Here is a 576,716-nt window from a genome sequence, read left to right on the forward strand (position 1 = left end):
TGTGTGGTGCTTGGAACAAGCCTGTGTTGGGTAAGCGTCTCTGAACTCTATCCTTTAGAGCTAACAGGGATCTTAGCAATCGTCAGATCCAAGTTTCTCATGTTACAGATGAAGAAAAAAGTTGAGAAGAGTTCCCAGACTTGCTTGTGTGGCTCATAAGTAGCAGAGCTATGAGGGAACCCAAGACTCAAAGCCCTTGCTCTGTCTACACAAACACCTGGGGGTTCCTGGATAGAGGAGGCTGCTCAGTGCTGAGTCTGTTTCCCAGTCCTGTGAGGATCCCCCTCTCCCCCTGTTCAATCCATTCTTTCAAAGCTCTGCTTATTAAAATGTCCTCCCCACATTTCATCACAACTTTTTGTTTTGGAAAACAAATCGATATATATTGATTTCAAACGTATTTTGTTTTCTGCATCTGACATTTGAAGCTGGCGCACGTGGCGGCTCTCAGTAGCAGAGGATCATGCAAACACTGCTTTGCCCTCAGTTCACATTCCCAGGGAATGAGTGTGGGAATTGGTTTGAAAGCAAGACACCTCAGCCTGGGTCCTCCTAGCTGGTAGGCAGAGCTGGAGATAGAGCCAGCCACTTCTTCACATCCTGAGTCTGCACCTCTCTGCAACAATGTGTTCCCCGGCTCTCTCCTGGGCTTTACCATGGCCTCTGTAAGAACTCTGCACACCCCCACCCCCGAATTCCCAGCGCACATGCACTCCTAGCTCCTGGGATCTACAGATGCAACCGTGGGACCCATGGGGTGGTATCTCTCACCATAACCAGAATAGAAAAGTGGCTGACAATGGCCTTGGGTGAGAACAGGGAGGACACCCTGAGGTGCAACATCTCCTTGGCATCAGAGCACAGAGTCTGTCCCTGGACTGTGCTAAAAGGCAATGCACTGCTGAGGCCGTTATCTTCTATTACCTGCTGATCCTGTCACCTTACCCAGATGCCCTTGCAACATTGAAACCTTGTGAAAACACAATACCCCACAGCTCTGGCCCCCATGGAGCCACCAACACCCCCATGCAGTGTCTGTGGGGATGTTTATCTCTTCCCCTAGGCTCACTTTCTCAGAGGTAGAGAGCACATGAAACTATTATTTCCAGCCTAATCTTTGCTGTTTCTTTCCTTCCACTTACTTTGAGTGCCCTTCCCTTCCTGGTTTCTGAAAGGTAGAACGTTAGTTGTTGATTTGATATCTTTCCTCTTACTAAATACAGGGGTGACACTATACAATTTCTTCCAAGTATTGCTCTCAGTTCCTCTTACGGGTTTGTCCTAGGATCTACTTTTGTTCTTATTTGTCTCAAAGTACTCTCTGATTTACCTTATAATTTCATTTTTGGCTTCATGATTATCCAGAGGTATGTGATTTAATGACTACAGACTTGTAAATGTCCTAATTTTTTTGGTTACTGATTTCTAATTTCACTTCAATGTGGGGCGTGGATTTCATCTTTTTTAAATTTGTGGTTGGTTTTCTGGCCAGCCCAGGGTTTTTTCCCCCTCATGCACGCTTAAGAAGAATGGGTATTCTATTGTTGGGTGAAGTGAGATGGATTAGTGATGGCTGACACACATGGGACACACCATGTGATCGCACGCCGGGTGCACAGGGCAGTTCATCTGGATTGGCTTTGATTATGAACCCTGGTACTCTCTTACAGACTGAGTCACTGAGAGAACTAAAGCAGATGATAGGAATGAGCCTAGATGTGTGGTGGGGTCTTAAGCAGAGGATACAATTAGAAAGCTGGTTTGCTTCCCCAGAATGAATGAATTCCCTAAGAGCTCACAAACCTCTTTTGTTCATTATCATATTCATGTTCTGACAGTATGCTAGCCCATCTCTCTCTCCATTTATCTACTTTTAAAATTATTTCTTGTGACAAAGTCTCCTTATATATCTCAAGCTTGATCGATTCTCCTGCTTCAGCCTCTCTTGTACTAAGATTACGTACATGTACCACCACACTAGTCTTGTAAGTTTTCATTGAATTAATGCATGATGGCTATAAAAACAGGGCAAAGGGTTACATCTAGTGATTGGATCTGATGACCCAACAAGTATGTACAAATTTGTCAGTGTCTGGTGGTTTCTTAAAGGCTCTGGAAAAATCACTTTGTATGGGATTTCCTACTTTTTATTTTAATATGAAGAATTTAACCCAGAGAGAAGTAGACCAGTCAGAAAGGCACATCATGTGTAACTGGACCACTGTCAGTCTCCACAGCCCACTGGCTTTACTCCTCTATTCTCACCTTCTCTATTTTTCCACAGACACCCTTATTCTGACTTTCCACACTGTGTTTTGGGATCCATATTTCCATGGACTGTCAAATCTTGGAGAAAAATGGCAAATTGGCTGAGCACTGGTGGCTCACGCCTGTAATCTAGTTACTCAGGAGGCTGAGATCTGAGCATCACGGTTCAAAGCTAGCCGAGGCAGGAAAGTCCGAGAGACTCTTATCTCCAGTTGACCACCAGAAAACTGGAAGTGGTGCAGTGGCTCAAAGTGGTAATGCACTAGCCTTAAGCTGAAGAGCTCAGAGACAGGGCTCAGGCCCAAAGTTCAAGCCCCATGACTGACTTTCCCCACCCCCAAAATGGCGAATTGTAGTATATGCTTTTATTTGGTGTTTTTTGAGGTCACCAAAAAATTATCCAATATGGCTGTGCTAAAATAATTTCTCACCAACAGTCATTGCCTGGCTTTTACATTGTAACTGTTCTCATCAATGTATATATAATATTATCTCTTCTGTCTTTAATTTGCCTTTTCATAGCCATTTGAACATCCTTTTCATTCAATCTTCTTTTTTTCTTTTTCAGTCATGGGGCTTGAACTCTGGGCCTGGGCATTGTCCCTGAGATCTTCAGCTCAAGGCTAGCACTCTACCACTTGAGCCACAGCGCCACTTCTGATTTTCTAGTGGTTAATTGGAAATAAGAGTCTCACGAACTTTGCTGTCCAGGCTGGCTTTGAACCGTGATCCTCAGATCTCAGCCTCCTGAGTAGCCAGGATTACAGGCGTGAGCCACTGGCACCCAGCCCTTTTTCTTAATTTTTAAAGAGTTCTTTATATTTGGAATTTAAATTTCTAATGAATTTATGTTTTGGTATTTGTTATTACATTTACTTGGTAACTAGAACTCAAAATTTCCATGGGAAAATGGTTACTGTTTTCTTTTTAAATCAGAAAGGTCTCTTTCTCTGTATCATCTAGTCTTAAGCAGAACTGTATGTTTGGGATGGCCACCAAGTATTTTCTTTCTTTTTTTTCTGGTTCTCTGTTTATGGCAGTGCTGGAGTTTGAACTAAGAGCCTTGAGCTTATAACGTAAGCACTTTACCACTGAGCCATAGCTCCAGCCCTTACCCAGTACTTTATGTTGCATATTTTAGAAATATGTTGAACATTCTGAAGTAACTAGTCTCTTTCTAGCAAAGTCCTGGTCAGGACTCCTGCCCCTCTTTGCCTTTCTACCCATCACTATACTCGAGAAGCAAAACATGGCAGATTTTGCCTTATCCAGGAGTGGGATTGAGCTAGGAAGTGAAAGGCCCAGTCCAAGAGCTTTTGTGGCCTCTCATCTGGCCTTCTGCTTCCCATAATTCCCTGTTCCAGAGTCCAGCCTCCTTCTCGTCCACTCAGGGATGACCCCTGGCCACTGGCTGTTGGCACAGCCCGTGAACAGGCCAATTCTTTTCTGTTCCAAAGCATGATTCTATCCACAGTGCTGGAATTGGTTCTGGAGGGTAAAACATAATTCAGTATAATAAGTTCTACCACTCTTAGAATAACAACAAATATCTTGTGGTTCACGGATCTTGTGGTAAGCGTTTCTGCAGATCTGAATTCTGAACTTCATTATAGTTGGTAAGACGGACACTGATATAAAATCCTGAGAGTGTCATGATACTGGGTAGTGAAAAAGAACTGAAGGCAGGAGCATTCATTGGGCAGCTTGCAGGAGAAGCTCACCTGGGGCTGGGCACGTGGCACACGCCTGCCTCTAATGAGCTGTCTAATGTGTGCATCTAAACGTTCTCCGCCTGGTGTCTATTAATTCCTAGCTCAGTCGCAAATGGAATCTGAGCTGCTGTGTAGCTGCTAATCATCTAAACAAATCAAGAGAAGTGATTGCAGCCGTGGCATGATTGTCCTCTGGCCGTCACAGCTGTTCCTGAGGATTGTTTGATTTGCACGTGGTCTCCCGACGCATGCAGGGTCACGTGACCTGTGACACCAGGATCCTGTTCCATGATGACACAGGCCCAGGGCTTCAGTTCCTCTGCCTGGAAAGCTGGAGTCCAGGGTCTCTTAAAGGTGACAATCCCTCCTGGTTGCTAGCGCTTTGGTTTTCCCTGATGATTTTCCCTCTTCTTTTTTTTTTTTTCTTTTGAGAGCCATTATACCTAAACTCTCCCTCCTGTTCTCTCAGTGTCTTTGAAAAGGTTTGTGACAAATACATGAAGGCTTCTTTTAGTCCTTTTGTAAGAGCTCAATGATTTTGTTGGCTTAAAAGCGTGATTTGGGCCGGGTACAGTGCCATATGCCTGTGATCCCACCTGCGCCAGAAGCAGGGGTGGTCTGAGGCTGGCCCCTGGAAAAAGAGAGACAATGTCTGGAAAAAATAACTAAAGTGGGCTGGGAAGGTGGCTCAGTGGTAGAGTGCTTGCCTTGCATGCATGAGGCCCTGAGTTCGATTCCTCAGCACCACGTAAGCAGAAAAAGCTGGAATTGGTGCTTTGGCTCAAGTGGTAGAGCGCTCGCCTTGAGCTGAAGAGCTGAGGGACAGCGCCCGGGCCCAGAGTTCAGGCTCCACCACCGACGACAAAAAAAAAAAAAAAAAGCCAAAGCCAAAAGGGCTTTTTATTGGTGGGGACTCTGCTGGGATCCTCATAATCTCTGCCTCCTGAGTAGCTAGGATTCGGGGCACTAGCCGTTGTGTCTTCTGAGAAATAAATTTGAAAACTGCACTGAGATACCTTTGTATTCACATGTCTGATTTTCTAAGATGAAAAAGTTAGATGAAACTGGGTGACAGAGGGAGACATGGCGTTCTACCACTCTTTGGTAGGGCTGTGAACTGGAAATGGGTTTAAAAAATAGCAACCTGGCAAAATCTGTCAATATGATAAATTTAGATACTTGTTGTGCAGTCATTTTTTTGTGTGTATGTGCCAGTGCTGGGGCTTGAACTCAGGACCCTGTGCTTTTACTTGGCTTTTTGCACTGAAGGATGCTACTCGACCACTTGAGCCACACCTCCACTTCCAGCTTTTGGCTAGTTGGAGATGAGAGTCATGGACTTCTCTGCCAAGGCTGGCTTAAAACTGCAATCTGCATAAATCTCAGCCTTCTCAGTAGCTGGGACTATAGTTGTGAGACATTGGCCCCCAACATCTCTATTATTTCTCTCTGTCTCTGTCTCTCTCTGCCAGTCTAATCCTAGGGCTTGAACTAAGGTCCTGGGTGCTGTTTCAGCTTTTTTTTTTTTTTCCTCAAAACTAGCCCTTTTCTATTTGATCCACAGCTCTACTTACAGCTTTTTGGTGGTTAATTGGAGATAAGAGTTTCATGAACTTTTCTGTCCAGGCTGGCTTTGAACCTGAATAGCTAGGATTATAGGCATGAGCTCCTAGTGCCCAGCCTGCTAGTTATTTTGAAATAGGGTTTCCTACCTGTCCCGGCTCATGCTTGGATGTGATCTGCCCATGTGAGGCTTCCTGACTGACATATCTAGAACAACAAGTGCGGGTGGCCATGTCCAACTCTCTGTTGAGAAACTGTTCTCAAGAAGTTGAAAATTGTCCTTGAACTGCAGTCTCAGTTCCAAGGCTGATTATAGGTGTGATCTACCAGGGTCTGGCTATATTATGTTTTAATATTGGTTAATCCTTTTCATGATCTTTTTGACTTCTGTAGATTGTTTATTTCTTCTTGTGAAGTTCAAAATCAATATATCTAATTCCATACCCTGCTCCACTAGTCCAATAGGTGATTTTATTTATCATGTTAAGTTTATAGGTACATTTATATTTCACGATGTTAAATCTTCTTATAACTGTATGGGATGCTCTCTTCTTGTTCAAGTTTTTTGTGTCCTTCAGTAATATTTGAGGTTTTCTCAGTCAGTATTCCATTTTCTTTTTAGGTTTATCACTAGTTTTTTCCTAATACAGATGGAATTCCTATTCCCACATCTTTTAAATGCATGTCATTTGTGTATGCCAAGGTTTTGGGTTCAGTATATTTGTTTCCAGACTTCTCATGGAATTCTCTTTATTTTGGCTAGGATCTCCAGATATGAAATGATATAATTTGCATATAATAATGACAGTATTTCCAATTACATAGCTGTCAATTTCCCTTTGAATACCTGTGTATGTTAAAACCTCAGGAACAATATTAATTGGCAATGATGGTGAATGTTTCCTTACATTCAACTTCAATAGGATGACCTCTTCTCTTCTCTCATTAAGTTTGATGCTAACTTTTTGACAGAAATAATGTGTTATATTAATATAACAGAAGTACTTATGTTTTTTTGTTTTTAAAAGAGTATTTACTATAAAGTTTATTTGTTGAATTTTATCAAAAAATGTACATTTATGTAGAAGACCATGTGGCCTTTCTCCTTAACTCTAATATAGGGGAATCGATATTCTGATTGTTAATGGTGCTTTTATTCTGCTTATAAATCCTACATGGCCAATATATAAAATAATTTGTTGACTTATTTTTGCTAACTTTAAAACTATGTTGTAATTTTCAGTACTGAGGATTGAACTCAGGTCTTATACATGTTAGGCAAGCGCTTTATCATTTGAGCCATACTCTAAAGTTTTTACTTTCAGGTTTTTCACATAATGTCTTGTTAACTTTGGGCAGGCTGGCCTCAAACTACAATCATTCTACCTCTATCTCCCAAGTAGTTGGGATTACAGATGTGTAGCACTATACCCTTCCAGTGTGTGTGTGTGTGTGTGTGTGTGTGTGTGTGTGTGTGTGTGTGTGTGTGTGTGTGTGTGTGTGTGTGTGTGTGTGTGTGTGTGTGTGTGTGTGTGTGTGTGTGTGTGTGTGTGTGTGTGTGTGTGTGTGTGTGTGTGTGTGTGTGTGTGTGTGTGTGTGTGTGTGCTGGTCCTGACACTTGAATTTATGGCCTAGGTGTTGTCCCTGATATTTTTTTTTTTTTGGCTTATGGCTAGTACTCTACCACTTTAGATACGCTCTGCTTATGACTTTTTGGTGGTTAACTTGGAGATAAGAGTTTCAAGGATTTTCCTGTCCAGGCTGGGTATTGATTGTGATCCTCAGATCTCAGCCTCCTAAGTAGCTGGGATTTCAGGCATGAGCCACTGGCCCCAGGCCCCATGACTTTTTGAAGTATATTAAAAATATTTTAAGTAGTTGTACAAGGGGTTTTAGTTAACTAAGTCAGATTATGAGTACAAGGCATCCTGATCAAAGTTCCCCCCATCTTCCTCACTCCCATCCATACACTCAAGTTATGTGATTCCACAATCACAATGTACACTGACAATAAGGAATGTAATTTCCTCCCCTTTCTCTCTTCCTCAATCTTCCCCACCTGCTTCCCTACTCACTTTAACCCCTCCTCTGTTAAAGGATCTTGACAAGTGTGGTAGCTTTGTTGAGTTTTGGTGTTAATGACATGCATAAATTATAAATACAACAGGAAGGACTTGCCCATCTCTGAGCCAGTTTGTTACCTGGGCAACGCTGGTCTGGGTCAGGGGACCTGACATATTGGGTGGGGTCACAGTACATCTGCACCCATGAACTGAGAGTCCAATGGGAATGGTCCTTCCAAAGCAAAAATAAGGCTCATTTACTCAAGAAGGAGGGAAGGTGATGCAAACAACAGCATAGGCAGAGTTGATGACCAGGCTTGGCTATTTCAAACATCTGGATTGGAGGCAGGCAGCTTCTCCCAGCAGCAACCCAGAAGACTTTCCAGCTCTGGGCCCAAAGCCTCTAGACTTCTTTTTATGCACAAGGAGTAATCCCTAATTTGTTTTAGCCACTACTGAAAAACCCTTCCATATGAAAATAGAGGCATGGTATAGTTTGCATGTCAAAGCCAATGAAGGGGTTGCTATTACTCTGGAAAATCCAAAGACTAGAGCCTCACAGCACTAAGTTCAAGGTGGCCAAGGGGACTGGAGGGCAGGCAGGCCTTGAACTGATGGAACTTCTGTCTCTTCTGGCCCCTGCCTGAAGTAGATTCCCTCTCAAAAAGACTTTGTGTTCCAGGTTGGTACGTTTCTCATAACAAAATGTGGGAACTAAAAAACAGTTATGGAATGTAAAATAATTCTCAAGCTCTTGGGAGTCTCGAAGATAGGATTTCCATTTGGTGGTGGTTCAAGTGCTTTATGAAATATTTATATAGGGAAGATAGGCTTCCTTGAAGTCTTTATATTCAAGATTTCTCATTTAAACCTGCCGAGATCAAATCAATATAAGAGTGATAATGTAAAAGGAATTAAAACTATTTTAAACAGCTGCGAGAACAGTGGTTTAATTCAAATCAGAACAAGTCTAGGGGGAAGAAAGTAAATGTGAACCTATCTGAAATAGCATTTAGGAATGGCTCAGTGATAACTCTGGATAAAATAACCCAATGTATGCTAAAACACTGAAATGACTAATTATAATGATACTCCTAAATATGGGAATAAGATAGCCATGATGGTGTGTGTGGCTATAATGTATACAAAAGACACTTTAAATGACCATACACTTAGTGTTTATATTTCTAGGGTTTATATTTCTCTCTTTTTTTTGTTAGCATTTATATTTCTTTTGCTTTGATTGGCTGTTAGATCAGGAATTGTGGAAATGGAGGAGAAGCACTAAGAAGAAATGGAAAGAATGGAAACTAGTGGCTTTGGCATCTCATTCTGCTCCAGCTACTACCCAGCTCAGGGTGCTGATGAATGTAACCCAAAGTCTCATCTTTCTCCTTGGAAAAGGCCTTCGGGGTCCTGTCCATTCTTATGTCCTAGAATGCTGCCACCTGGGATGAGCATTCACTGCACACAGAAAGCAGGCGAGCAAACTACAAACCCTGGAGTGCCTTCCTGGCTCACAAACCAAGATCCAGCAGGTATGGTCAGTATGCCATATATTCACACATGCGCCACACATACCCAGGAGATCCAAACAGCGTGCACACCACACACACACACACACACACACACAGAGTCAGACCTTGGTATGGATGGGAAATTGGTCAGCCACTCTTTCCCCAGATATAAAAATCTACATTAAAGTCCCTTAAATGACATCTGGTTTGTATATAACCACACACATTCTGACATATTTTTTAGTCATCCCTAGATCACTCATGATATCACAGATGTAAATAGTATAGGGTATTGCTTAAGAAATAATGAAAAGGAGCAGGGTGCTGGTGGCTCACGCCTGTAATCCTAGTTACTCAGGAAGCTGAGATCTGAGGATCATGATTCAAAGCCAGCCTGGGCAGGAAAGTCCCTGAGACTCTTATCTCCAATAAACCACTCAGAAAACTGGAAGTGGCACTGTGGCTCAAGTGGTAGCGTGCTTGCCTTGAGCTGAAGAGCTGAGGGACAGCGCTCAGGCCCAGAGTTCAAGTCCCATGACCAACAACAACAACAAAAAGAAATAATGAAAAGGAAAAAAATTAATACAGATAAACTTTCCCAAATAAATGTTCCCCAAATTTTCTTTGGTCCATGCTTGGTTGGATCCAAGGGTATTGAACTGGTGCAGAGCTGCAGCCGGCACGTAATGTACACATCATGATCCAGACGCCATGTAATATACACATCATGATCCAGAGTGCCTGAGTGCCTCTATCCGTGTGTCTCTGCGGCTTCTATGGAGCCCAGCACTGCAGGCTGTGCAGTGTCCCTAAGTGTCAGGCTGTATCTCTTGCCTACTGATCAATGTCTGATATCAGTGCCTATCCATATCAGAATTCCTGTAGGCTGGAGATTCATCTAGTAGACACAGAGCAGAAACTCAAAGACGGGATTGGCAGCCAGACCACTAACAAACCTTTGACTTCACCTCACTTCAGTCTTTTTTTTTTTTCCCTAGTACCAGAGTTTGAAGTCAGGGTCTCATGCTCTCCTTTATCTTTGTCTCCCAGCAGTGGACTCTATCAATTGAGCCATATCTAAATTCTGGTTGATTGGAGTTAGAATCTCTTGGACTAACTTTGAACCTTAATCCTCACACCTCAGCCTCTTGAGTAGCTGAAATTACAGGCATGAGCCACTGGAACCTGGCCAACTTTTTTTTTTTTTTTTTGTCAGTCATGAGGCTTGAACTCTGGGCCTGTCCCTGGGCTTTTCAGCTCGTGGCAAGTGCTCTACCACTTGAGCCACATCACTTCCGGTTTTCTGGTAGTTAATTAGAGATAAGAGTCTCACAGACTTTCCTGCCAGGCTGGCTTTGAACCGTGATCCTCAGATCTCAGCCTCTGAGTAGCTAGGATGACAAGTGTGAGCCACCGGCACCCAGTTCCCCAACTTTTTAAAGAGAGACATTATCTGCAAAATTCAGGAATGAGCATCCAGAAGGCAAATCCACTGTTAACCCCCCTCCGCCACTTCAAAGTGTTAGGAAATTCACCAACACCAGGGTGAGGTGAAAACATAATCAACTCAAATGTGACTTTCATTAGCTCATGAACTCTGGTGTGTGTGAACTCAGGGCCTGGGCACTGCCCAGGAACAGCGCACGCGCGCGCACACACACACGCGCACACACCAAGCCCGTGGCGTTTGCTCCATTGGTGCGTGTCTTGGTGGGAGAGCGAGCGCCAGCAGCAGGCCCGGGGTGCGCGCGGGGCCCAGGAAGCGCGGGAACCCTCTGAACGGCGAGCTGCCGCCAGCAGAGGGCGCCAGAGCGGCGCCGCGCCAGACTTTCGGAGGAGGAGGTTTCGGCCCGCGCGGGTGGAGCCGGGGCGGAGCCGGCCGCGCCCCCGAGACGGCGGCGGGCTTCCAGCCGGGGCCGGGTCCCAGCTCCAGCGGCCGCCTCCGGGAGGGCAGGCGCCGGACCCTCACCCTGGCCCCTCCACCCTGGGCACTGCAGTCTAAGGACTCGCCCCCAGGGCCAAGGCCAAAGAGTCAGATCTTCTGTCCCGAGGTTCAGTCCTCCCCACCCCCCCGCCCGCCTTTTTCTTTCTTGCCCGTCCCGGGGCCTGAACTCTCGGCCTGGGCGCTGTCCCTGGGCTCCTCAGCTCAAGGCCAGCGCTCCACCGCTTGAGCCACAGCGCCACTTCCGGCTTTCTCTGCTTACGGGGTGCTGAGGAATCGAACCCAGGGCCTCACGCATGCGGCGCAAGCGCTCTACCATTGAGCCACCTTCCCAGCCCCGTGGGAGGTCGCGGCGGGCCGAGGTGGGGTGGGCGCGGGGCCCGGAGGTCGGGGCGGTCCGAGCCGATCCCGGAGCGGGCGGCCGGCGGCGGCGTCTTTCCAGCCCAGAGCGGGACGCCTGGGCCCGGGAGTCAGGTGAACCCTGGGTTCCAGTCCCACCCGCGCGGGCCTCAGTTTCCCCTTTGGTTCAACTGCGGGGCCCCTTTCAGTCAGACCCCGTTTCTGAGTGAGCTCCGAGGGCTCGGGGCCGCGCGCGGGGCGGGGTGGGCGCGACCCCCAGGGAGTGAGGTCAGGCCGATCCCGGATGCGATCCCACAGATCCTGCGCCCGGAGGCTGCAGGGAGGCTGCGAGCAGCCTGAAGTCCTCCCTCGGGTCGGCATGGACCTCCACATCCTCTTCTAACCCCCCTCCCCCAACCCCATTGGAGCGGCGCTGAGCTCCCCGCCCAGGCCCCGGACCCGCCTTTGGGACACACTTGAGACTCAGATCGCAGGGTCCTGCGGGCCCGGCCTCCATCCCGAGCTGGCTAACGGCTCCCGGTCCTCGATCCTCCCGCCGGGCGCCCCGCCTCCTCCGGGCCCCGCCCCGCCGCCAGGCCCCACCTCCTCCAGGCCCCGCCCCACCCCCGCCAGGCCCCGCCTCCACCAGGCCCCGCCCCCGGTCCCGCCCGCGGTTGCCCGGGGAACCACGGTTCCTGCAGCTGCAGGAGGCGTCCGGTCCTGCCGAGCAGCCCCAGCCGCCGCCACCGCTGCCACCGCCGCCACCGGCCGCCGCCGCGCCCCAGCTCCGGCTCCCGCGCCGCCCGGCCCGCCATGCCTCCCCGCCGCGCCCCGGCTCCGGGCGCGCAGCTGTTGCCCGCGCTGGCCCTGCTGTCGCTGCTGCTGGGCGCCGGGCCCCACGGCGGCTGCCTGGCCAGCCCGGTGCCCGCCGCGCCCCTGCCGGCACCCGGAGCGTGCGCCTCGCAGCCCTGTCGGAACGGGGGCGTGTGCACCCCGCGTTCGGAGCCCGGCCACGAGCGCGCGGGCCCCGCCGCGGAGCCGGGCTACAGCTGCACCTGCCCCGCCGGCGTCTCGGGCAACGACTGCCAGGTGAGTGGCCGCGGCGGGCGGGCGGCGAGGTCCCCGCGGGTCCCCGCCGACCGCCACTGCTGCTCCCCTCTAAGGGGCTTGGCGCCCCCCCACTCCGCCCCGGACTTGGCTTTGGATGGAGCCGGCTGAGCCGCTGCCGGCCGGCGGGGCGGCTCCGCTGCCCGCTCTCGCTCCGGGGGCGGGGGGTCGTGCGGCTCCGGCTCCGAGCTCCGGGCGCGACGGCGGACCCCGAGTGGCGCGGGCCGAGCCCCGCCGCCTGGTTGCCCGCCGGTCCCCATGGTCCCCCCCCCGGGTCCCCGAAGAGGCGTCCGAGACCCGGGCGCGGCACGGGGGCGCGCCGTGGGGGCGCGGGCGCTCTCCTTCCCTTCCTCCCCGCCCGAGGCTTTGACAAAGCAGCCGGAGGCCGAGCGGAGGGCTCCGCGCCGGCGGGGGGCGGGGGCGGGGGGGCGGGCCCCGGGCCCCCGGGCGGAGTCGGAGCGGGCGTCCGGGCGGCCGCGGTCGCCCTTCGCGCGGGGCGCTGCTCCCGGGCGCACGGCGGCGGGGCGCGCGCGGGGCGCTGCGCAGCTCAGCCGGCCGAGGGATGGGAGGCGGCCGGCAGCTGCCCCGGACTCGAGATTTCCATGAGGACCTTGGTAGACAAGCACGAGAAAATAGAGGGCAAGGGACGCGGAGCGCCCCGGAGAAGCCCGTGGAGCCCCTGGGGACCCGGGCCGCGGGCCCGCCCCGGGGTGGGGACGCGTCGGGGACTGGTGTGGGAAGAATAAGTCAAGCCCCGCGAACGTGGGGGGCACACGCTGTCTCTTTTACGTTTAGGGTGGATTTGAAACAGTCAGGAGTTACTTTTGGTACCCCCCCCCCCCCCCGGCTCCTTTCTCCAAAGGAGGAGAGCATCTTTTTTAAAATTTTAATATGATAGGCGGTTATTTTATTTAAAAGTGAGATGGGAACGCTTGACCTTGACAGACGGACTTTTGGTTATTTGCCTAGAATCTTCTTCAGTAGGCAATTCCAAGCCCGAATCCCATTTTCCCTTCTTCTTTGTTAACTGGTTTCGATACCCAGTTACCGCCCCCCCCCCCCCCCCCAGGAGATGGCGATGGCGCTGAGTTGTGTGAACGTCAGGAATGGGTTTGGAGTCATTCCAGTTCAGCCCATCCTAACCACGGGAATAGGTTTGCTTTTGCAAACATGAGAACTGTACATTAAAAAAAAAAATAATCACAATGGGCCGGCGCTGATTTCCTCCGCTGGTCGAAGAATGCTATGACTTTATGTTTTGTTTGTGTTTTGCTTTAAGAAGCGAGCTGTTTCGGTTAAACTGCTGTTCCACTAACATGTCTGGATTTCTTCCTAGAAAGAAATAGCTTATTTAAATGGAACCAGGCTGGGTAGGAGTGGACAGAAGACAGGAGATTGTGCAAACCAGGTTAAGGAAAATGAGAAGGATCACTTTGAATTGGGAATTTAACACAACTCAATTTTTTTTTTTTTGGTGGGGAGGGGGATGATTCTAAAAAATAGGTATAAGAAATCTTTGGGGGAAAAAAAGGGAAGAGCGCTTCAGTGCACCGGGAAGATGACTAACAGCAGCATAAGTATTTTGATGTGTTCTAAATAGTGATTTGAGCCATCGGCAGTTTATTCAGAAGAGTCATGAACAAATCCATCCATATTGCAGAACGAGCGGTTCAGAATGGGTTCGGAGGGAGGCAGCTGGGGGCACTGCCCGGAGAGAACGAACCAACTGTCATTGTAACAGGGAAGCTTAGTGAATTTGGAATCGGATCAGACTTGGTTACCCAGAAGAACTTACTGGGGTGATTCAGAGCCTCGTAGCCCATAAAAAAATTGATTCCTAATGATTTTAATTTAATTTTTCATGAGTTAGCAGTAAGACTCAAGACTCATTATCTAGGGGAACAGAAAACAAAACAGGAAACAGTATCACAAAAGGCAATCTGAGCAGAGAAGTTAGAGAGAAAGAGAAAACAAACCAAAGCCACATGCTCAATTACAGATTAGGGGAAGGAGATTAGCCACGTCAGAATAGAACCGAATGCTCCCTGGACAGATTGGAAATGGAATTTTACCTCAATGGAAAGAGACTTTTAAACAGCATCACAAGTTCCCCGACCACACAGCAGTAATGCTAATAATGGTAGCATTAGAACATAGCTCTGAGGTTTTCTTTTGTCTGGAGAAACTTAAGAAAATTATAAACCACTAGTTGGAATTCAAATGGATGGAGGCTGTCTTTGGCTTTTTCTTTAAATAAAAAATTACCTTTAGTTGCACAGAGGTTGCAATTCAACATGGACAGTTCATCTTGATTATCTTGATCAATGTCACCCCTCCCATCCTTCTTCCCCTTCACTCCAACTCCACTCCCCCCTCAACGCCTACCTCCATCTTTACATATATACATGGAATATTATGATTGTATCTGGCCAGCTTTCCTCTCATTTATCTGCCCACCTACTTTTGACAGCCCCCTCCAACACATGTTCCAGCTTCCTGGTATTCATTTGGTTAAACCCTAAATTACTTGTTCAAAGGAATGAGGAAATATCCCAGTGGAATCCTCCCCTGAACACACCAGACTTTAGTAACCATGTGTGTGCAAATGTCTTTGGCTTTGCTGGGGCATGCTTTTGTGTCACCTGAGTAGCAGAATTGTGTGTCCTGTTTGGTTGAAGTCCGCCTGCTCCAGTTCAGTCAGCTGTGTCAGGTGACCAGAGCTGCCCAGGTCTTGGTTTCCTCATCCTCAAACTACCTTTGCTGCTTGATCGCAGACAGCTTTCTTGCCCTCTCCTTGCCCTACTTCTCTTCCCTAGAAGGAGGCAAGCGAATAAGAAAGCCAGGTGTGCCTGCTTTGTGGCTGCTAGTCTGCTCACCACTGGTGGACCTTCAGCCCCACTTGGTAATGGCACAGCCCCCAAGCCAGTCTCCTTCCTTTCCCTGCTCTAAGCCTTTGGCATTCTGGGTCTTCACTGAAGACACTTGGCGCCAAGGACAAGCAAATGGACACCAAGTAAAAGAGATGCAAATACTGCTGATAGGTTTGAAAAACCTCAAGGCTGCTCTGGCTCTTCTGGTTGTTGGGGGGGGGGGCGGGGGTGAGGGTGGAGAATGGGCCAATATCAGAGGTGACAGCTAGCGGGCCTACCATTCTCTTCTGCAGAGGGAGGCCTCCAGGAAACGGCTTCCTTCTGTGGAACGGACATTTAAGGCAGGGATTATTTTAATGTGCACTAGTTTTGTTTATAAGACATGTTTTAATGCTAATTCTTGGCTAGTCAAGAAGACAGTTGTTTCTTTTCATTGCTTATTCCCTAAGGATCTTACCCTTCAAAATGATAGTAAAAACGTGTCAATGTCTGTTCCTGGATGAAAAAAGGCACTCATGGAAGTGCTTTTAGTGCTAGTTATTGCTAATCATTAAGCTGACTCCATAATCCTCTCTCCTGACTAAATATGCTAACTTGAAACAATGGTACTGCTTCAGAGGATTCCAGGTTTGTCTGTCCTTCCTTCCTTCCTTCCTTCCTTCCTTCCTTCCTTCCTTCCTTCCTTCCTTCCTTCCTTCCTTCCTTCCCTCCTCCCTTCCTTCCTTCCTTCCTTCCCTCCTCCCTTCCTTCCTTCCTTCCTTCCTTCCTTCCTTCCTTCCTTCCTTCCTTCCTTCCTTCCTTCCTTCCTTCCCTCCTCCCTTCCTTCCTTCCTTCCTTGCTTCCTTCCTTCCTTCCTTCCTTCCTTCCTTCCTTCCCTCCTCCCTCCCTCCCTTCCTTCCCCTCCCTCCCTCCCTTCCTCCCTCCCTCCCTCCCTCCCTTCCTTCCTTCCTTCCTTCCTTCCTTCCTTCCTTCCTTCCTTCCTTCCCTCCTCCCTTCCTTCCTTCCTTCCTTCCTTTCCTCCTCCCTCCCTCCCTCCCTTCCTACCCCTCCCTTCCTTCCTCTCCCTTCCTTCCCCTCCCTCCCTCCCTCCCTTCCTTCCCCTCCCTCCCTTCCCCTCCCTTCCTTCCCCTCTCTCCCTTCCTTCCTTCCTTCCTTCCCTCCTCCCTTCCTTCCTTCCTTCCTTCCCTCCTCCCTTCCTTCCTTCCTTCCTTCCTTCCTTTCCTCCTCCCTCCCTCCCTCCCTTCCTACCCCTCCCTTCCTTCCCCTCCCTCCTTCCCTCCCTCCCTCCCTCCTTTCCTTCCTTCCTTCCTTCCTTCCTTCCTTCCTTCCTTCCTTCCTTCCTTCCTTCTTTCCTTCCTTCCTTTTCTCTTTTCTTTCTTTCTATCTTGTACTACTGCTTGGACTTTTTCAGTTAAGGCTAGAATTCTACCACTTGAGCCACAGCTCCACTTGCAGCTTTTTTTTTTTTTTTTGCTAATTAATTGAGATAAGAGTCTCTTGGATTTTTCTGTTCAGGCTGACTTGGAATCTCAATTCTCAGATCTCAGCCTTCTGAGTTGCTAGGATTACAGGCGTGAGATTTGCAAACAATGTACAACAGTAAAGAAAGAATTCTAGTTCTCTGTCTAGTGTCTTCTCTACTGGACTTTGTATGCACACATCTCATAGTGCACGCAAAAAAGTCAGGTATCAACTGTAATGTCAAAAGACCTTCCTTCTCTCTTGCTTTTCTTTTTTCTTATCTTTAAGTATTTGAACAAAGAAGTTTCAATTCAATATGCCAGTTGTGAGTAGATTACATTTTGATCAATATTGTCCCTTTCCTTATTCTATAAGTTTTCGTGACCTTCAGAGAGTCATTGACCCTCCCTAAACCCTCAAAAGGATAGTAATGCCCGTCTTATTTTTGTTAGCAAAATGATGAAACTCAGAAATGAGAATGTAAGTTAGATCTTCCAATATGTTATAAGAACTATGTGTGAATGAATAATTCTTCTTGAAGACATGGTCTAGCTATGTAGCCCCGACTAGCCTGGAGCTTGCTGACCTCCTGCCTTAGCGTTCTTCATAGTGAATTATAGGCATGTGTCACCATACCTGCTATGAGAATGAATTTTAAACTATTTTGAAAAATATTTTAAAATGTGATATAAAAATTCAAGATATACAAAAGGATTTTTTTTTCTGTGTAAAATATGATTATACCAATTTATTCAGTATTTGTGGCTGTTTTCCTTCAGTGAGCTCACTGTCTTTTCTCTCTACTGTGATGAATTATGCTGTGACATAAGTGTAACAAATGGCTGAAATGAACTGTATTAAACTTTTGTTTTTACAGATGTATAGTTCTTCCATCCTGAAATAAATGATTTCGCAGAAAAGTTCTCAGTGACTTGACATTTCCTTTGAAAGAAAAAAAAAGTGTCAAAAGTATTGTAACAAGTTGAAGAAAAGAAGGTGACAGTCGACTCTCCTGATGCTATTAAAGATATTTGAGAAATTTTGTGTCTTGTTTTCTTGGTTTAGGAACATTACCCTCCTCCCCTTGGGTGATGACAAAAATGTATTCTCATCTTCAGCCTCTTTGTTTCAGTGTCTTGGGTCACATCTTCCATCCAACGTGCTTCTGTTTGTGCCCTCATTTCTCAAGCTCCCAGAGAGGGAGACAACCTAGCCTGAAGTTGAAGGGCATTTGAGTCACAAAGCAAACACTTGCTGTATTTTTAGATACAACTGAGGAGACAGCCGTGGTCATTGCTGCTCAATCCAGAGGCAGAACTGCTGAGTCCTGCCTCTCCCCGCCCCCTGGACAGCCCCGCAGCATGGCAGCTCACACACAGAAAGCCTTCATTTCTCTCTCTTGGATTCATCTACATGGGTACAAGACCCTGGCTACATACTAGATTCACCGGAAGATTTAACCTGAGTGCTGCAGTTCTAGTCTGAATTGGTTCATGCACGGGGCTGGGTCCTGGGAGCTTTTAAAGGCTCTATTGAATCACTAGAGTCCTGCCATCTCTCCTCATAGCCTTGTAGCCCCCCCCTCCACTCTTGTTCATCAGATGGGATGCATGCCCAATTCCTGAGACCAGAAAGTGCCGGACACTGTTCCCTAGTGGTACAGGTTTTGCACCTCCTAGTGGACTCTTGAGTGGGAGAAATGCAAGACTCTGGCTGCCCTTCAACCGGCAGCTCCTTCTTCTGAGACAAGGTGTGAAACTGGGGTCCTGATGGCATCCTCAAAGTGCTTGTACCTTCCCAAAGTGTCTGCCTCTTGGCCGGGACTGAGCATGCCTAGAAAGTCTATATTGTTGTGTAATCTCTGGTTATTTTAATGTGAACTCGTTATCCTGCTCCCACTTAACCACTGGGATGAGCACGTTTGAGAGGGGCTCGTTCAGCCATCTGTATAGCAATTTCAAGTTGGTGAACCTGTCAAGATCCCTTCCTCCCTCCTTCCTTCCTTCCCTCCTTCCTTCCTTCCCTCCCTCCCCCTCCTCCTCCTCCTCCTCCTCCTCCTCCTCCTCCTCCTCCTCTTCTTCTTCTTCTTTTTCTTCTTGTTCTTGTTCTTCTTGTTCTTGTTCTTCTTCTTGTTCTTGTTCTTCTTCTTCTTCTTGTTCTTGTTCTTCTTGTTCTTGTTCTTCTTCTTCTTCTTCTTCTTCTTCTTCTTCTTCTTCTTCTTCTTCTTCTTCTTCTTCTTCTTCTTCTTCTTCTTCTTCTTCTTCTTCTTCTTCTTTTCCTTCTTCTTCTTCCTTCTTTTTCCTTCTTCTTCCTTCTTCTTCCTTCTTCCTTCTTCCTCCTCCTCCTCCTCCTCCTCCTTCTTTTGTATGTCATGGGGCCTGAACTCTGTCCCTCAGCTCTTCAGCTCAAGGCTAGCACCCTAGCCCTTGAGCCATAGTGCCACTTCTGGCCTTTTCTGCTTATGTGGTGCTGAGGAATTCAGGGCCTCATGCATGCAAGGCAAGCACTCTTCCACCGAGCCACCTTCACAGCCCCAGCTTTTTCTTCCTTAAAGAGAACGTAAAGGCATGGGATTACTGGAAGGTCAACGTAGTTATCTACCTGGGCCGGTGCATCCTGCAAGAGAAGAATTCAGATGAGACCTTCAAAATGAAGGTCTTCAGCAAATTTATTAGGAAAGGAATATGGCAGAGAAAGGAGATTCTTATGTGGTATGATGCCACAGAAAGATGCCACCTTCAGGGCTAGATGTGAGCATTAGGTTTAAGTAGAGAGAGAATTGGGGGCAGTTTATGAGTCCCAGGTATAGGTGTGGCCTGGCTGGTCGTTATCTCAGTCTGGGTCTCCTGGGTTCTGGGGGAGCTGTCGTCATTTGAGGGGAGCAATCTGGTCATCATGTGTTGGTTTCTCTAGCTCAGGGTGCAGACTGATCATCTAGGTCATTGTCACATTTGGGAGTGACCTGTCCTGCAAGGCTCTGCTGTTCCGAAGGGTCCTTTCCTGTGCCACAAAGGTACCGGTCAGGTCTGTCTTTCCTGCAAAGCGACTGTGGAGAGAATGGTCTAGAACAATGATGGACACACTTGGAAGCAGAGCTGGCAGGTTCTGTGGCAGCAAACACAATTCCAGCACCTGCTGCAGACATACTTGCTGCTCGTCTCTAGGGTGAGCAGAGCAGCATTAGCCTTTGGGGCTTGAGCATTTATTGAGATTGCCCATGAGGAACTTCTGTCCCCAGGTCCGGTCTACCGGGCCAAGGTCACCTTGAGCTGGGACGTCTTAATCACAGTATTTTGTCTTGGAGACTGTGTGATTTCATCCTCCATTTTAGGTTCCTTTGCCTTTTCCCATGGCTCATGGCTGGCTGCTACTTATCAATGGGGCTTTTGAAAAAGAGAGCATTTGAGACATGAAATCAGTGCCCTTAAAAGAAAGATGATTGGAGAAAGCGGAAGCTCCTGAAGCCAAGTACATGGGGCTGGCCTTTTGAATTTGAATGCTGGGACTCAAATCTGGTTGTTGTAGCTCATTCGAAGCAGGATTTGGGTTTCAGTGAAAGTAATCCCTAGAGAGGCAAGGTCTGCAGCCCTTCTATTCAGGATCTATCAGAAATCCAGGCGCCACAGCTGTTTGCCTGATGAGGACGTTGGCTGAGATACAAAGGCTCCTAAGAACCTATAGTGTTCTGGTCAGATTTCTATAAGGTGTCATTGGAAGATAAACTCCACACTTAATTTTCAATTATGGAGTGTATTTAAACAGGCATAAAAAATGCTCAACACATCAAATGCAATCATATAGGAAGGGAAGATTGAACACAGACAGGATATAAAGAAACCCAAGATCCACTTCCAATTGATCTCCACTGTTGTTCCTGAGACAAAGGATTCCCAGACTTTTCTTTTTATTAGGTACAGTTTGCATAGAGTAAAATCACCCATTTTAACATTTATTTGTGCAAATTTGACATGCCGTTGTAGAACTGCTACTAAAAATTATCCTGTTGTTCTTTGGAGTGAATCCTGGCCCCTGCCCCGACAGGTTCTGGTTTGATTTCAGTCACTGTGTGTTAGAGTATTTTAGACTTTGCCAGAAAACCACACAGACATGTAGGTACAGAGAACAAAGAAATTATTGACGAGAAAGGGGCCAGTGAGACCCCTTCTCACAGGGGAGAAGTGAGAAGAAGCGTCGGCTATTGTCTGAGGTGACCTATATAACCTAGGAGGTTTAGGAGGGGCTGGAAGGAGCTAGGAGGTGGAGACCCCGGTGTGGACGTGCGGACCAGGGACTTCATCATAGTGAACTAGGATTGATGGCTACTGTCCAACTAGTAGATAAGGGTCCTGCAGCTGCCCAGACCTGAAGGTCACTCTAAGGGGCTCTTGCTGCCTTCTATGGTGGTAGCTGCCCCAGAGAAGTGCCATCCCAAGGTAGAGGGGGGTTGGAGGCTGATTATTTACCGCCTTTACTACATGCGCCCAGTGTTGCCTAGGAAGGGAACATGCTAAGCTGTGGGAAGGGAGCTCATTGGGCTAACACTGTGGTTTTGTCTTTATTTTTTTGGTCAGTTTTGGGGCTTGAACTCTGGGCCTGGGCGCTGTCCTGAGCTCTTCAGTGCAAGGCCAGTGCTCTACCATGTGAGCCACAGGACCACTTCTGCTTTTCTCATGGTTTATTGGAGATAAGAGTCTCAGGGAAGCCAGGTGTCGGTGGCTCATGCCTGTAATCCTAGCTACTCAGGAGGCTGAGATCTGAGGATCTTGTTTCAAAGCCAGCCTGGGCAGGAAAATCCAAGAGACTCTGATCTCCAATAAACCACTAAAAAACTGGAAGTGGCCCTGTGGTTCAAGTGGTAGAGTACTAGCCTTGAGCTGAAGAGCGCAAGGACAGCACTCAGGTCCAGAGTTCAACCCCCACAACTGATTAAAAAAAAAAAAAAGAGTCTCATGGACTTTTCCTGCCCACAGGGAAAAGTGTGGTTGGCTTTGAACTGTGATCTTCAGAGCTCAGCTTCCTGAGTAGCTAGGATTACAGGTGTAAGTCACTGGTGCCCGGCTTGTTTTTATCTTTTCTTGAATGTCATAAATATGCCCACCCCCATGCTTTTCTGTCTTGTGCTGTTAGATCCATCCCTGTGGTTCTGGGGAAACCAGTAGTTGGTTTCTCTTATCCATTTTATGGCTCAATTGAAACTGGTGCATTCACTCACCGACGGATAACATCTGGTTTGTTTTTGTGAATAAAGCTGCTGTAATCGTAGAGTATGGGTCTTTAATACTGGACATATGCTTTCATTCCTCTTGAGCAAATGCTTGGGATTAACTGGAAATCCTAGGTCATGTGGCTAATTCATGTTAAAAACTTCTAAGAAGCTGCTAAGAAGTTGCTTGGTTGTTTTCTGAAAGAGTGATATTATTGCATTTCCATCAGCAAAAACAAAAAACAAAAACAAAGCTTCAGCTTTGTGAACTCTCGTGTATTAGTTACTGTACTAAGTGTGGTACCTTGTGGTGGTTTTGCTTTGCATTTCTGTAATTACTATTGGTGAGCACCTATCTATTCATGAGCTATTTGTCCATCCCAGCTGCTTTGATGAATTGTCTGTTCAAATGAGTGCAAGAGTTCCCTCCCTCCATGTTGTGCAAATACATATTCCATAGATGGTTTATAGTATTTCCTAGCTTTTAGTGTTCTTAATGGAGCCTTACAAAGGGTAGTGTTTTCCTTTTTCTTTCTTGTCGGTTGTGGGGCTTGAACTCTGGGCTTAGGTGCTGTCCCTGAACTCTTCCTCTCAAGGCTAGTGCACTACCTCTTTGAGCCACTGCACCACTGCTGGTTTTCTGGTGGTTAATTAGAGATAAGAGTCTCAAAGACTTTCCTGCTTGAGCTGGCTTTGAGCCATGATCCTCAGGTCTCAGCCTCCTGAATAATTTAGGATTATAGGCTTGAGCCACCAGCACCCTGCATGTATTTTCCTTTTTCTTTTGCTAGGGCTGAGACTTGAACTCAGGGCCTCAAGCTCTTGCTTAGCTTGCTTAGACCTCTAGCCCATCTTTTTGCTGGTTAATTGGAAATAGTCTTTTGGGCTTTTCCTCCTGGGGTGGATCCTCTGGATCACAGCCTCCTGAATAACGAGGATTAAAAATATGAGGCACCATGGGCCTCTACAAGGTAGATTTTTAATATTGATAAAATGTAATTTACCAAGTTTTCCTTTTATGTTTTGTGCTTATTTTTGTGACTTATCTAAGAAATCTCTGCCTAATCTGGGGATAAAAAAATGTCCCTCCTATTTCCTCTGTTTTAGGTTTTTTATTTTTTTATTTTTGTCAGTCATGGGCCTGAACTCTTGGCCTGGCCGCTGTCCCTCAGCTCTTCAGTGCAAGGCTAGCGCTCGACCACTTGAGCTACAGCACCACTTCCGGCTTTTTCTGCTTATGTGGTGCTGAGGAATTGAACCCAGGGCTTCATGCATGCAAGGCAAGCACTCTACCACTGAGCCACCTTCCCAGCCGCATGTTTTAGGATTTTTAAAAACCAGCAATTACTAATTTCTTTTTTTGTATTACCTTTAGGCAGTTGTACAAACAAATTGCCGTCTGACAAAGCACCCATCCCTCCCAACCCTCCCCCTTGCTTCATTCTGCTTAATTTCTAGGATACACATCGAATTATTGCCTGCATTTCCACCTGCTTCTCCTCTCCATTCATCTACCTCTTTCCCCTCTGCCCCACCCCTTTTGAGTACCCGCTTTAAGCTTTGCATATAGAATCTATTTTCAGACAGTAATTGTTTTGTGTGCATGTAGTTTTGCAGTAGCTTTTCAGTGTTGGCATATGACACCCAGTTGTTCCAGGAACATATGTTGACTTTCTTCATTATTTTGTCACCTTTGTCCAAAATTGTGCAGAATTATTAGACATGCAGGTCTGACTCTAGACTATTATATTCCACTGAATTTAAATATCCGTGGTTTTTTTTCCTCCAATTCCAGTCTTTTTTTTTTTTTTTTGTCGGTCATGGGGCTTGAACTCTGGGCTTGGGCACTGTCCCTCAGCTCTTCAGCTCAAGGCGAGCGCTCTACCACTTGAGTTACAGTGCCACTTCCGGTTTCTAGTGATTTATTGGAGATAGGAGTCTCACGGTTTTTCCTGCCCAGGCTGGCTTTGAACCGCGATTCTCAGATCTCAGCCTCCTGAGTAGCTAGGATTACAGGCGTGAGCCTCCGGCACCCGGCCCAATTCCAGTCTTGAAACTACTGGAAGTCTACAGTTAGGTTGTTGTAAATCCTCTAAATCTGTCAAATTGGAGTCAGTAAAGACATTTTCGCACCTATGTTCATTACTGCACTATTCGCCATAGCCAAGTTATGCAAACAGCCCAGATGCCCTTCAGTGGGTGAGTGGATCAAGAAAATGTGCCATATATATTATATACACACATATACAAATATACATGTGTGCCACATATATTATATACATGTGTATGTTTTATATACATATATGTATCATATATATGTGTATAATATATGGCATGCATGTACATACACATGTACACATGTACATATACACATTATATACACGTGTATGTTTTTTTTTTTTTTTTGGGTCCGGTCGTGGAGCCTGAACTCTGGGCCTGGGCGCTGTCCCTCAGCTCTTCAGCTCAAGGCTAGCGCTCTACCACTTGAGCCACAGCGCCACTTCCAGCTTTTTTCTTTTTGCTTATGTGGTGCTGAGGAATCAAACCCAGGGCCTCGAGCATGCAAGGCAAGCACTCTACCACTGAGCCACCTTCCCAGCCCCACGTGTATGTTTTATATACATATATGTATCATATATATGTATAATATATGGCATGCATGTATACACACATGTACACATGTACACATACATGTGTACATGGTGTATATAATATGTATAATGTACTTTCATACATCTGTCAGGAAAAAGAATATGGACATAAATTATGTTACTAAAAATTATGAACTAAGAAAGACTCAGAGAGACTCAGGGGGGCATGTTTTCCCTCATATGTGGAAGTAAGGTCTAAAATATAAACATGTGAAAATATATGCACGTATACACAAACAGTAAAATACAGCATACACTGATGGATGGGAGTGGAGCAAATCCTTTGAACAATTAACTGACAGTGAATATCCTGGAGATGAAACTATGTTCAGTTTGAGGTAGGTAGGGCTTAAGGAGAAGAGAACTGAGGATTGGAGAGAGGAGTTGTGGGCAAAAAGAGTTACGATACTCAATGTACATATGTGAGAAGGGAACCAGGTAACTTGAGGGGACGGTGGGCTGGGATGGATGGAGGGGGATGATGGAAGTGGTGGCATTGATCCGGATGCAGTTTATTAATTAATTATTTTGTTGGACGTGGGGCTTGAATTCTAGGCCTCGGCGCTGTCCCGGAGCTCTTCAGCTCAAGGCTAGTGCTCTACCACTGGAGCCACAGTGCTATTTCCAGTTTTCTGAGTGGACTTTCCTGTCCGGGCTGTCTTGGAATCACAATCCTCAGATCTCAGCCTCCTGAGTAGTTAGGATTACAGGCATGAGCCACCAGCGCCTGGCTCATTCATTGTGTTTATAAACAGATCTGTTGAGCTGAAAAAAAAAATAGAATTCAAGAGAAAAATAAAGATGTATTGTACTCAGAAATAGACATATTGAATTTGAAACCCCTTTAAACAACTACTTCAAAGGAGGATTTTATAGGAAAAGGATTTTATAGGAAAAAACCCATCTATTCACAGAAGAACCACTGAAATGGAGAAAGGAGATGAGGCATTAGTATCTGGGGAATTTCTGGGCAGGGACTAAGCCAAGTGTCAAGAGTCTGGCACTATGAAGTTGCAGGATACAGAGTGCTCAGTTAGTGCTCAGATAACTAGCGAACACACACACACACACACACACACACACACACACACACACACACATACACGTTTATATTTTAAATAATGCACATAATTTGTGTGATGCTCAAATTTAACTAGGAAGCTTGTATTTTAATTTGCTAAAGCTGACAACTTTACCCCAAAGGCCTGACTAATCCCTACTCCAGTTCCTGGCTGTTTTCTGAAGGGCAAATCAATGGTGCCTTAAATTCTGGCCAAATAATGACACAAGGCACATTTTATTAGTTTGCATTTTAAAATAGGAACTAAACTTACGGTTTTATATCTTCATGGACCATTTTAGAGTAACTTTTAAACCACCAAAGCATTAAAAACCCACGAAGACTTGGTGAAAAAGCTCTTGTGGCAGACATACTGTACATTCTCCATCTCTTCTTCTAACCTCATACCCTGAACCAGTCAGGCTTCCATTTGAAGTGTAGCTTCACATTTTCTTGTCTTCATATAAACATATATCAATGCTATATAAATACTTCTTTGTTTATGCAAATATTTTATTTTTTTAATTTTTATTTATTTTTTATTGTGAAAATACTGTACAGAGAGGTGACAATTACATGGGCAAGATAATGAGTACATTTCTTATCAAGCATTGTAGCCTCCTCCTTTGTTTCCCCTTCCCATCCCTTCCCATCCTCCCCCACCCCCCCACCCAATGCTCCCCCCCCCATCCCCCCATCCAATCCCCCCCCAAAGTTGTAAAGTTCATTTTTGACATAAGGACTTGTACTTCTCATTGTTGCAATGGGTCCACCTGTATCCCTATTTAAATGACTTGTTTTTCCCCTTCCCCTCCACAAATTATACTGACATCAAATACAGTGAAAGCGCAGGTTATACTGTGGGGGAGGGTCATACAAATATGCAAATATTTTATATAAAAGCAAAGCCATCTATGCATTATGTTCTGGAACTTTTTTCAATTTTGATCATTTTTCTATGTCTTTAATCAGAAAGTAAACTTCTGTTATGATGATTATGATGATAATTTCGTCCTGGTACTGGGGCTTGAATTCAATGCTTCGTCTTCTTGCTTAGTTTTTTTCCCACTCAAGTGGTTCTCTACCACTTCAGCCAAATCTCTATTTCTAGCTTTTTTTTGTTTTGTTTTTTTTTTTGTTGTTGTTGGCTAATTGGAGAGAAGAGTGTCATAAAACTTTTCTGCTGGGGCTGGGAAGGTGGCTCAGTGGTAGAGCACTTGCTTTGCATGCATGAGGCCCTGGGTTCGATTCCTCAGCACCACATAAGCAAAAAGAAAAAAGCCAGAAGTGGCGCTGTGGCTCAAGTGGTAGAGCACTAGCCTTGAGCTGAAGAGCTGAGGGACAGCGCTCAGGTCCAGAGTTCAGGCCCCACGACCGGACCCAAAAAAAACAAACCAAAAAAAAACTTTTCTGCTCACGTTGGCTTCAAACTACATCCTCAAATCTCAGCCTCTCCTGAGTAGCTAGAATTACAGGTGCAAGCCACCAGTGTCTGGCCAAACTTACTTTTTTGATGGGAGAGTAGCACTTTCTTTTGTATTCCCCATTAGTGCTGGGGATAAAACTCAGGGCCCCATGCATGCTAAGCACATGCTCTTTCACTGAGCTGCATGCCCAGTCTCTAACTGTATGAATACTTAACTATTCAGTCTTTATTGAAGCAGCTTTGTTCATGTTGGCTTGACCACACACATGAAGCACATAAGGAATACGTACATGTATTCTAATTTGGATGAGTTTCCATCCAGAAAGTTTGGACAATTTTGCATATTTATTAGCAGCATATAATCCTGTTTACTCACATTTTCGTTAAAACTAGTATTCCAAATTTTATTACATGTATGATAACTGATAGGTAAACATAGTATCTTATTATTCTTTTTACATTTTTATGTTTAAATTATTTTTAAGTATCTATGCATGTATCTATGTATTTATATCTTAAACTGTCTGTTTTACAGTGCTCACTCTTACACATTCTTGGCAAGTTCTCTACCATTAAGCTACATTTCTAGTCTTCTATTTGCATTTTTCTTTTTCTCTTTCTTTCTCTCTCTCTCTCTCTCTCTTTCCCCCTCCTCTTCTCTCCCCTCCCTTCCCTTCCCTTCATTTTTTTTCTTTTGTGCTAGTCCTGGGCCTTGAACTCAGGGCCTGGGCACTGTCCCTAAGCTTCTTTTTGCTAAAGGCTAGCACTCTACTGTTTGAGCCACAGCACCACTTCTGGCTTTTTCTGTATATGTGGTACTGAGGAATGGAACCCAGGGCTTCATGCATGCTAGGCAAGCAATCTACCACTAAGCCACATTCCCAGCACCTCTATTTGCATTTTTCAAACTGTGAATTACCTTTTCTTATTTTTGCCTAATACTTTTCAAGTTGAGCTTTTTTTCTTTTTGCTCTAATTGATTTGCAATAACTTTTTGTTGTTGTTGTTGGTGGTGGTGGTCATGGGGTTTGAACTGTGGGCCTGGGCACTGTCCCTCAGCTCTTCAGTTCAAGGCTAGTGCTCTACCACTTGAGCCACAGCGCCACTTTTGATTTTCTGGTGGCTAAATAGAGATAAGAGTCTCACAAATGTTCCTGCTTGGGCTGGCTTTGAACTGAGATAATCAGATCTCAGCCTACTGAGTGGTAGGATTATAGGCGTGAGCCTCTGGTGCCTAGCTAGTTCTTTGTTAATGAAGGAATGTAGTCCATAATTTACACACAGTTTTTCCTTTGATTTTTGCTTATTTTCAACACTGTTTATCCTTTAAGAACTTGTAATTTGGGGTTTTTATTTAGCTGAAAAGCATTAATTAAAGTCCTTATGTTTGATACCATATGCTGAGTATGGTCTGATTTCAGCCAATTGTTTCCTTTTGAAGAATTCTATGTTGGCCAGGTTTGTACTAAGTGTGGATCCTAAAAGTACACTACTATGTGTAGCTCCAACTTATTATGCCTGTCATATGAAGGGCTGACATAAAATCACATTTAGATATTTTAATTTGTCTTGACATCTCATTAGGACTGGAACACTACAACCATTTTATTGGAATTCCTTATTTCTCTCTCTCACTCTAAAGTATTAGTGTGAACATTTTTTCTTTAATAATTGGCATGAGTTCCTTGGTATTTTGCTAAAATGACCAAGTTAATTTTAGTGGCATTATTGGATAATAGAGCATTTCTTAAAAGTCTTTGGTGGTGTAATGGTCTGATTTAAAAAAAGTCCCTCATCCAAGCTTGGGCAGAAAAATTGGCCTAATATTCAGCAAAATGCAAATTTCCCTCAAGGCTTAATCCCCACATTGTAATTTTAGCCTTTTCTCCCTTGAGAATCACCTTGTTTCTTCGGACCAGGGATTTTTGTGGTTCTCTATCTTCATTTCTTTTCTTGAAAATTGGCCGTTGGATTTTTTTTTTTTGGACTGTGCAAAAGGGAATTCATTTATTTCTGTAGAAAATCCTCATTATGAAAGAAATAATAGAGACAGAAAAATGAGAACTAATATTAGCATTTCTATGAGGCCCAAAATAAACTCTCAGCTGGAGAGAAGTAAATTTAATAATATTATTATTTTTTTCTTGTACAAAGGGAGGGTAAGATGGGGCAGGGTGGGGGTTTTGGAGCTGTTTGTTTCCTAGAGGAGAAATTGTCTTATGTTCTGTTCTACTTGGTCATCAGATACAGACACATTTTTAGAAACCACAGGTTGATAACATGCACGGTTTAACTTGCTCCCTTCCTTTCAGAAGACTAGTGTATCCTATAGATATTTTACATGCTTAGGAAAGGATTTATCATTTTTTTCAGTATCTTTTTTTGGGGGGAGGGTGTCCTAGGTCTTGAATTCAGTGCCTAGGTACTGTCCTTAAGCTTTTGTGCTCAAGGCTAGAGCTCTATCACTTGAGCCAAAGCTCTACTTGCTGTTTTTTTTTTTTTTTTTTTAATGATTATTGGAGATTATAGTCTTATGAACTTTCCTGCCTGAGTTGTCAACGAACTATGATCCTCAGATCTCAGCTTCCTGAATGGTTAGGAGTATTATAGGCCTGAGCTACCGGTGCCCAGCAGGAAAGATGTTTGTCTGTTTGTTTGTCTGTTTGTTGATGGGAATTTAATCTTTTCTTCCATCAGATCTTCCTATATGGAAGTATGCTTTTTTTTTTTTTTCTTTTTGGTGACCTTATTGGGGCTTGAACTTAGGTCTTCATGCTCTATTTTGGTTTCTTTGATCAATGTTAGTACCCTACTTATTGAGCCACATCTCTACTTCTGGATTTTTGCAGGTTAGAGATAAGACTCAACTATGATCCTCAGATCTCAGCCTCCTGAGTAGCTAGGGTTATAGTCTGCTTGTGTTTTTTCTCCTATATATCTGAAAGTCTCCATCACGTAGGAATTCCTAGTAAATGCTGTCCAGGAGATGGAGACCAGCAGGGGAAGGACATGGGTGGGGTGGTTTGGTCAATCCCTCTATCTCACTTTTTCCTTCTCCTTTCCTGTGTGTCCCTAGAGACTCCCTCCTAGCTCTAGCAGGTCTCTTTCTAGAAGGAGGAGTCTGGGTTCTTGAAAGGGCTTACCAGTCCTCCTTTGAGGGTCTCCAAATGAAGGGCTGCTTCAGAAATGAGGACTGGTATGGACATTTCTAATACTCCACTCTCAGGGCTCTGAGCCAGCGCATTAGAATCAAACCGAGTATGGTTTAGGGCACCAGTGGTTGTCGTCTGTATTATAGTCAACATGCAGTAAAGAGTCCTAAAGAGTCCTAAGCTTTCTCTAATCCTGTATGGCCTATTTTCTGTACCACAAACCAGTCTAGACATACATGTGGCCTTTGTGTTATCTTAATTTTTTTATTGAGGTGAAAACGACCTAATATGAAAGTAACTAAAGGGAATAATTCAGGGGCATTTGATCACAATCTAGATCTAAAATATACTTTTCATCTGGCAAGGATTCACTGTACCCATTAAACAATTAATCCCCATGCTTTCCACTTTTCTCCCAGTCTGTGACAACTGCAGATGTGTGTTCTGTCCCTAGGGCTTTACTGATTTTTCATATTTCATATAAATGGAATAATATAATATGTGATTTTTGGGGTTTAGCTTTGTTCACAGGGCACATAGATACATGCATCTTTGAATATATATTATTTGAGATTCACCCAGGTGTAGCACATATCAATACTTCATTTCTTCTTTTTTTAAAAAAAATTATGCTCAGTGGCGCTGTAGCTCAAGTGGTAGAGCGCTCGCCTTGAGCTGAAGAACAGAGGGACAGCACTCAGGCCCAGAGTTCAAGCCCCACGACTGACCAAAAAAAAAAATTATGCTCATTGGCTGACACTGTACCACTTGAGCCACACCTCCAAGCCCTTCATTTCTTTTCTATGGCTAAATAATATTCAATTGTACATGTACACCTCATTCATCAACTCATCTGTTGATGGACATTTGTTTCTACCTTTTAGCTATTGTGAATAGTGCTGCTAAGAACATTTCTACAAGTATTTGAGTCCCTGTTTTCAATTCTTTTGGGTATATACACAGGAGTGGAATAGCTGGCTCGTGTAGTCATCTATATTCCCCTTTATTTTTTATTTGTCTGAGTCTGGGATGTGCACTTGGTATCTGATGCTTTTGCTCATTGGCTGAGACACATCTACAACCCCTCTAATTTAGCTTTTTGAGGAACTTCCAGGTGGTTTTCTATCTGCATTACCTTCTTATACAACCTGCACCCCAGAATCCTTTGTGGATGGTTTTTGCAGTCTATGGACATGCCAGCCAGGTGTCCTCTTGCTATTTTTCTTATCTGGATACATAATGTCCCAGATCCTCATCCTGGATCTGTCTTCAGTTCCAGTGCACTGACCTGTCCAGTCAGTCACTGGCCTGACGCCGTGTCCTGTTCATGGGAGGCACCTACCTGTCCTGGCTCCCTCCTGGCGCACCCTTGGCTTTGTACAGCTCTGTAGTCCGATCTTCCCCAGGGTGGATCTGCCTCATTCTAGTTCCTATGGCCTGCCCAGCTCCTCTGGGAAAAATCAAGAACTTGCTAGAACAATGGGATTGGACTTAGATGTCATGATTCAATTGCCTCATTTTATTGAAGAGGGAAAATTGGAATACTAATATGCAAGGCAATCGGCACAGGGCTGGAGAAAGGTCTTCGATAGGCTGTTAGGTAGCCTTCAGAGACCCTGTACAGTTTTCCCTTCCCAGGCCTGACCTCCCACCAAGCACACACAGTGTATCATGGGGAGAAGCAGAGCCTCCCCAGTGATGACTGCGGGCTGTAATGCCACCCCGACGGCCTTGTTTGTTAAGGAACTAGCTCTCACGTGGGTTGATGGAGAGCACTTAGGTTTAATGAGCTCGGTGTAAATGAGTGGGCTGGGGGTGGCACTCCTGTACTTGCTGATGAGCCAAAGCAAGGGGAAAGGGCTGGAGATCCTTTGTTGCTTAGCAACCACGGCTGGGTTCCTTGGTCCCTTCACTCTGACCCTTGTGGATATCTTCAGGGCTTGGGCTTGGGCAGTGGGGGCGGGGGGGGGGGGAGGAGGTTGATAATGAAGTTTGGAAAGGAGGGTGAGGGCGGTGTTTTGTAGGCTCAGTTCGAATCCTCATACACAAGAGTTTTCTTCCTTCCTTCAAACAAACAGCCAATGAGCTGGCAGCTCTGCCACCCACCCAGTCTGAGGACCAAAGAAGCTCACAGCACAATCATAGTCTCAGGTGAAGAGTCAGAATGAAAGAATGAACCTCAGCCTCCCCCCCCCCCCCCCCCCCACCGCTGGCGCTCTGCCAGGCCTGCCCACTCACAGTGTCACATGGAAATGTCCGGCTTTCTGGAATATCAGGAGAGAGGAAGAGATGAGCTCCTTGCACTGTCTGGAGAGTTCATTCGTTCCACTGGGGACTTGAATCTGAGTGCAGTGAACTGGAGGGTGTGGTAATGTGCCTTGGTTATTTCATGAATTTTTGTAGAAGATAATGAAGACCAACGAGATAAATGTGGGAATCAGGATTTAAACTTGCCAACTCCTGACCAGGGCTTTTCCCCCAAGTGTTTAAGCTCAGACATTTCCAATCCTGAAGACAGGCCTGTGGGTGGGGATTTCTATCGTGTTCTTATGGACATTGAGACTCAAGTGACATGCTTACTTCTATAGATGAATAGCTGGGGGTAGATCCCTTTCCTTAGATTATGTGTTTTAATCATTACATTTCTTTCATTTGATTGGTGAGGAAACTGAAGTAGACAAGATTCTTGGTGACATGGCTGGAGTCATATAGTAGGTGGGTTGAGATTGCATCTTCCGTCTACAAATGCAAGGACTTCCTCACATAGTATCACAGCTCTCTGCCCTCCTGATCTCTGTAACACAAGAAAAAAAATCCATACAGGATATTGGGCACAAGCTGGGTACTCGTGGCTCATGCTTGTAATCCTACCTACTCAAGTAGCTGAGATGTATCACAGTTCAAAGCCAGCCCAGGCAGGAAAGTCCATGAGACTCTTACCACTAAACAGTCAGCAAAATGTCACAGGTGAAGTTGTTGCTCAAGTGGTAGTGTGCCAGATGTGAGCAAATAAAAAAAACAAGAGTTTCATACCCTGAGCTAAAGCCCTAGTACACACACATACACACACATGTATGAAATACAGACAAAAAGAAAACATGTTAGTCAAGCTCTCAAATACAGTTCAAGGCTATGAAGAATGAACTTAAATAGTAGAATCCTATGGTATTCATGGAATCGTTTTATTTTGTCTTTAAATAGCTGTGCAACAAAGTAGTATATGAAACAATGGATTTTGATCAGTGTCACCCATTTCATCATTCTTCCCATCTGAATCTTTTTTGAAACTAATATATCTTAGCTGGACATGCCCTTATTTTAGGCTAGACTCAGAAAAGCATTTTCATTTAGATTGGAAGTAATTCTGCATAGCCTAATGCTTCCCCCCACCAATATTCTCAGAAATAGCTGTGTGGAAAGTGTGATTTTATTTTTTAACTTACAGGAAAAACATAAGAATAAACTGAATTAAAATGATAATTAACTTGCATAATCACTGAGACAGAAAGTTCAATAATTTGGTTAACTACAGCTAAATGCCAATAGATATACTGATTTTAAGATGATGTTGCTATCTCTATCTGCATGAGTATGGATAGAGCAGAAATACAATAATGTGCTTGTTTTTTTTTAAATCCCACTTCTGGATATCTGGACAACAGTGAAAGCAAAGGACTCAAACAGATATTGGTACAGTCAGGTTCATGGAAGTGTTATTTGTGAGTGCGTGTCAATGGATAACTGGGTACACAAATGAGGGGTGTGCGTGCAACAGAATATCATTGAGCCTTGAAAAGGAAGGAACATCTCAGCCAGGCTACAACCTGGGTGAGCCCTGAAAACATTACTCTGGGTGGAGAAAGCTGGCCACAAAAGGAAAAATATTGTATGGGAGACAGAAAACAGAAGCAGGAGGGCCGTAGAGGCCAGGAAAGGAACTGGAGGTTTGGAGTTTAATGAGTTCAGAGTTTCAGCTAGAGTAGACTCAGGTTTGGAGGTGGGTGATGGTGATGGTTGCGCCCCACTGTTGAATGTAGTTAACATCACAGAACTTGAGCGTTAAAAATAACTACAGTGGTAAAATTTCCAGTTATATAAATGTTTCTACAATTAAAATTTGATTTCAAAAGTATAACGGCTAAACACAGAGAAGAAAAATCTGAGGATAAAATATGGGATAATGATATATACATAATGAAAATTAGTACCTACTCAGTACCTATTCTGAGGACCAGCTAAAGGGGGAGCCTATGTAATATCAAATTGGTACGTTTTTTTTTAATTGGTACATTTTTAAATGACATTTGTCCATGTCATAAACATTTCCCAATTTAGTGACATGAATTACTTGTGACATCCTCTTCCGATTTTAAAGCATCTGTAGGATCTATGGTGATGGCTCATTTTGATTTTATTGATCCTTCTTTTGTTATATTTTATCAATTTCTGTTCTTATATTATTTTCATGTTTTTCAACTTTCATGAGATTAACTAATTAATTGGATGTATCTACAATTTCTTTTTTTTTTTTTTTGTCGGTCATGGGGCTTGAACTCTGGGCTTGGGTGCTGTCCCTCAGCTCTTCAGCTCAAGGCGAGCACTCTACCACTTGAGCCACAGCGCCACTTCCAGTTTTCTGGTGGTTTATTGGAGATAGGAGTCTCACGGTCTCTCCTGCCCGGGCTGGCTTTGAACCGCGATCCTCAGATCTCAGCCTCCTGAGTAGCTAGGATTACAGGCGTGAGCCACCAGCGCCCGGCTTACAATTTCTTGATGTGAATGACTAACTGGCATTCCTTTTCCTCTAGTCTTAGCTAGAGCTGCCACATATGCTTTGTAATGTAATATTTTCACCACCACTTATGAGCATTTTTTGAATTCATTAATTAGATTTGGTTAGGGTTTGTTCATTTCTAAGATTTTCCTACTATAATAGATTGTTAGTGTAATTGCTCAATGACCTGAGAACATATGTGATTTTGGTATTTTGGTTGTACATTTGTATAGTTATTTTGTTCTATAAAATCTTGCTTTGGGGCTGGGAAGGTGGCTCAGTGGTAGTAGCACTTGCCTTGCATACCTGAGGCCCTGGGTTCGATTCCTTAGCACCACATAAGCAAAAAGAAAAAAAGCCAGAAGTGGTGCTGTGGCTCCAGTGGTAGAGCGCTAGCCTTGAGCTGAAGAGCTGAGGGACAGCATCCAGGCCCAGAGTTCAGGCCCCATGACCGGACCCCCCCCCCAAAAAATATCTTGCTTTGTACTTGTTTGTGCATAGAAGGTTATAATCACAATCTTTTCCTAGTTAATTGGTTGACTCATACTAAAGCATTTCTCTTTAGCTCTAGGTTTAAAAAAATTTACTTTAATATTAACTTAGTCTAATGTGGACATAGACATGCAATTTTTCTAATATGACATTTTCCAATTGTTTTACTTTCTATTTTTCTGTACTCGTAGGATACAGAGGCTAAAACCCAGTATCTCACACAGGCTAGCAACCAGGGCTCTAGCACTAAGAAGCATCTCAGCCTTCTGCATTTATATCTTACAAAGGTACTTCTCTTATAAAGAATATGAAGTTGGGTTTGGTATTTTATAGAGTTTGGCGATGTTTGTCTTTTAATGATTTCTTTATATTTACTTACTGATAGGGTTGGGTTTAATTCTGTTCTGTTGCGGCTCTGGCTCGCCCTCAGTTGTGAAGTCTTCCTCTGTGGGGGTTTGTCAGGCTCGCCCTCTGGAAGCTCAGAACTCTCATGTTCACCCTCCCAGTCAGTAGAATTCTCATCAACTTTTGTCCATTTTTCAGCTACATTTGCAAAACTCAGATATGCCTGGAAGAAAAAAAAAATCTTCCCTGTTGGATATGGTTCAGGGTAATTGAAGCAACTTTTGTTCTACTTTTAAAATTGTTATGATCAGCATAATTTGTTTGAATCTCCAGAGTCAACTTTATAGGCAACAAAAGACTAAACAATGCTAAACTTTGCCAATACACAATATGGCATATGTCTTTCTTTTTTTTTTTTTGGTACTAGGGTTTGAACTAAGATCCTAACAGTTCTAGACCAGTATGATACCACTGAACCATGCCTCCAGTCCTGTTTTTCACTGCTTGGGATGACAGGCACGTTCCATTCTGTCCAGCGACGGGTTGAGGTGGGGTCTTGAGAGCTTTTCTGTCTGGTTGTCGTTGAACTGCATTTCTCCTATTCTCAATCACCCAAGTAGTTAGGATTACAGGCTTGAATCACTGTTCCCAGCAAAGAGACTGTAGAGTTTTCTTTGTGGGTGGGTACAGGGTGTAGGGGGGGGGGGTTGTGTTGGATAGTATTGAGGATTAAACTCAGGACTTTGAGCTTGCTAGGCAACTACTCTTCTACTCAAACCATTCCTCCAGCCCATTTATTTTTTTTGGCATGTCTGTGCTATTATTGGGGCTTGAACTTAGCTTGAACCACAGCTCTACTTCCAGCTTCTAGTTAGTTGGAGATAAGAGTATCATAGACCTTTTTGCCTGAGCTGGCTTTGAACTGCAATTCTCAGATCTTAACCTCTTGAATAGCTTGTGTTACAAACATGAGCCACCAGCACCTGGCTCAGCTACTTCATTATTTTTGGCTTTTGTTGGTCATGGGGCTTGAACTCTGGGCCTGGACGGTGTTCCTTAGCTTTTCAGCTCAAGGCTAGAGCTCTGCCACTTGAGCCACAGTGCCACTTCTGGTTTTCTGGTGGTTTATTGGATAAGAGTCTCACAGACTTTTCTGCCCAGGCTGACTTTGAACTGTGATCCTCAGATCTCAGCCTCCTGAGTAGTTAGGATTACAGGCATGAGCCACCGGTGCCCAGCACCTTCACTTTTAATAATAGGAATTGGTAAGAATAAACCTGGCCATCTCATGGAATATAACATTGCAATGTGATAGGCAAAATTATAGTAAAAGTAAAACAGGCATTCCAAGATTTACATGCACACACACACACACACACACACATACACACACACACACACACACACACACACACACACACACACACACAAAATGGACAGACACAGGAAGAATATATCCTATTATTTTGCTCTGTTTTCCCATAACACTTGTCATTATTCTTTTAATGAGTACATTGTTTATAATCTGTCTTTCCTGCTGTGAGAGAATGGAGATCTTTGGTTTTGTTTTTTTTTTTTTCTTGAACTCTGGGCCTGGGCGCTCTCCCTCAGCTTTTCAGCTCAAGGCGAGTGCTCTACCACTTGAGCTACAGTGCCACTTCTGGTTTTCTAGTGGTTTATTGGAGATAGGAGTCTCACGGTCTTTCCTGCCCGGGCTGGCTTTGAACCGAGATTCTCAGATCTCAGCCTCCTGAGTAGCTAGGATTACAGGCGTGAGCCACCAGCGCCCGGCGAGATCTTTGGTTTTTAAGTTCTTCAGGTACAACCTGAGCTCCTTGGAGAATACCTGAGCTTAGCAATTAACATCATATTACTATTGTTCATTGAATGAATGTATTGTTTGTTGAAGGAGTGAACAAGTAGACCAGGGTGATAGACTAGAAGGGAGATTGGGTGTATGCGGGGACCTTGCTGAGTTTAAGAATAAACATTTTGCCAAATTCCAGTCCCATCAGGCCAGACACTGAGCACACCAAATGGATAAGGCTTGACCTCTGCCTGTTGTTACTACTAACTAGAAGGACAGACAGGCTGAGGAGTGTCAAGTGATTTGCCCAGAGCTATCCCATTATAGAAGAGCCGAGATTCTCCCCTTCTTTGTGGCTCTGTAAGGCATATTTTGATTTAAGCAAAAGGGACAAAAAATGGTATTTCTTCTTCCATGAGGGGTTCTGAACCTGGTGATGTGCTAGAATGTCTAGGTTAGCTGTAAAAATGAAAATGCCTGGGCCTTATTTGGGCATTTAAGTCACAATCATTGGAGATAGGCGACCCTCAAATGATTCTCATAGGAAGCTATGGCTACAGATCACTGGCTCAGTTATTTGTGTAAGTCATATGACACATTGTTGTGTCCTTGAAATGGTAAGATATCATTTCACCTCTGGAATTCTCACCTTCTGCTTTCTTGCTTGAGAGTGTGGTTTGGCTTTTTCTATTACTATTGGTGTGGCCCAAGAAAAACTGAAAAATCTAGAATAGCTCCAGTGAGCAATGATCAGTTCAAATGGGAAATTGTCTCATCATCTCACCTGCATATTTATTCAGTCTGAGGGAGAGAGTTCTCCTTCAAAGGGTTGATTTTTTTTTTTTTGGTTGGGGCCTGAGCTCTGGGCCTGGGAGCTGTCCCTGCGCTCTTCAGCTCAAGGTGAGCGCTCTACCGCTTGAGCCACAACGCCACTAGTTCTCCTTCATTCACTGAACTTGAGGATGTGAATCCTGCTGCTGTGACCTAGCACATGTTTCTCAGTGCTCTGAGCCTCATTTCCCTTATCTTCACTTTTGGCCCAATACAGCCCCTCTCTCCTGGCTGATGTGAAGGCAGTGATAATGCAGATAAGGTAGGTGATGGTAATGTGTTGTTGTGGGTCAGATTTCTGTCTCTGTGACAGACAAGAAAAATCAATGTAAGAAAGACTCTGTGGATTTTACTATGCTTTCATCTCATGCTCTATTGGCTGTATTATTTTTTGTTTTTGGTTCTGTTTTTTTTTTTGCCTGACTTGGGGCATGAACTGAAGGCCTGGTTGCTGTACCTGAGCCTCTTTGTTCTCTACCATTTGAACCACAGAACCACTTCTGGCTTTCTCTGAGTAGTTTATTGGAGATAAGAGTCTCATAGACTTTCCTGCTTGGGCTGATTTCGAACTATGATCCTCAGATCTCAGCTTCCTGAGCAGCTAGGATTATAGGCATGGGCCACCAGCACCCAGATGGTTGTATTGTTTTTGTCTATAGTGGTGGGTAGCAAAGATGCTGCTTTCATGGTGGCCAGGAAACAAAGACAGAGAGGGAGGGAGGAGGCAGAGATAGAGATGGGGGCGGGGGAGAGTAAGAGGGAGTGGGGGAGGGTCTAGGATCCCAATATTCCCTCCAAAGGCTACAGTGACCGAACTTCCTTCCACTAGGCTCCATCCCCCAAAGATTCCCTTACCTCCCAGCAGCTCTCTGGGCTGAGGACCATGCCTTTTTCATATGGATCTTTGGAGGACATGTACGATCTAAATCATAGCACATATCAGAGCTCTTGGAAGTTGTATGACATCTCATTTTTCTTCATCAGGACCTTTCCATAGCTAAGAGGAAGAAATTTCCAAAAAACAACAAAAACAAAAAACCCTTCCTACCTAGAATCCTTGGTGTTCAGGAGGCTGAGATCAAGAGAATCACTTTTAGAAGCCAATCGAGACATGAGAAGTCCATGAGATTCCATTTCAATAATAATAATAATAATAAAATCTAGGATGTAGGCATGGTTTAAATGATAAGGTACAAGCTGAACAAGCAAAGGAAATTCTTTCTCAAACTTAAGTACTGGCAAAAAGAATCTGTACATTTTGCTCAGGAGATCAATGTAGGTCAGGCTTCTGTAACAAAGTACCATTCATGGAGTGGCTTATTATAAACAATAGAAATTTATCCTTCACAGGTGTGAGTGAGAGCCCATCCCATATAGTGGTTACATACTGCTGGCTTTGTGTTGTATTTTCAAATGGCAGAAAGACAGACAAATGAAATCTTTGGGATTCAATTTATAATGGCAGTGATCTCATTCATGATGGCCATACCCTCATGACCTCATTACCTCTCAAAGGTACCACCTCCATCACATTGGGAGTTAGCTTTGATCCTGGGGATGGGACATAATCGTTAACAGATATACCTTCAAGTATTTGTCAGATCACACAGAGTCATGGAATAGAATCATGAAGAGGAGTTGTGTTAGCTGGGCATTGGTGGCTCATACTTGTAATCCTAGCTACTCAGGAAGCTGAGATCTGAGGATCACGGTTCAAAGCCAGCCTGGGCAGGAAAGTCCGTGAGACTCTTCTCTCCAATTAACCATCAGAAAACCAGAAGTGGCACTGTGGCTCAAGTGGTAGAGCACTCGCCTTGAGCTGAAGAGCTGAGGGACAGCGCCCAGGCTCAGAGCTCAAGCCCCACAACCACCACCACCACCACCAATAACAAAAAGAGGAGTTGTATTATTGTCATTGCTGCTCTCTTTGTGCTAAGCTGAAATGAGAATCATTATAGTAGAAGATGGGCTAAATCTGTGATTTGTGCTTTTCTATTCCCATTGATGAGAGTCATTCTGTTTTCTAACTAATGAATTAGGATATGTAACCAAGGTCAGTTTTATGGTACAAATGAAGCATTTTGTTATGCCAATCATGACTTCCAAAGATTTCCCTCAAGACCTGAGACTGAATCCATTGCTTTAATGTGTTCCAGTGTTTTAGTTTCTGTTGTTAGAGAGGAAGCAAGAAAGCTATTTCTTAATGTTGTCTGGATCTGGCCAGTTGGGTTTTGCTTGGTAATTTCCATTGTGTGTGTGTATGTTTTTCTGTAGAACTTGACAAATGCCCTTATCAACAAGATATACGCTTGCCTTACATATGTTTCTGTGGGGAGATTATTGGAATTAGTTGGCTGCATGGTTGACCACTTGATAATCTGCAGGTGCAGGAGAGATTTTTGCACTTGGGCTTAATAATTTAGAAGATTTACTCATAAACATACAGAGACTACAGTGATCCAGTAAAGAGAAATAATTGTAGTCTTCAGATGCAATTATGCAAATTATACTTGTGAAACGTTGTTGCAATTAGATATTCTTTTTTTTTCCTGTTTGTGGTGCCTGAACTCTGGGCCTGGGTGCTGTCCTTCAGCTCTTTAGCTCAAGGCTAGCGCTCTACCACTTGAGCCACAGTGCCACTTCTGGGTTTTTCTGCTTATGTGGTGCTGAGGAATCGAACCCAGGGCCTCATGCATGCAAGGCAAGCACTCTACCACTGAGCCACCTTCCCAGCTCACAATAAGGCATTCTTAAAAGTTTGGAAATGAACCTTTAAGCAGTACCAGCCTTACGTGTTTGAGTAGTATGCTAGAAAAAGTGACAGCTGGGGCAGCAAGGATCACAATGTGAAAGGACCACCTTGAGCAAATGACCTAACCTTTTGGGCCTTAGTCTTGTGTTTGGTGGAAGTCTGGCCTTCAGTTCTCTGCACTTGGCTTTGAAGACTACCATCACAGTAAGGATAGGAGATCTGAAATTTCTTCATGGAACAAGAGAGTTGTTACTGGTGTCTGCCCTTCTCTGCTTTGCAGTGGCCGTTAATTAAAGCAAATTTGAGTGTTTGTTTACGCTATTAGACTTAGGAAGTGCCCAGAGATTTTCACACTGTAGATGGTGGCAATTCTTCTTCATCTAATCTGAGTTCAATGGGTCCAAGATATTTTCTTCTGACTTGGTGTCCTGCCAAATTGTATCTCCAGTGCTTCCTGGTAGGCCGGTGTGGATGTTCTCGGCTTGCTGCTGCTTTTCTTTCAAGAGTATACTTCTAGGCTAAAATAAATGGCATGCAGAAACACATTTTTCAATGGCTTTAAACTTTGCATAAATTTAAGTGGGTTTTTAACAGGAAATATATCTAAACTTTTGCATCTTTAGGAAGTCATACCTCTGCCAAAGCCACCAGTGGTTTTGGTTAGAAACAAGGTCAACTTCAGCTAACCTCCACATGGGCAAAGACATCTTCAACCAAACGCAACAAACAGAGGGGAGGGCCAAGCAAGGTGAAGAGCAGGACATGCATATCTCAGGCTACAATGATGTATGGATTCTTTATTTTTTCCTGCAGGTACTGGGGCCTGAACTCAAGGCCTAGTGCTTTCACTAGACTTTGACTGGGATTTGTTTTCCCCTCAGAAGTTTCCAGTTCCAGCTTTCCACTGGTTAACTGGAGAAAAGATTGTCTTGTGACATTTTTGTCTGCCTGGGCTGGCTTCGAACCTTGATTTTGAGATTTCAGCCTCCGAGTTGCTGGGATTATAGATAGGCATGAGACATCACTATCTGGCTAAATTTAGGTCCTTGAGTTTATTTTAGTTTTAGTAAAGAAAATCAAAGATGATAAGAAAGGGTCTTTATAAGCCTTTTTCACAAAACAATGATAAATTTGTGGCGCGATGATGAAATGAAGGGAGCAGGGTTTAAGGAAGCAGGGTTGAGAGTCTAGGGGTGTCAGTGGTGGGAAGTCAAGTAGGAAACGTGGAGTAGATGGCAGAGACTGGTTCTGTTGGCAGTGATACTAAGCAAGGGCTTGAGGTACTATGGAAATAAAGGAGGCTCAAATCCATATCTGGCATGGCAGGGAGTAAGAGGGCTTTAGTGGCTTGAGGTACAGGAATTAGGGGGCTGGCTGGCTGTCTCGGTGAGAAAGTTGGCACTGCGACAGTCCAGGATGAACTTGGTGATTTGTGGTCTGTCTTGTACCTAGTGGCAAGCACCAGGTGCTTGCTTCTAATCTAGGTCTGCCAAGCCCTGTTCTTCTGCAGGTTCTGCCCCATTCTTAGGAGGTGTGTGTGTGTGTGTGTGTGTGTGTGTGTGTGTGTGTGTGTGTGTGTGTGTGTGTGCACCTGCATACACACTGGTAGTGGGGCTTCAATTCAGGGCCCAAGTGTGGTCCCTGAACTTTTTTTCCCCTCAAGGATGGTGCTGTACCATTTGAGCCATAGCTCTACTTCTGGCTTTTTGGCTGTTATTTGTAGATAAGATTTTCAGGGACTTTCCTGCCCAGGTTGACTTTGAACCATGATCTTCACATCTCAGCTTCCTAAGTAGCTAGGATGCAGTTCATTTTAGATGTGTGCTCAGGTGAAGCCTCTGGGGGTCAGTCTCCCAGGTTAAATTCTCATACATGCTATTAAAGATCATAGTGTGAGAAGAATGGCATTTCACGAAGCATTCATCCATCCCTCCATGATGGCTTTGATAGCTAATGTTTATTGGGCAGACATTATCCTTTGTAATTGCATTCTTTCATTTAGTTTTCCCAACAATATAGGGAGTTCTGAGTAATGACACTTGACCTTTGAAATGACCTTGTTAAACACCATTGTCATCATACGTTTGTTTAAATTGCTAAATTTGTGTCATTCAGTGAGTGACTCTCAACTTCAAATTCAGGGTATGATATAAATGAAAATGATTCATGATCTAGCGTGAAGTACTCATTTGCATACTTGAATTTAAAGCAGAATAGTTTTGAGTAGTTCTAAAACTCCGAAATAACTGTTGAATTGTAAAGAGCATTATTTTGCCACCGACCCTTCATCCCTCACTCTCTTCAAAGCTGTAGGTTGCTAAGCAACCAGAGATCAGAGTCCCCGTGTCATTATTATACAACTACAGTCCTGGTGGATAGGAGAAAAAAATCAACAAAGATAAAAACATGCCCCAGAATGATTATACTAATTCAGTGATTATCTAGATTGCATTTTCAAGAATTGAATTTATTTCAAACCATATGCTGGTTCTTTATTATCTTACTAGGTCATGAGAACAGCTTTCATCTAAATTATCTGTAGCTATGGATTCTCATTATAATTCTTCAAAAAAAAGGGAAATGATTTTAAATTAGTTTCAGTTGGAAGATAGCCCATATTGCTTGATGATTTGTGTGAACTATGGGCTGGCTGTAAGTAGGTCATGGTCATGAGGATTAGATGTTCTAGAATGGTTTCATCATAGCTCCTAGCCAAGGAAAAGTGGGCTAGGGGTCCCAGAACTCTTGGAAGGACAGATAGTCCTGCGTGTGCCTTCTTGGTCACTCTCTCAGCCTTAGTGTGCTGGTCTGTAGAATGGAGTTGCGGTGGCATCTTATCCATGGGATCAGCTTCTGAAATAGATATAATCAGAAAGGTGGGCTGTGATCTGTGAGGGAAGCCTGGTATATTGTGGCCAACTGTTTGATTTGATTTCATCCTAAGGCCACTAAGAGACACTGCCAATCCCCCCTCCCCAGCAATTATTTTATGTCCTTGCTCATGGATCTGTCATCTAGGCATGAAAGGGGCACCATTGGCACTGGGTGGGATGGTTTTATTTCCAGGATGTTGTGACTGGCATGAAAAACACACTGGTCCTGGCCATTAGGCTGAAAGTTCAGCCAGGACTATTGGCTTTCCTCTGCATGATTCTTCAGTACAGCCAGATTAGGCTTCTTGCAGCATGGCGGTCTTAGGGTGGGTGGAGTTTTTGCAAGGCCTCAGAAGCCTGTAGGGCTTCCTAAAGCTCAGGAATTCCTAAAGCCCTGAATTCTGCAGGTCAAGGCAGCTCAGAGCGCCAGTCCGTATTCCACAGGAGGTGTGGTTCATTCATTGACTCCTCTAATGGTTGTGTATATGACTAGTATCCAACCATCTAGCCATCCAGCTGCCTGCTACATACATGGTGACAGAACTCATACCTACACAGTTCAAAATACCTCTGATCAAGAACCTCTGATGGGGTCTATAGAGTGGACAGTGCACTGCCAGCACGGAATACTTAGGAGGAGCTGTCTTAAGGCTCTCTTCAATTTTTTTTTCTAGTCCTGAGGCTTTACTACCCAGACTGACTTGGAACCATGATCTTCACATCTGGGCCAGGGCACAGTCCCTGAGCTCCTTTTGCTCAAAGCTAGCACTCTACCTTGAGTAACAGTGCCACTTCTGGCTTTTTCTGTGGTTTACTTGGGGATAAGAGTCTAACAGACTTTCCTGCCCAGGCTGACTTTGAACTGCGATCCTCAGATCCCAGCCTCCTAAGTAGCTAAGATTATAGGCCTGAGCCACCATTGCCAGGCTTCTGTCATATATTTTATTGTTGATTTTATTTATTTAACTTAATTTAATGTATTTAATTATTTTATTAAATAATTAAAGGTCTTTGGCTCTTGCTTGGATTTTCTGCTCAAAGGTGGTACTCTACCACTTGAGCCACACCTCTACTTCCAACTTTTCGCTAGTTAATTGGAGAGAAGAGTCTCATGGACTTTTCTGCATGGACTTCCAAACCTTAATCCTCAGATGTCAGCCTTCTGAGTATTTAGGATTACAGGCAAATGCTTGGGGGCACAGATCTATCGGAATGCAAAAGGACCAAGCCATCTCTTGGGGGGTTGTCGATGACTTCTTGTCATCGGAACACAGGTCTTTTCCAAAGGTCGGAGGCCTGGTACAAAAGCCCGCCTCGGCTGCTGAACCCACAAAGCAGATCGAGTTTCCCAGTCTGCTTAGAAATCCAAGGGAGGTGAAGAGTAAACAAAGGAGGAGGCTGCAATGCTTGGTAAGAAATGTATGCATTGTCCTGCCCATGTAATTGTAACCCCTCTGTACAGTATGTTCTCAAATAAAATAAAATAAAATTAAAAAAAAAAAAAGAAATCCTTGCCTGTCTGCAGTTTTACACATTCCGCTGTGGCTGCTGGGTAGCATCCGCCCTTGCCCTTGTTCTTGCTCTGACTTCGGCGTCCTACTTCATGCATTTGAGACCAAGTGGCCAGTGTAATTTTTAAAAGGTGCCTTGCTTGCTGGTTATACAAGCAAGAAATATGAGCAGGCGCGATTAATGGAGTCTTTATGAGTATTTTTAAATCCTCAGTGGAATAGTTAACTAGAGTTTGACGAGCAAATTCACTAAGCAAATGGAAGTTGCCCTTAGCCATAGTTATTAGTAAATGCTGTTTAAGTCGAAGTTCTTAGGGGGTGAATTAATGCGAATCAACTTTTAATTTAAAATAATATATAGTTATATATTATGCATTATATGTACTAATATAATATTATAATTATATAATTATCATAATTATAGGATATATAATAGCTATATACCTGTATCTGGTTTCCTGAGAGTTTTTAGTCTACAGTTTCTAAGCTTTATACTGGGCTTTGGGGGAGCATATGGGATGCATTTGTGAACTAGTTGTCAAATGTTCTCTTCTGTTCAAGTGTCACTGTGATTCTGTGCGGGGTAGCTTCCAGCAGTGGCCTTCAGGCTCGGCATTCTGGAAGGTGTGCATAGCATTTGGAGACAGATCGTATCTATTTCTTTTTTCTTTTTTAAATTTAATTATGCTGGTCTTGGGTCTTGAACTCAGGGCCTGGGCACTGTCCTTGAACTTTTGTGCTCAAGGCTAGCACTCTACCTCTTGAGCCATAGCTCTTCTGGCTTTTTTGGTAGTTCATTGGAGATAAGAGTCTCAGGGACTTTCCTGCCCAGGCTGGCTTGGAACTGTGATCCTCAGATGTTAGCCTCCTGAATAGCTAGGATTACAGGTGTGAGTCACCAGCATTTGGCTATTTCTAATTTCTTGACATGTTACTTACTGAATAACAAATACTTAGTTAATTGTTTATAACCATATTGTGTGATGTTTTAGCTAAGGTATAATATTCCATGGTCTATTTAATGCATTCTGTTGAATTTGAATGGCAGTTTTGGGGAAGGATTCACAAGGTTGAAAGAAGGGATCTCCAATAGACAGCTCACTAAACCATTTTCGTTCTCCTCCAGTTCCCCATTGGATGGTATTGCATGGTTCCCCCAAGATTTAGGAATCTGCGGTATAAAGGATGCAAAACTTACTTGAAGAATGGGCCAAAAAGTAGTGATGGATTCTAGTGTTATGAGTGACTAGGAAGGAATTTACTGTTTAAAGAAACAATATATTGTGCTTTCAATACAACATCCATCTTTGATTTTAGGTAATTTTCTCTAGGCAAATACAAACTTTGTCCTCTTGAACATAACTGACTTAAGGGAGTAACACTAGGACTGATAAAGTGTGCTCTTGGCCTATCATTTTACCCCTTGTAACATCTAGATAGCAATGGGAGTAAAAGGTTCTTCTCAGGTTATTCATTCCTAAGTCCTTCTGGCCTGTTATGCTATTTGGGGGCCAGGATGAGCTCTTTGCGATCTATGGACAAGTGCTGGAACCTGGGGATGATGTATTATTTCTCAAACATTCTGTGTTCTTGGTCACTTTCTTCTCGTGTCAGTGATATTCTGGTGTCAGTTTGCACCAATCTATGTGCCATTGGACTGCTAGCTTTTCAGGAATTGTGTAAATTACTGGATGAAATTCTGGTAACTTGAAAATGACCATGGAAGTTGGCAAACATTACAAAATCAAAACTAATAAAATGGTAGGGTTTATAGTAGATATTCATTGACTGAATATATATGTACACACATACACACACACACACACACACACACACACACACACACACACACACACCTTCTGGGACTGGTTTCTGTTCTCTGAACTGGACATTTGTTGGAAAGCAAGTTTATGTGACAATTACTTTCATGAGAAATGATAGATGGGAAGGATGAGGGCTGTGGTTTGAACAACTCTTCCAATACTCTTACTGAAATTTAACCCACATTATGAAGGGTGGAGACTTTGGGTATGGCATTTAGAAGCAGAAACTTTAGGCAGTAATTAAACTTAAATAACACCTGAATCCCATGGGCAGTGCCTTTATAAGAGGAGGGGTAGCAGGGCGCCTGTGGCTCACGCCTGTCGTCCCAGCTACTCAGGAGACTAAGGTCTGAGGATCATGACGGTTCAAAGCCAACCCAGGCAGGAAAGTACGTGAGACTCTTATCTCCAATAAACAGCTCAGAAAACTGGAAGTGGCGCTGTGGCTCAAGTGGTAGAGGGTTCACCTTGAGCTGAAGAGCTGAGGGACAGCGCCCAGGCCCAGAGCTCAAGCCCCATAACCAGGGGGTGGGGGTGGGGGAAAGGAAGAGAAAATCCTGAGCTGGGCTGCTCTGCTTGCTGCGTGATGCCTGAACACTTGTGGGAGGCTGGAGATGGTTCCCACCAGCCACAGGACCTCACCAGACGTGGCTCCTGAACTTCCAAGACTCTGGAACTATAAGCTGAAAAAAGAAACCTTTCATATGTTACAAAGTCAGTGATATTTAGTTACTGTAATAGAAAATAGAGTAAGACAATAAATGGCACAAAAGCCAACAGTTTTGTCACACAGTAAAAAAAAAAAAGTAGGTCTTTTGATTCTTTCGTTTGGCGTCACTAACACATGGGATTGCTGAAAAGACTCTTGCCACTAGGCATTCTAGGGTTGAGACCAAGTTGCTAACCAGTGAGGTTTTTCTCTTGTGTGACACCTGCTCCTCCAGGAAGGAGGGAGTTGGTGACTACATGAGCATCTGGGGCGGATGATTCTTCTCTGGTCATTACCAGTTTCCAAATGCATCAAGATCTATGGTCCATTGGCACAAGAGTTGGCCCATGGTAGCCCCAAAGGATGCACCAAACCTTGTTCCTAGGTAAGACTTCACATGTCTCCCAGAATCTCTCTGTGACTCAGTGGCATTTTGATATGTGTAGGTCTCTTTCAATCCCAGTCTCTGTCCTTAACTGGGACTGTCTCTTGAGACTAATGAGAGGTACACCATCATTACTCTTCGTGAATATTTATTTAGTGTCCTTTTATTGTAATTTGTAAAGGTTGTCCTCTTACTTCGGTGTTTAGGAATAAGCCCACTCAGAATTACTACTTCCTGATTATGTGGGTGGGAGTCAATGCCCCTCTGTATTCTTTGCAGTTGGGGGAGATCTCACCCTTTCAGCACCTTCTTAAGTAAGTCCAGTAGCTTTAACTCAGCATAACTGTTTTGCTGTTCCTCTGGAGTGAATGTAGTCATCCTTGTTTTTATGTGATTGTTTGGGCTGCCTCCATCTGATGAGATTGGCCTCAGGTTTGATGGGACCAGTGTTGGGATGGGCGTGTAACACAGTCCTTTGCCATGCAATTAAGTCTGGTTTAGAGCAAATGACAGGTAGGCAGGCAGGCAAGCAAATGCAGAACAGTCTGAAGTTAAATGTGAGGACAGAAAAGCTGTGAAATTAGCAGACACCGACTTATCAGACACAGCATCAGGGATGTAGAGCATGATGAGTGTTTTCCATGGATCTTGACATTTTTGCTGAGATGAGAAACGAGATGATAAGTTACTATTGATAAGGTGCTTGTTATAACGTGTTTTTGTCAGACAGTGCTCGATGTTATGGCAAATGACTGTAATTCTGTTTTCAATTCTAAAAAGTGGAGTAGGATAGGCTAATAGAAAGATATGTTTCAAAGTTTACACAGGGAAGTTGGAGTTAATGTAATTTTTTGAATTGTGTTTTGCTAGCAGACATGTATTTAAAATATTCAGACTGGGTGCTGGTGGATCACACTCAGGTGACTGAGGCTTAAGGATTGAGATTTGAAGCCAGCCTGGGCACAAATGTCTGAGAGATTCTCCTCTCCAGTTAACCAGAAAAAAAAAAAAAAAGAAGCTAGAAGTGGAGGTGCGGCTCAGGTAGTAGAGTAAAAACAGCCAAGTAAGAGAGAAAGCCCCAGTTATGGGCCTGCTCACTCACTTGGCTTTTTCGTTCAAAGCTGGTAAGAATTTGATTGATATTGCTTGCTTTCACATGATAAAAAGTGAATCTTTTTTGTTTCACTTGTGCTGAAAATAAGAATTTATAGCATAATCCACAAAATGTGGTGAATGTAACAGCTAATGTAAATTTAAAAAAATCACTGTGGTCACACAACTACCCTGGATGTGTATGTGTGTGTGTGGGGGGGGGGCGGTGAGAGATGATGTTTATGCAGAGAGTGTTCTTCTCTTCCTAATTGGTATCTGCTAGAGCTATGTGAGTAGGATTTTCCACCTGGATCAACACCTGCCCTCGTTCAGTTCTGAGGTTTTGGTGTTGTATATAAAATGAGTCAACAGAGGGACTAGCACCTTAAAAAGGAACCCATTCTCTAAATCTATAGTGATGGTCAGACTTGAAGTGCATTCTCAGATCATACGCGTAGCATGTATAGCTTGTGATCGCATGGGAAGATAAGAGTGATATGGGTTATGAGGGATGAGATGCCTGATACCAGCTCGCAGCAGCAGACAGGTCGCTGGCCTGTGAGCCAGAAGGAGATGCCTCCTATGTAGACACCAGAAGGAGGGCAGTGACTTCCACAGACATTGTCCCAGAGGGCAGAAGATAAGTGAAAGCAGAGGCTGAGATTTGAAAGTGATGAGTAGATGGACTAGATAATCTGAAGAGAAGATGATTGTGATCTTCGGTCTTCAAAGAGCAAGCCAAGGAGGAAGAAAGCACCCCAGTTCCATGAGACATGGAGAAACGGGCTGAGGGAAATAGAGCATGTGGTGGGTACCCCTGCATTCTTAAGTGGTCCATCATTGAGGGCTCATGGGAAATCAAGGGGAAGTGAGAAGGAGCCCCGTCCACCTGCGGGGACGGGTACCTGGGCGGAAAGCTGATGCATCTACAGGAACATGCCCCCCAGTGCTCCCTCAAGGTGAAGGAATGTGTAGAGATTCCTTTCCACTTCCCACAGCTCTGTGATCCTCCTGGACCTCTTTGATTGTGCACACAGGTGGCTTGAAATCTCTTGAGACCAACTCAGGAGTTTCCCATGGAGGAGGGGGGGAAGGGGAGGATGTCTGTAGATCCTGTGCAAAAATATCTCTCCAACCGTGTTACTTCAAGAGGACTCAGTTGACGTGGCTAAAAGTAGGGATGGGGTGTGGAGACTTAAAGCAGTTAACACCCCAAACCATGTTGGAGCAGAACCAATGCTCCAAATCCCTGCTCGTTGAGCCATATGACACTATCATTCAGCAAATGCCAGCTGAGTTCTCAGCGGCGTTTGATCTTTTGCAACCACCTTTTGAAGCGGGTAGGCATGTCACTGGTGATCCCACCGTGGGGGCCTGTTAGCCATCAGGTTGAGGCCTGTCCTTCTGAGCTCAGGTCTGGGTGCTCTGCCCCACCATTTGTCTCTCAGCCAGATCTATTCATCCCCAAAGTCAAGGGCAGAGGGCTTGAGAGCACTTCTGCCAATGGCATGGATGAGGCTAGGAAACGGGGATTCTACATCAGGGGCAAGACTTCCCAAAGCAAAGCGATGTCCTGGAATACCAGTGGGCAGTCTTGGGAACTCACTATGTCAGCCCCTTCTGGAAGATGGACCCCGCCATTTGCAATGACGTCATGCTATTTGCAGACCGAGCCTTAAGTCCTGGGATCTGCCAGGCTCCAGGAAGCTGAGTCTGGTTCCCACTGCCCTCACAGGTCCATTGATGCCTTTAAGCAATGAAGGTCAAGTGCAGACAATGCAGGGGCTAGGGAAGGGCCTTTTTGGGCCTTTTCTCTTTGGAACATGAGCTGAGATCTTGGAGGCAGATCTTGAGAGCCACTCCCTGGTAAGGAAACAAGATGGCTTCTGAACGACGAGCCTTTGGGAACCCACTAAGCATTGAGAAGTCGGGAAGGCCTTTGTCTCCCAGCCACCCCCACCCAGCTCCCTGTTCTTTGTGCTTTGCATGACCTTCCAGTCCAGCTATCTGCTGGACAGTAACGATCAGATGGGAACATGACAGCTTAGCCAAGATTCCTACATGTGGATTCTTTGAACTGGCCACAGTGTGTGCAGGTCCAGGGTGGGAGCTGATGGTGTCAGGCAGTTTGTGGGTGTTGAGGTTGGCAGGGCAGAAGCCTCTGAACAGGAGATCCAGGATGGAGCTCATGCTGACGGTATCCATAGCAACCTGGAAATGTCCCCCGTGTCCTGTGAAAGCCAGCACGGCTCCTGCATGTCCTCAAGGTGGAGAGGTGTCTTTGTTGGCACTGGTTGTATGTTCTGGCATACCTGTTCCCCTTCCGTGTGCTTTCTGAGCACACTGAAGCGCGCATGTGTGTATTTCAGAAGGACAGCTGTAACAAGCAGATAAATAAGAGAACGACAGACAAGGAGAAGTGCTGTGCAGAGGATCAAATGAAGTGCCTGGCTGCTTTCACTGGAGAGAAGGGGACATGTAACTTGAAAAGTGAATTTTAAGGAGACAGAGGGGAAGAGATTTAGATTCCCAGCAGGAGAGCTAGCTTAGGCAGCCAGGGTGAGAGCCAGCTCAGCAAGTTCAAGAGTCAGGTGCTGGAGCCCCATGTCCCCATTACAAGAGGATCAGCACTGGGGCCTCTTGGGAGCCGTGGATCTTCTGGTACCTTTATTTACATATTTGCTAGCTATTGCATTTTTCATTTTGGAGCCAGGCGGTTGTAAAACTCAGGATCCTCCTACCTCAGCCTCCTGATGGCTGGGATTACAGGCATCCACCCTGATGCCAGGATTTTTATTGATTAGCTCAAGTTTTAGTGTCATGATTTTTCAGTCAGAATGGCATGTACCAGATATAGGAAGTGTGAAAGTTGTTTTGTCTTCTCCTCTTAATATGTTCAGCACTTATTTCCTTGCCTTTCTGGATGATAAAAGTATTATGTGTTTATCATTTAAAAAGTCGAGAATAGAGAAAAAGTAGAAGCTATGGGAGGTGGCTCATACTTGTTTTCCTAATTAGGCAGGAGGCAGAGATCTGGAGGATTGTGGTTTCATACCACCATGGGCAAAATGTTGAGAGCCCCATCTCAGCCTGTGGCTGGGAGTGGTGGCATGCAGCTGTCATCCTAGCTGCACAGAAAGTATAAATAGGAGGATTTAAATCCAGCTGGTACTGGCATAAACTCAAAACCCTAAAAAAAAAAACACTACCACTTTGAGCCACAGCGCCACCTCCTGTTTTCTGGTGGTTAATTGGAGATAATAGTCTCGGACTTTTCTGCCCATGCTGGCTTTGAACTGAAACCATCAGATCTCAGCCTCCTGAGTAGGTAGGATTACAGGCGTGAGCCACTGGCCCTGGCTTTATTCAGGTTTTTCTTTTTTCTTTTTTTTTTGTCCATGGCTGGACCTCTATTCTTTGGGCCATGTCTTTCATTCCAGTATATTTTTCCTGGTTGATTGTAGGTAAGAGTTTTGTAGTTTTTCTGCTGAGGTGACTCTGACTGAGATGACTGTAGGAGCCATGTGCCTGCCTAACTCCTGCATCATCACCATCATCAGCACTTTTGCTGGTACCAGAGCTTGAACTCTGGGCCTTATACTCCTTGTCTTCTTGTTTGCTCATCGCTGGTGCTCTACCACTTGAGCCATGCCTCTACTCTGGCATTTTGATGGTATTTTGAGGTAGAGTCTCAAGGATTTTGTGCTACACTGATTTCTTTTTTTTTCTTTCTTTTTCTTTTTGCCAGTCCTGGGGTTTGAACTCAGGACCTGGGCACTGTCCCTGAGTTTCTTTTGCGCAAAGCTAGTACTCTACCACTTGAGCCACAGTGCCACTTCTGGCCTTTTCTGTTTATGTGGAACTGAGGAATCAAACTCAGAGCTTCATGCTTGCTAGGCAAGCACTCTACCACTGAGCCACACTCCCAGCCTGCTACACTGATTCCTAACCATTCTCTTCTAGGTCTCAAGCTCTTGAGTAGCTTGGATCACAGAGATGAGCCACTGGTATCTAGCCTCCCCTCCTACATTTTGGGTGTGAGTGCTACTTTCTTAGTGCATTGTATACTTGCCACAGAATGGCTCTGCTCATTATTATTTGCTTAGATATCAGTGGCTGATGCTGTAACGTCATTTTCCTGTTACGTGTTTCCAGTTCCTTGGAGAGCCTCATGGAGGTCTGTCTATTCCTGTCGTCAGGCTAGTCTGTTGTTCTGTATGACTTGTTTGCTCAGGTGTGCATCCCAGTTCCCTCCCTGAGTCCTTGTCACCACCCGAGGTGAGGATGAGTGGATTTAGCTGTGGTCACGCTCATGGTGTGGGCACAAGCAGCCTCCAGAGTGGACTATGGGTTCCCAGGATCCAGAGAAAGCAAGGGACCCCATCCACCCTGGCCTTGTAGAAGACATACTGCGGGGCTTCCCCTGAGAGGACCGAAGAGGAGACAGCTGAGTGTGTGGCCATGCCTAGTGCCAGTCACACCCTGCGTCATACCTAGGATGCACCTCTCAACCAACTCGGGGCTTTTCTGCCTGGGAAGAATTGTGATTTCCTGGTACAATAACTTAGGCACTGCAATGGTTTCTCACCAATGTAGGGACTTCTCTCCCCCGTCTCAGCTGGGTCCTTCCGTCCTTCCCCAGGGTCCAGCTCAGCAGCTTTGCTCTGCAGGGAGGGGTGAGTCTCCTCTCCCCAGTGCCAGCAAGGCTGGAGGTGCTTGCGCAGATGATAACTTTTCTGGAATGGACGCTTTGTGTTCTTCTGTTCCCTTAGTGCAGATTCTCCACTTGTGTGTTATTTGTGGAGAACACTTTATGAACCTGTTCTGATTTCTTCTTTTTCCATCTCAGCTACTTTTAAAATATATTTTTGCTTTGATTAGCAAGGAGTGTTCCTTTTGGACCAAGATATTAGCAGCTGCTACTTTGTTGCTGGCAGGAGAGTGAGGGAGGCTGCTCTCTGACAGTCTCCCCTCCCTTGGGTGGATACGAAAGGTGAAGGTGAGAGAGGGTGCCACCTCGGGCCTCAACGAGGCCTCCAGAGCGGCTTCCGTGAGGCGGTGCAGACGGCTACCCGGCAGCGCCTCATCTCTGTAGCGGGTTCTTCTGGCCCTGAGAACTTAGTGTGCACAGCGGAGGATATAGTCAGAGGGGTGTGACCCGAGCTCCCAATGCTGCCACTGCTGCTGAGTGTGATGCTGCAAGAGGCACTTCCTGGAATGAGACTTCAGAGACAATGCCACAACACATCTCTTTTATAGCTGTGGCCTGGCCTGGTCATCAACAGCACATTTTCAGTGGGTCCATCGATCCATAGCTGGATCTGGTCACATTCCCACGTGTAGGCTGGGAAGGATTTTGCTCCTAGCTGTCATCCACAGCTATCTTTCCTTCCCTTTCCTTCCCTTCCCTACCCACCCCTTCCTCTTCCCCTCCTCTCCCCTATTTCTCCCCTTTTCTCTATTACAGTTTGCCTCTTATTATAAATAATCTCGTCTTGCCCACAAACATGACCATGTATGGAAGTTTGTCAGCTTTTATTTTCATAGACAACATCTTCATCAGAAAGCACTGGGTGTCGTCACAAGCATGGGGGCACACACGGCTCTCAAGTGGCTGTGATTTATTGGGGTTAGAGCTATGGCCTCAGTGTGCCCCCAATTCTGGAAGAAGAAAGAAAAAGCCCAAGGAAACATAAAGAGCACCAGCAGCAGCGGTCCCCAGGCTCATGGGCAGTTTATGTAACTGTCACAAAGGATGTCTGCTCCCAATAACTTTTTGATTAACACGCCAGGCTTGGCATTCTCCGGGGCACTGGCTTGTCAGAAATTCTCTGCAGCCTCACACCGTGCTGCCTTGCTCCACTTTTCTATGTGTCACTCTGCAGGGCGGGCCCATCAGGCTGCTATTTTGGGCTGATGCATCTCTGTATCTCAAGAGTGCCCTGCAGTCCTTTGAAACCATTAGCTGTCCTGTGGGCATTTTGTTACTACTGAGTCCCGGGGGGGGGGGGGCAGGGGGCAGATCCAGCCGCGTGAAGTTCAGACAGGAGCCATTCTCCAGGCCACCCAAAACAGAGGGGCAGGGTTGGATGATCCTGCCCAGGTCTCTCCCATGTTCTCCTTGGAGCACATGATACAGTGGTATTTCAAGAGATGGACTTTCTTGTGGGCTTTCTCCACTGGAATGACAAGGGACCCTCTGTCATGGTGACTCCGGTTTTCCTGACTAAACATCACCTTTGTTTAGTTCATCTTTGAGATCCGGAATTTGGTGGGCTCCCCTTAGCCACCGAAGCAGCCTTCATTGTGAACCATCTGATGTGCTATTCTAGTCAGAAGTAAGTCCAGTCCGAGCTACTCAGGACACTGAGATCCCAGGATTATGGTTTGAAGCCAGCCTTGGCAAAAAAAAAAAAAAAGTGGGATTCTTTTCTCCAATTAGCCACCCAAAATCCAGAAATGTGGCTCAAGTTGTAAAACACCATCTTCAGCCAAAAAACTAAAGGACAGCACCTAGGCCCTGAGTTCAAGCCCCAGTCCTAGTGTGTGTGTGTGTGTGTGTGTGTGTGCGCGCGTGCGTGCGTGTGTGTGTGTGTGTGTGTGTGTGTGTGAGCGCGCGCGCGCACATCCTCCTCCCTTCCCACCCTCCCCCCCCCACAGAGTAAGTCCAGTTAGGACAACTGATAGTACTGGGATCTATTTCTGTACCAAGTCACAGGACTGCTGTACATCATGGATGCTGTATTTTTCCAGCTCCCAAAAAAGAATTGCATTAATTGAATAAGGCTAATGCTAGGCCTTCAGCTTCTTTCTTTCTTTCTTTCCTTTTTTTTTTAGGATCATGGTAAGAAATAGCTATATGGGCTTGCACTTTCTGTCATATTATCTATCATGGTGTTAAATGTTCTTAATATAATGATACCCATGGAAATTTCCTGAGTTCAAAGCTGAGGATATTGAATTGCTGCTGATGAATTCATGTGATAAAACTCAGATTAAAAACTACCTTAGCAAGTCATTTTTCATCTTTTGCCTTGCTGCTGTGAAACTCAGGTAAATTTTGTGCTTAATTGTAGAAACGTGTCTAAGGTTAGCTTTTGTGATTCACCCCTACCCTTCACCTTTATTGTTTGTGACTTTGGTTATTGATAAACCATAGATATTTTAAAAATGATAATCCATATCACATTGCTTTGGAAAGGGAGGTTGGGAGAGACACCAATGAGTGAACGTAGATTCTCTGGTTATAGTGTGAGGTGGGTCACTGTCTGGGAGGGAGGGAGGAAAGGTAAAGGAAGAGAAATTTTAAGCGGGGAAGAGAAGAGGGTATACATAATGCAAGACTATTATGAATGCTGAGGGGAAGTGGCACTTGAGCAGAAGGTAGTGAGGTGGACAGACAATTGGGGAACTAATGGGAAATAAGTAGATAATCTCCACTAACAGCAGATAGGGTAAAGTTTTGAGTCTTAATTTGAAATCAAGCCATTCATTATGTGAGTCCTGAGCTTTTTTTTTTCTGTACTTGGGGTTGAACTCATGGCCTCACACTCGCTAGACAGGTGGTCTGCTATGCCTCCAACCTCTTTCTACTTTGGTCATTTTCAAGGCAGAGTCTTGTGTTATATCCAGACACTCTAGACTGTGATTCTCCTATTTGTACCTCCAGTGTCCTTGCTGGGAATGACATGTATTCACCGTTGTGTCCAGTCATTGTGTTTCCCCACATAGTTGGGTTGACAGGCATATGCCACCTTGTTCAGTCATTAGTTGAGGTGGGTCTTTTGACCTTCTTTTATCCCCAGGCTGGCCTTGAATCACGATACTCTGACCTCTGCCTCCCAAGCAGTTATGATTACAGTAGGCTTAAATGACCGTGCTGGGTAAAATTTGGGTTTTTGAATAGAGGTGGGATGCCGTGAAAGCATGATATAGAGTATTTATTTGACATTAACAATGATTGGATTTGAGTTAAGATTACAATAGAAAGATCAGCAAATAGGTTGAAGAAGGAAATATGTGTACAGGCGTGATAAAGGCCTAGATTTGTGGCCTAGATTTACAGAAATTAAGAAGGAAAGTAATCCTGAACTATAAGGAGACGAAATAAAGACCTGGAATTATCTTGACTCTCTATCAATCCTGTGTCAAAAATGATCCCAGTCCAAAAAGTGTTAGGAATTGATTAATTAATTGAATGATTGGTCATGGGGCTTGAACTCCAGGCCGGGGCGCTGTCCCTGAGCTTTTTCACTCAAGGCTGGCTAGTCCTCTACAACTTTGAGTGACAGCACCACTTCTTGTTTTCTGGTGTTTAATTGGAGATAAGAATCTCATGGCCTTTTCTGCCCAAGCTGGCTTTGAACCAAGATCCTCAGATCTTAACCTCCTTCCTGAGTACCGTGAGCCACTGGCGTCTAGGTAGGAATTTATATTAGTTGTTATTTTAGGTTGACTTCAAATCTAATTGAATAGGCATTGCTTCAATAGCCTATTTATATCTTAACACTGAATAAGTTGAAAACAGTAAATGTTCACATTAGCACTGTTTGTTATTGTTTAAATATGGTACTAGTTATTTGAGGGCAACAATTACTCATATAGTTAAATACTTCAAAAACCAACTGTTGAGTGTGTATATACTCAGTATAGTGTATTTTAGAGAATTGCTTAAAAGTATCGGCAGTGTTATTGGCCAGACTGGAAGCTCTCCTTTTGGTGGCTTGCCTGTTCCCAGCACTTTTGAGGGGGGTTGGCCAGCTCACCCTTCATCTGGCTTGGACGTTGGTGAACCTGGTGACCAGCTCTTGGAACCAAGATTAGCTTTCTTGAAATCCTTTGGCACTCTGGCTTTTCCCTGTTGAAGTTTTCTTTAATTACTGTCTTAAGGCTGGCAAGATTTGGTTTCTTGTATTTATTTTTTGCTTTGATGACTTTGCTTTGGATCTGGACTTTGGTCCTGTGGCCAGAGCTCTTATTTGCTTTGTAGATCTTTAAAATCAGAGTTTCCCCTTAGCAGGAGGAAATTAGTCTTAATGAGGTTCATACTATGCAGTAGTGTGTTCCCCATTCAGTTTGGAGACTAGCTACAGTAATAGCTATAGTAGTAACTAGTCTACATACAGAAGGGACTGACCAGTTTGCCTGAGTGATTTGACCAAAGGAGGCAGTTCTACTCATGAAAAAGAATTCTATAGTTTCCTTGCTGCAATAGTTACATAAGATTTTGTTTATTTATTTGTTTGTTTATTTTTGCATGGGGCCAATTTTTTCCTTTTAATTTCTTTGTCTTTCAGGGATTGCATATTTTTAGAACTAAAAGTGTAGTTAAAGTCAAGCAAGACAGTATATTATTATACTGAAGGTCATAGTAAGAAACCAGGTGGCCTGACTTGGCTGGTGTCTTGTGACCTCTTGGTTCTGTGGCCTCTGAATGTACCTATTCCACACATAGAGGAAACCATAATAATCACTGAACCTGCCTTGCTTTGCTTTGTGGCCATTTATTAATTATTGCTATTATTAGTATCTTTAAGTAGTTGTACATAGGGGTTTCAATCCAGTTTGAGTACAGTGTGTCTTGATCAATGTCACCTATTCCTCTCTTCTCCACCATCTGTCTCAACTCTACTGCCCCCTTCAAGTTGTCTGGCTCCATTTTCACATGAGCACATTGGATATTATGCCTCTTTTCACCTACTCTTCCTTTCCACTCATCTGCTCCCCTCCCCTTGTCCCATCTCTTCTGAAAACACACAGTCCAGCTTCCTGGGTCTTGTTTTGAAAGGATAATAGCATGGATGAGTTACATGATGGATTGAGGTTCAAGTCCTAGCTGCTTCATTTACCAGTCACATTACGAAGTGTCTCTGTGTCTCAGTTTATTCCTCAGATGAATGGAGTTTCCCAGGTTGCTTCTAGAGTCGGACCCTGCCTGGAGCTGCCAGCTTCAGTTCTTACCCTTGCATTCGAGATGCCTTGGGTGGTGTTGCATTCTATCTCTAGCATATGTGAAATGTCTCTAAGTAAAAACTATATTCGTTTTCTCCAATTTTTCTTTGAACATTGAATTTGGGTACCTTGGGAACTTAAGGCAAAGACTAGGAGGCAATTCCTAGTCAGTATGGAAGAGCTTGGTATGCAACAAGTCTTCATAGTAGAAACAGACAAACATGCAGGATTTTATGAATTCCCTCAAAACCAGTACAAGCCAGTAACTGAAATGTGATCACGAATAATGGAACAATGAGTCTCCTGTATCGTACCAGTTAACTTCAAGTCCTTTTCTCAATGTCAGATGCACCTGGAATATAGAGATCCAAAATGGAGATCTCTTCATTTCTAGCTCCAGAATGTTTGTGGAATCACTCTTGATAATTTATTCTTTGAGACGGCTGCACAAGTGAAGTTATCCTTCAAATGGACCCTCAGTTGCCAACCACCACCCTGCTTGTGCTACAGAGTGGATCCACTTTGGAGGTCAGCTGGCGGTGAATGCAAACTGACTCATGGTTTGCTATGAAATGTGGCACACCTATCCTATTTCTAAGTCTCAGAAACCAATCAAAAACTATCTGCCAGTGCACTAACACCCTCTAAAAACTTAAGTCTTCTCTGTAGTGGGTGAGTCATGACACACTTTCAGTTGATTGGCTGGATGTCTTAGTGAAGGTGCTGCATAAAAACGCTAAGATGCAAACACACATATAACTTACACATTGCACAGTAGAAGGGAGGTTTCTTATTGGTGTTGCTTTAAAAATTGTTTTACATAAAAATGAGATCTGAAAACTAAAATCCCACTTTGAAAAAGGGGCATTTGGTTTTGTATTCATTTAGATTGCCTGTGCAGGCTACAGGCAGACCAGTTTATAATTTCTCTGTGAATACAACATGAAACGGTTTGGAATAAAAGCTGTCTTTGGTTTGTACATGTGCTCAGGAAATGAGTGCCATGATAGATCCTGGGATTGAATCAAGTTGTGGAGACAAAATTGGCTTTGGAGTAATTTGAATATGTTTGCTTTCAGCATCGTAAAATGGTGGTTTGATTGGGAGGAAGCTTGCATTTTCTATTACATTCCATTTTCTACCACATTTCCTTTTTTGGTTTTGCAGAGATGAGCGAGGAATTAAGATGTATTTTCCCCATATGCATTATTCCTGGATCAAAGTTAAACACCCTGCTAGAGAAAAGAACATTAATGATCGCTTTTAATCCAGTTCAGTTGGCTGAGCCTACTCAGGGGCAAAGTCCTGGGAAAACTTGGTGTGGAAAACTAGGGGCAGAGTCTTTGAATAGGAAGGGACCTTAGCAATCATCAACTTCCAAGGTTGGGGATAAATAGAATATACTTATCCTAGCTTGGGGTGGTCAGCCCAGAGATAGCCCAGTTTCTTATTTTAATTAAATTCAGCATTAGCACATTGGTTTTCTTTAATGTTTTTTCTCTCAGTCTTTGCGATTTCATGGGTTAATTCACTTTCACATCTCACTCAGTCGATTGTGGAGGCGTCATTACTTGAAGATCGGTCTGCTTTGGCTCTGTTGACCTAATGGATGCAGACAGCTTGAGGGGACCAGAGAGGTCTGCCTTTATCCCTGGTTTTTCAGGCATCTGGGCTTGTTCAAGGTAATGAGGGAGGCCTAGAAGGCAGGAGAGATGAACTAGATGGCTGTCCATCCTTGGAGCTCATGAGTGGTTGAGAGAGAGCATGGCCTTTGAACCAAGGGATCCTGGCTCTGTGCCTGAGCTGACATTTGTTGGGTAACGTTGTGACAAGTTATTTTGCCCTCACCCCTCCATTTTTGTGCTTTAAACTTGTAGTTTAAACTCAGGGCCTCTTACTTGGCCTTTTAACTCAAAGCTGGTTCTCTACCACTGGAGCCACACCTCTACTTCCAACTTTTTTTTTTTTTTTGTCAGTTATGGGGCTTGAACTCTGGGCCTGGGCGCTGTCCCTCAGCTCTTCAGCCCAAGGCTAGCGCTCTACCACTTGAGCCACAGCACCACTTCCGGTTTCTGGTGGTTTATTGGAGATGAGTCTTGTGGACTTTCCTTCCCGAGCTGGCTTTGAACTATGATTCTCAGATCTCAGCCTCCTGAGTAGCTAAGATTACAGGCATGAGCCACAGTGCCCGGCTCCCCTTCCAACTTTTTGCTGGTTAATTGTAGATAAGAATCTCATGGATGTTTCTGCCTAGTCTGGCTTTGAACCATGATCCTCAGATCTCAGCCTCCCGAGTAGCTAGGTTTACAGATGTGAACCACCAGTACCCAGCTTCTTTTGCCTTTTTATATGCTTTAGTTTTATTATCTGCAAAATGGGAGTAGCAGTATTAACTTATTGCATATAAAATCTTGAGAGCTATGCGTGGCAGATAACGTGTTCACTGGGTTGTTTCTACTTTTCTTGGGTCTGTCTTTGCCTGTTAAAACACATGCCCTCTTGAATAATGCTGCTCAGAGATGCAAAAATCAGTGAGCTAAGGATAGCCCGTGTCTCTGCTGGCTGAAGTGGCCTTGGATGTCTTTGCGGTGCTGAGTCCCAGAGTTCTGTCCTTGTTCCTGTGATGTCATTGTGTGCTGCTCTAACCAGTGGGATTATTGATTTTCTTTGTCAGCTTAGCCCTTTGCAAGGTAGTACCCTCCTACCAAACGGACACAAATCTGACCACATTTAGAGCTAGGAATTATTATCAGCATATCAATATGATGCTAAATAAAGAAGTAATTGACTCAAAATCAATCAAACAAATTATCTGATGTCATGGGCTAAAGAAACATTGTCCTAGCTGTGTGCTGGAATCTGTGTGTGTGTGTGGGGGGGGGGGCGGCTAGCTATTGGGCATCAAGAGATGCAGCCATGCAGTTTTATTTCTGTCTTGATTATGAGTCATAGATTTGAATGCCAATACATCGTGCCAGAGAACAGCCAGCATTTCTCCCACTCCTCACACAGAGGTCACTGTGAAATGACCGCATCTGAATGTTCCATGTAAACATTTCATTAAAAAGCAGGCCCCACTCCTGCCTCTTAACTGATTTCAGTTAAGCTCAGGAGTCAAGCTCAGGAGTTCTGCTTTCATTTGGCCTTTCCAATCAAGGTTAGTGCTTTACCACTTGAGCCATGTTTCTACTTAGGGCTTTTTGGTGGTTAATTGGGGATAGGAGTTGCACGGATTTGCTCTGGCTGACTTCAAACTCGGACCCTTAATTGATTCTCAGCCTCTTGGTGCCCCGCTTAGTTGTTCTGATTTTAAGGTTTACTTCAGTTGGTCAAATTTATATGCACTAAATCAAATGTTTGTCTTTTTATCATTTGGCTCTTTGTCTTAGTCATCTTTCATAGTGTTTTCTCTTTAATCTTTGATATTTTATGTATGATGAAGGCCTAAAATTGTAAATCATCTGTCTTCAGCAGTCAGTAGAGAGGCTAATTCCTAATAGCTAAAATTGGGTCTCATTTCCTGCTTTTGGTGGTTTGATGATCTTAGAAATGTAAGGTTCAGTATCTATGACTCCATCTATTCAGCTACAGTGAGCTAGGCCTGTTTTCCAGGCTGGTATGTGGGAGTTTGGAGGTGGCAATTAATCTTGAGTCTGATGATCACAGACACATAAGTATTAAGTATGAATATCTAACTTTCTAGCTAACTGTGTCTATATATCTATCTACTTATGGCCTGCCATTCAAAGCCATGATATCTTTGGCATGAATGAAGAGCTTAGTTTCATTCTTTCGGCAATCATTTGTTGGATGAAGCACTGTTCTGCCTATTTATGATTCATCAGTAAATGCAAGATAAAACCTTTCTCTGTGTAGGGCATAGTGGCACACACCTGTCATCCCAGCTACAGTTGTTAGACACTGTGGTTCAGAGAAGCACGAGGAGGAACATCATAGGCCAGGATGGACTGAGCATAAAGCAAGACCCGCCCTCTTAAAATAACCAATGGAACGAGGGCTGGAGGAGTGGTGTAAGGGGTGGAGCAGTGTCTTGCAGGCCGAGGCCCTGAGGTCAATTCCAAGTACTGCCAATACAACACAAATTAAAACGCAAAATCTTTTTTTTTCCAAATAATTTTATGTTACTATGAATGTGTTATAATGGGGGAGCCTACCATTTTATAAGTTAGGCAATGAATACATTTTCGTTTTTGACACAAATTCCCCTTTTCTGCTGGAACTTACGTTTGGGTAAAGGGTGGGGATAGGAGATACTTTGTGATGAAGAGCCTTGAGCCCGAGCAAATCAAGAATCCCAAACATCCGCCTCTTAGCTTGTCCCTGTTTTCCTTTAGCTGGAAGTATTTTCACTTGATGTCACAGTCTTACCTGTGACAGGTTCCGATCTTTAACTCCACAGAAACATTTTAAAGACCCATCTCCCTCTTTGGGATGGAGTCCTGAAACTTTCTGAATAAGAGTTTTCCATGTAGCATTTCCTAGGCCAAGTTAATAGACATTCTACCCTACCCCCAACTTATTAAGGCATAGAACAACTTTCACACTTCCAGCTTTGTGCTAAGGATGCCAGGGTGTGGCTTCAGCCATGTGCATGCCTGCACGTGTGTCCCATGTGACAGTCAGGGGACTTCCTGGGGTTATCTTACTAACTGACCCCTCCTCTGTCATAGCACCCCTTCCCATCAGGCTGAGGGACCAACTCTTAGGACATCTCGTATGAATGAGACAGTCCAAATCCTAAGTTATTTAAAGAGCATCTTTATAATCTCTGAAGAATGTCGGAGATGCTAAAAATGGGTCACAGCACAGACCTACCACTTGATCTGAGTTCTATCTTGTATGTGTGCCTAAGACATATGGCCTACATATAATCAATGTAGTAAGAGCTAGGCAGAACCTAAGCACTGTATTGCATGAACAGAAATAGTAACAGGACACATTACATAATGTACTATACTATAGTAGAATATATATGCTTACATAGATATTCAGGTATATGTATATTCAGGTATAATACAGGTTGTACCTCAGAACAACAGTAAAATCTCAGCTCCGAGGGGGCCATGGAAATTCTTTAGGTCTGTTGTTTTCACCTGGGATGTGGGCTTGGTCTTGAACATGGCGAAGCTGACAGTTAACTTCAGTGTTTGTGGGGCCCCATCTCCACAGTGTAGAAGTGGAATTCAGCTCTCAGAGACAGACAGCTTTGGACTGCAAGAGGCACTGGCCGCTCAAGGTCACACAGAATTTTGTTAGCCCAGATCCAGGTCTTACAGTTCAGGTCTTGTGACCAGACTGCAAACTGGAAATATTTTAGATCACGGTGAGGTTAAATTAGGCCAGCCATTTTGTTCTGTGTAATATATGTTGAAGGTTTGTGAATATGGAGAGTTGGAGAACAGCTACTGAATGGGATGGGAAGTTACTCCCTTTTCTTCATAGGTTAGCTATTATCAGAATTGTTTGCAATTGGTAGTAGTTTGTAGGTAGGTCTATAGTAAATACGCAGGGAGATAAGGTTAATGGCTTAAAAATCCAGCTCCTCTAGCAGCTCCCATTTCCAGTGCCTACTGGAGTCTAGTTGTAGGCGCCTTGGGAGGGTGCCTCCCCCTGGCCTCTGGACAAAGACACTGTGCTGGGCTTCGGAGCTGCAGGCCAGGGCTACATCAGCACCTGCCAGCTCTGGGTGCTGCAGAATTCTGACCAGGAGAGTGGCAGCTCCATGTAGGTTGCCTCTTCCTTTGGGACCAAGTTCAGATATAAAAAGAATTGCATTTCTTTCAGTAGAATGATGGCTAATTTTTGAAACCTCTATTTTTTTAAGATTTAGTCTTTCTTATAAAGGTTCTTTTTTTTCCCCGCAACCTCCCCCCCCCTCCCCAAACAACAGTATTGTTTACTAGCCCAGCTGGTCTTGAATTCACTTACATAGCACACAGGAAGAAGTTGCCAGCAAAATCATGTACTTCTACACTCCTCTTGGCATACTTATGAAGGCTGGGTTGACCAGATAACGAAGGCAGTGTGACCCTACCTTCCACTACACTGGTCTTTCTAGAATGTGACCTTACATCAGCTAGATGTGTATGTTTGACTTTAGCAGCATGCTGTTAGATTCTAATTTAATTCATTCTTCTTTCTCCTTGTTCTCAAATCATTGTCTTAGGGAAATCCTAAATGTTTCCAAGCCAGTTGGGAAAGACCAGATTTGTAAGCATCCCTGCGAAATCCCCTGTGAGGTCCCTCACAATGGGGGAGTGGTGTCTGGCCTCGCTGCTGCCGCCCCACTGAGGCCTTCTGGAGCCAGCAGGGCCGTGGGTGGCGGCTCTGTACCAGCCCGGCTTTTAGCTTGATGGAGAAGGTACTCTGAGCGTCTGGACACAGTGTCCTTTGGTGGTTTTGTTTTGTTTTTTTGTTTTTTGGTGCTGCTCCTGGGTCTTAATCACAGGGCCTGGGTTTTGTTCCTGAGCTATTCTGCTCGAGGTTAGCACTCTACCACTTGAACCCCAGCTCTACTTCTGGCTTTTTGGTGGTAGATTGAAGGTATGAATCTCAGACTTTCCTGCCTCAGCTGGCTTTGAACTGTGATCCTCAGATCTCAGCCTCTTGAATAACTAGGATTACAGGCGTGAGCCACAGGTGCAGTTCTTGCAGAGTTCTTGACAGCTGTGTGGTTACAGAGCAAATGTTGGTATGAAGAGGATTGCTGCTTAGCAAATGATGAAACATCGTGAGGGTTAATAAATACCTTTAGGACCATAATGACTCATTTATAATACAGTACTGAAATTGAAAAATCACTGCCTTTAAAAAAAGTTTTTGAAAGGGCTTCACACTACGTATCTGATTCCTCCAGGTTCTTCCAGCAAAATTCACAATAGATATAGATAATGTCTATATTTCACAACAGCTGCAGCATTCACAAAAGATAATAGAATGATAATTCCCCAAAGGATAGAACCAACCTAAATGTCCACCATGCAGTGGATGGGCAAGGAAGAGATTCCCTCACATACAAGGAAAGACGTGCTCCATTTGACAGTACTGCCTAGCAAGGCCTACTTGCTAGGCAGAAGCTCTAATGGTCGAGCCACTCCCCTGCCCCTAAAGTTCTGCCATTTGAGACAACATGGGATACCTGGAGGACATATGTTAAGTAAAACAAGCCAGACACAGAAAGACAAATCTTATGTTCTCACTTACACGTAGTATTTAAAAAAGTCAAACCCATAGAAATAGGGTTAGAATAGACTGTAGCCGGAGAGGCCTGGGATCGGAAAATGTGGTCAAAAGGCACCACCTTTCAGTTAAAAGACAGAGTAAGTTCTAGGCTCTAAGGAACAGCACGGTGGTTATGCTAATAATCCTGTATTATTTTTCTAAAACTTGCCTGGACAGCCAAACAGTCAGGGCCATGAATGATATAGTTAATTAATCCGTGTTAATTAACTAGACTTGGTAATCATTTTACAATACATTTATTTATCAAGTCAACATGTTGTATACCTTTTACAGGAGCCATTTTTATTTGTCAAGTATGACTCAATAAAGCTGAAAATGAAGACAAGCAAAACCGTTGCCTGAAAATCTTTCAGAAAGCAAACGAGTTGCATTATAATTTCATAGCTCCAGGACATCAAAATATCTCCGAAACATTTGCTGAAATTAAACTCTTCTCACAAGAGTTAATGAATAAATGCTTAGGTGTGATCGTTGGAATGAAACAGATAATTTGAGGATTATAAATAGAAGTGTGGATATCAAGGCACTGGAACTATTTTAATTATTGACAGGAAGGTGTGCTGAGGAAAACTGAAGCGTTAGATGTTGGCTTCTTTAGCTGCCTTCGCAGGGAGCGGTCCTCCTGTTTACGATTGACTTCCCAGAATGCATTGTGGTTGGCAGCGAATCAGAGCTCAGCCTGTGCTTGGTGAAAGGAAGGCAGCTTACCAGGGGTCTTCCAGGGCCCTTGTCTTCTAGGGGATGTCCTTGTTACTTCTCAGGTAGGGATCCTTTGCACAGCTTCCTTTGTAGAGGTGACACTGAGCACGGAGAGGTTAAGAAACATGTGCAAAGTTACACAGAGAGTAATAGAATCATCAGCCTAGGTCTCTGTAACCCCCAAGCCTCTGCTTTCGACCATATAGATCCCATTTCCCAGTAGATTGCCAGTGATATGTAGTCATCACTGGTGGAAGGCCGGTTTTACACCATTGCTTCATTGACAGCCAAGGTGTCTCTATCCATTTCCTGGGGATGCAGTAACAAATCACCACCCCCAGGTGGTTTACAAGGGTGGAGATGTGTTCTGGAGACCACCCTATGAAACCAGGGTGGGGCAGGGTCCCACTCCCTCCCAGGGAGGGTGCTTCTTGGCTCTTTCTAGTTTCTGGTACTGGTGGTGCCCTGTGCTATGGTGGTGCCCTGTGCTATAGCGTCAGTTCTCTGTTAGTAACAATTACCCAAGATAATCAATGTTTAAGGAAGGAAGGCTTGCTTTGACATACGGGTTCAGAGCTTTTAATCTATGGAGGTCCTCATTGCCTTTATTCTATGGCAGGAAGTAAGTTAAGGGGTGGGGCACATGAGAGTAAAACAGTCAGCAAATGGCTGGGAAGTGGTAGAGATGAGATCAGCTGATTAACGTTCTAAAGCAAGCATCCCTGGACCAAAAGACTTCTCACTAGGCCCCACCTCTTAAGGTCTCTATCTCCCAATAGCTGCACTCTGGGGTCCAAGCCTTTACCACAGGGACACTTAAGCCCCAAACCCTGGCATGTCCTTGGATGGTGGCAGCATGCCCTGTTCTCTGTCTTCGTTTTGACATGGCCTCATAGAACTTTTTATTCTAGCCCCAGATGCTGATATGCCAACACTGGGTGAGTGTGACTCCAGACTGAGCTCAGTGCCAGGCTTGGAAGTCAGAACCTTCTTGGAGAGCCTTGGCCTTGGCTAAAACCACAGGAAGAAAAGCAGACAAATTGTAACTTCCAAGATAGTTTTCCAAAATGACTGTTTTTCTCTTTAGGTATTATTATTACTTGATCATCATCATCATCATCATCATCATCATCATCATCATCATCATCATCATCATCATCATTGTTATCATTTTGTCCATTGTGGGGCTTGAACTTAGGGTCTGGGTGCTTTCCCTGAACTTTCTTGCTCAAGGCTAATGCTCTACCACCTTAAGCCATAGCACCACTTCCTGTTTTCTGGAGATTAAGTGGGGATAAAAGTCTCCAGGCTTTTCCTGCCCGGCTATCTTTGAACCATGATCCTCAGATCTCAGCCTCCTGAGTAGTTAAGATTATAGGTGTTAGGTATTATCTTTATGAGGAACATATAATTGAGGTAAGACCCACATTCTCCCTTACCCTTGGTCCAAAACTTCTAAATATGATTTGTTTAGATAACCTTGCAAAGTCTTCTCATAGACTTTTTTTCTGCTTACGTGGTGCTGAGGAATCGAACCCAGGGCCTCATGCATGCAAGGCAAGCACTCTACCACTGAGCCACCTTCCCAGCCCCTAGACTTTATTTTTTAAAACCAAGGAATGTTGACCATTAGTTTATACTGATCCTTAGTATTCACCTTTACCTCCCTTCCCCTCCCTTCCCCTCTCCCAGTATCCTCTCCTTATCTCCAAGGTAGGAGAGAAGAATGAGGGAGGGAAGGGGAAAGGAGGAGTGCTAGGCAAGTGCTCTTACTGCCGAGCTATACTCAGCCCTTGTCTGATTTTTTTGAGACAGTGCCTTTCTTTGTAGCTCAGGCTGGCTGATGGTCCTGTTTCAGCTTCTGAGTGATGGGATTATAGGCATGAATTACCATGCCAGCGTCCATGTTCTTGTTGTTGTTCTAGTTCTTCTTCCTTCTTCTTCTTCCTGCTCCTCCTTCCTCCTTCTCCTCCTCCTCCTCCTCCTCCTCCTCCTCCTCCTCCTCCTCCTCCTCCTCCTCCTCCTCCTCCCCTTCCCCTCCCTCTCTACCGTCCCCTTTCCTCTTCTTCCTCCACTCCCGCCTTCTTCTTTCTTTGTCTGTCTATTGTGAACAGTGGGATTTACACTCAAGCCCTGACACTTGCTAGTCTTGTATGATACTGCTGAACCATGCCTTCAGCCCTATTTTTCACTGGTTGCTTTTAGGATAAGGTCTTGCTTCCTGCCTGTTGTGTGATCTGCCTACTTTAGATTTCCTGTGGTTGCTGGGATCACAGGCATATGCCACTGCATTTACCTCTCTGGAGATGGAGTCTGGCAGACACTTTCTGCCCAGACTGTCTTGGTGCCAAGATCCTCTCTCTCAGCCTCCCATGTAGCTTGAGATGACAGGCATGGATCACTATGTCCAGCTTTTGGTTGAAAAGGGGTCTGGCAAGCTTTTCTCTCTGGGTTGGCTTCAAACTGCAATCCTCTTCCTTTTAGCCTCCTCAGTAGCTGGGATTACAGGTGTGAACCACCAGTGCCCATATGTTTTCTTATGTTGAGTATTTCTTCTGAATAAATAAATCAGGGATAGTAACTATAAATGCTAAGCTAAATCGTAAAGAGGAAAAAAATTGCATTCTTAAGCAATGGTTTAGTAAAAGATGAACAGTCTTCTGTCTAATTTAATGTAAAATGAACCTCAATACATATTTGTTTATCAACTTGATCTGCATATATATACATATATATCTATATATAGTGAAAGGAACAAAAAATAATGGGTGTTTGTAGGGAGCTGTTGAAGGCAGGGCCGTCGCACATTCTCCAGCTGTGGTGAGAGGATACATGGCGCCTCAGATACTGGCCCATTCACAGAGAAGAAGAAACACAGAGTTGAGGTTGTTTGCTCTTTATTTCTGTCGCCAGTGGGACTGTGGTCCCACAGCCGGAAGTGGCTGTCGGTTTTCTTCCAACTATATACCTCCAGCTTCTATGGCACTGTGTTACACATACAAAGAAAGTTTGAGTTTCCAAGTGCACCAGGAAGGACTACAGGAAGAGACAGAAACTCGGCCTAATAGAAGCGCTCACTGCTGTGCACAGAGATGCAGGTCCAAATTAGCATGCTGGCACCACAGCCCATAGATCAGAGTTCTGACAAATTCCAGGGAGAAGAAAGATCTTGGGCTAGCAATTGAGCTAATCATCCCCAACCCTGCACATTAACACACTACCCATGCCTCCCTCCCCGGGCCCCCTTCTGCACCGAGTGAAGAGCTTTTCACAGCTTCCTCTCCATCTGCTGGAATAAACAATAGCCTTTGCAACCAATGGGAAAAGAAAGCAGCAGCAGGTGAGACGCTATTTTTAGGCCCGCTGAAAGCTCAGAGCTGATTACTGTACTTCCACACCTAACGCACCCAAGACACCAGGCTGAAAAACATCGACTTCTTTTCTGGGGGGCTCATTTCTGAGCTCCATGAGTATTGACTTTTTCACAGGGTGAACTCTTTTCTCACTATGGCAGATTTTGAGGGGACAGTGTCCACCTCTTCCTCTTCTGCAAAATCACTTTAAAAAAAATAAAAAAAAGCAGAATATTAATGAGGTACAGATCACTGGGCATGACTGTAGCCACCGTTCATTTTTTTCCCCCCCTCTGAGTGTATGTCTAGGGTACTGGCTGCAGTGAACTGAAAACTTGGTGTCCATTAGTCTTATATTCAATCTCATTTATTCTGCAGAATCAGTTGCTGATGTGGTGGTCTTATTTCTTTTATTTCTCTTTAGTGAGGCCTTGGGAAGAGAGGGCAGAATTCGAATCTGAACCCAGCTTCTGATTCCTGATCTCACAGTTTACTCTCTCCAGCTGCTGTCTCCCTGGATGACTTTGCTGTTCTAGACAGGAAGGGGTGGGGCTCCATTTCACTATCTCTTCTAGTTCTTTGATTTTACCATTAAGTAAATCTTGGCTGAGTACCATTTTCCTTTTCTTTTTGGAAATGCTGTAATAATGACCAGCAATAGCCAAGATGTCAAATGTCCGTCATTTCCCTTTTCTAATTGAGACAATTCCATTATGCTCCCAACAGCTCTCTCTCTGTCCCACTAGGGTGCCTGGTTTAATTGCCTCCATCTTTGCTGCCTGGCTGTATTGTTGAATCTTAAAAGAGCTGTTTGTTGGCACTTGGAGGTTTCCATTGGTCCCATGGATTGTGCTAATTTGCACATCCTCCTTGGTCCAGCCTCTGATTGCCAGTTGCTTCCTCATGATCCCTTTTGAAAGTCAGGGACTTATTCTGAGATGTCACCTACTGAAAGTCCTTGAGGTCCCCTTTGGCTAATATTGTGCTAATTCATTGTTTGGGAATGAAAGAATCCTCCATGTGTATCCTGTCACCGTGGGCTGTCCTTTATCCTCATTTGCTTCACGAGGAGTTGACCTAAGGTAAACCCAAGAGAGAAGGATGGAGGGACTCAGCTTAGAACAGACTGAGACCTGGCTGAGGCCATTTCAAGGACTGTTTCTCCTCTGGTCTAGATAATGACTTGAAAAGCTGAAGAAAGCAAAAATGAGAGGATAATTCCAGAACTTGCTTCTTCTAAAGCCTGGTAGAGACACTCCTATGTCTTCTGAGACCCATTGGAAGATGTAAAAGATGAAGACGACTTTCCCCCTGCCTGCCTCTGTGTTTGCGCCGGACAGTGCTAGATGTGTCTGGGCCAGTAAGAGCTGTGTGTGACAGAAATGGGCTCACAGATTTAGGTGATGAAAGGCATGAAGTGGAAGCCACAGGACAGCGCTTGGGGATGAGGACCCAGCGGGGCTTTCGCGAAGCAGGAGCCAGTCAGCAGCTGCTTCCAGGCTTGCCCCCAGAAACAATTCAGCCATGGTGGTCTGACCATTTGACTCATGAATGGCATTAGAGAGACACCAAGTGGTGTCATGGGCCACCTTCAAGCACGATGAACAGTTCCCCTAATCCTAAGGGAAATCTTGGTCCACATCCTAGATGAAGGGCAAATGGAGGAGGGAAGAGTCCAACATGTCTCTCTTACATAACATCTTTACTTGAGACTCTAAGTTTTATGGAAAGCCTATCACAGCTGTCCACCTCCATGGGTCCTAGGTTCCTCAGAATGAACCACAAAGCGGCTGGCCCCTGGAGAGGAAGAGAGTGAGAGACACTGTCAGGTCAGGCAAGAGGCAGCATGGAAGGGACGATGCGCAGTGATTGTAAAACTCTGGGTAGGTAGATAAAGCACCTTCTGGCAGTGAGAGGTAACAGGTAATGCAAATAGCCTGAAGGAAAACTATGTTGGGCTGGTAGCAGAAGCAAGGGGCTTAGAGTGTTCCCATTTCCAGGGGGAGAGGATTTGGTTTGGCAAGTGTGGTTTTCTCCCAGGAGCATCTGCCCTGACAGACTAGCAGTGGGCAAGATGCCATTTAAGTAAAATGTGTTAACCTTGAAATCCTTTCTCTTTTCTTTACGATGACTGACTCCACCAAAGTCCAGGAGTGGCATTCTCTCCTCCACCTTACCTTCGACACCCAGCTCTCATGACCCCTTCACTTGAGTAGGTGAGAGCAGTGTAGTGTAAGAATAGTCGCATTTTACACAAAGAGTTGAAGCGTAGGTCTGGTTCAACCTCCAGCTCATGCAATTTGTTTGGTCAGGATTTGTGAGAGAGTAGATTGGTGGTAGTTGATTTTGATTGTGTGTGTATGTGTGTGTGTGTGAGAGAGAGGGGGGGGTACTGAGTTAGGCCAATAACTGTTTATGTGGTACTGAGGAATCAAACCTAGAATTTCATGCATGCTAGGCAAGCTCTCTATCACTAAGCCTCATTCCTGGCCCAATATTTACTTTTTGACCTTCAAAAGAAAAAGAAAAAAAAGGAAGGGAGAAAAATACTGCTTTTTTGGATGCAATAGGAATAAATCCTGAAATGATGGTGGCTTAGAATTAGAGTAGTTGAGAATGTTATCTAAAGTACTTTAATCCTGCTGTGGTTGTCTAGCTTCTCCTCATGTTTTCCTCTCCTGGCTCTGTTACTGAAAAGAACTCCTGTAAAAAATTATCTTGATGGATGATCTAATATGAGTCCAGGCCATTTTGCTTTTCTTTTCTTTTTGCTGGTCGTGGGGCCTGAACTCTGAGCTGTCCCTCAGCTCTTCAGCTCAAGGCTAGCACTCTAGCACTGGATCCACAGCGCCACTTCCAGCTTTTTCTGCTTATGTGGTGCTGAGGAACTGAACCCAGGGCCTCATGCATGCAAGGCAAGCACTCTACCACTGAGCCACCTTCTCAGCCCTATATGCCACATTTTCTTGACCCATTTTTCCATTGAGGGGCATTTGGACTGATTCCATTCCTTGGCTATAGTGAATAGTGCTTCAGTGAACATGGTTGTGCTGGTGGCTTTTTGGTATCCTGGTTTGTAATCTTTTAGACAAATGCCCAGAAGTGGAATTATTGGTTGACAGATTAGTTCTGTTCAGTGGTTTCTTTCTTTTTTTTTTTTTTGAGAGACCTCTACACTGCTTTCCAGAGTGGTTGAACAAGTTTACATTCCCACCTACAGTGTAACTCTTATGTATCAGCAAGTGGTAAAATGTAATGAGTTCAGGTCAGCATAGGCTTCATTCATGGATTTAGGCCATACACAGGGTTAGAGAAATTATCACTGGGAGGGAGGAAGCCTATTGGAAGAGTTTGCAAATTAAAAAATACTGGAGTAGAGGATAGAGGCAATGAATTATTCTGGAACAAAATGTATGACTCAGAGAAATGTCTATTAATTTTGTGCTTGAGTGAGAGAAGTGGTGTGCTAGGTCACAGGTAATCTGAGTGTGTATGTGAAGATGTTTACATTTAGTATCATCTCGAACTTGTTTTCATTATTACAATGACTGTTACACATATGCTTAAAATTCTCCATGCGAGACTAAAGATGAGAAAAAAAAGAGAAATCTTTAGAAAACCAGACATTCTATATTATCTAAGTCATTTGACATTTCAAATTGATGAGAGAAGATAGAAAGAAATGGGATAGTTCCACTGACTTTGAACTGGCTCAATTCAGCTCTTACAAGGAGCTTAATAACATGCTGATAGTTGCCTCAAGAACTCAAGAGCTCTGCAAAGAGAGAGCCTTCGGTATCCCACAATTCAGAACAACCTAGGGTCACTCCAGGGACAGGATGTGCTTTGATTTAGCTCCTATCAAAGACAATTATCTCCACTGAGATGATAGATGGGTAGCTGTAAGTATAGAACTAGTTTATTTTGAACTTGTGACTTACATGATTCAGTTGGCTTTTATTGAACAGCTCTTGTGTAAGACCCTCAGGATACAAAGGTGAGGATGATCCAAGTTTTTTTTTTTTTGGTCAGTTGTGAGACTTGAACTCAGGGCCTGGGCGCTGTCCCTGTGTTTGTTTGCTCAAGGTCATGGGGCTTGAACTCTGGGCCTAGGTGCTGTCCCTCAGCTCTTCAGCTGAAGGCCAGCTTGAGCGACAGCACCACTTCTATTTTTCAGGTGGTTAATTGGAGATGAGTCTCACAGAGGGGCTGGGAAGGTGGCTCAGTGGTAGAGTGCTTGCCTTGCATGCCTGAGGCCCTGGGTTCCATTCCCCAGCACCACATAAGCAAAAAGAAAAAAAAAAAAGCCAGAAGTGGCGCTGTGGCTCAAGTAGTAGAGCGCTAGCCTTGAGCTGAAGAGCTAAGGGACAGCACCCAGGCCCAGAGTTCAGGTCCCACAACCAGACACCCCCCCCCCCCCCCAAAGAAAAAAAGAGTCTCACGGGTTTTCTTGCCCGAGCTGGCCTTTGAACCCTGATCCTCAGATCTCAGCCTCCTCAGTTGCTAGGATTACAGGCGTTGGCCACTGGCACCAACCCCACCCACTTTCTGGTGGTTAAATGGAAATAAGTCTTATGGTCTTTCCTGCCCAGACTGGCTTCAAACCTTGATTCTCAGATCTCAGCCTCCTGAGTAGCCATGATTACAGGTGTGAGCCACCAGCGCCCAGCTAAAATGATATATTTCTATTACTTGGATTTCTCTTTGTAAGTATAAATGATTCCTTTGTGGAATATAGTTAGAACCTTTAGAAATAAAAGGAAAATAATTCACTTGTAATCTTCTAATTCAGATGGGAGATGATCACTTCCTAGTATATTTCCTCTAAAATATTTTTTATGTGAATATGAAAATGTACAATAGATTTCAAGCAAGGTTTATATCTGTAATCCTAGCTACTCAGGAGGTTGAGAGCTGAGAATCCCAGTTTGAAATCAGCTTGGTCAGGAAAGTTGAGGAGACTCTTATCTCCAATAAATCACTAAAAAAAAGCCAGAAGTAGAGGTATGACTCAAGTGGTAGAGTACTAGTCTTGAGCAAAACAGCTCAGAGGCAACACCCAGGCCCTGAGTTCAAGCCCCAGGACGGTCACAAAATAAAAACAAAACAAAACAAACAAAAAAACCCCCAAAACACCCCTAGAACATACTAGATTTCAAGTTGAAATCATTTATAATATGACTTTATACTCTTGATTCCTACATTAAAATTCTTCAGGCATGGCTGCATATCATTGTAGATTATTCTTAAACTTAATTTGTAATCATTAGCTGATATTTCACTATAAGTGGACCACATGGTTGTAGTTTACCATAGACATGGTATAATTCACTGCATAGTAATTCTTCTGTTGGACTCTGAAGTTCTGTCCAATTTTTTTTTGTTGTTGTTGTTGGTCATGGGGCTTGAACTCTGGGCCTGGGCGCTGTCCCTCAGCTCTTGAGCTCAAGGCCAGCACTCTACGACTTGAGCCACAGTGCCACTTCTGGTTTTCTAGTGGTTTATTGGAGATCAGAGTCTTACAGACTTTCATGCCTGGGCTGGCTTTGAACTGTGATCCTCAGATCTCAGCCTCCTGAGTAGCTGATTTCAGGCGTGAGCCACCGCTGTCCAGCTTGTCCAATTTTTTGTGTTTTAAGTTGTAGACATATTTGATAGGATTGTTCACAGATACCCTTAAAAGTCTCATGTGAACATTTCAGAATGCATCTTTGCCATGTAGTCTTAAGAATAGAATAACTGGATTAAGCAATTGTGATAATTGTCACAGCTATTTTCAGATTACAATCTAGAAGTGTTCTCTAGTTTTATTCCCTCCTGCAAGGATCTGAATATTTTCTTTCCAAGTTATCCTTTGAGTGTAATGTAAAGAAGCTGAGGAATAGAATTTTGTTTTTCTTTAAAGTATTAATTTTTACACAGATAAGATAAATTTTGCCCTTGCTATTTTTTTGTCGCTGGATTTGTTCTTTTAGCTTTGAATTCTGTTCTCCTCTTCTACATCTGCTCTGGAATTCTTCCATCACCTTCTCTTTTTCTAGATGAGGTCCTGTTATATTGCCCAGGCTGGACTTGAACTCCTGGCCCAAGTAATCTCTTCTGCTTCAGCCTCCCACGAAGCAGGGACTATAGGCTCACACCACCATGCTTAACCTCATCACAGTATCTTTCTCTTTTTCTTCTCCCCTCCTCCTCGTCCTCCTCCTCCTCCTCCTCTTCCTCCTCCTTCTCCTCCTCCTCTTCCTCCTCTTCCTCTTCTTCCTCCTTTTTCTTCTTGGATTCAAACTCAGAGCCTTGTGCTTGCTAGGCAGACATTCTACCACTTGAGCTATGTCTCCTAGCCTACTATTTCTTAACTTGTTTTATTTTTCTCTTTTTATGAGCAGTTCCCTATGGGACTGTTTGCTGTGGAGCTGGGGTACCTGGTGTCCAAGCCTGGAACAGACCCAGAGTGTTGGAGATGTCAATTAAAGAACAATCAAGCTAGGTGCCAGTGGCTCAGACCTGTAATCCTAGCTACTTAGGAGGCTGAGATCAGGAAGATTGCAGCCAAAACCAGATTTGGCAGAAAATCCCATGAGATTCCATCTCTAGTTAACCAGCAGAGTACTGGACTAGAAGCATGGTTCAAGTGGTAGAGAATCAGGTGTAAGAAAAAAGAAGCCCTAAGTTCACACCCAAGTTCTAGTGCATCTCTCTCTCTCTTTCTCTCTCTCTCTCACTTGTAGAGTATATTCTTTATTTTTATTTCCTCATTAAACTCAAGAGTAATGTTGCATAAAGAGCATCTGTCAGATGTTTACTCCACCCTGTTAGCAACTGAGAGATGGCTGGCTCAAGCCTTAACATGGTAAATGACATCAAGTGCACAGACACCTTGATTAGCATGAGGCACCGTGTCAGCATCAGCAGATTGGAGTGAAAACTAATGCTTACTTGACTTCTGAATGAAGCCAGTGCAACATTATTTATTTCACATTGCAAGCCATCTGTGTTTAAAAGGCTTTACTGAATCACATTTTTTGGCTATCTTAATATTTATTACAGAATTTTTTTCTTGGCAACCCTAGCAATAGAGTAGTCTGTGTTTGTTGAGTCTTATTTAATCCTCAAACTTCTTGTAATATTTTGCCTTAAATTAGAAGGTGAAAAGAATCCATACTCAGAGCATGATTATCTGGTGCCATGTTTACTCACTGCAGCTGGTGTAGAAGGAAGGCAAAGACCATGAGATAGATGGAGCCGAGGGAGATGGGGAGGGTGGGATGGATGGGGGGAGGGGATGGGGGAAGGGGAGAGCAGGAGAGGAGGAGGAGGGGGAGGGAAAGGGAGATGCCTGCTGTTTAACAGATCCAGCATTGGAATCCACATTGCTGAAGCATTGGCCCATCTTTTGGGCTCTGCGAAGTGCCCAGAAGAATAGATTCCTCAGGAAGATTTGTTCCTGGCTGGTTCCACGGGAGGCTGAGGCCTCTTTTCCCTGACTGACCCTCTCAGGACTGTGTCCACGCAGTCATCCAGGCCAGCTCTACCCAGTGAAACACCACTTCACGAATGCTGCGGTCCTGTCTACATCTGTGGTTAGGAGTGGCGGCCCATTCATTCCTGCTCTCCCAGTCCACTGCCCAGGCCCCGGGCTTGATCAGCTCCTAGAATATCCTTGACTGACTGACTGACTGAATGAATGAGAGGCCAGTTGAGGTTACTTGTCTACTAGTCCTTCATGCCGGCTGGCCATGGGCTTGTATCTGTCCACTGCTAATTAACGGTACCCTTTTTACTCTGAAGGCATCCAGTGTGCATGACAAATTACACAGTCATCCTCCACACCAGGTACCAGTGACAGATTCCATGAGCAAATCTGAAGTAGCTCAAAGAAGGTGCGATTCAATTTGTGCTAAGTGTGTGGCCTATTTCTAGGACCGACAAGTGCTTCAATTATCCCAGAAAGAAGGGTCGAGAGGGATTATGGTGCCCCTTGGGACAACTTCAATTCTGTTCTCCTATTAACTACAACCTACTGGCAAATACCCTGGACTCCTTGCTTATCCGACATTGCAATCCAGTACTTGGTGCTCCAAAATCTTTATCCTGCTTAAGATAACAAATGCCAAACTTCTTCTACACTGACTCAGCGAGCTAGCATCACAGTGAGGGTCTGGTGTTTGTGTCACAGCAACAGAGTTAGTACTGATCATGCCAGGCTCCACCCCCCGTGGTCACTGACGCCCCATTTCTTTCCATGGACAGTGCGGACAGCGATCACAGGAGTCTCGGGGAGCAGACACCATGCTGTGGAACAAAATAATCACAGCTATGAATTCAACGTAAATGGCTTTGTAGTCCTTCACCTTTCTTTCTTTCTTTCCTTCCTTCCTTCCTTTTTTCTTTCTTTCTTTCTTTCTTTCTTTCTTTCTTTCTTTCTTTCTTTCTTTCTTTCTTTTCTTTCTTTCTTCCCTCCCTCCCTCCTTCCCTTCTTTCTTTCCTTCCTTCCTTCTTCTTTCCTTCCTTTCCCTCCCTCCCTTCCTTTCTTCCTTTCCCCTCCCCCATCTCTTCTCCTCTCTCCTCCCCTCCCCTCCCTTCTCCTCCCCTCCCCTCTCCTCTCCTCTTGTCCTAGAGGTTAAACTCAGGGCCAGGGTGCTGACCCTGATCTTTTATGCTCAAGGCTAGCATTCTCTCACTTGAGCCGCAGCTCTATATCTGGCTTTTTGATGATAAATTAGAGATAAGAGTCCCACAGACTTTTCTTCACAGGCTGGCTTCAAACTGCGACCCTTAGAAGGTCTCAGGCTCCTGAACAGTTAGAATTACAGGTGTGAGCCACCTGTGCCCAGCTGTGCTGGGTCTCCTGAAGGTGCTCACCATCTTGCACCTTAACGTTTGTTCCCAACAGGCCAGTCTACGCCTGTTCATGCCAGTCTACGCCTGTTCATGCCAGTCTACGCCTGTTCATGCCAGTCTATGCCTGTTCATGCCGCTCTTTTTTCCCCCCATGTTTTTTTTTTTTTTTTTTTTTTTTTTGCCTGGTGTCTTTCAGTGTGAGGAGGAATTGGGGCACTGTGCAAATCCTCTGTCAAAGTGGCTTTCTGATCGTTAGAAAAGGAGGACATCTCCTTGGGTGGTTGTTTCTGAGTTTAACATGCAAATAATTGCTGGAAGAAAAACAAATAAGGAAATGTTAGTGAGTTCCCTAAAAGTGACAACAAAAGGCCTCAGTGGTTTTTTTCTTGGGGCTGGGGGGGTGCTTTAAATGAAGTCTTATTTCCAATGTGAGGAAGATTCACTTAAAAGATTTTAATATAATGTAATAGGCTCTTATCTGCTACAAAAAGGTGATAGGTGTGATCTTTGTAATGGTATCCTACCCCCCCCACCCCCGTTGCTGTGTTCACAGCTGAACTCTGAACATTTTGGATCACTTTAAAATGTATTGACTTTGTACCTGTGGACAGGTCGGTCAGCTCTGTGGAGGTTCCATAAAACAAACTTGTCCACCAGGGGGCGCTGGGTAGCCAGGAGGAAGCCAATTGGCTTTCTTCATAGAAGCTCACCCTTGACACCATTTCCCAGCTTCCAGTTATGTCCTGGGAGAACATTTTTATACTTTTTTCTTTTCGATGTTTCTTTTCCTGGAGGATTATTCTTACCTGTTTCATTTTTCCAAGAATGAAGGGTGCACTACGGATTGGGGGACCGTCCACCTAGATTCCCTACTTCCCTTGAGGTTGTTTGTTTTGTTTTTTAAAAAGTCCTCTGGGATCCCAAGGCAGGAGCTTGATGTTAACATGGAGTGTGTGTGTGTGTGTGTGTGTGTGTGTGTGTGTGTGTGTGTGTGTGTGTGTGTGTGTGTGTGTGAAAGAGAAAGAGGGAGATGCAGTATAACTTGAAAATATTGTCCTTTCACATCTGTGTGCAGAGCTGTGCTCCTTGTAAGATTTTCCTGTGCTTAACCCTTAGCCCACTCTTGCATCTACACATGTCTGGAACTCTGTCACGTCTGACTTTCTCCCAGCGGTGTCTCAGGTCGCCATGGCTCTGCCCCAGCCGCGTCTGACTGCTTCCTCACCTGGGAAGACAGATCACACACAGCCCACCCTGGATTTGTGGACGATGAAAATCTCTGATTCCAGCGTCTTGTCCCACCTGAGCAGCCCAGCCTCTCCCCTCACTCCTCACCTTCCACGTGACGCATCTGTCCTTCAAAGTCCTGAATGTTAGGTTTTTAAAAAGAGGTTGTGGAGTAAGAACAGCACCACGCACATGGTATTCGGGTAAGGGGTAATTTTATTCAGTAGACCTGCTGGGACCAGGCCAGGTTGGCACTCCACATGGCTGGCAAAAGAGAGCGTCTGGCCCCGGGTTAGGCCTTATATAGGGTAGGGGGGGCGGGGGGGGGGGGGAAGGTGTGTCCAGGTAAAGGGAAGTGGGATCAGGTGGGAGAAAGGTGTGGCCACATCAGGTTAAGATGTGACCTCAGGGGATGCAGATGTGACCTCTTCCTGGTGTCCCAGTTGCCTAGGTAACACAGGTACTGGGTGAGGTCTGTTCGCCATCCAGGAATGGACTTTACACTGAAGACATTGGGACTTTTTTTTTTTTTTTTTTTTTGGTCAGTCATAGGGCCTGAACTCTGGGCCTGGGCACTGTCTCAGCTCTTTAGCTCAAGGCTAGCGCTCTACCACGTGAGCCACAGCTCCACTTTCAGTTTTCTGGTAATTTATTGGAGATAAGAGTCTCATGGACTTTCCTGCCCAGGCTGGCTTTGAACCGTGATCCTCAGGTCTCAATCTCCTGAGTAGCTAGGATTGCAGGCCTGAGCGGCCATCCAGGACTTTTTAAAGGCTTCACATCTTCCCCCTCAGCAGACAAATAGCAATTCCTCTCTTCTCTTCCTGCTTGGGTAAATCACGCGAACCATGCCTTGCACCAAACTCTTGGCAATCATCTTAGCAACCTTGGTCCTCTGGACATTCTGCCACTCCAGCTGGCTCAGCACAAGCACAGCCCAGGCCTGTGCAGGTGTCGGCCATTTCTGCCCTGATGCAGGCAGTGGCGCTCTCCCAGCAGACAGCCCATCCTAGGCATGAGGGCTGCCGTACATCCGTGGTCTGCTTTAGTGAGCACTCTGTGCCTCTCAGTTCCCACCACTCGGCCCCCGTGCACTCCGAGAAAATGACTACCTCCCATGCTTAGCCGGCTTTCTCCATGCTTTCACTGTGACTGAGAAGTGCAGAACACACCAGCTGATCTGAGAATTCCCTCCCTCCCTCCCTCTTTCTCCCTCTCCCTCCCTCCCTCTTTCTCCCTCCCCCTCCCTCCCCCCTTCCTTCCTTCCTTCCTTCCTTCCTTCCTTCCTTCCTTCCTTCCTTCCTTCCTTCCTTCCTTCCTTCCTTCCTTCCTGCCTTCCTTCCCTCCCTCCCTCCCTTCCTTCCTTCCTCTCTCTCTCTCTCTCTCTCTCTTTCTTTCTTTCTTTCTTTCTTTCTTTCTTTCTTTCTTTCTTTCTTTTTCTCTCTTTTCTTTTTTCTTTGCAGTCTGGGAATTGAAGCTAGGTCCTTGAGACCATACTAGGCAAGTGTTCTACCATTTGAGCCACATTCCCAGGCCTGAAATATGTAGCATTTAAATTAGACATTATTATCTGAAATACTTCTTGATTTCAGGAATTCCTGGAGGTCTTTTCAATTGTTTGAGCTAGGCCTACTCATTGCAGGCCTGAGCAGAGCCAGTGTTGTTCCTGCGATCACCTTTACATCAGATGTACCAAGCGCTTCCTTCCCATGTAGCAGCTGACAATAAGGTTTTACTAGCTATGCATGCATCTATAAATAATGTGGCACATTTCTATATTAACCTTCCCAACAAAGCTGTGACTTGGTGTGTGGGAAGGATTGTAGGATGGCCCTGAGTCACACAGACCTGAGCTCTGGGACAGGGCGGTGAAGTTGGGTTGACCTTAATTCACAAAAGCATACCCGAGCCAAGATTAGCCTTTTATAAAAGCTTTTGCTCAGTTTTTATCTTGCAGCCTTTTCAAACAGCCTTCTCAAGGTGTGAGAATCTAAGGGTGGGGTTGAAAGAGCCTTCTGGAAGCTATGAAAACAAATCAGTGGTTGGCCAAGGGGCAGGGCTTTTGTAGGAGTTTCACTTTTATTCAAGGGCTCCTTTGTAAATAGATGTCAGTAATTAAGGTCTACAGTCCCTTGAAGGAGGAAGTCAGCGACCACAGATCAGTTTATTCCATGCAGGTATTCAAGTTCTGTGGATTCCCGCCTGGGACTGGTAGTCCCTCTGTTGGCTGCCTCTGAGCATTCTGAAATTAGGAAGCTGGGCTGTCTCAGACACAGCCCGAGGCTGGAGCACTCACTTTCCTTCCCCACTCCATCTTTAATGGCCAAAGGCTTAGTTTTTGTGAGAATTGTGATGGAAACCCTGGCATTATTTAAGCTCTGGTGGTGTCCGCCTTCGAGATGTAAAGTTAAATGCGCAAAAACTTAGTTTTATAATGTATTTAAGAATTAGTATCCTAAAGGGCCCATATTTTCTCTAGTGTGTGTAAGTTGGGTCTGTGAACACATATACAGAGTCATATATATGTACACAAACAAGTTGACTAAATTATGATATATTCAGGTGAGGATTCCAATGGTGTAACTCCTTTAAAAAAGAACTTACAGTTTAGCAAAATAAATACTGGGAAGCTGAGAAGACAAATGGAGAGAGGAAAGGTAGGTGAATACAGTTATAATATTCAGTGTTTGTGTCTGAAAGTGGAACTAGGGGTTGGGATCCATGGGGGAGAATTATGCAAGAGGCGATATTGTCCAAGATGCATTGTGTTCATACATTGATTGTACTCATCAATTGAATAGAAACCCCTTTGTATAACTACTTACAGAGAACACAAAAAGGTGGCTCAGTGGTAGAGTGCTTGACTCACATACGTGAGGACCTGGGTTTGATTCCTCAGCATCACATTAATAGAAAATGCTGGAAGTGGTGCTGTGGCATAAGTAGTAGAGGGCTAACCTTGAGCTGAAGAGCTGGGGGACAGCTCCCAGGCCCAGAGTACAAGCCCTATGACCGACAAAAAAGAAAAAAAAAAATAAAAAAGAAAACATAGGAATTGGTGCCCTTATTTGTTATTGCATGTCCTTTAAGTGATACTCAGACAAGACATTTCAAATACTTGAAACTGTCAGAGGTAAAATTATTTTAGGATCAAAATAATTTGATGGTAACAAACCCCATTTTCTCATTTCCCAAAGTGGGTTTCCATAGCCTTGTTTTATTTCTCAGTGTGTTTCTTTGAGCCTATAGAGTCTGGCTTTAGAGGCTGGCCTGTGTGCCCTCTAAAGAATGTGCTCAGAGCTTAAATCTGGCCCATTCCAGACACTTCTGGGTATCTGTGGCCCCGGGAATTCCCAGGTAACTCTGCCTCGGGTAACTCAAGGTGGTCACAGATCCTTTGAGGAATCCATTCGAAGCGAAAAGTTGGCGACCCACGTCTGTGGCGGTTAGCTTCTTTCCATCACTAATTTAATTGCCTTGGGATCTGCTTTCTCAGTCTGTGAAGAGGGTTGAATTAGATCAGTTCACCAACATGGCTTTGTGGCTTATCTTCAGACGACTGTATGTATGGCTTAGTCGTGGAAGGATGGAATTCTCAGTGTTTCTGTTTTAGACTTCTGGCCACAGGTTAGCAGGTCTGAGTAGATTCACAAATCATATCAGTGACCTATTTTACTTCAATAATTGGAACAGGAAATACCCTGCCTCTTTTGGTGGAGGTTAAATTCATGTCACTGAGAAGGACATGCCTCTTGGGCCTCTCTACAGAGAGAGAAGCTCTTCCAACATGCAGATTAAAAAAGAAAGTGGATCACTGAGGGCACATTTCCTATATGGATCTCCACCTTTCTTACAGTATTGGCTGAAAAGAGCCATCTTCTCCCAGTAAACTCTCTTGGCACCTTTGCTGAAAGTCAATTGCACACTTGCATCTGTTTCTGCATTCTGTGGTGCTGATGTTTGTGTTTTTGACTGACACCGTATTGCCTCAATTACTACGGATAATCTCTATGAGACTGCAGTTTTGGAATCAGATAGTGTCAGTCTTGTGACTTTTGTTCTTTTTCAAAATGTATTGGCTTTTTAGGTTATTTATATTTTTAATATGCACTATTATTTGTTGTTATTATTTGCAGTACTGGAATGTGGACCCAGGGCCTTGCACTTGCACGACAGGTATTGTACTACAGAGCCACGCCCCCAGCCCTCCAAGGAGAGCTTCATGGTTAGTTTTAAAAATTCATTTAAATGCTTAAATAGGGATACAGGTTGACCCATTGTAACAATGAGTTGTACAAGACACAATGTTGAAAAACAAACTTTACAATTTAGGGAGGCAGGGAGTGTAGTTGTGGAGGTGGGAGGGAAGGGATGGGAGGGGAAAAACAAAGGAGGAGGCAACAATGCTTGATAGGAAATGTACTATTACCTTTTTCATGTAACTGTAACCCCTCTGTAAAGTATTTTTATAATAGAAACATTAAAAAAGAATAAAAAAATTGATTAAAAAAGTATCTAGGATAGTTGAGTTGGAGAGAATTGACACAAACTGTTGTGATTTTCTTCTATCAAGTTAGGTTTGGCTTTAAGTAGTTGCTCATAATTTTAAAAAGAGAGCTAGCACCACCAACTCTGAAAAGATGGCTTTGAGCTAGCTCAGAGCCAGCTCACGCAGAAAAGTTCCTGAGATTCTTAGCTCCAATTAACTAGCAAAGAGCTGGACGTGGAGCTGTGGCTCAAATGGTAGCACACCAACCTTGAACAAAACCAAAAAGCTAAGCAAGATCAAAAGGCTTTGAGTTCATGCCCCATCTCCAACACACACACACACACACACACACACACACACACACACACACACACACACACACACACACACACACACACACACACACACACACACACACACATTAAAGGAGAGAAATCCTGCTTACCAAATTATATACTCTGAGTAGAAAGGAATGAATTCAAATTTCTACCAATATGCTTCATATGGCATCTGTTCCAATTATTTCCTTGCTAATAAGAACATTAAATAATTTTCCTAAAGCAGCTTAATGAGGTGTTTTTTTAAAAATGTTTTTAAAACAGAATCTCCTATGCAGCCCAGGCTGGTCTCAAACTTGCAAATCCTCTTGTCTTAGCTTCCCAGGAGTTGGGATCATCGGTGTGGACTACTGCTCTCCATGTTCATGGTTTTTGAAAGGAACTGAATCAAGAAACATGTACAAATGAAAATGATGATATTTTCATATTAACAAAAGACCACGTGGCTCCCTGTCTGTGACAGATAAGAGGATGGCATCAGTGGTGCTTTTCTCTTGAGCATAGCAGTGGTTGCTTGACTCCTGACTCCTGACTCTGGAAGAAGCTATGACATGACCCCGTGATTTGTGGTCCGCCCCTTTCTGTGGTGTAAATACTCCTACAGTAGCAGGTTTCAGACTCCCACGGCCAATGTGATAATGCCAGAGTCAGGAAGGAGTGCACAGGAGAACACTAGTTAGCATTTTCATGATCTAACTACAATGACTATGAATAATTGCTGGAGTAAAGATGATAAAATAGAGTAAACGATTTAGGGAGGGAGAAAGATTTTAAGTAGTATTACCTTTGCTTTTTAGCACAACTTAATTGTAAGCTTGTTTCAATGGTGATAATGTCCTCACTTGACAACCAGCTCACAAAACTCCCAAACAGTGAGCTGGTGCCAACTGTGGGTCAGAGGAAAGAGTAGGCGTGATAACCAAGCAATCTCATGCTTTATTAGTTAATTGCCAACCAAAAGAGAAGAGGAAGCTTGTTGTATTTTGCAATATAAAGTGATTGAACAGCTTTAAAGTGATAAAGTTGAGTAGACACTATCACAATAAAAGTGAAATGATTGTGTGTGTGTGTGTGTGTGTGTGTGTGTGTGTGTGTGTGTGTGTGTGTGTGTGTGTGTGCGTGTGCGTGCTGAGAAGCTGGCGTGGGTCAGGGAAGATCAGGTAGGGTAGGAGGGTGAGGATGAGCACTGACCCAAATGCATGATGGCTTGGCACCGAAGCTCCTCTCACTCATGTAATGGTGATAGCTCAAGACAAAGGATGACATTGTTGACTTTGTTTCCCTGTGATGTATCTATGTGTTTCGTTCATTTGGTCATTCAGGAGCCAGGCTGAAGCCAGCTCTGAGAGTTTATCCCAGGTCATGTGGGATCAGTGAGATGGAGACCCAGCACCCCGGGAACCATGGGAGCTTGTGTGGCAGGACTGGAGGTGATGCTTGTGCTTCCTCTTTCTCCTCATTGGCTACATCTCAGCCATGTGTCTACACCCTCCTGCAAGGGAGGCTGGGAAAGGAGTCCATCCACCTGATGAGGAGAGTAACAAGTCTTTTCTTCTTGTAGCATGATTTAGCGAGTGTTAGCCTAGAGATCAGGAGACTTCAAATGGGTGGACTTTTAAATAAATAAATAAAATATATAAAATTGTTATTGTAAAAGTGGTGTACAGAGGGGTTATAGTTGTATGTCAGGTGTTGAGTACGTATCTTTTTGAGCAGTGTCACCTCTTCCCCTGTTTTCTCCCAGTTTTCCCCTCCTGACCCTCTTTCCCTACGAGTTGATAGTTCATTTTCAACATAGTGTCTAGTGAGTATCACTGCTGCATTTGTTCATCCTCTGTCCCACCACACCATTTCTGTTTTCCCCTTTACCCTCCCCCAAACAGATTAACTTACATACAAGACAAAAGGCACACAAACCAGAAACAGTGACAAAAGAGAGGAAAAGAAAAGAAAAATAACAAAAACCCTCACATTTCCTTTTCTTGGAGTTCATTTCAGTGAGTATCATTTTACATGATCATATGCACACAGCTGTTAAGCCTTTGTGATCCTCTCCAAAGAATCTCCTCTTCTGGGTGTATTTCTATCACTAACTTAATGTGCTTTGTTCTCTTTTGCTTCTTTGGAGTCCATCAGTTAAGGTCCATGCCTGAGATCCTTCGTCCTGGGCTAATTCATCCCCACATTCCCTATTCTCTCTTCTGTCATTTCTGTCAGTACCTTGGTCCTGAGATGAACCCTGCTCTCTCAGCAGAACCTGGTGTCCTGGTGATTTGGTGGCCTCCCCCATGCACAGCTAGGGGCAAGAAGGAGGGAGGAGGATGGACAGGGAAGAGGGAGGAAGAATGCAGAAATGCTCTGACTCAGGCTTCTCAGGAGCGAGTGAGCGACTGTTGAGTCTGGGGAATGCTGTGTGTGCTTCAGGGATTTGGGGGAAGCTGTTCTCATTTAACTTCGGTCAGGAAAACGCCAGGTTCAAAAGGTGGAAGCAGTTGGCATCTTGGAGGAATTGTGTGCATGGGAGAAGAATGTGGCTTCTCTCAGCCAGCCAGGTTCAAATTCAGGCCCTGCCCTTTCAGAGCTTTAAACCATGGCTGAATTATCCAACCTGTCTGTGGCTCAGTTTCTTCTTTTTTCAGTTTTCATCCTTTCTGACATGTGAACTAGAATAAAATAATAGTAAATGAACATACAGTACCAACAACCCTTAGAATGAGGAATGAGGGGATACCTGAAGTGTGGGCAACATGGTGTTCCCTGTGTGGTAAATGCTACAGAAAGCATGACGTCAGGAAATGATTATTTCACGGCGTGTGTACAGAAAGCGTGCTCTTCTGGGCACTGTGACTTGTGCAAGGAAAGCGTGCTCTTCTGGGCACTGTGAATTGGAATTCAACCTGATTGCTTTATTTTTTTATTTTTTTAATTTTTGCCGGGGGCTTGAACTCAGGGCCTGGGCGCTGTTCCTGAGCTTCTTTTGCTCAAGGCTAACACTCTACCACTTGAGCCACAGTGCCACTTCTGGCTTTTTCTGTGTATGTGGTACTGAGGAATGGAACCCAGGGCTTCATGCATGCTAGGCCAGCACTCATTTACTAAGCCACATTCCCAGTCCCCTGCTTATTTAAAGTTTGCAGTTGGTTCAATAGATTGTCCAGAGCATTTTGGTCACAAAAAAGAAAAAAAAAAACCAAATTGTCTGTTATATTACATTCCTTCCTTCCTTTTCTTTTCTCTATGATCTTCATTCGCTTCCATCTACTCTTATTTTTTCTTTGGTTTTTATTTTCTTTTTAGTTTTTCTTCTCTTTTGTTTTTCATTTTTACTTGGAATTGCATTCAAGGCCTCATGCTTGCTTGGCTGGTCTCTACCTTTTGAGCCATGCCTGCAGCCTGGCTTTTTTGATTTTATATATTTTTATTTATTGTAAATAAAGATGAATGGGGGGGTTACAGTTACATAAATAAGGAAATGAGTATATATATATATTTTTTTGGTTGGTAGTAGGGCTTGAACTCTGGGCCTGGGTGCTGTCCCTCAGCTCTTCAGCTCAAGGCTAGCACTCTACCACTTGAACCACAGCACCACTTCTGGCTTTTTCTGCTTATGTGGTGCTGAGGAATCGAACCCAGTACCTCATGCAAGGCAAGCACTCTACCACTGAGCCACCTTCCCAGCCCCGGAAATGAGTATATTTCTTTTTAAACACTGTTATCCCCTCCCTCATTTTCTCTTGCTTACCTCTCCTCACTCCCAAGTTATAGAGTTCATTTCCAATTAGTGTCTAGTGAGTATCTTTGTTGCATTAGTTCATCCTTTATCCTGCTATTTCTGTGATTTCTTTTCCCTTCCCCGGATCAGATAAGCTTATATACAAGACAGAAAGAAAAAAATAGAAATAACTGCATACAGGACATAAAAAGAACCTCTTGTTTCCAATTCTTGGAGTTCATTTTGATACGCTTCATTATATATGGTCCTGTGCAGTTAGCAATTGGGTTATTGAGATCCCCTGTTAAGAATATCAAAGACATATTCTAGTTATTACAAATGAGGGAACCATGCAACCTCTATTTCTTTGTGCTTGGCTTGCTTTGCTTAATATAATTTTTTCCAGGTCTTTCCATTTCCTTATGAATGGGGCAGTCTTATTCTTCCTGATGGAAGCATAGAACTTCACTGTATATATATATACCACATCTTCTTGATCCATTCGTCTAGCGGGGGCATCTGGGTTGGCTCCATATCTTAGCTATGGTGAATAATGCTGCAATGAACATGCTGTGTTTGGAGATGGAGCCTTATGGACTTTTCTGCTTGGACTGGCCTTAAACCATGATCCTCTGTGTCTCAGCCTCCCAAATGGCCTAGGGTTAAAGGTGTAAGCTACTTGTGCCTGGCCAGTTTCTTCCTTTCTTTTTCTTTTCTTTATTAGAATAAAGTAAGACCTTGAGAATTGTGCCTATACTAAAATGTCATGACAGTTACTGCAGAGATAGGACTCTGTCCCCAGGATATCAACATGTCTGTCCATACCCTTGACAAGACATTGCTAATCAATATGTAAGTCTTTTGATGTGGAACCTCAGAGTCTTTGTTGAAAGGGGCCATAGTCAATACATTTAATGTCTGGTGAGAGTTGAATGTGGTCTGGACTGGAGATCTCCTGCTGTGCCAGGCATGAGCCCTTATTGCTGGGTTTATGGGGAGTCCAGAGTTCCCAGGGGAAAAGCCCACCTATGCAGGGCAGTAGGGGACCAGGAAAGGGGAAGAGCTGGGACGCACTGGGCATTATGAAAGAAAGGAAGCATTCTGACCTCTGGTAGTTACACTGAATGTACACAATCTTGCCCAGAATCCTTTTCAATATGGATACCACTTGCACTGGAGCTTGAGGTGAAACTCAGTTGACAACAAATGTTATAAAATGTAGTTCAAAGATGAGATCACCATTGTTCTTAAAAGTCATGGAGAAGATGTGGAAGAAGGGTCAACCTTGGAAAGCTTTCCAGGAGCAGAGAAAGGCACTTCAGGTGGGCGCAGAGGCGGGGTGGGGGCTGGTGAGCGCCCTGCAGGGGAGGCAGGCGCCCTCCAGCCTCCCTGAAGATGCTCCTGCCAGGTTGCCATGACAACAGAAGACTCCTTTGGGCCAGCAGCAAGGCAGAGCCACTGGAGCGGCAAAGGTAGCAGCAATTCCCCAGCTCCCATTTCTGCCTAGACGGGAAAATGGCAGTAAATGCCAGTCTGTTTGCTTCTAGCAACACTGGGTTCTCTTGGAACCATAGATCTTCAGTCCTAAGCACCAATAACTCAGGAAACCCAAATTCCAGCTGTAATTATATCAAGGTAAAATGAATTGCTCTTTTTGGGTACGTGGTCCCAGTACTCAAAAATAAAGTGACAGGGCTGGGGCGTGGCTTGACCTGCTTGCCTAGCACGTGTGAAGTCTTGAATTCAAACCTCAGTCTCCTCCCCGGCCCCGTTTCCCCCCACATTTTTCATAGTGTCATTGTCCCTGAGAAGTACAAAGTCATAGTCTGCTGAGTGTTGGTATTATTTTTTTTTCTTCTGGTTCTGGCACTTGAACGCAAGGCCTTGTTCTCACTTGGCTTGCTTGTGTGACTGGAATTCTACCAGTTGCTCAGGCTTTTGCTGGTTATTTTGAAGATAGAGTCTGGCAGACTTCTCTGCCTGGGCTAGTTCTGAACCACCATTCTCTAGATCTCAGCTTCCTGAGTAGCTAGGATTTATAGGCATGAGTGACAGGAAGGCAGGCAGGCAGGCAGAAAAGGAAGGAAAGAAGGAAGGGAGGGAGAGAGGGAGGGAGACAGGGAGAGAGGAGAGAAAGAAAAAGAGAAAGAGAAAGAGGGAGGAAGGAAGGAAAGATAGAAGGAAGGAAGGAAGGAAGGAAGGAAGGAAGGAAGGAAGGAAGGAAGGAGGAAGGAAGGGAGGGAGGGAGGGAGGGAGGGAGACAGCAAGAAAGGAGAGAAAGAAAAAGAGAAAGAGAGAGGGAGGAAGGAAGGAAAGATGGAAAGAAGGAAGGAAGGAAGGAGTTGGCATTCTTTATTTAGTCCTTAAACTCAGTCTTTTTTACTTAGGCAAATAGCCTGCTAACCCACTTTTAAAGGCAGTTGTTAGTGTGTTTGGCTTCAGGCTCTCTGCTAGGTAGAAGAACAAGGTGGTGTTCCTGGCTTTCTGTGACCTGTTAAGCTTCTGGAGAGGAGCCCCAGGCTGCACTGTGCTCACAGCGGAGCACATCTCTGTTAGCTGAGGCTGTGTCTGCCTGCTTGGGTCTGGAGCCCTGGGTGGAGCCGCGGGCCCTGCCCTGCCCTCTGCCAGCCTAGCCGGGGAGCAGGTGGTTGGACTGGCATGTCTGCCCAGGCTTAGAAGGAGCCGTGTGATATTCTACACCAGTCTGTCTAACTTTAGATTTCACACTGTGGCTTTGTTTCAACTGTAATATTTTGGGTTTATTTTTAAAATCTGCTAAACTTTGAAACTGCTGTTTATATACTTGGGATTATTTTAGTGTTTCTAAAGAAATTCTGTTCCATTACTTGTTTATTTCTTAAATTGCCTGCCTGCCTGCCTCCCTCCCTCCCTCCCTTCCCTCCCTTCCCTTCCCTTCCCTCCCTCCCTTCCCTCCCTCCCTCCCTCTCTTCCTCCCTCCCTCTCTCCCTCCCTCCTTCCCTCCCTTCCTTCCTTCCTTCCTTCCTTCCTTCCTTCCTTCCTTCCTTCCTTCCTTCCTTCCTTCCTTTCCTTCCTTCCTTCCTTCTTTCCTTCCTTTCTCCCTCCCTTCCTTCCTCCCTCCCTCCCTCCCTCCCTCCCTCCCTCTTTCCTTTCCTTCTCTCCCCCTTCCCTCCCTCCCTCCCTCCCTCCCTCCCTTCCTTCCTTCCTTCCTTCCTTCCTTCCTTCCTTCCTTCCTTCCTTCCTTCCTTCCTTCCTTCCTTCCTCCCTCCCTCCCTCCCTCTCTCCCTCCCTCCCTCCCTCCCTCCCTCTTTCCTTTCCTTCTCTCTCTCCTTCTCTCCCTCCCTCTCTCCCTTCCCACTTCTTTTCATCTCTTTCACCACAAAAGCTGTCTAGTACCATGACAGGAAGTTTAGTGAGCAAGATCCATAACCCTAACACAGCTCTTAAAATGTTTTGTTTATTCTCTGTTGAAATTCAGAACATTTAGGAGAGTGCTAAGTGTGGTTTAGGACACAATCCTGGCTCTTAACCGGCCATGGTTCATGGTTTCCCTTATTGCCAGGGGAGTTTATGTTTCTAATGGTTACAGTCATCATGGTGATTGCACCATAACTAGCCGAACCACTTCTTTGGTGTCATGCATCCTGTTCTCTCCAAATCCACAGTAAGATTTTCTATTCTCCTAATTTTGTGACTTAAACTCAGGGCTTTGCTTTCTCTTGGCTTTTCTGCTCATGAATGGTGCTCTAGCACTTGAGCCATGCCTCACGTTTATTTTGAGATCAACTTGCTTGTTGATGAGGTACTCTCATTTGATGATTTCTGCCATAGTTGGGGTGATGGATATGCACCACTGTGCCCAGCTACTAGTTGAGATGGCACCCAGGCTGGCCATGAATTGTGATCTTCCTTCTCTCAGCCTCCTGAGTAGCTAGCATCACAGATATAAATGACTGTACTCAGTCTAGCCATATACATTTTTTGATAATAGGGAAAGTAAATATCTTGTTTCATTTTACTGTTTAATTACTAGTAGATGGGTGTTTTCTGGCATGTTTTATACCTTTTCTAGAACTTTTGATTCTTTGAATATGTAAGCTTAATAATTTCTTTTTTTTAAGCTTAATAATTCTTACTGATTGAGATAAGAAGAAAATATTAGCACTGTTCTGCAAATACTCATTCATTTACTACTTAATGTAATCTCTGGGCTGATATTTGTATTTTAGTGATCTAGATGTTCTATATTAATACTACAGTCTGAATAAGACTTCTCTGTAAGTCTTTGAGAACTCTGTGCTTTCCTTCTTCCCCTTTCCATGAATGCTGTAATTGTTTGAAGAGGTGTCCCCTAGCCTACATCCTGTACCCCAAATTTCTGCTTGAACATGAGTGAAAGCTACACACTGACTTGGTAAGCAGAGACATTTGCTTACTAGCTAGGACTTTATCAAGGAGATGAGCCCCCTAATCGTTTGTGGCCGGAGTTCTTGAGATGCGCATTTCATTCCATCACAATGATATGCTTTGTGAGCTATCAGATTTTGTTTTAGTATTTTATTGTTTTAGTATTTTGTTTTATGATATAGCAGATGCTATATCATAACTAGTGTTTATTTAGTCCTGGATTGGCTGCCTGAATCTCCTAGTGTTTTGTAATATATTAATAGAAAACATGAGGAACTTGGAATTACAGTCTTTAGGGTACTGGAATACTCTTCTTGATATAGCCTGGTTTCTTATTGAAGTAATGGAATGTTTGGCTTTTCATTCTTATAGATAACAGTCCTTTTCTGGGTGCTGGTGACTCATGCCTGAAATCTTAGCTACTCAGGAGATGAGATAAGAGTTTGAAGCCAGCTGAGGCAGGAGAGTCTGTGAGACTTTTATCTCCAATTGTCAAGCTGTGGCTAGAGTTCTGGCCTTGAGTGAAAAAGCTAAGAGACCATGCTAACGACTGAGTTCAGGCACTCACACGCATGTACACACGCACATACACAAACACACACACATACACAGTGATAGCACTCTTGCATTCAGTGGCTTCTGGGTCCTTCACCCTTTTTTGGCTTTTTCACTCAAGGCTGGTGCTCTACCACTTGAGCTATAGCTCCATTTCCAGCATTTTGCTGGTTAATTGGAGTCTCTTGGACTTTCCTGCTTCAGCTGACTTTGAACTATAATCATTAGATCTCAGCCTTCTGAGTCACTAGGATTACAGATGTGAGCCACTTGTGCCCCACAGTCCTAACATTTTAACCAAAGAAATTTTCTTGTCTAGCTAGACATTTTGTCAGAATTCGTATTAGTTCAAAACGTTCTGTTATATACACTCTAATTGAACTAAGGAAAATATAGGTTGACATAAAACTATTAATAAGAATGATGATGATGAAAATAACCGGTGACATTTCAGCTTTGTGTGGCAGTTATTTTTGTGAAGTCATTTAGTTATTTTTGTTTGGGGCAGTTAGTGGGGCCTGAACTCCAGGCCTTGTAGTTGGCTTGGCAGGTGCTCTACCAGCTGAGCCGTTAGGGCCTTTAGCCCTAGCACATTTAATTCTTACAACCCCTCCGTCGGGGATGTTATTATTCCCATTTTGCAGAGGAAACTGAGGCAGCGAGAGAGGACACAGTTTCTTCATTCCCTGATAGGTGGAACGAAGCAGAGGCAGCTCTCTGGGCAGGACATGTTTCTGGTGTCGAAGTCCAGAGTCAGAAGTGAAGTCTTCATATCATTTAGTTTGTGTTCCAATCTTCTTTCAGATGAGAAAAATCTGGAAAGAAAATCTGGAAAAGTTTCTTGAAATATATTTCTGATGGACCTTAATCTTCCCTGGTCACTCTGCTTATAACTTCTTGCTCATACAGGCTTATTAGTAGCTTCTAGAAGATTCTCCTTTTCCCCACCTGTCTTCTGCCTGGCTTCAGCTTGTTGGCCACTGGTGACTTGACCTGGCAGTGAACAGATTGCCCTTCATCAAGCGCCACCTGCTTCTCTTGGGCATCCTAATCAAAGTGGTTTTACTGATGGCATTTTGGTGATTTGATTTCCTTTTTAAGTGGTCATTGTTAATTGGTAGCAAAAACCTACTTATTTGCTTCAAATATTTGAAAGTTGTTTTCTTCCAGGCCTGATACTATACCAGAGAACTAAGTTGAAGGAGGTTTTATTAAAATTAGGAAAAGGCTTTATTAACAGAACCCTATATTGTCTAAATTTGTGAAATAGTCCCATTTGATTTTAGGTAATAGATTGCAAGGTTCTGTTTTCCTATTCTGCAACCAGTCACGGGATTACACCTGTAATCTTAGCTTTTCAGGAAGCAAAGATCTGAGGCTCGAGGTTCAAAGCCAGCTCTGGCAGACAAATTGAGACTCATCTCCAATTAGTCAACAAAAAGCTGGAAGTGGAACTGTGGCTCAAGTGGCAGAGCTTTAGCTGTGAGGAGAAGGGTAGGCAGAAGCTGCACTAGCAGCATGCACACACATATGCAGAAGCACATGGCAATATATGTTCATTAAATTATAGATATTTGCAGTACACACTTTTTAGGCACTTACAGTGTAGAAAGAATTAGATTAGTGAAGCATTCATGTGGACCATATGTGTTACTGGCAGTTGGCCCCAGACAATCTTTCTGATAGTTAATTTGAAGGAGAAATTAAGTGCAGGCTGAAGTACCTGGCAGATTTACTCAGCACAGTAGAGGACATTTGGGTGAATTCATTGTGATGGGTGGTTTAGAGGAGAGAAAGCTATGTCACCTGCTCTGAGATTTGGGGTGACTTATACCTCTGCTGACCTCAGTCTTCCAATGTGATTGATAACAAGTTTCATGCCCATGACTTCTGTAGCTCCCACCAGCTTTAAGTGTACTTCCAGGAAGCCGGGTGCCAGTGGCTCATACCTGTAATCCTAGCTTCTCAGGAGGCTGACGATTGTGGTTCAAAACCAGCCTGGCCAAGAAAGTCTGTGTGACTCTTACCTCCAGTTAGCCATGAGAAAACCAGAAGCAGTGCTGTGGCTCAAAGTGGTACAGCGCTAGCCTTGAGCAAAAAGAGCTTAGGGACAGTGCCCGGGCAGACCCTGAGTTCAAGCCCCAGAAAAATACATATACACACCTAAATACTCTCAGGGTTTTTAGAGTGACGCCTTGGGTGGGTTCGCTTTTCTTTCCTAGTGGACATTTCCTCCAGATCTCTTCTCTATGCAGGGTTAGAAGATGTTGTATGTTCCATACACAAAGGCAGTTTCTAACTTGAATTGCTCAATATTTACTTGAAAGTGCAAACACAGCTTGGCACAAGTCCAGCCTTTAAGATGAATTGATAAAAATATCACACATCCAGGTCTGCCTGTCTTTTGGCTGAGGGTATTGGCTTATCGATTTTCTTTCCTACATGGAAAGCTGGCATTATTTCCCAAGCAGGCAAACGTGGGCAAGGCAAATGCTGCTTCTTTAGGGTTTCAACACGATCTGCTTCTCCCAGCAGGCTCTTATAATGAAAGGAACATTGATTCTCAGTAATTGCTTGATTCTTGGTAACTGCTTTTGTTAATGTGTTTGAATTTTTTATAAGGTCTAAAGAAAAGATCTAACATAATAGTTGTGTTAGCAAGTAGGAGACACTATAGAGTTGGTGCTACTTTATCCAGCTCTCTTCTTCATATAATTAAAAAAAATCTATACGTATTTTGCATAACTCAAACTATATAGTAGCTTCTGGTCAATTTTTTTTTCTAGAATTGAAGGAAGTTATTTGATTGGTGGTATGAGTTCTTCAATCACTAAATATTTTCCTTTATTCTTTGGATTGAAAGAAACTCGTGGGCTTATTTATCATCAGAGTTACAAAGTAGACAGTACTTCTAGCTTTCCCCCCTTATTTTTTTATCTTCTTATTTTATTTAATTTTTGCCACTACTAGGGCTTGAACTCAGGGCCTTACATTCTCAGCGCATCATATTCTTGCCTGGATTTTTCAGTTAAGGCTGGTGCTCTACCACTTGAGCTATACCTCCACTTCCAGCTTTTTGCTGGTTAACTGAAGTCACTTGGATTTGTTTGCCTGAGCTGGCTTTGAACCTCCATCCTCAGATCTCAGCCAGGTGAGAACTGAGTGGCTAGGATTATAGGTATGAGCCACTTACTCCTAGCCTGTAAGTTAGTTTAAAATTAAAATTGTTTTTATGCCCACTAATGTTTTATGTCTCTTTGGAGTATAGCCAAACTGGAACTCCTTATAACTGAAACCCCAGGGTTGCTTCACACATTCCTGCTTTCAAATCTTGGTGAAATTGTTTCACGTAATTATAAACCATTTTCCTGCTTGATCCCCTAGTCTCTCCTTTTCACTCAAATTCATTTCCTCAGTAATTTGTGTTTCTCCAGAAAAATACTTGATTCATAACCTGGGAGCTTTTGGGAAGAAGGTCTCTGTTGGTTCTGGAGTTCGAGTCCTACAGTGCAGAGCGTGGGCTTTCCTTCGGCCTCTGGCCCTGCTTCCTTCCTCCACCTCAGTGTCCTCCCATCTTGTGACCTCACTCAGGCCTGAGGTCCTAAGGCCTTTCCACCTCTGTGTCCCTGAGCTGTGGCCGGTAGGTGAGGTGGCGGGTGGGGGTGGGGGAAATGTTGGAAAGGACTGGGAAAGTCAGCAGGGGCTGGGGTGGAGCAGAGGATTGGAATAAAAAAGAATAGATAAACTAGATAAACAGAATAAAAGATAAATGGAAAAAGTAGAGTCGATAAATAGAATGACAGCTGATCTCGGCCATGAGTCCAATCCTTCATATCTGTCTGTTCTCCTTACTTCTTTCCAACTTGTAGCTCTGGTTGTCTGTGATAATAAAATACAGGAGAATGACATTGTGGAAATCAATTTTTTTTTCCTTCTGAATTACTGTATATGATTTTTCTTTGACTTGGCTGCAACTTTTATTTAGCCTTAGACCTAGGGGTCTAGTTCAGAGAAATGTAATTATCCTATAAAATTTCTCTTACAGACCTGTTTATCCTCAACATAACCAAATAATATTTTCCCACTTATATAGAAGGACTACAGGAGATTTGCTTACATATTGGAAATTGGAGGAGATTGGTTAAGAAAGAAATCATAGAAATTGGAATCCCAGAGTATACAGAGCCCACGTTGGCCAGCATAAAATTAAGAGGGAATAATGATTTGAAACTAATTTTGTGTAGCTCTCCAGAAACGTACACAGATGTAAAGGTGATAGGGTAGCCTAACTCGGGCTCTGCCAACAGCACTTGCAAGTGGGGTTGAATGTCAAGCCTAAAGAACACAGACAGAAAAATGATTTTAGTTATTTTACTGCCTGGTAGGAACTGCTGATCATGTGCAGGCAAACGTACCTGAGTTGTTGAAATCAGGACATGCAACTATATTTAAAGCCAGGACTATTTTATGCTCTGCTAATTTGCTAGAGGTAAAGGAAGACGTTAGTATATTATTAGTTGTGGGAAAAAAGGTTTGGAAAATCCCTTAAAGCCACTAATTAACTATTACTTATTTATTATATATTGTATGATTATTGTATATTGTCATGTTATATTAGGATATTGTTACATATTACATAGAATCTATCTTATTTTATTATTATTTTATTACACCAGAGAACTTAAAACTTTTTTTCCGTGCATAGGAAAGAGAATGGGCAATGTGTTATTGAAGAGAGGCATGACTTGGAATCTTGTGGGGTTTTTCCCCCTTATTGCAGAGTTTTCCCTGTGCATTAGTAACAGATTTAGCTGCTACCACCAGACTTGGGAAGCTGACCGTCTCAGTTTACTCCATTTCTCTGGCTTTACTTGGCTTCTAGCTGAGGCTGGCTCTTTCTTTGTTGTGTTCTTCTCTTCCTTCTCTCAACAGCTAGCTGACACCAGACTCCTTTCAGGAACAGACTTGTTCAGATCCTCTTTGTCCTCTAGAGGACCTGTGGACTTTAAGACTTAAAATTCATTCCAATATAGAATCTATGTTTCTGTGAGGCTCCTCCCGACCGGCATTAATCATTCATGAGAAGCCTGATCGTCTGTTCATGAGTAATAGCTCTCGCCATTGGACTTCTGTTCAAGATTTTCCTTTTACCATTGGAGCAACTGATAGCTAGAGATGAGGCAGGAAGAGGCGCCAGGGTGGGAGGAAGGTAGCTGATGCTTGAAGTCTGGCTCTTGTACGTGGCTTATACAAAGTCAGTCCTCACTACAACAGGACTAAATGTCCTGCCTTTACCAGCTGCTGGTGACAAATTGCACAGTCAGGTGATAGCAACTCTACACCTGCTTTGCTCCCAGGGCCGTGGAGACTTTCTGCCACCCTCAGAGTAATTGAGGACTTGGTTTGGTATTTTCTGCCTTCTTCATTATTATGACTTTTGAAACTCAAAAGGCTGTGATTCAGGGCTGGGAAGGTGGCTCAGTGGTAGAGTGCTTGCCTCGCATGCATGAGGACATGGGTTTGATTCCTCAGCACCTCATAAGCAGAAAAAGCCAGAAGTGGTGCTGTGGCTCAAGTGGTAGAGCCCTAGCCTTGAGCTGAAGAGCTGAGGGACAGCACCGGCCTAGAGTTCAGGCTCCATGACCAACGAAAAAGAGCAACAACAACAAAACAAACAAACACATATACACACAGGCATACAGACACACAGACACACAGACAGACAGACAGACAAACACACACACACACACACAAAACAACAACAAAAGGCTGTGATTCAGAAACTAGGGTGCGTCTGAGTGGTATAGCACTTGCCTAGCATGCCTGAGGCCTTGGGTTCTATTCCCAGCACCACAAATCAAACGGATCCAATCCAAACGAAATCAAAACAACCAAATGCTGTGATTCTATGACTTTCTGCTTTGGCTCCTAGGAGCTGCCTTTCCAGTGGGGACAGGGCTGTTGGAATACAAGAACACATTGCTCAACTCCTAACTGAAGGAAGTCTTGGGAAGACTTGCTTGGGGGGGCTGGGGGATTGGGGGGCAGGCAAGCTTTGTGAGGAAGTGGCCTTGCAGGTGGCTGGAGCTTGCTACCAGGAGGGAAGAGTAGACACTGGCAGAGAGGAGCACTAGTTCTTAACCATTTAGAGACCATAGTCTTAGGCAAGAAAGAGACTTGATTCAAAAGATCTGTTCCAGTTAAGGGGAGGGGATGGTTGAATAGGAAGATTGGCAAATGTCTCAGATCAGGCAGAAAGGATTTTCCTTCGTTGTTAGGAGACACTGGGCTAGAATGACTTGGGTAAGGGAGCAGGGAGGGCAGGCAGATGGCTTTCCTTGCTTGTAGTAGTTTCCTGGGGCTGCTCAGGCCACAGAAATGCCTTCGCTCAGGAATAGCGGAGGCCAGAAGCTTGGAATGAGGCATCAGCAGTGTGTTTCCTTCTGAGGCTCTGAGCAGTGGTCAGTTTCGTGCTCCTTCTCGTCCAGTGCTGCTGAGAGCCGCCCTGGCATGTTTGTACTCTCTGCTTGCCTCTGTATATGGGTATCATCTCCCCAAGTGTCTTTGTCCCTTCTCCTCTTAAAAAGAGCCAGTCACGGTGGATTGGGATCCTAACTAATCACTGAATCTAACTTAATTACATCTGCTCAGACCCCGTTTCCCACAGTCAGAGCACATCCTCAGATACCAGGGATTATGATTTCAGTAAGTCTCTTTTGGGAGGTCAAATTCAGCTCATTGCATTTGGGGGTCAAGCTTTCAAGGAGATGGATCTTCGTTCCAGTGTGGGCTTGGGCTAAGGGGGAGGGGTCTTTGGGGGTGGGGATGGGGGGGTGGGGAAAGGGTAAAGTGTGTTCAAGTTCTATTAGCTAGGATTGCATCCAGATTGGTCAGCAGGGACAGACAGGTCCACAAATCATTTATGGGACAAAGTGTGTGACTTGGGGGTCTGGGCCGAGTCCTATCAGAGGTAACCCAGAGGGTCAGTGGTGAGATGTATCCGAATCATACAGGAAAGGGTGATTCTTTGCAGGAAAGTTTCCTGGATCACAAATCTGTGGGGGTGCCTGAGTCATCAGCTTTCCAGGGGCATTCGGCTCACGTAAGACTCCACACTGTCCACTCACCAAGAATCTGATGAGAATTAGGAGCCCTCCTCCCGGAGAACGAATGTATGTAGAGAGGTGAAAGTATTTATATATAATTTCAGTAATACCCATATATTAAAAGACTGGTCACCAAAGACTATTTGTCTTTGGAAATACACACAGCTTCCTTGTACTAGGTTTCTTTGGCTGCTATAACAAAGTGCCATAGAACAGGAAAGGGTTAAACAACAGAGGCTTTTCTTTCAGGGTTGGTTTTTTCCTGAGTCCTCTCTGTTGGGCTTGCAGCTGGCTGTCTTCTTGCTGTGTTCCCCTCTGTGCTCAAGATTTCCCCATGCCTCTCCCTCTTCTTATAAGGCCATCAGACTTTTTTAGATTAGGACGCTGCCCTAAGGGGCCTCATTTGAGTTTAATCTCTTCAGTTTTTTTTTTTTTTGTCAGTTGTGGGGCTTGAACTCTGGGCCTGAGCACTGTCCCTCAGATCTTTAGCTCAAGGCTAGTGCTCTACCAATTGAGCCACAGCACCACTTCCTCTTCAACGTGTGTGTGTGTGTGTGTGTGTGTGTGTGTGTGTGTGTGTGTGTGTGTGTGTGTGTGTGTGTGTGTGTGTGTGTGTGTGTGTGTGTGTGTGTGTGTGTGTGTGTGTATGCCAGTACTTGAGCTTGAACTCAGAGCCTAGGTGCTGTCTCTTAGCTTTTTTCTCCAAAGCTGGCTCTCTACCACTTGAGCCATACCTCACTTCCAGTTTGGTGGTTAATGGGAGATTTACAGTCTCACAGATTTTCCTGCCCAGGTTGTCTTCATGAAGGCAGCAGAGGTCAAGTGGAGAATTACTCAGTCTGAAATCATACTAAAAAGCACAATAAAGCAGGGTGCCCAGTAGCTCAGGCCTATAATCCTAGCTTCTCAGGAGGTTGACATCTGAGGTATACAGGTATACAGCCAGCCATGGGCAGAAAATGTTCAGAGAATCCAACTAACTGGCAAAGAGCAGGAAGTAGAGATGTGGCTCAACTTTTAGAGTTCCAGCTTTGAGTGAAAGTTAAGCAAGAGTATAAGGCCTTGAATTTAAGCCCCAGTGCTGATAAAAGACAAAAAAAGAGCACAATAAAAATATTTAATTTCATGACCATATTTTGGTGATTTGTCTGCAATATGATGGCTAGGGATTGGATTTCTGATCTGAGTCCCTTTTCATATTCAAGACATGTTCTCTTTCTCTGGCTTCTTTATAAGTTATAGAAATAGTGACTTAAAACATTAGAAAAAGTATCACTTCTTTTGTGCTGAAAATTAAAATATAAAGGGTCACAGCTAATGTGTTTGATAGTTCTGTCTTTAACATTTTAGAAGGCTGTAAGTTGTTAAGAACAGTTGGTAGCTAAACAAAGCTAATTAACAATTATAATTAATTTCCCATTGTCTAAATTATAAGGAACTTATTCGGAATAATAGTCACAGGTGACAAGGTTTGAAATTAAATGGGAAGCAAATCAGTATTTAAAATAGCTACATATAATTAGGTTGCAATTATCTGAATAAATTGGATCTAAAATACTGGAAACTATAACTATGTCATAATCTCTGTGTTAGAATGCAAATTTCTATAAGGGAGAGTTCTTTTCTTGTTTTTCTTTTTGTACTGGCATTTGGGCTTGGACTTAAGGCCTAGGCATTGTCCCTTAGCTTTTTCACTCAAGGCTAGAGCTTTATTACCTGAACCATACCTCCACATTCTGGCTTTTTGCTGGTTAACTGGAGATAGGAGTCTCATGGACTTTTCTGCTGGAGATGGCTTTTTGAACCTCAATTCTTAAATCTCAGCCTTCTAAATAGCTAGGATTACAGGCATGAGCCCTCATTTCCCAACAGATTTATTTCTATATAATAAAAAGTGAGCCTTCCTTCCTTCCTTCCTTGCTTCCTTCCTTGCTTGCTTGCTTCCTTCCTTCCTTCCTTGCTTCCTTCCTTCCATTGCTCCTTCCTTCCTATTCTTTCCATCTTGATTTTTTTTGTTGGTTGTGGATCTTGAACTGTGGACCTGGGTGCTGTCCCTCAGCTCTTCAGCTCAAGGCTAGCACTCTACTACTTGAGCCACAGCGCCACTTCCAGTTTTCTGAGTGGTTTACTGGAGATAAGAGTCTCATGGACTTTCCTGCCTGGGCTGGCTTTGAACTGCGATGCTCAGATCTCAGCCTCCTGAGTAGCTAGGATTACAGGTGTGAGCTACAAGCACCCAACTTCCATCTTGATTTTTATTTGTTGAGTTTTGACAAAAATAAGCTGGAGTGGGATATTTGTTTCAGCTCCTATTTATGATTTTTTTTGCATATTTTGAAATGAACACACTACGGATGCCTGCCCCTCATGTTTCCATGCCTCTGTGTGGATGAGCTATGGTATCCAGTCTTTAGGTAGCATGGCTGGAGCATCTGCACAGGCCACGTGTCCAGGTAAACATCATGATGTAAGGCACCTTAGGAAGGCCCCCAACCCACACTAACCTTTTTATCCAGTGCCACCCAGGGTATTAGAGATCAATAATGCTGTAGAAGGCAGGTCTTCTACAGGCATCCCTCGTTTTATCCATGACCCCTAAAGAGGGGTCATAGATATTTCCATTGTTCCCAGGATTCCTTGACTAGTGTCCCTTCTTCAGCAGTGTTTCTGGGGTCACAGCAAGGGAGGGAGCACAGAGCATTTATGAGTGTCCATGATTGTAAGGCCTGGGCGGCAGCTGGAATCGTGTGAAATGCTTGTGTCCCTTCCTGTGTTTATGGCCCTTGGTCCTATGAGTACAACTCAGACTCAAATCCTGTTGGATTTACCAGTGTTGGCTGAAGAGGAACAATTTAGTACTAAGTAAATGATGCGTTTGCGCTAAGTAGATGCCATGGCACCAGGAGAACAAAGGGTTCAGAGGGGGCTGGAGAGCAGAAGATGCGGGAGCATTCCACCTCACACGGCTCGCGGGGGCCCGTGCAGCCCACGGGGGCCTGTGCAGCCCAGGGTCTGCGGAGGCCCACAGCGGCAGCACGAGCCCACGCGCGGAGGCAAGGCCTGCGCCACAGGGCGTGGCTACCTGAAGAGCATGCGCCACAGGGCGTGGCTACCTGAAGGCCTGCGCCACAGGGCATTGCTACCTGAGGAGCATGCGCCACGGGGCGTGGCTCCCTGAAGAGCAGCCCACGAACTCTGCGCTAATTTAAACTTATTAGTCTCATCGTTTTAAAGGTTAAAAAATTTTTAGTAACAATTCAGGTCAGTATTAGATTCTGAAAATGTGTTTTCTTTTCCAGTCTGATAAGGTTTGCTTGTCATTCAGGTTTCCGTGTGCACCCATGGAATTGCGCCCCCCAGTCCCTGACTCCTACGCCCACACCCCTGCCCCACCCATTCTTCTTGCGGCTTTTTAGATGGCAATAATTTTTTCTTTTCTTTTTTTTTTTTTGGTCGGTTTGGGTAGCTTGAACTCAGGGCCTGGGCACTAGTGGTTCCTGAGCTCTTTTGTGCTTAAGGCTAGCACTCTGCCACTTTGAGCTACTTTTCTGGTGATTAATGGGGGATAAGAGTCTCTTGGACTTTCCTGCCTGGGCTGGCTTTGAACCATGATCTCAGCCTAGGATTATAGGCATATGCCTGACTAGATTTCAATACGTTGAAAGGGGAAATTGTCTTTGTGATATCATGGAGAAGGAATGAGAGTGAGTTCCATCTACACTCTCTGTTCTGTGTGGCCCTTGGACCATCTCTTCCCTGGATGGCTGGGGATGGTGGGCAGTGTTGCGAACTGTTGCTGTCTTGATTGCCATGGTGGGGGATGTCTGCTTAGTGCTCCAAGAACAAGACTCTGTGATCCCTGTAACTGCTGATCTTAGTAGATAAAGTCTTTGTAGATTAGTTTCTAATCTTAATAAAGTCTTATGCAACTGTGGAGAAGGTTTGGCTTCCAGTGACTATCTTGGGAAAAGTGAAGTAAATGCAACTTTATAATAATTATGTAAAATGATATTGCACTGTACACTTGATTTCCCCAGTCAGCCATGAAGAGAGTGGAAGTTGGTCTCTCTCCTTCTCCCTGCCTGCTGGGAATGGACCCTGGGGCCTTCTCTATCCCAGGCTGGAGCACAACCGCTGGCTATAGCTGTATCCCAGATCTCTCTGGTCATTTATAGATAGAAATATATAAAATATGTAAAAATAAATATTATATGTATATATTTGTGTGTGGGTGTGTGGTGTGTGTGTGTGTTCTTGTCCTGGGGCTTGAACTCAGGGCCTGAATGCTTTTTTGAGCTTTTTTGTTCAAGATCAGCACTCTATCACTTGAGCCACAGCTTCACTTGTGACTTTTTGAGTAGTTTTGTGGAGATAAGAATCTCATAGGCTTTCCTGTCCAAGCTGGCTTTGAACTATGGTCCTTTTTTGTTCAAGATCAGCACTCTATCACTTGAGCCACAGCTTCACTTGTGACTTTTTGAGTAGTTTTGTGGAGATAAGAATCTCATAGGCTTTCCTGTCCAGGCTGGCTTTGAACTATGGTCCTCAGATCTCAGCCTCCTGAATAGCTAGGATTACAGGTATGAACCGTTAGCACCCAGCTATGATTTTGAAACTTAATAGTATGTTGCGTCGCTTGTCATGGATATGTTCTGAGATCTACCTAGCTCCTACTGTCCTTCCTGAAAGTGGAGCCACAGCTCTACTTCCAGCTTTTTTTGTGTGGTTAATTGAAGATAAGAGTGTCATGGACTTTCCTGCTCAGGCTGGCTTTGAACCCTCAGATTTCAGCCTCCTGAGTAGCTAGGATGACCAGTTTGTTTTTTATATGACCAACTGCCGTTTAGAGTCACTACCCCACTAGCAGGGAGGCAAGGAGGGACCAAGGCTCTAGTGCAAGCTCTTAGCTTGGTTCTGTGCCTTCTTCTTTTTGTTTTTTTTTCCTTTTCATTCACTGATACTAGGGTTTGAACCCAGGGCTTTGCACTTGATTGATTGGTACTCCTCCACTTGATCCACATCTACAAGTTTTTGCTGGTTATTTTGGAGATGGATTCTTCTAGACTTTTCTGCCCAGGTTGCTTTGAACTGTAATCCTCCAGATCTCAGCCACTCAGTAGCTAGTACTTTATAAGCCACCAGCACTTGGCTCTTTGTCTTGTCCCTAAGCCTAAGTCTGGAGTTATGACTGTCCATTGGCTCCCAGCGGCCAAGAGACTAGCAGCTCAAGAAACTCTTAACATTCTTTTTGGTTGAATTTCATATTTTGTTTTTCTCATTTTGAATTTCCAGATACACATCTTTAGATATAAAGTCCGAGTTCCTTGTAGCATTGCACATAAAATTGTTTTTACTTTGCTCCTAACTTGCTTCATCTGTGCTATAATGCCCTTCAATTAGCATGTGAAATTAGCATGTATAAATAGCTTGTCTAATTAGGAATCTAAAGCTCAGCTACTGTGAAGAGTGGCTGAAACAAAGACTAATGATTCTCAAACTTTTTTATTTTTTGATGCCAGTCCTGGGGCTGGAATTCAGGGCCTGGGCTCTGTCCCTAAGCTTTTTTGTTCAAGGTACTAGTGCTCTACCACTGGAGCCACAGCTCCACTTCTGGCTTTTTGAGTAGTTTATTGGAGATAAGAATTTCACAGACTTTCCTGGATTTGAACTGCCATCTTCAGATCTCAGCCTCCTGAGTATCTACTATTACAGGCATGAGTCACTGGTGCCCTGCTATGATTCTCAAATTTAATAGTATGTAGAGTTACTCTTGCTTATCAAGCAAGTTACTACACTTGGACTGTTCTTGGAAAGTGAAGAATTAAAAACAAAAAAAAAACCCTCCCAAACCACAAACAAACAATAACAACAACAAATACAAACCATGGAACTCTTTCTCTCTTTTTCCCTCCCTCTCTCTCCTTTTCTTTTGGAAAGGCAGGCTACAGTAAAAAGCAATGTTGTTTTAATTGTTTAGGATGCTGTTTAGTGACACGTCTGTGGTATATGGTAACTTCATGTGTTAGATTTCCTACCTCTGAAATGGAATTGTTCATTCTTGCCTTCCAGAATTATTTTTTAGCTTAGAAATGTAACAATCAGGCGCTGGGAAGGTGGCTCAGTGGTAGAGCGCTTGCCTTGCATGCATGAGGCCCTGGGTTCGATTCCTCAGCACCATATAAGCAAAAAGAAAAAAGCCGGAAGTGGCCCTGTGGCTCAAGTGGTAGAGTGCTAGCCTTGAGCTGAAGAGCTGAGGGACAGCTCCCAGGCCCAGAGTTCAGGCCCCATGACCGGACCCCCATCCCCCCCAAAAAAAGAAGAAATGTAACAATCAGGGGCTGGGAAGGTGGTTCAGTGGTAGAGAGCTTGCCTTGCATGCAGGAGGCCCTGAGTTCGATTCCTCAGCACCACATAAGCAGAAAAAGCCAGGAAGTAGCACTGTGGCTCAAGTGGTAGAGCGCTAGCCTTGAGCTGAAGAGCTGAGGGACAGCGCCCAGGCCCCAAGACTGGCAAAAAAAAAAAAAAAAAAAAAAAAAGTAACAATCATGACACTGCTACTATGCTCTCTTCAGTATATGAGAATTTCTGTCATTTATTTTATTTTCTACTCAATATAGAAACCCTGTTATAGCTCCTAAATTGAGTTTATGTGACTGTAATTCAGGTGAGTTTTGTATTTATATACTGGGATGCTGGATTTTGCTTTGTACAGTAGTCTGCACTGATTGCCAAACTGCTCAAAATGCTACCATAGTGATTGGCAAGGCTGTGTGGATATTACTTCTTTCCTTTACTAACAAAATTGCTGTTTGTAGAAGTGATATTTATAGAACAAATGTAACTAATCTATATTGTATTAGACTTTTTAAATGGTTCTGTTGGCTGAAAAATTTCCCTGAAGTGCTGGAGGCAACACAGATGTTGAAAACTGTATCTCATGTTAGACATTTTGCAGTGCAAATATTTTAATGAGGACACAAATAGCATTGAATTTTAAATAGGGCCAAGCCATTGTTTTATTTTAGCAAGTCACTTGCTTTAAATATGAAAAGATGCATTTTGGTCTAAAATAGTTTTGTGTATTGGAGTAAGTTCTTGTTTTATAACATAGTAAGACAGCTTGGATCACCTGAAGATTTCTTATTCTTGAGCTGGGCTTGGTAGCTTTATACTCCTCTCACTCTGGTAGGTTGAGATGGGAAGATCATAAATTCTAAGTCAGCTTGGGCTGTATAGTGATACCCTGTCACAACAAAACAAAATATAGCTTATTAATTCATCTACTTTTTCCTTCTTATGTATATAGATTGGAAAACAAAAATAAATTGAGTCCTTAGTAGAATGCAAAGTTCAGAGGTCAAGATAGAAAACCAAAGATAACCTATGTAGAGGTCATTGTGTCTAATACTGTTGAAGACAGAACTTGGGCTGAATAGCTTGTTGGCATTAACCTCTAGGCCATCCTACCAAGGTGCAAAGGACAGGGAGCCTGGAAAGTTTTGCTTAACTCTGGGTCATAGCTGCTTTCTGGAGCCACAGTGCTTGACCTTCAGAGGGACCTCTCTGTTGGAGGCCAGCCGGGCCAGCCCAAGTCCAGCATCAGCTGATACTTTGTACCCAGAACTGTTCTCCTTGACCAAGGTGTTCTTGCTGTTGTGGGCAGCACAACCAGAGTACCTTCTTCCTTTAGGGTGAGCCCTTCCCTAGGACATTTTGTCCCTTTTGGCAATCAGGATTCCATCCAGGTCTCTAGGTGCATAAAATATGCCAGTACCATCTGAACCCCGACTGTGGACACAGCTCAGTAACCAGGACCCCCGACTTCCCTGAGTGGGACCCCTAACTGCAACCTCTGAGTCCTGGTTATCTCTGGTCATCCTTAACTGTTCCCCACAGAGAGTATTATTCCTGTCTCAAGTATGGGAAGATGGGGGAGTCTTAGAATTTCTATAACTACTCAAGGACTAGGAAGGCATGGCATGGCTGTGCTGCATTGTTCCTGGTTGTGGGCAGCTTTTAGCCAACACTGGACTTTCTCCTCACTAGGAACTGATGGTGTCAGGGCACTTTGTACTGTGGTAACAGAACATCACAGAACGGGCAACTTATAAAAAACTGGAAATGGATTTCCCATGGTTCTATAGGCCAGGAAGTCTAGGACTTCTTGTTATATAGTAGAAGGCAGAAGTCCAAAAGAATAAGAAAGAGAAAGTGGGAGAGAGAGAGAGAGAGAGAGAGAGAGAGAGAGAGAGAGAGAGAGAGAGAGAGAGAGAGAGAGAGAGAGAGAGGAAGAGAGGGAGGGAGAGAGGGAGGGAGAGTGAAAGAGAAAGACAGGGAAGGGAGAGAGAGAAGGGGGAAGAGGAGGAGGAGGAGGAAGAGGAAGAAGAAGAAAGAAGAGATTTAATGACTCCTTTAATCTTTAATAACTTACTTTCTGCTCTATGAGTACCAGTATTAACACATTTATGGGCACAGAGCCCTTCTAACTGACCCCCCTCCCCAAGAATTGTAGACTGCAAACATTGCAGTCTACATTCAAACCTTAACAGACTTCTTCCTACTCCTGTGTTAGACTGTTTTTAACTCTTACAGAAACAACTTTAAGGGAGGAATTATTGAGGTTCCATTCCATAGTCCTTCGTTTCATTCATTTTGGGCACATGCTGGTACAGAAGCTGCTCACCTTGTGGCAGGCAGAAAGCAGAGAGAGAATGTCTGTGCCCTGGGTGTTTTTTTTCTTACTTTTATTCCTCATGGCTCCCAGCTTATGGGATGGTGCTTTCCCCTTTAGACAGGGTTTCCCCTCCTTATTCTTCTTCAAAATGTTCTCATGGATACACTCAGAGGTTTGCTGTACTACCCTTGGTACTTCTTAACCCAGTCAAGTTGAAAATCCAAACTAACCATCACGATGCCATACCTTTGTATTGAAGACCTGGGCTCAGTGTTGATGTAGACTCTGTAACTTTCCACTTGTGTGCAGGTGGAGTTGGTGGAGATAGGTTCAGGGGACTGGATTTGAATCCTGATTAGTCACCTATGCAGCTGAAAGACATAGGACCTCTGATTCTATGGACTTTGGTTCTTTCTCCGCAAATGGAGGTGAAAGCTGGCTAGGGGGTAGAGTGGAGGTAAGCCTTCAGACCATGACTGTGAGGATATTTGAAGTTGGTGTCAGTGGCATGTGTTCCTGATCCTCTTGTTTTCTGGCTTGTTCTCTTTGTGATTTGTCTCAGTCTTTTGGAAGTTCAGCCTTTGTCTCTCTCTCTTAGAAGGTAAAGACTCTTGGGCAGACAAGCTTCCAGATTGTGGATAGTTCTGTAATTTTAAGCAGCAGAACAATAGAATTTTTTTTGGTGGAAGTTATGTATAAAGGAACACACTTCATGATGATGTATTGTGAAATGTATTATACCAACCACTTGCTGTAAACCAGTTTCCAAACTTTCCTGCTTCAGAGTGATCTTCCTGTCTCAGTAAAGGTTTTTTTCCAAGCCCCTTAAACTTAAAGGTGTTGTTGATGATTTTGTCTATTAGGTCGTTAGAGCCCAGTAATTTAGATCCAAAAGAGTTTGTAGCTGTTTGAAAATTAGAGCATGGATTGGGTAGTTTTGTTAGGTAGCTACAATTACATACTAATGAGATAATGTGTCTGGGCCCTGAGAAACTTCTCAATATATTACCTTAAATTGACTCTCATAGAGTCTTAGGTATATACTTAGCACAGCAACTCCCTCAAAAAACAGCTTTGGAAAGATCCAGTATCATCACAAGATTATAATGAACTTTAACAATGAAACTATTCGCTAGCTCTGGCTGGTGGTGTGGAAGATATACTCTCCTGTGTTTCTCCTGAAAATGAAGAAATAGACACAATCCACAGTATCCTGGTGCCTTCAAAATGCCCTCAGAAGACACTTTGGCGTCCAGGTTTGGGCACTGTGCATTGCGACTGCCTCTTGGTGGGTGATTAGAAGTGTTTTTGGTTGCTTGGCCTGGGCAGGACATCATGGTGGTAGAAGTATATGTCAGGAAAAAAATCTCCACACCTGGTGACCATTAAGCAGAAGGGAGACAAGTAGCCAGGAATAATACACCCCTAAGGACCCATTCCAGGGTCCTAATTTTTCTTGCTAGGCCCCACCTCTTAATATTTCCAGAATCTCCCAAAGGAGCACAACAAGCTAGGGACCCAGTATTCAAAACATGAACATATAAGGGACATTTCTCCTCCTTCCTCTTCCCTCCTCCTTTCTCTCTTCTCTTCTTCCTCTCTCCCTTTCTCTGCTTCCTAGGTGCTATGCGGTGCACAGTGTTGCTCTTCTTCCATGAGGTTTCTGCCTTGTCACAACCTAAGAACAAGAGATTGAAATTTCTGAAACCATGAGCCCCCCCAATATTTCTTCCTTTAAGTTGATTTTTGTCACAATGATGAAAAAAATAAAAGGTAACACATCTGGATTCCAACACCACACAGACAGTAATGTGGCTGCCATGGCTGATGCAGCTATTGACATGACTCGTACACCATGGCTCTGGAAGGGAACCCAGTGAGTTGTGTGGCTACAGTGAGGCTCTTCTTCAGTGTAGTTGTCAGGATCTCTTATCATAGCCCATGTGGTAGATGAAGGATGGGCATTTTAATGCTGACTTGTTGTAAGGAAATATTGAAATGTGAAGAGTATTTCCTCCTTTGGGACAGCTTAAGGCTGTCCCAGGTGCTGTGAAAGGTGACCGGCGATAAAGCGGGTTTGCTGAGTGGCCTTCCAGGAGGCTGTCAGTGGTCAAGGAGATGATACTCATGTGTGAGGCGTCAGATGAAACAAGTATGAATACATTTATAGTGTTCTATGTGACCCCAAGTCACATAGGTCTCCCTCTGAGTGGTATACACTATAGAAGTATAGGAATACAGACCTGAGTTTTGAACAGGGAACAGGTGTCATTCTGAATAACACTCTTCTAGGTGAACCCATTGCTTGTAAGCCGTTCTCTCCTTCCATGTCTGTCAACTGGGAACCTGGCTAGAGTGTTGCCTTTGATTTCTGCAGCATGTTCACAGAGACTGCAATCTTTGCCTTTTCTGTGTCATTTGCATTTTCTACTGGTAAGGCTTCCAGTCTGTGTTCAGGCTTACTGGATGTGGCTCATTGCAGAGTCTGACAACTTTCAATCCTTGAAACAAATGGTACCAAGGCCATTTCTGCATTTCACTTTGAACAGAACTGAGGGCACCAATGATATTAAAAGCATCATCTTATATGCAGTACCTGAATTGTGAAATGGTAACCCCTCTATACAATACCTTAATAATAACAATAAAAGTATAGTAAAAAGAATCATCTATAAAATAATGTGGTGATTTGTAGTCTCATTACATTTTTTACAGGATGGATTGATTTTTCTCATGAAATTTTGTACAAGCTAAAATTCTTGTTCTGAGTATTTTTAAACCAATGAGTTGGATCAGTGATATAACTCTGGAGAAGAAGGTAGTAAAGAATATTTCCAGACATGTCTCTTCCTCATCAGGAGAATTCGACAATTAGTTAGCTCCTTTTAAAAATCAAAGCTATAAAAAATAGATTGTATAGTTCATACTAGAACAATTATCCTTGCTTCTTCAGTGTTGAGGTGCTTTAGCTTTTTGTCATTGACCCCAGCGTGGGTTGGATGAGGACGAGGTCGGGCTGGGCATGGGGGTGAGGGTGGGACTGGGGGTGGGGCTGGGTGTGTGGGAGGGAAAGCCTTTCTGTACTGCCAGGCCCCAGTGCAGCAGTTAGCAGTCTTTTCCTTGTACAGGCACAGACAGTTGATATTTCCAGCTCTTGGAATGACAAAGTCTCTGTAGTAAGTGTTCTACTCTGCATGGTCACGTGAAGGCAGCCAGCCAATGGGTAAATGAATGGGTATGGCCCAGTTTCAATAAAACCTTACTTTTTAACTTTTAAAATCATCTGTAAGTAGTTGCACAAGAGGTTTCAATTCAACATGTCAGTCTGTGAGTATAATGCATCTTGATCAATGCCATCTTCTCCATTGTTCTCCCAGTGTCTTCCAACTCCACCCCTCTCCCCAATTTTTCTGTTTCTGTTTTCACATATATGCATCGAATATTATGACTGTATTCACAGACCCTTCCTCTTTCCATTCACTTGGCTCCTCCCCTTCACTTGAGGCCCTCCCTCCAAGTCCCAGCTTCCTGCTGTTCATTTTGTTAAACTGTAAATTAAGGGGTTGCACCAATGGAATCCTTCCTGAATATACCATACTTGATGGGTCCTGACATTTGAACCTAACTTTCATATGATATGAAACTTGTTTGATTTCTTTCAATCTTTAAGAGATGTGGAAATTACTTTTACCTTGCGTACTATGTGGACATGGGGACTGGGGTCCACCAGTGGCCAGAGTTTGACAATGGCCTCGCTCAGGACTTGTGGCTGAGTAGGTACCTGGGTGATAAAAATCATTCTTTAAATTAAACTCTTAGCAGCCCCCCCAGCTCTGAGACCGAGCCAAATCAGAAGGCTTGGGAGGCAAGACAGCTGTCAGGGTTTAGGGATTTCTGGGTCACTCAGCCACGGTGTTCTGGTGGAAGATTGCTGCCTGAAGCCAACATCCTGAGGAGGGTTCCCCCACCCTGCTGGGCAGAGCAGTTTTCAGCACCGTGAAGGACACTACAGGAAACAAGGACTCATCTGAGAAACGGGCCCATATTAGCTCCTTGCAAGCACCAGGCGGCCAGGCCGGCCTAGAGCACAAGCTGAGAAAGTAGGGTATAATTAGGAGACAGCCATGAGACATGGCCAAGGAGAGGGAAGGGCTTAGAAGCAAGATGAGGATTCAACACAGCAACAGGAGCTCAGGCAGTGAAGGGCCTGGGAGAGGGTGACTCTGCCCTCCCTGGCTAGAGCAAGCCCCAGTGCCTGACGGTTGCTATAGAAACAGCATCAAGCCAATGGCTGGCTCAGTGCTCTGCTAGGAGCTATGTGGAGGCTTTAGGCTTGCTACCAGGCAGTGCCTGAGCGCTCTGGGCGTGGCATTCCCCCAGCCTGAGCCCGATTTATATGGTAAAGATATTTATTATAGATATGGCACAAATTTAATACTCCACACAGAAAAGAAACATTCATCTTCAACTCATCTTGGAGATAGTTGGTCATTTCATTTCCCACAAGGGTTTTGGATCAATTTGACAAATTAGAAGCAAAGAGGAGATGTGGGATGCTGGATGGAATTGTGGTGCTTTGCTGAGTTTCAGATTATTCTCAATGTGCTCCAAGCTCAGGGATCATGGTAAGCTACTCTCAGTCTCTGAGCCTCAGGGTAAATAGCAGATAGTAATTTGCCTTTAGAGGGTTAGAGTGATTTAAGTGGGTGAATGTAGGGAAAACATGGAAACTGTGCTAAGCATAATTGTAAGCATTCAGAGAGTTCAGTTCTTTTCAGCTATTAATGTTCTTTGGTGGAAATCTTATTAAAGGTATCAGGCCAATTAATCAGAGAAGTGAAGTGGAAGATCATGAAACTTTCACATCCACTGTAAGCAATGTGTGTGTGTGTGCGTGTGCGCTACTATCTGGACTTGAACTCATGGTCTCATGTTCTGGCTTTTTTTTTATGTAAGGCTGGTGCTTTACCACTTGGGCCACACCCTCATTTCCAGTTTTTTGCTGGTTAATTTGAGATAAGTGACTGACTTTTTCCTCTCGGCCTCGCTTTGAACCTCATTCATCTGACCTCACTGCCCTGAGTTGCTAAGATTATAAGCATGAGCTACCAGAGCCCAGCAGCGTATTTTATTTTAAAATGCATAAATGGAGATTCATGCAGCAGAGGAAGAGTTTTTCTTGACCCTTAATTTACCATTCCACAGGCTGGAACTATGTAGTCTTGTAGTTTTCCCCAGGTGGGTTGTAATTTTGCATTGCGAGCTCATTGTGAGAAGTGTCTACTTCTCTACTGATGCATGAGCTAGCAGCAGTGGTGGGGGCCCGGGGGCTCATAAGACCACCGGAAATGAAGATGGGACGGCCGCTTCCCCATCCCTGTGAGGCCGTCCGGCTCATGTGCGTGTCACTCTATTCATCCTCGTAATTTTTTTTTTTTTTTAGGTTTTCTTCTCAAAAATTATTATTATTTTTTTTTATTTTTTTATTTTATTTTATTTTATTTTATTTGAGAGCATACTGTACAGAGGGGTTACAATTACATTGGCAGGATAATGCATACATTTCTTACCAAGCATTGCAGCCTCCTCCTTTGTTTACCCTTCACCTCCCTTCCCAGCCTCCCCCCTCCCCCCCACCCAATCATACCCCCCTCCCCCCCCCACACCGACATTGTAAAGCTTGCTTTGACATGACATTTTGTAATTCTCCTTGTTGCAACAGGTCCACCTGAATCCTTAAACGACTTGTTTGTCCCCATCTCCTCCACATGTTATACTGACATCAAATATAGTGAAAGCGGGGGTTACACTGTGGGGGAGGGACATACAAAGCAACAAAGAAATAATCTTATAAATGCGTTATTTTTTATGTTACGTTTTTTCCGCTTACAATGGCTATATCAGGGAGTTGTTGGTGACATTGATCAAGATGCACTGTATTCATAAAGCGCTTTGTTAAATGGCAACTCCTTGGTACAACTAAAGATAATAATTTTAAAAAAGATAAAAAAAGGAGATGTTGACCACATTGGACACTGATACCAGAGGGTTTTTTCCCCTTCCTTACTTCCCTCCTTCCCTCGTTCCTTTCTTTCTTTCTGTCTGTCTGTCTGTCTGTCCCTTCCTTACTTCCCTCCCTCCCTCGCTCCTTTCTTTCTTTCTTTCTGTCTATCTGTCTGTCCGTCTGTCTTTCTTTCTTTCGGTCTTTCTTTCTGTCTTTCTTTCGGTCTGGTCATGGGGCCTGAACTCTGGGCCTGGGTGCTGTTCCTCAGCTCTTCAGCTCAAGGCTAATGCTCTACCACTTGAGCCACAGCACCACTTCTGTTTTTTTTCTTTTTGCTTATGTGGTGCTGAGGAATCGAACCCAGGGCCTCAGGCATGCAAGGCAAGCGCTCTACCACTAAGCCACCTTCCCAGCCCTTCCTTCCTTCCTTCCTTCCTTCCTTCCTTCCTTCCTTCCTTCCTTCCTTCCTCCCTCCCTCCCTCCCTCCCTCCCTCCCTCCCTCTCTCTCTCTCTCTCTCTCTTTCTTTCTTTCTTTCTTTCTTTCTTTCTTTCTTTCTTTCTTTCTTTCTTTCTTTCCCTCCCTCCCTCCCTCCCTCCCTCCCTTCCTTCCCCTTCCTTCCTTCCTTCCTTCCTGCTTGCTTTTGCTTTATTTCTTTCTTTCCTTGCTTGCTTTTCTTCTTTCTTCCTTCCTTCCTCTTCCTTCTTTTCGCCTCTTTTTTGCTTTCTTTCTTTTCTCTCCCTTCCTCCCTCCCTTCCTGTGTGCCCCCCTGCCTGTCTTTTGAGGCAATGGGATTTGCGGTGATCAGAGCTTTATACTCGCTAGGCAAGTACTCTATGCTTGAGCCACACTCCTAGCCCCCCCCCCCCCCGCCCCTTTTTAACTTATTTTCTGATACTGTGCTGTGCTTTTTGCTGACCGGGGTTATTCCTCCTACCTGCCCTCCCTACAAGCAGGAGACTCTTTTATATTCAGGACCCTGGAGAGAGGTTAGTTTTCCTGAAGCTTTTCATGCCAGCTTGAAGATTGTTCTAGCTCCCTTGGTGTTTTCCTTTCTCAGTTACAACTTCCCCTTTTCTCTGAGCTCAGGGTAACATTCTGCACCCACAGCACCCACAGCTGACGATGTTTTGGACTCAGCTCCCTAGTATCTGGATCTCATTTCCAGGTCCACAGCCACTGTGGTCTGTGCATTTATCTTCAGCCACACTTCCATTTTTGACTTTCTGCTGGTTAATAGGGAACACGAATCTCAGATTCATTTGCTTGGGCTGTCTTTGAAGCTCATTCCTCAGATCTCAGCCCCCTGAGTAGCTAGGATTACTGTGAGTCACAGGCACCCAACAGCCCCAAGCATCTTTTAAGCCTCAGCTTGGACTTGAACCATTTTTTATTTTATCTAATGAAACCTACATTTCTAGCTGGAGAAGGGCCTGACCATCAGTTCCGGTCTTATAACATAAATTTCAAATAATGAAACATTTCCATCCGTCAAGCTTTGACTTTATGAAGGCCGATGGCATTTGCATAGGCAGGTAAATGATAGTCTCTATAATCTGGCATGCCAACTATCACAGGGTCCTAGTTGGCATGTAATACTATCTGAGATTGGTTTCATGAACATTCTTAAAGCAATTCAGAAGGCACTCTGTGCTCAAAAATTAGTTTGCTTCAAAGCCTTTAATTCTATATGGTTATGCTTTATTGAAAAATTTCCCAGTGGGCTTTTCCAGCCTTCTAATTTCATGGCTTAATTGGAAATGCTAAATATTTGCATTTTTAAAGAGGTAATTTGGACGATCAGTATTAGAGAATGTTTACAAAGTCCCAAACCTCTTGCTGCATGGGGCTTTATTCTGAAGACATGATCTTACCGGTGCCAGCACTAGTGAAGTACGAGCTAGTGCATATGGTGGTGTATCTGCGTCTCATAATACATCTCAGAAGGACAGATAGGATGGTCTCTCTTCTGCTTGCCCATGGGCTGTTTTGTGCCCACACCCAGGGTGCAAAGTCAAGGTGATTGCCTCCCCCACCCCCATTCCCCGTCCCAGCTCCGGGAAGGTGGAGGCCTGTCCGTGCCTGCCATCCTTATGTCGTTCCTTCCCAACCCATGGCTCTTATAGGCGACAGCTCTGCTCTCATATTCTGTTTTTGTCCTCTTTCTTCTGTTTTTGGAAAATATAAAGTGGATCCTTGCCTTGACCCCCACCCCCAGCTTTCTCGTGAATATCCTCTGGGCCTTTGAGGAGTTCTTGCTAGCTGCACATTGTTTCCCCACCACGTGATCCCACGACCGGTTGACTGAAGCAGCTGGGGGGCCTGGCTGCTGCTGGAGACCTGAGGTCTGCTCTCCAGGTGGCTTGACTTGCAGCGCTTTGCTTGGTGAAGCCTGCCGGAGTGCCAGTGCCGGAGTGCCAGTGCCCGACTCAGCTCTCGGGAATAAGACTGGATGATATAAAGACTTTCGATTTATCCAGAGCCACTGATTTTTTTTTTTTGTCCAATGCCTGGAAACAGATGGGCATTAAAATTAGAGCAGCTGTTCCACTTAAGGTTAGAAAAGCAGAACCGAGCGCAGAGGGGATTTGGCATGCCTGCTAATGGAGGAGAGCACACATCAAAGCGGCCAGGAGGCTGCACTTTATAGCTGAAATCAGAGGCCTCTCCCAGGTAAGGCGACCCTGGCCTCACAGACACCTGGAGATGTCTCTCCCCCCGCCCTCTCCCGCCTCCCCGCCTCCGAGGTTCTGGGCTGCTGAGACTAGCAGGTGTGGAAGAACTCCCATTGCTGGGAAATGCTCTCAGTGATAGTCCTCACTGGGCGCTGTGCACACACCTGTAATCCTACAGCTAAGGCTCACAATGCGAAGCCAGGTGGGGCAGATCAAGTTGAGACAGTCTTATGTCCAATTAACTAGCCAAAAGCCAGAAGTGGAGCTGTGAATCACATGATAGAGACTTAGAAAAAGGTAGGAGTGTGAGGCCCAAGAATGGGCACAGAAAAGCAACATGATGTCGCCTTCATTTACACACAAACAACTATTAATCATCAAGCCCCTACTCTGTGCCTAATTATGCAGCTCCCTGTCCCATTAAAAAAATAAAAAATGAAAAATTTCTATGTTTGGGTTCCTGGGGCTTGAACTCAGGGCCTGGATGCTGTCCCTGAGCTTTTCTGTTCAAGGCTAGCACTGTACCCTTAAGCCACAGCTCTGCTTCTGGCTTTTTTGGTGGTTAATTGCGGGTAAGAGTCTCATGGACTTTCCAGCCCAGGCTGGCTTTGAACCTTGATCTTCAGATCTCAGCCTCCTGAGCCGCTAGGATTACAGGCGTGAGCCACCAGTGCCTGGCTAAAGGCGATTCCCAGCTGGTTTGGAATGCTTCCTTTCCTTTCCACAGCCTCGTGGAGGCCAAGCCCCACAAAGGAGCATGGGGGCCATGGCGTATGGCTCCTGCTGACTCCCTGCCACCCAGTGTGGCCTTGGTGTGGCCACCATGCTGGGGACATCTCTGTGGACTGTGCACTAGCAAGAAAGGTCCAGAAAGACCTTGCCCTTACTTGCAAGCAAAGGCCAGGGAGTGACTTCATTCCTGCCACCTTTAGGAAGGGACCTGGTGATGCGTTGACCTTCACTGGGGCCTTTGGCTGGGGCAGTAACTCTGTGCCTCTGGTGGCTCACTGGCTACCAAGCTGGTGAAGGACAGAGGCATTTCCTAGAGAAACAATGAGAGAAGAGAGAAATGAAGTGCGCTGCTTTTACCTTGCTTGAGGGTCAGGCTGAACTTTATCAGCTATGGGATAGGTCGTAGGCTTGCATGAGCCAGCTCTCCTAAGGGTGGAAAGGCCTCTGCGGCCTCTCCCCACCCCTGCACCCGCAGGCCCTCTCTCTTCCGCCCTCTGTTCTGTGGCACTCACCCCTGTGTACTCTGCTCTCGGCAGAGTCTTCCTTGGGCTCTGACTTTCCTCAGCTATGTAATACAGAAAGCTGAGCATTGTGGTTTACGAAGCAGCTACTTTCTCCTAGAAGTCACGATGCCTTGGGATGTTGAGTACAAGAGAGGAGTTTTCCCCTGCTCTCCGCCCTGCCCATTCACCTACTTCCCCCTGCCTGTTGCTCCTCTAGACCCTCCGCCCACCCCCAGGTTCTCCATTCCCCTGGGCTTGACAGCAAACATCCCAACAGAGCCTGGCCAGTCTAGATGAGCTGTGCTGCATCCGGGGGGCTCAGGCAAGCTCTGCCGGGTGCCTGCGGAGTTGCTCAGGGTTTGGGGTCTGCTTAGCCCCAGGCCTTCCACAGATGATGGGGCCCAGCTTTCCCCATCCTGCTGTGTCCCAACAACCCCCCGTCTTCTCCTTGACCTGTGGGAGTAGGACCTCTGTTCCTGGAGCCAGCCACGTTGCTCTCCTCCGGTAGGCAGTGCCAGACTTGGGGTTCACCCCTCAGAAGTGTGCTCCTGGGTGTCTGGTGGCCGTGGGCGGTTAGTCACACTCTGTTTCCAAAACCACTTCTGAGGCCAAAGAGCTAAAGCTAGAGGCTGTGGAGAAGTAGGGAAAGGCGTAGAATTTGGGATCCTTCTCTCTTAGGCTCTGACACCTAGGACTTTGGGCCAACCAAACCTGAGCCTTCGTTCCCCACAGAATGAAGACAAGGCCCATTTCACAGAGCTCCTGGGAGCAATGCTCTGGTGCCACGAGCATCCGCACGCCTGCCCTCTGTCTCTTGTCCTTTCCTCCTCCAGGAAACTCCCTCCCGCCTCCTCTCCCTCTGTATCTCATCCACTTTCATGGCTCTCCGCCCTGTTCCAGTAATTTCAGAAGGACCAGCTCATTCCTTTCTGTCAGGCATCACGTTTGTGTTTAGTCTCTTCAGGACATCGCCCACTTGTTGCCCTCGGATACTCCAATACCTTCCAGCTTCAAACCAGCCATGCTGGCTTCCTATCCCATCCCAAACTCGCTCTTCCTCCTGCACCCATACTTCCACCATGGGTGCTCCCATTCACCTGGATGTCCTGGTCAGAACGGGAGTTGTCATTCACAGCCATCTTTGTCCTGTCTAGCCAGCTCCCCTACTGACTGCCCATCTGGGTGGCCACAGCCCCAGAGAAGGCCCTATCCCTTCCCCCTGGGAGCCTTCGATGGTTCCCGTACCATCTCCTGTCCCCAAGGTCACCCCTGGAATCACTACCCCATTGGTGCCAGAGGATGTTTTTCCCTAAGGTATTGATCTCATCTGTCCTGTTGATCTGCCTTCAAGAGTCAAAATCAAACTCAGTGCTACATACTTCAAATGGGCCAGGCCATTGTCACCTACAGTGAGACTGCTTGAGTCTATCTCTTGGTGCACGTTCTCTGGCGTTTATATATTATGCATTGGGTGAGTACTTGTGTACGAGTTCAACCATGCTAGCTGATGCCAGTGTTTCCCCAAAGGGTCACAACAATGGTACAATCTTCCCGTGTGTTGTATCCTCATTGGTGCTTGGAATTGTCCATGACATTTTTTTTTTTAAGTTTTAGTCCTTCTGGTAAACAGACACTTGTTTCCCATGGTGATTTTAGTTTGTATTTCTCTAATTTCTAATAAAACAAAGCGATTTTCCTTATATTTGCTGAGCATTTGGATATATTTGTGAGGAAACCCTGCCGACTGTTCTACCGTGTTGTCTTCCCCCTCTTCCTTCCGTATTGAAGAATTCTTTTTTTTTTTTTTTTTCCTGGAGACAAGCTTTTCTTTTGGGGGGCAGGCACATGTTTTGCACACATCTTAATTAACTCTGAGGCTTGTCTTTTTTGCTCCTTTACTGGTATGTTTTAATGGAAAAATAATCATATATGTACATAAATGCATTATCTATCTATCTATCTATCTATCTATCTATCTATCTATCTATCTATCTATCTATCTATCTATCTATCTATCTATCTATCTATCTATCTATCTATCTATCTATCTGTGCTGGTCCTGGGGCTTGAATTCAGGGCCTGGGTGTTGTCCTTGAGCTTTTTGCTCAAGGCTCTAGCGCTCTACCACTTGAACTCCTGCTCCATGTCTAGTTTTTTAGTGGTTTATTGGAGAGAAGAGTCTCATAGACTTTTCTGCCTAGACTGGCTTTGAACCTTAGTCTTCAGATCTCAACCTCTTGAGCAGCTAGAATTACAGGGATGAGTCATCAGCACCAGGCTAATAATCATAATTTTGTTGTTATCCAATTCCTTAATATTTTTCTTATAGTTGTATTCTTTTTTTGTAAAATATTTGTTTGATGTTAGGTAGATGTTCTTTTCTGGGTTTTTTGAGGCTTTTTTTTGTTGGTTATGGGGCTTGAAACTCTAGGCCTGGGTGCTGTCCCTGAGCTCTTCAGCTCAAGGCCAGTGCTCTACTACTTGAGCCATAGCACCACTTCTAGTTTTCTGGTGGTTCCTTGGAGATAAGAGCTCACAGGCTGGAATACCTGAAAGGACTAGCCAGGGAGCTGCTTTGGTCTCAAATCAGCCAATGTGGACTGCCTTTTGCTTCCACATGATCTGTCAAGAGTCTGCAGGCTATAGATTGGTCACCTGTTTGTGTAAATAAAGTTTTCTTGGAATATATATATATATATATATATATATATATATATATACACACACACACACACACATATATATGTGTACCTATATGTATCTATATGTGTGTGTATATATGTGTATATAAATATATATAAAAATCTCACAGACTACTTTCCTGCCCGGGCTGGCTTTGAACTGTGATCTTCAGATCTCAGCTTCCTGAATAGCGAACCCCCCCCTTTTTTTTGGTCCTTTACATTTAAGTCTACAGTCTACTCAATATTAATTTTTTGTGCAAAAAATTATTCACCTATCGCTATCACTTTATTGACATGATCACATGAATTATAATGCCATGCTCCAGAATTATGTTCATATGTAGTTATTCTTTCTTTAAAAAAATTTATTGTAAAGGTGATGTACAGAAGGATTACAGTTACATGAGTCAGATAATGGGCACATTTCCTTTTGAACAGTGTCACCCCTCCCTCTTTCTCTCCCAGTTCTTGTTTTTTGTTTTTTAAATCTGTTTGGTGGTATATTTGTTTATCCTTCAGTTACACTGTCACATTGTTGTAATTACTGCAGCTTTGAAATTACTGAACCTTTATGGATTGGGTCGTCCTGTGTTGTTTTTATTCAAATGTGTCTGGGCTATTTTGAGCAATTTATATAACAACAACACCAACACAGCAGCAGTAGAAATCTGTTATGATTTTTGTTGTAACTGCTTTGAATCTGTTGGGCACTTTGGTGGAAGCTAGCCTAAACAAGGAACTGCAATTTCAAGATAATTTCTAGATGTAACATGTTTTATAGACACCCGGGGAAAGCAGGAGCAACAACCAGACATGGAAGAGTTTAGATAAGGTTTTGATCTCCTAGCTACAAGTGTGAGCTAGGCTTGTAATCTCCTTTTAGCCTACTTACAGATGTGATTCAACACACATGTGAAATCAGGCTAGGCTGGTTTTAAGAAAAAATTAACTCAAAATTGAGAGGAAAAAAAATCAACTACTTTGGTTAGTCTTGCAATAACTTCTTGAATAGATGGAGTCCTTAACACAAAAGTAAAGGAATACCAAAACACAGGAATGTGTGAGATACATTGTTCTTGGATCAGCAAAGTGAATGAGTATTTTTATTACTTGAATCTGGAAAATTCTTGGATGAATTCTTGGCTGAGTCTACTACTGGCATCAATACCATAGTGATTTTTTTTTCATATCTTTTCTCAGAGTGGGGAAGCAGTTGGTGTTGGAATAGTTGAGATTTTTATTGAAGAAAGTGGGAAACATGCCTTTTTAAGACAGAAATACTATGACAGTTGGGCCCCAACACGAAGATGACATTTAGCACCAATGCAATTCTATTTCCAGCACAGATACACAATAGTAAGAAAGGACCCAGGTACCAATGGCTCACACCTGTAATCCCAACTACTCAGGAGGCTGAGATACGAAGATCAAGATTGTAAGCCAGCCTCAGGCAGACAACTCCTTGAAATTCGTACCTACAATTAACCAGCAAAAAGCCAGACGTGAAGGTGTGGCTTAAGTGGTAGAGTGCCAGTCTTGAGGGTAGACACAAGGGGATATTGACAGTGTTTCTAGCTGTCACAACTTGAAGGAGTGATCATATTGGTATATAAGTAGAGGTGAGGGATACTGTGAAATGTCCTGAGATGTAGCGAGTAGTTCCCTGTAATAAAGAACTGCCCAACCTAGACTGCCAATGGAACTGAGCTTGACAAACCCTACCTTAAGGCTTCTCCTCCTCCTCCTCCTTCCCCTCCTCCTCCTCCCCTCCTCCTGCTCTTCCTCCTTCCCCTCTTCCTCCTCCCCTCCTCCTCCTCGTCCTCCTTCCCCTCCTCCTCCTCCTTCTCCTCCTACCTGTCCTCCTTCTCCTCCTCCTCCTCCCTCCTCCTCCTTCTTCTTTTTGCTGGTCGTGGGGCTTGAACTCTGGCCCTGAGCTTTTCAGCTCAAGGCAAGTGCTCTACCACTTGAGCCATAGTGCCACTTTTCATTTTCTGGTGATTGAAATGAGTCTCACAGACTTGCCTGCCCAGGCTGACTTTGAACCATGATCCTCAGATCTCAGCTTCCTGAGTAGCTAGGATTACAGGCATGAGCCACCAGCTCCCAGCCTCTTTTCTTTTTCTTTTTTTTTTGTTGGTCATGGGGCTTGAACTCTGGGCTTGGGCGCTGTCCCTGTGTTCTTCAGCTCAAGGCAAGCGCTCTACTGCTTGAGCTACAGTGCCATTTCCAGTTTTCTGGTACTTTATTGGAGATAAGAATCTCATGGACTTTCCTGCTGGGGCTGGCTTTGAACCACAGTCCTCAGATCTCAGCCTCCTGAGTAGCTATGATTACAAGCATAAGCCACAGGCACCCGTCTCAGCCTCTTTTCTTATAATATCATAATCATACAAAAATATGTACTAGAAGTTGCCTTTTCCCCCTGATTCTGAAGTTGCTGAAACAACACTGCATTCTCCTTATTAATGCTACTCATAAATTGCTCCTTTGTGATTTCCCTCTGTGGCCCCCGTATCACAGCTCCTCTGGGTCCTGGGTCCACTCGGTGACTGTTGTGGTGCGAGTCAATGTATTCATCTGTTTTCTGTTACTATAATGAAATACCAGTCACTGGGTACTTTGCAAAGCAAAAAGGTTTATTCAGCTCACAGTTTTGGTGGCTACATTGACTTAGCCCACAGGCCACATCATGGCAGATGACATCATGGTGAGCGGGCACAGAGACTGACTGGAGTCCCGTGAGAATGACATCCATTCCTTCCAAGGATGGCATCACCAATGACCTAAGAACCTCCCACTAGGCCCCACTTCTTTGTGTGTGTGTGTGTGTGTGTGTGTGTGTGTGTGTGTGTGTGTGTGTGTGAAAATACCATACAGAGGGGTTAGAATTACATGGGCAAGATAATGAGTACATTTCTTATCAAGCATTGTTGCCTCCTCCCTTTCCCATCCCTTTCCATCCCCCCCCCTCGCCAAAGTTGTAAAGTTTGTTTTTCGATGTAGTGACTTTTACATCTCATTATTGCAATGGTTCTACCTGTATCCCTAGTTAAATTATTTGTTTTTGCCCTTCCCCTCCACAAATTATACCAACATCAAATACAGTGAAAGCAGGGGTTATACTGTGGGGGAGGGCCATACAAAGCAGCAAAGAAATCATCTTATAAATATGTTAGAAACGATCGCATGAAAGAAAAAACATTTGAATACATATCTTAGGGTTCATTTCACCTAACATCAACTTATCTGACCTTTTCTGCTTGTCTCAGACATATACTAGTTATTGCAAATAAGGGAAACCATGGGACCTATGTTTCTTTGGGCCTGGCTTACTTCACTTAATATATTTTTTTTCCAAGCCTTTCCATTTCCTAACAAATAGGGCAATGTCATTCTTTCTGATGGAAGCATAGAATTCCATTGTGTATATATACCACATTTTCTTGATCCATTCATCTACTGAGGGGCATCTGGGTTGGTTCCAAATCTTAGCTATGGTAAATAATGCTGCAATAAACATAGTTGTGCTGGTAGCTTTAGTATGGTCTTGTTTGTGATCATTTGGGTAAATGCCCAAAAGTGGGATTGCTGGGTCATAGGGGAGTTCTATGTGGAGTCTTTTGAGGAACCTCCATACTACTTTCCAAAGTGGTTGAACAAGTTTACACTCCTACCAGCCATGCAGTAGGATTCCCTTCTGTCCACATCCCCTCCAGCATCTGTTGTTATTAGAGTTCTTGATTATAGCTATTCTAACTGGGGTGAGGTGATATCTCAATGTTTTGATTTGCATTTCTTTTATTGCTAGAAAGGTTGAGCATTTCTTCATGTGTCTATTGGCTATTCTGTTTCCTCTTCAGAGAAGTTTCTCTTTAAGTCTTTAGCCCACTTATGTATTGTAGGCCCCACTTCTTAAAGGGCCCGCCACCTAACACTGCCTCACTCAGGACCAGGCCTGCAACACATGAACCCTGGAGGACATTTCACATCCAATGGGAACAGCCATGTAACCCGTCCCCGTGCTTGTGCGTTCTCCCGTGTTTCACTTCCCCTGTACACTGAGAGGCTGAGGCCTGACCGTGGTCTACCCCGGCTCCTCAGGAGTGATGCGTGTCCACAGCAGGTGGGCCTGCCTCCACCTGCGCAGAGTTGGGCCAAGGCTTCCGCTTTTCATCATCGAGCTCCATTAGAAACGTCAAGCCATGTCTTCCTGCAACACAGCGTCGCTGTGCTGCCACTGCCGTTCTTGGAAGAGCTGATTCCCCTTCTCTTCCCATGTCATACCTGCAGTGATCAAACGCATTCTCTATTTCAGCAGGTACAGTAGGAGGTAGGGCTTGAACCCAGACACACTACTGATGGTCATGGTTTTCATGCAAAGAAGTGAGGCACACACGGGGCATGGACGGCTTGGCTGGGCAGCCAGGTGACTGTGCCCGACCCTCCCATCGACTGCAAGCTCTCTCTGTGGGCAGCCTGGGCTGTAGGCACCTTCCCGAGCCTCTTCTTGGCAGCCTACCTGGTGCAGCCCTGGTGCTTGATGAATGTCACAGGGATTGCTAATCAGCTGTACTGAGTCTCCTGTAAAACACAGAAGAGACGGGGACAAAGCCCTAAATTCTTTCATCCGGCATGGCGACCACATGTATGTCCCGTTCCCATCCCCAGGCAAGGCGATGCTACTATCTCCATCTTCTATCCAATGATAAGAAACAGGCCTCTTTTAGACTTCATCTTGCATGGTGGAGGGGATGTGGGCATTTTCTGGGGCATGGACAGCCCATGTGTAAGGTAGGAAGACACGCATGGCTCACACGCCACCCCGCAGATCTCCTGGACTCAGCAGTCCCAGGGTTGGCAGCCATCTTTGCCTGGCCTCCCTCCTTACTCTGTGCTGTCTCTGTAAATGCTCTTCATGGTTGGATAGCCCATGTACAAAGCATATAGCAGATGTGAAAAGAACAATTTCAAATTAGTTCTGGGATGTGCAAAAATGTGGCTTAAGTTGGTGAATATGTCTGACGTAGCAAACATACAGCATTTAATAATGGGATGGTTAGGTAGCTGTGAGCAGAAAGTCATCGGCCCATAGACGCCTCCTTTTCTCTTTATCAGGATAGCTGGTACTATCAGGTTTAATCATTTCCTCATCAATGAAACTAGGAATTTAGGTATAAAGTATCACCTATTAAATTCTGAGAATTCCCAGAGTGGGGTCTATTAATTATGATATTTCAACCTCATTATGCATTTTGGCAGTTTGGTAATTACCTGCTTATAGTTCGCACTTAATGGAATTGAAGAATAGTAGTGACCTTCACTACAGAACTTTCCCCCTCTGAGATAAAATATACGTGCAAAAGCAAAAAAAAAACAAAAAACAAACAAACCCAAAAACAAAACACCACAAAACCAACCCTCAATAAATGGTGTATGCAAAAATAAGACTTACAATAGACAAGTATGATGCCCAGATTTTGCTTAAAGGCGAACTCTTGCATTTTATCTGACATTTGCTATTAAGAATTGAAACATAAATTTTTAATGAAATAGTCTGAAGTGTTTGAATAAATCTGGGCAAATATTGTCATTGTTAATGAAGCAACTAATAGCCCATTCTGGAAGGATGCATCAGGGTGGAATGATTCTTTTTTTTTATTTTTATTTTAATTTTTTGTGAACATACTGTACAGAAGGGTTACAATTACATGGGCAAGATAATGAGTACATTTCTTATCAAGCATTGCAGCCTCCTCCTTGGTTTACCCTTCACATCCCTTCCCAGCCTCCCCCCACCCCCCACCCAATCCCCCAGGTGGAATGATTCTTTAAAACAAGAACTAAGCCTAGCATTGGTGGTCTATGTCTGTAATCCTAGCTCCTCAGGCTAATCTGTAGGATTAAAGTTCAACACCAGCCTGGCAAAAGGACCAGTGAAACTCCATCTCCCACTAGCCAGCAAAAAACAGGCTGGATGCATGGCTCAAATGGTAAAAATATCAGCTGAGCAAGAAAGCAAAGCCCTGAGTTCAAATACTACCAGGACTGGCAAAAACAAATAAATTAATTAAGAGGAACCAATGGCTTCACAATCAAATTCGTGTGTGTGTGTGTGTGTGTGTGTGTGTGTATGTGTGTATCACATGTCATATCAGCTGCTCCTTTGTATGCTTTAGAAATCTGTGCCAGGGCTGGGAAGGTGGCTCCGTGGTAGAGCGCTTGCCTTGCATGCCTGAGGCCCTGGGTTCGATTCCTCAGCACCACATAAGCAAAAAAGAAAGAAGCCGGAAGTGGCGCTGTTAGCTCAAGTGGTAGAGCGCTAGCCTTGAGCTGAAGAGCTGAGGGACAGCGCCCAGGCCCAGAGTTCAGGCCCCATGACCGGACCCAAAAAAAAAAAAAAGAAAAGAAATCTGTGCCATAAGCAGTTTTAACTTTTAGCTTTTCTTTTCCTTCCAGTAGATGTTTCCTTGACTGTTCGCAGCTGCCCTCTCCCTCCCTCCCTCCCTCCGTCCCTCCCTTCCCCGTCGTCCATTCAGCAGCTTCTATGAGCTTAGGCACTGGGCAGAGGATATTTGAGTATATAAAGCAGAAAACAAGGGGATCTAACGTCACCAGGCTCTTCGTGTAGTGAGAGAAGATAGGAAATAGGAATTTTTTCTTCTTCTCACAGTATGTTAAACGATGACAGGTGTTTTGGAAAAGAGTACAGTGGGTGATGAGGAGGCACCGGAGGCAAGGGGCACTTGGGGGGTCCTCTTCAGAGTCTGGCATTTGAGGAGAGAGTCCAAGAAGGTTGGCAGTAGCCATGAGAAGCCAGGACATTGCAGGCCAAGGGATAGTCAGTGCAAAGGCCCTGAGACAGAGGCGTGCCTGCAGCGCTGGAGGGTCAGGGGAGGTCTGTGTGACTACAGCCACGCTAGGGAGGCACTGGTAGGAAAGAGGACTTAGAGAGTGGGGATGAGCAGAGCACACAGGCCCCTTAGGGCTGTGAAGACTGGCTCTCATGCTTAGTCATTTCGTCAGCATCACCAGGGATACATTTCCCTGCCATAGAGGATGGACTGCAAGTGCAGGCGGTAGTCAGTGGCTGGAAGGGGTCCTGTTTGTCTTCAGTGGCTGTCCTTGGTTCTGGGTGTGGATTCTGTAGGATCAGAGTTGGCAGTGACTCCAGCTGTTTGTATTTATTCCCAGTCCTGGCTCAGTTCCTGACACGCAGGAAGCCGCAATCCATGGGACCAAGCACTGGCCCCATGACACCTTCCTTCCAGAAGAGCCTTTGAGACCATCTTCCTTGGCCTACACTGAATCCCTACTTCTTTTTTTGTTGTCTGAATGAATCTAACCCTTTCCCTCTGTCTTCACCACAGGAATTTTCTGCTAGGTTAAGAATTTGATATCAAGTATGGGGCGGCAAGTGTGTTAGAGAAGAATTCTTGTTGAACACCAGAAATGACGCTGTCTGTCTTCCTCTAGTGTCTGGGGTGTGGGGCGGTCATCACTACGGACACGCCCACTTCCCCTCAGTGTTTCCAGTTCCAGGTTGCTGTAAGGACAATATGGCCGCCATGGGAGAGGCCCCACGCCTCTCATTCCTGATGGCCTTTCCTTTCGGTAGCTGTGTGGTGGTCTTTGGGCTGTTCTGCCACCTGCTCAGTGGAGGCCTGAGTTCCAGAATTAATTCTTGTGTGCATTCTTTGCGATTTAAGAAGTGTATTTCTACTTGTTATTGCGGGTATTAAAATTTTTGTTTGTGACTTAGTCAACCTCAGATGTTTTCAAAGTTGAATTCAAAAACATAGCTTTAATTGTTCCTTTCGTCCTAGCTAATTTAATTCTTTCCTCTTCCTGCCAGATGCTTTCTGAGATGACACCCATTCCACCAGACCTTCTTGATATAAACCAGAATCCAGCCAGTGTAGTAACTAGCCAAGCAGTTTTCATTCCTTCCTCATCATATATTGCTATTGCTTTCCAATACTGATTAATTTGTTCATATTTATTTCTCTTAACTTTTTTAAAAAGCTCCAACATATATACTGTGATCCATGATATGCTGGGGATAGAACAGAGCACAGGGTGGAGGAAGTCTCTCATTGATGGGCTTCTATTTTTGTGAGATGAAGTGAAAGCAATTTCTTTAGATTTCTCAGCGAGGGAAATCTCCAGGGAGATGACACTTGCCGAGAGTGTGAAATAAAGTGATCTAGGGATACAAAATTTGAGAGGACATTCCTGACAGGGTGAGCAGGTGCAAAGGCCCTGAGATGGGAATGGATTCAGCAAGTAAGAAGAGAAGGCTCAAGGGAGGAAGTTCATGGAAGGGGGAAAGGAGCCATACCAGGCTGGGCTTTGTCTTCCTTGGAAGAAATGTAGGTTTTACTTTGAGTTGATAGATTGTAAATATTTTAAGTTATTGACAGCTTAAATGCTGTCTTCAGAGACTAAACCATCGTCTGAGGTTCTGAGAAGGAATTGCAGAGTGATAACGTATAGAATTAATGTGGTATTTTGGGGACTTTATTTGATTCAATCCCAAATCCCTTCCTATTCCTTAAGGCATTTGTTGGAAGTTGTTTGATAAGGATAATTAGCAGAATGAGTAGTCGTTTTACCATGCAGAATTCTATCCACGAGCGCCTGTGTGAGAACTCATTTCAGGAAGAGAATTAAGTCTCATTTGTGTCATTGATTCTGAATTCTGTTTTGCAATGAGCTCTGAGAAGCCAGGGTATAGTAGCTCGGGATCTAATATTCTTTTATCACAGAAACAAATTGTAATTGAATAGCACTGTATGGTCTGCAGAGGAGCGGGGATCTTCTGTGTTGTTCTGTAGTTCTGTAGCTTGTCTTCATGTACCAATCAGTGACCCTTCAGAGAGCAGCAGTGGAATCTTCAAAGATGGCATTGACACAATGCAAAGACACAGCATTGAATTTTGACCTTTGATGTGTAGGGGAGTCACATTCGTCTGTGATCATCCCCTGAAATAAATAAAAACATCTCATAAAATTCTGCTTAAGTTCCTACCACGCTCTTTTCTCTAGCCATGGCCATGGCAGTGGGTGTTTTGAGAAACCTTTAATTCCATAGCATCAAGGTAGGAGGGCTGCTGCTCAGATAGGAAATGGGGAGGCCTAAGTCCCCCTTTTTGATAGGAGGGCAGATATCAAGAAGTCATTCTCAAGAGTAAATCTGACAAAGGAAGTTACACAAGATGCAAAGAGGGAGATTTGACTTCAGGTTTCTAATGCCATTTGTCATCATCTGATGACAGCTGATGAACCTGATTGGTTCTTGGGTTCATTTCTAGTGAGCTTCCTTTTTTTTTTTTGGTCAGTCGTGGGGCTTGAACTCTGGTCCTGGGCGCTGTCCCTCAGCTCTTCAGCTCAAGTCTAGAGCTCTACCACTTGAGCCACAATGCCACTTCTGGTTTTCTGGTGGTTTATTGGAGATAAGAGTCTCACAGACTTTCCTGCCCCGGCTGGCTTTGAACTGCGATCCTCAGATCTCAGCCTCCTGAGTAGCTAGGATTACAAGTGTGAGCCACTATGCCTGGTGAGCCTTTTTTTAAAAAATTATTTTTGTCTTGGAAAATTCTTTTAAATAATGCATTCCAGAAACCCGTTGAAAGTTTGTAGTGGAGTTAGGATCGAGGCGATCTGGGAAGCCCAAATTGGTGAGCTCCCTTGGAGTGGGGAGTGGACCCAGGGACCCGATTTCCTGGCAATGATTCTACTTTTCTTAGGAGGGAAAAACTGACCCATTATGGTCTCCTTTCAGATTGTTGCAGATCCCTGTGCCAGCAGCCCTTGTCTCCATGGCAACTGTAGCAGCAGCAGCGGCGGCGGCGGCGGCGGCGGCAGCGATGGCTACCTCTGCCTTTGTGACGAGGGCTACGAAGGCCTCCACTGTGGACAGGCGCTGCCCAGCATCCCAGCCTCTGGATGGACAGAGTCCATGTCACCCAGACAGCTTCAGCCTGTTCCCGCCACCCAGGAGCCCGACGTCATCCTGCCCCGCTCTCAGGCAACCGTGACACTGCCAACTTGGCAGCCCAAAACAGGGCAGAAAGTTGTAGAAATGAGATGGGATCAAGTGGAGGTGAGAGCCTTGTGCAGCATGGGTTTTTCTTAATGAATGAATGAATTTATTTATTTTGTCGGTCATGGGGCTTGAACTCTGGGCCTGGCCACTCTCCCTGTGCTCTTCAGCTCAAGTCCAGTGCTCTACCACTTGAGCCACAGCGCCACTTGCAGCTTTTTCTGTTTATGTGGTGCTGAGCAGCATGGGTTTTCAAATAAGGAACCAGAAATAGCCAAATCATGACAGTGGTTCTAATAAGACCAATAGAAGTAGAAGTCCTGAAAGTTACCCATGAAACAAGGTCACGTGTCTCAAGTTTCTTGCTATGTATACTGTAATGGTTTGATAAACATAAAAAGGGTCAATAAAAACAGAGGATAGAGGGAATTGTTTTCTGGAATGATCTCCACATGTATTTCTATGAGGTCGTCTTGGGAACTTATCACAGGACACCCACATTGCTGATCTCATTTTCCTTCCTGGAGGAGATCTTAGTCTGATTGGGCTACTATAATGAAAACACTATAAACCTTATAAAGAACAAATATTTAAGCCAGGTGCCAGTGGCTCAGACTTGTAATCCTAGCTACTCAGGAGGCTGAGAACCAAGGATCACGGTTTGAAGCCAGCCCAGGCAGGAAAGTCTGTGAGACTGTTACCTCCAATAAACTACGCAGAAAAAGCCGGAAGTGGTGCTATGGCTCAAGTGGTAGAACGCTAGCCTTGAGCACAAAGAGGCTCAGAGACAAGGCCCCGGAGGCCCTGAGTTCATGCCCCAGGAACAACTATTTGTTCCCCACAGTTCTGGAGACTGGGAAGTCCAGTGTCAAGGCAGATACTGGTGTCTGGTGAGAGCAACTCCCCCACCCACTTTTGAATGCGAGTGCTGGGCTTGAACTTTGGGCCTCAGGCTCTCACTGTTTGCTCAAGGCGGGTACATCTCCACTTCTGGCTTTTTGGTGGGCACTTGGAGATCTGCCTTCCCAGGTTTTAACTGAACCTCAGTCCTGAAACCTCAGCCTCCTGGGCAGTGGTATTACAGGCATGAGCCACTGGCTCACCTCTCCACAGATGGCCCGTTCTGGCTGTGACCTTGGTGAGGACAGGAATCTCTTCTCAAGTCTTCTCAAGGTCCTGTCACCTAATACCATCACATTAAGACCAGAAATTCGACAGAAGAGTTGTGGATTTAATTTTTTCCAGGGCCAGGGCTTACAGGTGGGGCCTTGCACAGGCTGGATGCGCTCCAGCCCAGCTCTTCCACAGAAGGATTGAAGGACACGTACATTCATTCAAGCCATAGCAAGAATTATGACCAGCTGTTTGTGTTATGTTGTTATTGTTTAGGCTTTATTTTTTTTTTATTTTTTTCATCTTTCAGTACTTGCATGGAATTTAGAAAGGATGGTATCCTGAGTTTTTCCCTCTTGGTAGTACTGGGATTTGAGCTCTGGGCTTGATGTTTGCCTGGCAGGAATTCTACTTGAGCCACACCCCATCCCTTTTTGCTTTGGTTAGTTTTTTTGGATAGGATCCTCCTCCTTCTCATCTTCATTACCTTCAGAGAGTTGTACGAAGGGGTTTTAATCTAAACATGTCCATTTATGCATCCTGATCATGCTACCCTTTCCACCTTCTCACGTTCTCCTCTGTCCCATCCCCATCCATCTCCTCAAGTTTCTTAGTTCCATGTTCATGTGTGTCCTTTGAGTGTTACTAATGTATCTGCCCCCCTTTCCTCTCCCCTTCAGTCTCCCACCTTCCCCTTAGTTCCTACCATCCTCAGACAAGGCATGACTCAACTGGGTCTTGTTTATTTCCTGCCCCCCGGGGGCAGTCTAGACTGCAATCCTCTTTCTTTTGTCTTCCAAGTAGCTGGGATCACAGGCATGCGCCGCCACGTCTAGTTTATTTTCTGGATGAGGAGATCTTTCCAGATAGCTGGGATTGTAGTCCCGCCACCAGATCCTGCCCCTATCAATCACCCATTTTTAAAATCTTTTGATCATGTATTTGAAAATGAAATTTCCACATTATATTTATTATGTAATAGCAAATTGTCTTTGCTGAGATTTCTTCCACCAGGATTGACAATGTGTCATCAAGCTGTTCAGCAGTCTCATTCTGAGGGATTTTAAGAAGACCTCTAACACTTGATATAAAATATGATTCTATAAGCTAGAAGAGTGGGAAACAACTCACATGGAGGACAGGGATGTTGTGATGAACTTGATAGAGTATAAATCCATTCTATCATGCGGACTTCATTTACCCAACCTCTAAGTAAACCTGTCATGGCAAAGTCTTACAAGCACATGGCTTAAATAAACACACACACACACACACACACACACACACACACACACACACACACACACACACACACACACACACACACACACACACACACACACACACACACACACACACACACAGGTATTTGTTCAAGGAGTGTCCTAAAATTTCCTTGATTTGTTGTAAAAGAAGTAGGCAGTCCTCATTTTCTTGGCTATTAACCAGTTGACCCATTTCTGAGTGCCAACATAATCTATGAAGGACAGCTTCAGGCTATGGGCAATGTTTCTAGCTTACCTAGAAATGGGTGAAACTTAGTCTGATTTTAGACTTTTAAGAAATGCCTTGAAGTTCTGCTTTGAGTACCTCTTTGCTTCATGACTCACTTCTTGAATGGAAGCATTCTAAGTGTCTCAAGGAAGTGTCCTTTACAGAAAATCTTTTCCACCCAGCCGTGTCAATCTATTTAGTGAAATCAAGCCAGCCTGCAGTTGGAAAATGTGAGAGAGAAATGTCACATCTTCCTGTCATGCTCTTACTCCTTCGGCTATACGAGAAGCAGGCTAAAGTGCCAGCAGAGAACATGGGAATGTATTTTGGTTTCTCCCTTTCATAGCGATGGTTTGGCAACATAACACAGAAAGACTAAAACAATCACCTGTTGCACATTTATCAAGGTGGCGCATCTGTGGAGGGCTGGCCACAGTCTATGACTACAGAGTGTCCTAGAAGATAACAATGTTAAGTGTTGGATCTGGGGTGGAATTGCTGACACTTTCTGTACTGTTCTTCGTTAATTGCGCAATAACGAGTGTGCCTCATTCTGCTTCATTTTCACAGTTGTGGGTGAGGACAGCCTTCATGGCAGGGGGGTAAATGGGTCACAAGCCCTCGATGCCTGCAGTGTGCTGTCTGCCCATCTCACCTTTGGCTGAGAACTCCTTTCCAGTACCCGCCAGTGCAGTTGAAGCATGTAGGTGTGGCCCGCAGGGGCACGGCGGGCAGCTCCCTGTGCCGTGGCTTCCGCAAGCTGGGCCGCCAGGACCTAGAGCACAGCTGCCTCTTCCTCACCAAATGCCCCTTGCCTTGTGGGCAGGGTGGAGGCCCGCCCCATGGGTCGGTGGAGGTGGTAAAGCTTGCCTCCGACCTTAGCTGGGCGCAGAGCTCAGCCAACAGCAGACTACGGTCAGGTGAAAGATGCCATGTGTGAAATCCCACTTTCCCTTCCAAAATAGCCTGTTATCACCTGCCCAAATTCTAGGGATTGGCAGATCGCTCTCAAGAAAAAATAAGCTGAATTTCATAAAACTGAGTTTCCCTCAGCCTCTCAAGAGTTCTCTCTAGCCAGACTAGAGCATCGCTGCTGAACGCCATGCGCGTGTGCGCAGGGCCCATGGCATGGAATTGTGTCATGTGTTACACTGTGAGCACCCCAACAATGGGCCTTCTTTTTCTTATTTTTTTTCTAGGTGATTCCAGATGTCGCCTGTGGAAATGCCAGTTCTAACAGCTCTGCTGGCGGCCGCCTGGTATCTTTTGAAGTCCCACAGAACACCTCAGTAAAGTAAGAAATTTCCCAGTGAAGACCTGTTAACATTGGTGTGTTACTGGGGGTGGTGGCACACGCCTGGGGTAGTGGAGGCAGGAAGCTTTGGGATTTGAAGCCGACCTGGGCAACATAGTGAGACCCTTTCTTCAGCAAAGGTTGGCATTAGGTGGGGTCTGCTGTGTGTCCGTTCTGGCCAGTCCAGGGGGATTCACAACCAGATGTTATGTGTAGAATCGGCCGGTGCCACTGGAGAGCTGGAGGACTGCGGAGTCAGGGAGCACTTTGGAAAAACCTGGATCCTTCCAGGATGCAGTTGCACAGTGGGAAACTGAAAGTGGATGGGTCCAATGTGAGGAGAGACAGAGGCCTTAGATAAGATCAGGAGCGTATGGCCTCTTGTCCAGATTGTGTGTGTGTGTGTGTGTGTGTGTGTGTGTGTGTATGTATGTGCACGTACGCGCATGCGTGTGCACACACGTGCCAGTCTTGGGCTTGAACTCAGGGCCTGAGCACTGTCCCTTAGCGTTTTCACTCAAGGCTGGTGCTCTACCACTTGAACCATACCTCTGCTTATGGCTTTTTGCTAGTTAATTGGAGCTAAGAGTCTTATGGGCTTTTCTGCCAGGGCTGCCTTCAGATTACTGATCCTCAGCTCTCAGCCTCCTGAGTATCTGGGATTACAGTGTGAGCCTCTGAGTGCTTCCCAAATTCCTGGCCTCTTAAGAGTTTAGTGGACCAGTGGGTCCATTCATTTGCATGAGAATGACCCCCAATTTTTAAACCTACTTATTACAGTGTTCACTTTCAAAGCAAGCAGCTAAGAGTGTTTTGCTTAGTTGTAAATGTAAGCTCTTCCAGATAGCAGACTGCCTCCCCACCCTCTGGGGAGGGGGGAGAGAAGAGGCAGAGGAAGTGGGCGTGGCTGAGTGGCACCTGCTGTGCACCTGGTACCTTCTGTGGACTCAAGGAGGTGGGCAGGGGTCCAGCATCACCCCTGGGGAGTGAGCCTGGAGCCCACACCGCAGTGCCGAGGCTTTGGCCTCCCCACTGCCCTCCCTCCTCCATCGCTGCGAACACAACCTTGAGACCTTTGCTACCCAGTCTTGGGGGATTTTAGAGGATTGGGTACATGTGGCCCCCACTAACCAGTTGGATGCATGGCTTCCTTTTTTCCCCCTTGGCCCTGGCTCTTGAACTCGGGGCCTGGGCACTATCCCTGAGCTTCTTTTGCCCAAGGCTAGGGCTCTATCATTTGAGCCACAGCTCAACTTGTGACTCTCTCTCTCTCTCTCTTTTTTTTTTTTTACTCTTTTGTGTGGTAATTTATTGGAGATAAGAATTTCATAGACTTTTCTGCTTGGGCTGGCCTTGAACCACAATCCTCAACTGTCCTGAGTAGCTAGGATTACAGGTGTGAGCCACCTGTGCCTGGCTGCGTGGCTTTCTTTGAAAGGACCAGCGGGCACCAGAAGCCTCTTCCGTGAAGATGAGCCATTTTTTTCACCCTGCTTTGCAACCAGTAGACTATGAAAATGTCTGTAAGGGAGACTTTACGACATTGGCCCTGTCCCCCTCTCCTGGCAGGAGAGACGCAGGAAAGGCAAATATCCCAAGAAGACAGAGGAGGCGCCCCGCTCCACCAGTAGGGGGCCCCCAGTCCTAAGAGTTCAATGCTCCCAAGGCAGGCGGAGTCCTGCTGGTTCTAGGGAAGTGGGGATGAACACTGGTCTAACTAGCTAGTGACCAGCTGGCTTTTTGGGAACCATGCTTTATCCTTTCCCCTCTAAATCACATTATGTTTACCCACATAGCCTTTCTGGAGAGGCCTGGGTGTCTCCTCAGCAATTTGACTCCCAATGAACCCAGCCTTCACAGCCCCAGACTCTCTCCACTGTCTGGGCAGCGGAAGAGGATAGAAATCATGGGATTTGATGTATTCTGGGTCAGATGGCAATGCTGAGGGATTTGTGGGTGCCCCAAATCACAGGCAGGGGTTATTAGCCCCCACACTTTCGTTTGTTCATCAGTGCAGGCATCCCTCAAGCCTTTATTACAGTCCCAGCTGCAAGCTGGGGGAACGGCTGCGGCAGAACCCCAGCTGTGCAGGGTGGAAAGGAAGATGCAAAGCCAAGCCTGGGAGCTTGGAAAGCAACGGGCTGAGAAAAGACAGAGCCCCTTGTGTCTGCAACACTGGGGCTGGGACTTGAAGCTGACAGAAAGCCTGATGGGATGATTGGCCTCTGTGTGTGTGTGTGTGTGTGTGTGTGTGTGTGTGTGTGTGTGTGTGTGTGTGTGTGTGTGTGTGTGTGTGTGACAGAGAGAGACAGAGAGAGAGAGAGAGAGAAAGAGAGAGACAGACAGAGAGACAGATAGAGACAGATAGAGATAGACAGAGAGACAGGGAGACAGAGAGACAGACAGAGAGACAGGAAGGGGCTGGGTGCTGTCCTTTAGCTTTTCTGATGCTCTATCACATGAGCCATAGCCTCACTTCTGGCTTTTTGGTGGTTAATTGGAGAGAAGAGGCTCACAGACTTTCCTGTCTAGGCTGGCTTTGAACTTCCAGCCTCATATCTCAGCCTCCTGTGTTGCTGGGGTTAAAGGTGTGCACCACCACTGCCTGGCTGTAACTGGCCTTGGATGGTCTCCTGTTGTCTGGATTTTATTCTTGCAAACTACCAGAAGCCAGGGGAGGCCAGGGGCAGGGCGGGTGTGAGGTAGCACAGGTGGCCGAGCTGGGCTTTTGGACCTAAATATAATACATTTCACCAGGCCTTGTTACCTACCTCGTGAGGCTCTGGGAGAACTGGGCCGTGCAAGCCCTCTGCATGCTTTGTACAGGTTGTCTTTGTGCTTTCTTTGGATGGATGAGTTGGCTGTGGTTTTCTGAGAAGGACTTCTGCCTTATGACTTCTGTGTGCAGGATCCGGCAGGACGCCACGGCCTCGCTGATTTTGCTGTGGAAGGTCACGGCCTCAGGCTTCCGGCAGTGCTCTCTCATAGATGGGCGAAGCGTGACCCCCCTGCAGGCCCCTGGGGGCCTGGTGCTGTTGGAGGAGATGCTGGCCTTGGGGCACAACCACTTCATCGGTGAGTTACCCATCCCTCAACGCCACATCAGATTCAGCCCAAACTCCGCCTGGGGTCTCGACACAGTCATGAGGGAATTTTGCTCATAGAGTAGGAATTCTAGACAGTCACGCTGCATGGTTTTACTGGCAGTCAAAACTGGCTTTTAACAAAATATTTCCACTGTGGCTCAAACTGACCAGCAATGCAGAGAGTACCTTCCAAGCCACCTACTGGGAAGTAACAGAGGGATTAGAACTCTGAGCCTCTGCGTCATAGATACTGCTCTCCTGCGCGTAGCTTTTTAAGAAAAATTATTAAATATGTTTATTATTATAAAAGTGGTGTACAGAGGTGTAACCATTACATAGGTCAGGTAATGAGTATATTTCTTTTTGGCTAAGGTCACCTCTTCCCTCCGGTTCCCACCCACAAGTTGTATAGTTCATTTTTAACATAGTGTCTAGTAAGTATCACTATTGCATTTTTATTTTATTTTATTTTTCTTGGTCATGTGGCTTGAACTCAGGGCCTGGGCACTATCTCTGAGCTTTTTCATTCTACCACTTTGAGCCACAGCGCCATTTCTGGTTTTGGAGTGGTTAATTGGAAATAAGACTCTCATGAACTTTCCTGCCCAAGCTGGCTTTGAAACAAGATCTTCAGATCTCAACCTCCTGAGTAGCTAGGATTACAGAGGTGAGCAACCATGCTTGGTGCCACTGTTGCATTTGTTCACCCTTTGTTCCTCCATTTCTGTGTGTGTGTGTGTGTGTGTGTGTGTGTGTGTGTGTGTGTGTGTGACTTCTAACATCATTCTTTATTGAACTTGCCCCTCAGTCTTGCCTTCTGTCAACTTCAACATATCTAGCTGGTACTCTGGGGTAGAAATGGCTTTCAGAATACAAGGCCCTTACTGTCCTTGCCCCTGACCCCCTTCCTTTATTAATATTTACATTGTTTCAATGAAAGAAAGGTATGATACAGGTCTTACAAGATGTGTTAACTCTTCCGTCACCCTTCCCTCCTGCGTCACAACCCATTTGGACTACTGTTACCCTCCTCCCCCCTTAATGATCACTTCTGTTTCCCTACGTATGCATGTCTCTTCCACATATGTAATTTTCTTGATGCGGTGTTTGGGGGTAAACAGCTCAGTACCACTGTTTAGTGCTGTCTTCTCGGTGGGGCGCGGCAGAGGTGCTCATTAGCTCCTGGAGTGATTCCTTTGCCCTGCAGTTTATATTTCCAGAGTCAGGTTCATGGCTCTGGCCATCGTCCTGTGCAGCGCACAGTGGCTTGCTGGTCTTCGGCAGGGGAAATAGTTTAGTTTGCACTTGCCTGCAGACCTTGATGCAATGTGTGCTGTCATGGGTGAGGACCAGTCCTCTGGGGAGCGGCCCCTCTGGTAGGAAGCTGTTGGAGGAATACATTTTTGCCACTCCCTGGTGAAAGCCCCACAGGGCCCCTTCTGCGGGAGTCCTCCCTGCTCACCTCCTCTCCTAAGGCAGACCCCTCACTCCGGCCTGCTGCCCATCCACCCACCTGACCTTCCCTTGCCATCTTCTCTGTGCTCTGACATCTTCAAGACCTCATTTAAACCTCTTCTGTCATAAGAGAAAAGGCTGGCCAGATATTCCATTCTGCATAGGTTTTCAAGTCTCCCTTAACTTTTGTAAGTTCTTACGAACACCCAATGAGAACACCGGGGATGTGCTAGTGGTTAGTTCTCCTTTCCACAGGAAAATGTATGGACAGGGCACCTCTGCTTTCCACACACCTCCTCACTCAGTGCACCCGATGCCTCTTCACACTCCTCTCTAAGGTATCTGTCTGTCTGTCTGTCTATCTATCTATCTATCTATCTATCTATCTATCTATCTATCTATCTATCTATCTATCTATCTATCTATCTGTCTGTCTATCTATCTATCTGTCATCTGTCATCTATCTAATTATTATTATTGCTGGTCCTGAGGCTTGAACTTAGACCTCATACTTGCTTGTCTTGCGTGCTTAGCTAGCACTCTGCCACTTGAGCCATACTTCCAGCCCAGCTTTTTTAGTGATTATTTTGGAGACGGGGTGGGGGGTCTCATAGACATATCTGCTTGGGCTGGTTTCAAACAGGTATCTTTCAAGTCTTAACCTCTTGAGTAGCTTGTATCACAGCTTGAACCCCTGGTGCCTGGCTCTTATGGTTTCTATTTGTTGTTGCTTCATTGGCATTTTATCCCTTTTGTCTGAAATTATTTACATTTTGATTCAGCTCATTCTTCGTTTTTTAAATACTGGTCTAGGTTTTTCTATTTGCCTATTTCTATTCATCCCTTTGACTCTTCTGCCTACAACCAATTATTTTTCTATTGTAATTAGGTATATATTATATCATTCTTTGTGTGTGTGTGTGTGTGTGTGTGTGTGTGTGTGTGTGTATCTGTGTGTGTTGGGTCATGTAGTCTAGGCTGCTACAGGCTAGGTATGAATTAAGATTTATATAGACAAAGAACTGTAGGCAAGGGGAGAGAGATGCATTTCATTATTTTTTCTTTTTGTATATATTTTTGTAAAGATACTGTACAGAAGGGGTACAGTTGCATGAGTAAGGTAATGAGCGCATTTCCTATTGAGCATTGTTACCTCTTCCTTTGTTTTTCCCCTACCATCCCTTCCCTCCCCAACCCCTCCCCCAAGTTGTAAAGCTTGTTTTCAACATAGTGTCTTGTACATCTCATTGTTACAGTGGGTCAAAATGTATCCTTATTTCAGCATTTTGTTATTTCCCCTCTGCTCCCCAAATTAGAAAAATATATACACAAGAGATGCATTTCATTATTAAACAAAGTCAGAGTGTAGCCAGCTTGATCATTTTGGGGAGAGTCCAGAGAAATTAATATTGCTTTCATCACTGGTCAGGATAAACAAGTGATTGTTGTCTAGAGCATAGTCTGCCATACCCTTAGCCCTTTAAACTAGCTTTAGTTTACTTTTTAGTTGCCTGGAGGTGGCCTTAGAGAACGATCCTCCTACCACAGCCTCCAATCTAGCTGGTATAACAGAAGTGTACCACTATAGCTGACTTATTTGTTATTTGTTGCAGTGGCTCAGTTCAGGCTTGATGATCCTCTCAAATCTCTCCTAGCTGATGATCCTCTCAAATCTCTCCTAGCTGGGATTACAGGCATGCCAGTCCTTTTTGGTGCTTGCTCAGGAGTTATATGGAACCAGAGGCAGGTTGGCACTCCTTCCTGCTCACGTCCTTGTCTTGTTACTGGCTGGATTTTACCTCTTCTGATTGCTTCTTGGCGTGGATACCGTGTGAAACAGCCCAAGTCCAGCTTCTTGTGAGACCCTCAGGGTGGCAGGATGGGGTAGAGGAGGGAGGTGTCAGGCTAGCCGGGCATGTCAGAAGGGAGGAGTCCCATGACTTACAATATGGGCAGCTTCTGGAAGGCCACTCAGACATGGAGGGCTTGAACTCAGGGCCGGGGTACTATCTTTAGGCTTTTTTTTTTTTTTCTCAAGGCTACTGTTCTACCACTTGAGCCAGCTCCACTTCTGGTTTTCTGGTGGTTACTTGGAGATAAGAGTCTCATGGACTTTCCTGCCCAGGCTCCTTGGAACCTCAGTCCTCAGATCTCAGCCTCTTGAGTAGCAAGGATTACAGGGAGGAGCTGCCATGCCCCCGTGGATGACACTGCTCTTTTGGTGCTGTGGCCAGACAGCTAAGCTTGGGACTGCATCTTTCCTGCCCCAAATCTTGCAGTTGGACTGCTGTTCCAAGTCCTCCACTTTTCTCCCATTTTTACCCTCTTTCCCCTTTTTTGATACTTTTGTGCTATCTCTGCTTTGCCAGTTGTTTGGCTTCCTTTCCTCCTGGCAGCCACATTCCCAGCCAGTGTCACTCACAATTTGTTTTTTTTTGTTTTTTTACTTTAATTGGAATGAAGTTTCTAGAGACAAGGGACTCTATCCTAGCTCTTTGTAACCACAATGAACACATGGGTAGTCACCTAACTGAGGAAATCTGGTTCATGCATAAGTTATTTGCTCATTTAAATGCCATATAAAGAAAATCCCCAGCGGTAAGAATTCCTTGTAGATTTCTATAACCTACCTCTGTGACATTTCATTACATTAAAAGTATTTTTAGAGATTCAAATACAGGAAAAAAACAAAGAAGAAACTTTTCATCATTCTTTTGGGAAGTCTACATTTTGTCTTTTAAGATATCTCAGTCTGGGGCTCAGGGGTAAATGAGCTGAAGAAAGTTTGGAAAGGTCAGCACCTGTAGAATCATTAACATTTTCTTTTTATGAACGTGTAAGATTTAAGAATGAAAATGCAAATATTTTACCTTTTCACGGCCATTTTAGATCCACAGTAGAATAAGGTCTTACAATAGAGGCAGGGGTGGAATCCCCAAATGTGGACACGGTCAAGTAAAAAGCACTAGTTAGAAAAGAACAAAAAAACAGAGGAATTGTAGGGCTGCCTTAGAATGTGTAATTTAGATCTATTCTTATTGAACCCATCTAGTTACTTAGGGCATTTCCATAAATTTTAAGTTGTTCTTAAATTGAAACTACATTTCAATATTATTAGCAACAATCAGGATTTAAACATTTTATTATTATTGTTGTTATTAATGTTTGTGTCTCCTGGAGATTGAACCCAAGGCCGCAAGCATGCTAGCTGGGCAAGCTCTTTATCACTTTGAGCTATGCCTCTGGCTCTTTTTGTTTCTGAGATAGAGTCTCACTCGTTTTGCCTGGGCTGGTTTTGAACTTGAGATTCGCATACCACTGCCTCCTGAGTAGCTGGGATTGCAGACATGTACCATTACACTTGATTAAAATTTTTCTTTGTATTATTGAGCATTAGGTTTCAAAACAAATGAATTGGCCAGAATTTCATGTTTGGCTGTCTTCCTAAATGTTGTCTCTGTCCACATCATTTACTTATTGGAATAAGCTCTGTCAATGAAAGCGTTCCCTGTGGCCATAGCTGGCCGGCTGAGGTTCCCAGGCCCCGCCATTGGTGATGGGCCAGGTGGTCAAAAAAGAATGAATGAAATGTTTTTCTTACTAAAGCAATCCTGTGTAGCCGACTGCAGCTGGGTGGATTTCTGGTCTACCCACAGCCTCGGTAACAATGTAGGAGATTCTTTTACCTGATAAATTCATGTAAATTTCAGGATTCGAATCAAGAAGTGTAGGGAAACTCAGTGATAGAGTAAATTTAGTCTGAGTTCATGTGTCAGGACAATGGTGTTGGTGTGAAGGTTCTTGGGCAGTGATCTTCACCAATGTCCTTCTCCCCTGCCTCTTGCAGCCCCTTCTGACTTAAAGGTGATGTACAGAGGGGTTACAATTATGTAAGTCAGGTAAGGAGTACATTTCCTTTTGGACAATGTCACCTCTTCCCTTGTTTTCTCCAGTTTTTCACCTTCCTACTCCCTCCCCCCAAGTTGTAAAGTTCATTTCCAACATAGTGCCTACTGACTATCACTGCTGAATTGGTTCACCCTTGGTCCCACCGTTTCTGTGCTTCCTCCCCACCTCCCCAAATCAGATAAATTTACATACAAGACAAAGGGTGCAGAAATATAAAACAGTGACAAAAGGAAATAAACCAAAGGAAAATGAAAAAGAAGAACTGAAAACAGTACAATAAAAAACTTCTTGTTTCCACTTCTTGGAGTTCATTTCAATAAGCATTATTTTATATGATCATATGCACATAGCTATTGGGCCATTGTGATCCTCTCCTAAGAATATCCTCCTTTGTTCTCACTGTGTAAATGTTTAGGGCACTTGTTTAATTAATCATGTCCAAGTGTAATTATTAGTCTTTTACTATCTGTTGAGTTTACTTGTAAATTTATAAGCACATTCTAATTATTACAAAAGGAGGCAAACTGAACCTTTGTTTCTTTGGGTGTGGCTTACTTTGCTTAATATAATTTTTTCCAAGACTTTCCATTTCCTTGCGAATGGAGCAATGCCGTTCTTTCTGATGGAAGCATAGAAGTCCATTTATGCAGTGAGAAGGACATCATAAGAACGGGACAGAGGAGATAAACATTTGGAAAGATCAGGGAGCCTATAGAGAGGAACATTTAATATTTCTTTAGCTTTTACAAAATCATGGTGGTTGCACCTGTTTTTCTTGGATATAAAACTCAGAGCAGTGAGTGCAGGGGCTGGAGTAGGGCATGTCAGCAGCAGAAAATCGTCCAGATCCAGTAAGGAATATAAACATGTAGGACTGAATTTCAACCAGGACTCTTGCTCTCTCATGAGTAATGCTCCCTCTGACATTTGGGTTTTGAATGCCATGGCATTTTTGGTTTTCACATGCATCCTTAACAAGCAGTGCTCTTATGGACATCCTGTTTTATAATTGTGAGTTTGGCCTACAAAAATTCTCTTTGCAAGGCAGATGAGTAGAAATTCTTCTGTGTGTGTGTGTGTGTGTGTGTGTGTGTGTGTGTGTGTGTGTGTGTGTGTGTGTGATGCCATCTATTTAAAATTCAAAAACAGTTGCCTACTATGTGCAAGGCCATTGGTTCGATCTCCTCGGGTGCTTTCTTGAAAGTGATCACAATCAAAGGCCACTCACGTTGAATCTTTGGTACCCAGAGGTCTTAAGAGTTCCTTCTCCCACTGCATGTTTGGACTTCTGCTTGAGTGTTTTCAAAGAAATCCCAAGGAAATTTCCCATGTTCCATCATCTTGTCATAGGTCTCTGTCAGCTGGTTGATCACCATTGACTTTGTGATTTCCTGGACTTGTCAGTTGAGAATAACAGTTTTGGAAGGCAAAAAACAAACTGTCCTAGGTGTGTGCCGATTTCGCCAAAGACTGGACCTGGTCTTCTTTTCCAGTCACCAGTAGCAGGTGCAGCTTAAGGTGAAAGGCAGTTTTGGCGTTAGCCAGGAATAAATTAGTTCTGTAACTCAATTCTCCAGTACCCTCTCAGGTGCTGGCTTTGGTTTGTAACTGAAAGCAGGCCCATAAGGCAGTTCTAGTCTCTCACCATGTTAGGAGTTATTGCGTCTCAGACTGGTTGGGTGGTGAGAAAAAACGGGATAGCAAGGGATAATGATGATTGGACGTTCATAGGGAAGTCGCAAGAACTGCTAAGCGGGCTGATGCTTCTGTCTCTAAAACTGGAATCAGGTGGGGATATTAACTATAGGAAACATCTCCTACCTTCATCCTTCTCCTGAGGCAGGCTACTGGGCCAGCTTTTAGGAGTCTCCTCCTCTCACTGACGAGGCTCTACCACCCTGGCTTAAAATGTTTTAGATCCACTCCTAGGAAGAGAAGATTCTTCAAACACTGGGCAAAGTTCTGGCCAGGAGGAAGACGGTAACAGATAGCTGGGATTGTGGGAACAAACATGCCAGTATGGGGATAAGGTGGAGAGGTCGCTCAGGCCAAGATTACTTAGTTCTTACCATCTAGGCTACCGCCAGTGATGGATTTATTTTAGGGGATGTGGCGGGGATGCGTCACTGACAGTAACAAGAAGGCTGACATTGATGAGGAGCCCTCAGTCTTAATTGGGGCCTTGACTAAAAGGAAGAGAAGCCAAGTGGGTAAGGAAACAGCGGATACGGCAGAGTCAGGAAGGCAGTGTGGTGGGTAGGCTTTGCTTTAGATCTTTAATGCACCGGCTGGCTGGGCAGTGGGGGGGGGTAGGGGTGTGGAAGAGGAGGCCACGGCCTAAAGCTGGGGAGCAGGCCCCAGACCACTCGACAGACAGCTCAGCAGGCCCCAAAGAGGTTCCTGCTTCTGTTGTCGGGGGTGCATTGAGCTCTGCAGCCAGGGGAAAAAGTAGAAGCAGCCCCGGTTGATCTCCTCCTCTATCTCCAGCACCACCTCGTATCTCCTTAATCCTGACATGTCCAGGGCTCCAAATGTCTCCAGGAGGGGGGCTGAGGGGTGGGCGCAGCCTCTAGAAATTCTCTTAACTGAACATGCTGACCAGTAACCACATGGCTAATGACAGCCCCTGGATCATTATCCTGATGAAATGCACGCCCACAGCATCTACCCATCACCCACACCCCGCTGACCATCGGTGAGTTATCCTGATGAAATACAAGCCCACAGCATCTATCCATCACCTGCACCCCATTGACCATCCGTAAGGTCGAGCTGCTTAGTTTCAGGTGTGGAACATCAGCTTGTGCCAGTCTGACTTGAGAGAGTTGAAGCTTTGGGAGGCAGGATGCCCACTACTGTCCTTGCCCCGAGGCTAGTCTTGTTTACAAAGTCACATTCAAAGGAGCACAGTCTAGTAGCTCCCGAATGAGATGAATTAAAACACTTTAAACCTTAGCTCATCCCTCTCTCTCTCTCTTTCTCTGTCTGTCTGTCTGTCTCTGTCTTTTCTTAACGTGCTGGTACTGGTGCTTGAACTCAAAGCCTGGGCACTTTACCTGATTTTTTTTTTTTTTTTTTTTTTTGTCGTGGGGCTTGAACTCTGGGCCTGGGCACTGTCCTCAGCTCTTCAGCTTAAGGTGAGTGCTCTACCACTTGAGCCACAGCACCACTTCCAGTTTTCTGGTGTTTATTGGAGATAAGAGTCTCAGCGATTTTCCTTCCCAGGCTGGCTTTGAACCACAATCCTTAGATCTCAGGTGTGAGCCATGGGCACCTGGCATTTTTTTTTTTTAAACTCAAGCCTAGTACTCTACCATCTGAGCCATAGCTCAATTTCCTGCTTTTTGGTGGTTAATTGGAGATAAGAATCTCATGGGTTTTCCTGCCCAGGTTGGCTCTGAACTGGGGATCCTCAGATCTCAGCCTCCGGAGTAGCTAGAATTACAGGTGGTTGCCAGAAGTGCTTGGTGGAATTGTGAAGATGCATGGCACTGAGAAGACATCCTGGCCTCCTGGCCTTCTCCCCTCAGTCTGCCCATGCTTGGCACCAATTCTCTCCCCACTTTCTCTTCCTTTCTCTTCTTTCCTTGTCCTTTTATCTCTTTAGCCTGTGCCAGTGCAGGCTCTCTCTTGTTTATTTTCTTTAGTTCTCTCTGTCCTGTTCATTACTTGGTTTCTGGAGTACTAAGAACTTGACTGCAAACAGATCCCACAAGAGTCTTATGACTGAAGTAAGGCACAATGGTAACTATTCACTTAACAGCTGAGTGTTACCTAGGTTACATGGTGACTGAGATGATGCTGTACAAAAAAGAAGACATTGGGAAGATAAAGGCTTTCCTATTAAATATCAGATGAATTGTATAGTCGGTTTCAGGGCTAGGAGCCCTCAGAAGGGAAGAGTAATCAATTACCTATGGGAAAGTGAAGGTGTTAAACTTGAGGAGTGTCTTGAACTTGGCCTTGGATGAAAACTGGGCCTGAGTGAAAACACCTGTGAGCACCCGGGTGGGAGAGAGAGGCCGTGGTGGTGTGAGACCCAGAACAGGATCGACTTAGAAAATTGCTGCTGTATTCACCTGGGATGTAGAGTTGACATCTGGAAGTGCAGATCCCAGTGGAGGAGGGAGGCAGGGCTGGAAACAATCTCAAAGGCTTCTGCTTGCAAGTTTGAGCCAGCGCCCTGCATAGGCAAAGGTGCATCAGAGGAGAGGGCGTGGGGCAGAAGGCGCGGGCCTGGGCTGATGTGCAGCTGTGTGGGGCATGCCAGGGTTGGATGGGGGCCAGCAAAGAGGAGAGATGAGTGGATGGGAAGGTGTGAGGGGTTGAGAGGGAAAGGCCCATCCGGAGGGAGCTTTTCAGGGTCTGAGACCTAGCAGCAGACCTGCAGAGGCGGTCTTGATTCCCGAGTGTTCGTTCCTTCCATCCTTCCGGTCCCCAGGGCTGGGCTGGGCTGCTCTTTCCCTTTTCATATCCACAGGTCAGCAAGTCAGACCGAAACAAGTCCCAGATCTGCCCTCCTGCTCTGTTAGCAAGGCCACCGGGCTGCCCAGTCCCCTTACTGGGCTCTCCCGCTCCCACGCCCCCTGCCTGCTGCCTGCTCCCCTTCCTGCCCCTCACAGCCAGGTCAGCCCAGTGCAGCTGCTGAGTGTCTTGCCTCTGTCCCAGTCTTTTGTTGTTGTTGTTGTTGGTTGTGGGGCTTGAACTCTGGGCCTGGGTGCTGTCTCTCAGCTCTTAGCTCAAGGCTAGCACTCTACCACTTGAGCCACAGCACCACTTCTGGCTTTGGAGTTAAGATTCTCACTGAGTTTCCTTCCCCTGGCTGGCTTTGAACCATGATCTTCAGATCTCAGCCTCCTGAGTATCTAGGATGACAGGCATGAGCCACCAGCACCTGGCACCCAGTCTTTTAGTTAGGACATAAAAACCAACCAGGGCTGGTATGTCTTACCCTTAGTTGTGTGAACTTGCCCAATGAGACATCCCTTCCGGATGGGTCAGGGCTGGTGCTCAGCGACCTCTGGAAGGATCAGGGCTGGGTTACACCACGGTCAGAGTTAGCCACTCTTTGTCTTGGAGCCAGTAACTAGGCTTTGTTCCCCCAGGACCAGCTTACCCTTACCCTCTCCTCCTCTTCCCTCCCCATTTCCTTTCCTCGTATTTACCATGTGAGCTCACAGTTGAGTGTTTATGTGTTTGTGTGCTTTTCCCTCCTCCTCCCGAATACTGTTTCTTGTCATGGTTCTGCGATCTGACTTCAGGCCTTTGCACTTTCTAGGCGGGCGCTCCATAGCTTGAGTCATGCCTCCACTCCGTTTGCGCTGGTTATGTTTTAGACAGGGCTTTGCACTGTGTCCAGCCTGGTGTGGATCACAGTCCTATTTGTGCCTCCCGTTGTTGTAGCTCCGATTGTTTTCTTGAGATGAGGTCTCCTGAACGTTTCTGTATCCTGGCTGGATCTTTAATCTTCCCAGGGTTAGCCTCCCCTTAGTTGAAATGACATAATGTGTCAGTTTGCCCAGATATTGGTGTGAGATGGGGTCTTGAGAACTTGTATCCTGAGCTAGACTTGAACCTCGATCCTCCTGTTTTCCATGTCACAAGAGGCTAGGACACAGGTGTGAGCCACCAGTCCTTGTCCCTCCACATGCTTTTTGACACCTGCTTGGTGGTGGCAACAGAATAGTGAACAAACAAGTTAATGTTTTAGTGGAGCAACAGGTACTAAAAATTAATTTTACAGGTGAATAGACACTAAAACTGACCAACACACTTGGCTATTTCGTAAGAAAAGTTTGATATAACCTTGAAGCAGGGGAGACCATAGTTTGAAGAATGATGATTAGGCTTAGCTGTTAACCAGGCACTGGGGAAACCTTCCAGGTAGAAAGTTGGAGTGGCATGTGCCAAGGCCCTGTGGCTGGAGAGGGCATTTGATATCATCATATCAGAAGAACTGCAACAGCAGGGAGTCCGTGGCAAAGCGACGGATGCAGCAAAGGGGGGGCTGGGTTAGCTCTCAGACAGGCTTAAAGATCCCAGTGCACGAGGAACCGCTACAGCGATGAGCTGCAAACCGCTCCTCTGGGTCTGGGGCTGTGCTGAAGCATACATGGTTTTAAATCTGCAGAGAATAAATCTTCCACATCTAGAGCTTCCAGTCCTGGAGGGAGTTGACCGGGTGGTAGGGCCTACGTAACAATGGCGTGTTCATAACAGTGTATGAGATAACGGTGGGCGTCCAGGCCCCCGTGAGCCGGTGTGGGGAGGGTCAGTGGAGCAGACCGGGAAGGCTGCGGGAGGCTCAGAGGCCCTCCGTGTCCTGGACTGTGCTCCCACGGTGAGCATGCCAGTGTGAACCGCAAGGAGCCCAGGCCGCGTCAGATGACGCCCACCTCCCCGCGCCTCCTGTTTCCCCTCTCGTGGCAGGGCACCACTGGGCTTCATTGCAATCCGTTGCTGAATTCTGTTTTCAGTGCAATAAATTCATGCCCTGAAAAAGAAAGATAAGAATGGGGTGCCATTGGCTCACGCCTGTAATCCTAGCTGTTCAGGAGGCCAAGATCTGAGGATCGTGATTCGAAGCCAGCCCGGGCTGGAAAGTCCATAAGACTCTTATTGCCAATAAGCTACCAAAAAGCCAGAAGTGGCACTGTGGCTCAAGTAGTAGAGCACTAGCTTTGAGCAAAAAAGAAGCTCAGGGACAGTGCCCCGGCCCTGAGTTCAAGTCCCAGGACCAGCCAAGAAAAAAAGAAAAAAGAAAAGGAAAAGATAGTATGTATAATGCAGGAAGTGAATGCACTTCAAACTAAAAATCTCCAACCCTTTAAGTCAATCCAGGGAACTTCTTTTCCATGATCTTGGGGTTACCAGGCTGTCTTGCTGGTGTCCCCTGAAGCTAGAGATTCTGAATAAAAGCAGGACAAGGCAGGAGCACAGAAGAAAGGCAACTGAGAACGCCAGTCCCCAGACAGATGAGAAGACAAACCAGTCCATCAGCAGCTGGCATACAACGCCTCCATACACAACGCCTCCATATGCCTGATCCCTCCCTCCCTCCCTCCCTCCCTCCCTCCCTCCCTCCCTCCTTCCTTTCCCCCCACCCCTCTGTGTGGAATGTCCATTTTCAGCCCAATGAAGTGTGCCTTTCTAATCCTTTATTCTCCTCACACCCACACAGAAATATGATTAATTATTTTGGCATGCCTAATAATGTCATTAATCAGGAAATCCTCATTGGATATTAATGAGTGGACACGGTGTGCAAGTGTATGAGTGTTCACAGTAATTTCACAATTGATTTGCTGGCATTTGACAAGTTGAAACCATCGTAGTGGAAGATGAAGTGATGCAATTCCAACTGATTAGCAAAAGGTGATCAAATAGGCATTAAGTAAATGAAGAATTTCAATTGGGCATTCTGGGTGAGCCAACAAAATTTCAAAGGAAAGTGTCAATTAATTTTTTACGTTCTAATCATTGGTATTCAGGAACAGGCCCTTTCAAAAAAAGTGTTCAATTATGCCTTTTTTTTTTCTTCTCACACACAAGGAGAGAATACTTTGGCTAAATGGAGACTGCCTGATGCTTGAAGGAGGCAGCTGGAGAGATTGGACAGGCCTAACGGTCGATTTTGCTTCCAAAAACAACTTTATCATTTGAATCTTTGTGTATCATTATGCGCTCTTTTTGTACCAGCCAGTCTTTCTTGAATTGGGTGCTGTCTGTACTTAAGAAAATACCTTTTAGCCGGGTGCTAGTGGCTCATTTCTGTGATCCTAGCTTCTCAGCAGTCTGAGAGCTGAAGATCATGATTCTAAGCCAGTCCGGGCAGGAAAGTCCATGACACTCTTCTCTCCAACTAACCACCAAAAAGCCAGTAATAGGAAAAGACATTTCCTTGCATTATTGGTGCCAGGCATACTTTGATCCCGACATTATTACTAAATCTGAGCAATAATTTCTTTCTTTTTTTTTTTTTTTGGGTCCAGTCATGGGGCCTGAACTCTGGGCCTGGGCACTGTCCCTCAGCTCTTCAGCTCAAGGCTAGCGCTCTACCACTTGAGCCACAGCACCACTTCCGGCTTTTTTCTTTCTTCTTATGTGGTGCTGAGGAATTGAACCCAGGGCCTCAGGCATGCAAGGCAAGCGCTCTACCACTGAGCCACCTTCCCAGCCCCCTGAGCAATAATTTCTAAAAGGTAGCCATGCAACTCTAACCTCTCTGTACAGCACCTTCACAACAAAACAAAATAAGATGAAGTAATCATCATTTAAGAAATAAATTCCCTGTCCCAGGTTTGGCTTGGGAGGTCGAGGGGAGGCTGGGTGGCCATGTGCTGGTTTTCTCCGGAAACTCTTTCCCTCGGACATCCACAGCTCCACATTCCATCTAGACCTGCCATGGTCTGAAGGCTCGTGTCCCCTCTGACGCCTCTGACGAAATCCAGCTCTCAGCCGGGGTTTGGGGCAGGCATTGGGGGGGGTGACTTCCTCCATGAGGGGCATTAGTGTCCCCACAAAGGAGGCCCCGAGGACCCTCACCTCTCTGCCTCGTGGGCCCTCACCAGATCTCAGCGCAGCCGGTGCCTCCGGCTTCCCAGACAAAGAAAGAAACTTGAGTTGCTCCAGAGCCAACCATTGGTGGCAGTGCGTTCAGCAGCCCAGACACGAAGACAGGAACTTCTTTCAGATGTTGGTTGTTGATGCTGCTGTCCGTGGTAGTGATGCTGATGAGGATGTACAGCCCATAGCATGTATTTGTACTGCATGAAAGGCTTTGCCCATATTAAGACCTTCTGTCATAGCAACCACCCAGGAAGTGTCATCTCTGCTTCTGAAAGAAGGAGCCCAAGGCAGAGGGGTGTTCAGTTCCCTTCCACCAACCCTATGTGATAGAATAGGAGCCGGGCCCCCATGATCAGCCAGGCTCTGTACTACTGAGGAAGAGGAGGGAGGGAGATGTGGCGGGGTTTGTGTTTTGTGAGTGTGTGACAGCACATGGCAGCTGAGAGACAGCTCCATTTGGACCTGGTGGCCGAGATGGTGGGATGACATGGAGTGATTGGTTTATAGGCCTGTATTGATTATAGTAGCGGCTGAGCCGTTGTAATCCAGGCAGCTCAGATGCAGTGGCTTGAAGAAATTACAAGTCAGTTAATTAGTCCCTCACGTGCGGCCTGGAGTTGTTCGTCCAGCACACAGGCTCCATCCCTAGAGCCACGCAGGCTTGCCAGCCGGTGGGAAGGGAGCAAGGGAAGGGATCACAGGCCCTGTCATTTAGTTATTCTAAATTATATTATTAAAGCACAACAGGAAGAACAAAGGCTTGTATTCTCACTGATTTCAGACAGGTAACAGGGCCTAATATTAGTGACAAAAGGGGAGGGGTGGGAATTAATTCCTGAAAGGAATTAAGCAAAAAATGTGGCACTGTAGGCTAGTCACCTCTGCTGCGCACAGAAACCGGTGCTTGGAGTTGTGTAGAATGCCAGCCTCGGAAGGACTCTCCAGCTGTATTTTGCTATTTTTTTTCCCCTTGCAGTTTTGAGCATTGAACTCAGGGCCTTGCTCTTGCTAGTCAGGCACTCTACCACCTAAACCATGCCTCCAACTCATTTTTGTCTTGGTTATTTTGGAGGTAGGGTCTCACTCGATGCTGGGGGTGGCGTTTATGATACCTCATGCTGCCGGGCATGCTAAACACACACCGTGGCTTCCGCCTTTGGGCTTGTCGTACAAGCGGGAGCAGCACCAGCACCAAGCTTATAACATATGGATGTGCATTCGCACATGGGGGTCATGGCATCTTAAGGAAGTACTTACTTAACCTCCTCTTCCTTACCCTCTGGTCCTGGCTGCATTCTGCGTAAGGGAGACCAAGGAGGAGACCAGTTCTTATGACAAGGGTGTCAGTGGGCCTTGATTTTGTAGCCTGACACCCCGCACCTAGCTCTGGCTCCCTTCTTCCCCAGGGTTGCTTTTTGCCCCTCCTCTAGCATCGTCAGAGACAAATCTGCTGGTCAGGATTTACAATGTCATGGATTTTTTAAACAATTTTTTAAAATTATCTTTAAATAATTTCTCCAAGGGGTTTCAATTCAACATGTCAATTTGTGTGTACAAAGCATCTTGATTATTGTAGGCATTCACACATACTGAGACCGAAGGAGAGGACACTCAGGGGAGGAATACAAAGGCCCAATGCCCCTGTGCCTCTGCTCATAGAAAATAATATTTACTGAGATGAAAAAAAGGATTTTTTATTATCTCTAAATAATTGCACACAGGGTTTTCAATTCAACATAGCAATTTATGTGTAGAAAGCATCTTGATTATTGTCACTGTCATAGATTTTTAGAGCCAGGGTTGGTAAAATAATTATCCAGACTGGAGAATAGAAGAAACAAAGTTCATTAGGAAGCTGGTCCAAGTGAGTCGCAGTGGGCAGACAGGTAGAGGAGCGCAGCATACTAGACAGGGTTGGGAGTGGGGTGTGCGCCCTGGGCGAGGCTGTTTTTGATCCACCCCCTTTTTGTGGCTATCTCTTTTTCAGATTATGGTTGGGATTTCATAGGCCAGGAAACATGTTGGGAGCTTGGTGTTAAGTGTACACTCCATCAGGCCCATGTTGCCTGCTGGACTCATTTCTGCATTTCAGGCCCTAGGCTCACCCCTCCTCTGGTCCTTGGTAGTGTCTGCTTCACAGGGGCCCCGTTCACACACACTACATGTTGGGTCACAGATCCTTCTTAAGGAGCTAGCGCAGGTGTGCCATTGCCCCCGCCTCTGTGGCGTGAGATTCCAGCTGGAGCTGGAATCTGGTGCCCTGAAGTCCTTCGTGCCTGTCTGGTGTGGGCTGCGGGCCTTGCTGAATGCTGAGCAGCGTTTGTGGGCCTGTGTGATGGCTCTCTCAGTCCTCATCGGAAACCTCGGCACAGTCTGCTTTCAATACCTACTGCTCAAGAATTTATAGGCAGTTATTTTTTTTAATCTTCCATGTATACTTTGCCTTGAGCAGAAAAGAAAATGGTCTTTAGGCAAACGACTAGAGTGAGAGGAGCAAATCCCACTTGCCATTAATCCCAATGAGGTGTTAACTACGGAGTCTATTTAAGACTCTTTAGCGTTAATATTAAAAAAGAGAAGCAGTAAAACAGTTAATGGCCTGAAGTCAGCCATCTCGTGTGCTTTAATTGATGCTTGACCACTGTTTGCCACCGATAATGACTGCAACCCTTTCATTCTCTTTGTACCAAGGGTGTGAGTTGGACAAAGTTAGTGTTTTTTGAAAGCCTGTAACAATCGCAGAGCATGTCATCACTGCGTTCATTAGCCCTGTTTGGTGTTGGGGAGACGGGCAGGGTGTGTGGCTTTTGTGCTGGGAGGAGGGCAGGGGAAGTAGCGAGGGAGACATGGAGGGAGAGAAAGAAACCCAGATTTTCTTCGTCACCCCTGACTAGTTACTTGGGACATGTTCAGATGATCCCTGGGTAATCTTTGCAGAGATTTCTTCTTCATTATAGTTTTTTTTTAATTGTGAAAATACTGTATAGGGGTTACAATTACATGGGCAAGATAATGAGTACATTTCTTATCAAACATTGTTGCCTCCTCCTTTGTTTCCCTTCCCATCCCTTTCCATCTCCCCCCACCCCCCCCCCCCCCAGCCCCCAAAGCACTGAAATTAAGGGAACTCATCCTGTTGTGTAGCAAATAGACGTGGGTCTCCCGGTCCATTGCTGTTCCCCATCCACCCTCCCTCTCCCAGTACCTAAACGTGGAGCGAACTTTGTGAGTCCTTGTCACGTTTGTTTCTTCCCTGGTGGACTCACGTGTCCCTCCTCTGTACCAGCGCGGCCACAGTGCAGTCCCAGGTCAGACACCACGGAGTACTTCCTGCTCCTCAGGCCCAAAGAAATCTCTTTTCTCACCATGGTGAGGAAACCCTATAGACATTTCTATATCATGTCATTTATATTGATACTAATGATTACTAGTGTACTAATCGTCGGATAGCTTTATAATACTCATCTTATTTGATGAAGGTTGGACTATAGGACTTGGTTTCTGAGTCCCATCCATTCTCTTATCCCCCTCCCTATGTTTTCTTTGTCTTGCAGTTTTTCAACAGAATCTGTGTTTGGATGAGTAATCACTTAAACCTTCAGTCCTGATATTGCTAACTTCTGTGTCCTTGTCCTGCCACCGGTCAGCTTGCTCCACTCTGCGTCTCACCAGCATTTCAGCTCCACTGTATTCATAGTAAAAGTCTCCATTCGCCTCTTGTCAAGGCATGCACACAGGGGACACATGGTTTCCCTCTGTCCCTCATACTGGGAAGTCTTGGTTCTTCCCTCCTGCCTTCTCTTCCCCTTCCTTCTTTCTCTCCGGCTTTTCTTTCATAAGTCTCCTCTTTGTTGCTTTTAGTTTGCACCAGACATCAGTTGGAGCCCCTGTGTAGGGCTAGGCCTCAGTCTTGGAGTTGATCTCAGAAGCCCAGGTGCAGCAGAGGCCCGAACAAGTCTTTCTGGGAACGTGGGAACAGAAACATTGTCTGCACAGATAGATGACCAAACTGCTGTCTGATGCTCACAAGGGCACCTCTCATTCAAAGCAATTGTGACTTTAATAATATTAATTTAGTGACTTAGATCTGTTTATTTATTTATTTATTTATTTTTCCCCACATGGTTCTTAAAGGAAGCTTACATCTGAATTACCTTGAGCTTCTTTTGCTCAAAGCTAGAGCTCTATCACTTGAGCCACAACACCACTTCTGGCTTTTTCTGAATAGTATATTGGAGGTTAAGAGTCTCTTGGACTTTTCTGCTCAGGCTGGCTTTGAACTGTGATCCTTGGATATGAGTCTCCTGACTAGGATTACAGAGTGAGCCACCAGCTGCCTTGCTTACTTAGGAAATCTTTTAAAAAACATGTCTACTGGAGACATATCTCAGACCATGGGCACTGAGTTATATGTGTTGGAAAATGGGAATAGATACTTTGAAAAAGCTCCTAAAAATTTGAAGCTATTAGGTTCAATATTAGTTAAGAACTACTACATTGTGTGTAGTATTGGGACTTTGCAGTCTTGTTTGGCTATTTCCTCAAGGGTGGTGCTTACTCTTGAGCCACACTTCCACTCTGGGCTTTTCATGGGTTAGTTGAAGAGTCTCACAGACTTTCTGTGCAGGCTAGCTTTGAACAGTGATCCTTGGATCCCATCCTCCTGAAGAGCTGTGATTACAGATGTGAGCCATCAGTGCTTGGCTGCTACTACAACTCTTGATAGCAAGTTTGGAGTAGCAGAAACCAATAGTGATTCTTCTTTGTGCCCGTGAAATCTAATATGGTACCACATTGATAGACATGAGCTTGATCAATGGTCACTGAGGAAATGGGAGCAAATTATCTAGAAAAATCTACCTTGTATACTTTAACTATGTACTTACTTGAGTACCTGCTAAGTAAATTTACCAGTTGAGCAGAATTTAAAAAATAATCCTTGGAACGAAGTCTCTTTCTACATAATTATAGGGGACTGTGTTTTTGAAATGCTAAGTGAACAGACAGATAATAGAGACTTTGAAAATATTTTAATGTGAAGCTAGAGAACAAAGGAGAGATGTAAAAAATACCTTTATAATTACTGGTATCTGATGTTATCTCTATTGTTTTATGTGTAGAAATGTCAGATGGAACAAGACCTCTTGTAGCATCTCAACATTCTATCAGACTGCTTCTCTACCCCAGATCACTGGAAGTTGATAAATAATTATATTTTAGTAACCTAGTATTTATGCATTTGGGTGACTGCTGTCTTCAAAGTAGATGAGTAGGCATTCTGGCACCCTCTCTTAGGGAATTGTCTTTGCTGCTCTGGTCTGGTGTTTGCCTTGTCTTGACCTCTTTCACCCTGTCTCTAAGACTTGTTCTTGGTCTGTGTGGGGCACGTGAATGGAAGAAGGAAGGCTGGGCAATTGCAGTCATTATATTCAATGTACATTCTGTAAACACAGAACTATGTCACTTGAGAGTCGAGATGGGCAGGGTGACGTTGATCAGGATGCAGAACCTGACTCGTGGAACTGAAACCTCTTTGTACAACTACTCAGTAATAATAAAAATGATTGATAATAAGGAAAGGGAGGCATGGCTCAGTTGCCAGTGAGCAAAAGCATCAGGTACAAGTTTGAATCCCAGTCTCAGATCACAAAATTAAGGGATAATTATAAAAAGATTTGCTTTTCCATCAAGAGAGCACAGTAAGTTAATCAGGGCCCGGAGCACGATGCTGTGCACTTGACTGTGGCCTAGAATACTGAGGAAAAAAGTCGTGAGCCAGTGAAGCCGGCGCTGCCTCTGGTGGTTCTAAGGTTGGCAGCAGGGAGAGTCCGTGCAGAGCACAGCAGCGTCGTGGACATGTTTGCAGAGACCAGATGGGATGAGCAAGATGTTTCCACATAGTGGGGCTGTGACGGAACAGGATCTCTGTTCTGAGCCCCTCCATTTCCTTCTTTCCTGAAGCCGGTAACAGCCCGCAGTGTATGGGCGTAACCCACCACTGGCGCCAGACCTGTGGCTCCTGTCTTTGCCGAGGCCCCGTACTGTGAGGGGCGACCCTCATCTGGGATTCGCTGCAGCACGCGGCGGGCTTTAGTAAGACTTGTTTCAATGCTCAGGACAGACAGGGGTGCAACCCAAAGACTAACTTCCTTCCGTTGCTAGAAGCCGCTCTGAGAGCTGGGGGGCTCTGGAGAAAGTGAACCCCTTTCCTCCCTCAGCCCGAGCCTGAGCCTCGCTTTTTCTTTTGTCTTTTTTCTTTTTTGCTTCACAGTTGCCTTTTGCTTAACATTTAGAAGGATGAATAGTGAGCCTAGTATGTCCAGCCTCACTTTGAACAAATTTGAGATAACAAGCAGAGGCACAGCACCCCAGGGTACAGGGAATTCTAAACTGGGAATGGCGCTCATGTGTAGTGAGAAATAGCGATGTTTAGCCCGGCGCCAGTGGCTCACGCCTGTAATCCTAGCTACTATACTCAGGAGCTGAGATCTGAGGATGGTGGTTCGAAGCCAACCCAGGCAGGAAAGTCTGTGAGACTCTTATCTCCAATTAACCACCACAAAAAAAGAGCTGTGGCTCAAAGGAGTAGAGTACTAGCCTGGAGTGAAAACAGCCCATGCACAGCGCCCAGGCCCTGAGTTCAAGGCCCATGACTGACCACCACCACCACCAAAAGCAATAACAATGTCTTTTTAGGTGACCATCACCTGATGAGATGATAGGAGTTGACGTGCAAGCCAGCTAGATTGATGTGATTCATTCTCTCTTTTGTATCCAGGTTCTTATGGTTATTTTAAGGCAATGCACTTATGAGAACAATATGCACGTGTGCATCACAATAAGGCATTTAATAAAGCGAGGGAAACAGGGTATTTGAAAAGTTTAGAGAAGATGACCACAAAGTCATTCTGGAACTTGTTTTCTGGATAGCAGGATGCTCTGCATTTCTTTTTCTCTTATTCTTTTGCTGCTGTTAATTTGTGTTTCAGAAAATATTTTTATTATCTTTAAGTAGTTGTACAAAGGAGCTGCCGCTCACCAAAGCAGCTTATGAACATGGTGCATCTTGATCATTGTCACCGGTCCAGCATTCTCCCCCATGCCTCCCAGCCCACTTTCCCTTACTTATCTTGATTTTAGTTTAGGCATTGAATTTGTTTCTGCCATTTAACAAAGCAGTTTGTGTGTACAGAGTATCTTGTCTGTCTCATCCACCTTCCACCCCCTTCCTCCCACCCCTTCCCTTACAGTTCTCAGTCCTGTGGTATATACAGTGAATTCCTGATTCCTGACTGCATTCCTCCCTCTTCCCCCTTCATTCTCCTACCCTTTGCCCTTGGCCTTCCCCTTCCCTCTTGCAAGCACCCATCTCCTGCTACTTATTTTGTTGGGCTTTGACTTACTCTTTTTTTTTTTTTTTTTTAGAACTATACTATTTGTACTCTCCATACAGTCTGTGACACTTCAGTTAATTCACTTGTAACCCCTTGCTTACCGCCCAGTGTGTTTACTTGTAGATTTATAACTTGTAACAGCCTGCTTGAAGCAGTGATACTGTAGCTTTATAAATAATCTAAGTTAAACATTTATTTTTTAAAATTTTATTTTATTACAAAGATGCTGTACGGAGGGGTTACAGTTACACGAGTCAGGCAATGAGCTCGTTTCCTATCTAGCATCGTTGCCCCTCCTTTGTTGTTCTCCCATTATCCCTTCCCTACCCACCTACTAAACATTTATTTGTACAATATAAATATATGTAAGACTATGGAAATGAATATAGGGTTCCATTATACACGAGTCTTAGTGCCTTTTGTTGTATATTTTCTTTCTACTTTTCCTGCGGGGAGGCTGAGTGTAGATGCAAGGCCTCACCTTTCTGGATAGATGCCTTCCACATCAGCCATGCCCCCAGCCCTTTAGTATGTTTTAATATATTTTTCCCCAGGGCTGGCCACAGACAATGATCCTACCTTCAGCTTCCTGCCTAGCTGGTATGAGAGGTACCTGGTATGACTGATTGCTTGAAATGGAGTCTTGCTAACTTTTTTGCCCAGGCTGTCCTGAACTGTGATCTTTCTGATCTCCGCCTCCAAAGTAGCATTGATTACAGGCATAGGCCACCATGCCTGGTGTTCTTTATACATTTTTTTTCTTCTGTCGGTCATGGGGCCTGAACTCTGGGCCTGGGTGCTGTCCCTCAGCTCTTCAGCTCAAGGCTGGTACTCTACCACTTGAGCCTTTTCTGCTTATGTGGTGCTGAGGAATTGAACCCAGGGCCTCATGCATGCAAGGCCTGCACTCTACCACTAAGCCACCTTCCCAGCCCTCTTTATTCATTTTTAATAAAGAAATAAACTTTTATATTTGCAGCCAGAAGCTCCCTTTCTGCCCATCTCTGCTTCCTTTTTCCATCTGCTGAGATTGGTTTGTTTCTTTCCATGCATCTCTAGATAATTTTACTGTTTATATATTTATACATAAAAGAGCTTCATGCTGCTCTGTATGTTTTAATATTTATATAAATACAAGTAATGTTGAGAGAAAAGCAAGTGGAGAAATATTTTATATATTATGGCAGGTAATCATTTGCAGGTTTTATGCATTATAAATTTTATCTTGAAGCCTGTGTCTGGTCTACCATCTTTGTTTGTGGTGCCTATTTATAAATAATTTACAATTTTATTTATACAATTTAGGTTTATATAGAGAAAATTAATTTATTTTTATGATTCATTTTGTGTCTCATTTGAAAATTTTCATGCTGTGAGGCTGGTGAAACAGCCAACTTCTTGTGTTTTCTACTTGGAGTCTTAAAGTTTTTTTGGCATCTTAGCTTTTTTAAATTTTTATTTATTTATTTATTTTATCTTGGTCCTAGTGCTTGAACTCAGGGCCAGGCCACTGTCCCTGAGCTTTTTTTGCTGAACCCTAGTGTTCTGCTTCTGGATTTTTGGTGGTTGATTGGAGATAAGAGTCTCATGAACTTTCCTGCCCAAGCCAGCTTTGACCTGCAATCCACAAATCTCAGTCTCCTGAGTAGCTAGGACTACAGGCCTGCGTCATTGGCATCCAGCCTCAACGTTGCCATTTTTAAGCCATCTAGATTTACTTTTATGTATAATCAGAAATAGAGATCAGAATGTACTCTTTTCCCCCTGGTAATGGAATTTATTTCAATTGCTCTTCAATCAATCATTTTCTCTTGTTCATTTTTTCCCCCACTGACTCCTGGGCATTCAGAGTCTTTCATCAGCCAGCTGCTGGTTTCTCATACCTGTAATCCTAGCTACTCAGGAGGCTGAGATCTGAGGATTATGGTTTGAAACCAGCCCAGACAGGAAAATCCATAAGACTCTTATCTCCAACTACCAGAAAAGCAGGAAGTGGAGGTGTGACTCAAAAATGCTCAGGGAGAGCAGCTAGGCCTGAGTTGAAGGCCCAGGACCAGCACACACAAAAAAGAGCCCATGTCTTAAAATATCCATGCATATTTATAAAAATCTATGTGGATATGGGTGTGTAATAGTGAGACTCATGGACTTGATCTTACTCTTGAACAGCACCAAGGACTAAATACCTTGGCACATTCATGAGTTTTGGTAGTATTTTCCTTTGAAATAAAAAGTTATATTCTTATGAGAAAAAAATGCTTGCTTACTAAAATATTCACTAAATAAATACCAAGATATTTATTTCTTTCTTCCAGCTAGAAGCTATATTAATTCCTCAGTATTCTATGTTTATGCTAAATAAATATATGTGCTATACATATCTATATTGACTGCTATGCATGAATGGCTGCCTTATACACCTAAAGATCCTTCAATGATAAATAAGACAACTCAGTGATGTTGTAATCAATATTCAGCTCAACGTTTAGCTATGATTAGCCCAGTTTTGTTAGTTAGCTGAAATTATCCATTTTACTTGGTGGATAAAATCGATACCATAAAGTCCATCAGGTGAATTGCTCATTAATGTACCCAACACGGAGTGTGCGCTGGCGTTGGCTGCCCACCTGCGAGGGGGCTGGGGGCCGCTGTGTAGACTGCCGGCAGAATGGGGGACATTCCAGAGTACTCAGGAGAAGCTTTGGGTGACAGGGGGAAGAGCGGTGTTTAGAAGCAGAGATTGAATTCCAAGGTGGCCCCTAGGGGTGGGATTGAGAGACAGGAACAAGTGACGGACCACAGGCCGTGTCTGGGGTGACAGGTGCTCCTTGCTCGTGACCTTGGTCGTTTCCCACGTACATCTTGAAGACCTGACATCTGGATGGAGAGCCGTGTTTGCTTTTCTCCTTTGTGCTACACTCACTTTTTCTTTTTGGTCAGACTGAAATGCTACCTAGAGCTGGGTAGAGGGTCGGTTGGTGAAGCCATACTTACTGTTGCGATTGTTTTGGTTTTCTTTCAGGGTTTGTGAATGATTCCGTGACGAAGTCTATCGTTGCTTTGCGCTTGACTCTGGTGGTGAAGGCCAGCACGTGTGCGCCAGGGGACAGCCGCCCGAACGACGTAGAGTGCTCGGGAAAGGGAAAATGCGCCACAAAGCCATCGGAGGTGAGGGGTCAACCGGGGAGCATGTGGCCATATATTTGCATACATAAACACATGTGTATGTGGGTGCATACATCAAACAAGGATAATAGAGACCTAGTATATTTGCTGAAGAAGCCCTCCAAATTTCTGGCTTCAATTATGGATTAGTATGCAAAAATCTCCCTGTGATTTGTAATAAGTTTGTGCACTGATACATCCTCTAGCTTTGGAATGACGGAAGACTATATCTGGTAATAGAACCAAGAGAAATGGAAGAAAAAAAAGGTAAGTGCAGTCATTTGCTTACCAGTGTTTGGAACTGCTGTCTGCCAATGTGGTCATTTCCTCCTGGACTTCACATTTCTCTAGCAATGATAATAGAACTGCAGATGGAGAAGAGCAGGAGAAGGCATGAGGCAGAGGCAGGGGTGAGAGGCGGGCCTTGGGCGAGCTAGCACATGAGGCATGGCTGTTCACCTCACCCCAGGTCCGGGCGCCTGTCCCCTGTGCAGGTCCGGGTGCTGTCCCCTGTGCAGGTCCGGGCGCCTGTCCCCTGTGCGGGTCCGGGTGCCTGTCCCCTGTGCGGGTCCGGGTGCCTGTCCCCTGTGCGGGTCCGGGTGTCTGTCCCCTGTGCAGGTCCGGGCGCTGTCCCCTGTGCAGGTCCGGGCGCCTGTCCCCTGTGCAGATCGGGTGTCTGTCCCCTGTGCAGGTCCGGGCATCTGTCCCCTGTGCAGGTCCGGGCGTCTGTCCCCTGTGCAAGTCCGGGCGTCTGTCCCCTGTGCAGGTCTGGGCGCTGTCCCCTGTGCAGGTCTGGGCGCTGTCCCCTGTGCGGGTCCAGGCGTCTGTCCCCTGTGCAGGTCCGGGTGCTGTCCCCTGTGCGGGTCCGGGCGTCTGTCCCCTGTGCGGGTCCGGGCGTCTGTCCCCTGTGCGGGTCCGGGCGTCTGTCCCCTGTGCGGGTCCGGGTGCTGTCCCCTGTGCAGGTCCGGGTGCTGTCCCCTGTGCAGGTCCGGGCGTCTGTCCCCTGTGCGGGTCCGGGTGCTGTCCCCTGTGCGGGTCCGGGCGCTGTCCCCTGTGCAGGTCCGGGTGTCTGTCCCCTGTGCAGGTCCGGGTGCTGTCCCCTGTTCAGGTCCGGGTGCTGTCCCCTGTGCAGGTCCAGGCGCCTGTCCCCCATACAGCTCTGCCCCAGGGTGTTGTCTCCACCAGGCTGCTCTCTCTGTCTTCTGGGGCCTGTCTGGAGAGAGAGGGGTGGTGTCTCTGTGGGACTGCCGTCTTTGCCTATCTGCCTAGGTTTTTTTCTCTCTGACTTTCTCTGAGCACTGTAGAATCCCTGGGCTCTCCCACATTTGTTTTTAGTAGCTGCAGTCACATGGAGCACGGGCCTGAGGGCAACTTCCTCTTCCTGCCTTCCGCTTAGGGGCCAGAGTTAGCCCTCAGTGGCTGGGACCGTCGCACCAGCAGTGCAGAGCTTATTAAGACAGCTTCTCCGGAGGGCTCTGGGCCCCACCTGGAGAGCAGAGGTGAGGGAACCAGTCCTCTCTACCCTCAGGGACAGGATTCCACTCACCACTTCTGGGTTCTGTTCTCTGGCATCTTTCGCTTTCTTTTCCTTTCCCCAGTCTACACATTTTTCCACTGGAGTTAATGTCCCAAAGTGTGATCTGTTCTAGGATGACTTTAAGGGCAGCAGGGTCCGTGTTCTTGGACAACCTGCTGCCTGTTCTAATCACAGCGTGAACTTTGATGAGTGAGGAGAGGGGCTGTCTGATGAAGGAGAGAAGTTTTGGGGGAAATTTTCAAATACTTCTCCATCATCTTAGAAAACCAGGAGTTTCCTATCTTAAGTATAATCTGGCAGTTGCTTTAAAAACACGTTTTTTTTCCTGTGTGATTTTCACTGGAAAAGACAGAAAATTGAAGGGACGGGGGAGAATGATAAGGGGGGTGGCACTGGTGAAGACGTACTGTATTCATAAACGGATTCGTCGAACGGGAACTCCTTCATTCAGCTACTTGGAGACAATAAAAATATAGTTTAGAAAAGACAGAATGTGGTTGGGAACTCTGCAGAGGGAGTATTGGAAAGGATCATTTTTGCCAAAGCTTTGAAAATGGACCCAAAGGTAAACCAAGGGCAGAGTCGTAGCCCTGCTTGTGAGAGGGAGGAGGAGGAGGATGGAGAGGAAGCTGGGGCACGCGCCCGCACAAGGTGGCTTTCACAAAGGCCTTCCGTCGCTGCCCGCTGGGACCAGTCTACCCTCTTGCCTGAGGGAAGCCTCATTTATGAATGCATTTGATGGGAAAGAAAAGCAAAAGATCCTGAGTGTTCTTCTATGACAGTCAAAGCTGGGGTGGGGTGGGTCATGTACCTGGGAAAACAACGAAAAAGCAGTGAAGAACCCATTTAATAAAGAGAGTGAGGGACAGTGAGTGAGCGCCAGGCCTCCCCGCAGGCCGTGCAGACGCCTGTGAACTGAGAAAGACAACATCAGCCAAAGAGAAATGTCTCACAGGAGCGGGGAGCAGGGGTCGCTTCTGGACCTGGTGACTGACAACGTGGCTGGATTCACTGCAAGCTCTGCTGGGGCTCTGGGCGGGCGTCTCATCCACAAGGCAGTTGTCACGTGATCGTGGCACACGGGTGCTATGGGCATGTGCCCAGCACACAGGACTCCTCCATGACAAAGCTGCAGCCAGCGGTCTCAGTCTGGAGCTTCAGACCAGCTCTCTGGAAAGGCAGCGGACACGTTTAGTACCTGGCGGGGCAGTCGGCAACCCTTGGGAAGCATGAGGAAAAATCATTCAAAAGTCTTGGTGAGGGATTGAAGCCAATTTTGGCAGACTCACCTCAGAGGGAGCGGATCTTGATTGGGGGTACCAGCGTCTCTGAAGGGCATCCAGCATCCTTCTTTCTTCCCTGTCACCTCCTGGAAGCACCTCATTTACCTCTGCATCAGGTCACAGCGGCCAGTAACTACATCAGCTATTACATTATTCCTGGTGACTCTTAAGCAAATGATCAGCCTGGCATTACCATGTCCAAGATCCACCACTTTGGGTCATATTATCTTGGAACAAATGACTCATGCAAATCAAACCACCTCTGCAGGGTGGACTGGTGGCTCATCTGTTTCTGTGTCTGCTCGAGTCTCGTGGGTTTTTGTGGTGCTGTGGTAGTTACAGTGACTTAGCAGTATTTTCCAGCAATAAAGATCATGGTCATCATGTTTCTTCCTTGTCACTGTCTCCTAAAATAAGGAGTTATTTGGTCCAGCCTTCTACACCAGGTGAGAATCTACTCTACAGAGCAATACAAATCGAACTGCATGTGGCGATTTAATTTTATTGTTTCTAATCATTTTTATATTCTTTTATTAGATCATCCATCAGGATAAAAAGCAATTCTGTTATTTCTACACCACTCTCATTGGGTAATGGAACTCATTTCTCCCCTGTCAGCTGTACTTTGGCGAGGGGATACTTCTCAGTTCTGGGTTGATAAGTGTGATGATAGAGCTTAAGCTGGCTGTTCTGAGATCTGCACTGGTCCAAGAAGGGCTTTTCAAGTGTTTGCTGTGACGCCGGCAAAACCTTCCTTCCTATTTTCTGAAGGCTGCTTTTGTTACAAGAGTTGATTCTGATCTGTCCTTCTCTTGACAAAAATAAGTTGGCCGTTGGTCCACTATTTATGTCTTTCAACTCTGTCCACAGGTTGGTTAGCCTACTTGCTTCTGACCCCCAGATTACCTGTTATACAGGTCTGTCTGCTGGCTTGAGTGTTCAGTCTTTTGAGATCCAAATTAGATGCCATGGAACTTGTCTGTCCAGATCCAGTCATTCTTATTAGGCAGGATTGTACAAAGGAATAAAACCAATAAGATGGGCTGGGAAGGTGGCTCAGTGGTAAAGTGCCTGCCTTGCATGCATGAGGCCCTGGGTTCGATTCCTCAACACCACATAAGCAGAAAAAGCCCGAAGTGGCACTGTGGCTCAAGTGGTAGAGCACTAGCCTTGAGCTGAAGAGCTGAAGGATGGTGCCCAGGCCCAGAATTCAGTCCCCATGACAGACAAAACAAAACAAAACAACAACAACAAAAAACCCCAATAAGACTCCATGATACATGTCACGTGATCATACACCTGTGTGCTATGGGCATGTGCCCAGCACACAGGACTCCTCCATGAGAAAGCTGCAGCCAGGGGTCTCAGTCTGGAGCTTCAGACCAGCTCTCTGAAAAGGCAGTGGACACGTTTAGTACCTGGCGGGGCAGTCAGCAACCCTTGTGAAGCATGATGTATCAGATTCTGATGGTGCAGGCCCACAGACTGGAGAGTCAGGAAAGAATTGTCTAAATACTGCTGCTCCCACCAGGAGGAGCTGAGGTTGAGGAGTCTGAATTCCATCGATGGGCTGAATTCCTTCTTGCTTGGGCCGTTTGGTCTTCTATTGTATTCAGATATTCAACTTAATTGGATGAGGCCGACCTCACCCTTCATCTTCTAATCATCCTTCACATGATGAAGAACAGTCTACTTTATTAGAGGTCTGTGGATGTAAACGAATTTTACCACAAAAATATCCTGGCAGAACATCCAGAATAATGTGGGATCAAATATTTGGGCCTAGTGGCCCAGCCCAGTTGCTATATGAAATAAACTGATTACAAGGTTTTCTGTGTTCTCCTAATTCTCTCTTGCCCTCTTTCTGCCCATTTCATTCCTCTGTCCACAAGGCTGAGGTCATTTGTGAACATCTTGTTTTCCATGGATAAATAGCCTGAAACACATCCTCCAACCTCCTCTGCACTTCGACTCTGATGCTTTTGGTAGGACAGCTGCGTGATCCTGATGTGCAAGGAGATCGTAGACAATAGTCCTGGAGTCAGAGGTCCTGGGATCATGATGCTCAGGGCCCCATCCTGGCTTATTTCCTTTTTTTTGGTTGGTAGTGGGGCTTGAACTCTGAGTCTGGGCACTGTCCCTTAGCTCTTTAGCTCAAGGCTAGTGTTCTACCACTTGAACCAGAGCACCACTTCTGGCTTTTTTCTGCTTATGTGGTGCTGAGGAATTGAACCCAGGGCCTCATGCATGCAAAGCAAGCACTCCACCACTGAGCCACCTTCCCAGTCCCTGGCTTATTTCCTAAAGCGACGATGCACCATGTGTTTTTACTCACACATCGCATTGTCAGCCATTTCAAGACAACTCAGAATGAGTAATAAAAGATCAATGCTGAGAAGTGATCGATCAATAAGCATCCCACCGTTTTCCTGTTTGCTAGCCCTGGTCTGTATCGATGAGAAATGGGATTATACTGTCATTGTCAGAAGGTCCCTAGAGGTCTCCTTAGCTCTTGCCTGAGCATGCATCATCTTTAGGCTGCTGGTATGGGGCAGGACACTAGCTAGTGCTAACCACTGAAAGTCAGTTTCCGTGTCTGTAGTGTCTTCCTCTGCCTGCCTTCATAGCGGGGGCCTGGACCTAGGGATGTGCTGCTACAGAGTTCTTAGCTCATGGCGCCTCCCTGTGACCCTCCTGTTGTCCCAGGCTTGGGTGCTCGGGAGTCTGCTCTTCCAGCCTGCATCAGTGCTCTTCCTGTCGGCTCTGACTTAGTAACGCTTTATTGACCAGAACTAGTGGCTTTATCCACAGCTGACAATACTTGCTTTCTTCTGTACCCCACATGGCCGGGCACCCCACATGGCACACCACACTGTCCTGTGGACCCATCAGCCCTAGGTCAACTCTCCTGGACCATTTCTTGTTCCATGGCGAAAGCTGTGCTCCTTGTGAGGGCTCCCAGTTCATCCTTGTGCCTTTGGTTTGTTCATTTCGGGGCATTGGTGGCGCAGTGAGGGAGTGCACAAGCAGACGCTCAAGTTGCCAAGGCCTCCCTCGCCGTAGTCCAGGCATTTCCCCGTCTTCACTCACATCTCAGTGATTTCACCTGCCCGACTGCCTCACTGCTCCCATGCTGCCCCCCGACCCTCGTCCCCTGCTCTCCCACCTCCCCAGCAGGTCAAAACCTTCCTGCTTCTAGAAGCGGACCTAATTGTCAGTGCAAAGTAGGACCCTCCTGTCAGGTCTGCTAGTGTCTTCTTGCTCTTTGGAGACGTAAGATTTTTTGATTTCCACTTATGTTTCTTTATGTCCATTGTTATTTGCATTCACTTCATTGCTGAGCTTTTGAGCACTTGCTGTGGCCCTACTAGCTCCCTACAGTCTGAGAATACATTTTTTTTTTTGTCAAGACAGGGCCAGCCTGGAGGGATTTGGAAGGCCTCGCTGATTAGAGCACAGTGTGATGTGTACTTGGACAGGTGCACAGGCGTGCTCCGAGAGCCCAGAAAGATGACTGCATCAGGTGCGCGATCACAGAAAGCATCTCCAGAGAGCATGGGGTGACAGGCTTCTTGCATTAGAGTCTTGGGGTGGCCCATTCTGTATTCATCTAGCATGCACCTTTCCATGTGGGGGGGGCACTAAAAACCTCAATGAAAATAAATAGAAGACCAAAAACATGGTAAGAAGCTAGTTCTCTGAGCTTTGAGTTAGAAGTACACTTTGGGTTCTAAATTTGGTAAGTATAGGAACATGAGAAGTAAAAGGTGAATTAAGTTTTTATGAAGTAATGAATCATAAAATATTCTCTGATCTAAGGCTGTCTCAGAGATAGTGGGACCCAGAGCATTGTAGTAACCCCTCAGGAACATTTTAGGCAACTCCATCAATCTTTTCCCCTACGTTTAAAAAAGAAACAGGTCAGAATGCTTTGAGCCCACGGAATCTTTGATGTTATTCTCTTGCTGCTTTGAAACTACTGGCGAATCTCTGTAGGAAGGTTGTGGAAGGTAGGATGAAGAATAAGATGGCAGGGACAGATGCATAGTCAAGTCACACACTCCTCGGAGAGCTGCACAGCATTAGTGCAAAGGCAAAGGGCCCTCAAGAGGCCTGAAAAGGGAGGCACTGGGTTCTGGAAGGATTGGAAGAAGAAGGCTAGGAAAGGAGATGAGGGAGCCCACGAACAATCAATACATTCACTGAATCATTCAGCATCCAAACAGCAATGGGAGGTAGTTCATGCCAATAATCCCAGCTACTCTGGAGGTGGAGATAGCAAGATCCCAGTCAGAGACTGGCCTGGGCAAGAGCTTGAGACTTTATCTGATAAACTGAAGGAAAAGGACTGAGCGGGTGTGTGTGGGGTAAGGTGTAGTGTTGGCCTAACAAGCATGAGGCCTTGAGTTTAATTCCTAGTACCATTGAACAGACAGCCACCAGCACCCACAGAACCCAGTTTCCCTCAAGATACAACACAGTGGCAGTGAGTGCAAACAGCATAATGTGGCAGTGCCCCTGGGGTAGTCTGTCAGCGTGCGGCAGGGTCAGGGCTCCATGCCTGTGCTGATACTCAGGTGAGTTTTCTCCAGAAAGTAGGGAATAAGACCCAAGCAGAGAGGTTACCAACCAAGTGGAATAGTGGATGGTTTTAGCTTGCTGAAGTGACATTCCAGAGACAAGAAACTGTCATATTCTAAGACAGCGTCCTTCTAACTAAAGAGACAAAAATGCCTTTTTCTTGACTGACTAACTAGCTTGATGACCACGTTTATTAAACACTTCTGAGCCTGAGAATAGACACTTCAAACTTAAGACTACAACGAAGCTGCTTGAGATATGTTTCTTTGCTAATGGAAAGGCGATTTTGCTCAGATTTGATTTGCAGAAGCTGCCCTGTGGACCTCAGAGAGCAAGTAGTTCTACAAATCTTAAAAATACAGGTATTAGAAACAATTAACCTCCGAGATCGTAAATGCGAGGGGAGTCCCGCTGCTGCGTTTTTAATGGATACAGGAACGTGTGTGAATTATCTTGATACCACGGTAATTAAAAAGCCATCTCTTCTTTTTAGGCTAGGAAACAGAAGGATGATCATGTCGTTGTCTGCACAAAATTATGGCAGCATGTTTGAATCATTTATTGTAAATTATTTAAGGAGATGGTTCTAAAATTACATCCCGAAGGACCCCCGTCTCCCCACGCTTGTATCTGGCCTCAGCACTTTGTAGGAGGGTGAAATCTCTCCCCCCAGGCTAAGCCTTCGAAGAACCATTGTGGAATGATGTTGATATTCCTGTCATAGCAGGCAAGGATTATATCATGGGTGACAGTTCCAGGGTCATAGAATATAGAGTGGAAGGTGGCTTTCCAGGCCTCTCCACTCATTTTAAACACCAGGAAACCAAGGTGTAAGATTTAAGCCACGTGTTCAAGGCCTAAGAGTTTGTTTATGGCCCTGGCAGGGTGAGCGTGAAGTGGGTATTTCTGGGGTTTTGCCTTGAGGCACTCCTTGCGGGGCTCCCCTGCCTCCACCCCCTACCTATGTCCTTTCCGAGGATGCGCAAGATTGGAGCAGGCCCCGCACCGTGCTGTGACCTCGAGGAAAGCTTTGTTTACTGTGAGCAAGCCCGGGTATTAGTACAAATGTAGGTTTTGTTTGGTTTTGCCTCACAGCATCTTGGTTCAGTATTTCTTTAGCTTTCCTGCATACATGGATCACAGGGTAGAAACTGTAGAGTGTGACCCAGCAGGGTGGGCTGGGTGGAGTCTGTGGTGCACTACACCTGCTGTCCCGCGGACCACAGCCAGGGCACCGAACGATTGAGAGGCTCTGTTAGCATGACCTCTCCTAAGATTTATGAAGACCCAGCAGCCCTCTTCCATGACTTTCTTTGACATATATTCTACTAGGGACAAAATGTTGAGATTCACTTTCTCTAGAGCAGAATGTGAGGAAGTGGTGTAAATTTGAAGAAAAGGAAAAAAAATCCCTTCTTGTATGGCTGTAGCTTTGCACATGTGGCCTGGGAACTCTCTCTCTCTCTCTCTCTCTCTCTCTCTCTCTCTCTCTCTCTCTCTCTCTCTCTCTCTCTCTCGCTTGCTTGCTCTCTCCTCTCTCCTCTCTCTTTCCTGCTCTCTCTTTCTCTCTGTATGTGTGTGTGTATATGTATGTTTAGTCCCTGACTTTAGGGAACAGATGAACAGATGCCCATTTCAGAATTTCATCGGAGACAGGTCACTGTAATTGTTAGATTTCAATTCATGACTTTTCAAATCTGGGAATAAGGCACTGACCTAACTTTTATGCCCAAGAATAGTAAAGTATCACTGTGAAGCCCCGGGGGAAGGGCAGGGCTTGTTCTCCTTGTCCAGATTTCAGTGCCCGGGTCAGTAGGCTGCCAAGGCCGTGGGAGAGATGTGGCTGAGTGGCTGTGGCATCCACAGGGGGCAGTGCGCTTCTCCTCTGGGGACCCCAAAGCTGCCAGCAGTACTTGCCCTACCCAGGCATTGTCCTTGTCATTGCAGGCCATCGATTTATCTTTGTGCAGCCTCCTTCCCTTAGCCAGTGTGTTGTGAGCATTAAGAATGCCCCGGGCCAGAGCCACATCCTGACCAAGCATGAGCAACAACTGGCCACAACTGGTCCCTGTTTGTCAGCTGCTTCACGTCAGAACAGTGCTATTAGAAGGCCTTGAACTTGACCCTTATCTGATGTCTACGAACGTCACCACCTCTTCAGCCTCTAGTTGCCTATCTAGTCAGTGTGGTGCTTCCGCTAGATTTGGAGAGGAGAAGCCGCTCTGTCCTTTCCCTTCCATGGTCTTCTGCCCTCTGTGGCCAGCTTTAAACCAGAATCCCTAAGTCTGATGCGATTAGACCTTTTCCTTAGAGATGATAATTGCTCCATTCCTTCTGTGACCTCATCTTAGATTCTAAACATCTTCCAAGTTGTGAGCTGTTAGGTGACTTGCGAGTCACACGTGTCTGCGGACACTGCTTACAGCGCTTAGGACAGTTTTCATGAGACAGTCTTATGGGCTCACCATGGGATGGGAAGCCCATTCAACTGAAGTGTCATTAGCGTGATGATGCTTACCTTGCAAGCTCAGCACTTGGAGACAGAGGCGGGAGGATCTTGAAATCAAGGCCACCCTGAGCTACACAGGAAGTTTATTGCCAACCTGGTACACCTAATGAGACCCTCACAAAACAAAACAAGGGAAACAAATATCACTATGCAGCACATGACTTCAGTTGAGTGAAGACTCCCTTGAAGATAGACCAGCTGGAGGCCTTCTTTTAGCTTTATTTCCCAAGGTGTGACTTCTGAAGACCTGTTGTTTTCACATGCTTTGAATGCAAGATTCCTTTATCATGTTAAGTGAACATTGGAGAATTAAAAATTCTTCACTCATTTAATAATTTTATCACATGTTAGGGTAAATAACACCTTGTAAGTGAAAAATAGCTACATTCTTCAAAACAAAAAAAAATCAGTGCAAAGAGTGGCATTATTTTTTAATTTTATATTTTTAAATTTTATAAATCTCTTTAATGTCTGGCTTTAAAGGAGACAGCTGGAGCTTTACATTTGCTTTTCTACCCAATCTGTTGCAATGTGTTGTTTGTGTCGAGGTCTAAAAAGAAAATTCAGTCTCACAGAGACATTGAGTTGGAAACAAGAAAGATGTTTTGATAGTCTTTTCAGATCATTGTGGATCATCTTGATGATACACCCCCAAACCAGACATGTGGTGGGTTCTTAAAGATTGGTGGACTGTGGTGCTTCTGAAGCCTTATCCATAACTTTTGCACAGTGTTTACATGATAGTCTCTTTAGTGGTCTGGTCTTTCTTGTGTTGGGGATCTTTTTTCCCCATGCATGAGTTCTGTAGCATCTTGCCTCAGTCATATGGAAAACACTGGATCACTGGGTTTTATAGAGTTTCCAGCTGTTGACACATTTCATGATGGGATATAAAAACATCACTTCTGTGATTACATTCCCCAGCAATCTCATCAGAAGAGTCTTTGTATATTGGGAATCTGTCAAGTTTGTGATGGAAGGTAAAAGTTTCCCACAAGCTCATCTATCTTTGACAGCTCAGATTTGATCAGTAACAGTTGGCTATGTCCCTCAAAGGGACAGGCTTTCTTTGTTCATTTGAGAGAAATGGTTGCTTGGGGAAGTGGAAGTTGGTTTTTCAGTCATTGGCTTAAGGAAAAATGGTAGTGTATGGAAGGCAGCAGTCGAAGAGTGTTCTCTGGACTCTGGTGGTGGCAAAATGGGTCTCAGTTTTGTTGGCAGTGTTAAAGAGTTGCACCCAGGCACCGACAGCTCCCAACAGTGCATCACTTTGACTCCTTCACCAAGGACATGGGAAGTAGGACTGGAAGTGCAGAGGACCAGGATCCAAAGACAACGGCTTCGAAGCAGCAGATTCCATGCTTGTAAAGGGACTGGTGAGTTTTCTCACTAGCATAAGTGTTCTTTTTTCCTTGAGGCTACTGGGTTTTGGACTCAGGGCCTTGAGCTTGCTAGGCAGATGCCCTACTGTGAAGCCCTGTCTCCAGCCATTCCCACTGCATGTGCATCTTCAGCGCCACTGTCCACGTTGGCAGAGGCACATATTTAATATTGTTTTAAAGTAGCTTTGAGCTGGGAGCTGCTTCCCGCAGGTCCAGGGCTTCTCGGAGCTCTGGAGGCCCGTTTGAGAATGTCTGCCTTGGTGTAGGCCTTCTCTTTAGCCCTCTCCTCTTAACCTATGCTTTTGCCGTTCCCTCTTCCTTCTACACTTTCTGCACCTTTAGTTTATCTTTGTAAGCACTCCGTTAGTTTTGTATATTTCAGCGTGTCCTCTTTTTGACCTTGAAAGCCACATTGCCCCTTTTGTCCCTTTTTTTGTGGTGAGTTGTTGACTTCTTGCTTAACCGTGGCCCCGAGTCAATGCGCCAAAAGTACATTCAATACTCTCCCCATCTTCCTATTGTGGCTCTGGCCCCCCCCACTCCTGCCGGCCCTGGAGCAGCACCACTGTCTCCCATGTGGCACCCATGGCAGAGCCCTTCATTCACCATCCAACAGCAGCCAGCAAAGAGTCACACCAGCAACAACCCAATGCTCTCTGAAAGCCCTGTAAAAGAGAACACAAAAACTAGCCAGCTAAAACCATGGAAATCAGCTGGGCGCCAGTGGCTCAGGCCTGTAATCCTAGCTACTCAGGGAGGCTGAGATCTGACAGCTGCGGCCTTTTGGCCGTTCTGTTTTGAGGGGCGGAACAAAGTGGGATGGCACCCTGACTAGAAACTGGGGCGAACGAAGGTGGTTTTGTTTTGTTTTGTTTTGTTCTGTTTTGTTTTGTTTTCTTCTAGAGCAGAGGCTGCTTCATGCCAAGATAGGTTGGGGAAAAAAAAAAAAACAACCCACAAACTCAAATGTGGCAGCTGGGGAGATGGAGCTGGGGCAGGCAGGCAGGTGGAATGGAAGGGATGGATGAAGGCCGTGGGAAGAAAAGAATCAAGAGGCAATGAGCCAGGTGCCGGTGGCCCAGGCCTGTCATTCCAGCTCCACAGGAGGCTGAGATCTGAGCATGGCAGTTTGAAGCCAGCCCAGGTTAACCACGAGTACACCGCAAGTAGAGCTGTGGCTCAAAGTGAGAGAGCACTAGCCTTGAGTGACAGGGCTCAGGAACAGTCCCCAGGCCCTGAGTTCAAGCCCCAGGACTAGTAAAAAAAGAGAGTCAAGGAGGGTGGGAAACGGTCTCTGAGGAAGTATTGTAAGTTCTTTGAAGTTGAGGTGAAATTGTGTAACATCAAATGGACTCTTTTAAGGCAAACAATTCAGTGGCATTAAATACATTCACAGTGGGTTCAACCACTGTCCCTCCCCCCCCCCCCCGCCCTGTCTGTCTAATTTGGAAGCATTTTACCACTTTAGCACAAAGCCCCACATCCATCAAGCGGGGACTCTCGTTCTTCCCTCCCTCCTTGGAGCGCACCTGTCTTCACACTGTCTCCATAGTTACCTGTGGAATGTTGCCATAAACGCAGCCATATTCCAAAGACCTTTTTGAGGTTGGCCTTTTTCCACTCTCCATATTTCTCTGTCCATCTAGCTTGCAGTATAGCTCAGTACTGAATTTGTTTATGTGGCTGAATTACATTTCACTTATGGATGGATGGATGTGAAGACAGAGTGGCCTTTATTCAGAATGCTTGGAGCCTGAACTATCTGGGAGTGTTTTGGATTTCAGAACATTTGTCTTAAAGAAGTAACTTGGGGATGAGACCCAAGGCTAAGCAGGAAATTCATTTATGTTTCATTTCCATCTTATACACGTGGATTGAAGGCTATTTCCTGCACTGTTTTAAGTGATTTTGTGTGTTTTCACCACTGACCTGTTGCATGGAGTCAGATGCTAAATTTTCTAAGCATAGCATCGTGTTGGTGCACAAAATGTTCTGGAATTTGACGCCAGGCACGGGCTTAGCCTGTAATCCTCGCTATTTGGGCAGCAGATACTAGGAAATAGCCTGGGCATAAAAGTGCACGAGGTTCCATCTCAGTCCGTGGCCGGGTGCGTTGGAGCACACCTGTCATCCCAGCCCCACGGTGAAGCACCAGGAGGAAGAGCACAGCCCAGGGTGGTCTTAGCATAAACGGAGAAGCACCTCAAAAAGGCAAAAGGGGGTCAGAGGAGTGGCTCAACTAGTGGGGTGCCCGTGCCGCCCACACCCCTCAGAAAAGTCTTTGGATTTGCGGTATTTTGGACTAGGCTGTTCGACCTGTACCACAGTTCACCTGTCCACTTCGCACGATGGCCACTGGTGTTGCTCCACCTTCGGCCGTGGCGAATGAGGCATTGGCTTGAGTCCCTGTTTTCAGCTCTTCGGGGTCACACCCATGGAGTCAGATGACGGGTCACATAGGTAATTCTGTTTGACTTTTTGATGAACTTCTGGACTGCTTTCCACAGTCACCAAATCACTTTACACTTCTACTAGTAAAGTGGTAATTTTCCCACATACTCACCAATGATAATAAAGTAATAATTATAATAATTATTATTTTTACTCTTGATACCTGAGCATGTACCAGGTAGTAAGTGTATCTCACTGTGCTGGATTTGCTTGTTTGCTTTTTGTTTTTGTTTTGATGCTAGTCCTGGGACTTGAACTCAGGACCTGGGCACTGTCCCTGATCAAGGCTAGTACTCTACCATGTGAGCTACAGCTTCACTTCTGGCTTTTTGGTGGCTAATTGGAGGTAGGAGTCTCATGAACTTCCCTGTCTGGGCTGTCTTTGAACGATGACCTTGAATAGGTAGGATTATAAGCACGAGCTACCAGCACACACTTTCACTGTGGCTTTTGAGTCATACTTCCTTAATGATTAATAATGTTGATCAAAATATTCAAAAAGTATCATGTACTTCATGTCTTTGGAAGAAACATTTTGAAATTCCCCACCCAAACTAGGTTTAATCATGCCCCTTTGGTGCATGAAGTAGATGAGGGTTTCAGGCATGGAGAAATGGCACACACCACTTGGTTGGGTTGCCTGGGAGCAGCAGTCCTGGGCTCTGGAACTTTCCCTTTGGTGGGTAGCAGGTTCACACTCTACTGGAGCTACCTGTAATATCAGTGGAGTCTAGAGCAGAACTGGGTTTCTGCTCAGTCAAGCTTCAGATTATCCTTTGCCTGAAAGTCTTTTTTTTTTTTTTTTTTTTGTCAGTCGTGGGGCTTGAACTCTGGGCCTGGGCGCTGTCCCTCAGCTCTTCAGCTCAAGGCGAGCGCTCTACCACTTGAGCTACAGCGCCACTTCCGGTTTTCTGGTGGTTTATTGGAGATAGGAGTCTCATGGTCTCTCCTGCCCGGGCTGGCTTTGAACCGCGATCCTCAGATCTCAGCCTCCTGAGTAGCTAGGATTACAGACGTGAGCCACCAGCGCCCGGCTGCCTGAAAGTCTTTTGGAAGCTTGGTTTGTTTCTAGGGAATGTGAAATTAGGAAAACACAAGGGAGATGGTACCAAAATATTGCCTGGACCCCAAACTGGCCAGGAACCTGTCGCCCCTATGGGGTAAGAATAGGACAAACATAACCCCTATCCTCTGTCAGACTGTCCTAAACCATCATGTGGATTTTCTCCATTGAGTTGTCTTTTCTTTGCATCTCAAAAATAATCCCCAGAAATCTGGCTTAAATCTGCATGTCTGAGATTCATTGGTGACACAGGATCATGGTGTAATCAACTCCCTGCCTTGTAGCGGGCGTCTAGGGGCTAAGGTCAGCATTTGATCCAGCCACAGGCCCAAGCCCTTTCCAAGTTCACAGCAGAGGAGAGTTTCTAGTTAAATCATGATTTTTGTGGTTGAACAGGATACGTCCAAATCAATACGAGATAGAGAAGCTGACTCCAACCAGGGAGCAGAAGGCTCTCCCTGGAATAAAGAGAGGCTGTCCAGTAACGGATCAACTGAGCTGGGTTACCACAGGTCCAGGGGCCCTGGCCAGAAACACAATCATCTCTCTCTACAACCATAGCTGCTTTCCCTGCACTTTCTGGGCAGAAGATTTGAGCTGCATCTCAAAACGCAGCCTGAGCTGGTTATGTGATATTTGCAGTGGGTTATAGCATTCAGAGCTTGAATGTCGAAAGAGGGATTATAGCAGGGCAACTTCCAGAAGAATCAGAAGAGGACCCAGCAAATATGGAATGTTCCAGAATGTTCCAGAATTCAGAGGTCACTAATTCTATAGGACATTACACCTGCCATTTATACTGTTTTTGTTTTCCTTTTTAGTCACGTTTTAAGAAATAAAAAGACTGAAGCAATTAAACAGAGTAAATCCCTGTAGACACTTACATGCTACAATTCATATTTTCTATAAGTAATTATACATGTGTATTTAGGAAAAACTCAAAAAGTTTTGCATTTTTTCAAGCCCCATGACCGACAAAAAAAAAAAAATTTGCATTTTGACTCTCCATTCAACCTCCATATTGTAGTTCCATGAGCACTCTCCCTTCTTAGTATGTTTTTGTTTCTTTCCTCTGAACGTTTTTTTTATTTTAGTATTACATTTTACATTTGTCTTTTTTCTATTTATTTTTTGTAAGTGGCAGAGAGCAGCAGATGTGAGTAGCACACAAAGGTCACATAACTTAGGCAAAGTGAGCACAGGTGCATGGAGCAATAATGTGCAGTGGGGGTCAAAAGGAGCAAAGGGGGTCTTGAAAGCAGCAACAGAAGTGACGTTGACCGGAGCCAGTCTTCTCAGGAACCGAACCCATGGTCAGCCTGGCTCTGTGGGAAGCTGAGGCCTGGCGCTCCCTCAGTCACTCAGAATTTATTGCTGGGGAAATCTGGTTACTTTGCTCCGAACTTGAACTATTTCCATTGATCCTGTCTTCACTCAAAGCTGACTCCTCTGCTGTTTGCAGGATTTCTGCACACATGGGTTGATTTTTAAAATTAAAAACAAACAAAAGATACATTGTGGGTCCCTAAAATCAGAAACAGAGCTAAATTTGACTTTTGCCTGAGGGCTTTCCCGCCCCCCCCCAGTTGCTAAAATAAGTGAAAATCTGAGAAGTATGTATTTCCCTATTTAGATGAATAGAACATTATTTGTCCATTTCTTACCATAAGACCCCTCCATTTGGCAGTTTAGCGAAGGATGCCCCATCACACTTACATTGGCTTAAATTTCAAGGGTGCTGATGAGCCATCACTTCTGTGTCCTGGCAGGACGGGTCTTGTCCAGGCAGGACCCTGTGACAGGGACATCATCCTTGCCCATGTTAGAGGCTAGGACACTGGGACTCCAGTGTGTGACTCGATTTCAGCTAGGCTTGTATAATGCTAATGTTTCTCGCCTGAGGGTCCTAACTTCCAGCAGTGTTTGGATCAGGGAGAAGTGAACACCTTATCTTTATTGCCTATTTAGAGCCAGAATCCAAGGAGACAGCAGCCTCAAGCCTGGGCGATGTCCCAGTGGGCTTTTGTATCTGCATAGACTCTTTAGGCTCTGTGCCACGGTAGAGGCAGGCCAGCTCGAGACAAATGGCCAGGGTTCAAGGCCTGACTCCCAACACTTTTGGGAATTACATCACGTGACTCAAAGCCAGTGATGGAAATGATGAAAATGTCTCAGACACATGGCTGTGACATATAGAAGGTCCAGACTGGCACAAATTTGTATAAAGGCCAAAAAAAAACCCAACAAAGAACCCCTTTCTGGTCAAGCTGAAATGAGATCTCCTGGGTAGAAGCCTTTTTGCATAGGGCTTTGTGGACACAAGGTGCTGTGAATGATATGCTGACCACTGAAAGTGTCATCTGTTGCCTCTGCCCGCGGTCATGTCATGGTCAGAGTCCTGCAGTCCTGGCTGTTTTTGCCCTCCTGACCTTGGTACCCTGGGGGTCACACTGCTACCATTCATCCTTTTTATGTTTTTTTTTTTGGTGCCAGCCTTAGGACTTGAACTCAGGACCTGGGCACTGTCACTGAGCTGCTTTGTCTCAAGGCTAATGCTCTACTACTTGAGCCACAGTGCTGCCACCAGCCTTTCCTGAGTAGTTTATTTTCTGAGTAGTTTATAAGAGTCTCATGGACTTTCCTGCCCAGGCTGGCTTCAAACTGTACTCCTCAGATCTCAGCCTCCTGAGTAGCTATGATTATAGGTGTGAGCCACCAGTGCCCAGCTCCACTCATTCTTTTTTTAACTACCTTGGTGTTCCTGCCCAACACAATTGACTTATTTGGTTTCGGTGGAACTCATCTTGGGCTGGACTATTTAATTTCCTTCCTGAAGTTCTAATTCTTTTTTTTTTTTGGGTCTGGTTGTGGGGCCTGAACTCTGGGCCTGGGCGCTGTCCCTCAGCTCTTCAGCTCAAGGCTAGTGCTCTACCACTTGAGCCACAGCACCATTTCCAGCTTTTTTCTTTTTGCTTATGTGGTGCTGAGGAATCGAACCCAGGGCCTTATGCATGCAAGGCAAGCGCTCTACCACTGAGCTACCTTCCCAGCCCCAGTTCTAATTCTTTTTAAATGTATTTTCAAGTTATCTTTAGTTGCACAAAGTGACTTCAACTCAGCAGACTAGTGCATAAGTACAATGTCTCTTGATCAATGTCTCCCCTTTCTGTAATTCTAATTTTAAAGACTCATGATTGGGAGAAAAAGTTGATGTGAGAATTTCTGAACTGTCTTTGTGTTTTGTTTCTTGATCACAGGAATGTGCAATTAGCTGCCGTACATCTTACCATCATTTCCATGCACTGCTCAGCTAAATATATTTCAGTTTTATAGTTAGGAAATTTAAAAATGATTGACAGATATTAATTTTAGCCAGAAATACTCTCGAGCTTGTAACTAATTATACTTCAAGAAGAAATTAGATAAGGACCTTTTACTATCAAAAATTATTTTGAAGTCCAAGTTCTAGAAGTAAATTTTTAAAAAATGCTTAAAAAAACCAAAAAAAACCCCCATGGCCAGGCACTGGGGGCTCACGCCTGTAATCCTAGCTACTCAGGGAGGCTGAGATCTGAGGATCATGGTTCAAAGTCAGCCTGGGCAGGAAAATCTGTGAGACTCTTAATCTCCAATTAGCCACCAGAAAACTGGTGGCACTGTGTGGCACAGTAGCTCAAAGTGGTAGAGCGCTAACCTTGAGCAAAAAGCCTAGGGACAGTGCCCAGGCCCCAGGGTTAAGCCCCATGACATGACAGGGGTAGGCACCTGTGTTGTTGGTCAGAAGGCCCTGGGTTGAGAGGGCTCTTCTATTTAGGTCCATTCCTTCCTACCCAGTTTCCTTGGGACACCTGCCTGGTGGGGTGCTTTGATCCCTAGCTTTCTAGCTTTATTCCTGTGCAATCAAGGCATGTTTTTTTGCAATCAAATGCAAATGTCCCTCAAAGGGTAACACACTGGGGATTACCTATCATTAAAAACAGGATAATTCTGCTTTACCAGGGCTGGTTTCAGTGGGAGAGCGCAGTGGACCACTCCAGGGCAGGTGCAACTTGAAAGGCTTGCGTGTGAGAAGGAAGGCCTGGCAGGTTTGGGGAGACGAGATTTGACAGACTTGTCTGGAAGTCCAAGCCGTGTGCTTGGTTCTGATTTCTTCCTGTTTAAGAACGGGGCAGCCAGTGGTGTTTGAACCCTTCTTCAGAGGCAGATGTTCCGGGAGATAAACGACAAGCCCCTGTGGATGACAGGAATGGTCGAGCTTCATTCCACAGCAGAGACCCAGTCATGCAGGCTTCTGTGGTCCAGCTCGCAGGATTGCTTTGCTTTCCAAGGTGAGCCTCTACAAATTGTGATTAGAAGGAGGAATTAGAGATTGGCCTGGTCACTGATGACTGAAGTAAATGGCAGCTGCATTACAAGGTGCACTGACAGTGTCCGGGGCTGGCACATGAAGGAGGAAGGAAGTGAGCTCAAAGGTGTCTCCCATCCCCTAAATGACTCTGGCCCATCCCATCTTCCAAACCACACAGCCTTGGAACAGGGCCATTTTCATTACTCCCAGCATTACTTGGAGATACAAAGGCTTTAGGGAATGACGCATGGATTGCCTTTTCTCCAAATAAAGAACCTAACTTTGAGCTGGGCTCAGTGGCTCATACCTGTAATCCTATCGACTCAGGAGACTAAGAATTGTAGGCTTGTGGTTTATGGCCAGCTCTGCAAAAATGTCATGAGACCCCATCTAAACCAATAGAATGCTGGGTGTGGTGACATGCACTCATCATTCCAGCTACGTGGGAAGGCTGAGATTCAGAGGATTGTGCTTTGAGGACAGCTCTACAGAAATGTTCACGGGACCCCATCTGAATGAATAAAGGCTTCCAGCTAGGTGGAAAGTATAAATAGGAGGATGTGAGTAGAGGCTGGCCAGGACAAAAAAATCAAGATGCCTGTAAAAAATAAAGCAGAAAGGATGGGGGCATGGCTTAAGTGGTATGGCACCTGCTTAACAAGAACAGGCACGGAATTTAAGTCCCCATACTATCAACAAACCAACTAGAAAACCCAACTAACCAACCAACCACCCACCCAAACCAAATGAAAAAAATCCACCTTAAATCTACTACTGTAGACTAAGGGTCATAAATATCAAAAGAAACCATAAGCTCACACTAGTTAGGAGACAACACACTAAGACATTTTTGAAAGGAACATATGAACAATGTGTATGTTCTTTATAAATCCAGGGTCTGTAGGAAGATTTTCCTTCTCACCTAGGATTGGAAGATTAGATTATCATAAGGAAGAAAGCACAACATGCCAACATTATAGATTGATAACTGGAAAGCTAGCGAGTTCCATTTGTTTATGAACTTTTGTTTTCCCACTCCCGAGTTAGATATTTGATGAGTTTTCTTCTGGAAATTATAAAAATAATTATTTTCTAATTATTCTGGAGAAACATATATTAGACATAACCCATATTTTGCTTAATATTAAAATGATAAAAGTCACAAGTAGTTGACGAGATAAGATTTAATTAAAACAAATGATAGGTATCCTGCCCACATAATTGTAACTCCTCTGTACAGTATGTTCACAAATAAAATAAAATTAAAAAAAAAAACCAAACAAATGATAGGATCATCCATCTTTGCTGGCCCGGTTTCAATTTGTGTTAATACAGATGTAAGAAATGTGCGATTAGATCAAGGACTCTATAGAAATGAAATCTCTTATACTAACATGAAAAGATGTTTTTAAATATAGGAGGATTGTGGTCCAATTCCATAGGAGTTTTATAAACCTCTTAGGATTTAGGACTTCATGGCAATATTCTAAGTTGAAGTAGATATTCTCTGGTAGATTGGTGGAATGAAACACTGACATTCACCCTCCAAAAAGACGACTAAATCCACCCCTTAAATCAGCTCCATGCTATGTTTCATTGTTTTATTTGTTCACAGTCTCTCTCTTTGTATTTGACTTGAGGTGATCCACAAGAAAGTACAAAAACTAGCCAGGTGCTGGTGGCTCACACCTGTAATCCTAGCTACTCAGGAGGCTGAGATCTGAGGATCACGGTTCAAAGCCAGTCCGGGCAGGAAAGACCGTGAGACTTCTATCTCCAATAAATCACTAGAAAATCAAAAGTGGCACTGTAGCTCAAGTGGTAGAGCGCTCGCCTTGAGCTGAAGAGCTGAGGAACAGCACCCAAGCCCAGAGTTCAAGCCCTACAACTGACAAAAAGAAAAAAAAACAAAGTACAAAAACTCTAACATTACCTATCAGGAAGAAAACAGATGTGAAAACGGAGGCAGAGAAGCGTTTAGGTCTGGTTTACACTTACAAATGTGCAGAGGAAGGCCTGACACCAGCTAAAGATGGAAATGGGGGCTAGGCCCATGGTAGCTCAGACCCTGGTGCTGAGGAGTTGAGGCGATGGAGGGATGCAGGGATGGAGGAAGATGGACCACGGGCCACAGAGCTGCTCTGTCATCCCGCAGAGGTCACATGACATGGGCAGAGTGCATTCTGTGAATCTCCCTATTTCAGAGTCTTGAGGTTTAGTTGGTTGGCAAAGCACTTGATCCCTGTGACTCATCCCCAAAAGGACAGAAGGTGTCACTCTGAATTGAACTCCTGACCTGGCCCGTGTGCTGGTACAGCTCTTGCTTTGTATCTTTGTCTGTCTGGGTACTCAATCCTTCCCCATCTTCAAGATTTGTAATGGGCCAGGGCATTCTTAGTAGAACTAAGAGATGGAATATTGGTGACTTTACCATACCATAGCCTAATTTCTAATCTCTGCCTATATCCTAGCTCCCGGATCCAGCTTGTGATTTGATTTGTTGAGTTTATTTCCTGACTCAGACAGGACCTGGGCAGAGGAACCAGTCAACCACCCACTGACCTGTGTCACTCATATAATAATTATGTTAGTGAGAGGCTGCACCGAATTCTTCTATTATTGAATAAGAGTTCCTGAATATTCATGGTGTCATTCAAAAAGATAGCTATTTTTAATTCAAATATCAGATTTCCTATTCCAGTGCACAGTTAGGGGCATTTATCTGTTCGCAGCACTGTGTGACCATCACCGCCATCAATTTCAGAGTACTTTTATCACCAAGGAGCCCCATTGCCATTATCAAGGGCCTTCCAGCCCTCTCGCCTATCTTCTCTGCTCCTCACCCCCAAACCTGAGGCAGTCACTTACATATTTCCTATCTTATGTGTTCCTTTTTTTTTTTAATGACAACACTTTGGCTTGAACTCAGGCCCTTGCTTATGGCTGTTTTTCTCAGACTTTTCTGGTTGGACTTCATACTGAGATCCTCTACTTTCCAGCCTCCTGAGTATGACTGGCTTGAGCCCCTGATGCTTGACTGTTTTTCTACCCATGAACTTTTTCTCCTTCCTATTGATATATCTTGTGACCCCCATCTTCCCCACTCCAACCACCTGAACTGCTGGTAACCACCATTCGGCGTTGCCATACACAAGAGCAACGGCTTTAGACACCACAGGTTGGTGAAATCCCATACTTATCTTTTGGTGTCAAACTCATTTCTCCAAACATACTGGTCTCCAGGTTCATACAAGTTGTTGAAAATGTCAGGATTCCCCTTTTTAATGGCCAAGTAACATTCTATTACCTCTGTCGATCATAGTGTCTTTATCCATTCATGTCACTGGCCTGTAGGTTACTTCCAAGGGGAGACTGATAACTCTTCAACATGCTGAATTTATTTCCTTCTGTTCTATATGCAGTAGTGGTGTTGGGGGCTCATGTAAAAGTTTTAATTTTAAAATAATATGAGAAACTTTCACGTTGTTTTCCACAGTGCCTGTATAATTCAACACATTTTAAAAATAGAAGATTGATAATAACATCTTCAGGTTGTGGCACATCTCCCTTTATTTTTTCCTGTTACTGAAGTAAGGCCCAACAGGAAACAAAACAATATAAGTTATTTGTCTGAGGCCAAAAAGAAAAAAGAATCAGGACTATATAGCAAGCAACATTGTGTTTTCTATTTTTAGTTTTATTTATTTTTTGTTTCTGTGGTACCAAGGAATCAAACCTAGGGCCTCATGCATGGTAGGCAAGCACTCTACCACTAAGCCATTTGTTGTTGTTGGTTGTGGGACTTGAACTCAGGGCCTGGGCACTGTCCCCGAGCCTCTTTGTGCTTGAGGTGAAGACTCTACCATTTGAGCCACAGTGCCACTGCATGTTTTCTTCTACTCTTTCTACATTGTCACATTCTCCTAATGGAGGGGCAGGCCTGCAGTCAGACTACCTGGGTTCAGATTTGCAGCTGTTCAGTTTTGGAGCCAGTGGGCCTGGCAGTGCCTCTTAGTGCCTCGTCTCTTCCAACACAAAGCCGGAGGAGCTGCGGGTGTTCTGAATGCAACCACATTTTGCAGAGCCCTTGGAATAACGCCCAGCTTTGAGTGAATGCTCAATAAGTATTCAGATGCAGATGATGCTGAGGATGACAAGGAGGTCTGCTTTCTCTCCTCAGGCCGTAGATTTCTGGGTCTGACCTGTCTGGGTCCGCAGTGCCAGGTCTCCACACAGCTGTTCTCTTGGACCGGGAAGCACCACCCAGATGTGCAGGGCTGATGACTGAACCGCGGGAGGATGAAGGAGACGGGGAGGACAGGGGCAGTTTCACGCATTTCCTCCAGTCTGTGAAAAAGACATTTCTGGTGTTCCCGCCACCCAGGTGTGCTCCTCCCTCACGGCCGTGAAGCCCTTTGAATTCACACTCATTGCTCACATGTGCCTCATTCCCAGAGTGGGAATCCTGCTTTTCACTCACCCACCCTTCATTCACCCACCCCTCATTCACCCACCCCCTCACCCATTCCTTTATCAACTCCCTCACTCACCCACTCACCCATCCCCTCACCCTCTCACCCACCCACCCCTCTCCCTCTCACCTACCTACCCACTCACTATGCCCTCACCTACTCCCTCACCCATCACCCACCCACCCACCCCTCACTCTCACCCACCCACCCCCACCCTCACTCTCACCCACCCACCCCTCACCCTCTCACCCACCCACCCACCCCTCACCCTCTCACTCACCCACCCACCCCTCACCCTTTCACCCACCCACCCCTCACCCTCTCACCCACCCACCCACCCCTCACCCTCTCACCCACCCACCCCTCACCCTCTCACCCACCCACCCCTCACCCTCTCACCCACCCACCCCTCACCCTCTCACCCACCACCTCACCCACTACTTACTCATCCACTCCCTCCCCTCTCACCCCCCCCACTCACCTACCACCTACCCCCACACGCTCTCTCCCCTCCCCCCTCCCCCCTCATTTTCTCAGTTCGTGGATATTGGAAATTGCAGTGAGGTCAGATCTCCCCCATCCTCTCTGTCTATCCCTGTGACCTTGAGGAAGCAACTTAAATTTTCCAGTCTGTTTCTTTGTTGGTACAATTAAAAAAAATTACTCTGCATGACTCCTGCCAAGGCGGGGTCTTCTCCCATAGCTGCCAGCTTCCGTGTGCGCTGCCCGTCAGACGCCGGTCTGGGGAAGGAGCCTGCGGGTTTCCATCGTCATCCCCTCCCAGTCACGCAGCAAGGGCTCAGCCAGGAGTCCTTCTCGTTAATGGTTTATTCATAACATTTCTACATTTGTAAAGCTTTTTTTGGCCATTTCTCTTTCTTTTCTTTTTTGGAATAGCAAAGGAAATGACAACAGGTGAAATGGAATTTTAACATAAGAAAAAAGAGCATTTGTGAGATTGGGTCTTTTTTCCCAGGAACAGTCACTACAAAGATAAAATTTCACTGACATTCTATTATTGTTCAAGTCCAACTTTATTTTGGTTAATGAGTTAGAGCACCGGGCCAAATAAACACACAGCTGTTAGTGAACTGAAGCTCACGGCCGGTGGCATGGAAATCTCAGGCGTCCTCCTGGCCACCCCAGGAATTGCTGCGAGGACCCTGGGGGTCAGCACAGGGCTGGAAGATGCGTCTCATCTCCATTCTATAAACCCATACCACTAGTTTTTGTAGAAAAGCCTTTGACAAAAATTCCTAACACTTACTTTCTCCTCCCCCAAAGAATACAGTAACTTTTATTGTTCTTTCAAAGGAAAGGCCAAGACTCTCATTACTTTTACTCTTATTTAAAATTTTAATGTTTAGGCCAAAGGAATAAATTCTGTGAATTTATAAATGTCAGGTCTTGAATTTAATGTTGACATAATCTGTATATGGAAATATATACATTTGCTCTTTTTTGGGGGGGGGGTCAGTCATGGGGCTTGAACTATGGGCCTGGGTGCTGTCCCTCAGCTCTTCAGCTCAAGGTGAGGGAGCACTCTACCACTTGAGCCACAGTGAAGATAAGAGTCTCATGGACTTTCCTGCCTGGGCTGGCTTTGCACTGCGATCCTCAGATCTCAGCCTCCTGAATACCTAGGATTACAGGTGTCAGCCACCGGTGCCCGACTTGCTCCTTTTTTTTTTTTTTTAGATAAGTTATCACATTTGCAATTAATCTACCCACATAGAAATACAATGGTATGCCAATGAATGGAAAAATCAATTATGAGTGACAAGCAATATGAGTATGTTGTTTGAATTGTACACACAGTGAATAATAGAACAGTAAGACACAGCCAACAGATGAACATTTTAAAAATGTAGTTCAGTAAGCTTTCCTTGGAGCACTGGCTCCCCCAGAGAGGCATCGGTTTGTCTTGGTGGCTGGGCTCCAGATGCTCTTGTGTGGCCTGGATTCAGGAAAAGTCATTTATAGGCACATTTACATTATAAATGGTTGTCTCAGTCTCTTAAATTTTGCATCCAAATTATCCTTTTTTGCCTCTTGACATACATTAAGTCTGGGTTTAGTAAGAGGCTGAGTTCTATCTTATGTAGGCTCTTTTTGTCTAGGGTCTTTTGGCCCTTCTTATTTATCCCTCACCTATGTCTTGTCAAGTAAACCTGTATGCCGTCGTTGCTATTGTATACTTTTTTTTCTTGTGCCAGTCCTGGGGCTTGAACTCAGGGCCTGGGCTCTGTCCCTGAGCTTCTTTGGCACAAGGCTGAGCACTCTACCACTTGAGCCACAGTGCCACTTCTGGCTTTTTCCGTGTATGTGGTACTGAGGAATGGAACCAGGGCTTCATGTATGGTAGGCAAGCACTCTACCACTAAGCCACCTTCCTAACCCTGTATGCCTTATTTTTAGTGTGTGTCAACTACATTATTTTCAAGGTTCAAGGTGACCATTTTGGTTCTTGCAGTGAGTTGGGCTCATCTGCTCTTGGATAAAAATGTTCAGGACAAGCTTTCTGTGGTCTCATTCTCCACAGATTGAGGTCAGATTCATGCATTTGGAGTGATGGGGAAGTCCAGGCTAGAATCTGGCTAGTGAATCTGGTGGGCTCTGTGTGTTAGCTGGGTCTCACTACCTATTTTCCTGCTGAGAGCAGGCTAAGCTCTCAGCCAAAGAGGCCAAAGGAAGTCATTCCTGGAATCATCTTCACAGACAGTTGGTCCTGGAGCTCCTCCAAATACTAGGAACATGCAGAGTCCAGAGCTTTTTCATGGTTGAGAAACAGATTGGATTTCTCACTGCTGTTCAGTGTAGAGACGGCTGGGGTGGAGAAGTCTGACATTGTACTCATAGGCTGTGCAAGTAGGAATTCTTCTCTTCCAGCCAAGGTCTGTGCTGGGCGGGCCCCACTGGTGACCCTTGTGTGCTGGTGAAGCTGAGCAGTGGCCAAGCCCTTCCTTGGCCCAGGAATGGCTCTATAGGCAGACTGGGCTGCCTGGAGGGAAATATGCTCCGTGCTGTGATTCATGTCCACAAGGGGAAAGCATGTCTGTCCCTGAGCGTTTCCTGGCACTTGAGTGTGACATAAGTCTTTGGAGAGAGACTTCATATAGTGATGTGCTCACAATGTTCCCCCCTCCCTGCTTCGCCGCCTCCCCCCATCCCGTCCTGTCCCTCCCTCTCCCCAAGAGCAGTTTCCTCAGGGAAAAGCTGGACTTAGGATGCTGAAATGGATTCTTGAGTTTTATCTTTCCTTTCTTGGTCCTTCGCCAGACTCTTAAAATGAAAATGACGAGTATTTTTTATGATGGAAAAGTTCAAGCATCTGTAAAAGTACAGGGAGTTATTTGGCAGGCCACCACGTCTGTGTCACCTAGCTCCAACAATGATCAACTCATTAGGCAGAGCTGTGACCTTGCAGATGTCCAGACAATTAACTATGAATAGCCCAGATGTTGTTTGCAATCCTCCCAGCCCACGGTGGATATCAAGATTGGCCTAGACAGTCCTTGAGTCAGGAGTGGCTTGACTCTCCGCCACTTCATTTTCACACGTGTAGGGACCTGATACTCCCTTTTTGTTTACGATGGTTCAGATCCTCCTTCCAGTTACTCTCTTTTGTATGAACATGTGGTCAAGGCAAAAGCGGCAATGATGCTATTTTAACAAAACCCAAGATTATCAGAGACAGACAGGGAAGTAGGAATATGTAGCACTTGCATAGAATTTTCCTGCAAAGTCTGCCTCAACTCATCTTCATTCAGTGAGCACCCAAGCACCCATGGTGTCAGAGCCACTGAAACTCCAGGCCTCAAGGATCCTCCATTCTGGTGAAGAACCATTCAAAGTCTCCGTGGAGGTCAGACTTTTCATCTCCATGATAAATACCTGAGAGGAACAGGTCAGAGGAGGAATCCCTTCCTGTGGCTCACAGCTTCAGAGGTTTCCGTCCCTTGGTGGCTGGCTCTATTGCTTTTGTGCTGTGGCGAGGCAGGAGCATCATGGTGGAAGCACCTGACTGAGGAAAGCGGCTCACCTCAGGGCATTCAGGAGACAGAGAGAAAGCAAGGCAGGGATCAGTGGCAAGGCAAACTGTTCAAGGGCACACCTTCAGAGTATCACTTCTGCCAAATAGCCTCGTTCTCACCATCTCCCAAGAATCCCATCCAATTATAAATCCATCGATGGACTAATTCACTGATAAAGTCAAATCTCTCACAGTCCAATGACTTTTCAAAAGGCCTACCTCTGAACTTCACCTTGGAGACCAGGCCTTTAACACACAAGCCTTTTGGGAGCTACTTCTATTCAAACCATAGCAGTCTTGAAAGTCTGTTCATTCATATGAGTGTATCAAAAAGAATGGCCAATAATACAGAATTGTGAAAGGCCAATGAAGGAGGATGTAGGAAATCCATAGGAATCTGGAATGAAGACCTCCATTTTAGGGGCCTATTTTAGAGTCCTGGTGAAGGAAGTCTACTAAACCTGAAACTATCATGGCAATGAGAGGACATGGAATGGAACGGACGAGGGTTTGGAAGTAGACAATGTGGTTATAAGCTTTGACTTTATACTTGGGCATCTGGGACACCTCAGATGCTTTATCTAATACTCTGTGGATGTGTTCTCAATTCTTAGGATAGAGCTACTCATATCCACCCATCATGTGGGGAAAATTAGTGAGATCATTCCATGTGAGCAAGTTTTATGAACAATGACAGCAGTTTCTATCCAGTTTTTATGTTTAAACTAGTGTTACTGGGGACATCTAAAGCAAATCACTGTATTTCCTCTGCAAATTGGTGTATTTTCTCATTGAAGGAAAAGTAAAATAGAGTTTCTAAGTGTGGGTTCTTCAAGACAAAAATTTAGGTGCACAGAAAACTTTGAATAGCACAGAAAACAATTTGAATTTATTGAGAGGTAAAAATAACAAAGAATGAGATAGTAAGTTTAAGGTAGAGCCAGACTTTTCAAGGACTTGTGTACATGGTGGGGCAGTTTAGATTTATTTATTTATATTTAGCTCCATATTTTATAAAACACTCAAAAGAATAAAAAACCCAAAATGATGTCAGGATTAGGGAATAAATTAGATGGTAGTATCCAAATGAGAATATCTGGAGGGTCATGGAGTCATATCTAGACATTAAAGCTACACTGCAAATACATCCTGAGCTTTTAGCAGCCAATCCAAGGTAAAAACACTAGTAAGGTCATTAACATTATCGGCACTGCTCATAAGGAATATCTCTTGTCAGGACTAGAAAAACAAAGGTCACTTAAGTGAGTAAATGCCACATGGTGCATAGCGTCTGCTGTTCTGATAATATCCTCAGAGCAATGCAGCCATGAGTTGACTAGGAATGTCTCTGCAATATTTAGTCCACTGCATAAGGGGAAATAGCAGTTTAGTGAATGGAGTTTTGCCAGGGCAGCAAAGGGCGCATCTTAGAATTCAGTTTGAATCCTATATATGTACAATTATCAAAAACACTTGTCTCCTCTCTCTATCAGATAAAAGTCACCCTACACCATGCCATCAGTCCCTATCTTCCTCTGTTTCTTTGCAGTCTTTATCACGTGTGACATAGTATACTGATGCCATCTTCCATGGAATGTGTTCATCTCTTCCATGACAATTTAAGCTCCACAGAGGCTTTGCTTCCTTCCATCCTTCACCACATCTTTCGTACCCACATCCTTCACCACATTGGTACCTATCTCTAGAAGCCCACCGCTTGACAGAGGATGGGCTCAACACACGTTTGCTCATTGATTGGGACTGATAAGTACATCATAGACAATATCCAGGTCAAGTTAAATAAAAGATGCTTCTTATACTTGGGATATGACTTACGACTTCTTAACATGAAGACTGAAGCAGGAGCAACACTTTCCTGAACTCCAAACAAGTGGTCACCCAACTTCTGCTTAGAGGTAGCTGTGGGATCATTTATTTGTTCTCAGGTTTGGGATATTCACTGAATAAAATAAAATATAAAATAAACAAGGTGATGTAAAGATAAAGCAGAATTTCTGTGGTCAGTGTTTTGGAGTCCCTTTTGCCCATGAATTCTCCTCCTCGTACCTCCCCCAAATTTTATACCACACCTGAGTCCTGAGCTTGTCAGACCTTCCCTCCAGACTTCTCAATCCTGGCTCTATTGATATTTGTGACTGGAACATCCTTTGTTTTGGGGGCTCTCCTGTGCCATGTTGGATGCTTAGCAGCATCCCTGAGTTCTGTCCATTCGCTGCTAGTGGCACACTTCCAGTTGCGACAGCCATAATGATCTGTAGCCGTGGCCAAGTGTGTCTGTGGGGTAACGTGGCCCCAGTGGAGAACCACTGTGGTACCTGACTTCGCACTCAGTCGTTTGTCTTTGCTCATGTCCCACTAGTGTCATTTTCTCTAAGCTAGCCCTCTGGGCGCTAGGTCTTTCTGGAGGCCTTTCCTGTTCCCTTTACCACAGCCAGCGTCCCTCTGAAGTCACCGCCCTGGGAGCTTCCTCATCTCCATGAAGCCTTTTCCCAGTTGTCCTCACAGGGGCACGCCCTCGTGCCCGTTGCTGTCCCTCTTCAGCCTCCCCGCGGTGCTGATCACCTGCATGGCCATTCCCTGCTGACTCCATTCCTTGCTTCTTTTGTTTCTCACCAGTCACAGTTTTGGAATGTAATCTCCATGAGAGAATCACATCTACTTTGGTGGCCTGACTCCTCGACTGCTATAGAATGTAGGAAGTGCTTAATTAATATTGTTAAATTAATGAATGCCTCTATGAAATATTTTTTAAACCTGGAACTTTTCAAAGTAAGCTTCTCACCACTGTCTGAGAAAGTTTCATTAATGTACAAATGGAATATTTGACTTCAAGCTGTTGAAGAAATTGAGATTTTGTATTGGGTTTTAAAAATTAATCTCGGAAGGTCACCTTTTTATTTTACTTGAAAAATATATTTTACATATCCATATGCAATTCTTTTTAAAAGGAATTAACTTTCTGTGATTGGGTTGAACAACTATTTTCAAGTATATCTCTTTTTCCTCTATCCTGTGGAGATGTTGGACCTAGATTAATAATATAGACAGAGACTTAAAATTCTCAAGGACACTTTAGTATAAACAGTTTTCAAAAAAAATGCACCAATACAATCTCCCATAATCAACATTCCCAATCTCTTACAATAAGGCAACGGTCTTGAAATGATCAGAAGTAGGAATGTTATTTGTTCTTAGAAAATACACTTAGGAGAAATCTAACTTACAGACAACATGATAAAAATATAGAGAGATGTATACAAACATCTGTTAAGCTGCTTCATTGGTCATTCAGTGTTGAAGAACCCTTTCAGTGTTTTACTTTGTCAAAAGCAATTGTCTTGGCAGTTGCTTAAAGCTTTCAAGATTCCTGTTTTAAAATAAAGCAAAACAAAACATGTAGCTTCTGTGTTAGTTTGAAATTCAATCAAAACTCTCTCAATGATTCTGGATTTGGGGATTTTAATAATTTATTTGTACAAGCATCATATTTTTCCACAGCACTCTCAAAATGAATTATATGCAAAATCTATCTTTCAAGCAACGAAAGTAATTCATCTGCAGTATGGAATGCCTGGAGCCAAACCAAGTAGATTTTAGAAGACAGCTGCCAAATCAAATGACACAGAGTTGTTTGTTGGGACATGGAGCCTGGCTCACTTCAGAATTGTATGCAGTGGGCTTGCACAGAATTTACTTTTCAAAGGCAGCCGCAAATCTTTATTTCACCAAAGGGACTCGACCTAACGCCTGCAAATAGCAAATGTGTACTATGTTTTGCATTTAAGCCAAGGACAAGACTTTCCTTAGAAGACAGTTCTAGAAAAAAAGAGTTTCCCAACCCACTTAAAATGATACATTTCTGACAGTCCTTGATGTAGCTTTTAGCTCCAAAGTGTATGTAAACGTACACGGAAGGAAAGCACTCATCATAGAAAACCAGATGGGTCACACATTGCTAGAATGTTATTTCCATTTACCACTAAGAGCTCGGAGAGATGGTAGAAATAGGAGGCAGGAAATAGAGCTTTCTCATAAAGAGAAAGGCTGTTCCTATTTTTCCAACTGTTTTCTGAGATGAGTTCTTAAACTAAAGGAGACCTGATTATGCATATCACAAAGATTGGCCATATTCTCTTAACAAAAACCATAATCACAGCTAATAAAAGAAACACCCCGAATAAACCTGGTAGATTGGCCTAGCTAAATGTCGTTTATTGGTTTCACTTGGTCTCTTGGTTGGTTGGTGGAGGTCAAGGCATAATCAGGTATTCAGTCATTTTTTGTGGCATGTCTTTTAGGGTATAAAACATGATCTTAGCCGGGTGTTGGTGGCTCATACCTGTAATGCTAGCTACTTAGGGGCTGAGATATGAGGATTGTGGTTCACAGCCAGCCCGGGTAGGAAAGTCCATGAGACTTTCCTTTTGATAACCAGTTAACCACCAGATAATCAGAAGTAGAGCTGTGGTTCAAAGTGGCGGAGCACTGGTCATGAGCAAGAAGAGCTCAGGGATAGGACCCGCCGAGTTAAAGCCCCATGGCCATGACCACCACCACCAAAAAATGAAAAACAGAAACAACATGATCTTGTGCAAGGGGGTGGCATTGGAGGACATGAGAACTCTTAACTACAGATGCAGTCCAGCCATTTTAAAATCATTTCACATAATGACCTACATGATATTCCTTCCAGGAACACAAAGTTGAATCAATACTAGGAAATCCAGATGTTCACGTTGTACAGTAAGATGTCACTGAGGAAAATCATGGGTCATTTTTATAGAGCCTAAAACAGCACTTGATAACACTCAGCAAATTCCTGTAGCATTACCCTTGGTGGCAGATCCTACAAACACCCTTTGAATTAGGTTTTTCTTGCATAGCTGACAATGTAACCACATGCCCTGGAGGAGAGAGGGTACCATTGCTGTTGCTGGCAGCCCATAGGGATTTTCTTTTCTTTGGTTTGGTTTTCTGTTTTCTTAAAACCCAAGATTCAACCGAAGACTGACCTATAATGAAATCTCAGTGTAACAAGTGGTAAGGAAAGGCTGGTCAGTAATAATTACTATTGAGTGTGATGGGCATTCAAAGAATGGAATTTGGAAAAAGTGTAATTGGATTAATATGTAATTAGCAACAAAGAAAGCTAAATCTGCTGAAGTAAATTTATGATGAAATGTACCAGAACTATAGAACTTGATCCAGAGACAAAGTAGACTAAAGAGAATTATGGATCCCTTTCTTCTTCCAGGAGGAAGGAAGGTTCCCAGTTGCACTCCTGGGGTACTGGGTAGAGATAGCAGTTGACAGTACCTGGAGGTGAGGGACAAGTCTCTGATTAAGGGTGCAGCTGGGCGTGCAATACTCGCTTGTTTCTATGTGGATGCAGGAATATCTCAAGTTTGAAGCTCGTCTGGGCTAGGTAGTTGAGGCAGTATCGTATTTTTTTTTAAAGCACCAGGGAAAGAGAAGACATTAAGGATCTAGGGAGAAGAGAAGAGGATAAGGGACAGTAGCTATGAGAGAAGCTTTGGAACAATAGACCAAAGTCTGTTTTGGGCTTGGGGAATGGTATGAGAAATGGGCATTTAGCGTTTTTTCAGGATTTCCCTAAGTAGTAAGGCTTACTAATACCCTTTTCTTTTGTCTCCCTTCCTTTCCCTTTTGTTAAAATCTCCTGTCGTGATCTACATTGTTTCTCATAGGCTTTAGAGTCAAGTCTGTTTTTCTTAGACCTGAATCTATCCTTAGGCTGGTATTAAGAAGGGAGCAGAAAGGCCCAGATATATTGGGATTTTCCAACCATCTTACATAGAAGGTTTCAAGTCAGACTCATGTCTCTGGATCTGATGTTTGTGCTAGAGTGTTTTACTCAGATAATGTTACTATCATAAGCCAAACAAGCCAAACAAGACAGTTTCCAGAATTATATTCTGTGTATTTTCTCTCATTTTCAGGGTATTTCCGTGCCTGTGCACTGAGGTCCATTTATGACGTGATTTGGTTCGCTCTGGAAGGGTGTCTGAGCTTGGTGGCAGGCGCGGTCTGTGCTGAAGATTTAGCTCGTTATCATGATATCCTGTTTCATGTCCACAGCACAGTTTATGTGTCTAGCAAAACCTCTGCTCCTGGGGGTCAGCCAAACTTCATTTTGAGCTTAATACAAGTGTTTCTTCCCATTTAAGAAAGAACTTTAGGAAGATTAAAAATAGTTGGAATAAATATGAACAGCGAGCTATAATAAAAATAAATGTCTGAAATTAAAACTGCAGAGGACCACACCCTATTTCTTGTAAAGCTGTGCTTTTAGCCAGACTATGGCATATGACAGGATTAAGGCACTCAGTGCTAGCATCTTTGGAGAAAGGGCTTGGTGCCTGTGAATGCGGGGTGTTGCAGAAAGCCTGTCTTTTAGAGGACTCCCCTTAACACGCGCGCATTGTGTTTTTGTGTTTCAGGCAACTTTCTCCTGCACCTGTGAGGACCAGTACGTGGGAACTTTCTGTGAAGAATTCGACGCTTGCCAGAAGAAACCTTGCCAGAACCAGGCCAGCTGTCTCGATGCAGTTGAAAAGCAGGACGGGAGCAATTTCACTTGCATTTGCCTTCCCGGTAAGGTTTCCATAGTTTGTAGTTAATGCATCTCTCTGTAGAGTGTAGACCAATCAGTTAAGGATGGTTGAACAATCCCTCCCTGGCCCAGCTGTTGGGCAAGGTGACTGCCAGATCTCATGTTTCTGGAAGGAGGAAATTCACATCCCTAGGCTTGCTTTGTGATGTTCATATTCTACCTTTTTTTTTTTTTGTTCTAGGAGAATGATTTTTCTTGGTCAAACAGAGGTCCTAGATGTTTTAAAAAAAACAAGTCTACATGGTGCACTGGTAGCCTGTGATCCTAGCTGCTTGGGAGGTTGAGATCTGAGGATCATGTTTCCATGTCTGCCAAGTCTTAAGACTCTTCTCTCTAACCATCAAAAAACTAGAAATGGAGGTATGGCACAGGACGTAGAATGCTAGCCTTGAATGAAAAAAGAAGCCATGTGAGAATGCAAGGCAGTGAGCTCAAGTGTCGGCATAAAAACACAGTACTGGCATAAAAACACAGTTTCATAAGTATGTGCCAAGTGTGGGGTTTCACACTGTGCTGCATGATTGTGGTAGGTAGTTTAAGAAAAATCTAGAGTAAACTACAAAAGTTGTTATGTAATAAAGCCACTTATCCTGTGTGTTCATGTTCATTACTTTCTCTTTCTGTGTCTTCTGGGTTCTGATGGGCGCTTCTCCATAATGGGACAAGTCTGTAACACTTCTTGATTAGTAGGGGCTGTGCTTTGAGGTTAAGGGGGATTCTGAAATCCCATGAGCACACTGACTAAGAATGTCCTGCTCTGCCAGGCATCCTGATCAACGTAGTGTTCATTCAGTTGTGACAGACACTTCAGGGCCAAAAAACATTCAGTTTCCTCCATTTGTGTGATCAGATAACATACAAAACCCACATCATTTCTCTCCTGACTTCTAGCACTGTTGTCAGCCAGTCTTAAAGATGATGAAGAAGTTAGGGGTGGAGAAAGGGATGGAATAAAGTGGGGCTTGTAGGGATTAGGTATTCATTTTTATAAAATGAGACTCAACAATGTACAAGGCGCTAGATAAAAACTGAGAGTACTTGACTGATTTTTCCCTTTCAAAACTTAATCAGATCAAAGGGATCAATCAATAGTTTTGTGCAAAGGGATCAATCAATAGTTTTGTGTATTCTTTCGTGTGTGTGTGTGTGTGTGTGTGTGTGTGTGTGTGTTGTGTCTGAGTGTGTTTCTTTTTGTAGGCCTCAGATAATGGATATTTGTCTACATATTTTAAAAAGTAATTATAGCTAAGTGCTGGTGGCTCATGTCTGTAATTCTAGCTACTCAGGAGGCTGAGATCTGAAGATTACAAGGCCAAGCCAGTCCAAGAGGAAAGTCCATGAGACTTTTATCGCTAATTAACTACTAAAGAGCTGGAAGCAGAGCTGTGGTTCAAGTGGTAAAGCAACAACCTTGAGAGAAAAGGCTTAGGGACAGTGCCCAGGCCTTGAGATCAAGTCCCAATACTGGCAAACACACACACACACACACACACACACACACACACACACACACACACACACACACACACACACACACACACACACACACACACACACACACACACACACACACACACACACACACACACACACACACACACACACACAAAGTAGTAGTCCTTAACTCTTTTCAAACTAGTAGTTTGCTTTACCTACCATGTTGGCTTTTTCTCCTGGTCAGTAGCATCTTCTCCAAAAAGAATCTGTTACCTGATCTTTCTTTAAAGCTTATTTTAAAATAAGCTTTTATTTCTGTTCATATTCCTTGAATTGAAGTCTGTTTTGTCTAATCTTAATATTGCCATTAAAACTTTTGTCTAAGTAGTCTTTGCTTGATATAAGTTACTCACTCTATTTCCAACTATCCTGTTTTATTTTATTTTATTTTTTGTCAGTCGTGGGCTTGAACTCTGGACCTGTGCTCTGTCCCTGAGCTCTTCAGCTCAAGGTGAACACTCTACCACTTGAGCCTCAGTGCCACTTCCAGCTGTCCTGTTTTAGAGACAGGGTCTGGCTATGTTGTCCAGTCTGGCCTTGAACCCTTTTTCTCTCCATTGTCTCTGTTCATTCTTGCCTCTCCTCACACTGGAACCAGAATGGTCATGGAATTTCTGCCCTGTCCCATCCATACCCTGAGCTCTCTTTCTCCAGATAGCCACAGGTGAATGAATACCTGTGTCATACCTTACCTGCTTAAACTTCTCCCCCCTTCCTGGGCTCTGTTCTTCATTATGTGTTAGAATAGGTCTTGGTCAGAGAGAGAGACAAATGCGACTATGGAAGTGCCATCTGCATTACTCTCTTTTTGCTCAGCTGCTTTATGAGGTTTTTCTTACAAAGGGTTTTTTTTCTTTGTCAGTTCTGATTCCTTGCAATGGATTTTGCTCACTCTTATTCTAGTTCTACCTCTTAACAGTGTTTTCACTATAGTCAACTCTCACACAAACACACAATTAATATTTCCTGAGTGTTCTTGCACCAGTATCATGCTAAGTGCTTGAATCTACCATATTTCAGTTAGTACATTTGTATATGCTTGCATACCACTCAACATATTGACTTTTAAGTTTATAAGCTAAATCTAGCTTCCACATATAAAAAAGGAAAACATGCATCCTTTGTCTTTCTAGGTCTGGCTTATTTTACTTAACATAATTTTTTTCCAAGTCTTTCCTTTTCTTTACAAATGATAAAATACCATTCTTTCTAATGGATGAGTAAAATTCCATTGTGTATATATACCACAGTTTCTTGATCCATTTGTCCACTGAGAAGCATATTGGCTATGGTGAATAGTGCTGCAACGGACATGGTTGTGCTGGTGGCTTTACTGTATCCTTGTTTGTAATATTTTGGATAAATGCCCAGGAGTGGAGTTACTGGGTTTTAGAGTAGTTCTGTGTTTAACTTTTTGAGGGACCTTCACACTTGGAAAGCTATATTTTTCTTTCAGAAGAACTCTTTCAAGCAGATTAACATCTATAAATTGACCTCTGAGGCAGCAGATAACAAACATAGGAACCAACAACAGTGGGAAGTGTGCATTCCTTTATCAGTTTCCCCTCACTGTGCTCTGATTAAAACAAATGTGATTGTGCAGTATTTTCTTGCTTGAGGAATGTATTAATTCAAGTTGTCACCAGAGATTTGTCCCAAAAGGCTCCTTTATGAGGGTATTGTCTTTATACAGGGCTTGATTCTCTTGAGAAGATAACATTCCTTGGTAAGTGAAAATACAATTTTCATCAGAGAATAATCAGCTTCACATTCATGGCATTTTTGTCATTTTGTCAAAAGTTTATCATGTCAAGTGTCAATGATGTTTTTGATTCATAGCTAATCTAGAGATTATGAATGGTAGATTAAATTTGAATTGATCTAGTAGTAAACTCCTTTAGTTTTTCACTTGATTAAAAAATATAGTTTCTTGGAAGCAGGACTCTTGCCAATGTTGGAGAAGTCATACACATACAATATAAAATTGAACAATATAAAATTGATTATATATTATTGCTGGTAAAATTACTATTTCTTTTTACCACGTACGTCTGACACTTTTCTTGAAACTGTTTCGAACTTCAGTGCTTTTGGAAATGATGATATCAGCAATGTCAAATACTGCAGGAAGTGATTGAATTTAGAAACAGGGTTTTTCTCAATCATTCGTGGTCCCCCCCCCCCGCCCAAGCTTTGAGGTCTTGGGGTTGCAGCTCAGTTGTGAAGCACTCATGTAGCATGTGCAAGACACTGGGAAACACAAAATGAAAGGCTAGAAACATTTGGGTCTCTTTAAGACTACATGACAGAGCCAAAGAAGGGATGTAGAGGGCACTGAACACTCTGAAAGGCAACTCCACATTTGGACATAGTTACAGTTGCTTGGTTTTCAAGTGCCTGAGAAGCTACCAATCCCCCCAGTGCCCTGGTTGTCAGTGATGAGGTGAACAGGATGTGGACAGGATGAGAGCGAATGAGCGGCAGAGACCGATGACTTGAAAGATAAGCTGAATGGAAAAATTAACCTGAACAACAGGGATTGAGAAACATCTTTGCAATGGCTAATTTTAATATGTCAACTTGATTGGGCCATGAGGTGCCCATTAGCCGTTTAATCAGCTGGTATCTTGGGTGTGTCTGTGCCAGTATTTCTGGGTGAAATTAAATTTGAGTTGGTAGGCCAGTGAAGCAGAACACCATCCTACTGTGGGGCGGGGGTGGGGGGTGGCGCGGGGACCACATGGTAGTCTTGAATAGAAGGAAACAACTGACGAAAGGCCTTCTCCTGCCTGACTTCCGGAGCTGGACTTTGGAGTTTTCTGCTTTCTGACTTGAGCGGGAGCATTGACTCTTGGTGGGTCTTGAACCTGCCAGCTTTGGGCCAGCACTTCCGCCATCATTGCTCCACTATCCTGACTCCTTTGTGGTGCACAGACACATATGACATAACATTACATTACATAAGTCGATATATTTTGCTCCCCCCCCAACATCAGGACTTATTTCCTAAAAATCTTCCAATTTTAAGAATACAATTTTCCTTAAAGGACTGTTTCTTTTTCTGGGAAGAATAGCTCTGATACACATGCTGAACCACCACTGCCAAAATATTGTTAGCATTCTGCGAGCACTTTTTAGACTTCAACGTGGTATGTTGTTCCGACTAATTGGTGATCTCAGTCTATTTTTAAAAACTCCTCATTTCCAAGGCCAGGGGAAGGTAGCGCATCTTCCCAGCCAGCTTTACCTCAGAAACACTGGCTGACTCAGTGAGCCTCAGTGCCTTGGAACTGTCGGCCTGGAGCTCTACTCCTGAGAAGAAATTCCAGTTTGAATTAACTCGCTCCTCACCTTCTCCTGAGAAGAAATCCCAGTTCGAATTAGATGTGAGCCCTCACACCCAGCTGCCCTCAACTCAACGAGAGTGTGCTTAGTGGATCACGAATGCACTTTTAAAAAACTGTGTTAGTTCAGAGTTTCAGGCTGTAAGAAACCTCAGAACTTGCCGCTGTATGGGAAGCCTGGTGGCCGAGGGACACGTGCGCACCCACGAGGCTCCTGGGAGATCAGGTCCAGGCTTCTTTACTCTGTGCATCTTTAAGTCAGAGAGGTGGCTGCTCTCTGCCCCCTGAAAAGCATTAGTGGTTTCTCAAGTTTCCATCAGTTATGAACAGAGTAGAAGGTGTGGAAAGTTCTGACTGGTGTGACATCATTTAGCCCTTCTGAGGACCAGAGATAGTACCAGTTGCGACAAGGGAGGCAAGATCAAAATTACAACATGGCCCCTCCATGATCTCACATGACCTGACCCTCATGACTTTCTCAGTGCCTCCCCGCCATGCTTTCGCATCTTTAAAACAAAGGGGTGTGATAAGCATCTCTCACTCATTCTCTCCTTTATCCATTGTCTGTGCTAGGCACTTTCTGGGTGCTGGGGCTGCAGCTGTGAAAGGAGTGAATTCTGTGCTAGTGGAGGTTGTGGTGCAGTGAGGGAGGTGAACAAGCAGAATGCACGGATATGTGTGTTTGAGGGTGTGCATCAGAGTGTATACATCTGCATGCGTGTATATACAGTGAGTGTGAGTGTAGTCAACCGAAAGAGCCAAGTAGTGATTGGTACTATGAAGAAAAGAAAACCCAGTGGAGAGACAAGAGAGGTGGGTTTGGCACTGTCCACAGGGTGATGAGGTTGGGACTCAGAACGGGAAGTACTTGTGAACAGAGCAAGAGTCTTCTAGGCAGGAACAGCATGGATGCTATGGTCTGGATGTTTGTGTCTTTGGAAGTCCTTAGGTTGAAATGGAATCACCAAGGTAATGGTATTAGAAAGTGGGGTAGGAAGCCAGGCACTGGTGGCTCACACCTGCAATCCTAGCTACCTAGGAGGCTGAGATCTGAGGATCATGGTTCGAAGCCAAACTAGGCAGGAACATGTATGAGACTCATTTCTCCAATAACCATCAGAAACCTGGAAGTGGAGCTGTAGCTCAAACTGGTAGAGTACTAGCTTTGAGTACAAAGCTCAGGGACAACTCCCAGGCCTTGAGTTCAAGCCCCAGGACCAATAAGAAAGGAAGGAAGGGAGGGAGGGTGGGTGGATGATTGACACACAAAGGGTGCTATCCAGGAGGAATAAAGCCTCACCAGGTAGTGAATCTGCTGCTATTTTGACTTTAGATTTCCCAGTTCCTGACAGAAGCTGGGACAAAAGCTGGGCCAGGCCACCGGGAGGGCAAGGATCTTGTCCTGATGGCAGGCCATGGGAGCTTCTGAGGAACAACTTGGGGTGGGCCGCCTGATGTGTTCTTAAAGCAATCGCTGAGGACCCTGAGGTCACTGGGAAGCCAGCTAGGAGGCTACTGAGCAAGCAGGCCGGGATAATGGCAGCCAGACGCCACCCACAGAAGTGGGGAGGCATTGGTTAGGAATATACTTGAAGGTAGAGCTGAAAGGCACTGCTGTGAGTTGGATGTGAGGTCTGAGTAGCAAGGACTAGTGAACAACCTTGAAGTTTGTGTGTGTGTGTGTGTGTGTTAAGTAACAGCTTTATTGAAATATAATCTTCATATAATGGAAGGATACAACCCAATTTTTTTAATACATTCATAGAGTTGTATAATCATTGCCACAATCTTAGAATTTTTCATTACCTCAAAACAAGCACTCCACCTTGGAGTCATCGTCCCTGACCTGCTATCCAGCCCTATTTTCCTTTTCAAGCCCTAATAGTATTTCCTTGTTTGGACGCACCCTGCTTTGTTCATGCATTCACGCGCTAATAGAGAGAGCAGCTGTCTTGGATATGCTCTGTCCTCTGTCCTCTTCCGGAGCCTGCCCCCCCCCCAGACCCGCATCTGTGTTCACCTCCCTTTCGCTGCAGGATTCCAGGTCTGTCTCTCCTTTCTCCTGCTTCCCGTCTCCCAGGATTCCCAGGTTTTCTCAGTCATCAAGGATTTAGTGTCATGGAGACTCAAAGTTGGTTTATCTTTTCTTCCTCTCCTCCCTTTTTTTCTTGCTTGTCTTTTGTCTCCTTTTCCTCCTTCTGCTCTTCCCTCCTGGCTGTTTCCTCTCCTTGTTTCCTTTCTCCTCCTCTTGCTTCATGACTGTCCCCCATTGGCTGGTGTCCAGTTTGAGATTCCTGCCTGCTCACTCACATGGCATTTCATTGCAACCTCCCCCACCCCCCCACTCATTTCCAGGGCTCTTTCCTAGTCCTCATCTCGCTTGTGGTCGCCATCTTTTCAGAAGCATTTCCATGCGAGGTTGTTTCAAGACCTTTCCAACCTTCTCTGCCTCCCTCCCTCTTCCGCTATTCTCCTCTGCCTTTGGTAGCAATCACTCATTTTGAGCTGTCAACGCGCAGATGGCTTCCAGACCCTCCTTCCAGCCTGGCCTCTCACCTCATCCCCAGCACAGTTATATTGGGCCTGGCAGAGATGCATCTGCTCACACCTCAGGTGGTGCCCACCTTCCTCCCCCCCTCACGTGCCCCCCAGCCTGGCTTTTCCTGCACCTCCAACTTCTATCAATTTGGGCGCTGGGCCATGGTGGCTGCCTCCCTCATCTCCTCCGTTTCTGGACTCTCACCAAGTTTGCTTATGTCTGACGATTCTCCATCTGCCCCTGTACATCCTTCTCCTGAGTCAGGTCCTGAATGATGGTGGCAGCGCTCCGTGCCTCCCTCTGTTCCACACTGCTCCAGCTGCACTGCCAAGGCTAGGCCTGGGGGGGGGGGCGCTGCTCTTCATTTTTCACACCACCTTGGGGGAAAGTTCTTTGGCTTCCCTGGGTCTCAGTCATATCTATCTCCAAGTTGGGGGTGAGCAGCGGCGTTCATTGTTCCACAATCCAGTGGCTGCCATGAAGATTCCCTAAGACCACACACGGGGTGTGCTCAGACACACCTGGAAAGCAGGAGGCACTCAAAATGTCAGCTGCTGTGGTCGTCCTAATTGTCAGGACAAAAGTCCGAGACCCTGCGCAGGGAAGAGCCGGGCCTCTACCTCTTGATGGGGCCTGTCTGCGAGCCGTGGAGGGAGGCCGGAGCCATCTCGTCCTGGCTAACACCATGAGAGAACCAGGCCTGTGGCCCGGTGCTGCCCACTGTCCTCCCCCTTGGGCCTGGTCTTGTTGCTGCTGTTGTGTAAAAAATGTTTGTGATTACTTTGGCTCCTTAATGTTTTTTCCATTATTTTACGTTTGAGTCAGCATTTGTACTGTAATATGAGAGAGTTTTGTTCTGATGTTTCTCGTACACTCACACAGTTCTTCTGTTTCCCATTCTTCCTCTCTGTTTGGTGAGTTTCATTATACTTGTATATGTGCCTCTCTCTGTAATATAAATATACGTTGTGCACACACGTCACATACATATATGCATCCATACCGCACACATACATACACAAATGTCCTTTAGTCTTCTTTACCCCTCAGTTATTTCCTCCTTTCCTGCTCTTTTTTACTGATCTCTTCTTAGACAGTCCCCCTTTTATAGTCATGTCCCATTATCATCATCATCATCATTATCATCATCATCATCATCATCATCATCATTTTAGGTTTATACTCAACAAATGAGTGAGCCTGGCTTATATGACTAAACATGGTGATCTGCAGTTCCATCCATTTTCTGCAGATGATGAAATTTCATTTCTTTTTTTATGGCTAAGTAATAGTCCACGGTATGTACATGTATATGTATGTTTATATACACACATACAACTACAGTGACTCTTGTGAACAGAGATGCAGCAAACATGGACATGCAGGTATCTTTCTTGTTATGCCCTATGGTGGTAAGGTAGAGCTATGATTTATTTTTCATTTTTTGGAAGGATCTACAGACTTATTTCTATAATGGCTATACTAGGGATCCTTATTCCAAATTCTTGCCAGCATAAATTTGTTGTTGCTGTTTTCTTGATGGTTGCCATTTTGATTGGGATGCAATGGAATCTTAGTGTAGCTTTGGTCTGCATTTACTTTATGGCTAAGGATGTTGAATATTTCTTCATGTATTAATTTTTAATCATTTTATTTCTTCTTTTGAGAACTGTTCAATTCACTTGTCTATTAATTATTAATTATGTGTTATTTTGTTGTTTAGTTCTAAACTCTTTGCATATTCTAGATATTAATCTTTTGGGTTTTTTTTTTTTGCCAGTCCTAGGGCTTGAACTCAGAGTCTGGACACTGTTCCTGGGCTTCTTTTTACTCAAGGCTAGCACTCTACCACTTGAGCCACAGCACCACTTCTGGCTTTTTCTATTGATGTGGTACTAAGGAATCAAATCCAGGGCTTCATGCATCCTAGGCAAGCACTTTACCACTAATCCACATTCGAAGCCTAGATATTAATCCTTTGTCTGTTGAATAGCTGGGAAAGATTTTCTCCTATTCTCCTATTCTTTGGCTTGTCTCTTGATTCTGGTAATTGCTTCTTCAATGTGCAGAAACTTTTAAATTTGTTGCAGGCAGATTTGTCCATTCTTGCTCTTATTTTCTGGGCAAGTAGAGTCCTAGTCAGAAAAATAATTACCCATGCTTTATGTCTTCTGGAGTTTTCCTACTTTCAAAGTTCAGGTCTGACAATAAGGTCTGTGATCCATTTGTTGTTGATTTTTGTAGAGAATCAGTCTTCTGCAGGTAGGTAACTAGTTTTGTCAGCACCATTTGTTGAAGAGATCTTTTCTTTAGTGGGCACGTTTGGTTCAAAGATCAGATGGCTGTACCTGAATGGTTTTATTTCTGTGTTCTCTTATACTCTTCCTTGGTGTCTGTTTTTGTGCCAGTACCATGCTAATTTTTTTTACTATAGCTCTGTAGTATAATTTGAAGTCCAGAATTGTGACACAGTATCACAATACTCTTTTCTTAAGATTAAGGGCATGTGGTTTACAGTCTGCTGATCTCACTGAGTTCCACATTGAATCACTCACCAAGTATATTTAGGTTCTTTGAGCCTAAGTTTTCTTTGAAATGGTACAATAGTATTATATTAATTAATATAATATTAATTAATATATTAATATAATTAATATTAATATAAACACACAAATACCATACACATACCTATGTAAATTCATATGCAACACACATATGCTTATATGCACATAACACACAAACATACATGTATGCCCAACATATATAAACATGAGAAAAGATACACACATGCACATACATACATTTATTTTTTCCTAAGTACATACACACATAATCACCAAATTAAAAGGTACAAGCTTCATATGTAAATCTGGTCTATATTAGCTCTGCAATGTCTTATTTCATTACATTTCAATGGAATTAAACAGATTATTTAAAGAATAATCCATACCAGATGCTGGTGGCTCACATCTGTAATCTTAACTACTTGAGACACTAAGACCTGGAGGATCTTACAGTTTGAAACAAGCCATAGCAGAAAAATCTGCAAACATTCATTTCGAGTTAACCAGCAAAAAGTAGGCTGGGAGCATGGCTCAAGTGGCAAAGCATCTGCTGTGAACAAATGAGCTGAGAAAGTGTGTTAGTCCTGAGTTCAAGCCCCAGAACTGGTTAAATAAATAATCGGCAGAAAACAGAGGTGGAGTCATAGCTCTGGTGACAGACTACCTACCAAGCAAGGGCCAGGCCCTGAGCTCAGACTCCAGTACCCACAGAAATAGTATTTCATAGTACTTACATGCTTCTACCTTAGTGCACAAGGAGTGTCTGTCTTGTCTCCGGTTGTAACAATATGGTCAACCTGTCAAGTAGAACATACAGTGAATACAGTAACAGGCACAACCATTGGGCTGAAGGGCTCTCATTTGTGGAGAGAAGAAAGTACGCCACCAGTGCAGCGATTCATGGCTTTTGGATGTCATGCAGTATCTGACTTTCTCCCATAAGCCTCTTATCTTTCCCTCTAGAATCTGAATGAGATGAATAATAATAATAATAGTAAGCATTAAAAGATTGCTTGCTGCCTGTTTCCTTGGTTAGTACTTGCTTTAGAATCACTTGGAGGGTTTGTTCAACCTCAGATTGCTGGACCCCATCCACGTTGCTAGGATGCTGCTGGTCCGCGTGCAGTGATGACAAGTGTCCACGTGATGCTGGTGGGGGGAGGGGTGGAAGGGGAGGTGACCATTCTAAAAACAAAGGAGGAGGCAACAATGCTGGATAAGAAATGTACTCATTACCTTGCTCATGTAACTGGAACCCCTCTGTACAGCATTTTCACAATAAAAAACTTATTAAAAAATACCCCCCCCCAATAAAAGTGCCTTGTTCAAAGCAGAGAGATCAAACAAGAATGGCATACTGCTTTGCAGATTCAAAAAGAATCCATGCATTCTGCACTCATTCAGAAACGATTCTCTTACCTCTGAGGTGTGTGCCAGGGGCAGGGAATGCTGGGGTGTGTAGCTGATCCCACTCAGCTGGGAGCTAGCTGTCTTAATTTCACCCATGGAAATGAAGGCGAAGTCAGTCTGCGGACTAGCTGAGTATTGAATTGCCTTCCTGGAACTTTAACTCCCAGAGCTGCTGTCCTTGGCCTGGTGCTCGCTGCCTGTGGTTACTCACTAAAGATGCTGTGTTTCTAACCTTGAGACTCATTTCTATAACTCAGCTGAATATCAGCTTTCTCTCATACTTCTATTTGTATATCATAGACCTCCATTTTAATTACAGTTTATGAACTGCCTCTTGTAATGGGCCACATACAGCTTTCCTTCATTGCCTTTGGTTTTTAAACCATGTTTTTATTTGATCAGATGTATGTGTGTTTCTCCTATCCAAGTGGATCTTACTCTTTTTCTTTCCTGTTCAAAATTTTGCTTCCCAGCATTGAAATTGCATGTCACTTAGATAGGGTGTCTTTTTTCTTTCTTTTTTCTTCCAGTACGGGGGCTTGAACTCAGTACCTGGGTGCTATTAATTTTCTTTGTTCAAGGCTAGCACTCTACCACTTGAGTCACAACTTTATTTCCAGTTTTTTGGTGGTTAATTGGAGACAAGAGTCTCATGGACTTTCCTGCCTGGGCTGGCTTTGTACTGTGATTCTCAGGTCTCAGACTCCTGAGAAGTAGGATTACAGGCGTGAACCACAGGCCACAACTGCAGTTCTTTAAAAGGAAAATTTTATTGCTGGGATGTAGCTCAGTGGCAAAGTGCTTGCCTAGCAAGAGCAACGTCCTGGGTTCAATCCCAGTACCAAAAAAAGAGAGAAAAGACAAAAGAAAAATTTTTGCTATCAGTATGTGCGGCTTAGAGTTTTTAAATAAATTTATAAATGGGAATCAAAATTCATTAAAGAAGCCATTAAAAGTGATCTTTAAAAAAATCTCCTTTTTGGAGGAATGCATATAGAAATATTTATAGGTGAAATGAAATTCACTTTAAGATTCCTCCTAGAGAAAATCTGAACAAATGAGAAGATCAGATTAAAAATTTAAATTATTTAAATGTTAATTTAAATATTTGATTAAAATTAAATTATTTTATGCATAAAATGATGTGTAAAAATGATCGTAACTGTTGAAGTTAGGTGGTGCATATGTATGGCTTTTACATGTGAGTTCTTTCTGTTTAAGTCTGTCTAAAATTTCCAAATTAAAAGGTCAAAGAAAGTGCTTGTCAAATTTTTCTTCAAAGGACTTTGAACTTCACAGAATCCTTCATTCTTCTTTTGTTCTTTCTACCTGGCCATGAGTTTTCATTTTATGGGACTCAGTAGTTACCGTGCTAAGATCTTCCCAATAACAGGATTCACAAGGCCACTCAGGTCTTGGAAACCATGGGACCTCTAACAGCCCACACATAATCAACCATCTTTTACCTATTGTTCAGTCTCTGGAGGCAGGGATTAACAAATAACTCTCAGCAAGTCCAGCTGAAGTGTACCCATACACAGGCTGTGAGTTAAGGATGTGTGTCAATGGCTTTTGCTTTGTATCTATCTCTGTTTCTAGGACATGTTTCCTCTGCATTATTTTGTTGTTGTTTTTTTCCTCCATACTGGACACCTATTCATTGATGATGGTCCCCTGCCTTCGGCATAAAGTTGTCTTTAAGGGCTTGGGTGCAGGTGCTTGACCCCTTGGTGATGTGAGCAAATTGCTTTCCCTTCCCAATTCTGTCTCCTTGAGGGTGATCACATTGTACTGACCTGATAGAGTTTCAGTGAGGATGAATTTTTAAAAATGGATATAAAAATAAGTTCTCTATTGTGAATGCTAGCTACCATTTTTAGTCAAAGGTTATTTCTACACCCCTCTTACAACAAACAGCTCTCCTTACACTTTGAAATTAGAACTTCTGTTTGGAAACATAGTCTTGGTTTAATATTATTATATGGAGATATTCTCTCCTGGCATTTTGAAGTTGTCATTGGTCCTGACGTTAGAAAGTTTAGTTTGAAGGCTCGAAGCTACAAGCTAGACTGAACTAGAGTCTCCTAGACTGCTTTGAAGCATGGGAGGATGGGTAGGCCGGAAATACTTGCTTCACATTGGCAATCTGTGATTTCTATTAGTCAGGTAACTGAAGTTCAGACCAATTATCTTCCATCTAGTACCACTGACTTATTTTTGCAAATATCAGGTGCAAGAGCTAATGACAGTCTTTCAAAATAATAATTTAGAAAGACAACTTTCTGTGTAATGAAACCATCCGAGAAATATGTAAGATGTTACAGTATAATTACAATTGTGTTGAAAATATGTGTGGAAAAATTAATCAGAATCAGCTCCAGAAGCTGGGCTGTGGTGGCTCACACTTGTAATCCTAGCGATGATAACTAAGGGCATCTTTTTTTTCTCTTTTTACGTTGTCTTGCATTTTCAACTATTAATTTCATATCTATTTCCCACTTTGTTTTTTTCTTTATTGTGTTGTGGGATAGTGATACTTAGCTAAAGTCATAAACACATTTTAACCTTCGCAAGCGCATTGTCATTATCATGGTCTATAAAGCTTATGAACTCTACAAACTGACACTACAGCTATTTTTTCTAAATTGGGTGAAATGTGCATTTCTTTCCTTTTGCTTAGTGTAAGCTATTCCTTTTTTCTCTCTCATTCCCTCCCTCCCATCGCTGCCCTGGAGTTGTTTAGTTCATTTTCATCAGTGTCCAGTGCAGCTGTTGTTTATTCTCTGTTGTTTATTCTCCTGTTTCCCTCTGATTCTGTGCCTCCTCCTAGTTTCCTTCAGATGTGCATAGGCACATACCATGTGAGAGGTCAAGAACATGGGGTCATCTAAAGATGATGTGACAAATTAAGAAGAGGTCCTTTGTTTCTTGAGTCCTGTTGACTTTGTCATATCTCCTTGCAGTTTGAATTTAACATCCACATATCAGGGAGACCATGTGCTGTTTGTCTCTCTGATCTTGGCTTACCTTGCTCCCCATGATTTGTTCTTTCCCTGAGAATGCTATTATTTTGTCCTTTCTAATGGCTGTGTAATATTCCATTGTATATAAGTACCACAATTTTTGGATCCATTCATCTGTAGTGGAGCGTTTGGGTTGTTTGTATACCTTGATTATTGCATATCTTGGCTATTTTTGGATCCATTCATCTCTAATGGGACAATTGGTTGTTTGCATATCTTGGCTATTGTGCTGCAATGAACACAGATGGATTCTCATGGCTCTAAAATATTATAAATAAAAAATGTCCATACCCAGACATTTTTCCAATGCTTTTTCTGTGGGTATTGTGATGACTTGGGGAAAGTGACCATCAGACCACCTCCTCATTTAGGTCCAGCCCAACAAGGAAAGTTCTTTTTATTTTTGAATCTGGTCATGGGGCCTGAACTCTGGGCCTGGGCACTGTCCCTCAGCTCTTCAGCTCAAGGCTAGTGCTCTACCATTTGAGCCACAGCACTACTTCCAGCTTTTTTTCTTTTTGCTTATGTGGTGCTGGGGAATCGAACCCAGGGCCTCCTGCATGCAAGGCAAGCGCTCTACCACTGAGCCACCTTCCCAGCCCAAGGAAAGTTCTTACTTCAGTAGGAAGCCGTGAGCGGTACAATGACATTCAGCTTTTGGCTTCTGAAGGTCCCACCACATAAACATAACCCTAATTTGAAGGCTTTTCCAAAGTAGATGCGTTTTTAAACTATGATTCTAAAGTGCTAGGGTTGTTCTGCCATATACCTGCAAGAGATCCAGGGGATGGCGGAGAGACTAGAAAGCTGCTGCTACCTTGGGCAGGTACCAGTTGAGCCCATCAATTGCTGGCGTGGCTCATGGTGGTTTGGGAACAATAGCACATCTTATAAAATGTCCATCTTGTACTTTGCAGGTTATACCGGAGAGCTTTGCCAATCCAAGATTGATTACTGTGTCCTGGATCCCTGCCGAAATGGAGCAAAGTGCACCTCTAATCTCAGTGGCTTCTCCTGCGAGTGTCCCGAAGGTGAGCTGGAAGTCATTACCTGGGGTACATTTTCATTCCCACTTCAAAGCAAATAGTCATTGTATAAGTGTTTAACCTTAAATGCCTGAAAACCCTACACAAGAGAGCTTCATTTCATTTATAAAAGAGAAACGGAAGAGGTCCGTAAGTAGAATAGCTTGAAAGTTGTCTGAATATTACACATAATGTGGAGATTTGGGTATCGTTATGAAGACTGAATTTCTGTAATGAAATAGTCTCTTCCTAAACATGAGGTTTTACTCTTTCAAGTTTCTGTTTTATTAGTTTTTGCTCTCAGTTCACATTAAAAATTGAGCTTAAGTTTCATCTACTCTGTGTGTGTGTGTGTGTGTGTGTGTGTGTGTGTGTGTGTGTGTGTGTGTGTGTGTGTGTCTGTCTGTCTGTCTGTCTGTCTGTCTGTCTGTCTGTGTATGTGTATGTTAGTACTGGGGCTTGAAATCAGGCCCAGGGTGTTATTCCTTAGCTTTTTTACTCAGGGCTTGTGCTATATACCACTTGAGCCACAGATCCACTTCTGGATTTTTTTGGTGGTTAATTGGAGATAAGGGTGTCATGGAGTCTCCTGCCCCAGATGGCTTTGAACCACAGTCTTCAGATCTCAGCCTCCTGAGTAGCTAGGACTATCGGTGAGAGCCACCAGCATCTAACCTCTGTTTTTTTTTTTCACCATCAACTTTATACCATCTTAGAAAATGTAAAAACTCCTGGAGCAGCACATCTTTAGAGCTTCTTTTATTTTAGAAAGTTTTCACAGTTGGAATAATAGAAGCAAGGCAGATAATCACAGGTGGAACTTGATGTTCACGGAATGATTTTGTACTTTGAAGAAATTTGGTTCCTGTTTGTGCTTGGAGGGATGCTGTGGAGCAGATTACTTTTAAACCTTTAATGTTGTAAGAATAACGTGGCATTAGGGGATTCTCCCCTTAAAACTCTCCCGTCAGCCCTCGATCCTCAACACTGACATTGACAGCTACATATAATCAAGTCTCTCTTCTACAGAGATTAAATGCTGAGCCCCAGGTATCTCAGGAGCCATGTCTGTGCTCAGATCCCCTCACACTGTGCATGTGGAGATCCTGGAGGAGGGCAGTGACACTGGCAGGCGGCCACCAGCCTCCCAGGTCACCTGAGGGGCCAGTGTCCCCATGGACTGCACCTGTGATGGGTGGAGCTGCCTCCTGGTGTGGAGACGCAGACACCAGTCAATGAAGGGTGGATTCTGGTCTCTGCTTCTTCTCCCCTGGGCGGCGGCTGAGGAGGACACATTTCTTTCTGATCAGATATTGGGGCCTCTGTGATAGAGGCTCCCATGACCACATGTGAAAACTGGGTGTCTTTCTCTGCTTGGAGGTCAAGAGACTTGTGTCTGGGCCTGACAATGAAATGGTAGAGCACAGAGGCCCTGAACGTGGCTTTTAGAGTCACACTGGTTAGGCTGGAAGTCTAGGCCTACCTCTTCTTCCAAACTCTTCCTATTCTGGGACTCATTTTTTCTCCTTTCTAAAAGAAGGGTGATGTTAGTGGACACCTTATCCATTAGTGAATAGAAAAGCCCTCTGCAATGTGCGAGAAGTTGGTGTTGAACATATTACTGATTATAATGATTAATTACTCACATTACCTTGAATGATATATCTATATATCATATCTACATATAAATATGATGTCTGTCTATCTATTATCTATTATCCATCCATCCATCCATCCGTCTGTCTGTCTGTCTGCTTGTCTGCCTGTCTGTCTATCTTCTAGCTTTCCTTTCCTGGTTATAAAGTAGGGAGACTAGCCTGCTGTGTTTGAGGAATTTTATTCCTAAAAATCTTTGACTCTCACATATGAGGTTAAGGGCTTCTTGCTCACTTCACAAATCCATCTTGTTTCCAGTAAATGTTGATAGAGAAAAGTTCCCTAACCTCTAAATGCCACCAGGGAGAGACTGGGGCCTCAACCATTGTGTCCGTCCGAGGCTCCTGCAGGTGAAATCCCACTGCAGTGCGCTGCAAGGCTTTATCTGAACTATTTTGTTTGCCTGCATTTTATCGCCTTGAGTCATCTAGCCATATAAATCCTCTCTTCTAACTCAGATTTCAGTGGTAATGCTTTTCATCTTAAAGGGATTTATAAGGCAATAACAACACATGTCATAAAAGTTGTCTTTCAAATAATGTGTATTGTTCAGAAACGAAGCACTTTATCTATTACTGGCTTGGGCATCAGGTAGCTCTTGGGTTCGGTTGCTGTGTGCTGTGCCCTGGGGTGCAGCATCTTCGTGAACAACTCTGAGCACGAGGGACGAGAAGACACTGTAGTAAAGGAAATGTACTCATTACCCGATTCATGTAATTGTAATCCCTCTCTATGTCTCCTTTAAATTAACAGTAAAGTAAATTTCAAGGAAAAAGAAAAAGAATGGCAAGGCAAGCCAAGAACTGGCGGCCTTGGGGTCAAGCCCCAGCGCTGCTGTTTACTTGTGATTCCATCTCCCCAATTTCATTCCCCTTCTCCCGGCCCCAGGATCTGAGGATGGAGAAAAACAGTTTTCTGTTTTCTTCTGTCAATAGGCTTCTTCTCTGTGTTTTTCTGAAGTCTGGCCACCTCTTTTGTAATTCCTAATGCTCTTCCTTTCTTTATCTTTCCAGAATATAGTCACACTTTGGATATACCGACTGCTCATTCACAGAGCAAACATAAGACTCTGATTTATATTTTTAAATAAAATATTCTAACAAAAAAGAAAAAGGAAAATTCTGTCCTGGACCATGTGAGCTCATATGTGTTTACATAAGAAACACACAACAGGTCCTCATAAACACCAAGCCTGAAGCAAATGTGGTTGCTTTGTTACAGTCTGATAGTATTCCTAAATCACCCCTCTACTTAGGAGTCGTAGCTGCTGAGAGTCTTCTGTTCTGAATGGATAAAGAGTTTCACCTTCTGGAAACAAAGAATATTGAGACTTACAAAGTATGAGCTTGATTTCTGTGTTTGGCGCATGCTGATTAAGTTTTGTTTTTATAACTGAGTTCTTTTTTTCCTCCTCCCCCCCACCACGTATAGCAGTTTCTCTGAGATGTTTTTGAATAGAAATACTACAAAAATTCTGCTTGTTTTCTTTTCTCCAGTAGCAGTGGGGACCACAGCTATACTAACGGCTCGTGAGCGTGCTATCCCTAGGTTTAACTCCGCTTTCTGGTGGTACCTTTCAGAGTGCCATCCGAGAGCTGGCATGACAGTCAGAAGAGGCAAGCTGATACGTGAAAGAGTGAATAAGGATGTCTTTATGTCTTAGTTCTAAGGAAAGATAGGCTGTATTCATAGACAAACACAAGTTTTGATTCTTAAGGTTTGCATCCATTTTTGTGCATGGAAGTTATGGATCATTCTTGTAACATTTTAACTTGCAAAAGTCTAGTTTGTGACTGAGCTTCAACTTTCCTTTTTTTTTTTTAACCTTTCATAGTGGCAACAGATCAGCAGTAACAATACATTGGCAGCCAGGAAATATCTACCATTTGTAAAGCTCCTACTGTGTGTTATGCACACTTTGACATTTGAAATTACTAGTTACTATGATGTAACAGTGGACAGTCCTGGCTGTTTGAATCTGAATCTGTCTTTGATCACTTCCTGCCTGGTGACCTTGAGCAAGTGATTTGAACTTAAATTCTCATGACTTCATTTTCCCTCATCTCTATAGTGCAGGTGATATTTAGTTCCTACTTAATGAGGCTGTCCTAAGGATGAAGTAAGCTATGAATCGATAGTGCTCAGAGCAATGTCTAACAGAGAGTGGAGGATTAATAGATGCCACTACTTAATTCCTGCAACAGCTGAACAAAGTGGATACTATAGGATTAATTCCAAGTCTCTGAGTGTAGTACACCCAGAAATATAAACTCTGCCTTGACTCTGAAGTCCATGTTCTTTCCTCACCCCAAGTTCTTTCTTTTAGGAGAGCTGTCTGTCTCTTTTTCTGTCTGTCTCTGTCTCTCTGTCTTTCTGTCTCTGTCACTGTCTAGCTTCTTGAGGGTAGTATTGCTAAAGGGTTTTGCATCTCTTAGAGCATCTAGCTCTGAAGGATACCGGAGCCAGTTGTTGAATGAATGAATGAATGAATGAATGAGTAATGTCTCCAAACTCCTCCAGCAACCACATAGTTGATGGCCGGACACTTCCACGTGACCAAGCCGCATGGCGCAGCTCTACTGAGTTGAGCAGGCGGGTCTCCCCGTGGGGCTTGACTCATGGTGGCAGTGGGGCAGAGGGTGTGGCTCCCAGTCAGTCAGCTGCCATGCGTGTATGGATGGGGTCATCTGGGCAGGCTTAAGTACATAGAGTGCTAGGGCTCCCACTCTCTGGCTGTCTTCCATGGGCCTGTCCCTCCCTCCTCATACTGGGCCTGTCCCGTGCTCAGTCCCCTGTGTCTTCACTGCCAGCACCTCCACCTCTCTGACCACGGCCACCGTTGTGGTTGCTTTTGAAGTGGACGCCCCTTCCCCTACATGACTGTCAGAGTGCCCCCCCCCCCCATGCTAGCCACTGCCCATTCTGATTGCCCCATGAGCCCTGCCTGCTTTCCAGAATGTTGAGACAGTTGTCTTGGGCATCGTCTGGAATTTCAGCTTCTTTTTTTTTTTAAACTGCAAGTATTAGAATATTGTGTTTATTTTTAAAATTTAACTTCATAGAGTGGTCACAGTACTATGCTTCCATCAGAAAGAATGACACCGCCCCTTTGTAGGAAATTGAAAGATGAAAAAAATCATATTAAGTGAAGTTAGCCAGATTCAAAGCAACATAGGTCCCATGGTTTCCCTCATTTGTAATCATTAGTTTATACCTAGGATAGTCCTAGCGGATGAGCAGAATAGCTCAATAGCTACCTACATATGACCATGTAAGATGAGGCTAAGCAAAATGAGCTCCAAGATACGACACAAGAGGTTTTCTTTGTTGTTGTTGTTTTTAATGTACTATGTGGTTTCTTTTGTATGTTTTTCCTATGGTTTTTATTCCCTGTTGTCACTGTATCTGATTTTGGTACCCTGGGTATTGTATGTAGGTATATTGTATATATGTTGGTATAGACGTTTGTTTCAGCTTTTACTTGTGGGAAGGGTTGTTTGTTAGAAGCTAATTTTACTTCTCTGTACTGGAAGTACAACAGCCAATAATTTGACTTCTCTGTACTGGAAGTACAACAGCCATTTCATTGTCCTTATGTGCAGCAAAGATTCTTTGCCTTAGAAATTGTAAAATTGCCAGAAGCAAATATAGTTTTTATTTTTCATTGTAGAAGAATTTATTTCCTTACACATAATCTTCTTTAGACCACAACAATGATGGCTAGAGTGATTTTCTTTTCAAAGACACCAGTATTGAGGAATAGAATATAATTTAATGTATGTTGGCAAAAATAACTTCTTTAATTTTTGTATTAGCATACATTAATTGTACAAAGACTTTCTTTTTTTTATTATCAGTTCTTCAAGTTGTGGGGAGAACAATAAAACTGTATTACCAAATATAAATCCTCCTATGTCCACATGAACAGGTGCTCAGAATGAACATTATGTTTCAAGGAAGAGTTCATTGCTTCCTCTTCATGGCACACTGTACATGTCTTCATTATATACCGTTCATAGCACTATTCAAAGACTTTCTTTGCCAGATATACATACAGATATAGATGGAGCAATGGAAAGAAAACATTCAACAACTGGAAATGCATGACTTACAAAACGGGTGAGGAGAAGCACAAGTATCTGCCCATATGATGTTAGGTCACATGAGAGGGTTATTTTTGGAGATTAGGGTCTCACTTTTTGCCCACATTAGCTTGGATTGTGATCTTCCTATTTACGCTACCTGTTGTAGCTAGGATGGCACATGTATGCTGCCGTGCCCTGACCTTTCTGTTGAGATGTCAGCTCTTGTGAACTTTTCTTCTTGGGCTGTCCTTAAACCACTGTTCTCCAGATCTCAGGCTCTATTGTAGCTGGACTGACAGATGTACACTACCACACTCAACTATTGGTTGAGATGCGATCACAAGAACCTTTTGCTTGAGTTAGCCTTGAACCTTTGATTGCTCCAAAATTTTGTCTTCTGACTATCAGGGATTACAGGTATGAACTACTGATGCTGGCCTTCCTATACTTTTCTACGGTAGACCCCCCCCCCCCCAATCGACCAAACATAAAGCTGTGTAAGTAAAATGGTGTTCTGAGGATTACTTTATCATATTTTAATTTTGGTTAAATAAATCTTCCTTTCTTAATCACATTTCACATCCTAGGATTTAATATTTTGTTGTCAGATACTTATATCCCTTTTAGCCTGTTCTTTGAGGCAGGAGTATTTCGGTATTGAATGTTTTCCACTATTCCATTTGTATTTGGTTGGAATTTGTATGAGAGACCTGTCATTGTTAGGTCTCTTCCTCATTTCACATCCCAAGTCGTCCGCACTGGGGATGCGGGTGGTCAGTGTGACCCAGCTATCCAGATGAGCTTGTTGATTAGTCACTGGCCGTGTTCTCTGCCATTGGCCACGGTCTGCTTTTCTTTGATAACTTAGCGTGTCATATAGCACTTTAAATAATTTTTAGCAGTTCCCTCCAATTACCAAAGAAATCTATGCTCAAATGAGCTCAAAGGAAAAAAAATTCTGTAATTCCAACCTTAAGAGAGAATAATTTTAGATTCTCTTAAGAGACTTTGAAGTCCCCTTTTTAATGTCCTTTTTAGAAAAACTAAAATTGGTTCTTACTGTGCATTTTCTTTTATACTGAGCTTTTTTAACTGAACAAAATGTTCCAACCTTCTTCTATAATGTTAACTGTGCATTTTCTGGAAAATGGTTAGTAATGGCTGTCCTTTATTTCATCCTATGAATGTGGCATAATGTCTAATAAAAGACTTCCCCATTCACATATGACTAAATGGTCACCTACTTTGCCACCATCATAAGACCAACGCAGTGCCGGCCTAGTGGACCTTGGAGAACAGTGAGTGTGAGTTACATGTGAGATCAGGAAATTGGACAGGGTGCTTCTGAGAGGATCAGGTATTAGGGAGGGGAGCTGCTCACCCAGACTGGGAGCTAGAGGCAGGGCCAGAGAGTATTCTAAGGGAAACAATGTCTAAATAGACCTGCAGGATAGAAAACAGCCAAATAAGTAAGTTAGGGTTACAGACAGAGAAGAGATTTCCAGGAGCAGAGAGTAATGGAGGGAGTGTGTGAGAGGCAAGTAGGAGACAGCTCAGGCAGACCCATAATCACCATGACACGGCGCTTGGACGTCACCCGAGCCTGGAGGAGGGCTGCACGCATGGGGTTGGCCGGGGAAATAAAGAATTTTCAGTACTTGGGAGAAATCATCATGGACTGGGGAAGGATAAGAATCAGAGAACGTATTAGGGAGTTCGCATAACGATTTAGGTGAGCCGTCGTCGTGAGGGAGTGAATGAGGGTGATGGTAATACAGAGAGGGACACATAGGTAGACTTGGCTGCAAGTGCCAGAAGAGAAGACCACTAGGCAGACAAGTCGACTTTTGGCGAGTTTCAGTCATCCAGAGGTGAGCGTGTTTGGAAGTGGACCATGAGAAATAGTGGGCTGTCTGAAAATGTAGAGAACCCACATTCATTTTCCCATCTTTTAAGTGAGTGGTTTCCATCGGAACTGTGGCACAGGGCCAAACACGTATGTGGCCATCTTTGCAACCTCAGGTCTTCACCCCTTCAGCCCCTGGTTAGTGACTTTCCTTCACACACACACCGCGGGCTGGGGGATTGCCCTCCAGGGGGCGCCATTCCTGGTAAAGCCAATGGTAGTTGAGGCATTTCCACCCCATGCTCTCAATTCTGTAAAGACTTTTCATCTAAGACCATCATCTACTCAGGACACCCAAACCTTGAAATTCCCATTCCCAACAGAAGATCATTATTGCTCATGCAATTATACGCGTTCAGTACATGAAAGGAGTGGTTTGCCTGGATGGGAGTGACGGGAGGATGAAAACAGAAGGAGCTAATGGATCAGCAGATAGGGACCAGTAATTTGTAGGCAGTGAAGCTGGCATGTAATAGAGTTCTGGGGATGACGTGTTGAGAACTGAGAGCTGAATGGAAGCCACTGGGGCTGGTTGCTAGAGAAAGAGGGAGTCAGGCCGGTCAGCTGGGGCCAAAGCAGGTGGCCCTTGTCAAAGGGGAATGAAAGCTGGAGAGCAGTTAACATCTTAAGAGCATTATTCTCATTGCTGTTTGGAGCAGTGGATGTACCTGGAAACCAGTGGAGCAGAGAGAAGCACTGGAGTCTTAAGACAGATTTTAGAGGTAGGATCTACCAGATGCATGGGCTGACTGGCTGGTTATGTAGGCTATTTGTCAGGGTAGCAGAATCCTAAGTTGTACATGCCTTCACACCAATTTTTTCCTTGTAAATTGTCTCTACACTGTCAAAAAATTGCATGTCATTTGATTCCATATTTCCCCCTATTAATACTGCATAAGTTTCTGACATTTAGCTAGCGTTCTGATAATACACAGAGTGACTGCATTGTCTTGCAATTCAGAACCTTATGGAAACATTTTCTTTGGTGTGAAATATCTGATTTCCATAATGTGTGGATCTCAGCGATGTTTGCTTCTTATTTGCCTGATAAATATTCAGCATGCGTAGTCATATCAACACTAGTTCAAATACAAAATTTGAAGGAACAGTCAACCAGCTAAATTGTGGATTCTGGCAGTATCTCCTCCTTCCTTTGTAGATTCCTTTAGTAGTTCTATTTTATTTTCCATCTTCATCCTTGAACCTTCCATCCTTTCCTAAATTCCATCCTTGTTGCAATTGATTGTTTTAAATCTTTTTGAGGCTGACATCGCTGCCACATTTGACCTGGTGTTCATCTCTGGAGTGGCTGAGTTTTCTTTCTTTCTTTCTTTTTTTATTACATGATGTGTCCCTCATTGGGAGTCTGCATAGCTTGGAATAAATGGTTCCAGTCAAGGCATACTGCTACGCACTTTTGGTTAACATTATCACAGTTTTCATTTTCTAATCGCCAAGAAAAACTGTCAATCAAATTTACTTGCTTATTGCTTTCCAGTTAGGGTTATTTATTATTCTTCTCTCATAGTCCATGAGTCTTCAGGCATTTCAGAGACCTTGCTAGCATTTTCATTACTTAGATTACAATATTCCACAAAGCTCTCTTCTAGTTCTTCTCCTATGCACAGCCTTTCGTGTTTTGAAGTTTGAATGTGGGCATGAATATGCTTCATCCCAACCATATTCAAATTTATCTTTCAGCCCCCTTGTTTTTGCTAGGGTCACTGATTTGGTTTCTGTAAAGGGAAGGTGCCAAACCATTTAACTTTAGAAGTCATCATGGTTGTATTGGCCAGTCAGAAACTCTTAAAGAATCATGATAATTATATGAAAGGCCATTTAAAATAAATTTAATTTCATACTACTAGAGTCTGAACTCAGGGCCTTGGACATTTTTGGTAGGTATTCTAATACTGACTCTTGCCTCTAGCTCTGTTTTTTTGGTGATTTATCTTGAGTTAGTGTCTTCCTGCCCAGTCATGCTTTAGACCATAATCTGCCTATTTCAGGCTTCTGTTTGTTGCTGGGATTCGTGGGTACATGCTACCACATACAGATTCCTCTGTTGATGGAGTCTTGAGAGTTTTTCTGCCTGGGCTGGCCCGGAACTGCAATCCTCCCAATCTTAGCCTCCTACCTCGATAACAGGTATGCAACAGTGCCCTCAGCTATGAGTTGAGAAACTTTTGGACTGGTCTCAAGGTCTGATCCTCCCGTGCCTGGCCTCTCCAGTAGCTGGGATTGTAGGCATGAGTGGTACCCGGATACTTTTAGGATAATTTAGGATAATTTTTAGAGTTATTTTATACAGGAGAAAGACAGTGCAAAGCATTTCCTAGCATTAGGTATAAGATGGGTCTGTGTACATATGTTACAAAAGAAAATGAGAAAGAGGTAGGAAAGAAGAAAACACAACACAGTGATTGAGAATCTTGTCTGCTAATACTCATTCTTGAAATCTACTTTCTCTTTCTTTTTTCTTTTCTTTTTCTTTTGTAAAGGCAGAGTTTTGATATGTATCTCATGATTTCCTTATACACACTAGCTTTCTTGGTCCTGTTTCCTTATTATCTTTTTGCGTTACTTTTTATGTATTTAATGGTTTATTTTAGAGAACATAGGGTTATGTTGTGCTTTTTCTCATAATCTGAGCATCTCTGCCTTTTATTTGGAATGTGAGTCTATTTCCAGCCAATATAATTATTGATAACATTAGAGTGCTACTGGTGAGAATTCTTATTGCTCAATATATGTATTGTCTTTATTCTAACTTCTTTTGATATTTTCTCTTAATGTTTGATTTTCATCAGTTTGAATATGATGTTCTTGTGTATTTCTTTGACTTCTTCTTAGGTCACCAAATATTTTGTCTACAGATTGGTGCTTTCTACCAAATTTAGGAATAGCTCACCATCCTATCCAGACAGTAGGATCACTGGGAGAAAAAAAGCAGTTAAAGAGCACAGGGTATATGCCTACTCATTTTAAAGGGTGTTTCTCAGCAGTGACCCTAGGACGTTTCTACAGGACATTGCATCTCACTGTTCAGAGTGGAGGCACAGGGCTACACGTAGCTGCCGGGGCATGGCATCACTGTTCTGACAGTGAGAGGTTGGGGGATGGGTGCTGGGCCAAGCAGCAGCTTCTGCGACCAGAGCCAGAAGATGAGAGCTCTGACAGATCTCAGAGCTTCTGTCTTCTCATTCCTGACCTCTCCAATGTAACCCATATGTGGAGTGTTATCACAGAGGCTGGACTTGAGAGCCAGAGTTCAAATCATACCCTCTGCCTTTCACTGTCCAGGGCAACCTTTGGTTAGTTTCTGATCCTTCTGTGCCAACTTCCTCATTTGAAAATGAAGAAATAGCAGTAATGAGTTCTCACGGGATTGCTATGAGTACAAGGTGAGCTGCTGTCATTAACACTTGGCACAGGGCTGGGACACAAAATGTTCGCCATCACTACACACCGTCTCCTCCGACTGTCCTTCTGAACTGTGCTCCTGCTGACCCTCTTCCTCGTGACATTTGTCCCTCTGCCTTTTCCAACTTCATCATATGGCCCAGTGATAGTGTTTGTGTGTGTGTGTGTGTGTGTGTGTGAGTGTGTGTGTGTGTGAGTGTGTTTAAAGAGCAGTGTGCAAACACCTCTTGGTTCCAGAAAGTGCACTCTTGGATCCTGCCAGGAACCTGGCCCCGAGGGACTCCTACAATTGTGAAATCAAATTTTGTTCTCCAAATTGACTCACAGGTCAACTTCCTTCCAGTTTTCTAACCAGCAAATTAAAATGTTCCAGTATCTCTGCTTCTAGGAAGGAGGAGCCAACATTTGTTGAACACCATGTGCTAACGTACTCAGTTCTACAGTGTAAACATCCACAAGCCAAGTCAAGGACCCTTCTCAAGGTCACACAGCAGGGAAGATGTCTAGACTTCGAGTCTAGGGCTTTGCATTCTTGTCTTATGAGAGCTTGCTCATATTTCTCTTACGAAGATGAAGATGATGAAGAAAAGTGTGACTCATTTATGATAAGAGGATGAATTAGGCAATAGAAGGGAAGAGGGAAATGAGAATTTACTAGTGAAAAAGATTGTTGCAAAACTGACTTTACTTTCTCTTCTTTTACTTCCTTATGCTCCTAAACGTTTCAGTTCAGAGATCTAGCCTCAAACTTTTCTATTCATTTGGCCTACATGGTAGAGTCTATACCTATGAAGTAAATGTACATTCACTCACACCTCTGTCCTGAGAATGGTTCTAGATTCTCGAGTCACTACTGTACAACCACACACACACACACACACACACACACACACACACACACACACACACACACACACACACACACACACACACACACACACACACACACACACACACTGCAACTCGGTGTGGTCACTGCTGAGTCTTAGAACCTCTTCTATCTCTATGGCCATTGGTAACGCCACCACCCCATACTGTCCCTATTCCAGAACCTCAAGAAACCCATTGCAATTATATTGCTTCCTACTGAACATTTACTTTTACTTTTGGAATGTCACGGGGCCAAGGGCCTTACGTGTAAGCTCCGTAGGAAGTATAAATTGTAGATTGTATGAGATCTCCATTCCACCGATGTCAAGACTGGCTGGGGTATTCTGTATTAGCCCTAGTTACAGAATTGGTATTTAAAGCCAATCCTCTGTGCAAACTCCCCCCCCCCCCCGCCCCCACTGCCCGTGTTTTTAACGTGAAGTTACATGGAGAATCCACATACATATGGCCTGCAGATGTGTTTCATCTGCTAGGGAAATAATTTATCAGCACTCTAAAATAAGAAAGGCTCAACCCCAAATCTATATTTCAGACTCCTTTGGATGACAGAAGGGCTTGTCCCTAGCCCTACATTTTGTGTGGAGTGCAAGCAAGCGGCAGCCATAGTCTCTGCCAGGGGCACTTGGTCCCTGCTTCCTCCAGTGTGCCGCCGTGGCTGCTGCTCCCTGCTGCATCGCAACCACTGCCCTTTACCGGTCACCATTTTCTAGCCAACTCTTTTTTTTTTTTTGGGTCCGGTCGTGGGGCCTGAACTCTGGGCCTGGGCGCTGTCCCTCAGTTCTTCAGCTCAAGGCTAGCGCTCTACCACTATGAGCCACAGCGCCACTTCCGGCTTTTTTCTTTTTGCTTATGTGGTGCTGAGGAATCGAACCCAGGGCCTCGAGCATGCAAGGCAAGCGCTCTACCACTGAGCCACTTTCCCAGCCCTCTAGCCAACTCTTGCTGGCATTTGAGGGTTTTCACTCCGGTTGCATTTTTGCATTTTGTTACTAGACTCTATCCTGGCTTTCATTCCTTGTGTGTATGTGTTTGTGCATGCCCATGTGCTGTACTGAGACTTGAACTCAGGGCCTGCCTCATGCTCCTGCTTAGCTTTTATGCTCAAGGCTGGCATTTACCCACTTTAGCTAGGCCTCCACTTGCAACATTTTTTGCTGGTCAATTGTAGGTAAGAGTCTCTTGAATTTGTCTGTCTGGGTTGGTTTCATATCATGACCTTAAGAGCTTAGCTTCTTGTGTAGCTAGGATCACAGGCATGAGCCATCAGCTCCCAACACTTTATTTATTTATTACTACTACTACTACTATTATTATTATTATTTGTTGGTTGTGGGACTTGAACTCTGAGTATGGGGGCTGTCCCTCAGCTCTTCAGCACTCTACTAATTGAGCCACAGCTCCACTTCTGGTTTTCTGTTGGTTAATTGGAGTTAAGAGTCTCATGGACTTTGCTGCCCAGGCTGGCTTTGAACTATGATCCTCAGATCTTAGCCTTCTAGGAATTACAGGCATGAGCCACCAATGCCAGGCTTTTCCTTATTTTTTTTAAGACCCTCATCAATTGTACATAATCATGGGGTTTGGTGTGATATTTTGACACATGGTCCATTCAGCGTGCACTGACCAAATCAGCATAATAAACAATTTCCTCTCCTTAACATTTCTGACCATCTGGATTGTATGATAAAATAACTTGTTCACTGTTGTTACGTGTTTTGAGTTCCTTATATATTTTGAAGATTAGTCTTTTGTTGGGTGAATAGCTGTGTATTATCCCTCCATTTTGTTGGTTCTTCTGTGATGTGGCAGCTTTTTCAATTTTATGTCATCTCGTTTGTCTGTTTTTGCTTTTGTTTCCTTTGATGGCCTTTGGAATCATATAAAAATCATTGCCTATATTGGTGTCTTGGAGTATTTCCTCTGTGATTTCTTGGAGTGGTTTCACAGTTGCAGGCATTACATTTGGGCCTTTGATGCATTTTGAGGTGACTGTTGACAGGATTAGAGAGAGAGGAGGTCATGCTTCGGTCTTCTACTTGTGAGCGCTCTGTTTTCTCAGTACTCTTTGTTGAAGAGCCTTGCATTTGGTACCTTCATGGAGAGTCAGTTGGCTGTGGAGTTTTCTTTATTCAATGTTGGGGATCCCTTGTCTGTTCTCTGTTTCACTGGACAACGTGCCTGTTTCTGTGCAAGTACCTCCATGTTCTGGGTCTTCTGACTCTGTGGTGTGCCTTGAAATCAGGTATTGTGATGCTTTCTGTTTTTTTTTTCTTCATCTTCAAGGTTGCTTTGGCTCTTCAGGGCCATTTGCATTTTCATATGTATTTTAGAATTTAAAAACATTTCTGTCAAGAATGCCCTTGATCTTTTGATGAAAGTTGCCAAAACCCTCTAACTCACTTTGAATAGCATGACCATTTTTTTTAAAAAACAGTATTTGTGTTCACAATATTAGTTCTTCTCATTCATGAACACCATAAATCCTTCCATATTTTGTATTTGTCTTTGGTTTTTCTCATTAATGGTTTGTACTTTTCATTGTAGAAATCTTTCAAGGCTTCATTTAAATTTATTCATAATTTCTTCAACAAGTTCACTTTTTGTAGAAAAAAGAAAGCCATATTGCTACTCATGGGCTAGACTTGGTGGCACACACCTGTAATCACAGCAGTTGGGAGGGGGATGAAGGAGGACAGAGTTTAAGGCAAGTCTGGGCTATTCAGTGAGACCATTTCCCACACTACTGATTTTTGTATGTTGATTCCATATCTTGAAACTTGACTAAATTAGTCTATCCATTCTAATACTCTTTTGGTATGTAAATTTCCCTACTTCCTGTTTCCTAAGCCACAATATAAAACCTTGAGCTTCTGTCCAAGTGGATTCGAGTTGTATGTTGACTTGGACAGCTTCATTTCCAGAACACATTTCTTTAGATTAAGAAAAAGAAAATTTTAATTACTTTTATTGCCACACTCAATGAGCCAATTGGATCTTTCATACTTCAATGGCTATACTGTATTTTCTAGACACACAGAATAATTTTATTTTGCTCCAACATTAAGACATTTGAGATATTCAGTCTTATTAAATAACATGTTCAATACTGATAACATATAACTCTGTCATATGTTAGTAAGTGTGTAAGCACCCTCTTTCAGTCAGAATAAATGGAACATGTCTCACAAAAGATGGAATTATCTTTCATTCTGGGCTGTCAAAGGGCTCTTTCGAGAATGCAGATATTATTGAAACAGATTATATGGTACATTTTTAGTATAATTCTACAATTTTTAAGAGCTACCAGGAAGATTATAAAATGTTGAGCAGCATTGAATTTTTTTTCTATTTCTATGCAGAGAAATTCCAAATTGATTATACCTATTATGAATGGTACTTCAAACAATTAAATCTGGGAACTATTTTTGTTTTCACTAAATCTGTAACAATAACTCTAAAAAGTGTGAATATTGTTAGGGAGTTCTGTGTGATGAGTAAATATAAACTTAAATATTGGTAAAAGGTCAGGTGGGATATTAAAGTGTAAATGTACATCAGTGTAATTATTGAACTTTATTTCCTACATTTAAGGAGTATTTAATTTTAAATTACTTTTAACATATTAAAACACATCTAGGTTTTGTTAAAAAAAATCACTAAATACATACACTTCTGGATACACAGATGTATAGGCACATGGACCCACACACACATTTTTTTTTTTGTCGGTCATGGGGCTTGAACTCTGGGCCTGGGAGCTGTCCCTCAGCTCTTCAGCTCAAGGCAAGCGCTCTACCACTTGAGCTACAGCGCCACTTCCGGTTTTCTGGTGGTTTATTGGAGATAGGAGTCTCACGGTCTCTCCTGCCCGGGCTGGCTTTGAACCGTGATTCTCACATCTCAGCCTCCTGAGTAGCTAGGATTACAGGCGTGAGCCACCAGTGCCCAGCAACACACACACATTTTCTATGGACATAGAAAACAGAACAAAAGTCACCTACATAATGACCACCTATGCAGTTCAAAACATTAACATCTTTAGATAATTCTACATATTATAGAATTTATGTAAGTGTCCAATTTCCATGTAGTAAACTTCACTCTTTCAAAGTAAATAAATCTTTTAAAAAAATCAAACCTCTAGCATTGCATAACCGTCACCACAGTGTAATATTAGAACATTTCCTTCCACCCCAGCCGACCAGTCTTCCTGTTGCAGCCACACACCCTTCCGCCCAGCCCTGCAGCGCCTTCTCCATTCCCTCTGCTTTCCTTTAGGTAATCACATCCACTCATTTGGGCATCTTTCTGGACTGTGAATACACTTGTCTACACATCTGCCGATGCCCACACACATGTGTACATGCATCCATAGGAGTGTATACGTGCAGTCACGTATTTTATATTTCAGCAACAGTGGAATCACAGGGTTTAGCTGGGGAGAAGGGGGTTGGTCGTGGGGCTTGAACTCTGGGCCTGAGCGCTGTCCCTCAGCTCTTCAGCTCAAGGTGGGCCCTCTACCACTTGAGCCACAGCACCACTTCTGGTTTTCTGGTGGTTAATTGGAGATGAGTCTCACAGACTTTTCTGCCCTAGGTGGCTTTGAACCTTGATCCTCAGATCTCAGCCTCTCGAGTAGCTAGGATTACAGGTGTGAGCCACTGGTGTCTGGCTATGTGGTTTAATATTAACGCATAATTACCAAAGCTAAGGGATGTAATGTTGTTGATTTGTGACATATGTGCAAGCTCCCACCATGGGCAGCAGTTGACTTCTTTGGACTCCATTTGTTTTATTTTATTTTTGGTTGGTCATGGGGCTTGAACTCTGGGCTTGGGTGCTGTCCCTGCGCTCTTCAGCTCAAGGAGAGTGCTCTACCACTTGAGCCACAGCGCCACTTTCAGTTTTCTAGTGGTTTATTGGAGATAAGACTTTCCTGCCTGGGCTGGCTTTGAACTATGGTCCTCAGATCTCAGCAATCCTGAATAGCTAGCATTATAGGCGTGAGCCACTGGCACCTGGCCTTCCATTTATTTTTTATGTGTAAACAAGTTGCAATTGTGTGTGTGTGTGTGTGTGTGTGTGTGTGTGTGTGTGCGCACACGTGAATGTGCGTGAGGATGTTTGCATGTGTCAATACTGGGGTTTCAACTAGGGCCTGGGCACTGTCCCTGAGCTTTTTTTTTTTTTTTTTAACTCACTTAGACATACCTCCATTTCCAGAATTTTTGGTAGTTAATTGGAGATAGTTGGAGTACAGACTTTCCTGCCCAGGCTGGCTTTGAACCGTGATCCTCATATCTCCACCTGCTGAATAGCTGGCATTACATTGATGAGCCACCCTCCCCATTCCCCACACTCAGCTAACAAGTTGTAATATTTGAAAACCTCTCTCCCCCTCTCCCTCTCCCTCTCTCTCTCTCTCTTCCCCCTCTCTCTCCCCCTCTCTCTCCCCCCTCCCCCCCCTCTTTTCCTCTCTCTCTCTCCCTCTCTCTCTCCATGCAGGCTACTTCGGCTCTGCCTGTGAAGAAAAGGTGGATCCCTGTGGCTCGTCGCCATGCCAGAACAATGGCACCTGCTACCTGGACGGGGTGCGCTTCACCTGCAGCTGCAGCCCCGGCTTCACGGGGCCGACCTGCGCCCAGCTGGTGGACTTCTGCGCCCTCAGCCCCTGCGCCCACGGCACGTGCCGCAGCGTCGGCACCAGCTACAAGTGCCTCTGCGACCCAGGTTGGTACCGCCTGCGGCGGACGGCAGCCGTCCTTTCCCCACAGGGCGTGGAACGGCTGCGACTAGAAGCACATTCCACCCACTGTGACAACCTTCATCTTTAGACTTGCTCTGGGCAGAGATTTAGCAAAGCCTCTTCCCGCTTTACAGTCCTGGTAGAAAAAACACCAGAAGACACAGAAAGCAAAAAAGGAAAAAAAAAGTTTAAATGGGCTTATTCTTACCACATGGTTAACTACTTTTTCCTTTCTCAACAGTTTACAACAGGGTATTCTAGAGCATGGATAGAGGGCGTTTCTGACACTCTGGTGTGTGTGTGTGACAAAATGGAGCTTTCCATGGAATGTTCAGGAAAAGGGTACTGCAGTCCATGCGGAACTGGGCCAGCTATTAAAATTCCTACCCTGCGCGCCGCACCACACCTCTGCCTTGCTGTGTCTGCATCCAAAGCTTCCAGCGCTTCTTTCCCACACATCTTCTCCATGTGCAGCGCTGATGGTTTTTTCCAGAAGTCAGGGTGATGACTGCCTCCACTTGGTGTCTTCCCAGCCTTCTGGTGTGGTCTGACAAGGATGGACGCACACTCCTTTCTTTTCTGTCATTTCTATTCTGCCCACGTTCCCCTTGGTGCACATGCTTCTCTTTAGAATGCTTCTCAGAGCAAGTCCTCACACATGCCCTGGCCAAGCAGCGTGGTGGCCAGCGCCTGGCTTCCCTTGTCCCGGGGCTCTGCCGTCTGTCTGCCATGGTGTTTACGTCATATATTTGTGTATTACACAAAGACAGTGTAGACTACATATACAGCCATGGTCCTTAGTGTTACACAGCAACCGGTGTCCCAGCTTGAGCAAGATCGTTCTGTGATGTTTGCACAGAGATGGAGTCACCCAGCAGTGAGCACCTCAGGACCTGACCCCTGGCCTTAAGTGCATTGATGAATTAATTATGCTCATTAGTCTCTTTCTCCCTAAGGGATTAAGGGAACTCTGTGTATGTATGGGTGGAGTTTTTGTTTTTGAACTGGTCCTAGGGCTTGAACTCAGAGCCTAGGTGCTGTCCTCGAGCTGGGTGTCAAGGCTAGTACTCTACCACTTGAGACACAGCTCCACTTCAGGATTTGTTTTGGCACTTCATTAGAGATAAGAGTCTCACAGACGTTTAGGCTTTGCTGCCTGGGGTCACTATGAATCTTGGGGATCCTCATACCTCAGCTTCCTGAATAACTAAGTTTATAGGTACAAAGCACCAGCATCAGGCAGTATGTGTGAGTGTGTCTTTTCCTTTTGAGTTTGAGATGGAAACAAATTATCTTTAAGTAGCTGTACAAGGGAGATGTCATTTAGCAAAGCCGGTCATGAATACAATGCATCTTTATCATGCATCTTTATTTACATCACCCCTTCAACAGTCTTATCCCCCTGCGGGTCCTTTGTCAGACAGCCCCAAACCACCATTGAATGGGTGGTAATCTTTCTAGGTTCCCAGCTTGGTGCCTGGCATCTCTGCTCCTTTTGGGACCACATCCACGCTGAAGTTCCTCACTGCTGAGGACCTTGCACCCAGCTGGGGGCCAAGCCCAGGTTCCAACCCAGATGCTTCGGTTTCAGTGACCTCCTATGGCTGGCCGGTAACCTCCAGAGGTCTCCTATGCACAAACCAACCCGAGGAGCAAGTGGCAGATGCAGCTCAGTGGTCCAAGGGTGTTGAAAAGCCCTTTTCACATAGACGCTTAATTCTCTAAGCAATTGATACTTTGCCAAGTTCCTCTTTTCCTCTCCACTCTGAAATACAGAGGAGGGGCTGTTTAATCTGCTTGGGAATAGCGTTGAGATTCTCCAGAGAAACAGGAGGGAGGAAGGCGGAGGGAGGGAGAGCGAGATTTATTTTAAGTAACTGGCTCCTGCAATTGTGGGGCCTGGCAAGTCCAAACTCTGTAGGGGAAGCTGGCAGCCTTCTGTGTTGCGCCAGGAAGAGTTTCTGTGTTGTGATTGAAGGCTGAGTTTCTGCTTTCTGAATATCGGAGAAACCCTGGTCTTAGTTGTTCAGGCCTTCAAATGATTAGACGTGGCCCACCCACAACGGGCCCATGTGCTCTTCTCAGAGCCGACTGCTTTCAATGCACATCTCACTTAAACATTATGTTTATTGCCATGTCTAGATTAATATTTAACATTTTTTTCTGGGACAGGGTCTCCCTATGTAGCCCAGGCTGGGCTTGAACTCAGCTTCTTCCTTCCAAGTACATACAGATATGGTTGCCCTACCTGGCCAATGGGTATTTGAGCAGGTATCTGGACACCTAGCCTTGCAGCCTTAGAGCAAGAAAGTGTCTCTGAGTCTGCCTATGATATGAGCGTTGTTGTTGTTGTTGTTGTTGTTTTCCTGGGTGGGCACCAGTCTTCTGCCGCAGCTGTGGTGGTGGGTGTCAGGGGATATGGCTGCCTCCCGGGCGTCTGCTTTTCATCTGTGGGCTGGGTGCTGAGGAAGGCGGCTGCACGGAGCAGTGCCCTGCCTTCTGCACCGGAAGCACAGATGCCTGGGCCAGTTCGGGGTTTGCAAGCGGGAATGAGCTACAGTGGGACTGTGAGAACCAAGTCTCACCATGGCGTGGGCCATGGGTGCTGTGCTCACAGATGCCGTGACGCGGGGCCGATTTCCCTCAGCAGCAACAGAAGGGAGGTGCCCACGTCCAGAACTTGCTCCATGCTCTTGCCTGCTTCCAAAAGTCCCTCTTCCCTTGGGGAAGCCCCACAAAGACACATCAAGTAGTACAAGAGCCAGAAGCAGCTTTCATTTCCCTTCTGACTCCCTTTCTTGACCATCTTAGAGTTTCTCCATAGTTGGTTGGTTTCTTTTCTTTTTTCTATTATTCTATTCTTCTTCTTCTTATTATTATTATTTTGGTGCTGATAATGGGGCTTGAACTCAGGGCCTTGCTGTTTCTTAGCTTTGGTTGCTCAAGGCTGGAACTCTACCACTTTAGCCACTTCTGGTGTTTTGGTAGTTAATTGGAGATAAGAGTCTCATGGGCTTCCCTGACTAAGCCAGCTTTGAACCATAATCTTTAGCTCTCAGCCTCCTGAGTATCTAGAATTAGACTCTACTGACTCCTGGCAATTGGGTTATTTTTTAAAAATTTAGATCAAGTGCAGTTATTTAAGGATAAATAATGTTTCTTAATAATACCTTGCAGAATTTTCAACACCATAGATGCATGGATTGATTAGTACCTGAGATCTCCATTTATTGATTCTGACCTTAGGGGATTTATAGGGCATTTCCTCCTTGCTTGAAAGCCAGAGAAAGGTCCTGTATGAGAGCAACCAATGAGAGCCATGCAAACCCTTTTCAGACAGGACCAGTCAAATCTATTCAACCTCCTCTCCTTCTACCCACAGAGATCCCGTCACCCCCTCCCCAAGGCAGAGTGCTGAAGTAGCCCCTATTTGCTAAAACTTCATCCATATGCATTTCGAACATTGAACTTGTGAATGGCCTGTGGTCCAGTGACAGCCCCCAAGCGGCCTTGGAAGTCTGCAGAAATGTGTCCGGCTTTTCTACCATACATTTTTTGGGCAGTCTCCAGTGGAGCCTTGGGGTTCTGTCTGAAGGCCTCACTCATTAAACCTGGGAGATAAAGTCACTTCCCGAGAGGGTGATTTAGGTGACTTTGTGTGAAATATATTAAAAAAAAAAAACTATTGTAACATCTGGCAAAAATTTACATTTTAAGAGGTAAAAACACGTCTGTGAATGTACAATTTTTTTTGTCTTCATCTTTTGGAGCATGTAATTGCTTCACCACTAGTTAGCATAATAGAAGACTGAGGAAAATGGGTGAAGTTGGGTGTTGGGCTGTGGAGGGTGAGCCTGATCACATTGGTGGAGACAAACAGATCCCATTTCACCAGTGGCAGTAGATTGAAACCATATCAGGTGGGTAATTGGTTCCCATCTGAATGTAACAAAGAGACATTTTGATCAGCTGAAAACAGATTTGTCAGGCGCTTTATTTCCAAGCGTCAGCTTTGGTTTTGCAGATCTAGGATTTCTGACGGGGTTTTAATATGAAATAATAGAATGTCAGCTCAGAGCAATCATGGAAACGTTACCTCCCATTGACAGTGCTAAGTGAGAGGCCACCCATTTTCTAAACATAAAAAATCACAAATCGAAGTCTCCAGAAAATGAGAGACAGTAAGATCTTAGAGCAGCCACAGGCCTCACGAGTGACGCTGGCCGGCACTGCGGGTCCTTGCAGGTGGCATCATGATATCTCACGTGCCCCCAGTAGAACGTGGCACCTGCACAAGAGCCCGCTGGGGGAGGATCACCTGAGGTGATTGGTCTGGGCCCCTGACCAATACACTCGAATTATTACTCCACACTTGTTGCTCAAACGGGCACTTAAATGATAAGGTATTTGTCATGGAAATGTATACGTCAGTATTAATATCATTATCAATCTGAATAGTGTCTTTGATTTCTTCAGTTCCAGGACTGGGCCTGGGCTGCTGCTGGCTACACATCCCTCTGTCAGTCATCTGCACAAAATGGCTGGGGGTTAAGCTAGCTATATAATAGACTTTAAAATAGAGGACGTGTAAGCTTTTCCCTAATGAGATGTTTTTTTTCTTTTCTATTTTTTCTTTTTCTAAAGAAACTCTATGTATAGGAATTTAATGATTATTTTTTTCTGTGTTTTACATTTGTCTTACCTGCAGGCTGCATTTCTTTTCTCTGTGGCCGATAGATAGGCACCTCTGGTGTTGCCTCCTACTGTTACATTCGTTCAGACTTAGCAATATCAGTGCTCTGACAGCATCTATAGGAAACAGAATTACATGTGAGAATTGATGGTCAGGATCAGAGTCTCCTCAGGACCAGTGATCACAACTTTTCCAAGGACTGAGATAATGTTGAGCCGTGCCACGGGTGTGACCTGGACTGTTTATATATCTCTTTCCTTGTGTATGCAGTTCTTTATGTATTTAAGTCTATTGGTCATGTTTTTTCTCCCCCAAATGGCTGAAAATGAACTGAAGTGCTGTCTCCCCTTAGCATGCTTGTGCCAATAAGCCTTTCTCTGCCCTTCAGAGACAATGGAGACTTAATGATCAAGACTTTAATAGAAGTCAAACATCAATAAATTAGTACACCTACAAAGATATGAAAGCATTTAGCTCATTAATGAATGCTTTAGGTACATTTACATATGGGAATAAGTGCAACTGTACAACTTCCATCTTTTGTGGTGTTTTTCTTTCTTTGTGCCCGTCATGGAGTTTGAGCTCAGAACCTGGGTACAGTGGCTAAGCCTTTTCCCTCAAGGCCACTTGAGCCACAGCTGTACTTTGGGCTTTTTTTTTGCTGGTTAATTAGAGAAGAGTCTCACTGACATTCCTGCTGAACTGGGCTGGCTTTGAACTGTAATCCTCAGATCTCAGCCACCTGAGTAGCAAGGATTACAGGCATGAGCCATCGGTGCATGAAAAAGTTCATCTTTTATTAACCAGAGAACTTTATCTGAGTCACCAGAACAGTCATGTGTTTAACATGGTTTAGGGGTTTCTGATGTACATATTTTATCATTCCCGAGAGTGGTAGATTACATGGAATATATTAACTTCTTTTATCAGATTTTACTTCTGCTCTTTTACTCTGTCATACTCCTATACACCATGTCCACCAACCTTACTTTCTCAAGCCCTTATGGAAGTCCTCTTTTCCTAGTTGACATGTGCTGATGTAGATTTCACTCCCTCTTCAGAGACTATGTAAGGAAAAATGTAAATCTCTATATGGACATGGTGCCAATACTAAGAACTGAGAAAAAGAAGAACAGCCAGAAGAATAGACACTGGGAGCTCATTTGTCACTTAATGGTACACCACGAATTTGTTACTTTTTTTTTGTTGATCGTGGGGCTTGAGCTTACACCATGAATTTGTTAGATCTGCCTTGATGCTCACAGCTGGTCCTGGCATTTGCTGTTGGACATAGAACATATGCACTGTCATAGGATGAAGACATCAGGCAGAACCATTTAGGGCCCATAACAAGACCACTTCATAATTTTGACTAAGACAAAGAAAGATCAGCATGTATCTGACATGATTCTTCACATCTGTCTGTTTTCTTGGTGTCCGTTGAATAGACAGCTCTTTCTTTACCAGTTACACCATTATCTTTGCCCTAGCTTGTCTCCTCTATAGACAAAACTTTTTCACATGCCCATAGCATCAGTTCTGCTCTCTGGCAGCCTCTACCCTAGATTGGATGCTCCCCAATTCACCTACCAACATGCCTAGTCCGAGATGCAATCCTTGCTGAAATTCTCTCAGATTCATCATGGAGTATGCACTCTCTTGATGCCATGAGTCAAAACCAATGCAGTTGACCCTAGGGGCATCCTTAGTAGCTTTTGGTTGGAAAGCTCAGAAAAACCCTCATTAATAGTGTGGGAGAATATACAAGAAAGGGGGTGGTGGGGGGATAAGAGTATTGAGATGGGACATAGAAACAGCAGCCAAAGATAGTAAATGAGCCATCCATGAGCTGAGTGTCTCTAGAAGGGGGCGGGGCCTTGGCCTTGGTGGGAGGGAGCAGAGAAGGATGTGAGGGCACTGGTCATGGTGTGAGGAGCTGAGCCAGGCTCTTCTTGCCCATTTGAGGTGGAGGTACTCATCCTAAGAGGGCCTCTGTGGTCCTCAGGCTTTGTGGTGTTTGCCTTCTTCAGGCCTGACGGATTAATCCGAGGGGAGGGAGGACAGTGGTAACAGTGGTAACAGTGCAGGGCAAGGGCTTGGCAGAGCCTATGGGGTTTTACGAGATTTCCCCATGTTCATAATCCATGCACCAGGCTGCTTTTTTAACCTCACTAATGGCTGATCCATATGTATGAAAGTGTTAACGACCTGGTTTTATAATGGGATCTCTGTCCCTACCATTCCCCAGCCTCTCCTCAAAATTCAAATCATTCAGACTCACATTGGTTGAACTGATATCGAGCAGGTGCGAGATTTACCTGCCCCACATAGGAGTTGAGATGGACTGTGAGGACAGAAGAAAGCCTTTCCCTCATCTTACCAAGAATGGAAGCTGGGAAAGGCAGCCAGCGACTCTGCACGAAGAGCTGTCAGCACATTTTCTCCGGAAATCATCGTCAAGCTTGTGGATCGGATGGAGAAGACTCATCTAAAACTATTTTGTAACTAAGCCATCAACTCATACTTTGTCTGTGTTACAGTGATCTACTCACTGGAAGTTCTTGGCAGTTGAGAATGTCTGAGACCTGGAAATGAGAGCTGAATTCTTGCTCGATGTGATGGACAGGGTGCTGGGCTTACAATTGAAAAAACCCAGATTGAAGTTTCAGCTCTGCCTGTGAAGACCATGCGGTTGGCTCCTGTTAGGGGATTTCTTGTGTCTTACTGGCAGTGGGCAGAGCCTGCTCACACTACAGCCTTTCTGGCTGCTCGGATTTCAGCTCAGCAGCAGGCAGTCCCGCCTTGCGGTTGCAGCCCAGCAGCAGATAGCACCTGCCAGTGTTGCAGCTCCCCTGCCAGCACTGTTGCTGCAGCGTTCTCTGGTTTGTGTCCCAGGAACTCAACCGTTGAGGTCCTGAACAATGGAGGAGGAGTACAAAGGAACTTTATTTAGAGAAGTATCTCATCAAGGCTTCAGCCGCTCTCTCTGTCTCCATCTGGTTGAGTCAAGGGTTTTTGTTTGTTTTTGTTGGTGGTGGGGCTTGAACTCTGGCCCTGGGCGCTGTCCCTCAGCTTTTCAGCTCAAGGCTAGTGCTCTACCCCTTGAGCCACAGCGCCACTTCCAGTTTTCTGGTGGTTTATTGGAGATAAGAGTCCCAGAGACTTTCCTGCCCTGACTGGCTTTGAACTGTGATCCTCAGATCTCAGCCTCCTGAGTAGCTAGGATTACAGGCATGAGCCACCCCCCACCTGGCGAATATAGGGGTTTTTTAAATACCTTTAGCTGTGCTCTGATTGGTCACTTCTATGCAATATGGACTGGAGTAACTGACCAATCAGGGAAGACCTGCTGATTCATTCTGGGTCTGCAGAAATGAAACAGCAGTTCTCCGTTAAGTCTGTCTCCTGCATCACCCTGTCTACCCAGATAAATCCTTCTATTGTCTATAGCTAGGAGTTTTGAAACTGCATTTTCCATAATCTAGTCTTATTTCACCAAGCCAGTAAGTCCTTCCACTGCAAGATGTTCTTCAGGGGCCGCAGACCTTAGCAAATCTCCTGAACATTTAAACCAAATTTACCCTTCAGTTAGTATACTTTCCTCTTCTATAAAAAAGGGGTCAAGATAAATGGCTTGTGAGCTTGAATGCTATGATACTATGCCCTGTGGGCCTCCCCCCCCCGCCCCCCAGTCTGACATCTATAAACTAATAGGGCTCTAGGGAAAATGTCAGATATGCCTTTCCTGGGAATGGCCACTGAGGAAATTAACTAGATTATATTCACATGAGGTTCAAAGGCAGAGCTAGATTAAAGCTTTGATTCATGTCCTGGTCACAGTGCCCCCCCATCATGGGTACACAGCCAATATTATATTTTAGGGACTAAGGGATCACTTGCTGGCTTTACCGTGGCTTTTGGTGATTATAGTGCAGAATAGTTAGGTGTCACATTTAAGACAAAGCTCTATGACTCCAATGTTTTCTAGAATTCCCATGGCCTTCTGACGTGGACCATTTCTTCACCCCACCCACTGATATAGTGCCAGTTGAGAATGAAGCCAGGTATTGAACCCATACATCAGGATCCCGAGCCTCTGTTGCTTCAGAATAAATAGAAAATAGTGTCAGACTATAACCTTCACTCATCAAACAGTAAATGACTGAGAACTGAAGAATTTCACTACATTCTCTATGGGACAATTGTCTTATCCACTTTAAATCAACAAACACATTATACTGACTTTCGTCCTTCCGTTCCTCCTTCCCTTCCTCCCTCCCTCCCTCTTTCCTTCCTGCCTTCCTTCCTCTTTTTCCTTTCCTTCCTTCCCTCTCTCTCCCTTTCTCTCTTTCTTTCCTTCCATTTGGTGCTGCTCCTGGGATTTGAACTCAGGGCCTGAGCATTGTACCTGAACTTTGTTACTCAAGGCTGGCACTCTATCACTTGAGTTACAGCTCTCACTTCCAGCTTATTTGGTCTTTAATTCACAGACATTCCTGCCGGAACTGGCTCTGAGTCATGACCCTCAGACAGCAGCCTCCTGAGTAGCTAGGATTACAAGTGTGAGCCACTCTCATTCAGACAGAGCCTTTCCTTTAACTTGTATTTGTGAACATTATACAGCACCTGCTCTTGACCGATAGGCTAGACCTCTTGAACACCTTGCTGTGATCCCTGAGTGTGAGAACATCAGGTGTGGCCTAGGCTCTCACTTCTGATTGGACAATCATGAGCACAAGCGTTCAGACTTTGCTGAGCACAGGCACGCCAGCCTTGAAGGTGACCTTCATTGTTATTTCCAGTGTGAGTGACTCCTGCCCAATAGACGCTTCCTCCTTCCAAGCATAAGAGAATAGGACTCTAATGCAGAAGAGAACTGAACTCTGGACAGTGACCACCTTCTTCCAGCTTCACTTCCCTTTGAAGATCCAGCAATCCGCCACTTTGAAGTTGATGCTGAGGGCTGGTGATGGGAGCTGGTGATTGCATTTGACATGATGTCTGCTGGCTGCACCCAATTAGAGCAGTGTCTCTCCCTGTGTCTCAAAGGGGAAACGCAGACGTAGCCCCACGATGCTCGGGCTGCCCTTCAGCCTCAATAGTTTTCTCTTGATTGGTGTCTCTCACTTCTCAAGGCCTAGCAGCTATTTTTCTGACCACCCAAATCCCGGAGAGCCTCCTACATTGATTACTGTGTACTGTAGATTCCTTTGATGGTGTTTCTCTTCATCTCTTCATCTGGCTTGGAAAGTATCACCATCTCTGAAATGCTCTCTTCTCTTCATCGTTGACATTTGTTATTTTTAGTTCTCTGCTTGAGATGTCGTCCATGTCCTATGCTTCAGCAGCCTCCTTCCTGCAGGAACAGCTCGGTACCAGTGATTGCCATCAGTGTCAATGCGCAGGTCTGCTGGCCCTCAGAACGCCCTTCATGATGTTGGTGCATGGCAGGGGATGGCCACACCCCACGGTGACTCACAGCACCTGATCCCCAGCCCTAGCTACACACCTAGGAGAGCCATCTGCATGCCCTATTTTTTCTCTGGCTTCCTACCCTTCAGTGTGCTTTGACATTTTCAGTGTTTTGAAGTCAGGTGCTCAGGAGGCTGAAATCTGAGGATTGAGGTTCAAAGCCAGGCTGGGCAGGAAAGTCTGTGAAATTCTTTCTAATTTGCCAGTGAAAAGCCTAAAGTAGAGCTGTGGCTCAAGTGCTGAGCACCAGCCTTGAGTGAAAAAAATGGAAGTAGTGCCCTGATTGTGAGTTTGAGCCACAGTACCAGCATGGGTGTGTGTGCGTGTACACACACACACACACACACACACACACACACACACACACACACACACACACAGAGACTTCAATGCTTGGGATTTTAGAGTTGGACAAAAATGGAGGGCAATGCTCTGTATTTCTGCCAGGCCCGTTTATTTTCAGTTTGAAGGTACACTCTGGAAGTTTCTGCATTCACCGTGGGCTTGTAAATGGCTTCAGTATTTAAATTAAAAAAAAATCTTTAAGTAGTTGTAAAAAGGAGGTGCCATATAACAAAGCAGTTGATGAATACAGTGCATCTTGGTCAGTATCATCCCTTCCACAGTCTCATCCCACCCACCCCTTCCTTTTCTTAATTTGTGGTATGTACAGTGAGCTCTTGGCTGTATTCTCCTCTTCTTCCTCCTTCCTTCTTCTATCTCTGTCCCTGTGGTCCCACCTCCCCCGCCATGTGCCCATTTCCTGGTGTTGATTTGTTGGGCCCTGACTTGGTCTTTCTATCTGAGCTCTCAATAGACCACATTGTACTTCCGCTTCAGTTTCACTGAAGATTAAGTCCATTGATGCTTGACCTCTTTTCTTAGTCATAGCACATTGGTAGCTCAAAGCAGATACTGGCTACAGAACACCCAGACTTCACCTCACTCAGCGCCTTCTTACACAGTGGCACATTCCTCAGTGTACAGTCCCATTTGCACAGGGTTTAGTACAGACACCCTTGGCTGTTGGGCTACAGTCTCACTGCTGTGTTGATGACAGGCAGGATTGTGTTTTGTTTTTACTCTTCCAATCAAAGATCATGACGCAGCAGCAGTCCCAAGTCCTGCAGGTCAGATTAGCACAGCTGAGAGCAGATGGAAAACAAAGAGCATGCAGTGAGGTGGTCTAGTTGTAGGAAAATTTTCTTTTGTTTATTACTCCCTAGAAATATCTTTCCCAGCAGTTTTCTAACATCTAACAGTTTGTCTGTGTGGCCATATTCCTTTAAGTTAAGCATCATCCTTGGCAACTAAACCTTTGTATTAGTTATTGCTGCAGTAAAAAAATTCTGCAAAAAAATTACATTAAGTGAAGTAAGCCAGACCCAAAGAAACATAGGTCCCATGGCTTCCCTTATTTGCAATAACTAATATATATCTAGGATACTCCTCTTACTAGACAAGCAGAAAAAGTTAAAAGCTATGTACATATGACCATATGAGATGATGCTAAGAAAAACAGGCCCCAAGATAGGGACACGAGGTTTTTTTCTTTCTCTCTGTTGTTTTTAACTATGCGATTTGTTTTGTTCCTTTTATATGTTCTTCCCCCATGGTATAACCCCTGTTGTCACTGTATTTGATGTTGGTGCCCTGCGTCTTTTTTTTTTTTGCGGGGGGGGGGGGAAGAGTCTGGTCCTGGGGCCTGAACTCTGGGCCTGGGCGCTGTCCCTCAGCTCTTCAGCTCAAGGCTAGCACTCTACTGCTTGAGTCACAGCGCCACTTCTGGCTTTTTTTTTCTGCTTATGTGGTACTGAGGAATCGAACCCAGGGCCCCATGCATGCAAGGCAAGCGCTCTACCACTGAGCCACCTTCCCAGCCCCCCTGCATCTTATATATACATTTTTCTAATTTGGGGAAGGGCAGGGAAATAACAAGATGGTGAAACAAGGATACAGGTTGACCCATTGTGACAATGAGATGTACAAGACACTATGTTGAAAACAAACGTTACAACTTGTGGGGGTGGGGAGGGAAGAGTTGGGGAGGTGGGGAGGGAAGGGATAGTAGGGGGAAAACAAAGGAGGGGGTCACAATGCTGGATAGGAAATGTACTCATTACCTTACTCATGTAACTGCAACCCCTGTCTACAGTACCTTTAGAATTAAAAAAATCTACAAAACTTGGTGGCATAAAACAACCATTGGCTGGTTGAATACCATGGCTGTAATTCTGGCTTCTAGGGAGGCAGAGATGGGAGGATCACAGTTTGAGGCCAGCTAAGTAAAAATGTGAGGCCTCATGTTAACAAATAAACAGGGCATGGTATCTTAGTCTCTAATCCCAGCTAGGGAGGAATCATAGATATTAGAATCTTAGTCCTAGGCTGATCTGGACAAAGAAATAATACCTTATCCAAAAAATAATGTAAAAGATAAAAAGGACTTGGTGGCATGACTTAAGTGGCAGAGCCCTTGCCTGGCCAGTGCAAGGCCCTGAGTTCAAACCCTGGCACTGACAAGGAAACCAAACCAAAACACCCATCTACTGCTTACAGTTCAGTGCATCTGTAGCTGGGTCAGCTCTGCCCGGCGCTGGGGTTGTAGCTGTATGCGTTTGTGGCCAGCTGGCAAGGCAGCCCAGGCTGTCTGGTGCTCACTCGCTCCCACTGCCAGATGATGGGCCCTGAGCCACAGCCCCTCACCTGCCCACAGCTCGGACAGTGCCAGCGTCTCCACCGGACAGCTGATTCCAAGGCCACGGGACCAGCTCCGACGCCTGATCACCCTTCACAGCTCCTTCCATTGCTTCACAGACCAAGTCTCAGATGCGGTTTCTTCCTGGGGCCGAATGCACATGTGTACATACACACAGACACGTGTATACACATACATTGCGTATGCAGACCCACACTCACACACATGAATATACATACATGCACAAATATATGCATACCTATGCATGATCATGCACACATGCAGACTCATACAGTACACACACACACACACACAGACACGTATGCCTCTCCATTTCCGCACGTGCATCCACACTCTGAGGAGCAAGGAAGCTGAAAGCCAGTAGCACCTGTGTAGCTATCACATGAAGGTTTATTCCCCCACCCCCACCCATAAGTTGCATAGTTCATTGCCATCACATGATGCGGGGAGTATCATCGCTGCATTTGTTCACTCTTTGTCCCTCTATTTCACCTGGGGGTTTAAGGTGGCTTTTCCTGCATCTCATAGTAAGATAAGGGGTTACCTTAAACATCAACCAAGCCTGGTCATCTGTACAATCAAATTGTCAAATGTCATCTTGTCATTCTACTCATTCTCTAATCTTGATGCTTTAATCATAACACTATAAGCATTTTCATTTAAAAGTAATTTTCATAGAGAATCCATAGGAAAAATAGTCTACTTTAAAATGGATAACTGTAACTGTGGTATCATATGTTAGAGGATTTGTTTACAAACTGAATCTGTTTATGAACTGTAGAGGAATATTTAAATGTTAAGCTTTCTTTTAAGTGGAAGGGACTAGCCTGTCTTCTTTTAATATGGTTTGTAGCTTGATTTGCATCTCCTTGCATTATATATTTCTATTCATATAGGGCATCTTGGGCTGGGAAGGTGGCTCAGTGGTAGAGTGCTTGCTTTGCATGCCTGAGGCCCTGGGTTTGATTCCTCAGCACCACATAAGCAAAAGAAAAAAGCCAGAAGTGGTGCTGTGGCTCAAGTGGTAGCACGCTAGCCTTGAACTGAAGAGCTGAGGGACAGCACCCAGGCCCAGAGTTCAGGCCCCACGACTGGACCCCCCCCCCAAAAAAAACAAAGGGCATCTTTATTTGGTTTGCTAGTGTGTGTGTGTGTGTGTGTGGTGTGTGTGTGTGTGTGTTTAGTGCGTGCACACTCTGTCCTGTGGCTTGAACTCAGGGCATGGGTGCTGTCACTGAGCTTTTGTGCTCAAGGCGCGTGCTCTACCACTTGAGCCACAGCTCCCACTTCCAGCTCTTTTTGGTAGTTATTTAGAGACAAGAGTTTCATGGACTTTCCTGCCTGGCCTGGTTTGAACTGCAGTCCTCAGATCTTCACCTCTAGAGTAGCTAGGATTACAGGCATAAGCCACTGGCACCTGGCTTTGGTTTTGGTTTTGGTTTTTGTTTTTTTACTTTTCCATTTTATTTTGCTTTTTTTTTTTTTTTTTTTTTTTTTTTTTAGCAGTACATGGATTGTGAAATCAGGGTCTTTATACTTGCTAGGCTGACGTTCTACCACTTGAGCCATGCTTCCAGCCTTGCTTTTTGCCAGTTATTTTGGAGATGGAGGTTAGTGAACTTATCTATGTGTGTTGGCCTCAAAACATCCTCCTCCACATTTCAGTGTTCTTTGCAGTAAGGATGATATGCTTGAACCACCATCTGCGTCCAGCTCTAGTTATATTTTTGACTTTTGTCTCCTTTTAGCTGGTATAGATCATAGGTAGAATCCACCCTCTAGTGGCCAAAAACAACATGGGGAAAAAAAGTCCTAAGAAGGCTAACTATCACATTCAAAGAGATGGAGTTTATGTGACTAGTTTGTAACCTAGTTCCCATGGCAATTTAAGAGAAGACTTCTCAGAAATGTGTACATAAACATGGTGAGAAAATCCTCAAGATGATAGTCAAGGTTAAGGTTAAACCTCTTTGTATACACAAGTGCTTGCATTCAGACAGCTTCCTCCTGAGGTCATTCCATTTCTGGTGCCCTTCACGAGCACAGCCACAATTCAACTGCCCTGCCAGCAGCGGATTCTTGCCATTTCTCCTTAAGTGTTTCCTGAAGAGGAATGCAGTTTGTAAGAATGTATAGTCAGCTTGTGGTAGTATGATTTCCTATCATGTATTTAGGAATATTCTTTCTTTCAAACATGAATTTTTCATAATTCCTCTTCTTAATAAAACTAGAGAGGTTTTTGGATTTTTCACGCTGCCAAAGATTTTTCTGTTTTATATATTAAAAGGTGCAATTCTTCTTTTACAAAGCGCTTTAGGGGAAATCCATCTCCTTATTATGGCTGTGCCTTATGTCAGTAAATGACTCCTCTCAGGAGAGTTCCCGTTCTAAACTAGGGTGGCCTTCAGCCTTCCTCTATAAAGAGTGTCTATAATAAAGTCAGGTTTTCTGATATTACCTGTTCTCTTTCTATCCAACCAGATGTTAGATGGCATGATTTGGAACTACAAATAATAATTGTTATATAAAAATGTATATCCATTTTGTAAATTATAACATACCTATGTCTATATGTAATGTGTGTGTGTGTGTGTGTGTGTGTGTGTGTGTGTGTGTGTGTGTGTCCCAGTCCTGGGGTTTGAACTCAGGGTGTGGGTGCTATCCTTGAGCTTTTGTGCTCAAGGCTAGTACTCTACCACATGAGCCACAGATGGAGTAATGGCTTTGTTTTTTTAATTGGGTAGTTTATTAGAGATAAGAATCTCATGGACTTTCCTGCCCCGGCTGGCTTTGAATCTTGATCCTTAGCTCTCAGCCTCCTGAGTAGCTAGGATTATGAGTGTGAACCACTGGTGCCCAGCATGATGTTTATATTTATATATATAAAACAATCCCTTAACAAAACTTCTGACAGTTTTGGAAAATGTTTTCCCAGGCAGTTTTACTGATATTTGTGTGAAGAAGATACCTGGAAGGCAAAACGCTTTGTGAGCCTTCTTCTGCCTGTGACTTCATTTTCTTAGCAAAGCCAGTTGGCTTACTCTGGTGGAGTAAGCATTCCCCTGAGTGCCAGTGAAGCGAGAGGAGAATCCACCATCATAAAAGAAATGAAAGACTCATCTTAGGATCAAATATGGAGTAGGGAGCCAAAGCTCCAAGCAGGACACCAGATCTAGCCCACAGGTTTATCTCAGGGGACGAAGACTCTGGAAAAGGAAAAAAAAAAAGGGCAAGTTTTAAGAAAGCCAAAGAGTTCTATGTGAAGTCTTTTGAGGAACCTCCATACTGCTTTCCAAAGTGGTTGAACAAGTTTACATTCCCACCAACAATGAAGTAAGGTTCCTTTCTGTCCACATCCCCTCCAGCATCTGTTGTTAGAGTTCTTGATTTTTGCCGTTCTAACTGGAGTGAGGTGATATCTCAATGTTGTTTTGATTTGCATTTCTTTTATGGCTAGGGATGTTGAACATTTCTTCATGTGTCTATTGGCCATCCTTCTTTCTTCTTCAGAGAAGTTTCTCTTTAAGTCTTTCGCCCACTTATTTATTGGGCAGTTGTTTCTTTGAGGATTTGTTGTTGGGGGGGTTAATTTTTTGAGTTCCAAGTATATGCCTGGCTTTTCTCCTAAATTTAAGTATCATTTATTTTCTGAATAATTCTTAGTATCACTGTCAGCAACCATGCTTTAATACTAGGCTATGTTTAAAAGAGGAAATTGAGAGCTGCTAGCTGGTGGCGCAAGGCCTATAACCTTAGCTTTCAGGTGCTTGAGATCTGAGGATCTGAGGATCTGAGTTTAAAGTCAGCCTAGGGGAGGGGGGGGGGAGTCTGTGAGACTCTTATTTCCAACTAGCCCACAAAAAAAGGAAAAAAAAAAAAAAGAAAAGAAAGCCAAAGAGAAGCAGAATGTGTCAAATCGGTAACGTCCAGGTCTCTGAGCCCGTGGCTGGTGAAAGCTGGGCTGAACTTCCGGGCACAGTGAGCGGGTACTCACACACAGTGAGCGAGTGCTTACGCCGGGTGCGCCCTCACGCACAGTGCTTCCCCAGGTGACTGGTGCCTGCACTGATGGGTCCCAGGGTGTCTCCTTGGGATGATGCCAGCCCTCTCCGTGGGCAAGGCCAGCGCCACTCCGAGGTGTCACATCTGGATCATTTTAATCATGTTTGTGTCGCAGGCCATGTGCCCACTCCGCACCACCGTGCAATGCCAGGTGCTGTGCTGTGGAGCCCAGGCCTGGGGCCTCCTCCCTCGCCCAGTGTCCCCCCGGGCAGCAGATGCCTCATGGCACATGTCACCCACTGACCCCGAGCCCACAGTCACACCCCTCCCTGGGTGTTGTGGAGCCTTCAACCCGCAGATACATCTCAAGACTTGCAGAAAAGCCTTTAATAAAGGCTTGAATAAACTTGAATAAAGGGTAACTCGGGAAGTAAGTCCTCTACAGTGGTCCCGCATCTCCACACTCGAAAGCTGCACCTTCTCCCTCCATCTTCCTCTGCTTCTTGTCTTGGTGATTCTTCAAGGGCAGTGCTCAAGGTCATTGCTCCAGGTAGTCATTGCTCCCTAGGGACCTAGGACATTCCCGGCAGAGACCCCACTCTCTGCCGGATATAATTTCACCACGCTCAGCACCAGTTTCTCTGCAATCTTTGGGGGCTTTTCTTTCTGTGTCTTCTGTGGTTGTTTCCTGTCTCCATCTTGATACATTTGGACCTCTAACTCTCTTTTCCTCTGCTCATTCCACACTTTTTTTGTCTCTCTGTTTTCTCTCCTTTTCTGTCTTCCTCCCACCCCTGGCTTTTTCTTCCTACCCAAGACTTTTCCTTTTAAGCTACAGAATGATCTGTCTCCTCCGGACCTACATCAGTGTTGGGTTGCCTAGGCAGAACTTGACAAATCCTCATGAAAATAAACTCATGCATGCTGCTTTCAACTTGCTTTTGTTTCCCTTTCACTTGCTTAATGTTTACGTCTGGAACATGGTTTGCTTTGCTTTCCGTTCCAGCCCCTCTTCAGCCCCTTCCTACTAGTGAGGGCTCAGTACAAGCCAACTCCCCATTGCTCAGGATGCAAGGACGGCATCAGGAGCTTCTGATTGACCTTCAGCCTTTCCCCTCTCACCCTCCTGTTCTTCACTGGATATTCACTGGGCTTTTAAAATGACCTTTGACCTTTATTGCCTGGCCTTTCCCCCTCATGCCCACCCCCCCCCCAGGTTTATACTGCACTAGCCTGTGCACTGCTTCTTCATATGGATTGTTGCAGGTCTTACTTGATCTCCGAGAGGTAACTGGACTGCTGCTTCTGATTTTTTCTCCTTTTTCTTAAAGATGTCACCAGGTCTGGAACCCTCCTGCCTCTTGTTTCTCTCAGCCTTTTGCTCCTCACGGACCTCAGCTTTCTCCTTCTGGGGTCACCTGTGGGGTGTCCTCATGGGGCTCTGGCACCGGCTGTTTGTCTTGCCTTGAAGTTTCTCGTCGTCCCTCTACTCACTCTTCTGTGTTCTTCCATCCGGGCCATTTTCCAGGGCGCGGCTAGCTCACAGCCTTGTCCCCACTCCTCCCCCACAGCCTCTCTGGCTTTCACTTGCCCTGCGATGGTTTTACATTTCTTTGGATGGTTGATTAGTATTTTATTCCTAAGTGTCTCTGTCTGCTTTCATCTACCATGCAACCGGGCCATGCTGCCTACTGGGCACTTAATTACTATTACTGAATTAAAGACTGAATTGATGGACAAGGCCAAGGCATAGATAATCATCAGCTTTCCCTACCTTGCTATTTAAGGCAGAAAGTCTTTGAGGTAATAGAGACTAGACATGCACAAAAGGAGCCAGTAGAATGTGCTTAAGAGTGAATTCTGTGACTCTTCTTTCTGGGAGCCCGGGAAAGGAGTTGAGGGTTTATAGAGGATGCCATAACAGAGAGATTTCACAATCTAACACTTCAACCCCTATCTTTGATCCGTTCAGTTTGATGTTTCTAAGAACCAAGGTGAGTGAAAATGTTGGCTGAACTGACCTGGATCTTGTTCAATCTGTTTTATCTTCTGGCCCAGGTGCCACGAATAATAAGTGAAAAGCTAAAAAAAAAAAAAGTAGGAAGGAAAAGAAAGAAGCAACCTGACTGCCACTGCCTCCCTCACCCTACCAGCAGCTCCGTCCCTCCCTCCACAGCTTCCCATGCGCTCAGACATGCTCCTTGCTCGCTGGCTGAGGCCTGGGTGTGATTACTCAGCCAGTGTCTGGGTGTCCATTGACGTCAGTAGGCCTACTTAGAACAGAGCCTCGAGATGCTTCATGGGATTAACATAAACAGCACTTCTTGCCTGTGTATTGTCCTGTTCTTAAGTCTATTTCTATTGTGTCTCTGCCAGCAAGGAGATATTAGAGAGGGAGAGAGACAGACAGACAGACACCATCGATGCCTCCCCAAGTTCTCCTCATGATAAAACTGCAGACGAATGAAAGCAGCACCTGACGCCCTGCAGTGCTGTGGGGCTCCACGTTCCATCTGAGAGCTTCTCCAGAACTCAAACGCTCACAGATGATCCTATTCACATAATAGGATTATGTTCTCTGTGCCGCCACCTTTAAGTACTCTGGGCAAGGCGGAGTATTTGCTCTCTCAGAACTAGCCTTGACTTGAATAAGGCGGACATATGGGATGTTTCACATTTCTCTACTCATCCTGAAAAGCGGGGAAACAAACTTCTGAGTTTTGACACCACTCCCGCCCCCCCACCACTTCCTTCAGCTTTGTCAAAGCAAAGATACACAGCACCCCACGCCCCCAGCATTTGAAATCTGCTCTGCCCTTGAATTCAGTCTGCACTGGGGCCTGAGCACATGGCGGGCTGTGCAAATGACCACGGTGCTTGGGAAACCGTGCTGGGCGTCTCTCTCCTAGGCAGCAGGACACACAGATCGCCCTCCAGAGGTGACACAAGCAGGATGATTTGCCAGAATTTGTCACCCAATGTGTGAATGCCATCTGGCTACAACCACAGTTTTATAATTGTAGATTTTTTTCAATGTGCTGATGTGATGGGCACTGGCGAGGAAAAGAGCTCAGGAGTACACACGGCGTGGGCTGGAGGCACGTTGACTCAGCGGTGTGGAGACAGCGAGGCTGTGCCTCTAATGGAAGGGAGGGGCCAACGCTGGCACACACCGTGAGGCAGGGTCTGGAGAGTCACCCCGGCCTGGTCTTAGATGAAGCACGAGGAAGGCCCAGCAATCGTTTCTCTGATGAGTTGAAGACTGCACATCCTCGAATCTGTCAGGTGGCTTGTCTAATAGAAAGGATAAGCAACAGGGGTTTTCAAAAGACACTCTTGTCCTCCAGACCCCCCTGCCCCATGAATACCCGCATCGCTACCTGCTCGAGTCCGCTGTAAAAGCATGTAGTGGTCACATATTGTTTTTGGAAGCCCTGGGGTTAGAACTCAGGGCCTCATGCGCCCTCAGCTGGCTTGCTTGCTTGTGCACAGCTGGTACACTACCACTTGAGCTATACTTCCACGCTAGTTGATTGGAGATGGAGTCTTGAGGCCTTTTCTTCCTGGGCTGGTTTTGGGCCTGAGTAACTAGGATTACAAATGTGAGCCACCAATGCCCTGTTCCTTCTGTATATTTAAACCATCTGTATCTGACTTATAATTCTTTTTTTCTTTTTTCTTTTTTCTTTTTTTTTGTTTTTTGTTAGTCATGGGCCTGAACTCTGGGCCTGGGCACTGTCCCTCAGCTCTTAGCTCAAGGTTAGCACCCTACCACTTAAGCCACAGCACCACTTCGGGCTTTTTCTGCTTATGTGGTGCTAAGGAATGGAACCCAGGGCCTCATGCATGCAAGGCAAGCACTCTACCACTGAGCCATCTTCCTAGCCCCTGATTTATAGTTCTTGATACAATGTAAATGCTGTGTGAATAGCTGTTTTAGTGTGTTGCTTAGGGAATATGGAGAAGAAAACAGATCTATCCCAGTTCAGTGAAACACAACATTTTTCCTTCCACAAATGGTTTTGAACCATGATAGGCTGAACTCTAGCAAGGGGAGCTATGGATGTGGAAGCGGGCTGTGTTACAGTCTGGATACAGAGTCATGTCCCAGGTGGAGTGGAGAGAGATGGCGTGAGATTTTATCATGCTACTCAAAAGAGCATGGGATTTATATCTTAGGAGCTGTTTATTTCTGGAGTTGTCCATTTTGTGTGATTTGTGGTAGATGATTGAAACTACAGGAAGTGAAGTTTCAGAGAAGGCAGGGCACGGAGGAAGGACTAATATCACAACCGAGAAGCTATGAATTGAGTTGATACAGGAAGAATGATATTACCCCCCTCCAAATTTGTGTATTGAAGCCCTAATCCCTGGGGCAGCTCTCTTTGGAGACAGGGCCTTTAAAGCCATAATTAAAGCTCAAGGAGTATTGAATTGAAAACCCCTGTACAACTACTTAAAGATATTTAAAACATCACCGAGGGCATAAGGACTGGGCTTGTATACAACAGCACCCCTGTTAAAGGACAGCCATGTCCTTTCAGGAGATATTCCAGGAGTGTCCACACACACACACACACACACACACACACACACACACAGAAAAGCTCACTAAAGAATGCAGTGAGAAGGCGGACATCCCCAAGCCCAGGCGAGAGGCATCGGGATAAAAGAAACCCACTGACATCTTGGCTGTCCAGCACCCAAAATGATGGAAATTCGACCAGGAGGTGGTGTTTTGTTAGAGATGCCCTCGCGGACTAACACACCAGGAAGTACCTTGGAGGGAGGTATGGAGAAGTAGGTAAAACGTGACTAGCTTGAGTCCGTGGCCCTGGGTCACATTCCTCATTTCACTTACATTATCCCTCTTCTGTGACTGGGGCCAGTCACGCCAGGCCTTGGGGACACAGGTGAAGTGCCTGGCATGCGATGGTGTCACTCACTGGCTGCTGGTCTGTGAGCTCCCCGCATGGGGAGATGTACGCTCCCCGCCCTGAGCTTTGTGCCCAAGACTTTTGGGGCACCAACACGTGCTCTGTCAGTAGCATTTTGGTGCTGATTCAACTTCTCTGATTACAGCTTTTCCATAGAAGAGGCTGTGGTTATAGTAGTGAGCCCTGTAATGGAGGCCTTGATCATCAAGCTTACGTTGCAGAGAGGACGAGATCACGATCATGTTAAGAATGCAGTGAAACGTGATTTTAGGCACTTCCAAGTTCTGTGCTGGAGATGAACAGAAAGAGTGGTGTGTCGGGGAGCAACCTCATACAGCATTGTCTGTGGATGTGATTTTTCTGTTTTTTTTCTTTTTCATGTGTGTACTTGTGTATTTTTATTGCAGAAGGATCTGGTACAAGGTGAAACGTTACAATTTTCCAAAAGGTGGGATTTCAACTTGGAAATAAAGTTTGATTAGACTTCTGGCAAATTAAGAGAGAAGCTGTCAGTTACATATCTGCTTATGGATATGTTTGTCTGGTTTTGGTTTTTTTTTGTGATACAATATAGGTTTTTTGTTGTTGTTGTTTTGTTTTTGGTGCTGACACTGTGGATTGAACTCAGAGCATGGATTTTGTCCCTGAACGTTTTTGTTCAAGAGTGACATTCTACCACTTGAGCTCTACTGCCAGCTTTCTGGGGGTTAATTGGAAACAGGCATCTCATGGACTTTTCTTCCTGGGTAGGCTTCAGACTATGATTCTCAGATCTCAGTCCCTGACTAGCTAGGATTACAGATATGAGCCACCAGCTACCAGCTAGGTGTTGTTACTTAGTGACTTAAATTCCAGGAGAGCTATTGCTCTTACGAAGTTTTTTTCCAAAATGGCGAGCAAAGATTGGTATCATCTTTTCTTAATTGCCCAGAAGTATATTCTAGGACAGTTTGTTTCATCTCAGAACTGTGCAGTGTTCAGTTCTAGTCCTGGAAAGTTCTCTACCCGCATATCCTACATACTATAGGACAGCCTACAGTGTGTAAGATATTAGAACATTCTATGTTGGGCAGGAATATCCCAGACATTGCCAGATGTGAAGAATTTTTTTTGTCTTTGTCTGCGAAGTTCTAGAATCCTTTCATCATTAATAATGACCTTCCATGCCCACGACTTCCAAAACCTCTTCTAAGGGGAAGTGGAGCCTCAGCAAGAACCACAGTGCTGAGAATGTACAGTTATCACCTGTCCTGCAAATCCAGCTGCTACACTCCATCCTTCTTGTCAATCAACCCTCCTTGACTTCCATCCTTCCTGACTTCCAGGACAATTTGTACCATGGACCCTTCTCCTCTCCCTTCCCAATTCCTGTCCAGTGTGAAGATCCGGCTCCTCTGTTCCACCTGACATCTGCACTATCCCCTCCTCTGTTTCCTCCATAGACTTTCTCCTCTAGTGGTGAGACTGACCTTGTGATGTTGTCTGGGGGAATGGATTGTTTCTCTGCCCACTAAAAAGTTAGAAGACAGGAATGTGTTTTTAACTTCAGTTGAAAGCCATGAAAGAAGGTGGCTCTCCATCCCGGGAGGGTCCCAAAGAGCCCAGTGGAGTCCTCTTGGAGGGTGGTTTTATAGCACAAGGCTTCTTCTTTAGCTCCTCCCCTGGGCTTTGTGCTGATTGCTTAATGGCTTGTTGCATGTGCCATTGATTGAGCTGGCACCCAGGGCATTATGGAAAGAAGTGTTTGAGCCAGAAGTCTGAGGTACCAGAAACCCCCTGGTGGGATGAAGATTACCTGTCACGGGTCATCCCTGCCTACCTTCCTCACTCTCCCCCAGGCCGCCAGTATGCTAGGAAATTGCTCCACTGCTGCTCCACACTCCTCGCCTTTCATTCTCTCCTTGATGAAAACTTCAATGCCATGTTCAGACAACTATCCTCCAAATGCTGTTTCCGTCCCCTTTGCACCGTTCTAACTGCCACCAGGACCTTTCCTAGTGATCCCTAAATTTAGCCTGTCTGAAGTTAAACTGGTCTTCACAACCTGTCCCCCCCCCCCTCCCGGTCTCTAAACATAGCAGCCTTCTCCACTGCCGCTCTTCCCAAGATTCAGGTGGGCGGAGGGAAATGTGGCTGTGTCCTCTCAAGTCTAGAGAAGTGATTGGAGTTGAATATTCCAGAACAAATCATGCAAACATGGACTGGTGGCAATGAAATACAATACCCTGAAGAAGCCACAACGATCTGACCCTTCTGGTCTTTTTAAAAAAATTCCCTGGACTAGCTTAACTTTTCAGACCCTGGGCATGCTGCCCTGGGCTAATTTGTTTGCCTGAATTAATTATCAGCAGGGGGTGGCCAGCTCATTTTCACAGAACTCTTCTCTTTTGCAAGGAATGCTTTTCTTTCTTTCTTTTTTACTCAAGCAGTCCAACTTAATGCTGTTTGGCACCCAGTGTAAGGGGCGCCTTGATATTTACATAAAGGCATTTAAATGTTACCATCTCTGAAGAAACAGTTTTAGATGATGAAACTTCTGTTCTGTGTTCCCCACCCCCTTTTCAAGAAGAAAAATACTATCACCAGCTTCATTATCTCTGCACAATTTCTTCCTCGTGTGCCATCCAAAATATGAAACAATTATGGCTGATTTCCTGAAGCTTGATTTTGATTTTTGTCTGTGTAAATAGTACTGCAATTCAGAGGTCAAAGATGTGTGGAGGGTTATTTATTATCCTTCCAAATTGATAAAAAAAAAATCTGCAGATAGGATAAACGTGGTTAAAAAGATCCTGCTCAGGACTATTCTGAGTATTCAAAAGGTTATTATGATTAGGAAAAGGAGCCAACAGACATTTAACTCTATATATCCAATATTTATGTTTACTATGATAGGAAAAATATAATACAAAATTACCCTTAATAACTCTGTGTGTGTGTGTGTGTGTGTGTGTGTGTGTGTGTGTGTGTGTGTGTGTGTGTGTGTGTGTGTGTGTGTGTGTGTGTGTGTGTGTGTGTGTGTGTGTGTGTGTGTGTGTGTGTGTGTGTGTGTGTGTGTGTGTGTGTGTTGATCCTGATGTTGATCCTGGGGCTTGAACTGAGGGCTAGGGTTCTGTCCTGTCCCTTAGATTTTTTTTTTGTTCACTTAGGTACTTTACCACTTGAGCCACACCTCCATTTCCAGTTTGTACTGGTTAATTGTAGATAAGAGTCTCAAAGATTTTCCTCCTGGGCTGGTTTTGAACTGAGATAATTTAGATCTTTGCCTCCTGAATAGTCAACAAATTTTCCACCATACGTTGGAGAATTATTTACCCTGTGTTGTGAAGCACGTTTTTAGATCTTGTTCACCTTGGATCATTTTGAACAGTAGGCTGATCCCCAATTTCCCCTCTCCTATCCCTGCCAGGTACTGTCTACTTCTTGCTTCATTTGACCTTTCTAGTAGCATCATGAGAACCTGATCTTCTGTGGCTGGCTTAGTTTATCTTGAGTGATGTCCTGAATGTTTATCTCTCTTGGAGCATATGATAATATTTACTCCTTTTTCACGACTGAACAATATACCACATCTCCTTTATTCATTCATCTTCTGATGGACATTTAGGTTATTTATATTATGTGGCTACTGAGTAATGTTGTCAGGAATATAGTAGTATTAGTATATCTGTGAGATCTTGCTTTCAATTGTTTTCATTAAACATCCAGAAATGGGATCACTGGATCTTATGGGAGTTTATTTTTAATGATTGTGAAGACCCTCCATATTCGTTTCCAGAGCAAATGCGCCATTTTGCATTCCCACCAATATTGCACAAGTTCCAGTTTTTCCACATCCACAGCAACACTTGTTATTTCTGTGGTTGGTTGGTTGATTGTTTATCTTTTTGTTGTTGTTGTTGTTGTTGTTGGTGGTGGTGGTGGTGGTGCCTGAACTCTGGGCCTGAGCACTGTCCCTCAGTTCTTCAGCTCCAGGCTAGCACTCTACCACAGTGCCACTTCTGGCTTTTTCTGCTTTTATGTAGTGCTGAGGAATGGAACCCAGGTCCTCATGCATGCAAGGCAAGCACTCTACTGCTGAGCCACCTTCCCTGCCTGGCCGTTTATCTCATACCACACACAAGAGTCAAGTGAAGGGGCTGGGAAGGTGGCTCAGTGGTAGGGCGCTTGCCTTGCATGCCTGAGGCCCTGGGTTCGATTCCTCAGCACCACATAAGCAAAAAGAAAAAAGCTGGCAGTGGCGCTGTGGCTCAAGTGGTAGAGCGCTAGCCTTGAGCTGAAGAGCTGAGGGACAGCGCCCACACACAGAGTTCAGGCCCCACGACTGGACCCCCCACAGCCCCCCCCAAAAAGAGTCAAGTGAAAGTGTATGATCTGAACTAAAACTATAGCATTCCTAGCAGGGGAAAAAGCATTGGTTGCAGCAACGATTACTTTTATATGCCTTCAAAATCATGGGCAACAAATGCAAAAACCAGCAGGAGGCACTACAACAAATCCACTATAAGCCTTCTGCACAGCCAGGGAAACAGTTGACAAAGTAAAAGAGGCAACCTGTGGGATTGAAGGAAACATTTACAAACCATATATATTGAGAAGTTTATATTCAGGCCGTTACAGAGAGAAAGAAGCTTCTTCTGACTCCAGATCAGGACTCAGCAAATGGTTGACAACCATAGCTTGTTCTGTCTCTCCACTCATATGAGTTCTGCCACAACGACTCAGCCTGCCTTTGCAGTGCCATCCCAGCATAGACAGTGGATGCATCTCAATAAAACTTTATTTAATAAGCAGGGTAGCATGGATTTGGCTTGCAGGCTGTATATTGCTGAACCATGACCTTAGAACAGGGTTTCTCCACCTGTTGTATTGACCTGTTTCACTGGAGAGCCTTCTGTCATGACAGCTTTCCTGTGCATTGTGGTTGGTGAGTGGCATTCTTGGCTTTCCCCATGGAAAGTTCCAGTAATAGCCCTTTCGCTCATTCCCAGTGTGATAACCAAAAAATGTCTCCAAACTTTGCCAATGTATTCTGAGGTGGTGGTGGTGGTGGTGGGGAGCAAAATTGTTGCTAGTTGGGAACTTCTTTTCTAGATTATCGGGAACTCTAATAAAGAAAAATAGGAAATGCATGTCCAAAATTACAAAAAGTAGAGTCCTGAAAGAAGAATGAGAACATGGACCCGTGGTGTATCTGTCTTTGGAAGGTCAAGACCTCAGAGGCCATTACTGTTGCCTAAATTTGGGAAGGAGTTCCAAGCTAACTAAAATGGCAATGCCTTTGAGAAGTGCTCTATTAATAATGCAAATGTGAGCTTGGGCTAGTTTGTGGTAAGTGCAAGAAACAAAGCATTCAGCACACTCGCATTAGCACAGCTAATGGCCTTTCTGAGTTTGAGGGTCGGCAGAGTGTTGGAAAGCTGGGGAAAAGCTCACAGTTCTAATTCCCACTTGTGCAAGAGTTTATTTTTTTTCTTCTGCTTATCTGGATTCAGAACTAACACAGTCAGGGTGACTTTTGAAAGCACTCACATGTTTTTTGTTGTTTGGACAGGACCAGAAAAAGAATGGCCTCGTTTCACTGCAAGTTGGCAATAACAAATGTTTTTGAAAGTTGAAAACAGCGTAACTTTTGAGTGAATCTCAAAGAATGTTGTCTCCTGACCTTTTAGAATAAACACCTGTTTGGAAATAGGAGCACAAAAGCTGACTTTGTTATGGAATTATTGATTTCGTAGTCTTCATTTCTATTATATATTTAGTAATTAAAACATTTGGCACAATTTGAAGTATTGTCATTTATATAATTTTATTTTTAAACAAAAACCCTCACATTTCAACAGTAATTTCAGTTAAGCCCTTTGAGCTAATTTCCTATTTGAACTTGAAAAACAAAAGAAATACATCACTGCTTTTATTTATTTTTAATTTTTTTTTATTTTGGGGATGGTACTGGGGCCTGAACTCAAGGCCTTGTAACTCAAGGACTTTTACTGGAGCTGGAGGCATGACTTAGGTGGTAGATTGCCAACCAGTGAGTGAAAGTAAGCATCAAATAGCCAGTTTGATTCCTGGTCTAGGACAAAACAAGAAAGGAGAAGAAAAAAAGTAAGGGAGGAAGGAAGGAAGGAAGCCTAGATGCCCTACAATAGATGAATAGATCTGAAAAATGTGTTAATGAAATTTTACACAACCATTAGAAAGAATAATCTCATGCCATCTGCAGGGAAATGGATGGACTAAGAACAATTCATGTTCAGTGAGGTAAACCAAGCTCAGAAAGACAAATGGCAAATGTTTTCTCTCATATCTGGAAGCTAGATCTATAATTCCAGGACATAACAAATTGTACAAGTCTCTAGGCATTCACACACAGAGACCCCAAAGGAAGATACTCTTAGGAGAGGAACAGAAAGGCACGAAGCCTATGTGCATCTGAGCATAGAAAATAATACTTACTGAAATGAACTCCAGGACATGAAAACAAGAGGTTTTTTTCTTGTTGTTTTTTTGTCTTCTTTCCTTTTTGTTCTGTTTGTTCATTTGTATGTCTTTGGGAGGGTAAGGGGCGCTGTAGAAATGGAGGGACAAAGGGTGAAAGAATGCAGCAGTGGTACTCACTAGACACCGTGTTGATAATGAACTATACAACTTACGAGTGGACACGGGAGGAAAAAACTAGAACAGAGCACGAGAGGAGGTGATGCTGCCCCCAAAGAAACGAACTCATTATTTGACTTATGTAACTGTAACTCTTCTGTACATCACCATTATAATAACCAAAAAGAAATAAAATGAAAATCTCTACAGCCAATAGATCTTGAAGTACATTTTTTTAAACAGAGAAACGAAGAAAAATAACCCTTTTTAAAAATGTTTTCCCCCTCCATCTACTTTGCACAAATTCACATTTCAATGCTATTTCTGAAGACCCAGCTCCTTAAACCCTGTCTGTCTGTAGCTACTCTCTGATGAATCCCCAGCCCCTTCTAGCTGCCTGGCCTGTGTGGCTTTTCAGGGGATGCACTGACAGCGGGCCTTTCTCTCTGTTTCCAGGTTACCATGGCCTCTACTGCGAGGAGGAATACAACGAGTGTCTGTCTGCGCCCTGCCTGAACGCTGCCACCTGCAGGGACCTGGTTAATGGCTATGAGTGCGTGTGCCTGGCGGAATACAAAGGTGAGCAGATGCCCGGCTTTCTCATGCCAGAGGGGCGCAGAGTGACCTCATGGAGTTCACACCCTTCATGCATAAACCTTTATCTAATTGGAGCAGGGATCTGTTTAGAATCAGAATCAAATACTAAGGTTAGAATGATGGATGGGTCCAGAGAGACCAATTTACAAGCCTCAGATTTCTCTTTCCCTGCAAAACCACTCTCCTGCCTTTCCAGCGTCTCATATCTCAACTTTCTTTTCTTTTGGATATAGGAAAAGCTGCCACAGGTGGGTTGGCAGACACAGGTCAGGGGTTGAGGGTCTGAGCACAGTGGCAGAGGAAAGCACATGGCTGTGCCCTGTGTCTTGGGAAGGCAGGATACCTTGTTTTCTGCTGCGGTGGGGTTGGGGGAGACGGGTAGAATCTTATGTACTGGCAAATCCACAAATCCTCATTAAACAAGCCAGCCGGGAGGGAAACGTGCATTTGTTTGTGTAGATGCTTGTCAACGCCTCTCCAGAAGACAGCTGACCTTGACAGGGTGTTTATAGGGAGCGGACCACATTGTAAGCCTTCCGTGAATTAACTCATCCAGTCCTCCCCAAAGCCCCTCGAGGTAGATGGCAGCGTTATTCTTCATGATCCAGCCAGCCGGGTCCCTGAGCCCTTCCTCCTCCCTCCACCTCGGCCTCTGGCCACAGTACACAGGCTCTGTGGCTTCCTCTCAGCTCTGACCCCCATCTAAGAATGGGCACTGTGCCAGGAGGGCTGCTTATTAGTGGCAGCACTCAGTTCTCTTAACCACAAGGCCAGGGATGGCTTTCTGTCATTCTTTCGTAGCTGCTGCTTTTTGGATGGGCTTATCTTTATTCAGTGATCTTTCTGGAAAGACCAAGGGCTCCTATACCACACTGAAGAGTTTGCTGAAGTCTTGAGAAGGGCTAAAACTGGGCCATGTCTTTAAGTTCTGCAGATCTGATACTGCTCTGAGGAGGTGATACTAACTGAAAACCTACTTCTCCAGCTTCATCAGAGGTACGAGAGCAGACATGTTTGCTTTATTCAGTTAGAGGTCTTTCAGAACATCAAGAAATAGAGACTTTGTTCAATTCTGGAAGGAAAAGTAAGGGAACAAGAAATCAGGAAACCCAGTGAACTCACCCTGATCATGGGGCTGACTGTGGAGCCTGGGCATTGACTAATCTCGATTTTTTTCTTTGTGTTAAATAAGGACAGTAACACTTCCAGAGATGCTTCAATAACAGAATTAGTAGGTTGAGTGTACTTCACAAAAATGAAAACTGCTAAACGTACCTAGTTTATGATAGAATTTTACAAAGTAGATTTCTTTGTAAGGAACAAACCAATGAACTCAATGTATTTTAAATATGCCCCTTGCTTCCTTATCAGTGAGCCTTTGCTAATGTTCTCAGTACTCAAAAACAAAAGATGCATGGTTACATCTCCAGTGTCTCTGCAAATCTGTGGGCTGTGATTCTGGCCTTTCTCATTTCCTCCATGGTTGTTCCAGATGTGGGGCAGTTTCTCCAAACGTATTTTGACTCCTGTCCTATCTACTCTCTCATTCAGGGAACAAAAGACATTTCCTGTAAAATCTTCAAATATATCCAGTTTTTCACACTACACTAATGGTCCTCAAAGCGTGAAGTTTCTAATTTATTGGGTCAAGGATGTGGCCCAAGAAATTGAACTTCTGATTATCCTCTCAGGTGCTGTGGGTGGAGAATTCTTGCCTTCCAAACATACCTGCAAACCCAATCACTAAAATGTTTTTCTGCTCCAGGTTTATTATGTGCTCCTCACCCTACTTAAGGTTAACTCTTCCTCATACGCTCTGAGTCCTGCCCTTTCCATCATTCTGAAAACTTCCTTTCTGTACATCTTGAGCTGGGAGCTCTATTCATGCTCCTTTCCTTTACCCTATAAATATGTCCGTCTATCGCTCAAGGAAGATGGCAGCCTGAGTTTACATTCACCATCCCTGATCCCTGACTCGGCTAGAGGTGCACCAGTAAGGTGCATTTCCTGGAGAGATGCTCAATTGTCGGGGCGCCCAGACCCCTCTCGCGCTGGAGCAGCATCTCCAGGCTCGCCTGTCTTCAGAAATGCTCACTCTCCAGTCTGGCCAGGATGACGAGCTGGTGCCAGAAACTTCAGTAGGGAGAAGAATCTTAAGAAATAAGAACATAATTCTAAACACTCAAGAGGGGAAGTGAAAAAAAAGGCACTCCTACTTCTCAAAATTGAATTTGGATGTTCGGAAGAGGAAAGTACTTCCTGATAGACATGAAAAAAAAAAAAAGAGGAAATGAAAACTTTGGTGGAATGATAGCAACTGTGAGGGAGGAGCCAGGAGGTCGGCCCCTGCCTGAGACGTGGATGCTCCAAACGGAGGAGGGACGCGAGAAGCAAGGTCAGGGATGACTACCGTGGAGGAAGACCCGAGAGCTGGAGAAACCTTGTTTGCAGACACCATGGACTAACAACATGGTTGAAGATCATGGAGTGTGCTGGACGCGGGTGGCTCAGGCTTGTAATCCTAGCTACTCAGGAGGCTGAGATCTGAAGATCGAGGTTCAAAGCCAGCCCAGGCAGTAAAGTCCCTGAGACTCATTAATTAACCACCAAAAAAGCTGGAAGTGGAGCTGTGCCTCAAGTGGCAGAATGCTAGTCTGGAGCAAAGAGACGCTCAGGGACAGTGCCCAGGCTGAGTTCAAGCCCCAGGACTGGCAAAGAAAAAAGAAAAAATACTATAAAAGAGATCTCATTAATGGGCAGTGTTTAACTTTGCTATTTTTATGGAGACATTTAGGCTTAAGTGTAAGTAAGACTTGTGAACCAAAGGAGGTCAATAAACCCTCACATTGTAGCAGTGTGGTAGAACTTTTAGAAGTAAGGAAATTAGAATAAGAATGATAGGAGGGGGAAGGAAAGTGGAAAGAATTCGAGACCAAAAGGGCAGATCACACTGTCTGGTCCATATCAAGAAAAGGGAGAGGAGAGAGCCCACCAGATCCTGAGCTATTCTCTCCTGCTGGGATGGATGGTCCATGTTCTCCCTCTGGGAAGCATTTCTGCTAGCCTGTGTCTCCTTACAGTCTGCCAGCACGGACTTGGGAAACTCAGATAAGCCAATATCAACACTAACTGGTGCTTATTTAGACAGTGGGTGGGGGTTAGGCTTGAACTTCCTCCTTTCAAAGAAATTGGTTGTGGGGTTTGAACTAAGGGCTTGAACTCAGGTACTGGGCTCTGTCCCTGAGCTCTTTCACTAATGTCTAGTTCTCTGCCACTTTGAATCACAGAGCCATTTCTGGTTTTCTGGTAGTTAATTGGGATGGCTTTGAACTGTGATCCTCAGATCTCAGCCTCCTGAGTGACTAGGATTACAGGCATGAGCCACCAGTGCCCAGCTAATCTTCCTTCTTTAAAGTGATTTTTACTGCCACATGTTTTAAAAGCTCAAATAAATGAATGGAACTTTCTTAAAACCAGGAAATTACGTAAGTATAGTTCAAAACATTTGAGAAAGACTTCCATTATTGTTACATTCATGCCAATGGTGCAAGAATGGACAGATGACCAAAACTGACTCATGATTCAGAAGAGGAATTGGTGTGAACAAGAAAGGAATGCTTTTGAAGCTAGTGGTGCTAGAAAAATAGTGTGGCTAAAGAGGAAACAAAGTGTTTCCCACTGCTGAATACATTTCATATGATTAAAAGGAATGGAGAGACCCTTGCTCTGCCTTCTTGTCCTTTTTCTACTTAACGGTCCCTCCTTCCCTTTTGCTTGTGTGTGTGTGTGTGTGTGTGTGTGCATGTATGTATGTTGTGAGTATGTATGTGCCCACTTTGGGGCTTGAACTCATGACTGATGCTCTGTTACTTGAGCCAGGCCTCTATTTCCAGCTTTTTGCTGATTCACTGGAGATGAGTCTTGGATTTTCCTGCCTGGGCTAAACTTTGAACCTTGATCCTCAGATGTGTTTCCTGAGTAGCTAGGATTACAGGTGTGAGCCACCAGTGCTTGGCTTCTCCCTTTGCTTTTTATGCCAGTTTTCCTGAGTATTGGGACAGTTAGCACCCCTGTTTGTTTGCCTTGTCTCATTTACTTAACCCTTTTTGTATGGCCTTGAGAGCACACCGTTCACTACAGGGAACTCCGTGAGGAAAAATCCAGATTGCTCTGTGTCATACAAGCTTCTCCCTCCCTTCCTGACTCAGTAGATCCCACATCCACATTGATTGTTGGGTCCCTTCTGCATCCCACCTCCTCTGTCTGCTGCAGCTCTGTCCACCAAATGTGATGGCATTCCACCATGTTCCTCCCCTTCCCTTCTGCTCTTGCTTTTTCTAAGTTCATCTCTGTCTACCAGCTGCAGTGGATTTCCACACACGTGATCTGATCTCCCAGATCTCCTTTCCATTTGCTGTGACAATTACAGTTAGCCTTGTATTCTGTTCTTTTTGGCTTCAGACTTTTATTTTCATCTGTGTTACCTTGTAACCAGCAAAGGCAGTGACTTTCTCTTTTGAAATCTTCTGAAACTCATAACATGGTGGTTTATACAAAATGAAAGCTCAGTAGCTCTATTTACTTGAATTAGTAGTACTATGTAAGACAGTAATTAAATAAAGGAAACTGACACAAATGTTTTTCTAAGATGCAAGTTGTTTTTTGTTTTTGGTTTTGGTTTTTTTTTGTCAGTCATGGGGCTTGAACTCTGGGCCTGGGCGCTGTCCCTCAGCTTTTCAGCTCAAGGCTAGCTCTCTACCACTTGAGCCACAGCACCATTTCCGGTTTTCTGGTGGTTTATTGGAGATGAGAGTCTCACATACTTTCCTGCCCTGGCTGGATTTGAACCGTGATCCTCAGATCTCAGCCTCCTGAGTAGCTAGGATTACAACAGGTATGAGCCGTCGGTACTCAGCTTAAGATGCAAGTTTTTAACACATGTATACATACACACACTCACGCATTTCTTTCCAGAACCAAAATGTTGACTCTTCCTTTAAAATTAGTTTAAAGCTAGTTCATGGTGGTAATAATACAACTTTTAGTTAGTATTCTCAACCTCAGAGTATCAAAAAGTCAACATACAGCTTATCTTAGATTGATTTTCCTTTCTAGAAGAATAAATTAAATGATCAACCATATTCTCATTTGGGATGTTTAGTGACAAGGAAACCCCCCCCGCAATTTTTAATAATAACATAGTAGCTGAGCTCAATGGCTCATGCCTGTATTACTTACTGCTTGGAAAGTAGCGATCTGGAGGTTCATGGCTCAAGGGGAGCCCCTGGCCATGAGTTCATGAGACTACATCTCAAGAAAAAAGTCTGTGTGCACATCTGTAATCCCCGCTACACTGGAAACATAAATAGGAGAACCACAGTCTCTCATAAATGTGAGACTTTGTTTGAAAAGTAACAAAAATTTAAAGGCCTCTAGGGGTGTGGCTTAAGTGGGAGAGCATTTGCCTGGAGAACAAGGCCTTGACTTCAAGCCCCAGTTCTGCCAAAAAAGAAAAAAAAAGAAAAAAAAAGGGGGAAAGAACATAAAAAGGAAGGGAAAAAAGGAAGAAGGAAAAGCAAAGTAACATACTAAAATCAAATTTTTCAATCAGAAAAATTTATAGTTTTATGCCATAACAGAGAGCATGTCCAGCATAAATGAAGGCCTGTCCATGTTTTTGCAGCAATAATAGTTTGCTCACAATTTTGTACCTTGCCCATACTTAATCTGGGACTGGGTTTGATTTAGATAGTGCTAGCAATTGGTATTCATTTTCTTTTCAGTGGTTGTATGAAATGCTCTCATGGGGATTTCCCCATCCCCTTGATAAGCAGATCATCTGATTGCTTTCACTGATTGTGCTGGCCCCGGGGCTTTATAAATAACTCTATTGTGGATATCTTTATTCTTGTTGTTTTCATACTCTCTGGATTGTTTTGGAGGCAATGCCATCTCAGAAATGAGATCACCCCATAAAAGGTTTGATCACATTGTACTTCATTTGTTCGTCTTTAGTCCTACATAAATTTATAGTTGAAAGGCTAAGAATTCTTTGTTGGATGAAATTATTTCCCTTGCTACATTCTACTTGCTAATAAACAAGCACGCCGGGCATTTTGTGTGCCTGGCTCTTCTCCAGGACTGTGGTAGATTCAAGAGCGAATAAGACTTCCTCCTTTTTCTTCTTCTTACTTCCCTGGGGGAACAGAGCAAGGCTGATCCTCTCAAGGAACAAGGAAGCCAAGCTTGAGATGTGTCCATCGGCACTTTTGAAACATCCTGAAAATGTCCAGCCCTAAGACAGTTGGAGTGCTTGGGAAATTTTTCATGGAGAAGTTTGAATCAGACCAGATGGCTCTCAATATAGATCTTAAAAGGACAAAGAACACCTTCTGGCAGCTAATTTTCTTTACCTGGTTTATTTTTCTTGAAGTAGAAATGGTAGCGCTGTTTCACTTTTCGGATACTAATTGTGACTATTTTTAGTGACAACAGAGGTTTATAATTGATACATTGCTCTTTGAATTCTTACTCATTTTAATTCTAAATTTACTTCTATCAAGAGCCTCATTGGAATAGAAACCTTTGGAGAAACACTGCTCTGCCACCCCTTAATATGAAAAGTATGAATTTTTATTAGTTTTGACTGAATTACAGTTTATTTTTGCCTGAGACTAAACATAAGTTTTGTAATCGTGCATGCTGTGTCTTTGCCAGTGGCTGATGCCATGTGTCATTCTACAGACTCGGTCTGAGTGTGGACCTGGTTTTTCCCTGACAAAATCGGGTGTTTGTGAGGCCCATTTGGAATCTGGAAAGGCTTCTAGGCCTCTGGCAAGCGCACCTGTGTGTCAGCCAAAGTACACCGGCTGTCTGGCATTCCTTTGAAAAGACAGGATTCTGGAGTTACAGCCCTCATTTCTTCCACGCATGAAGATACAGCCTGGGCACTGATGGTCTTCAGAGATTGTGGAGGAATCAGACAGGACAAAAGCAAAAGTGCGATTCCCACTGTAACAGTGGGAATCCCCGGGAGCTGTCAGTGCACTCTGGCAGATGGGCAGGGCTGGAAAGGGCAGGGTTCAGTGTTTCCAGGAGGGTACAGTCACAGAGCCACCCCACGGATGAGTTCATGTGTGCCAGCCGAGATCTATGCTGGGGAACAGTGCACAGAATGGCATGGTTGTCTGTAAAAACAGAAGGCTCAGGACAGTGTTGGCCAAGCGCCTGGGTCTCCCCGGCCCAGTGAGGAATGCAGGAACGTGGGATGCTGAGCCGTGGCGAGGCAGCACCTGGGCACACAGAGGCCGTGGCCATCTGCCCCCTGTAATAAGCTTCTGCCTCATAAGTTTCTGCCTCTGATGATCAGAAGAATAACACGAAAAACATCTGTTCCCTTGTATGGGGATTCCACAGGTTAGAATATAGAGATGGGTAACTGTGGTGCATCCTGGGGGACCCGAAGGCCATCGTGGTCCATAATAACCGTGGCTTCGTGAAGATGTCCTTTGTGTGGTCATGCTGCCAGAAAACTCTCAATGGATGCGCAAGTGACGGAATATCGCATCTTAAAAAAAGAGAGGAATTACAAGGGATACAGTTATTGCCAAAACCCATAAAAATAAAAGGCCAAACATGCTGACAATTGAGTATTATCTGGGATGTTCATCAAATCTGTTTTGTTGAAGATGTTCAAGTCTCAATGCTTAACTATTTGGCCAAAAATGTTGCTTTTCAGCCTTATTTGAAAAATAAATGTGGTAATTTTGTGCTGAGTTGTATTAAATTACTCTGATTGAATTGGTTAGGGCATTGCCAGAAATTCAGTGATCATCTGACTGCTGTGTGCATGCGTGTGTGCAAACACACACAGACATACACAGACACACAGAAACACACACAGACCTACACAGACACACAGAAACACACACACACAGAAACAAACACACACACACACACACACACACACACACACACACACACACACACACACACACATACTACCACTCTACTTGAGCCCCAGCTCCACTTCCTTCTTTTTTGGTAGTTTAGTGGAGATACGAATCTCATGGACTTTTTTGCCCAGGCTGGCTTTGAACCTTGATCCTCAGATCTCAACAGCTTGAATAGGTAGCATTACAGTTGTGAGCCACTGGTGCCCAGCCTGACTGCTTTTTTTTAAGTTTTCAATTTCCAACCTTTGTTGGTGGCATATAAATCATTACTGTTCCATGTCACTTGATTCCTATTGATTAACTTCAGGGGAACTTACAAAAATGTGACAGTTTGTTTTGAGGTAGATGAGGCTTTCCTGTGTGTTATTCTTTTAGCTGTGTCCATGTTACTTGATAATCATTGGGAAAATAAAAACTGAGATCCCTGGGGGAAGAGGCCCTGTGGACCAGAATGAAGAATGGCCAGATCTATGCTGATCTCCCAGTTGGATCTTTGATATTCTAAATTCAGGAAAGTGTCTTCCAGGTCTCTGGAGGCAGGATTGGGATCTAAGATGCAGGCTGAGGCAGTGGGAGGTTGCTGGTTTTCCCATGAAAATGCGGAGACCTGAAAAGGCCCCTGAGAAAAATACCTGGCAGAATATTGCGGGTAGTTGGGGATGATGCAGATTAAAGGCCACCCAGTCTTTATGGCGAGTGCAGAGAGGAGGCTGTAGATACAGATGGTGTGGAATTAAAGACCATCCATTCTGAACTGCCTGACACAAGTAAGTCCTTAGGGTGAACATGGTTAGGGAGTTCTGTTGCACTCTTTTTTTGTTTTTTGTTTTTTGAGTTCTCTCCCTTGGCCTCAAGGCCCTGGCGAAGGACAGAGGACAGGACAATCCCAGTGCCTGCCGGGGAGGGGGGAGGGGGCGGGGGGGGGGGGGAGGGAAGGTCACAGGGCGTGGCCCCGCTTGCACAATTTGTACCAAGTAATGAAGTGGAGAGAAAATGAAGTAAATGCCGTCCGTCTGGCTATTATTTGCTTCATGCTTCTTTTGCCTCATGCTTCTTTTTCTTGAGGCTGTTGGGAACAACAAGCACAACATTATTTACATTCTTATCTGGGTCACAATGCAGTTTGTCACCCTCTCCCAAGGGGGGGGGCGCGGCGCGGGGCTGCTAGGAGAAGCAGACACTCATTACATACACATCTCTCACTATCGCCCAACACCAGCTGCTAGTCCACCTCTCAAATAACAGTAGATTTTTAATTAAAAAATAAACTTATAATACATGTTCATTGTAAAAAGGCAACAAAGTAGATGTTGAGGTGATAGTCAAAGTAATCTATTCTGGAAGTAATCCAGTCCACTGAAGCTTTTGCATACATAGTTGAACACATAGTTATTTCTTCTCCCCTCTTCCTTTTGTCCTTCCCTTTTCCTTTCATTCCTTTCCTTTTGTACCTACACTGGGACTTGAACTCAGGTCCTCAAGCTCTCAGTTGGCTTTTTCATTCATGCTCTACCCCTTGAGCCATGTCTCCAGTTCTGGCTTTTGGTTGGTTAAGTGGAGATAAGGGTCTCTTGGCTTTCTCTGCCTGGGCTGGCTTCAAGCCATGATCCTCAGGTCTCGGCCTTCCGAGTGTACAGGCATGTAATCCAGACACAATAGTTTCCTTTTCTTTTTAAAATATAATTTTATAGTTATTATTAAGATGTAGCAGTTTTCTCTTCTTTTTTTACGTGAAAAAAAGCTTTCTGTTACTATTCTGTGGAGTTTTATATTGCACGTTCTTTGTTAAATAGGTGCTGTGCTCTATAGAAAGCTATTTCCTTGGCCAGTCTGAGATAAACAATTTCTTAAGAAGAGCCTCTGGATTTGAGTCTGAATTCCAGCGCTTCCCTTCCCTGGCCTTGTGGTCTTTTACATTCTTTCCTCAATTTCCTATTTGTGAAATGGGAAATAAGGGACTCTGTCTCACAGGGTCATGAGGACCAAATTCAACGCAGTGTGAGGATGTGACACATGGTATTCGCGGCACGTGAATCTTAGGTGCTCCGCCAATTTGGTTTTGAACATGGATTCAGGCACGTTCTCTCCCAAAGCGGCGCTGAGGCTCGCTGGAGTACCTCGCTCCGAACCTTCACCTTCACAAGACCATCCTCCAGCGTGCCACATTCTATCCCACCTGTTTACCTATGTTCCTGTTTCTTTTGGAGACTTAGAAAGTATTTGCTATTGAAAAAAAATTATCTTTAAGTAATTTTAGCATTGTGTGTCTAGCAGTTGGGACACACAGTCAGGTAAAAAGTCAGGAGAAAGATTTAAAGTAGGGCTAAAGGGCAGGGTGGAATTTGCTACTTTCTCATAAGGTGTGCTTTTATACCCGTCTCAGGTCCTGAATGGGTATATATACACACATGTGTGCTCATGGGTACACACACACACACACACACACACACACACACACACACACACACACACACACACACACACACACACACACACACACACACACACACACACACACACACACACACACACACACACACACACACACAGTCCCTTCCACACAGTCCCTTGCTGTTGAAACACTTCACTTTCAGAGGTGAGGGGCTGGAGCGGCCTGGCTGATCACAGTTGCTTTCTGTTGCTTCTCTTCAGGGCTGCATTGTGAGCTGTTTAAGGACCCCTGTGCCAATGTCAGCTGTCTGAATGGAGGCACCTGTGACAGCGAAGGCCTGAACGGCACGTGCGTCTGTGCGCCGGGGTTTACAGGTAAGACACCTCCAAGCTGCCGTTACCCAGGTGAGAATCCTCCTGTCCTCTGCACACGAAGAGGGATCCCATTGCAAAACAGGAGGAGGCATGGCTCACATGCAGAATTTTCAGACAGTCCACTATGTTGTCACTCAGAGAGGCTCTGTGGAAATCAGCATTTGGTGCTTTGGTCTGCTGAGCTGTAGCTTTATTACTTAGTTATGCATATTTGGGGGAATGTTTTATTATCCTCAAGTAGTTCTACAAAGGAGGTGCCATTCATCAAAGCAGTTTATGAACACAGTGCATCTTGATCAATGTCCCTTTTCCACATTCTCACCCACCCCTCCCAACCCACCCCTTCCATCTCACGCACCCCTTCCCTCACTTTTCTTAATTTTTTAGGTTATATATATATATATATATGTATATATATATATGTATATACACACACATATAGTCATTTAAACACAGCAATTTGTGTATGCAATGCATATTGATCTCTTCATCCCTTCAACATCCTCACACTCCTTCCGCCCACCCCTTCCCATATTTTTCTCTATTCTGTGGTATACCCAGTGCATTCCTGCCTGCATTCTCCTCTCTTCCCCATTCATTCTCCTCTCCCTTTCCCTTTGTTCCCCCCACACTTGCAGAACTATAGCTTTAACACATGAGAGATGGTCTGTTGTGAGTTCTTGTCAACACACTTGTGTTAATACACATCAGGAGGGGCAGGTGTGTCTTGTATTCAACTACCGCACTTACTTTTATTGAACCATGTAAAAGTAACAGAATTTTGCAACTGGAAGACAATTGGTGGTGGCAGAAGGGAAGGGGAGGTACTCTCGAGTGAGGGACTCAATCCTAGCATGGGGGTCTTTATTCTTTTCTTTTTCTTATTGTGCCAGTATTGAAACATTATCTCAGGGATTGGGCATGGTTCCCTAGATTTTTCTGCACATAGCTGGTGCGCTACCACTTGAGCCACAGCTCCACTTCCAGCCTTTTGGTGGTTAGTTGGGGACAAAAGTCTTGCACATTTTCCTGTCCCGGTTGACTTCAAACTGATGAGATCCTCTGATCTCATCCTCTTGAGTACCTATGATTATAGATGTGAGCCACAAGGGCCCATCTGGGTGCTTTATTCTAAGTCCTCAATCTTATCAGCTTCAGGGAACTGGTCAGCCTCTGAAAGAAGAGGTGAAATGCGTACAAATGGAGCAAATTTCCTTCACATTCTCAAAGAAAGAACTACCAGAGCACAAAACAATCCAACCTTCATTTTCTCTACAGAAACGTTTTCTCTGCATCTAGGATGCAGAACAAAGTCAAGATTTCCAGAGTTTTTCTTAGCCAAGAAAGGCCTGAGGGCCCCTGTGGTCTGAGGTTGGAAGGATGGACATATCCTCTAGAAGAGGTGGACAGATAAGCTACAGGAGGACATGTGCTGTGCTTTGCTGGGGAGCACTGTACTGTGAGCATCGTGGTCTCTTTTTGCTACACCACCACTGCCCCCTCCCCACCTCAGCCTTCCACAGTGCCTTCCAGAGCAGCCTCATCGCCCAGTTAGAGATGGTCCTAAAAAGCACACTGTGAGAGGAGCAGTTACAGGTGTTCCTTCCATTGATCTGTGTCACAGCCTGTGTTTTCCTGGGACCAAGAGGTGGCCTGCTCCAGCCAAGGATAACACAGATGGCTTTGTTTAGCTGAGTGCTTTTTAGACATGCTCAGCCATTTATGTGTCAGTCAGCAGAGGCAAAAATATAGTATCAGGAAAAGTGTCCTGAGGATTTTTTTCCAGGTATTTTTATCCCATTAGTAATATTAAAAAAAATTGGGCTGGAAAGGTGGCTCAGTGGTAGAGCGCCTGCCTTGCATGCATGAGGCTCTGGGTTCGATTCCTCAGCACCACATAAGCAGAAAAGGCTGGAAGTGGCGCTGTGGCTCAAGTGGTAGAGTGCTAGCCTTGAGCTGAGAGCTGAGGGACAGCGCCCAGGCCAAGAGTTCAGGCCCCACAACCGAAACAACAACAACAACAACAAAACCCTTAAAAGTGCACTACTAGAAAGTATCTGTTATTAACACTTTAATATATTTTGATACCAGGAATTTTCCTGACAGTCTCTGTGTATAATATATTCACCAGGGGCTGGGAAGGTGGCTCAGTGGTAGAGTGCTTGCCTTGCATGCATGAGGCCCTGGGTTCAATTCCTCAGCACCACATAAGCAGAAAAAAAAAAAGCCGGAAGTGGTGCTGTGGCTCAAGTGGTAGAACACTTGCCTTGAGCTGAAGAACTGAGGGACAGTGCCCAGGCCCAGAGTTCAGACCCCACGACTGGACCCAAAAAAATATATATATTCACCAATACTTGAACATAAAAGGAATCATATTGCCCACACTATTTTGCAACTTAACTTTTACTTAAATATACATATATTATGTATGTGTTACCACATCAAGAAACATGCCTGTTTTATCACTTATTCTGGATGCTTTGTAGTCCATTATATTATACCATGTAGTCTAGTATATCATGATATTGTTATTAGTCTGTCTTTTATATTATATCTTGATATTTTTATTAATCCATTTTCAATTTGACATTTGAACAGTTGAGAACTTTGACCTATTATAAACAATACTGAAAGGAATTCACACAAATACACACACTCTCTCTTTCTCTCTCTCTCTCTCTCTCACACACACACATACACATTTATTTACCAGTACTGCAGGGTCTAATACTCTAGTTTGGCTTTCTTGCTCATGGCTGGTGCTCTGCCATTTGAACCGCATCTCCAGTCTAACATTTTGCTGGTTAGTTGGAGATAGAATCTTGTGGACTTTTCTGTTAGAGAAGCTTTGGGTTGGGATTAACCACGACTTTTCTGTTAGAGAAGCTTTGGGTTGGGATTAACCACGTCCCAATCTCATGAATAGCTAGGATTACAGGCATGGGCCACCGGTACTTGGCAAAAGGAATATTTTTGCATGAACATCTTTGTATATCTATATTTTGGTGTGACTTTCCCTGGAATAGGATCTCAGGAGCTAGAAGATTGTATACAGTTTTCCTTCTTATTCTCTGAGGAAAAACTAAACCCAGTGCAATAAGCTCCACTTCCTCCAGCAGTGGCAAGACCACGCACTGCCTCGTCCCCTTCTGTCACCCTGGGGGGCCAGCTCGGTGTTGTGGCTTTCATTCCTACAGAAGTTCACATTTTAACCATTTATTTCTTGTTGCTTGTGTTTCTTCTTGGATGGACTCTCCACTCCCACCTTTTAGCTGCTTTTTTTCCTAGAGCATTCAGCACGACCTTCATGTGACATAGCTCTAGTATTAAGTATATCAGATCTTATCTGACAAGGTAATAAGTACGTTTCCTTCCTCATTTGACTTTCAAATGTGTATAAAGTGTTTCATATATCATGCTTTAATTTTATGTAATTAAACCTTCATATTTTCTTTTGATTTATTTTCTTGTTTCATGAAAGATTCTGCTCATCAAGACTTTATGCTCATCTATATCATTGTAATCATAAGGGAGTTCATTCTGTGCATTTAACTCTTTAATTCATTTCAAATTTGCTCCGCTATGTCATCAGAGAGAAAAATGTAATCTTTTCTCCAAAAGACTTTGCAAATCTCCACCTGCCTACTCTTTGATGAGTCCCGGTGACACCTGAAAATGCTAGATTCTCTTCCCCCTTTCTCTTTAAATATTTGAGCTCATCAAAAGGTACTGCCACATCCCCAGGTTGTGCTTCTCAGAAGCTGGGGAGCGATAGTCTGTGCAGTTTGCTTCTTCCTGCTTCTTGCAGCCAACCTACCCCAGATCCCTGAAACCTTTTCCAGAGCCTTTGACTCTTCAGAATCATCAGCAGTGGACTTCGCTTCCTGCCTACAGCAGGGTTACCCCTCCAAAGAGGCCTCCCCACACCCAGCCCCCCTCACCCCAACCCATCTACCAAACCGCGGGGACTAGATAATGATGGGAATGGGATCTTGTCATCCCTTTACCTAAAATCACCTACCTAGCGGCATTTTATTTTCCTTCAGAAAACTTTCCAAGTCTTATATCCGATATCAGGCATATCAGAATGGTCTGACCCCCAGCCCCCCTTTTCTGGCTTGTCCCAGAATACCCACCATCAGCTCTTCCAAGAATGTACTGTGCCTTGGTCTCCTGCCTGCACCCCCATTTCCAATCCCCCCACATACACTCAGCCAGCACCCCCCTCTGCATCTCTTCATGTTGCCCGCCTGGGTAAATGGGGAGCTGTAAGATCCAGGAACATAGGTTTAAACACTACTCTAGCTGGCAATAAATGTCTATATTTAGTGATGATAGGTTTTCAGCACAACACACAGACAAAGCATAGTTGGAGTAATTGGGGGAAGTGTGCTATAATGTGCTTCTCCATGGAAAACGCATTTTGTGGCCAAACCCGTTTGGGGTATGGTGCAGACCACATAGGGACTCATAAAGGATGTTCCCGTCCTGAGCGCTTGGAGAGGTCTTCCCGTAAAGAATCCTATTCGCCTTTAGTTTTCAAATATATTTGCTCACAGAACCACTTGTGTTTCCTATAAACAGAACCTTTTGTACCCTGAGAACTTGTGCTTCACGAGAGAACTTGATAAAATACTAACTCCTGCTATCTGGGTAGGATGAAGCCACCATTCTCCGAGGCTGAGGCCTTGTGTTTGAGGTTTAGCAAAGCCCACACTCAGCCAGCTGGCCGGGAGTTCCCTGACCACGTGGCGGAACCAGGCGAGTCCAGCAATCCAGTGTTGCATTTACCTTACAGATGCACTCGCTTGTGTGAGGGCTGTTTGTTTTTGCAGAACTCGGGCTTCTGCTTGAAAATATGTTCGTTCCACGCTTCTGAACGCAGAGAGCCATTCATACACCAAGCCTGGTTTCCCTTCCTCCTAGCTCGCTCACCAGGCCCTCACTGTCTTAGCTCTGGTACATTCTTCATGGCTTTGTGTCCATCCAAACCACTGACACTTTGCCACCGTGACAGGTGTGTAGCAATGCATCATTGTGAGATCAATTTTCAGTTTTCCTACATATAACATTTCATATATATCTATGAAATATATAAGGAATAAATTATATGAATTATAAAGAATAACATTTATTATAAAATACATAGCATATATATATTCCTGTATGCATAACATCTTGTCCTATATTTATTTGACATCTATATATCATCTTAGGGAAGGGTCTATACTTGTTTTGTCCATTTTTTTAAATTCTGCCAGCTCATAACAAATGTGCGTGCTAGCAACCTGCCTTAGGATCATTGATGTTGACCCTGATCATGTTTGTCAGTTTTTCTCACAGAATGTTACTGTTTTCTCTCCCCTTTATACTTCTCTCTGTGGCAGGAAGTCTCTTTGAAGGCAGAGAAATTACGAGATTTCTGTGGAATTTTCCATGAGAGACTTATGTTACAGCAGTGTTGGTTTGTTGTTGTTGTTGTTTGTTTTTTGCACCTACATATTTTCTGGAATGCAAGATATTCTAGTCTCATTTGTGTACTTCCTGTCCTGGTCCTAGAACTATTTAGTTCTCCAGTGATCTCTGGGTCCCCAGGGAATGAGGTTACGAACAAAGGATCTAGGTGCCAACCCTGCTTGCTTTGCCAGATCCCCTTAGTTGACAGAACGAGGAAGTACATGTGTGTCTATTAACTCATGCATAGAATATATATACACATATCTGTAATATCATACTATGGAGCTACCTCTCCCTCCGTGAATTCTTAGTGACATCACAGGGGTCACTTCAGTCCTTCTCCCTTTGCTTATTTGTGAATTCCCATGCCAGTAGCAACATGCAGCATGCATTTATGTAACTATTCAGGCTCATATACATGTACAGTGCTATCAGTATTGTTAACCAATGTCCTCGTGGGAAATAGCTTTAGCAAGCAGAATGCAGCGGTACCTGCTGCTCTTTTTTTTTTTTTTCTTGAAAAATATATGTATTTTCTTTTTTAAATTTTATTTTATTTTATTTGAGAACATACTGTACAGAGGGGCTACAATTACATGGGCAGGATAATGCATACATTTCTTACCAAGCATTGCAGCCTCCTCCTTTGTTTACCCTTCACCTCCCTTCCCAGCCTCCCCCCTCCCCCCCACCCAATTATACCCCCCTCCCCCCACACACCGACATTGTAAAGCTGGTTTTGACATGACATTTTGTACTTCTCATTGTTGCAACAGGTCCACCTGAATCCTTAAACGACTTGTTTGTCCCCATCTCCTCCACATGTTATACTGACATCAAATATAGTGAAAGCGGGGGTTACACTGTGGGGGAGGGACATACAAAGCAACAAAGAAATAATCTTATAAATGCGTTAGAAACACATGCATGAAAGAAACGAAAACATTAAAATACATATTTAAGGGTTCATTTTCCTAACATCACATTATCTGACCTTTTCCGCTTGACTCATACCTATACTAGATATTGCAAATAAGGGAAACCATGGGACCTATGCTTCTTTGGGCCTGGCTTACTTCACTTAATATAATTTTTTCCAAACCTTTCCATTTCCTAACAAATGGGGCAATGTCATTCTTTCTGATGGAGGCATAGAATTCCATTGTGTATATATACCACATTTTCTTGATCCATTCATCTACTGAGGGGCATCTGGGTTGGTTCCATATCTTAGCTATGGTAAATAATGCTGCAATAAACATAGTTGTGCTTGTAGCTGTGGTCTTGTTTGTAAACATTTGGGTAAATGCCCAAAAGTGGGATTGCTGGATCATAGGGGAGATCTATGTGAAGTCTTTTGAGGAACCTCCATACTGCTTTCCAAAGTGGTTGAACAAGTTTACATTCCCACCAACAATGAAGTAAGGTTCCTTTCTGTCCACATCCCCTCCAGCATCTGTTGTTGTTAGAGTTCTTGATTTTTGCTGTTCTAACTGGAGTGAGGTGATATCTCAATGTTGTTTTGATTTGCATTTCTTTTATGGCTAGGGATGTTGAACATTTCTTCATGTGTCTATTGGCCATCCTTCTTTCTTCTTCAGAGAAGCTTCTCTTTAAGTCTTTCGCCCACTTATTTATTGGGCAGTTGTTTCTTTGAGGATTTGTTGTTGGGTGGTTTAATTTTTTGAGTTCCAAGTATATTTTAGATATGAGACCCTTGTCCGTTGTATGGCTAGTAAAGATCTTCTCCCAATCGGTGGGCTTTCTATTGATCTTGCCAGCTATGTCATTTGCCCTGCAGAAGCTCTGCAATCTTATGCAATCCCATTTGTCCAACCTTTCTTTGATTTGTTGTGCTTCTGGGTCTCTATTCAGAAAATTTCGGCCTGAGCCAAGGAGACCTAGGGTTTCTCCTATTCCATCCTGTAATGTTTTCAGAGTGTCTGCTTTGAGTTCAAGGTCTTTGATCCATTTGGAGTTGATTCTGGCCTGCTGCTCTTTTCACTTAGTCTGACCAGTGTCACTCATTCCCAAAGTGACTTAGGTCAGCACCTCTCCACACTCCCAAGTTTTTTTGGTGTTGGTCCTTGGGCTTGAACTCAGTATTCTTGGTTAGCTATTTTGTTCAAGGCTAGTTTTTTAGCTACACATCTATTTTCTGCTTTTAATTGATAAAAATTAGATTAAAATGTCTTGGATTTGTTTGTCCTGGCTAGTACTGAACCACATTCTTCAGATCTTAGCCTGAGCAGCTAGAATGACAAGTGTGGGTGTCACCAGTGCCCAGTCCACTTACCTGCTTCCCATACAGAATGGATTTAAAACAGACTGGGTTCTTCAAACTGCAGCTTCAATTTCCTTCTCTTTGCCTTCCCCCCTTCCCTTCACACCCCTCCCCTACATCTCCTGTTCTTCCCACTCCCACTTTCACTGTTTGTTTGGTATGTAGAGAAATAGAGTTTCATTTCTTAAGCACCATTCCTTGGAAAGGTTATGCATCTTTCCTTCACTGATTAACTTTTGAACCTTAGTCAGAAATCAGTTGGTCATATGTATGGGATCTATTTGGAGTTTCCTGTTGTTTTTCATGGCTTTGTGTGTCGGTTTCTCTGCCAATACAACTCAGCCTTGATTCATGCAAACTATTGCAGCCACATGACTATTGAAATTGGGTAGGAGCATTCCTATCATGTTACTCCTTTTCTTTTTTTTCAAAATTGTTTGGGTGCTAGTCATGGTGGGTTAAGTTGCTCAATGGTTTGATCCGACTGTCTCTTTCTCCTAAGCTCTGGCCTTTCTCTGTGGCAGATAGGTCACTTGTCAGATAGGTCACTTGGAGCTTTGTAAATTGGGCTTGACGTTCTGGGGAGGTGAGTGTGGAGTAACCTCTGTTCTAGAGAGTGGTTATACCTTACTGCTCAATGGTGGGTGGCTTCGCCGATTGTCCCGAGTGGCCAATGAAACCCCTGCACCCTGGCCGGTGGGAGCTCACTGTCCTCTGTGAGCTTAGGGCACTCACTGTTCGTCTTGTATTTTGTTTGCCAGTCTCCTAAGAGCTTCAACTTACACACGGTATTCAGCAACACACTCAAGGGCACAGACTATTTCTGGTGCATTTATTTTTCTTTTTCTTGGTGGTTTGTGTCTTCCCTACAAATTACCTTGGCTTCCACACACTCCAACCTTTGTCTCCTCAATTTAGTGAAACCATGGTGTTCCAAATTGGTCACAGGCAGAAACCAAGAATGATTGTGGGGCTCAGCTGTGTCATGAGCTGCCTAGGATCTAAAGCTTAAAAGTGTGTGTGTGTGTGTGTGTGTGTGTGTGTGTGTGTGTGTGTGTGTGTGTGTGTGTGTGTGTGTGTGTGTGTGTGTGTATGTTTAAAAAAAATATTCCATCCAGTTGTCTAGCTGTTTATTGTGAGGGGCTAAGACAGTGATTCCATAATGACAGAAGAAATCCCAAATGCTTATTAAGACCTGTGTCTAAAGCCTGATGTGTAACTAAAACATTTTACCCAGAGCCTGGCACATGGAAGGCACATTGCAATTACAAAGATTGTCATTCTATCTTTCAGTGTGAACTCTATTAACCCAAGAATATCTTAACAGTGGTCTTACTAGTTGGGATTTTTTTCTTCTTACTGTTCCTAACTTATTCAAAGAGAACATACAGAATTAATCAGTATACTTGTATGAATAAGTACTACTAAATATACCTACTATACACAGTGACGAAAACAGGAGATTGAGAAGAAATTGTGAAACAGTCAAAGTTCAGAATGAGCCTCCTTGCCAGCCTTGCTCAAGTTAAAAAAATTATTCTGTATTCTCTTTACACATTCTTATTCAGGAATAACAACTTAAGACCACTTGATTTTACTCTTAGATGGAAAAAATAGGAAGAAAGAAAGTTAACTCAAAGACAATTGTCTTAAGCCAACAAAAGCTTAAAAACTCTTCTACTAAACTCAGCTGAAGTGCATATTGATTGGCATTGGAGTGTCAGTGTAGAAATGCTTTGAAGACACCATGCTATCTATTGCTGTAGAGAATCATAAATGAAGCCAAATTTATTCCCAGTAATTTATAATAGACCTTGACTTTGTGAAGATAGATGACAGAAATCACGATCACTGTAAGGCAGAGAATAGCAGTCATCCTTGAGCATCTTCTGGTTGAAATCTCCTTGAATGGCTCCATCACTGAAGTCCTCCAGCGTGGCATACAAGAATGGCCCCCAACAGAGAGCCAGTTGATTCAACTGTAAGAAGTGTCAGTCTGTAAATTAGGCCAGTACAGTCCTTGTAGAAAGATCTGGAACTCTGCATTACTCCAGGGTCTGCCAGTACCAACATGCTCCCTAATTAGACCCGGGACTGGCTCCATTTACCGCCCCACGTCCCCCTCCCCCAGTACAACTCTAAGGACGCCAAATTGGAGTAGCCATGTTTGTGCAGCAGATAGGTACAGCCTTATCTCTGGGTCTCCATTCTTATGGATCATACATATTCAACAGATGCCTATAGAAAGAGTTCTTTCCTATTTTTCCTGTCATCTTTATTCCTATCTTCTAATCTGTTGAGTCCCCAGAATGGGAAGTTTTAGGGATCTGAGCCTTTTGATTCTTTGAGAGGAGCTTAGTCATATCTCAGACGTAATATACATGCCGGGTTACTCTGATCCTGACCAAGCTCCTTGCGGAGCTGTGGGCCGAGCAGGCCAATAGACAGCACAGACAGCTCTGGGACTAGCGCTGAGTTCAGGAAATTAGAAGACTGGGATGTTGACATTGGACTTCCTGGAGCAGAATGGGGCCTTTGAGTTTACCGACTGCCAGAGGCAAGGGGGAGCGTGCCCATTTCTGTGCAGGCAGCAGGTCATTCCACTCCAGAATCTGCAGTGTTCCGATCACCGGCTACAGTAAGCTTATTTAGTGAATGCTTCAGTCAACCTGGTCTTCCTAAAGGATTAGGAAGCAGTACTGATGTATAGACCTAACAAAGTCTTTGATTTTTGTCCTTCTCCATTTCTCATCCTGTTCTGGTTGAGATGGCTCTTTAACTAGTCTATCATATAATGTCACATGTAGTGTCATCTATCCTCTTTTCTTCTTGGAGTGATTATGCCATAAATACAAAGCCAACCTCAGGAATAGGTTGCTAAGAAAGAATCAATTTCATGTCCTTTCTGTCGATATAAATGACTATTTCAAGAAACAAATTTACTTAGATATTACTGTATTATAGTCAACCAAGTATGACCCAGAAGCAGTAAATAGTCCACTTGATAGATTTCACTCTCAAATGAAATTTGCAGACTCCAGCTACATAAAGACAATGAAATGGACCAGATTCGAAAGATTAGTATGTCATTCCTCCTCCATGGTGGTCTATGAGCGACCAGTGGCGGTTTCATAAACACAAAGTAAACCAGGAAAGGATTTTAATGTGAAACAATCTTGGAAGTAATTCCTGAATGTGCTGAAATATTGTCTCTTGAAAATGGGAGTAAAATGTTTTATTTTGCTCCTAGATTGTCTTTGATGGGGCCAATGGTAGCATTTTAGTTTTCCCTGCCTTTCAGCATTTATCTAAGCAAATGAGGGCTTATTTTGAAATTTTCTCTTTTTCAGTTTTGAACATTTTTATTTAAAGAGAGAATGCCTTGATTTGAAGCACCCTCTGGAGCTTTGATGAGAAGCACATCCATTGTCTATAAACTCATGGTGATGGCTGTGAAATCACTTGGAGATGGTTTTGTCCTTGTAACTGTTGATAACAAGCTATTTCCTGCAAGTCGCTGTTTGTTTTGGATGACGTGTGTTCTGGTTTGTAATTTCATACCAGGTTCTCAGAGGCAGGTAAAGATGCCTGAAATGGTCTCAGCACAGTCAGGAACGCAAGGTTACGTTCTTTCCCATAGGAGAAGATATACTGGAACAGATATGAATGCCCCCTGGGCATTCATATGCCCCCTGCTTCTAAGGGAAGATTAGGTCAGATTTGCACTAAACCCATACTTTGCAGCCATCTCTCCTTCCATGAGCATGATTGTCTCCGAGCTTTTCAATCTTCCTGAATTTCAGCCTTCAAATGTATCTGTGGATTTGGAAAGTGAAGCACATTTTCATAATCAGGCTAAGTGCATAGCCATGTCCAGAAAAGAGATAATATCCAGTTTGGCACTCCCCAGCACTTAGCTACACAATAGTCATAAACTATGAGTTTTCCACTTTCTGGAGTTTCAGAGAGATAAATAACACCCTTTGGCGGATGCCATCCAAAGTCAAACAGACTTTAGTAAAATTAGGAACCGACGTTTGCTTTACAGATCAGTCTTGGAAGGTTTCTTCAGACTTGGAAGACAGCTTTGGTTACCTGTTGACAGACTAAAAAGGAGATTTGTCTGACCAATGCCTTTTCTTGTGCAGCTTTTCTTAGCCAAAGATCCCTGCTCTGGAATTTTCTGAGAGGTCAGAGCTTGGTATACACCGGGGACGGTGACCACAGCCGTGTCACTGTTGCCCTCTCTTTTCTCCCTAGGGGAAGAGTGTGACATCGACATCAATGAATGCGACAGTAACCCGTGCCATCATGCTGGAACCTGCTTGGACCAGCCCAATGGCTACACCTGCCACTGTCCTCACGGCTGGGTGGGTGCAAACTGTGAAATCCGTAAGTATCTCCCCATCTCTTATGTAGTACTGCATTTTCCTTCAGCAACAAGAGATTGTCCACTGTGACCACAGGACAACCCCCCCCCTCCGTCACTGACCATGAGAGGTGCGGGAGGATCACCCGAGTGGCCCTTGCAGCCGTCAGTCCCAGTGGAGTCCTTCTGTTTCTGCATTATGCCTGCTCCACTCCTTTTTCGGGGGAGGGATTGCCTTTCCATGGGGACAAGTATCCTCAGATGTCATCCAGAGTTCACTGCTACTCAGGCAGCCAACAATGTGCTTACCAGAGAAAGCATTAGAATCATATTAAAAACACACAGAAAAAACAACTGCAGTCTCTGTGCTGAAATTTTTACGAAGCAACCTGGGATATAAATTCACTTTGCATTTATATTTTCAAACATACGTAGGTTCTCTCCATTGCCTGGAGAAAAGTTCAGCCAGGATGAGTTTGAAAGAAAAACTGAAAAACATTTATAGCTGCTTCAAAGCTAAGGTTTGGGCTAGGGGTGAACATACAGAAGATAATTTTTTTTCTATTTCAGGATCATAGGTGAAGGTGCATCTCCCAGGAAGGTGGTGAAAATGGGAACAGGGAATTGTAGTTTCTGTTGTTTTGGAAATGGCTAAAAATTCAATGGTGAAGGGTATTTTCTTCTTAGAAATTACTTAGGGGGCACTTTTGTCTTCCACAATACAAGACCTGGAACCATGCTGGCTGGGGGAGGCCTTCCTATTCCAGATGTTTCTCCCTGCAGGAATGCTACTCCAAAGGTGACCCTTCTGGGCCCTCTTACCCTCCTCTACTCTAATGGGCAAGAATAGCTCATTAGTTGGGCTGGGAAGGTGGCTCAGTGGTAGAGCGCTTGCCTTGCATGCCTGAGGCCCTGGGTTCGATTCCTCAGCACCACATAAGCAAAAAGAAAAAAGCCGGAAGTGGCCCTGTGGCTCATGTAGTAGAGCACTAGCCTTGAGCTGAAGAGCTGAGGACAGCGCCCAGGCCCAGAGTTCAGGCCCCACGACCGGACCCCCCCCCCAAAAAAAAATAGCTCATTAGCTGCATGAATTTCGAAAGAGGCAAGCAAGTTTACATACAAATCTGTCTGTCTTCTTGAATTGGCCTATCTGCTGCTCTTCCTCCCTCACTTCTTGGTCTAGCACTGCTCATAGCAGGGCAGGGGCATTCATTTTTGGTGTGTATCTGAGGTGGGACTGGTCAGTATTAGCACATTTTCTTCAAGAAGAAGCACAGTCGCGAACATCATTTTGATATTTCATCTTTTCACTCTTTGTCTTTTCCTCTTGGTTTGTGGCATGAGAAGGCACGTGATAAAGTATTTTTAGGCCTTCCCAAATGACCCTACGCAGAATAGTCTTAGGAAGACCAACTTTCCTTGCTTAAAAAAAAAAGGTGAGAAGTACTCCTTTGTTGCAGAGAGAGAGGTGTGTGTGTGTGTGTGTGTGTGTGTGTGTGTGTGTGTGTGTGTGTGCGTGTGTGTGTGTGTCAGGGGATGAAAAAGGGTTCCAATAATTTTTAACAAAAGGTTAAAGGCTATGAACCAGTGTGAGACATCACAGTGTGGAGCGTGGGCTAGTGGAATCTGCTGGAGAAAAAGATCTCGATTTTGGTCCATGGGACCTGGTCATGGCGCTCACTGAGTGGCTGAACTTAGCCATGAACAGCCTTAATTTACTTATCCATAGCATGTGATTCCCTTTCATTCTGAAGCTTAGCAGTTTTCTGAAATAACAAATTTTGCATATTGGGGTATAATATTGTCTATTGGTAACATAAGAAAGAGTGTTTGTGGAAAGTATACTAGGAGGGTACAGATTAGAAGATTTAGGAACACACAGGCTTTCATACTTTTTGAAGCAAATTCTATGGTATATAGAAATATAAGCCTCGCTTCCTTGTAGAGAGGACACTGCCTCTCAGTACCCAATGATGGAGTGATAAAGAGGATTGAGGTTCTCTTCCCATTCTCTTCCCAGTGACTGAAGGTGAGGCTATGTATAGAGGCAGGGGCCGCAATGGCCGGGGGGGGGGGTGTGTGTCCCAGGTCTGGGTGTCCTGCCACCAACTCCACCTGCTGGGAGGAGGAGGGTCATGTCACCTCTCACGGGACTTGATGAGTGTTCCTGCTTCGATCTCTAGTATTGGTGGTTTCACTCTCAGAAGAATGTGCGAGTAAATTATAAAGCAGACTTCCTCTTACCTTTTCCTTCAGGACACACAGAATGTTTACTTTGGATCATAAATATAGCTCAAGGTGAAATGTGCACAGGGAACTCACAAATACAGCAAGCACGCGCACATACTGCGAAGCGAGGGGTGGGTGATGTGTGCAATGAACTGGCTTTCCCACCAGCACTCCAGGGCCTTCCACAGCTCTGAGCTATATGCAGAGCAAGGCCACTGGAGCCGGTCCAGGTACCTGTGCTCGTGATGGCCCCCAAGCACGCGCGTTCCCAAAGCAGACACGTACGACTATCAAACTCATCAAGCAGAAGGATTTATGGAAAACATAATGTAATTGAGTTTGCCTGTTTGTGTGTGTGTGTGTGTGTGTGTGTGTGTGTGTGTGTGTGTGTGTGTATGTGTACCAGGACTAAGGCTTAAATTCAGGACCTCACATCCTCACGTGCCTTCTTTGCTCCAGGCTGGTGCTCTACCACTTGAGCCACATCTCCACTTCAGAATTTTTGGTTGTTAATTGGAAATAAGAGTCTCATGGACTTTTCTGCCCAGACTGGCTTTGAACCATGATTATAGGTGTGAGCCACCAGCACCTGACCTTCATTCTCTTTTGAAATAATGTAGGTGAACAATAAACTCTTCCCTCTGTGTTCAGTATGATAAGCTTAGAAACTTAGACATGGGCAACAAGGCATTTGGGAATAAATGCTGTAGGTCAGTTGAGTGCAATCCTGGTGGGTGTGGTTTGATTCTCAGTGTGTTTCTCCTTCAGCATCTGCTGCACACCCAGCTCCTCTGCCTAGCTCCAGATGCTCCTTTAGAGCCAACCAACATGGTTAAAGCAAAAGCGCTTTGGAAACTACAACACCTAAACACATTGGGTAGGCACAGAAATGCAAATGGTCTCTGAGACTCACAACTGGCCCATTTGCAGTATTTTTTTCCCCAAACAGCTCCTGTGCACGCGCTCCTGGTCGTGCACCTGCTGGGGCCGTGAGCTCATCCCGCATAGCACATTCCGCTTCAGGATTCTTCCCAGTGCTGGGCTGTGGCCAACACAGTTAACGACTCATGTGATGGGGCTGCCAGGCCGCAGGGAGGCGATGAGTTACGAGGATGGCGCCCGGCCTGGGAGACAGCACTGTCAGCCACCTGGTGCAGACATAGTTACTGCTGCTCAGACACAAGTGCTAGAGGTTCATTCAAATGCAGCCTGGCTACTAGACCAATCCTCCTGCCTGCCAAGCAGTCTCCTTCAACTTCTATTAGGAATGCTGTAGATGATAGCAAAGTAGGATCTAGCTTTGAAGAAGCGGGGAGGAAGGAAAGCACAGGATTTTTAAAGACATTGATAAACTCAAACGCAGACAGCTTTGAACACTGATATTTGAGAAATGAGCAGATGGTGAGAAATGCAAACAGTGGAATCCGCTTGGCAGACCTGGGACACCGCACGGTGCAACACAGTTGCTCCTTCACAGTAGCGGCCATGTGGCTGTGGACTCACTGCTTCTACACCGTCCATCGGAGCGGGGAAGTGATTTGCACCAGGTGTGTGCATAGAAACAGTGCGGTCCTCCCTCGTGCCCAGATCTGCGTGCTCTGTACCAAACTGGAGCAAAGGCAGCACTGGCCGCCCTCGTGGTGGCACGAAATGGATGTTATAGCCTTCTCTGCTGTGCTCTGGATTCCAGCCTGAATTTTTTAAAGCAGTGTTATAATAGTTGGAAATCAAGTGAATCATGCTTACTTTTTCAGCCTGAAAAATGAGTTGTCTCTCTCAGCATGCAGCAGGTATTGCCAAATGAAATGGCTGCTGGTTTGGGGACTGAGCCTGGGTGCTGGCTTCACAAATCACCTCCCTTCCATCAAGACTATTTACTTGTGGTGATTTACGTGGCTCTCCCTGTCTGTGTGTGATTTGGCTCAGGGAGCAGTGAGTGTACTGATGCTAAGTTAGTCTTACTAAGCTCCAAGAGCTGCCGTAAAGGGGCTGGGCAGGTAGAATTGAATGGCAAAAACAGGTTTCACAGGTCTCCATAGAGTAATCAGGAATCAGAGGCTCTGATCACAAACTTGGAAGTGACTTCATTTGCCCATTTTTTCTTGGGTTCTCAGGAAGCATCCAGGTCAGGCAGGGTCCTTTTTCTGGTGGACTTCAAGGAAGTATGTCTCTAGGCCTGACCTCTGGTGAGGGCGTCTACCTTGTTCTTCAGCTTCTAACTTTTCAAGGTCTAGTATAGCTGATTCTCAGACTCCCTGAAGATGTAGCTAAGATAGAAGTAGTGAGGATTCAGACGCTACAAATAACTCTTGGGCCTAAAATAGAACAGCAAGAAGAGTCCTGAGGATTTCACGGGAAGACAGGCTTGTTCCTGTTTCCCCCCTCTCTGCATCCTGTATCTAGACACCGTGAAAGTGACAGCCTGTAGGGTGTGGCACTGGGGAGTAAGTGTGAATTGAGAAGAGAAGGCCTCTTCTTTTCCACATGAGCTCAGCTTCTTTTTGGTCTTCCCTGGCATTTTTAAAATTTACATGGCTTCCTTTCAGATCCTCTTCCCCTTTCCAGTTGTGTATGAGTCTGTCAACAGGATGTAATTTGACAGGACTGACCATGCCAACCAGAGATTACAGCTTGCCCTTCCATTTCCCCTCCTAGTACAGGCTGGAGCTATTAGGAAGGCTACGCCCCTCAACTCTGAACACCTGCCTGAGAGGAGGGCTTGTCCTCTCATGAGGTCCTTCCCCCTCCAGTACCTCAGCTGCTCCACCACAGGAGCCACCTATGAAGTGCCATTTCAGTTCTTACTGTTTTAAAGGTTCTTACTGTTTTAAGCTCACGGTAAGCCATCTTACAAATGAACAGCCAGGGTGGGAAGCTCTATGAAAGGCGGGAGCTGGGATGGAAAGCAAGGTTGGTGTGATCCCAGAGGCCACCCTCTCCCCGCATCTATGCTGTGTTTCTACCAATAACTTCTTCCACTTGCTGGTCAAGGGTTCTACCACTCAAAAGTGCTAGGCTTTTAGATTAGTTTTTAGAATCTAATGTTTTTGCTGTCCAGACTCCTACTTGGACCTCCTGAACTGCTGGGATTACAGGTCTGTGCCACCGAGCCCAGGTCTTTGTGATGGGTTCCTGCACATAACATCCATCCCCTCCATCAGTTCCAACTATCTTGTCTCTGACTCCTGACTAGCTGGGTTTACAAGTGGGTGCCACCACACCTGGCTGGGTAATTTCATTTGAAAAAGTCATTATGAAGCCCAAACAACTGCCTGTTGCATTCCTCTTCCCATCCTCTGCCCACGTTTCTTTGTGTGGTGTATCCGTGTCTCCTTCTTCGTGCTTTGCACGTGATCCTCCTCTATGGAGGCCCCCAGCCCCGGGTCCGGACGGGTCGCGGGCGCGCGGGCCCTTAGGGGAGGTCAGTGGAGCAGGGTGGAGAGGCCTGTGCCCACCCCGCTTGCTCTCTCCCCAGACCTGCAGTGGAAGTCGGGGCACATGGCCGAGAGCCTCAGCAACATGCCCCGCCACTCGCTGTACGTCATCATCGGCGCGCTCTGCGTGGCCTTCGTGCTCATGCTCATCATCCTCATCGTCGGCATCTGCCGCATCAGCCGCATCGAGTACCAGGGCTCCTCGCGGCCGGCCTACGAGGACTTCTACAACTGCCGCAGCATCGACGGCGAGTTCAGCCACGCCATCGCCTCCATCCGGCACGCCAGGTGGGCGCGCGGGGGGGGGGGGGGGAGGGGGGCAGGGGAGAGGAAGGGAGGGCTGGGAGGAGAGAGAAGGGGACAGGGCAGGGGGAGACCGGGGAGGGGGGGACAGGAAGGTGGAGGAAGTGGGAAAGGAGGATGGGGAGGGGAGATCAGGACAGAGGAAGGGACAGGAGGGAGGGAGAGACAGGAGAAAAGAGGGGTGGGAGGAGAGGGCGGGCAGGGGGCGGGGCAGGGGAGGAGGGGTTTAATCCGGGGTGTGGAAAGGATGTGAAGAGTCTGCATAGAGGTCGGGAAGTCCACTTCATGAGCGCCCTCCCCGTAAACCTCCTGCTAGGCCTCTGTTATGTTTTGCTTCCATCGGTGTAATGTGCACTGATCAGTGACTATAAATACCTGCTTCTTCACGTCAGGTCGGGACAGTTTTTGATGTTCTATTTCGGGAATATTTTAACTCTTGCTCTTCAAATAGCCAACGTGACTGAAGGGTCTGAATAATGCTGAGTAGCTCTCAGCCCATGGGCGAGCTCCCATTCTAGAAGCATGCCCTCATCCGCAGGGTTGGTGGTGGGGAAGAGTTAAGACCCAAGAAATGGCAGGAGGCCTTTACCCCATCCGCCCCCCCCCACCGTAGACTCTTAGACTGCTTAGTCTTTCCCTCATAATGCTCCCTCCCCAGAGAAAAGGAGAACTCCTCCTCAGAGAGCTAGGGCCAGCTTACTAAATTATAAATATTCCACATCCACTTATTATGACCCTAGCATCAGCTACTGCTTGATAAATGATACTGTCTTTTGTATTAATTGAAAGAACAACCAGAGGCACACAGTTCTGAAAGCCAGTGAGCTGTAGTGAAGAGTGTGCTGAGTTGGGTGTCTTGAGAGTGGGCCGCGGGAGCGATGGCTTTGTGCTCTTTGATCATATGTTCCTACTGATCAAGACTCACACAGACCCAAATTCTGTGTGCATGGAGACAGAAACTAAGAGGTTCAGAGTTTGTTTTCTCAAAAAGAATGTCCCCAAATCCAAATCTCCAACCTTCTAGTGATTTGCAAATCAATCATAGTGATTAAAAATCATACACATAATATTACAAATATGTGCAATATAATATATATTACCTATACATTATACTTATTGTAAATTGCATATATTACACATATTACACACACACATATATATGTATATGTATATATATATATATATATATATATATATCCACAAGCCATCACAAATTAAATGGATGCATGCATTCATTGTAAACAAAGCAAAATGAGAAGCCAGCGGGTGAACCTGGGTCTGGGGAGAAGCTGGTGGCAGCAGCAGAGCGCCTGGGTGTGGGCCGCAGTTAGAGCAGCACTGTGGCCCGCTCAGGCCACTGTGGGGAAGTAGAGAGAAAGGATTCTTCCATCTCAGGACCCCTGTCTATCTCCCCCCCACCCCCCCGCCACGCTGTTCATCTGACTTGCTCCCTCAGTGTCAGCTCTGGTCTTCCAGGAAGTCCTAGACAAACCCCTGCTGTCCCAACCTTGGCTGTTTATTTGAGTCTTTCCCTTTATTTTTGTCTCCATTGGATCTTGGCACACAGCGAGCGTTGTGAAACTCTGAGGTCTGAAATGAATAGGTGATCTTAGCTTGGGTTGGCGTAGGCTGTCTGACTTCGCCTGGGAGGCCGATTCATCCCAGGCACCAGCCCAGTTCCTGGCACCAGCCTCGGTGAGGATCTGCAGTATCCTAAATCACTGGCCGAGGACACCAAAAGGGTGGAGATCTGATCAGCTGTCTGCTCTGTCCTCTCAGGGGCTTAGTTCATCACCAAGGAGCAGCATCCATATCTCTATGTTCTGATGTATCGGGAGACCCAGGAGAGCAGCCTCCCTCCACCCAAGAGACATCCAGAGCGAAGAGACTTCAGGGCTCACATGGAGGAGGCTTTAGTTTAGCCACAGAAGGGTTAAAGACGGGTGCTCTGGAGTCTTGTTGCCCATACAGCTAGTCTGAATTCCTTGACTGAGTTCTCTCTCAGAAAAGAACATGCATTTGCATACCTGGTTCTTATTTGGGAACCTATTTTTGTAAAACAATATCGACTTGTGTAATCCTTAAGCAGCAAGCTCCTTGTACACAAGTGACTGCGGAGAAACCTAGCCCGAGAAAGGCGCTGGCGGAACTCAGTCCTTGTGATGTTCCCCTCTCCCTCGTTTCCCGTGGTGGCTTCTAGTTTATGTCCGTTTCACGCCCTGCCTCCCATCCCTCATGGACTCGTGGAGGGGTAGCAGATGGGAGACTCAGGAGGTGCCTGGTACTTTTTTTTTTTGTCAGTCATGGGGCTTGAACTCTGGGCCTGGGCGCTGTCCCTTAGCTCTTCAGCTGAAGGCTGGCACTCTACCACTTGAGCCACAGTGTCACTTCTGGCCTTTTCTGTTTATGTGGTGCAAGGAATCGAACCTAGGGCCTCATGCATGTGAGGCAAGCACTCTACCACTGAGCCACCTTCCCAGTCCCCTGCCTGGTACTTCTGATGTTGGCAGTAAGCCAGTGGGTACTGGTCTGCTTTGAGTAGGAGTCTCTCTCACACAATTCTCTCTCACACACATACACTCTTTCACACATGTACACTCTTACTCACAGACATGCACACACAGGTGAGCACACATGTGGGCACACACACTTGCGTCTTTCATCTTAAGCCCCGTCTGTCACGCAGGTGATTTGCTTACAGGTAGGAGGGAGCCAATCACAATCATTTCCACCTGACACTCCGCTCTATACTGTTTGAGCTGCGGACTTTCAGGGGACTCTGAGTGAATGAGCACTGTGACGTGCCTATGACTTTAGAGAACGATGCACACAAGAGTTGCGGTCAAATGTAAGGTGGCAGCCCTGTTACATCTGCTGGTGCCGGGAACTGCAACCCAGGATGCGGGCGGTTACTCAGCACTTCCTTCGGGCCAGGCATCCTGCTCCATCTTCCCCAGGGAACTCTCTTGCAGGGGTATCATAAACACCCTAGCACATGTGTACCATGACTTCCATATTATACATGAAAAGCATTTGGGTGTAGTAAGAGAAGGTGATTTACAGGATCACTGAGGGAGAAAGCCAGGACGGGAGCAGGTTTGCTGATCCCGAGTGGCGTCTGTAGGCATTTCGGACACACGCTTCCTGGGCTCCCCATGCAGGAAGGCTGCGGTGAAGCCCCCAGAACCCAGGCCCAGAAGCGACATGGCTCTGCCTCCCACGAGTGTGTTTTAAAGAACAGTCATATAAAACATCCTATAGTAAAATAAGCAACCTCTGAATTAGCGGAGGTTAAGTTGGTTAACTCTAAACTCTGTCAACACGTTAGCTTCTATGAGTGTGAACTTGCTTTCCTAACATCCACCCGGTTCTTGGAACAAAGGAGATGTGAAAAGCAGCTCCAATTTTCAGTGTGGCTGGGACTCCACATTTATTGAACACCAACTGTGAGTCTTGGTTTGCTGGGTGTCTAAAAACCACAGTGTTCTAGGAGACCAGCTTGTTTAGCTGTCATCGGGCAGATGTGCACTTCGTAATGAGTTCTGTTGGGCATGGAAATGGTAAAAAAAAAAAATGCTGCCAGTAAAAAAGAAGAAAAGAGGAGTGATGTTGCGTTTGTGTGGAAGAGTATTTCACCCGCGTACTCCAAAGGCCGCAGGGCAGGGCAGGTCTTGAACCAGAAGAGGCCACCCAGAAGTTGACTTTCGTTTAGTAATTACCATTTTAAGATTGGTTTGGCAGAAAGTCCTGGATGTTGCCTGCTCTGGTTCTTGGACACCCATCAGTGCTGCTGTGGAGTGAATTTCCATATCTACACATGTGCTGGAATGGTGGCTTTGTGCTGAGAGGGTTTGGGTGGGTGACAGCTAACCGTGAATGTCAGGCCAGGACTGGACACCAGCAACTGCGGTCTTTTAGGTCGCTTCCTCTCTCTGCCCCTCTTGGGTTGAGATCTCAGAGGCTTCAAAGCTTATTCCTGAAAATTCCCAAGAGAGAAGCCGTCTGTCCCGCCACCCAGGGGCAGCCAACTCGGCTTTCTGTGTCCCAGCCACTGGAGTGTATGTAAAATAAACCTGCGTCCCCAAATATGAAAAAGACAAATCCATACGTGTTTTCTTAAAGCCTGTTTTGGAGCCACGGTGCCTGGCTGGCTGCTTGGCCAGGATTTAGCTCAGAGGTGTCATCGTTCATTTGGACTGTATATTTTGTGAAGTTCATATTTTCTTTTTTGCTTCTCTCTTGTGCCAAAGACTAATATTTGTTCTCGTTCAATGTTAATATCAGGATGTCTGAAATTTCTGTACTAGCCTCAGACTGTATTTTTATAGTTCCACTGGATTCTTGACTTGAAGTCATTCTCAGACTCACCTCGGGTCCCAGTATCGCTCTAACCAGCACCCTCTCTGTCTGTGGCTTCAGGTTTGGAAAGAAGTCCCGGCCCGCGATGTATGACGTGACTCCCATCGCCTACGAGGATTACAGCCCCGACGACAAGCCCCTGGTCACGCTGATTAAAACAAAAGATTTGTAATCTTTCTTCTTCCTCCTCCTCCTCTTTTTTTTTTTTTTTGGATTATTTTTCAAAAAAAGATGGGATACGACGATCATTTAAAAATATTTTTAAGAAAATTTAAAAGCTTAAGAAATTTAAAACGTTAGCTGCTCCAAGAGTTTTCATTAGACTATTGAAGAACTAATTTTCTGCAGCCCTTAGTTTGAAAAGGTATTTTAACAACAGAATTTGTGAAGCCTCTAGACCACGTTTTAATGTACATCTTAGCTGTCTTACACCATACGCTCCTACTAGTGTGTGCTATTTTCATGGTAGACCGCACTATGAAGCCAGATTAACCCATGTGGTGGTTGCAGGACAAGTCTAATCAAGGAGAAGTTTCCTTTCGCTGTGTGAGTGCTGGCTTTTCTGAGTAGAGTTAGGAGAATCTGTAGAGTATGATGCATAATACCATATACCCGTTCCTTCAAAAGAAGTCTGAAATGTTTGTTTTGTGAAAAAAGAAGCTAGTTTCAATTTATTATTCCTAACCCGAATGGAATTAGCCTTTGCTTTATTCTGTGCATGGGTAAAAGTAACTTCTTTCTGCACTGTTTGGTTGAACTCTGCAGAAACATTTCTTTTGATACAGTTTGTTTTTGTCATTTTCGTAACAGTTGTTGAACTTGGCCTTGAAAATATAGATAACAAAAGGGCCTATTGAGGTGTATTATGACTGATTTCAATCTGTAGGGGTTTTTTTGTTTTCTGTTTTTTTTTTTGTTTTTTGTTTTGTTTTTAGCAGTCAAGGTTTTTATATTGTGAGTGAATTAAATTTGCGTTCAAGTTCTTTGTTGGTAAAGGTAGTTAACGTAAGAGAGTACCGGTTTTCTTCAGTAGTATTTCTCATAGTGCATCTTTATTTATATTCAAGACATTTCTTTTTGTGGCTGTATTTGATTGATATGTGCTTTCTTCTGGTTCTTGCTAATTTCAAAGAATATTGAATAAATGTTAGCAAGTCAAGGATGTCCTCGTCTCTTTCATTCTTTTAAAAGGATATAAAACGTTTGGGATTTGATATTGATTGTCAGACAAAACCACTCTTTATTATATTTTAAGTACTCTAAAAAACAAGTCTGCTTTGGTGGATATAGTTTGGATGTGGCCCCCAAAGAGGCATGTTTTGGAAACTTAGTCCCCAGTATGGTGGTATGGAGGTAATGGGACCCCGAAGAGGTGCGGAGTCCTTACATCATTGAGGAGCTCTCCGGAGGGACACAGCATGGGTCTTTCTCTGGCTTCCTTCTCTCTCTGCTTCCTTTAGTGGTGCTGTGGCCACTGTCTTCCCCACCGCTGTCACCACTGTGATGCTGTCCTCTCAGCAGAGGCCTCCTGACCTTGGACTTTAAAACTTCAGAACCGTGGGGTTCATAAACTCCTTTCCTTCATCAAGTTAGCCCACATTGGGTGTTTTATTACTGTACCTGTGGCTGCTACCAAAGCTCTTACCTGCCCCTCTGGGGGTCTTCCTTGATGCCCAGTGCTTGTGGTCAGCATGAAGGGCAGAAAGAGAGTCACCATGATCACCATCTAAACCAGTGCCTCTGAATTTGACAGGGGATTGCAGATTTTGCCAATATTGGGGTACATGAGATACAGGACACTGCGGGGATGAGGTAGAGCCTCCTGCGGCCTTGGGTGTGAGCTTCTCCGCCGCTCTCCTTTGGAAGTCAGTGAAATGGCCTCAGTAAAATGGCTCCTTGCCTTTAGAAACACAGCAGATTGTTGCCATATGCATCCAGTTTCACATTGTCCTCCAAATGCTGCATAGAAATCCCAGACTCACCGAAAAGAATAACATATTCATGGAACCATTTGGTTAGACCAAGAGACATCCTGAAATCAGACGCAAGGGAGGGTTTTCAGCCAAGAGAATAATGTAAGATGCTTTTCTCCCTCTCTTCCCTCAGAACATCTGTCCCTCATCTTACAAATGACATAGCATTACACCCACACTGTGATTATTAAATGATACAGTGCATGCTAATATTTTTAGTTGAAGTGTTTGGAAGTAAAATAAGAACTAAATATTAACTCTATCAGTGAAGCAGCCATGAGAACACACAGCAGAGTACCACACAGCTCTTGGTTACTATCGACAAACCTGGGGCCATACATCAGGATGCATGCGGGAAACTCAGGGGCTGGTCATGCTCCATTTCCCAACGACTCCTCTGTGTTCCCCACGCAACATCCACTCCACTACTGTCTCTTTTGTTTCCTTTTCAAAGCTGCTCTCAGATCATTTTCAGTCTCCCAAATGCTTAAATTCATTTGCATGAGGCCCTTTAAAGAAGCATTGTGTTTGAAAAACTCTGTGTCCTTTTATCAGTCACCATTTGTCATTTTCAATGAAACTATGGAGCTAACTAATTCCACCTTGAAGTGGAGCCTTGTGGACTGAGCATGTTGACAAATACTTGCCCATTTGTTTGCCCACTTGGTGATAGCATTTGTCTCACTGAGCTCTGTGCCAGCCACCCAAGAGGATTCTGGCTCTTGAGTCTGAAGCATTCTTTGAACCAGACCTTCATCCACTACCCAGATAAATATGAAATTATCTTTCAGAGAGCATGGTGAAGGAAAGGTGAACTTGGCACTTACCATAGCAGAGGGGATCTGAACCTTGCCACAACCATCTTGTGGATGATGACTGTGGGTTTGGCCTGGGCCTAAGCTTCCCAATTTGGAAAATGAGGATGCTGAGCACCTTCCTGAGAGGGGAGCTATGAGAATTAAACAAAGGTCACCTCCGGTGGACATGAGCACATTAGCAACCAGCACAAGCTCCCTGTCACTGTCATTGGTTTCATTCTCATGTTGGATGCCTGCATCAGCATGAAGTAGGTTAATGGCCTGCTTGGATGATGAATGCCTGACTATGGTTTGTAGTGCTTGTGGAACGTTGCTAGTAGTCCATGGCACACAATACCTTCTCTGAGCACGGCCTCAAGCGCTCGATGGTCTTGCTGAAGTTGTCACTCTACACTGTCTGTGAATCAGATCCTGATAAGCAGAAGGAAACTTCTATTCAGGACACCTGAGCTGGAGATGGGCTTGAGATGTAGTGGAGTTGGATGAGCCCTGTTCTACGAGATGGACTTTCAAGGGGCAAGGCAGGGCTCTGTGAGGATGAGGCTGCTGACACCTAGGAGGGAGGCTACAAAGGCTCTAGCTGGGGGGAGGGAGGGGGAGGAGGGGAAAGGGGGAGGGGGGGAAGGTTTCCCAAGTCATCTTGCAAGGAAATAGTGAATACAGGTAAGTTACTCCCAAGGGCTTAACAACTTAGGTGCATGAAAGTCTCCTCTCACAGTGAAGGTTGGACCTTTGAACTTCAGATCACCAAGCTTGAAATGATCAACACATGGTTCACCCCATGGTTTCTGATTTATCTCATGAAACTATCATTTTTTAATTGCTTGTTTTGGCTATAATTTTCTCCAGAACTATGGATTGTTTGGGAGAGTGATTTGTTTTTTTTTCCTAAATGATGTTGTAAGTCAAGAAAACACACACACACACACACACACACACACACACACACACACACACACACTCTGAACAAAACACAAGTCCCCAAAATTTTAGGTATAAATATATTGAAATAATAAATATATGTGTATATATATATGTATATGTATATACACACACACACATAGACACATATTAGCCTGGGCTTGAGTCTTGGTATTGTCCCTGAGCTTTTTTTGTCCCTCAAGACTAGCTCTTTGCCACTTCAGCCACAACTCCACTTCCAGCTTTTTGGTAGCTTATTGGAGATTGGAGTCTCACAGTCTATCCTGCCCATACTGGCTTTGAACTGTGATCCTCAGATCTCTGCCTCTTGAGTAGCTAGGATTACAGGTATGAACTACTTGTGCATAGCCTATAGTCATAAGTTTGACTGCTAAAGGATTTTATAGTTTATAGATACAAACATTATAACTCTAAAAAAAGAGATACATGCTAAATAATGGTAAACATTGAAGCCACCACTTAGCAGAAGCTGCAGACATAATTGGCTGCTCTTCCCCCAGACATTTCCCTCACCTCTAATGCCACAGGAAACTGAAGATGGCAGACACCACTTTTCCAGCCTCTCTTGATTTTAGTGGTGAGCATATGGTTTGGCGGTGGTCGGTGGACTTGGAGGAAATCTTCCAGGACTTCCTAAGAATACTTTGTTTCTTTAGAGAGAAAATCATTAGAGATTTCTGAGCAGGGGCCAGTGAAGCTTTATTATGCAAATAATAAGGGCATAGACTTGGGCTTTCTTCCTGATTAGATTCAGTGAGCCCTGAGATGGTTAGAATTATTACTCAACCACAACACTTTCAAAAACTTAAGAAAGAGGAGAGAAATAGCCAAGTTTGACCAGGATTAGTACACTAGGGCCTATGGGCCAAACTACTGCCCAAAGTTTGTTTTTGTACAACCCTCAGACATGTTTTCAATTTCTACGAGTTGTGAAGATGCTACAAAGAGGTTATCTACCTCGTTTCCCATATGGACACTAGGGTAGGAGATCTGGCACAGTTAATGAGCCAGTATTGTGTGTGCTATTATTAATTTGGATTTCCTTAATTTTGCCTGATGTTCTGTTTTGGTAGTCCCATGATCCTATCCAGGATACCACACTGTCTGTCATCACCAATCAGGTGATGACTCTCGGTTGGGATTGGGTCTCAGATGTTCCTTGTTTGGGAAGACTGTTGACTTGAGTATTTTGTAAGACATTTACCGACTGGGGCTATAAGTTTTGTGAAGGAAGACATTGGGGATAAAACGGTGTTTTCACCACATACTATCAAGGGTACACACATGCACATGGTTTGTTTGGACAGCTCACTGAGGTTCTATTTGTTGAGTTTCCACTATATTTCTGCTTATCCCTCTCTCCATATTGTGCTCTTTCAAAGGAAGCCACTATTTACTACCATAAGGATTGGGGAGTTAGGCCCTACCTTGTGAAGGGTGGGTATTTCCATAAATTATTTGTAGTTCTACATGGAGGATTTGTCTATCCTGTCACATTTATTTAATCACTTGTTTACACCAGTATAGATTCATGGATATGTATTTCAGCTTTTGGAATATAAATATGACATTATTGCATCTTCATGTATTACTCAAAAATTTCCACCTTGGCCATCAACACTTCTTCCAGTTGGGTGCTATGTCACTTTGAAATGTCCTCATGGTGTGTTTGTGTGTGTGTCTGTGTGTGTGTCTGTGTGTGATGTATATATGTATGCATGTGTGTATAGTGTTTATCTGTGTGTATGTAATGCATGCTCTAGGACTAAAATATACTAAGTACCCTAAAAAACAACTTTTTGTATTATAGCCGTACCTCCTTGATTTTGTAGTAGACGTTTTACTCACATGAATTTTCATGCTAGGCATTTAAAATTGCCTAGTCTTCAGTTGAAAATTCCCCCTCTTTCCTCAAACATTTTCTGGTTGCTGTGTGGCAGGAGGGGGGCCAACAGGCAATCCATTATTGTCATTTTCCAGTCGGCCTCTTTGACAGCTCCAAAGTGTTAAAGAGAAGGCTGCTCACAATATTGAAATCCTTTCATTATGAAACTAGTCTATGTAGAAAACACTCCATGGGCAAATTATCTATTAATAAGGTGATTTCCTGCTTTCCCAACCCCAAAGGCCTCTTAACAATTTGAAATTCAAATATTGTGATTCCCTTATAATGAAGCTAGGCTACTCTCACAGTCTGTTCCCGAACATGACTTCCACAAGGAATTTCAATATAATCCCTTGTAGTATAGTCTTTCTTACTGTGAGGCTGCCTCTGAATCCTTTGATAGAGAATAATAACCCTCTAAAGTGGTCCTTCGATGGAGGACATTTTTAGGCAAAGTTACCTAAACACACATTCTGTGTGCATTCACGCACACAAAAGACAGACACACAGCATTACACAGAGAGAGAATTACAGATGCCCTACAGACGAGCGGAGTTCTCAAACCATCATCAAAATGAAGGATTCTTGGGGGCTGCAGTTAGCGCTCTTGGACTGGACACTTTTTCACTGAGGAAGCATTTGTGCGTTGCAGGCTGGTTCACAGCACCTCTGCTTGGACTGGACACTTTTTCATTGAGGAAGCATTTGTGCGTTGCAGGCTGGTTCACAGCACCTCTGCCTGTACCCACCAGATGTCAGGAGTACTTCTCAGTTACAACTGTCAGAGTTCCTCTGGGATACAAATTCATCCTGAATGAGAAGTGATGACCGGATGAAGCGAGCCTTTCCATGATTTCCCCTCAGTCCATCCGTTCACATACCCATTGATTCAATTCCTTCTGTGAATTCACAGGGCAGATCTTCACAGTGCCCTGGAATGCTGCCTGGGCCTGGTCTCCGGCATCTCCTCATGGCTTGTTTAGGAGGATGCTGGAGGTGTGGTTCTAACTCGAAAAGTATTCAGCTGTGTAAACATGCTGCGTGCTTTCATGATTTAGAGTGGCTCAAGGTTTTGTGATTACTTGCATGCAACATCCTAATAAACATTCTTAACATTTCTTTGTGTGTGTGTCCGTGTCAGGATTTGAACTCAAGGCCTTGAGCTTGCTTAGCTTGTTTGCTTAGCTTGTTCTACCACCTGAGCCATGCCTCCAAACCAGCTTTTTGCTGGCTATTTTGGAAATGGAGTCTCATGGACTTTTCTGCCTCTTGGCTTCCAAACTCAATATTCTGAAGGATCTCAGCCTCCTGAATAGCTAGGATTGCAGGCATAAATCATTGGTACCTGGTTAGGGTTCTTGTGTTTCTAAATTGATTTTTAAACTTTATTGTCAAGGTGATGTATGGAGGGGTTACGGTTACATAAGTAAGGTAGCGAGTACATTTTCTTGTCAAACTTGTTACCCCCTCCCTTATTTTTCTCCCACTTTCCCTTCCCCACCCCCCCATGTACAGAGCATTTCCAACATATTGTCTTGTGTGTATTGCTGCTGTATTGGTTCACCCTTTGTCTTTTGTCTCATTATTTTGTTGTTCCCTTTCCCTTCCCTAGTTCAGATAAGCATACATACAATACCCAGGGTACCGAAATCAAACACAGTGATGACGGGATAAAACATATGGGAAAAATACAAAAGAAACAAGAAATCACAAAGTACATTAAAATTAATAACACCAAAGGAAAACCTCTTGTGCCATATCTTGGAGTTCATTTTGCTTAGCATCATCTTTTATGGTCATATGTACATAGCTATTGAGCTATTCTGCTCATCTGTTAGAATTATCCTAGACATATACTAATTATTACAAATGAGGGAAACCACGGGACCTAAAGCTAACTTTACTACTGGCCAAAACACAGCAATTTGTGGAAATTCTCTCCCTTAATCCTCACAACACCATTGAGGGAGAAATTTTTATTATCATCTTTTTTAAGGTGGAGAAACTAAGGAGAGTTTAAACTGCTCTCCGTGGCCTCATAGTTTTAAAGACATGGAACCAATTTTAAGACAGGATCAGAGCCTTGTTCATAGTCGCCATCTTCACACCCACCCACACATCTGCTCCGGCCTTCCTTAATGTATCCTGTCAGCAAATATTCATTTCAGGTGCCAGTAACAGTCCCAGATGTCATAACTTCCTCAGGGATGCATGTGTGCTAATCTGAACGGGTACAAAGATGTCCCATGGAGTCTCAGATCAGATGACAAGAAACAGCTTTGTAGTCTAGGTGTGTGTGATGAAGGTGCTTTTAGAGATATACCCCAACTTTCCGCAATGACTCCATGGTTCCCGTCATGGAGTGGTGAGGGGTGTCTGGAAATTATTCTCTGCATAGACCAGTCTGTTGCAGCCCTGGAGAGGGGGGGGGACGATACCTTTCCCAAGATGGATGAAACAGAAGATTAAAAACAACAACAGCAAACAAAAAAACCAAACAAGATAGTTGGAGCTAAGCATGGTAGTGCCTTCCTATAATCTCAGCATTCCGGAAGCTAGGCAGGAGCCTAGGCTACATAGCCAGACCTTGTCTCAGAAATCCCAAAACCAATCAGGCAGATGACACTGTGCTAGGTAGGTTTATGGGCGGGAAGCACTAACAGCACATTTCTGGCACATTGCCCATGTCCCTCACGATCCCTGGTCTCTACTGGCTATGCAGAACAAGCCAGAGGTGACACGCAAGCAGGACCAGACTGGGTCATAGGAGAGACGGAACTGCTCGGGCTAGTACAACCGGTCATGCTTTGGCTCTGAACTCAGGGGGTCGAGGGCGGGAAGCTTCATGCACCAAGGCATCCTTCCTCCAATCAGGCAGCTAGGCTCTTGGTGCTGCGCTCTCCATGAAATGTCAGGTGAGCCACAAATGCATTTGCTTGAATCCTCAAACAGTCCCTGTGGATACTGAAAGACACACAATGCAAGCAGCTTCCCAGGTGGAACTGGCTACTGCGGATGAACTGGTTCCCCCGAGGCATTTGGGAACACCGGAGGTGGAGGTGCACGTTGGTTGGTACTTTTCCAATGCCTTGAGTGAAGCATTCTGTGAAGGAGATGGATGGGTCCCTCCACAAGCATGGGGGGGGGGTCCATGCCACTCTGCACGCGTCTCCCCTTGTTGCACAGAGAGAACCAACTGCCAGCTATTGTCTTCCATGGAGGACCCGTTCCCAGGCCCCCCACTCCCAAGGCACCAACAGCCTGTGCTTCATCCTCTTCCATTCCACGTAGGTGCTCACATGGCTAACTTGTCTAGTTCCGCGAGTGGAAATTCTACCTCCGCCTTGTTCCTTGCCCCAAGAGAAGGGGTGACTTGTAGAGTGACTTTCTTGACATTGTCTTCCCTGCCTCTTCCTGCTCTATCACATAGGCAAGCTTGGTAAGTGTACATGAACTTCCCAACTCTTCCCCTCCCGTTTGCTCCATTTCTTTATTGTTTCTGTTTCACTCAGAGTTTCCCACACTTACCTGATTATGGGACTTGCTGAGCATGCGTGTGAATGCAACAGCGATTTTCTAGTGAGGTTTTCCTCACCAGAGACTGATTCTACAAACTGGCTTTTTCTGTTTGTTTTTATTGTTGTTGTTTTATTTTGTTTTTTGTGGGTGGTGGGGCTTGAACTCTGGGCCTGGGCGCTGTCCCTCAGCTCTTTGGCTCAAGGCTAGCACTCTACCACTTGAGCCACAGCGCCACTTCCAGTTTTCTGGTGGTTTATTGGAATAAGAGCCTCACAGGCTTTCTTGCCCGGGCTGGCTCTGAAACATGATCCCCAGACCTCAGCCTCCTGAGTAGCTAGGATTACAGGCATGAGTCATTGGTGCCCAGCTCGAATCTGCTTTGTTTTGGCTTTGAACCATACACATTCTCACAATATAGGGTAAGTATATGAACCTGTGTGGAGGAGTACAATGAAGGCTCTGGGCATCTGCAGGTAGTGGAGAGACAGAAAGTAGAATGAGAACTAGCAAGACACTTCCATGCGCCCAATGCTGCCCATGGGGCTCCTGGGTAGGGGCTTTGTGACAGCTTGGAGTTGAAAGACTCCTATCATGGTAGAGAGAACAAGGCAGAAGTGATAGCCACTTCTCTCTGCTCTGATTCTGCCATTGTCCATGAAACCAACTAACACTTCCACCACTATGAAACGACTGAGCAAAGAATCTCCAGTGAGCCCTGTGCCCTCCAGGATCGGGCCCCTCACTGCATTTTCCCAAGGGTTTTCTCTTTCTTATGAACTGCAAGTGATGATGTCTAGGCTCAATAAAATGGATTTTTTTTGTGTGTCAATCATGGGGCTTGAACTCTGGGCCTGGGTACTGTCCCTCAGCTCTTCAGCTGAAGGGAAACACTCTACCACTTGAGCCACAGCTCCCCTTCTGGTTTTCTGGTGGTTAATTGGAGATAAGAGTCTCATGGACTTTCCTGCTTGGGCTGGCTTTGAACCACGATCCTCAGATCCTCAACCTCCTTAGTAGCTAGGATTACAGGTGTGAGCCACCTCGCCCAGCTTTAAAATAGATCATTTTTGTTCCACAGGTGGACATCTAAATCACAGTTACACAGCTGTAACAGAAATCAACTACAAACTCTCCATTCCCTTGGAACTTCAAATTTTAATTTACAAGTTGTATTTTTAATTTATTGGTATGAAAAAGAAACCGTTCTGTCCATCACAACGCCCGCAGTGTGAAAGAGCTAAGTTATTTCCCTTGATGTGCAAGAAATGGCCTGCGCAGAGCCGAGGCTGATTGCTTAGGTGGGTTAGTTTACCTCTCAGACTTTTGGGGTGCCTCTTGGATGATTGTGATCTACTTGGCTTCTTGAACCTTACAGTTGGAACGTAATCATATATTTATAGCTGGACATTCAAGGAACCTCCAGTTCCTCATTGTTACCCGTAAACTCCAACCATCACCTCTGGCTTCACTGTCTATGAGCTGGATGAGTAGAAAATGGCCTTGTCAGGAGGGTGTGGGAAAGCTCCTCATGTCGCATTGCTTTCTGTCCTTCCTGCTCACCCTGAGATCACTTACCAGATACCAAAGCATCATGGGTCTCACTGCAAATGGGCCTTCCCCGGTCTCCTCACATCTTCCTTTAGATTTGCTGCTGAAATTTTACATGAGGACAGAGACTGGCTTCCACATCTGCTGCTCCTGTCTAGTGTGGGGCTCAGTCTATCAGATGCGTCAGGATGACCCAGATGCATAGCTAGAGCAGCAGGAGGAGTACGCGTGGCTCTGGAGGCGCAGCCGCTGTCTCATCGAGCCTCTGGGTGGCCTGTCACCAGGACACCGCCTGGTGAGCAGATGGCGTCTTTCCCCGAGGGGGGGCTGGCGGTGGATGACTGCCATGTGAGTCACCGTGGTCGTGGAGAGCCGCCAGGGAGCTCAGACCGCCTGATGAGCTGGGCGTTTGGATCCGGAAAGTGTGGCTTCCAAGGTTCAGAGGTGACTGCAGTGAAGAAATGGGATTTCATCGTCTTTAACCTTAGAGACACACAGGCCTCCAAGAGTTTTCTTGGCTGGAAGGGCTCATGTGTCCCTCTGTATCCTCCAGAGGGAGGCAGGCAAGGGCGAACTGGTCGTGTATGTGTGTGCGCGCATATGTGTGTGTGTGTGTGTGCATGCGTGTGTGTGTGCGCGCGCGCGTGTGTGTGTGTGCTCGTGTGTGTGTGTGTGTGTGTGCGCGCGCGCCTCTGCTGGGGGCCCTGATGGAGCACAGGGGTGCGAGGCAGCTGGAGCTCCCTGGGCCGCAAGCCTGGGCCGGTCGGCCTTGCTCCCCACTTCCTTCCCGTGTCCCTGTCCTCGCCACACACGCCTGTCTTGGATTGGAGGTCTGTTGGAACGGGATGCGCTGGGCTGAATGGTGCGGCGTGGAGCCCACCTTGGTTTTCCACGGGCACCATTGCTATAAAGGGTTGAAGTCATAAGGAAACAGTAACTGAAAGGGAAATGCATTATGGAAAGGACCCTTTGCTTATGGAGAGTGGGGCTGTGTTACAGTACAGGAGTCTTTACCACAACAGGACAGCTCACAGCGATCCTTCCTGATAGGAAGTTCAGCCTTTGAAAAATCACAGATAAGTCTAGAAGTTCTTCCACTCTGCGTGGTAAGGCTGGTGGATGGTTCCCTTAGCATGGCCATGGCTGCACTCACGCTACCAGCTGGGAACTCAGCCTTCAAAAATGCCACATGCTGGAATTTCTCTTGGCACCTGGGCCTTTCTGTCTCAGGACAACTTGGGCTACTGAACGCCCTTTCCCTTCCCTTCCCTTCCCTCCCCCCTCCCCTTCCTTTCCCTCCTCTCCCTTCCCTCCCCTCCCCTCCCCTTCCCTTCCCTTCCCCTCCCCTCCCTTCTCTTCCTCTCACTTCCCTTCCCTTTCCATCCCTTCTTTTCCTGCCATTTCAGTGTTTGCTGCTCTGAAAAGATAGGTGTTTTAGCTTCTTTTGGATCGGTTGTATTTCTAATCCCGAAAAACTTTAACAGAAATAGACAGAAGCTTTCTGTGGCCTGGACACCAGACCTGGGAAACAAGACATTGGTTAGAAGAAGAGGGTGGGGTAGTGTTGCAGAATACACATACAGGTCACTTGCAGAAGATGTCAGGCTGCTTGTGGCTGCAAACCAATATTTCTGAGAAGTCCTGATGGGAACAGTTGCGACTTTATCAGAGTCTGGTTGCAGGATTCAACTACTTACTGCCTGATCCAATATGTATGGCCAGATGAAAGAATTCGTTGGGCAATTGCAGTGAAGCATGAAGAACCACCGATATCTACCACCTGCTTCACGAAGCTTTAGATAAATAAATAATAAATAATGCCTTGCTTCTATCTTTAGAGAAGCCATAAGTGGGACCCCTGGGCCACCTCTTGTTTTCTCAGATCTGATGGCTTTTGACTTTGAAGGGTCATCTTGAGTGTCCAGTGCCCTCTGGAGCCCTAGTGGTCAGATTTTCCTTGAAGCCTGAAGCCAGTTCTCCTGAATTGCTCTTAAAAAATCCCTGTGAATTTTGTGTCTTTATATGTGTGTGTGTGTGCATGTGTGTGTATGTTGTGTGTGTTCATATTGAATACTGAATCAGCTTTCTTCTAGAATAGTCGAGTAGAATTGACAACAAAAGAAAATGAACTCTGTTTATCCCCGGAGAGGAGGGTTTCCTGGTAAAGCAGCAAAGTCTCCCGCAGGAAGCACACGCTGGTAGAAGCATTGCTTCTGTGGCGTGGGGGGGGGGGTGGGGAGGGCTCAGTGATTTCATTCTGTACCACAGGACGCTGGTTTTTCAGAGCCTGGCGTCAGGCGCCAGTGACATGGGCTGGGTAACTCCTCAGGTCTCTTTTTGGCTCAGAGAGAGGAATTACCCTGATTCTGGTATTCTACACATGATATTCTGGATATAGAATCTAGGCATATAGTAAAAAGAATAAGTTAGGCTTTTGATATCTGCCTCCAAGGTTGCTCATTTTCTATAGTGCATGAAGAAAGCAGATTATAGAATAATATAACCCAGACAGGCAGAGTTGGGTGTGAATGGGTTGAGGATGGATGAATATTCTATTTTTCCTAAACCAACTTTACTAAAGTCAACATAGCAGCCTGTGTACCACGGGGGCAGGTGGTCTTGCCCATCGCCAGGTCTCACCAAAGCCTTCTGCTTAGAATCTGTCATATAACCAGCTTCTCAGGTGTTTGGGATACCTATTACATTTTGAAAAGCATTTGATCACTTCGCATTGATTGAAACCTTATATTCGCTGTGAATTACTCTGACTACACAATGAATGAATTTTTGAACAGCCTAAACCGATAGGTATTTATAAATCGCAAGTATCTACATATTTTTTTTTCTGTTATTGTTGACTTTGAATCTAGGCATGGAGTTTGACCCATGCTGTGAATCTGTGGTGTATCTGCAGAGAAGAGGGAAGCGGACTGGACTTGCATTGGGTCTGCTGCACAGTCTTGCTCAAGCCATGTCTCTGATCCATGTCAGACCCAACTCTTGGGTCCAGTTGTGTCTTTTCCCCCCTCCCTGTGGGTCCCCACAGAGCCAGGATGGAGTGTGACTGCCAGATGTGTGCATGTTGCTTGGGGCTACGGTGGCTGTGTGCTGGGACTCACACGCTGGCCTGCGGGACAGCCGGCCTTTGTGTAAGCTGACCATAGTTGCTGATCCATAGAAAAGCTTCGCACAGTTTGGGCTGGTCCATTAGGAAACTATCTAGACCAGGGAAATGTGGTGGCTTACTGAATTGTAAATAACATTAAGCAGTCCCTTTTCTAGTCTGAGACAGCCTGCTAGCGTCCTGGAGGAAATCTCAGAGGAAGACAGAGCAAGTCCCTATTGGTTTTGTTCAGAGGATAAACAATTACCATCTATCTTGAAGATGCCCAGCCCCACTGGACTCTCTCAGATGTTCCAACACCCTAAAAACCATTCTTTTGAAAAGAATAAAGAGAGAGTACTGGAGACAGGACCACAAAGGGGTCAGAGGGTCTGGGAGCTGTGGAGCTTCACCTTCGAAGAGATAAGAAGAGTCTCCAAACGGAACATGACATTTTACTAAAGGAACCCGAGGTGCATTGTTTAAGCGCCCCTGGAAGTCATGTGCAGTGCAGCCCCATGGCTGTACCAGCCTCTGACCCTAGTGAGAAGCAGTCTACAGGGAGAAGCTGGGACTCATGAAGTAGAGCCACCTCACCAGGCTTAGGCACACCCATGTCTCCTTGGCAGAATGAAGGATGACTCCTTGTGTCCACGGGGAAGAAAAGTGACCCTGGGCGACCTAGCCTGTCTGCTGCTACTGCTGCTAGTCTGACAAAGACAAATGGGAGGGAGGACCAGTCTTGCTTTTGATGAGACCCAATGAGGTGATGTCTGTGTTGACTCAGGGTTATAAGCAAACACGTGGCTCTGGCCAGAAAACCAACGTGTAAACACAACAACAAAAGAAACACAGATCCTAGCAGTGACCAGTCTACTGATCTTTGTATGACCCAACAGACCCTGACACGAACAACCACAGTGCCTTTGATTCTACAGGGCTTATTTTTGACCTGTGTTTTCTGATCTGAATGCTGTTCAATTAAAAATCAATCGCTCTTTTAATTTCAGTCACCAAAGTGACTGTCATGCTCTGGCTTTGTGGGCTGGGAGTGAGCCACACTTTCTGCAGCCCAAGAAGCAAGCTAAGCCAGGCAGGCTTGCCTGGTTTAGACTCAAGGGTGAGACTCAAGAGGAAAGGCATAAAGGATATTGGAGATGCTGTAGGTAACTTCACTGAGCTCTTGTCCTGCCTGTGTGTCTGATGGGGTTTTGTTAGGATGATTTTGAGCCTCTGGGACAAATCTAGATGAGATGAAAAATGAAACCAATTGTCTCTGTACGTTACTGACCCATTCTCCAATAGTAAGCTCTCCTCATGTCTGTGAAGAAGCGGCTTCTTTTCTTAGGATGCTTGGCTTCCTCCTTTGACGCCTTTAATCTGACCAACCTCATGTTCATAATCATACCTGACCCCCAAATACTTACCTTAACAAAGCCTCCCATCGAAAAAACCTCCCCCAAAATGTAGCCTCACACTAAAAGAACCCCACAAAATGTATTCTTTCAAGATGCATTATACTTACCAGCTGACAGGTTGAATGAAGATCTCTTTGTACAATTACTTAAGGTTAATTAAAAAATGAAGTAGCCAAGAAGCACACCCAATGACAAGAAGCGAGTTAAATATTTACTAGAGACTGTTGAGAAAATATCGAAAGTGGGTGTGCCTGGGAAAACAGGAAAAGACAGTAATGTTTGTTTGAACTCTAATGTTGACACCTTTCCCTCTCTGAATCTTTCACTTCATTCCCATGTCCTTCCTCTCAAAGTCAGCTCTCCGTGAAAACATTCCCCAAATGTGATGTGATCATTTCTTGAGTGGTAGTTGTCAGACTGAGTAGCAGTCTTCCCAGGATCCATTCTTCACTCTCATTCCTGGCAATGCTGTTCCTGGATATATAACTTAATCTACCCCCGCCATCTATAAATAGATAAATGAACCCCAGTAAAGTACTTAACCCGTATCTACCATGTGGTAAGTGCTATATTTGTGTTTAGTGGCGCTATTAGTCATCTGGCCTCCACTCGGTCTGTTCTTTCCAATAGCTAATAGTGTTTTCCCTTTCAGCCCATCTTCCTATGTGCTGCCTTCTCAATAAAAGTAGAGTTGGGAGGCAGAGAAGTCATGAACTGCTCATTAGCAACACTTTTTCTCTTGGCCATCTGCAGGCTAAACTCTTCATCCTCAATCCTAGGGGGCCTCCTGTTCTGGGTGACCCCTTTGCCTCCTCCAGAGAGAGCTGCTTCCCCATCTTCCCTTTCCTGAGCTGTACCCGTCCACCTTCTACTACCACACGCATCAGCTGGCTTCAACAGCATCTTCTTGTCTTCCTACCTTTGCCACTTCTCTGTGCATTCCTCTGAGGTGGGGGACTGTTGATCTTCCTTGCACAAGCGTGAGATCTGAAACAAAGAGCTCCTTAAAGAAGTGGATGGAGCCCTCCATTGTGGAGGGAGAATGCGGAGGGGCAGAGGGGCTTAGTGTTCCTCCTTGAACCCAGGGTGGCCCCGCCTCCCGGTGGGGGGGGGGAGGCAGAGGGCATGGAAGAGAGATGCTTCAAACTTCAATAATTTGCTCCAAAGGGCTCCCCTCCCTGCACAGGAGATGAATGAGTGATATTGACAGTAAATATGATAATTATCTAATGATATTCACAAGTGTGTGAAATACTTGGCACAGTGTCTGAGACATCTTGGGAGCTATTTTGCATTTATATCTTGAAATGAATCTTACTCATTTAAAAATGACAAACCAATCAAGCAACGGAAAGCATAAACTGGATTAGCATTTTGTCTTCCCCGTTGTCCCACTGAGATTCTGTGTGGAAGTTTCTGATCTTGTCTACAGGCTAAAGCTTCCCTTCTGGACTGAATTTTCCTTTTAAGGAGACGAGAGCTAGAGGGAGAGGCAGCATGTTTAGAACTTCAGTTGTCAGCAAGCCAAGTCTTTAATTCAAATGCAACTAGGTGCAAAGCTGTCCAGAAGTGATCTCTCCTTGTAGGAGACCTTGACCTGTGTCACTTTGTTCCCACCTCGATCCTGCTGGGATAAGGTAGCTCCAGGGTAGATAAACGGAAGGGCCTGTAAGCAAGGTAGCAATGTCTGGTGGGAGAGGTAGGAGCTGCCCAGTCTTTCCATGTCAGGGTCCAGGATGATAGAAATGCTTCAGGTGATGGAAGAGTCCTCCACTCACACAGAGAATAGATCAAACCCACCAAGAGTGGCAAAGAGTGTGGTGGATAGACTTTGGTATGAAACATGCACACTTCACGTTTCAATATCCAGGTATCAAAAGGCACATGTATTTTCCTGAACCATATTGAGTCTGACTTAGGCTGCCATCTCCTCCTCCAGTAATGTAAAAAAAAAAAAGTCAGAATCTGACATGTGAGGAAGAACCTGTGGTCTCTGGTGGCCAGTGAGAGACTCAGGAGACAAAACAGCAAAGTCTATGAGAAGAGAAGAGAGATGGGGAATGAGTGATTTGCCCAGACCATCACAGAAGATGAGACACAGGGCCAAGAGCGTCACAGAGCCTTCACCTCTTCTCCTTAATGGGCCAGGTCCAGTCTGCAGGATCGTAGCCCTCAGCAAGATACCGTGGAGAGGTTGCCAAGTGTCTGCACAGCAATCATGCAGCGCCAGCATCCATCTCTTCAGCCCCAGCAAAGCTGTGAATGCTGAAGCGCAAGGGTGCCGAGTCTCCAAAGCTTGTGCTCAGAGAGTGCAGAAGCCAAACAGGAAGTGAAAACACGGGACCATCTGTGATGGAACAAATAAAGAAATGAGGAAGCCTGAGGAGGAAGTGTGGAAATGACACCTTACTGGGATACTGATGACAGATACATAGGGCTGAGGCTTCACGAAAGATCAGAAGTCTTAGTTCTGGGAAGAACCCAAAGGTTATTTCATCCAGCTTTTAGTGAATGACTCCCCTGTGCCAAGACCTATGGTGGGTGGTGGGGATGGAAAGATTAACTCGACCTTCCTCTCTCTTCCCTGTGTACTAACGGCCATTGAGAAGCTGTCAATTTGCACAAGGCATGGCTTCCTTAGGGAGAAAGTGATTTCACAGCTTAGAAGGTCAACTGGAGTGTGTAGAGTCAGCTGTCCTTTGAAACGTAAACCATATTGCCCTCTACCCCCTAGCTTGAGATAAGATGACAGCCACTGCTCTGGTCACTAGAATTCCTCACTGGCTGCCTTTCTCAGGGGAACGTTACCTTCCACCATGTTGAAGGTATCTTTACTCAAGTCATCCATGATCCACGTGAATACAGCACAATTTATGTGCAACAGATACATTCATTTGAGCAGTGCAGTTTGAATGAGTGTGAGCAAAGCATGAACTACTTAACCAACACAATAAAAGTGTACATAATCCTGATCCCCCAAACGTTTTTCCCATAACCCTTTTCAGTCTATAGCCTCCTCACAGTCTCCAGGAAGTCACTAACTTGTTTTCAACCATCTGGCTCAAATACAACCTATTTTATAATGATGGGAATAAAACTGCTTTTGTGGATATGAATCAATTCATGAGCTATAGCTTTGCTCTAACTTGTACTGTTGGCTTCTTTTTTTAAATTTGTAGTTATTAAGCAAATATACTACAGTTTGCTTGTACATTTACCTATGAGTCTTTACCTTTATTGACTATTATATACTATATTATGAACACACATATACAAAATTTTCATTTTTTTTTCTTTTTTGCTGCTCATGGGGCCTGAACTCTGGGCCTGGTCACCGTCCCTCAGCTCTTCAGCTCAAGGCTAGCACTCTACCACTTGAGCCACAGCACTACTTCTGGCTTTTTCTGCTTATGTAGTGCTGAGGAATTGAACCCAGGGCCTCATGCATGCAAGGCAAGCACTCTACCACTGAGCCACCTTCCTAGCCCAAACTTTTCATTCTTATGCAACTTATTATTTCTCTTTAAGAAAAACCTAGAGATGAAAATGGTAAGTATTTAACTATATATGGAATTGCACAATTTTCTTCTGTTAATATAAAAAATGCACAGGAATTCCAGTTAATCTAACATCTTTACCAAAATGTAATGTTTTCTCTTTTAAAAATTATTGTTTTGCTGGGTGCCTGAGCTCATGCCTGTAATCCTATCTACTTAGGAGGCTGAGATCTGAGGACTGCTGTTCAAAGCCAGCCTGGGCAGGAAAGTCTGTGAGACTCTTATCTCCAAATTAACTACCAAAAAGCTGGAATAGAGCTGTGGCTCAAGGGAGAGAGCACTAGTCTTGAGGAAAAGAGCTAAGGGACAGTATCTAAGACCCGAGTTCAAGCCCCTGGACAGGCAAAAATCCCCCAACCCTCAACAACAACAACATCAACAACAAAACTTGTCTATTTGGGTATGCAAATATGATATAGAGATGTTGGGTGTCTTTTCTGTGTTTTGTGGCCATTTTAAAAATGTCTATTCAAAGCTTTTGCCTGAGTTTAAAATAATGGCGTTATCTTTTGCTTTCAATTGTAGTCTTTTGTCATTGTTTTGCATTGTGATCATTTTTCTTCGGCTCACCTTTTAATTTCCTTGACCCATACAGTTTTGTTTTCCATGTAGTCCAGCCTATAATTTTTTTCTTTTATGATTTCTGAAGCTTCCCCCCCCCTTTTCTAAGAAGTCCCTGGTTTCCACCAAATTATGAAAAGTTTTTTTGTTTTTTTCTCTTAGGTGTTCTTGACAGTTAGGTCTCGATTAACATATGCAAATAACATGCAGTTGGAGCTCAGAATCATTTTTGTTTTCTCCCAAGTTAATATACAGTGCCATTTGGTGGAAAGAAAATGCTTTGGAAAAGCCTTCATATTGTTAAAAGCCCACTGATGCTACATGGCTGGACTGTATTCTTCTCCTTTCTTCTAAATGCTCACCTATATCTGCGCCCTACTGACTTTATCACAGTATTTGTTTTAAAATCACCTAGTGAGAACTCTGTCATTTCCCCCCCAGTATTGTTTGTATAAATTTATGGCCTTTTATTTCCATATATACTGTAGAATTGGCTTGAAAATTTCTAGAAACAAAACCTTCCAGGATTTTGTTTGGGACTGTCTTGCATCTATAAAATCAATTTGAGTAGAATATCACCATTATTGAGTCTTCAACTCTAATTTGAAAAGGTTCCTTATTTTTGTCTAGCAATATTATATAGTTTTAAGGGTGTGTGGGACTTCCACAAATTTTATTAAATTTGTTGGTAATTATGCCATGTTTTGATACTTCTATAAAAGTTAATGTTGTCTGAAATTTCAATGTCAAAGCCATGGTGGTGACTATTCAGAAAGATAATTGATTTTTATATTAACTTTCATGCTTCATTCTTGCTAGATTTGTTTATTAGTAGCTTTCTTGAAACAGTGTAAGAATTTTTTATAACCATAATAGTGCTGTCAGCAAGACAGTTTTACTTTCCATCCTGTCTGCATTTCATTTCCTAGTGAATTGCCTAGAACCCTCAAGACAATATTGCATAGACGTAGTGTTACGTTTACATCCTTGTCTTATTACTGCTCATAGAGGTAAAAAGTGTAGAATTAGTTGTAGTTGTGCACATGTTTAATCCCAGCACTCAGGAAGCTGAGGCAGGGGGATTAGGAGTTCAAGACCGGTCCGGGCTTCATAGTGAGTTCCATGCCAGTTCCATACACGGTGAGACATTGGAGACACAACAAACTCAGCTTTCCTTATAATCACATAATTGCACTAGCCATACATTTATCACATACACCTTTTTCTCAAATCAGGTTTTAAAAGTTCTTTCCTATTCATAGTTCACAAGAATTTTTGCCTTAAATATGCGTTCAGTGTTGCCAACAACCTTTTCTCATGGATGCCACTGATTATTTTATTTTTTATCTTTATTTTCTCTTAAGGTTGAACTTCAACTCATTGAAGTTTTTCTAAGGTTAAACTAATCTTTTATTCTAAGGATCCACCATATTGAATCATAAAACATTTTTATAAATAACTCAAGTGAATGACTTTTTAAAATTTATTGTTTTCTTTTGTTCACATCAGTATTTACTTCTCTGCTTGTTAATTTGTAAGTCCTACTGCATTCCTCCATTTCTTTTGCTATTATTTAAACCATGGTGTGCATTTCTCCATTATTTTTAAATCTTGCCCATTTCCTTATCAAGACTCTCAATCTTCCTTCTACTTTCTTTTTTTTTTTTTCCAATTTCACTTCGTTAAGTAGCATTATTTCTTTTTTTAAATTTTTATTTATTTTTTATTGTGAAAATACTGTACAGAGGGGTTACAATTAGATGGGCAAGATAATGAGTACATTTCTTATCAAGCATTGTAGCCTCCTCCTTTGTTTCCCCTTCCCATCCCTTCCTAGCCTCCTCCTGCCCCCCCACCCAATCCTCCCCCCCACCAAAGTTGTAAAGAGGAAAATGAACCCTAAGATATGTATTCAATTTTTTTCTTTTATGCATTTGTTTCTAATGCATTTATAAGATTATTTCTTTGTTGCTTTGTATGTCCCTCCCCCCACAGTATAACCCCTGCTTTCACTGTATTTGATGTCGGTATAAGTTGTGGGGGGGGGAGGGGGAAAACAAGTCATTTAAATAAGGCTACAGGTGGACCTGTTGCAACAATGAGAAGTACAAATTGTCATGTCATAAAACAGTTTTTACACATGGCTGGATGTGTTTTTGCTTATATACTCAAGCAACTTTTTTGGTTCTCACGTTCAAGAAATGTGTCAATTTGTTGTCAGTTTGAAGTGTCTTTCTGAGTTTGGTATTAGAGTAATGACAACGTCACATAAAGATATGGGGAGTTTTTCCTCCTTTATATTTTGAATGAATTTCTGTTGGAGTGGTATACTTTATTCACTATGTAAATGATAGAATTTACTGATAAAGCAATTTGTTAAAAGCATGAATTCAATTTATTTAATAGTACAAGCTATTCAGGTTTTCTGTTTCTTCTTGTGTTTGTTACATCTGTAACCTGCAGGGTTTGGTCAATGTAATGTAAACTATAAGTAACCCAAAATTATTCATGATGTTTGTTACCTTTTTATGATCCCATAACTTCTTTTTTTTTAAATAAGTTTGTTATTATGAAAATACCGTTAGCTTTTAAAAAAGTATTTATAGGATTTATAGTGGTGTTCCTTTTTCATTTTTGACATGAATAACTTGTGTTTTCTCTCCTTTTATTTCTTCATCAGTTAAATATAACATTTTTTCAAATGTTATTTCCAGCACCATTAAGATTGCCTGTTAACTCACTAAAAATAAAATCCTTGGGTTCCTCTGTAGATGTAATGTTTTGGCCACTTTAGTGATGGAATCAGAGATCTGTGATTTAATGGATTACTTTTTTTTTTTTTTTGGTTAGTAATGGGGCTTGAACTCAGAGCTTGGGCACTGTCCCTGAGCTCTTTTGTTCAAGGCTAGCTCTCCACCACTTTGAGCCACTGCTCCATTTCCAGTTTTCTGGTGGTTTATTGGAGATAAGAGTCTAATGGACTTTCCTGCCCAAGCTGGCTTTGAACTGCGATCCTCAGATAGCCTCCTGAGGAGCTAGGATTACAGGCGTGAGCCACCAGTGCCTGGCATGGATTACTTTTGTTGTTTCCAATGCATACTAAGTTTTGTGAATGACACTTTTTTAGGAGTATTTAAATTCCTTTGATATTTAACATTTTTTTGAAAATTGAATAGTCCTATTATTTGTTCCTTTTCTATTTTTATTGACTTCCTTTCTAATCTCATTTCTATGTGTACTTTGTAAGGTTTTTTTTAAAAGTATAATAACTAATATATTTGATTTTGCATTTTTATTCCTTCACAAGGTAAGCCTTTAAAAATGCAGTGGTCTTTTAAGCTCTGTTTCAACTGTATTGCTTTAAATATAATAGGGTTTGTATTTTTGTTCAATTAAAATTATTTTTCTCTTTTTGTTATTTTCTGTTTGTCTTTGGTCTTGTTCAGTGTTCGTATGTTTGTTGAGATTAGTTTTCCAGAAATGTTTCTCTTTCTGCGTTCTACTTCAGGACGTTGTGCTCAGAGAATATAGCCATTATGATTTCAGTCCTTTTAAATTTATTTGGAACTTTGAAAAAATTCAGAATATAGTCTTATATTGGTATATCTTCCACAGGCACTTAAAAAGAATATATGTTTTGCTGTTGTTGGATGTGTTCTATAAATGTCAGTAAGTCAAGTTGCTTGATAAGATTTTTCTGACTGATTTTCTGCCAGTTGGTCTTGCAATTACTCAGAGAGTAGAATTAAAATCTCCAAAGTACAATGATGGACTTATTTATTTCTGCTTTTAGGTCAGTTTTTGCTTCATTTATAGTATCTCATTAATTAGACACACACATATATATATATATATATATATATATATATATATATATACTAGAATGTGTCTTTCTGCCTGATGAATTGGTTCTGTTGATCATTATGGGAACCTTTCTCATCCTAGAAAATCTCCTTTTCCCCTGTATATTCTAGTTTTCTCTTATTGTCACATTCACTCCATTTTTTTAAGTGTCTTTGTTCAGGGTGCTGTGATAATGTGTCATAGACAGGTGGTACTCATTTCTCACAGGGTCAGAGGCTGGAAATCCAACATGGTGGCACTGACAGAGGTCCTCACTGCCTCTGTAACCACAGAAGGTAAACAACAGGGAACTTTGCTTCGGCAACTTTAATAAGGGCATTTGACTCATCCATCAGGGATCCAACCTCATGGCCTAATGGCCTCTCAAAGCCCCACCTCCTAAGGCCATTCAGGGAGGGGTGATAAACATTCAGTTCATGGAAATTGGTGTCTATATATGTGTCCATACTCTTACTAATCTGTTATTTATTATAATTATTATTATTGGTATAAGATTCAACTCAGGGCCTCCCTTATTTTTCTTGCCACAACTGTTATTATACCACTTGAACCACGCCTCTACCACTGCCTTTTACTATTTAGTCATAGAGTCTTGTGGACTTTTCTGACAAGCTAGCTTCAAACTTTAAGCTTCCAAATCTCTACCTCTGAGTAGCTAGGATCACAAGTATGAATTGGCTGGTGTCCAGCCAAGTATGTTTAAGTATATTTACACAATCTATATAATGAAGCTTTCCATTTTTATTCAGTATGATAATCCCTACTTAGTTGAAAGATTTGAAACATCCATCCTTAATATAATATAATAAAATGCTATTGAAATGCCATACCTGTATAACTTGATCCTTCCTTTTCCTTGCTTTCTTTATGGTTAATGTAGTATTTCTTAGTATTCCATTTGGTCTCATTAGCTTATGTGCTTTTTTTAAAGTTCTGCTCAATGTCTTTAAAATAATCCCAGTCTACTACCTTCAAATGCATCCCTTTGCAACATGGAAGAGATTTCAACAGTGTATTTCTGGTTCTTTCCTGCTTTGCACTGTTGTCATATAAATCAGTGTTACATATATTTTAGCACATAATGATCATTTTTTGCTTTAAATGACAAATTACCTTTTAAAGAACTTTATAATGAGACAAAGTATTTCTATTTATCCATGAGCTTCTCATTTCTGGCATTCTGTGTTCTCTTGTGTAGTGTCACTTTTCTACCTGATTCCTAAAAGGCTTCCTTTAATAACTTTTCTTACACAACAGGTCTGTAATGACAAACCTTCCGTTTTTATTTTTCTGAAAAAAAGAAGTCCTTTTTGTGTAAAGAATATTTTCACCACATCTAAAATTCTAGCTTCAAGTATAATATGCTTTGATTGAAACACTTGAACATACCATTTGATTGTGGTTTTGACTTATATACCGTTTAAATAATGAATCTGTGGTGATTATTGTCTTCTTTCTTCTAAATGTTTTTCTTTTTTCATACATGTTAATATTTTCTGAAAGGATACCGTTGTACCTGAGGGTCTTTTGGGTGGATTAGTCCTAGGGCTTGAACTCCAGACCTAGGCACTGTCCCTGAGGTTTTTGGCTCAAGTCTAGCTCTCCACCACTTGAGCCACAACTCTACTTCTGACATGGTTATTGGAGGTAAGAGTCTCATGACCTTCCTGCCCAGGCTGGCTTCAAATCATGATCCTCAGATCTCAGACTCCGAATTGCAAAGATTTACAATCAGGAGCCACCAGTCAAATCCATAAAGATCAGACAACAGGAAGCAGAAAGGCAGGGAGGCCCCAGAGTCTCCCTAAGATGTTCTGACAGCAGAGGAAATTGAGGGTTCAGTGGGGGAACTTCCTGGGCACATCTGAGTGGTTGAAAGCTACTGGAAACTTCTCGTTCCTGGGATAGGCTCATGGCTAGGAGCTAAGGTGAGTCTCAAGGGTAAACTGACCTTTGTTAAAGGCTGTTAATGAAATTTGGGAGAAATGGCGCAGTCTGTAATAAAATGAATATCACCCATTTTATTTAGGAAGAAACCAAAAGCTCTGGGCCGGTAAGCTATGTTGGACTTCCATTGTAAAGTGTTTGTGAGCCTTTATTCCCTCAAACCAGGATGGCTAACACTCAGAGTGGGGCATAGGCCCTCAAGGCAGGAAAAGGCGGGGCTATGGCAGGCTGCCTGTGACCTGCTGATATAGCCAGGGAAGATGCTCGGTGGGCTCTGGACACCAGTGCCATCCGTCCAGCCCTCCATCGAGCCATCCATCCTCCCACTGCAGGACAGGCCTGAGGCAGGAGCACGAGGGAGGTGCTGAGCATACGTCTGCATGTATGAACTGGGCTCTTAGCTTAGGGGTTTAAGAGAGGAAATTGGGGGTCCACATAGCAGAAGGCCAAGTCTTAGTGCAGCCAGAGTCACTTAGCAAAAGGAAACAGCTCTATTATCCTACCACCTGGGTGGCCGCAGACATCAGGTCACAAAAGCACGGTGTAGCCCTGTCTTCAGGATGGATGAAGAGTCGCATTCGATGCAATTCCAGGAAGAGAAACTAGGGGCTGCCGGGGGTAAACAGTATTGGAAGGCATCCAGAGAAACCCGTGCAGGGAATCATGCAGTGATCCAATGAGAACAGAGAGATAGAGTAAGGGGGAGGGAGCGTTTGAGCTTTGCCAAGAATAACAGTAGAATGAACGTATGTGGCCAGACCATTTTAACGGGTCTCTGCCCGGTATGTGACACCTTTGCTGGAAACTTAAAAATTATTTCTGTAATAGCAGGGATAATCTAATTCAAAAGCAATTGATCCCCAGGTTTTCTAAGGATGTAAGCTGTTTTTCATTAGAATTCATTCTAGAAAGAGATGGGGGAAGACAAATAAAGTAAATTGGATCCAGTAGAGAAGCATTTTACAATATATTATGTATCATCACCCCCAATACCTGACATGGCGACTTAAACCCGTGTGTATGAATAAATATTTGACTGGGAGTTATCTCAGCTGTTTAATTTGGAGAAACATGGTGACGTTTTAATTGGTGTTATTTTTTATTTAAAAATAAACTGTTGGAGAATGTAGGATTAAAAATTTAAGCCAAGCATGGTGGTACAAGCCTGTAATCCTAGTGACTTAGGAAGCAGATTGAGGGGCCATGGTTCAAGACAGATTAGGAAAGGAAAAAAAAAGTGTGAGCGATTCCATGTAGATCAGCGGCTGGATGTAGTGGTGTGAACTTGTTACTCCAAGCCACGGGGGGGAAGTGCAAATGGGAACACTGAAGTCCAAGGTGGCGCAGGCGTATCGTGAGACCTTATATTGAATAAAACCATCACTCAAGAAGGGCGAGACATATTGACATATTGCGGAAGTGGTAGAGCAACCTGCCTAGCAAGCATGGGACCCTGAGTTCTAGTCCCAGTACTGACAGAAGCGAGAATAACAACAACAAAAAAAGCTTAAATGTATGTTTGTCTCATTTAGAAAACACAAGTGGCTTAGGTCAATAGAATAACTAGCATAGATAAGTCAGCCAATAAAACCCCCCGAGTTTCGTCAAAACTCAACAGCTCAAATTGTAGGCACTTTTTAGTATTCTTTTCAATTTGAACACACTTGTGAACACAGGCACACTCAAATGGCTTCTGTTCTTGCACAAATTACAAAGTTAGAGCAAGTGTGAAGGGTCAGATCTTGCGCGGCTGTTGTAACCTGCTGGTTAACAAGCTCAGACTTGCCCAGGCTGACCCCTGGAGAACCTGGCTTATATGCCGCTAGGCTCCTTTTATTAAGGACAAGTAGTAGGGTAGGTTTAGGTGGAGTGCCAGTCTCTGTCCCCGTGTCTCAATGTCCAAAGCAGCTTCCTTCTGCCCCAGGTCCCTTCTCCCTCCCTGCTAGATTCTGGGTGTCATTACACTCCGGCTCTGGACAGATTCTTAAGTTGCTTCCTCAAGTCAACCCTGTGATGCTTTTCTTTCTTTCCCCTCTCCCCCTTCTTCTTTTCCTTTTCCTTTCTGAAATCTGAGCTTTGCTCTTGCCTAGGCAGACATTCCAGCACATGATGCACACCTCGACCCCTGTGTGCTCTGGTTGGTTTCAAGATAAGGTCTGGCTTCTTCTCTAGCTTGGCCTGAACCACAATCCTCCTATTTATGCTTCTCACCATAGCTGGGCTGGTAGGCAAATAACACACCCAGCTTTTTCTGTTGAGATGGGTTCTCACAACCTTTTTCTCTTGTCTGGCTTTCCTGGCAGAAGTCTCAGCCTCCCAGATGCACATCCTCACATCCAGCCATTGGTTGAGATGAGGTCTCACACACATTTCTGCCCCGACTGGTCTCAGTCTGAGATCTTTCAAACTCTACACCCCAAGTAGGTAGGATTATAGGAGCAAGCTGCAGATGGCCTGACCTGTGAGAACATTCTAATGAACAGACTCAAATTGCAGGGCCTTTGGGCCTGACTTCTATGACTTCTCCAGTCTCTGCCTCAGAAACACTTTGTTGGTCCCACTGCTGAGTCCCTTCCACTGGCCCCTCAAGTCCAAGTGCGTGGTGACCCAGTTCAAGGTAGAGTTCTTGTGGACTACTGGCTTTTCTCTCCTGAGGGCGTGGTTCAGATGCTTCCCTCACTTCTGGAATTCATAACAAGTCACCTAGAACTATAATTGTGCATCACCTGTGGATTGAATATTGGACTTGTTTTAATTCTTCGGAAGCTAAGAATTTTTCTAATACCAATAGAAACAATTTCTTTTTACCAGGGATCTAGAATAATGGCTGTATCAAAATCTATACTAGTCAGGTTTTTCCAGAAGAAAAGAAAACAATCAGTAGGAGACCCCCCCACTCTGGAAATTGAGATTATGTGGGTGCAAGTGCACAAGCTCACAGACCAAGAAAGTTCAAGAGGAACCCCACTGATAAACTAGATAAAATATATTAATTTTCCAACATTCATGATTTTGGCTTGCAAGAAGTACATGCAAAGACAACTCCTTACATTTAGATATCAGAATAACTTTTGGAAAAAATGTTTATTTGTTTTAAAAAAGAACATTCTAGAAAATAGATTCTCTTAGCTCTTCTAATTTGGCTCAGAATTACCTGCAAGACAGTATTGTAGAAAAATCTTCCAAACTGAAAGGTATATAGAATAAATGTTTAAGACATTAGATTTATTTGGTTGAAAGATTTTTTTAATCTAAATTGAGCTGGTTTGATGGCTCACACCTTTAATCTCAGCCTTAGAGAGGCTGAGACAGGTGGCCAGCTTGACTTACATAGCAAGACCTTATTTAAAAAAAAACAAAACCCAGTAACATGAAAAGCTAAAGTGCTGTGTTTATATATGTGTTAGGGTATTCTATCAATTATTTTAGAAGATATCTAATTAACTATGTTTAATTAAATAAATGTATTTGGTATTGTGTATATAATATTAAATAGAAAATATGTGGTTGGTGAGGTACATGAAGATACAGATTGGATAGAGAGAGATAGTTGTCAAGATTCTCTTCTCTGCTGGGTGTGGTGGGGAGGTATGGGACAGAACGCTGCCAGTGGACACTGGCCAGTGTGCATTGTTCCCATACACTGACATGTTGGATCGAAACCCCTTTCTACAGTTACTTAAAAATAATTTTTAAAACCTAAAAAAATCTTCCTCTTAAGATCACAACATACAAGTGAGCCAAGAACTCAGGTTGAGTCAGAACAAGAGTATAGATTTCTCAATTAAATAATAGACTTTGCCAGAGTCCATTCTTTTTGTCCTGGGCATAGTATTCTCTTCTTAGGTTAACAGTTTGCCATGCACAGATCCACCTGCAAATATAGCATGTAGCAAGTAGGGAAAAATCCTGCGGGTTTCCACTTTGAAAATGGGTTGGGGGTAGAAATTTGGAAGAAGTTGAAGACACCACTACAGACATTCCTGCCTACCAAAGAATAGGACATGGTACATTACTGCTTCTTGTCACACTCCTGTACAAATAAACCTAACTGATTCCTGCCCTGTCTAGCACTGCCTTTGAGTGGTACAATACCCCAGAGGATTAAGAAAGATATGCTAGGTATTAGGCCTGTAATGTTGTATTGTTTTAGGGAGGGAGAGATGTCTAATGGGGGATTTGTGGCATTTGGAAGAGATGGAGTCCATGGATTTTTGTGGCTACTTGTGAAGACTGGGTATGAAACCAGAGTTAAAAACAGATGAAACAGGAGCCCAAAGCTTAGAATGCGCTGCTGTGAGTAAAGGCATAAGGATAAAGAATGCTCGTGCCAAGTCCAATGCACAATGTTCAGTTGATCGGGACACATGAGGAGATCCTACTAATGACAAAAGATGTGTTCACTTCTATTGTCTCCCTGATGAAAGACAGTGATGAAACTGGTTTGCTCTCCATTTCCACCATCATCCGATGGTGGATGGAAAGAAAAGATGAAATCACTGCAGTATGAACTATTAACCAAGTGCTATCGTGTCGAACTATTAAGACATTGCTCTAGTATGGAATACTAAGATAGTACTCTCCTGTAGAATTATTAAGAGCATATAGGAATGTCAGAAGACTTCATTTTGTCCTAGGTAAAGAGAATAAACGTGTCTCTGAGTTCAAAGTTCCTTTCAAGAATCATTAGCCCTCGTGACTCTGGAGAAAAGAAAGCAGAGCCAGGAGATTAGTGATGAGCAAATGCTTTTCTCGTTTTGAGAAGAGGATTTCTGCAAACTACACGTTGGCAAAACAGATTTCAGTCCAGGGAAAGCTTCTAAAATAGAATATTAAGCAGATGGCTTATGAGCACCGAGAGAGGAAGCAATGACTCATGAGAAAAAGTTCTGCCAGGCCTCATAATCATTCTCTTCTTTTTATTGCATTCCTCAATTGGTGGAACAGGAAAGATGGGAAGGAAAATCCTGCCTTGATTTCAGCAGGGCCGTTGCCAAAGACACATGAGAGCTTGGTAGACACAATCATGAAATATTAGCTGTGTGTTGAGAGGACCAGGTGACACCGTGGTTGGTTGAACAATCACTTCACAAAGAAGTGTTGATGGGAACTGGAGGAAATGGGGAAGAGTGGCTCCATGTGACTCCGTCCTTGGTTGGTTCCAGTGTTGTATCGATGGCTTGGCCAAGAACCGTGGAAAGCCACATTAAAACTCACACATGATACAGACTGGGCAGCTAGAATTGCTGGTGTGACAGAGGCAAGAATTAAGATACAAAATGACTTGGACACCCAGAACACCAGGCAGAAACCCACAAGGTAAAATTTAATGAGGACAAATGTAATATTCTATACTTAGAATTCCAGAGAGGCAGGCTATTAATGACCTGCCCAAATTTCTGACCTCTCAGCCTCTTCGCAATGGCTACAGACTTCAGCTCCTTAGCGGCAGCAGTATGCTCTTCAAATTTCCTTGGCTTTAGGTAGGAATCTTTAAACAAAATCTTTACTTGGCATTTTCCATCAGGCTCCGTGATGAGTACTGAAGTTTGTTGTTCACTCCTTACTCATATCCAGTGCCCACAATAGCTGAGTCTCTTCTTCTTATCTTGGGTTCCTTAGCCCTGGACTCTCTTTGGGGCTACAGTCTGGAACATTCTGCTGATCCAGCCTGTGGAGCTGCATGTTGGTTGTCATCCATGAACCTCCTGTGCTGGCACGTGATCAATGATTGACCATGACTTGGCTTCTGTTTGAGTCTTTGTTTAGAGTATGTAACCTTGAAGTCGGATTCAGTATTTGAATGTACCTCAAGCTCTTTCCTCTCAGAGGCTGGCTGTAATTGTAGATTAGGTGTCCAGGTATCAAGGTGTCCAGGTAGATTGAGGTTGAAGCCACCTCCCGGAAGTGGATGTAATGTAAATGAAGAGCAGTAATAACTGATGTAATGATGTTAGAGAATGCAGCTTTGAGCAGGGAAAAGAGAGAAAGAGCCTAATTTCTAAAGACCAAGTGTGAAGAAGTGTAAGAAGGGGCGGAAGGGGGGATCACTTGAACATTTGAGCAAGGGAAAAATGATTAGACAATATAAAAAAAAGATGAAGGGAGCCAGGCACTGGTGGCTCACACCTAGCTACTCAGGAGGCTGAGACCTGAGGAGGATTGTGGTTCAAAGCCAGCCTGGGCAGGAAAGTCTGTGAAACTCTTATCTCCACTTAACCACCAGAAAACTGGAAGTGGCGCTGTGGCTCAAGTGGTAGAACGCTCGCCTTGAGCTTAAGAGCTGAGGGACAGTGCCCAGGCCCAGAGTTCAAGCCCCATGAGGGACAAAAACATGATGAAGGGCTAGATGAAGGCAGGAGGTGAGCGTGTGTAGTCACTTGTGGCATGGAGAATGAAAGCTAGTACAGGGAGAAACAGAGTCACATGGAAAGCATGCTTTGTGACGGAAGACAGTCCTTCCACACTCATGCCCACTGATTCCCTTCTCTTCTGCTCCTTTCCTTACCTCCACCCTGCCTCATCCTTCCATTCCTTTCTTTGTAGACTCAGAGATCATATTTTACATTTTCTTATATGTACATAAGCCATGACCATCACATTTTGTTGCTGGACTTAGTGATGCCCTCAGTCACGTATGAACTGGTGTCATGGAAGAGCAGTTCAAATAAGTCACTCTGTTCTATAAAAGACACTTATGAAAGTACTTGCGAATAAAAGCTAGTGGCAGAGTGCTAGTGACTCATGGCTGTATTTCCAGTGACTCAGGAGGCAAAAGTTAGGAAGCTTGTGATTGGAGGCTAGCATGAACAAAAAGCGTTCAATACCCCCATCTCAACCAATAGCTGGGCATGAGGGCATGCACTTGTCCTAGCTACCTGGAGGGGTAAAATTGGGAGGATCCGAGTTCCAGGTCAGCCCAGGCACAGAAGGTTTCTAAGTCTCCATCTCAGTAGTCAAAGATGGGCCTGCTGTCATCTCAGCCCTACTGGGAAAACACAAATAGGAGGATTGCAATCCAGGCCAATCTGAGCAAAGAAATGAGACTCTATCTCAAAAATAACAAGAGCACAAAGAACTAGAAACATGACTTAAGCAGCAGAGTGCTTGCCAACTAGATCAAAGCCTTGAGCTCAAATCATCAAAAAAAAAAAAAACAACCCCAAAACACCAACCTGATAAAAACAAAAAGAAAATCCAATCCACAGAATACTAGTGATAGATTTGCAGTGCCTCTGTCACCGTGCTCTGGAGAAGACAGGTGTTGGCCAGGGCCCACCCTAAGGCAGAGGTAATGTCCACATGGATGAGTGTTCTGGAAACTTGTAAGTGTCTCAGAGTTGTTGCGTATTTTGCTAAAAGAGATCATGCTAGACCAAGGGAGGAAGGTAGATCAGATCTTTGCCATAAGCACATCCCTTCTGAGGGGTTAGAGTATGCGTGTGACACATAACTGAATGTAGTTTGATGAACAAGCTAATTCTCTGTGTTTTTTGTTCTCTATTTCTGGAAGCAGGAGTCATGTGACCTGCAGTTAGGGAGGAGGAGGCTTCTCCTGGAGTCATCTTGGCTTTAAGTCCTTGCCTGTAAAGTTCCCAGAGCAAGTCTTAATACTATTCCCCCTGGATGACCTTTGCCTACTGTCCATGCAGAGAGGCTCAGAAAATGGAAGGAAGTGATGTCTGGGCCTAAGGCACACATTCCATTCTGAGCTGGACCCAAGCCACAGGGACCCAAACTGAGCCAGGTAGCTTTGGGCAAGGAGGAAGGGAGGAGTGGATTTGGGACAGACCAGCAGCATAAGGCACTGTGCAGCAGATGTCTCTGGGATCTGGTCCTTCCTATGAAGGTACACTCATGCCCAAAGGCCCAAAGCAGGAATCAAATCACACAAGTCTTTCAATGCCTTTAATATGTAGAACACAGTCCTTGAACATTTAAAACCCTTTCAGTGTTACCCCTCTGAACACCGAATTTCTCTCGCTATGTTTCTTTCCTTTCCTTTTTGCTTTCTACTTCTCTTTGCTGTTCAGCTCATCTTTCTTTCCTCTCAGAACCCTAACAAGCATAGAATGAGGTAGAAGAGAGGTGCCATAGCTACTTCATAGTTAAGCTAAGTACCCTCCTTTTCCCTCTGTGCATAGATGTTCTTATTAGAAAGAAGAAATTTTGAATTTGGCTCTTTGATATCCATGCCTGATTTTCTAGTCCATGTGGATGCTATTTTATCATTTTATTAAAAGTGCAATTAGCCTGTCACTCGGTGATCCATTGTAATTGTGCTTCGCTCATTCAACCCATACTCATCAAGTCTTTGCTATACAATATGACATCTTCTGTGGAAAAGACTGCCAGGGATAATATGGAGTCTTTCATGAAGAAGACTGTGCTCCATGCCTTGTGGTTGACTTGCATTAAGCCATGTCAAAACATGCACCAGGGAGAGGACTGTGTGTGGTTTTCTTTCATCTTTGATGGGATAAATGATAGGAGAAAAGATCCATGACCTTTCACCTTCAGAATTCTTATTAATCCTACTTTATCTGCTTTATAGTATGGGCAGCCAAGGATCTCTAGCTTGACCACTGGAAATGTCTGTTGGCTCAGCCAGGAGAGGTACCTGGCTTCATTTATTAATGCTTCTACTCAGTTCTGAACTCCATTGCACCTGTCTACCAGTAACAGTGGGACAAGGAAGCTCTAGGATAAAAAAAATAATTGAAGGTAAGGAAAAACCTAACAGCACATACCAGTAATTTGGCTATTCCTTTTTTTGGTAAGGGAAGAAATCCATTTCTCTCCTTCACTTCCCAAGTTGGAATTCATAGCGCTGCTGTGCTCATGATTCTTAAGGGTAACTGTTGCAAAAATATTTTGAAGTTCTGCAAATTTTTGTGCTTGAAGGAATTTCCATTTATTTAATTTGTTTGTTTTCTTTAGTGAAAGCCTTTTGCCAAAACTCTTCTCTACTGAGCGAGGTCCCACAAAGAGGAATCATTAGAATGGAGTGTGTTATCTGTGGATTGATGATTTGTCAGGCTTCCTCTTTGCCTCATTAATTGATCAAGAACCATCTTGTCCATCTTCTGATTTTTGCCTCGTCATACTACAGCATCACTAAGTAGAAGTTCCTGAAGAATCAGTTTATTGACATTGGCTTTAGCCAAAGCTAAGACTTCAGTCGAAGTCTCAGCTGGGAGGCCTGGGTGTGTGTGGTCCTGGTTTGACAACTAAGAAGCTGTCTTCGGCAGTGACTTTCATTTTGCCCCTCAAAAAGCTGATGTTAACATGAAAAGAAAAGGCTTAAGGTCTGTGTCTCCATCATTCTCAGAACATCTAAGAGGTTTTCTTAGCACGGTAAAGTAATTTCAGGGTTAGAAGACAATGCACAACTGCATACCTAAACAAAGACATGCTGTGAGCCTGGTGGTAGCCAAATTACATTTAAATAAAAAGCAGAAAGACAGGTGACTGTATTCTTAATAACATATGCTAAGAGGTAAAAACTCATGAGTTTGATTGTCTCTTCCCCTGCTACCATCCCATTTCCAGACCATCCGGGTTATAGTAATGAATATTTGTGTACAGAGGCAAACAGTGAACATTGCCTGAGTGTAAGGAAGTTGATGAGTATTGGAAAACTACAGAACTGAGGTACTGCCACTGTTCCCTGTCCTCAGAGCCACCTTCTAGGAAGCTATTCATGAGTTACCAAAAGACACAATGAATGAAGTCTGTATCATATATAAGTCATTACAGTTATATTGCACTCGTTTATATTTCCACCAACAAAAAATAAGGAGATTGAATCAGTGCCCCAAATCCTATTTAAGAATAAAGGATAAATGAGTTTTCAGGTCTCAATCCTACCAAACATTTAAGAATAATTAATAGCAGTCTTTCCAGAGATAGAAAAAGAGGGAACACTTTTAACACAGTATGGAAGTTCCTCAGAAAAACTAAAAATAAAGAACTACCACATGGACCGGCAATTCCACTTTTGAGATGTAGCCAAAGGATTTGAAATCAGGATCTTAATGACATATTGTTTACTATAGCATAATCCATAGTAACCAAGACACAAAAGCAACGTGGATTCTTATCAACAGATGCATGAATTGAAAAATGTGGCTTGTATATGCATCATAATCCTACCCTTTGAAACAATATTGATTAATCTAGAAGCAGTTGTTCTAAATTCACATGAAACTATTTACCAGATTAATCTAGATGAATCTAAAGTCATCAAAATCATAGAACGGAGTAGAAAGGTTGTTACCCTTGCCCGGGGGTGTGTAGAAGGATAAATGGTGAGAGAGAGATCAATCAAAGGGTACAAAGTTTTGATACTGTGTGTATGTGTGTGTGTGTGTGTGTGTGTGTGTGTGTGTGTGTGTGTGTGTGTGTGTGTTGGGACTAGGGCTTGAACTCAGGTCCTTAAGCTCTCACTAAGAGTTTTTTGCTCATGGCTGGTGATTACCACAGCTCTACCTGTTCTGACTGGTAAAGCTGGTTAATTGGAGAGAAGAATGTTACGGACTTTCTTACTTGGGCTGGCTTTAAACCTTGATCCTCAGATCTCAGACTCCTGAGATCTATTGTACAATAATGTGCCTATACTTAAAAATCTATTTTATACTTAAAATTTTGTTGAGAGAGTAGAGCTTACATTGTATTCTTATTACAAAAAAATACTGATCATAGATAAAAGAATAAGAGAAAATCTTGGGAGGTAATAGGTTTATGTCATCGATTATGACATAAACTCATTAAATTGTATATTAATTATATTCAGAGTTTTTGTGTAAAATTGTTAAAATTTTTGTCAATAGATTTGATTGACAAGTCAAAAATAATAACAGGTAGGGACGCGCAAAGCTGATGTAATAATAAAACATCTCCTGAATGTTTAAATAGTATTTTCTAAATATTAGGTAGAGCTTTTTGATGCAAGCAACAAATATGAACTCTGGTTAAACTAAACACACACATGCACACACATACACACAATGATAGGGAAGATGTGGGAGATCTCGAGATTAAATAATAATAACAAAATGAAACAAAGCTATAGCAATAACAACACCAAAAGCAGACAAGGAAAGAAGTAAAGAGCAGTTTCAAAGAGTCTTGGTATGTGAACTAAATAAATATTGAAAGCTTTGCTTCTGAAATTCATCAGCTTCAGCTAACTTGCATTTTCATTATTCCCGAATGATTCTAGTTCTAGGAAGAGACTTGTCTATCAAACGAGGGTAGATTAGGGTAGATTACTGTCCATCCCAAGGGTGAAACACTCTGAGTCACCATTTCCTTCATCTGTCTTCATGGAGGTCGATCTCATTCCCCAAAGGAAATTCTGAATGTAATTTTCCTATGAAGGTGGAGGGAGAACTTGTTAACCAAAAAGTGACAGCCATCAGGAGCTTGTTTATTATAGAAGAGCTGCACTTGGACATCACTGTTTCTGTTTTGCGTGCTTTAATTAGTGTGCATCCCTTTCGTGCTCTTTTCCAGCTTGCATCTGGCCCATTCATACTGTCTTATGGACAGAAAATGTTCCTCCTGCCCTGCTGTCTCTACCAGGTATGAGCTGGCAGCTCTTAGCGACCATTCTGGATACTTCACTCTGGTATATTTGACCCTGGATTTGTGGAGGATGTCTCTTTAGCACTTTGAGATTGTTTGGCCCAATGAAGGGCTTGTTCATATAAATATTATTATTAATAATCATTATCAGATACAGGGAACATCTTGATAGCATTAAAAAAAAGAGGCACCAGCATTGCTTGGGTGCCAAGTGAAGCAGCTGTGTGAAACAGACATGGAGTGCTGAGCTTTCAGACATTCTGGAAAGCTGCTCTTCACTGTTTGGGTTTCAGTAGAATTTCCCAGCAGATGAGAATGCAGAGCTTCTGGGAGGTAGTAGAGGCTGAGGCATGGATGCATGTGTTCTACAATAAAGCAAGCTTTTGGTTTAGAATGAGGAAACCCTTCTGTCATGGTTAATCTTGACTGTCAACTTGATTGGATTGAGTACTGGGGAGTACCTTTGTCTATGTGCCAGTATTTCCAGAAAGGATTAACTAAAGGGGAGTAAACCCACTCTGAATGTGGCTGGTATCATATCACAGACTGTGAGCCTATGAGGAATAAAAGGAAAACAGTAAGGAAGTGTTCTGGTACTGGCAATTCTCTCTCTGTTTCCTGGCCACCATGATGTGAGCTAATCTTCTCTACCATGTCTTTGCCACCCTGATGGACAGAAACTCCTGAAAATAGAAGCCAAAAATCAGGTTTTGCTTTCTTGAATTGTTCTGCTCAGATATTTTGTTACAGAGATGAAGAACGAACCCACTACTAAAGACAATGGGGCTGTATTTTGTCTTCCTGAAGTTTACAGATGAGACCGTATGCTCCTATGAGAATATCTCAGGCTTCTTTGGGTCTGGAGCCAGGTCTCATTTGGCTCTCCTTGCAGGTACTCCCAATATTTAGAGAGTTGGGGTCCAAATAGAAAGTAGTCCACTAGGAAATGAGCCATACATAGCCACAGCAAAATGACCATTCCTATTATGAAAACACCAATCAATGAGATAACACTTCATTCATCAGTGTGATATTGCTTCATGCTTGAAAGCACCAATACTCAAAGAAGAAATACAGTTGTATGATATACAACAGTGTGAGACAGTTACAGCACTCACAGTCCTCTGTCTCTTGAGGAAGTTGTAAGTGGACACACTAGCTTCATAGCTGAATTCTGGTAATGAGTATATTGTGTCTGGGAGTTTCATGGGGTTGGAGATTTAGAGCAGATGGCCAGGAGAGAAAGTAATGAGATGCCATTGGATAGACAATCCTCTTCTCTGATCTAAGCAGTATGGCTCCATGACCAGCATGCTACTGGGGGATGGAATGAAGTTTGAGGATGGTAGGGATGTACCAGGGAGAGTCTAGTAAACTTTAAATACAGAGGAGTTTGGGGAAAGCTGGAAAGACTTGGCTGTTGGTCCTGGAAATGGTGTCCAAGGATGTGTTCAGGAGCTGAACTTCAGGAAAAGAAGTTCCCATTCTTGTTCTCTGATCCTGATCCTGGAAGTTATTTAATTACTGAATTTATCTGGTGAAAAATTTTAAGTCCAATTAAATCTGATATCTCTTCTTTTTAAGTCCAGAGAAGTGTGAAGTGCTATGTCACTCCCTATTTCCTATTACTGTTGTGATTTTTGTTGGGTGAAAGTTTGCTAAGGGAGAGAAACCCTTGCTTGCTTGCTTCCTTCCTTCCTTCTTTCTCCATCCTTTCCCAGCCCTCCTTCCCTCCCTTCCTTCCTCCCTGTTTCTCCCTTCCTCCTCTCTCTCTCTCTCTCTCTCTCTCTCTCTCTCTCTCTCTCTCTCTCTCTCTCTCTCTGTTTCTGACTCTCTCTCTCTCTCTCTCTCTTTTCTTTTTCCTGTCACTATTGGAGTTTAAACTTAGGGCCTCACTCTTGTTAAGCAGGTACTCTTACCACTGAGCCATGCCTCAGCCCTGATTTTTACTCATTATTTTTGAGATGAGGTTTTGCTTTCTGCCTGAGTATGTGACTGCACATGAATGGGCGACTGTACATGAGCCACCTATGTTAGTTTCTGATACCACATATAACAGACATGTGTTATCACATCCAGTCTTTATTGAGAAGGAGTCTCTTAAACTTGACCTGGGCTGACCTGAAACCATATTCCAAAAAGTTGTCTTAGCTTCCCAACTTCATTGCTATTTTAATATCCCTATTTCTCCCACTCTTTTTTATTGGGTTTCATATGTGTTGTTTTCATATATATAAATATATATATATATACACATATATGTATCCACTTTGATCATATACACCCCTTCACCCTCTCCTATCTCTCTATTACCGTCCCTTTTATAATCATATCATATCATTATATTAGGCTTAGATTCTGCATATGAGGAAAAACATGTGGTATTTGTCTTTCTGAGTTTGGCATATCTCAACATGTTTCCTAGGTCCACTCATTTTCCAGTATCGTAATTTCACACTTCCTTATTGCTGAGTAGTATTCCACCATTGCCCCCCTATTTTTTGTTGACTAGGACATCAAGGCAATCCTTGATGGGTATGAGTCTAGAAGCAGAAGTTTCTCTCTAAACTGTTCTTTGGCTTATAAAAGAAAATGGATGCATTTCTGAGGCAAATTGTTATTTCCCACATTGAAATTCATACAAAAGTCAAAGACTAATTATCAAAGGAAAAGAATTAATAAAGATTTTCATTCTGTCCACATTGCTTTTTACAACCATTCTCTACTGTGATGCTTTTATTCAAGTCTTCACTTATTTTGCTTACTTTGTTCAGTCAGACAAAAATTGAAGAATGATAGAATTTCAAAAGTCATCTATGAGGAAGATGTCCTAACTTCATGACCTGACCAGACAGCAATCAAAACGAGACCACAAGCTAATTTTCTAAGAACAGAAACAATGCCATCTTGCTATGATAACACAAGTACATTTTAACCCAAATAAGCGTATCTGCCATTGGCAAGTACTTTATTAGCTTAATGTTTTAATCGTGTTCATTGCTTGCTGATTGGAAGCCCTCATTAGCAGTTATATAACTGCTCTGAATAGGACAGAAAAAAGCAAAAATTGGCTTGTTGTTTGGTAAGCAATACTTTGGGAGGCAAACTATTTTCAAACAACTATTCCTCCCTCAAGTGACATCCCTCACAAAAATGACCTTTGGAGAAAACTTTTGGGAAGAAATTTCATACTCTCCCTTCCTTGTATTGATAGGGAACCAGTATGCAGTCTCTCTTTGTCTGAGACTTGGCTAATCCTTCTCAGTTCTTCACACTCTTTGCTGAGGGGGTTGAAAATATGTCTTCCCTAATAATTTTCACATGAGGAATGTGTGTGCTCCAGATTCTATCCCTGGGTCTGCCTTTTCCCATTTGCCAATTTGAATCAAAGCACATGTAGCCTTTTTACTTTCCCGCTCAACAGGACAGGTGATTGAAACATCACTGGTTGTGTAGACTTGTGATCATGTGTTAGAGATGGCAGTGGAAGGAAGGCACAGTGTTGGCTGTAAACCTAGCAGGGTGTTCTCTTTGAAAGACTCATCATTATGACTGTTTGAACACTTCTTCTGAGCTTGTTCCCATGTCACTTGGACATGCTTGTCATGGCTGTTGGTGAGTGAGTACCACTGCTTCCTTATGAAGACGAAGGATCATCAAACATGGAGGAGACTCGGCAGAGAAACCAGAGGTTGTTTGCCTGGGCAAAAAGCAGCCTCAACTCAGTTTTCACATTCCTTTAACTAAGATCTCCTCCAGTGTAGTGAAAGAAAACATTGAAAAGGAAAAATATGCTTATTAAGGGAAGCAAATAGCTGTCATTTGAATCAAAGGAAATAACACAGACAGCCTGCATTTCAGCAAGAAGGGAGCTCATGTAAATTTCAGCTCATTCTGGCAAATGGAATGCAGTAGACCCATGTCTGGTGTCTGACGTGAGACAGTAACACATGTAAGACACTGACCTTTTGGACAAAGACACAGAAGAAGCACAAACAAAATATATTGGGAATTTGTTTTTGAAGTCATTTGCTTCTCTTTTGCTTGAAATAAGCTTCAAAGTCTATAGCGTGAAATGAAAAATGTGAAATAGGAAAATGTAAAAATGAGAACAAATGTTACCTCCAGGACCCATGGAATGGAATTTTGTAAACACAGTAGCATGCAAAGAAATTTACTAAGAAGGATAACTTTGTAGCTCCTGTTATCTGTGTATGTGTATCTGTGTGTGGGGGGGTGTGTGTGTGTGGGTGTGTGTGTGTGTGCTAGCCCTGGAGCTTGAACTCAGGGCTTGGGCATTGTCCCTGAGGTTTTTGTTCTCTCTCAGAGTTAGTGCTTTACCTACTTGAGCCACAGCTCTACTTCTATCTTTTCGATGGCTAATTGGAGATAAGAGTCTCATGGACTTTCTTGCCTGGGCTAGCTTTCAACAGAGATCCTTAGGTCTCAGCCTTCTGAGAAGCCACTTATTCCCAGCAACATTTCTCTTTTGACTCGGCCAATAAAAAATGAAATAGTGATTCTGCCTGTCCAGTCAATTTATTGTGACTATGCCGCCATCCCCCTGCTAGAGTCACATTTCAGCCTTGTGTTAGATATACAAGGGAAGTTTGGTCAGGGTGGAGCTTTATATTTTGTTGATTTTCTTTTTAAGCCAGGAGAGGAAGTTCACTTTTCAAAATAATTATGTATGCAATTTAGGAATGTTGAGGTCATCTTTTCATTGACAAATCAGTGGAGAATATTTTTGAAAGGCAGAGGAAAACTATCTTCTTCATCTGTGGTGGAAGAAATCAGTATTCTTCCCTATCACATGTCCTTTAGAGGATCTGTGGAGAAATGAAAGCAGAGGGTCAGCCTATCCTTCTATCCAGATGCCTCAGAGATGGTCTTTGGCATCTGATCAAGTCAGAACTTACTACTTTTCCCCTATATTAACTAGATTATGTTATGCACAAAATTTAAAAGCCATGGATATCTGTCACTTGTTTTATTAAAAAATAAATGTGACGCAAGTTGACTCTTTGGAGGAACTCTTTCTCAGTGTGATTATCAGCTCCGATTTGAATACTGTATTCTGAATATTCATGTTGCAAGTGTTCTGGAATGAAGTGGAAAGACCTTCTGTGCTCATGCTCCTGGAATCCAAAAATTTATACAGAACCACAAAAGCTCTCGAACTGCAAAAGCAATCCTGGGCAGGAAAAAGTAGTGTTGGCGGTGTAACAATTCCAAACTTCAGACTCTACTACAGAGCTACATAATGAAAAAAGTTGTTACTGGCACAAAAACAGATCTGAGGGCCAATGTAACAGAAGACCCAGAAATAAACACACAAAGATACCATCATCTAATATTTGATGAAAGAGATAAAAACATAAGCTGGAAGGAAAACAGCCTCTTTGACAAATGGTGCTGGGAAAACTGGATATCCACATGCAGAAAACTGAAACTGGATCCCCATCGATCACCTTGTGCCAGCATCAATGCAAAATGGATCACAGACTTCAATGTGAGACCTGAACCCCTGAAACTATTCAGGAAGGAGTGGGAGAAACATTCTGACTCTTTGGCACTGACAGGAACGTTCTGAGTAAAGATCCAGAATCATAGTAAATCAAAGAAAGAATTGATAAATGTGATTACATCAAATCATTCTGTAATTTGCTACTCTGTATGATTGGAGGAGCAAAGGCTATTTTTCTGAGAACTACTTATTTCAACTCTGCAAGATACAGTTTGTAAACAAATCACATCTCTAAGAGTTCCAATTAGTTGAGCACACTTTCATTTCTAACAAGACTATCTCAATAAAGGAAACAGTGCAGTGATTTGCATTTCCATATATGCTTCTTAAAAGGGTAAAAACTAGACTTTTGAGTCTATCTGATTTAAGTTTAAAATCTTCCTATATTCTAGAAATTTGAGCATAAGAGAATTTTTTTATAGTGGAAAATTACCTATTTTTTATCAACTGTATTTTTTATACTTTTGAATTTCATGGTTTCTATGATTAAATTGCCAATGTATTTTACATTTATCCTGATCTACTGGGAAAAGAATAAGTTTAGTTATTTTTAAACCCTTTTATCACATAACCATTTAATTATCTTAATACTAATTTAAAAAGTCTATTGTTTACTACCCTATTCCAAACTTCTATGTATATTTGATGTTTTATTCTACTGGAGTTTTTGTCTACTTAATGAGTTATTGCTATGAGGCTTTAATATATTTTTGTGTTTGCTAAGACTAGGCTTCTCTCTCTGCCTTTTATTTCCCAGGGTTTTCTTCATTAGTCAAATGTCATTTTACTATCTAATAAATATCAAGCTGAAAGTACAACTCTAAACACCACATTTGTAGTCTATCATGAATGGGATAAAAATTATAGGCCTTTAAAATTAGAAAAATGCAAGTTACAAACATAACATAGGGTTTCCCAAAATTCCAAGTAGAGATTCTATCTATCTATCTATCTATCTATCTATCTATCCATCTATCTATTGATCAATCAATTGATAGATATGTATTTTTTAGGTCAAGTTGTTATGGTTTGACTACAAAATGTCCCCACAAGCTTTTGTGTTGGACATTTGGTCCACTTGCAGTCTGGAATCTCTAGGCAATGGGGCCTAATTGGAGGGGGTAGATCAGTGAAGTGTGCTATTGGAGGTTATACCTGGCCCCTCTTTCCTTCTCACCCTCTTTCCTGTTTGTGGTGTGGCAGACTTGATGCTAATGTTGCAGGCATGCAAAGTGCAAAAGTTGTGGAGGCTTCTACCCTAGATTTCAAAGGAAGACCTGAGAGACTAGGCAGTGTGCTATGGGGTAGAGTTCTCATGGTGAGCCAGTGAGAGGGCATTGTGTGCAGCCATGAGGATGAATTCTAAGTGGTAATAGAGACCTTGGAATGTTGGATATGCCAGAGATATAGAACATTTGCATGTGTCTGTTGGTGAGCTTGATTTAAATTCTGGGTTCATTTGTATATAATCTGTGGTACTACAATATCCTTTCATAAAGTCGAGAAAATAAGCCTGGAGTTGTTGAGGTGTGTGTAGCTCAGTGCCTGCCTGGTATATTCTACTGCTTCACAAACCTGCTTCCTATTTGTTCAAATATCTGCTTCAAACTCTAGAGGTCTGATTCTGGGAGACCACAAACTAGCCAAATAAGTTGGACTCATCAGTTAATCTTTCAGATTGAGCTGGATTAGAGGATGTCTTCTATCAGCCATCTAAACTGAAGGTTGTATAGAAGGCTAGTCAGGACTCTTTTAGTGCCCAAGCTCCTCATGCTTAAGAGCTAGACTCTGGTAGAGCTAGACATGCTGTTAGAGGTAGACACGCCCAGTTATATCCTATCTCTGTTTTTTTTTCCCCTGGTAGTTTAGTGGATATTATTTTACATTTCTGTGCTTCCATTTCTTCATTTATAAAATGAGGCTAGTGACTGTCTTTTGCAAAGATTCCAGGAGCTGTTAGGTGTAAGGTAAAGGCTTGGGACTAGGTAACCATTGCTATTGGGATTTGAACACAGAATCACACTGTCACTATTTTCTTTGGTATTTTAGAGGTTGTTAGATATATGCTAACTATCCTAATTTCAAATGCTTTATTCATTGTGCACATGATGAATAACATTCTGGTAATTTAAACATTTTGTAGTAAATTATCGTACCATAAGGATGGATAAGAATTCTGAATGATCCTAACAATTTTTTGGCCTAAAAATGTTACTTTCTGTTGTTTTGTTATTGGTGCTGGTCCTTAGGTTTGAACTCAGGGCCTGGGTACTGTCCCTAAGCTTTTTTTTTGGTGCAAGATTAGTGCTCTGTTATTTGACCCACAACTCTATTTCCAGATTTCTTTTTTTTTTTTTTTTGGAAATAGGAATGTCATAGACATTCTTCAATATAATAAAGACTGTGTATGAAAAACCTATAGCCAGAATTATACTTAAAGGTGAAAAGCTAAGGCCATTTCCTCTAAATTCAAGAATGAGACAAGGTTGTCTGCTCTCTCTACCCCTCTTCAATTTAGTAGTAGAATGCCTAGCTACAACAATAAGACAAGATGCAAACATAAATTAGGGGATCCAAATAGGGAAAGATGAAGTAAAACTCTCCCTCTTTACAGATGATATGATCTTGTATTAAAGAACCCCGTGGAGGGCTGGGAAAGTGGCTCAGTTGTAGAATGCTTGCCTTGTATGCATGACGCCCTGGGTTTGATTCCTCAGCACCACATAAGCAGAAAAAGACAGAAGTGGTTCTGTGGCTCAAGTGGTAGAGTGCTAGCCTTGAGCTGAAGAGCTGAGGGACAATTCCCAGGCCCAAAGTTCAGGCCCCACTACCGACAAAAACAAAAACAAAAAAACCCCCCGAAAACCCAAAAACAAAACCCATGGACTCCACTCTCAATTTACTTGAGCTGATCTGAAACTTTGGCAAAGTAGCAGGGTATAAAATTAACCCTCAGAAATCAATGGCTTTTCTGTATGCCAATAAAAAGAAGAGCGCGACTGAAATCAGGAAACTCCTTTGGTAATAGCCCCATAAAAAATAAAATACCCAGGAGTTAACTAAAGAAGTGAAAGACTTCTATGATGAAAACTTTAAAAACCTGAAAAAAGAAATTAAAGCAGAACTGAGGAAGTGGAAAAACCTCCCATGCACCTGGATTGTAGGATTGACATTGTGAAAATGGCAATACTGCCTAAGGCTATCTACAAGTTCAATGCAATACCATCAATATCCCAACCTCATTCTATAATGAAATAGAGGAAGCAATCCAAAAATTCATGTGGAACAACAAAAGACCCCAAATAGCAAAAATAATCCTTAGCAGAAAGAACAGTTCTGGAGGAATATCAATAACAAATTTCAAACCCTACTACAAAGCCATAGTAATCAAAATAGCTTGGTACTGGCACAAGAACAGACCTGAGGACCGATGGAATAGAACTGAAGACCCAGAAATGAACTCACAGACCTATGGCTATCTAATCTTCAATAAGGGAGCCAAAAAACTAGAATGGAAGAAAGGCAACCTTAAATAAATGGTGCTGGCAAAATTGGTTAAATACCTGTAGAAAACTAAAGTTAGATCCTTATAGATCACCCTGCAACAGAATTAACTCCAAATGGATCAAAGACCTCAAAATAAAAGCAGACACCCTGAAATCATTGCAGGAAGGAGTAAGAGAAACTCTAAGGTTCCTTGGCACAGGCCGAAATTTTCTTAATAAAGACCCAGAAACACAACAAATCAAAGAAAGGTTGGACAAATGGGATTGCATGAAACTAGTAAGATCAATAGAAAGCCCACGGATTAGAAGATCTTCACTAGCCATACAACAGACAAGGGCCTCATATCTAATGTGTTTTTTTTTTTAATTTTGGGATGGGCCTCATATCTAAAACATACTTAGAACTCAAAAAATTAAATCCCCAAAAACAAATCCTCAAAGAAAAAACTGCCCCATTAATAAGTGGGTTAAAGACTTAAAGAGAGACTTCTCTGAAGAGGAAATAGAATGACCAACAAACACATGAAGAAATGCTCAACTTCTCTAACCATAAAAGAAATGTAAATCAAAACAACATTGAAATTCCACTTCCCCCCAGTTAGAATGGCTATAATTAACAGATGTTGGAGGGGATGTGGCCAAAAGGGAATGCTACTGCACTGTTGGTGGGAGTGTAAACTTGTTCAGCCATTCTGGAAAGCAAGCAGTATGGAGGTTCCTCAAAAGACTAAACATAGAGCTCTCCTATGACCCAGCAATTCCACTTCTGGGCATTTACCCAATGAACACAAAGGAGGCCATACTAAAGCTACCAGCACAATTATGTTTATCACAGCATTATTTACCATAGCTAAGATATGGAAGCAACCCAGATGCCCCTCAGTAGATGAATGGATCAAAAATATTATATATATATTATATATATTCATATATATATAATATATATATATATATATATATATATATATATGAATTCTAAGCTGCCATCAGAAAGAATGACACTGACCTAGTGTTAGGAAATGGAAAGAATTGGAAAAAAATCATAGGTGAAGTAAGCTAGACCCAAAGAAATTTAGGTCCCATGGTTTCCCTTTTTTTTTTTTTTCACAATAACTAGTATACATCTAGGATATCAAATGAGCAGAAAACCTCAAAACCTATGTACATATGACCATATAAGATGATGCTAAGCAAAATGAACCCCAAAATATGGACACAAGAGGTTTTTCTTTGTTGTTTTTTTTAACATACTATGTGATTTTTTTGTTTCTTTTGTATGTTCTTCCTCCCATAGTATATCCCTGTTGTCACTGTATTCGATTTTTGTATCTTGCATTTTGTATATACATTTATCTAATTTGGGGAGGGGAAGGGGAATAACAAATTGCTGAAACAAAGACACAGGATGACCCACTGCAACAATGATACTCACAAGACACTATGTTGGAAACGAACTTTATAACTTTGGTTGGGGGGAGAGGAGTGGGGAGAGGTACGGGAGGGAAGGGATAGTAGGAGAAAAACAAAGGAGGGGGTGACAATGTCCACAAGAAATATACTCATTACCTTACTGATGTAACTGTAACCTCTCTGTACAGCATCTTTACAAGAAAACAAAATTTTAAAAAAAGAATCTCATAGATTTTCCTTCTCTGGCTGGCTTCAAACTAAGATCCTCAGATCTCAGCCTCCTGAGTAGTTAGGATTATAGGCATGAGCTAGTGGAGCCCAGCATAAAGCTACTGTTTCTAGAGACCATTCATTCTTCATTTGAATTGCAACTGGTGGAGAAGTGGATGGATGTTGAGGTTCAATGAAGGTAAAGGGTAATAAAATCCTTTGGAAAACAGTACAGAACACTTTAAAATGAAGTCATTAATGAAAATGATCAGGGGAATTCTGTTAAAGTTGAGATCATTTAGATCCCACTGGTGTTCAAATTTGACACTAGCTGGTTGTAGAGAAACTTCTTGAAAGGGATGCTCTGGCATCTGAACCAACGACCTTCGCAACTGAAGAGGCATCATGTGACCGGCAGCCATTCCCTGTTTCAGCCTCTCCTCTGCCTCAGGCCAACATGGTAGATGTAAATAATGGCACACCAGTATATTAGTATATAAAACATTTCTTTTGTTGGCATTCTTAGAGGACTAGAAATCTGTCTTCATTTTAAAACATTTTTCTTTGTTTTTTAAACTTTTAAAAACTCTTACAAGTAGTTGTACAAAGGAGTTGCCAGTTATCAAGGCAGTTTATGAATACAATGGATGCGGATCCATTTCCACATTCCCACTCATCCCTCCCCTACCTACCTCTTCTCATACTCTCATTAATGTTGTAGGATATTCATTCGATTCTTATATGCCTTTTCCCTCTCGTTTTCTCTTCATTCCTCTATCCTTTTCCCCTTGATCCCACCCCACCCCTTTCAAGTATCCACTTCTGTGTTTTATTTTGCTGAACTTTGGGTTTGGCTTTCTAAGAAATTACACTATTCAAGATCTCCTTTGAATCTGTATTGCAGTTAATACACTTGTAGACACCTGCATACCACCCCATGTATTTACTTGTGAGTTTGTAAGCCAAATCTAGCTCTCACATATAAGGGAAAACGTGGATCCTTTGTCTGTCTGGGCCTGACTTACTTCACTTAACATAATGTTTTTCCAAGTCTTTCCATTTCTTTATGAATGGCACACTATCATTGTTTTTTATTTTATTTTATTTTTATTTTTTATTGTGAAAATACTGTACAGAGGGGTTACAATTACATGGGCAAGATAATGAGTACATTTCTTATCAAGCACTGTAGCCTCCTCCTTTGTTTCCCCTTCCCATCCTTTCCCCTCATCTCCCCCCCTCCCCTTGCCTCCCCACCCAATTCTCCTCCCCGCCCCCACCAAAGTTGTAAAGTTCATTTTCGACATAACGACTTGTACATCTCTTTGTTGCAATGGGTCCACCTGTATCCCTATTTAAATGATTTGTTTTTCCCCTTCCCCTCCACAAATTATACCGACATCAAATACAGTGAAAGCAGGGGTTATACCATGAGGGAGGGACATACAAAGCAACAAAGAAATAATCTTATAATGTGTTAGAAACAGTCGCATGAAAAAAAATTTGAATATATATCTTAGGGTTCATTTCCCTAAGATCAATGGGTGAGGAAAATCCCTTTGTGTATTTATACACATATTTTCTCCATTCTTTCTGGCTCTTCTCTGCCACACTGAGTGTCAGAGATTCCCAAAGGTCAGATCATGATGCAGTTACTCCTGTTCTAAAAATAGCCCAGAGAGGTGGTGAAAAAAAATGGAAAGTCATAGGTCTGAAATAATTCCATTAGTGTTATTGATGTACCACATTACATCTTTCTAATGGGATCATTAGCCAATGGATAGAATAATAAAAATTTAAAGCTAGAAAAGAGGTAAACTAATCCAACCATTTATTTCAGATGAGGAAATTGGGAACAAGAGCACTGAAGTGGCTTTCTCAAAGTCAGTGAGTGTGTGCAGGTTTGGGGCTGGTACCCCATCCTCGACTCAACATACATGGTGATCCTAGTGGGTACTTAAAAATCCTTAAGCTTAAAAAAATCCTTAAGCTTTTGGATTTACATTTCCAAAATGGTAATGACATTTAAGAAGCTTATGAATTTAGAAAAAATAGGTTATAGGGGAAAAGCAAGGTAAGAATATATCCTTGCCATTGTTAATGAGCCTTTGGGTTATGGTAATAATAGAGATTTCAGAAATTGTAAAGATGATAAATATTAGCCACGAAGTTTAATACTTAAAAGCTCAATAACTCACCTGAGAGTAAAACCATCAGAACCTTGCCGCATGCCTTTCAACTCAGCGTAAAGTTGATTTCTTAGTATCTGGGTTTTCGTTGCGTTGAAAACATAGCAAAAGGAGAAGTGTGTGTGTGGGGGGGTATGTGGAATGCAGTGAAGAATTAAATGTATATTTTATACAATTAAGAAAAATGAGGGAAGGGGTGGGAAGGAAGGGATGGGGAGAAGGCTGAAAGGGGCGAGGTTAATCAAGATGCATTGTTATACGTGGCTTGTTTCATGTTTTATTAAAGATAATAAAATGTAAAAAGAGAGAGAGAGAGAAAGAACGAGAAAATGTTGACTCCTTGTTGTGATAGCCCTAGGGAGTTAGGATTTTTCCAGAAAAATTCCATGCTGGGAGTGAGGATGGCTACCCACAAATACCATCCTGCCCAGACCAGGAGAGAGGTGGGCTGCAGATGCGTATTTCCAGGCTTGGGTTAATCTTCTCTATATGTTGTGGCACTCCTATGGGCAAGCTAGAAACAGACTGAGAATTTCTGTCTTCCCAGTTTTGGCTAATGCTGTAAATCAATACGTTTCCATTTTTTCATTTCTCTCTACATTTATCATTCTCTTACAATATGAGTGAGCAAGTAGACCAGATCCAGTGCTATGTGGCTGAGGACACTGTCCATTCTCCAGCTGGCCCAGGAGAAGCAAGAAGTGCTCTGGTATGTGATTGTCCCAGTTTGATAGGGTCAAGGTTTCATGTGTTGTCAGTGGAAGAGCTGTCCCTGAGCTCTTTTTGCTCACCATTAGTGCTCTACCACTTTGAGCCACAGTCCCACTTCTGAGAATGTGTTCTTACATAAAAATATTCACACTTTTCAAAAAGCATAGAATGCTGTGTTTATTTACAGCCATTACAGGACTGAGTCTGCAGACTTCATTTCTGGTGAGCTTTCAGAATTCTAATTGAGCCCAGATCTGTCTGGCTTTGGCGTCTGAGCATTATCTTTTATGAAAGTGTGGTAACTGCACCAGTGAAGGGCACAATTAAGAAATCACCTTCAGCACATTGTCTCGAGAGAAGTCAGTAACATTTGGCAGATTCCTTTCTTTTGATGTTTTATTTTCCTTGACTTTAGAATTAATTTTTATATCTCTTTCTATAGTCATATTCCCCACATATTAATAAAAAAAGCATAGATAGAAGAAAGCCGAGAGAGAGAGAGAGAGAGAGAGAGAGAGAGAGAGAGAGAGAGAGAGAGAGAGAGAGAGAGAGAGAGAGAGAGAGAATGGTAGAGATGGTGATGGGGTGGTTGTAGTGATGGTGATAGCAGTGTGTGTGTGTGTGTGTGTGTGTGTGTGTGTGTGTGTGTGTGTGTGTGTGTGTGTGTAGCAGGGAGTTTGGGAACAAATATTGGGGATTTGACAGCCTAAACAGTTTTTCAAAGTGATATTTTCATCAGCAGTTTATACTATAGGGAAAAGGATGTTGGAGAACGTTTTATAAAAATACTAAGAATGCATGGCATGACATAGTACACACACACACACACACACACACACACACACATGCTCATGCATACACAGCCAAAACACGTTGATAAGCATTATTCACCTTTACCGTGCGAGGCACACTTGAATTTTCTGTTCTTTTTTTCTATCTAATAATTTTATTTTATATAGTACCCATGACGATCATGACTCATGAAACTGATTTTACAATGTATTATAAAGGGTTGGAATCCTTGAACTAGGGGAAGGAGAGACACTTGAGGGGTTTAAAGGAAGAAGAGAGCTTCAGTGCACCCCTTCATTTTGCATGTCTGTTACTGATGAACAGCACAACACCTACACCGCTCAACAGCCAGAGCAGGCTATGCTCTGGGAGCAGCCGAAACTGTTTGGAGTGCTTCCTTCCTTCCTCCCTCCTTCCCTCCCTTTCTTCCCTCCCTTTCTTCCCTCCCTCCCTCCCTCCTTCCCTCCCTCCTTCCTTCCTTCCTTCCTTCCTTCCTTCCTTCCTTCCTTCCTTCCTTCCTTCCTACCTTTTACCTCTCCTTTCTGCCCTCCCTCCTTTCCTTTGTCTCTCCTCCTTTTCTCTCTCCTCTCTTCCTTTCCTCCTTCCCTCCCTCCTTTCTTTTCTTTCACATAGGATCTGAATTAGGTTTTAGAAATAAAAATGGAATGTTTTGTAAAAGACAGGCAAAAAGAAAAATATTGGGAAGATGTCTTTGGAAGTTAAAACAGTGGATCTGTGTCGGTCCATGGACAAGGTGTCCAGACATAAACTGTGGTGTCCAGAGCAGGACCTTCAGGTGAGCTCTGTGGACCGCATACCCACTCACTCTCGGTGGCACTCCACAGAAAAGGGTTCATGCAAGCAGACTCTATTGCAATAAAGAGGAAAAGATAGGGCTCAGGACAGAATGTGTAGCATGCATGACACAATGAAGCATGCCCAGTGATGCATACAGCACAGTGACTCCCGTAAGGGTAAGTGGGCAAATGACAGTTGTGTTGTCCCACATCATTCATTATTCCTGTGCTTGTGGCAAAGCAGATGTAAATCTACTGTGCTGATAGCCACATAAAAGTACAGCCTGTATAATCCCTTATAGTTCATAATAGTAATAATAACAGCAGTAATAAATGACTGTTTGTAGATTACATATGTTTACCAAATTGCACTTGTAATTATTTTGTAGTGTACTACTATATAAGAATGCTCATTGTAAAATAATCTGTGCTAAGCTGGCTGAAGAGTTACATCTCCATGTATTTGATTGACTCAGGAGGCCCTTTGACTGATCCACCCTGACCGTCTGCATTCCATGACAGAGCCAGCTAACAATGAGCTTCTCCCCACACTCTCCTGTCTTTAAGCAATGCATGGCTGCTTAAAATAATGTAAACTATATTTATATTTCTCAGTTATTTTTCTGTTACTTACCCAAAGGCTTTGAGAGAAGCATGCCAAGATGCTAAGGATGATTTTCTCTGCCTGTCCAGAAACATTTATGGTCTTCTAGATAACACGTTGTGTTGTTTAACGTTGGCAAGTCCTCCTGTGCCACTGAGAGAGACCCTTGTGACTGGAACCAATTCCTCATTAAATGGTGACTGCCCTCAGGAAAAGGTACCACTGTGGGCCAGTCAGCTTGCTTTGGCTGAGGGCACAGCCCTGGACCGGAGCTGGGGTTGGGGGACTCATCCATGACGGGACGTTGGCTAACGGAACATGGCGCGGTCTCTGTATGACTCACTTTACCACAGTCCGCCCTTTGCCAGCTCAGATCTACATCGTTCAGATTCCGGGTTCACTCAGGGAATAGCACCTTTGGGCTTGGATCACCTTTCCTGAATTAGCTCACAAGAGGAAGGTTGTTGGGGTCAAGTGTGCTTCCATCAAGGCAGCTGGAGTCAAAGTCAACCCATACTCACCATCTACTTCCTTTACTACCTCGTCTGGATTCCACTCAACCTCAGCCGGAGACTTGGGTTGGTCAGATGACCCAATCAGTTGTGACATTATCCCGGAAGAGAGCCTACTTTGTTCTTCTCTGGCCATGGTTACTGCAGTCACCTCTTTACTTAAAGAATTAAATTTTCACCGCTTTACTTTTAAAGCTGGGTGTGGGAGTTCTGGAGCCTTTGGGTGTTGGAGTGTCTCCTTCCCCATCCACAGGTGCACCTGCTGCATGGTGGAGGTCAACCACTGGGCCTCAGGGGTGTCCCTGGCTCTCTCTGGCTGACTGCAATCAGAGGAGACGGGGCACTTACATTGTTTACATCGCTAACATTGTTTAAAAGGCTTCAAGAAAATAAACTCATTTAAGCAACAATTTGCATAGAATTAAGTGCAAGTGTCTCAAAGGTACAGTTCCATAGGTTGGACTCATTATCACTTGAGGCAAGAAAGGGGTCCATCTCATTACCCCAGAAGCATTCCTCACAGCCAATTATATTCAACCACCTGTGCTCCACTCCATACCTGCGCCCAACTCTAAAACAACATCTTCCTGTCACCGGATGTCTTTGCCTGTTAACAGGTTTACTCTGAATGGTGATGTAATTCACAGGTGTTCCTATTGCACTTCTTTTGGTCAATATAATATTGTTAAAGCCTTATCCACGCTATCTATACAATATGCTAGTGGTTTCTTCCCTTTTGCTGCTGAGATGGACTCTGCTATAAGAAGATATGTCTAACCACTTACTTCTTGATTCACCCTTGGGGGGTCCATAATTTGGCCTGTGACGAACAAAAGTGCTATAAATACCTGTGTTTTGGGGTGGACCTATGTTCACATTTATCTTGGGTAAATATCTAAGAGTGGGATTTCTGGTCCTATGATAAGCAGATGTTCAACTTGGTAAGAAATTGCCAAACTATGTTCTGAAATGGTTGTGACATTTCTTATTCCAGGCAGCAATGTCAGAGTCACAGGCAGCCTGCTATTGTTTTCCCTCTAGATTTTTTTTTTTCTCCAGTTGTGGGTCTTGAACTCTGGGCCTTGGTGCTGTCCCTCAGCTCTTCAGCTCAAGGCTAGAGCTCTACCACTTGAGCCACAGCACCACTTCTGGTTTTCTGTGGTTAATGAGAGATAAGAGTCTCATGGACTTTCTTGCCCGGGCTGGCTTTGAACTGCGATCCTCAGATCTCAGCCTCCTGAGTAGTTGGATTACAGGCGTGAGCCACGGGCACCTGGCTTGCCCTAGATTCTTAAGGGAGAAGCTTAGATAATTGATTCTCTTTTCTTTTCAAAATACAAGTTGCATTTTCCTTTCGATATGCTGGTTTGTTGCAGTTTTGGTCACTTGGTGTTTATTGTTATTTAAAGAAGATAAAAAATCTAAATTTTCCTTTGTGATTATTTTTTACCCCTTGAGATATAGGAGATTTAACAGTGTGTTCTTGAATTTCCAACAATGAGTAGATTTTTCCAAGCCATGGCTCTGTTACTGGTCTCTCTCCTGAGTTAATTCTGTGGTGCTCTTTGTACCCCCACCCTCTGCTAGTGAGATGCATCAAGGGAACAGAACCCTAGGCTCCCCTGGGAAGATGGCAATTTGGAGGGAAGGACTAGGCCTGGGAGGAAGGACTCAGCTGCAGGACATGGCTCAGCACGAGCTTGGAACTCATGGCCCGAGACAATGAACTCCTGTGTGACAATGAACTGCTCTGGTGGCACTGTCCTGGGTGCTGTTATGAACACGGTCTGGATGTTACCCTCTACAGCCTTAATGATTTGTTTCCATTTCCTGGAGTTCATCTCCATAAACATTGTTTTACATGATCAGATGCACATAGCGATTGCATCTTTGTGATCATCTCCAGAGAATATCCTCCTCTGTCTCACTCTGTGTGAATGCCCACAGACTTGTGTACTTACCATATCCCAGTGTATTTTTTTCTTTTACCATCCAGTGTGTTTACTTGTAGATTTATAGGTACATTTTAATTACTACCAATGAAGGAAACCATACAATCTATGTGTCACTGGGCCAGGCTTACTTTGCTTAACCTAATTTTTTCCAACTTTTTCCATTTCCTTATGAATAGTACAGTGTCTTCTTTCTGATGGAAGCACAGAATTCCATTGTGTATATGTACCACATTTTCTTGCCACCGAGGGGCATCTGGGTTGAGTCATATCTTGTCTATGGTGAATAATGCTTCAGTGAACATGATTGTGCTGGTAGCTTTGGTGTGGCTTTGTTGGTGGTCAATTGGGTAAATGTCCAGGAGTGGAATTGTTGGGTCATAGGGGAGCTCTATGTTTAGGATGAACAAGTTTACATTCCTTCCAACAGTGTAGTAATATTCCCTTTGGACCATATCCTGTCAGCATTTGTTACTGTCAGTTTCTTGATAATGGCCATTATAAGCATTTCTTTTGTGGCCAGAGATGTTGACCAGTTCTTCAAGTGTCTATTGGGCATTCTCACTTCTTCTTCGAAGAAGTCCCTTTTTAAGTCTTTAGCTCATTTATTAATTGGGTTGTGATTTCTTTGAGGATTTATTTTGGGGGGGTTAATTTTTTTGAGCTTTAAGTATGTTTTAGATATGAGGCCCTTGTCTGGTGCATAGCTGGTGAAGCTCTTCTCCCGTTTGGTGTGATGCCCAACATACTTTCTAGACGTTTCAGAAGAAGTCATTTTTGGCTTTCATGATGGAAGAAAGAAGGGAGAAAAAAATAAAAGCAAAAAGAGATGGGTTTTCCTGCAAGAACAGCTCAGATGGAGGAGCAGTAAAGTGGGAAAATGGCAGAAGGGGTGCTTCGTTCCAGGGAGCTTTTCTCCATTCGTTATCCATCATCCTCTAACCTGCAGCCCCCCCAGAAGTGAAGCGCTGAAAAGCTCCATGTTTTGTGCTTGATTATGTGTCACAATTTGGGTTGGGCTCACTGGGCGGTCCCTCTGCTCATCACACCTGGAGTAGCATAGATGGCTGTTGTCTTCTCACTGGCTTGAGCTGTGTATTCGCAGATGCGCTTGTCACCCGTCTGGCTGCAGTTTCTCTGGTGGTGGGGGCCTCCTCCCAATAGTGGGCTTTCCCACATTCTTCTCATCACAGACGCCAGTCTGGCCTTCTTTATGGGATGCTCATGAGTTTCAAAAGGTTGAGAGCAGACCTTCCAGGTGTTTTTTTCCCCCCGAAGTGTGGACATCCTATAGTGTCACACGTCCAACACAGTCTAAAGGAATGTGGACAGATCCCAACTCCTGATGGGAGAACCATACAACTTACAGTGCAAAGTGGCCGGGCTCTCTGAAGTGAGAGAGTTTATGGTCATTTTGCAAATGATTTGCCACCTAAGGCTAATGTGGGAACAAGGGAGTCTGGAGCTCAGTCAGGGGTCAGTGCATGCATTGTAACCAGTCCTGCATCATGTACATTTTATTTTTATGCCAGTCCTGGGGCTTGAACTCAGGGCCTAGGCTCTTTCGCTTAGCTTCTTTGTTCAAGGCTGACACTTGTCACCAGAATCACAGCTCCATTCCTAGCTTTTCTGCTGATTCATTGGAGATAAAGGTCTCATGGACTTTCCTGCCCAGGCTGGCTTTGAAAACCACAATTTCTCAGAACTCAGCCTATAAGTAGCTAGGATTACAGGCATGAACCACAAGCATTCAGCTCTACTATTTACTTTGAAACCAAGGTTGCAAAGGTGAACAGTGAAGGTTTCCTTATTTATTTATTTATTTATTTATGCCAGTCTTGCAGCTTGTACTCAGAGCCTGTGTGTTGTCCCTGAGCTTCTTTGTGTATATGGCTCTACCACTTGAGATGTTGGCTACTTCTAGCTTTTTCTGAGCAGTTTATTGGAGAAAAGAGTCTCACAAACTTTTTTGTCCAGGCTGGCTTTGAACCATGTTCCTCAGATCTCAGCCTCCTGAGTAGCTAGGATTATAGTGTGAGCCACCAGCACCCAACTGAAGGTTTCCTTTTAAAGGAAAGAAAAGATCATCCTACTCTCCCAATAAACACCTGACACTTCATGAGGACAAAAGCCAGTATGTGTGTCACCACAGGGAGGTTTAAATAGCTTATATTTTCTGACTATTTTCATTTTGTTAATTTATAAGAATTTGAGTGATTTTTGAAATAAAGTTAATGATACCACCAGAAGGAATTTCTAGTGCTCACTTTGATAAATTCAATAAAAATAATATAGTTTTCCCTTGTCTTATCTTCATAAATTAGAATCATAAGTGAAAAGTATATTATTTATTATAGTAATATAGCCTGTTACTTTTATTTGAGAAACTAAGACAAATCATGAAAACCTGAAAATATTTGCAATGGAAACGACTTAATCCCAGGAATTACTGACTACTTTGTGAGGCTTTGATTATTTCAATAATGAAAAAGGAGGAGAAACCTAATGGGATACAAACGAATGTTTTCTGATATTTCTCAGCACAAAGTAGGTTGCCTAATGAATGAATTCACTTCTCTATAATAATTAGATATCATTACCGTTTTATTTACAGATGAATTATCAGAGATACAGAATACCAAGACTCAGTCTAAGTCTTTCCATTATTTTATTGCCCTTCCAATATCTACTGAGATGTATGCATCGTTTATACAGGTATTAAAATGGTTCATATTTTGGCCTAGTAAAACTCTATAATTATAGGCATTTTCAGCTACAACTTCATCATCACCCCCTCTAATATTTTCTTATGTTATAATGTTTTCATTTAATATTTATTATTTCGGTGTTATGTTGGATCAAATTAGGTTACCCTAATTTGAACAGGTAGGTTATGGTAGGACTCAAAGGCATACATTAGCTTAGTTGTAGCTTAACAAAACTTTTAGGGAGGTCCTAATCATTTCTCTAGGCTAAGTACTGTGTTTATAACTCATCTGAGCCTCGCTGTTCCTTCCCCTCCTCCCTCCCTTTGTCATTTTCCTTGATGTGGCATTTATTTGCAAGATGAGACTTGCTGAGCTAATTATAAGAGTAAGCACATGAAATCAGGCAGGTTCTCATGGCACCGGAAACCCTTCCCGCCTGTTCCAAGAATGGTTCCCTGTTCAGAAGAAACCTGTTTCCTCCCTTCCAGGGACATTTTCAGCATCTCCAGAGAGAACTTCTCAGTGTCGCAGAGCAGAGCTGGGAGAAGTCCAGCTGCAGGTCTCACCTCTAGCCGGTAGATGGCTCTGCTTCATCCACCCTCTTCCGCAGGGTCTTCCAAGTCTGGGAGCAAAACCTGTGGGTGGGTTTGGGGACCGCCTCCACCTGTGCCCGGGCCCCATCGCCCACCTGGTTTCCCGCTTTCCTGGCATACAGGTGCCGCGTGAATTTAAACACCTTCTCTACTTGGCAAATCCGTTTGCACAATGGAAAGCAATCTCCCCAGAGCCCAGCTCCCCATTCTCTTTAAATAGCACCGCGCTCTGAACTAAAAGCTGTATTCCTGAGTCATAACAATTAATTACCTCGGAGGTGAGCAGGCAGGATTAAATGCTCCACTGCCGTGTGGAGTTTCGGCCGGTGTCTGGTCCGGCGCTGTTCTTTAAAACCAAATCACCCTCTGCAGCCCAGGGTGGTTCAAAGACGACCCTGCAGCTCCCCTTCCTCCGACAGTTGCGGGAGGGGGTCATGCACACAGATTTTTGTTTTCTTTTTGGTAGGGGAGTGCATGTCTTTCTAGTTGAGGGTGTGTGTGTGTGTGTGTGTGTGTGTGTGTGTGTGTGTGTGTGTGTGTGTGTGTGTGTGTGTGTGTGTGTGTGTGTAAGACCCTTTATTGTGATCAGGAATGTCCGACCTGTAGGGAACGGTGTAGGAAGCCTTCATCCTCCACAGATGGCACATCAGCCAGGCCTCTGACACACAGCTGCCCGTCGGGTTCAGGCTGTGCCTCCCGGGGCCCAGAGCAAGGGGCAGGGGCCACAGCAGGACCTGCTAGGACCCCATGAGCGCAGGGAGGCCCGGGCGGGCAGATGGCCCGGGAGGCCGAGCCCAGCCGTTCCACCTCCGCTTTGGGGCCGCCCGGAGCGCTGGGGGGCGCGCAGCGGCGGTGACTCCCTTCTGTGTGGCTTGGAAGGCCTTGGCCTGGACAGGTGACCCCCAATTTCAGGACACATGGATCTCATCCACAGGGTGAGCCGTCTAGGGGACCGGGCAGCAGCAGGGCTAGTCTGGGAATGCCAGCTGTTTTTTGGGGGGGGGTTCCACACTAGCTCGGGGTGCTCTTCGGGCCTGGTCAATGCCAGCCTGGCTCCCCTTCGGCTTCTCAGAGCCCTTCTCAACACCAGGCGGATCCGAGGAAGGAGGCCCGCGGGGGGGATCGGGGCTAGAGGAAGGCTGGGGGGGCACCCCGCAGGGTGCACGGGCATCACCCACGGGCCCGACCGTCCTCACCGCCCCGTTCCTCCCCACCTCAAAAGAGAGCGAGTAGGAAACGCTCAGCCTCCACGGGGCGCCACTGTACCCCAGGAGCCCAGCCCAGAGCAGGGGCGAAACAGCTGCTCAGTTAACCTAAGCGGGGAGATGAATGAATGAATGAACGAAGGTCTCTCCCCAGCGCACTTGCTGGGAATGGAGTAGCATCAGCTCTCTAGGGATCCCTGCTGAGTGGAAATCTGGGTCCCCACGACTGCGCTTATTATTATTGTTGTTGTTGTTATTCTTCAGGAATATCCCCCACTCCACCAAAAAGGGTCTCCTGACACGCCAGCCAGTCCTGATCTCTCCTCTCCCAGACCCCTGTGGCCAGTGCATTCCGGCCCCTCGTGCAGGTCCCCGCGCCCCCCCCACGCGCCCCCCTCCCCGCACCCCCTCCCGAGCACCCCCTCCCGCGCACCCCCACGCCCCCTTCCGCGCCTCCTTCCCGCGCACCCCCTCCCGCGCCCCCTCTCTCCCCCTTCCCGTCCCCCCTCCTCGCACCCCCTGCACCCCCGGCCCCCCCGCGCGCCCCCGGCGCCGGCTCCCCGCGCGGGCGTGCGCCCCGGGCATGCTCAGAGCGCGCAGGTCCGGGCGGCGGGGGGCGGAGGGAGCGGCCGCCGCCGCCGCCGTGCGCTCGCGGGCCGGGCGGAGCCGCGCAATCCGCTCGCAGCGGCGGCGCTGGGACGGCGGACGCGACCCGCCCGCGCCCACAAGTTGTCGGCCGCCGAGCGCCGCGCCGCCGCCTCCGGCTCCCCGCACGCCGCGCGCCCACCCGCGCCGGGCCGCCGGCGCCAGCACGCGCGTCCCGCCGGCCACGGGCCGACCCCCGGCGTGAGAGCGAGGGCGCAGCCGCCCTCCGCTGCCGGCCACCTCTGCTCCGCGGAACCCCCACCCCACCCCGAGGCTGGAAGATGTGGCAGCCGGCCACCGAGCGCTTGCAGGTAAGGGGTGCGCGGGGGAGGCCGGGGGGCCCGCCTGGAGGAGGAGGTGCCCGGCTACCCCCGGGTCGGGCGGAGGAGCTGTGGGTCCAGACACGATGGTGGAAGATCCCAGCGGCGGCGGCGACGGGCTGCGGTGCGGCGGGCTTTAGTCCAGGTCCCCGGGTCGGCGCGCGGGAGGATGGAGTCGACCAGACGCACCGCCTTTGGGCTTGGAGGTGCTGTGTGCGTGTCGGGGGTCACCGAGCGACCTCAGCACGGACACACAAGCTGGCCGCTCTGGGGTTAGGAGTTTTGAATCTGCCTCCCATCCCCACGTTTTTCTTTTTTTCTTTTCCCTTTTTGGTCTCTAGGAAAGACAGAAAGAAAGGATCTGTGTCAGAAAGCACCCATGTTGCCAAGATGACTTGGAACTCTGGAGCTTGGTTTGGCTTGGGCATAGCATGCTACTTATTTTCTCTTCCCCTTCCTTCTTCCTTGGCGCTCTCCCTTCATCGCCCCTGCATCCCATCTCCCCCAGAGATTCCTGAGTTCAGTGCCGCCCAGGACGACTTAGGTCCTGGGTCAGCCCGTGAAAAGTTTGCTCATTCAGGTGAGGGAACTGGGAAAGGGGGGTGGGGTGGGGCTGGCCGAAAGTGACAGAAAGGGAGGTCTTCCCCCCCCCCCCCAGGTTTGTTTAGTGACCAGTTGGGTCCAGGGAGGTTCAGTGTCTTTGCCTTTGCTCACAGCCAGAGAGAGCCAGAAGCTGCTTCTCCACCAACACGGCCGCAGTTCAACTTTGCCAGGCCTAGAGAATCAAAACTTTGAAGACGTGTTTAAGTGAAAGAAAGAAAGAGAAAGAAAGAGAGAGAGAAAGGAAGAGAGAAAGGACGGAAGGAATTGGAACACCCATAGAAGCTGAGTCCCCCTCCCCCCCCCATCCGAAAGGACTTAGGACAGCAGGGGGTGTGGGGCAGGGACCCTGGCTGGCTCAGGAAGTTTCTCAATGAACAGTCTAAGCCTGAGTCAATCATCCAAGCCCAGTGGTGAAGCCAACTTTGCCTCCCAGCACTCATCCTGAGGATCAGCCAGTAGGGGGCAGTGTGTGGAGCTGCTGCTCCAGGTTTCTACATGGCCCCCTCCTGCCCCCCCCCCCCCCCCAGCTCCTTCCCACATCTTCCTGGGAAGAATGCATTGGGTATTACAGAACCCCTGACACAGCAGGCTGGTGATTTGGGGGTCTCAAACAGAAAGGGGAAAAATAAGAAGGAAAGCCCACCATTAGCTTTGGGAATGGATAGCGGTCGGTGAGCAGCCCTCTTCCGAGCCTGTTTGTGTTAGGAAGAGCACACCAACGGCAAGTCCACCGTGATGGGCACGAGGTGGTTTGGCAGTGGCCCACAGATAGGACTGGTGGTGCCTTTGGAGTCCTCTTTCAGGTCAAGGCCTGGATTTGATCCCAGGGAGGGGGGGTGGTCCCCTCCCAAGCACAGAGGGTAGCTCTGGGAAGGCCTTCCTTCCAGAGATGGAGTCTCCGTGCCTTGAGGTGGGCAGGGGGCCTGGGGACCAGGAGCTCCGCGGGGCCTGTGGATGGATTCGGCGCTGGGGAGGCTCTGCCTCGCAGCCTGTTTCACTTAGCAAAGCCTGTGTCTCTCCGCACGTGACTCTGGCAGGCAGCCGCCTGGCTCAGTCTCCTCTGGAGATCATTTCTTGACTCAGAAGGACTCCTGGCCCCCTCTGGCAAACATGCACATGTGCATTTTGGTGTGAGCCTGGCTGATGATTTATGTGTGCCGTGACTCTGTTCCATTTCTAGGTGCCATGTTGAAAGAGCCTGGGTCTCAGGCTTGCGAAAGTTCTGGCAAACTGAACTTACCACTGAGCAGGTCGGGTCACAGTTACAAGGTCCTAACCCAAACCCAGAGAGCAGGGTCGGGGAGTCCACCTCTTACACCCCAATTTAAATCCAAGCCAACCAGTTTCTTTTTCAAAAATCCATCTCAAACCTGGAAAGGATAAAAGGTGAACCAAAATCAGCGGTGGGAGGAGGGGGGGTGGCTTTTCCTAATCACGACTCCTTCTCAGTAGTTTCTGGATTCCTCAGTAGTTTCTGGATTCTTCTAGAAAGCATCTCACTTGTGTTTTCCTTTGTACCTCTAGGGGAGGGAACTGTGGAGTGTGAGGTGGTAAGAGCGAGCTGTTGTAATAATATTTCATTTACATTCCTTGCGGGGGTTTTGTTTTGTTTTTGTGTCATGATCTCTGTTTGCTGTCGGGATGCTTTTTTCTTCTTTTTTCTTCTCCCTTTGGCTCTCAAGGTGCCATCATAAAGAAATGTTCTCTTCCATTTCTGAGGAGGAGAATGCTTTTCTCCATCCAGGTGTGTACAGATGTGAAGGCTGAGCACACAGCAGCAGCCATTGGGGGGGGGCATCGGGTGGCAGAGGAAGGCAAAGCTCTTCTCTCCAGGGACCTCTGAGCACCTCCTTGCACGTCACAGATATTTTTCTGATCTCACCCCAATGTACTCATTTTGTTTTCCTCATCCATTTTCAGTACCCACATTCTAATAAGGTGCATGAGGAAGAAGGGAATGCTACAAGGCAGCTTTCCCAGAGTTTTCTGGTAGGCCCAAGGGACTATTGTACAAGTACCTAGAAGCAAACTAGGGAAGGGACGCAGACTAGCAGCATCCTTACTTAACTGAGTTATTAGTTCCTATTTGGCGATGCCCACGTGAGCGCTGTGAGGCTGGATGGAGGGTGCCTGACTTCACTGAGAACTGGGCAACATTCCCCTCCGATCATTGTCTCTTCAGTGAACGGATTGACGATCCTTCCTGGACTCAGGAGTTCTTTGATCAGATTGGGTTATCATTATCATCACACACTTATTTTACCTCCCCCCCCCAAAAAAAAAAAACCCAAGCAAACAAGTGTCAGTGTTTTCTGATTGAATGTTTAGTTCTTTGACCCAAATCCAGTGTAGGAGAAGAGACCTGTTGGCCCACGCGAGGGCTAAGCCGGGTCATTTCTCATTCAGTCACACAAACTGTGGCTACTTCATCTGCTCTCTTGAATGCTAAAACTTCTGCTGCATCTTGTCCCAGTGGAGCTCTTGCTTGGGCGCGTCTGCTGTTAAAAATAGAACAGACTCCAAAGTGATGCGAAGACTTCAATCACCACCCCAACTTTTTACAATGTAAATATGAGTGCTTCCCTTTTACCTTCTCTGTATAGCCAGCTCGTGTGTGTGTGTGTGTGTGTGTGTGTGTGTGTGTGTGTGTGTGTGTGTGTGTGTGTTTCAAGGACTCGAGAGAGCTCTCAATTTTTAAAGAAGCAGATCTGAAACAGACTCTTTTCAGACAAGCAAGGGGGACTTTTTCAGTTGAAAGAGATACTGGCTTTTTAAAATAGCCATGTGATTCCATCTGCCCTTGAGATTTAAAAATGTTCCTGAATTTCCTCATTGACTTACTATTATTGGTTTTTATTTACCAGTACTAGGATTCGAACTCAAGACCTCACTCTTGCTCAGTCCTTGCTAAGCTGGCATTCTACCTCCAGCCTAGCTTTTTGCTGATTATTTTGGAGATGAAATTTTGTGGACTTTTCAGGCTGGCCTCAAACTGTGATCCTGTGGATCTCAGCCTCTTGAATAGCTAGGATTACAGGGGTCTAGTCACAGAGGCCCAACCTTGGCTTAATTATAGTGTTGAGTGGATGCGTTAGATGAGGCTATTGACTTCACCCCAAGGAACATGGGAAAAGTTTTTTCCCCAGAGTAAAAGTCTTCAGAGAGAAACTGGATACTTTTTCTGGAGGGCAAGGAAGGCTGGAGAACAGGAGAAAGGTGAAATAAGACTGAGTTCAGAACAAGGGAGGCCAACCCATCCTTAGTGATGTATTTATTCAAAGGGCCGAGCAGAACTTGATTGCAGGAATGCATGAGAAAGAAGTTGGAGCAAATTCTAATCAGGGAGTCTATGTATATCATCATCTTCTCCTAGGGCAATATTTCCAATTTAGTCACTTGGCCGCCTTTCCTGAGTTTATAATTTCTCAATGGTTGCTAAACAAAATACAGGACTTCTCATCCATGAAGCTGGATTTTGGTTTCTGGGCCAGAACTGGTCCCTCCCCAACCACACCTGCTTCCTTTTTCCCCTCTCTGTTTTGGTTCAGTGTCTCTTCATTGCCATTCCACTGTCTTAAAAGAGAGTGGAATCTGGATGCTGAGAAAGAAAACCCCCAATGGAAGACCTTTCATTTGGCTTCTTATGAGACGTTTGGCAGCTACAAAGGTTAACGGTACCTGACTACATGTTACTTGAGGAACGTGGGTCCTCTTTCTCCAGTACTGTCTGGTCTTTGCCCTACCTTTTTGTGCCTGACAGTGTGCAGTGTTGTAGGTTTATTTCTCTATCATTATACTAGTTTCCCTGTTCCTCTGAACTGAAGAACCCTCTCCCGCATCAGGGGAAGACCATTAGACCTAACTCATCAAGCACAGAGCAAACATAGACCAATTTGGACACTTTTCAAGGCAGACCCCATGACAACAAGAACAGAGTTGAGGTAAGGAGATTCATCAGCTTGCTTTTATGAAGCATTCTGTGTTTGGTGGGTCTGGGATAGGGGTGGGCACCATATTGAGGAGTTTCATTTGAATCATCTAGCTCATTTAGCTTCCATAAACACCCCCCTTCCCACTCTCATTTTCTAGATTAAAAAAGCCAGAGGCCAGAGAGTTGAAATGGAGAAATACAGGGAGCCAGTATCTGGCCCTTGTAGTTTGGGTTCGAGCTTCCTTTCCTGCCTTACTGCACTGTTGTGTAGAAGAATGGGACAAAGTACGAAGTGTGGAGGCTGATGCTATGCATCAGCAGGATAGGAACAATGGCTGCTTGTGGGTATCAAGAGGCAGCTGGGGCACTTCCTGTGGCCGCAGCTCGACTTCCGCAGCTCAGCTTCCTGTGTGGATTCAAGGCCCAGGGCCCATGTGGGATGGCCCACTTCTTTGAAAGCAATGAGTTGCGGTGTCAGATGTAATCTGCAACTCCCCAGGACCCTTGCAACTCCTCAAATGGAACATACGGTGTTTATCTGCACTGGCAAACTCGAAAGTGGGTAGCCGAGTTGGATGACCTATGCTGACACCCTCAGTTCAGACAAAACGTAGGGGCAGTAAGGTTAGAGAGTTGCAGAGGAGTTGTTTAGAAAGCAGCAACCCCTCCCCTTACAGAGGCTTACTTTTCTCACCAAATTGATGCCTGGTTGTGCTATTCCTTCCATCCCTTAGGGGGTGGAGAAAGCATAGAACATGGGGCCTTATGGTGCATAAAGAAAAGTTGGAGTTAGAAGTCATTGAGGCCTTAGCCTCGCTCAGAAGTAAAATGCTGTATTACCTCATTGACTCCTGCTCCAAGTTAGCGAACAAAATCTCTACCAAGTGATTTGCAAAATGCTAGTGTTAGGGAAAAAAGAATGCTCCTGAACCATGCGTTCCTCATTTTCTAAAGGCTGGAGATTCCGTGTTGACTGTACAGGGTTATCTCTGCGTGTTAGGCAATGTGTGCCTTTTTGTTTGATGTTCCAGATTAGTGATTTCTTCTCTTCCCGCACACTGACTGCCTTCTATCCCGTAAATGAGCTGGCAAGAGTCACCCGTACAGCCCGAAGCTTCTAGAGATCAGGCTGCCTTCCACAGGAGTATTTCACCCCAGGAATAGCAACAGTCCCCAAGCTCGTTAGTGGTCAGCAAATAAAATGAGTCCAGAAACAGTCAATGACTGCTGTGTGTGTCTCGGTTCTCCTGGGCATGCATGTAAACGGAGGCTTTATGCAAGCAGAGTGAGAAGAAATAGTTGGGATGTTTGTCCAAAGACTTCCCGATAGTCTCATGGAATTAGCTTTGCTATCATTTGATGTTAGCTAGAAAACGAGTTGGAGCCCAATTTAGCTTCTAGTTGGGGATCAAGCATCACAGTGTATTTGCTGGGTCTGGAGAAAAGGAAGGCATGAAGGGTAAGAGGCAAATTTGCTTTGTGCTTTTGACACCTTTCAATCCTTGTGTGTGTCAGGAAGCTCGTGTGTGTGTGTGTGTGTGTGTGTGTGTGTCACGCGGATGCTATGTGAGGTCCAGGTATCCCACACTGGAAGACCCCAGCGGGCCTGCTGTCTTCTGTTGGAAGCCTGTGATAAGGTAGATTCCAGTGAGGACCTTATTAGCCAGGTTGTCTCCTGGTCAGAGTCAAAGCAAATACTTCTTTGTAAATGGCCTTGGCTTACATTGCTTAGAGGCAATGTTTCAGTTCACTTAACTCCTCGGCTTTGCTTTCCCAAGTCTCTAAAGCAGAAAGCATCTGCTGTGCAGAACTACTGGTATACAGTAGGAGCTCCTTAAACAGGAGCATGCAGATCAGGCTGGCCACTTTGGGAAGAGGGCACTGTGCGTGCCCGTGCCCACCTGAGCTCCACTGGGCTCTGTTCCCCAAGGCCTCTGCGGGAGTGCATGGCAGCGAGTACTCCCTCTACTGGACACTGCCCCGACTTAGAGGACTCAGACCTGTCCCAGGCTCCTGGTTTCAAGCTGCTCTTCCTACCCCTGTGTTTTTGCTCTCACTGTTTCTGCCCATGAAGAGGATCCTTGACACTTCGGTGTCATGCGTCCATGTGTGTGGTACACCCAGACCTCGTCTCTCATCTGGGGAAGCTCTTCGGACCCTGGTTTCCCAGGAAAGTGTGAGCCACTGAATGGTTATCTTCACAATGGGGAAGCAGCTTTGTGCGTCTCAGGCAGCTTTGATGGTGACTTGGGGTGGGGGTGGGGGGCTGGGAGGTGGGCTGGGGCTCGGAGGACCACTCAGAGACCCTCGTTACCTGCCTCCCCGGGTTTGAGACCCATCCTGGCATTGGACCTGCATTGAGAGACTTAGCACATTCCTCGGCTTCCTCTGGGCTGTGGCCTCCAACCAGAATGAGGAGGAGCCTTGCTGTGTCCTAGATGTCCCCAGGGAAGTCATGTGTTCGGAAGTCGGTGCAGCCCTTGGGGCTCAGAGGCCATGGCCCCAGGAGAATTTTGGGTTCATGAAGTCATCTTGAAAGCCACGGGGCACAGTGGCTCTTGGTTATTCACAACTGGATGGTCACGTTGTCTCCAAATCCTCTCAGAGAGGTGGGGTCCACAGAGTAGTGAAGGAGAAAGGGCCGTGGCCGCCAAGAGTCCCAGGAGACAACATTTGCTTACACCCCAACAGTGCTCACAGGGAGCGCCTATTCACCAGAGGGTGATAGTATTTACTTTTCCTGCCAGGTTTGCTTTCACGTATGAAGAAAAGAAATACCAGTGACTCTTTGGTGCAAGCCTATAGTCACATTATTATTATTATTATTATTATTATTAATCATAATCAAAGCTACCAACTTCTTTTTGTGTGCTAGTCCTAGGGCTTGGATTTAGGTGCTGCTAAGCTTTTGTGTTCAAGGTTAGTGCTTTACTACTTGAGCCATAGCTCCACTTCTAGATTTTCTTTTCTCTTTTTCCTTCCTTCCTTCCCTTCTTCCTTCCTCCCTCCCTCTCTCCCTCTCTCCCTCTCTTTCTTTTTCTTTTGCTCGCTTTCTTTCTTTCTTGCTCTCTCTCCTTCCTTCCTTTCTCTCTCTCCTTTTTTCCTTCCTCCTTTCCTTCCTCTCTTTCTCTCTCTTTCTTTCCTTCTTTCTTCCTTGCTTGCTTGCCTGCCTGCCTTCTTTCCTTCCTTCTTTCCTTCCTTCCTTCCTTCCTTCTTCCTTCCTTCCTCCTTCCTTCCCTCTTTCTTTCTTTCCCTTCTTTCCTTCCTTCCCTCCCTCCTTCCCCTTCCCTCTTCTTTCATTCTTTCTTTCTTTCCTTCCTTCCCCCTTTCTTTCTTTCTTTCTTTCTTTCTTTCTTTCTTTCTTTCTTTCTTTCTTTCTTTCTTTCTTTTTTTCTTTCTTTCTTTCTCTTTCTCTCTTTCTCCTTCCTTCCTTCCTTCCTTCCTTCCTTCCTTCCTTCCTTTCTTTCTTTCTTTCTTTCTTTTTTCTTTCTTTCTTTCTTTCTTTCTTTCTTTCTTTCTTTCTTTCTTTCTTTCTTTCTTTTTTTCTTTCTTTCTTTCTTTCTTTTATTATTGGAAAAGAGAATTTCACAAACTTTTCTGCCCAGGCTGGCTTCCAATGATGATCCTCAGATCTGAGCCTCTTGAGTAGCTAGGATTACAGGTGTTAGCCACTGAGCTTGGCAATAGGCAACTTTAATTGAATACTTACTAAGTTCTTGGCACTTACTTGTCCTCCCAGCATGGCTTGGAGGAAGGTCTGGGATGTACAACCAGGTCACTAGTACAGAGTCTTCACTCCTGAGCACAATACCTTTGGATCATTTAGCAGATCGTTTCTTTATGTAGAAAGTACATTTAATCCCTGAGAAAATTTCAAAGGACATTGTTATAAATTGATGTGATGGATTCCTGGAGAGTGTAGGTATTTTGCTTGAGCCCCATAGCTGTCCCTCAGCCCTGTAACCTCTTCCTTTGCTTTCACAGCCCTCGTTTGATGGAAGAGCAGAGAGCGTTGCCTGGTTTCAGGAAGGGTGGTCTGAGGGTTGTAAGAGACCAGCGTTGAACCACTGGAATGTGAGGGGTTGTCTGGGAGGGATGGCTCTTCCTTGGGAATAACAAATGAAACTTCTTGAGGACATAGCCCTTCCTTGCTTTTCTCTATTGTCTTTTGTCCTGAGCCTGGTTGTGATGTCTGGAATTGTAGCAGCCATATTGTGATTGGAAAACAACCAACAATAAGACTACAACCCAATGTGCTAAGGAAGCTGGATTGATAGGATGAAAAATAAAAATCGGATCCATACGTATCTGTTGAACCAATGTTTTTAATAAAAAGTTAAGTTAGAAAATATACCTTCTTCTACTTCTTTAAACCTATATGCTATCCTGGTTGAAACTTTTATTTTATTTTATTTTTAATCTGGGCTTAGCTACTAAGAGACCAAAATTGATGTGCTAACCAGACCTCCATGACTCATTACTGTGGGTTGAACTGAAGCATCCCAAAAGGTATAGTGAAGACTCACAGCATGGCCTCTTTAGAAATAAACGTGCAGATGTAATATACTTAAAATGGAGTCATAGGGGGGAAACGAGGCATGCCGTAGACCAGTGGCTGGTTTCCTCCAAACGAGAGATTTCAGGACCCTGAGGAGACATAGAAGAAGGCCATGTGGAGATGGTGGCAGGAAAGACCACAAGCCAGGGCATGCCAGGGATTCCTGAAGCCACTGGGAGCTGAAGGAGCCCAGGCAGGATTCTTTTTTGGAGTCTTCAGGAAGAATGATCCTGTCCACATCTTCATTTTGGAAATTTAACCTCAAGATTGTGAGGATGTCAATGTCTCCCATTTGAAGCAGTTAAGTCTACGTCAATGGCCCTAGGAAGCCGGCGCCTTAATGAAGCAAGACGCCCTTGGACGGTTCCGCTTTCCTTTCTAGTGGTCTGGCCATCCCCAGCTTCCCTGCATGGCATGAATTGTTGAATCTGTGTGGTAGGTTCTTCTATTATCTACTGTGCACGTCATTACAAAACAATGGAAATAGAAAAAAAAAAAGAGAAATGCTTGATGGCTTCTTCCTCCTTCCTCTCCTCTGGTCAGTCTTCGAGGACAAGACAGTAAACCTGGTGTGACAGGTGGTGTATTAGTGAGGGTCTAGTCAATTAATGCTGGTCATGAAGCTCAGGGCTGAGCGAGGTCCTGGGTGTGCTTGAAGGTAGATCTCAGTGAAACTCATTCCTGTAAGCCACGCTGAAGGGAAGGCTACGATTTACAAACTGGTCCTCAAAAGAAGGTCAGCAGGCCAGGGCAGCAGCCTCTGCATTTTGCCTCTTCCCAACCAGCTAGATTTCCAAATTGATCTCCAGGAGAGCTGCCGGGAGGTGGGCTTGGATGGTTGTATGTTGCTTGATATTTTGTTTTTGCTCTTTTCATCTGGTACTTGGGTCCATCTTTGGATGAAGAACCTACTCCTGATTGGGAATTTACTTTTAAGACAAAACTAAATGTCATGAGGTGTCAGAAGACTTGTGGAAGCTTCTGTAGCAGGCATGAGGGCTGGCCACAAAGATTTCAGCCCTAAGAGAGATTGGCGAGAATATGCCTCCCTTCCTGACCAGCTGCTGCTCCTCAGCTTCCATAGTTTTAAACCACTAGCTTTTCATTTTCTTCTGAAGTCAGTGTGCCTGGCCTGTATGGGAACGGGAGGGGAGAGGAGTGGGGAGTGAGCGGGAGGGAGGATTCAGTGCTGTCGCCCTTCCTCATCACCAGACCCATCTGGGTCCTTTCATGGCCAGCTCTTGTCCATGGTAGTTCCTCTGTAGTTGGTGTTCTGACGGTGAGCAGAACATAGGACACACCTGGATGCCTGTGTGTCAGGGAGGGACCAGCTTTTGCTCTCCGTGAGTGTCATCTTGGCTTAAAGCCACCTCAGAGGTGGGACAGCGAACACACACACTGCTGTCCACTGCCTGAATCTGTTCAGCTTGCTCTTGAGGGACAGAGCTGTGGGCTGTGGGACGTCAGCATGATGTCATTAGGGGAAGCTGTGTTGCTATTGGATTTTAGCTCTAGATCATCCAGGACGTTCATTCATTTTCTTAGGCTACATAATAGTACAGAAATGATAGAAATGTCTGGTCTTCCAGTTCTGGGGGCTGGAAGTCTAAGATCAAGGTGTGCGCAGGGGTGGTTCCTTTTCAGGCTGTGAGGGGACCCTGTTTAAACCACCCTCTAGCTCTGGTTGGTCACTGGGGATCTCTGGCAAGCCCATGGGTGTCTCTGTGCCCGGTTTTCTACAAAAACCAGCTATATTGGGTCAAGGGTTAGCCTTCCTACAGAATGATCTAGTGTTGTCTATTACGTCTAATCACCCTGTTTAAATGAGGTCTCATTCTGAGAATTAGGACTTCCCTTTCCATCTCCTCTCCTGCCCTCTCCTTTCTCTTTCCCTCCTTTCTCCTTCCCTTGTCTCCCTTTCCTTTCTCCCTTCTGTCTGGAGACAGGGTTTCTTTGTGGCCTAGGCTGGACTTGAACTTGGGATCTTCCTGCCTCAGCCTTCTGAGTGCTGGGATTACAGGTCTCTTCTACCATAGCTGGCAGGGATTTCAACATAGGATTTTTTTTCCTGTGGGTAGTCAGGAATAAATCCCTAATGCTTAGTATAGAATTTCTTTTTGGGAGACTACCATACATAAAAATCTTTCCTCCTCTTGGGGTAATCATTAAAAGAGAAAAAGAGAGAGGGAAGCAATGAAACCTTTTTTCCTAGTGGAACGCCACATCTTCTGCACACCTTGGTGACTATTTTATATTTCATCGCTCTAAAATGCTTATGGTAATGAATTGGACGGTTTACATCATGTGCCTTACCCATTTCTGATCCTATGTTTGAGGGAATATGAATGGATGTGGTAGCCATTTCTCCACAATGATTTCTAGGCCTTTGCAAATATAAACAGATACCTCAACATGTATTTATGCTGCTTTGTATGCATTCCATTAGTTTAACCACCCTATAGTTACAGCTTTCAACTTTACTGTGTTTCTCTATTCAGCACATATAGCTCTAATTCACTCCTTTTCTCCTGCATAGAATTTTGTGGTAGAATGTGACTGCAATTTATTTATAATCATTTCTCATGATGGAGTGTTTGGGTTCTGTCCATGTTTTTTTGTTTCTCTCTTGGAAACAGCACTGTTATAAGAATTTGAACATATCCTCAGACCTCTTTAAACTGAGCAGCCAACGTTAGATGGGCTGAGTCAATGCATATTCCTGATATAAACTTTAGCAGCTGTAAATAAAGGCCTCTTTATTGGGAATTCTGCTTCTTGGTCTGAAGTTTATGTGAGTTTTTCCATCAGAAATACAAGGCAGATAATTCACTGGTGTCTTAGTCTGCTTGTTAAAATTTGGTAGACTGGGTGGCTTATTGACCACAGAAATTAATCAGCATATTAACTAAGTAATTAATTTATTTTGTTGGTTGCAGGGCTTGAACTTAGGGCTTGAGCACTGTCCTGTGCTCTTTTGCTCAAGTTTAGTGTTCTAACACATTGAGCCACAGCTCTACTTCCAATGTTTGAGTGGTTAACTGGAGATAAGAGTCTCACAAGGACTTTTCTGCCTGGGCTGGCTTCAAAATGTAATCCTTAGATCTCAGCTTCCTGAGTAGCTAGGATTAAAGACGTGAGCCACCAGTGCCTGGTGGAAATAGTTTTAGTACTATTGGAAGCTAGAAGTCCAAGATTACATTCCTAGAAGGTTTACTGACTTGGAAAGACCCGTTTCCTGGCTCAGAAAAATGATGCTTCTTTTGTTGTGATCTTATATGGTATGTGTGTGGGTTGAACTGATGCCTGTAGTATAAGATTGCTACATCCATCTATGAAGGCTTCTAGTGATCTAATCACATTCCCAAAGGCTTCATCTCTTAATATTATCACTGTGAGGGGTACAATGTCAACATGCAAGTTTTGGAAGGGACATAACATTTAGACCCCAGAAACTGGAGAAAGAACAGTAGTGTTTTCAACAAATGGCACTGGAACAATTGGATATCCACATCCCAAACAACAACAAACCTCAAAAAAGACTGATTGATGGTTCAATGTACTGATTTTTCAATTTAACAATCGTACAGAAGCTTATTCATACAACTATTCAGTGTTTTACAATGCAGCATTCCATAAATACCATAAGGCATTCAATACTTTCTTACCAGTGGGCTTTTTGTTAGGTGATTTGTCTATCTGCAGGCCAATAAATCTTTTAGAATGTAGAAAGCAATTGAAGCTAAGCCATGAAGTCTGCAGGGTCAGGTATATTGAATCCATTTCTTTGTATTGGTGGTACTGGGGTGTGAACGCAGCGTTTTGTGCTTCTAGGCAGGAGCTCTGCCTTGAACCACACCCTGAGGGCTTTTAGGTTTTAGTATTTTTCAGGAAGAGCCTCATGCTTTTGCTGGGGGTGGCCTTGGGACTCTCCTGCCTCTACCTCCTAGGATGGTAGGAAAATATGCACCACCTTAATTTATGGTTTGCTTCACATATTTTCAGTTTATGATAGGTGTATTGGGATACATTTCATCATAGATTAAGGATCATTAGTACTTCAACTTTGATTCATACCATAGGCAAAAGTTAACTGAAAATGGATCATACAATTAAACTTAATCTTAGTAAAGCCTATAGACAAAAGCAGCAAAAAAATCATTGTGACTTTGGCTTTTGTTTCCTTCTTCCCTTCCTTCCTCCCTCCTTTCCTTCCTTCCTCCCTCCCTCCCTCCCTCCCTTCCTTCCTTCCTTCCTTTCTTTTCTCTTTAGGTTGAATTAGAGTTTGAACTCAGGACCTCATGCTTGCTAGGCAGGTACTCTGCCACTGAGCCACCACCCTTCAGCCCTTTTTGGTGAGGGTTATTTTGAGATAGGATCTTGTTTTCAGGCCAACCTGGATGAGAATCTGCTTGTTTTAGGCTTCCCATTGCAGCTTGGATGACAGATATGTGATACTACTCCCAGTTTATTCCATGGAGATGGAGTCTTACGAACTTTTCTACCCAGGCAGGACTGAAACCAGATCCTCTTGTTTGCAGCTTCCCATATAGCTAGCATGACAGATATGCACCACTGCATGAAGCTAGGAGGTGGGAAATGATCTCACAAACCTTTCTGCCCATACTGGTTTCTAATTGCAAAAGCATTCTCAGCCTATGAAGTAGCTAGGATTGTAAGCGAAATTCATTTAAGAACGACTATAATCGAGACAAAGAGTGCTATATACATCCAAAAGTTTCTTTGAATAGGACAGAAATTTCCTAGAACAATGACAAAAGCACAGTAACTAAAGAAGAAAATCGAAGATCATCAAAATTACAAGGCTTTGCTCTTTAAAGGAAAATGGAAAGATAAGATCCAGTCTGGTAGAAAATACATGGAAATGGTGTCTCTAATCAAGGACTTTGATCCAGGAATGTAAAGACACTGTTAAAACTTAAAAAGATGAGCAGTTCCATCAAAAATGAGAAAACGATTTGAACAGAGAAGATATGTGGATGGCAAATAAGCACAAAAGGGATGATTAGTATTGCTATGCATTAAGGAGATATAAATCAAAGCCATAATGAGCTATCACTACATAACCATTGGAAGAGCTGAAATTAAAAAGGCTTGGACCTAGCCGTTGTCGATGTGGATGTAGAGGACCTGTAACTTATATACTACCCATGGGAGGATCATGGGGGTGAACTCGCAACAGTGGTTTCCTGAGGATGCGATGCAAAGAATGTATTCGAAAAAGGGCTGGCGGACGTTTGGGATGGGTATGTGTAACATCTGGATTCTGGTGATAGTTTCTTGAGTTTAAACCTTTGTTGAAACATATCATGTATATTTTGTTATATATGAACTGTTCCTCCCTAAAGCTTTTAAAGGTCTGCATGTGGAGTACTATATGCTAAGTACAGTGCCAGGAGCTGAAAGACCTAGAAATACATTCTTTGGGTGTGTCCCATCGTGAGAATTCTCTGTAGCTTTCCTTTCTTCTACCTGGAAATTAAAATTGTAATCTAGAATGTAAACAATGAACTCTAATGTTTTTTTAATATGGTTCTCTCCATTTGAAATATTTCTTTTTGGTCCTTAAATGATATTAAAAATAAATTTTCATTTGCTCAAGGATCTTAACAGTGAAATCAGTGGTTGAACAGGAAAAGAAATCCAGACCGATGAGTTGGGAGCTTTGTTGATCTTTGCTCAGTCTCCATCACCCTTTTTCTTGTTCATGTGTTTCTCATCTCTTTCTCACACATTGCTTTTTCCAGCTGGCTCAGTCTCCTGGAGCTGTGTTTCTCAGTGGCTGGCTCCAGCCCGGCGGTAGACTCAGGGCACACTGTTGTTGGAGTGAAAATCTCGAGGACTGCTGCTCCTGTGTCTGCATGGCCCACTGACTTGCTGTTCTTCCTCCCATGACAGAAAGCACCGAGGTGGTCCATCAGAGAAATCATTAGTGTATCTAGATTTTACCTTGAGATTGAAGTAATGTGCCTAGCAGATGCAGGACCTGGATTCCTCGTGAAATAATTCTTTCTCCTAGAATGTGGCAACTAAAATACACAGACAGGGTGGGAACAACTTTACCAATGGCCATTGACCCACAGTAAAAGACATGCACTTCAATGACTTAAGTCCAATTATTTAAAAATGGTCCCCAGAAGGAAAAATTTGAGATTGATCTCAATTTCTTTCAAAGTCAAGGGCAAGGAATATAAGACTCTGCCTAAAGGGACCTTTTGGTACGTGATCCAGGTTGGGCTTTGTTGCTCTGATAATGATACTTAATAATTCACTGGAATAACAGGTAAAAGCAAGAATCTTGTGGAAAATCCTTGTTCCATGGTATTTCTAATGATATGTCAAGGGTAGATACCATTCCTTGGGGTAAAGCAAAGAAATGACATAGGTCAAAGTGAGGCACAGTGGAGGGCAAGAAAGACAGGAAGAGGGAAGCAAGCCAAGCTGGGCAGGTATGGAGGAAGAAATGGAAGCAAAGAACTTCCCTAGCACTTGGAATGGGCCTTAGCATACATGTGGCCTGTTAAAGTGAGCTTTCTAGGATCTCACCTGTGATCCTAGCTGTTCTGAGATCAGAGGGTCGTGGTTCAATGCCAGCCCCAGCAGGAATGTCCATGAGACATTTATCTCCTATGAACCACCAAAAAGCCAGAAGTAGGGCTGTAGCTCAAGTTGTAGAGTGCCAGCCTTGAGCAAAAAAAGCTCAGAGACAGTGCTCAGGCTCTGAATTAAAGTCCTAGGACTGTCACACAAGCATGTGTGTGCATGTGCATGCATGCACACATGTGTGTGCACACACGTTAGCTTTTATGTACTAAGTATATTATTATATACAGCAAAATCATTCCATGCTTTATATCGGCTCAGGTGCCAAATGCTTTGTGCGTTATCTGTCTCTATTGGAACAGTGGTGTCTTTCACACGAAGATCCTGGAAACGGAGTGAAAACAAAAGCAGATCCAAAGCCACAGGAGGTGGGCAGCTGTGGGGGGGGGAAACAGGAGATGAAGAGCTGTTTCTTTAGACTCCAGGTCTGACCTTCTGGAATCTATACAGATGATGGACTGTGGGAAAATGGTGGAGGTTTTAATCAGGTGCTGTGGATACACATCTTGGCTGCTTCATTCTTTTTTTTTTTTTTTAGAGATTGGCTCCAGGCTTAGGCTCTGTGTTTTCCTATGTGTCTTTTCTCAACTTCAAAATGGGGATAAGGAAATTGAGTTCCTGGTTGTTGTGAACGTGAATGGAAGTACATGGGTGACTCAGAGCTTAGCCTGCTGTCTAGGATTCCCTATTACTGTGCGTCAGTAGATATTCATTTGTTTTCCTACTTCAGATCCAAGAGAAAACAAGATAGAGAAGCAGAGACTCATAGGACCAAGTGGATAATCCAGATTTTGTGTTTCCCAAAGTGGGTTCTACAGAGCCAAGAGGCCAACCAGTTGCTCACATGAGTCTTGCTGAAAGGATCTGGAATTTCAGCCAAGTTCAGTTAGGGGAAACAAAGTGAGCCCAGGTGCAGGACTTCTCATGGCCTTTAAGAGGCCAGTAGTCCACAGCTTCCCACGCGATGGGAGAAGATGGTGCCAGCCCTTTAAGACACAGCATTCCACAGTCCAGGGCACTTGAGTGCAGAACATGAGCTCCTTTAAGTTGACAAAGTGTGGGCCTGAGGTTTGGCTCTAGCTGGTTGAAATGTTTCTTTTGGCTCCTTTCATGGATATAAAAACTTTACAAATTGGTTTCCAGGATTTGAAAATTAGAGGAATTTATAAGAAAAGCTGGACTTTCTAATTCTCTTAAAAATGGGAAGGTCAGCCCACAGGAGGTCTGGATTTTCCTCTAGTGACCACCGAGCATGGCGTGCCCTACTGGGGGCCATGACTGGGATCTCCAGCGTGCCTTGGTGTCTTTTGTGAAGTGTCCCAGCCTGCTGGGTCCCCGTGGGTCCCTTTGATGGGAATCCCAATTGAGTTCTGCTTCTTCACTGTCCACCATGAGAAGCAAATCCCAAGGTCATTGGTGTTAGAAGCAGGACCAGAGCCTCCGCCTCAGGGCTTTTAAAGACCAAGATGAAGAAGTATGTTGTAACCAAGGCTACTTGTCTAGCATCAGCGATGGGTCGCTCAACAGCTCTGGTAGCAGACTGTTGGGCACATGGAAGTCTGCTCCTCTGATCTCTCCTCTTTGGGGAACTTTGTGTTAGAATTTCCATGATTAGAATAGGGACAATGTGGTTGGCCCTACTCCCCGATGCAAACTGAGGGTGTGGCTGTCATCTTATTTCCCAGGGGAGCGCTACCTTACAGTCGTGGTGGCTGCTTCTACTTTTAACTCGATGCACATCAGTGTTTCCCACATTGCCCAAGCCAGGTGACCTGAACTTCTCATTGCTCTGGTCCTGGTTCCTTTGCCAGCGTTACCAAACACTGGAATAGATTGCTTCCAGAAACTGAGGAAGCTTGGAGGGCTGGAGGATAGTTTTCAATTTAGTGGATTTCAACATTTTCCCTTACGGATCGTCAGCCTATGAACAACCGTTTCAATGCTGTTTCAGAAAACTTCCAGTGGAAGAAGTCTGCAGTGGTGCCAATAACTTTGTATTCATGAAATCCCCTATTCCCATCCAACAATATCCAGAAGAACTTTGTAGAAAGTTTTGCCCATTCTGGAAGCAAATGTGCCCCTGGGCAACTTCCCTTGGTGGGTATCACCACTGCCCATTTCCTGTAGAGTTATGGATTTGGACTATTTTTAATAAACAAAGTGCTATACTTGAAATTAACTTACCTAGGTTGTAAAGTTCGTTTTCGACATAACGACTTGTACCTCTCATTGTTGCAATGGGTCCACCTGTATCCCTATTTAAACGATTTGTTTTTCCCCTTCCTCTCCACAAATTACAACTTTGGTGCGGGGCGGGGTGGGGGGCTGGGGAGGATTGGGTGGGAGGGCGGGGGAAGGATGGGAAGGGGAAACAAAGGAGGAGGCTACAATGCTTGATAAGAAATATACTCATTATCTTGCTCATGTAATTGTAACCCCTCTGTACAGTATTTTCACAATAAAAAATAAAAATAAAAATTAAAAAAAGAAATTAACTTACCTAGTTGCTTGATCTATATGATAGGGAGTTAACCTTCCACTCAGTGCATCTTTTTCTCTCCTGAAAACATACATAGATGATTTGTGTCCTGACCTTGTTCCTACCATCTGATGGATGAGGTGGTCTAATTGTGGGTGTGAAACAGTTGTCTATTGTCCCTTTATTTGGTCCCTTCCACTGCATTTTATTAATTATTCCAAAATTATTGCAAAACATGTGATGACTTGGATGTTGGTTGGGTGGTCAATCTATCTATCTGTCTGTCTTTCTGTCTGTCTAGCTGTCTACCTACCGTCTATCAATCTTATTATCTGTCTACATACCTATCTTATCTCACCTAATCTGTTTTCCTGTAACACCTTTCAAAACCCAAAATTCATCTGCAACATCTTCTACTGCACAAGTTCATTGCTTCAGTGGTGAAAAGAGAGAGTGGTCTGATGCCCCCAGAAAACAAAAGTCCTGGTAGACTCAAGGTAGAACAGAAACTCCTTAGAAAGGCAAAGGCAAAGCCCAGGAAATGGGTACCTGCAGGGGTGGGGTGGGGTGGGGTGAAGGGGTGAGGGGTAGACAGATGAAGGGGAGAAGAAGGGGGATGCAGTCTGAAATACAAAATTAAGAAACATGAGGGACGAGGGGGATGGGAAGGGGGGTAAGAATTCTATAAGGGGGGGGACGTTGATCAAGATCATTACATTCATAAGCTGTTGAATCCCAACTCCTTTGTAAAACTAAAGATAAATAAAAAATACAAAAAGATTGGCTTTTGGCTAGTAAGGGGGAAAATTCACATGCTTTAAAGTATTTTTTTTTTTTTTTTTTGTCGGTCATGGGGCTTGAACTCTGGGCCTGGGTGCTGTCCTTCAGCTCTTCAGCTCAAGGCGAGTGCTCTACCACTTGAGCTATACAGCGCCACTTCCGGTTTTCTGGTGGTTTATTGGAGATAGGAGTCTCACAGTCTCTCCTGCCCGGGCTGGCTTTGAACCGAGATCCTCAGATCTCAGCCTCCTAAGTAGCTAGGATTACAGGCGTGAGCCACCAGCGCCCGGCCTTAAAGTATTTTTTTAAATAAAACATAAAAATGTTATTAAAACAAGACCCCAATTAAATCACTCAAACCTCAGTGTTATCATGTAAAGAGGTATTTAGCTATATTTGGAAACTCAGACTAACGTTATAATAAGGTAATAGCTGGGCCTGAAACTTTGAAATCTGAGTGCTGCGTGCTGAGTTACTTGGCCTTTGCTCCCTACTCCATGAATGTCTGTCCATTCCTCCCTCCGCAACTCCTGGAACGCTTCCTGTGCTTTGTCATCCAGGACCTCATCCTACTGACTGTTAGGTAATACCAGTAGTTGTGGTCTTGGTTGTCTCCCCGTCCTCCACAAACCTGCAAAGACCAACAGTGCAACGAGAATGCGGAGTGTTCTTATGTGGGAGTAGGAGTGGACACCGGTGGTTTTCACTGCTCGGCTTCACTTTCCAGCTTCTGGTCATAGCGTCTTGATTTGCCTGCTCCAGCAGGGAGACTGTTCAGTCTGGGCAAGCGGTGTCTGCCCAAGGAATCCTGGACATAGTGACACCAAAAGAGCCAGAGCAGACAGTTTCCCATTTCTGAAGGCAGTCCATAGTTCTACTGCATGGATGCTTTCTTCCCGCTCCCTCTATCCTTCCTCCCCCTCCTCTCCCCCTCCCCTCCCCTCCCCTTCTCCCTCTCCCTTCCTTTTCCTTCCTCCTCCCTCCTCTTCCCCTCACTGCCTCCCTCTCCTCCCTTTCCCTCCCCCTTTTGGTCCTCTCCACCTTCTCCTGCCCTCCCCCTTTCACTCCCCTCCCCTCCCCTCCCTTCCTCTCCCCTTTGTCTTTTGTCTTTCTTGGTACTGGGGTTTGAACCCATGATTTCACACATACTTGGCAAGTACTCTACCCTAGCTTGTTTTTTAAAAAAATTTTGTATTGTTTGAATTTTTTTTTTTGTGATATGATCTTGCTAACTTTGACTGGGCTGGTTTTGAACTTCTGATCCTCCTGCCTTCACCTCCCATGTAGTTGAGATGATAAGCATGGGCTACTATGCCCAGCCATCTTTCTATGTGTGACACTGGTCCTTGGCACTTTCCCCTTGATCCAGTATGTGTGTGTGTGTGTGTGTGTGTGTGTGTGTGTGTGTGTGTGTGTGTATACATATATATATACGTATATAGATGTATGCATGTCAAAATGTCAAATACACATATATTGATATGTATTTATAGTGAAGGAGCCATTTGTAAAAGCGCTAAGATATCAGAAACTCACGGATGCACAAAGGGACTTGCACACTCATTGTAGAGTGTACATAAATGCCTTCCTGGGCAAAGAGGGAAGATGCAAAAAAAAAAAAAATAGAATTACCCATGGACTTCCTCTGGTGTCTATACCCTTACTCCATTTAGGGGCTTTGGGAAGATAACTATTTATAAACTATTTATACCATAGTCATGGCTTCCAGCCTCCCTGTTCTGGACAATTGGAGACAGATATTTGTCTCTGTTTATCAGGGTGTGGCCCTGCTCCTGGCATCCGCTGTAAATCTTAAGCTTTTTATACTTCGGATGATATTGTCGTCACCTTCCTGCCAAATCTCTGCCCTGGACATGCAGAGAGTGTCATCTTAAATAATGATGCTTTTACTGCCTCCAAAAACAAATGAAGTGCTTTTGGTACACATTAGAAAATGAATGGCTCTTGTTTCTGGAACTGGAATGGAAATAGTGTAAAAGATGCACACAGCTGTTTTGAGAAAATCGCCAAAAAGACATGGTCTCAGGATGTCTGAGTGTCATTTCTTGAGAAACATGTCTAGCTCTTAGTTAAAAATGTGAATAGCTCCCTAAGTTCACTCTAGGACAGTGCAGATTCTTTAGCCTAGACAGTTAAATACCTCCGTCTTCGGCCATCCTGACCTTCGGCAGAGAGAATGTAGTTTCCCAGTCTTCCAGACCTGTTCTGCTACTTTAATTTAACACAAAGCGGAAATCTCCCAAACAAAGTTCTCTGGATCTAGGAAGGCTCATCTGGCATTGGTTAGTTTGGCACTGCTGCCCGCCCACCCTGTTGTCTGTGCTCTAGAAGCATGGTGCTTGGTAGGAAAGGCGTGACATTCATTGCAAAAGTGCACATCTGGAGAAACATACAAGGAAAGCAAATTCAAATGAATATTGCCCTGGTGGGAACACTCTTGGGTAAATTATATTAAGTGTTCAAGGAAAGAGGAAAGCTAGTATCTGTTTTAGGACATTAATAGACAGAATGGCACAATGTAGTGGTTTTCTGGAAGCGAGGCGGTCTTGAGAGTGAAGAATAGAGAGTTGAGTCTACTAATGGATGTTTGCATCTCTCTGCCGCGTTGATGGCAGCTAGCACAGGCTCAGGGCTGATCTCCACTTCTTGGTTCAGAAACCTGGCCATTCTCTTCATGATAGAATGTGATGCTGTTGCTGAAAGAGGCTGACCCCTGAGCTCCCGGTGAGCTTTCCACTGGAGGGCACGCATGCTGGCAGCGTACCCAGGAACAAGACAAGCACTCAGATAATGCCAGATAAACATGGCATTTCAGCAGTTGAGCTGCAACTTGGGTGCATCTCTGTGTCATCCTCCCCCTCTTCCTCCTCTCCTTCCATCCTTCTCCTCCTCTTTTCCATCCTTCTCCTCCTCTTCCTCCTTCTCCTTTTTTCTCTTCTTCTTCCTTCTCCTCCTCCTCCTTCTTTCTCCTTCCTCCTTCACTTTCTTATTTTCTCCTTCCCTCCTCCTTCCCTTTGCTTCCTTTCCTTTTCTCCTTTCCTCCTTTTCTTTTTTCTCCTGCACTTCTTCTCTCTTCCTCCTCCTTTTCTCCTTCCCTCCTCTTCCTTCTCCTTTCTTCCTCTCCTTTTTCTCCTTCCCTTCTTTCCTCCTCTTCCTCCCCCTTGTTCTTTTCCCCTTCTCTCCTCTTCTTCCTTCTCTTCTTCTTCCTCCTTTTCTTGTTTCCTCCTCTCCCTTCTCCTGTCTTCCTCCTTCTCCTTTCTTCTTCCTCTTCCTTTTGTCCATCCCTCCTCTACTTCCTCTCCTCTTGTTCCTCCTCCTTTTATCCTTCCCTCTTCTTCTTTCTTCTCCTTTTCTTTCTCCTCCTTTTTTCTTTCCCTCCTCTTCCTTCTCCTCTCTTCCTCTCCTATGTATCCTTCCCTTCGCTTTTCCTCCTTTTTCTCCTCCTCTTCCTTTCCCTTTTCCCCTTCCCTCCTCTTCTTCCTACTCTTTGTCCTCCTTCCCATCTCCTTTCTTCCTCTTCCTCCTCCTGTTGTTTCTCCTCATTCTCTTTCTCATCCTTTTTCTTCTCTTCCTCCTCCTCTTCCTTCTTTTCCTCATTCTTCTCCTCCTTCCATTTTCTTTCTCCTCTTCCTCCTCCTCCTCTTTTTCTTCTCTTATCTGCCTTTCTTTTGAGGGAAAGTGAGGGAAAGTTTTTACCATTCCTTCCTGAATTTCTTTGAATTCTCAGGCTAACTGCGGAGACTTTGCAGTGGTTTTTGTAGCTTTTCTGGGTGGTGGGGCAGTCACTAGCTCTCTTTGCCCATCTTCTGTTTCTGACAGCTCTAACTCTTGGTGTGCTGGAGGTACAAACAAGCAAAACAACTTTTGTTCTTGCTTCAAAACCACTGCTTGTGTTGCTTATGTTTTTCTTCTCTTTGTCTTTGGCTTCTGTTTAGGAGGGTATTATGTTTACATTAGGTGCCATCAAAATTCATTGTTTGGATTATAGATGAAGGGGACAGGGGTATAACCTGGGGACAGAGTTCTTGACAGCATTCCTTGGGCATAGAGACACTCTCTGGAGAGAGAAGGAAGGAGGGAGAGAGAGAGGAGAGAAGGAAGGGGAGAGAAGAGAAGAGAGAGGGGAAGAAAAGGGAAGGGAGCTGGAAGGGAAATTTAGAGAAAGGAAGGACAGGGAGGGGAAGAAGGGAAGAGGAAAAGAAGGGGAGTGGAGGGGAGAGGAAGGAAGGGAAGGGGAGATGAGAGGAGAGATTCATATTGATCTAAGAGCTGGGACGGATATATTGTTGACTTCTTTTAATATGCAGTGAAAATCTATCTCGGCACTTGGCAGATGGGAGTTGTAGTTAGGGAACTGAAGCTTTTTATCTTTGTAATTTCAATCACTGGTTCCTAAATAGGAAATTCAATTTTGATTTAAGCCATTAATGCCCATTGGTAAGACAGAGCGATTATTATTCATCTCTGGCACTTCTTTGTGCATCTAAAACTCAGGGGAATTTTTATGTAACAGCATTTTCATAAATGTTAACATTCAAAGAAAAATACAACATTCTAAATAGCAGAATTCTGCTTCAAAAATGTAAAACTAGAGTAAGCTTATCTATATCAGAAGGCAAAGCTGTGGCTGTGTGAGAGCACTGGAGGGTTGTGATGATTCTTAATCATCAATAGCTAACAATTATTAAGAATTAGTAATAGTAATAATTATTCTGGAAGTAAAGCAATAATTGTTAATACTAATGATTAAGTTTTAGCTAATGGATCAGGGAACTTGAGTGGGCCATGGAATTATAATAGAACATCTGTTAACCTTCTGTGTCACATCCATTTCCTATAGACCAAAAATACAAAAACAAAACCCCAAATACCCACTGCGATATGTCAACTGCTTTTCAAATCCAATGTGTTTCATTGTAAGAAATAGCTGTTGGAAGTCATTGTTGATTTGTAGTTACCTTTAGACTTTGTACATATATTGGTTCAATCATCACGACAATGCTATGTATGTATGGAACAGCATTCTGAACTTAGAAAGAATTGTGATACTAAGAGATTGAGGTTCCATGATTGGGATTAAAGCTAATTTACAGGGGTTAACCATTCTGACTTTGGGTGACATTTTACACGCTGCTTCTTTTGGTACCTGTTCCCAATAGGCTTCTCATTCAATAGCTGTTTACTGACCTTCAGTTTTTGGTTGAAGAGTCTGGTCAAGGGGGTTCTTGAGCTCAGGAAGGTATAGCCAGTTAAATGTTAGTATGAAAGTAGGAGGAGGGAGGGGGTAACAAGGTTGACAAGAAATGTAATCATTATCTTACTTATGTCACTGAAACCACTCTGTACATCACCTTGACAATAATAATAATAAAAAAAGAAAGACACTTCCATGCTGTGGTGATGTGGCGGCCAAGATGAGACTTTCCAGAATAAAATTTTTTGGGGGGTGGACCTGGAACTCAGGGGCTGTGTGCTACTCTGAGCATTTGTGCTCAAGGTTCTTGCTCTACCACTCTGGGCCACAGCTCTACTTCTGGCTTTTTTGGTAGTTAATTGGAGGTAAGGGTCTCATGGTCTTTCCTGCCCTGTAAGATTTGAACTGCAATCTTCATATCTTAGTCTCCTGAATAGCCAGGCTTACAGGTGTGAGCCATTGGTGCCAGAAGGACAGATTTTCCTCAAGTAGATGATAGTGGCATCTCTCAGGTGAGAATGGTGTATGCGGCCATATACTCATATATTCTTGAAGAAATGATTTTTTTTTTTTGTTTCTTTGTTGGTCATGAGACTTGAAATCTGGGCCTGGGCACTGTCCCTCAGCTCTTCAGCTCCAGGCAAACATTCTGCTACATGAGCCACAGCGCCACTTCCGGTTTTCTGGTTGATTGGAGATAAGAGTCTCATGGACTTTTCTGCCTCGGCTGGCTTTGAACTGTGATCCTCAGATCTCAGCCTTCTGAGTAGCTAGGATAACAGGTATGAGACACTGGAGCCTTGACTTGATGCATTTTAAGTCCAGATGGAGTCAGAGTTTCTGTTCTTAACAACACTGGGAGGAAATGGGTGGCAAACTCACCAAACTCGACCAGAGGTGGTGAACTGTACAATAACAGCAGGTGTGGAAGGTGCAGTATCAAGAGCCTGGGGATTTTCTTATTTATCTTAGAACCTTTGTGCTTTCTCTGCACTGTGGTACAGTAAGAATGATACACCAGAACTTTCTGACTGGTAGGCTTAGTTGATGCCCGGTCTGATTTAGTATCAGACGTTTCACCAGCCCAACTTTAAATAAAAGTATTTTTTTTGTCCAGTGTCCTGTGTTGAGAACCACCAAAAAGTCATAGGATGGCGGGGGGGGGGGGGTGGTGGCTGTTTTTGTGATGAAAAATAATTACATGAAAGGGCTCAGAAAGTTTATAAGTTTTATGTTTGTTTGGACAGATGCGGTTTGGGAAATTTCTTATTTGGGAAAATGTCCTTTCATTTATATCTCTTGTCCTTTCCCGCAACCCTCCTGCAGTTCTTTGTACACTGGATTAGAGAAGAATGCATGCCACAAAGCCAAATGCGCTGGATGTTAGTGGTTATGTGGAACTGTTTCTCCTCTCACTTTTGTGGCTGGTGTTGGTAAAGAAGAACCTTTGAGTCAGGTGCCAGTGGCTCACGCCTGTAATTCTAGCTAATCAGGAGGCTGAGATCTGAGAAGCACAGTTCATAGCAAGCCCAGGCAGCAAAGTCCAGGAGACTCTTTTCTCCAATTAACCACCAGAAAACTAGAAGTGAGGGTGTGGCTCAAAGTGATAGAGCACTAGCCTTGAGTGAAAAGGCTCAGAGACAGCTCCCAGGCCCTGAGTTCAAATCCAATGACAAACAAACAAAAAAATAGAAGGATCTTTATCAGCTGTTAAAGTTTAAAAGTTGTTTTCAGTAAGGTGTTGGTGGCTCATGGCTGTAATCCTAGCTACTCAGGAGGCTCAGATCTCAAGATCATAGTTTAAAGCCAGCCAGGACAGGAAAGTCCATGAGAATATTATCTCCAATTAACCACCAAAAAGCTGGAAGTGGAGCTGTGGCTCAAGTGATAGAGCTATAGCCTTAGTAAAAAAAAAAAGCTAAGAGATAGTGTCTAGGCCCTGACTTTCCTGCCTGGATTGGCTTTGAACCACAATCCTCAGATCAGCCTTCTGAATATAGACGGGCTTGCTTCTCTGCCTGTTTCTTCCTTTGTTCTGGCAGGAATAGGAATGTGATGGCTAAAGTCGGAGAGATTCTTGTAGACCCCTACATGCGTGGGGGTGGGAGGGTGGGTGGTAATCATATGCTAAGAATAATAGAACTAAAAGGCCACTAGGTTCCATCACTTAATGTGTGGGAGCGTAAGCTAAGCATCTGTCTTCCTTATCATGATTAGTTTTCCTTTTCTTTCATTTGCATCTTATGTGAATCCTCAGCGACAATATAGTACCTTCTAAAATTCACTGTTGGAGTTCTGTCAAAATCCATATTCCCTCTCTGTCCCCCTTCCCTGGCTTTTCTCAGTTTGTTGTTCGTTTGTTTACCCTCTCACTTTTCAGAGTAGACATTTTTCTTCCAGCGGACATGGATTCTGTTTCTGTCCTTGGATTGATGGCTGTGGATCTTGGCTTTGGGTGTTTGCATGGTCAGGACCTCCTCCTGAGCCTCTCTGTCATGGTGAACATTTGTTTTGCAAATTGCTAAATGATTCTGAAGAGATTTTTGAGAGCTGTCTTTCTTGGGAGGTTTGTCTGGCCTGACCCAGCAGGAGCCCGGATGTGCAGAGGTAAGCATTTGACATCAGCAGAAGCTGGGGAATTTTAACTCTTCACAATTGCCAGAATCATTCCACTTCTGCCGAAGGGCTTAGAACTGGTTTTAAACTGCCGGGAGAGTTTTATTTCGTCAGCCTTTGTACTTTGGGGAATCCACTCATGTTTTCATTTGTTCGGTGGAACGGTCATCCTTTGAAACTATTTATTGCCACCACGGTTCGCAGTACAGCCAACTTTGCAGATAATAAATGGGTGTGCGTGCCCACAGTCTACAGAAATAGAGCGACTGATTTCCAGTTTGTGTATTGTTAGACTGGTATGCAAGCAAGCTGAACGCCTCAATTATGTGTGCGCATGTGTCTAGGGAGGGGAATACAGGAACTCGAGAACCGGCCTTGGGATAGTGCCAGGCCCTGGTCATCATAGGTATCACAGAGGTTGCATCTGCGCACATCACTTCCAGCGCCATGCCCTGATGAAGGTTCTGTAGTTGGAAGTGTGGTTTTTGCCTGCTGTATTGGTTCCCTGGCTAATGTGGATTTGAAAGAGAACTGTACATTTTCCCTTCCCTCCCTCCCCTTCCTTTCCCTCCCTCCTCTTCCCTTCTCTCCCCTTTCCTTCCCTCCTCTCCCCTTCTTTTCGCTCTCTTTTTATCCCCCTCCCTCCTTCCTTCCTTCCCCTCCTTTCCTTCCTTCTTTCCTTCTTTTCTTCCCTCCCTTCCTCCTCCCCTCCCTCCCTTCTTCCCTTCTTCCTTCCCCACCTCCTTCCCTCCTTCCTTCCCTCTCTCCTTCCTTCCTTCTTTCCCTCCTTTTCCCTCCCTCCTCCCCCTTCCCTCCCTCCTTTCTCTCCTTCCTTCCTTTCTTCCCTCCTTCCCTCCCTCCCTCCCTCCTTCCTTCCTTCCTTCCTTCCTCCCTCCCTCCCTCCCTTCCTTCCTCCCTCCCTCCTTCCCTCCCCTCCTTCCTTCTTACCTTTCTTCCTTCCATCCTTCCTTCCCTCTTTTTTCCCTCCCTCCCTCCTTCCTTCTTCCTTCCCTCCTTCCTTCCCTCTCTCCTTTTTCCCTCCCTCCCTCCCTCCCTCCCACCCTCCTTCCTTCCTTCCTTCCTTCCTTCCTTCCTTCCTTCCTTCCTTCCCTCCCTCCCTCCCTCCCTCCCTCCCACCCTGCTTCCTTCCTTCTCAGTACATTTTTGACATTCCCATTTGTGAGGAAGACACACTCCATTCTGAATCTATTTCCCCACTTAATGAAATGAGGCTAATACTGTCTCCCTCACAGAGATCTGAGTGTGCAATGGGATTGTATAATGGCATTTTTTTTTGTAAAATATGTTCAAGTTTATGTTAGCAGTCAGCTAATTAAAAGGATTTCTTTCCTTCTCCAGACCACCAATACTGGCCAGTAGCATCTATAGATAATAGGTATGGTTAAGAATTGGACAGACTTGTGTGTGTGTGTGTGTGTGTGTGTGTTAGAGAGAGAGAGAGAGAGAGAGAGAGAGAGAGAGAGAGAGAGAGAGAGAGAGAGAGAGAGAGAGAATGTGGAAAAAAATCTTGTGCTTCAAGTGAGTAGCATTTCTGTGACTTGAGAATTATTGCTGTTGCTAATGAAAAGGGAAGGTAGGCAAATGCAAACAAGTAGCCTTCCCCCTTGGGAACGAGGACCCTGAGCAGTCCCCGAGGGAGTGGACAGCTGCATTTTTGACCTGGTGGCCTGGTGGGTGGGGAGAAGTGTAGTTCCTGCGTGGAGCAGACTCGAGGCCGTGTGACAAGTGTGTGAAGTCCTGTGCTCCAAAGGGAACAGACAAACGGCTGCAAGAAACTTAACCCCGCAGAAAGCTCGCACAGTGGGTGAGCTGTCCAGGAGAAGGTGCTCTCATTAGTTGGACAGCTCTTAATTATAAGGAAGATGGAGCTTCCCCGTGGCAGTGGACTTGGTCTAGGGTAGATCTACAAGTCCACTTTTGATCTGAAAAGCCGGGTCATCATCCCCTCTGGCTCTCAGAGGCATGTTTTTTTTTTTTTTCCTTTTTCTTTATGGTGCCAGTCTTAGGCTTGGACTCAGGATCTGGGTGTTGTCCCTGAGCTTTTGTGAGCAAGGCTAATGTGAGCCACAGAGCCATGTCTAGCTCTTTTGGTGGTTAATTGGAGATGAGAGTCTCACCATGGACTTTCCTGCCTTGGCTGGCTTCAAACAGAGATCCTCAGCTCTGAGTCTCCTGAGTAGCTAGGATTACAAACATGAGTCACTGGTACCTGCTTATGGAATTGTGAGCTTTTCCAGGATGGCTTCCTGTTTCTCTAAGCACCAAAATGGTCAGTCAGTCATGGCAGTTGCTGTGCCTAATACTGTCAGAAGCAAAGCACACGTCTGGGAACTCCAGAGAGTAAAGTATGAGGAATGGAGTTCTGAAAGCAAGAAAGAATAGGGTATATGCCTTCATTTTTTTAGAAGTTAGAAGTTACATTTGCAGATTAGACACTATAGAGAAACGATTATTTGCCTTTGTAGAAAATGCATTATGTAGTGACTATAAGAATACATTCTGAAATGAGGGAGAGGATGATAGGTCTGCTCATAAGAGATTATGTATTTGTGATGCAGATGGGGAAGGGTTGTGGTGAAGGGTTTGGAAGGAAGGTGTCTGTCTTTGGATGAGGTAGTCTGTGTACAGAGTTGGCACTTTGGGCAAAAGGATCAGAGATGGCTGCTGATATAGATGGTACTTTTGTGCACTTCCAGGGCCGTACCTACAGGCAGATGTGATCTGCAGTCCTGAGTTGCACAGCTGGTTGGAGTTGTTTAAATGAAGATAAGAATCAGAGATGCTTTGTTCTGAATTTGAAAAAAAAATAAGATGCTTAAAAGTTTGACCAGACAAACACTACTGAGTCTGGGGTTCCTTTTGATTATGCTGACTGCTTTGACAAGGGGTCCCAGATTCTCTGTCTCTTCTCTGGACACCCTAAACGTCCCTGCATTTGTGGGTAAATGAGGTGGCTCTCATTGCCTATGGCGAGCTAAAGAATAACACATTTGGTTTACTCATTGCTGTTTTTTTTAAAACTTTATTCTCATGTTTGTATTAGAAATGAGTAATTTAGTCTCAGAAAAAAGTACTTGTGGGGCTTTCGGCCAAGGCTCCATGCCAAACATGAATTTTGTGATTAAAGTATCCAATATTAATCTTAGCTTGCCAAAAATCAAGTGAGGGTTTGTTGTTGTTGTAGTTGTAGCTATTTATATTGTTGACATTAGACAGCCAGAAAATAAGTTTTTTTTTTTTTTTTTTTTTTATAACCAAAGTGCATGAGCTACAAAATGTGGAGAGTGACTAAACTGGGCACTGACCAGTTGGATGTGACCTTGATCTTGTAAAAAATAAAAGATTTTCATTTTTCTTGGTCTGGGAGGTATGCAGATAGAGATGGCTAAGATTAGTCCTGCATTTCCTTGTTTCTTGTTTTCTCCCATAATTTCCCTTGTGCGGTGGTAAGCCTGGCTGGTAGGCAAGTATTTTTTTTTTTTCCGTTCTTATTTTGTAACCTCAAGGCTTTAATATTTAAATGTTGCTTGTTGGTAAGATGTGAGTTATAGAAATTTTAAAAAAGGGCCTGCTTTGCACTCAGCGTGCTGTGTTTGCTCTTTGGGAAACCCACAGTCTGGAGATGCAGTAGACATATGAATGTGAAATGGCCATACAAAGGAACTAGTGCTGCAATAAAACCAAACCAAACAATTCAGACAGGAGGGATCAGGAGCTCACTACCAGGAAGGAGCCTTTCACAGAAGAAGGAGTGTAAGATAGCCAAGAATGGAGAGCTGTTTTCCATGTAGGAGAAAATTTCTGTAACCATAGGAAAGAATCTGTGCCAAGCTGTGGACTCGGGTTTGTCCAGGTCATCGTGTGCTGGAGAGAATGGAAATGAGAGAGCGAAAGAACATGGAACCCAGGTAGAACTAAGGCACACTGGTGTGGTGGCTCCTGCCTGTAATCCTAGCTACTTGGGAGACTAAGATCTGAGGTTTAAACCATGGGGGCAGAGAAGTCCTAGCTGAACTAGGGGCTTGAACTCAGAGCCTGGACGCTGTCCCAGAACTATATTTTCTTTTCTTGCTCAAAGCTAGTGCTTTACCACTTGAGCTGCAGCTCCATGTCTAGTTTTTTGGTGGTTGATTGGAAATAGGAGTCTCACTGAAGTTCTTGCCCAACCTGCCTTTGAACCTGGTATCTCAGCCTCCTGAGTAATTAGGATTACAGGCATGAGGCACCAGCACTGGGCTCATGACAGGTTTTGACATGTGGGGATGTAACAGCAATAAGAAGAATCAAGGAGGGCAGTGAGTTTTTATTTCAGCGGGCCTCTAATCAGGCAGGAAACCTATGGTTTCATGGCTGGATTAAATATTTTTCCACCCCTTGGTTTCAAGGCACAGGTCTCTCTGTCTTTAGGTATACTGTACTTGCTATTGTGCTTGTGGTACTTGCTACAGATGTTTTATAGAAAGAAATAGATGCTTATGGAGGTTCACAAATCAACCAAAAGCAGTGGAAATGGGATCAGATCAGTTCCTGTATTACGTGCAAGTGTATTGTTATATGTGATTCTTGAAAAAAGGACAATTTCCATAGGAAAATAGCTGAACAACAAAAAGATTCTATTTCAACTACAACAAATAAATTGTAAGGTATTTTGCTTCTTCTTTGGTCTTTCAGTTGGTAGTTAAGATTTGTGTGTGTGTGTGTGTGTGTGTGTGTGTGTGTGTGTGTGTGTATTAGGGCATTTAATGGTTTAACCTTAATTCATCTACAGAGTGCTGTTTGTGCTACTTTTTTTTTGTTGTTGGTCATGGAGTTTGAACTCAGGGCCTGGGCACTGACCCTGAGCTCTTCAGCTCAAGGCCAGCACTCTACTACTTGATCCACAGCTCTACTTCCTGTTTTCTGATGGTTAATTGGAGATAAGAGTCTCATGGATTTTCCTGCCTGGGCTGGCTTTGAATCCTGATCTTCAGATCTCAGCCTCCTGAGTAGCAAGGATTATAGGCGTGAGCCACTGGTGCCTATCTTGTGCTACTTTTTTTTTTTAAGGAAAAAATATACCATGGATATCTCCTAGGATTATAATGGAGGAATTAGACATCCTGAAATGTTGTGTTCCCACGAAGAATTTTTTTTCCATTTTGTTTTCCGTTCATATCACCTGGACTTCCTGTGTCTTGATAAACAGTCATTTCTGGGTAAATAAATTTTTCATTTGGACCAAGGGCACAGATGAAACAGATGTATTTCATTAAAATATATAAAAAAACCCTAAGCCTTCATTAGTTTAAGGTGATTAGTAATGAAATTGCTCTTTCAAATACAAACCAACAGTCTCATTAGCACATAATGACATAGGAGCCTTGAGTCTTAAAATGTGTCATGCACCACAGTCAGTAGAGAATAAAAAATCCTGGCAGGAAAATGAAGTATATTGACAAGAGAAAAAGGAGTCAATAGAAGCAGATCCTAAGAAAGTACAGCTGTTGGAATAGCAATGACTATAAGTAGCATTTTAGAGCAGCTGTACATATATTCAAGGAATTAGTATGTCCACCATAAGAAGTGAAGCAATGGACCATCTCAACAGAGAAAAGGAAACTACACAAAAAGGAAATTCTAACGTGAAAAGCAAAATCTCTGAACTGGAAAATTTTCCTTTATCTCTTTAATGGCAAATTGCTAAAGGGAGCAAATGCCAGCAAACTTGAAAATGGATCGATAGAAGTGAATCCAGTTGAGTAACATAGGAGAAAATATTGAACAAAATAAACCACAAGGCTGGTTCCACTGCAGGATGCATGAAGAAGTGTTAAGACACATGTGGACGCACTGATAGCTCCGAAAGGAAACAATATTTTAACAAATGATGGACAAAATGTTCCTGGATTTTTCCCCACCGCTGGATATTATTTTCAAGATGACTCTTGCTTCCTGCCTGAGCATGTGCCTGAACCAAGACGTGCTAGGCACACACCACTATGCTCAGCTGTGCATTACAAAGTGATCTGATGAACTTTTCTTCTCCTGGCTGGCCTTATACCAGAATCCTCTTATTCCCAGCCTCCCAAGGATCTAGGGTTGCAGGTGTGAACAACTACCTGGTGGTGGTGGTATATACTACAAATCACATATTCATAGAATGTCTCAGGATTATTATTATTATTTTTCTACTACTTCGTGATACTAAACTTCAAGAATGGAATCTGTTATTATTTATTCTTTATGCTAAGCTTTATCATATTCCAGGTAAAAGTGCTTTTGAGAAATTGTGTATAAAAGTTATATATATGTATACATATACACATGTACAAGTATATACATATATACACACATACATACATACAATATATATGAAATAATAATGAAAATGTGAAATTTTACCTGCATAGCCTTTCCTTTCTTCTAATCACACACTTTCACAGTTGGATGGTTTTGGGTTATTGCCAGGTAAAATATTTTCCAGCAGGGCTAAATTGTTCAGAGCTCTCTTATTAGATTGTTTAGATATAGATGAAAATAGAATTCCCACCTAGAGTTTTCAATGCATATTTTATGAGTAGGATAGTGCCAGGCATATAGATCGAGTTGCATTACAATAAACTCATTATCTTTGGTGTCTCTGTTCTTCCAGTATTTGTGTTTACTTTTATGGGTGGCTTAAACAGAAAGCATTGCAAATGAATGCTACAAAAAGCAAATGGTAAAACTAGTCCAGAGTTACATTGAAGATAATTTAAACCATCAAATTAAGAGAATTTTAACTTCCTGAATTTAGTTCAGTAATAGATTAGTGACTTACATTTTCCGGCCATGGAATGATGTGGCATCTCTGAGGTTGATAGGATTGGAATTTAATTTTTTAAAAATTTTATTTACTGTCCTTACCCCACCCCCTTTCTCTCTTGTGCTGGTCCTGGGGCTTGAACTCAGGACCTGGGCCCTGTCCCTGAGCTTCTTTTGTTGAAAGCTCAAAGCTAGAGCCTACTACTTGAGCCACAGCTCTACTTCTGGCTTTATTTGGTAGTTTAGTGGAGATAAGAGTCTCACAGACTTCCTGCCTGGGCTGGCTTTGAACTGCGACCCTCAGATCTCAGCCTTCTAAGTAGCTAGGATTACAGGTGCAAGCCACTGGCACCCAGCAAAGGAACACAGGACTGGTCCAGAATTTGAACCTGGGACTACTCACATCCAAAGTGAGAATCATACCTCTAGACCAGTGAGCCAGCTTTCATTTTTATTCTTCAATCCAGTCATTACTTCCTAGAACTTCAACCCATTGACTTCTGAGGGTGACTTGGAGCTCTCCACATGGCCCATCATGAGCTTCCCTGAGGCTCCCAGTGCCCTTAGCACTGAGGGACAGATGAGGTTGAACTGTGGCATGACTGGTAAAAACATGGGGAACATGAGTCTCTTTGCATCTTTCTCCCTAGGAACTTGTGAATCTAGTCCCCTTATCCTCTCAACTCGTCTAAGAAAGTATTCTAGCAGTGATCCTCTCATGGGTGGTCCCCTGGACTCTGGCATCAGTCAGTTGGAAGCATGTTCGAGGAACATATTCCTATTCCCTCCCACCAGTGTGAGAAATCTGAAAGTCTGAGAGAGGGCCTGGCAATCTGGATTCTAATGTACTCTCACGGAGGACCTGTGGACTCACGGACTCTGAGAACTACTATGCTATAGTCAAGACAAACTTGGAACAGTTTTTCCTTTCTGTTGATTACTCAACCTCATGGAAATGGAGTCTAAGAGTTCTTTCTGCTGTGGTAGCAGCACATTGGCTGAGCAACTTTCAAATTAAATACCTTAAATAACATTAAAAAAAAAGACTTAGTAACAATGCTAAGGAAATACTAGAGACTCCTGTTTTCTGAGTATTTTTTCTTGGACCAAGTAATTTTATATGCTTTATCTCTTTTTTTTAATTCACCAAAGAAAGTACCAATGTTACTGCTGTTTTCCAGTGAAGAAGGAATCTCAGGGAAGAAGTTGAGTGAGGTCAAGTTGTAGAGTAAATAGAGCCAGGTTTATGATGCTGATCAGGACGGCCTCACACTGATACCACAGCCACCTTGAATTTCTGTCAAGTCTGTCTCCCCCAAGTCTAGCCCATATTATTCTTCTCTGAGGCCAGAGGCTTAGTGTTTCTGAAAAAAATATATAGGAAGAGGAGCCAAAGTTCATGTCTTTATAGATAAGCTCAGTTTTATTCACTCGTTTGTGGCTTATCTTCTCTCTCAAATGAATATCCCAAGCTACCTTGATCAAGTACCTTGATTTCCTGTATAAACAAATATTTATGATGCCTTTTCTTCAGAATGCTTATCACATTCTGGAAGTAATAAATTTACCTGACCTTTTGTCTTTGGGCTCTGGTTTGTGTTTTCTGAAGCTTTCCAAGATCAACTGGGTGATGATATGGTTTGACATTTTCAATAGCAAATACAATATTGACTTGGATAATTTTGAAAGCAATTAATGCTTGAATGAAGTTCTTACCCAATTGAATTATGCTCCCCCCGTACCGCCAACTCAAAACCTTCATTGGATGATTAGAGACAGCTTCTCAAATTCCAATCACGATAATTGAGGAGTTTATATTACTTCCAAAATATTTTGTTTTCTGAACCACCAAAAACTTTGTGTTTAAACAGGACACACCATATTAAATGGAGAGAAAGACTTCCTTAAAATGGGATCATAGAACTGTAAATTTAAAGTAACCTTCAAAGTTACTAGTTAAATGTTAGTCCCATTTCCTCCCACAATCCAGATTCTACTTATTAGAGGAGACTAAAAGAAGGACAGTAATTAAAATTGGAATGATTAATTTCATTATGTGTAAGTCAGTATAAATTAACTCCAATGTCAGTATAAATTAACCCCGGCATCAGTAATTCCATAGAATTCCTTCCTATAGTTAGCTCCAGTAATTGCGAGTTTTTCCAGTATTCTCAAGAATTTAGCAAAGCATTAGGAGTCTTTTATGTGGAGAGTCTAGGAGTGAGAACAAGAAAATGTGTGGTTACCTAAGAAATATCACTTGTCTTCTCACTCCTTATGCTTTCAGATTTAAGCACAAAATCTGTTTAGAATGATCAAGGTTTCTCTTCCTTGATTCTCCCTCCACCTGTATTCATTTCCCTCTTTCTCTCTTACACCATTTCCATTTGGAAGCAAATGACTAGCTCTGCCCTTGTGTGAGACTTAAAACTTTTTTCCTATTGTACTTTGAAGACTACTACAGGTTATTTTTACTTCTTGCACAGAAACGAAACAAAGACGTTTGTCCTCAAGAGGATGCTGAGTTAGTGTGGTAAAATCTGGTAATGTTTGGAGGGCACTTAAATGGCAAGTGAATTTGCTCGTATGATCATCATTATCTCCACCAAAGAAAGTTCAGAACTATACTGCTTTTTTTTGTGTATTGACTACTCATTCTGACAGGTGTTGGTGATTGCATGTTATTTTTTCTTCTAAGTCTTTTAACATATTCACAAAATGAGTAAAATTTTGGCATGGTTCCTATTTTAGGCTTTGAGTACAAAAAAGGACTCCCTGAATTTCAAAGTGACCGTTTTCATAATTACATATGTGATCTTATGCAGTTTTATTTATTTTAATTTCTTCAGGAAGGTGAGCTGTACACTCTTGGGTAAGCATCGTATGTGTACTTGTGTTTGTTGTATACACATGTGTTGTATACACACACATTTATACATAAAGGACCTGGCAGTAAGTATTTTACTTTGTGGGGTAAACTCCTTTGATAATTGTAGTGTGAAAATAGCCCTAGCCAAAGCATAGCCAAATGAGTGTATCTGTGTTTAAATAAAAATGTATTTATAAAAGACAGCTGGTAGACTGACTTGCTAGCGGCTGAAGTTTACTGTCTTTCTGGTGTCTTAGTAATGTCCTCTGAAACCAGTGTTCTTCCATTTCAGCCTTCTGGTCTATTCTTAGCTGAAGAAGACCATTTTTCTTCCTAATCTTTGGGCCAGTCATAGCTTGCCCTTTAGATAGAATTCTGCTTTCTTTCTGCCATTCCTCCTGTGTGGCATGTGTAGGTGACATGCTGGCAGCCTTTTCCCAGACCAACTTGCAAGTATTACTCAGTTGGTCTGACGTCTTCCTCTTTCAGGAGTTCTCTCCTGAAGCTGAATTCCCTGTAGATGGAAGAGACTTCTCAGTCAAAGGAGATTTCTTCTTAGTTAATGGAGAGCAGGATTAGTTAATAGGAGCTCTGAGTGGCTGCTGCATCAGGGGATATCATGCTTTGTCCCCTCCTCTTCTGCCCATTTCCTGCTCTTCTTTAAGGTCTTAGGAGGACCTCTGTTATTTAAAAACAGAGCCTCCTTCTTATATGTTCAAACCTAAATTGACTGTGTGGAGACAAGTATGAATGTAATAAGTCATTTGCAGGCTGGGATGCTCATTGGGCTTCAACAGGTCTTCTTGTGGAGTGGAGTGTAGCCACAGATCTCTGTGGAATCTTCTCCAAAATGCAGGCTTTGATTTTCCAGCTCAGCTGAGGAATGGCTGAGAAGAAATTTCTTTGTCTATTTTCCCCAGTGTTACTGTGACCTATGTCTGAGACCAGCTGTGCATGGGTCTGTGTTGCTTCTGTATTTGAGGTTCCCTTTCCACAGGGCTTTAGGACCTGTCCCTTCTTGCTCTACGTCAGAGTGCCAATGAGTCAGTTTCCATGAGAGATTGTAATCTCTCCTCTTCCACACAGCCTTTGGCAGTGTCTGACAGATCTGCAGTGTCACACCACGAGCACATTCCTTTCCTCCAGGACAATGACATTATGTGAGTTCCTGCAACAGTGCCACCCCTCCAGTGTTTCAGAGATGAGGGTTAGTCTTTGCCGAAGGAAGTGTCCCAATAGTAGGAACATGCTAAGCAAAGTTCAGATGGAATAAAACCAGTTATAAACATCATTGAGAACCCGGGCCTGGCTGCTGTGGGTTCTCCTGTACCCTTCCCTTCTGAGTTTGCCCAGGAGCCACTTCTCCGATGTCTTGGTCAGCAGACTTGAAGCTCCAAGGGGAAGAGTAGCAGTTGGCATTGATTTTTGCTTCCTAAACTTGGTTTTCTTTTGCTTTTTCTCCAGTGCAAAGGATTCCGTTTCTCAAAATTCCTCTTGCCACAGATGTCAAATTTGGGATGGGATGGGGTTGTGCAGAGAACTGCACAACCACAGGTAGAGGAGCAGAGGATGCTCTGAGGAGGAATGCGTCAACAGAGACGCAGCAGAATCTGTTTCGCTGAGTGTGAGCTCAGTACAGCATTTATGACTGGCTTATTTCAGGACTTGAATCAAGGCATGGCGTACTAGATGGCCAGGATGCCAGAACTGAACTTGGAGTCACCAGTGATGAAGGAATGACAGTTTAGGGAGAGCTTCATGTGACAGGCCCCAGCCATGGGTCTAAATACCCCACTGGTTACCATGACAATGGGCTTTCACACAACATCCTTTGACAATGGCAAAGTTGTGAAACATCACAGACTTGTTTACCTTTCTCTTAGCTTTCTAGTCAGTGCAATTGGTGAACACCTATCTGTACTAGGCCAAGTGCCCCCAATGTGGAGAGTCAGGAAAAAAATCAGTGAAAATTGATGTCAAGCAAATTTCAAATAGGAAAAACATGGTATATGTGTTTTAGAACATCGGTCTGCTGTTGGTGCTACTACACCCTTCCTTCCATCTTCCTCCTGTCCTTCCTTCCTCCATCCATCCTTCATCCTTCCCTCCTCTTGCCTTTACCTCCCCTCTTCCTACTCTCTTCCTTTCCTCCACTTCCTTCCATCTCCCCTCCACTATTTTCCCTTCTCTCTGTCCTTCTCTCTACCTCTTTTCCCTCCAACTCTCTTCCCTCCTCCTCCACTCCTTCCCCGTTCCCATGTCTCCCAGACAACCACTTCCTTCTGATATCTGGGAGTCATCCCACTGACTCTGTCTATGGAAGTCTTTTTGACTTGTGCCTCCTTGCTTCAAATGGAAATGCTTATTACTCTTTTTTTTCTTGGCTGATTCTTTTATTTATCCAGACCATCCATTAGCAATAGCTGAGAGGGCTAGATGATCACTTAGGACATGAGGATATCCCTTTATATACAGAAACTTAAGATGTTACATGTATTAGTTTCCTCTTGCTGCTGTAACAAATTATTGAAAATGGAATGGCTTAAAACAACACAGATTTATTGTCCTAACAGATTTATTTATCCTTTGTGTTTATCTTAGTGGTTTATTATCCTAATAGATTTTGCTATCCTAACTAGTAGTCAGATATCTAAACTGGGATTCATTGGACTCAAGTCAAAGTGCCTGTAGCTTTGGGTTTCTTCTTCCAGAGGAGCCTGGTTCTTTACTATTCCAAGCTTCTAGAGGCTGCCCACATTCATTGGCTTATGGCCTCATCCTCTATTTTTTATTTTTCCCAGTTTTTCTCTCATGGCATCACTCTGAAGCTGATTCTTCTTTCTTTCTTTTCCACATTTAAAGGATCCTTGTCATTACACTGGGCTGACCTAGACAATCCAGGATAATCTCTTCGTTTTTAAGTTAGTTGATTAACAAATTCAATCCATATCCCCCTGGAAGATTTCAGGATTGGGATGGAGACATCTAGAGGGGACACTGCATGATTCAACCCGCTGCAGTCTTTGGTCAAAGGAACTCTGCAGAGAATTAAGATTTCTGTGTGCATGTATGTGCAGATAGCGGGGCTTGGCCTTCCCATGAGAGGCCTTTCAGTCACACTTGGCATTTTCCTCATATGTGGCACGCTACCATTTGAGATATACCCTCAGTTCAACTTATTTTTTTGCTGGTTAATTGGAGATATAATCTCTTGGACTTTTCTGCTCAGGCTAGCCTTGAACTGTGTACTCCTCATACCTGAACTTCCTGAGTAGTAGGAATTGTAAGGGTGGAGCTAGAAGGGCCTGACACAATTAGAGATTTTTGAACCATACCGTGGGTAGATTATCTTGGATTACCCAGAGGGGCGCAACTGAATCACATGGGCCCAGAAAAGCAGGGAAGTTTGGCTGGCTGGAGTCAGTCATATCCAGAAGGGAATGACAAACACAGTTTCTGGTGTGCCTTGCACAGTGCTACTGAATTCATTTTTAATTTTGTTTCTATTCACTGTATATTTGCTTATAAAATGAACTGGCTCTTTGAATGAACTGTCTTTGCAAGCCACAAATCCATCAGTCCCATTTTGGATTCTCTACTTGAAAGCCAGCTAGTCTCCTGTTATATTTCTTTCCAACAGGTTTTGTGTTCTTTTTGTATTCTCTGCCCTGATTGCTTGACTTGCCTCAGTGTCTCTTACCTCTCTTCAACTTCCAAAATTAGTTTCCAGTCCAAGAAGCTCTGGCCAATATGTGGAGTTTTTTTTCTCTATAACATTTGTAATCGTTGGCCTTCAGTATGGAAGTTATTTCTTAGGTACCAGGCATTGTTTGGGTATTTCTTTTGTATGTTTTCACTATCCAAGAGAGAGGTTAGTTTTGTGAACCCTCCCACACATGGCAGTTTAGTTACTCATCAGTGAATGCTGCTGATGGAATGTGGTCCTGTGGACACTGACATACATATACTTGGCAGAAGAACTTTTATTTTTATTTTACTGTATTTATGCAATTATCTCCAAACTAGCACTCTGGCTTTTAGTTGCCTGGACTTCTAGACCCTTTATTTTCATACATCCTTTCTTCAGGTTGGTTTTCATTTCTTTCACCCCAATACCCACACGGTCCCTGTCCCTCTAGTGTGGCTACAGGGTTCCAAGCCCTTGGGATAGAAAGATTGCGCAGCCTCTGGCCTGTAAGTCTCTGGAAGTTTACTATGACAAGACTTATGTAATTCTCAACTTGGCACTCACCCTGCACACATCCAAAATCTCTCATTCCAACTTTGAGCGACTAATCGAATTAGAATAATTCGTACCACATTACAAAAACCTAAAGGCAATTCTAACCACTTAAAAAATTCTACAACAAAATTAAGCCAAGGAATTGTGGTTTATGAAGAAATTAGCTGCCTTCTCCCTTCAGCCTTCTCGATAATCAGACCATCTTGGTACTTCCTAACTGAACAGTTAACAGCTTAGATTTTTTAAGGAATGGAACTTGAGCTGGGCACTGGTAGTGGCTCACACCTGTAATTCTAGCCACTCAGGAGATCTAAGGATTGCAGTTCAAAGCCAGCGCAGGCAGGAAAACTATGAGACTCATCTCCAATTAAGTGATGCTGTCACTCAAGTGGTAGAGCACTAGCCTGGAGCAAAAAAGCTCAGGGAAAGTACCTAGGCCCTGAGTTCAAGTCCCAGGACTGGCATGAAGAAAAAAATAAATGGAAACATATTTGTTTTCATAGCCATGAGATAATACTGAAAAGGAGACATGAGAAACATAGCCAATAAATTTCAATTCAGTGATTTTCCTATTGCTTTAGTTTGCAAGGAAACATTTTCACACACACTTTCTTGCACTTCATATTTCACATATTTTTAGCAGCTTCTTTTTATCTTTCCTGTGTGAGTTATACACGCACATATGTGGGGAAATACATATGCAAATTTATATGTTTTTGGTGAAGAGAAGACAGATGAAGTTGGATGAGAGAAAGGCACGTTATCTTCTTAGCTATGTGTGGTGGTATATGCCTGTAATGCTACAGAGGCGGGAAGATGAGGAGGAGTTCTAGGTCAGCCTATGCAGAGTTAGTTTAGTGAGACTCTATCTGAAAAACCAAGGAATAAACAAAGGCCTTAGGAAACATGGTATAGGCCTAGCAATCACAAGGCCTGAGTTCAATCCCCAGTAACACACAGATACAGACACAGCTATACATACATGTGCATGTGCATGCACACATGCATACACACCACACACACACACACACACACACACACACACACACACACACACACGTCTGGTTTCTGTCTCTACATTTGTACATGGTTTAGGCCTTCTATGGTTTGAACGTGTTTCCATAAAATTTAAGTATTGAAACTTAATGGCTACCATAAGAGTACTAGGGGGTAATCACCTAATCTCCCCTCGTGGTCGATCAGGTCATAAGGCTCTTCTCCTGATGAATGGGATTAAGATGTTTGTCAAAGCAGCTTCATGCTGTTCAGCTCACCATCTCCTCGGCCTTATACCATGGAAAGATAGAACGTTTCTCCATTCCAGACTGTGCAGCCCTCTCCATGCTCTGAACCTGCTGCCGGCTCGATCTCGTACTGTGAGGAAATAATTTCCTGTCCTTTATAGATTGCTTGATCTATGGTGTTTTGCTACAGCAGCAAAGGGGGAACAGGATAAAGAGATCAAAGAGATGTAGGGAGTGGGTCTATAAATGGCATCACACATGTGGAAGGGAAACATGGTTGTAAAAACCCTAACTTGAGAGGAATGGATCCCAATTTGGGTATTTCTGCACAGAGCAGAGAGTACTACTCTGCTGTGGTACTGTGTGTGGCTCCAGACACATTGCAGTGTCTGCTACTTTATCAGTGGAGTGATGCTGGGCAGTTCCACTGCCTCCATCCGTCAATGAAAGGTTAGAGAGAGCACAGGTTGAATGCTTGCTATTTGGCAGGTGTGAAGCAAATGACCGATATTCTATGTGATTTATTAGTGTGATCATTGATAAGGCCTAGTCCTGTGAAGATATATTCCAGGATTCCCTCATTGCACTCTATTTCATGGAAGGCAGGGCCATCCGATTATGAAAATGACCACTGAAAACCACATTTGGAGCTTGGAGGAATTCCTTGAAGATGGAGAGGAAGGTTTGGGTCTCGGGTATTTGGGTGAGGGGCTGTGTCGTCTACTTGAGTCAGATATCTCCGGCTCAGAGTAGGTCTTGTAGGTGAACTGGCATACTGTGAGAGCTGGTGGAGATGTTGGTGACTTTCTGTTCCAGGTTCTAGGCGGACAGAGGTGCAGTTGTGTGTTATACATTGTTCCTGACATTTGGTACTTGGGCTCCTTCCTGGGGTGAGACCTCGGCACTAATGAACGGTAACTACATTACATTGGTTGTGGTCTCTCCGTTGTTGGGCTGGGCTGGCTGTTAAGAGGGTAATGGACGAATTACTGATTTCCATGACTGTCTTATGAGGAGCTATTGAGGAGATCTTTCAGTTTAATAAACAATGTGAAGTAGTACATGACAGAAACAGGAACAAGTCAAGAGGAAAAATCATATACTTCAAATAATTATACAGTATATTTTATATTGTATAAATATATATACACAAACATGCATGAATATTATACCCTCTATAAAATAATACATATGAAAATGTATCCTTTTGGAAATTAAAGTGTACTGTGGTTTGAAAAGTGGACTGCGATTTGCTATTTAAAAAATGAAACATAAAATACTTTCCTTCATCCCCAGTAACTGAGATAAAACTTTACAAGCAAATGTACGAAACCCCCAAAGGCAGCAGTAAATTCTTCTTGTTGATTTAAATCCTGTTAGGGTCCAAGCTTGTGAAACAAACGATGACAAACCAAATGACTTAAGGGGCTTTATACCAAAGGGGCTTATAGAAGTTACTCACAGAAAACTTCCAATTGTAAAAGAGATAAACAAGCTTTGCCTCTGAGTGGTGTGTAATCCCCTGTGTGGTAAGGGCCAAGAAGGGTTCATATTGCAAAACACAGGACTTTACTAAGGAAGTTCAGCACTTGAAGTTCTAGTGGTCTCTGCTTTGCTGGCCAAGGTTCTTTATTGCTCCCTGTCTGCCTTCTTTCCCTCCCTCCCTCCCTCTCTCCGTCCCTCCGTCCCTTCCTTCCTTCCTTCCTTCCTTCCTTCTTTTTCCTCTCACCCTAGCTCCCTCCTTCCTTTCTTCTCTTTATTGCTTCTCTCCTTCTCACTCTCTCTCATGTTATATCACTGACTTCTCTCTCTCGTTTAGAGTACTATATGGAACTTTCTTTTGGCACCAAATTATAGTTCCAAATGCCTTTAATTTATGCATGGATATATTGAAAATCTCCTTGATAATGTATTAGAAACAGGGACTCTTTAAGATTGGCATTCTTTCCCAAGTCAAGGTTCAGCATTGCAATTACAGAGTTGTATAAGCAATGAATTAAAATGTCAGAAAATATCAAACCAGGCCATTGTTTTACTTCATAAAGTCTTAGCAGAACTTTGTTCCAGCATGCTTTGTGACTTCATAAAGGTCTTAATATGGAACATATGTGTAAATATAAGAAAGAGCTAAATAAAACTTAATCTATCACCTGAGTCAAAGTTATTGAATAAAACATCTGCTTTCAGCCAGGCTCAGATTTGGTCTTTGTAGAATCAGCACATGATAATGTTGGATACTCACAGTAAAAAAGGGCTTGTTACTTGAAAATTTTGGAGAAGAAGCCCGCCTCCATCAGGAAGGGAAGACAAGTGGTAGAGGTCTCACGGTAGGTAAGAGACACACATTGGAAAGCCTGTGGATAAATTCATTGGAGTGGCCTTGTGTGATGGAATATTTTGATTGAGAAAAATTAGATAGCAATTTATTTCTCACCATTAATTATTCATGGCTTATAAGCATTCTCTTTCAGATAATGGAATGCCATCCTTGTAAATTGAGGTAAAAAAACCTACACTGGATGTGTAGTTTCAAACATTACAACATTACAATGCATTAGGAAGCCTTGGAGGTCCTGTATCCAGGTTAACAGGCTCACGTGCTTTCTGGGCCGAGAAGGCGGGCCATTTTTGGTGGCCGTTCCTTCCCTTCCTTACAAAGGGTACTCAGCTCCCACACTGAAGGCAGGCTTTCCTGAACACATAAACTTAGGGACGGGTCCAGGCTATCTTGCCTGGCACTGGAGCTAGGTTGAAAAGGGACCTCATCACCCTGTGTCTCCATTGTCCCATTTTGATAAGACTCTACATCATTGCCCCCTGGGAGGCTGATGTGTCTTTTGGAGGGGGGGGAGACAAGGTGTATTTCTCACACCGGGTAATGTGGAAAAGCACCATGGGAAATGCCCTGTCCTTAAGAAGAAGTGTGTTTTTTTTCACAGGCTTTTTCTGCTTACAGGAAAGGTATTTCCTATGTTGGGATTTCAGACACCAATAAATGCTATTTCTGTGGATCAGAGATCTTTCCACTGATCTCTAAGATCATTTCAGGAAAGCAACTAATCACATGGCTCTAATAGATACACTTGTTTAAAATGGAAAAAAAAAAACAACCTGCAGAATTCTTCATCCACATATGATTTTGAATGTTTATAGATGTTATGTGTATTTATACAAAAGGTGTAGAAGGAATAATTTTAGATCATAAAACTTACCTGAGCACTTACACAAAGGCATTTGTTAAAACTCTTTGGGATACTATCATTTAATCTGAAACTTCTCAACATATTTTAAAACGTAAATGTAAGTATCTATAAGATAAAGTAGGTATGCACATATTAAATAGCAAGTGTAAAATTTAATCGATAGAATTCCTTTGTGGTTATAGTATCTTTTTAAATACATCTGACCACTGACATGGAAGTACTGTTCGTTTTAAATCCTTATTGGCCATTCTGTTGTAGACTTCATGTTTTTAATAATCTACGTTATATTAGGTGTGAGGATAATTAGTTTATAGAGACTTCCCATTATGAATTAATCAGATAGGAATACATCTAACAAAAACTGTTTTAATAATGGCTTACATAAGTAAGGATACAAATTCTTATGTAACGGTAAGTAGAGAGGAGTAGTCATTGGCTTTGTGCTGGTTAAGTGGCTTGATAATGCCAGCAGAATAGCAGAATCCTTCTTCCTTTGACAGATTTTGTCAAATTTGTTATGTTATCCATCATCCTTATCCATTTGTCTTTGTGTGTGTATTTGTGCACGCTCACTCATCTGTGTGTGCATACATGCTCACACATGTACTAGGGCTTGAACTCAGAGCATTGAGCTCTTGTTCTTTTTCCCCTCAAGGCTGGTGCTCTACCATTTGAGCCATATGTCTACTTGTGGCTTTTTGCTGATTTATTGGAAACACAGTCTCACAATCTGCCTTCAAACCAAGGTTCTCAGATCTTAGTCTCACGAGTAGCTAGGAAAACAGGCATAAGCTATCAGTGCCTGGCTTTCTCTGTCTTTTAGTAGCCAGATAGCTGCTGAACCTCTAGCTATGTATTATGTTCAAGGATGAAGTAGTGACAAGGTGCAATGTTTCTGTGAGGGAAATAAATTTGCAGGGTCTGTCAATAGAGTTCTGTTTATATCCTGCTGTTCTGTTTACATCTAGCTGGATTATATACCAAGCTTCATTTTCAGCGTTACCAACTTCTGAAGAGGAAGGGGGAATGGCTGATTGCTGCCCAAAACAGGATCTGAACGATTAGGGCTTACTGCTACTGATATGCTGTCAGTCAAATGTAGATGTGCACAGGACTAAGCAGTTTGACTCATTGTGGTGGTGATGAAAATATTCAGTTATCTGCATTGTCCACATTGGACAGTTTTAATTCTGAGTTTTTAATTGTGTATAAGTTTAATGGATTTAAATGTTTACATAAGGCAAGATGAATGACAGTCACTGAGTCACATAAATCTTACCACTTACTTGATATTTTCAGAGAGCAAATTTAGCAGCTGAGAGATCAAGTCCTCTGGTGGTTAAATTGAATTTATAGAAAGAGGAAGATTTCAGAATTGTATCTCTACCTGTATAGTTTCACTTGTGCATTTATTTGCTTCTGCTTTACATAATCACCTGAAGATCAATGTCTCTGTCCCTGTAATATTTCTTTGAAAGATCATTTCTACTCTGGAGGTTACACTTTGATAATAAATACAGTTTGACAACACAACAGATCAACAGAAGCACTAATACTCCATGTTTTCTTGTAGTGCTATTTCAATGCATGGAGGTCACAGTGGGGCAGAGTGGTCCTTAAAGAGTCACTTGCACAATTTACTTCTTTACTCTTTAGTGTTGCATTTTTCTTTTCTTTTTCTTTTTTTTTTTTTGGTCAGTCGTGGGGCCTGAATTCTGGGCCTGGGCGCTGTCCCTCAGTTCTTCAGCTCAAGGCTAGTGCTCTATCACTTGAGCCTCAGCCCCAACTTCCGGCTTTTTCTGCTGATGTGGTGCTGAGGAATTGAACCCAGGGCCTCATGCATGCAAGGAAAGCACTCTACCACTGAGCCACCTTCCCAGCCCCAGTGTTGCATTTTTCTATGGATGAATTGGTCCCAACCTATGAAATGTGTGAGTTTACTTTGGATTTAATTTTATTCTTGGCTTGTTTCATGAGAACAAAATATCTGAGGAGACCAGAGAAGTTTGTGTTGTGAGGCCTTCCCAGCTCTGATTTCCTGGTACATTTGGGTGTTGGTGAACATTCTGGCAATCTTCTTTGGCCAGAGTTCTGGTGGAATGAACATGGCCAAGTCTCTACAGTTCATATGTGCTAATAGGAAACATCGCTGGAGCATCTTGGGTGGCATCCATGGATTTGGGAAGTGTCTTCTCACTTGTCAGGAGATAGGACAGCAAGGCAGTTTAGTTTTCACTCTGGAATATCTATGCAATCTAAGTCCCATCATGCATCCTTTGCCTCATGTGATAATTCAGAAAAATTGTAATAAGATTCGCTACAAAGGAATTTTATATCTCTGAGAGTAACTGTTAAACTAATTCTAGAAAGTTGGAAAATGAGAGGTGACTTGGTCACACACCTATGTGAAATATAAACATTTCCATCTAAATGTCAGGCTATACATGATGTACAATTATTGTCCAGTATTTATTGGGAATCTATTGCAGGAACTTCCATAGATACTCCATGGACACTCCAGTTTTTTTTTCTTTTTACATTTTCATAGAACATACCTACATCCCCATGTATATATTAAATCATCTCTACAATGCTAATATAAAAATATTAAGATATAATATATAATAATATAATATAAGTAGTTGTGTGGTTTATGAACAATGACAAAAAGAAAAGTCTGCACATGTTGGTAAGCATCTCAGACTTATCTCTAGAGAATGCAGAGCAGAAGAGAGCAAGGCTCACACAGCAAGTGCTTGAGAGAGTACAAAGATATGGCAAGAGGTTGCAGTAGAATGCACGTACAGGTCACAGCATTCATGGGGATTCAGTGTAGTATGAGCCTTGTAGTAGATTCAAGTTTTGCTTTTTTAAAAAATTTCACCTGTGGTCGGATGACTCCAAGGATGACTGTGATCTAAGGGTGAGTATCTGAATAGATAAGACTGACTGGCTTATCAATGAAAGCAAGAACGAGGAAGATTCTTACCAGCGCCCCAGCTGAAAACATACGGCATACTAACAAAATAATTTTGAAGGGACTTTGAGAAGAGATTATTGACAGACTCAGGGACAGGGTTGATGAATCAGGAGGACACAGAGACACCAAAGGATAGCACGGGCGGGAAGCTTTTATAGCTTCTGTCCTTGAGGATCCAGTAGAGCTCTGGCCTCTACACAGGGGCTATATCCCTGGGTTTCTGAAAGTTGCCACAGCAAAACAAACTGGCCAACAAAGAAAGACAGGATGATATTACTCTTGTATCTTTCTCCACTTGCTTCTTTTTTTTTTTCCCCTACCCATCTCTCAGAAGTCTGAGAACAAGTGAAGAATGCAATGCATAAACCAGGAGCTGTGGCTCACACCTGTAATCCTAGCTCCTCAGGAATGCCGCATAGCTGACTATGGGCAACCCAGCGGGAACTTGCATTGCTCTGATTCCAGACTCAAACAATGGTCCACACTGAGGTCTTGTGATGGTTTTCATCTTGACTGTTTAGCATACCAGGAAGGAAGAAATGAGCAGTGTCTTATAGATGTATTAGGTTTCTACAAAAAGCAAATGGTAATGTAGCACAAAGCAAACAGTAAAGCAGTCCAAGAAAATATTTGCATCACATATGACTAAGTTTTAACTTTTATAACAATGTTTTCCTCAATGCAGAAGAAAAGCCATGTTGATAAATGGGCAGGGGACATGAAAAGACAATATGCCTAAGAAACACATTGGAAAGAAATTGAGCCTGCTTGTAATAAAAAGGAAAGCAAATTAAAATAATAATGAGGTAGTATTTTACATGTTTTAAGTGAATAATATGTTTTGTTTTTAAACTCTTTAAGCCAATGTTAGGAAAATTGTTAGATCTCTAGTGTGGTGGTTATGGAATTTGTAGTCTCTTGGAAAAGCAATTTGGCACCAATTGTAATGAACCATAAAATTTCCACACACTTGACTCAGCAGTCCCACTCCTGGGAATGTATCCTACGGCAATTATTAAAAAGACAATGACAGCCATGGGCAAAAAAAAATTGTTCATTGCAGTGGCATTTATAATAGTAAATCATTGGAAGCTACATAAAGATCCTGTAACTGAGAAATGGTTTAGGACCTCTGTGTACTAAGATTTTCCAAGTGTTTATGTGACCAAATTGAAAGTTGTGTCTGTGAATGTGTGCACACGTGTAGAGGGGGAAGGAAGAAAGAGAGAGTGGAAGAGAGAGATTTAAGATGAGGTATTGGTTCATATGCTTATGAAGGATGAGAAGTCCAGCCTCAGGAAATGGCAATGTGGCTTTCAAGGCCTTCTGGTCTGAAATGGGAGAAAATGGATGACCCAACTTGAAGATAGAGAGAGTAATTCTTTCTCACATAGCTTTGCATTCTAGTAAGGCCCTCATCACACAGGATGATGACTCTCATTCACTCTGAAGAAGCAGTCAGCTTGATTACCTAGTTTACCAATTCAAATGTGAATCTCAGAAACACCCTCACAGGTATACCTTTGACATAATGTACGATCAGATATCTGGGCAACCTGTGGCTCAGTCAAGTTGACCCATGAAATTAACCATCATGGTCGGAATCACCCTCAAATTAATCATGAGTGCTGTATACAAATACCAATTATGTACACTGAAAAAGACAGTTTATGTTGTGCATTTAAAGGCCAAAAAGCCTACTTGTGGATTAGCCTTCAGAGTAAATACAGACATATTGAAGTGAGGATGGAGGAGGTGAATGACTCATCACAGACCTGTGTACACATAGAATGTTCACTGGATGTGGTAAGGGGCAAGTGGAATTCTGGGTAGGTGAAGGTAAGTTAGAGCAAGTCAGGGAAAGTTTTAGATAGCATTCCTAAAGTGATTGAATGTGGTCATTATGTGCACTGGAAAGCCAAAGGCGACGTCAGAACTGAATTTATGTTTGGAGAATTCTGAGAGTGGGAAGGGTTTCAAGCATAATGGTCAAGGCAGGAGGTAGTAAGATGGGTATAGCAGTGTGGCATGTTGAGAAGGAGAGTTATGTTGAGGAGCAGAGTTACCTGAGAAAACAATGTGGGAAGTGGATTCCCCAGGTGTGTGGATGTGGATGTGGATGTAGAAGGAGAGAGAGAGACGCTTCCTCTCTCCTCACTTGCATGGTGGCACTGTCAGGAGGAATGGAAGGATGGAGGGATAGACAAAGGATGTTGGGCTCCAGTTTGGACGTGGCATGTATCACATTGTGATAGGACACCCTGTGTTTATTCCATAAGATATTAGACGATGGATCTTGTCCTTGGAGGATGACTTTATGCTCACCAGCTAGCGGGCGGAACTTTGGGAGAGCTGAGGTTTCTAGATGGAAGGAGTCACTCAGGAAGCAGTTTGAGAAGGAGTAATTGGAGGTAGATTCGGAACAGGGAGGCAATCTCAAGGCACGTGTAAGGGAATGGTGGTGTATACGTGTAACCCCAGCACATGAGTGGCTGAGGGAGGAGGATCCTTAGTTTGAGGCCACCTGGGCTTTCTATTAGGACCCTGTCTCAAAAACTAATGGAGTAGAAGAGGAGTTGAACATATCTATGGCTCCAGGAGGCCTCGTAGCCAGCATAGGTTAGACAGAATAAGGTACGATGGAGCATGATGCGGGAACAGAGTGGGCAAGGAAAGCCAGAGACTGTGTGTGAGAATCTGAAGGAAGGCGGTGGAGTAGAGGCATGACTCAAAGTACTTTGAAAGAACCTCAAAAATAGAATGACTAGCTGTCACTGGGTGGGCTGAGGGTGTTACAGGATCTCATACTTTCATTGTTCAAATCTTATTTGAAGGTCAGTAAGCTAGCTAGGGAGTGGAGGCTCATGCCTGTCATCCTAGCTACTCAGGAGGCTGAGATCTAAGGATCGTGGTTCGAAGCTAGACGACAAGTAACCACCAAAACTCTGGAGGTAGAGACTTGGCTCAAGTGAGGGTGCCGGCCTTGAATGTAAAAGCTAAGGGACAGCTCCCAGGCCACAAGTTCAAGCCCCAGTACTGGCACACCACACACACACACACACGCGCATACACACACACACTTACACAATCTTAAAGCTAAAATGTTTGCTCTCTTACACAGATTATAGATGAATGAGGACAGCAGATGTTTGCCCACGATGCAGTTTCATAGCAATGCAGAAAGCGAATCTAAGCCGAGCTTCCAATTTGATGGGACATAGAATTTGGGAATATTTTTGAAAATATTTTTGGGTTGAAGCAATCTGGTGAAATCTTGGGAGAAATAAGCTGAGATTTTGTTTTATAAACTTGATTTTAGCTAACAAAAAATTAAGACAGAGTAGCAGAGTAAAATCATAGCGAGGAAACAACTGGGGTAAAACATCAACAGTGGGAAATGGCTTCCTTATTGAGTTTCTCAAGTGCTGTTTATTTACTTAGTTTTAATTTTACACAGAGGGGAATAAAAACCTAGAACAATACCTCATTAATTTGCATGAGCGGAGAGATTCAGTCCTATCTGATACATAAAAGCATTCAGTTTTAAGACATACACATGTAAGACATACAATGCTAGTAGACCTTTAGTTCTAGAAGAGGCTGGTCATGTGATATGGCCCATTCACTTCAGAGTTATCTTATTCACCAGGCTGGGTCCTGACCACTACCACCTCTGGACTGTTAGAGTGCCCACACCCTCTAAGGTTCTCTGGTGCAGGCTCCTAACCGTCTTGCTTTGTGGTTCACTGGAGATCAGAGGTGTTCTGATAGGCAACCCGTGTGGGTTTGGGCTAACTCCTGGCTCTCTGTGGCTCAGCATCTGTGAATTAGGAGTGTCCCTGTAAATATAACCATAGTCCTCATTGTACCTGTGTGAGAATGGGTGATTTGCAGGGATGGGTGGGGTTGGAATAGGAGGGAGGAGGAGGATGGAGATCAAGATGTATTGTGCCCATAAATTGAAACTCCTTTGTACAACTTGCTAAAAGTAATAAACCTAAGCAAATAAATGGAAAAGAAAGAGACAGAGGGAAAGAAAGAGGAAAACAAAGAAAGAAATAGAATGTCCCTGTGTGGGGCATTTTTTCAGTTGACCATATTCCATTCTCTAATGTTGAGAAGTCATTGAGCTCCTCTTTGCTTTTTTTTATTTATTTTAAGAATAAAGCTGGGTGCTGGTGGTTCATGCCTGTAATTCTAGCAATTCCAGAGGCTGAGATCTGAGGATCGAAGTTCAAAGTCAGCTCAGGCAGGAAAGTCCAAGAGACTGTTATCTCCACTTAACCACCAAAAAAACCTGAAGTGGAATTGCGGCTCAAGTGGTAGAGCACTAGGTTTGAGCAAAAAAGCCCAGGGACTGCACTCAGGCCCTGAATTCAAGCCCTGGGACCAGCAGACCCTCATATAAAAAGTTGATCAGTATCATGTGGTTTAGAATTGAGGAAGAAAGACTTCAAAAATTACTGTGAAGGAGGAAGCATGGGACAAAATAAGTTCATCCGATAATGCACATCCACAGCATCTCTGCTGAGCAAGTTAATAAAACCAAGCAAAATTTGCCTGTGTCCCTGTTTCCCACCTATCTACCACTCCTGTAACCTCTTCTCTCTTCCTCTTTATTCTGGCCTGTTCCTTTAAGGCTCAACATCTGTCCTGTCTTCCCTTCTTCTCTGAGCCCCAGGACAACATTCTGGCCTCTGTGTGTGGAATGCTTTCAGACTGAGCCCTTCCACTTCCCCTCCAGCACTGGGTGCCCTCCCTGTCTGCTTGCCAATCTCTAAGACCTTACCTGTCTGTCTGCCGTGGGCTGCTGCTGCTTCCTGCTTTGCCTCACATTTCCATCCCCCAGACAATTGCCAACCCTGGCCTTGCTACCTATCCCTCCCTGTCCTATCCCTGCCCATTGTAACTTGCCTCCAAGATTGATTTGCATAGGATGTGCAGCAAGAGTTACTTTGTGATTGCAACCTGTGCCACTTGACCAGAAGGAGTAGTAGTAAAAGGAAATAAAATAGTTGGAGAGGGCTGGGAAGTTGGCTCAGTGGTAGAGCGCTTGCCTTGCATGCCTGAGGCCCTGGGTTCGATTCCTCAGCACCATATAAGCAAAAAGAAACAAGTAGGAAGTGGCGCTGTGGCTCAAGTGGTAGAGCGCTAGCCTTGAGCTGAAGAGCTGAGGGACAGCGCTTAGGCCCAGAGTTCAGGCCCCACGACCGGACCCCCCCCCCAAAATATATTAATAAAATAGTTGGAGAATGTCAATCAGTTTTAGAATGACTGTTTTTTCCTTCCTTTTTCTTTTTGGGTCAGTGCTGGGACTTGTACCTGAGGGCCTCATGTTTTGTTCAGGACTAGCCTTCTGTCAGCTGAGCCATACCTCCACTTTTGCTTTTTGCTGGTTAGTTGGGGATTAGTCTCTTATGTTTATCTCAGCATCTTGGCTGAGCAGCTGAGTGGGACCTGGCCCATTTCTGTCTCATGTTTTCTTCGTCTCTCCACATCCAGGAAGAGCTAGCTGCCCTTCCCCTCCACCCTCCCATTCTCTAATCTCTGGGAGACTGAAGAATTTTCATTCATTTCAGACTCAGGGCCAGAGAGAGTTTTGAATGGATCATTTCTGCCTACATTGCTTCTCCGTGCTGTTTTCTTTCCAGAAAGACACTACCATTAATTATAGCAAAACAAACAAAGCAAATCCTAAACAGCTGAGCTTCCTATTTTCCAAGATCCATACTAAACCTCATCAGCATAAAATAAATTAAATTTGGAGCTTACCTCATACACACATTCATTTTGATGGAGTGCTCCTCACAGCTTTCTGGTCAGGATGGAGTCCTGTGGTGACATCCCAGGGCTCTTAGGCATCACAGCGCTGTGGGGACCTTGGACAGAAATGGGCCAGGTCCCACTCAGCTGCTCAGCCAAGATGCTGCTGGAAGGAAAAGGACATCTGTAACCAGTCTGTCCTAGCAGCAGCGTGGAGTATGGAACCCAGGCCATTCGACCGTAGCTGCTTTTGTCTTTTTAAATTTTTTTTAAGATTAAAAAAACATTTTGGGGGGGCTAGGAAAGTGGCTCAGTGGTAGAGTGCTTGCCTCGCATGCATGAGGCTCTGGGTTCCATTCCTCAGCACCATGTAAGCAGAAAAAGCCGGAAGTGACGGTGTGGCTCAAGTGGTAGAGCGCTAGCCTTGAACTGAAGAGCTGAGGGACAGCGCCCAGGCCCAGAGTTCAGCCCCCTTCCCCGCAAATATATACACATAGGGCATACAAGAGCATACAAGGGCAATTTTGCTGTGACATTTCCATATGTGCATACAATGTAACCTCATCAAAATCACAGCCCATCTCTCTCCCTCATCCTCTCCCTTCTTCTTGAAACCATGAACAGATTCCATTTTTCATGTAAAATACGTTAGTATATTCACCCACTGGGGAAGTTCTTTCCCTCTCACTAATTCCTACCCCATTTTACCTATTTCTGTTTGGTGCTGGACATTGAACCCAGGGCCTTAGGTATGCTTCATACACATGTTCATTTCCACAGCCTACGTATCTGTTTAGATACTGAATCTAAAAAGGAAGTTGAGTTTGTACATGAGATCTGTAAATTTCACTCTGAAGTTATTCCTTGTTTAAAAATTCTGTGTGACTAGGCATGGGTGGCTCATACCTACAATTCCAGCTACTCAGGAGGCTGAGGTCTGAGGATCACGGTTCTAAGCCAGCTCAGGCAAAAAAAAGTCCATGAGACTCTTATCTCCAATCAACCACCAGAAAACTGGAAGTGACACTTGGCTCAAACTAGTAGAGCTCTAACTTGAGTAGAAAAAGCTCAGGGACAGTGCCTAGGACTCGAGTTCAAGCCTTATGGTAGACCCCCCAAAAATTGTCTACTTATTTAAAAATCTCCCTTTCCTTGTATTTTATTGTTTTATTTTGAACCTGACATCTGAGAGTCCTCTGCCAGGAGGAAATTAAAGAGACTTTGATATAACTGACTTCATTATTTGTAGCTTTGGAGGTTACTTTTCCTTTCTGTGTAGTAGTTTCCTCATTGGAGGAGTGTGATGTACCAGATTATTTTTTCCTTTTTGTCAGTACTTGCGTTTGAACTCAGAGTCTCACACTTGCTAGGAAAGTGTTCTGCCAGGAGCCATATCTCCGGCCATCTGTCATCTTCAGAAAACATCAAGGAAGGTGCATTATGCTTATAAACTGATTCGTTCCTTTGTACAATGACTTAAAAATAACAAAAATCTACTTATAAAAACATTGTAAGATTTTGACAGGAGCAAGAATTATGTTTTTTTCTCCCCTTTTACTTCCAAAGAATTGACAACTTGAAGGTTATCCAGGAATTTTTTTTTTAAAGACTGAAATCGAATATCTTAATCTACTGACTCTCGAATTCATACCTGTGCCCCTCATTTTCCCAGTCCTTTCTTTGAGCCTTGCAATCAGTTACATGCCAGCCATCTCTAGTCTCCTTTTGGTCCCTGCCTGTCACCTCCTCACCCCGCCCTGTGTGCAAGAAGACCTAAAGACACTTATCCTGAGAGTAGAAAACTCGGGATGAATGTGTGTGTCTGCTTCTCCTGTGTAGCTGTGAGGGCCTGCCCTCTGGGCTTGGCCCAGGTACCTCAGAGCTGACAATCAATTTGTTGCTAGCCATTTCTGATACCTGTCTTTGTGTATGGTTCTGCTCTTCCCTAGGAACCTGAGATTAGGACCACATGGCCAAGTTTTAAAGGCTTTGCTTTCTGCAGGTCTTTTATCTTCAAGCCAAGCGTCCAGCTGTCAAGTTTGAAAGGAGAGACAGGTCTTAGGGGGGGCCCGTCCTGTTCTGGAGGAAGAAAGCTGGCTGTGCCACTGCCTCCCACTTGGTACCCAGTGACCTCCAGACCACGTCCAGCCCCAGTGGTTCAGGTGGCACACAAATGCTTTCCATTGGGTTGATAAAATACCTTTCCATGACCTAGAAACCAAAATGGCTGACCATGTTAATGCTTGCATCCTAGCAAGCTGGTAAACTGCCAGTACATTAGTTGGAGAGCAAGGCACACGTTTAGCCATTTCTATCAATTATAATTCTGGACACATATTTGATCTTATGATAAAAGTGTGTCCCTGATTAGAAGTTAGGTCTACACAGTTCATTTTTTGTTTCAAGTCCACAGAACCTGTTTATGAGCTGACTGCTTAGAAAATTCTGGGGGCTTGGTCTCTGCTCTAGGCTCATAGCCAAGTTTTGTTTTGTTTTTTGAGAAGAGACATTTTGACTTCTAGGCTATTTGGTTTAGATAAGTGTTTACGTTTTGTTCAGAATTACCCTAGTACCATCACAAGATAAAGAATACAGTGGAGAATATATATTGCAGAATATTTTAGTAAGAAAGGATTGATTTTGTTAATCTACAAAGCACTTTTATAGCAGATTTGCAAGACAAGAAATCTAGTAGAAATGTGGGTAAGACTCAGACAATCATTTCAGAGAGAGAGAGTGTGTGAATGTCCAATCAGCATGCATATAGATGTTCACCTTCATTTGATTGAAGAACTATGAAATGTGGCAATCATGAAAATGTTCACTCCCTTGCCACTGTCCATTTGCCACTCAGCTATCAATCAATGACTAAAGATAAATCCAGCATTGTTGGACAGAGTAAAAAACACTGGTTATCTGTAGAAGTACAGATTGCTGTGATTTTTATTTTGGAGGGTTGGTGTTCTATGTGTGAAGTAAGAAAAAGGCATACTACTCTTTTGACACAAATTTCCTCCCTATGAATTTATTTCCATGGTTGCTTAAGATATGGGTACATCTCTACAGTGTTTATAAGAATAGTAATACATCCCATCTGCTAGAAATGACTTAAATATCCATTCATCAGTAGGGTGATTGTGGTACCATGATTTAACATAGTACTATAAGTCTTAAAGACAAGATAGAAAAATAGGACAAAGGGAGAGGAGATATGCTGCGGTGAAAAATGTGCAATATAGCTCAAGAAAACAAGCAAGTGATAAAGTAATACAAATGGTATGATCACATTCCTATATTTAAAATAAGAAAGGAAAGAAAAATGTTTCTGAGCTTAGAACTGCATTGGAAATTTCTGGAAATAGATACACATAAAAGAAATTAAAGCAAAATAAAACAAGCAACAAAACAAAAACAAAAACAATTCTAGCAATATAAGTAATAGTGTTTTGGTACTGAGAGTTAGACATAGGGATTATTTGTATTTTACTATATTTCTTTTTATTTTAATTAAAAAATGATCTGTAGATCTTTCATAGTAAGAATAAAACACCTTCAAGTCTTTCTACATCATTCTCTTGATTTTGGAATTAAATGTTCTAATCATACTTTTTGTTCGCTGATTTGTTTTTGAGATGATGGGTTGGCCTTGAACTTGAGATCTTCAGCTTCAACCTCCTAAGTATGAGATTTCAGGAATGTGCTACTCAGACCAGGCAATGTAAGTTCAGTTTACATACATATAGATTTGTTCTTTTTAATGGATCAAGGCTTTTAATTATCATTTAGATTTACTTACTTCGTTTGACCAACTCACCCCAAGAGCTCCTTTCACTGCCACATCGAACCCTATGGTCCAGGTTCTCAGTCAAGAGCAATGATTATGAAATAGACTGCCAAGTCTTAAGACTTGGGTTTAAATCTTCACTCTACCATTTGCTGGAGAGAAGCCATTGGGCAGATTAGCCTCTCATGGCCTCTGCTTCACCTCTGAAGAGTAGGGCTGTTAAGAATGCTGACTACATAGACTTGTGTGACTGAAAAGTCATGCTACTTATAAAACACTTAGAAGGAAGTCTGGAGCAACGCAGTCTTGGTTACATCAGATATTATTACTCTATCCCTTTATGTTGATAGTCATTCCCCTTAGCCTGGGACTCAGCTTATTTTCTTATAATTTAAGAGAGTGGACTCAGGTAAAATGGAAAATTTAGTGATTTGACCCATATTTCCATCATGCTCTCTCTTAAATACATAGGGTTTGAGATTTGCATAATTGTAATGCATCATAGTGAATTTGCAGACATAGTTTTTTAAAATCAAGGGTCTTTGACTTAAATGAAGACAGCGTATTACATGATGTATGCTAGTTCTTTTAATTAGCAAAACCCATCTATGTGCAGACTTGGTGTCACATATTTGTGCCTTGAGGACTGAAAAGGGAAGGAAGAGAAAATGTTTTCCCTTGAGAAACATCAGGTAGATTTTCCATGAAGTGGTTGCCCATAAATAGACTATTTGATCAATACCTTACTGCCTGAGAATTTGGTTAGAGGAAGCATTGTAAGCAATTTGTTATTCTTCAAGGGGCCCTAGAGCCTAAGATAAGGAAATTGCCCTTGTTGGAGTCAATAACTTTCTTTCCCTTTCTCAGTTCTAAGTTGGTGGCTCAGATCCTCTGAATCTGATTTCCCTAGAATGAAAAAAAGCCAGCCAGATGGATGATGTTACTAGACTACCTTCGAAAGAAACGACACAGAAAGTAGCAGAGTCCTTGGTGGGTGTGAATGTGGCTGTGGCTGTCTTGGTGTATCAGGTGGTGGGCTGGGCTGAGGGTCATGCTCTGTGCTGGAGCCACGTTCCAGGCATTTACTTGCCTTCATTCCCAAATACCATGGAAGTCAGCCTTTAAGCTCAGAAGGCTCAGGCCTGATCTATTCTTCTAATGGATATGGGGTTTCCCCCCCTTTCTTCCTGATCTCCTTGATTCATTTTGTCTTATTTCATGAACCACAGAGTATATTCTTATTTACTTCCCCGATCTCATTTGTTATTATTGGTTATAAACAGTGTTAGATTTTTAGAATGAACTTGAAGGAGGAGCTTAAGGTCATTGGATGGAAGTGTGTGTGTGTGTGTGGGGGGGGGGGGGAAGCGTGGAGAGGGGACTTCATTGTGGACCAGCTGGGAGGGCTGGGAGAAGAAAATGACTGTGATAAAGGGTTAAGGGTAGAAATCCGGAGTTCTGTCTCTTCCGCTTGTGGTTATACTGTGATCAATCCTCAGTTTCCTCATTTATAAAATGGGACTAATAATCCCATACTAATATCTGGAAGGGTTCATGTGATAAATGAATGAAAAAGCCTATGCAAAGCCTGTAAAAGCTATGCTATTCAGCGTATCTTCTGGCTGGGTTTCTGGCCTTTCACATGTTCTAGACCTTTTACATAGCGGTGGGGATTTCAGGACCAGCCTTTGACCAAGGCTGATTCTGATTGGTCAGAATTTGCTAAGAGCATCCACTTGGTTCCTCAGGATTAATCTCGGAAGGCATGTAGAAAGCCAGCCATGCTGCTGTCTTTCCTCTAGAGGAAGTTACTTTTCTGGCCAGCCTCATTCATGCGGCTGTAAACCTGCAAAAACCCTGAGTTCCACCCCTAGCACTCTGTTCCCTAAAGAAACCTTTTATTTCTCTTTTTGTCTTTTCCCATTAGCATTTTTTTTTAGTTTTTATTTCATCGTAAAGGTGATATGCAAGGAAGTTACCGTTCCATAAGTAAGGTAGTGAGTACATTTCTTGTTGAACAGTGTTACCCTCTCCCTCATTTTCTCCTGCTTTCCCTCCTCCCCTCCTGACTCCTCTTCCCCAAGTTGTACAGTTCTTCTCCTACATAATGTCTTGTGAGTATCGCTGTTGCGTTGATTCCCCTTTGTCCTTTGTCTCACCATTTCTGTGATTCCCCTTCCCTTCCCTAGTTCAGATAAATTTATAGACAAGACAAGGGGTACCGAAATCAATTACAATGACAACCAAGGGTAAGCCAAAGGAAAAGAACCAAAGGGAAAATAAAAGAAATCACAGCCAAGAGTACACTAAAAACAAAACAAAACAAAAAACAAAAAACAAAACAAAAAACACCCTCTTGTTTTCATGTCTTGGAGTTCATTTTGATTAACATCACTTTATATTATCATGTGTACTTAGCTGTTGAGCTATTGTGATCCTCTGCTAGGACTACCCTAGATATATACTAATTATTACAAATGAGGGAAATCATGGAGCCTAAGTTTCTTTGGGTCTGCCTGGCTTCACTTAAATGAGTTAAAAAAAAATCTTGGGGCTGGGAAGGTGGCTCAGTGCTGTAGAGCGCTTGCCTTGCATGCATGAGGCCCTGGGTTCAATTCCTCAGCACATAAAGCAAAAAGAAAAAAGCTGGAAGTGATGCTGTGGCTTACGTGGTAGAGTGCTAGCCTTGAAGCTGAAGAGCTAAGGGACAGCGCCCAGGCCCAGAGTTCACAACTGGACCAAAAAAAAAAAAATCTTCCCATTTCCTAATGAATGGGGCAGTGTCATTCTTTCTGATGGAAGCATAGAATGTGGTATATGTACAGAATGGAATTCTATACTCCTATTAGCATTTTAAAAGAGCTATCTTAAGCTAGATGCTGGTGGTTCAAGTCTATAGTCTTAGCTCTTCAGGAGGCTGAGATCTGAAGATCATGGTTCAAAGCCAGCCCAGGCAGGGAAGTCCATGAGGCTCTTATCTCCAGTTTACCACCAGGAAACTAGAAGTGAGGCTGTGGCACAAAGAGGTAGAAGAGCACTAGCTTTGGGATGGCACCCAAGCCCTGAGTTCAAGCCTTACAACCAGCCCAAAATAAGAAATTAAAAAAAAAAAAAGAATAGAAAGAAAAGAGCTATCTTGGCATGGAAACAACAGTGTAAAATAGCACATTAGGATGACACCTGTCCTGATTATGTCACCCTTACAGCACCAGGTAGAACATAGACAGTGATCTGGGGCCTGTCCATATTTCTTCACTTCACAGAACTTTCCTCTTGCAGCTGTACAGGGTGATGGCTATGTTTCTTTTAAGAGAGAAAGAAAAATAGGCAATGATAGAACCGATGACAGCCATCACATCTCTCTGACGGATTACTATTTCATCTCCAGGTGAACTTTGCTGAGTTGAACTTAAGTGAATTTTAAATTTCTTTGGAAGGAACCGTTGGATACCTGAATCAAGGGCGACGAGGACAATTCTATTTTCAAAATGACTTAGGAAGCACAATATTCTAGGGAAAAAAATAAACGTATTTGGTAAAAGTCTCAACCGGATAATCTCTACTTTCTATTTTCTCTCTCAGTGACTGTCAAAGAAAAGAGGTCAGAGTAAAGACCTAACTTTAGAAACAAACCAAGTGGGCCTCAGTTTGTTCCTCATTAAACCAGTCTGATAATTCTGTATTTGTAAAATGGTCAAATTAATACTGATTTCAGAAGAGTGAGTTTGAGACCCACTATAAGATTCTTATTCTTACAGAAATCTGCAGGTATTTCCAAAATTGTTTCCAACCTCAAGGTGAATAAGAAATTTAGTCAATTTGAGCACATAGTCTTCTAAAAGTTCTGATTTATCAAAATTTGCTAAGTGTCCAAAGTTGTCCTTGCAGTGGCTCGAGCTTGTAATCCTAGCTACTCAGGAGGCTGAGATCTGAGGATTGAGGTTTGAAGCCAGCCCAGGTAGGCAAAGTCCCTGGAGACTCTTATCTCCAATTAACAATGACAAGAAAAGCCAGAAGTGGAGCTGTGGCTCAAGAGGTGGAGCGCTAGCTTTGAGCAAAAGAGCTCAGGGATGAGCCCAGGCCCTGAGTTCAAGCCCCAATGCTGGCATCCAAAATAAAAAACTAAAATGTGGCTCTTGGAATGGATGTCGAAAGCTGGGTATGATGTTGTCTTTGGGGAAAGTTAACTTTTCTCAACAGCCTCCTGTGTTCCAAGCAGAACATAACCAGGGTCCCCAGGGACGGGAACATCTGTCACAAAGCCCAGGCATTATGTTCTGTGGGAGAAATGGAGAGTTCAAAAAAAATAAATTGACAATATAATGTGGATGGAGGATCAAACACGGTCTCAAGGATTAAGAAAGGATTTCTCCACTTAAGCTCATAACATAATTTATGTTCCCCTAGGTTGTAACATGCTCAATCAACCATTTCCCGTGTTGGAGAAATATCTAGTTTTTGTACATTACAGTGAAGACTGAGCATTTGAGAGATCAGCTGTGTAGTTAGGCCACTGTCTGTCCCCAGCAGGGTGTCTGTCTATGAAGGTATTGAAAGAACAGAGGGAAGGGCTGAGGAGAATAGACAATAGCCGGTGAAGAGCCTCTGGTCTCAGTGACTTGCATCGGAGTCTCACTGTGATTTTGAATTGAACAATGCGCCTTTGCGCAATTCTTTGACTTACAGATCACTTCTTTCCCAAACCGCCCTCCTGTGTTTGTTCACAGATTTCTTTTTGTGATCTCTTTTGTGCAATCCTTTCACTGTTCCTCAGTCTCCACCTCCCACTTTTGAGAAGTGAAGAATACATCACCACTCAACAAATACTTTTTTTTTTCATTTTAAGGCAGCTTTATTTGAGGGCTTTTAGGAAATACTAGTTATTATAATTTTCAGCAATGATTATCTCCAGCAACAGGAAACTTGATTAAATTTAAAGTATACTTAATTAAATCCTATTGGGTAAAAAAAAAAAAAGAATGAAAAAAAAGCGATTAACCCTCCTTGTTTCATGTCTTTGCTAAGCTTTTAGCCCTTCTGGAGGGAACAGCCTTTGGTGGTACATACCTAGGCCTTGTCCAGAGAAATGAATCTTAGTTCCTGTTCTGTGCTCGTTTTCTACTGGTTTCTAGTGCCATATTTGGGTATGGCCTTCAGTTTCTCCCCTTTTCTAAAAAAATGTGTATATGAGACATTTCTAAAAGCATATTAATAAAGACATAAAGACATAAAGTCTTGGAACTATCTATGGGAAAAAAGAGGGGGAGTCTAGCTTCTTAAGGGCTTCTGACTTCTCCAGTTTTCTTTTGTTTTATTTTTATTTTTGCCAGTCCTGGGGCTTGAACTCAGGGCCTGGGCGCTGTCCCTGAGCATCTTTCCCCCAAGGCTAGTGCTCTGCCACTTGAGTCACAGCACCACTTCTGACTTTTTCTGTGTATGTGGTATTGAGGAATCGAACCCAGGGCTTCATGCATGTTAGTGAGCAGTCTACCACGGAGCCACACTCCCAGTCCTTGAATTTCTTTTTTAAATTATGTTTTTTTGTTATTGTTAAGTAGTTATACAAAGGAGTTAAACATTCAATAAATCACTTTATGAATAAGATGTATCTTGATGGATGTCTCCTTTTCCATCGTGACTTCTGTAGATTTTGATGCCAAATTCTTCTTCCCAATGTAGCTTTCAATCAATTTTAAGGTTTTGATCAATTTTTGATCATCTTCTGTATCTTAATCAATTTTATATTCAGCTGTATCTGAATATAAACTTTCTTGGCATGGTGGGGGGGGATGCTAAGCAAAAGACAGAGAATAAGCAAGAGTTTACAGAAGTGATAAAACAAGATGTATTCACTTTGTTTGAGGGATATTTTGTGGTTTGAAAGTTAAAACTTGTTATATGGGAAGATTTTTCCAAGGTGATTTTTCAATTTCATAATTTCTGTCACTAAGCAATTGACAAATAAAAACTAATCTCCACAGGCAAGGAAGACCAAACTAATTGGAATTAGAAATAGACTTGACTGAGGAGGGGAAAGGGCAAAAAGTGAAGAACTTTTCACTTGTAATTTGAACTAATCTAATTAGAATCAAAGTTAAACACGTGTAGGAGAAAACTTCTCAAACAGATTTGAAGTAAAGACATTGAAGGATGATGAAGGATCACTCTTTCGAAGGTGATGGATCCTAGAAATTGTATCAAACAAGTTATGGGAATTCATAAGCCCTAAAATATAAAATTAGCTCAAACACTATACATGTTTGTTTTTTCTAAGTGACAGTCCAAAGTTGTGTTCCTTGGTAGTGAGTTGCTCTTCTCCTCTCTGACCATTTAGGGACCAAAGCTCTTTCCTATCTGTCCTCTGGCCTCATTATTTTATTATTATTTGTTTTGGGTCCGGTTGTGGGGCCTGAACTCTGGGCTTGTGCGCTGTCCCTCAGCTCTTCAGCTCAAGGCTAGCGCTCTACCACTTGAGCCACAGCACCACTTCTGGCTTTTTTCTTTTTCTTATGTGGTGCTGAGGAATGGAACCCAGGGCCTCATGCATGCAAGGCAAGCGCTCTACCACTGAGCCACCTTCCCAGCCCTGGCCTCATTATTGTAGGCATCCAGGAGGCACATTAGGCAAAGACAGCAAGAGGAGACACAGATGCTTTTGTTAAGACAGTGCTGCTCAAAGGCAGGGATTCCTTCTTTGTGTATCGATTGGCTAGAATGCAGTTATTGGTTCATACCTAGTTCTGAGGAATGGAGAAATGTGGTCCACTTGAGCATCCAGGAAGGACGGGAAGAGATTCATCATCCTCCCATAGGCACTGTCTAAGTACATTGTCTAGGTACACAAGTGGTTAGCTAGTGAACCGTATTTGTCTTGATGGCATGTTTCTTTGGCCAGACCGGTTCTCATTGAATTAAAAAAATATATAATAGACACTTAAAGGCCAGAAGATTTCACATCATGTGTGATTTTTCTCAGATGGATTCTTCTCGAGAGATTTGGCTGATAGTTTTAATTGCAAACCCTTGCTTCTCTACTTTTCAAAAGTTTGTCATAATTCTCATCACTCTTGATCATCTCTTCCCCAACTCAGTCCCACCTTGGATGTCCCACCCCCAGCTATGAAAGTCTGGCATCATTTGTCATTGTCATTGTCATGTCATTTTCCAGACCTGACTCCCTAATCGTTATTACCTGCATGACTTCAGCATTGGAAACCAGAGCATGGTTCACAGCCCAGTGTTTCTCTCTCTCCTTCCCTCTCTCTCTCCTCTCATTTTACCATAGGAGTTACAGGATGCATTCTCTTTGATAGATAGGGCCAAGAATTAATATTCTGGTTGGAAAGGTTTCAGTGAGTTTACAGAATAACAAATACTATTGGAAAGAAGGAAGGACAGAAGGCAGGAGGGAGGCAGGGCAGGAGGGAGGAAGCTGAATGAAAGAAATACGAGAATGCATTTGGTGCTGTTTCACAAAGCTACCAGGTTTCCACGTAAAAGCCTTGCTGTCTTCTGCATAAATATGTTGTGTAAATCCTATTCTGTTCCACCTAAGGTTTGTAATCGCAAATGGATATTTATCTTCTTGAACCACCACTGGGAAAGGAGGATGTTTCTTTTTGTCACTTTGCATTAGGTATGCATCCAGTGCAAACCAGATGGGGAAAGATAGAGAGAAGAACTGAGCTGGTTGAAAAGCCTGTTGCTCCTGCAGCTTCTGTTCTGTCCATACCCTGAATCACCAGGAAGTGACTGGGCACTTGCTCTAGAACTTTGCCCACAAGTGTTAATGAAACAAGAGATTAGAGGTCACTTGGAATAGATCTACCCTTGAAATTCATGGTAGAAAGGTTCAATGAAACTGTTGTAAGGTGAATCATTCCAGAAGCCATATTTTAAAATATAGAATATTGGAGTCTTCATTATACAATGGCTTGCAGCACGCAAATACACACAACACAGCTAAGAGGAAAGAAATAACAAAAACAACACCAACAAGCTCCAAATGGAGAGCTGAATTTGGATGCCATGATGACTGGAGACAAGCCTGGAGCCAGGACAGAGGACACAATCACGGAGACACGTGTGGCATGGCTTCCTGGTGGCTAGGCTAGTTCAGTCCTACATAGGTCAGCGTAGGGGGCAGATCCTCAGAAAATTCCCAGTCCCAGGCACTGGACTGACAGATTCAGTAACCTATCAGCCAAGTGCCCGCCCTTGCCTCCAGAGATCTGGGAACACCCATCACCTGGGAGGCAGGTGATGGGGGGCAGGGGTTCCTTCCCCCAGCATGAAGACAAAATGCCAGACCCTACCATCCACCATGCGGTCAATATGGCGCTGGCCAGACCTGGACTCCCCTTCAAAACCATCCCTCTTGAGTCTGAGAGGCTTGGCTAGAGGTATTGGATTGTTTGGGGGAGATTAATGGAGAAAAGAAATGCCAGGAACTGGAGCTTTCAATTGCTTTTGATTCAATTTATAGCTAAAATTGTAATACAAGATACAATTCATAGAAGCAGCGTCTCCATTCAGGGATTAACTCACTGTGAGTTGCTCCTTCGCCCTGGGTATGGGGCCAGTGATGGTAGTGCAGTTGGAGAGATTGTCCTTTAACAAGCACTGTTGCTTTGCTTTCACTGGGGCCTGGGCGACCATCACCATTGACATTCCATGTAAGGAGTCTTTAGGATCTCAAGGTGAGGATGTTTCTGATCCTTCTTAGGGAGATATTGAAGCACAGGTGTTGAGGTTGCATCTGAGACTCATTGTAGGAGAATTTCAGTGGCAGGCAATGGAATCTGAGTTTTTAATCACTCAGTTACTATGTAGTCACTTTGGTACAGGTCTGACCGTCATACCTCGGGGCTACCTAAAGATGATAAGCTCATAAATAGCAAAGTGAGAGAGCTGAACCCAGTCAGGCCTTTGGGACTCCAGCTAGAGCTCATTCTCACAGATCCAGAGTTAGACAGAACTTTTTTATAAAAATTGAAGAACTGTTATGCTAAAGCATTTTTCAGTTCATCCTTTTCTAATACTAGGTACTCATTATTTATGGATCAGGCCCCAGAGGAAGAGAGCTGTTTAGCCCTATGTAAGGCTGTTATATTTAATGGAAGAGTAGAACCATAGTCCTATCAAAGACCCCAGTGGGCACACTAATATTGCATAAGTTTTTCTATAGATTTCTTCACTTTTAACTTTGCCCTATGAGAAGTCATGAGTAACTTGGCTTTCAATTTGATGTAGATCAGTTAGATTAATTAATAGTCATATTGGTAACAGAGACATTATCATGGAACAGAAGAGGAGTTCTTTACATCATGCTCAGAAAGAACACTGCCATTGATCCACCACGCTGTCATCTCAACAGGGCTTTTCCACTTAGCTTTTCCAGGTTTTGAATTTGGTTCCAGAAGGACGGTCTATACACCTCACCTGGGAGCTTGATAGAAGTGCAGAGTATCAGGTGCCACTCCAGACCTAGGGATGCAGAATGGGCATTTCTGCAAATTCCCCAAGTGATGCTCCTGTGCCTGCTCAGCCATTGTGGGAAGTCAGATGCCTGGGAGAAATGAGTAGGCCCTTAGTTATGTTAATGCTAATGGATGAAGTGCTGACTGAGGGAGCAAAGACCTGGGGTTCAGTCCGGAAGACACTTTGTGAAGTAGCACCAGCCACGCTAATTTATAAAATAAAACTATCGATTGGTTCCTCTTCCAGTGTTGTCAGCACATTTATTTAATTTACGATGTCAGGGTTAAAGAGCTTGAATCGTATCTGTTTAGCTCAGGGCGTCAAAATATGAAGCACAGTCCCTCTCCTGTGTATGGGTGCTTCTCCGATGCTTTCTGATCACGAAGAAGGTCTGTGGGGGGGATTTGAAAGCTGAATTTAAGAGGTCAGGTCACACAGAATCAAACTTACTTTTCTTATGCCTCGATTATATTGGTTCTCTATCATTCATCTACCTTTTCTAATTATTGGTGCGAAGAGTATAATGAACATTGAAACACTAAAAAATCATATTAGCCACCTGTTCTTATATTGCCAGGATCTTTGCTGGATTGTTTTTTCAACTTCCATAGGGATATTTTTGCTTTCTCTTAAATACTGATTTGCTTTTATGAGGAATGTCCCATAACCATAGCTTGTCGATGAATCTGAGCAACAAAAATTCACCTTGGCAATGGTTTTGTACATACTTGTATTTTTTTTTTTTGATGTGGATTAGAGAATTCGACATTTCATCCAAAGCACAGAGGATCTATTTCGCCATCAGCCAGATAATGAGACGGTAATTGGTGTGTAAGCCGTTCATTCTCCCAAGTTTTCTCACGGGGCATAATTTGTCTCTTATTTGTCAGGGATGGTTCTGTGAGACAACACTCCCATTCATAATGGGCAGAGCAAATGTACTAAAACATTATCATAGCTGGGATTAATGGTCCACTATGGATTTATGTCAAGAATGTTAATGATTTGTTTATGAATAAGTGGGCCTGTCGCATGGTAAAACACTAGCCTGCAGAACTGCTGAATGGACAGTTTGCTTGCAGAGGCTTCTTGCAGGAAATAAATACTCTTGCCAGGCCTTTTGCATCTCTTAAGTAGCTAGTGTGAATTGACAGTGGGATTTGAAATGGCTGCATTTACCTCCCCAGATTCTGTGCTTCCCACTGCTGCTCTTGAAACTCTTAATGTTGTTGCTATAGCATGGAGAAGGAATAGCCTTTTAGGGGTTGAATATAATAATTTTTTTTGGCTAAAGATAGCCAGAAAAATAATGATTTAGTTAAGTTGCTAATTAAACAATGCAACCTTCACTCTCCAGATTATGTGTTATTTTATAATGTGTCTGCAAAATTGTAGAAAAGAGGAACTTGAAGGTTTTCTTCTTTTTTTTTTTTTTTAAATTTACTTCTTTGCTCTTTCTGTCTTGACTTTAGAGTGTTGAAATTACATATGTGTACCACCATGCCTGGCACATCCAAAGGTTTAAATTTGTACATAACAGATTATTATTAATGGGAAGAGTACAGGAAGAAAAATACAAAATGAAGTTAAAACGTATGTGCATGTGCGTGTGCATGTGCGTGTGTGTGTGTGTGTGTGTGTGTGTGTGTGTGTGTGTGTGTGTGTGTGTGTAGCTAGTAGCTAGTACTATAAATGTTAGGGATACAATCCAATGAAGCACATTGTAGTTCCTTTTTTTTCAACATTTGTCTTTTCTAGAGTGATAATGTTGGCTTTCTCTGAAGAAGAAATGTAAAATTAAATGGTAGTCTATTTATGAAAAAAAAAAGGGATTCCGTTTGACACTTTGGAATGGAATTAGCTTAACTTAAGTTTTTCTTGATTTTTTTAATCCCAAAGATTGTAATAATGTAAAATACCAAGGTTGCTTTGTGTAAAGTTCTAATTGTCATCTGAGATGTGTCACACTGGGAAAGTGACCTAAAAGATAGTAATATGTAGGTTTTGATATAACCAGAAGAAAATGCACATTTGTTTAAAGTCGTCAGCATCTAACCAGAGGTCACTCATTATGGTTCATTCCCTTGCTCCTAGAGCAGGCCTGGCTGTTGTGTGGATATAATGCCCCCTCATTGAGCTTTGAATCGGTACTATTGGGTCCAGACTCCGAGTTTGTTCTGTTGTGTGGTATGTTGTAGGTCAAAGCCAGTGTGGCTTACCTCTTCACGCCCCTTTTCCCCTGACTGGATTGCCATTATGGCTAGCCAGAAAGGTGGATGTACTTGCTGAATGTTTCTGAAACCAAACAGTGGGGACAAAAACAATGATGCTTTCCACCAGCTCAAAGATCTGAATTTGCAACCAGCATCCCCCAAAAATGATGTACTGCCTCTGTATCTGGCTGTTCTAGAGTGATGACCAGGAACTCTGGATTTCTAAATGGATTGTGCTTATTTTAGGAAACTAAGTCTTCAGTTTCATTTAGATACTGAAGTGGCCTGAAGGGGGGAGGGAGATTATGGGCCACTCATCTTGTGCATAAAACACAGCTGTTACATTTTGAGCTTTGAAGGTAAATGGAGAAAATTCAGAGATGATCAAATCCTATTGTCATTGCAACAGTATTAGAACAAGTGCTCTCAAACTGATGAACAAGTACTCCTTTGGAACCTCTTTTATTTAGTGTTTTATATGCTTTTGTCAATACATTTAAAAGTGATAATACGACGTGTCTCTTACAATTATAAGAATGGTCATTATTACATAAAAAGAGTTGTCACCTGCTAGCCGAGTAGCATGTGCAGGAAGATTAGGTTATATTATGCAGATGGAAGTACATTCTTTAAACCTTACCTGAACCAGATATAAGTGGTAGGATAGGCCATCTGGGTTACTCTTTCAGTTAGCCATTCCAACCTGGCTCCTGAAAGTCTTCAGATCATGCCAAATCCCACATCTGCCATTGGTTTGCATAGGAATGGAATGGGAAGAAAGCATTGATAACTCAGGGCAGACATGATGAAGGTCTAGATGCAATAATCATGTTATCAAAGTAAGTGACTCGAATTCCATGGGGGGAAAAAAACTCCCCAAACTTCTTCCAGGTTCAGAGTGAAGTAAATAAAAGGCAAATGGATGCGAAAATAATCATGTTATCCAAGTAACTGGCTCACATTTCAAGAAAAATTCTTCAAGGCTCCAAGAGAGAAGTAAATAAAAAGCAATTTGATGCTGGCCTCCTATTTGGAACTTTTTCACTAATGCTTCTTGGTAATGAAGATCTTTTGTAGAGTAATGATAAGAACCTTGTATTGTTCAGACATACTTTATGTGGTTCCAGACAGTCCAATAAGGCAGAAGCTGTTCCTTAGGAATTATGTATCTTTTTTTCTCTTTAAGAAATGCTTAATAACTGTCTCCCAGAATTGTCAAGGTTTTCTCTGTGAACAAAGAAGAAACAAATGCTTTAAATTCTAGCTTCAGTGTAATGGCAGGTGAGAGAGAGAGAGAGAGAGATAGAGAGTGAGAGAGAGAGAGAGAGGGGAGAGAGAGAGAGAGAGAGAGAGAGAGAGAGAGAGAGAGAGAGAGAGAGAGAGAGAGAGAGAGAGAGAGAGAGAGAGAGGCAGAGGCAGAGGCAGAGGCAGAGACAGGGACAGGGACAGAGACAGAGACAGAGACAGAGACAGAGACAGAGACAGAGCATGCTCAGTCCCAGAAGTATTGTGAGACCTGTGGTTGGGGGGCTTGAGCTGACTGAATTATGGAATAGGTTCACCTCCACACTCTGAAGCAATGACACTGAAGCAAAGGAAATCTGACTTACCCTTAAGGAAATGGCCATTGGAATTAGAGCGGGACCTTGTTTCACACTCCTTAAGACTCAATGACTATGATGTGGAAGAATCAGAAACCCGTGCAATGTTGGTGGGAATGTCAAATTATACAATGGCTATTAACAACAATAGGGCAGTCCCTCAGACAGTTCTAAATTAAATCACCAGAGGATCCAGGAATTACATTTTGGAGGGCATACCCCCAAAGAATTCAGAGTGGAGTCTCCGAGAGATGTTGGCACATGCAAACAAGTCACATGTATGTAGCCATGGGGGAAAAATTACATCAACTTCTTAGATTGCTCTCTTCCTGTGTTCTGCTGGTCCCAGGGGGAAGTGGGTGAGTATAACAGTTAAATAATTTCCCACAGGCACCAGGCTCTCCTGTTAGAGTTCCAGAGCACGTGCTTCCCGTTAGAATGAGGCATGGTCAGGAGCCTTAAATTGACCTGCTAAAGCTGTCAATGTGAAATACAACCATGAAATCTTATTAAACACATTACAACTATATATAATAAATACTTGATTTAAAATTACACATATATATATAAAACGTGGGAGCATTTTTCTATTTTATTATACATTTTGCTATTTGAGTTAACTCGATACAGGTTACCTGTTTCATCATACAGATAGGCTCCAACTTAGAGGAATTCCGAAATACCATTGGAGTGCTGTTGAAAGTCATTGCCCTTGATAGAAAAGAAAACATATTTTTTATATTTTTAAATTAGAATTTTCCCATTCACATCATAAAGACAGACACAGTATGGAACATGAAACAGTTTACTTGAGATGCAGTCATGAGGATAATTTATAGATTTCATAAATCTCCAATTTCCATACTTCAGAAAGTTACCCCCAATTAACCTCTGTCTATCTTATTTTATTCCGCTAGCTAGGTTCTTATTTGAGAACATAATTTCATTGGTTTAATATAGTCAACTCCAGTAATGAACATTTGTTAGAATCTGCCAGGAGCCAAGCGCAGTGCTAAGTACTGAGCTATGGTGCCAATATAATTGTGGTGATTGAGAGGCATTCTAATCACCGGGGGGCTGGTGCACCCATACAAAGAGATACGCTGTAGCGGATCAACCAAAACGAAGTGGAAGTGTAATAGCCTATAGAGCCCAGCAGTGCAGAAGATAAAAGAAGGAACATGGTGTGTGGTGGGGATTGCCAGGGTTCAGAGTGAGCAGGAAGACCTGTCTGAGAAGATGCCCCACAGATAACAAACAGGAGACTCTCGTATACATTTGGCCTAGGAATGCCACCTGCAAAAGTCTCAGGTTTGGGAACAGGTTTGGTCACAACCTCTAGGACATTGGAAACTGACAAGGACATAGGAGGAAAATGAGGTGGAAAAAGAATAAAGAGTTATACCTTGCCAACCATGATAGGGAGTTTGGAGTTTCACCCCAGGAGTGATGAGAAGCATAAAGACGATTCTATTATTTATTTATGTATTTAGGAAGAAAGAAGATGTTGGGGCTGCAGTTTTGGAGCTGGACTGTAGTGGAGAGGAAGGGAGATGAGGAGCTAGTTATGGAACTGTTGTGCTATGTCTAGACAAGAGGTGATGGTTGTAGCATGAAAGACAATGAATGGTGGCTGGATCTGACATAGGCTTTAAATATAGACACAGCAAGAATTACCTGTAGGTAGGGTATAGACTCTAAGAGAAAGAAATTAAGTCTCTCAGGATTTTAGGCTTAAACAGAAATAGGAAGAGATAGGGGCCTGCTACTTTAGAGAACCAATTATTTATTTCTGTATTGGCCAATTATATTCGGGATTGTAATTCAGTCATCTAATTAGGGACACGAAGGCAAATTTTACTCATAAACGGACATGTTGAATCGAAACCCCTTTGTACAACTACATAATAATAATTTTTTAAATGAAAACAATTAGCTGGCCACCAATGGCTCACACCTGTAATCCTAGCTGCTCAGGAGGCTGAGATATGAAGATGGCAGTTCAAAGTCAGCCTGGGCAGGAACATCGGTGAGATTCTTATCTCCAATAAGCTACTCAGAAAAAAGCCAGAAGTGGTGCTGTGGCTTAAGTGGTAGAGTGTTAGACTTGAGCACAAAAAGGATCAGGGACAGTGCCCAGGCCCTGAGTTCAAGCCCCAGGACTGTGAAAGAAAAGAAAGAAGGAAAGAAAGACAGAGAGAGAGAGAAAGAAAGAGGGAAGGAAAGAGAAAGAGAGGAAGGAAGGAGGGAAGGAGGAAGAAAGGAAGGAAGGAAAAAGAAAAAAGGGAGGAAGAGAGGGGGAGGGAGGGAAGGAAGGAAAGGAATGAAGGAAGGAAGGGAAGGAAGAAAAGGAAGGAAGTGAAGGAAGGAAGGAGTCAACAATTTAAAAAAGAAGGCAAGTGTATTTTAAGCCTTAAGTCAAGGAGAGAGTTCCTACTGAGGTAAATGCATTGGGAAAATAGCTGGGATTTAAAGCCAGGGAGTAGTAGATGGCGACTGCTCCAGGGGAGAGTGTGGGCAGAGAGGTGGTCTGAGTGATCTCTGTTGGATCTTTGTGTGGTAGCCTGATGGGCTGGATTGTCCTATCAGCAGCTTGTAAAGACAAATGCTGGGAACAGATGATTGCCTTAGATTATAGATTGTGTCATTTTTTTGCTCTTTAGCAATTTAATTTTCACCTCGCTTAGCTAAGAGGGGTAAACAAATAACCTCAAATTATAGTTGAGTTGTGCTGCTACATCCTTACAATGAATTTTCTTGTTCTAAGAGAAGACTCTTCTTTTTAAAAAGTTTTTTTTGTTTGTTTTTGAGTTAAACCTGTATATTAATGTCTACTTATTTCTAACTGGAGATGGAGTGATTTTCAGGGAATGTTTTCAAGTAAATATTTGATTTCCTTTACTCACAGTAATTTTATTGATAATGTTTTGTGAGTGTTTGAAAACTTTATGTTGCACATATAAATCCCTAGGAAATTATGAAATCATCATGCGAAAACCCTCGTGTGTTTTATTTTATACTTTTATAGTATAGAGGGAAGGATAATAAATTTTGGGAAAACGTGCATATGGTTTTCAGGAAATATTTGTTTGAAAAATGGAAATTGCTCTATCAATGTGCCATTATTTATAACTTTCTGATCCTTTAAACCTGAAATCTATCAGTTTTTTTTGAGTGTAGAAGTTGGCTGGATTTGCCCCTAAAACTCAGAAAATTTTAATTTTAGTTGTTACTTACCATTACTTTATAATCCTTGTGTTTGAGTCAGAACACTTGATGTTAGATTGGTAGAGATTTTCAAAGCATTATCTTTTTGTTTTTTTAATAAAGAAAGAATGTCTTTGAAATGGTTGTAACCCAGTCATTAAAGAAAAAAAATACGATGATCTAATAAATATCAACACATTGTTTGAAAAATTAAAAAAATTACTACCTAGGCAAGACATTTCTGTTCTCATCCACACACAGTATCAACTTCAAGAACAAGAAGTTGGATTCTATCGTTTGTCCTTTGCTAGGGTTTTGTAAGGCATATTCACTTTGTCATGGTACAAACTCGTGATTCTTTACCACAATGTCGTATGCTTAGCACTAAGCCTAATTTATAATTGAAATACAGTTTTAACAATGCTGCATTTGAAATGGATAATGAGAAAGTTTGCTCTTTCAGCACCTTAAAGAAGCAATATATAATTTACAGTAGGCAATTATGTAAGGGAGGTGAACAATATCTTCAAATTACTATTGTTGAGTTGTGCTGACACAAGCTTGTAATGAATCTTCTCATTTTGAGAGAAGATTCTTTTTAAGAATTTTGAGGTAGACCTGTATAATTTTCATGCCTAGTTATTTTTCACTAGGGGGAATATGATTTCCAGGGTATGTTTTAAAACAAAACAAAACAAAAACAACTTTGAAAAAATTTCTTTTTTTTTTGTACTGATTTACTGGTACTAATTTGCAAAGATTCTGTATACTATTGAGTGTTGCTTTGACATATCTATTAAATTATCACTGTTTTCGTTGTTCATACTATTTGTATACCTTCTCCTTTTTTACTTTATCCCTCAATTCCTAAGGTAATTTGTTATTTTGTCCTCATATCACTTGCCTGTCTTTTTTCTTGTTTGTATTCTAACGTATTTTATGTTGTATTTTTGGTTTGCTTGTATGTTTTCTGACATAGAAAGGTAGATGGGTGGATTTTTTCCAGTTTGGTTGAAAAAATTACATTTTCAAGGTATAATTGCAAATATGTTTTCCTCGTGTCCTATCATCTGTATTATCTTTTGTCTTATTTTCCTTTCCATTTACTACAATTCATTTGCATAACAGTATACCAATGCCACTTTAATGTCCTAATAGTAAGCCTTCGATAAAAAATAAGTCTGTGTTTTCCATATGCAACACACATATTTACATTTTAACTAATTCCCAATGAAATTTTGGGGACTGATAGTCTTGGTTTAATTTTATAGGTAAAGGAAATGAAACCAAAAGGAGAAAATGAAGGGGTGACATCAGCCAAGACACATTGTACTTATAAACTCATTTGTTGGATGCTCACTCCTTTATACAACTACTTAAAGATAACAAATATATAATGTAAAAAATCATAAGCAGAAACATGACTTGCACAGATCAAGTAACTGTGGCTTAGTGGTTAGAGTTTCTGCCTGGCAAGTATAGACACTGGAGTTTACACCCCAGTTCTGATGTTGGAATTATTACTCTGAGCTAATTTTTCATGCAGGCTTATAAGAATTATGTGCATAATATACATAAAGAAATAACATATGTGAATAACATTGTTTATCCTTATATGTCCCATCACATGCTATGCTGTTTTCCTGTTTTTCATTTGTCTTATCTTGTATGTATAACTTTCACTCACACACATGAACTTTCTCACTCACATACAGAAGCAGCTACATAGTAAAATATGTATTCGATTCCATTCTATATCATATATAGGTAATACATATAACTATAATTATATTATATACAATGAATACTATATATTAGTGCATTTGTATAAATATAATATATAATAAATATATTATGTATATGTGAATTATAATAAAATATAATACACATATAGGTATTTTTAAAGGTCTTATATATTATTAATTTGTTATTACCTATGTAATTATTTATATATGATCTATAATAGAACATAATACCTACACACCTATATATTTGTGTTCCTGTGTGTGTATCTTTCTATATCGCTCTCTCTCTCTATATATATCTATATGTATAGTAAAACACTTAGTGAATATGTTAATGTTAAGGATCCTGGATTTAGTAAATATGGAATTCCAAATAAAATATGTTTCTAAAATTTACTGGCAAAATTTCTAAATCTAATGTCAATTTTTTTATTCCATATGCTCTTTATTTAAAATTTCTATTTCTTGGGGGTGATGTTGTCTTATATACTATTGTGTTTACAAAATGGTTTTCTACATTTTTCTTAAGTTTCTATTGTTTTTTTAAGTCTTCTCAGTGGCCTTCTCTTTCTGTTTTGCCAGCGTATTTTTCATATATCCTATAGTGTTTTTTAATTCCTCCTTAAAAAAAAAAGCCTGAATTCTGAAAGCTCAGACCAGTAATAGTTTTTTTTTTGTTTCTTTAATCCAATTAGTTTACTTACTTATTTTTTGATATGTGTCATTTTTTTTCTCTTTTGGCCTTGAAATTAGTCATCTTGAAGTTTTTTTTTTTTAATCTCAGAAGGTTTTACAGAATCCTTGGAATAGCGGTGGGTCAGCTCTAAACCTACAACAACAAATTAAATTTAATTCCCTCCCAGAATTTTCATTAGGCTGTTTAAGCCATTTTTGGTGGCAAGGGACATGGAGGTAGAAAGCCCTGTTTGGCGGTATCTTTCCATTCTGCATCTTGAATTTGCTTTTTCAGTACATCTTGCCTCTTGGGAAGCCATTTTGAAAATAACATATGGCCTTCCTGTTTTCATTCTTGTGAAACCAGTGTTTAATTTGGCTCAGAGAAAATTATGCTTGACATGAATTTCACTGGTTTTCCTTCCTAGAAAACCTTCTCTGAAAGGTCATTTTCCAGTAGGACCCCAATACAATTTTAGTAAATACGTATCATTTATTATGTCAATTAAGTTCTCTACACATACTTTCACAGATAACAGCAAAAAGCAGCCCTCTTCTCTAATTCCCTAAGGATTCTGCTCACTGCGGGTGATACTGTTTGTCTTCACATGTGGTTTTCATGTCAAATCATGAGGGCTAAGAAGCCATTGTTTCTTCACTCATGGAGACATGAGGGCCAGGTCTTCTCCCCTTGAATCTGGATTGACTTTGATGACTTAACTGAAAGGCTATAGTGGAAATGACTTTCAGAGACTTGAGACTTTTCAACAACTACCTCTGTTCTGCTTTTTGAATGTTTGAACTTTCATAAAAATCTGACCTGAGTCCATCCTATGCAGTCCAGGGAACAGGCCTCAGTCCAGATTCTCACTTGAACCTAGTCTTCTAGTTGCTTTCAGCTTTAAGTTTGTAAACAATTAATAATTAAACTTTCCAAAATTACACAGCCAGGAACAGGTGAAACTGGGTGTTGAATGTATTTTCTGAGTCTGTGTGTAATGCTCAAATATGCTTCGTTGACCTCAATATGCATCTCTTCACAAGGTTTATTTTACTTAAATTTGACTTACTAATTCTTAAAAAAATGCTTAATCCAATTTTAGAGCACTGATTCGCATATTGCATAGCAGTCCCTGGTGCTTTGAACCTATTAATTTGGGTTGAAGTATTAAGAACATCTAAAAATGAATGAATTGAAAAATACCTCCAAGCTTTGAGGCCTTAGTTGAAGGGGGCGTTGTTGAACTCAAATTCATTCATGACCAAGCCCTCTTTGAGGCAGTGATCGGTATGTCATTTCCTGCTGTTTCTTGGGAAACATTTTGTGCTTGGAGCTGGGCTGTACTATGTCAAAGGAACTCAGAAAGAAGAAACTGGTTATATATCCCTTTACCTCAAAAGAAGAGCTTTACACCTTAGAAGCATTGGGCTGTGTGGCTAAGGTGGTGGCTACCTTCATTTGCTTCTTGTAAAGGGTTTAGGCTAGCCCAGTTGTTTTCTATTGGAAAACAATTGGCCTTTCCCTATCCCAGGAGACAGAGCAGCATGGAGACAATGAAGACTTTCAAGTGTTATCCGGTGTGCAAAATTCAGGAGAGCTGCTACATGCCAGCAGTGCTGAGAAACCCAACCAGTAACTTCTGATTTTTTCCTTTTTATTTTTGTACTATCTTTCCCTTCTCCCTTAGGATTTTTAAAAATACATTTCTCCCTAGTAACATACTCTCTACTGAACATTTTAATACACTATGCTATATGATGGTTTGAGTACTGTACATGCACTTCTTCGTCACCAAGAACCACATTTGGTCTCATGGATGATGTAGCCCCACTGAGGATACATATACCATTGGATCACCTTAAGTCACCTTGCTACAACAACTCAGTGAATTAACCAGAAAAACAATAACAACACCTCCACCCAGCCCCATAGGCAAGAGGTGATACTATGTCTAGGAAATTTCATGAGATTGCTTGGAAGCAGTCCATTATAGTTACAATCATCAACCATAGATAGACTGACTGCCTTTTACCAGAAAAACACCTTAACCCTTGGACTGACTCTTCCTCCACACAAATAATTGACAAGCAGGAATGGGATGATCACATCTTTTTGTCATGTGCTCATCTCCCTGGCAGTTGCGCAGTGACTGACCATCATGTTTTCCCTTACTTCATTCTGACAGTTGTTAGTGACCTTACATGTCTAGAGTTATGGCAAGTGCCGGCACAGATAGACACAGCCCTGTCTGTCCTGTACGGGCTCAGCTTTACCATTTCTATGAGGTATCCACCAATGTTTTTGATAATGTATGCCACCTCCACAGTTTTTATGTAATTTTGTTACATCGGGATCCAATGCCACCTATTATAAATTAAAAGAATGAGCAAAAATAAACACAGTGGGGGTTGTTATAAAGATCATGAATTATTATTGCTTTTTGTGCTTCTGGCTGCTGTTGATATGCATTGAGTTAAAAAGGCAGATAAACATATCAGGTGTTCAAAGTATCCTGGCAATAAACAGACACTTGCCCTGCCATGAATATGAAGGAGATTTCACGTGGGAGGAACTTTCCCACTAATTAGATGTGATGAATATATGGGATGCTGTATCTGCACACCACCCCAGATCATCTCATGTAACGCAGGAGCTTTGCCTACCATCTGCCAACACAGGTCAGAGTAAGCCTTGTTAACCCGTGCCCTTCCTTCTGTGCTGAATTGTCATGCATCTTCTGTAGCCAACCCTGAGTCGCTTGAGGCTTCTTAGTTCACTTTGTGCTTCTAGTGCCAAACTTAATGTATCCTACTGGCACAATCAAATGAAGATAGATCCTTGATGGTAGAGCACAGTCCCAAGTGGCCCAAGATCATATTTGTAGGGTATAAGGTAGGGTGCAGCTCCGGGAGTGCATTCTAGGTGAGCTGAGCACTGAGGTTCATCTCCATTTTGCCCTTGGCTGAAGGGAAAGTCTACACAGCCCATCTTCGTGCTCTGGATGGGGGCAAATGAGATCTGTGTTAATAGATTAGGAAAGGCTTCTGCAGGTTTTCCTTATGATTTGGGAGTGATATGAGAAGTGAAATATTTTCCAAATGGGCCTCAGATGCATTTTTAAAAAAAATCTGGGAGCACATAAGGAGCAGTTAGCAGTAATTGTCATTGAGGAAGAACTTAATACAGAAGAAAAATAGACTTCACATAAATATTTAAAAGCCTCCTTGCCAAAGACCCAGGAGATTTAAAGAGCAATTATTTCATGTAATTCTGTTGTAAGGTTAGGGCATAAAAATCTCTATTTCTTTAACAGAATTGTATGTGGAGCTGCTTTTCTCCCCCTCCCTACTCCCACTTTCTTTCATTCTTTTATCCTTCTCTCTCAGCTCTTCTCAGCCTTTATCCTCACTTCTTTCCTCTCTTTCCCTCTACCTCCCTTTCTCTCTTCTTTATCCTATTTTATTTCAGGGAAGAAATAAATAAATCCTACAACCTCCAATCATGTGCATGTTTTCCTTGTGGGTTCTAAGAACGGAAAGGACACAGAGTTGACCAGCAAGGAATGAAGAGAAGCCATCATAAAAATCAAAGCAGGAAGGGTTCTAGGTCGGCTCTTTTGCTGTCTTGACTCTAACATGGAAGAAGCCTCCAGGGAATGAATGACTTTCCTCTCAGTCACACCTCCTGTGCAGTTGTAATGACTGTATTTTACTCTGTGTAATGTGCGTCATGAATCACACTGGATGAGGTAACGATGGGTTTCAAAGCCAATGGGAATAAATAGAAATGGAAGTGTGGAGGGTGGAAGTATTCCCAGTGATAGGTGTCATCCAGCAAATACTTTTTGAGACATTTCTTTGACTTGAGAGGCAGAAGCCTGGTAGGAGTTGGTTTCACAGGGAGTGGAAGAATGGGGCCTAGAGAGGAAGGTAAAGAAAAATTTGAAATCTCAGTTTGCTGGAGAAAGGATGAGAGAAAAGGGGAACTGGCTATTGTGGAGGAGATATTGAGACACGTGGGCTCAGGAGAGGATTTTCTTTTTTTTTTTTTTAAACCAGGCAAAATTGCAGCATATTTTATACTTAGAAAAGAACCCGACAGATCACTAACTGAACTGAATAATAATTGAATAGACTCGATAGAATAGACTCAATGGAGAGCGCAAATAGTGTAATTCTAAAACAAAACAAAAAACCCACCTAAGTCAAAGCCCAATAAAATATGTATCAGGATAGGGTAGGGCCATGGGCGAGGTTAGAAACAGAGAGAATGCAGGCAAGATTTCATTGCATCTACCACAAAATTGAGAAATAGAAGGGAAGGGGTGGGCTGAAGGGGGATGAAGGTTTTGAAGCGATGACTCAGATCAAGATGCACTGTACCCATAAACCGCTTTGTTAAAAGGAAAAAAAGTACATAACCTGAAATGAAGATAAGTAAGGGCAGGGGTGAATTGGGAGGGGTGAGGGTGAACATGGAAAGCGGTGGCGGTGATCAAGGTGCACTGTGTATTCATGAACTGCTTCAGTGAATGACAGTTCCTTGAAGAGACTAAAGAGAAAATAACCGAATAGAGAGGGGAACCAATGATGTAGAAGAAGGAAGGATGTTAGAGCCTGGTCCTTGAGTAGACTGGAAGAGATAGGATCAGTGCAATGTCTTGTTCAATGTCTTGTGCAAATGCCTTGTTCACATCCCTGTGAGTTTCATGAGGCAGCCAGGGACACAGGGCATGGCAGAGTCTCAGAAGACAGACGCCAGGGGATCTGCCTCTTTGGCTGAGCTAGAAAAGGCCCTCTTCTCTGTGTGCATCCATTTCCCCAGAGAAAGAAGATATATTCGTTTCCCAGGGTTGTCATAGTGGTACGCCATTCATAGGGGGGCTGCATCAGTCAGGATTCTCCAGAGAAACAGAACCTCTGGGAGATAAAGAATGGTTCCGCCATTATGAAGGCCAAGAAGCCACAAGATTGACCATTGGCAAGTTGGGGACCCAGTAGAGCACTGATATAGTTCTGGTATGAGGCTAAAGCCTTGAGAAGCAGGAGAGCTGGTGGCATGTGTTGCGGTCCAAAGTCAGCAGGCTCCAGAGCCAAGAAAAGCTGGTGTTTCAGTTTGAGTATAAAGTTAGTAAAAGACTGATGCACTGCCTCAAGGAAGTCAAGCAGGAGAAAATCCCTCTTGTGTGTGTGTGTGTGTGTGTGTGTGTTACTCAAGTCTTCAACCAAGTGGAAAAGATCCACCCACATTAGTGAGAGCACTCTCTTACTAGTTTACCTGTAAATCTGACCCCCACCCTCCCCACAGACATACCTAGAATAGCAGTTGATAAAATGCCTGGGCACCTTATGGCCCAATCAAGTTGCCCCATAAAATGAATGAGCATACTGGTTTATGAACAACAGAGATGTGTGTTTGTACAGGTGTGAATTTTAGTGGGGCTGGTTCTTTTGGTGAGAGAATCTGCTCTGTACCTGTGGTGGTTTGCAATCGTTGGCACCCCTGGGCATTCACACCTATCTTGCCAGTCCCTGACACCACCTTTACCTGACATACTCACGTATGTGTTCAAATTTCTCACCTCTTACGGAGACAGTAGTCACTGGAGCAGGGTCCCCCCCAATCCAGTACAACTTCGTCTTAATTTGATTCCATCTATGACAGTCCTGTTTCCAAATAAGGTCACATCCATTTTCCCCCAAATCAGGTTTACAGACATATTGGAAACAATCGACTCTGTAAGAGGATGCAAGACCCTCAGCTGAGAATGAGGAAGGGGAAGGCCAGACATACCACGTGGTTATGTGAGAGAGCGAGAGAGTAGTTGATTAAGCACATATAGAGGACTACTGGCAGGCAGAACTGCCCATTTGGAGTTCATGGTCCTCAATTGCAGAGGAGAACTGTGGGCCTGGTTGTGTGGATTTCTCCAGCTGTGCGCAGCTGGGTGGGTGCATCCATGATGTGGTGAGCCGAAAGTTTTCTTGTCTTTTGTTTTGAAATCAGGGTTAGTTATTCAAGGAAGTTTTATGCCGAGGACCTTAAAAGTATCAAAGGGACTAGTTATATGGATTGGGCTTGGAAAGAAAACCCGAGAAGACAAGGGAGGATGAGTCACAGAGCTCAGGTGAGAGAGTTGAGCTCTCTGAATGGCTGAAGGTGGTGCATTCCCATCGTAGCCAGGAGAGTCACCTGAAAATAACCAAGAGCCCTGGTGGCCAGGATAGGATGCTCACAGTGGCATTGTGGGCAGTGCCTTCTCACTACTGAAGAGTTAAATGCAGTTCCTAAAATTACTGTTGCTTCTGGGAGTTCTCTTTTTTTTAAATTTAATTTAATTTTATTTGTGAACATACTGTACAGAGGAGTTACAATTACATGGGCAGGATAATGCGTACATTTCTTACCAAGCATTGCAGCTTCCTCCTTTGTTTACCCTTCACATCCCTTCCCAGCCTCCCCCCTCCCCTCCAATCCCAATCCTTCTCCTTCCCTCCTTTCCCCCCTCCCCCCCCCCCCACCGACGTTATAAAGCTCATTTTGGACATGACAACTTGTACTTCTCATTGTTGCAACAGGTCCACCTGTATCCTTAAACAACTGGTTTTTCCCCATCTCCTCCACAAGTTATACTGACATCAAATATAGTGAAAGCAGGGGTTATACTGTGGGGGAGGGACATACAAAGCAACAAAGAGATAATCTTACTGTGGGGGAGGGACATACAAAACAACAAAGAGATAATCTTATAAATGCGTTAGAAACACATGCATGAAAGAAAAAAACATTAAAATACACATCTAAGGGTTCATTTTTCTGACATCACATTATCTGACCTTTTCCGCTTGACTCATACATATACTAGATATTACAAATAAGGGAAACCATGGGACCTATGTTTCTTTGGGCCTGGCTTACTTCACTTAATATAATTTTTTCCAAGTTTTTCCATTTCCTAACAAATGGGGCAATGTCATTCTTTCTGATGGAGGCATAGAATTCCATTGTGTATATATACCACATTTTCTTGATCCATTCATCTACTGAGGGGCATCTGGGTTGGTTCCATATCTTAGCTATGGTAAATAATGCTGCAATAAACATAGTTGTGCTGGTAGCTTTAGTGTGGTCTTGTTTGTAAACATTTGGGTAAATGCCCCAAAGTGGGATTGCTAGGTCATAGGGGAGTTCTATGTGAAGTCTTTTGAGGAACCTCCATACTGCTTTCCAAAGTGGTTGAACAAGTTTACATTCCCACCAACAATGAAGTAAGGTTCCTTTCTGTCCACATCCCCTCCAGCATCTGTTGTTGTTAGAGTTGTTGATTTTTGCCATTCTAACTGGAGTGAGGTGATATCTCAGTGTTGTTTTGATTTGCATTTCTTTTATGGCTAGGGATGTTGAACATTTCTTCATGTGTCTATTGGCTATCCTTCTTTCTTTTTCAGAGAAGTTTCTCTTTAAGTCTTTCGCCCACTTATTTATTGGGCAGTTGTTTCTTTGAGGATTTGTTGTTGGGGGGTTTAATTTTTTGAGTTCCAAGTATATTTTAGATATGAGACCCTTGTCCGTTGTATGGCTAGTAAAGATCTTCTTCTGGGAGTTCTCTTTACTCCTTTCTTAAAAATATGCTGTAATTGTTTAGAGAAGTTTTAGCTCAGTAGCAAAAGAGAATTTCTAGATAGTCCTGCATAATCAGCCATCCAGCTGCCACAATTGATGGACATCTCTGTTTTGGGTGCATCGTTATTGCCCAGAGGCCCGAGTTGACCCTGGGGTCCATCCTTGGTGGTGTAAATCTGTGAGTTTGAATGCATTTGGGAATGACATGTGTCCATCTTCCCAGCATCGTACCGAGTCTCATTTCCCTAGAAATGCTTTGCTCTTCACTTATTCCTGCTTTTCTCTTGCTCTTAACCTCTGGCTACCACTCATCATTTCTTATTCTCTCCATAGTTTTCAGTTTCTCAGAATGTCATATGGTAAGAATTGTACAGTGCCCTTGTCAATTTCACTTCTTTCGTATACTAAGTGTGCATTCAAGTTCCCCTTTATGACTTTTGATGCTGCTGTTCAATCACATGTAAGGGTTATTCTTGTTCATTACAAAACATAATCTGTGTACTCTGGTGAGGCTTGTTGGGGTTAAGTCTTTGTCCCTTGGTTGAGAGAGATTTCTTGGTGATGTCTATGAAAAGCAAGCAGACTGTCATGCCATTCTACTGGCAGTTGAGTGTTCACAGCTTCTAAGCATAAAATGAAAGGGCAAAGGATATGGTAGGCCTGGATTTTATTCCTCTGGTTATCTGTGGTGATGTCCTAGAGGCTTGTCTGGACAAGAAGCATCAGTGTAAACTACTGGCTTTATTGCTGACTTCTATTTATAAGGTGGCAGCAAATTTGACTTCAGAAGATATGTATCACTGCGTAGCTTTGATTTAGCCCTTCCCTCAATCCTTCTTGGTTTCTTAGGATCTGCAGGATACAGTGTGTTATCTTAGGATCTGATTCACATCTACCTTTTTTTTCTAGTAGCAGCTTAGCAGCTTGTGCTGTTCACCTTTCATATTGTGTATTTCCGTACACACACCCATACTCCTTAGTGGTTCTCACAAGTTGAGCTTGCTTTCTGCTCCTCTTCGGCCTTGTCTGTTCATAGGCTGACCTTCAAGGTCCTCCCATTAGTCAGGACAAAGCACCTGAGCCTAGACACAGCATTTCTGAGCCGGGTCTGAGGTGGGGCACAGAGGTCTGCATTTCCAGTAGGTTCCCAGGTGATGGTGCTGCTCTGCATCTGGAGCATGCATTCTGAGAACCATCATGCTGAAGTCTTGACATCTTTTTTTGAGTTATATTGATATTTTTCAGGCGCCACCCTACCGGGCCTTGCTAGTACTTCCTTCCTTCACACTGCAAACACAATGTTAGCATATATTTACTAAACAGCAGTTAGGTACCTTGTGCCATCTCTACACACTAAAATTATGCATCTTAGATGGATTGTTAATTTCCAACAAACTACAACATTTATAACACTTGAAACTATATTGAGTACAATTTAATCTTCAGCGAGACAACATGCCCCTCTCTTTTATGCACTGCCAGGCTATATCATTATAAACATCCATCACTTTGGAACTCTAGGAAAACCAATGCAGATCATTTAAAGGTTTTGCAGATATGGAGCAACAGAGATTTAAAAGACAAAGGAGACTTCAGATTTGGAGCCTGTGTACAAAGGGCACATGCTTATAAAATGACTGTATTTGTTAAAACTACAGGAGATCCAGCCAGTCCTTTGGACCTAGGGAGTACATGGGGATGCAGATTTGGCTTTATACTCATGTGTGTGTGTGCGCGTGTGTGTGTGCGTGTGTATGGCCTGTGAGTGGCTCTGTTGAACGGGAGAAAGACAAGGTGAGTCTGTGTGCATTCCCTTGTTTCTGAAGAAAGGGCCTTGTGTCCAAGGAGAATCCAACCTCTTTTGTTGCTTTGTGCTGCTCACTTCAGAGCCCAATCCAGGACAAACAGATGACCTACACGCAGCTGCCTTTGCTGAAATCAGCCCAGCAGCGTGTTCCATGCAGCCAGATAAAATCTGGCATTCACTTTGTATCCAGCGACCTTTGCATTTAGGAGAGTTTAAAAAATGCTTGGGATCCTGCATGATTGAGTTTTATTAAAAGGCTGCATTAAAGGAAAAACACAATCTCAAATGGGTTCGTAATGAGAACAGGTCTTTTTAAATGGGCACTGTCCATCTCTTTACAAATGGTATAAACATGGATGTCATTTACTTAGAACTTCCTTCTCAGTAGTTCCCTCCCCAACTTCTCTTTAACTTATTTTTTTTGTATTTTTTCTACTCATTGCTCCATTTATTTATTTATTATTTATTTGTACAATTTGGCTTTACAATTTTGGATGTGAAGCACTTTCCAAATGAAGCCTAAGATGAGCAGCTGTAGGCGTCCAGACATTTGTTCACGTCTTGCAAGGGAGTGGAAGTGAATGGGCTCTGCTTCTTGGGAAGCCGCAGTAGGGTGAGGGGGAGCCCTGGGGCTCTTCAGGCTGCCCTCTGTCTGCAAGGACGGACCATTTCTCAGTCACTTGCTCCCCTTTGGCTTTGCTTATGGGAATCCTAGCGCTTGCAAGCCTTCTCTGGTGAATAGAGAAGGTACAGGGCCACATCCCGAGAGTCAAGCTTAGGATGTGCTAATGCACTTGAGGCTTGGAGCGGATTGTGGTTTTCACCCTCTCTTACCAGACAACTGCAAACCAGAGGGAGAGCAGTAAATGAGCCAGTGGTTCATTTGCTGGTCTGATGGAGGTCTTACATCTGAGAGGGTCTATCCAGCTTTGGGTTAGGATGTCAGAGGTCAGCTTGATGTGACCTGTACAAGTTCCTTTCTCCCTCCATCCTGCCTCTCATCCTTCTTCTTCCCTCCCTCCCAGTCCACATGGAGATTCTTACTTTCTCCTTTTATGTTTTTCTACTTCCTCCAGACCACAAGAGAGCCTTCCCTCCTCTGAACTTCTTGATCATTCTCAACAGCAGAATCTGGCTTTTTACTTTTGATGCTGAAATGGAAAAAAAAATTATTTCACTTCGGATAATTTGGAATGCCTTTATGAATAGTAAAATAACACTGGATTGAATAAAATGAGCACACATATATAGATATGGAAGGACTCTTTTTGTGGCCTATTAAAGAAAATGAATCATGGACTATAGGTGTAATTTGAGAAAGTTGCAATAACTAAAAAAGATGGGTACGTCATGAAGATAACAGGTGGGAAAATAGAATAAATATCAGCAAAGTAATTTTTATTTGCAGTTTTTCCTTAAAAAATAGAAAATACTTTTATATTCAACTTGGGGCCTATTTGCCTGCTAGGCAGGTGCCTCTAGCCCCTTCTGCCGTGCTTATTTTTGAGATGGTGTCTTGCTTTTTGCTTGAGCCCAGCCTGGATCTTGAACTTCTTATTTATGCTTCTGGACAATAAACACCTGTCACCATGCCTAGCTTTTACTGATTGAGATGGAAGGTCTCAGGAACGTTTTGCTTCGGCTGGTCTTGGAACCCTAAAACAGTCTATTTGCACTTCCTGAGTAGCAAGGATTAAAGATGTGAGGCATCGTGCCCAGGCAAAATGCCATTTGATCACTAATTTGTGCTAGAAAATCTGATGCTTAGAGGGATACCACGTAGGAGATGCCTCATTCTTATTGAGCAACCCGCAGGACTGGCTCTCCTCACTGTAATGTGGTTCCATTGTGGCCCTTTCTGGGTGATAGAGAGCCAGCCTTGAGTGTACACATTTTTTCCTCCTCTTCTGTTAAAAACATAGAGATGGCTAAGTGGTTTACCCTTTTGATTTCAGTGGATATGTGGTTTGAGAGATGAAGGGGAGATGCTGAGGTGCTTAGGCTGATGAGCATCCTGAAGTGATGGCAGGCTTTGTGGGGAGGGATCCAGGAGAAGACAGATACCCTAGATTGGGCAATTTGATTTTGAGCTGCATGTGTGCAGATGGTACCTCACCCCTTTATCTCTTAATTTTTAATCTCTGCAAAATGATTTAATTGTACCTGTTCCTTAAAGGGTTGGGTCACTATTTCTTCAGTCAGTGCACTTCAGATAACACTGGAGACATGGCTCAGCCAGGACAGCAGCAATGGTGACAATAAATAAATGACAATGGTGTAATAAATAAGATGTTAGAGGTCTCATTGAATAGTCCTTGCCTCTGGTCTTAGCGATAAACTTCTTTTCATACTAATCTTTTCTTCATCAGAAGTCAATTATAATAATCTACGGAGCTCATCCATTAGAAAATAGGTCACGAATGACATAGATCACTTGGTAAGATGAGAAAGATGAAAGAAGAGATAATTAAAAACCAGTCCAAGAGGAAGAGAAAGAGATGCTGTGAAGAATTGAGACACTGGGAAAAGCTCAAAGCAACAGTGAAGACAAAACAAAGCAAAACCAAAAGAAGAAAAAGAGAAAACAATGGTAACCATTTCAGTAATAAATATCATCAATCTGTAGGAATGATTCACATTCTAATTATGACTCACTTCAAGGACCTTGCCCAGTACTTCTTAGTCTTCTTATTTCACCTACTTCATCCTTAGGCAGTCCCATGAAGAAGAGATACTATCATGTCCTCATCTACAGATGGTTGCCTGGAACTCTGGAAGTTAAGTGAACCCTAGGGTCATGTGAGCCTTGTTGGGTGGAGTGAGGATTCAAGTTTAGCCCACCTGAAATAGAGCTGCTGTGTGGGAAGTAGATGTTTCTCGATGTATTCCTAACTTACTTGTGGATGCGTTCTGGATCACAATAGACAGTGCTTTCTGTTGTTAATTTCGTGATGGAGAAATTATAGAAATGACAGATAACAATAACAATGGATGACACAATCATTGTTGCCATCCATGGAGACCAGTTGAAATGAAGCATGACCAATCTGTAGACTTTCTATTATAGTAAGCCATGGTATATTATCGGGAGTTAGCAGCACTGTCAGTAAGTAGTAAGTACAGTTTGTTTTTTTGGAATTTGCCAGAATGTTCTTTTCAGTTTGGGGACCTGATTACCTAATGGAAACAAAACATAGTGAAAGTGACTTAGGGACCATGTACTGAATCCAGGGATTGAAAATCATAGACCCCAGGGCAAAGCCAGCCAGGGAGTGTGAATGTGAGCCTAGGGAAGGCAGAATCATACTGAGCCAAATGGAATGAATTAATGCTCTTTTGGATGAGGACTTGAGGTTTGTTTACCAAATCCAGTCACTGGTAGAGAGTCAAGTTCCTTTATCTTTCTTGTTTGTACTTTAATTTGCCAAATATCTTTTTTTTTTAAGGTTGTAGAAACTTTGGACTAAACTTCAGAAATCCAGATTCTTTTTTTTATGAGCATGTTGAAGGCAACTAAGGAAATAAAAAGTTGTTCCAAATTTACATGAGGATTCTGCACCTGTTTTTAATTTGTTGCTTTGATAGATGTCACTGTTTGGAAGCAGTGTGGGCCGCCTGGGTTGCATTTGGGCAGAAGATGGAAGGCAGAAAGATACTGGGATGGTGAAATCCATCTTAGCCAATCACATGATTCCCCTTGTTTTGAATGTCCTGTGGGAGAAATTACATCTGACGTCTCATATTTACCTGTGTGGCTGCAAATACAGAAAAGTTTATTTGTGCTGTTAAATAATTTTCTAATACATCTAGACATGGGTGACTCATATTTTAAGTCAAATTTTGGTTGAAAGTAAAAAGTAAAAGCAATAATGAGTAAAGTGTATTTTTAGAACAAAGGATCATTTGCTTAAAATCAGTGGTCTTCTTAAAGGATTAGTGTGGTGTATACAGGGTGTGTGTGTGTGTGTGTGTGTGTGTGTACATATGTGTAGGAAACATTTATTCCTTACCTGTGTTGTGTTTGTAGATAATAGTGGGTGGTTTGCTTACTCTATTCACATTTGAAATGTTTTCACTTAGTTCTGATCTGAAGTGTTTCATTCTAAACTTACATTTAGGGCTATCTGTTTATTTTATTATCTAAACATATTTATTAAGTGTTTTCATGCTTCTCGGAAATATAATCATTTTGTTCAGGGAGTCTCATGATTTTGTTTACAAGCTAACTGGCTTATTAACAAGACCAGGTTTGCTTAAAAATTATATTTGGCCAGAAAGTAGGACCTTATGGCCCTAATTAATGACTCAGTCACTGAAGAACTCTTTGTTTACCAAGTGTTTACTTAAGTATTTTGCTACAGAGCACAGTCAAAGGCAGTGGGCAAAGCCTGGTTCAGACTAGGGTGTGTGTGTTTGTGTGTGTGTGTGTGTGTGTGTGTGTGTGTGTGTGTGTGTGTGTGTGTGTGTGTGTGTGTAGTGGGCTTGCTGTGCTATGGTTAGCTTTAATAAGGGCTTACAAGCTCCATGTTTGGTTATTTATTGCTCCTTCACAACAAATGCTTAAAAATTAGTTGTTCAAATCAGGAGTCATATATTCTGTTCACAAATCTGCAATTTCGATAGGACTCTGTTGGGGGCGCTTGAATCAGCTCAGGTGACACAAATATATCTACTTCAAAATGGCAGCTTCATGTGGCTGGCAAGTTGGTGTTGATGATTCGCTAGGAGACAGATTAGGCTAATTCCATTTCCTCTCTCCATATGGCTCTTTTTCAGACTCTTTAAGCTTTCTTAAGCAAGGTGACAGGATTTCAAGACTTTGTGTTTTGACACACTTCAGTTGCATATACCATTCTCTTAAGGATTGAACTGGAAAGAACTAGATGCTTCCTCTTGAAGGTGGGAATAGCGGAGTGGTAGTAACCACTCTTAATTTGCCATGAACCAAATTAGGCTATCGTCCTTTGCCTCTCTAAAATGTTTTCAATCCTTTTTGGCATTTCACATATTTTGGTATTTTTTTTGTCTTTATAAATTTTATTTATTTTGTGTGTTTTCAGTGGAAGCCAAAGTTGTTTCTTGGGTGTGAGTAGAATACCAAACATCTTAGAAATTATAATGTGAACATCTATACTATTGACCTAAGCAGATGCATAGCATAATTGTGGCATTACAGTTTCGTGGGTAGAGGGAAGCAGTTGTGGGGGGATGTTGAGAAAGGCTCTGAAAGGGGAACAGATAATGTAAGAAAGCTTAAGAAACAATACTTCATTTTCAGACGAGATGTGTTGTACTGTCTTCCGTAACTCTTAACCCAGCCCAAGCTGAGCAGTCAAACATCAGACCCTTGCAGTGGCTTCACTTGTCTACCCACAATGCATTTCAGCTGGTTACAAGTTGCCTCCTTTTTTTTCTACCCTACCTGACCATGAGCTGTTGGGTTCACATGTCACATACCAGCAGAATGCCCATAACCTACTTGGGTTGAAGTAAAATGGACTTAAGGACATTGGATATTTTCTTAGTTGGGGGGAAGGGTTCCAGAAGTGGACCCTGAGATGAGGAATGAAGTGTAGGAAGTGCTTGTTCAGTATAGGAAGTACTGGTAGAGATCAGGGAAGTGGACTGGGAGGGGAAGAAGCCCCATGAAGACAGGGCCTTCAAGCCCACCCTCTTGGGCATTCTTGAAGAGTTGAATCCTTAGAGAAATTCTCAGAAACATAAGCAGCCTTCAGCCTCTCCCTCCCCACAACTCTTGAGTTAGACCACATACAAGGCCAAGGAGCTGGAGTATGTACACTCTAATGCTGTCATTCCTTGATAGAGGACGTCCAGGGGTCTTGGTTCCCCTGGGCCTTCCTTCTGTGGCTTTAGAAGATCTGGGGGTCACTCAGGAGTGGAGAGATCCCAGGGATAAGGGCAGAGCATCTACAGTAGCGTTGTCTCCAGGCTTCCATTGCACTGTATGTCCAATTAATATACATACATACAATATGATGACAGGAAAGTAGAATAGGTTCTGGTGGGAGGTGGGAGGCAGAGGGTAGAGGGAGGGCCAACCTAGAGGGTGAATGATGGTGAATACACCTCAGATACTTCAAATGCATGTGTGGCAACAAAACGATGCCCACTGCAATTGTTTGAAGAATGGAGGAGGGGAAGGAAAATGAAGGGGTGAGTGATAGAGGTATGTTGTATGCATGTATGGAGATGTCACAATGAAACCTCCTTGAATAACTAACATACATTCATAGAAATACAAAGAATAACAATAAAAGTACACCCTGAAGAGAAGTAATAAATGAATCAATGGTCCTTCTTAGGAAATGGGGCCAGAAAATTCAATTGCATGAAAACAGGAAACGTGTCCGCTTCATTCAGCATTGTGTACCCAGTGGAGTGTCTGTAAATATGAGACTGATCAATAAATGATTGGCTAAACCAGCCCTGGGATTTAGGAGGTGTGTTATTTATTCTGCTAATTCAACAGAGATTAGATCAGAGCAAGGAAAAGCACAAGCTCGTAATAAAAGCTGACACCTGTCAGTGCTGTTAGACTTCACAAAGTCTTAGAAAACACACCATCCGACCACAAGATAAAGTTGCTGGTGATGGCTTGGGTTGGTGCCAGTGGCTTCAAGCCAGTGGCCTTTTGTGATCAAGAAGCCTAGAGACAAGTTCAAGTCCAAGAATTTAGACCTCCTCGGCCAACTCCTGCTTACTTCCGTTAGCATGTAGGCCTGAGACATTCAGACTTAGTTGGGTTGAGGTGCAATGAAAGCTAATAATATTGATAAGCAGTGGTCACTGAAGTGTCTGTGCTCAGGCAAGTGTGTGATTTTTGAGAGCCTGCCTTGTCTTTCTGGTGTGAGCCGAATTGTGTCTCTACCACCGCTGAATGTTGAGGTTCTAACTCCCACTGTATCAGCATGTCACTGTATTTAACGGCAGAATTGTTCAAAAGAGAATCAAATTAAGATGAGGTCCTTAGTGTGAGTCCTAACCCAATATTAAGCTGTCCTTACATAAAGAAATAAGGACATAGAGCCAGATACACAGAGCAAAGGTGATGGTAAACTCACAGGGAAAACAGTGATGTAGCCATAAGCCAAGGGCTGTTGGTGGACACCAGAAATAGTGAGAGGCAGAAAAGCTGTTCTATAAAACCACCAGAGAATATGGCCCTGCTGACCCCTGGGGCCTTGCTTCTAGACTCTTGAACCATTAGAAAACCCATTTGCTTCTAACTCCCTAGATATTGGTATTCTATTACAGCAGCTCTAAGAAAGTGGAACTTTTATCTCCCTCACTTCCCTTTCTTCCTTCCTTTCTTTCCTTTGCCAAAGATGTGTCCAAATACTTCCCATCCCCTTTCTTCCTGCTTTGTGTGTGCATTCGTATGCATGCTGCATTTATTGATATTTTATACTTGCCTGTTGATTCTTGTGACACATTCCACTCTTACACCACTGGGAGGAGGGCTGGGAGCTCCTTCTTCAACCTTTTCCACTGTTACTTAAAAGAGAGTCATTTTCCTCCATGACAGAGTCTGAGTTCTTCCAGAGTGAGCCATCCTACTGCAGTTTGGTAAGATGGGTTAGGAGATTGCATTTCCCTGCGCTGCTACAGCTGCAGAACTCAATTGGTCTTGGGGAATTTGTGAGATTTTAGTGGTCTCAGTTGTGGCCATTCCTCCAAGAATGGTCAGCATCATCCTCCTGGGTAGATTTTTGTGAGTTTGGCCCAGACATACCATGAAGGTAGTCTTTCGATGTAATCTCGAATGGTTCAAGAGCTAGAAGTAGGACCACCGTCTTTCCAGCTAGTGGAAGTGGGTGAGGTGAGGTAAGAGTATTATGACTTAGTTTGAAGGCAATTTGTTTAGGAATTTGTGTTTACTTTGGAGACATTGGTGTTGCTCTCATTTGGTGCTCTGTACTTACCTGTAGCTCTGTTTTCTAGCTTTTAGATGGTTAAGTAGAGATGAGAGACTCAGACTTTTTTTTAATAATCTGGGTTGGGCTTTAAACAAGGATCTTTAGATCTCAACCTCCTGAGTAGCTAGGGTTACAGCTGTGAGCCACTGTGCTTGGCTAATGTTACTCTCCTAAAAGAACTTTCCTGAAGGTTTTATGTGGAGCAATTAATTTCCCTGTCCTCTACAGATGACTTTGCAGAGAAAGGCTGTGCACTGAGTCTGTACCAAAGTGAATTTCACCCGTCAAAGCTCTCTCATGTCACCTTTCTGACCACTGAAAGCCGGAGGATGTAATTATTTTTAGCTTGCTTCCAACCTGCCAAAATGATGTTCATTCCTGCACTCATGAAAACAGAGTCTCCCATAAGAATTTTGTCTAGAAAAAAAATGCAATGAACGAGCAAGTGTGGGTGTTTATCACATGCATGTGCTAGGTGCTGTGTTCATCAACAGTGGAATATCAGCACATTGAATCTGAGGGGGAGTTGCTTTTGGGGTTCTCCTAGGGGGTTGAAGTAAAGTCCTGTAGGATAACATGTGAGAAAGAGTACTTGGAACCAGGACTTAATAGTCTACCTTCCAAATTTTACATTGTTTTGCCTTTTAAAAAGAATGATTTTGTGCCAGTGCTAGAGCTTGAACTCAGGGACTGTGTGGTGCCCCTAAGCATTTTTTGCTCCAGGCGGGTACTCCACCACTTGAGCCATAGCTCCACTTCTGTCTGTATTTGAGGGTTTTGAGATGAGAGTCTTGCAGACTTTCTTGCCCAGGTTGATTTTGAACCATGATGCTCAGTTCTCAGCCTTCTGGTAGGTTGGATTATAGACCTGAGCTGTGGTGTCCACTTTTCTTTTTATGTTTTAGGAAAAATGTGTTTGTGGTGTTTTGTTTCTGTTCTCTGCTCTGTGTCCTACATCTTGCTCTGGAGGAAGACAGGGGCTCAGAGCCTCTTCTCTTGGTGCTTGCCCTCGATTAGGTTTCCCAAGGCTGCCTTGGAGGAACCATAGAGGCTTCTGTATCGAAGAATGACACAGGCACCTGCTTTAGCCGTTCCTCAGCTCTTCTGTCATTCTGAGTACCTTGCATTGCATTCTACATAAAATGAATGCACATTCAGTTTTTAAGTTGGAAACCTGGTCAAACTAGCACAAGGAAATACACTAAAGGAAAGGGGGAGAAATCACATGCAATCCATAACCCTAAAGTCAGTCCTGTCGTGTTAATGGGCTTTCAGATATTTGTGTGTGTGTGTGTGTGTGTGTGTGTATAATGATGTGCCAGTGATATTTCCGGGTATGCAGTGTGCATTATGCTGTGTGTGTGTGTGTGTGTGTGTGTGTGTGTGTGTGTGTGTATGTATGTGTGTGTGGGTGGGTGGAGGTGATATCAAAGGAAACTAAGAGATTCTGGGCTCTGATCTCAGTGCTTGAGAATGGATCTGCCCTACTTCCCTCACACACTGTTATTGGAAATGCAAATGAGATGAATCTTGCCTACTACCTGGCACTTGGTGATAGGTGTGAATTTCCTTCTGGTTCTCTCTCTCTCTCTGTCTGTCTCTGTCTCTGTCTCTCTGTCTCATCTGTCTGTCTGTCTCTCTCTCTCTCTCTCACACACATACACTCTTATGGCAGGCAGTTATACAGAACCATGCTGTTATCTCTGTAAGGACAAGGCTTGGATAGCACACACAGCTTGACCAAATTCAAATATTTTCATGAATGAGTCAACCTAGCATTTTTAGCGTCTAAGCCTTTCATCTCATGATAGGATTATAATATTGATGACAACACTGTGTCCATTATGGAGTTCCAAAGGGTGACGAGGCAGCTCCCTTGTCTTCTCCAGACAGCAATGGCAGACGTGACGCAGAGTGGCGTTCTGCTCAGGGCCTCAGCCACTTATCAAGTGACTGGGGTTCTGAGCCATGTTGTCTTTGAAGCTTTTAGCCTCGGATGACCTCAGCCCCATTGCTTCACTTCTCTGAGCTTCATTTCTCCATTTGTGGATAGAGAGTGGGGTTAAATCATGTGGAAGGAAGCTGCTCTTCTTAATACGCTATAAACCTGGATTTGCCCTAGAGAGAGCCGTAGGCTTGTGTTTCCACACTGATTCTCGAGGCAGGTTGGGCCTGGTGAATGTGTGAGAAGAGGTGTTGGAGAAGGAAGACAGGAAGCTAACCAGTAGCCAGCATCCAGGAGGATATAAATATCAGAGTCAGAAAAAGACAAGATGTAGAGGAAATGATAGATTATGCTAATGTGCACTTAAGAACATTTTATTCATGCCTTCCAAGCACAAAGAATTCCTCAATGCACTGATTAAAATTTGGTGCTTTTACTACTGCCTTCTGTCTAGCATGGAAAAAAGTAGAGGAAGCATCACAGCATCACCTATGTCTACTAACAAGAAAAATCCAGTTAATGTATGAAATTATGACTTCTTATGGACCTACCTGAGTTGAGGAAGGTCATAGTATAACCACCTAGCCTGAAATAAATAAAACACAGGTCTTCAGAGAGAGAGGTGGGAGGACAGGGAGGGAGAGGGAGGGAGAGGGAGGGAAAAAGAGAGAGAGAGAGAGAGAGAGAGAGAGAGAGAGAGAGAGAGAGACTCACCTGTTTGACTCATCTGAGACAGAACATGGGTTCATGATGGTCTCAAATACAAGAGGATATGAAAACTTCAACTACATTTAACATGTTTTAAAACTCAATTGTGGGCTAGCCTGAGAACATAACATTGATGGTAGCTGCATAGTTAAGGAGAATTCTTTATTCCTTCCTCCCTCCCTTAGTCCCTTCCTTCCCTTCTTCCTTCTCTCTCACTTTCCCTTCCATTCCCTCCTAACCTCCCTCCTCTCTCTCTCTCTCTCTCTCTCTCTCTCTCTCTCTCTCTCTCTCTCTCTCTCTCTCTCTCTCTCTCTCTCCCTCTCACATACACACAGAGGAAAAGAAAAAGAAAGAAGAAAATTCATTTCAAAGAGACAAATACCTGGGTGCTGGTGGCTCATGCTTGTAATTCTAGTTCCTCAGGAGGATGAGATCTGAGGATCTCATCTGGAACAGAAAAGCCCATGACTCTTAGCAACAATTAACCACCTGAAAATGAAGTGGACCTGTGTCTCCAAGTGATAGTGTGCTAGCCTTGAGAAAAATAAAAAAGTTCAGGGACAGCACCCAGGCCCTGAGTTTAAGACCCATGACTGACCAAAAAAAGACACATAATCAACCCTACTTGACCCAAGGATTCCTCCGACATGGAATTTATGTAGCTGACAAGAAACATCTGTGTTGTTTCCTGTTTGTTGCTATTGAAAACATAGCTGATATGAACAGGTATTTTATAAACATGTACTATTATTGCCAATTTTCCATTGTTGGAATATAGAAAAGCCAACAGAGTTCTGTATATTAATCTTGTGTCCGTCAACCTTAATAAATGCTTTCATTTGTCCAAATAACTGTTTTCTTCCTTGCGTTAGATTTATGTACAAGTTGGTATTGGATGGTCACATTGGGAATAAGATTACTTTGCTTTTTTCTCTCCAGTCTGGTGCCTTTATGCAGAATTGCATTGGCGAAGTCTTCCCATGCAATACTGAACATAAAGAATCGGTATTTTATTGTTCATTACCAGGTCATCAAAACATCTCTATTAATCTGGGGTAGGTTTTTATATCCCTTGTCCTTTTTTTTCTTTTGTTCATGTCCAGCAATTTTTTTTTGGTGTTAGATATTTAGAAGTTTACTTTGCTGGTTTATTTTGGCATTTGCATATTCCTACAAACATGTCTCATCTTTTGGGGTTGTATCCCATTAATTACTTGGAAATATTTGTAAGGAAGACCGGAGTCACGTTAATGCGGTCCTGATTACACCTCACCCTGGAGTCTGGGCGTCCTTCACTCCGCCCCCTGTGCCCTTGGAAGACACTCCATCCAATTCCTTCTGAGGTTTTCCAGTCTGACTGGTGGGGACCAGCAGTGGTAATGGGCCATGCATGAGTAGCGAAGCTCTCATCTCTAATCCCAGGTTCCCAGCAGGGCAGGGTCCCACCAGCCCCAGTAGCAACTTTCCTCTCTTATATGTTTGCCTTAGTTCTCAGCTGGACATTTAAGAAGACGCTCAGAAGAGTTACAGACAGAGTCATGTCTGTACAGTTCTACTCGTTTCTGTCATAGCTCAGTGACTCTGCTTATTTCTCTTCCCTGCACTAGAGCTGAGCACTCTTTCAAGGAAGGAAGTGGGTCTGCTGTAGAAGCTTACCTCCTTTTGTTTTAGCTCTCTCAGTGACTGTTGTCCTTCATCATGAATATCCGGTGCCTCATAAACTCTTGTTTCATTTGCTTTATGAGTTTATTTGGTTGTTTAAAGTGAGGCTCGACAAGAAATGTACTGACTACCTTATGTATGTAACTGTCACCCCTCGGTGCATCAACTTGTCAATAAAATTAAAAAAAAAATAAAGTGAGGCTCATTCTGAATTGGGTGTTGTGGCACATACCTATAATCTCAGTCCTTAGGAGGTGAAGACAGGAGGATTTTAAATTTGAGGTCATCCTGGGCTATTTAATAAGATTCTGTCTGCAAACAAACACCCCCCTCAAAAAAACCCCAAAACAAACAGAAAAGTGACAGTTCCTTTGGTTCCTTTTCATTCCCATTGATTGAAAGTAGAAATAAAAAAATTTAATCTCTAGATTTAAATTCTATTCAACACCACCAGGGCCCTGTGGGAATGGGTTACTTGGAGAAGAGATTTCTCTCTCTCTCTCTCTCTCTCACACACACACACACACACACACACACACACACATACACACACCTCTCTCTCTCTCTCTCTCTCTCATTTAGGTGGTGACAGACAGATGTGTCACCTATTTATAACTTCTATCATCCACTCATACTTGCTTGGTTGACTTTTTATAATTTAACTATAGGTATAATTTAATTCATTTTTATTTGAATCGTTTTATGAGCAGATGAAAGTTTTATTCTGTGCTCCTACCATTCATCACTTTATCCAGAATATATCAGGAATTGCAAATTCAAGTGCTGGTAAGGGTCACCCAAGTAATGAATACCGTGAATCTGGGAAGACATAAAGTGGCTCTTATGAAAGCTACTGGTAGTTCTGGAAGGCAGAGCTTACCCTGGGGACAGGAGGAGCTCATGGTCCATGGCAGAGTCAAGTCTCAGGTCACCAGGGGCCATGGTGACAAAAAGAGCTAATTGTTTTCTTGAGGGAATGCAGGTTACATCTAAGACCTCTGATTTTTCAATAGAAGTAGAAATGCAGATTTAAATTATATATGCATATGCATATGCATATAAAAGAACCCGTAGACTTAAATATGCACAGACGGATAGCTTTCTGTCTATGTTTAGTAAGACTTTTCAACTGCTCACAAATGAAAAAACAGGGAAATGAATTCTTACACATAGAAAAAGTTTAGAAGATAACAGAAACTACTACAGTTTGCTTGTTTCTTCTGTTACTGATCTGAACTATACATACTTACACATTCACACATACAGTAGCATGCACATATACCGCAGTCTCCTTTCTGTGTGTGTGTGTGTGTGTGTGTGTGTGTGTGTGTGTGTGTGTGTGTGTTTGTGTATGTATGTGCTGTGTAGTAGGACTTGAACTCAAGGCCTAGGTGCAGTCCTTTAGCTTTTCCCCTCGAGGTTGGCATTACCACTTGAACGTTTTTTGGTGATTAATTGAAGAGAAGAGTCCCATGGACTTTCCTGTCCAGGCTGCCTTTGAGCTGTAATCCTCAGATTTCAGCTTCCTGAGTAGCTAAAATTGCAGACATGAGCTACCAGTACCTAGCCTAGAAGTCTCTTCTTATTTGTAGTTTCATATTCCATAGTCAGTGACCCATACTCCATAGGAGTCAAAAACTACTAAATTGGAAGCTTCATAAACTTTAAAGTGCACTGCTTTCTGTGTTGAACTCTGAGGCCTTCCTGTTCTGTCCAACCCAGACCCTGAAGCATCTCCTGATGCTGTGCATACCACCCGCCCATCAGTCACTTGGTAGATGTCCCTGCCATCAGCTCACCTGTGATAGTACTACTGTGTTCTTATTTATAGCAGTGGTCTCACAGCACCAGAGCAATGATGTGAGCATACAGATGTGTCCAACCATACGGTGCTTCCATTATGCCAAAGTGGGAAAGTAGAAGAAGGCGATACTTTCCAAGGAGATACTTTTGAGAGAGGATGTTGTTTTAATTATTAGCTATTATTTTTAAATCTCTTAACATGTCTCGTTTGTAAACTTTGCAGGCATATATGTATAAGAAAAAAACATTCTATATACAAGATACAGAGATACAGAACTCTTTTCAGTTTCAAGCAGCTGTCAGGCAGGATGGCATAGAGTAGCCTCCTATGTCTAAGGAGGAGCGTCGCTCTCTCTCTCTCTCTCTGCATATGTACACATATGTGTGTATCATATGTTTTTTACAAACTCATATTTATAACATTTATTTGCTTATTTATTGTTTTTAAGATGGGAAAACATATTTAACATATGCGGAGATGCACACACTCACATAAACACCCTCACACACGTGCTTGAGAGACTGAAGCTTTTCCTTCCTTGGGAGTTTCTGTGTGCTTTCTGCTGGGTCATGGAGGTATTTTTGTGTTTCTCTCACATACTGTCTTGAGAGAATCTGTGATGTTGAGAAAGAAAAACAAAACCCTCCGTAAGCAAAACTACATGAATAAATTTGGATGTGTGAAGATGAATATTTTCAGATACTTTAATAAGAGCCATCTCTTTAATAGATATGAACATGTCTTTTGATTTATGAGAGATTAGGTGTAGGGCCTGTGAAAATGAACTTGAGCTTTTTTGAGTAAGATGGTTAACTAGAATGATCTGTAGTAAGAAGATAAAAATTTTAAAAATGTATGTAGCTCTCTCTTTTCCTAAAACATTAGGTTGATAAGCTACACTGAAACTTCATTTAAAAATCAAATGATTCAATTTGGGGAAGTTAACCAACTCTGATTTATTTTTTAAAAGGACAACAAATAGATAAAACCTTTCACATTAGAAATATTTAAATAAAAGCAAAATGTAAATGAGTAGAAATTTATTTCATTCACTCACATAATTATAATTACTGATACACAAATTATTTGTTTAATCTCTTATCACTCATTTTTGTATGCAAATCATTTGCTATTTATTCAACAACATTTATTTGACTTCTCTGCTGTTTCTTATGAAATGTTGGAACAGACATTTACAAGCTGAAATCTGAGAGCTCGCATTAAAAAAAAAGTACAGTATCTATTATAAAGTGTGCAAAGAGAATATCAGCATTATTTTCCTTCTTTTTGTTGGGGGGGGGGGTCCGGTCGTGGGGCCTGAATTCTGGACTTGGGCGCTGTCCCTCAGCTCTTCAGCTCAAGGCTAGCACTCTACCACCTGAGCCACAGCACCACTTCCAGCTTTTTTCTTTTTGCTTATGTGGTGCTGAGGAATCAAACCCAGGGCTTCATGCATGCAAGGCAAGCGCTCTACCACTGAGCCACCTTCCCAGCCCAGCATTATTTTCCTTCTTATGATTGGAGCCTGACTATGACTTATCCAGAATAAGTAAGAAGTGTCAGAAAACCACAAGTGAGTTTCATTAATTCTTACTCCCACAGCAAAAAAAAAAAGCATGATTATGAGCAGAATGTCAAAGTTTTACTAATTTTTGTGGTTTGCACAAATTACAATTTGGGGTACTAGTGTTTCCTATTATTCTGCTTTGCTCGCTAGTTCCTCCCTTCTCTTCTGAAGGACATTCACAGAATTTTTGAAGCTTGCTTAGAGTATTAGTGAATCAGTAACAATTGACCACTCTAATCAGCTTTCCCAGTGTAAGTGTGCACAAAAGATTAAAATCTTAATGCCTTCCTTCTAGAATTAAGTGAGGATAGTCTTCTAATCACCTTATACAAAGGGGATACAGGATTTACCTTCCAGAGACTCTTCATATTTTGGATACAGAATCAGTAGAAAGGTGAAATAGACCCAATTTGAATTGGTAAAATATGTAAATCCCTGCCTGCTAAACTGTCAGAGATTAATGTCTGAATGGGAGTGGGAAGCAGAGCCAACTGTAAAATTATACAGGGCAAGCCGGTTACCCCATCCACATAATGGGTCTTGATTCAGTGCCTCTATTTTAGGATCACACATAAAGCACCACATGCAGAAAGCAGAGCTCTGTCTAATTTGTCCAGGGCAGTGCCCTAATTTCCTACAACATTATTCACTTCCCTTTAAGAATGAATAACACATTTTAAAAAATGAACAGGGTACGTCGTTCACTTGGGAGCAGTGGCTTTTCCAAGCTCCTCTAGTGGATCTCTTTGTTGCTTAGATTAGATTTTTTTTTTAATTCTAATTATCTTTCTTATATCTGTACAACCCTCCTCCCCAGAAACCCTCAAGAAGATATAATTTTTGAGGTGACAGAGCCCCATATTTAAAGTTGACATACTTGAGAAAACGAGAGCCCAGAAAGTACAAAGCTGAGGGTCACTTCTGTGTCTCTATCATAAGACCACTTATCCCCAAATTGAGTGTCGCTACAGGACATTTTGTGGCCATCTTTTGAGACCTGGGCTCCAGATAGTTTTGGCAGAAGCTCTGATGGCTTTTTCGTGGACCTGGCTTTCCTGAGAACGGTACCACCAACTTTAGATTGCGAGTTGAATACTTTGTCATTAAGGCTTATGTTGTGCAAATAAATGCAAGATTTACTTACTCAAAAAATAATGCCTCTGGGGGCTGGGAAGGTGGCTCAGTGGTAGAGCACTTGCCTTGCATGCCTGAGGCCCTGGGTTCCATTCCTCAGCACCACATAAGCAAAAAGAAAAAAAAAGCCAGAAGTGGCACTGTGGCTCAAGTGGTAGAGGCTAGCCTTGAGCTGAAGAGCTAAGGGAAAGCGCCCAGGCCCAGAGTTCAGGCCCCATGACCGGACCCCCCAAATAAAAAATGCCTCTATGCATTTCTATTGTTTAAATTAACGAATGCCTCTTGCAAGTGTCCTGGTGTCTCCATTTTGTTTTGATAGATGATTTGTTTTGATGGACTCTTGTTGTTGGTGGTGGTCGTGGGGCTTGAACTCTGGGCCTGGGTGCTGTCCCTTAGCTCTTCAGCTCAAGGTGAGGGCTCTGCCGCTTAAGCCACAGCACCACTTCCGGTTTTCTAGTGGTTTATTGGAAATAAGAGTCTCACGGACTTTCCTGCCCAGGCTGGCTTTGAACTGCGATCCTCAGATCTCAGCCTCCTGAGTAGCTAGGATTATAGACATGAGCCACCAGTGCCCAACTTGATGGACTCTTTAATCACAAGGATCAGGCATCTCACTCAAACTCACTTGAACATAAAAGAGAGTGAATCAGTTCATGTTCTAAGTGTGCTCATAGATGGATCTACCTGAGACACAGCTGGATTCAGGAGTTCAGGCTGCGTGTCTCTGGCCCTAGCTTTTCTAATATCCATGTGGCCTCAGTCTTAGACTGACTTTGAAGGGCAACAAAATCAGCAGCAACTCAAGATTCACATCTCCCTAGACCAACAACCATGTATCTTGATTTCCCATAAGAATCTGGCTAATATTGAGTTTCCAGTGCACCAGTGCTTTTGGACAGGGACTTATGGTGCTCAGATGGTCAGTCAGCATGATGGTGGTGTTAGGATCAGGGAACAATAACAAATCAGTTACATAGAAAGCTGATTTGCCATTAAAAGATGCACCGTAGATTCAACAATTTATATAGAAGTCCCTTTACCTAGAAGTCTCTCCATTTTCTCTTGGAGAGTGAGTGTTTAACTCATGCCCAGCTGGCTGGAGAAGGCCAGTATCTGAAGAGCTAGGGGATTGAGGATGCACAAGACACTAGGGTGCAATTGGAGTTTAAGCGCCATCATGTTCTTCTCACTCAGAACTTTATTTTAACTGTTTGTTTGTTGCTTTGATGTGGTAGTTCTGCCAGATAATCTAAGGATGTATATGAGTATCTGTTGGCAACTTCTAGTCTCTCTGAAAGCTGTGATGGAGTCACCAGCCCTGGGATCTGTCTTGTGATACGAACAACGAGGGCAAGAATACAGTCTGACAACTTGCTGGCATTGTGCTCACGCCACCCTCCTGAGAAGGGGTCCTTTTAAGTGTCATTTTCAGGAGCTCTTTGTGTGGCCAGTCGGACAGCCTATCTGTGTTTGCTGTACCTTTCCTGGTGTCGTGGTAGAAGGGAGGCACAGCATCATGTCCCCACTTGTTACCTTGCGTCTGCCGCTGCTCTCCCCGTTAACTCCTCATCTTTTGGCCTGCAGAGGCGAACCAACGTCAGAGCTCACTCTCAGCAAGCCAGGTTGTTCTCTTTAGACTATTCCCACTACTTTTCAGCCTCAAACTCCACGACCTCCACAAAATAGGAATTGGCATCAAGATAGGAACTCCCAGGTAATGAGAAGACTCTCTCATTCATTGCCTCTCTTGGTCCCTCCCTTGCTTCTTCCTTTTTGTTATTTTTTTGTCCATCATGGGACTTGAACTCTGGGCCTGGGCGCTGTCCCTGAGCTCTTCAGCTCAAGGCTAGCACTGCCACTTGAGCCACAGCACCACTTCTGGTTTTCTGGTGACTAGTTGGAGATAAGAGCCTCATGGACTTTCCTGCCTGGGCTGGCTTTGAACCACGATCCTCAGATCTAAGCCTCCTGAGTCGTTAGGATTACAGACATAAGCCACCAGCACCTGGCTGCTTTTTCTATTTCTCTACCTCCCTCCCTCCCTCCCTCCCTTCTATCCTCTTTTCCTCTCTGCTATTTTTACTTTTTTAATTTATACAAAACAATAATCTTGGAAATTTCTGAAAGGTAGCTGTATCTATCAAGTTTTAACCAGAGAGACAGACAGAACTAGGAGATTATCTGTCTGTCTGTCTGTCTATCTATCTACCTACCTATCTATCTATTTATCTACCTACCTACCTATCATCTATCTGTCTATGTGTCTATCTATCATCCGTCTCTCTCTCTCTCTTTATATATATATATCTCCACAGTTCTTAAAGGAGTTGGCTTACGTAATTGTGGAAGCTGGCTAGATAAACTGCCTGAGAGAAGCTGTCTTTTCCTGCTATGGCCCAGTGGCTTTAGCTCCTGTTATTAATCTGCAAAGACAATATCAGCAAGTACAGAAAGGAAAAGAGGAACTGCTTTGGGATAAAGAAGGATTTTTTTTATTGTAAAGATACTGTACAGAGGGGTTACAGTTACACAAGTAAGGTAATAAGTGTATTTCTTTTGTGCATTGTTACCCAAAGGGATAGTAGGGGGAAAACAAAGGAAGGATTTTTGAAACATAGGGTTGTTTCCAGATGAAAAGAAGATACACCTCAGAAAACACACCTCAGGTTGTTCAAGAAATAGCAGAGGGGGTAGCTATGTTTGGAACTTCCTTGTATACTGTTAGTCTTATTTCAAAATCTTTTAATGGACATCTTATGTAAATACATCATACCCTATTCAAACCAGCCAATCAGGAGTAGATTATGAGCAGGAGATCAACCAATCAGAGCAGAGGGGCGGGGCCTGCTGCATTAGGGATAAACAGGGAGCAGCCTGCCTGCTCTGTGTGCTTGCAGACCAGATTTCTAGTTGATGGCACACCCTTTTTCAGAAGTAAAATTTGCCTTGTGGAGACAGTTCTTTAGTTTTGTGTCTATGGCTATGACTCGGGTGATTCTTGGAGAGCATCTTTATAACATCTGGAGTTTGGAATTGTAAGGCAGCCAGTTATAGAGGATGGGCTGAGACTCTCAGAAATGGCCTGTCATGGCTCACAGGATAAATATACCCATCTGGAGGAAAGCCTGAGTTAATCTCTTGAGGTCATTGAACTGATTGAATCAATGCTATCTAGATGATCTAGACTTTTTTTCTCTTACCTCAACTCAACTAATTATGGAGTTTACCCATCTCTGCAAAATACCTTCATAGCAACTGTGAGGGTAGTGTTGATTGAATAATTGGGCACTGTGGCTTGGGTATTTTGGCATACAAAACTGGCATCAGAGTGGTAAGTTGGTGTGCAACTCCTCACTTCAAGGATCTGTGAAATTCAGGCTTTGTCCTGCTACAAATTCCAAAGCCTCTGTAACTATTAAAGTGAGATGATAGACTCTTTAAATAACTGATCTTATATACATATATATACACACACACACACATAAATTATGTATTTCTTCCAGTTCTGTGTTTGTTTTATCAACCATGATAGGTCCAGAAAGAACAACTGGAGATAGTGAGCAGACAGAACCTTTAAACCTTAAGTAGGTGCTGGGGGCTCACACTTATAATCTTAGTTACTCAGGAGGCAGAGATGATGGTTCAAGCCAGCCTGGGCAGAAAAATCCATGAGAATCTTATCTTCAGGTGGCAAACAAAAATCCACAAGTGGAACTGTGTCTCATTTGGTAGAGTGCCAGCCTTGATTTTAAAAGCTAAGGGAGCACTCATTGGTTGTGAGTTCAAGCCCTAGTACAGTACACACACACACACACATAAACACACACATGCACACACACATGCACACGTACACACACAAGCAAGTGTACAAACCTTGATTTAGAGATGAATATTTTATTTTTGGTTTATTATTGTTTTGTTACATTATTTTCCGTACCTTCTACAAATATACCTCAAACCTCTGCTGTGGTTTGCGAGGCACAGGTTTAAGGTCCTGGGAGATTTCATGGAATGAAACAACTTCTGCTTCCCTCATTCTTATAATCCAGTGGAAGATACTCTAGGATAAATGAAATAATGACCTAAATTGACAGCAGTGACAAGGAGTAGAAAGTGACATGGGTAAAGGAGTGGGGAAGAGGCAGAGCTGACAATAACGTGTAGCAAAAAATGAAGTGTCAGTGTCTCCCATTCAAAAACAGAAACACAATGCTGTTGAATTTGCTAAAATATAAAACCTTTCCCCTTTTGACACAAATCTCTTTCTGGAAAATGCATATAGTGTTTTATTATTTGTTATTTAATGGTACTCTAAGTTAAAAAATTAATGAAAATTTGGACTCTTGGCATGAGTTTGCCATTCATCTTTTTACAGTGTGGTGCTCACATTCAATGGAAAGGGAGCTTATGGAATTTGTACTCCTTGGTTCAGAGAGTATTTTGATTTTATCACGCAGTCAACATGTGTCTGAAGCTGACCTGCTGTATTTATTTTACTTCTTATACTGGAGCCTCTTCCTTCACCTTTGGCTCTCTGTTGAACAAGGTTGGACTTGAAGGAGAAAGAACTGAGGCAGCTTGGCATTTGCTTTCCTTCTCTGCTGTTAGTTTCCATACAGGCAAGTAACATGAATGGGAAAAGATAGGCTAGGCTTCCTTGATCAATCATGTTTCTCAGAACACAATGCAATTGTTTATTCATATAAAAAAAGTTCTGATTCCAAAGCATGTCCTTTTGGAGCTCTCTGCAGCCCTCCTCACTCATGTATGGGCTTAACTGATGACTTTTTCTTTTTTGGTGCCAATCCTGGGGCTTGAACTCAGGGCCTCAGTGCTGTCCTTGAGCTTTTTCTTTTTTTCTCAAGGCTAGTTCTTTACCACTTGAATCACAACTCCACTTTTGGCTTCTTGGTGGTTAATTAGAGATAAGAGTCTCACAGACTATCCTGTCCAGGTTGGCTTCAAACTGTGATCCTCAGATCTGGGCCTTCTGAGTAGCCACCTGCCCATGGTCAACTGATTACCTTCACTTACCCTGACTCTTGCTTAATTGCTACATGTCATGGGCCTATCAGGATTCTGTCCTAGTACATCACTGTTGGCAATGGGTGTCAAGGATTGGGGAAGCACAGTTGTAAATATCTTCTCTACTCACAAACGTCTCCATTCTGTCATTCAATTTCATTTTCAAGCTACAACTTCAAAGATAAAGTACTAAAGTTTCAAGATGGCAACATTAAAGCCAAGTGTTCTAAAGTGAGCCTGCAGCCCTTGTGAGTGTGGAGCTCACCTGAGATAACACAGGTTGTATGTTCATGAAGCCTGTGTGTGTGTGTGGGGGGGGTATTCTTTTAAATACTACTGATGAAAAATGACATCTGATCAGTATCTTCAGTAAGTGGAGCAGCCAGGCTGTAGTAACAGGAGTGGCATGTTCATAGGTCCCAAGGTATCTGGCTTATTGTCAAAAGAGTAAAAAGGATACTATATGGTGGGATCCACAAATGAGAGATCAAGGACTGGACATGGACTCAGAGAGGTAATGGCTTCTTGGTTTACTCAGGGCCTCAAACAACAAGGAAAGGACTTCTGTGATGAGAACACAAGAGAGTTCACTCAGAGCTACAACATGGACAAACAAAGTTTGAAGGATCCCTCTGGCTTCTGAGAGACAATGGTTTGTACAGAGTTAGGGTCAGAAGTGATCAGACAATAGACTAAGCAAAGACACAGCCTTGATCTTGGTAGCATGAATAGCAATCATTAAATGTAACTAGATTTGAAGCATTATTATTATTTTTTACAATTAGTGCCATTAAAAGTTGCATATAGAATGATTCTTTAGGATTTTGGCCTGAGAAAACAGAATAATATGATCGAGTGAGAGGTAGTGAAATTCCCAAGCTTCTCCAGCTAGAGCAGGAAAGAACTGGGGAAGGCTGAGACCAGAAGCCCGGAGTGGGAATTTCTCAACCATTCTTTTTCTTCTATGGTATCTCCGGACTTCCTGCACAATACCTTCTACACATCCCTTTCTAGCCCTGCTTACTGGTGTAGTGGAATACATCTCCAGGAATTCACCTGTGGCACCTTGCAAAAGTTTAGGCCCAAAGGTCCTGAGTGTTCCACTGCAAACTTACATGTTCATGGTTGGTCTCTGTTTGGGGGTTAGATGTCTGCCTCAGTTATGTTTTGATATGTTTGTCATTTTGATAGAATCGTGCCCTCTCTTGACCTCGATTACTAAAACACTGCCAATATGCCAAGGATTTTGCTAAAGTTCGATGTACGCTTGCATCATGGCCCAGTCTAGTGTTTTAACTGTGTTCTTTTTCTGTGTTTTAGCACTTTCAGACCATGCTGAAGTCTAAATTGAATGTCCTCACACTGAAAAAAGAACCTCTCCCCGCAGTCATCTTCCACGAGCCAGAGGCCATAGAGCTATGCACCACCACATCGCTGATGAAGATGAGGACCCACAGTGGATGCAAGGTATGGGGCACATGGCCAGACTCGAGAATGTGTGCCTGTCCTCAGGAGTCCTTGCTTCATAAGGCTGTTCATTTTTAAGGATGCAGATATAAAACAGACAACCAAATAAGCTCATTGAGTGATAGCAGTATGAATTCATATCTAAATGATATAACGCTCTTGTCATTTGGGGGAGGACACGTTAACCACACAGATTTTAGTATGTGTGAATAGAATAGTATATTTGCTGCATTTTCAATAGCTGTATTGAACTGGATTTGCATTTCATAGGGAAAATTTTATCCATAGTGAGAAGCCCTCCCTTGCAATCTAAATAAAGCCTACCTTACGGAAGACAAACAAACAAACAAAAAATGAAACTATACCAGCAGCCCCTAAAGTGTTTTAACAATTAATTGTCCTTTGGGGACAATTTTGCATATTTGCTTTGTTTCCACTCTCAAGAATCCTTCTAATATTCATGCCTCAGTATCTAAAAAAAAGGCATTTTTCATTTATGCAAACTACAATGCTGACATGGAGACAAAACTGGAAACAAAATGTATGATTTGGGTATGCTATTGGATTCTTTTTTCTATGCTATTCTTAGTCTTTATTTTGTTTTTTGTTTTTTGTTTTTTTTGCTTGAGTTGGTGGATAGAGAAGGAGGTTTAGAGTTAATAGGGAGAATATGTTTTATGTATATTCCATCAGAAATTTTTGAATAGAAGAAAAGATAATAAGGGGGAAAAGGGAAAAGCACATTTATTTGCATGTGGATTTCTTTTAAAACCGTGTGGATCCATTCCTTTCTCTACTGCTTATTGTCAGGGAACAGTCCTTGCATAGCTGTGGTCAAGTTGGATCTCCAGCAATTTGGGGTGACAGTGGTTATGCTTAAAACCTCACACATTCATTCATCCTGCAGATGCTGACTGAAAGTTCACTCTGTGCCACACGCAGGGTCTAGGGCCAACACTGGGAAAGACCCAGTTGTGGAATTCTACTGCTACTTTAGAAACAGCAGAGGAGGAAATGCAGGTAGTAAGCCCTAATTGGTGAGGAAACCTATTTCTCCCTTCCTTCCTTCCTTCCTTCCTTCCTTTCTCTCTCTTTCTTTCTCTATTTCTGTCTCTTTCTCTATTTCTGTCTCTTTCTTTCACTTTGTTTCTCTTTCTCCCTTCCTTCCTTCCTTCCTTCCTTCCTTCCTTCCTTCCTTCCTTCCTTCCTTCCTTCCTTCCTTCCTTCCTTCCTTCCTTCCTTCCTTCCTTCCTCATTACATTAGAAAGTGGTATGAGATCGAATGTATTGAACACCCTTCGGAAGATTTCCTAAGGTCATTCTGAATTCTCTTCCTATCAGAGAAGATGGTACCTCAACCCAAGATGAAGTCGGTAGGGACAAGAATAAGGAGAATTTAGTTCGATCAAATCTGCAGGTGTGCTTTAAATGAGAAGGAGATAAATAAATAGCCACAGCACAGAGCAAAAAACTAAGCAGTCTAAAGATGAGTTTGTGTGTGTGTGTGTGTTTGTGTGTGTGTGTGTGTGTGTATGTGTGTGTGTGTGTGTTGGGAGAGGACAAACAGAACAATAGAGACAGAGAGATGAACAGATATAGAGAAACAGAGATAAGAGACAGAGACAGAGAGACAGATATAGAAAGAGACATACACAGAGAGTGATAGATGTAGAGACAGAGAGGGAAAGAGACTGAGAGATAAATATTTGGTAGTGGAATGAAAACCATCATTTTTCTGACAAGGAATTTAGAGTTCAAGATTCATGGACTTTTTTCCCCTATGTACTGCTTTAAGTTGTGTTCATTTATCTTGCTTATAAAAGGACATAGACAAAAACAGAGAATAGGAGTCCAGGAGAGGATGCCAGAGGAGGCACCAGTGTTTGTGTGTGTGTGTGTATGTGTTTGTGTGTGTGTGTGTGTGTGTGTGTGTGTGTGTGTGGTCCAGCTAGACAAAGGGACATCAGCAGTGATTTCAGCTGAATACAGGAAAGGCTTCTGCATTCAAGGTGAAAACCACATTTCACTGGGCTATAAAAATTTATGAACTCTCCATCCCTAGAAATTGTGAAGAGGAGGTTCCAGGCATGGATAATTGTTATCCTGGAGTCTGGGATCTGAGCCAACACCACTTGAGGTCCTTTCTCACATTATCATCTGATCTGAAGGAAGAAAACCCTCATCGTGTGGGTCTCCAAACTGTATATTATCAACCTGATGCCTTTAAATTTTAACTACAGATGGACTGGAATTACTCTCCTCCATTTTCAAGGACAGTATCGTGCCTGTGTTCAAAATCGTAGTCCTTTGTTTTAAAGAAATGGTTAGATTTTGGAAGCTTGGCATTTCTGTTTCAAATTACCATACCGTCCCCAATCCATCCTCCCTCCAACCCCCAATCATCTTCAAGAACAAAGTCCAGTGTTTCCCCTCTGATCCTTGCCAGTGAGAAACTTAGCTCACAAGATACCAGCTGCAGAAGGGATTCCCATGTGAAGAATGAACACAATGTACGCCTGGTCCAGCTGCCAGGCCTGGGATTTGGGACCCTCCATCTTTATACAGAATGTATTCTCCTTATTTTTCTTTTTTCCCCCTCTAATAGTTCTCAGGTTGCTTGCATAACTTTGAGGTTGGGGAAGGAAAGAGGCAGGAAGAAGAGAAGGAAAGGGGAGTGGAAAATGGGCTTTGGTTAGTACCACGGAGACCCTCGCTCATCTCAGATTTCTCATTTCCCTCTGATCTGTATTCTCAGTGGGTCCTAGCGGGATAGACTTGCCAAGCTATTCATGTTTTGGGCAGCTGGGTCTTTGTGAATTCTCCTCTATTGCTGCCACTTTTTTTTTCTTCCTGGAGTGCAGTTATTTAACCGTACAACCCACTGCATCCTATTAGCTCTTATGTTGGAGCTGTTTTGACTCCAAGGAGCTGGGTACAATTTTTCTGCAGTGAAGATGACTTGTCACATCTCTCTCCTGCCTACTTCTGTCCACAGAGCTGGGTGGCCTCATTGCAACAGCAAACATTTCTGGAATTAATACTCACTGAAGATTTACCCTGAGTGTGGGGGTCATGAAGAAAGGGATCAAAGCGGGTGCAATGTACAGCCAAGTAAGAGGAATAAGATGAGTGCCCAAATAAATAAGTCACAACCACTTCTGAAACTTGGGTGTGTATCAGCATATCTGCGGGCAGGCAAGTTCCTGGCACATTAGTTCTGGTGCTCAGCACTGTAGTGGAGAATAGTAGCATGCGCTTTAAAATGCACAGTGTAAGTTCTGTTGAGGTGGACTGTGTTTAGAGCTTGAAGACTTGAACCACAGTTTTGTGTGATAAGAGTTCTATTACATGTGATCTAAAAGGACACATACCCTGGGAGGTGGAGGGTAGGGTGGAAATGGTGTGAAGGCTTATGGGCAGGGGGTGGGGGTGGGGATCAAAATGGATTTGCCACCATAGAGAGGATGCAGTCTTTGAAGGAAGAACTATATGGGTGCCTGGTGCATCTCACCACATCCTTTAGGGGTGCTGTCCAGTTTTACATCAACTCACTTCCGAGTTTATAGTCCACAGAGTTCCCATACCCTCCTAAAATAAGGCTAAAGATCAATGATAATAAAATTGCTAATACAGAAATAATGATGCTGGAGGCACAGATGTTTGTTAACATGACACACTTTTTATTTATGTATTTATTTATTATTATTGGTGCCAATCCTGGGCCATGAATTCAGGGCCTCAGTACTGTCCCTGAGGGACATTGCTAGTGTTCTTCCATTTGAGCCACAGCTCCATTTCCAGCTTTTTTGGTGGTTAATTGGAGATGAGTCTCACAGGCTTTCCTGGCTGGACTGGCTTCAAACAAGGATCCTTCCATCTGGGCCTCATGTGTAGCTAGGATTATAGGAGTGAGCACACCTAGACAGGAAACACTTTGAATATATTTGGTTTCATGGTGTAGAACTCCTCCTCGTGACAACTCAATGGTTTAATAACCATAGGCAGATCCATAGTGCAGATGAGCCAGTTGAGGCATGGCAGAATTTCTAAGCCTGTTTTATGTCACTCAGTGAGTAATTGACCCTTAGTAGTCTGAATTTGAACTTGTGGTCACTTTCATTAGATTTCAACATCTTTCCCCAACAATGGATACACCCCACTATGCTCATATGCCCATGGCCAAGAGAGAGAATGACAGAGAGAGAGAGAGAGAGAGAGAGAGAGAGAGAGAGAGAGAGAGAGAGAGAGAGAGAGAGAGAGAGAGAGAGAGAGAGAGAGAGAGAGAGAGAGAGAGAGAGAGAGAATCTCTCCAATTCTCAATGTTAATGGCATACTTCTAAGAGTTTTCATTACCTCTCTGTAATGCCATTACCTGGGAAGAAGCCTTCAACATGAGCTTTTTGGGGGAAACACTGAATTCCAACCACAGAGGCAGAGCACATATACTACTTTCCTTTCTGTGTGCGACTTGTTTCAATTCACCAAATTCCTCTCGTTCCATCCATTTGCTGCAAAGAATAAGATAGAATATTTCTGTGGCAGAACAATATTTCATTACGTGCATATATCACATATTTTCCATTCATCCACTGATGAGCATCTAAGCTGATTCTATGTCTTAGCTATTGTGAATATTGGAGCAACATATATGGTGTGCAGGTATCTTCTTACATACTGTCATTATTTTCTTTAGATATATGGCCAGAAATAGCAAATTGTACCATATAGTAGATCTTGAGGAACTTCTTTACTATTTGGTGTAATGGCTATAGGATTCACATTTCTTTTTGTTGTTGTTGTTGATTGTGGGGCTTGAACTCTGGGCCTGGGCATTGTCCCTAAGCTCTTCAGCTCAAGGCTATATGATTCACATTTCTATCAACAGTGTCTGAGTTTCCATTTCTCCATACCCTCACCAGAATTTGTTACCCTGTGGTGTCGACTAATATTTCCCTGACAGCTAATGCAATAGAACATTTCTTCATAAATGTATTAGGCCATTTAAATTTCTTCTTTTGAGAAATGTCTATTCATAGCCTCTGCCCACATCTAATTGGATTACTTTTTGTCACTGGGTTTTTTAAGTTTCTCATATATTCGGGATGTTAATCCTTTGTTAGATGAATAGTTTTGCAATTTTTTTTTTGCCCAATGTTCAGATTATTTCCTCACTCTGCCAATAATTCCCCTTGCTGTGCAGAAGACCTCAGAAGCTTAGGAAACAAAGCCAGACAGAGACAGATAGGATTAGCAAATCCACATTTTCATCCAGAGGCCCGAGGCTCAAAGACAGACCCTAGTTGCAAGTAGAATTTCATTTATTCTTACAAAAATCAAGAAGTATGGGACACAATCAAGGGGACACACACACACACACACACACACACACACACACACACACCATACACAAAGTGCCTGTTGAGTTCCTCTATGGTCATATGAGTGTTGTACAAAACACATTCCACAGAGACCACTCCCAGTTTCGTGGTGCTGATAAGAGTGCTTACAGCTCTGGGGATCATTCCAGCTCACTTCTCTAGTTTGCCAGGGTGAGTTAACACTCAGTTAATGCTTGTTGAGTCTGGGGTCACCGTCTCCACTGATGGGAGCAGTGGAGCCATGGAATCTCTGGGAACCCTTGAAACTGTCCAGGTATTTATTTCCAGGTGTCCCACAGTGCCCCTCTCTCACTTGACTGTCAATGATCATTTTATTCCCATGAGTAAGTTTGGATCGGAAAGCTTAATTTTTGTGCCAGTGTCAAAGCCTTATATTCCTGATTCTCCAACTTGGTCATGTCACTGACTATGTTGGTCTTCTTGCCTTTGGATACCCTTGGAAGATCAGTAAAGATTCAGTTACAGGGGCTGGGAAGGTGGCTGAGTGGTAGAGTGCTTGCCTTGCATGCATGAGGCCCTGGGTTCGATTCTTCAGCACCACATAAGCAGAAAAAAAAGCCAGAAGTGGTGCTGTGGATCAAGTGGTAGAGCGCTAGCCTTGAGCTGAAGAGCTGAGGGACAGCGCCCAGGCCCAGAGTTCAGGCCTATGACCGATGCCCCCCCCCAAAAAAAATTCAGTTACAGAAATTGGGGAGATGATCAAGACTTCTGAAAAGGTTTTTTTATAAAGTTTCTGCTTAACAATACTATAGAAGAATACAGTCATCCCTCTATTGGAGAAATTATATTGATAGAGAAAATGTTCATAACATATTATGTGGATAAAATGTTATAAGAGGATCTTAAAAATAATGTGAAAATAAAATAATTATACATGGGCATTTTTAACAGAATGCAGGATAAATATGTACTGAAATACAAACAGAAGTAATGTCTGGATAAGATATGGATACAATTTTTTATTTTACTTTTAGTTTACTTCCATTTTCTAATGTTTTTTCTTTTGTGGTGCTGGTCCTGGGGCTTGAACTCAGGCCCTGGACACTCTCCCTCAGCTTTTTTTCTAAAAAAAATAAAATTGCTCAAGGCTAGTGCTCTACCACTTGTGCCACAGCTCCATGTCAAGGTTTTGGGTGGTTAAATGGAAATATGAGGCTCATGGGCTTTTCCTGCCTGGGCTGGCTTGGAACTACAATCCTCAGCTCTCAGCCTTCTGAGAAGCTAGGATGACAGGCATGAGCTATTAGCACACAGCTTCATTTTCTAAATGCTTAGTGTTCAACAAACACTAATCATGAAAGGAAAAGATTTTGAACATGAAAAGTCTGTTTTCAGAAAATTCTAAGAAATTTTGTTGTAAGGACTGTTTTGGAAACTGGCCTCCATGATGTCAGTCAATGAGACCCTTGTTTCTGCCCCAGTCAAAATGTTCACAGTTTCGGGGACCTTTTGCCATCTAGTTTGTGGGAAATTTACCTGGTGTCAGAGAGGCTCAGCATTACTAATCACAGACTTACCCAAATGCTTTTGAAAGGATGTCACTAGTTTTCTGAAGGCTAGTTAGTGGCAAAATTGGTGGCATTATAAAGAAAGAAGTAGACTCTCTTAAGGGTCTGGAAAACATAAATGCAGAACGAGTACCACTGGGTAGAAATCACGGAAGAGCCAGAGGCTCCCTTCTTTGCCTTCAGAAGCTGATGAGAATTCTCTCGGCATTCCATGGCCTGTGGCAGATATCATTCCAGGCTGTGTGTGCATCGCTGATCACCTTGCCTTTTCCTCTCTTATAAGTGATTGCAGTTAGTGCCCCTCAGTAATCCAGGATGAGCCTCCATCTTAAATCTATCCTCCATCAAATCTATACTGAACCTTCATTCTTATAAGGTAGCATTTACATAGTCTAGGAACTTGATTCTAATTCAGTTTACTACAGATGGTTACCTTCTAGCAGGGAAAGTTTAAAGATGAAAGAAGTTTCACAGTCGTCTCTCACTGTCTGTGGAGAATTGCTTCCAAGATTCCCATGAATAGCAACATCTGAGGTGTTCAAGTCTCTTTATGAAGAAGGCAGAGTATTGGTATATAACCTATATGCCTGCTTCTGAATACTTTGAATGATCTCAAGATCGTTTATGACATCTGACACAATAAAAGTGCTATATAAACAGTTATTTTGCATTGTTTAGGAACTAATGACAGCAAAATGTAGGATTCAAGCCAGATGCATTTGGTTATTTTTTTAAAAAATGTTTTTGATCTGTAGTAGGTTCAGTCTATACACACAGGACCTGTGGACACAGAGATAAAATGTTATAGTAAGCTTATAATATTCTTATACATAATGTTTATTATCATTTGGTAGTTTAGGTTAAGAATGTTTTTCTGGAACCCAGAAAACTACTAAAAGGAGAAAAATGGGGAGGGTGGACTCATAGAAAGACCAGCTTTCAGATCAAAGACAGATTCTTTGTTTTATTCATATATTTATCAATTTTATTGTGAAATAAGATATACCTTAAAATCTCATATAGATCAAAAATCATGAGGTTCATGTGGTTCATGGTCTAATGCTGTGCATATTCTAAAATGTTTGTTAAAAACCTTCACATTAATATCCTAGGGACTGTGAATATATACACTTCGCTGTTCATACCCCACAGAAGCTTTAAACTTAATTTTGAAAGTAGCACAGAAAATACTGAGTATAATGTGTCTGTCTGAGAGAACTACCTTGAGAGTTGTTTTCCTCATTATTTGCTGTTTGGACAGTTTGTCTTTTGAAACAATTCGTTGGTTTAGTTCTGAAAGTTAAGTTTCATTATTATTTGAATAGAGGGATTATTTATTTGGAAAATATGTTAATTCTGCATGTTTTCCTGGATTAATTCTGTGGATAAAATATAGTTCCTGTGTGGTAGTCTTGAATTGTTTGGCAACCCACAGCAACACCACACAGAAAACCAATTAATAATGCGCTTTATGGCTTCTAGCAGAGGTGGTACAACTTCTTAGAGACTCTAACGAGGCTACAATAACTTCAAAATTAAAGTCTTATTTATTCAAATATAATATTTGAACATTTGTGTTGTATAAGTGTGTGTGTGTGTGTGTGTGTGTGTGTGTGTGCATGTGTGCTCACCAGTACTTGGTGTAAAACTTACCGTGTTCAGTTGGCTTTTATACTCAAGGCTGGCACTCTACCATTTGACCCACACCTCCACTTCTGTTTTGTTTTTTGTTTTTTTGTCTTCCGTTGGTTAATTGGACATGGAATCTTATGGACTTGCCTGCCCACGCTGGCTTTGAACTGATTTTCAGATCTCAGCCCCCTGTGTAGCTAGGATCACAGGCATGAGCAACCAGTGCTTGGCTAAGAAGTGAACTTGAAAAAAAAAGATAAAATACTTTAACATTTATTTATTTTGGAATCAACATTGTTTATGTCATTTCTTGCTACCCCATTTGTCTTGTATATTTGAGGCATCTGCATGAAGGAAACTAAATTTTAGAGCAACTATTTACCTGCTATTTTAAACCTACTTTACTTTAGTGTTTGTTATGTGAAAAAAAACTGCGCATTAAATCAAGCAGCATTAGATACTCTAGACCAAAGATAGCCTCAGCCTCATTTTTTATTTTTTTTGGTCAGTCATGGGGCTTGAACTCTGGGCCTGGGTGCTGTCCCTCAGCTCTTCAGCTCTAGGCTAGCACTCTACCACTTGAACCACAGTGCTACTTCCTCTTTTCTGAGTGGTTTATTGGAGATAAGAGTCTCACGGTCTTTCCTGCCCAGGCTGGCTTTGAACTGTGATTCTCAGATCTCAGCCTCCTGAGTAGCTAGGATTACAGGTGTGAGCCACCAGTGCCCGGCAGCCTCCTATTTTTTGTGACTTTTTTCCTTAAGTTTTCATTTTCATTGAAGCAGGAGTTACAGAGATAAAAAGATGAAATGATCATGAAAAACTAAAATGTTTAAATTATCTCTTTATGTGTGCCTTCATATTTCCAATGCTATGCTTTCTTACCCATTTAAAATCATATTTTGGCCTTGGATTTTGTTAGGTGGGGATTCGGGTCTATTACTAGCCTGGCTGCTTTATTTTCCCTATCTTCCTTACAAAATCACTTCTGGAAGTTTGGATAAGTCATCATTTATGTGATAACTGAAGTCCCATCCATGTACCATGATTTCATTTCATGTCTTGTAAAGTCAAAAGCAGTAGGCATCATTTTTAGAATCGATAGAGTGATAGATTACATCAAATGTTTTGACCATCTTCTAATGCTTGGGAGAATATCTAGCAATAGCCAAGGACTCAGGCATGGGAGAGTGAATATCTCTCTCATTTCCTGCTAGCACTCTCTCCAAGTCCTGTGTCCTTTTCCAGAGTAGACTCTCTGCCGGTAGGCCATTTTCCTTGCCGTATTTCGGGCATGTCTCTCTGTTCCTGTTGGAGTTGGATATCTTCTGTTTTCTTCCTTTATTTCATCTACTCCCTTGTTATGTGGAAGCACATCTGTGTATGATTGATAGCTCTGAACATTTCCTCCTCCCATCTTCACCTTTTGAAGGTAAAGATTGTCCTATATTGTAGATGTAAAGTGTATCCTCAAAGATTGGCTTAGGTCAGGCTTGATACTCATCATGGTGCTCTCGGAAAGCAATGAGAACTTTAAGAAGAGGGCCCTTGTGGGAGATTTTTAGTTCCTTGGCATGTGCTTCTGATGGGGGATATAGGAGGCTGGTCTCTGTCACTCGTGGGCCATGATATGTGCAGTTCTGTTCCCTGGCATGCTGCCTTCCATGCTGTCTTACCATCAGCCCAAAGGCAGATGGGTCAACAAGTTGTAGAAAGAGACTCCAAAATGGTGAGTCACAATAAACCTTAAACCTTTCAATATGTGAATATATCTGGTATTTGTTACAGCAGCGAATAGCTGGCTAACACAGGCTGAAAATATTTCCTGTTGAAAATTGTGAAGATACTTATGATTCTGAGTTACTTTTGAGAGAATTGGATTCATGTTCCTTTGTGACTATTTTCTCTCATACTTCCGGAAGCTTTCTTATTTCCCCTTTCTGTATGGTGCTCTAGAATTTCATGGTTATCATTCCTGGTGTTGATTTTCCTCCTAGCCGATCCAGTTGAACGTTCACGTGTGTCTTTCGATTTCAGCAGTCTTGTTTCTTTGTAGCTTAGGCAAGCTTAAGTAAAAATCTCGACTTCTTCATAGGGAAATAAGGATGAGAAATAAGGATGCATGTTACAGATAGAGAGGTTGTAAGTATAAAACTTTATTAACTTGTGTTGGAAGATGTGGCCCCTGTGTAGAGTCAGTGGGCTTTTTAACAACTCCCCAATCTTTCCCTACAATCTCTGTTATTTTCGCAGCCCACTTCCCTTCACTCCATCCCTCCTTTCTGTGTATAACTTAAATTCCCCATTATGAGTCTAGTGGAGCTGAGGAAGGAAAGAATGTAGATTTAAAGTCCATTTGCCATCTTTCTCCAGGAGCCCTCTCTGAACGGTGAAAACCTCTCCAACCATTTAAGCTTTCCATTTTAAAATATCTTTAGCTTGGGTTGAAACAGCCATAGTTAAGTTTCTTTTAAGGTTAAAGAGATATTTATAAAGTACTTCACACTTTTGGCAAGTGTAGTGTGATATAAATAAAATACGATTGCTCTTGAAATGTAGCCCCTTTTGGTTTGAGTATAAAGGTCAGTGGACTATAAACCAATGTGCTGACCAATAAGATGTAGGTGTGAATGTGGCAGTTATATCTCTGGTCCTAAAAAGGTCACAAAATGCTTTTAAATCAGAAGAGTTACTTCTTATGACTTCTCTGGGTGTTTCAGCTCCAAATGACCCACAGGGAAGGATACAAAAGCCACTGTTACCACAGGTGCTGGTTGTTCATTTCTTTGTTGTTTCTGAAAATATTATTCATTCATTTTTTTGGCAAAAGAAATGATGTCTGGGCTTCTGCACATACCGAGTTTTTTAAATGAGACATTAGTCAGATTGGCATTTATGAGTCAGCAGGCATCTTCATAAGCCAAATCCAGAGATTATAAAATCATTTGCTCAGGAACTGAAAGGCGCACATGAAATTTATTTTCATGGGAACTGGGAAAGTTACCTTCTGAGCTAAAGAAGCCACCAATGTAAATTGTCTTTGTTGATCGATTTGTGCATGCTCTGTTATTTTTTTTAATTTTCATTATCTTTAAGCAATTGTACAGAAGACTTACCATTTAACAAAGCAGTTAATCAATATAGTGCATCTTCATCACTCTCTCTCAAGATTCTCATGCATCCCTCCCCTACCCCATCGTACTGAGAAGCAGTGATAGAATGACTTTATGTCTAATATTTGACAGGGTAGGAGAGGTACCATCCTTTATCACAAAGGAGGTTTCCTGTGGAAAGATGTTCATGGGTGGGTGCAGTTAGCTCATACCTGTAATCCCAGCTACGCTAGAGGCTGAGATCTGAGGCCTGGGCAGGAAAATCCATAAGACACTTATCTCCAATTAACTACTTAGAAAAAGCCAGAAGTGGAACTGTGGCTTAAAGTGGTAGAGTGATAGCCTTGAGCAAAAAAGCTCAGGGATAGCCCCCAGGTCAAGCCCCAGGACAGACTCATGCACGCGCGCACGCGTGCGCGCGTGCGCACACACACACACACACGTCTCTTTGTCACACATACACACACTTTCTCACAGACACACACATGCACCACACACTTTTCTCTCTATCACATATACACATACTCTCTCTCTCTTTCTCTCTCTCTCTCTCTCTCTCTCTCTCTCTCTCTCTCTCACACACACACACACACACACGCATGCACACACACATTTTTCTCATCAGAGAGCTTGCTAGTTCATGCCAAGCCCACCTTGGTGTCTCATCTGTTCTGGCTTCTTCCTCACTTACCTGTTTCCTGAAGTCTGCTCCTGACTTGTCCTTGCAACCTCTTCCCGCAGTGGTCTTGGGCTCTAGGGAAACGTTACAGGAAGATAGCTTCAGGGCCCTCAGAATGCATTTTTCCATATGACAAACAAACAAAAACCCCGAAGACTGAACTTGATGGTTATGAAAAATGTTTTCTTGGGAAAAAAATCAATGTATTCATAATTATTATGCCAACAAACTCTTAATTTTATTTTCCTTCTTAGCAAAGGTCACCTCTTTTCAGTGGAAGAATAGAGAGGGGGCTGCCTCCCCGTGTCACATTTCTACTTCCCTCATTCTGAGACAAACAGCAGCAAAGGGGAGGACGTGAAGAAACCCATTAGAACAATGCAATCTTTGTTTATTCTTTCATGGTCACTAAGATCCCATCCGAAGGAGCCTACACATTATGTCTTTTTAAATTATATGGGCCTTTAAAAACTGAATACTAGTTAGATTATAAATATCTTCATTATAATATATCTAAATACATTAGAGATTTTTGCAATATCTATAGCTATTCTATATTCTACATTATATTGTATATTATAAGTATATCAACTATTAGTTTGAGTCTATGTACTAATTATTTTTACATGTATATTTTCAAACAAAATGTAATATTTTGAATAAGTTGAATCAGAAAGAAACAATATTACAGAGTATCTTATTGATGGCGATGGCTTTTTATAGCTTAGTTTATACAAAGCTTTTCCTAAACAGCATTAGACATAAAGCCCAAATCTCAATGGCTTTGGTAGTTTCAATATTGCTCTGGTGACTTCCTTCATTGAGTGTGTGCTGAGACTAGGACTTGAACTCAGGACCTCAAAGAGTTCAACTTTTTCTCTCATGGCTGGTGCTCTACCCCTTGAGCTCCACTTCCACATTGCTAACTTCTTAGCAGATCAGTTAGATTATCAATTTCATCCCAGAATGAGCTAGAAAAGATCCTATCCCAACAGAAAGAAGTTCATAACAACTCCACTAATTTTTTTGATTGCTGTTTGCTTCTGTGTACATTTAAAAATTATCTATGTATCATTTATTTGTAGCTATCTATTTGTAGCACTGGAAGTGCTGAATTTATTGCATAGTTTTGAAGATAAAAATAATTACTGATAGAAATCTTGATATTCTGTACCCAATACATATGATTCTATTATGTACTTTCTGGGATCTACAAAGAATATTTTGGCGCTTATAGCTGTGGATGCGGAACTAGAGAGATGGTCAAGAGAGATGGCCGTTTGTTTGGTAGGAGAATATACTAAACTCACTTGTGGATACCTTTGGTTGTTTTAGGAGAAAAAAGTAACAAGGCCAGGTCAGATAGTTTGATCTAGAGCAACCATATAGGGTGGGTGAGAAAGTCTTGACCTATTAGACCAAGTAACGTTAGGACACATTGATACAAAAGCAAGATTAAAATGTGCTTTCTTCATTAGGGAGCCAACTGATTCAGCAACACTATTCTTCCTGAATACATCATAGTAAAGGAAAGGGAAGAAACTCTGGGCTGGGGATATGGCTCATGGGGTAGAGCATTTACCTAGCATGTGTGAGGTCCTGGCACAACCCCAAGTTCTCCAAACACTCCCCCACCCAATCATAATGGCTTATGAGGATATGAAAGACTTAAAGTGAGAGGTGGCTCACATAGCTTATGCCTTATGAATAACTCCAAACCAATTGTTTTAGCCACAGTGGGTCTCCAGTTGGCTCTGACTTTGCAGGAAAAAGGACTTTCTCAGTGCAGAGGCATTTAGATTTACAAACTTGCTTTCCTTGTTTAATAGATTGTGGTGCATGTTCCAGAAAGAGAAAGAACAATCAACTCTGCCTAAATTATGCAAAATTCTGGATTTTTGTGGGTGTTGCAAAATGTATTTCCATTATGTTTGTAGGAGACATAGCTTCTCCACCTGGCTTATTAATGTGGGGTGTTTAGCATTTGACTCATTAATAGTGATGCCATCATTGTGAAGAGAGTGACATTTGGGACACTGCATCCTTCCTTCTTTAAGCATGGCTAAAGATAGGCTAAGTGCCTCCACAATGACACTGAAGCAAGATTAGTAATACACGTATTCCAAGAGAGTGTTTGGTGGAGGGAAGCCATATTTCTTTCATTCCTCTTTATTGCCTTTCTCCTCTCCTTCAGGACTTTTCCTCTTCTACCTTTCCTTTTCCATCCTCATCATCTTTCTTTAACCTGTTTCTTCTGACTTCTTGTTTCTTCCCTGATGCCTGTACTCTGTCCAAAACAATCACTGAAACTCTTCCGATTCAGTTACATCCTTTGCCCAGCTGATAACCAATCACTGAGGCCTGGTGAAGGAAAGCACTTCTTTGGGATGTTTGTTTTATGGTAGAGCTGGATATGGAGTCCGCTTGCTCAGAACTACCTGGATTTTCAAAGTGAGATCAGATATACTGGCAATGTGGGAAGAGAATGTGGGAACCAATGAAATACTTTCTGACTCAAACAGCATCCGTGTTTTGTTTGGCTGAGTTTGTGTGTGTGTGTGGGGGGGGGTGGGGGTGGGTGGAGAGGGAGTTATGCAACTAAAAAACAGTGCAATGACCTTATAGGACCTGGAACTTTAGGCCACAGAGTGTCTGTCTTATTTCTTCTCCAGTTCTGGTTCATGAATGACTCAAAAGTCAATTGAGATGCTAGTGAATGCCCAGAGGATGGGTGCCAGCTCTGCGAGATGCCTTTGGGGACCTTGTTGATGAGCAGGGATTTCTAGTCAGGCTCTTGTGATAAACGCATAAAGAAAGCCCACGTGGGTTAAAGTCGAGTACCATTTTGATTCTCACAGCTTGTGTATGAGATGCACCCACCAGCCTTTGCACCTGGTGATTTGAATACCACTACTGTTTCCTTCCTTCTTCCCAGAGAGAGGGCAGGGGCCGCTTTATGATTTGACAGTGGAGGCAGAGGATCATTGCTGTTATTTATCTTCTGTCAGGTCGCAGGACTTGTTTGCCCCTCTCAGAAACTGTGGTTTCTCAATGTGCGGGGGAATTCATACCCTCTGGTGAGATGTGTCAATTGCTTGAAGGAGAGTTCATCCAGCACAGCTTTCAGCTGCTTTGCTGTGCCTCTAGTTGTAAATTTGCCAAGGAAAGTTCTTGACTTATAGAAAGTGTGACTCTTTGTGTGTGTTTAAGAGACTTAAATGGCCCCCATAATTGAAGCAGAGTCATTGGCCAGAAGTCCATCTCCTTTCTCTTTTCTGAGCAGCCTGGAATTCAGCTGACTTTCTTGCTAATGTGTTTATTTTTGTAAGTCAGCACCTGGAGATTGATTCATTTCCCAGTGTAATGTGGAATGGTATAAGTTTAAGCCTTTGTTCAGTTCTTCTTCTGCATACAGGAGACATTATGTGTAAGACATGAATATTTAATTGGGACCATCAGACAGGGTTTAGTATTCTTGATTGGAACTCTAGTTCCGGTAAAAGATAAATGTCATCTTTATTGTGAGGAATCAACTGTGTTTTATGGTTAAAAAAAAAAAACTGATAGAAGGATAAGTGAGGGCCTGGCGTTCTTTTCGTGAAAACACACATCATAATTAAGCTGCTTATTACTCATACACAGATGCATAGAGGATTTGACAGAAATCATTCTATTGTCTCTTTTCTTTTGTTCCTGGGATCATTTAAAATGTGTTACACAGAGAGCTATATATGAGGAGGAATCAGATAAGGGCATTACCCTTTTATTTCACTGAAAATTGATCATCTTCGTAGAGGACTTGTGATGGAAGGAAAAGATCCATGAGCTTAATTTATTAAAGGTCTTAAATGTATAAAAACTTAAAAAAGAGTTCCTTCTCTTTCCTTTGCATTCCCCAACCCCCCCTTCATTGTGAGCAGCTTGTAGCCCAGTAGTAGAAAATGGTCATTTACCTTAAGGGAGTTGAATTTTTCTGCTGCATAGACTTTAGTTTATGGCCCATTTCTTCAAGAGAGATGTTTATTATGAAGATACGTGATAAACGTTGGCATGGGTTCTGGAACCTGCTACTCGATGTTCTCCATTGAGAACATCAGTGCTGTTGTTGATCATAGTCTTCAGTTAAAGGATTTCAAGGGAATCTGGTTCTAACTTTTCTCAGAGGGTCAAACAGCACTAATAGTCTCCTTTGTCAATTTGTGTCCCCAAGGCTTCAGTATTTCCAGCCAGGAGATTTCAATCAAAGATAGAGTGTGCCAATCTTTAATTGATTTTTTTTAAATGGAGGGTAAACAGCCCATTCACTTTCATTCACACAAAGAGGCAGAAGAAGCTATTTTCATACGTAGGTAATTTGTTTGGGGGATATTAGTACGTGGCTAAGTCTAAAGTGGGGGGAATACTATCTTTCTGAAATTTTCTTTTTACCTGATAACCAGGTGGATATCAAAAAGTGCTGTTTTCTTACTTATAGTTTGTTGTATTAAAAAAAAATCCGCCAGCATTAGGGGCTTAAAGCAACAAACATGCATTATGTCCCTGGGCTTCTGAGGTTCTGATGCATGGGCAGTGGCTTAGCTGGCCTTAGTCCCGAGGGTACTGTGAGGCTTTGTTGGGGGCTCTGGTCTCAGCTGAAAGCTCATCAGAGGGAGGAGGGACCATCGCCAAGTTCACTCAGGAGGTAGATGGCAGGATTTGATCCTTTCCCCCACCCTAGTTCTTGATTGCTGGCTTCAGCTCCTTGCTGGCTGTGGACCAGAGTATTTCTCAGTTCCTTGCTGAAAGGGCCACCCCATAGGGTTATACATAGCTTCCTTCTGCTGAACCAGCATGTGAGAGAGGCAGGGTAAGAAACAGAGTCTTCTTATAGCCTGCACTCAGAAGGGACCTATTAGGAGCAAGTGGTAAATAGACATAGCCCATACTTAAGGAGAGAGAAAATGGGCATTGATCTGGGGAGGTAAGGTTATTAGCAGGTTTCTTAGAAACCTTGTGCTACAATGCTGATGTTTTCAGACTTCATTCCATTACAACCAACACACACAAATGGAGCATGTTTCTAGTAATCTAATAATGTCTGCATCTCATGCAATGGCCCTTCTCTGTCCTTAAATCACAGGCTCTCTTTGGCTTCCAGTGTAACCTGCGGCGCTGAGGATCCATCTCCACTCACTGCAATGTCCCCTGTGCCATTAGTTGCCCCTACCCATGCTTTGCATCTCTCCCTGTCCCATTCTGTGCTATTTGGATGCCTGATCCTGTGAGTGCATGGCATGTGTACACGTCTGGGTTCGGCTGTACTCAGCAAGCATTTTATATAGTGCTTCACCCAGGGAGTGGTATCTGGAGCAAAGCAGGGTGGTCTTTGGGGTGTGAGTGTGCAGACCACACAGCTCCACTGGAATGATGTGATGTCCCATGGTTCTTCTGAAAATAGAGCTGCCTTCTTCTCCATGACAGCTGGATGGGGAGATACCATTGCATTTTCTGATTGGCCAGTCGAGTCACATTGATTCCAGAGCTCTGTCCAAGCTGTAAGAAGTAGATATTGGTGCTCAGAATTAACCACTTGCTGTTAGGGACAATGGGTACAGTGTGTGTGTGTGTGTGTGTGTGTGTGTGTGTGTGTGTGTGTGTGTGTGTGTGTGTGTGTGTGTATGTTGGTATTGGGACTTGAACTCAGGGCCTCATGCGGTCTCAGCTTTTTTGCTTAAGGCTAGTGCTTTACCACTGCAGTCATTCCTCTACTTCTGTTGTTGGCTGGTTAATTAGAGATAAGAGTCTCTGAGATTTGTCTGCCTGGACTGACTTAAGACTGTGACCCTTAGATCTCAGCCTAAATAGGTAGAATAACAGATGTGAGCCACCAGCATCCAACTAACAGTACTTTTAGTTTAACAAGGTAAAAAAAAAAAAAAAAGGCAGTTTTACGGAGTGTTGAGCCAGCTACGCCTTCAGCCTCACTTTCTGCCAATTAATTGAAGATGAGTGTCATGGACTTTTCTGCCTGGGCAGAAACTGTGATCCTCCAGATCTCAGCCTTCTGAGTAGTTGGGATTACAGGAGTGAGCCCCCAGTGCCCAGTATCTGTTTTATATTTCATGATATTCCTTTCCAGCTCCAATGACCTAGCTAGTTATTTTGGCTGATGATGTCTTATTTGGGGTAAATGGAAGCTTTTCTGTGCTCATATGGACAGTTGTTTCTGAAAGACGTAGAATTATGTTGTCTGTCATTTTATCCTCCTCTTCCTCTTCTTCCGCCTCCTCTCCCTCTCCTTCTCTTTCTTCTTCTTTGCTGCCAGTCCTGCTTGAACGCAGGCCCTGGGTGCCATCCCTTAGCATTTTTTTTTTTTTTTTGCTCAAGGCTAGTGCTCTACCACTTGAGCCACACCTCCACTTCCAGATTTTTGCTGGTTCACTGGAGATGAGTGTCATAGACTTTCCTCTCCAGGCTGGCTTTACACTATAATCCTCAGATCTCAGCCTCCTGCATAGCTGGGATTAGAGGTATGAGCCACCAGCACCCAGTTACCCTGCTTCTTTTTATGCTGAAACATTTTTCTTCCTTTGAGGCGAGAAATTTTTCCCAAGCAGACAGACTTTCCCCTCTTTCTTTGTGGCTATGGATTGTTTGTGTCAAGTTAAAGTACAAGGCTAGCATATGGCAAAGCCGCAGTCAAGGATTTCATTCACCCTGTAAATCTCGAATTGATTCCCGGCTATGAGGTTTGAGAACCAGAGCATGTTCCATTTGTACTTGCAGGAATTCCCTTACTTGAGCAACATAACCTTGTTTCTCTTCCATCCTCTGTTGCAGGAACTTGGCAGGGTGGCTGGGTGAGCGAGTATCCACAGGTAGCTGATGCTCAATAAAGTAGTGGCTTCTCCTTTATTCACTTCTGCTTTTGTTTATCTAAAAGCAAAATAATACCCTCGGCTCAACTCAAATGCTTTTAAAAATGCTTCTTTCATTGTTTCATCGATGACTTTTTTATACCTATTGTAAAATTTTTTTTAAATCACTTTAACCTGTGTAAATTGAATCATTGTATAGCATTTCCTATGCTCATCATGTATAACCCTGCCCACTTTTCAGTGCCCGGTCATCTATTCACCACCTTACAAGGGAGACCTCATTCCAATTAAGCAATCTCTTGCCATTCAGTCTCTCTACAGCCCCTGGCAACGTTTAATCTACTTTCTGTCTCTATGAATCTGCCTGCACTGTATATTCCATATAAATGGAATCCTGTCACACGTAGCCATTTGTGTCTGGCTCCTTTCACTGAGCATAATGTTTTCAAGATTTCTCACTTTGGTTTAACATAGCCATTTTACCAAGGTGTGCTAGTCACGGGAAGAATTAAAGGAGGGAAAATAATTGGAAGTGTACGCTTTCTGAGCAGTGGGCTAGGGAGTACCATATCATCTCTGTGGGAAGACAAACCACGTGAACCATGTCAAGCCCTGGGAAAAAGGAAGTCAGGGATTTGCCAGTCAAGTGTGTTTCTGAATCATCCCTAGGCAAACCAAGCCCTCTACCTTCCATTGCTCTCTCCTCCTTCTCTTTAGCTTCCCCTCTTTCCCCTTTTACCCATCTCTTTATTTTTGCCTTTTCTTTCTTCGCTCCCTGTCTTCTTTTGCCTTTCCTTTGTTGTTTTCCTCCTCCTTTGTTCTTCTTTCTCTCATTTGCTCCTTTTGTGTTCAGGCAGAACTGTAATAGCTTAGTACTCAAAATCTCTCCATGTGGGAAATTATCTCAAGAGCATAATAAAATCATATGCATCACCTTTGATATCATATTTTAAAAAACCTCCCAAATAAGAGGTTAGTTAAAAACGTGTGATATATGTGTTGCAAAGGAGATGAAGCAGTCATTAAAATGTGCTGAATAAAGTATTTAATGATATGGCACGTATTTAGAGATGAAAAGAAATGTTCACAAACTGGTACTGCCAGGTAACTCGGCAGATTTTAATAAAGCAGATAGTATTCTCTTTACTCCATCTGCATATGTATGCAGAAAGTTCAGGTGAAACATTTGAAATAAGAAGAGGCATTATCATAGAGATTTGCTAATGGCTTTTATTTGTCTTGGTGCATATATTTTTTTTTTTGCTTCAAAATGTTCCTCAGTGCACATGAATTAACTTCGGAATCAGATGAAAGGGTAACAAGAATGGCTATTGGAAAGAACGCATTGTACTCCTAAACTGACATGTTGAGTTGAAACCCCTAACACTACTTACAGATAATAAAAATACACTTGAAAGGGGAAGAAAGGAAAGGATGGCAGCAGAATAGCTTAATCTTTGTCAACAAAGCCAGAAGTCTCTTTTTAATAATCATTTACTGGTGGTTCTTGGGCTGCTCCTTATCCTCACCTCCCCTGGGTGTCTCATGAGGGTTGGAAGAATATTTTGGTTGCCATACAGGCCCATGTTCCTGGTGTCCAGAGGGCAGAGGCCAGGAATGCTGATAAACATTTCAAAATCCCTGGGATATGGAATTATCCAGTTCAAATGCTACTAATGCCATCCATGGTTGAGAAACTCGCTCACTGGTTCCTTTATATATTTTAAATTAGCTCATTGGCTAATCTCAGCAGAAGAGGTCAAGTCAGATTGGGTTTCTTTCATGGGTATAGAGAATTAATTTGCTCTTAAGTAACTCATAACACTAAACTCAGCTAATTATTAAGGGTTCAAAATTAAATCAAAGTGTTATATACTCTTGTACCTGGTCCTGAATACTGTCTTTTTTTAATACATGGGATATGTATCTTCAAAAAGTAGAAGGCAGAAAATATATTTGAGGCTGGCATATTGATAGTAATTCACAGAATTCCAGGAAAGAAATTAATAAAGGTAATTAATTGTCTTATAGAGAGAACACAAGTCACACAGGAGGAGAGCTCTGACTTAGGGAATAGTGCCACCTACTGAATCACGTTTGTGTTTTCCACGGTCTAATTTGAGCAGGTCTATGCCCGAAGTGTTACTTTCAATGATTGATCTTGCACATCAATGGTTACCTGAAGTCATTACTGCCAGAACTTTAAACAATATTAAGTTATTATTGGATCAAGGCATAATTAGAAACAGCTGTGAGCAACTGTGTGCCAATTCTATTCCTGAAGTAGCAAGTTAAGTTGTACTTGCTGACCTTGGATTGATTAACACAGATTGTGCCTGGCAGTTACATTGAATCCATCTCCAGGTAGAAAGCTGTGAGGCAGACCCATTTTATCAAAGATTAAAAATTTATTAAAGGCATCATTTTCACATAATCCTAACTTTTAAAAGTTAAGGCTTATGATGCTGGTTTCAGCAAATTTGTCATTCATTATTTCACCATTTGTATTTTTTTTTTTTTTTTAGAATTCAGCTTTGCTCTTTATTTTCTATGCATTTTTGAAACCAAAGTTAAACTTATCCTTTTATGTTGCCTCATTATTTTGGGAAGAAATCTTAACAGTTCAATGTATATGTTGTATGATGTATCTATCTGATAATGGCTGCATTTTAGGTAATTTGAAGAATCATTTGAATTACATACTTAATTGAATGGATCAGACAATTTGTTACCATGGTGAATTTCTTTATTCAGATTAAAAGAGTTTGTCTCATAAGATTATATGCCTCTGTGTAATATGCTAATTTGTGCTCCAAATCAAATGTTTAATTACATAATGAGCCTGAATTAATTCGTAACCTGTGTCTAAAAGCTAATTCATATAAATTAAAAATTCTGAATACTACGAAAAATAAGAATTTCTGACATTGGAAGCTTTGTTTCAAACATTGTAGCAATTTACACCAGTAGTAAAGCTGAGAATGTGTGAGTTTTTAAGGCAAGAAATGCTTACAGTAATATTTACAGCTGGATAGTTAATGCTGGATTTTCATGTGTCGATCTTTGTCATGAACTGGGCAGTGCGAAAGCTGGTCTTGTAATGTCGACTGTCACTTGATTCCTCTGGAGCTGAGCTTGTCCTTGGCCTCTTCTTCTCCCCACTTGGAAAGGAGAAGACTGTGGTCCTCAGAAGCTGCTGAAGCCGTCATGGCAGAAAGAGAAGAAAGTGCCTAATTTGCTACTTAGTCATTTCTCCTGAGAGGCATGGCCTTCCTTCCTTTCAGGCATTTTTGAGCCTTCTGTCTCCTACAGAAACCAGTTTATGCACCTTTAAAAGGAAATGGTCCAGCCAGGTACCAGTGACTCATACCTGTAATGCTAGCTATTCAGGAAATTGAGATCTGAGGATCAGAATTCAAAGACAGCCTGGGCAGCAAAGTCCGTGAAACTCTTATCTCCTGTTAACCTCAAAAAAGCCAAAAGTGGAGCTGGGGCTCAAGTGGTAGAATATCAGTGGAAAAAGCTAAGGAACAGGCCCTGAATTCAAACCCTAGTACCTAGACACAAAGACAGACACAGACACAGACACAGACACACAGACACAGACACAGACACAGACAGACAGACAGGCAGACACACACACACACACCACACACACACATACACACACACAGTCCTACCAAGTGCCAAATGCCATTAAGTAAAGGAACACAGACCCCTATCTAGAGTTGCCAGTAACAAAGAAGCTAAGATCAAGGAAAAGGATTCAATAAGTAGAACAATGTCCCGGCTCTTATTGGCTCTCTTCTAAGATGGCTAAACCCCCCTCTAGAGAGGGTGTGTTACTAGATGTAAGGATGCGCTGATAACCTCCTCCTCCACTCTTACACCAGTGAATATTTAATATTTCTTTTGCCCTAGACTAAACTTTGCTGCCCCTTGAAGAAAATACTGAATGTTATTTGATTGACCCTCATTATTTATGTGGGACTATGTTGATACTTGAGAGAGTGACATTTAGTTACTAAATGGGATTAAATAATAAAACTCATATCATATATTGGTATTTAATGGTGACATTTGGAAGAAGACAATTTATCTTAATTCTTAAATAAATTACTTCTAAAATGATAATTTGTATGTGAATGGGGATATTGTTTTCACCTACTTGCCACAAAAAATATAATAGTTATTTAAGGTTTATTTACCTTGGCTTCTCGGTGACCTCTCAAAGTCATTTTGTTGTTGAAGTCTTAATTCCCATTCCCTTTCATGGGGTCCTTATTTGGAAATAGGGTCGCAGCAGACACAATGAGTTAAGGTGAGGTCAGATTGCAATAGTGCAATCCCCTGATTGAATAGGATTGGATATGCTTATTAAAAGGAATTTTAATGCACTCAGGGAAGATGCTATTTTTGTACCATAGATCAAGGTACTTCAAGAAACCAAGCCTAGAACAGGGCCTTCTAGAACATGGCTGGCTCGTGCCTTGGCCTTCTGTCCTTTAGAACAGTGAAGCAACAAACTCCATTAGGGCATGTCCCAGGAAGCTCAGACATCCAGACTTTGAAGTCATTGCATTTTGGGTTGAGTTTAGTTATGAGCCAAACCTGAGCTCCTAGCATCTACTTCTTGCTAAGCTAAGCGAGTCCTCTGAGATATTCTAGTCAGGGAGATGGATACACACAAGTTGGGAAATCTGATGTCCCTAGAAGTTCTTAGTCACCAACTTGAAGTAGAACCATGGAATTCCCGGACAGGCCCACCCGTCTCCTAATTCATTCACTCAGCTGCTTTCCACAGTGACTTCTCATTACCTCTCCTCATCACTTTACAACAGATCACTTCCTGGGGCTTGAACTCTGGGCCTGGGCGCTGTCCCTCAGCTCTTCAGCTCAAGGCTAGCGCTTGACCACTTGAGCCACAGCACTACTTCTGGCTTTTTTCTTTTTGCTTATGTGGTGCTGAGGAATTGAACCCAGGGCCTCAGGCATGCAAGGCAAGCATTCTACCACTGAGCCACCTTCCCAGCCCCCTCCACCCAATTCTTTACAATACAATTTGGAAAAAAAAAATTGTTCTTTAAAACCCAAACTGGAACTTTCCAAAAGGTGAACTCCATTTTCTGGCCATCTCTATCCCAGAGGTGTCACTTAATCCTTCCAAGACTTGCTTCTTCACAGAGAGTGTTCTGGGTGCTACAGGACATGGGGACACAGGTCTGTTCTCAGTATCTCAAATGGGCTGGGGGGCTGTGTAGCTAGTCAGACAACTCTATATTGTACCCTTGTGACACAAGAGTCATTCGAAGTTTATCAGTTTACAACCAAGATACAAGCATATGATGGTTTACCATTTTGTGTGTGTGTGTGTGTGTGTGTGTGTGTGTGTGTGTGTGTGTGTGTGTGTGTATGTGTGTGTGTGTGTGTGTACTGGGGCTTGAACTATGAGGCAGGGTGCTGTCCCTTAGCATTTTCACACAAGGCTGGCACATTACAACTTAATCCATAGGTCTACTTCCAGCTTTTTGGTGGTTTATTGGAAAGAAGAGTCTCAGGGACTTTTTTGCCTAGGTTGGCTTTGAATCTCAATCCTCAGATCCCAGTCTCCTAAACATCTAGGAGGACAGAAACGAGCTACCAGTGCCTGCCTTTGTGTTTCACGAATGTTTTAGCAGCAGTTGGCAAAAGGGAACTGAATTTGGTTCAGGGATAGAACTGAAGAGAGGCTACTGAAGAGCGAGTGACCAGGTCTTGATGATGCTTTCCCCTTTGCGGGACTGCCTTACTTTCCAGGTAGAGCTAGTTGTAGCTTCTTTCCTTGAATTGGTGCAAGGGAGGTTGCTGGTGGGTTGCCATGGTTACCTGAGCCCACTGGGCAGCAGGACAGATGCTCATGGTAATAAATGTGAACTCCAAGGGGCAGCCATGGGTGCTGTCCTTCAAACAGCCACCTCTGCCCTCAGCTCCTGGCAATCACACCGCCCAGGGGAGGATGAACAAGAGAAATGTTCCATATGCTTCTTTCCCTCTGCTCTTCTTAGGAAGAGATCATGACTGATAGAGAGGGTGGGGTAAGAGGATGGACCGGTAAGATTGTTGTTAGAAATGTGCTTTTTAATAATACTTTTGTATAAACTACTTAATCCAAGGAAGTAGGGAATAAATGCTTCTTAAGTAGCTTGGGTTCAATTTAATCAGGTTACCCAGAACTCCACATGTTACCCAGTTGTGAAATGTCAAGCAGTGAAACAAAAATTAAATCAATGCTATCATGACATGGGGGTCTTCGTGTGTAGGACAGGCTTGTGAATGTCAAATGGAATTTGCAATAAATAATTTCCTGTGGAGCCATTATAGCACAGTGGAAAAGCAGTAAAAAAGCATGGTGGGGCTTGGATTTAAGGGGACTCAGGTTCAAGTCTTGGCTCTGTACTCACCAAGCATCTAAGCCATGATTTACTCCTCTTTAAAATTATGATACGAATGGATACAGATACCTATTCGTGGAGGTTATTATTATAGTTTTTTAGCTTTTAAAAAGTTTTTAGTTTAAAAATAAAATGAAATGAAGCAACTCTTATTCTGATTCCTACAACATCATTCATGTAATATTCATTAAATAGCTTAGGTGTTCCCAGTATTGTCATCCTGGAGTATGTGAACTGTATTCAAATAAAAACATCCTTTGGCTTTTGAACAGTTTTTTTTTTTGTATTTTATCAGAATTTCTCCTGTTAGCAATGAAAGTAATAAATAAGTCCCTTTGCACATTTCAACTTGAAACACTTGAAACTTTAGAGATACACTAACATCAGAGAACCTTTCCTAATTACGAGCATGCAACAGCTAAGGGGAGAAATGGCAATGGCTTTCTTTAGACCAAGATTTAGAAATATTTTTTCTAACTGAGGAACTTTAAAGGGAATGCATAAATTATCCTTAGAACAAGTGCCCTGGGATGAGGCTGCAAATATCAGAACTTCTCTACTGCTTGTACATTCAGATATTAAGAATACCTGAATCTTGCAGAACTCTGGTAGAAAACTTCCAGTCCATTTACCTGTTGTTGGCATCTTGCCTAGCGACTTACACCTAAGAAGAAACCAATACTGCTGATGTATGGGGTGGGGTGCGGTGGGGGGAGAAGAGGCGTGGACAAGACCACATGACAGTTCACTCTACAACAAGGACCAAAAGTATGTGCCTAGACCAGGGGATGTGAAAGAACAGTTATTTGGCAGTTTTCCCCCACAGCATGAGAGAGATGAGAGAGAGAGAAAGAGAGAGAGAGAGAGAGAGAGAGAGAGAGAGAGAGAGAGAGAGAGAGAGAGAGAGAGAGAGAGAGAGAGAGAGACAGAGACAGAGACAGAGACAGAGACAGAGACAGAGACAGACAGAGACAGAGACAGAGACAGAGACAGAAACCAATTGACAGACTATCTCTGACATATAGATGTCTCTAACCAAATAATGGGTTATTAGCTTATAATACTGCACGTGTGTGTGTGTGTGTGTGTGTGTGTGTGTGTGTGTGTGTGTGTGTGTGTGTGTGTGTGTGTGTGAGTTCTGGTCCTGTGGCTTCTCAGGGCAAGGGCATTGCCCTTGAGCATTTTTTACTCAAGGCTAGCACTGTATCACTTGAGCCACAGCTCTACTTCTGGCTTTTTGTTGTTGCTATTTGGGATAAGAGTCTAACAGACTTGCATGGCTAGGCTGGCCTTGAACCATAACCCTCAGATCTCAGCCTCCTGGGTAGCAGATGTGAGCACCGGCATCTGGCTCTGTAATACTAGAACAGTGGCTCCTGGCGGGCAGGGTAGACATTAATCTCCCATTTGGCATGTTTGACATTGTGTGAAGATACATTTGGTCATCAGACCCGCAGAAGTCATAAGGGTAGAGATGGTTGAGGCCAGGAATGTTGCTGTACATCCTCTGATGCTCCCTGACAAAGAACAATAGAGCCCCAAGTATCCATAGTGCTAAGACCGAGAAACCTTGTTCAGTTGGTTGAGAGCAACATACCGCAGGTTGTTGGCTGTGGGACGCATGGCGGTCTCTCTCAGTGAGTTACTCTACTCAGAGTACACCTCTGGTGACATTTTTGGCATTTGAGACAGCTTTACTCAAGAAAGAAATGACTCCATGGACAATCAACTAGCCAGCTCTGTGATTCCTAATATTCAAATGCAAATCAAGGTTTTAACTTCAAATCCACTCTCAGTCTGGTCAGTTTGGGATCCTGAAAAAGATACCTAAATAATAGTAAGTGGTATACACTTATTTAAAAAATAAGAAGTAATATACAATAAGCAGTAATACACTTTCTAACACACACACACACACACACACACACACACACACACACACACACACACACACACACACACACACACACACACACACACACACACACACACACACACACACACACACACTCTCTCTTCTTTTCTGGTACTGAGGATTGAACCCAGGATGTTGTACTTGCTAGGGAAGCACTTTGCCATGGATCTTCTTCATCCCAGCCCATGTGACAACTTTTGTGTCCATCTTCTAGAACAAAAAGCAGAGAGCTTATGTCCTAGTAAGCAAGGGCTTTAAGGAGTCACAAAAGCTTTTCCATTCATTTTCTGTGAGCTCAGAGATAGATCACATTTCCTGGGCCTCGGCTGGTAGCTATTCTGTAGGGCTTAATTGAGCAGGGACATGTGGGCAGAGGTGATAAACAGCTAGTCCAAACTTGACCCATTAAATAGGTAATCTTCCAATCTTTTTCTTCCCTGGTATCCAAATGGGGAGCAGGTTGGGGAGGCTCTAATGACCTTGAAAAGGTAATTGAGAAGAGCCTTGGTTCTGACTTGCTGATTGGAGGAATACTCTCTGCTTTGTGTAGCCTGGGAGGAAGGAAGGAAGGGAGGGAGGGAGGGAGGGAAGAGGGAGGGAGGGAGGGAGGGAGGGAGGAAAAAAAGAAAAGGAAGGAGGGAGGAAGCGATGTCAGTTGTTGTTCACTAAAATGTTGAATAATAAATATGTTAGCTTCTTTTCGTTGATGAAACAATGAAATAGACCACTGTGGTCATGAGGGGCTAGCACGTGGGGTCATGGGTTGTGTCCATCTGTTTCGGATGGCATGTAAGAATTCATCTCAACTAAATATACAGCAATAGGGATCAGTCAACCAAGATAATAGTACTTCTGAATATGCTGGCGTTTATATTTTGTACAACCTTTCCTATGAATCACATTTAAGAATGAGGTGTACAGTGAACCTCTTCATCATTATTTTCCATAGCCAAGTAAAGCTTGCACACATCTAGGGCAGTTGTCTTGGTGATTTCAGGTTCTGCTACCCTGCACAAACACTCATAAATCCACGTGTTATCTCCTCCTTGCTAAGAATTGCATGTGAGTCTGGGATTTAGCAGAAACCTTGTGGACTACCCAGGGCTGTTTTTTTTTTCTTTTGCCAGACTATTCCCAGTTGGTTGTACATCTCAGGAGCCAAAGCTTATTACTTTTCCAAGTTGTAATTTAAACTTGTTAAATCGCCTCCAGAATCTTTCTTGTGTAGCACAATGGGGGAAAACTCAGGGTGCTACCTCCAAATGTGTTTCTTTTTCGTTCCTTGTGCTCCAAATGCCAGCCTCCTTCGGGGCCCCATCATCATTATTCCATAGAGTCTTTTGTCCAGGAGCATCTTCTTACGGATGCTTTTTATTTTTGAAATGTTTCTAGTGAGACGTTTGCTGTCACATCTGGCAAGTTGTGTGGCTCTTTGTGAGCCTTGCAAACTCATGATGTAGCCACATTTTAAGGTCTTTGTGGGATGGCTGAGAGGAGAAATTAGGCTTTATAACTGTGCAGGGAATAGACCTGCTAAACACATTAGACATAGATTATCCTCTCTTGCTCCCTAAATAGCACTGAGGAGTGTGCAGTCCACAGTCACTGCAGTCCATAGACCCTACAGAAACATCATGGCTGAAGAACACAACACGCAAATGGTACTCTGTGTGCTTGTCCACGGAGAAGGACATCAGGGTACACCTACTGTCTGTATGACAGGCAGCCAGGTGTACATGGGGATTCCAGGCACACAAGAGTAATGCATGTGAATTGTGTAGATCCAGAATAATAAGTTACATTACTTGAGGATAGGGATGAGAGGAAGAAAATGGGGACGGGAGAGGATGATAGAAGTGGTGACATTGATCAGACTGCATTGTACTCATAACCTGACATGGGATTGTTACCTCTTTGTACAGCTACTCAATAATAATTTGTTTAAGTGAACATAGCTGGGTGTAAGTGACTCACATCTGTCACCTTAGCTAGTTGGGAGGTTGATAACAGGGGAATCACTGGTTAAAGCCGATTCAAGCAGAATCCCTTCACACCCCATAGTGGGCTGATTGGCACATGCTTGTCAAGCCAAGCTCCGTGGAGGGCGTGATTGGGATTAGGTCAGCTTTGGTAGGTAAATCCTAGATAATCCATCCCCATGGACGTGTGGAAGCTAGACACTACAGCACCCACCTGTGAACTCAGCGATGATAGCATGTCTAAAAGTTGGCAGATTGTGGCTCAGGCTCATGGGTGGGAAGTGGGACCTGATCCTAAAAATAATCAGTGAGAAACGGGGATGAAGGTGTGGTTCAGTGTTACTGTGCCAGCTCAAAAGTGTGAGTCCTTTGGTTCAGATACCAGCACCACCCTCTGCTCTCCCCCCCTCAAAAAAAAAACCTTAATAAAAACTATTATTTTCCTGAGTACTAGAAATAGGACACAGAGGTTGATAAATAATGGTAGTATATATTTTCTGCCCATCTCAACAAATGGGCAGAAAACCCATATGCAGACAATAGCCCTAAAACCAGATATGAAATGGGCCTCCAAAGAGAAATAACACCTAATTAGGGGACTCTTATTAATGTACCAGAACAGGAAATAAACAACCACTAAGATTTATTTGCAGGTTTGGAAATCATTAGTCAACAGGCAATAGAAAGTTATTGTAGTTTAGGGGTTCCTCCTCTACCCCAGACCCACTTATTAGCCAGCACAATATAATCACTGAACCAAACACATTTAACTGGTCATCTTGTTTTAAAATATAAAGTAAGTACAGTCAGCCTAAATTCGTACTTTTCTTTTAGATTTATTTTCCCCCCTTTTACACATCAAGTCAAAAATGAGTAAAAAATATGTTCACAGATATGAAGTAAATATGAAGTATGAAACACAAAAACAAAACACAAAAACTTTGAACCACATAGGAAAAAGGTGGAATTAGCCCAGGGCAGGTGGGTAGATTATAATGAGGAAAATCAATGGGCTATTATCCATCTAATGTGGCTACCAAGACAAACAAAATCCTGGGCTTCTCTTTTGAAACTCCTCCTTGGGTCAGAAAAAGAAAATAACAAAATTAAATCAGCATGATGTCTGAAAGAGTAAACATTTCATTCTAGGTTGGTTTTTGCCCCAGGTTTTAATTTCTCAAACACATACAGAGAATCAAACACATATCTTGCAATCTTGCTGTGTTTTCCTTAACATGTCACAGGACAGAGCTTAATAGAAATTTGATTTTTCAAACCAGCATTCCCCATGCGGCTCATTACCTAGCACTGGCCTACTTCATGCACTAGAATCTTGGAGAAAATATTTTCAAATCATGGAGCTGACAGGGGATTCACAATCCAGAATGGATAAAGAAAGATAACAAGTCAACAATTAAAAAAAAAAAAAGGACAGATGACCCAGTATTAAAAATACACAAATGATTTAAGCAGTCATTTTGCACAAAAAAACAACATGACACGTGTTCAGTTTGCGTATGAAAAGATGTTCAACTTCATTTATTTTCTCAGAGAAATGTAAGTGAAAACCTAAGATACCATTCCACATACATACTGGGAGATTTATAACAAAAACAACACTAGCAAGGGTTGGTGATTGTGTAGAGAGGTTGGAGCCTGTAATATACTCCTGGTACGGATGTAAAGTGGTACAGCCACATTGGAAGCACCTTGGCAGTACTTCGAACATAGAGCCAATTTGTAATGTCATCCAGACGTTCCATGCCTAGGATCATACATTCAAAAGAAAGATAGCCCAAACAAATGGAAGTCTGTGTCCCACAAACACTTATAATCAAAGTGTTCATAGTAATTGTACTCTTTTTTCTTTTTTATTACGTTAAATTTTGTTGTAAAGGTGATATACAGAAAGGTTACAGTTACGTAAGTAAGGTAATGAGTACATTTCTTTTTGAACAGTGTTACCCCCTCCTGTTATTTTCTCCCACATTTTCACCTCTTGACCCCCTCCCTACAAGTTGTAAAGTTCATTTCCAACAAAGAGTCTAATGAGTGTCACTGTTGAATTAGTTCACCCTTTGTCCCACCATTTCTGTGATTCCCCTTCCCTTCCCTAAATCAGATAAACTTATATACAAGACAGAGTACAGAAACCAAAAACAGTGACAGTAGGGAATAAACCAATGGAAAACAAAGAAAAAGGAAATAACTGCAAACAATACAATAAAAATACCTCTTGTGTCCATTTCTCAGAATTCATGTTGAGAAGCATCATTTTCTATGGTCATATGCATGTGGCTATGGAGCCATTGTGATCCTCTCCTAAGAATATCCTCCTTTGTTCTCATTGTGTGAATGCTCATGGCATTGTTTAATTAATGTTATCTAAGGGTAATTATTTGATTTTTTTACTCTCCATTGGACTAACATGTAGATTTATAGACATATTCTAATTATTGTAAGTGAGGGAAACCATGCAGCCTCTGTTTCTTTGAGTCTGGCTAGTAATCTTAATCATACAGTCCAGCATACAAACAACCTCAATATCTTATTAGCTAATCCATGGAGAAAATGTGATACATCCATCCAATGGAATATTGCTAGGACCTCCAAGTAATGCAGCGTTGATACTTGCTGTAGCACAGAGGAACCATGAAAGTACTTGTGCTAAGTGAAGGAGGCATGATCGAGCATCTCTTAGTCTATGTCCAAACAAGGGAACAATGGTGCACTTTCACAAGCCTGAGACCCAGAGCCAATGATGTAGCTCCCAGCTCAAATGCTGTAGACTGGGTCAGGAGAAGACAGGTGTCTTAACTGAAGTCCGATAAAATGAGCAAGAAGCTGCTTTGGCAATGCCTTTCATTGTACTCAGGCCCTAAATGGATTGGATGCTGCCCACTCTCCCTGGGGAGAGCCATCTTCTTTCTCAGGCCCTCAACCAAAACACAGATCTCTTCTTGAAGCAGCCTCAGACAATATGCCCAGAAATTCATCTTTAAGGAGCTATATCTGGTCCTTGTGTGATCCTGTCATGCTGACACATATAACTAATCACCGAGTTCTACTACTTTCCAATAAGTTTAAACTCATTCACTTTTTCTGCCTGTGCGGTGATCTGTCCAGCCTGTCTTTTTCCCAAGTGGCCTCAGCAAGATCTTTTGTTCAGCTGAATGATGAATGGTAAGGTAAGGGTGATGGCTTTACATATGGACTAGATCTCATGAGGATAAGCGTTGGACTTATTTTTACCCAATGATTGTTACTGTTTTAGGGCACCAACTTTTCAAATATTTAAACTCCTCAAGCATTGTACAAATAAAGTAATTCACGGGTCTGTGAAGCTGAAGGGAAGGGCATGGTAGAAAGTACACAGATCTCCACTTGGCTATGTAGCCACTGAATAATTTTAGGCAAATTAATTGATTGCTTTAAGCCATGCTTTCTTCCTTTCTGATCTTTGTTTCCTTCTTTTCCTACTTTCCTTCTTTCCTTCCTTCCTCTCTCCCTCCTTTCCTCCCTCCCTCCCTCCCTCCATCCCTCCCTTCCTTCCTTCCTTCCATCCTTTCCTCCCTCTTCCTTTCTTTCCCTTTCTCTGTTCTTCCCTCCCTTTTTTCCTTTTCTCCTTTCCCTCCCTCCCTCCCTCCCTCCCTTCCTTCCTTTCTTCCTCCCCCCCTCCCTCCTTTCTCCCCTCCCTCCCTCCCTCCCTCCCTCCCTCCCTTCCTCCCTCCTTCCCTCCCTTCCTCCCTTCCTCCCTTCCTTCCTTCCTTCCTTCCTTCCTTCCTTCCTGCCTTCCTAATTCTTTCCTTCCTTTTCTCTTTTTCCCTCCTTCCCCTCCTTTCCTCCTTTTTTCTGCCTTCCTTTCTTCCCTCTCCATTCTTTTTCTCTCTCCTTCCTTCCTTTGCTCCTTTCTCTACCTTCCTTCCTTTCTTCCTGTATTTCCTATCTCTTGCTCTCCTCCCTTCTTTCTCCCTTCTTTCTTTTCTTTTTTCCTTCCCTCTTCCCTTTCTTCCTCCTTTCTTCTCCTTTTCTTCCTTTCTTCTTTCTTCTCTCCCTCTCTCCCTCCCTCTCTGTATACCCTCCTCATCTTTGTCCTCCCCTCTTACTTCCTCTCCTTTCTCCCTTCTCCTTATATCCTGCTCTCCTTTCTCCTTTCTTCCTCCCTGACCTCCTTCCTTTCTCTTCTCGACCTGAATCCTCCTGTCTCTGCTTTTCAAGTGCTGGGACATGATTTCTTGATTGTGAAAGTCAACCCATAATGATGTATAATTAGTGATATTTTGATGAAGTAATTAATATATCTAAAAAGAGCTTTGTTAGAGAAGGCTAGATGCAAATAATATCACTATGGCCGGGACATAATTTACTGATTTATTTTTTTACAATATTGAAGTTTGAACTCAGGGCCTTGTGTTTGATAGATAAAGACTCTACCATATGCCAGCCTCTTTTTTGCATTAGTTTCCAGCTAAGGTCTTGTGTTTTTGGACTAGGATCAGATTCAGACTGAAATCATCCTATCTACACCCTGTGAATAGCTAGGATTGCAGAACAAGTCACTGCCTGGCTTGTTTGTTGAGATGGATTCTCCCTAATCTTTTGTCTGGGTTGGGTTTGTTCTACAGTATTTTAATCTCTGCTCCTTGAGTAGCTGGGACTAAAGGTATTAGGTATCCTGCCTAGCCCAGAGCATATATCTTTATATTACTTTCATTTTCTTAAAATGGGACTGCATTAGTTCCCCCAGCTTCCTACCCACCAGTGCTTTTTAGTATCTGAAACTCTGAAAATGATATTCCCTCTGGTGTTAGAAAAAGAGAGACAATTCAGGTTAAAAAATAAAGGAAACTGAGTTGTGTGCAGTAACTCAAAAGGCAACTCCTTTTTCCATTGGTGTATTCAATAATGGAGTTCTTCTCTTAATGGTTATTAGCCTTTCCTATGCTTTTCACAAAGCATTGACATAATAGCATCACACTGTATGGGATGTAAAGGATTACCTCTTCAGAGATAGAAATATTGAGACATTCAGCTATCTAATCATCTCCTTGTAGTTGGAGAGCCAGCTACCCACAGAGCCAGTAGATTTTTCATCCTTGACATTACTAATAGCATCACCTTGGTATTCTTCTCACATAGGTACTTGAGCAGTGAAGACAGATTCCTTCAGCCTAGAGAACAGAGAATAATATACTAGGGCTTCTCTAAAATAATAGTAGGTAGTCTTAAGATATAAAGTGGGGGAGACTTTCTAGATAAGCTGCCATTATGTGGCCTTTCCTTTCATTAATCTGTGTGTCGATAGGGGGAAAACAAAGAGATAAATGATGGAGTTGGAGGTGTGGCTCAGTTGGTAGGGTGCTTGTCAATGAGCAATAAGCATCAGATACCAAGTTCAAGTCCTGGTCTTGGAAAAAAAAAGAAATTGGACATGTCATACTTCCTTCTCATTGATTTATCTACTTGTTTCTCATCAAGAATGTACAAATACATACTGTATGCTGGGCTTATTTAGTTTCTGAAAATATAGAGAAGGAAAATTGGAACTATCTTTAACTCTTAGAACTTCCAGTGTAAACATCAAGTCAGATAGCCAGTGCATTCTCAACCACGTAATCACTATGATAGAAATGAGGATAAATGCCTGAAGAAAAGGATAGGGTAGGGCTGGGAAGGTGGCTCAGTGGTAGAGCTCTTGCCTTGCATGCCTGAGGCCCTGGGTTCGATTCCTCAGAACCACATAAGCAAAAAGAAAAACACCGGAAGTGGCACTGTAGCTCAAGTGGTAGAGCACTAGCCTTGAGCTGAAGAGATAAGGGACAGCGCCCAGGCCAAGAGTTCAGGCCCCACAACCAGACCCCACCCCCCCCCCCAAAAAAAAAAGAAAAAAAAAAGAAAAGGATAGGGTACAATGAACTCCAGTAATGGGAAATCTCCACTGAGCATGAGAATCCTTTGACATCAATGGATTCTGTAGTTGTAACCTTCAAGCAAGACTAGAAATGTGAGCAAGACCACATGTGAGAGAGGCCAGTGGTGGAGCCTTGGCAGCAGGCAGTGGGGGAGAGCCTAGGTGCAGAAAGAGTGTGAACAAGGCTGCATGGATTTTTGCATGTTTGAGAGACAGAGATTCAAAGTGAGAGGGAGGGTTGACACACTGAGGACAGGAAGGCAATAGTCATTGATGATCTTTCATGGTCTTAGAAGAGTCTCTGATATAGAAAAAGTTTTGACCTGTGAACTGTAGCAATGGGAACTATTACACAACTCTGAGCGACAGCAGCAACAGCATTCTGGGCTGCAGAGAAAAGAAGAAAGAAGGAAAGAAAGAAAGAAAAGAAGAAAGGAAGGCAGGAAGAAAGGAAGGAAGGAAGGAAGAAAGGAAGGAAGGAAGGAAGGAAGGAAGGAAGGAAGGAAGGAAGGAAGGAAGGAAGGAAGGAAGGAAGCCAGCCAAACTAGGATTCATCAGAGACCTTTAAGAGTTTTTCTTCTTCTACCTCCTCCTCCTCTTCCTCCTCCTCCTCCTTCTCCTCCTCCTCATCTTCCTCCTCCTCCTCCTCCTCCTCCTCCTCCTCTTCCTCCTCCTCCTCTTCCTCATCTTTGTCTTCTTGTGCTTTTGTTTTCTTTTTTAATCAACCAAGCCACACTGTTGTGTTTAGGGAGATGGCAGTAGAGAGATTTACTGTATATTGTATATATGCATTATACTTCTGAACTGGATTGTGATGGCAGACCTCATTAGAAGTAGATCCTGAGAGAGAGGGAGATTTTGGTGACAACTCCTGAAAAACTAATGATATGACATGATTTTATTCAGTAATGGGAGAATAAATAGAGAAGAGACATAGTTTTCTTTGTTTGGAGCAGAGAGCAATAATGCAGGAATACTCTTCTGGACTTCTTGCGTTTGGTATGTGGCCTACCAAAATAAAGGACACCAATGGTAGTTGTATTGATTGAATGCTGAGAACAGAGGGCTGGACTGAACTGACAAATAGACCAAAGGAAGAGAAACAAGAACTCAAAGAGACCAGTGTGTGTGTTGACTTCGGGGCTATTGACCTGTGGGAGATATATAAAATCCATGTGAGAATGAGGTCACAGAAGGCCAAAGTGGTAGAGAAGATAACCAGAGTCAGTTGATGGATCCTTTAAGACCTGAATTATTGTTGATTGTCTTTGGCAAAGCTTTAGGCAGGGGGTAATGGATGGAAGGTGATGACTATGGCTTAGAAAGAAAACCTCCCAGAGCAAAGGCTAAAAACAACAGGACAAAAGTCAAAAGGCCAAGAAAGCAGTGATGTGTGATTGGAATGGAAAGCAAAATATGAATATACCTGGGGGCAAGGTGAAGTTATGGTACTCTTAGAATAACAGATGAACCAGCTCAACATGGGGGAAACATTCAAAATGAGGTCTTGGGATGGTGTTTCATTCTAACAGTTCCATAGCTTGTTATTCATCTGGGTAGAATTCCTCTACAGAATATTTTTAGTGATTAATGGTTTTTCCCCCCTATTTCATTTGGAAGCCATTTGGTATGTAAAAGGCAACTCAGAAAGAAATGAAAAAAATCCAACTTGGCCAACATACATCAGGTTTCTGGGACCAGCAGAAAATCCACATAGCAACTTAGAGTAAAGGCTGTTTCTGATTTGCGAACTTCAAAGACTTAATAAAATTAAATATTGAAAATAGCTTTTCCAGTGAGACTCGATGAAGCAAGATGTATCTGGTGTGTTATTACTGTGAACTGATATTGCTTCGGTTTTCCTATAGTCTATTGAATTGTGTGTGTATAAAGAGTAGGATTTATAGAATAAGATGTAGGTAAAGGATTTTTTTATAATATGGTTTAGGAAACAATGCAACTTAAAGGATTCAAATCATATGATTCTTCTTCTTAAATCCTGATTTGAAATGTGTAGTTTGCTATGAATTTTTGAAAAAGGCCCAAATACCTGGCTAGTGTAACAGAAATTCTTTTAATTATTATTTTGTCCCTCCACGTATGACTGAGGAGGGTAGGTTACAGTCTTTACATGAAAGAGCAGTACAAAATAAGACATAGAGTCTTTAGCTGGATTCTAATTCCAGATTTTCTTTTATCCTTCCAGAAAGTTAAGATGGGTATAAACCTAAACTCTGATTTTGTTTTTATCTCTCAGTAGCAACATGTAAAAAAAAACAAAACAGTGTAGAAGGAAATGACTGAATTTTACTACCTGTGTTAACTCTCATCTTCTACATGCAGTTATTCCAAAATCCTTCATGGCTGAGTCCTGATTCATCTCCGTGGCCAGGAGGGTGCTTGAACACTTTCAGCACTTGCCATAGGAAAGGGAAATACCACAGAGCACATGGAATGACATGATCTTTGTGGAATAACTATTGAGCCTTTTCCCCATCCAGCAGTGCTGCTGTGTTCCAAAGGTATTTGGGTCAGAGTTTGTGTTGTGAGGGTCAATCTAGGTACCCATCCAGCAGATGAAACAATTTCTCAAGCTCTGCCTAGCAGATACAACAGCTACCAACTAGTTGCTAGTTACCAAGCAACTAACTGCACTTGTCTTTAAGATGTTCTGTGTCATGAGGTAGAAGATCTTATTTGCAGTGCATGTCAAAAGGGAAAAAAAATATTACAGGACAGTTGCAGTGGTTGAGCCTTCCCTGCATTGTTGCCTGCGGTCCTGGCAAGATGCTGCTACTTATTCAGCAGAAGCATCTGTTAGATTTGCTTTTCCTATTCTTCGTTCAATTAGGAGGCCAAACTGTGTCATAATTGAGTCCATTGAAGTGCTGCATCCATTTCCTTTGGATGTATATGTTCTAATTCAAAATATAAAATACAGTTACAGATGAAAAGTCATTAAGATTGGAACCATATCAGTTTTCTGCTCATAAAGATAGTTTCACCATTCCCTCTTGGGCACCTGGACATGAGTTAGGTGTGATATTAATGGAGGTCTCAAGCCACCAGTCTCCTCTTACCTGCATCTTTCTGGGGTAAGGATCAGACATGTGAAAAGCAGTGCATAGGAAGCGATGATACAGTGTTTGTCTATGGAATGGCCCTCCTGGGATTCAACAGTACGGCCTGAGATACATGGACATGCCCATTAGTGTGTGGGTGACACATACAAGCTTTTCTCCATTCCTGACTGCCTGGAGAATTTTGTGTTGTCTTCTTGAACACATGAATGCACAGTGTATTAGAACTCACAGCTTTCTGCAGCCTGAAGTCTTGTGTTCCCACATGACTCCAAATCACCCTTAGTGCTTTATTGAACGTTCAAAGACTTTCATTAAACAAGCAGTGTGGCTGCCAAATTGTTACAATGTTTTCCATGATAATTCCTAACAGAAACTATGATTAAAGATGTAAAACCATTGTGTGTATCCATCACTATGAATCACTAATTCCTGAAAGTCTTGTACTAGTATGATACCTCTGAAAATATTTCCTTATTGAAGCTGTGATCTCAATGAAGTGACCTAAATATTTCCTGCATTTTATGCCTTGCATTATAAATTCTGATTGATAAGATTCGTGTCTGCCTTTTACCCATGTGTCAGTCAGCTTTTCTCACTAGGACATGATACCTGAACAAAGTTTGATGCAGAGGATTTATTTTGTCCCGTGGTTTCAGATGTTTCAATCCAGTACCCGTGTTTTGAGGGTCGGTGATGAGGCAGAATATCATGGAGGCAGGGTACCCCATAGGAAAGCTTCTCACCTGGTAACATCCAAGAAGCAGAGAGTGATAACAGAAAGAGTCCAGGGTCAAGAGAGAACCTTAAAAGGCAGACACACCCGCAACACTTTTGCTCCCATAGGTGCCACCTTCCTCAGCCCCAGCACCTACCCTACATTTATTTGAAATTTGAATCTCTTTATTGAATTAAACTGCTGATTAGGTCTGAGCCCTCATGAACTGTCTCTGAAGACACCCTCAGAGCCACACTCAGAAGTGTGCTTTACTAATAAACACTTTATACAGCTCTCAATTCGATCACTTTGTGATTAAGATTAACCACTACACATTGGGCGCCAGTGGCTCATGCCTGCAATCCTAGCTAGAGGTTGAGATATGAGGATCATAGTTCGAAGCTAGCCCAGGCAGAAAAGTCCATGAGACTCTTATCCCCAATAAACTACTCTGAAAAAGCTGGAAGTGATGCTGTGGCCCAAGTGGTAGAGCGCTAGACTTCGGTACAAAGATGCTCAGGGACAGCGACAAGGTCCTGAGTTCAAGCCCCAGGACTGGCAAAAAAAAATTTAATCATTACAAATCCATCTCTTGTCAATTGGATGCCCAAATGTATCTCCTTAAATTATATTCAGTTTCCAAAGAAAGACAAGAATACAGTCATAATTCTACTTATGATGTACTATCTGTATGCAATCAAAAACACATTAATTCCTTCTCCAGAGCCTCAAGTTCCAGTGCTCCTCAAAAGTTCGGGGAGCAAAATGAGGGAGGGGGTCACAAGTTGGACAAGAGATGTACTCACAACCTGACAATAAGATTAAATTAAAAAAAAAAGTCCTCCCTTGGTATGCAAGGCAAACTGTTTTCTTTGAGCCCTTAAAAAAAATGTTACTCACTTCCAAGATATACTGGCCTAGATCAGACACTTCCATTCAAAAGGGAGAAATTACCATCTAGTTTTCAGAACTTTGCTAAACTTGGGTGTTTCATCACTCAATCAATGTGTCCGTCAAGATGAATGATCACCAAAGTGTCCTGAGGTTTGCTAATGTTATATTGGGGTCCTATTGTTGAGCCTGAGCCTGAGAACTCTGGAGAAGTCAGGCCTTTTTTTTTTGTTTTTGTTTTTGTTTTTTAAATTTAATTTAATTTTATTTGTGAACATACTGTACAGAGGAGTTACAATTACGTGGGCAGGATAATGCGTACATTTCTTACCAAGCATTGCAGCCTCCTCCTTTGTTTACCCTTCACATCCCTTCCCAGCCTCCCCCCTTCCCCCCAATCCCAATCTTTCTCCTTCCCCCCCCCGAAGTCAGGCCTTTTTATTCTTTTTCCCACTATCAGTAGCAGGACTACAGGTTGCTCATCCCTCACATGACAATGTCCAATGTCCAGGCTCTGTGCCTTGACCAGCCTGCTCTCTCCATAGACTGGCCTCAACCTGCCTTGCTGGCTATCACCCTTTGACCCCTTCACATTTCACAGTTGGTAGGACTCCAGATGTTTTAATTCCTGTGTCTCTGTGCTTTTCCTCCTGTGCAGACTGCCTTACCTTTCATCTTTGTCATAATATCCATGAGTCGTGCTGTATGACGCTGCAAAGACTATTTTTTCTTTCAGAAGTACTGCCTCATCTTCCCAGGTGGAAGTACATGGGATCTTCTGCCAACCAGAGACACTCTCCGTCCCAGCCATTTCCTGACCATGTCTGTGTCTCTCTCATGCTTTGTACATAAGTAGGTCATTGCTTGTTCTCCAGTGCCTTGCTGTCATATATTGCTCTGTGCAGTGCACTCAGAGGTTGTAAAGGGGCAGTGCTCACCAGCTGAATGACAGTGGGACTCTCCTACTAAGCTGAGTTGATAAAACGGAAAGGCCTCAGCTGCAAAAGATAGTTTAAAAAGCATTGTTTCTGGTCCCTTGAATTTGGGGGGACTAATTCTTACATAGAAGTCGAATCTTCTTCAGAAGCTCAGCATTCAATAAGTAGAATGAAAGTACATAATGCGTATTACTTTTCATCTTTTTTTAAAAACTTCAAAATTATGTTTAGATATTGTCAAGGTACAGAGAGTTAAGAATATAAAGCATTTGTATGTGTGTGTATGTGTGTGTGTGTGTGTGTGTGTGTGTGTGTGTGTGTGTGTGTGTTTCATGGATTTCTTGTTGTTATCCTTTAAAGATGACATGATTTCATGCCTATTTCGGTGGTTCAAGAGTGAATACACTTGAGGAGAGAGTGTTTAAAACCTTAATGTGCCATCCAGACACCTGGGACTTAGTTGCTCTAGCAGGGGTCCTGGGACTCAGCTTTTTCTTCCAAATGTCCAGGGGAAAGTCTACCAGTCCAGAAAACATTTGGGGAAGTCAGTGCTACCAGGCTGCAGAATGTTTGGGAAGTAGGAGGCATTAACATTCATAGAGGGTCTCATTATTACCATTGGATGAGACTTTAAAGCAAAATTACTTCCTTCTGTTTCAAAATGCCAAACTCAAAAGGCTCCATTGTCTACAAAATGATGAGAAACGTGAGGAAAATGGATTGTTGTCTGTCTGGGCTTCCGCAGGACGTTTCAGAGTCTGTGCAAGTTGATGATACATAAACAAGAGGTGCTGCTTCTGGATTACTTTCAAAAATTGGTATTGATACTCAGATTTTGAGTAAAAGGCTTCACATCTTACTACTCTCCTTTGTATAATTTCATGGGGAGTTTGCTGGCCATTTTGTGGCCTTACCCAAACCATTTCATTGCCTCCCATACTCACTGGGTCTGAAATGGTATATCCAGTGGGAGATCATCCTTGTATCCAGAAACTGGGAAATCTTGCTCATTTGATGACCACACACCCCTTTGTATTCATTTTCTAGAGTACCATGGATAATTTTGATTTCCAACTTGATTAGATTAAGAAGCACCTAGGATAGTAGTAAAGCACGTTTTTGTGAGTGTCTGTGGGGGTATTTCCAGCAAAGATTCACTAAGGGAATAGTGACCCATTGTGAAAGTGAGTGGTTATTCCAGAGGCTGGGAGCCTGAATAGAATAAAAGGAGCAAAGGAGAAAGCCAGTCAGGACATGAGTTCTCTCTGTTGCTTCCTAGCTGCCATGAGGTGGAAACCTCATGATTTTTTTTGTTTGTTTCATCATAAGTGTTAAGAAAAGGATTCAGGGCTAGGAAGGTGGCTCAGTGGTAGAGTGCTTGCCTCACACGCCTGGGTTCGATTCCTCAGCACCACATAAGCCAGAAGTGGTGCTGTGGCTCAAGTGGTAGAGTGCTTGACTTGAGCTGAAGAGCTGAGGGACAGCGCCCAGGCCCAGAGTTCAAGCCCCACAACTGACCAAAAAAAAAAAAAAAAAAAGGAAAAAAAGAAAACGATCCAGCTAGGCATGGATTGAAATCTCTGAATCCCCTAGCCAAAATAAATCTTCCCTTCCTTGAGGTTTTTTTTTTTTTTCGCATATGGGAAAATACAATAAAAGAACATCATGGATGGTGGCTTACCACAGCAGGAATGTATTCTCTCAATTCTAGAAGCCAGAAATGAGACCATGATATCAGCAGGGCCAAAGTGGCACAGTCCCTATAGGAATCTAGCAAGAATTGTCCTTTTCTCCTTCCAGCTTGTGATAGTTCCTGGTGTTTCTTGGCTTGCATAACATGACTGTAGCCATCCCTCTGTTTTTGCATGTCTCTGGGTCTCAAATGCCTCTCTGCTCATCAGGACTCAGTCAATTGATATAAGGAACTTCTGTGAATCCGGAATTGTCCTGTCCCTAGATCTTTAAATCAATTATGTCTGCAAAGAATTTATTTCCAAATAAGTTCAGGATCATAGATCCTGGGGTTTAGGGTCTCTATATAACCTTTTAGATACTTCTTAATCCACTCAGTCCCTGAATCTCATGGATCTCAAATATTAAGACCAGTGTCCTGGACATCGTGAACTGCTGTGAGAATAATACTATATATAAAATGCGTATGAGCAAAAAGAAACTCATTTATGATAGTTCTGGAGGCTGGGAAGCCCAGGATGAAGATGTCAGTGTCTAGTGAAGGCTTACTTTATGCTTCATGAAAGCCCTTTCTTTGTCTCCTCACATGGAGGAGAGGACGAACAAGTTCCTTCTGGCTTCCTTTATTATTAGCACTATTCTTATTCCTGATCTTAATAGGATGAGGCTCAAATTCAGATCATTACAGGTAGTACAGGAGAATAGTGCAAACAATCCTGCTGCACATGCAGGTGTTTGTGCCTGTGTGTGAAGAAAGAGGAGACTAGATGTCTTTACTGCAGCTCCCAAGATGGTGGTCATGACAGAAACAATAGCCATTGGATCTTTGTTCAGTCCTGGAGATTAAACCAGGATCATTCTCATGCTAGGAAAGCACTCTACTGCATCCTAAGCTGCCCTGGGTCTTTTCACCTGAGAGAGTCTGTGTGAAAGATTTCTTCAAATTTTTCTTCAATCTTTGCAACTAGATGATCCATGCTATTGAATGACATTGCAGGTTTGTTGTTTAATGCTTTAATTACTTAGCCTTTGTCATTTCTTCATTTATTTACCCTTTCCCATTTTATCTACTTCTCTAAATCTGACCTTTTTTCTCCTCCCTTTCCACCTACCAAATGATGGACACACAACCATCTCATTTCAGAAAACACTAGGGAGTTTTGAAAATTATAAAGTACCTATAAGTGTTGGCCTGTTCCTCATTAATTACTTAAACAAAGAAGAATCTTAGAAGGCAACACTGTCTAAGGTGGAGGTAAATTGGCAAAGATCATTCTGACCTAAATTGATGAGAAAACCAGTTTATATGCAGCTTGTCAGTTGTTAGCAGAAGGCATATTGTATTCTTCTTCCATAAAGTTTCTATTTTCCCAGCTGCCTCTTTGGCTAGATGTTTTGTTAGGGAGCAAACTGGGGGATGCAAAGACTTCTTCAATATATATATATATATCACTCTCCAGAGTCCTTTGAGGCTGTAATTGAATGGTCCAAGGCTGTGAATGTGCCATACCACAGGGAATTTGCTCCGATCCTCCAAAGAAATGGCTAATCCACAAGTAAGTTAAGAAGCATCTACTACAAGCTTGCTGCCTTCTAGAATAATTCACTATGTCTTAATTAACCAAGAGCCAGCCTGCTTTGAGCCATCCCACATGACTGAGCGGTTAGGGAAAGCATTGTTTTCATGAGCAGGAATAGACTAGAAACGATATCTTCCCAAAATCAATATCATTACATAGATGGGATTCTCAGTCTAACTGTATTCATGGAAAGAAGTATTCAGTCTCTCCTTGGGTGGATAGTGAAAGCGAAGCCAGAATTCTATGACCCTTAAAGAACACCTTTAAAAGTGAGACCATCTATCTTATGCCAGACTTACTACTAGTGAAATATTCCATCTCCAGGGAAAAAAAATAGGCTACTTGCCTTTTGCCAATTGTTTGGTCCTGACATATGAACTTGAATGTCTGTGTCAGTTGGAGGCTCATTAGCAACATAATAGAAAGGCTTTTTCTTTCTTCAGGTACTTCTCTATCTATTTCCCTGACACAGACTGCATTGTACAGGAAAAAGAAAATTCTGTCCAGTGTGGTATTTAGAAGTAAAAATGGCCTGTCTGTCTGGAGCAAGTCTGGGCTCTGTGTCTCATCCATTCTGGGGATTTGGAAAGAAGTTCGTCCATCTGTGCATCAGTAAACTCATCTGTCAGATGGTGCTAACTAGGTTCTCCATGTTGCAGAACTGGGAGGATGGGTGGGTGGAAAAGGCATGTGAAGTAGAAAACCAAAGTTTGCCCTAAGGCAGCTTTATCCAGTACAAATATAATGTGAGCCACTGAGGTAACTTTAAGTTCTCTAGTAGTCCCAGTGAGAAAGTAAAAAAAGTAACAGAGGATATTAATTTTAATAATACATTTGTTTAATCCACTGTATTCAAAATATTTTCATTTCATTATGTAATAAGTATAAAACTTTGAGCTGGGTGCTCTGGTTCACATCTGGAATCTTAGCTACTCTGGAGGCTGGAGTTCTGAGATCATAGTTCAAAGCCAACCCAAAGAAGAAAGCCTGTGAGATTCTTACCTCTAATAAACTACAAAACAAAGAACAATAACCCAACAATAACAAAAACAGAAGTGGAAAGCTCTAGCCTTGAGCAAAAGGAACATCAGAGACAGTGCCCAGGCTCTGAGTTCAAGCCACACACACACACACACACACACACACACACACACACACACACACACACACACACACACACACACACACACACACACACACACACACACACACACACACACACACACACACACACACACACACACACACACGACAAACTAACAGACAAGACAAAGCTGAGTAACAGAACCCAAGCCCTGAGTTCAAACCCTGGTACTGGCACCAAAAAGAAAAAATAAATAATATTAAGGTAACATATAACTCAAGCCACTGTCGTAAGCAAATCTCTCTACCACATCTGCAAAATAGATGATGTTATTAACTAAAAATGCTTGACCATATTGTTGATGAGAATGAAATATGGCACGAGTAATGAAATGCAATGAAAACTCTAAAATGTCCCAGAAAGGGGAAAGCTTTTAGGTAATAATTATGTCAAAACATCCAGGGAAGGTAACTATATTTGGCAGGAATGTCCTTAGCGAACTTCCCTGGAAATATACCAAGGACCTAAGTAAGTATTTTCTTTGATCCAGTAACTCAGTGTTTTTCTTGAAAGGAAATGTTCACTGTGCTAAAATCTATGTTCCCTGTGGGGCCAGGTTTGGCATTTAGTGCTGCAGAGCATGTGTTTAGAAGTCATATCACTTAGAGCAAGTGCCAGCTGCATCTGCTACTACATCTACCTGTGATCCACCTGTAGCAGCACTTAGCTCAGGCTCTGAGGTCTTCCCACACAGTCTTGTGGGTTACCAGCCAGGTGAGCTGGGGACTCAGAGCCTGGGGTCCCCCTAACATTAAATAGGAACATTTTTTTTTCCTTTCCTCATCTCAGATCTTAGGAGATTTGGCCTACTCCGTGTTCCAAAGTGCTGTTTCCTTGGAGAGGGGTTGGGTTTAGCATTTTTGACCTGGGCATTGGACATTGAACAGCCTGAAGGACGGTGGCTGAGTCCTCCTGGGGAGGCAGGTCCCTTCCTTAACACACGGCGCTGGTCTGAGTGAAGTGGACCCAGATCAGATGGGAGTCCAGGCTAAAGGAAGCGGCTTTGATCACCAGGGTGTATGGAAATGTCTTTCTGTTTTTCTAAGACTGAGATAAACGAAGCAATAACATTACACTGTGATGAATTCTGTTTGAAGCATAAGGGTACTTCCAAAGTCTATTGTCCAATTAAAGAAAACTTTCTTTGACAAAAAATAAAAATGTGACCCATCTTGCTGTGAGACTCTGGGTTGCTGGAAGACAGTTGTGTCTGTCTTGGCCGTGCTTTTCTCGCTGAAGAAATTCAGCCTTAGAGAGGATTCAGACCACTGCCCCTTAGTTGTTTTTTTTTTTTTCCTCAAAGCTGGCATTCTCCCAATTGAGCCACAGCCCATTTTGGGGCTTTTGGTGGTTTGAGATACAAGTCACACAGACTTTCCTGCCTGGGCTGACATTGAACCATGCATGATCTTCAGGTGTCAGCTCTTTGAGTAGCTGGGATTACAGGCGTGAGCCAGCAGCACCTGTCTGTCAGCTTGGCTTTTCTGAGTAATTACTTCCTAGGTTAGGTATGCTAAATGAATTTTGACCTAAGCATGTTTTCATCTTCTGATGGGTTTATTAGGATATAGCTCCAGGCTAAATCAAACACCATCTGTATTTTCTTTGTAACCTTGGGTAACTCCTAGCTTTTCTGTCCCTCTGTCCTTTGCATGGTACAATAAACAAAGTATTAGAACTGACTCAGAGAATCATTGTGAATTTAAATGAGACAATAAATGTAAACATTTGATCTTAGTTAAAGTGACTATAACAGCTTTTAGTAATTGCTCTTGTTGATCACCTAGGCCACAAAGGCGTTCTGGGCAGCTCTGCTTCTGCCCGTGTTTGCATTGGTATTGGCATTCTCAGGGCGGGCCCCATGTTGGCTTTTCTAAGCTGCTTATAGGAAAGAATAAAATCCTTCCTGGAAGCAAATACTCTCCCCTGTTTGCATTTGCTGTCATGCCCTGACATTGGACATTGATATTTTCTTGCATGGGACAAGAATCCCTCTTCATTCTCTCTGAATGTCTGTGCTGTGTCTGTGTGGGACAAAGCCCTTGTTAGTGAGCTCATCAACTGCTGGGCTTGTGTAAAATATAGACTACGTCTCGTCTCAGGTAACAGATGGCTGGAGGATTGCTTGAGCAGGGGCTGGATCTCAGCTGTATTGCTGAGACGAGGAGAATGCACAAAACCTAGTGTGTTCATCTTGCAGACATTGTGCTTTGATGTGAGGCTTCCCTGAGCATCTGGGGTGTCTGGGAACAGGTGAGCACAGGAGTACTTGCACCCTTCTATTACTGATCTCCCTTGCAGAGAATCCTTCATTCTGCTTCACCTTTAGTAGATCTATGATTGTGGATCTATTAATAGGCCGATGTTAGATTTTTATCTGAGAAATGGGACTTTTAGTGGACTGACCAGTCTGAGAAATCAAAGAATCTTGTATTCTTTATGAACGAATGATCTAAATTCTATAGAAATAATTGACAAAAGATTAGGTAAACTGGTATACATACCCACATGTGCATGTGTATGTGTATGTGTGTGTGTATATATATGTACAGAGAAGAAGAAAACAATGATGCATGTACTTTTGGTGATACTAGAGTTTTGAATTCAGTGCCTCAAGCTTGCTAGACACTGTACCCATGAGCCATGGCTTAGCCCTGTTTTACATTGGTTGTATTTAGGATAGGGTCTCACTCCCTGCTTGCCCCTGTGACATGGCTTCTTCTAATAGCTGGGATCACAGGAATATGTTCTGTGTCCAGTTTGCCGGCAACTGGAGATGGAAGACTCGTGAATTCGTTTGACTGGGCTGTCTCTTAGCCTTTCCTATAGCTTGGAATGGCAGGCATGTGTTACTGCACCCAGATCTGGATTGCCAAGGAGTCTCTTGAAAGTGTCTTCCCTAGATGGCCTCAGACTGAAGTTCTGTTCTCAGCTTCCAAAATGGCTAAGATTACAGTCATGAGCAACTGGCACCTACCTGCATTTATTTTTTTACTTATTATTTTGTTTTACTTATTATGTACTTATTTATTTACTTATTATTGTGACTTATTTTTACTTACTTTTTATATGAATTGGACCATTTTCATGTGTGAAAAGTCTGGTCTTTGTCCTCTAAGAGAAAAAGCTGGTAATCATCTCTTCCTGTGTAGTTTCTCTGATTCAGTTTTCTAGACATATATTTAATATGAGAAAAGGAAACTATTTTAAATTGTAAATTAGTACATGGAATTAGAACAAAAATACATAGATCTTTCTATGAATTATTACAATTTTTTTTATTTTCTTTGAGACAATGTCATGCTATGTATCCCAGGCTGGCCTTGAACTCACAGTCCTCCTACTTCTGGCTTTGAACTCTGGTCCTCAGATTTCAGTGTCCTGAGTAGCTAGGATTATAGGTGTGAGCCATCAGTGCCCAGCCTGATTGACTTCTTATAACTCCTGTGGCAGAGACCAGCGAGAACAAGCAAATTCTCTAGTGTTTATTCTTAAAGGGCACTAATACCAGGATGAAGGCCCCACCGCATGACCCAATGGTGTTACAAGTCCCACTCATTAATATCAGCACTTGGCAGAGTAGGCTTCTGCTATTCATTCTGGCACGGCACTAAATGTTCAGTGAAGAGTAAAAGGCAGGATCTGTTGGCTTTATATTATAGGAGGAAAAAAATCTGCTATAAAGAAGAAAGGGTATAATTCTACACTTTCAAGTGTGGACAAAAATCAGTGAATTTTTCTCCTGATCATTTTCTACTTCTTTCTGTTTCATCTTTTTTAAAAAGGAGAGGTTTCCTTGGCCAGGAAGCAGATTTAGGGAAGAATTGAACATTTCAAGCCTTAATCAAATGATCTGCCTTTTTAATGTCACTTCTTCTCTGGTTAATTTCATTTCACTGTGGGAGAGTCCTAATCAGTGCATCATTCAAAATCAGAACTTAAATTTCACATTGATAGGTTAGTTCACGTTACTGACCACACAGGCATTCCTAACTTAAAACACTTTGAATTTCTTCTCCTTTTTTCTTTATGCATGTTCAATCCAAAATTCATGGAACCCTTGTGCAAGAGCTAAACTGTTAGTGCCCAGTATTGAATTTCTGGCTTGAAATGGTCAAAGCCAGTGGGTGAAAATTTGCCTGTGTAACATGGCTAATGAAAACCACATCTGCTCCCTAATATGTGGGAAAGAGGAGAATAAAGTGTGCATTCATTCTATTATTTTAACTCCCCTTGGATTTCTTTCTTCTCTTTGAATTAAATAAATTTTTACTACTTCTTCACATTATTGAATATTTTCATAGAAAGTCCTTAAACTTTTCCTGCTTTCTTTTTTTGAATATTTTATTATCTTTAAGTAGTTGTACAAAGGCGTTGTCATTCATTAAAGCAGTTTATGAATACAGTGCATTTTGATCAGTGTTCCCACGTTCCCCTTTTCCCCTACTTTTCCTCATTTTTCAGGTTGTGTATTGATGTTTTTTGCCATTTAACAAAGCAGTCTATGTATATAATGCCTCTTAATCTTTGTCATCACTTTGCCATCTCAGTCCCTTTAACTCGTCCCTTCCCTTACATTTCTCAATTCAGGGATATACAATGAATTGTTGCCTGCGTACTTCCCTCTTCCCCTTTCCTTCTTCCATCTCTCTCTCCCTAGTCCTACTCTCCCCTCTTGCAAGTGCCCATTTCATGGTACTTATTTTCTAAAACTTCCTTCCCTGGTTACTAACTTGTTGATTCTGCATTACTGAGGCAGGGAGTGTAAGGCTGATCTTCTAGAAACTGGTGTCTGTTTGAAAGATGCTAATGTTGTTGGGAGTACATTAAACTTCTAGTTCTTGAAAGTTCCCAGGCACAGGCCAAGTTCTCCACCAAGGCCGCAGGGCAGGCACTGGGCGAGGTCCAGTCCTCTGATTATTTGCTCTGGCAAAAAGAAGAGAAAGTCCTTAACATCCCTTTAACTTCAGAGAATTGTGGTTGGGGGAGAAAGCCAAAAAAATGATGATGCAGATTCATTTGGGAAAAGTAATAAAGAAAATGGGTTGAGGGGAAGCATGAATTCGGTGACTGCGAATTGCTCTGGATTGCCAAAGCAAATAGTGTGTTAACTCTTCACTTGCTTTGAATGCAAAATGGGTAGCAGGAGAGATGTTATCTGGGAAGAAATGAAGGAGCAGGGCCAGGGAAAAGTTCATGAATATGGGCGGGGGGCGGGGGGGGGGAGAGAAGGGAGGAGAGAGAGAGAGAGAAAGAGAGAGAGAGAGAGAGAGAGAGAGAGAGAGAGTGTATTGTTCAGTCCACACAGCAGCCACCGGAGGCTAGACAATGGTTTGAGAAAGAGACTTTGTTGGCATAAGTCTTTCATAAGCAAAATATAAGAAGGAATAAATTAGTGAATGCTGATATTATCATGATTTCCTTTCCTAACTCAAATTAAATTTTCTAGAGCAGAAGAGATAACTCCTTAGCTCCAACCTCTCAATGAGTATCTGTTATGTGTAATTCTAATGCAAACATGACTATTTTTCTTATTGACAATTAAGACCATTTTACCAATGGTACAAAAGTGCAGTCAGTGTTTCTTGGGGAAAATATCCTGATTTCTTCTTCCTCATCTTCGGGAAAGAGCAGGTTTTTGTGAGTGTATGAGTGTGTTTTGTGTGTGTGTGTGTGTGTGTGTGTGTGTGTGTGTGAACCACAAGGGATATATTTTTTCTGAGATGAAAAGAAATTGATAGTGGGTACTTTGTCTACAACTAGCACTTATGAATAGTTGAGTGTGGTTTTGATATGTAGATAGTGAGCAAACAGAATTTTTTTTCAAGTTTATATGAAGGTGTATCATAAAGAGGCTATTTCATTTATGAGATTTTTTAAAAAATCGATTTAATTCCGCTCTTCTTTTACCCTTCTTTAGTTTTTAAATTTTTTATGAAGGCATTCATTGGTGAAATAAACTTAGAAAGTACGCATATTTATTATCTTCACTGTAGAGTTGAGGAAATGGACCCAGCACAAGAGTAATTATCCATGATTCTTCACTCTGGAGTTGCTATGGACCCAGCACAAGAGTAATTATCCATGATTCTTCACTCTGGAGTTGCTGAGCTGAGCCTAGACTCTCATCCTTTTGAACCATAGTCTACCTGTTGTCAGCTATTAGCCTCTACAACTAATGAATCACCTTACAGTAGTGTGCTCCTTGGCTGTTCTACAGCATACTCATCCATCAATGGTTCAATGTTGGTTTTGCACTGAGCATCAAAACTCATGCATGTGTTAAGAGACTCAAGAAACCCTGGCAGAATACCAAGAAGCAGACCTCACAGAATTTCTGTCATTTCAGAATGATTCAGATAAACCTTATGCTCCATCTGACTTTCAACCAAGTTTATGTATTGAGATCAGATTTTTCATGGACTCTCTCTGGCTTATCTTTACTGTCACATCAGAATATTGCGACTCCAGTGCAGTTTCTTTTCAGGACATTGTCAGGAAAACTTGACAGAAAATATAAAAGAACTCAGAATGTATAAAAGTTACTTGCCAGGGAAAGACCTAAGAAGCTGGGAAGTAATTAATTGGAAATGATTCCTGATGATGCTTCCCTCTCCATTATGCTTCTTTATTTTTGGCATGGTTTGTCAACTAAATGAACAATTGGAGACAACAAAACTGTAGGGCTCATATAATATTGGATTCTCATGCTTTTGTTGGATGCAATTGAGAAAGAAAGAAACTTTGCAACAGCATCTTATTGGAGGCCTGTCGTATCTGTGGTAACTGCAGAAAACAATCCAAGACAGCTCAAGTAGCAATATTTAAAGTTAATATTGCTCAAGGATTTGATCCTAGTGCTCAGGATCCTAATTTTGATCTTGTTTGATCTTTAATTAATTCCAAGTTCATCACTGCCATTTGTGGCAAAGGGTGGGAGCTTGGGTAAGACAGGCATTTCTTCCTTCTGCGTGCTATTCCAACCACTCAGATTTATTCACTCTGAGGTTTCTAGCAAGTGCTCACATACCAGCTTCAAGTGAGAGTTCCGACAGGAGGTCAACGGAATTTGAACTTTTCAGAAAAGTACTTTTCAGAAGCCCCTGGTGTATTTCTATCCTGAAAGTTTCTTAAAGCCTTCTCGTTATCTTGTAGCAGCGGTCAACTTCAAACAGAGCTGTTTGTATAGGAACGTTTTATTTATTTATTTGTTTTAATCAAAGCCAGGGTGACTTTAACAAGCTATTTTCACAGCTGAGTTCCCAGTGCTGGAGATTTATGGTGTGTTTCATATGTTTCTGGTTTGCTCTCTCCTTCTCATTTGTTTATTTTTCGTGACACGTCTGAATGCCTTCTTGTAAACAAGACCCATGTCTTGAGATCCAACTGTAGGGTTATTAGTACATGACCCTATTGCTGGAATCCTTAGTGAGACGTTAAGAGATAGGAATCAGAAAGACTGTTATTTTCTCACCAAACAGATAGATGCATGATGTTTTACCTCCCATGGTGATAGGAACCAGACTTGAATTTCTGAAAGCTTTGAGGACTTAAGCCTCTCGTGCTTTTGATATTACCCAGATGATCATCTTTGGAGAGTCTTAAATTATTAACTACCAGTGGAACCACTAGATAGGGAAGATAAAGAATTCTGAAGTTCAAGTCAAGAACCATAACGCAGCCATGAGTCTGAGCTGTACTTATAAAACTGCTTTCTTTATGTCATGTGGTTCACTTATGGTGAAATTACTCCATGACAAGGACCTCAAGTGGGTGACATCAAGACATTTTTATTGATGACAGGTTAAAAGAAAATTGCTGAATAAAGGGTCTTTTGGGTGAAGAGTAGAAATTATCTTCACTTCATTTAGCAGGGATATTGCCTTCAAAACAGATTCTTTAGACTAGCGCTGACACTCAAAAAAAAAAAGAGAGAGAGAGACATTCAAAGGATAGCTCAGCAAATGTTGTTGGCATTATTATGATTTCTTTCCCTAATTCAAATTAACTACAGTTTTCCCAAAGCGAAACAGGGGTAAGTAAATGGCAATTCTTCAGCTCCAATCCTGAAGTGAATGCGTAGGCTTGTAAGCATCATTTGCTTACACTGTTATGGCCACTTTACTTACAGACAATTACACAATTTTGCTTATAGACAAAAGTGTCAACTTCCCCCATAGATTTAACAGCTATCTGTTTCCCATACGGCCTTCTCTGCCATCAGCTTGACAGGCTTATAGATTTATCCCAAGAACTGAGTCATATACAAGATGACACTGTTAGAATTTATTTTCTCTCACATGGACTTGGAGTAAAGATATCTTATTCTTCCCAACCTCAGAACTCATAAATCAAATTGGATAGAGCCAAATTCAGCCATTACAGAGAAAGAACTCCAATAATTATCACACATTTAAGAGCGAGCAGTAATTTTATGGCTGTAGATCAAAGGTATTTTATGGTAATGCACATATCCAGAAGAGGCTTTTTATAATATCTACCCTTCAGTAATGGAGGGAGGAGGATATCTACGTTTGGGCAAATGTTGGGTGCCAGCAAAATGAGGGTAGCTGCCTGCCAAGTGCTGACAGATCTTCGTGTCTGTAATGAGTATTTTTATATGAATGGCTTCTGATATGAAGAGAAATTTGTTTATCAATGCAAGGAAAACCATTGGTATGTTAATTTTATACAAGCATCGTCTCACTATTTAATTCACTCCTAATAAGGGATTGTAATTGGATTTCTGAAGGAACATGCATAGAACGAAATTTAAAAACAACTTGTTAATCAGAAGTGATGCCAAATTTGTGTAGTAAAAAAAAAAATGAGGCAACTTCACCTTTGTCCCCAAATATAAAATAGGCAGTTTTCTCAAAAAGATTATAATTTCAGGAAAGCTTACCTTTTACATGTAAACTTCAGTGATGCCCTAAATTCTACCCTGAGAATGGAAGGTTTATTTATTTATTTTTTTTTAAATTTTATTTTATTTTATTTGAGAACATACTGTACAGAGGGGCTACAATTACATGGGCAGGATAATGCATACATTTCTTACCAAGCATTGCAGCCTCCTCCTTTGTTTACCCTTCACCTCCCTTCCCCGCCTCCCCCCTCCCCCCACCCAATTATACCCCCCTCCCCCCCCACACCGACATTGTAAAGCTGGTTTTGACATGACATTTTGTACTTCTCATTGTTGCAACAGGTCCACCTGAATCCTTAAACGACTTGTTTGTCCCCATCTCCTCCACATGTTATACTGACATCAAATATAGTGAAAGCGGGGGTTACACTGTGGGGGAGGGACATACAAAGCAACAAAGAAATAATCTTATAAATGCGTTAGAAACACATGCATGAAAGAAACGAAAACATTAAAATACATATTTAAGGGTTCATTTTCCTAACATCACATTATCTGACCTTTTCCGCTTGACTCATACCTATACTATATATTGCAAATAAGGGAAACCATGGGACCTATGCTTCTTTGGGCCTGGCTTACTTCACTTAATATAATTTTTTCCAAACCTTTCCATTTCCTAACAAATGGGGCAATGTCATTCTTTCTGATGGAGGCATAGAATTCCATTGTGTATATATACCACATTTTCTTGATCCATTCATCTACTGAGGGGCATCTGGGTTGGTTCCATATCTTAGCTATGGTAAATAATGCTGCAATAAACATAGTTGTGCTTGTATCTTTAGTGTGGTCTTGTTTGTAAACATTTGGGTAAATGCCCAAAAGTGGGATTGCTGGATCATAGGGGAGACCTATGTGAAGTCTTTTGAGGAACCTCCATACTGCTTTCCAAAGTGGTTGAACAAGTTTACATTCCCACCAACAATGAAGTAAGGTTCCTTTCTGTCCACATCCCCTCCAGCATCTGTTGTTGTTAGAGTTCTTGATTTTTGCTGTTCTAACTGGAGTGAGGTGATATCTCAATGTTGTTTTGATTTGCATTTCTTTTATGGCTAGGGATGTTGAACATTTCTTCATGTGTCTATTGGCCATCCTTCTTTCTTCTTCAGAGAAGCTTCTCTTTAAGTCTTTCACCCACTTATTTATTGGGCAGTTGTTTCTTTGAGGATTTGTTGTTGGGTGGTTTAATTTTTTGAGTTCCAAGTATATTTTAGATATGAGACCCTTGTCCGTTGTATGGCTAGTAAAGATCTTCTCCCAATCGGTGGGCTTTCTATTGATCTTGCCAGCTATGTCATTTGCCCTGCAGAAGCTCTGCAATCTTATGCAATCCCATTTGTCCAACCTTTCTTTGATTTGTTGTGCTTCCGGGTCTCTATTCAGAAAATTTCGGCCTGAGCCAAGGAGACCTAGGGTTTCTCCTATTCCATCCTGTAATGTTTTCAGAGTGTCTGCTTTGAGTTCAAGGTCTTTGATCCATTTGGAGTTGATTCTGGTGCAGGGTGATATATAAGGATCTAGCTTTAGTTTTCTACATGTAGTTAACCAATTTTGCCAGCACCATTTACTGAAGAGGCTGTCTTTCTTCCATTCTATTGTTTTACCTTCCTTATCGAAGATTAGATGGCTATAGGTCTGTAGGTTCATTTCTGGGTTTTCAATTCTATTCCATTGGTCCTGAGGTCTGTTCTTATGCCAATACCAAGCTGTTTTGATTACTATGGCTTTATAGTAGAGTTTGAAATTTGGTATTGATATTCCTCCAGCAGTGTTCTTTCCGTTGAGGAGCGTTTTTGCTATTCGGGGTCTTTTATTGTTCCATATGAATTTTTGGATTGCCTCTTCTATTTCCTTGAAGAATGAGGGTGGAATTTTGATAGGTATCGCGTTGAATTTGTAGATAGCCTTGGGAAGTATTGCCATTTTCACGATGTTAATCTTGCCAATCCAGGAGCATGGGAGGTTTTGCCATTTTTTAAGTTCTGTGTTGATTTCCTTTTTCAAGATTTTAAAGTTTTCATCATAGAGGTCCTTCACTTCTTTGGTTAAGTTAATTCCTAGGTATTTTATTTTTTGTGGGGCTATTACAAATGGAGTTGCTTTCCTAATTTCAGCCACACTTTTCTCATTGTTGGCATATAGAAAAGCCATTGATTTTTGGGGGTTAATTTTATAACCTGCTACTTTGCCAAAGTTTTGAATCAGCTTGAGTAATTTGGGAGTGGAGTCTATGGGATTCTTTAAATACAAGATCATGTCATCTGCAAAGAGGGAGAGTTTTATTTCTTCTTTCCCTATTTGGATCCCCTTTATGTCTGCATCTTGTCTTATTGCTGTAGCTAGGCATTCTAATACTAGATTGAAGAGAAGTGGAGAGAGTGGGCATCCTTGTCTTGTTCCTGAGTTAAGAGGAAATGGCTTTAGTTTTTCACCATTGAGTATAATGCTGGCTGTAGGTTTGTCATATACAGCCTTTATTGTATTGAGGAATGTTCCATGGATTCCTAATTTTTCCAGAACCTTCATCATAAAGGGGTGTTGGATCTTGTCAAATGCTTTTTCTGCATCTATTGAGATAACCATGTGGTTCTTATTCTTGCTCCTGTTGATGTGATGAATAATATTAATTGATTTGCGTATATTGAACCAGCTTTGCATCCCTGAAATGAATCCTGTTTGATCATGGTGTATGATTTTTTGGATGAATTGTTGAAGTCGATTGGCCAAAATTTTGTTGAGAAGTTTTGCATCAATGTTCATCAAAGAAATGGGTCTATAGTTCTCTTTCTTTGATGAGTCCCTGCCTGGTTTTGGGATGAGGGTTATGATGGCTTCATAGAATGTGTTCGGTAGTGAGCTTTCTCTTTCAATTTCATTGAAGAGTTGGAGGAGTATTGGTGTGAGCTCTGCTTTGAAGGCCTTGTAAAATTCTGCTGTAAAACCATCTGGTCCTGGACTTTTCTTAGCTGGGAGGTCTCTTATTGCTGTTTCTATTTCAATGCTTGATATGGGCCTATTAAGCTGGTTTAACTCGTCTTGGTTTAGTTTTGGCATGTCAATATTTGCTAGGAAAAGGTCCATTTCTGTCAAGTTCTCAAACTTATTAGCATAAAGTTTTGAGAAGTATTCCCTTATAATGTTCTGAATCTTGGTTGTTTCCGTAGTGATTTTATTTATTTTTTTTAAATCCCATATTGTCAGCCGTTTTTCTCTCCTGTAGGATTTGAGCTACAGCCAACTAAGACTGAGATAGCAGGTCAAGTTATTACTGGGTTGCGCATTCTAAATGTCTTTTGGTTTTGTGTCAAAGCAGAGGAATTAGGGTCTTCCTGTGTTTCTGTGGTTTAGATTAGAGAAAGGCAGGGGAACATCGAGTTTTGCTGTCCTTTTAGGTGAGAGGCGTTTATAGCTCTGTGACTCCAAGCCTTATAGTATTGGCATATCAATTAATCACTGTCCTCATCCACAGACGGAGCACCATATTATCTGCTATCTGTGCCATAAATAATCCATGCCATGTGATATATATGGCATAGTATCTGACCTGGAGTAAATGGTGAACTTCCCCAAAAACCTTCTTAAAAATACAGTAGCACTTAAAGAAGCTTGAAGCAAACAGGATTTTATGGGTACCTTTTCTCCCATAATAAATAGCAGGTATTATGCAGTCTTATGTCTTTTTGTAACCAAAGCCAAGCAGCTCAAATATGTCGAGAGTTTATGTCAGAGACTTAGCAGGCACAAGCACATTTTATTTTATACTCACAAAAACTTTAGGGAGTTGGTACAGTGAAATAACCTCAAATGATTATCAGAGGAAGCGGCTCCCATAAAGTGGACTGTGTGAGACTGTAATCAAGATTGTAACTGCAGATGAAGATAAGACTTTAAGAGGGCTGTCTTCCTGCTTTCTCTGGGTCATTAAATGGTCCAGAGATAAGCTCAAGTTCTCCTTTCTGGGGAGGAACTTGGATTTGCTGAATTTTTCACATTTTAATTGATATAATGCTCACATCAACCTTGAGAAAGGAAACATTATCCATGAGGATGCTGAGACTGAGGGCTTGGTCTGTAACTATGTAGCTAGTAGTAGACAGGCCCTGAACTGCCTCTCAGGACATCCGATTCTGAAACCCTTGTGCTTGCTGGACATCATGCTGAGATGGCTGGGGACAAAATATTGCTGGTTCTATAGATGGAGATTTTGAGATCAATTCAGTCACAATCACTTCATGTGATGGGCTTGATGAGTCCTTATCCTGGGATCGGCCGGAAGCAGTTGAATCAGCTCTTGTAGATGTGGGTTTGGGGAACCTGGTGTTAGAAGCATGGTCCGTGGTCTCATCTAGTGAGCCTCTACAGTTTGGATCAGAAGGAACAGTGTACATTACAAGGAAGGTAGCTGCATAAAAAAGCTGCGTTAAACCAATACCAACGTCTGAGGCATTGGCTCAGTTGTAAAGTCTTCACATACCACGCTAATGGTTTGTCTATATTGATATTGTGTTGGAAAATGCATATGAAAAACTCAACTAGAGTCACTGTGGGGAGATCATGGCAGTTACACCTCAAGATGACTTGGGTGCATGTCACGTTGAATCTGTGCAATTGGCCCCTAGTGGAGGGGGACATAGTTTCCTCTGATGGCAGTCCGCTGTTCTGCGTGAGTGTGCATGTGTGTGAGCATGCATGCATGTGAATGTGTGAATGTAAGTACACAGACATTACACACACACACACACACATACACACACATATAAATTGATTGGTGGGCAAGTGGGTAAATTATATTAATAGTATTGAACTTCAGTTATTGATCTTGCTTTTCATCCATGCCTTGTGTCATGCAATTATATACTTTTTCTCACTGAATAAACAGAGTTCACTGTGCTACACCTGATTCTGAACTTGTACTATAACTTGCTTCAGCCAACTCCCTAGAGTAGGACTGGCGGTTATTCATTCAACCTCTAGGACCCTTTTCCTCCAAACTATAGCCATTGCCATCAGCAGGAAATGATCCAGTCAGCCTTCTGGTCTTCAGGGGAAGGAAAAACATAAAATACTCCACTGCTCCACACAAAGGTTCTTTGGTCAACCCCAGCCTAGAGTAGAACAGAGCCTGCAGCCAATGTGCAGATACATGAATAAGCCTGGCTGAGATCATAGATCCCTAGGTGAACTCTGCAGGTTATTAAGAAATAAATATTGCTTGTTGTAGACCACTGGTACTTCTGACATTTTTGTTACACAGCAAAGAAATTTTTTTAAAAATCACTCAATGCAGAGAAGAGGAGAAGCAGGATTTAAAAAGGAAAACCATGAAAAGGAGGCTGATTTTGAGAAGAACCATAGCCTGTCACTTGGACACCATTTTGTGTGTGTGTGTGTGTGTGTGTGTGTGTGTGTGTGTGTGTGTGTGTGTGTTTGTGTGTGTGTGTGTGTGTGTGGTTGGGTATGTGTGTGTGTGTCTGTGTGGAGCTTGAGTTCTGGGCCTAGGTGCTGTCTCTGAGCTCTTCAGCTCAAGGCAAGCGTTCGATCACTTGAGCCACAGTGCCACTTCTGGTTTTCTGATGGTTAATTGGAGATAAGAGTCTCACAGACTTTCCTGCCCAGCCTGACCATTGAACCATGATCCTCAGATCTCAGCCTCCTGAGTAGCTAGGATTACAGGCGTGAGCCACCAGTATCTTGCTTGGACATCGTTTTAAACCTCAGTAGAGAATGGAAATCAATGAAGTTGAGCCCTGGGATTGGAATGAAAGCTAGATTATAGGAGAATAAACAGGATTTGTAGACTCTTGCCTGAATTTGGCAAGAAAAAAAGGATGGAGAGAAATATACAAAGAGCTATTACTCAAAAATTGCAATAGCGTAACAGGCAGTATGTTCAGTTTTCATTCTGTGAGAGAATAGATTTAAGCCAGAGTCTAAGGGATTTGTGGCTGGATCTATCCATGAGCAGCACAGGGACCTGCATCAGATTCAGATATGTGAACTGTAGGTACCTGGGCCTTCAGGAGCTTCTGATTAGCACTGGCATAAAAGAAGAAAGAGAGAACATCTGTTCTACTCTGTGTGAAGGGTCCCTGTCACACACAGCCCCTCATAGCTCACTTGAGGCAGAAACTGGACACATTTTTGGCTTAGCTTAGACTGTGGTAAGGGGCCATCTTCCCTCAGCAATTATAGAGCATACGAGCTGGACTTCCAAGACACCTGGACCAGTTCGAGTGCTTTATCTTCTCCTTTGCAGGGTGAAAACACAAAGGATATGTACTTTGTAGAATTGCCTAAACTTCTCTCATCTAGCCCTCCCTCATCCTTGATTTCCACCTGTTTCATTGCCGGGCCATCTAGATGGTCAGTAGACTCAGAACCATGTAGCTGAGTCTTCTACACTTACAGCCTCAGCTGTAAGTGTAGAAGACATTTAAATCATGCACCACTATCAATGCTTAAATATTCAGCATTACTTTGAGGATGATCAATCTATACTCAAGTAAGAAAACAGGGGTTATATCATGGGGGAAGAACATACCAAAGAAACAAAAAAAATCACATAGTGCCCTGCATCTTGTATACACATTTTTCTAACTTAGAGAGGAGAAGGGGAATAACAAAATGCTGAAACAAGGATACAGGTTGTCCCATTGTAACAATGAGATATACAAGACACTTTGTTGAAAATGAACTTTACAACTTCAGTGGGAGGGAGGAGATGGGAAGGTGGGGAGGGAAGAGATGGTAGGGAAAAAACGAAGGAGGAGGTAACAATGCTCAATAGGAAATGTACCCTTACCCATGTAACTGTAACCCCTCTGTACAGTATCTTTACAGTAAAAATTATAAATTTAAAAAACCAAGTAAAAACTACTGTGAAGCTATATTCTCTAGTTCTGTCTGTAAATGCAATTAGGCATTCATATCACAAGAGATGAGCAAAGGGCAGGGCAATTGGCATTAACTTCAAGAAGCATTAGTGGGCCTTCAAGACTTGACACCACTTAGCTGATTGTGTGATGAAGCATTATGCATTATGCATGCCAGGACTAGCATGCTCATCAAGGACAGAGAAAGCCATCAGTAGATAGAGAATGCCAGGGCAACAATACCTGATTCTCACAGGTGCCAATGAGAAATCCAAATGGATTCCAGCCAAAGTATCTGATGAATGTGACTAAACATTCTAGGCAGCATCTTAGTTCATTTGGGTGGTTAACAAAAAATACCTTTGATGAGTGGCTTATAGACCAAAGATTTACTTCTTACAGTTCTGGAAGCTGAGAAATACAAGATTAATGCGTGAAATACAGGACTATCTTTTTTGTGCTGTGACCTCATGTGGCAGAAGTTGTGAAGGTTTTTTTTTTTTCTAGAACCTCTTTATAAGGAGCCCAATACTATCTAGGAGCTCTAACCCTATGATCCTGTCTCTTCCCAAGGCCTTGTATTCTACAATTATCACTTTGGAAAGATGCATTTTAATATATTTTTCAGAAGAACACATGTTCATGATATAGCAGAGTGATAATTCCTAAAACTGAAGTATCTTATCACCTGTTTTTAATACCAAAAAATGATTTTGTATTTGTTCTTTTGTGATTCTTCTTTTTATTTATTCATGTCTTCTTTAATACCTGCTGCACTTAAAGGAAGTCAAGGGCACATTTTTTGCTGGTAATCATTTATATGAATTGCAGTACTGAAGTTTAAAAAATAACTTACTTCTGGAATGAAAAAAAAGCATTCTAACTCTACTTTGTAACAATGCTATATTCAATGTGTCTAAAGGGCAGTGTGTTTATTTTTAAATTACAGTATACATGGGGTATGTATACAGATAGTTTGAAAGGGTGCTGTCTCTTTGGAGTTAGTGCTATATAGGAATTATAGCAGACTACAGAGAGATTGCATAAAAGATACAGAGACAAAGGCACACCAGCCAGTTAGATTTCAGATGTGGTACAGGAAAGTATCCTGAGCCAGAGAAATTAGCATTAGTGGATCTTCCAATATTCTATTTTTCTCCTGTGGTTCCTTTAAAGGTCAAAGCTATTCAGCAGTAATACAATGTTTATTGCATATTGCACACTCAATAAATACTTTTACGATGAGGTTCTGTAATGAGTGCACACATACATGCATGCAGGGTGCTAGCGTATCCATGGGCTTTTCTCTTATTTCTAAACTTGCTTCCATGTCAGCCCTAGATTACTGGTTAGAGCATCCATGCATCAGTTGAGATTAGTTGAAATAAATCGAAAGCACTATGTATTTTAAGCAGCAAGGGATTTAATACAGGGAATTGTTTATTTTAAAAATTACAAGAAGGAAATGAATGCCCCCCCAAAAAAAATTACTAGAAGGGCTGAAGGAGTGGGAACCAACTCTAGTTATCTTATTAAGTTCAAGGATATTTTGTGTTTGGAGACCAGAGTCTCAAGCCACCAGTGCTACCATTACCCTCAATAAGAACTGCTGCCATCCAGGTGCTTGAAGAAAATCACCGGCGAAGCAGCAGGCAATGACACCCTCCACTCATGTGTCACGAGGAGGTAGCCAGTAGTTGGATTTAAGTCTCATTGGTGCTTGACTTAGTGCCTTGTGTGTATTCAACTATTCAGTAAAATGTTGCTGAAATGAATTTAATTAGATCAGAACTGTGTAGCATGGTTCCGGTGCTGTTAAGTTGATTAACTTATTCAATTAGACATAAAGTAATAGAGGAAAGGCAGAGGCTAACATCCAGGCATACCAAGTGGGGGCCACCGGAACTGGTTGCTTGGGATCATTGTCTATTGTAGGGATAAAGATCGAAGGGTCTGGATTGAATCTGAGCTTTGCATGGTGATTACAGTTATGATCAGATGTAATGGGGATAAATTAATAACCTTTGGCCAGGAAATAGCAGTGGAAACTGCTCATGTATGTTACATATTTAGGGTACAAAATTATTTCAACCTAATACGCTATTTACTTACTCAGAGTACCACAGGCTACAATCAATCTCACGTTCACTCTTCCCCTCCCTCATTTATTTTCCCCCTTTCTAACCTGGGCCTTATCTGCCGTGGAGCATTTTCCTACAATCCACATAGAAATACACCTTTTAGTTACTGGTGACTGACATTGTCCAGCTGGCATCATGGTCTCAGCTTTATGTTGTTTTCTCGAGAAACAAAGGCTGATTTTCCTAGACCAATTTTGGAGAATTAGCTCTTCCGTAGTCCAGTATTAAAGTGTACTGCAGTTGCCAATTAATTATGCATTCCATATATGTTTAGCATTGCTGCTGTTAATTAATATGCCTCCTGGCATTTTGCAGATTTCATAAAATAAAATCTGCAAGGATTCTCTGGTGTAAAGCATTGGGAAAGCCTTTATGTTTGTACTTAATTAGTGTAACAATAAAAATTGCTCACTCAGGGGTAAATGCTAGGGTCTGAGGGTCAAGGTTATTCCCCTGGTTTGATGATCATTTTCTCCCTAAGGAATCCATCTTACTTGTGGTTGATAGAACTGAAATTTTAGTTGACATTAAACCTGTAAGGTTTATAAGACTAGAGATGAAATTTTACTCTAAGGAACGAGATGTATGAAAATGTATTGTAACCAGTGCTTTTCAAAGTTTATAAATAAGATGCTTTCAGAGATCTTTAAATATACAGAGCTTTGCCAAGATCAGTCAAGTAATACCTGCAGGCTCGATGCAAGCATAAGTCATTCAACACCACCCATGCCACTAATGGAATGAAAAAAAGGAAGGAAGGAAAGATTGACTAGGAGATTTATTTTCCTGCTCCCTTTCACTCCTTTGTTTTACCTCTGAATATCTTCTAGTACGAAAATATGCTCCCTATCTTCTGTCCTTAGATTGAAAGTTAGAATTGAGGTAGAAGCAGGCTTTTAACAGCACAAATTAAGAATACCTTGAGCATGGGAAATGCCAGTCACTGTCCTTGACAATAATTTGCAAGCAGCAGCAGATGTTACTAGGGCTAATATTAGAAGCAATACAGAAGAGATTGTGGCAAAGGCAGAATTTGTTTTTTTTTTTCGTTACAAGGCTGACATTTCAATTTTTCTTTTTTTAAATGTTTTTTTTTATTGTGAAAATACTGTGCAGAGGGGTTACAGTTACATAAGCAAGGTAATGAATACATTTCTTATCCAGCATTGTTGCCTCCTCCTTTGTTTTTCTCCTATCATCCTGTCCCTCCCACATCCTCAACTCCCCCCCCCCCCCAAATTGTAAAGATTGTTTTTCAGCATAGCATCTTGTACATCTCATTGTTGCAATGGGTCAAGCTGTATCCCTATTTAAACATTTTGTTTTTCCCCTCCCCCTCCCCAAATTATACCAACATCAAATACAGTGAAAACAGGGGTTATACCAAGGGGAGGGACATACAAAACAACAAAAAAAATCACATGATACCTTATAAATACGTTAGAAACAATAGAAAGGAAGAAAAAAACCACTTATGTCCCTATCTTGGGGTTCATTTCACTTAACGTCATTTTATCTGAGCTTTTCTGCTTGTCCCAGACATATACTAGTTATTGCAAACAAGGGAAACCTATGTTTCTTTGGGCCTGGCTTACTTCACTTAATAGAATTTTTTCCAAGTCTTTCCATTTTCTAACAAATGGGGTGATGACATTCTTTCTGATGGAGGCATAGAATTCCATTGTGTATATATACCACATTTTCTTGATCCATTCATCTACTGAGGGGCATCTGGGTTGGTTCCATATCTTAGCTATGGTAAATAATGCTGCAATAAACATAGTTGTGCTGGTAGCTTTAGTATGATCTTGTTTGTGATCATTTGGGTAAATGCCCAAAAGTGGGATTGCTGGGTCATAGGGGAGCTCTATGTGGAGTCTTTTGAGGAACCTCCATACTGCTTTCCAAAGTGGTTGAACAAGTTTACACTCCCACCAACAATGCAGTAGGATTCCCTTCTCTCGACATCCCCTCCAGCATCTGTTGTTACTAGAGTTCTTGATTATAGCCATTCTAACTTGGGTGAAATGGAACCTCAATGTTGTTTTGATTTGCATTTCTTTTATGGCTAGAGAGGTTGAGCATTTCTTCATGTGTCTATTGGCCATCCTTATTTCCTCTTCAGAGAAGTTTCTCTTTAAGTCTGTAGCACACTTATTTATTGGGCAGTTGTTTCTTTGAGGATTTGTTGTTGGGGAATTTAATTTTTTGAGTTCCAGGTATATTTTAGATATGAGGCCCTTGTCAATTGTATGGCTAGTGAAGATCTTCTCCCAATCTGTAGGCTTTCTATTTTCTTTCTAGCTATGTCCTTTGCCATGCAAAAGCTCTTCAGCTTCATGCAATCCCATTTGTCCAAACTTTCTTTGATTTGTTGTGTTTCTGGGTCTCTATTAAAAAAATTTTGGCCTGTGCCAAGGAGACCTAGGGTTTCTCCTATTCCATCCTGTAATGTTTTCAGGGTATCTGCTTTAACTCTGAGGTCTTTGATCCATTTGGATTTGATTCTGGTGCAGGGTAATATATAAGGATCTAGCTTTAGTTTTCTACAGGTGATTAACCAATTTTTCCAGGACCATTTACTTTTTTTACCATTCTATATTTTAGCTCCCTTATCAAAGATTAGGTGACTATAGGTCTGTGGGTTCATTTCTGGGTTTTCAATTCCATTCCATTGGTCCTGAGGTCTCTTCTTGTGCCAGTACCAAGCTGTTTGATTACCATGGCAAAGCAGAATTATTACAAATCTGAATCTACTTCAGCTTGTGAGTTTTCTGAGATGAATACATGGCTCCAGTGTCCTTGGCCCATCGTTTCTCTTCCGAACACAACAGGAAGGAAAGGGTGGGTGTGAATTTGGAGATTGTTGTAGGAATTCAAGGCACATACCACGGATGCCATCTTCATTAGCCTCCTTTCCCACTCCAGCCACAGGTCCATTCTGTGACGAATACATCGCCTGCACACTTACTGACTGGCTTGCTCCTGTGCTCTCCTCTCTCTCTCCTTCCTTCTCTCCCTTCCTTTTCTTAAAGTACTTTACTGAGGTAGAACAGCTTGCCCTCTCCTTGCTGGGGGAAATTTCTCATCCATGCCTCAACAACATGAATATCAATGGCATCATTTGGTTTTTGTGTGTGTTATTCAAGAAATGTTTTGAAAATGAAGATGTGTGTGTGTGTGTGTGTGTGTGTGTGTGTGTGTATGTGTGTGTGTGTGTGTGTAGATATTGATATGGCTAAAACTAATACAAACAAAAATTAATGCTTGCTTGATTAAGACTCTTTTTCAGAACATGGCTGTGTCTAGAAACTCCCAGAGTTATATTGCAAGAGTAGGTTAGAAAGAAGAGCTCAAAAATTTGTCTTTTGGTTGTTAGTTCCAACTATTGGCTATGCTTACAGCCCTCGTTGAAGGTGAAAATAAATTAATAAAGGAAAGAAAGAAAGAGAGAGAAAGAAAGAAAAAAGAAAGAAAGAAAGAAAAGAAAAGAAAAGAAAAAAGAGAAAGACAAGAAAAGAGTCCTTAGAGGTTTCTACTCTGGGATGTATACCTAAGTAACAAACCAGACAGCCTTGGAATTCTGCAACCCTGTGCCTTGGAGCAGGGTTTGTTTTTTAGCTCTCAGCTTCAGTGGATTTGTGGGGGATGGTATGAAGCAGAGGGATTCAAGGCCAGCAAGACCTGAGTTCAGATTCCTTACCCTGAAGCCACAGCAATTCTCCTACTACCCCTGAGCCTGTCTCTGAAGGCTGCACAACTGTCGTTTGGATATTATAAACTCTAAAGAAGTAGAAACTCGCCCTTTGATTGCAGCTCCATTGTAAATGTGTATGGTCATGACTTCATGAGAATCACAGTGTAAAGGAAATAATCCTGCTATCTTCCCTGGGTTTCATCTTTGTGCACTGAGAACACATAGATGGAAAGTGTGTTTGTTGAATGCATGTGCTGTCGGTGTATGTTTTGTTGGTTTAGGGGTTGGGTGTATGTGTTGTACGTTGGGTCCCTGTGAGTGACTTCAAGTATGTGTTGTGTGTGGTGTTCACATATGTGTATTATTATTATGTGTGTGTGTGTGTGTGTGTGTGTGTGTGTGTGTATTTAAACTGAAAGGGGAACTCAAGTGACTGTCGACTGCTTAGTGGTGGCTTTTTCTGGAACATTGATATATAACACATCTGCTGATGCGTACGGAATCCTAGCATGGCCAGCCCGATGACTTTCACATTGTGAGCACGCCTGAGCAAGGATCAGGGTACAAAGAATCACTTGCACTAGTCACTGACTCCCTTCCAAGAGAAGCCACTCTTCTGAGTTTAACAGCATACATTGGCATCACCTGTTTTTGAACAACATAAATGAAATCCCACAAGTACCCTTTTATGTCTGGCTTCTTCAATTTACCGTCATATCCTTAGCAGTAACTCTTCAAAAGTACACTGGTTTAAAGAGTGCATGCAGGCTCCAGACCACAGAGGATTTTTTTTAAAACATCCTTGGTAGTTATCTGGTGTGATAACCATTAGTATGATCTGGTACTTTTCCTATAGGGAGAAAAAAAATAATGTAATTAGATAGGCAATTACATAGTGGACTTGATCACCAGTAAGTCCCATGTGTATGGCTCAACCTGTGAAATCTTAAATGCTGCAGCTGTCTTCTTTCTGTAATCTGTTCTCACTTCCAGTTATTTGAAAAGCTAAAGCATAGTGATCATTCTGATAGCAGACTGCAGCTGGAAAATGCAGTGGAGTCACTGACTGCCTTCTTAGAATATGTGTGTGTGTGTGTGTGTGTGTGAGAGAGAGAGAGAGAGAGAGAGAGAGAGAGACAGAGACAGAGACAGAGACAGAGAGAGACACAGAGAGAGACAGAGAGAGACAGAGAACATGTGAGCATGTGTAGCAGGGCTGAGATGCAAAGAATGTGAGTGCTTAGGCTTCACATATACTATGTAGAAATTGCTCACCACGCATACTGGGAGGTTTTAATTGTCCTCTTCAGCCTGGGTATTCTTTCCTAGTCTCTACCTAGCCTTCCATCTCACTCACAGTATATTAAGTTGCTCACATAGGTGGGATGAAAGGGATATCTGCTTCTTTTTTCTGTACCAGCAATCATGTTGTTTCATTTTTCTCTCTCTCTGTTTTATTTTAAAAATACCTGTTAGGAAAAAAAGCCCAGAAATTTCAAGTAATTGAAAATACAAATCATCCAAAGATAATTATCTTTTGAAATGAAAATATATTTCTTATTATGTGCCTATTGTAGTTTCAGGTTCAGTGTATGAGTATATTTATACAATACAAAATTGGATAAATATGAAATATAAGGCCCATAAAATAATGGTACTTGATGAAATCCATCAGTGTTGTTTTATTGTTGGTCATCTGAACATAAATGCATAGTTTTGCAATAAGAGACAATTTACCCTAAATTGATTTTGTGAAAGGTATAATCATTTCCCTTTTGAGAGCCTCCTGATGCTTCCAGTAATATTGTTTGTCCATTTTAAAGTTTCAACAGAATTAAATTTCGTGATCTGATGAGCCACATGTTTAATATTTAATTGACTAGCTGAACAACAAAGCAGCAGGGCTGACTGGTACAATTTGCCTTTCTATTTTTATGTCATAGGCTACTTCAGCTATTACTTACCATAAGTATGAATGTCCTATATATCTCAGCAGGGCATTTTCCTGAGTATGGCCCCGGTATCATTCTGACTAGTGATCCCCAAGCTTCTAAAATGTTGAACACCATAATAAATTAGCTGTTTGTCTCTTTTGCTGTTCAGTTCAGCCCCACATACCAAGTTTGTCAAGTCTTCCTTAAGTTCCAGGCATGAGCCGGTCAGTCATAGCACAAAGATGCCTAACTTGACTTTAAGCATTCATGCTTCTACAGAGTCAGAGGATCTATACTTAATCCATAAAACCTTCTGTAGCCTTCCTTCAGAAGGACCACATCAAATTGTGGGATTTTGTTCCCCTTATTTGTGTGAAGAGAGCACACTGATGTTTTTTTTTAAACAAAGTTATACAATGTAACATGTATGCGATAGACAGATGTTTTAAGCTACCTTTATTCTTAATATTTGCAAAAACAGTTACCATTATGTACTTCATTGATAAAGAAAATGCAGTATCTCATTTGTTTCAGTTAAGAAACTTTGTTTTAAGTTCTTTATATTCAGATTTCAGTAATGATAAATAAAAGAAAAAAATAAGTGATTAGATTTCCTGTTGGCATGGACCATCTCCTTTGAAGTAGTAAGGAAAATAAAGTAATATTTGTCTTGGGCTGTAGCCTACCAGAGAAATGACCTGTTTGCTCGTTGCAGATTCTGTAGCTCCCATGAACTAGAGAGCATGTATTCTTTCTCAAGGGGCCTGATAGTTAATTCTCTGAATTTCATTTCATTTGATGGTTAAATTAGAGCAAATATATTGTATTCATAAACTGCTTTGTTAAATGGCAACTCCTTTGTGAAACTACTTAAAGATAATAATAAAAACTTTTAGAGACCCACCTTGCCCCTCTGTTCTTAAACGTTCACCATCTTGCCTCAAAGTTTGGTGAGTCTTTTTTTTTTTTAATGGTTATGAAACAAATGTTGTGTTGGGTGAAAATTGGTTACATTAGCATTCCCTCAGAATCCGAGTCCCCACATTTGTTACTCATCAGAAACATAATTATATTTGGAGCAAAGGAAAGAAGTCATTTATCATGGCAACTCAAGACCAGACATTCTCAGTTGGCATGCCAGTAAACTTACCAGCTGAGTCAAATTGTTATTGCCGGCTCCATCGTTTTTGGGTTTACCCAGATACAAAGCAGAACTGTCAACACATTACCAACTAGAAAGAGGAGATTTTCTTTCTCCCACTTGTTGGCATCAGGACTCATTAAAATGTCCTAAGATATGCCAAGAGAATGTTTCCACTTTGGGTGAAATGGTCGTCATCTGGGCTGTAAATAAGACATGATGATGGTGGTAAATATATAGCAAGGAGGAAGCCAATAGCAAGAAGACATGTGTTCTTTGGCATTGGGTCTGGGATGGCCAGTGGGCGTGACCAAAGCAGCTGGGTGTCCATCTCACGGAGCACTGGATTGGAACTTGCTTACTTCAACCACAATAACAAACACTGTTGTTGTATCAGCCAGCTGAATGTAAATATTTCAAGGGTCCCAGGGGCAGTGAGCTGTTTCAAAACAGGCTTTCTGTATATAGTCATTCACTGAAGTAAACGTTTCCTCTTACACAGATGGCAGGTGGTAGGTTTTTGAACTTCACTGCTTGGCTAGAATGCCATGAAGAAGGCAGAATCCTGGCTTAGCTGGGGAACTCCCTGGCTACTTCTCCATCCTTCCATCTTTCTGCCACAGGATTGTCCCTGAGGCAGGGCCCCGTGACACTAGCGAGTTCTGAGCGAATGCATGTGACTGAGGATGTTGTCATCTGAAAAATGTGGTTCACTGAGTTAATAGAATGCAACTGTACATGGGATAAATACATTTTCCTGGAAAAGTCACTTTTGAGTCCTAAGGATATCACTGGGTCGGTTTTACTCCCTGAAACTAAGAGCATAAAAGAAGAGAATTCTTGACAGTGGTGAAGGATATCATATGTGAATATGATATCATATTCACATATTTTGACTACCTAATTGAGGAGATGGTCTTTAACTTATATATATGTTTTACATTTAAAATTTTTATTTATTTTATTATAGTGTGTGTGTGTGTGTGTGTGTGTGTGTGTGCGCGCGCGCATTTATACACCCATTTATTGCCTCACAGTTCTATCAGTTGGAAGTTCTAGAAGGCCTAGCTGGGTGCTCTGCTTTGAGTCTTAGAAACTGGAAATCAAGATGTTGGCTGAGCTGTATTCACTTCTGGAAGAAGAATCCTTTTCAAGGTCATTCAAGTCCTTGGCAAAGTTCACCTCTTGGTGGTTGTGGGACTGAATTTTTTGTCTCTTCTCTGGCTGCTAGCTGGGGGCCACTCTGCTCCTCAGGAGCCACCCACATCTGGCTTCTATTATCCTAAGTCATTGTTCAGAGGGATTGCATTTCAACATGTCAGGTTAGGAGTTCAGTGTACCTCTCCATAATTCTCTTCTGTCTTTCCCAACCCCCCTCATGTCCTCAAATTTTCTAGCTCCTTTTTCATAGGTAGAGATTGAATATTATGACTTGCATCCACCCATCCTTTCTTTCTCACAGCCATTGTTACTCTAATTTTTGATCAGTTCAAGTTCTTTGTCCTACTTGTGGCTGACAAACAGGACAAATGGGAAGATGGTACTTTGCCTTGTCTGTTTTCACATCCAACTTGCTGGTAACATTAGATCTTGCATTTCTTTGTCTGGCATGGGTAATGATGAATTGGAGAATAGCCAGTTAAATTCCTTTGCCTTGCCCTCTTGGTATAGGGGTGATAGTCAGTCCATTGCTTGGAGTAAAGAGCCACTTGTTAGCTATTGGATTAAATGCATGAATGATTGATTGGAGGTTCAATTGAATGTATGGATTGTTAATATTGATATCATTAGGAATCAGCTCATTCAACTGCATATGAAGAGGAGTGGATTTTTTTTTGAGTCATAGGGTGGAGATTATGACTGTAGGGCTACTTTTCCTTCAGTGTATAGGTCCCAAACCCACTGTTCTTCAATGTTGTTTCTTCCTCATAATTTTTGTTTTCTGATCTACCTACCTGCTTGAGGTAGGTGGATTCACTAGGTGAACTACATATCCGTTTAAACATCAGTACAGCAATTGGTGTGTATCAATACAAGACACAGTAGAAGAGGCATCTGTTTTCTGTTGGAGCTGTAGCAAGTTGCTGCGAACATTGCATTTACACACCCATTTATTGCCTCACAGTTCTATCAGTTGGAAGTTCTAGAAGGCCTAGCTGGGTGCTCTGCTTTGAGTCTTAGAAACTGGAAATCAAGATGTTGGCTGAGCTGTATTCACTTCTGGAAGAAGAATCCTTTTCAAGGTCATTCAAGTCCTTGGCAAAGTTCATCTCTTGGTGGTTGTGGGACTGACTTTATTGTCTCTTCTCTGGCTGCTAGCTGGGGGCCACTCTGCTCCTCAGGAGACACCCTGCATTTCTTATCACATTGTATCTTCAAACCCCAGTGTCCCTGGAGTCCTTTTCCTGCTTCCCAACTCTCTGTCCCAGCAGGAGAAACTGCTCTGCTTCCCTGAGAGCCATTGATTAGAGGAGACACACAGGTCCAGACTCTTGACCATGGCATGCAATATAATCAATGAGATTATCAATCAACCCCAATGGGCAGAAATCCCCCTCAGAATTCAGATTCGTCTGGCCATTGGAGAAGAGGGAAAAGAAACGCTGGATGACCTGAATGAGCTTGCTTGTTTACAACCTCTCACCTTCCTCATTCCTCCACATCCCTCGCACCTCAGCCCAGGTTCGCGCCACCCACTCTTCACCTCCAGTCTCTGAAAGAAGCTGTGAGTCACTGGCACATGCGAGCACTTACTCAGTGCTGTGGTGACGCTCTGACCCCCGGCTTCTGACAGAGTCTGTGGCTGGAGCTTCAGACCTAGAAATATAATTTTGAATCGCATTAAGGAATATTGAGGTTTCTTGTGCATTTTCTGTTAGGTGAAGCCTTATAATTTTGTGTTTCCCACATTTGACTTTAATACTGCTGAGATTAAAGTTGTTGTTTTTTTAAAATAAAAACTGCCTGAAAGTGCTGAATGAATGTGTGTGTGTGTGTGTGTGTGTGTGTGTGTGTGTGTGTGTGTGCGTGTGTGGTGGAACTGATGCAGGGCCTCACGCTTACTCATCTTGCTTGTTTTGCTAGTGCCACGGAAGCCACTTTTCCAGTGTAGCTTTTTGGCTGGTTATCTTGAAGATGGAGTCTTATGGAGTTTTCTGCCTACGACAGGGCTTGATCTGTTTTCCTCCAGATCTCAACCTCCTCACTAGCTAGGAATGCACAGTATGAGCCAGTGGCACTAGCATGAAAACACTTCTTGATGGACTTTGCTTTGCCCATACTCCGGGCTTTAAGAATACAGTGTTTATCTTCCTTAGCCATTTGAGGAAAGCTCTTGGTTTTAGCTGCACTGCAGAGTGAAAACCACCATCCACCCGTCTCCTATGTACACTGTCACCTTTTGTTTGTCCAGCATTTAACTTTTTATATTAGGCAATCCTTGTCTTTCCTGGATGACATAAACACCTCTCACAGCAGGGACTGAGGCACTTTTATAAAGCAGAAAGCCTCCTTTTGTAACTCGGAACAAAGAAGCGAAGGGCATCTCCTATTGCAGTTTTCCTAAGCCAATAATTTCATCATGTTCTGCCAAATGGTTCTTCTAAAACACCACTTACTCCATCACCCTCTGATGGTTGCTAAATTAGCTTGAAGAATTCTGGTCAAATTTATTTCTCTTTGTTCCTTAGTGTAAAGCTCGTGTGATAGCCGCGTTTCCTGCCACATCCTACTTCTGAACTTACTATGTTCTGCAGCACACTTACATTGCATTATAATTCTATCCTTACATCTGTGGACTTCACTGTAAGAGTCAGCCTCTTAAATTCAAGAGCCCTATTTTTCACTCTGTTTAGGGTTTTGCAGAAATCTGCTGGGTGGTAAGAAAATGTTAGTTGAATCTATCAGCAGGGTATTCAATAAATACTGAGACTGGACTCTGGTCCTGAAATGTGCTAATGGCTACAAGAAACAACAAGAGACATAGGATATATTCATGAGTACTGGCCTGTACTTTTCTTCCCTTATAGTTTTTTTTCTTGTTTTTTTTTTTTTTTGTACCAAAGTAACACTGACCTCGTAAAATAAACTCCGAGTATTATTTTGTCTTTTGCTTAGAGAAAAAGAAAAAGAGAGAGACATTGGATGCGACTTCTGTCATGGAGACAACCTTGGGTCCTAGAGAAAGACATGCATTGGATTATTTCCATGTGAAGAGCTCAGATTCAGATCTGTAAGAGTGCTGAGCACAGTACACAGCACTAGATTTCACCTGGTAGATTCAGAGGAAGCCAGGATAAAACACCTTGGAGCAAGTGATATTTAGACTTCGTGTTTGGATGAGGAATCATTTGCATAATGAGTCAGGAGGCGGAGATGAGAGGTTGGGAGCCATTCCAGAAGTACGCACACATGCACAGGGCATAGAAGGGTGTGAGGGTTTGTGTGAGGCCTTAAGAACTAGGGTGGGAAAACAAGGCTGCAAAGGTAGATAGAATCAAGATAACAGAGAGATCCAACTGCTTTGGGCATTCTTTGGGAGACAGTGAACAACCACCTAGGCAATTGAATGAAGGAATAAGATGAGATTGATAGCTCATTTTTCTTTGTTTATTCTTTGTCATGAACCATGGAATCTGAGAATTTGCCCGAGACTATGACTGACCAGACAGCTGCTATGAGCACCTGGGGTCCTTGTAGAATGATTTAGGATAGACTGGAGGGGCTGGAGACTGGAGACTGGAGAGGGGGCTGCCCACCTCACCCCACCCTTCCTCTCCTGCTGAACTATGGAAGCCCACAGCATCCTCCGCACACTTCCTGCTGAGACCTCGGTCGGTTTCCATGGCAATTCTCTTTCCTTTGTTGCCTTCATATGGTTTCAACCTCACTACTTGGCTGTGGAATATCAGAGGTTGTTTGTTTCAGCCTAACATCGCCCCTGTACCCCGCTTCCCTCCCCGATACACCCCTAGCACAGTCGGGGACACAACACATTCTGAGCAGACTGAGTCACTGGGCCCAGACACTGCTCTCTGCACTTCAGGTTTATTGATCTTTACAAGAACACAGAAAGATTTGTCTCACTTTATTTCTCTCTGTGATACTAGTTACCTCCTCAAATGGAATAACGGGAGATGCTTAAACTCCAGGTCTTGAACTTAAAGAGAAGATAAGAAATGTCTAATACTGGTCCTATTCCTGGCTTGCCTCCAGTGTCATCAATAAAACCTGGGCCTGGCTGGATGACTAGAGACACACAGAACTAGAGAAGAGGAAAAGGCAGAGAGCAGCAGAGGGAGAGGGATTGGGAAGGTATTTTAATGAGACTGTTTGAGAACTTCCTCATCCCCCGCCCCCAGGGAGGATATGCTCCTAACAAACTGAAGGACTGTTTCATAGAAATATTTTTTATTAAAAAATGTTTCATTTCTTTGAGAAGTCCTACTGAATAAGGAAAAATCGAGACCATGAGTAAATATTCTGAATAAAGTACACCATGCAAATAAAAGAAAATGTCCCAAAGAGCCTTTTCTGGAACCAAAATATCATTCATGGCTTGTCCACTCACCTCTTCATTTGGTTTAGACTCATCCAGGTCCTTGGCTTATAACTTTGCTTGGGTTTCTGACTTAAAATAACTTGGAACAAAACCAAGGTCTTTTGTATAGGATACTTTTTGTTACTTTCAACTTATTTTCTCCCTTTATATATTTTTGAAAATATAACCAGTATGTTATTAGTTCTTGGTATATCTTCTTTTATTAGCATCTATCAGTTACATAAAGGAGTTTCATTTTGATATGTCTATACAACTTACCTTGATCAGACTCTCCTTTGTATATATTTTTTATTTTTGTCAGTTGTGGGTCCTGAACTCTGGACCTAGTCGCTGTCTCTCAGCTCTTCAGCTCAAGGCTAGTGCTCTATCACTTGAGCCACAGCACCACTTCCAACTTTTTCTGCTTATGTGGTGTTGAGGAATCAAACCCAGGGCCTCATGCATGCAAGACAAGCGCTCTACCACTGAGCCACCTTCCCAGCCCTTCCTTTGATATTTTAAACTAGTATTTCCTCAGTTGTGACCACTTTTCCCTTAGACTTTTAATATGACTTGTTTGTTTAGACAATATTTTAACATAGCTTTATTTAAGCAATATTTATCTCAGGATTTTAATCAAGTTTCCTCATAGTTCTCTGCAAAAGATTTCTTTTTCCAGTGTAACAATATTAGGGAAAGAGGGCAGAATTTCAGTGTAATCTTCCAGTGATGCACAATTAATTGACTAAGCAGCCAGACAATATTTCTTTTTCAAGTTTTACCATCTTCCTGGCATGTCTGGGTTCACTGCTCCTGTACTTCCTTGGGTCCACGTGAATGGGAACTGCTTGATTGGATCAGGATCTGCTTTGCCTCTGAACATCGTAGCTTCCCATGTTTCTAATGATCTTAGGGTATATACCACATGTTGTCTTGTGTAACATGTAGCTTAATCTTCAGCTCTAACCTCAGAGTCAGCCCAATGACAATAGTGTTGTTCTTTGCACCCAGCACAACCCCTGGGTCTAGCAGGAATTCTGTGTTGAGGGATTGATGAGAAGAAGATGGGTACCTTGGCTTAAGGAACAAGCAGGCCCTGGAGAGTCGGTGGTGCTATTCCCACCAAGGAAGGTAGACTGCTTTCCTGAGTCCAGAGATTCACGTGCTCATGTCTCCGGAAGCACCATCACAGACACACCCCAAAAAGGTTTCATGACTATCTTGTCATCTTTTTGAAAAAGTGATAAACACCCTAGTAATGGATTTTGGGCTGAGATAGTAAGAGGGAAGAACCATTACAGGAAGGAAAGTGAGTGTCAGATGGTCATTTGGGATCTGTGGCTAGAGTGTTGGAGAGATTCCACAGGAGAGTCCCACTTGTGAGTTGTTGAAGTGAATGGCTGGTGCGTGGAGAAAGGCTGAATTCCTGGGGAAAGGAAGTTAAGATGATGCAAGGATGGCACGAAGGATTCAGACCCCCAGGGCCATCCATGCTTAGAGGGCAAGTAGGAACCAAGGGCAGAGCAGAGAGCGTGTTTGGACCGGTAAGAAGTAAAATGAAATCGTTTCATGGGTGCAAACCAGAACAGAAAAAAATCTCTTGAAGGTGAAGAAAGGTTTCCCATGGGAGGAAATGGGAAGAAATGACAGGAAGGATGTTAATCAAGGACCAGGGAGGAGAGCCAAAGGTTTCTCAGGAATACACACCATACCTCTGAGGTGAAGTATGGATTGGGTATTGGGGAAAGAGGGCAGTGGTTTTCAAGAATCATCTTAAACATGCGTGAACTATGTAAGCTTGACTACGTTTGCCTTACTCAAGGAAGTTCTTAATGCAGGAAGTCTGGTCTGATGAATGAAGGGGTATTTGAAATGTATCCCTCTTGGTGCTGAACTGTATGTCAGATGTACTTTTCGAGAAATACTGCATCAGAAGCAGCCAGGGAACCCTGAAGTCTCTGGAAGGAAATCAGGAACTGGCATGTGGGAGACAGAGTGGAGGGTGTAGGCCAGAACACCAGGAGCTGGAGTTCTTCTGTCTTCCTGGGACAGGGAGGGGGGGGGGGGGGAGAGGCACCAGTGGTGGAAGACAAATGAGATGCCGGAGGACAGGAACTTGTACTTTCTAGGAGACCAATATTCCCTACAATACATCATGAGAAAAAGAACGGACTATAGAGCCGTTGTTCTTTAGAGTGACAGTGAAAAGCAAGGGACTTGAAAAGTGCAGCAGATGGTGAGTGATTTCCCTGTGATTGTTGTCTCTGTAAACTTGCTCTGCATGGATCCGGAACATATTCCTTCTTTTCCTTACACAGGCACAGCCATTTGACTATTTATTCCAGGCCTGATTCAAATCACTTTTTAGAATTTCATTGTGTTTATGTGCTTTAAAAATTCAAACACTTTAAAGTATGGAGTTCTGTTTCTCTGTAAAAGCAATCTGTCCATGTTCACTGATATGTAGTGAAGCCAGGGTTTTTGAAGATGGGAAAGTGACTAAAAATTATTGTAGTGTATTTTCCTAGAATACTAATACATGTCAAACTTCCTGGAGCATACTTGCTTTCTAATTACAAATTGTACACTTTTAACTACCTGGACAGACAATAAAAATCTGAGTAGTAGTGATTGAATTAGTCTGTCCCTATTTTTCCTCAGGTTTTCTACACAAGTTCAAATCACAGAAATCTCAGTGCATGTTTTGCCATCTATTTACAGCTTTTTGCCCAATTAATAATTGCTTGCTTGTTTTGCTCATTTCTATCCTAACCCCTTCAAAAAGTACATTTCAAAAAGTACTTAGGCTCTGTTGGGTAGACCTTAGAATTATGAAGTATCACAAGAATCATGAAGTATTGTGAGATTGCATTCAACAAGGAAAATGATTCTCAGTTCCTAAAGGAATTATTTCTTTGCAAAACGGCATAATCGTTTTTACTAATAATCTATTATATGTTGTAAAAGATGTATTACCATCCTACACGCATTTTGATTTTGCTTCAGTTGATTTTTCTTCCTTCTCTGTCTTCTTAAGATTCCATTTATCCTCTACTCCATTTAAGTCCTCCAATTTCTTCTGCTCCATCCCTCTTTTCCCTCTTTGTTTCTCTCTTAAGTAATATTTATCCTTCCTGGAACATTTTGCTCTGGATTTTCAGGGATGGGTCTGTTTTCCAGGAAACTTAGGAAGGATCAAATATCTTAAACACTATTACGTGACCAGATGCTACCATTTGTTGAAGCGCCTTATAGACAAGTTTTACTATCTGGCTTGCCATTTTTCAAGCTCTGTAAAAACTAAATGTAAATCTGACAATGTGTCACAACAATCCATTGACTTAAAGCTTGACTTGTTTCTCTTTTGAAGGGGTCTGCGTTTAATTTGGAGGGTGCTGGAATATGAGTATGGTCTCATGACTGGAAATACTTCCAGTTCTTACAAATGTGTGGAAATAATAGATACTGGTACATACTGCATTTCTCTGGTTTGTTTTCCAGTTTCTAAGATATGATCATAAGATTTATTAAGAACATTTTTTTCTTCAGCTGTATTCCCAACAGCCTAAGTCTTTAAGAACTAAAATGCCCTGGCTTCCTTCAAAATTGCTTTCATGATTGATATTTAGTCACCAAATTCATACAAATTGCTTTAATCCAAAGCATTTATATTTTAGATATTGGTAATGTTTACTGACTTGTTCAAGTCAGCAATTCTACTTCTGTTGAACCTCATGCTGTCTAGACTTTGTGCCGAGTATTTAAAGTCAAGACAGTGTATGTCCTCTGTCTATTTAAGGGAAGTAGTTTATCCTTATTAAAGACAGGAGTGCGTTCATTTGTGAGAAGGAATGTTTATTCCAAACTCCCCCAGCAATATAGTGAAGCATGGAATCTCACCCCAAATACTTCTATTTTTTTAAAATAAAGCTTAGCTTTTGCAATAAATAGTCTTTTAAGTCACTGCCAATATCCTAGCTTGAGGGTGGCAGCAATTACTCAGTTTGTAAAGATAAACCCATTTTAGGCCCTCCAATTTCCTTTAAGCACCTTGCTGAGTAGATTTGTCCATATTACAGCAATGAAGCAACAGAGAGCTCTTTTATGCTTCCATTCCAATTTTGTAAGCACTTCAACACCTTTTAGAAACTCCTTATTTTCCCAGAATATCTTTTAGTACCTGTGATGATCTGTTCCACCTGATGAAAACCCTGTCTAAGGTGTTCACTGGTGTGTTCCAAGCCGACATCAGGTTTGATGAATAGCTTGACTTTGGAAACAGCAGACACACAACTGCCAAGTCTGTAAGAATCTGTGATTTCCATGTGTCATCCTTAAGGGAAGCCACAGCAAGGGAAGCAAAGTTCCACTGCTAGGCTTGTACAAATATATACAGCTTTGTGAAGTTAGTAGGCATCGTAGCATTATAGCAGTGAAATTTTAAAAATAAAAACAAAATTCCTACAAGCAATTGAATATATACAGTGTTATGTTGTCTGGTATACTATGGATTATGAACTTTCAAAATTGAATTGAAAGATGCCTTGTTCAAAATGAAATAACTTGTATGATTTTATCCAAGTCTGAAGCACCTTGCTCATAACCTATCTTTTAAAGAGTGAACTAATTCAGCAGTGATACTCATTAGACACTATATTGGAAACTAAGTGTACAATGTGTAGGGAAAGGGGGGTCAGAAGGGAAAAAATGGGGAGAAAATGAGGGAGGAGGTGACACTCTTCAAAAAGAAATGTACTTATAAACCGACTTATGTAACTATAACCCCTCTGTACGTCACCTTTACAATAACAATTAAATAAAAATAAAAGGATATTTGAATTGAAAAAAAGAAACTGCAAGTTCTCTGGACAGAAGAAGAATGTAATCATTATCTTTGTAGATTCAGGTCAGATCTCATGGTATCCAAGATGATAGAGTAACATTGGACTATTTGAGAAAACCGAATAGAAAAAAGTATCAGTATATCGTGTCTGTTATAAGATTTAAACACTTCATGATTTATAGACGTTAAAGTTCTATGGAGAAATATTTTCCACTCATCATGTGACTAAGAAAACTTTCCAGGACTCCATTCTTGGTGTGTGAATGACACCACTGGTCTTAATCTTGAGATCCAAGTGGAAGTGCATCGTCTTCCTTTGAAATGGCCAATTCTGGATTCAAAAATATTATCAGGGATTTTCATTGCATTTTATATGTTTGCATGTTCTAAATACTACCAGAGGCCATAGCGGAAGTACATTTTTTTTCCTGCTGAGTGTCCCATTGAACATGTGGGCTCCCTTATTGTATATATTCCTCAAAACAGCCAATAATATGGGGTCTTGATTGTTCTGTTAGCAATGATAAAGCAAAGGCAAATTGCTGCTATCTGCTGTGATGTGACCCCCTTAAATCTTTAAGGTTCAACTTCTAAAGGTTGAACCTTTAGACTTTAAGCCTTTAAAACTGTCAACTTACATAAACCTTTCTTTATCAACCAACCAGTCAGCCAACCAAGACCAAAAAAAAAACAAAAAAACAAAAAAACCCAAACCCACTAAAGCAAAAAAATATGAAATGGTAATCTCAATGTCACATGTAAGTGACAATGAGGTGGTCAAGCTCAGACAGGGAGGCTGGATGTTAACACAAAATCCAGACACTTTAGGTCTGGGGGCCTGATTTTGATACTCACATACTTAGACAAGATGGCGACACACATCCATCTCAGTTTTGTCTGTGTTCCAGTCTCGAGTAGATCCCTGTGCTCTGCACAGGCCGGCTGACATGTTTCCTGCCCCTCTAACAAACATTAGCTCACTTCTCACGGGTGACCAGACCAGGACATGTTTCTTGAAGCAAAGTAATATGCAAAATTTAGGCATAGGAGTTTCTGATTTTTTCCCCCTTCCTCTTGGTAAAATTATTAATTTTTATGTTAGTTTTCCAGAGTCCATTTGAATAATGGAGCAGACCTTAAAAACACTAGACACTTGCAAGAAAATACTATTTTTCTTCATTATTCAGTAATGATATTTCCATGCTTGGCAGTTCCCTTATAGCTCCTCATAGAAGCTGCTGGAATTATACCTATTTATATGTGTGCAGATTTATCCTATTGGGATAGTCTACCAAATAGCCTGTAGCATCTGTTATTACCCCATCAAATGCCTTCACAGGGCCTTTCTCAGTAGCTAGGATTAGAGGCGTGAGCCACCAGTGCCCGGCCACAGGGCCTTTCTCAGTAAAGATTAGTTGTTGGACAGGCTAACTGTATCTAAAAATGTATGGACAATACTTAAGAAAAATAGTCACCAGGGATCATCTCGAATCCAAGGCTGAACTTCCAGCCTTGATTTTCTTGTTGTTTCTCTTCTCTGTTTCTCATAGCTGGGTAGGATGAGGCTCTCCATTGCTTTCCATCTCTTCAGTAGGAAGTTCTAGAACTGTGACTCCCTCCCACACCCTCCATCGCTTATTCCCTCTTCTGTGGGATCCTCCTGTCTGCTTCACTCTTCCAAGTTCAAATCTTGGAGCATAAATCATAATAACTCTCAGGAAGTGGGGTTTTTGTTAAATATTTCTAGCTGAGTTTGACATAAACTTAGATGACAATCTTTGGTTTTCAGAATGATGGAACCTGAGCCAAGATACTCAAATTCTCTTTTTGACCTGACTTCCTCCTTCATACCTTGTCTATCCAAAGAAACCATTATGAAAGAAAGGAAAGGTGGGGATATTTAGGAAGTAAAATATTTTAGAAATATTTTTCAAACTGGAGGTAGGATTGGTTAAGATGAGAAAAGCACTAACTAGAAAGGTGGCAGAACACAGTGGGTGGCTTGGAGGCAGCTACTAGGTGAAGACCACCAGGGCAGGGACAGTGAGGGACAGTGTTTTGACTTAGAAGCCCACTGGTGGGTCTTGGGTTGAACCACCTGTCTTTATTTGCTTAAAATAGCAGCTCTTCTCTGGATCACTTATTCATTCTCTTTGGGAACTACTTTACCCACAAAATGAGCCTCTAATTCTCACCTTCAGAGATGTTGTGACTTGCCCCTAAAGTCCTCCCTGTTGATTTCCAAGGCCATCTCTTTGTTGGCCATCCCTCCATTAGAGCAGCCCCATAGAACATAACCCACATAACCTCTCTATCCGGGAGGGAGTAAAGGGGCTGGCTCTGTGTAGCTCAGGTTTGCTTTCAGTCTCTGGGGAGTCAGACACTTCTGTCCTTTTCGCTCCATGAATGGAAAAAGCATAATCATTTCTGTCTTAGAACATTCTATACTTAAAACTTTCAAAACAATATAATGGAAAGAACATTTAACACCTGATTTAAAGGTGTAAATAAGGGCAACTTGTTTTCCAGAGAAAAGCATCTTGAGTTAAAGACTAGTTACAGTGTTCATTGCAGATTGTTCTAAAGACCAACCAAGGCTCACTAATGTTTATTTGAGTACAGTAATGATTTGTGGATCAGGCAACTTTAAGCTAGAAGCAATTCAGGCCTCCACCAAGAGAATAAAATAGGGACTTTTAGGGCACAGACACTGAGGTAGAAGAGAGAAACTAAGTGCTTGGTTGTATAGTTCTATAGTTGACTTATTTAGGCTATCTTGTCCAAAAGTCCCTTTCTGCTTTGGAAGGAGAGACTTTTGTTTATTGACTGCTTCTGATTGGTCCAACACATATGTGTCAGAGAGACCTGGACAAAGACTTTTCTTAGAATGTTTTAGACTCTTGGAGAATTGAGTCTTGTTGAGGATTTTCCCTTTGCTTAAGAAAGATGCACAGGGAGAAGGTATTGCACAAAATACACAAGGCCACTCCAACAGGCGGAAAGATGCCATCAACAGCTGAAAAGCGTGAGCACAAGACACTGAGTTCAAGTCCCATTACTAGCATGACAACAAGAAACAGGTTATCATAATTTCTTTGGAGCTACAATGACACTTATGTGAGTCTTAATAAACCTACTATGAATGGCTTAGCCAAGTCACACTTAATGTTAATCAGTGATTTTTTTTCCCCCTGCTCCTTGCTAGGATGAAATTGTAGCTCATTGATAATTTACTCAAGAGGAATTACAGCTTTGGACCAGGATGGAAAATCCTGAGGATGTTCAAATCCTGCCTAAATACCATCACAGTTTATAAATAAGAGTCAACATTATGAAACAGGTAGCAATGTCTCTGACTTCAACCAGAATACCCAGGCCACTGTTAGTTTTCCATCTTTTGGATTTATCTTGAGCAGCTTCCTTCAGCCAGTCTCAGTGAACACTTCCCGTCTGTCATACAACACTTGAAAAATTACATTGGAATTGTCCATCACTTGTTTTCCTGTCTAGACTGTGAAGTCTTTCAAGGCAAGGATTGTTTAATTTTTGTCCTTGCATCACCTAGAACAGTACCTGGCATTTAACAAATGAATGAATGGGTAGAATTTTGGTTCTCTCATATGCTAGCGCCAGTCAACACTCGTTTTGATCATTTTGTTCTGTTTAGTTAGTTTATTTACTTTTCATTTGCGTGAGTAGCGTAAAACATATCTCTAGCTGCCTGTTTTCTTTCAATTCCAATGGTGTCAGGGGTTCTGAGATTGTGAATTGTGTGAATCTCCTTGGGTGGCTACAGTATTTCTGTACTCATGCAATACATTAGTTACGGCCTGTGTTTTGATCAGTGGTTTATCTAAGGTAGACATGTTTTTCTTTTAACCACCACTGGTAACTACCTTTGGCCCCTGGAGCCAAATGCATTTGTTTACCTTGGAAATATGTTGGAAAAAACTCCAAGATAATCAAGATGGTTACTGTAGTTACCTGAATTGGCTATGCAGAATAATGTCTTACGCAGAACTCTGATTTTCCTATCTTGTTTTTGTTCTTATTTTTCAATTTGTGTTTATGTTTGTGCGCAGGACTTTGTCCTTGGCATGCTCTCCCACTTGAGCCATGCTACAAGCCATTTTAGTTTTGTTATTAATTTTCAATAGTGTCACACATTTAAGCTTAAGCTGGTCTACACCACAGTCCTCCTATTTATTTCCCCCAAGTTAGGGATGACAGGCACATTTCACTGCACCTATATTTTTTTTATTGGTTAAGATGGGGAAAGGGTGTCTCATGATCTGTTTGCTAATGCTGTCCTCAATCCATGATCTTCCTGGTCTCTTCCTCCTGAGAAACTAAAATGATAGGTGAGAGTCAACATACCCAAGTTTTCTTCTGTTATTAAGAAATATCTACTCCTGTGCATCTACCCTGAGCATCACAAGCCAAGGTAAGATAAGGATACCTGTACATCCATGTTCATTGCCACACTATTCACAATAGACAAGATATAGAAACAGCCCAGATGCCCCACAGTAGATGAGTATATCCAAAACAATGTGGTACCTATACACAATGGAATTTTACACAGCCATTGGAAAGAATAAAATACTGTTATTTGCAGGCACATGGGTGGAACTTGAGCAAGCCATGTTAAGTGAGGTAAGCTAAGCTCAGAGAGACAGATGGTGTGTGTTCTTTCTGATTTGCAGATGTTAGATCTAAAATGAACTGGGATAAGACAAGTTATATAGGATTCTAGATATACACAGTGAGACCCAAAGAGGATACTCTTAGGAAACACAAAGGCACAATGCCTAAGCACCTCTTCAGATTCATATGAAATAATATGTATATTGAAACAAACCCCAAGGTATGGGAACAAAAGAACTATTTTTTTAGTTTTTGGTGATTCTGTCTTCTTTACTGTATGTATGATGTATTCAAGCGTACGTCTTCAGGAGTGTGGGGAAGGGCACAGAGCTCAAGAGAAGAAGGGTGAGAAAGTGCAGGCATGGAGTTCACTGGACACTGAAGGAAGTAAACCATACAACTCATGGGTGAAGATGGGAGGAAGGGACTGGGAGAGAATGAGGGAACAGAAAACACTGTACGAAAGGAAATATACTCATTACGTGACTCATGTCATTGTAATCTTTCTGTACATCACCTCTATAACAACACTAAAATAAATTAATTAAAAGAAAAAAGAAGTATTTATTTGTAGCTTTAGTTAAAAAAAACATACACCCAAACCTATATATGTACATACATATGCACATTATATGCACTGCACATTATGTAAAAATTGAACTATGTAATCTGAAGGTGGGGATGAGAGGGGAAATGGGAAGATGATGGAAGGGGTGACATTGGCAGATACAGTCTCTTAACAGAATTGTAACATCTTTGTACAACTACTTAATAATAATAATAATAATAATAATAATGGTAACAAAGTAGTTCTAGAAGCCTGTCAAGAGACGATTTTCCAGCCACTCCACAGATGAACTGTTAAACTGGAAGTAAGGTTTCTGCTAGTCCCCAGCAAGCCTCACTCAGCCAAGCCCGCCCCTTTCCAAACACTCAGATTGTTTTGTTCATCTGTGCAAGCTGCTAAAGTAAACACTAGCTATCAATATGGGGCCAGAGACTGGCATCTGGTGATCGCTCTCTTGTGCCTGGCTCACTCACCAGGCTACTCCAGGCTCACTAAAGTTTAGTTTTCATAGCTACCATCTGTTTGCTACAAGGAACTACCATAGCATTCCACGAGTCTGGAGCATTTTCCACTGTGTGCTTTATAAAGTCGACATCAACCGTCAGCATCCAGGGAAAGTTGGTTTTATTGCTCTTTAATTATATTTTTGCTCCAAGGTTTTCATTTAGAAGAAGGTTTTCATTTAGAAGATTCCATTATGACCGTGTCCTGTAACTTCCAAATTTTCTCTCCAGAAATTTCTTTTCCTTTAGAGGATGACCACACTGCAAATTACTGTAACCCATTAATGGTGGTTTGCAATTGCACAATAAATTCTCCATCACATACATTGCAGCTTTTCTGTGTTAAAAATCAGAGAAATTACAAATGTAAAGAAAGAACCCTGAGACAGTTACTCTGTTTTAAAGACAATTTGTATATAGTCCAGGGCAATCCCTAATTTTCTAGAATGCTTGGTAGATAGATGAAGTTGACTTCCTCAAAAGTTAATGTATTATTCCCTTCTGAAATTTTATGTTTTGTATATTGATGATATAACACATCTATAACAATTGGTTATTACATAATATATTTATTATCATAATAAATAATACAAATAATTATATAATGTATGATATTATAGTTATATTATAATTATATATAAATAACAAATCTATAATATATGTTATATAAATTGTGTGATACTTATAGGATATATTGTACATATATATTATGTCACTATATATTATAATATATAATAATATATACAACATATCATAAACGTCATATATGGTATGTAATAATAATTTTGCATTCCCTCTCTCAAGTCCTGCAGGAATGTCCTGTGAGGTCCTCACTCCCTCGTGTAGATCAGGGTAGTTTCATTTCGCATCTACTCTGCACACTGTCTTGTTTCGTGCCACTGAGGCGTCCTTGCCCAGATCAGTTCCTTCTGTCCACTCACTGCACTGAAATCAGAGAGATCACGCTGCAGGTTTAAAAAGTGTCTGTTAAGTGTTGTCTGGAAGCTCTAAAATGGCTTATAAAACACACAAATGGCCACATGGGACTTACATATTTTTTTTCTCCAGTGCCCACATTTCTGTGCGTCCCTTTTAGTTCTTCAGTTTTGAATCTTTTCCCAGGCGCTTGCCTGGGTTTGGAGCTGTCTTCCGAGCCCACGGCTTCCTTCCCCTGGGCTAGCTGCTGACTTGCTGACTGTACGTGACGCTTTATCTCTGTTATCCACTCCATGTAAACTCTGTGTGACTATGAATACCTGGCCTGTAATATATGTGCTCAAAATGCCTACTGGGGGCTGGGAAGGTGGCTCAGTGGTAGAGCGCTTGCCTTGCATGCATGAGGCCCTGGGTTCAATTCCTCAGCACCACATAAGCAAAAAGAAAAAAAAACACAAATGCCTACTGAATAAAGAACAGTAGTTCACTTGGGAGGGTTGTAGCAAAGTGGTGTCACTTCACAGATTTTGCATTTGGTTTAGAATGAATCTTTGTTGGAATCTCCATATGAAGCAAAGATGTTGGCATCTAGGGAATAAAGCCATTGATTTACTGCTCAGTTCTCAGGTCCTTTAGCATGGGTGGGTAGAGAGCACACTGAAAGTGGCTCCAGTTTACTTCCATGAGACTCAGTTTCTTCATTCATGAGCAGAAGTGATGAGAACCCTTTAATACAGGTGTAGAGATTGTGTGTGAAAACAACTAATGGGGTGCTGCACACATCATAGAGATTTGATGATTGTGGCTTCATGCATGGCCGTGCAAGGCTGGTGACATTTTGTGTTGATTGAGATGTTTCAAGAATTTGTCATCATGTGGGGTATAATCGATCAGTTTGTTGTTATTTTCATTTTACTTGTAAACTGATCATACAACTTTGAACTTAAGCATACACACATTTACAGACAGATCCACACATATAGAGACTCACCACACATGTACACACATACACAGATACATGTGCATGCATACACACACGCACGGTTCTATCAATTCTGCTTAATTCTCACGAATATCTTCTTTTCTCATCCATTCCTCCCTGTATATTTTTTCCTAGAGCAGATGTTCAAAGTCAAGCATGACATTCCACGTACACTTGCTTGTTTTTCCTTTTGTGTGTGTGTGGTTTTGTTACATGTTACCTTAAAATACCTTCAATTTTATAGTGATAAAATTTACATTGTCAACAAAGAACAGAGACATTAGTGTTATTTTTTTAATTTAATTTTAATTTTTTGTGAACATACTGTACAGAGGGGTTACAATTACATGGGCAGGATAATGAGTACATTTCTTATCAAGCATTGCAGCCTCCTCCTTTGTTTACCCTTCACATCCCTTCCCAGCCTCCCCCTGCCCCCCCACCCAATCTCTCCCCCCCCCCCGCCCTGCACCAAAGTTGTAAAGTTCATTTTCGACATGACAACTTGTACTTCTCATAGTTGCAACGGGTCCACCTGTATCCTTAAACGACTTGTTTTTCCCCATCTCCTCCACAAATTATACCAACATCAAATATAGTGAAAGCAGGGGTTATACTGTGGGGGAGGGACATACAAAGCAACAAAGAAATAATCTTATAAATGAGTTAGAAACAAATGCATGAAGACATTAGTGTTATTAACCTCACATGTAATTTCAGGTACCTCCTTTTTGAAGGATTATGACCTTTTTTTTTCTTGAACGAATCACTTTTCATGTAGATTTCTAAGGCTTTTTAACTTTAAGCTGTGGCTATAGAACTTTGGAGGATCCTCTTAGTAGCATAATTCATGATCCACAAATAGATCTGAAGGACACAATATAAGTAAGTAGTGGGAAGGAAAACCACCTCCTGACCTCTCATTCTTATGGGGTCTCCTTGAACTGTAGAAGGCACACGGCCAGATGAGAATGAGTAGCCAGAAAAAAGCTAAACCGCATACTCAAGAGAATGTGGTAGGAGTTGGAGAGCATTGCCATGCAGGCAAGCATCTTTGCAGTAGAATCAGTTCAATCCCTTTGAACTTTCCTTTATCTGGTAGAAAATCCTGTTCTCCACAGAGAGTGCTCCCCTGACTTGTCATCAGTTGCGGTACCACCGGGTGGCTGTGTGCTGGAAAAACCCATCTTGCTCCCAGAAGCCAGAACTAAACCCAGGGAGGTCACTGGAGACTTGCTGGTGTAAATTCATCTCATCATTTCAGAATTTGGTATCTTCCATTAAAGGAAGCACATACTACATTAGTGGTTAGCAAATATTTTTAATGTATTGCTTAGTAATTTTCCATGCAGATTTCCAACAGTATTCTATTGTGTGTTCACTCCCCAGTTAAGGTAATACACAGAGAGAGACTGGGCGGCCTTCAGGTGTTCGTGCAAAGGAGCCTCTTGGAGGCGTAGGAGTTATATTTATTCTGACAGCTCCTCAAGAAAGAGCTGCATAGCCATTCACCTCAGAACCAATTGACCTGGCTAATTGTGTCTTGCCACAGCAGGAGAAAGGCTTTGCATTTCTAATTGCCATTTAATTCTTGGGTAAACATTTTGGGCAGCAAGATATCCTTACCCCATTTCCACATGCATACTGAGTGATGATTCTAAGCTGCTTCTGCTTTTAGTGAGTGCAGAGAAGAAGAAACACTGTCCTGTGCCCTTGTTTCTTATGATTTCGAGAAGAACATTATTTTTAGGGGTGTGGTCTCAGATGCCTTCACATTTCTCTGGAAAATTGAAACAAAAACCCAGAGGCCATTTCTACCACTTGACTGGAAATCAGCAATAACAGCTTAGCTGGACTGTATTTCACTTATATTTCTAATATAACCTTTAGGTATTTTGCTTGTGAAATGATAGGGTTTTTTTCATAGACAATTTAGCTACCATGTTGTCAAACAATTTCTCAGCAAGATTAGATTGTTTACCATACGTACCTGTATTCAACGAAGCAATAAACAATGACTTGTTTGAAGAAGAAGCAAAGACACAACCAAAGACGAAAAATTAGTTTTATTAACTTACATGTCCTGCTTAGATTATTTTGTTTTGTTTTTTCCTTTTTTTTCTTTCGGTGTCAAAAGAACATCTTGAGATCTAAACAAACAGTAATTTCTGCCTCTAGTTGTATATATTGTATATGTACAATATATATGTGTATATATATGTGTATATAATATATATATATATATATATACACCCACACAATATAGTTGTATATATTGCTTTCCTTTGGAGGAAAAAAAAGTCCTAGACGAATACTATATCAAATAAAGCATAGGTCACTCTATATCCTCTTCCAGCTATGTGAGGGCCAAGTGATTCTGCCTGTATTTTCTTTACTTTAGAGAATGAGAACTCACACACAAGAAAAGAATCTCTGATGTGAGATGTGAGAGTATATGAGATATAGACCGCTGGGGATGTTGAGTTAAAATTATTTTAATCCTTCTGTCAGTACAGTATTCATTATGTTAGAGATTAATTTTAGCAAGAAATACGTGAACATTTTGCAATTATCAGCTTGCTTGTTGCTTGTATTGGGAAGCAGAGGGGAACAAAAAGCCAAATCAAGTAGAAGGGCTAATTTTATCCTGGGGAAGGCTAGTTTTTCATTTTTTTGGGAAACAGATACAGTTATGCTGTATTGAGGCTTTATTGATGGGCTTGCTAGATTTTTGCATTTCTTAAAGACAGACCCTTTAGTCATCCAAATTTATCCTCCAACCAAGAGAGCTATGTTCAGACATCAAAGACAGGTAGGTGGTTTGCCTGAGAAAAGGTAGTATGTATCTGTTATCTACAGCCACAATACTGCTGCATAATAAGTCATCCCAGAACTCACACGCTTGTTAGGTAGCATTAATGGCAAAGGTGTTTTGGCATCATCTCCCAGAAGTTGGGACTTTACTCTGTGTGATTTTTTTTTCTACCACTTTATTTTTCATTGGACTCAAAAGCTTTGAAAATGATTATTGAGAGTATCTATTTAGAGTTCATTTAGAAATGAAGAACATTGTTCAGGAAGAGATTTACTCAACAGTCTAACTAGATTGTGTGTAGTTCACATGTGTCTTGGCTCTTCTGGTCAATTCTAGTAATCACTGGAATGCTGAGTTTTCTGAGTTTGAATTCTTGTTCTTAATAATCATCTGTGTACACTTGGAAAGGCCTGTCAACTTCTCAGCCTCAACTTGCTGGTATGAGAAAGAAGAATGCTGACTGATTTGGTAGTGTGCTCTTCGTGAAAATATTTTGCAAACTTTTTCAGTACTTCCAATGAGTCATCATAGTGAAATCAGACCACATGGGTAAGATCAAATTGAACATCTATGGCTATGTTGTTAGACTTTATCCTGCTTTTCAGAAGAAAATTGAGAGAAACACTTTTAAGTGTGTTTGTTCAAAATGAATAAAGTGTTATCTTCAATTCATTATCAGCTGAATTATCAATTTAAACATGTATGTACAGATAACTTGGAAAATACCAATGCCTTTTTTTCTCTCCTTTCTTCCTTCCTTCCTTCTTTTCTTCCTTCCTTCTTTCCTTCCCTCCTTCCTTCCTTCCTTCCTTCCTTCCTTCCTTCCTTCCTTCCTTCCTTCCTTCCTTCCTTCCTTCCTCCTTCCTTCCTCCTTTCTTTCCTTCCTTCCTTTCTTTACTTCCTTGCTTCCTTGCTTTCTCCAGACCTCAGGGTCTGGGCACTGTCCCTGAGCTGCTTTGCTCAAGTCTAGTGCTCTACCACTTGAGCCACAGCACCACTTCTGGCTTTTTTCGGTGTATGTGGTACTGAGGAATTGAACTCAAGGCTTCATGCATGCTAGGCAAGCACTCTATCAGTAAGCCACCTTTTTTAAAGTCATTTTTAAAAATTTTTTTGAAGGAGATGGTGAACAGAGGTGGTGCAGCTTGTACCTAGTACCTTGTTCTTGTGAATCAGACACTCTACCTCTGAGCTGTATCCCATATGTTGTGTGTGTGTATGTGTGTGTGTTTAATTTAACTTTCATGATTAGGAAATGTCATAGTTACAGTCATAGTCGATTTCCAATTATCCACATATAGATTAAACAAGGGGACATACACCTGACAGAAATCTACTTTTAAGATTCTCCTGATAATATTTTCTCCTTTGCTTGTTTTATTTTTTTTCAATTTATCTGTTTAAATTCAACTTGATAAGACAAAAGGAAAAGCCTTTAAAAACACATTAAATTTATTTTGTTCTTTCTCTACACTATTTGTCCACAGGGAAGGTTGAAGCAGAGAGATAAGTCACAGGTAGAGAGGCTATGGTCTAGAATGAATTAAAGGTGGCTCAACTGCCTTGGAGCAGCAGGGAAACTTGTAAAAAGAGACCATGTTGAAGCCCAGGTTGCTTAACCTGTTCTCTTTGCTTCTCTTCTTGCATCAGGTCCCTGTGAGTAGTTCATTGTTTCAGTTTGGGGGGGGGGTTTGGCAAGCTTTTCATATTTTCAGAGCATGAGCACCAGTGATAAGAAGCGACAGTGAATGAGTTAGGAATTTTACTCACAGAACTCGGTCCCTGTGTCTCTTCTATCACATTCTTCAAAGAATCTGTTTTCTCTCTTTCTCTCCATTTGTCCCGATGGGCAATCTCTGTCAAGGTCTTCATGCCTGAGTCACCTACCAGAATAATGTTCACAGAATGGTGAAATCGTGACTCAGACATGCATGAAATGAACATTCACTGGGAACTTATTTGACTCATCTGTCTGTGATTGAGCAGAATTTACACATCTTTATACAAGAATTGTTTTATATTATTATCACTCAGCTACAACATATGAAGTTGTACGAGTTGTAAGATAGTCCCATAGTTGTTTTTTTTCTCTACAGTCTAGACACTGCTTAGTTTTCCCTGGCGACACAGCATAGCACTTTTCTCTGATTGGCTGATCACTGGATGTTGACTTTGGCTAACAGCACCATAGTGAACTTCTATAAATACTGTTTGCATCATCTTGTTCGTTCCCATCAAATTGTTTTTGGCTTTCCACCATGGATGATGTCTTATCTGGACTCTGAGCTGTCATCTAGACCTCTTACAACCAATTGTATCCCCAGCAGCATCTGCCTTTTTCTCCCAGAAACACAAACCCTACTTCCATCAAACAGACTTTTCCAGTTCTTGCAGGATTGTTTCCTCAGTCTCTTCTTTATAACTGCTTCAACCTTTTGTTCAGGTCTTGCTCACCTCAGCCTTGGAAGCTTTTTTCTTTCTGAACTGCTGTTTGGTATATAGGTAGGACTGAGCAAAACCATCATTTAATCACCTTCTCTCCTGAGTTGTTTGGGATAATTTCATGTTTGTGGATTCCAATTTGGTTGAAAACTTTGCTTCACTATCTTTCAATCTGTCTCTCTGTCTTACTTTTCTGTCTCTGTCTCTCTGCTACTTCCTTCTCTCTCTGTCTTTCCCCTCCCCCATTCTCTCCCTGCCTTTCTTCTTTTTGTTGTTTTCTATGCTCCACCTGCCTCTATAAAAAAAAAGGCACATTCTTATTAATCCATAACTACATAATTCTTGATTGCCATCCATTTTTATGATTAAAACAATTGATTAAATGGGGAAAGATGGAAAAAATACTTACATTTCTAACATTGTTCTAAGATTTAAAAACCCTGTTAAAAGCCCATCATGCTTAAACCTTTCCCCAGTAGATACAGACATCTTGTTCCTGGTGTGCCCTCGCTGATCATTTGACAGAACGTGCTTTTTAGGATAGTCCTTTCATTTTTAAGCCCCTTCCCAGCAATTGTTCCAGGCCACATCAAATTAGATTGCATGGTATGCACACAATGTATATTATGGTCAGAGTAGTGAGCCCATTTAGAAGGTAGAAAGGTAACTTCTAGTGGACAAGAGGATGGACCTGGGGCTGGACCACCGCAAAGGACAGGTGGGATCTTCCTGACTCATCCTGAGAACTTCTCCTGTTTGGTTCACTTCCGGCTGTACACGTGTACAACAGTGCCTGGTGTGTATTAGGTGTCCACTACATGTTTGCTTCCAAAGGTGCAGGTGCTAATGTTTTTATTCTCAGATCAGTGCGACGTACTTAAGATTTCTGAATTTGTGGCTGCTAACCATTTGATTTGGATGGTATTCAAAATGAGCCATTAACCATTTTCACTACTATATATATATATATATATATATATAAACTCAGACAAGAAAGCCAGCTTTCTGGAAAGGTGCCAATCAAGAAAAATTGAAGTTAATATAATTTAAGCCAAAAATATGTCATGGATATATTACACATTTATGTGCCGCTTAGCTGTTTTAATTACTAGAACTCTGTCATCTTCTTGTACATGGTTAGGGTATGTTTATGTTTCTGAAGGTTCTAGTAGACCCCAGCTTTGGTTAGCTTAAGTCGTTAACTAACATGACACCTAAAATCATTTGCTTATTGAAATTCAGTTGTGTGCATATGTGTGGGGGGGGGCACATTTAAAGAAATAAAAGTCATTTGAAATACAGCTATGCTTAAGCATTGGGACCTTCTTTTTAAAATTAAATGCAGCTCCTATTTATGAAGAAAACTTTCAAAGAACTCAGACCAAAACTCTGTTGGTTTTAATCATTCTGAGTGTACTGTCAATATCCGCGTAGAGTTGGCCCTGGAATGACTATTGAACGCCTTTCCTTCATGTCAGCTAGCTCTCGCAAGACGGCCTCCAGGTAGCTCTTCCAACTTGATGCCAACGATCCCCACAGGTCAAATTAGACAACGGATTACCAGGTGAATTTATTTCCTGAATGAGGGATTCTAGGGGAGAAAGCAGGACAACACATAAATCTGTTTTAAAATCAGCAAGTGCTTTATCGATCTCCATGTGTGGGGAAGAAAAGGGGGAAAAAATAAAGGTTCTCTATGCCAAAGCCCATCTTAAGAGCAATCAGGTAGGAAGGCCCATGGCAGCAAAAGAAATGGTCCATCAGGTCCTAAAAGATTCAGGACTTGCTATGGAATTTTATTGGTAGGCAAATTGGTTACCCTGGGACTGTCTTTAAAACAGAATATTTAATTCAGAGAGTTTTCCTTTGTATTTCACACTATAAAGAGGTCTGAAACTCCTCTGGCACATAGACTTGTTTCTGTGTGACTTTTTCAGTAGCCTTGAAGTCATTCGCCTGTGTATTCTTCTAGGCAAATTTAACTATTTGGGTCCACACATAAGAAATAATTTCATATACATGATATCTAGGATAATGAGATGGCTTTAGTGGTAGAGCAACTGCCTAGCAGTCATGAGGTACCAAGTTCAATCCCTAGTGTCACCAAAAAAATATATATCATCTCATGAATATATTTAGTCCTCTTCTTGAGTATTTTGGTATGATGATAGGCTTGGAGCACAATAGTGAAATGTGGAGGTAAGAACAAGATGAGCAGGGGTGACCTTCAGGGGAGGTGGATGACGGAAGCTTAAGTCACAAAAATCTGGGCATCTGTGGGACTCTAAGCCCACACATTGTTTCCATCCTTTAGTGCAGCTGGAGACTAAAATACATTCCAGAACTGAATTCTAGGTTGCTAGGATGTTTCTGAAAGGTGATAATTTGGTGCAGGGAGAAAGAGAATTGAGAACTGGACAATAAATAGGCTGCCCCGGAACACTGGATCAAATTGGTTTATCATCTTCAAGAAGTGTTCATGGGATTGTATGAGGCAGACACTGTGCTGAATGTTTATGTATAGCCCCTCATTTACTTTCCCCTTAAATTAATCTGTACCCTAGAATTATTTCTGTACCTCCTCCTCATTGTCTGGGGAACTCTTTCAAGGCCCCCAGTGGATGCTCAAAACCTCGGACAGCACCAAAGGCCTCACCCAGGCAACTGCATCCCTGCCACCTGTCAGTAGGATATCCAAGATGGCTGCTAATGACAGCAGGTAGGATGCACAGAGTAGACACAGCACGGAGGGCAGGGTCACTTATTTCCTGGGTGGAACAGAGCAGGGCGGCACAAGGCTGTAACACAGCACTCAGGAGAGTGAATAAGTGTTTATTTCAGAATTTTCTCTTAGAGTTGGTCATAGGTGACTAAATCAAGAGCAAGCGATGAGAAGAGGGATAACACACTTTTGGTTTTAGAGTGAACTGTTAAGTCCAATTGTTTACTTCTTTGTCATTGCGGTGTTCTCAGAATAAGCACTTGAACATGTGTTGATGAAGGCTATGTCATAGATGAGTAAGTTTTCCAAGACCAGAGACTGATTAGGTAGCCCAACCAGTGCTAATTTGAAAAAATCCACAATTGAATTAATGATAAGACATAAGCATCTTAGGGTCCAAAAGCAGCTGCTATTGTCCCTCCTTCCTTCCCTTCCTTCCTTCCTTCCTTCCTCCCTTCCTTCCCTACTTCCTTCCTACCTCCCTCCTTTCTCCCCTCACTCTTTTCCTCCCTTCCTCCTTTCTTCTCTCCTTTTCTTCCCTACCTTTCTTCTACCCTCCTTTCTCTCTCCCTTCTTTCCCTTTCCTCCCCTTTCACCATTTCTCCCCCTCTCTTTTCTCTCCTTTTCTTCCTTTCTTCCTTACTATTTTCCCTTTCCTCCCTCTCTCCCCCTCTTCCTCCTTATTTTTTGGGGGGGGTCCGGTCATGGGGACTGAACTCTGGGCCTGGGCGCTGTCCCTCAGCTCTTCAGCTCAAGGCTAGCGTTCTACCACTTGAGCCACAGCACCACTTCTGGCTTTTTTCTATGTGGTGCTGAGGAATCGAACCCAAGTCCTTAGGCATGCAAGGCAAGCACTCTACCACTGAGCCACCTTCCCAGCCCTCTTCTTCCTTATTTTTATTCCTTACTTCTTTTCTCCCTCCTTCTCTCCCTCTCTCTCTCTCCTCCATTGTTCTTCTTTCTCCCTCTTTCTTTCATTCACATTTCTTGCGCATCTATCTTTTGAGCGAATTAAAATTCTTCTTGCTTACTACTTTCATTTCCTACTTTTTCATGAAATTCTATGAACATTTGAGTTCATTTCTTGATACAGTAGGAATAGGGAAGGCACAGATACTCACTCCTGAAATGGACGCCAGTGAGGCTGAATGTCCTACAGAGCCCCGAGGTTCTAGGACCATCACAGAGTGTGCAGAGAACTGGAGGGAAATCAGGACCTCAGCTGGACCTCTGTCCTTTCTGTTTAAGCTGTTTTCTTATACTGTATCCATTGCTGGCCTGACAACTCTCTAATCTTTTGTTGGTTGCAAGTGGTTATTTTCTTCCTAGAAAATGTTAGGAGATGAACCGAAGAGATATCATTTGAAGAGCAATGATTAACTTCTAAGCATAAGGTGTATTTTGTCTTAAATAATGACCCTCAGATCACTGCCAAGATAGCAAGGTAGTGTTTTGCCTTATTCACTACAGAGTCTGCAGTGATTTGTACTTGAACTTCATCTGACAGCTTGAGATAGAACATTCTAGATCAAAGTGCCTAGTGGCAGGACCTGCATTTTCTGTGAGAGAGCAATCTGTGCATGTATACAGTATACATGCCACGAGACACACGCATACTCACAGAATAAATCTTTATAATACTTTTCCAAATCTACCATCATTTCCCAGTTATAGAAAGGGAATATTGTTATGGACCGACATAGCTTAAGAATCTTGCCAGACTGTGTACAGTGCATCTCACCTCAAAATAATGGGCTTGTGACTACAGCTGTCCTGAGACTTTAATTTCCCAGCTTAGGACCAATGTGGGTCTGGACTTCTGGTGAGGTATCTGTTCTGACAGAGAATCGCATTGGTTTTCTGCACCATGGCCTTCAGCTTGCATTGTGATGTGTGAGGGAGATGTGGCACCGCTGACGGCTTGCGGCCTTGGGGAATGTACAGATATGGCGGCCCTTCCATTTGCATGGTTGGCTGTGTTGTAAAGTCTGGCTTGCTTCAGAAAGCACGCTTCTCCTGAGACTCACCATCTGAAAGCCTGGGAGTTATTCTGGAGACGTTCTATAGAAAAAATTAATTCTTATGTGAGCCCATTTTCGCATTTCCCTTCTGTGATCAACTTTTGTACAAGTTTGGCCATACAAGGTGTGTGTGTGGGTGGATAGGCATACTTGTACATAATTATAAATGTGTAGGTCTATATATAGATGTGTAATCATTTACTGTGTATGACTGTGTCATCTTTTACTAAGGCAACAATAATAAAGTGGTTTATTAGATAATTAGGTGCTTCTGGTAAAAAGGCAGTTCAATATCATGACACTGTAATGAAGCAAATTATTTCCGGAATTATCTGTGTTCTTTGTAGATGACCTTAAAAGAGTTCTTCCCTCTGAATTTAAAACAGCATGGATCTAGTGAGAAAGTTTCTTATTATCTTCTGAGTACAAGGAAATTAACCTTAGGATTTCAGATCCATTGAACACGGGAAGGAGCTTCGACAAGCATCTCTTCTAGCTGTCAGTTGTCTGAGCTACTAATTCTCAGTTACTAGGGAGCACAAAAGTTGTTGAATTTCATTTGGGTGACATTTATGGTATATATCTGATCATCTTGAGTTTCTTCACAATTCAGTAAATGTTCTTCACATAAATGTGCACTGGAGTGGCCTCCACCATTCTCTTCTGTGGTATTTGCATGGTTTTGGACATTCTGGCCAATGAAGTAATATAAAACAAAAATGAAGTATACATATTGAAAAGGATATAAGCATTATTTGTGGAAGGAAACTACAAAAAATAGGGTCAGAGAAATTGAGCAGGCCATTTACCAAGAAAGAAAGACAGACAAGGCAAGAAACAAAGAAGCAAACAAAAAACAAAAAAACAGGATAATATTTTCACCTGTCAGATTCATGAAGATGGCAAAATTGATGATTGACCTTATTGAAAAATACCCTTTATATGAAAAGAGCCTCATATATATAGCTGTTGTGACTAAAAATGAGCAAAATGTCTCTGAAAGGCAATCTAATATACATATCAAGCTCTTAAAATTGCTCATATTTCTGGATACTAAAGTTCTACTTCTAGCAATTTACTATAGTGGTGTCTCTTTTGACCTTACTAATCCCTTTGAGAACCTGATGGAAGTAATGAATCCACGCATAGAAAAATGCAAATGTACAATCAAATTTGTACTTAATTTCTCAGGATGCGTGGTGATAGCCAAACACCAGCACAATGACAGCACTTTATGATGCAGCTCTCGTGTGCATAGAATCCAAAAGATTGTCGCTTTAAGTATTGGAAAGCATCCATAAAGTTCGTGAAACTTCGTATTCAATATACTTTATGAGTAAAACTATAAAATAAAATGTACTATTTCAAAAAACAAAAAACTAAATACATATTGTGGTTTTCTTATATATTATTAGCTACTGCTGTCTGCCCTTTGTATTGACTTCTGCCCACTAGAGAGGTACATCCATAGAGCTGGCAAACATACATCCATGGAGCTGGCAAACTTCCGGCCCTTCCAGCCGTGCCTGCACTCCTGAAAGGGAGAGCTATGACTTATTCATGAGGGGAAAAAAATACCAGTTCTCCAAAAATCCAACTTCCCTGTCAATAGAGAACTGTGTTATTCAGAGCAGTTTCACACCAGGGCTATGATTTTGTGTTAGTTTTCCCCTTGTTCTTTCTGTTTTCTGCTATTCCCTCCCTCCTCTCTCTCTCTCTCTCTCTCTCTCTCTCTCTCTCTCTCTCTCTCTCTCTCTCTCTCTCTCTCTCTCTCTCTCTCTCTCTCTCTCGCTTCCTGCATGCCAAACATGCTCTCTCTCACTGACTCTCACCCTTACTCCCTGCTATTTCTTTAGGGAGTGAGGATTGGCAATAGCATTTGGATGGGGACAGGGAGGTAAGGAATTGTGGTCTTAAATACAGATGTTGATAATGTTCCTTCAAAAGGGACTTTTAGCTTGGGGGAGGTATCTGTGAATTAAGTCTACGTAAGCAATTTTTTGGTGAGGGGGATAAATCACTAGATCCTCTATTATAGTGCTAGAATTTATTTATCCTCACCCAACAAAAGCCTATGTTGAGTTATAAAGTAGCACTTGGGGTGATTAACAGAATTTATTGAGATGTAATCTGCCTCTGGGACTTTTACTGAAAAACAACATTGGCTTAAGTGACATTATATTGTCATACAGACAGATTTTGTTCTATATGTATCTGTCTGTCTTTACATCTGTCCCCTACCCCCTCTCTCTCTCGAGGTTGTATTATCGCTGCTTGAGGTAGCTCATAAAGATGTAGAACAGCATATGACAGCCAAAGTCATTCAAACACCTTTGTTTTGGCACTTGAGCCAATAGGGAGAAGTGTTTCAAGGCAGAAGTTACTTTGATTCCAGGAGGTGTCTAAGCAGCAGTTGAGAGCTTCAAACCCATCCTGTCTGTTGCTTTTCAGACAAGTGCCTTTGTTTCTCCTCTCTGAATGAGTGGTAACGGTATTTACTTATATTAAACCAATGAGGGTTTCATGAATTCCCATACTTAGAACATAAGTCACCCCTGGGCTGGGAAGGTGGCTCAGTGGTAGAGCATTTGCCTTGCATGCATGAGGCCCTGGGTTCGATTCCTCAGCACCACATAAGCAAAAAGAAAAAAGCCGGAAGTGGCGCTGTGGCTCAAGTGGTAGAGCACTAGCCTTGAGCTGAAGAGCTGAGGGACAGCGCCCAGGCCCAGAGTTCAGGCCCCACGACTGGACCCCCCCCCCAAAAAAAGAACATAAGTCACCCCTGATAATTAGTCCTTAGTAAATGTTCAACATTGTTATTCATTTCATAGCTTAGATGATACTTATAACTGGAAGTCTCTAATAAGCTTGTTAAAACTTAATTTCCTGGTGATAGGAAGCTTCATTTCTGTAAGTTTCCTTTTGTTTTTATTCCCTTCTTATTCTTGTTACATCATTACGTGGTGTGATACTGGCTTCCAGAGAAGAAATGTATGGTTTGTGTTGTTTTAACCCTATGGCAGAGTCAGGAGGACATGTCTGACGTGGTCTTACTGTCCAGACCTTTCATCTTGGTTTAGAAGAGAATGAGGGCAGATGGAAGCATCAACCAGAAAGAGACTGGACCATTCTTGGCACCAAGATAGTGTGTAGGCCCACGCGTCTACTGGGAGACCAGAGCTGGGAAGAACACTTTTTCCCCTCAACTTCTTTTTAACCCTTCATGGTTCTAGAATCCCACATGCTGAAGGTGGGGGCTGTGCCCTGGCTGTGACTGGGAGTGTTACCATCATGGCACAGGGCTGGACTACACACAGGAGCAACAGCCATGGTGAGCAAATGACAACCACCGAGGAAGAGCGCAGTGATGTCCAATGACATCAGATTGTGGTAAAACCAGGGTATTTAGAGCTCAGTGATATCCAATGATGACATCAGATTGTGGTAAAACCAGGGTATTTTTTCAGGGGTGGGGCTCCATCAATAACTTCTGTTCTCTTATTGAGAACTATTTTGTTCAGCAATCCCCATCGTAGGAGCTCTTGCCACTTTATTCAGGTGTAATGTAAGGTGAGAGTGATACTGTTTTTCAGGCAGGGGGAGAGGGCTAGAAGGTTTAAGTTTCATGAGCATTCAGAGTGAGTGGACATCGAGCAGTACATTCAATGGTTGAGACTGTTGGGACTTTCTCTGTGTTTGACCATCAAGATGGTTTCTTCAAATTGTAACTTTTATTTAGGTTTTTTATTTTTTATTTTTATTATTTTGGTCTAGGTCAAAATCTAACCAAGCGATCAAGTCTTCATAGTGACTCTTTTTATATCTCTCCTCTGAACTAGTCTTCTAGCTTTGGGAGGCTAAATTGAATCAATTTAGGAGTAAATTTAAAGGAGCAATTTTTTTATTATCTGGGGCTTTAATTGAGCTTTGATTTTTTTATTCTTTTTTTTCCTAAAGAAAATGTTAAGTCATATGAAAAAGAAATTTAGGTTTGTTCTCCATAATATATGGCTACATCTATAGTTTTTTTCCCCACTCTGTGTCTCTGTAAAATGAAAATCTGTTTGAGGAACTTATTTTGTGTCACTAAGTACATTCATTTCCAGTTCCCCAAACCTCCATTAAGAATACCAATATGTCAGCATCACAAAAACAACAGCATTTCAGAGGGAATGGGAAGTTAGTGGTAGGTCTTGGTCAGTGTATGGGTAATAAGCTTTGAGTTTTTGAGAAGATATAGCATTCCTTCAGCTCCTTTCTTTCTTATTTTTGTACTGAATCTATTTGCTAAAGATGAGAACCTGTTGCCTATCACAGTGTGGTTTCTGGTAGAGTTAGTGGGTTTTTCTATGGAAATATGTGAGCTTGCTCCAGGAACCAATTTTTTCCCCTTTAGCTCTTGGATTGCATTGCTGCCAGCCCAGATCAGAATGACTGTGGTCAGGGATGGGGCAGTATCAGGTTTGATCGGGGCTGTCAGCACTAGACTCAGGCAGCAAGGCCCTTCTTGTCACAGAATGATCCTTGCGAGTCACACACAGTCCTGTGATTGCACGCAGGGATTTTGCTGCTTGTGATTGACAGACAAGACTATGGGCAATGGCTCAGCAGAGCTGACCCATGAGAGAGGGTTCTGGGAAGGTAGTGAGCACCTTGGCTTGAGATCATGGCTGTTTAACTGAAGTTTCTTGCTGGGTCACTGAAGCAAACCATTGTCGTGATGTTTGTAAAAGGCAAGTTTCCTAAATGATGTTCTCCTGCCTTCAAACGTTGGACTCCTTGTTTTGTTACACAGCATAGCCAATGTATTGTTCATTTGTTAGACTCTGAGCATGCTCATGATCTGGTGCAAAACACTGTTCAGGAGTCAAATACAGGAACTACAAGGAATCCTGGGAAACAGAACAATGAGGCCATTTCCTGAAGGCTGAGGTGGTCTGTGCCCTTGAGGGATGATGAGCACAAAGGCTTATCAATAATTCCCTCCATATGTATGAGTCTGTGGGAGAGTGAAATCAAGCCTGCATTTATTTGTTTGTTTATTTGTTTATTTATTTATTTATTTATTTATTTAGATATCAGTCGTGGCGCTTGAATTCAGGGCCTGGACATTATCCCTGAGCTTTTGTGTTCAAGGCTAGCACTCTACCATTTAAGCTATAGCTATGTTTCTGGTATGATTGTGTGTGTGTGTGTGTGTGTGTGTGTGTGTGTGTGTGTGTGTGTGTGTGTGTGTGTTGCACTGAAGGTAAGAGTCAAAGAGTCTCATGAGGTTTCCTGCCTGGAATGGCTTTGAACTGTGCTCCTCAGATCTCAGCCTCCAGAGTAGCTAGGATTACAGGTGTGGGCCACTGGCAGGCACCCTGCCAGGCCTGCATTTCTAGACTACTTCTCTTCAAAGAGTTCACATAGTTGACTCAGTGTACTGAATCCCTGAATACACTGAATCACTGTTACAGAGTTTGAGAGCTGGCAAAAATTGAAGTCCATTGGAGATCTCTCTAAAGGAGGACAGAGAAGGGATAATCTGAGGAGGAAACTCAGGCAGGAGAGGCAGGCGGCCAGGCTGTGGAGGGCCTGCATGTCCCCTGGTAAGTTGGGTAGGGATGAATGGAGGGAGCTGGAGGCCACAGACTTTGTGCCTGAGGGACCATATATTCCTTTAAGTCCTCAGAGATTCATCATGTTAAACACCTCAGCATCCTTGTGGGGGTAGTGAGAGGACAAAAGCAAGAGCACCAACACATGAGGTCATTGGATGTGGTTGTTTTGTTATTGTTGTTTTTAGAAAGGCTAACTTATGGTCCCATAAAATAAACAGCAGGAATTGGAGGGAGAGGTAAAGGGGAGGGGAGTAGGCAAATAAAGAGAGAAATGGGGGAGAATACAGTCATAAATTAAAGGCATATCCTACAAAATTAAGGAAATGGAGGGAATACGTGGAGTTGGGAGGGAAAGGAGAGAATTACGGAAGGGGTGAAGCTGATCAAAATGCATCATATTCATATACTAGTTTATTGAATGATAACTCCTTTGTACTTAAAGATAATTTTTATTGTTGATCCATTCACCTACGGAAGGGCATCTGGGTTGGTTCTATATCTTAGCTATGGTGAATAATGCTACAATAAACATAGTTGTGCTGGTAGTTTTAGTGTGGCCTTATTTGTGGTGATTTGGTCATTTGGGCGCTGTCCTTGAGCTTCTTTTGCTCAGTACTCTTGAGCCACAGCTCCACTTCTGGCTTTTTCTGGGTAGTTTATCAGAGATAAGAGTCTCATGGACTTTCCTGCTCTAGCTGGCTTCAAACCATAATCCTCAGATCTCAGCATCTTGAGTATCTAGGATTACAAATGTGAGCCACATACACCCGGCTTAGATGTATCTTTAAACTTACTTTGTGTATGTGTGTGTGTGTGTGTGTGTGTGTGTGTGTGTGTGTGTGTGTGTGTGTGTGTGTGTAAGTGCATGCACATGTATGTCAATCTTGGGGCTTGAACTTAGAGTCTGGGCAATGTCCCTGAGCTGCTTTTACTTGAGGCTAACACTCATTCCATTGGGACACAAAAATGTTGAAGTTAAACCACAAAATAAATATTTTGCCCATGTTTATCTTTCTCATTTATATTCTGAACATATATGTGTGTATATGTCTTTTTCTTTCTCACATGCATTTATTCATTTATTCATGCATGCATGCATACACATAAACATAATTTCCTAATGATTTTACAGCAAATGTCAGGTCTGATGCTTTAATTTCACTCCTAGAAATTGCAATGTTCTCCTAACCACAGAAAAATGGACAGCACAGAAAATTAACACTGATACAACACTGTGATAGATACTGAGCATCTTGTAGGGGATTGCTGTACACTATTTATATTTTATCATGGTGCACTGAGGTACTTTATATCCAAGGGAAAGAAAGTAAAGGATGGTCAGGAGGAAATCTAGGTTCACATGGTTGCTCTCATTAGTGGCCTTTAATTCTCTATCTTTCTTAAGTCTTTAAAGTTTAACCAATGCCCCTCCTTTGGGACTGGCTCAGCTCTCCCACCAGGAGATGATTGGCAGACAGGTAACAAAAGGGTTGGCAGATCATCACAGGGTATCTTGTTGAGCCACTTCATTTTCATAGCTCTGCTAGATTTCTACACTGAACATTTATTTCGCTCCGCTTGTAATATACACGTGTCTTGTAGGGAAGAACTTTGAGCTGTGTAAAATCCAATTTCTCATCACACATGTCATCCCTAGTTTTTCACATCTACTCATGTTTCTTGCCTGAAGCCATATTCTTCTGTGGTTGAAGACAGTGATTTCTCATCTCATTGTCTTACACCTTCATTAGTTTGAATTCCATTAGATGGACCTTCTTTCCCCTACATTTAATTATTTTTCTATATCAACACTGACTCAGATTCTGATTCCAAAGGTTGTAATTGTTGCTCTTGTAATTAAGTTCAATTTTCAAGTTATCCCTGACTTAGCAAATAGGAATTCACTGAAATTGACACTGTCCTTTGAACAATTTCCTTTTCCTTTGGAGCATTTTCCTACTCTCTGGAGCACAGCACAGTTCCAGGATCATGTCAGACTTTTCCTATGTCAATGTGTCAACCCAGGAATCAACTCCCTCCAAGAGGACTGGGTGATACTTAGAAACCAAGATCTTTCCTTTCAATGTGCTATTGCTGTGGACATGAGCCTGTTCACAGGGCACTGGGCATGCTCAGAAATATACCTATGTTTGTACCATACGCATGTATACTCAAGCCTGTCTAGTATTGAGATCAGTGCCTATGTGCTTAAGCATATTGAAAACACAGAGCTCTTTAAAAAAATTGTCACAGGGTTCTGTCTAGATTTCTCCCTTCCCATATTTGAAGGTTCTTCTAACAGTAAGAAATCTAATTCTCAACATTTATGTTGTACCATCTTCCTTTAGCATATACGAAGCCAGGTGCAGAATTGCAACTATACTGTTGCTTTTGAAAAACAAACACAGTGGATACATTCAGTATTGGTTGACAGTTTCCTTTCTTTCGCCTGAGGACATATTTTCAAATCTTAGTTACTAGAATTTTTTGTCTGCTCTCCTTCTCTGTGGTTGTGTTTTCCATTTTCAATCCTGTGAGATACACTCTTTTTGGTTTCATTCCATATCACTTATTCTCCTTGTCCCTTTTGAATCTGTTCATTTTAGTTTCCATGATTCTAAGAGTCACAAAATATATCACTTGAAAAGTATTACACAGTGCTGGTGGCTCATGATTATAATCCTAGCTATTCAGGAGGTTGAGATCTGAGGATCATAGGTTTGAAGGCAGCCTGGGAAGAAAGGCCAAAAGACACTTACCTTTAGTCAGCAAAGTGGGGATGTGACTCGAGTGATAAGAGCACCAGACTTGAGTGAAAAAGCCAAACTTGAGGCCTCTTGCTCAAACCCCAATACGATCACCTACAAGCAAAAAACTGCATCACACCTCCATATTGTGTACCCCATAGTCACATGACCCTCATTTCCACCCCAGTTCCAACCCTGCCCCCCATGTAGACAACTGGTCTCTGTTCTTTATTTCTGTATTCAATTTTTCCCAAAGGAGCAGATACAGAAATGTAAATATTTTCACATTCCCTCCTTCTTGCTGAAACAAAATAGATGATAATTTTTAGCTTGTTTTCTTTTTCACATAACAATATAAGTCATCCCCTGGTCATTTATCTTCCACACATGCATCAGGACATTTTAGATAGAGAGTTTATTCCACTTACCCTCATGTGAGCGTGTAGTGCTCTTAAAAACATATTTTATAATTACAAATCATGCTACACTAGAGTGACTTGCAATTATGCATTTTTATATTTTTGATGTCTTTAGAGTAAATTCCCAGACATGGCTAGTCTAAAGGTATAAATAGTTTTTACTATATATTGACAATTTCCTTCCCAAAACACTGTTACTAATTTGCAATGCAACTTAGCTGTCTAGAAAATGCCCTCTTCTACTTATTGCTAATGGCACATGTGCCATACTTTAGATTCTCATTAGTCTGAGAGGTCAGAAAGGTACCTCAGTGTAGTTTCAATTTGCATTTTTCTAATTTCAAGTCACTATTTTAAATAAGAAGCAGTTAGGTTAGACTTAATGGAAGGATTTTTATTAAGTTCTCTGCAGGATAGGTTGGAACTATCATTGACAATGTTTCAAAACATATATAAAAACTTGCATCATAATTTTAAATAGTTATGAAATATGTAATTTCTAGTGTGTTTAAATACTGTAATATGAGCTAGGTTCTAGTGGCTCATGCTTGTAATTCTAGCTGAGGATCTGGTTCGATGCCAGTTTGAGCAGAAAAGTCCCCATGAGACTCTATCTCCAGTTAACCACTCAAAAACCAGAAGTGGAGCTGTGGCTCAAAGTGGCAGAGCACTAGCCTTGAGATAAAGAGCTCAGGCAGAGCACCTAGATCGTGAGTTCAACCCCACAACTGACAAAAAATAAATAAAATAAAATATGCAATAAAATTATAGCTAAAAGTACAATAATATTAATGTTCTTAATGTAATTAATCACTGTACTATTAAGTGTAATAGTTGATATGTTGTAAATACCAGGGTAGAATCTCTGAAAATATCATGAGATAGTTCTTCTCTAACAATCATAAATTGTATATTGTTCCCTTTCCTTCTTAAACTTTAATGTCTCTTCTGTTTCTTCCATAGAATGAAGACACCGTGTAAGTTATGCTCAAAAGTTTGTTACATATATACATACATCACCCTTTGAGAGACACAAAGGGTTAGATATTCAAATCAGAAATCTCATCCCATATAAATAATTGAGATTTTCAAAGTATTTCCTAAAACCCATGTGATTTTAAGTTTATATATTCTTCTGGTTTGAGTTATCCTTACAATTAATAGGAATCACGGTTGATCAGAACAGTGTAAGTTTATTTTGATAAATAATGATCAGTAGCAAGTAGTTTTTATTAGAAAAATAACTTAATGAAGTGGATGAGATGACTTTATTCATTGAAACTATAGTGACAAACTTGCTCTTTGCAGGCAGATATGAGATAGAATGCAGAAAATCTCCCTATACCTAACTCAGCTTCTATATTCATAAGATTATCATATAATGCTATATTCATGTAGTCTACCAGCCCTATTAAGCCCTTTCTGTTTATATTGGTACTCATTTACATGTGTATATGTTTACTTCTGTGCAATTTTAGCACATGTGTAGATTCATGTATCTACCCCAAAAGTGTTAAATGTATTTAACCATGCCATTTTGTTTTCCCTTATACACATATATACCACTGTCCTTCCCCTTAGCTCAGTCTCTGATCCCTGACAACTATATATATGTACACATAGACATGTACATGTATATGGTTTTGAGACTTGATTTTCCTTTATTGAGTATAATTCTCAGGAAGTCAGATCAAATTTTTGCATGTACCAAAAAGTTTACTCTTTTTAATTGTGACATGGTTTGAATAGAGTTTAGTGGCATGGAATTCCATTTCCTACCAAGCCATTTTAGCCATTTACCAGTAAAAAGTTAGCTGGACTGTTTCCAGTTTTTTGCTATTACAATAAAACTACTTTATGCATGTGAAAGGTTTTGTGTTAACGTGTCTTTGGTGCTTGAAATGCCTGGTAATTGCAGTTAGCTTCAGTGTTCCTTTCCTTTCTTGTATCCAGTCTTCCTTGACCACTTATTAAGAACACCAGACTTAGAATCAATAGATTTGTATGTTTAGTGTATTACCTTCAATCAAACAGTTTCTCAAATTATTCTTTCTAAATGTTTAATGCCGTATGTGTTTCTTTCCTAATGGGTTGTGTGCCACAGAAAATAAACGGGTAAAGTGCTACATGGACTAAAATTGGTGACATTTTTCACCTGCTACAGCCTTTGTTCCTTGAATCCATTCATCAGGATAACTCTCAAGCAGTGTGCTGGATATTGATTTATCATTTAGAGCCTTTTCTCATTGTGTACAGTTTAGGGCCTACGGTGCACTGCTGGCTTGCAGTCTCCATTTTCAGAATACTCTACAGATTAGAAAGCAGAGAGGGAGATATCAGACTTGTCATGAAATAAATTATTCTTGTGTCTCTGGGTAGAATAGTGCTAGGTGTGACCATACTCAGGCAAGCTCACTGGAAGAGACAACATGAGAGTATCTGGATTTCCATGTGGTATCATTTTTATTAAGTGACTTTGTCATCAGGGGCATCCTTCAATGCCTTCACGATAAATTGCTTCTGTCTTTGACAGTGACAGTGACAATATTTCCAAACTTCACACATCTCAAGGACCCAATTGACAGAACAAATTGCACGGAGGGAAGACAGCCTGATTAGTGCAAGATAGGATATAAAAATCAAGTCACTTTGCATCATTGGAACAAAGTTATAATATGCATAGCAGAGGTAGAACTGTCACGTAACTACCTAATGGTGAGAGTGTGTTATGGCTAAATGTACATCTCTAAATTAGAGTTAAAGACTCCATGCAATTATTCTCCAGTATCAGAGGTTCAATTAATTTATTCCCCTCATGATAAAAAGAAAATACATCTCCCAGTAACATTTTTATAAATGCACTTCTAGATTTTTATCAGCATAACTGAGGCAAATAATTGGGGGGAAATGTAAGCAATTATAATAAAAGTACCCTCAGTATTTATGGCTTTATGAAAAATATTGTAATAAATATTACTTAAGAAAGGGATTGCATAAATATACAGCACATTTAGGAAATCTGTATTCTGCTTCTAGCATTGCTGATATTGTTAAAAAGTATATATAATATCCTGGCCAAGCAGATAATAGGCAGAGACTTTGTGAGTTGTTTTCATGGGGAATGGTTGCCATTTTCCCTCTAATCTTTGTCTGGCTATAGGGTAACTGGATTTCCCATTTGTCTAGTGAAGCTGAAATGGGATAGGTCCTAGAATGGTAACTAAGACTCACTCCTTCACAGTTTTGATCTCCAACCATGTGCAAATGACTCACAAAAGTCCTTCAGGGTCGTGGACCTAGAGATGCTTTCCACAAGAAAGGGTGCCAGGCCTGCTGTGAGTTGAGGCTGGCCTTCATTTGAGGCGCTGCTTCTCTGAGGGATGTACAAGGCTCTGCGCACCACGGTGTTAGATTCTAAGACCCATATTGACAATATGACACCAGGGGCAGGGTAGGAGCCCTTGTAGCACGCATCACGTTTGCTCTCTGCAGTAGTGCATGCTTGCTTTGTAAAACAGCATTTCAGAGGATTTTAGGAATTTGAAATCTTAGTATTCCCTATGCATACTCTCACAACTATTCAGGCTAGCTTCTTCATTTAAATCGTGGGCTATGCAAGCACATTTCAGGTTAAGGACAGTTTAACTGGGGCTGGCTACATATCACTTTTAGAAGGTTTAATAAGCTTTGGTAGAATGTCACCTTTCCCAATCCCCCTTGGTCTCAGTATGAGCACTTAAAGGAATGGCTGGATAAATGATAGCTAAAACCAGAATGAAAGATGATAGGGTCAGATCCTCTTTAGGAAAGGGATAACAGCAGCAGAAAGAACCTTGACCCTGGGCCAGAGTAGTTATGCCTACCTCCTTTCCCCCCTCTACCCCACCCTCCAGTGATGGGCTGTGTAATTTGTGATAAGTAGCTTCAAATTTGGGGGCATTAGAATCACAGTGTCTGTAATAGGACATTATGTGTGCATATGTTTGTACATGCACATATATGTGTATTTATATATTTCTCTATTATCTGTCTGTATTATCTGTCTCTATTATCTGTAATCTATTGATCTATCTCTTATTGTCCAGTGTAACATGAAGTGAATCAGGTAGTAAATGAAGACTCTGCAGGACAGACTAAAGTATGGGCTGGCCAACCAAGAGAAAGGGCAAGTGCTAGCTTTCCCGGCAGGACCTGTCAGGCATTGAGAACTTGTGTTGCCACAGTGGAATGGAGCGTGATTCATGAATGGAGGGCTGGCTGGCAGGCTGGAAAACTCATGTTTGTGAAGGGGACATTCTGAAGACCCAGGTCTCTGCTGGTCTGACACCATTAGCCCTTTAGACTTTGTTCTCTGGGGACCCCTTTCCCTAGCTCCTCCATGTGTTATGGTACGCTACAGTAACCCCTAAACGCCTCTTCTGTCAGCGTTGGAAAAGCCCACTGGGGCTCCCAGCAATGTCTGTTTAGGGTGTCGGTATCTGCCAGGGAATGACACACAAGGGAAACTTTCCTTTTGGCTGTGTATTTCTCTCAGAGTGATTCAGTTGTACATTTCTTCCCTAGGGAAGATGGTGGTATTTACCACATGTTTCCAACCCATCATTACTCCTTCTGGAGACTTCTAGTCATCTTACAAGTCCCTTTGTTCCTACAGCCTAGGTGAGGGATGGCTTCTACAACAAATCTGGGCTTCCTTTTGGATAAATTCGGTGTTCACTGTCACTTGGTGGCTCCAGAAATTGCTCCTCTTAAGAAAGGGATGTTAAAGAAGGGACTCATTCAACTGGAGAACATTCACCTAGAGAGGCAGAAGAGCAGATTCACAGTGACCAGCCCTGACAGCGGGGCGTGGTGAGGTCGCACCAGAGTCCTGCGCTGTTCCTCCAGCATGCTGGACCTCCCTCCCAGGGGAGGGGGGAGGGAAGGTTCCCACAGGAGAACAACGCGGGGAGGAGGAGAGGCCTCTTTTTTTCACTCTAGTTCCTTTGAAAATCAAAGTCCTCCGGTTCATTTCTATTAGGTTAGGTTTTAATAGAGCCATGAAAATCGTTATAAATACTTTCCTATGCAGAAAAGTCACTTTTTAAAATTTTTATTTATTTTTTATTGTGGAAATACTGTACAGAGGGGTTACAATTAGATGGGCAAGATAATGAGTACATTTCTTATCAAGCATTGTAGCCTCCTCCTTCCCATCCCTTCCCAGCCTCCTCCCGCCCCCCTCCACAATTCCCCCCCCCCACCAAAGTGGTAAAGTTCATTTTCGACATAACAACTTGTACTTCTCATTGTTGCAACAGGTCCACCTGTATCCTTATTTAAACTACTTGTTTTTCCCCTTCCCCTCCACAAATTATACCGACATCAAATCCAGTGAAAGCAGGGGTTATACTGTGGGGGAGGGACATACAAAGCAACAAAGAAATAATCTTATAATTGCGTTAGAAACAAATGCATGAAAGAAAAAAACATTTGAATACATATCTTAGGGTTCATTTCCCTAACATCACCTTATCTAACCTTTTCTGCTTGACTCATACATATAATATACTAGATATTGCAAATAAGGGAAACCATGGGACCTATGTTTCTTTGGGCTTGGCTTACTTCACTTAATATAATTTAGAAAAAGTCACTTTTTAATAAACTCCACTGGTGTTTTTTCTGGGTCTGTTTAGGAAGATTTGATCGGAACCAGCTAGTTTTAATCAAGAAGAATCGGGCAGAAACTTTGCTAAGCAGACCTTGGCATTGGAGGGTGTGTGTCTGCCTCCTTTCTGGTGGACTCTTGTATTTGTCATCGATACTAGATGGGAATTGTGGTTGCTTGCAGCAAGTGCTTGGAGTGAATGCTGACCTCTTCACTGACACTGGGGAAGAATAGTAGAGTAATCCACTTTCAGCTCTTTTTTTTTTTTGTCAGTCATAGGACTTGAACTCAGGGCCTGTGTGCTGTCCCTGAGCAATTTTGCTCAACGCTAGCCTTCTGCCACTTTGATCTACAGCATT

General features: G+C 43.0%; 2 protein-coding genes and 1 non-coding gene across 5 annotated transcripts in view; 2 read left to right on the top strand and 1 right to left on the bottom strand.

Moving 5' to 3' along the window:
* The first annotated feature begins 12,097 nt into the window (after nucleotides 1-12,097).
* Dner (delta/notch like EGF repeat containing) lies at nucleotides 12,098-295,201 on the top strand. Its single transcript, XM_070015431.1, has 13 exons — nucleotides 12,098-12,493; nucleotides 132,700-133,020; nucleotides 136,767-136,861; nucleotides 139,770-139,936; nucleotides 164,296-164,441; nucleotides 198,580-198,733; nucleotides 214,047-214,160; nucleotides 231,621-231,845; nucleotides 260,741-260,863; nucleotides 271,489-271,602; nucleotides 283,604-283,735; nucleotides 289,417-289,663; nucleotides 294,098-295,201. Exons 1-13 carry the CDS (start codon nucleotides 12,218-12,220, stop codon nucleotides 294,207-294,209), a joined length of 2,226 nt encoding a protein of 741 aa, XP_069871532.1. The 5' UTR covers nucleotides 12,098-12,217; the 3' UTR covers nucleotides 294,210-295,201.
* On the bottom strand, nucleotides 213,657-213,721 carry Trnaa-ugc (transfer RNA alanine (anticodon UGC)). Its single transcript has one exon. It is a non-coding gene; the product is annotated as a tRNA-Ala (tRNA).
* A 59,049-nt stretch (nucleotides 295,202-354,250) lies between the features above and the next one.
* The window catches only part of Pid1 (phosphotyrosine interaction domain containing 1), a 233,606-nt gene continuing 11,140 nt past the window's right edge, over nucleotides 354,251-576,716 (top strand). Inside the window, exons 1-2 of one of the 3 annotated variants that reach the window (XM_070015432.1) lie at nucleotides 354,251-354,433; nucleotides 463,590-463,736. In XM_070015432.1, coding sequence (XP_069871533.1) covers nucleotides 354,404-354,433; nucleotides 463,590-463,736 — 177 coding nt within the window. In that variant the 5' untranslated portion in view covers nucleotides 354,251-354,403. Of the gene's footprint in view, nucleotides 354,434-354,783; nucleotides 355,023-360,202; nucleotides 360,436-463,589; nucleotides 463,737-576,716 lie in introns of those variants that run through there. The other 2 variants (XM_070015436.1, XM_070015435.1) reach the window with 2 other exon arrangements.

This window comes from Dipodomys merriami, unplaced genomic scaffold (genome assembly GCF_024711535.1).
Source record: "Dipodomys merriami isolate MVZ:Mamm:240054 unplaced genomic scaffold, mDipMer1.0.p SCAF_1, whole genome shotgun sequence".
Taxonomy (NCBI): domain Eukaryota; kingdom Metazoa; phylum Chordata; class Mammalia; order Rodentia; family Heteromyidae; genus Dipodomys; species Dipodomys merriami.

Excerpts from the sequence above, each read along its gene's own strand:
- Dner (XM_070015431.1), top strand. The coding sequence starts at position 12,218 with ATGCCTCCCCGCCGCGCCCCGGCTCCGGGCGCGCAGCTGTTGCCCGCG. Across the intron at positions 136,862-139,769 it reads CCACAGAACACCTCAGTAAA|GATCCGGCAGGACGCCACGG; the intron begins GTAAGAAATTTC and ends TTCTGTGTGCAG. Across the intron at positions 271,603-283,603 it reads CTGTGCGCCGGGGTTTACAG|GGGAAGAGTGTGACATCGAC; the intron begins GTAAGACACCTC and ends TTTTCTCCCTAG.